At 35.5% G+C, this 455974-nt stretch overlaps 2 protein-coding genes across 3 annotated transcripts; one reads left to right on the top strand and one right to left on the bottom strand.

Moving 5' to 3' along the window:
• Positions 1–7274: 7274 nt before the first annotated feature.
• LOC150100548 (adenosine receptor A2b-like) lies at positions 7275–93689 on the top strand. Its single transcript, XM_090402025.1, has 2 exons — positions 7275–7401; positions 92414–93689. The coding sequence occupies exon 2, from the start codon at positions 92440–92442 to the stop codon at positions 93535–93537; it is 1098 nt and encodes a 365-aa protein (XP_090258151.1). The 5' UTR covers positions 7275–7401; positions 92414–92439; the 3' UTR covers positions 93538–93689.
• A 97366-nt stretch (positions 93690–191055) lies between these two features.
• LOC150100547 (uncharacterized) lies at positions 191056–428060 on the bottom strand. Of its 2 annotated transcripts, none has more exons than XM_090401662.1 (8): positions 427934–428060; positions 427035–427106; positions 365495–368017; positions 344982–345196; positions 280176–280342; positions 259064–259274; positions 227201–227344; positions 191056–195697 (listed from the first exon to the last, which is right to left on the bottom strand). In XM_090401662.1, exons 3-8 carry the CDS (start codon positions 367941–367943, stop codon positions 195539–195541), a joined length of 3345 nt encoding a protein of 1114 aa, XP_090257788.1. In that variant the 5' UTR covers positions 367944–368017; positions 427035–427106; positions 427934–428060; the 3' UTR covers positions 191056–195538. The 2 variants fall into 2 exon arrangements, with proteins under 2 accessions (XP_090257788.1, XP_090257787.1); XM_090401661.1 differs by lacking the exon at positions 427934–428060 and adding an exon at positions 427671–427808.
• Positions 428061–455974: the final 27914 nt, after the last annotated feature.

The raw sequence follows: 455974 nt of genomic DNA, 5'->3' as shown, positions 1-455974 counted from the left end.
CCATGTCAATTCAAAGAAAATACGTGTTGCTATGTGATTGTTCTTCAAAGGCCTCACTAGAACTGCATTATACATGACTGGTTTCACGCGCTTTATCGATACATTCAAAAGGTGATAGTGTACATCAGGGATGCACAAACTTGTTAAGGCCGAGGGCCGCATAGTTCCACTGTTACTTATGGGAGGGCCGCCAAAAAAACTTGAAAGTTATCTACCATATCTTGTTTATTTTATTTATACCTATCATAATTGTTACAAAAAAGGTAATAAAAAGTAAGTGAATTTAATTTGATGCGTGACATTGCATTGATTTGACAATTGCTTTGATATTTGGTTCGAGTTTTGTAGTAGCCAACCGCAAAATTGATTCTAAATTTTCATCAGTCAAGCGGTTCCTATTTTTCGATTTGTTAATATTCGTGACTGAAAAAGTTTGTTCACAAATATATGTTGAGCCAAAGAGGCTTACACATTTTAATGCATTATCTAGCAACCATTTATAATTGTTTTTATCCACACAACGATAGAAGTTTAATAAATTGCCTCCTTCAGTAAATTTATTTACCAGGCTCTCATCGTTTTGAATGTCGACGAGTTCAAGCTGTGCTGATTCGGGTGCATTTTCGGGCAAAATGGCAAAAGGATTGCTAAATAAATCTGGCAACGGTTTCACTTTTTTAAAATCAGAAAACCGATCCTCGAAGGCTGATATCAAGTTATCAATCTTTTCAACATACACAGTTTTGAAGTTGACGAACTTTTCAGAAACTTTCTTATAATTAGGAAAATGGATGTAATTCCCTGACTTCAGTTGGATTTGAAATAGATTTAACTTGCACTGAAAAGACAAAATGTGGCCGTAAAGTTGAGTAACCAATTGATCTTTGACCTGAAGTCGCGTATTTAACGTATTCAAATGATTAGTAATGTCAACCAGAAAGGCTAAGTCACATAACCAATCCGTAGTTTTTATGTCAGGGACGTTTTTGTTTTTTTCAGTCATGAAGATTTCAATTTCTTCAATTAAATTTAGGAACTGCTCCAATGTTTGTTCACGACTTAGCCACCTCACTTCTGTGTAAAAAATTAAGTCACCATATTCACTTTCAATGTCTTCAAGAAACTTTTTAAATTGTCGGTGATTAAAGCGACGGGATTTTATAAAATTAATCGTTGAAACCACAACTTTCATGACATGTTCAAATTGAAGTTTCTTAGGGCACAAGCTCTCCTGGTGGATTATACAGTGGAATTGTATCAACTCATTGTCGTGCCGTACCAAATACTGTTTCAATAATGTTACCAATCCAGAATTAGCTCCTATCATGGAAGGAGCTCCGTCAGTCGTGATACCTGATAATTTTGTCAGATCTAAATCAATTTTGGAATACTGTTTCAAAAGCCCAGTGAACATGTCATTACTTTTCGTTTGATCTGACAATGAACTCATTCCAATCAGCTCCTCACTTACCTCAAACTCTTGCGTTATTCCAGGTGCAAATATTAACAACTGGGCTGTGGAAGTAATGTCAGTTGATTCATCAATAACTAATGAAAAATAGGCAAATTTCTTTGAATAAGATGTTAATTGGTGCTTTACATTTTCCGACATTGCAGTAATTCTTCTTTGCCCAGTCATCCTGTTTAACTGAATTTTCTCAACATTTTTGGCTGATTGAGGACAAATTTTTTTTGCAGCTATCTCAAGGTAATCTTTAACGAAATCTCCGTCTGTAAATGGTCGACACCTTTTTGCTATAAGGCGAGATATTTCAAAACTTATTTCTGTTGCGATTTCCGAAACTTGAATAGGTTTCGTAAACATCACTTGCTGACCTGTCAATTCTCGTTTCAAAAATGAAATCTTTTGTTTACGTAGCTCTTCGGGTAGATTTGAAAATGTAGAATGCAGACTTTCATAGCGTCTCCTTATACTGTATTCTTTTGGTATGGCTACAGCACTTTTGCAAATCAAGCACACGATATTATTAAACGAGTGCACAAAACCATATTTTTTGGTCCAGCTATCCTGAAACTGCCATTTTTTATCCTGTAGTTTGCGTTTCCTACTTGGCCCTGCTTTATCCAATTGTAGAATTTATTTTTTACCGTTTCCTAGGGGTGATAATTAATTGTAGCAACCGCACCTACGAAAACAAAATACTCATATGACAAATAGACGAATTATAAAATTTGCTAACATTATTATTAACCGATTATCGTAACTAGACAGGCAATCGTGACGTCACAGCTACTTTGCTTTGCGCATGTACCATTTTAAAAAATTACCTATCGTGTAACTTGTTAAAGTTAAAATAATACACGGTGAGGCGGGTCGCCGGCAAATCAACGGAGGGCCGCATGCTGCTCGCGGGCTGCGGTCTGTGCATCCCTAGTGTACATGCATCGTCATATCAGATGAGAGTAATAACAATAATATAAATGGCAATAAAACAGCCAATTACAGAAGAAGGTAGAATATTATAACTCGTTACGAGTAACGTTGAGAAGAAGGGCAATTTTTCAGTCTGTAACCAAATAAACAATAAAACACTTTGCTGTGTGGCAAGCTTTGTGGCATGGGAAAGCAAAAATAAAAATAAAAATAATTAAAGAGGGTTTATTGCTCTCTTGCATGAAATGACGTTATAGTGATAAAATACCCTAGTAATAATATTAATAATAATAATTCAGCTTGCTTACAGAAATCCTAGAAGTTCTCTACGAAAAAACGTTTGTTGATTGTTCTTGAAAGGCCTCACTAGAACTGCATTATACATGACTGGTTTCACGCGTTTTATCGATACATTCAAAAGGTGATAGTGTACATGCATTGTCGTATCAGATGAAAGTACTTGGGACTTGCTATAAACCTCAAGAAAAGGCATTGAACCCACTATACTCAGCTTCATCCTTGCAATATCTTGACACAATTTCCAATTTAACGGTGCTACAACCTCTCTGAGTGATTTTGTTTCCAATTTAACTCGAATGTATAAATGATGCTGGAAAGATCGAGGACTCATCGTGGGAGGCATTTTTGTCTGTGAACTGTGTATGTTCTCTTGGCTGATTTGTCTGTATGTGGGATCAAAAACCCAAGTTTCCGGAAGGAAAACCTTGCGACCTCCGTATGAGATGGCCAACTCACCTTCAATTGAAAAAGCCCGTATAGAGAGATTCCTCGCTTCATCAAAAGAATCGAATTCAGATCTTTTCCAATCGAAGGACACAATGGGCTGTTGTTATTCGAATTGCGCCGAGGGTGCTTTACGTGATGTGAAAAGATAACCATATTCTTCAGATGTGTTCATAATACCTGTTCGAGTATTGGGAAGGTGAATAAAATTCATTCAGATTGTAAGCGGGATAAGGCAAACAGTCTCCTGAAGTGAACCGTCCTTTTCTACAGAAATGTACACACAGGACGGTTCACTTCATCTTTTACTCCCCACCTCCTCACGATATGTCAGTGAAATCCGTGTTTATGCGTCGGTTTAAATGAATTTGAATAAGATGCCTTTCCGAAACAAATGATATATGACATAATGATAGGATTATAAGGGATGAAAAAATGAACTACGAGGGTGGTCTGAAAAGTTCTCAGCGTCGACCATAGTTGGCAACAATATCGGCAAGATTTTTTTTCTAAGTTGGTACATCTGTCATAAGCATCCATATGAAATTGCAAGTCATTCTATCAAGTAGTTTCTTTTATACAGCTATCTGAAGCAAAAGTGTTGTCTGTATCTTTACCCTTGAAATGGATAAAATTGAGTATCGTGCGCTTATAAAATTCTTTGTAAAAGAAGGTTTAACGCCAAGAAAAATTCATTCGAAGTTCATAAAAGTTTATGAGCACTCTTCTCCTTCGTTTTCGACAATTAAGAAATGGACTGCCGAGTTTAAACGTAGCCGTACCAGCCTTGAAGATGATTCACGTGAAGGACGTCCAAAAAGTGTAACAACACCAGAAATCATCGATCAAGTGCGCGATATGGTATTGGATGACCGGCGAGTCAAAGTGCGTGAAATTGCTGAGACTATAGGCATTTCGAAAGAACGTGTAGGATATATTTTGCATGAAGAATTGCAAATGAAAAAGCTTTGCGCAAGATGGATACCACACTTGCTCACAGCAGATCAAAAATGCACTCGCATGAAAATCTCTGAGCGTTTTAACAAGAATAAAACTGAATTTATGCGTCGATTTATTACTACGGATGAGACTTGGATCCACCATTACAGACCAGAATGCAAACAGCAGTCAAAACAGTGTACAGAAGCAGGTTGTTCAGCCCAAAGAAGACAAAGTCGGTTCCATCAGCAGGAAAGGTCATGGCGTCGGTGTTTTGCGATGCTAAAGGCATTTTTTTTTTATTAATTATCTTGAAAAGAGTAAAACAATAACTGGGGTATATTATTCCGATCTTTTAACCAGACTAGACGAAAAAATTCGTGAGAAAAGACCCGGTTTGCAGAAGAAAAAAATCATCTTTCATTAGGACAACGTACCTGCCCACAAAGGTGTTTTGGCAATGGGAAAATTAAGGGATCTGCACTAGGAATTATTGGAATATCCACCCGATTCCCCAGATTTGGCTCCCTCTGACTTCTGTCTCTTCCCAAAACTAAAACTCTTCCTCGCTGGTCAGCGTTTTTCTTCAAAACAAGAGGTGATTGCAGCTGTAGAGGGGTAGTTTGCAAATCTTACTGAGAACCACCACAGGGAGGCGCTGGAATAAATGTGTTAGTCTTAAGGGAGATTATGTTGAAAAATAAAAATAATTTTGAAATTATAAATTCGTTTTTTTTTTCATTGTTAGGCCGAGAACTTTTCAGATCACCCTCGTATATACGATTAAAATCTTAAAAAAAATATAACAAACATGAAAGATGAAAGAAATAGTGAATAATGTAATTTCGATATCACTCAAGAAAATTTTTTTTCTCTCCGATGTCTCCTACACATAATTATGAAGAAAGTCTATGAAATTTGTTTGTTTGTTTGTGTGTGTGTGTGTGTGTCTGTGCGTGTGTCAGAGAAGCGAGAGAAAGAAAGAAATTAAGTTAAATTACTGCGCTTATCTGTTTTGCAGAATTATTATTCTAACTTGGATACGTGATTGCAGTTTTTTGAACGTAGGCCTGTTATGCAACTGTGATAATTCCCGGATTTTTTTGTAACTTATATTTACGGTAGTTCAAAATGTCGCACGAAAACAAAACGTTTACGCGGTTTATGCATGAAAGTTCTCAACAGAAATTCTGATTCAGAATCCTTCTTCAAATTAACGAGAGGAGGCGTTTTTTCTTTTTTTTTTTTTTTTTGTTTTCTATAGAATCTGATTGCTACTGGGATTCATGTAAAACTCATTATTTGCAAAAAAATAAATTAATAAATAATAATAATAAATAAATAATGATGTTGGGGTTTCATTTCATGGCCTACGCGACTAGTTGAAGCTTTACGTAACTGAATCAGGTAAGATTTCTGAATTTTGTAACACAATCACTTGAATAGAGAAAGGGGGTGGGGTTACGATGTTGGAGCCGGAAATGTTCCAAAATAATGTGTCAGACTACAGTAATTAAACTGTAAGTAAAGTCTGCTTGCTTTAGATTCCTCTCCTCTCCTCTCCCACGTTTCACTTATGCAGAGGTCTCAGGGTTTTTCTGTCGGAAATTGGGGTTTTTCTTCCCTCAAACAGACAAGCCAATCAGAACCAAACAGAACACACGCAATTAACAGACATAACGCACCGGCCTTATAGCTTTAGTTGCTTCGGCAGTAATTCCAAATCACGACAGCCTATCCTTGTTTTGGTATCCACGGCGATTATTTTCCTTCCTGCTACGGCGTTGTCACAGTCTTGTCGCTGTCTTAATTTCTTAATTCAAATTCTGAACGCATCCCCTTCAAGTACTGCAGAAAGAAAAGGTATGACAATCAAATCGGTGATATTTGGTTCTGTGGTTGATCTTTTGGAGGTATTTGTGCACTTAAGTACACCTGATTTAATACCATTTTTCAAGATAAACGTTTTATTATGTTCGGCTACTTGAAACGTCGATAAGTGCAGAAATGTTTACAAAGTCGGAAGAGAGAACCCAATTGTCAAATTAGTTCGGGAGAGAAACTTATTGTCAAATTATATAAATGCGAGAGACGGCTTAAAGAGGGTGTTCGGTTATTAAAGCAATAAAACTAGAAAAAATGTCATCGCAGATTTTAACTGACGACAGTTTAAGCTGGAGTCGCGCTTCACTGAGTGTAAAGCTGTTTTCTTACGAATGCCTGCGTGGGAAGATTATACGGCATCTGCTTAAATTACAACGCTGAAATGGCCATTTACAGCACGGTCATAGCTTTAGGGGAAGAATACGCTTGGGTACACAAAGCTGGGAATAATAAACATCTGCATCACGACTGCCGTGCATCAAAATGATCTGTCGATGCATGTTATTTTAATAACGTGATAAACATAATTCTAATGCATTTACTGACGATAATGACACACATAACATGGTCTCAGTAAGTGCAACACGTTTTTATTTTAAAATATTTTTATAAACATATATTTGAATAAATCATTTATCTAGAATTACTCTGTTCTCTCTCTCTCTCTCTCACTCAAAAAAAAAAGAAAAGAAAAGAAAAGAAAGAAAGAAAAACATCCATCCCTCTTAAGAAAGCGTTTAACATGACGTCACGAGGTTGCAACTAAAATTACAACTGTAGTTGCCCTATAAGGAAGAGAAATTCGTCAATAATTTCTTGCATGCATTCTTATGACTTCCATATCATGAATTGCATTCGTTTCCGATACATTCGCATTTGTTATAGATTTGCCACAAAACAATTTTTCGCTGAACTGTGTGCATCAGCAGAAAGCACGTGAAGCTCATCATTATTTGTTGCGAGATGAAGCAGATTACAGTCCTGTCTAAAACACAGAACCGCTGTGTTACCTCGACTAGTGTTCCTATGCTAAGAGCGGCTCGAATCGGGGAATCAATGGCTGGACAATAAGCGGAGTCAGTCGTAGGTGTTACTTTACAGTTTGGTCATGTTTCTATGACAACAACTCGCCCATCAGACTCTCTCTCCTCCCGTACTCCACCGAGGAATAGCATCTAGTATAACGAATGCCTAGTTCATGCACCCTCCGTTGCCGAGGCAACAGATCCGGGGTTTGGAAGCCTCGCCTGTTGCCAACGCCATTAGCTGGCTGCAGCTCGCAAGACACACTTCTCTGGTGAACGTCGTTAGAGGCGAAGTTGCTACTTGGCGCAGGAAAGTGCTGTGTGGGTGGGTGGCGGGACTGACCACTGTCGGTTTCTTCGCCATTACGGGCGGACAACTAACGATTGTGGCACAGTTTGTTTGGTCTGTGAACGGTAAGCTGTCTGTGGTTGTTGTTGTGTATGGACAGTGATGTCTGTGGATGTCAGTACAACAACCTGTCTCTGTGTCAAACGGTTGTGTAGTTGTGTACTTTTCCTTCCTCAGCTTGCCAGATTAGGCCAGCCTCGGTGAACTGACAACCTGCTACTTTCGCTCTCTTCACTGTTTTCTAAATTAACTCTTGCTTTTGCTATTCTTAGTCGTGCCAATGTTCAATGTTTGTGTGGGCTTACTAAGCTCTTTGTCTGAGAATGCTGTTAAATATATTCCTGTTTTATTAGCAAATGTTGTTGTTGTTGTCTGTTATTAGCACTAGTTGTCCATTCTGTCAATGCAAAGTACTTTTTTTTTGTTTATTTATATCACTAACGTCAAAAATGCAAGTTTCGTAGGGAATTGAAGTCTCTACTCGGAAATATGTTAGTATTGCACGGATTGCTATTCGCTAGCTCGTGCGGTCACATCCCGCCAGTGGGTTAAAGTGTTAAATATGGCCGACTACCGGGAAGGTGACTGTACCCATTCCGTCACATGCAATTGGCATCAACACTACTCAGCGAGGATTATTTACACTTACGGACTGCACTCGGCATATTCATTCAACCGACGTCGTCTATTCATTAAATACTGTCTTTCAGGGTTGTAATTTTGCAAACGTAATTACATGTGGCGTCTCTTTCGTGCAATATTTGAACAGATCCATTCGTTACTTAGATAGGAAGTATGAAACCACTCGCATATAAATGAATTGAGTATTGAATTAAGTAAGTTTATCTTAAAAAAAAAAAAATGGGAAACCTTTCAGATTTTAATCAACCGACTAAACTAAACGTGTTTTCCAAATATAAACCAGATTTGCTTCGATTTTATTATAAGGAAGCAATAATTCATATTTGATGTTGCACACTCTTTTGTACTGATTTCATACAGCAGTTACTGATACTAAAAAACTCTGTATAAAACTGGAACAGGAAAGTGGCTTCATCGTCAAGAGATTCTTTTGCCTTTTGATAACAGATGAATTTTTCTTTTTATTGCCGAAATAGATGCATGTCTGACTTGCAATCAACAGCACTCCTGGGAAATAAATCGTTCTCGTAGCAGAGATACAGTATGAAAATTTATTCTACACAAAAGTTTGACGAAAGTTTGATATCCTCGTTGTTTCCGGGAATTATGAGAAGAATTTATTCCTTGAACTGAAACGGTATAAATTGATTTTCAGAATTTCTTTTCTTAAATGATTATTTAGAGTAAACGTTTAGTGCGTATAAATTTGAAATGCTTTTCAAACTTCAACAATTACGTAGAATGCTTTCCATTTCGAAATCAAAAAATAAAATGAATGATCAGAATCTGTTTGTATTCAGCATGTGCATACGATGAAGGTTGGATAAAGTTTTTAAAATTAATTTTAAAATGTTAAAATACTGGTTTCTAATCTAAAAAAAAATCGAAAAAATTTAAGAAAATCATTCATTCTTTGTGACCAGATAATTTGTTTTTACTACTTCAGAGTGGAGGGTTCCGTTTTCTTGACATCCCAAACTGTGACATTTTTTAGAAATTCTTCCAGATTACGACACGACACGACACACACACACACACACACACACACACACACACAGTGAATAATTTGAATTTAGTAGCTATTTCAAGTAGCTCAGTGATGACACAATAATTTTGATTCCTTTGTTTATTCAATCTGCAAACTTGATATTAGGTGATTGCGATCCATTCCCTGCTTATATTTAGCCTAAATGCACATTCGCAAATAGACTGAATGACTTAGTTCGCAACTGTGGATTACTTGGCAAACTATTTTAGATAGACTGCTTTCAAACATATCCAAGGCCAGTTGGCTTTAGGGGATAAAAGAGTGATAAGGTTGGTATACTGCAGGTTTTTATAGTCAGATTGTTATTGCGAAGTAATAACCTGGTAGTAACGCTAAAAGAAAACTTGTATTGGTAAATATATTAACGTGATAACTAATTAGCCATCACATCAGTATTTAATTTTACCAGCCACAAATTATTTTAAGGCATATCAAACCATACATACACTGATATACGTAGTAACATCAGAATACATTAGAACAAGAATCTTCGAAGTTTTTGCGGCAATCAATCGTAACACATTTCTTTGAATACTACTGCTCTAGATAAGTGGTTCAATCTTAATGCTTTTTATGTCTCATTTAAACCACGAGTTTTAAAACTGTTTTAAATGAGGGCTGCGCCATTTAATACCACCGAGTATTTTTATGCAACTTGAATTTGAGTTATTTAAGTAATTAATTAACAACGCATTTTTCTAATAGCGTAGCTTCTTAATTCAAGTTATAAGCTCAAGCCGAGGGTAACTTAGCATGGTCAAGGTCCAAAAATAATATAATTACATAGATTTTATGCTTCGAAGAACGCCCTCCAAATTTAAAAAGTACTTCACTCCAAGATTAAGGGATAGATTAGCAAATTCAACAAAATGTATAGGTATATTAAAAAGAAGCAAATTAAATTATATTCGTTTAAATTTATACCTTTATTCGAGTGCACTTCGTTAACCATCTGCAAACGATTCGCTATCTTTGGGGTTGAGAACTACCTCTGATTAGGCTATTCCGATATGGTTTCTGACTTAAACTGACATTTTGAATCTTCTGATTTTCTGGCAAGAGGCGAAAGATCTTGGGAAAATAAATCAGAAAACTGCATGATATCTTAGCAAATTTGAAGCCAAGTAAATAACCCAATTAACAAAATGCGTTTTATCACAAATGAGTAGTAAAAATAGTTGTTTTTCTGCTACATACGTTTTCAACAGATGTCGCCAAGGCAACTTTTCATGAGAATTGTTATCTTATAAAATTTCGCCTTTGTTCTGACTGGGTCACAATCTTCTTTTTCTTCTTCTGCAGCTTCTTCCACTTAAGTGGGGTCACTGTTTGTAATGAGTCTCCTCCACACCTTCCTGTCTTGGGCTGTCACCACATCCAAGTTCTTCATCTTCAAGTCCTCTTCTACCAGCTCCCTCCATCTCTTCTTTGGCCGCCCACGCTTCCGCCTTCCTTGCACATCCATCTGCATGACCCTTCTTCCCACATATTCGTCCTCCCTCCTCATCACATGACCAAACCATCTCAACCTTGCCTCCTGTATTTTCGCTCCTAAGTTCGTAACTTTCACTGTTCCCCTGACATAGTCATTTCTCAGACGATCCTTTCTGTTCACACCGCACATCCACCTAAGCATTCTCATCTCTGCTACTTCCATCCTGCTGATGTTATTTTTCCTCAGGGTCACAGTTTCTATAGCATATGTCATAGCTGGCCTCACTACTGTCCTATAAATTTTGCCTTTCAGATTGATCGGCACCCTCTTATCGCATAACACTCCAGCCATCTCCTTCCAGTTCTTCCAACCCGCTTGTATCCTGCATCCGGCTTGCTTCTCAGCTCCTCCATCTTCTTCCACTGTTGAACCTAAGTATCTAAAGTTTCTCACCTTCCTGATGACATTTTCTTCCGGCTCCTGGCCGCTGCCCACTGCGCAACACATATACTCTGTCTTACTTCTGCTCAGTCTCATACCTCTCTCTTCCAGTACTTTTCTCCATCTTTCCAGTTTAGTTCCCCTCTTCTTCTCTTGAATCTGCACAAAGCAAGATGTCATCTGCATACATTGTCCAAGGCGCATCTTCTCTCACCTCCTCTGTTACCACCTCCATCACAATATTAAACAGAAACGGACTTAATGCTGACCCTTGATGCAAGCCAACTGTTACTTGAAAACTTTCTGTCTGTCTCAGACAGGTCCGAACACTTGTCTTCGCATTTCTGTACATCTCCCGCAACAAGCTGACATATTTCTCCGGCACCTTCTTCTCCCTCAGACACCTCCAGACTTCTTGCCTTGGTACTCTATCGTATGCTTTCTCCAGATCAATAAATGCCAGATGTAGCTCCCTTTGTTTCTCTCGATACTTTTCCATCATCTGCCGTAACCCAAAGATAGCATCTGTTGTTGATCACAATACGTGCAGCAGTCGCCACCATCTGTTTGCAGTCCACTCCAAACAAATCCCCTTTCTTCATCTTCTCTTGCTGTTGCTCTTTGGAAAAATTCAACTGCATTTCGTCATTCGTTTTCCTGCCTGTTTCCTAAATCTATTGTCTTTCTTTTCAATGTTTATCTTGGTATGCGTTTACTTTAGATTCAGGAAATTTTTTCCTTCGCTTCTCCATAAAAACAAAGAAAACGGTTCCAATTTTCGGAATCAGAATTTTGGAAACATAAGAGAAAGCAAAAAACTGCTCTTTCTTCCACGTCACTAAGTATTTGGCGATTCTCTCAAGTGATCTACTCCTTGAACATTTGTTTACTGTGCATGTTTTTATTATTATTTTTTATTTGTGGAACTGAGAAAAAGAATTCCCAGAAATTGATAAATACTCAATTGCTCAATTCCCGAATGGATAACACGTTCGTTCAGTCAACTTTTTCTAGACAATTCAGGAGATACTTAAAATATTCTGAAAAGGGATTTTCTTGGCAGATGCTTCGACTCAAAGAGTAACCAGGAAATGCAAGTAGAACACTGCTACGTCTACAGTGTGTTAGATATCAGTTAGCGCCGTAAGTAAGAAATTTAGATCTCCTGAATTCCTTACTTACGGATGGGTGACCTCCCCCCCCACAAACTTTAAAAAAATATCTAAATAATATACGCAACCGTTTTTCATAAAATTTTGTAGAAAATGTTAGATCCAACCGCGAAATTTTAAGATTCTTCCATCTTCCTTCTCTCAAGGGATAGTTTAAGGTTTCCAGCTGATTTGATTTCGGAGTGATAGCTCGAAGTTATTTTGCTTATCCCCCCCGTCCCTTTAGACCACTGTAAGATCTAAGGTGGAATGCGTGAGCATTCTTTCCTGGGCGCAAATTGAAAAGGGAAGCAGTCCGTTAAATAAATCCTTGATAGAGGAAGCAATTTAAATCCCCTCCCCCCGAGAAAAAAGTACCAAGATCCCTCACTGCTTTATGCTGTACTTAAATTTCTAACTGAACTTCTAACAATGAATCGTATCGCAGTCGGAAGAACAGACTTCGGTTGGGATTCGAATTCTAGTGAGCGAGAAACATTTGTTGTAAACATTTCCAGTTGAAAGTGAGTTAGCCAGTCTCTCATGGGGATGGTCTCCATGTGAGACTCCCCCCCCCCCTCTATTTCCGGATTATTTCGGATGATTCCTAATTTGAAGTAATCATTTTGTGAGTGAAACAATCACGTGTGCTTTTTTGCATAACTGAAAACAAAATATTTTGCAATACATAATTTATTATGACTAAAACTTCTGAAGAAAAATAATCGATCTTTCTTTAGAAGCGGGGTGTGCTGCGTTTATATTTCCGAAAATGAACGCAGTCTTCACTTCTCTACACTGCAAGGATAAATGGGTGAAACGTTACACCCAACTCGATGCTAACAAGAAATTTCTTTCCCTGCACTTTTGTTTTCAAAGAGAGAAAAAAATCAGCTTTCAGACATGCCGATTGAGAGAAAGAACGGAATACATCCAGTGATATTTGAACTGTCCAATAATAAGATTTTCCAGTAAAAGACAATTTACTTTGTAGAGTTCTGTAGGTTCGTATGCCGACGATCGACATTCGAATTGAATGCGAGACTAATTTGGGGCATTCGAATATTATAGGACGAGGAATCTTGTCGATTGCATTTGCAGAAGACTTGGGAAACGAAATGCAGTAGGAAAGGATACATGCTTGAAAAAGCAGGGGTTGAACTGGAGATACGTAAAGGAGGAGAGAGAGAGAGAGAGAGAGAGAGAGAGAGAGAGAGAGAGAGAGAGAGAGAGAGAGAGAGAGAGAGAGAGAGAGAGAGAGAGAGAGAGAGTATCCTCATTCCAAATGAATGATGATCTTCAGGGCCATACTGTTCTCTCTTGGGGAATATACCTTCTGCGTTTCAGAAATTCATTTATCGCTTCAAAAGTGAAGTCTTATTCACAATGAATGAAAGAAAAACAATACATTGAATGGATCAGCCAGTCACTTAGATAGCCGATTCAGAATCATCTCACATTTTTATTTTATTGCGCTTCATGTCTAACCGTTCCCTTGTCCTAAAAACGAAAGGATTTGTACAGTTCTTGAAAATTTGCGCTCGCTCTTCTAAATGTCACGTTTTGCTGGAGGATTAACATTACCAGGACATGCGATCCGTATCTGTCCGTGCTGTTAACTGAGAAGGTTAAAGGTTACGTAAAGGTGAATTACAACATAGGATCATCTTCGTTCATCGATGTTAGTTAATCCCAAAGTTTTAAATATACATTTAAATCTTCGGTTTTCTTGAAGAAGCCTTAGATAATATTTGACATTGCTATAGTAAGAGGAGAATGTTAATGCCTTGGAAATCATATTGATTAGTAATTCCTTAGCTAATCCTTAGCTAATCGGAAGAACAGCATTTCGAATGAAAGAAATAATCTGAGGAGAAAAGAAAAGAAGAGAAAGAAAAACACTCACTACGTTGTTCTAAAGAAAGAAAATTTGACAGTTGTTAGCTTACCTTTTTAATAGCTCATTTTATTTACATAACAGAATTCATCTTGTTGATTATTTTGGACAGCTTAGATACCAATTTGCCTAAGAGACGGTAAATGGACAGCATCCAGTGATTTGGTGAGGTTTTAGTATGGCTCAGGCGCAGATAAATTGAATCTTGTCGCGATTTGTCTGGCTCTGTGGATACAGGATTGTCCATACCACTCAGCAAAAAGCGGGCTGATATTGGAGGCGGACTTGGTCGGTTTTTTGTCACACGAAATTCATAGAAAATAAACGTCAAGCCTAATATGCTTTAATGACAAACTTCCATGGCAGAAATAGCAAAAGTAATTTATTCGAATTGCACAGAATAAATTATCATAGACCAATGGTTTCCACAATGAAGCCCTCGTCGCTCCCACTAGAGCCCGCAACCAAAATAAGTTGTAGCTGAATATTACAAAGTGCAATAGAAAAATTCAGATTAATATCTAGCAGCAAATATCACAGGAAACAATTGCATCAATGCCACATGGATTGCTAAATTTATTCTCGACGCTTCGCTGTTTGTTTTCTTTTTACTTAAGAATGTCATAGACAATGTTATTTCGATTTTCTTTCTGACTTAACCTTTGTTGACAAATTAAAACGGGATGATTGCAAGTGCGCATCATTTCGGTATTCCTTCGTGGGACAAACTGCAAATAGAAATGTTACTAATAAGAAGTTTAGTCAGCAATCGAGAGAAATGATACCAATGTCAGCAATAAAAAGCTATTTAAACCATCGAGATTCACAATTTCGTTATCGGGAAAAATCATACGCGATGCAAATATTATTCCATTACTAGCAGTGATGATATGGCGGCAGATTGGCTGTTAAGGAGTTAAGTGAATCGACTGCTTAAGAAGGTCGCATTTTTCCTCTCTTTACGAAAGGATTCAAAATTAGCCAATGCGCAAGGGCGAGAGTTCGTAAAGGGTATGCGACAGAGAGAGGAGTCCTTAATAATAACAACGAATGTCTCATGATCGAATATGACAGACTGCAAGTTCAGGAGAAAAAAAAAAAGAGCCCCCCCCCCACCCCCCATGAGCAGTTACGTCCAGGCTGTGCCCTACAAGGCTGATATTTCTTTATTACCAAAATGATTAACTTTTTCATTAGCACCAAAGACTGCGGACAATTTAGGTTTCATCTCCATATTCTATTTTCACTAGTAGTTCTACAATTTTTAAAAGCGAATTTAACTTTTCAACTACTGTATTTCCATCTATGGGTCTTATCGCACCGTAAACAATTAAAATTTGAAAATAATTTTAATTTATAAATTAAATTAAATTTTTAAAGATAATTTTTATGTGAATAAAATTATCTTTAAATTATCTTTAAAGATAATTTAAAGATAAATTTAAATATATTATTTAAATTATTTTAAATAATTTTAAATAAATTAATTTGGTTAACAAACATGTTTTCAAGATTATCTAAGTATTAGATAATCAGGAACCTACTCTAGAAACCAAATATTTTATTTTTACAAGCTATTTCAGACTCCTCATGACCAGCGTGATAAGTTAGGTAATGAAAATCATGTGCTACCTAAATACTTTTCGGAAACATCTCTCCCAGAATGTGTAGGTTGAGAAATGAAGACCACTTAACCAAGCGGTCTTCATTTCTCAACTTAACGAGATCATTTCGGCAGAATTCAATAAAATTAAAAACTAAATTTTGTATTTATTAAAAGGGATGTGTTAAAATTAAAGCAATTTGGAGATGCTAAATGGAAAAAAAATCGGGTACCTCTGGAATCGATATTTACAAATTAAAACGTTTATCAACAAAATGAACTCATGACCAGTCTATCCAATGCTTCCAGTACTTCAAAAGAATGTAGAGAGAGAGAGAGAGAGAGAGAGAGGGAGGGAGAGAGAGACAGAGAATGTAGGATGGATGGATGGAAATCAGTTTGTCTTCAAAACACGTTGTTGTACACATCAACAACGTGTTTTGGCAACATGACTGAAGTCCTTTTACATTACTTCTGAAGTGCTCGTCACGGATTCAGTCTTAAAAAATTTGTGTCGCGTCACAGTTCAGAAGAAAACATTAAAGTTTTCCTTAAACTCTTGTCATTGCTTATTAATTGTTGACGTTCCGAAATAGTGGGTAGAACTGAAGGAATTTAAGTGGGATGTGACATCATAAGAAGCACGTGCATATTAGGCGTCTGTTAAATGGCAGCTAGTTATGTGTGTTGTAATTTATTTGTTTTCTACCAACTGGTAACATGAAGAAAGGGCATCTTCACGGTGTGTATTGAATGGGCTACTTCTTTTACATGTATTTGAGCAGTTCCCAGCAAACTAAAGATAATAACTAACAAGCAAGCGTATTATTTGCAATCTGATTATCATTTGGGGGATCGAGATGAACTTTGGGCACTGCAATGCACAACTGCATAAACGTGAAGGGATGGAAAAGAAAAGCATGTTACTGTTCCTATGATCCAGCTATCTTAAAGACAGAAATCTCTTTCTTACAAAAAGATTTTTACGAGGAAAAGTATAAACATCCCGTTTTCAATGAGGATGAAGGATCATTCTCCGTGTAGAGCGATTTACACGGAGAAGTAATCCTGTCTCACTGTCTTACTGAAAGAAAGTTCCTAACGATGATGAAAAAGACTAGCACCTCAAGGATGATCCGTCTACACTTTCTCTTTTTAATTGGGATAATATTCCAGCGGGTAGCTAAGAGCCACATCAATGTAAACTTATAATGTGAATATGGATTCCCTCCCCCTACTTCTGTGTGCTCTGAAATGAATGGATGACGATTTATTTACTGCTAAGCAACATAGACAACTGTCTGAGGTGCGTATATCATGGCAATTATCACAAACTCTTCACCAGTTTGTGTTATTAGGTGGCAGGTGTTTTAGACCATTCTTCCTTCAATGCGATCTCCTGTTCATGTATTTTTGTTGAATGCACCAATCTGGCTTGTACTTGCCGTTCAGGCTTAGTCAGGTTTTCCACGTCATTTTCTCATAACTATTTAGCAATAGCCACTGAAGTACGGCATGATCTATGGTGATGGTGATGAGAGAGACTTGGGCCATTTTGGTGCAACTGTACAATGCAGAAAGCATTACATCATCCATAGCTGCTGCATATCCTTTGGAGTTTTGTTATTTAATTTTTTTTTCTTCCAGACTCTGCAACCGAATGCTCGAGTCCGTACTATTACTCAAATGTATAATTCAGTACTGGTGGCGGGTGTAATTGTCTTGGGCTGTTTCTCTGGGTATACAGCAGGCCACAGGCATCCCCGCACCATTAGGTTAGGTGTACGTGAATTGGTCCCACTCATCGGATTGGAAAAGAGGATAACATGATTCATCTAAGCATATCACGAACTTCCCCTGAGTCACAATATTCTTATTACTTATCACTGTATTAATGTGGCTACTCACCTGAATCTCTATAAACTCTCTGAACTCCTGGCTGATCATTTCCACTTTGGACTGCTGAAATTTCCGTACCATCTTTCCGAACCCTTTGGTCCTTTGGTCCCTCACATTTTCGTCTGCTAATATTTCCTGAGTTGAGTTTTGGATGATGTAATCTGTTCTTCAATGTCACGAACCCCACTGATATGGCATGCGATCCCACGTCTTTCGAAGTTCCCAAGTTCTTCACGCGCCATTACATCTACCCCAGCGGTATACCTGTTCGTCTTGTATAGGATGTATGAACATATAATAGGATTTTTCGTTCTGAAATATTCTAAAACAGAATATCTCATGCTTATGTCTCTGCAGTGGAGACTAGCATTTAATAAACAAGATAAAAATGTAAAATTCGAAAGTTTAGGGATAATATCCATCTAATGTTTTATTGTATAATCATTTTTATTATTCGTTTTGTTAAGAAGATTGATCTAAGTATTTTCTAGGTCTTTACAAAAAGCAGTTCTTCTTGGAGTTTTATCGGGTCATTTATCATTTCATGTGAAAAGTCTGGCGTGACTGAGAAGAAACACAGAATTCTAAAAGCGTGCTATAATAGTAGATTCCACTTCTTTCTATTTCCTCTATTATTATTATTATTATTATGCAGTTTGATTCTGTTCAAATGGACATATTTTCTACTTTTTTCCCCTTATTTTCCCTTTTTCTTTTTGATAGATGAATGCATGCAGTCTAGATGTCGCTTCAAATAATACAAACAAATATAAAGTTCAATATAAAAGGAACTTCTCTCTTAGACAAATCACGCCACAGATAGTTTTGTCTCGATTACCTAAACCATACTGTTTAACCATATTATCTCAGTCAAAAATAAACCATCATATGCAAATATGTGAGTCAAGTACTGAGCAGAAAGTTGGTTGCTATTAGAAGCAACTACTTTGTTTGTTGATTGACGTTGTTTTTGTCAAAGATGTTTCTCACTTTCCGCGGAAAATTACATTCTCTACGACTTCAACAGTAGTGTCATTCAAAGGAATTTTTAAGTTTTATATTTGTAGAATTTAATTTACATATGAATTGATAGATTGATCGCTCTATAAAATTCACATTCTAAATGAAGTGGGTAAATAGTTGAGTAATAAATTATCCATGTTTTCTTTTTCCTTCTTCTCTTCCTTTATAACCGCCCCCCCCCCCTCCCCTTTCAGTTTGATTGTGCCGAAGTGCTCATGGGCATCATAAAAATGTTGATACTCTGAAATGACAAGAATTGTGTCTGTTTATGGAAGAATTAAAATTTAGACATAAACTTGAAGAACATAAACCGATTTTCCTTTAAATTTATTTTGAAAAAAAGTTTGTACATAACGGTAACAAAAAAAAACTTTGAACACTATGGCTCATTCCACTGGTATGAAATAAGCTTACAGCAGGTTCCTCGTACTGAACACAGTGAAATACAAGAAACAATGTTGGAAGATGTGCAGTAATTTGAAAGTCATTGAACTCATGCTTCAATTGGAGATAAATTTAACCAATCATCGCTATTTCCTTGGCTTATAGCGTGGTCTAGCAAAAGAATACCACGTGTTCAAAAGGAGTGGCCCCAAGAGAGAACACTATTTCATGTTCAATACACGCCATCATCCAATCCTCAGTGATAATTCTTCATCCGTTGAACATAAAGCCAGAACTGATGCAGAATTTTATAAAATACTTTGGTCAAAGAAGGTTTTACTTAATTGGTTTACACGACAACAGTTTTGCAATTTTAACTTCTTTGAGTTAAGCTGATTTAAACCTTTAAATCAGCAGTTTCTTAGTTTCTGGATAAAAAGAGAGCTATCAAACATCGCTTGAAGAACTGTTCGATGCTATCGAAATTTAAGATGACGGATGTCACAAGGATTTTTTACAAGGATATTCATCGCTAACAGCACCCAGATAATTGGGTGCTGTTAGCGATGAAAGATTCTGCCAGGATATAAGTAGCATGGAAAAATATGATACTTATACCCTAGTAGGATCCCGCCATGAGAACTATTGTTGGTTTTGCTCTGCGTAATAAATCAGAGTCAAACATGTTTTTCCTCTTCTATCTATTTCTCTTAATGTAACCATAATATGAGTTTGTAAGATTTTAACAACTGTTCTTTAATCCTTCTTCTAAAGGAGATATGGGGTTATAGGATATACGTACTTATAAATTAAGGAATTAAAAAAAACCGAGAGGTGTCGTAAATTTTTAGTTATAATTTTCTTAATTAAAGTATAGGTAAAATATTTGTTGTTGTACAGTGGTGTCGAATTTTCAGAAATGGTCCTAAGAATCAGGATACGCCGTCTGAAAAACTGCATTCTCGCAACATTTAAATAAACTGATTTTTTTTACTTTAAATGAGATCTGAAAAAAAGATACTACAGAACCAGATTCTACAATGCACTGGAATCCAATTCTATAGTATCAGATTCCAGTGTGCAGTCAGAAAGTGGCATAAAATGCTTTCTTTATTTGAAAAAATCATACAAAAAAAACTGGGTTCGAATATCTCTAGTGTGCAAAGAACCTTTGATAAGTGCTTTTCAACCTAAGGTGACTTAAGCTGGTTGCAAAAGGAGAGAGGGGCAGGATTTTTCCTAGGAAAAGCTTTAATCCCCTCCACCCCTACTCGATAAAGTAGACAAACCTCTCTAAGCATTCCGCAATTGGGAGATATTTGATAGGTAGATTCCGAGACAAGTTCAGGGACTTCAATGAAATGTGATATTTTTTTGTAAGTGTGATCAGACATCATTCGTCCAGACAAGAAATATTTACAGGCGATTGATTTCGGGAAACCTCCAGTTATTTAAATTCGTAAAGAAAAATTTAAGGAGTTATATAAAAAAAGAAGATTTTATTGCGTTTATCCAATTGTCAGAGTAAAATTCAAGAATAAGTATGATAGCTGGTGTGTGTAGTATGTGGCCTCCCTGGAGATCCCTCTTAATAATAATATTTTTTTTTCCTCCTCAGATAAATTGCATACAATATATATAATAATATATATATTGTGTACATTATATGAACACAATTATGCATAACAAATACTTTCTCGTACATAAAGTTGTTTTAAATAATCATAATAACAATAACTGTTTACAACGTATATTATTACAATATTCATAATGATGATTATTACAGATGTTTCTTTGCAATTTTACACTCTATATATGCAATATCAATGAACATAATCACTCCATATTACATACTTCTGTTACAGTTATTACATACATTACATACATTTGATTACATATGATACATTACTTATATTTGTTTACATGTAATACTTACATTACATACATTTGTTTACATATAATACATACAGTACATGTATTGGTTTACATGTGATACGCACATTACATGCATTTGGTTACATATGATACATCTTGGATGAGAACTATATATATATAATAATATATATGTGATAATAATAATAATAATAATAATAATAATAATAATAATAATAATAATAATAATAATAATAATAATAATAAAAAGGATGGTGAAGGAGATGTATGAGGGAACAGAAACTCAGGTCTGGTCTAGTGTCGGCATGACAGAAGGGTTCCCCATTGTCGTAGGGCTACACCAAGGGTCAGTTCTGAGCCCCTACCTCTTTGACCTGGTCATGGATGTACTAGTGGAGGATGTCAAGAAGGAGGCACCATGGAGCATGCTGTTTGCCGACGACATTGTTCTATGAATCATCCCGAGAGAAGCTTGAAAATACCCTGGAAGAGTGGAGAAAGGTATTGGAGGAGAGGGCATGAAAATTAACCGGGAGAAGACTGAATATATGTCAACGGGGAGTGACGAGGATATGATCATACGACTTCAGGGTGAGAGGCTAATTTCAGGGAAGAAATTCAAGTACCTTGGGTCGGTCGTCCAGAGGAATGGTGACCTGGATGAGAAAATACAGCACCGAATAACATGCGGCTGGATGAACTGGAGTAAAATGAGCGGGGTCTTGTACGACAAGAGAATGAGTTGTAAGAGGAAAGGAAAGCTGTATAAGATGGTGGTGAGGCTGGAGATGCTCCATGGTGCGGAGACGTGGCCTATAACAAAGGCACAGGAGAGGAAGATGGAGGTAGCGGAGATGCGGATGTTGAGATGGATGAGTGGTGTGACAAAGAAGGACAGGATAAGGAATGACCACATCAGAGGGACGGTTAAGGTGGGACCAACTGGCAAGAAGATACAAGAAAGTAGGCCGAGGTGGTTTGGAAATGCAGAGAGGAAGGGTGAGGAGTATGTTGGCAAACGAGTGGAGTATATGGAGTTGGAGGGAAGGAGGAAAAGAGGCAGGTCCAAGCTCAGGTGGAGGGAGGTGACAGAGGATCTTAGGGAGAAAGTATGGAGTCCGAACGACGCCCTGGACCGGAGAACTTGGAAGAGGAAGGTTAAAGATCGGTGCGCCGACCCCGTTTAACATGGGATAAGGCATAGTGAAATAATAATAATAATAATAATAATAATAATAGTTTTTTATTGTTCTTTCAAATATTTACATATGTACAATGATCATCTATTCAGTATATTATTTTACAAGGTTCAGCACTTTGTGCTACATATAATGAGATTTAAATAGTAATGATGATTACAGTTTTTTTTTATATATATAACAATCATAATAATAATTTACAATTATATTGTTCAGAGTTACATAAGTTGTATAATATTACATGTTGTAGTTTACTATTTTTTTTCTTCAAGTTTGAAAAGGCGTGATTATACAACAGTATTTACACATATGCAATCTGAATATTATGTGTCCTTATTTTCACTAACATACGGTGTAAACTCATGATTTACATTTAAAAGAATTTTTTTTTTACATTGCATACATTTGTTATAGTTATTATATACATTACATACATTTGTTATAGTTATTATATACATTACATACATTTGTTATAATTATTATATACATTACATTCATTTGTTTACATATGATACATTACTTACATTTGTTTACATGTGATACTTACATTACGTACATTGGTTTACATATAATACATACATTACGTACATTGGTTTACATATGATACATACATTATATAATACATTGGTTTTCATGTGAGATACGTACATTACATGCATTTGGTTACATATGATACATCTTGGATGAGAACTAATTTCTTTGCTTTCATCCTCGAAGCTTATATGTAAGCTTATCTGAGGATGCCACCAGTTGGTTATTATTTATTGTTTTTTTTTTTTTTTTGCTGTGTTGGGAAGCTACGAAATCTATGATTGAGAAATTCGCGCGCACGCACTCACACACACACACACACACACACACACACACACACACACACACACACACACACACACACACACACACACACACACACACACACACACACACACACACACACACACACACACACACACACACACACACACACACACACACACACACACACACACACACACACACACACACACACAATAACTTGGAATGTATTGATGCGTCGCTGAACTGGGAGCCTGAACGAATAATGAATATATTGTGTTTCATTAAGTTTGTGTGGTATTTTTGGGTGCGTGTTTCTTGTATATATATATATAATATACAAGAAAGTATATATAAATAAAGTATATATAAACATAAATAAAGAAAATATAGTATAAATAATAATAATAATAATAATAATTTTTTTTTATTTTTTTTTTTTATGTCTCAGTATAAGTTACATACAATAATAATATTTACAGTATTTACAATAAGGATTATACAGAATTTTTTTTTTATGTCTCAGATGAATTGCATACATTGTTGCTGTTGTAATTATATGTATATAATATTTATAATGCATTACAAGTGTGTATAACAGATACTTGCAAGTTAGTAATTTTCTTCCTCGAAGCTTAGCAGAGCTTATCTGAGGAAGATAATAGATCACAGAGGGTGGTGGTTTCATGGTTGTGTTCCTATAGTGGTCACAAGCCAGGTGTTGATTTTACTGTTTGTTGGTACGTGTTTGAAAGACTTTGACTGCTATTACAGTTTAACTTTTTTTTTTTTGTGTGCAAATAGGGTTGGATTTAGACATGGTGTGTTTGTTTCTTTGTGTTCTTGTAGTGGTAGTTTTTTGAGAGGGGTGGTTGTCGTGGTATGTGTGTGTGTGTATGTGTGGAGGGGGAGAGAGAAACAGGAATTGCTCTAATTTTCATTCTCGCTATAATATTTATATAGTGCCTGTTTCAGCTCTCTGTATGTTCCTAGGTTTCTGTTGTCGAACGGCAGTTTGTTTATCATGTCAGGTACGTAGAAGTTTCGGGTGGCTTTGCCGTGGTGATTGTTGTACTTATATGTTATGTAGTTTGTTGACTGTGGTCTTGTTATTTGATATGTTGTTCTGGTTACTCTATATGTTGGGTTGTAGTAGTGTTTTAACATGACTGTGTAGTGGCGTAAGTGTTTCACCTTAAATATTTTGTGTTTTGTCCATGCTTCCTGCATAAGAGTGCGTTGTTCCCAGAATATCCGTTTTATCATTTTATCTTGCAACCATTGTAGCCTGTTAAGTCTGTAGTCTGCGCAGAATGCGTATGATGTGATTGCATATCTTAAAATGTTTTCACATAATGCTTTATAGATTAGAATTTTTATGTGGGTTGGGGCAATGTCTTTTAATCTGTATAGTTTGCTTGCTATTATCCTAAGCTTGGTATGTAGGTAGTTTGTATGGCTATTCCAACTTTGATCTGCATCGAAGTGAAGTCCAAGGTAGCGTGTTGTTTTCACCTGTGTGATGGTTGTGATTTTAGATTCTGCACTTTGTGTATAGGAGGATGAATGTTTGATAGTGAGATATTTAGTTTCTATGGGCAGGGTTTGGGGGTTTTTGAATATCATTAGCTTTGTTTTTCCAGGGTTTATATATATGCCGTTTTCGGTTAACCAGTTTGTGATTTGATTGATGTCGTGCTGCATATTTTTGTAAGCGATTTTTGCAGTGTTGTGAATGGATACTATGGCAGTGTCGTCTGCATACTGGAAGATTTTACTTTTTAGGGAGAGTTGGCTTATGTCGTGTGTGTATATGTTAAATAGAATGGGAGATAGGACAGCTCCTTGCGGTACTCCACAGGTTACATGTACCTCTTTGCTGTGTGCTGATCCTATACGTGTGATGTGCTTTCTGTTTTTCGTGTATGCTTTAAACCACTGGAGTAGACGACCTCCAATTCCGATATGGGTAAGTTTCGTTATCAAGGTTTTATGTGTTAGTGTGTCAAATGCTTTTGTTAGGTCAATGAATACCACTAATGTTATTCTGTTTTTATCCAATGCAGCGTTTATTAGATCTGTGAAGTCTTCCAGGAGTGTTGCTGTTCCTTTATTTTTTTGAAAGCCATATTGTGTTTTGGGTATGATTTGAAATTTTTCAACGTATGTGGATAGTTTCTGATGTACAATGCGCTCCATGATTTGGTTGATTACAGGCAGCGTGGCGATAGGTCTGTAATTACTTATTATGTTTCTTTTTCCCTGTTTGTGTATGGGTGTGATTAGTGCAGTCTTCAGTGTTTCAGGTATGTGTCCCGTTTCGAAGATTTTATTTAACAGTTTTTGTATAACTGGAAGTAGGTCTGTTGAGTGTTTCTTGATGTCTTTTGGTCTGATTCCGTCTATCCCCGGTCCTTTGTTAGGATTAATTTGTTGAATTGCCAGTGATAGTTCTTATTTTGTTACTGTGGGGAACCACATCGACTGGGTTGCTCGTGGACCTAGTGGAGAATGTTCGTATGTGTGAGGAAAGGTTGTTTCTTGTAGCTTTTGGACAGAGTTCACGAAGTGCTGATTAAAGTTGTTTGCCAACTGTTTAAGGGATTTGGGGTCGCTGGCAAAGCTGTGTTTTATTGTTTCTGTGGCAGTAGTTCTGTGTATATTGTTCAGCATTTCATTAATCAGGTGCCAGGTTTCCTTTATGTCGTTCTGTGCTGTTGTTAATTTGTTGCTGTAATAGTTTCTTTTTGCCGTTCGAATCTGGGTTGTTAGGAGATTCCGTTTTCTTTTGTATTCAGCTTTTAAAGCGATATTGTTCGGTGACTTCTTAAGTTGTTTCCATAGGGCATCTTTTCTTTGTATGTCTGTTAGTATGTTGTCTGTTATCCATGGATTTTGTTTCGTTTGGGGACGTATTTTTATTTTTGTTAATGCTTTGTTGTATATTTTGTTAAATGCAAGTTTTAGATTATTATATACAGCTTCAGCAGATCTAAAGATGCTATCTGCATCCAGTCTGTTTTTCTGATTTCATCGTTCACTATTGCTTCGTTTACAATGCTATGATACTGTTTTGTAGTCTCAGTGATTTTTATGGGTTCCGGTTTAGTGTGTATAATAATAATGGAATTTTAATACGGGAAGCAATATCTGCATAATCCGGGAAAAAACATGTTTTTTTTTTCCTTTGTTTTTTTAAAGCTTTTAAAGAACTCGCTATCACGGTTATTATGAGATCAATAAATGGCTAAATTGTTGACAACACGGTGTTGAAAGCAAGTTCAAGGACAATAACATGACAATTGCCAACTCACAAAGAGAAACAATAAAAAAAAAAAAAGGTCTCAAAGAAGAAGCTAAATAAATGATGAAAATAACAGGACGAATACGGAGAGGTAAACAGATCCATCTACGAGAAATAACAAAAATGTTGTGATGCAAACATGCGACAGTTCGAAATAAAAAAGATGAAAACGAAATCTCGACTTTAAAAAACGTAAATGCAGATAACAAGAAGAAGAAACTGTATTAGAAGCACTCAAATAAAAAAGATTTCATTAATAACCTTGACCTTTCTTAAGAAAGAAAGTTTTAAACTTTCTTTTTCTAGATGTTTTTAAGACAGAAGATACAGTTTTTTTTTTTTTTTTTTTTCAATGTTATGTTAAAGACTGAAAGGAATCACAAATACCAGGATTGAATAGGAATCAAACCTGGAAAAAAAGAATTCTCAATTCAGCAAAAAGTCTTGTGAATAAAAGCATTTTCATAATCCATACCAGGAAAGAACGACAGGTTAAGCAGTTTAACAAAATTAGAAGCGAGTGCTTTGAAAGTGTGACTCAAGCATTGCGGAAGTCAAATTTAAGAACGAAAAAAGCACGATAAGTTTCGGACTTCGAATATTAATAATTCTTAGCGGTTTCGTCATCTAAATATCTCCAATGCTTCTAAACCTTAACTGAATATCAATCAAATACAATTCCCGATCCCAAAGACTTTCAAAGAATTTTAACTCGCGAATATTTTTATCGTTTCTTGTATTGATGAGATCGTCATGTGCGTGCAGAAGAAAGGACGAATTTAGGTATCGAATGTCCAGAAAAAAATTATTAAAATTTTAGGTTTATAAAGAAATCTAAAGAAACCTTGAAGCGGAAATAATAAACGGAAAAATTTTTAAAAATTCTGTGGCATTTAAAAAAATAAAACTTCTCTGTAATTTTGATGCGCATTTATCTTCACTTATCATTATTATATAGTTAACATCGAAGATGGATTCCTTGAAGATGTAATTGCTTACTATCTATCATATCTCTTCTCGAAAACACTCACCGAAGTCCACTGGAAGCGTATTCTATTCCTCGCGCCATGGATAGAATCTGAACCTCGCATTCTTCCTGTCCATACCCATACTCAGCTTCCGGTGATGACCTGAGTTCTTTCCTACCTGCCAGGAACTGCAAACTTTTCTCTGTATCTACACTATAAACCCTTGGCTAACTTGTGTGTTTCTATCATATTTCCTCTTCTCCTTTAGTGTATCTTTATATGCAAAGTTCCACAGAAAATCTCTTCCAAGTACGGCATAGTACTTTTATCCCATTCGATGTTATGATTGATATTAGAAAAATGGAGCGTCAAGAGTCAGAATTGTCTTCTCTGTTTTAACGTCCTCGATATGTTCTTTTTTTCTTATCTTTAGACTTTTAGACGTTTGTCCTTTGTAATTTAAACCACAACAGCAGGGAATGTTGTAAACTTCAGGATGTTTATAGAAAGCATTATTGCCCTTCGGTGATCTTAACAAGTTGCGGATTATCTTTATTGGTTTGAAGGCCACTCGGATCTCATAAGGTTTGAGCATTTTAGCAATTTTCTGCGAAACAGACCCAGGAATGGAAATTGAAGATCTGTGGTGGGCACCTTGAGTTTGTTGTTGGGAGAGGTTGGAGAAAAGAATCTTATTTATGAAATTTTTTGGATAGCCATTGATCGCTAGAGTTTCGAAGATGGGGTGTAATTGCTCTTTAAAAGTTTTGTCATCTCTTGTGATGCAAAAAGCTCTCTTTTTCAGCATATGTAAAATACTCAAGTTTTGTGAAATGTGATGTGATGAATAAAAATGCAGGTAATAACGGTCAGTGTTGGTCGGTTTGCTGTAAACCTTTAGGCCAATATTGCCATCAGTTATTTTGTGATAAAGACGTCTCGAAAGGGCAATTTTCTTTTTCTTTCTAGTTCTAAGGTAAATTTGATATTTTGATGGAATGAATTTATTTTAGTTAGGAATTCAAGTAGTTCTGCTTCTGTATGTTTCCATCTGATGAAAATATCATCCACGTATCTCCACCATACTGACGGTTTTTGGATTTAAATGTGACAAAATGTCTTTTTCAAACTTCTCCATAAACAAATAAACAAAGCACATGGGGGGGGGGATAGAGGGCCACCCATAGCAAGACCCGATAGTTGTTTATAGATCTTTCCATTTCATTTGAAGTAGTTTAAAGTGAGACAATGTCTGTAAAGATGAATAATATCTTGAGGAAATAGATTGTCTATGATGGTTATGACTTCATCTACTGGGACACTGGTAAACAAGGACACAACATCCAGGATAGCAAGAATATCTGTTTCTGAAATGAATGTTTCTCAGCTTTTCAATGAAATGTTGTGTATTCCTAATATATGCGTCCGTATTTTACGAATATATGCTTCAAAAGAAAAGCTAGGTGTTTTGATAGTAGGTAGGTAGGAGAGTTAATCCCATCCACTATTGGACGAAAAGGTATTCCGTTTTTGTGAACTTTCGATGAACCATATAATCGTGGTGTCAGCGGATGTAATGACTTGAATTTCCTTTTGAGATCTATCGGCCAATTGTCCATATTGGTAGTAGGTTGTTTGTTTCTGTGTGGTCGTCCAGGTGGGGACTGAATATAATTCACAATAAGTGGATGTGTCTGAGAGTAACTCTGAGATCTAATACCATTTTTCTAATACCAATCATAACATCGAATGGGATAAAAGTACTATGCAGTAATTGGAAGAAGATTTTCGTTCCAGTAACATCAAAGAAGCTGCAGTAGTTATCCGTTCAAGAAGTAGCCTGAAACGGGCTCTGCGTGCTAAAGACAACCCACAAGAATTCTATCGATATGCCACAAGTAAAAGAAAGAATGAATATGAAAGAATAACTCTTCTAAATCCTGATGGCATCAGGGTAACAGATGCAAAAGAGGTTGTTCAGTTAATGAGTGCCCATTTTGTTAAAAGCTATCAACCTGGTGAACGCAAGATTGAGCTCTCTGCTACCTCTTCACTGGATGAAGAAACTCAGGTATATGAGGATGAGGTTTTAGAGCTGTTGCAAAACTGAATAAGAATTCAGCAGTAGGGACTGATGGAATATCAGCACGTGTGCTAAAAGAGTGTTCATCTGAACAGGCCATTCCTTTGACAACGATGTTTAATATGAGTCTCAGAACAGGGAAGATTCCGCAGGAATGGAAGGAATGTATAGTAATTCCATTGCACAAGTGTGGTGCAAAGACCGATGTATCCAACTATCGACCAATTAGTATCTCAGGAGTGGTGGTGAAGATTTCGGAAAAATTGATTAGGGCCTGCATTCAGAAATGGGTTGACAGTGAATCTCTACTTTGCAATGTGCAACATGGGTTTACTAAGGAAAGGTCATGTTTCAGCAACTTGCTCACATTCTATAACAATGTTACCATTTAACTAGAGAAGGGGAATGGATACACCGTGATACTTTGGATTCTGCTAAGGCTTTTGACAGAATACAGCTTGGCAGACAGCTGCATAAATTGGAGAAAATGGGTTTGGGTTATACAATATTAGCATGGATAAGAGGATGGCTGACTGACAGATATCAAAAAGTGGTTTACGGGGGATCTGAGTCTGCAAGGTTTAAGGAAACAAGCGGTGTACCACAAGGATCAGTGCTTGGTCCACTGTTATTCAATCTCTACATTAATTATATTGGGACATACAGTTATTTGCTGATTATGCAAAGATACGTAGGGTAATCGGGTAAGCAGCATTCTTGCATATCAGCAGGAATGCTGCTGATATGCAGTCTTTGCAGAATGATTTCAATAGGCTGGAATTGTGGGTGTGGGAAAATCGGTGTCAGTTCAATGTCAGTAAATCTAATGTCATTCACTTCGGCATGATTAGATATCTAATGTCGTATTATATTGGTGGGATTAGGCTGGAAGAAACTGATGAGGCTAAGGATCTTGGAGTGTTAATAGATAGTAAGTTGAAGTTCAGGGGTCATGTGGCAAAGATTGCAAATACAACTCAAAAGAAAATTACAATGCTGAAACGAGCTTCACATGTAAAGATAAGGATGTTATTTTGCCTCTTTACAAGGCCTTGATAAGACCTCGCTTGGACTATTGTGCGCAGGTGTGGTCTCCTGGTTTCCGATGTGATTCTGATATATTGGAGAGAGTACAAAGAAGAGTGTTAAAAATGATATCAGGATTGTGGAATTCTGATTATGAAGACAGATTGAGAATTTGTAGACTGCAGACACTAGCAAGCAGTAGAAAGAGGGGTGATATGATTGAGACTTACAAACTTCTGAAAGGGTCATACAGGATTACAATTGATGGGATTTTTCAGTTTATGGACGGTGGGGAAAGGACGAGAGGGCATCCTTGGAAGTTGAGAATGAAGGCCGCCAAGAAGGGTGTGAGGGCTAGATTTTTCTCTCAAAGGGTGGTGTGTGATTGGAATGGATTGCCATTGGTTGTTGTGAGTGCAAGCAGTATGAATGAATTCAATAAGTATGATAGCTATTGTGTGAGGTATGTGACCTCCCTCGATAAGTCTTTGACTCCCTGGAGGTCTCTCAATAATAATAATATATATTTCTTTTTTTGCTGCGTTGAGAAGCTACGAAATCGATGATTGAGAAATTCGCGCGCGCGCACTCACGCGCACACACGCACGCACGCACGCACGCACGCACACACACACACACACACACACACACACACACACACACACACACACACACACACACACACACACACACACACACACACACACACACACACACACACACACACACACACACACACACACACAATAACTTGGAATGTATTGATACATCGCTGAACTGGAAGCCTGAACGAATATACCGTGTGAACGAATATATTAAGTTTGTATGGTATTTTGGGTGCGTGTTTCTTGTTCATAGTATGTCCTTAGAACTCTTTTCAGGCTATTGTAGTTTGTAAGGTATTCAAAAGGTAATTTGTTTATCATGTCTTGGATGTAGAAGTTTCGTGTGGCCTTTCCGTAGTACTTATTTTATTTATATGTGATATAATTAGCAGTCTGAGATCTTGTTATACGGTATGTACTTCTGACTGTCCTGTAGTTGGCATCGAAATAATGTTTTAGCAAGGCTGCATATGACATAAATGTTTTGCTGTCAGTATTTTGTGTTCTAACATTGCAGTGTATATAAAGTCGTTATTGTCTCTTTGTTCCCAAAAGATCAGTTTTATCATTTTGTACTGTAACGAGATTAATCTATTTAGTTTGTAGAGTGCACCGAAAGCATACGTTGTTATAGTGTATCTTAGTATATTTTGGCATAGTGCTTTATATATTAGTGTTTTTAGGCGAATGGGAACTATGTCTTTTAATCTGTAGAGTTTGCCACTTATTGTTCGGAGTTTGTTGTGTAGATGTTTTATATGGCTGTTCCAGTTCATATCTGCATCGAGGTAAATTCCAAGGTATCGTATTGTTTTAACCTGAGTGATTGTAGTGGTTTTGCTGTTATGTGTGTTTTTTGTGTTGGAAAGTGGATGTTGGATAGTTATATATTTGTTATCAACTGGTCGAGTCAGTGGATTTCTGAATATCATTAATTTTGTCTTCTCTGAGTTTAGGTGTATGGAGTTTTTCATGAGCCAGTCTATGATCAGATTTATATCATGTTGCATATTTGTTTGGGTTATGCTTGCGTTATTATGGATGGATATTATTGCTGTATCGTCTGCGTACTGGAATATCTTACCTTTGAGTGGTAGCTGATTAATATCGTGCGTGTAAATGTTGAATACAGTTGGGAAGAGTACAGCTCCCTGTGGTACTCCACAGGTTACTGGTAGCTCTCTGCTTCGGTTTGACCCGATACAATAATAATAATAAATAATAATAAAATAATAATAATAATAACAATAAAAATAATTATGTATCGTGCATGTATAAGAATGACTGATAACATACACACGAGGTAGCGTTTTATTTGAATTTAGATAATATTTAACATTTGTTTATGTTTTAAACTGATATCCTTAGCTTGTTTTTTTTTTATCATTTTTAAGCTATTTTGTCACCTTGTATGCCCAGACGAAGCCATCAGTCAAGTCGGCGAAAGTAGTAGGCTATTACTTTACAATAAAAAAACCTCCGACGAGTTAAAGCCAGTTTATATGTGTTTTTTGTATATAATCAGTGATCGAAAAGAACAAATGGTAATTACAAAATGGTATTAGGTATTCAAAAATAGTACTCAAAGTATGTACTGATTGTACACAAAAATAAAGTTCGTGTCGTTTACATCTCCAGGTAAGTAACATTATACATTTCTCGACAAACACTGAGTTTCGGATTAACATACAGGAAATTCTACGTACTTGCAAATAGTAAGGAAAAGAAAACGACTAAAAAGATTTAACATTTACATTCCTCGTTCAAATAGAATTTTAAGAACAAAGCGTTAATTGCTCGCTCGAAAAGTTTGCATTTATGTTTAATTAAAAGTAGAAATTTTTTTTAATTTTGGGCTGACGTGAGTGGTGCATCTAACAGAAGCTTGAGGTTCGCTGTCCGCTTCATATAAATTCATTTTTCTTCTTAACGATGAGATTCCTTGTCTGATTTAACTGGTTTTGATTTTGCCTTCCAAATGAATATCTCTCTCGTTAGTTCTGGTTTTTTTTTTTTTTTTTTTTGAGATTCGCAAGTTTATAATTTTTCATTTCATTATTTGGTATTCTTTTCTGTTCCAAACTCTTCTGCCGAAGTGCACTTTTCTTTGAAAATTCCTTCCCTTATCAATTTCTGCGAAATTCATAATGGAAGGACTTACATTTTTATTTGCCATAACAAAAACTCATCATCAACCCGTTTAAACAATTTGGGTTTGTTAGATATTTAAGAAGTGATACTAAGACTTCACGTTTAAAATGTTTAGTTTCTTTCAAAAGCTTATTACAGTACTTGAAACAGATTTTTTATTTTCAAATTACGAAAGAGGACTGTAAAAATTCGTTTGCTTGTTACTAGATTCGCTTGATGAGTGTTTAGTGCTTCAACTGCAAGTCTTACAGATTTTTAAACAATTTACCATATTAATACTCCTCCTTCCACAAATAAGAAGGTTTTAATTCTTTCGAAACAATCCTTTCCTGGTGATATCGACATTAAATGCGAGAGTAATTGGACATAATTAACTTCGGTCATTTAAGGTGCAATTTTGTTTTATTTTTCAAAATAAAGAAAACACCAACTTTAATCTCTCTGTGTTGATGTCACAAATATATCTCATCTGTAGCATCTTCAAGAAACCTATGAATTTTCTTCAGCTACAAATTGGTTTTTAACAAATATATAACTGGGTAAAAATCCCCAAATTCGTCACCCATAGAACATCGCTCTTACAATTGGGACGCTTTTCCTAAAAACTTCATCAGCATCATTGATTCTGTTCTGCTAATCCTGACCTCGGAATGCAGTCTTCGTTCTTTTTGAAGTGCGCCATTCGGCTGAATTGCATCATTAAGCATTTCACTTTGAAGAGGAGACAGTGGAAGGATTGTGGACTCAGTTTCCTTGAAGTATAATAGAGGTATAATGTATAATGTCAAAATATAATGTCAAAATATAATGTATATTTTGAAGTATAATGTCAAAATAGAGGCATCAGTAATGCGGAACCTTTTATGGTAACGCTATTTCCTCTTTTCCGGTTTTTCCAGGATTTCTCCCTCTACAACCTCGTTGAACAACCAAGTAATGAGAGTTTCTTCATACACATCGCCATCAAACATGTAGTAACATCTCATTTTCGCATAAAAAAGGAAAGGGAAAAAAATTACCTTCGTCTAACAGCCAATCAGCATTAGATTACATAGCAATGAAATTTCGGACTGTTTGATTCATGATGAGGTTGCTCAGCGATGAGAAGTTCTCGATGCGTAGCAATAATTAATGAAATGTCGCTGCACTAAAGATTAGAAAAGCGAAGGTTATAAGGATGCATAACCCGCTTGTTCTCACAGCAAACGTAGCCACTGTTATAAGCGCTCGCTACAACACGTTGGATTCTGCGAGTGGTGAAGAGATTGTGAATGATCAATTTCATTTATAGTATTGCACGGAGCGCGCTAACTATACGCATCTTTGGAGCTTACGTTCTCAGCATGAGGCTTTCCTTAGCTCTTTCTTTTGCTTAACATCTCAGAAATCAGTGGTCGATTATGTGAAGTATCTTTCACCATTGGATTGTATCAAAATGATAGCGTGCTAAACTTCTGATCATTTACCATAAATAAATTAAAATTAAAATTGAAAAAAAAATTAATTATCTACAGATGAGGATTTTACGATTTGCCTATTAGTCGCAAAATCTTTACATGTAGATGCAAAAAAAAAAAAAGAAAAAGAAAAAAAGCTACGACACTTTTTCGCATTCAGTCCTTGATCTCCTTTATGTTCACAATCCCAGTCGCACGCTTTTAAAACAACTTTCCATACATCTTCGCGAAATTATGATATGCAGAAATTGATTATTCGTTCTTGTCTTTCATACTCTTTCTCTATTAAAATACTAGATGCATATCAACCTCAGAAAAACGAGGTTTTGCTAGGAAAATGAAGATAAAGTATCTTCTACCTACATTTCCGTTTTTCACCGCAGATGCAGTTTTGATATGATGCTGTGATGTTGACAATTAAACAGTTTTGGCAACTATATAATGAAATCTTTCACTTTATTTCCTCTTTCCCTCTATACGTTAGGCCCAGTAGCCTATTAAGGCCAGGTAACATGATGTCATATACATTTATACTTTTTGACTAATCTTGTGTCTCTTAAGGCATTTCTGGGGGCTTGTTTAGTTTATTTTAACGAAAAATACGAAAATCCAGAATTTCTTACTCGATATTAAGAAATTCTGGCTTTTCGTCCAATTACCTCAGTTAGAGGCTGCCAAATCACCTTCGAACGAAAATCTCTTGTAATCGTGTCTTGCGTTCTTGACAGGATTTGAACTCGGGTCTTTCGAAGCATCGCCACCAAATGGAAGCTCGATAATGAAATATTCTGACATTAGCTGCATACTTTACCATTTCATGCCTTCATTGTAAATATTCTTACTTTTTCAACTTTTCTCGTGTTTCTTACATTCCGAAGAATGATGTCATTTGGTTAACAAATCTCTCGCTCGAATCCCACAGAAAATATGGGGGACATTTATAAGGGCTTTTCAATCAGAAGTGTTAAACATTCTCCATTACGGCAATGGTGAGATTCAACTCGAGTTTTTTTTTTTTCTTCTCTCACAGAATGTTAACGGAGGTGAGCGAATACACTGATTACCTTGACCTTACTCTAAATAACCCCAATAACGATTTTTATTTCTATATTTTGATTTAGTTCTATGATAATTCACACGAAATTTACGTATATATTTGACTCCTTTATTACCCTTACCACATTAAAGTATCTTTCGTTCAGATAATCTCGACATGTTGGTTACTTGTAGTACTCAGAATAATTATTACATTATACTGCTGTTAAAAAAAGAAAGGTCTCAGAAAAACAAGCATCTTCAAACACATTCTCTCTCTCTCTCTGCTCTGGGCTAGATCCTATTAGGAAATGCAATTCTACATGAATTCCTCTGGTTATTCAATATTAGTTTTGATCATTCGATGTATTATAACAATTAATACTGAATAACCACAGGTGGCTAATAATGAGAAAAGTGGTGCAATATGGAATAAAAGACATTTTGATGGTCTCCTCTGAAACAAGGGAAGAAAGGCAGAAACGAAGGAGTGTGCAAAATGGAGTTATCATAGCGGGTTCTCAGTCTTAAATTGATTTTAATGGTGTAATTAGTTCCGCGCGTCGGTTAAATACACCATTAGGCAGAACCTTTGTTCTGCCTAATGGTGTATCTAACCGATTGATTTCAGGATGCATTTCATCAAGTTAGTTGCGATTTCCGCATCCTCCCTCTGATAACTGTGGGTAGTTTATTCGATATGCCAGTGAGAAGCGATTCACTAGCGAGATCATGCAATACATACTTCCTGGACAGACAGACGGACTTGTCAATTCGGATCCTTTCACTTTCATCTCACCTCCTCCACTAAGACTAAGATGGTCTCTAGAGAAGACATTAGGGTTATTTATCTGTTTTTTTTTTTTTTGTTATTTTGAAAACTTGGTTTGCCTTAAGCAAACAGATAACTAATCTTGAAGGTAATACTGCATGCTTGACTTTAGAATTAGAGGAAACTCTGTAACGTGTATCATGCGACGTGCCTCAAACATTCTTATAGGTACATTCAAGAGAAAGATAAGGAGAGACTGACAAGACTGAACACCCCTCCCCCCCAAAAAAGTGTGTGTGTGAAACCAACGACAGAAGATTCGGTCTTCATCAATTTGTATCATACCTTCCCCCTCTTTCTCGCTCTCTCTCTCTCTCCCTGTGTGTGCGTATGTGTGTGTACGTGTACATTGCAAGCGCTTTACAGTACTTTTGATGGAATTTGTAGGTTCATCTCAGAATTTTGAGCTTTTCAAAAGATATTTAATGAACAAAATTGATTTCTGGCTGTTTTTTTTATTTATTAATTGCAAGCATATAGCACTGTTATTAATTGAGACTGAAAGAATTGATGGTGCTGATCTGCAGCATTCACCTGCTGGAAAAACTTAAGAATATTTCCGTGAATTTTTAGAACGAGGCATGCTTGCTCACAACGAATAATAAAAATTTGAGTAGTTCAAAATTCATTTGGTCTTTTATTTAGATTGATTTGCGAAGTATACTATTTCCTGAATAGTATACTGTAGCTGTCCCTAAGCGCTCCCTCGTCCTTGACTCAATATAAAAGAGAGCAATTACATTGATTAAGGACCGGTGGGCCATTAATCAAAGTAATTGCCCTCACCAGTTCTTACCAGTTCACCCTCTCTTTCCCACAGACGTTCCGTTTCTACTGCTGACATCTTTTACAGATATTTCCGTCGTTACTGTTCCTCGATAATCCCTTTCGGCTCCCATCAGTGCAACACTTCGCGCTTCATCGCGAATACTATTTGATTCATTTTCTTAATTCAATCATTCAATAATCTCCGTTCTGTGTTAATCGGTGCTAATCCAATCCACTATGGCTGAAAAACCTCTCGTAGATTAGTTTTAATAATAAAATGAAAAGCTTTTCACTTTATCAGTGGCCAAAGAAAATTTACGCAGAGGTTTAAGTCAATTATTTAGTCCTTTATTCAGTCTAAATTGGTCTGGGTAGTGGCCCTTCCCATAATGCTTTGCATTATACGTGCTAAGCATTATGGGTGCTTTGCATTATGGGACGCTAAGACAATTAATGTCAAGTCATCGGCCTCCTTATACAGTAGCTTAGCGGTGAAGATACTTCACGAGCAAACATTGTTTGCTTACACTTGGATAAACCAAGAATGCGCGTATAATTTCGCGGGTCTTTAATTTACAGCAATTTAACACACAAGATAAGTTAACCACCTTACCGGCCGTTATGGATCAAATACGCATCCGCATATGCTTCGTATCCATCATATATTTCATTGTTATAACAATGGTATTAAAATTTTAATAAGCACTTCGCATCCATGATAACGTGAACGTCTATAGACGTCTTGGCCGGTAGCGTGGTTTTAATGCACCTCAAAAATATTAATTTCAATAAAATCTAGTTCGACGATGTTAAAATTTCGATATGAAATCCATTGAAAAGCAGTACTTAACAATTATATTCGAGTACTGATTGCTCGAATATATTCTAATGCAATAAGTATGTACGAAACTACTAGGCGAAAAAAAAATAAAAATAAATAAAAACAATATCTCAGTGCACATTTTTGTATTTTTCAGGTGTTGATGACATTTTCTATTAATCACCGAATACGGCTGGAACTTGAAACGCGAAGTGCGATAAAAACTCCCAAATGACGAACTGCGAGTGGTTTCAATATTTTTCCTGCTTTGTTTCGAACGAAAACAGAGAAGCAACTTCTTCGCAACCCTGTCTTGATCAAGCGTTTGGATTAGCATACAAGATAATCCTACATTCTGGTGGTGACCGAACTCGCTAGTTCGGAGACAACTGAGAGGGTTATCCAATGTGTTGCCAGTCCTGTCTAAAACATTCCTCGATGTATTCGCTATGCGTGCTGCTGTTGCAATATTATAAATGCACGAACCCCGCCGTGCATATTATTTTATTCTTTCTTTTCCTGAATTCATTTCTCTGCGAGGTTTCTGCCGCAACTCTTTCGATGACTTCAATTTTGTTACCTTCAGATCGTCTACTTTCTTCGTTCCGTTATGGTTACTGCGAATTGAATTTAAATGACCGTTCGCTGCTTCGAGCTCTTAAACGAAAACATCCCCTGCTTGCTTGCTTTCCATCGCAATGTGACCTTCTTAATCCCGCTACTTTATTTTACCCCCGTTATATTTCTGCCGTTCCAATTTCATTAACTTCCTGATGTATTTCCGAAAATTAAATTTGCTTACATGAGCAAAAATATTTTCTTCTGATTGGGAAGAAAGAAAAAAAAAAAAGAAAAAAGCATTCTTAAAGAGGTTGGCTATCTTTATTAAAAATGAACGACATTGTTGATTAGTCGTCTACGGCTTTCTCCCACCATACCTAACTGGAAAGCTGTTTCGTTGATGTCGTTTCCTCCCTTCTTTCCCATTTCTGGGAAGTAAAAAAAAAAATCCAAGTTTTTTAACAACAAAAAAACTTCTTTATCATATCAGAGTCTACATTTGCATATCACGATCAAATTCTGAAGTATTGCTAACAGATGGGTGACTGACTGCCGTAAGTAGTTATCGACGATGCCCTTTGGATGGAAAGACCTGGCTTCTAGTTCCGTCTGGGACTAGAAAACCTGTTTCCGAGGCTTTACGGTTAAAGGTGAGTTAGCTGGTCCCATACGGTAGCGGCAGCCTTTTCCTCCCGAAAATTCGGCTGAAATTTCCATCTCTGAAAGCAGGCAAACAAGATCCGATCAATTCGTAGACTTGATGATGTTCGAAAGCACCTTCAGTATGTATAGGAAGTTGCGCAGCTGCTGAAGTCCGGAATTATACTAGTACGAGGATCTGTGATTATCGAAGTGATTATCTAATCACTTCGGTGTGATTAGATATCCAATGTTGCATTATATATATTGGTGGGATTAGGCTGGAAGAAACTGATGAGGAAAGGATCTTGGAGTGTTAATAGATAGTAAGTTGAAGTTCAGGGGCCGTGTGGCAAAGATTGCAAATACAACTCAAAAGATGATTGCAATGCTCAAACGAACATTCACATGTAAAGATAAGGATGTTATTTTGCCTCTTTACAAGGCCTTGATAAGAAGACCTCACTCGGACTATTGTGCGCAGGTCTGGTCTCCTGCATTCCGTTGTGATTCTGATATATTGGAGAGAGTACAAAGGAGAGTGCTAAAAATGATATCAGGATTATGAAGACAGGTTAAGAATTGTAGACTGCAGACACAAGCAAACAGGAGAAAGAGGGGGTGATATGATTGAGACTTACAAACTTCTGAAAGGGTCAGACAGGATTTCAGTTGATGGAATTTTTCAATTTATGGAGGGTGGGGAAAGGACGAGAGGGCATCCGTGGAAGTTGAGAATGAATGTTGTCAAGAAGGAAGTAGGGCTTTTTCTCTCAGAGGGTGGTGCGTGATTGGAATGGATTGCCATTGGATGTTGGAAGTGCAAGCAGTGTGAATGAATTCAAGATTGAATAAGATAGCTGGTGTGTAGTATGTGGCCTCCCTCGATGAATCTCTGACTCCCTGGAGGTCTCTCTAAATAATAATATTTATTTATTTATTTATTTTTTTTTTTAACTGTAATAACATTTTATTTATCATTATTCAGGTTATTTAACATATATGCAATAAAGCATACTATTACAATTTCTGTTCCGTACAAAATGTAGAGTACAGTGATTTTTTAAACATAAATGTACATTTTTTTTCAGTATCAATTGCATAGCTTATTATTATACAGCCTATTTACACATACATAATTAATAATAATAATAATAATAATTTAAAAACATTTTCTTTTATTACATTGCATACATTTCTTACTGTTATTACATACATTTTATTATATATGATTCATTACGTACATTTTTTTACATATGATACTTATATTACGTGCATTTGTTTACATATAATACATACATTACATACATTGGTTTGCATGTGATACATACATTACATGCATTTGGTTACATATGATACATCTTGGATGAGAACTAATTTCTCTGCTTTCATCCTCGAAGCTCATATGTAAGCTTATCTGAGGATGACACAAGTTGGTTATTATTTATTGGTTTGTTTGCTGTGTTGGGAAGCTATGAAATCTATGATTCATAAATTCGCGCACGCACGCACCACGCACACCACACACACACACACACACGCGCGCGCGCGCGCGCACACACACACACACACACACACACACACACACACACACACACACACACACACACACACACACACACACACACACACACACACACACACACACACAAATAACTTGGAATGTATTGATGCGTCATCGCTGTAACTGGAAGCCTGAACGAATATATTGTGTTTCATTAAGTTTGTGTGGTATTTTCAGCACGTGTTCCTTGTTCATAGTATGTCCTTGGAGCTCTTTTCAGGCTATTATAGTTTGTAAGGTATTCAAAAGGTAATTTGTTTATCATGTCTGGGATGTAGAAGTTTCGTGTGTAGAAGTTTCCGTAGTGATTATTGTATTTATATGTGATGTAATTAGTTGTCTGAGGTCTTGTTATACGATATGTATTTCTGACTATCCTATAGTTGGCATCGAAATAATGTTTTAGCAAAGCTGCATAGTGACATAAATGTTTTGCTGTCAGTATTTTGTGTTCTGACATTGCAGTGTATATAAGGTCGTTATTTTCTCTTTGTTCCCAAAAGATCAGTTTTATCATTTTGTACTGTAGCGACATTAATCTATTTAATTTGTAGGGTGCACAGAAAGCATACGTTGTTTTAGCGTATCTTAGTATATTTTGGCATAGTGCTTTGTATATTAGTGTTTTTAGGCGTATGGGAACTACTATGTCTTCTGACCTGTAGAGTTTGCCACTTATTGTTCGGAGTTTGTTGTGTAGATGGTTTATTTGGCTATTCCAGATCATATCTGCAGTTAATTCGAAGTTAATTCCAAGGTATCGTATTGTTTTAACCCGAGTGATTGTAGTGGTTTTCTGTGTGTTTTTTATGTTGGAAAGTGGATGTTGGATGGTTATATATTTGTTATCAACTGGTCGAGTCAGTGGATTTCTGAATATCATTAATTTTGCCTTTTCTGAGTTTAGGTGTATGGAGTTTTTGGTGAGCCAGTCTATGATCAGATTTATGCCATGTTGCATATTTGTTTGGGCTATGCTTGCGTTATTATGGATGGATATTATTGCTGTATCGTCTGCGTATTGGAATATCTTACCTTTGAGTGGTAACTGATTAATATCGTGCGTGTAAATGTTGAATAGAGTTGGGGAGAGTACAGCTCCCTGTGGTACTCCACAGGTTACTGGTAGCTCTCTGCTCTGGTTTGGCCCGATACGTGTGATATGCTTTCTATTGTGAAGGTATTTTGTAAACTACCTGTGAAGAGGTCCATCTATTCCAACATGCCTCAGCTTTTCTAACAAGGTTTGATGTGTGAGAATGCTTTTGTTAGATCGATAAAGACTACCATGGCAATGTTGTTTTTGTCTAAGGCAATATTAATTACGTCTGTGAAGTCTTCCAAGAGAGATGTTGTTCCCTTATTTTTCTTAAAACTATATTGTGTTTTAATAATAATAATAATATAATAATAATAATAATGTTGACTAGTTGGCGAAACGTCGGCTTGTAAATAAATAATTTAAATCTGTAAATTATTATTGAAAATTTTGTGACTAACCTTGCGTATGAATTACTGTCGAATAGTTTCAGCTTGGAATGAAAAGGCGACGTGCTATTAATGCATTGATAGCACATTTCGCTTGCATCGGTTAAAAATATAAAAAAAATGAAAAAAGGACATTTTGTTCTAAGCATCAGTCATGATATTCTTCCATTTGACTACTTCTTACACAATGAGTTGTCCAAGATATTAATTTTTAATTAAGAAAGTTTTAAAATACCGTTTCTGGGTGCGTTTTAGTATGCAAGCACCAATTAGCTTAAGTCGGATAATTGCTTTGAAAATTATGAACGTTTCGTGGGAGACCAACTACTTGTAGGATTTGAATAGAAATTCAATTAAACTGGAAGTTTCTCTTAATTCGAAAAAAGAAGTGCAAGCTGTCATTTTTTAAATGTCGTTCCTGTTCTTTGCAATTTGATCAAATGAATTAATAATCTTCCACTGTTATGACGTTGAAACAGTACGTCAAGTAATTTTTGCAGAGAGAGTTATTTTTTTTAAAAAAACAAAGTAATAACACTCTAATATTAAGAGAGAATTCTTTTAATTAGGATTCTTTCGGTTAGAATGTAGAAACTGCAATCTGGTTTTATCAGTGCAATCATCGCCTTCATATTTTCAACAAAGCGACGCAGTCCGGGTTAATCAACTGCTTCAGAACTTCCATCAAACATTTCCTTTTTGGCCATCAAAATTCCGCAACTGTGTTATTAACTTATTTAGAACTTGTTGAAGGACAGATATGAAGGCCTATCTTAATCAAGCATTTCTTGCAGTCGATCTAATGAATTTCGATGAAACTTGCTATTGGAAATGCGAGGATTTCAACTTTGTGTTAGCTGGTTTAGTATGTAAATTATACTAAATAATGCGCAAGGTTGAATTAGATTTAATATGATGCATATCAAATAACTTATATGAAATAAGTTAATGAGATCAGGACATGTGACAGTATTATAGCAAAATGTAAATTGCCATCACAAATGAAAAGTTCTCATGGGTTCCAGTCGCGTCTCGGATTGGAACCCATACTAAAATGTTCCACTAGTCCAATGTCAAACGCGAGGAACATTTAAAAGCACTTTTTCACCCGAAGCTGAGTCACTGGTGTCATATAGAAGAGGCGAGAATTTTCTTCTCGGGAAAATAGAGCATTTCTTCAACAAAATAGGCAAACCAGTCAGTGAATGCATTCAGTTGGAGGAGCCAAAAGTTATCTGATTGTAAGAAGCTGTTTGTCTGATGCGTAAAAGGAGGAGGCGTGGGAGAGGAAGAAGAGGACTTCTTGAGCCACTAACTTTCGAGAACCAAATGTATGTAGTCTGTTATGCATGCCTTTGAAATAATAAAATTCACAAAAAACTAATTCTTTGAAGCTCGATAAGATGGATTTTTACGTAGATCATGCTATTAAAAAAAAAAAAGGAAAGAAAGAAAGAAAGAAAAAACTGCCTGACAGGGTTTACGAAGGGAAACATCTTCCTCGGAATACAGTCAGATAATATACCAAATTAAAGAATGGATTCTTTAGGAATAAAATGATAAACACATATTTATTTTTTTAAATATTTAATTGTTTTTCTTGTTCCTTCGAATAAAATCGAAGTAGACGATCACAGTAGTCCAATTCGAGAAATTTTACTTTGCGAGTTCGAACTTGGGCATACTGCAAACAAAGTAGTTCGAACCATATGTATAGAAATATAGAAAACGTGCAGAATGCTGTGAATAACACTGCGTTTGATTGATTCCAAAAGATCGACACTTTTGACACCTTTTCGTAGGCCACTCTCAATCATTCGACTCGCTTCTATAGTACAAGAGCTTTGAAACGTTTTCCCTTTGATTAGAAACATCTGAGCTACGAATCTCATCTAGAAGATGAGGAACCTTCACAATAGCTTTTCACTAAACGCATCTGAACTTCTGAACTCCAATTCTCGTGTGCATTGTTCTAGATTTGCATCAGATAATGGAAGAAGCAGCCCACCCTTTCCAACTCTAGAATATAAAACTTCAAGACAGACTACCCTATCTTTACGTTTTCCTTTACTTTGATATTATTTATTTTATCAGAAGCATAATTCGAGAAGTCTTATTTTCAAGGAGACGAATATTAAAAGACTTATCATTATAAATTAGAAAAAGAAACTAAATTGAAGAATAATAAAACTTGCAAAGCGTTTCTGACTTTACACTTACGTCATTCCAGTTAGTTTTATTACATCTCATAAAATCATCTCACATAAAACAGCAAGAAAATATTGAGAAGAAAAAAGTTGGCTGCAATTTAGAAGTGGCCCTTTTACCGTCATTACTTAAAAAAAAAAAAATTAATGGTATTGCTGTTGCTCCTGTTATGGTCTTGCTCGAATTCATCAGCGTTTATATTCTCATTAAAAACAACTTTAGCAGCTGCTTCTGTATTTGCTCAAACCCCTTTTCTGATTTATTTATTATATAACCAGTCAGAATTAGCAGTGATGTGTGTCACATTTTACTTCTTAAGAATTGTTTCTTCATTTTTTTGGTTCAAGTGTGTCAGGGAATTGACCAACGAGAGCATATTTCAAAATTGGTCGTGTTTAGGAACTTCTCCATCATAAGATATAATTAAATTCGGGTCGAAATCGGTTGAACAATGTGACCCGCAGAGGTGTTCGCTGAGTAGGGGGGAGGGATATGATTTTTAAGGCATTTCTAAAGTTCTCTAGTTCTTTCACGAATTAGATTTAACGCTTCAAATTTTTCAGATTGCGTAACGTGTAATACCTCCACCGAATAAACGTGGGTTAATACGAGATAATACTCAACTTAATCCAGGAGTTAAGGCATGCAGGTTAGATTTTGGACCCTAATGATTCTTGTAATCCGAGAAGGCACTCTTGGGTTGGATTGTTTTGAATTAACTAAGCAATTAAAGCTATAAGGGTAGTTTGTTATGTTTATTAACTTCGTGTGCTTTCCGGGAAGCAAAATCCTGCCACCTCCATATGAGACCGGATAACTCACCTTCCTTTGAAAATGCCTTGTAAAGCTACTCTACGTCCTGGATGGGATTCGAATCTAGGATTTAACAGTCAGTGACTCTCTACAGTAGTTGGTTTAAGAGTTACTGTTGTAACTATGGATTTCTTAATTTAGATTTTATTCTTATGTGATGACTGCATACGTCTATCGATCATCTTCGTGAAAATAAAGTTTTCTAATATACAGAATGTTCACTAACAATGAAAAAACGAATTTATAATTTAAAAATTATTTTTATTTTTCAACATAATCTCCCTTAAGACCAATGCATTTATTCCAGCGCCATTATCCCGTCCCTGTGGTGGTTCTCAGCAAGATCTGCAAAATACCCCTCTACAGCTGCAGTGATCATTTGCTTCGAAGAAAAACGCTGACCAGCGAGGAAGAGTTTTAGTTTTAGAAAGAGACAGAAGTCAGAGGGAGCCAAATCTGGGGAATAGGATGGAAGTTCCAACAATTCCTAGTGCAGGTCCCTTAATTTTCCCATTGACAAAACACCTTTGTGGGCAGCTGCATTTTCCTGATGAAAGATGATTTTTTCCTTCTGCAAACCGGATCTTTTCTCACGAATTTTTTTGTCTAGTCTGTTAAAAGATCGGAATAATATTCCCCGGTTATTGTTTTACCCTTTTCAAGATAATTAATAAACGATATGCCTTTAGCATCCCAAAACACCGAAGCCATGACCTTTCTGCTGATGGAACCGACTTTGTCTGCTTTGGCGCTGAACAACCGGCTTCTCTCCACTGTTTTTACTGATGTTTGGATTCTGGTGTGCAATGGTCAATCCAAGTCTCATCCACAGTAATAAATCGACGCACGAAGTCAATTTTATTCTTGTTAAAATGCTCCAAGCATTGTTCAGAGATTTTCATGCGAGTGCGTTTTTGATCTGCGCGGCACCCATCTTGCGCAAAGCTTATTCATATGTAATTCTTCATGTAAAATATATCCTACACGTTCTTTTGAAATGCCTATAGTCTCAGCAATTTCACGCACTTCGATTCGCCGGTCATCCAATACCATATCGTGCACGTCATCAATGATTTCTGGTGTTGTTACACTTTTTGGACGTCCTTCAGGTGGATCATCTTCAAGGCTAGTACGGCCACGTTTAAACTCGCCAGTCTATTTCTTAATTCTCGAAAACGAAGGAGAAGAGTGTCCATAAACTTTTATGAACTTCGAATGAATTTCTTTCGGCGTTAAACCTTCTTTTACAAAGAATTTTATAACCGCACGATACTCAGTTTTATACATTTCATGGCATACAGACAACACTTTGGCTTCTGACAGCTGCATAAAACAAACTACTTCATAGAGTGACTTGCAATTTCACATGAATGCTTAACCAACTTAAAAAAAAAAATGTTCTATGGTCAAGGCCGAGAACTTTAGAGACCATTCACTTAATAGATTTAATGGTATCAATATCCAGTTTAATAACATCGGGTACTATATATATATCGGAGAGATTGTTAGGGGAGGAAGTCAACTTGCTCATCCTGGATGCTTAACTGTACGCAGTGGCTTAAGTAATAAGGGAAACAAAAACAAACTATTCCTTCTATAAATAAAAAAAGAAAGAAATACAGCAATTGATTTAACGCACCAGACCGAACAAGTCAGAGTAGGGCATAACGAAGCGTTGTTAGGTGTAATGTGATGTAATCGATTGTGGCCATTTCAGTGAGATATCGATGTGGTGGCATTTGTAAAGCGATTGGACCTACTGGAGGCAGCGATTAGCGATATTTTGAAAAGACAGATCACTCAAAATAGTCCGATAGATCGACAACTAACGAAGAGTATGCAGCAAATCCTTAAAAGATCGATAGTATCCACCTGTCTGTATAACATGGTAATGGAAGTCCAGATATCTATCGGATTGGACATTACTACCTACACAGTCTTGAGGGCGTTTCACAGCGCGGCCACAGAAGAGCATCGCAAAAGCCTGTGCGAAACATCAATCGAAGTCGTGCATGGCCTTGCATAATTCGATTTGGAAAAATGGTTTTAGAGAATAGCAAGTTATGTTATACACTCTATATATCTGACAGTCGCGCGCGCGCGCGCGCGCGTGTGTGTGTGGTGTGTGTGTTTGTAGTTGGGGGGGGGGGGGGGGGAATAAGGAGAATAATATTAGCTCGCAGCACAAAGTGACTTATAAGCAGTTTCTAAATAATCTGGGAGTAGAATAGAATCAGGAGACAATCAATCAAATTTTCGCCATCCCGAAGTTGACCAATGCTCTAATGGGAAAGTGGAAGGGAAAAAAAAAAAAATTAACTCTGTGCTTGCTATCATTTCTGGAGTATCCGGAAATGACAGCGAGCAAGATGGTTAATATTAAGACTAACAATGAAGTAGCATTTTGAATTTCTGGATAATTTTCCGCTTGGCATCGAGAGAGAGAGAGAGAGAGAGAATAAAAAGAACATGGTGTTGTTCGAGTGCATCCCAAATACAACTTTTCTGGATTCTTCGCGTGTTTGTTAGCTTCGAAATCATTTGCTGATTGCGGAATATGCCAACTAAAATATTACAAACAACCAAACTATCTATAAGGACGCCATCATATTCTTATTGTCTAGTGTAATAATAATAATAATAATAATAATAATAATAATAATAATTAGGAAATTTCTCAATAACTCCGTAGCGCAGTTATAAAGACGTCGACATTGTCTTTTTTCTTGAAAAGATTCCTGTGACCAAGTCAGTCACATCCAGAGCGCTAAGAATCTTTCTGAGAGCGAAGGCGAGTTGGCAATCTCACACCTTCTAAAAAAAAAAAAAAATCATTTTTCCTCCTCAAAACAAGCCAGTGACGAACAATACAATTAAGAGACAAAAAATGTATCAACTCCATTGCCATAGATACGTCGGCTATAATCCAAACTCTACGATGGGGGAGTGTGAGAAGGCATCTCCTCCCCCCCCCACTCTTTTATCAGAGGGTTTTGCCAATATGTTTGTAGGGAGAACTGCAGTTATAACCGGATTGACAGAATCGTCCCTTTTCCAGCTAATTCAGCTACTCTGATGACGATACTTGTCATATCATGACCAAGTTCTTTAGGTGACAGGAAATTTTCGTCCCCTGGTACAGGACCATCAACCATCACCTGCTTGCTGGAGGCTTTAGTAGCTTATAAAAGGTCTCTGGCAGAGTTTCCGTATTATCTAATCCTTTGCTCACCCCGCATTAAACGTGCAACAGACTAACAACTTTTCACAGGAGGACACATAAATGTACAATTTAATAAGGTCCTCAGATGCGCCACATTATTTAAATTTTCCGTAAGCAGTCTTGATCAGAAAAGACCCGGTTACTAATTTCATGTTGGAAATTCATGAGGAAACACTATATGCGTGTATTATCCTTCTCCGGACAGTTTATCTGTTTCGCAGGATAAAACCCAGAGTTCCAGAAAGAGGGGGGGAGGGAATAATAAACTAACCATTCGGATTTTTTTTTCATCTTTGTGAAGGTTCCTTACCCAGACAAGATTCGGAACTAAGCCTTTCCAACTGGAGATTTGAAAGACGTATTTCTAAATGAAAATATGGCGACTTCCTGGTGATTGCGCTATGAAAGCGCTGAACACGCACGAAGAAACATTTAAGGGGTTTTCAATTGAACCGGAGTGAATCATCTCATCTAGAATTTACAGGAATGCTCCCGAGAAAACCAAACCAACCAGTCTGAGAATAGACTTACGAACCTTAATTTCGTCGTCTTAATCCTGGAACGAACACAATTTGCGTTATATGAGTGGCGAAGAAAAATGCGTCATCGAAAAGTATATCTCGCACAGCCCACCGATCCACACGTGCGCTCACTGCCATTGCTGTGTATTAAATATGCTTCACGCACTTAACGTTGTAATCGCAACAACTTACGTATATTAAAAGAAGAAGAAAAAAACTCTTATCGCACGCAGCTTATTTTACGTAACTTTCCCGCAATTGAAGTCCTCCTCCGAATGTTGGGCTTTTAAAGGGATTGAGTGAGAATTTGCTGAAAAGTGACTTGCATTACGACCACTGATCGAACTGGACAGCAAGCAGTTTTCGAAAAAACTTTGAAAAACAGATTCTGTTCCGCTGACGCTTATTTTTAATTAAGTTTTATGGAATAGTTAATTAAACGGTTTCGCCCTAACGATGTGCATTATTGATGGATCTCAGAAGGCGAAACGTTCTGGGAGCGACTAATTTGCACTTCGATCACCGACCATTACGCAGATTTCTTCGCAATCTCTTCCTGATCTCGTAATTAAAGGCAACATTGTGTGAATCAGGTCACCGCTGGAGTGTCACAATCAGAAGTTAATTCTTTGTTTATGCGAAACATTTTTGGTTCGTTTATTTAGGAAATTCTTTCAAATTAAACGCGGATGTACTTGTAAATGCTCGTCCATATTTGTCTTCGGTTAGGAGGTTGGTTTTAATTCCTCATTTCCTGCGCCGTGCAGAGAAAAGTTAAAATAGTTTCCTTCACTAAAATCGCTTTTTCGTCTAAATTATTGTACGGATGCTTTCGACGTACCTGAAATAGTTAATATTCTTCGAAATGGCAGAATAATTAAAAGATTCATCTCTAGTTTTGAAATGAAAGTCGCCAAAGAAGAAGAAGAATAAAGAAAACTAATGGCGATATCCTCCCCGCAATATCCGTGCTTCCTATAAAGAAATTTGTGAAGTACTTTTAGGGCAACATTTGCAGATTAAAGAGTTGTTGGGGGTTGCGTTGAACAGGGGACGAGTGAACCACTTCTTCAGTTTTTTTTTCTTTTTGATATCCCTTCTGGTAATGCAGTAATTTAAAAACATGAACCTCATTCTGCGAAACGTTTAATATTATGCCTCGATGAATGCGAACTCCAAAGAGATTCTACCAGCAGTTTTGCTTGCATTCCGCTCACTGCTTTCATAAGATGTTTTTCTGCAATCATAGCACCGCATTAAGAAACTTGATTATCCACTGCATAGCAACAATTTAGATGAATTAACGTGTCGGCTTCGACTCCTCCGCCACACACTTTTAGCGGTTTAAAATTGCAGCACGTTTTTCCGCATATTAATATTTTATTGGCTTATCTTGTGAGAGGTTAATCTCGTGATTAATTATCGTCTTTTCTGTAACAAATAAACATGGGAAGTGGGTGTTTGTGTTTTGCTGCGCTACATATTTTTACCATTATTTATATTTTAAATTAATGAATTTATTTTTATTTATTTATCTGTAACGTGCAATCTGGAGAATAGAGAGAAATACCATCAGTGTCTCAGCTAATACGAATAGTGAAAACAGGAGTTAGTAAACAGGCTCAGTGTACTAAACATACAATAATATCCTTGGTTAGAAATTCCTATTCAACTTTTTGAAAAATTACTGATTTTTTTTTTTTTTTAAAGAATCGAATTAAGATACATTCATATACATGCGGGACTAATTAGTGCTATGATGAATTTCGTTAAAATAGATTCGGGAAATCGTTTGAAATCCCTATATTACGTTTTCAAGGAAGACTAACTAATTCAAAATGTTTTATTATTATTACTTTATTCACATAATTGATACACAGTCAAAACAAGACATCATATAAAAAAAAAATTGACACGTGATTCAGAACAATTCAGATTCTACCAAAGAATCTAAGAATAGTCCGTCAGGTGGCGTCGTAAAATATGGACTGTTCCAAGTAATGCTGTCTTTTGTAGGTCATATGGAGTCATTTCGTTGATGTTTAATTGCCGTAAATAGTTGGAGAGCTTCTTTGAAATTGCGCCCAGTGCACCGATAACTATTGGGATGACCTTGGTGTGATTAAGCCACAGTCGGCCAACTTCGATTGCCAGATCTCGATATTTAGTAATTTTTTCCAGTTCTTTGTTGTTAATGTTGTTATCACTGGGTACTGCGATATCGATAATACAAACCTGTCGATATTCGATATTTGTGATGTCAAGTCGATTGTGTTCCAAATGCCGATCAGTCTGTATTCTAAAGTCCCAGAGAATTTTTGCTGTTTCGTTTTCCAATACTGTCTCTATTTTATGCTTCCGCCAATTATCAGAAGTAGGAAAGCCATATTTTTTGCATACATGCCAATGAATTATTTTGGCCACTTGATCATGGCCGTATTTATAGTCCGTTTCAGCTATGTTGCTGCAGGTACTGCTTAGATGTTCTACAGTCTCATCTTTCTGATCGCATAATCTGCATGTGCTGTTATTATTATTGATAATCAGAATTTTTGCTTTCATTGCATTAGTTTGTAATGCATGTTCTTGAGCTGCTAGAATAAATCCTTCTGTTTCTTTTTTAATGTATCTGTATTGTAGCCATTGCCACGTCCTGTTCACATCAATTTTGTCCTCAGTATCTCAAAGAAATTGGCCATGGAAAAGTTTATTTTTCCAGCGCACATATCGGTTATTTTGCTGTTCCTTTTTGTAATTGGATTTGTTTCCTGTTGCTTTTAGAAGGCCCTCTTGTGTAACTGCGTGAAGCATTGGCTCAGAGCTATTGTCGATCTAATTTTTTAAACCAATTTCTTCTTCTTCCCCAGTCTGTCTCACTTGCAACAGACCCCGTCCACCTATTCTCCTCGGTTGGTACATCACTTCACTTCGTTATTATTATTATTATTCCTTAAAACCTATGCATAAAATATCCTAATAGGGACATAGCTTATGTCGACTTGCCATTTTCTTCAGAAGCTTGTTTTAGTTTGAAAACAAAAATATTTTTCAATAAAATATGGTATGCACATAAACGAAACAGTTTGCAAGACAGTAAACGGCGTCTAATTTTCTTTTCCATTACGTATTTGAAAAATTACAGCAAAACAGAATCCCACAGAAATTTATGATCCTTATACTTATTCATATTATTTGTAATTTTAGTTAATATTATCGTGTATAATCCAGTTACTGGTGTGTTTTGCACCATTTCGCTTCTTACGAAGATCGACCGAGTGTAGGCAGCTGGACGTGTTGAGCGAGCACTTGAAGAATTTTCGTTTTGCTGCCAAGTTCATTTAGTGTTTCGCTTACTAAAATGGCACAATTAAGACAGATTACAAGAACACGTTAATATGTTAGCTATGCCAAAATTTCAGAAGAACTTAAACTTTCTTCGTGATGATAATTTAGCAACGTTTTTGGTATTTAAATCTATTTTAGTAACGTGCTCATCTACCAGTTAGGCTTATTTTGTAGATGGGCTATTGCTACGCTTCACTTTCAAAATTTCATAAATATCAGGAAAGGTTTACACATGCAAACAAATATTTGTCTACTTTTTTAAAAAAAATTAGTTATACAAACAAAATTTTATTTTCCAAAAATGTTCTGCTGTCGGAGATGCAATTGAAACGTTGACTATTTCACTACAATTATTACACTGATGCCTACGAAGATAAAAAAAAAATGTATTAAACAGTTCCTCCATCCTCAAAAAAGGCGAACAGAAAAAAAAAAGCTTTTAGCGTATAATTTTATAGAATTTCTTTGTTACTTCCTGATCACTTTGAAAATGCATTGATACATATTATATACAATATATCGCGTTTATTTACCATGAACATGCAAATCAATATTTACATAAAAAGAATTGATTCAATATCTAAACGTAATTACACATTAGCACATTTAATTTAAGTTAATAACTAAAATAAAATTAACCACCTTTGAATTTAGTGTATAGAGAAGGTAATAAGGAAGACCAACTCCCGTTTGATAAATAAATATATCTTAAAGCAGTATTACGATGCATTCATCTTATACTGCATTCATCTCAGCCCTTTTAAACACCCATTTCTCAATAAGGCAACTCCACTTCAGTCGACTACACACAGGTATGTAGTTCTAAGTCTAATATCTCCTCCGCTTTCCTGAAATAACATATCAATTCAGCGTACGATATCAGGCTTGCAAAATCTTATTACTCACCATTTACATCCTAGAACTTTGCAAGTTTCTTTTTTTATTTTATTTTAATTGAAATCATAATCCATCTAATGGCAATTAATATAAAAAAATATGCCTAGTTAAACTTTTTAGTAGTTTTATTTTATCAGTTTTAGCTTACCTACGTTTAATAACCCAAACTTGCGCATAAGTGATATTATTTACTTACAGCGCGCAGAGAAATCAGCTGACAATAAAAATGCAGACGATATCGACGCATGCAGGAACTGCACGATTTTACATGTGTATTTAGAACAAGAACACATCTGGAAGAAATGCAAAAGCAAAAGGAATTATTGATCACTTAGCTTCGTTCATTATTTTTATCCCACACGGTTTCTGTTTTTCTCTTGGCTATGTGTATTTGGAAAATTAACTCCGAATAAGCATAAGCGAATGCACTGCCTTAAATGATCTACTGATGTTGTAATCGGAGGCACTCGAAGAAAATATTGTTTCATTTTTGTTGTTTTACTATTCAGAAAAGCACGATTAGTTTTCATTTTTTTTGGCAAATGTGCTTAATTGCGTGTACCTTTTAAAGAACTTTATATTTTCTTTTAGAGTCCCGAGTCCTCTCGAGATATTAATAGTCTCGTCTTGAGTAATGACTATTTTTATGTTACCGAGAGCTTGATAAATCACAAACCACAAGGAGCTACGAAGTGCAAAATATTTGGATATTTTCCAGAGCAGGTTACCATAATATACGTAGAAATATTTTAAGTTTTAATACTCTCAGGGAGTTAATTATGGCGCTTTGATCAAGTGAATATAAAGCAGCGAAAACAGCTCTTTGTGATGAAAAGTAGCGATTTATTATTCATTGATATTACTTAAAATATTATAATGGAATTATACAACAAGTTATTACACATTCCTTAATAGAAATTCCCTCGTATAAACTTGCTAATATAAATGCCACCAAATATTCTCTCCAGCGTGCTTATATTGATCGTAAATGATATAACTGATTGTATGATTCAGAATCCAGTCTCAAATGCCATTCATTTCATGAACGAATGCTATTTGAGAAATAACAAAACAAACAGCTTCGTTTATTATTGTCGATAAATAAAATAACTTGAAATGAGAATTCGGCTGAAATTATATCACTTCAAAATTATTTTTTATTTGGAACTGAACCATCGTCTTAATAATCGGTTATTATTATTTTTAATGGCAAATTTACTCTAGATATTTCTTCCACTAGTCTCTCTCTTTCTTTAGAAAGCAATGTGTGTGTGTGTGTGTGTGTGTGTGTGTGTGTGTGGTGGGGGAGGAAGGGGGGGCAGTAATTTATTTGTAGACCTAGTAGTCAAGTACGCTCTCTCTTCCCTTTGCCTGAGCTGGATCTTCTCGCCTTGCACACACACACACACATTGACCATTTCACACATGGTGTATCTTAAAACGGAAGCGAATTTGAAGGATGACATCTTATCATAAAGCAACACTTATGGACATCTGATTTTGGGGAAAGATTTTAGGACATCTGATTTTGGGATCCTTGTGACAACTTGTGTCACAAGGATCAGTCCTTAGTCCATTTTGTTGAAATCTATTAATCTATGAATCTGGTCTATGCAACATTGAGCTGACTGCTACCTCTTCACTGGATAAAGAAACGCAGATGTGTGAGGATGAGGTATTAGAGCTGTTGCACAAATTGAATAAGAATTCTGCAATAAGGACTGATGGCATATCAGCACGTGTGCTAAAAGAGTGTTCAGCTGAAATGGCTATTCCTTTGACAAGGATGTTTAATATGAGTCTCAGAACAGGAAAGATTCCGCAGGAATGGAAGGAATGTATGGTAATTCCATTGCACAAGGGTGGTGCAAAGACAGATGTATCCAACTACCGCCCAATTAGTATCTCAGGAGTGGTGGTGAAAAATTTGGAAAAAATTGTTAGGGCTCGCATTCAGAAATGGGTTGACAGTGAATCTCTGCTTCGCAACGAACAACATGGTTTACTAAGGGAAAGTCATGTTTCAGAAACTTGCTCACATTCTATAATAATGTTACCATTGAGCTAGGACAAGGGGAATGGATACACCATGGAAGAATGTTGCATAAATTGGAGAATATTCGATTGGATTATTAAATATTAGCGTGGATAACAGATGGCTGACTGACAGATATCAAAATGCGGTATGTGAGTGATGTGAGTGTGCAAGATTTAAGATAACTAGTGGTGTGTCACAAGGATCAGTCCTTAGTCCATTATTATTCAATTTGTATATTAATGACATTGGGAAGGATTTGACAGGCGACATACAGTTATTTGATGATGATGAGACAAAGATAGGTAGGGTAATCAGAAATGCGGCTGATATGCAAATCACATGCAGAATGCTTTGAATAGGCTGGAATTGTGGGCATGGGAAAATTCAATGTTCAACTTCAGTAAATGTAAAGTCATGCACAATATCCAATATTTGTGGGATTATTCTTGAAGAAACTGAGGAATCTTGGAATGTTAGTAGATAGAAAGTTGAAGTTCAGGAGGCATACAGCAAAGATTGCAAATGCAACTCAAAAGATAATTGCAATGCAGAAACGAACTTTAACATGCAAAGATAAGGATTTATGGAGAGTATGGAAAGGACAATTCTTGAAAGCTGAGAATTAATGCAGCCAAGAAGGTGATGAAACACAAGATTTTTTTTTCATAGCGTGGTGCGCGATTGGAATGAATTGATGTTGTGAGTGCAAGCAGTGGGAATGAATTCAAGAATACGTATGATAGCTGGGCGTGTAGTGTGTGGCCTCCCTCGATGAGTCCCTCACACCCTGAAAGTCTCTCTTAATAATACTTATAATAATACCCACTTAAAAAGTGGAGCCACTGGTTACGAATTTCCTCATAAAACACTTTTATCGACATTTCTCTTTTCCTTTTAATAACGTATTTTTATGAACTGTAGAATCATTTTCAAAAATAAAGAAAAACGAGTGAAGCAATGCTTTGTGCTTTAAGATGCTTTTGCTTTTGTACGCCAATCTGTGTGACTGAGTTTTATATATATATATATATATATATATATATATATATATATATATATATATATATATATATATATATATATATATATATATGGAGTAAGCTCCGATCATTTTCCTTAGCATTTTCCCCTAATGCAAAGCACATCCCCTTGCGGCGATGTATGATGCTATGCATTAAAGGTAAGTGCCATTTACCTAGACCGGTTTCGACCTTTATTGAGGTCTCATCAGTGGAAGCCAGACCATAAAAATGCCAAGGGTGAATTAATGCAGAGCTTATAAATTTTACCTAAACAAGTTGCCACATGGTGCTTTGACCTTATTAAATAAAAATATTCGGATGAGAGATAGATGTATAAAGTTTTCTAACTTGCGTATACTATGTTAAAGATACCAAGCAATTTTATATATATATATATATATATATATTTTTTTTAATGAAAAAAATTGAATGACTAGAACCGAGATTTAATTAAAAAGGTTTTAATATAAACACACTACTAGTTTCGGCCTGTAACAGCCTTCTTCAGGTGACATTATAAAAGAAAAAACACTAAACATTGAGGGTTAAAAGACTATGAACAACATAGACAGTCTTTATACATAATTAGCATGAAAACGTTGTAGTTGTATTTGAAGCTGTTCTTTCATTTGTTGCATTGTTGGGAGAGTGCGTGCTTGCTGCATTACGTGAACGCCAGTACATGATTACAGCTGAATGACTATCTGGGAGGTTGTAGCTTAAGTTGTTATTTAGATGAACAGGATTGAAGATGATTTCTCTCGATTCCACAATTTTTCTCTCTATTTCGTCACTGCAACGGAAGATGTTTGTAGATTTTTCCCAGCAGACTTTGTGACTTTGGTTATCATCATTAGGATTAGCCGAGAAAAGGATATGACTTGATAATGCACTCGCTCGCTGTCTCTTGTAAGTAATGTCTCTCATGTGTTCTTCCATACGCATTTCGACAGATTTGTCTGTCTGCCCGAAATAAGGAATATCGCAGTCACATAATATTTTATATACGCCAGGGTATTTGAGTTGATGATGACAAGGTTTTGGGTGGCTAATTAAGGAACGGATCTTTGGAAGTGGAGTGAACAAGGTTCTGATATTGTATTTTCATCAAGAAACTGACATCAAGAAAAGGCAAGGAATTATCCGTTTCAAGCTCAGCAGCAAACTTAATACTTTGATGTCGGCTATTGCGATGTTCGAGGAAAACCATAAGGGATTCATGTCCATGGCTCCAAACAATGAAGACATCATCCACATAACGTTTCCCAACTTTAGGTGTTAAAATAAAGGAAGAGATAGCCTTGATTTCAAAATCTTCTAAGTAAATATTTGCAAGAACCGGAGATAAAGGATTACCCATAGCCAGTCCATGATTTTGTTTGTAAATATTATCTTGAAATTTGAAGTAACCGGACCTGATGCAATGTGTAAGAAAGGTTAACATTTTTTTGGATAACTTGTCCTTGAGTAATGTTAGGACTTCATCTGTTGGGACATTAGTGAACAAAGAAGTTATGTCCAAGCTAGCAGTGATGTCATTTTCATCAACTGTAATATCCTTGATGTATGTAACAAATTCTGTAGTGTTCTTGATAAAGGATGGTGATTTCCCTGAAAAACTTTTGAGGTATTTGGCAAGGTATTTTGAAAGATTGTATGTAGGAGAATCGATACCTTCTACAATTGGGCGTAATGGGGTGTTCTCTTTATGGATTTTAGGAACACCATATATGCGAGGAATTAACGGATGGAGAGAGCGTAGAGATAAATGGACGTTTCGGGATAATTCAGTTGTTGTTTTTAATAAGTTGTTTGTACGATTTTGAAGTTCAGGAGTTGGATCTCTCTCAAGTATTGAGTAGGTATCATTATGTAGTAATTCAATCATTTTATTCTTGTAATCTTCGGAGTTCAGGATGACTGTTGCATTTCCTTTATCTGCAGGGAGGATGATTATATCTCTGTTGTTTTTTAAACTTTTAATAGCTTTGCGTTCAGTTGAAGTAATGCTGTCTGCAGGTAGTTTTGCGTTATTGATAATGAATAGCAAGTATCGTTGTTCAAATCTCGAAAAGATACACTCTTAAGATAGTCCAAGTCTATGCACCAACAATTCGTCATACTGACGAAGAAATTGAAGCCTTCTATCATGATGTATCTCAACTCTACGATAAAGAAAAACATCATTTCAGAATTGTAATGGGAGACTTTAATGCTAGAATTGGGATTCAGCATTCCGATGAAAGCTCAATGGGAAATTTTGAATGTGGCATGAGAGATCACAGAGGAGCAAGGTTAACAGAATTTGCAGAAAAAGTAAACGTACATATCGTGAATTCCTTTTTCAAGAAAAAAACACACACATAGATGGACATGGAAAATTCCAAATGGAAAAACTAGTGAAACGGACTTTATCCTCAGCAATAAGAAATGGGAAATTTTGAACAGTCTTGAAAGATGTTTATCTTTCAAGACTGTTCTGTTATAAACACCTTCAATACTGGAAGTGACCATCGTATGGTACGCAGTAAAATCCAAATAAACTGCCAAAAAGAAAGAAGAAAAATGTTTTGGAGATCAAAGCAAAACATAGATGTACACAAACTGAACATTAATAAATATATATTCCAACACGAACTAAAGAATAGATTTAAACGTCTTATTATAGATAACAATGGTGATCTATCAGAAAGTAATGACATCATTACCTAAAACCTTTTACAATGCTCACTTGAAATAGCTGGTATCACAGAACAGAAACAAAATAAAATCTTAGAAAAAACAAAACAGCTTATGAGTTAACCTACAGAATAAAATCGAATGCACTGAATTGTGCAAAACGATCAGAAAACTTATCACAGAAGAAATAAGAAAATTCAGTTGTAAATTCATACAACAAACAATTGAAAACAACAGTAGTCTCAAAAAAGCTAAACAGCGACAAACAGATGGTTGCAGTCAAACTACAAGACGGGACCATCACCAGAGATAGATATGCTATAGCAAAACGAATTGAAGAATTCTACCCAATATTATATCAGGATGGTGAATTAAATGAAGAAGAGAACAACTATGGCACAGCTGAAATACCACAAATTCTACCAGAAGAAGTTATGCAGAGCATCCAAAGCTTCCAAAATGGGAAAGCTGCAGGTGAGGATGCAGTTGTAGTTGAACTTCTAAAAACAGGTGGAGAAATAATCTACAAACTCTTGGCAAAACTATTTACGTTATGCCTGAAGAAAATTGATGTACCAACAACATGGAAGAAGGCTACCCTATTTCTGATGAATAAAAAAGGTGAGATAGAAGACTTGACGAACTACCAACCCATCAGTCTACTATCAGTGGTTTACAAAGTGTTTACAAAAGTCTTGGCTCATAGGCTTTGATAAACTAAAAGAACAGACAGGCTTTCGAAGGGGCTTTAGTACAATGTACCACATTCAAGTTGTACAGCAGATTACTGAACGGTGTAATGAATATCAATTACCCTCCATGTCTTGGTTTTATTGACTATGAGAAAGCCTTTGGTTCACTTAAAACTTGTGCAATACTTAAAGCATTACGAAACCAACAAGTGGAGGAGACATATATCAAGACCATCAAATCAGCATACACCAATGCCGCAGCAGCAATTCATTTCATTGGAAGCATCTCTACTGTGGAAATACAGAGAGGTATAAGACAGGGTGACACAATATCTCCAAAATTATTCACAGCATGCCTAGAAGAAATATTCAAACTTCTTGATTGGGAAGGGAAAGGTCTGAAGATAAATAGAAGATATTTAAGCCATTTACGCTTTGCAGATGACATAGTTATCTTTACTCCGACTGCGCATGAACTACAGACTCGTGTCCATGAACTCCAAACTGCTAGCCAAACAGCTGGCCTAAAGATAAACTTAAAGAAGACCCAAGTTATGTTCAATAGCTATGTCCAACCAGAAATAATAAAAATCAATAATGAGGAAATTAAACAAGTAGATCATTACATATACTTAGGACAACAGATATCAATGGAATGAAATATCATGGACGAAATTAAAATGCGCACGATGCTTGGGTGGAAAGCATTTGGAAAATTACATTTAATATTCGAAAGCCAACTACCATTATGCCTGAAGAGAAAAGATTTTAACCTCCTATACTGACATATGGCTGTGAAAAATGGACACTAAATGCAAAGGAAATTCAAAAATTAAGAACAACACAATTTAGTATGGAAAGAGGTATGCTTGGTATCACAAGATTGAATCACAAAAGGAATACATGGATAGGAAATCAAACCAAAGTCTCTGACATCATAGGAAGAGTGAAACATCTGAAGTGGCAATGGGCTGGGCATATTGCCCGAAGACAAGATCAACGATGGACAAAAGAAGTACTGGATTGGATTCCACGAGCGGAAAAACGATGATATATATATATATATATATATATATATATATAAACAAGGCCTGGCAATGGCAATCCTTTGTCCCCAGTTCTAGCTAACATCTTCCTTGAAGATTTTGAAACGAAAGCCATATCTTCCCTCTCATTTAAACCGAAAGTTTGGAAAAGATATGTTGATGATATTTTCATTGTTTGGAATCACGGGCACACATCTCTCATAGCTTTTCTTAATCATCTTAACATCCAACATTCTAACATAAAATTTACTGCTGATCTAGAAAATAATAACTCCTTGCCTTTCCTGGATGTCATGCTTACACGTTGCTCTGAAAGATTAAAAATCTCTATATACAGAAAACCTACTCATACCAACAGATATCTGCATAATCTTTCTCATCATTTTCCACCACAAACACTCGGAACTATATCTACCTTAGGACACAGAGCACGCTCTCTCTTGAATGAACAAGATGAACTACAAAAAGAAATAAATCAACTCTCGCTTATCTTTAAACAAAATGGATACTCTGAAAAAACGATTAAGAAATTTCTTCTGGATCCTCCTAGACAGTGCACCACAGGAACTAGTAATTTTAAAGGCAGCATCTCCATCCCATATATTAGCACAGTCTCTAATAAATTAGCAAAAGTCCTTAAAAATATAACATCAAGACGTTCTTCACCACCCTTCCAAAAATCCGTTCTCTAATCAGTCATCCAAAGCCTCCTCATCACAACCTAAAATATCCAGGTGTATATAAATTATGGTGCGATTGCAATATCCCTTATTTCGGACAAACTAACAAATCTGTTGAGCAACGTATAGAAGAGCATAAAAGAGACATCTCTTACAAAAGATCACATGTAACTGCGTTATCCAGTCATGTTCTTTTTTCAAATAATCCTAATGATGATCAACAAAGCCACTCCGTTTGCTGGGATAGATCAGAAAATATTTTTCGCTCTGATGATGAGTTTGAGAGAAAAATTATAGAATCAAGGGAAATCCTTCTGAATCCTGTCCACTTAAACAACAATTTGAGTTATAACATCCCAGATAGCCATGCTGCAGTTATTCAATATTGGCGTTCACGTGAGTCTGCACGCATACTTGCAATAAACAATGGCACGTCTGTTAGAACAACTTGAAAAAATACAACGTTTTTTATGTATCAATATGTGTGGCGATATTTTACCTGTATTTTCAAGTTTTTAGATACTTCAATGTTTATTACTATTCTCTTCCTTTAAGAATACCTGATGAAGGCTATTATAAGCCGAAACTAGTTGTATTAATCTTATTAAATCTTTATAAGTAATCTCTGTTTTTAAGTCATTAAATCTATTTTAAAAAAAAGTATATATATATATATATATATATATATATATATATATATATATATATATATATATATATATATATATATATATATATATATATATATATATATATATATATAGTAGGAAAAACATCATGAGGCCTTCTTTATCTATGACATACTGGGAAGATCCGTGTTTAGGAGTGATAGTGTTTGTTCACTTCAACCAAATATAGAGCAGATGAAGGGCGAAGATTGGAGGAAAGAACAGGCAGATTTATATATTTACTTTCTAAAATCGTTTAATTCTCAATTCTTTAAGAATTTATTAGAATCCGCGGCTTTGCACATTCTTATGGTTGCCATGAAATTTTCAGAGATTATTTCAAAACGAGTGTTCCTTGATGGTTCCTTTTCAATTTAAAAAATAGAACTAAAAAACCGGTTTAAATGGAAATAGAAATCTTTTGGTTCAACCCAAATAGAAACCACTTTCTACAGAGCTTTCTGTTTCTCTTTACTGAACAAGTTTTGAAAACAGTCTCGATTCATCCTTGTGTGTGTGTGTGTGTGTTGTCTCTGGAAATCACTTTTCTTCCGTTCTCTGTTTTATGCCTTAATCTTCAGAGCATATTTTCACTGCAAAAGAAGCACTTCCTTTCTTCCTCTACTAAACTATGTAAATGATTTTTATCCACTCAGCAATGTTGATATCGAAAGCACAAAATAACGAAAGGTCAGCAGTGAAGAAACCAGCAGAGAAAAATCTCATTTTCATTCTTCGATGTGTGGGTGGGCTTGCTTAAAGTTTTATTCACACGTTGTCGTCATCTAAATTCAATTTTGTGATTCCTACGTGAATCTTCTCGTTAAAGGGATTGAAATCAGTACTTATTCGCAATAATTATTAAACAGAAAAGAAGGAATTAAAAAACTAGTGAAAGTGGTATTCAATTTCCACCTTACCAGACATGATTTATTAAATTTACCTCGTGCAAAGGTCCAAACACCTATCTTTTACCAAAATATGATACTCAATGATTTTTCACATATTTTGACTTTACTTCGAACTGTTATACGTTTTTAAGATTTCGTCGTTAGATTTCGTAAACCCTTCATATATATATATATATATATATATATATATATTATTTTTTATTTTTATTTTTTATTTTTTTGGATAATACATTCTCTGTGCAACATAACTGCATAACTTTCAGCACATTGGAAAGAATAAAATTCAGTTTGTCTGTATTGGTAAAGAAAAGGGAAAAAAAAACCAAAGTCGATTCTAAAATTTGGATTACTTTTTTTTTAATTAGTCTTTACTTTTGTGAAGAATTGCATGAACAATAAATCTCTCTCAAGCCATTTTCATTAAAAAAAACCCATCACAATAGCTGAAAGTAGTCTGCGATGAGAATAATAACTTCAGCGATCTTGAAATATTGACTTGAAGTAGCTGGAAAAGCGAACGTCTTTGATGGCACAATGGGAGCTGTAATTAGTTTCAAGTCACAGCATTATTTGAACATCTCCATTTTCTTGCTCTGTATGTTGAAGAAAAAATAGAATAATAATAATAATTAAATATCTTCTACGCAATTGGTTCCAAGTAAATATGCATCAGTTCAGATCGATGCCGGATGCAGTTATGAAAGTGTTTCTCAAGATGAGCAAATACCTCAGGTTTCTTAATTAAGGCTAATCTTAAAACATTTCTTTTTTCTGGGTCGTTCTGCAGCCCGAAGTATGCTATCAGTATGCCCTTTTGGGCAAGGGTGACCTAATTTCAAGAGACTGGGATCGCACTGTCAATATCCAAAACTGAAGAAACTGGATGAATCTATCCCAAGAAAACGGACAATAAAAAAAATAAATAAGAAACAAACTGGCTTAGAAATATAATTAGGATTGAAAATTGTATTCGTCATACCGCTTTATGAAAAGATGTCAAATACTTCGGATTTCGTTCGACGAAAAATATTCATATCAAATAGATGTTTGGGAGTTGCGATTATATTTGCGATTTATTTATGTATATATTCCCCCCTAAGTTCTATTTGCAAATACGACACATGGTCTTCAACAAAGGGCAAGGAAGATTTTTTTTAATGTCATATTTCTAGTTTTACATTTATTCACTTTTATATAAGCAAAAAAGTTGGCGTGCAAATATGGACATTGAACAGAGAAATCGGAACCGAAGTACCAACAAATAATCGGTGGTTTCCCGTGTGTGTGTGTGTGTGTGTGTGTGTGTGTGTGTGTGTGTGTGTGTGTGTGTGTGTGTGTGTGTGTGTGTGTGTGTGTGTGTGAGAGAGAGAGAGAGAGAGAGAGAGAGAGAGATTGTTAAACGATAAAAACAATCATCCATGGCTTGGATGTTTGAATGTGCGTGTGCGCGATGTCTTACACAGTATCGATTCTATACAAATATATGTTTCCTTGTTTTTTAATCAATTTCTCGATGTACTGTGGTGCGGAAGATTAAAATCGTTTGTGGACCATAGGGGGGGGGAGGATACCCCGAGGCATTGTTGGGGGAAAAAAAAGCCCTTTTCTGTAGTCTGATGCTAAATCTTTTCTGGTGTATTTGACTTTAGGGTTTCGGTTAACTAATTTAATTTCAAGGTCAAAATCTACTACATGCGATTTCGTTAAAAGCCACCATTCGCTGTTAATAAAGTATTGTGAACTAAACAGCGGCTGCTTTGTTCGCTGATCTCACCTCAGAAATCGAGATCTGCACTCTCAAGCAATTTCAATGTAACTACGCAATTTCCAAAATCAATAGAAGAATGAAAATACGAAAAAAACTTAGGGACAGAAGTTGATTACAATAGAAGGCAGTGCTGTATGTGTGTAAAAACATCAGTTTGCTGATAATTGTATCATTTTAGATAGTAAGTGATTAAAATTTAGCGTGAATACTGTTGAAAATGTAAGTCCTAAATTTTCGTTTGCATGATGAGCATGCGTTTTTATATATTTCACAATGGAAATTGAACTCGGTTGAGAAAATATGCATGCAGATATTTAATTCAACTAGTTCTGTTAAATCTGTGTTTTCGGATCTCCTCTCGCCCATGAAACAGAAAAAATGAGGGTCATTACAAGTGAAATAATTCGTGTTTTAAATCATCGGAAGAATCTTATGAAGTATCTGAATGTTGAGTGAAGCTAAAAAGCGTTTTGCTATTGGAAAGCACCAATTATGCGGTGTAGATATCGTCTTCAAATTCCTCTCTGGATCCAAAATCACTAAGTATATTTTAGTTATTCCTCCAACAAACAATATATCGCTATATATTGTTTGTTGAATGGCAGGTTTTTTTCTCCCGGAAAATCGGGTTTTTCATCCCGCATACAGACACATCGGCCCTTCAGAACACTTGCAATTTACAGACAAAAAATACTAGTTGTGGTAGGCGGTAGATGGCGTTGACGGAGATGATTGGTAGTGGAGGTTCGGTGGAGACAGTTGTAATAGGTGTCCTTCCACGATGAGTCTTCGGACTCCTTGGAGGTGTCACGAATAATAATAAGGATAATAATAACTGAAATTACTGGAAACCAGCTCATGTTTGTTAATCATTACAAGATAAATATTTAGATTTTTTTTTTATATGAATATTGGTGACTTGAAGCATATTTTCACGTTGGGAGGTAGGCGACTCATCAAGTATGACGTAGACATTTTTTACTTTGCAGTGAGTGAGTGATATTTGACAATTAAGCCTGTATTGTTAATTTTTAATACACCCGAATTCGAATATGTATTTGCTTTATCTACACATTAATTGTGATTAATTCCTGCAGCCATTTCAATTCCGTTATCTTGTCGAACTCAGAAAGATTTCAAATGAAAAAGGAATGGACAGTACGCGAAAATTGTTACACATTACATCTTTCTCTCTCTCTCTCTCTCTCTCTCTTAAATTAAATTGCACTTCTTATCTACCACATCGCTGGTATTTTGTTTGTTTCAATTAAGCAATTTCTTATATTTCTTTAAAGCTCTTTAAAGAAAGCAGTTTAGGGCAATTTTTCTGCACACACACATTTTTATGGTTGTCAATGGAAGCGATTTCGATCCTTTTGTTATGAGGGCAATCCCTGACCTGGCGGTCGTGTGCGTAGGATTTTCTAAAAGAGGAAAGGAGAAGCAGATGGTCTAACCTTCCCAAGGGTTGAATATAACTTTTTAAAAGTGAATCTTTGTACTATTATCCAACAGAAATAAACTACAATGAAGAAATTGCCAAACTGGCAGTGATAAACTGGGCTCGCTATCTGTCATTCCGGGTGTGCATAGAAGTATACGCTTTCCTTAAGTAGTGTGGGAGGTGGATTTAAACCTTAGGGACTCTCCACTGTTACCTAAGTAGCATTTTTTGGGCTTGGATGGTCGCTCATAGACAAATAAATCTTCATGTCCTCTAGAAATATACGTTAACAAAATAAAATAAAGATTATTTTTGTTTTATAGATTTTAGATTTATTAAATATAATATGGAAATATTTATAAATAGCATTGCACTATAACTTTCTCCTAACAAGAAATAACATGAGCAAATAAAGTGTGTGTGTGTGTGAGAGAGAGAGAGAGAGGAGGGGGAAGATATGTATGATTGTGGAAGTTCGAAACAATTTTATTTATTTATTTTTTTAAATAATATTTGGCACTGCGTGGATTTGTCCATTGCGTCCTCATGATAGCTGGGCGTCTTCATAAAGTTTTTATGAAGACATTTAGGTATTGCTTACATAATATCTTATACTTGAAAAGAAATGTTTTAATACTGATTTCGTATTCGTAGCTTAAATATTTGTATAATGATAGCAGTTGACTTCATTATAAGTTGCTATGCGTATCTTAAAAGGGTAGAAACGCTTCATAGCCTGCGTATATTACTTATCGATCTAGCAGTGCTTCGCATAGTTTTTTCACGTTAGAAAATGATAACATTTGTAAAGTAGATGAGAATTGAGCATCTCATACGTGGCTTCGTGGAAAGATTCATCACATGTTTTTCATATTATATAATTACGATAAGAAAAATAAAAGACGAAGTATACAAAAGAAATTAAATACTGAATTTGTATACAATTTCCAAATAAAATCTTTTTAAATGAAAAACTCGAGCTTGCTTCTTGAATATAACTTTTTTTTGTATATCAGGTTTCATGCTTGAAATGGCTACATGCAATTCCTGATCAAGACTTTTTAATGATAATCCCTTCAAATTATTGACAGATGTCTCCATGGAGATGCCGTAAGATAATAAAACCATCAACGAAAAGCTTTGCTCGCCCAAGTAGTGGGTAGCAAATGGAGGAAAAGTATTTATCGCTTTTTCTCCGATTGATGGAAACTCCTTTCCACCATTGACCGACAATTCGATCTCTTTAAAGCGTACTTCAAGGGGTGTGATCATTCTTTAAATCTAACATCTCTTGTTTTTATTTCATAGATAAAGTCTTGTGATAATGCGAATACATTTTGATCCCAATCGAATTATTATTTGAAAATAATAATGATGCTTTTCCTCAAGCACACATAGACATTACTCTTAAAGTCTTAATAATACATTTTTAGTATTCAAATTATAACACTGACTCGTCACTAATGAACCTTTTACTTTTCCAAAGTGAGGTCCCGAAAGCTTCATTAATAAATTAGTAAAAGTTAAACTTTTGCTCGAAGCTGAATTTTTGCTTTCAGTCCTTAAGCACTGAATTGGACATAAATACATAATTGGATTTTATTCGGAATGGTTAATTACGCCAGTTTTTGAAGCCATCCAACAAATCTGAAATGTGAAAATCATTCATCAGAACTTTCTTTATTTTAACTGATCTATCCCTAACCAAACCCTTCCTTCAGATAGCTAACTGACTTGTGTGAAACAGCAAAGTGTGGCATTCTGATCCATAAAGCTAAAAACAGAAGGGATGGTGGTGCGCCTTGGATTTTGCTAGATTCACCACCCTTTGATAACATTATTTAATGTGAAATTCAAATCTGCATGCAATCTTTTACATACGAAAGCTTCTTTATGAGTAAAACAACAACGTATTGAATCGCAGGGTTTGCAAAGCGAACTCTCGGTTAAAGCTTTTACATTTCCTGTCGTTGCAACCGCATACAAACTTACACAGTTTCCCATAATGCCCTATTTGTTTCAAAGTATTCTCTTTGAATATTTCGTGTCCAGAAGTTTATTCTGGCCATCTCTTCAGATTCCAGGCATTTCCCGTTAGGAATTCTGACTGACAAGTGTTATCAATTGAAGATGTTGCTAACGGCAGTGGCGTCATCAATCTGCAATGAAACTTTCTGATTTATTAATCTTCTGGGTCAATTCTATCTGATACAGTAATCTCATAAAAGAACTTGTTTCTTATTTTTTATCTTATTTCTTGTATTTTAGAAATAAACTTTTTTTTTCAATTTCTAAAAGCAAACAATCCATCAAGAAATCCCGACAAGAATATTAGCAAATATTCTTAATGGAAAATTCTTAACCAAGAATGTTAGTATATAAAAAGTAAATAATAATAATAATAATAAAGTTAAGTAAAATAAGAATAAATTAAATCTCAAGAAAAACGAAATATCTTAGAAGCGCATGAATAACAATGACTAAATTCACGACTAAAATAATAATAATAATAATAATAATAATAATAATAATAATAATAATAATCACAACTCCGGTGGTAGCTTTTTACGTGGTCATTTGCTGCGGAATATTAATTGAATGCATCGTGTGAGTTCAGGAAGCTTACAGAGAGGGAACCATTACACATACACAAATATCTTTTCAACTGCTGTAAATTTTTGAACATTTGTAAAAAGTTATTTAAAAATTTTATCACAATAAAAAATTCACGACCATCAGTATCTCGCGGCACACCAGTGTGCCGCAATACACTCCTTGGAATGTTCTAATGCAGGGAGAGTAGCATTATGGCGTCGGACGGGCGAGTATACCTAGAAGAATGCCACGCCATCACAGGATCAAAAGGTCTGCTTAGGAAACTTCTATTTTTTTTAAAATTATATTTATAACATAATCTTAAAAATGATTTTAAAAATTACAAAAAAAAAGAAAACAGAATCAGTAATCTTCAATAATTACTATGATTACTGATCTCAGTAATTTAAAACTAAATGAATATTCGAAAAGCATGACCTTAAAAGGCAATATCTTTTTAATTTTCTAATTAAAGGTTTCTAAATAATTCATTTAGAAGTAAAATACCTGTTTAACACAATGTCATGTAACTTAACTTTTGCACGAATAAATTCATCTTTCTGTGAGTGATGCTGAATGTTGGATTACACAGCGCAGTCGAAGGTATGCGCGAGTTGTGTTGTTTCAATGCCATAAATAATTGAACCAAAGAAAAGAGTTGGGCTCGATGAAATTACTGCCGAAGAAATTAAGCTATAGGTTAGTGGAATGTTATTTGGGTGTTTCTCCGACTAGTTTGACTGTTTTGCTAGGTGAGAAATCCTGATACCTCGAGATGGGACTGGCTAACTTGCCTTCAGTCGAAATGTCTCTCCGCATGTCCTAGATCGAGCGGGAATTGAATTCAGGATTTCCAACTGTAAAACAAATCTGGAAGGACGTTCAGGCGTCCTTCGATGTTTTCGGTCGGAAAGAATCCTGCGCAAGTGGAAATGCTTTACGATCTTTGGCTGAAGCCACTGGTCATAACTTCCATTTTGCAGATTCGAATAGAGACTCAAAATCAACCTCTTTCAATTTTTAGAATTAAAGAATCTCCACTTAAGATTCTTTGAACTTCAGTCCGTGTTAAAATATCCCTTAAAACATTTTATAAACAGTAAGAAAAACTTTTAAGAATCGGAACTCCCTTTGTGTTCCTTCATCGTATTACCAACATACGATTAATAAATTGAGGCTCAAAGTTTTCCTTTGTGGCGTTATCATTGTATTATTCATGCGGATCTTTTTATTTCCACCTTACGTTTCTAGGAGTTCCGGAAATGTTTAAGATTTTCCTGCTTTTAAGTATTATTATGATTGTTATTATTTAAAAAAAAAAAAAAAAACTCTCCAGATAATAAAAATCAAGCAGTCAATAAACCCTACCAGACTACTAAGCCTTTTTCGATAATCATTAGTGGACCCTTTCGATGTGCATTTCCGAAAGGTCACATTCCAGAAGAATCTTTATCCACTTCATCCATCATGGAAAGATCTTTTTTTTGCCTTTATTACCGACACGGATCATGGCAAGCATTATGCGAAATCCTACTCTAAATCCAACAATTCCCTCAATTCCCGAAATAGAATGCACATAAGCCGGGATGATGACAAGTCTCAGATTGACAGAAACCTTTTTTTTTTTTTTTTTTTTTAGCTTTAATAAAGATCAAAACCGCTCCGTCCGATTGTCGACCTTTCTCATAATACCCAGTATTATGCATTACGAGAAGGAAATGTTGTGTGCCTTGTGTGACACTACGGTAACTTGGTGCGAAGTTAATTGCTTTTCGATACAAGTACCGGCTGTGCAGATATTTCACGTGCGAACTTTCTTTTCTCAGGCTTGGATAAACTAAAAATAAAACAAAAATATAATTTCTCGCAGAGTACAGTAATACCTTGCATAACGCGATTAATAGGTACCGAAAACAGTTCCTCGCTATGCAAAAACACTTTAAAAACATTATTATAATATGTTACAGTGTAATGCGTTCCAAACAGGCAATTGCAGTATTGTTGAGAAGAAAAAAAGAAATAATAATAATGATCATGCGTCATTTGCTGAAAAAGTTTCTCCTTCATCCCCGTTCACTTCTACGTTCTTTTACTACCTTAAATTAAGACTCGCTAAATTTAATTTGATTATCATCTGACTTAATGGGATTTTTATCTGATCTTCAATCCACATCATCGAAACCCCATTTCTAAACTATGTTTAACGATCGCTTTTGTCGCATAAGATAAATGCTATTCCCCATATCTATTATTTTAATGGAATTGGATCGTTTTTCGAAATCAGCGTTCACACCGATGACTCGTTCATTCCTTTGTCACGTGCTATTTTTGCGCGAGGCTTCTTCGTGTCGCGTTATAATTTCAAGCTGTTCAAGTTGTTCGTTCTAGTGTTAATGTTAATATCGTCTGTGTTGGTTAGGTTCACAAGCTTTATTGCATTTCCTCTTCTCACACTCACAACCGTGTATGAATGGGGAGTCGTATGGAATAAAATAAAAAAAAAAAAAAAAAAAACGTAGGACGATCATAACTTTGCTGCACCAAAGCTGACATAATACTGAAGCGTGTACCAATACAACTGTAACTGCGGTATGCTAAATCACTACGGAAGTGTTTTAGTGGAGTCGGAATCTCGGTAATGCAGGTACTGTTTCTTTCTTTCTTTTTATTTTAAATTGTTAAAAATTACATCCGTGCTGTTGCGAAACCTGCGATGTTGAAAACCAGCACTCGATGATTTCTTATTATTACGTGACACATCCGATCGCTACAACTAAGGGATCGAATCCAAGAAAGTCAGTTGAAAAAAAGAATCGCTTCATGCTCATCACTTAATGAAAACCAAGTTTCATTAAGAAAAGAAGCAAAATAAAAATGAAGATTCAACTGAACGTTTTCCATAAACTAGAACAGCTCAAGTATGAAATAAGAAATAAATAAAAAGAACGGGCATTAAGTCAATAACATATCGCCGGAATCTCTACTAACATGATACCTCTTATAAGGCTTTTTATTGTTGCTGTTGTTTTTGTCGCCTTCACTGTTAAATAACCTTCCGTGGAAATTCAACTCCAAATAAGGTTACAGCTCCATTACTCAAACATTGTAACTAAACCATTTTTTTAACGTGTTTACAATGCATTTCATGCAACGTGCTCAACCAACCAACAAATATCGATTGGGAAATATACTTAAAATAAAAAAAAATAATAATAAAGCATCTTTCATTACTGTCGTGATCTATCGCAAAGCGCTGTCTTTCCATGTCAGCTAAACCTGTTATTGAACCAGAAATGGGAGAAGACACTCTCAAAGAACATGTCTCCATCGAGTCATAAATTCCTAATAATCTCCTCTGGGGAAAGTTATTGTCCAGGCTCTATCGCGACATAAAATTAGCCAGTCCAACCTCCTTTACCAAACATGAAAATCAATGGAAAAGAATATCCTGGTATTCATCATAAGACGACATCCAGATAATCTTGCAAATTTTCTCTCTCTCTCTCTCTCTCTCTCTCTCTCTCTCTCTCTCTCTCTCTCACACACACACACACACACACACCCGCACGCACGCACACGCATACACATGCACACACACATTTAATGTTTGAGACTCCACCAGTGAATTAGGTACATAAAATATATTTGAATTAATTCACTTATCTGATAAAATATGCAATGATTACGATTTTTTTTTCAATTAAAAATTTTTTAATAATACTTTTTTGCTTCTATATTATGTATTTACAACACATGTTCTTCTAATATTAACAATAAAGGCTATACCGAATTTTTGAATACAGAGTATACAGAATAATAATAATAATAATAATAATAATAATAATAATAATAATAATAATAATAATAATAATAATAATTTAGAAAGAGTGATAAAACATACAAATTTATGCATCTGCTTATAAGGATTACTTGTAGATGAGTGAGGCAAGTTAATCCCACCTACTTCTATCCATCTACTAGCCATCTACTAGCTTGGGTTAGCTTTTATGAAGAGAGTGGGACTGTTTATGTATGGGATGTAGGCATTGGATTCTAGTGATTTGTGATGTGTATATTAGTGTTAATGGTTTCTTAACTTTGTTGGTAGGTTGCTGAGTTGCGTGGGTATCTGATGTGATCTCACAAAAGAATCGAATGAGTTGTTGAAGGGTGTGGGGATGTAGAGAGTTGTTGTAGGTCGTGTTATACGATATATGTGTCTCTGTTGTTTCGAGAGGTGATGTTGAAGAAATTCCTTGTTAATGTCATGTAGTGTTTCAGGTTTTTAATGCTCAGAATTCTGTGTATCGCCATGTGCTTGTTGGATATTGATTGTTGCGTGTAAGGTGTCCAGATCACTGTTGACACGATTTTCCTGTGTAGTGTTTCTAATTTTGTTAGGTGGCTGTTTGATGTATTTGCATAGACTGTTATTCCGTATCTGAATAGGGATTCGCATAGGAGTTTTTTTTTATGTTGGGTGGAATAATGTCTTTAATTTGGAAGAGTTTTGCTGCGATGATCCGGAGTTTGGTGTGTAGGTATTCTATATGTTTTGTCCATTTAAGGTGGGAATCTATATAGAGACCGAGGTATTTTGCGTGTGTTACAGGTTTGATTTCGGAACATTGGCAGGTATTTTTGTTGTTAATGCAGCGGTATGTGTGACAATGTATCGATAGTGATGCGGGGCGTATGATTCTTGGGTGGTGTATTATCAACATCTGTGTTTTGGTGCCGTTGATTAGAATTGCGTTTTGGTGGAAGTATGTTGTGATTTCATTTAGGTCTTGTTGTGCTTTGCAGAGAGCTGTGTTAATGTCTGTGTGGATTGCTAGTAGTGCAGTGTCATCTGTATTGAAATATTCGACTTCTTATGGATATGTTATCAACATCGTTAATGTATATAGAGTGGGTGATAATATGGCACCTTGAGGTACACCGTGTTTTACTTGTATACTCCGACAGTGACATGTACCTATTTTTGTTACTTGTGTTCTGTTTGAGAGGTAGTTCTTGAACCATGTATGTAGTGTTCCTTTTATACCTGTTGAGTATAGTTTGGTGAGTAGTATGTCATGTTCAAGTGTGTCAAATGCTTTGGTTAGGTCCAGCAGTATAAGGACGGCGTACTTGTTTTTGTCGAGAGCTTTGTTTATTGTGTCGGCGATGTCTTCTAATAAAGTAATGGTGCTTTTTGTTTTCTGAAAGCCGTATTGGTTTTGTGAGATGATGTTGTACTTCTGTAAATAGTTCTGTAGTCTGGTGTGTGTAATTTTTTCTAGAATTTTTGAGATGACTGATAGTGTAGCTATTGGTCTATAGTTCTGAGTATCGTTTCTTCTGCCGTGTTTGTATACTGGCGTAATTACTGCAGTTTTTAGTTGTTGTCGAATAATGCCTGTGTCGAATATTATGTTGACGAGTTTTAAACGTATGGGATTTATTTGTTCAAAGTGTGTTATAAGGTCTTATTTTTTGTATTCCTGGAGTGGTCTTTGGTTTTAGTTGTAAGAGTGCTTCTTTCAGTTTCTGTTTTGTTATGGGTGGAAAATACATCGTTTGTTGTTGACTTTGTGTCGGTAGTTTTTTGTTGAGAGTTGGTAGTTTGTCTTTTTTGAGTTGTGTGATGTTGTTTGTGAAAGCATGGTTGAATGCGTCTGCTAGTTCCTCTTGGTTTGTGTCCCGACCGAAGCTTTTTGCAATAAAATCTTGCGCTGAAGTTTTATTTTTTCAGGTTACTAATTCGTTGAGTGTAGCCCATATTTGCTTACTGTTGTCGTTATATTCCATGAATTTTCGGAAGTATTAGCGTCTTTTTGCCCTACGAATTTTTGTTGTTAGTTTATTTCTTGTGTTTTTGTATAAAGTTTGTAAATGGGTGTTACTGGGTGACTTTTTAAGTTTTTTCAATAGATTTTCTTTTACAGTAATAGTATTTACATGTCGTCGTTTATCCATGGATTGTTGTCTGTTTGTCGCCTCGTTTGTGTAGGTTTTGTTGCTTTTTTGTTTATTTCTGTGAACTTTATTTGAAAGTTCTCGTATACTGTTACAGGATCGTTTGTTTTAAGTAAGGAATTCCAGTCTGTATTTTTTTACTTGGTTATCGACAATGCTCTTTAGTATGATCGAGTTTTGTCGACTTTTGTGGTGGTGGGAGGGGGGGGGGGGTAGGAAACGTAATAAAACGAAGTTGAGACAAAGTAGTGATCGGCAATTTTTACGTTAATTACTGATGATGTATATGTATGGATGGGAGCCCGTATGTTGATATGATCAATGCATGATTTATTTGGTGAGTTATTGAGTATTTCTTCTCTTGTTGGGGAGTTAATGGTAGGGTTTATGTTGTACTGACTTAGTATATCAAGATATGTGTTAGTGGTTGAGGAAGTGTGGGTAAGAGTATTTATGTTAATGTCTCCTATTAGGATGAGCCCGTGCGTTGTACGGTTTGATGCCGCTTAGCCACATTTCTTACTCAAGAAAACTGAGTGGATTATTATCTGGGGGTCTGTATATTGTGTTTATTGTGTATTTGATACTATTGTGGCTATTTGTAATTTCCAAAATTAGTGTTTCCGCATGTTCGAAGTGAGTTTGTTTTTCTGTCACATTGTATTTTTCTTTGATAAATGCCACAATTCCACCTCCTCTTTTGTTTCGTTTACATAAGTTGTAGGTTTAATAATTATTTATGTTGTATGCGTAAATTTCTGTGTCGTTTATTGCAACTTCTGTCAGTATTAGCGCATCTATGTTTATCATGGTATAATTGAGCTGTGTTATCAATGTAAGCCAGCGTTTTTTTATACTTCTTATGTTTGTGTGTATGATAGTGAAGTTGGTGTTGGTGGAAATGTTGTCTGACCATTTCTTCAAAGAGTCAAAGACCTTGAAGTTTATGTTGTCTGACTGGATATGTTCGCCTATGTTTGAGATCTCCATTATATAGTTTTTAAATTAGTTCTAATCTTGTTCTTAAGGATGTAAAGAGTTAGTGTTTTGCATTGGAAGACTGTGTAAGTCGGATTCACTTGTAATTATGTATACTCGAGTGTTTTCATTCTTTCTCAAAAATATCTGGGAATTCTTTGTCCACAGGAACTTGTAGTTTTTCTCAGTTTTTTCTTCCTTACCTGGTAGAGGTAAGGAAGAAAATCTTCCTTAAGAATTTCTTCTTAAGGAAGATTTCTTAAAATTCTTAAGAAAATCTTTCTTAAGAATTTTGTTCTTCCTTAAGAAGAAAAATCTTCCTTATCTAGAAGATTTTTGAAGTATGGAGTCCAGTGTTCCGTTATATAGATCGGTGTTGAGAGTTTCTTATCAGTTAGGATCGTTGTTGTCGGCCTTGTTTTCTTGCTTGCCGTAAGAATGGAGTCTTTCAGATTTCTGTTGGTAAAACGAGCGATGATTGGTGGCGTCTCTCTCTTTATTTTTTTGTGAGCTTCGGTTGATATAGGTGATATCTGTGGTTGCAATTTGAATTCCAATTTTGCTGCCGATCAGTTGCATTATGTTGCTTAAGTCTTCTGTATTTTCTTTCGTTATTCCCTCTATTTGAAGTTCTATTTTTCTTTCTTTTTGTAGCATGTGTTCCATTTGACACTTGAGTGTGTTTACTTCTTTCCGCAATTCTTGATTTTCGCGTTGGAGTGTTTCTTGCGTTTCTATCGCTATCGTTAATTTCGTCTTTATTTTTCGCACGGTTCCTAACATTTCTTCAGAGGTCTCGTTATTGAACTGTATGTAATGTTCATACTCCTCTAATTTTTGTTAATTTGTTCCATGTGTGCATTTAATAAGTCTTTTACCATGAGTTTAAATGAATCAAAGTTATCTGTAATTTTAGGATCCGGAAGCGGCTTACCTTGATGTGCCTCGTTACTTTTCTTTGGTGTCAGGTCTTTGTTCTTCGTTTTCTCACGGAACTGTTGACATCGCCATTCGGTCCGTTTCACAGCTCCTTTTGCTTTCCACGTGCTTTCTGAGATTCCTGAACAGTGGAAGAGTTGTTTTTTGTTACATCCGGAACAATGCGGCCCGTCCCTTCATCGCTTAATGGCTTATTGCATTTGTTGCAGCTCATTTTGCTTGAACTTCGCTGTCTCGTTGACCTTTAGCCTTTCTTCCCGTTAGCGACTATAGTGTGACTTTTAAAATGGCGACGTCCTTTGTTCTTCGTTGGCTGGTGACTGCAGTGCACTCTATGAACTTCCAACACTGAAAATTTGAATCTTACTTATCCGATTTTGGTAATTTGAACGTCCCTGTCTTCAGCGTGACTAGTAGAATGAAATAGTAGCACTTTCAAGTTGGAAACATGAGTTAAATAACACTTTAAACCTATAAAACCAGGAACGGCGATAGATCGTGAGTGCATCCGTCTGGCTACACAGCGCCCTCTGTGTAGCGGCCTACGATAATAGTAATAGTAATAATAATAATAATAATAATAACGTTTTCTGAACTTTCTCTATTTCTCTTTCCATTTTTCTCAAACAACATAATAATTTATTACTTTAAAAAAGGAATGATGCACTCGTTTGTATGAGCTGTTTAAAGAATATTAACAAAAAAGTGGACTGTGCGTAAAACTATAGACTTCCTGCTAAAAAGGTTTAAATAGGTAAGAGATATTCGAAAAGAGCAATGTCAGACTGCATTCGTAGATCTAAGAATGCGACTCGTGTTGGTTTTAGCTCTTATTCTCAGCTGGATGACGCGTAAGATGATAAAAGTACCAGATCCTCGCTTCCGTAGAGCTAGCAACTAGGACGGGCCTCTGTTATCACGGCAACTTCCCCCAATGTCAGCATGTGACTCTAAATGAACATAAAGAAGAAACAAAAAGCAAACATTAAAAAATAAAATAATAAAACACTAAGAATACTACAGGAACATGTCGAATGTACCCTCTTCACAGCGAATATCATAGAACGAAGCGCTCACTCCACTCCATCCCATTACCCATCATGCATTTGGTACCGAAAGACTTGCCACCAACATACATTTAAAAAATTCCAAAATATCCCATCAAGTACAAACAGGCCACCAGAGGTCACACATAACGGACATAGCAGACTACTGGAATCACGGCTAGCGAACCTGTTCTTGCAGGATTTGTTTTTGAAATTTATGTCGTACATAAATAATGTGACTGAATCGACGATGTTTCGGGGCACTAAAATTCTAGTCGCTAACTGAGAATCCTTTTCGATGTGCTGATGCGTTTGATTTCATTTTCTATGTGAATCTCACCTACTTTCGTGGTTGGTTCATATGAAAATATAATTAAAAAATAAATAAAACGTATTAGTACTAAAACTTATTACTTTCGTAGGTGGGCCAATCATTAAATAATTCGGTTCATCTGATCTGGGGGCCAAACATGGTTATTCTTCAAGCCATCTCAAGCAGGATTCGCACTGGAAGATGAAAATCTTTTTTTTTTTTATATATATCTTTCTTTCCTCCCTTTATTGATTCAGGCATGACTATAAAGTTGCAATTAAAAAAAAATAGGTAACATTTTGGCTATTTCATTTATACCAAATTTAGAGTTTTTTGATTAAATATGACATATATATTAAATCCAAATAGGTCGAGCCCACCGCGAAGCTGCTAAAATTAATTTCGAGGTGGGCATCGTAAAACACACGTTGCAGATTCTGTCAGCAAGCGAAGCGACGTTCCTTGTTAAGATGTCATCTCGAGTCGCAAAAACCGAGCACTAACGAGCAATTTTGTAAAACTTCACCCCGTTCCTGGCGAGTCGTTCGCTTGCATGGTTAAGGTGACATCATTAAACTCGACGAAGTCACTGAGGTAAACCACCGCTGGCGATTCCAAAAAACGGATTTACGCGTTTGAAGACGAAAGAGTTTTAACTGTTGGGTCGTTGAACCAACTAAGGGAACGCTTAAACTGTCTTTAGTTCCTCGGTGACTTGCGAGAGTAATGATGCTTAATGAACACCGCACTGCTCTTCTTTCTCTCCTGGACGTTAGTAAAAAGTCGAGTCAAATCTATTTATTCCCTTATTTTCTAAAGTATTTAACAAAGAGCACGAGACTCACCGCGATTCGGGATTTTGATCCGCAGGTATTACTGAGGTTTATTATCGTCTTTTTTTTAAGCCAAAAAAAAAAAGAGTGTTTTAACTAATAGCAAAAAAGTGAGTTGTGTATTGTGATTACAGTTTTGTCAACCACTCAGGAAAACTCTTTAAAGCGGAGGACATCGGTCCACTTACCAAGCCTTTTCACAGTAGCTCAATATGTCTCCCTCATCGTAATACATTTTCAGCGAAACCCCTTTTATTAATGATAAAGGGGTTTTGTTAATAGCTGCCTTTAATAAGTAGTCTATTTATATAATTTAATAAATTAAGACATTTCAGGACAGAATACCCATGTAGCTTCTTGGTAATGTCCAGGATAGAAGAAAGATGCTTTTAGGTTTGTTTTTTTTTTACTTAACATCCAGAAGATTTTTTCCTTGGCTTTTCTTGAGTTAGGACCCGAGTCAGTCGATCTTGGGCACAGATAAGGAGATATTTCTCTCTCTCTCTCTCTCTCTCTAACACACACACACACACACACACACACACACACACACACACACACACACACACACACACACACACACACACACACACACACACACACACACACACACACACACACACACACACACACACACACACACAGCTTGTACCGAATTGGAATAATCGAATGTTACGCATTTATTGTTCCATTTATTAGACTGGGGAGGAGAAACGAATGTTTCACTGTTGGATTAGTGTGATCGACTCTTCATTTCCTATATTTCGGTACTAATCGAAATTTGAGGTATTCGTGATGATGCTTTGCGATGGAACAGAATAGACAGATAGTTCCAAAGTACAGATCGTGATAACTATGAACTGCAATTTTAAAAAATCGCATTTACAGCTATCGTTACAATGTTGAATCCATCATGGACTGTTGTTCTGAGCCTGATCACGAAAGAACAGGCTTCTTTCTTTCTTTCGTTCTTTCTTTCTTTCCTTATTTTTCATTCCCCCCCCCTTTGATATATCACCCTATAATGAGCGTTGTTAAGTATTAATTGTTCTCCGACTACAAGATTCAGAATATAATGAAGTATTAGTTAATTATGGCTGCAAATGAGGCGCCACCTCATTGAGCCACAGAAGATCGATGCAGTTTCCACACGGACGCTGTTACGATCACAGAAACTTCAGTGTACATTACGCTGAAATTTCAGTATACAGATCTGTTAAAATAATTCGTATTTACCTTCTCCTTTCGTCCTTTTGGTGTGTGCAAAATTTCTCTTGAGAAGAAAGGTCTGGATAGTACAGCGTTACTTTCTCTCTCTCTCCCCTGTTTTGTCAAATACTTTATCCCTTAATAAATGCAGGTTGCTTTTGCAGAAAACGCACTCGTAGGCTTTGAGCATATTCCTTCAAATGCAGGCTAAAAAAACAAGCAAAAGTAAAAAGTAGTATGTGATTTGAAATTTAAGTACTACGTAATTTGAAAATTAACTTGTTGTCACCGTTGACAGCCAGGTGTCGCTACACTGTGCAGTGTTGTGATGTAAGACAAGCACAATACCTAGAGGAAAACCTTCCTGTCTCAGCAATTTTCTGCCTCACTGGCGATAATCCCAAGTTACGACTCAGTTGCTTCTATCAGGAATACTTAGGAGTCTCTCTTCCTGACGCACGAAAAATTATTAAACTCTTTGCGTGCATGTGGCAGCGTAAATCTGCCTTTCAAACACGCGAAGTTTATTTTAAGACAAACATTTTTCTCTTTAGGTCGTGTGTAAAATTCGTAGACAACTGTAGTAATCCCGAAAAGCAGATTAGGGCATCAGTTGGGGTTAGTTTAGTGTTGGTCACGTAAAATGTTAAAATTTCGAAGTTCTGTTTTTAATACTTGTAGGAATACGTTTCGTACATGTTACCTGGTTAGTATCTTTCTTTGGTGTTCTTCTTTATCCAAGTTTTGTCATTGTAGATTGATATTTAAACCTTTCACTAATCCCATCCGTTCTGTCTCAATTCTCGGGATCATTAATCAGAATTTTACAATGAACACTGTGGAGCAAAGGGATTGCAAAAGAAAATAAGAAACAAAAATTCCACGCTATTTGTTCATGAGAAGAAGGAACCATAAAAAAAGATGAAAATGAAATTGAGCTGTTGAGAGGGGTTATTGACAAAAGTTAGAAAACAAAAATTTCTAAAGTATTTAAGATGTTACCTGTCACATATTATGCTGGGTGAAGACTATTTCTTTTTCTGTGTGCTTAGGAGATTCAAAAACAATATACAGTGAGCTCATATTATTTCCTAACACCCCTTTTTCTTCTCTCAAGTGATACCAACCTTCTCTATACTGAAGCGGTAATATCTTCACACCATTCTAGACGATGATTGCTACACATTTTCTATGTATTCAATTATGATTATTTAAATTTGGATTTTGTTTTCTTTGGCATTCCCTTCAATCATTTGCGCTTTATTTATCGTAATAGCAAAGATGGGCATAATAGAAAATTACTTCAACAACTTCTTTTTGTTTGTTATTGCGTGGATTGTTGGTGTTTCATCCTATCTGAAGGAACCTGGAATGGCTGCTGCCAATATTCCTACACGTGATCATTTTCACAGGATGCAACGTCACTGAATGACTTTTATACATTAGCGTTTCATGCATTACATCGTTATGTTGATAAACAAAGTGAGAAGAAAGTTTTTTTACCTTTCTTTAAGTTTATATATATATATATATATAATAATAACTGTGCGATTTACATCAGAAAAATCTGAAATGAAAAAAAAAGTAATAAAAGCTGGAATAAAGTATATATATATATATATAATAATATATATATATATATATATAATATATATATATATATATATATATATATAGTATATATATATATATATATATATATAAATTCTGTTTATGAGTCCACTTGAAGTCTTGGGGACGATGTTCTCCTTATCGAAATTAAAATAATAATTTTAATTAAATTTAATTTTAATGTTTTATTAAGTTTCCATAGGAATTATTAATCAGTTTATCTTAGATAAAGTTAAAAACCAAATCCTCAGAATAAAAATAAATAAATAAATAAATAAATAAATAAATTATTATATCTTCATGAACATTAAATTAGTACTTCAGATTTTTCGTTCCTTATGCTAGTTTTACTAATTATTCTCTCTTCTTCGTTAGCTGTAACACAGTGAGAAATTCAGTGGGAGGGGGACAATAATAATAATTTGCATGCATTATATCATGTTGTATATTGTGCGTTTAGGCAAGTGACTAACTAGTTTAGTTCATCCGTTAAAGTAGAAGGAAAAACTTGTTGATATGTTTCTTGAACAACTGATTAGGAAGTAAAGAACAGAGAACTTCCAGAGATAGATGAAATGAAAGAGGAAGGCGAAAAGTTGCCTTGGTGAGTTGGAAATGAGAAGTGCGTGTGTGTGATTAGTAGCTGGTCTTCTTTTTATGTACTTAGAGGGAAGTGGAAGATTGGTGGGCAAGTTTGATAAAGCACTGCTATAAAAAATACCCGAAGAAAAGACACAAACAGAACATCTATGAGAAAGTGATCTTGCAAGAGAGAGAGATCATCTATTAACGAAATTGCCCTATTCTGGATAGCGTCAAGCATTTCGATTAGCTCAAATGTCAGAACAGCATTATAAGGTCGAAAAGATTTGAGATTTATGGTGGTCACACTTCAGAAATGGTGGTTTGAACGAAAAAAAAACAGGAAGATTTATCATATTTGACTTAGAAAAGGCGAGAAGTGGAGATCTGAGTATAATCAAAGGTTAAGTGGAAGTGAAGCGAAATCTTCACAGGGAGTAAAGATAATAAAAAAAAATTAATTAAAATAGAACAACACGTATGTGTTTTCTTAGTATTGAAATTCGGAAGCTGTCCTTAGTTATCTTTAGTCCTACTGGAAAATTGCAAGGCGGCATTGCTTATCGCATCACTTATGAAAGGTCTCGAAACATTTGAACGCAACAAGGGTTGTCAGATGAAGAAAAGGAAGGTCATTTATATTGTCATCGGCAAAACTATGAATGGAATTTGTGGTGAGTGAGAGAATGTCATATAGGAGAAAGATCGCAGGTGAAAGTACAGAACTCTAGGGCTCTAGATCATCATCGTCGTCGTCAAATTCCTGATACATACCCTCGGGGGGGGAGTGTATACAGGATATTATGCTACAACATGAAAAGCTACATCATTACTAAACTCTTATCGGCGGCATTTTCTCTCCAAATTTATCTATGAAGACTTTAATCTTATCATATCTTATATTTGATATAAGATATGATAAGATTAAATCTTATCATATCTTATATTATAATCACTGAAACAAAAAAGAAATTAAAAGGAACTATGAGAACTGAAAATTTTAATGTGATATACAGTGGAGTCGACAGAGACCAAAGAGCACAAGCAGGAGTCATGATTTGGATTCATAACTCCCTTTCAAAACAGTTAAAACATTATAAATTATGGAATGAAAGAATAATAGAAGCTAGAATAAAAATAGATAGAGGCTATTTAACAATAATAATTGGTTTATATGCCCCAGAAGAAGGAAGAGAACAGGATAATATTGATTTTTATAATCAGCTACAAAACATATATAATAAAATAAATAAAAATGATTACATAATTTTAGCAGGAGACTTAAATGCAAGAATTGGAAACACGAAAATTAATAATAATATAGGAATACATGGAGAACACACTCTAAACAGAAATGGTAAAAAATTGATTGACTTTGTAGTTTATAATAACCTAAAAATAATGAATTCCTTCTATAAACATAAAGACATACATAAATATACTTGGCCAGCAAGAGGATGGAAATCAATATTAGATTACTTCATATTAAATGAAAAGACATCAAAATTTTCACTAGATGTTAGAGTTCACAGAGGATATGAAATAAGCAGTGACCACTTCCTTGTTAAAATAAAATTAAGATTACCACCTAAATGGCTACAAGTAACAAGAACAGAAAGAAAAATTGAAACATTTGTTTATAAAACTAGACTATTGAATGACACAAATGTACAATGGCTATATGAACAAAGAATTAACCAGTATCTAGATAAAATAAAACAAAGTGAAGAAATAGAAATAGAATGGCTTAATATAAAAACGATACTAAATGCAGAAGCAAATGAAAGCTTAGGAAAGACCAAAAAATTCAATAAAAGAAAAAAACTGAAGATCTGGGATGATACAATCAAAGAAATAATCAAAAAGAAAATAATAAGCCTATCACAAATGGTTAAGCAGTAAAAGATTAGAAGATGAAATAGAATATAAAAGAATAAGAGCCATAGCTAAAAGAGAAGTCAGAAAAAGACATAGAGAATCATGGAATAAATTTGTTTCTAATTTAGAACATGATTTTAAGATGACCCTAAAAACTATAGAGGTATCAGTATACTAAATTCATGTTACAAAATATACAGCAGAATCTTAAATAACAAACTAATGAAATATTCCGAAAACTTTATTCTAGAGGTACAAAATGGATTTAGAAAAGGACGATCATGTATAGACCCCAGCCTTCTGCCTAAAATTAATAATAGAGAAAAGAAGAGAATATAATTTAGAAACACATATTGCATTTATTGACTTTGAAAAAGCATTTGACAAAGTTAAAAGAAACATATTATTTAACATATTAAAAGAAAGACAAATACCAAATAATATCCTAAAAGCTGTCACAAGTATATATGAAAATAATCAAATGCAAATAAGATTAAATCATGAGCTATCATATACAAGAGAGATAAACCAAGGGGTCCGACAGGGATGTCCCCTCTCAGCAACTCTTTTTAATATCTACTTAAATGAAATAATAATAAAATGGAGTAAAAATTTACATCAAGGAATTAAACTTTCATCTACAGTTAACTTAAACACTGTCCTCTTTGCAGACGACCAAATAATAATTACAAATTCTGAAGATAACTTACAGAAAGCTATTTTAAATCTAAATGAGATATCCAAAGATTATGTTATGATAATATCAACGAAAAAATCAAAAACTATGGCCTTTAAAGGACAAGATCCAGCAAGAACTAAAATAGTATTAGATAACAAGATCTTAGAACAGGTGAATTCATTTAACTAACTAGGATGTATGATCACTTATGAAAATGAAAAAGATATAAACATAAAAATTGCAAAATATTTAAAAATAACAGGAGTAATTAACTCTATATTCAAACCAAACCTAGTTCAAAAACAAACCAGGCTAAAAGTATACAATACATTAGCCCTACCGGTCTTAATGTATGGAAGCGAAATCTAGACAATAAAACAAAAAGACAAACAAAGATTAACAACAGCAGAAATGAAGTTTATGAGAAAAACTGCAAAGTATACCCTATTTGATCACAAAAGAAACGAAGATATTATGAAAGAATTAAACCAAGAACCAGTAATTGGAAAAATTAAAAAATATAAACATAGATGGATGGAACACGTTCAAAGAATGAAAACAGAAAGATTACCAAAACAAGCCTTAAAGTACAAGCCATTAGGAAAAAGAAAACCAGGACGGCCTCTTAAACGATTCAACGATGACTTTAAGCGGGAACAGGCCATACTAGGCCTAAACCCTTGATACGTATGATGATGATGATGATGATATCTTATATTTCTGTCATCTGAGGCATTTCTTACTGCATCAGTCTATCTAGATCATGATCTTTCTACGAGTCTTCTTCCTGTCGTCATGGAAAAAATCAAAAAAAAAAAAAACACTTGTTTCGTTAACCCTTTTCTCTCCCATTCTGTTTAACTTTTAACTTTTTCCACCAATTTATTTTAAGTCAACTGAGAAAATTATTGAGAGGAACTCGTTCCTCATTACAGGATGAATTCCTCTCAAGAAGGAAAGTTGCGACCTTATTTGGAAAGCAGATCAGATGAAATGCTCTGGACAGAGCATTTCAAGAGCTCCTGTTCTTGAAATGTCAAGAACTAACTCACGAGGTTCTTCATTCCTTTTCATGGCTTATGTTCAAATGTGGATAATACTGATTCGAAGATCTGATATCGAGGTAATGGAGTTGTTTATTGATGACCTTCCCCCATAATTTTTGAAAGCACTGGGATAAGGAAATGGGATGAAAGAATGATGACGAACTTTTATCTTTTTTTTTGGGGGGGGGGACGTCTTTTATGCCAGTTGTACACGTGTAAAAACGATACAGAATGGGTACTCATTTTACTGAAGTTACTTCATTATTCAGTCAGAGTAGATCTTTGTATTAGGATAGCAGAAACAATAATCAGACCACAAAAATGAAGATTAGAAATAGAAGTCGGCTTAGTTAATAACACTCTCGTCTTAACGGAAAAGAGAATGACTGGGTAAATGACATTCTGCAGAAAAGAGAACTTGAACGAAGTTATGATCTCAGTTAGCAAGGCAGGGTTGATATTTAGCGTATATGTGAAAGGCGAACTGATTAAAACGGATTAAATTGTCCAAGTACTTCTGGAGTAGACGTGCATTTTATCATTGCTAACAAGGAACGCATTAACATTTCTTCCAGTTTGATCAGCGGGATTGGAAAAGAATGAAGCCATGAGTTAGGAGCATCAAGTCCCCAAGGGAGATTAGGCAAATTTTTGAAGTTAAAAAACAAAAAAGGTCAAAGTGATTATCAGAATTTGAGATGCGATAATGGCAGCGAATGAATGCTAAAAAGTGCAAGAAGAAATATTTGAGCACATAAAAAGAGACGGAATTATAGATTTGGCATTTTCTAACATGAGATCTGACCAATGTACAACCTTATGAGGAAGGATTTGTGCAGAATAGAGTTTGGATAGTTGAGAGTTGTGGTTATCAAGTAAATGGCGTATTGAGAAAGGATGGATTGGATTTGGTGGTGTCGTTAAGGCCACGAATGGTGGTGGAATGGATGTGAAATACTTTTTATTCGGATTTTGTTTTATGATTTTATTGGATATTCCTTCCGTCGTTACTGCCATTATATTGTTTCTTAGAGAGTTTCATTTGTTTGTAATTCTTGGCGCTCGTTTGTGTTGATTTTCTTTCGATTTTCAATATGTTGCCAAAGAGATTTTGTTCACATATCAATTCTACAAGTCTTAATTATTCATCTCGCAAGTATTGCTAAAATCAGCAACGATTACCCTTAGACCTAGGCAATAATTAATTACAATTCCATTTTTATATAATTAAAGGTCTGCAAAGAAATGTAATCTCGACGGTCGAGAAAATGTCCGCTAACACTAAATTTTATTTTCTGCTCGTCCTTTACTTTATTTCCCATAATTCCCTTTTAGATAAAATTGAAATGTTGACTAAGTAATATATCTTCGAGATGTCTTATCCACATGACGTAAAGAACTGTTTTGCGGCATATTCTTCTTAACGATCAGTTCCTCCAGCTACACAGTATTCACCCATATTAAGTGACTTATTTGGTCATTCATCATGGAGAGCGCCAGCGTGTGCTAAATAGTTAGATTATATTTACTGCAAACAGCTTTCCCAAGTTATGTTTACGCGTCGTTATTAAACCTTTAGCCATTTAGCTGAGGACTTTTATTGAGCATTAGGGGGATACCATTATTCCCTAGTGTTATTGCGAAAAGATACCCTCGCTGTGACTTAATACAAAACCAGTGCAATCAAATACAGGATTTGCTGTTGCCTTGACAACTGCACAAATTCTCCTGTGTTTCCAAGTGGGTCAGGGATGCAATCAAAGATAATGTCTGGATGCAACCGAGCTGTATACCGATTCATTCCACTGTTACGACTGCCAGTAGGAGGTTTTCGCGAGGTGCGTTCGCGTGAAAGTAGCAATAACGATGATCTATCGGTATTGTTGTGTGGTAACCCCTAAAGAGTAGAATAAACAAAGCGTTGCGTCAACGCCAGATTCTTTGAAAAAGAGGTGAATAGGTGATAAAAACACAATGTGGGTCTTGCAAGACCTACATTCATCCACAAACAGAGTCGATCCTCTGATTATCAAGAAACTCATCATTTCGATATATTGAAGTTGTTTTGGTCAAGTTTAAATCCTTATGTCCGAGGTTAAAAACAAAACAAAACAAAACTGGTACGTATCATTTTGTTTGTTGATCTATACCTCATTTTCGTTCTAAAAAACTAAAATATCAGAAAAATTTCAAAATGCTTTATATGCTGTAAACAGTTTGCACTAGTATGAAATAAGTGACGTCCATTTTGATGGCGAGTTATATTACTCGTTTTTCTCCCTTAAATTTCAATAATGTTCAATCGTATTTAAGATTGATGAACCAAGCAAAGAATGCTTTGTACATCTACACAAGTAACAGTCACCTCTGTATTGATAACATCCCTATAGAACAAGTTGACTCATACAAGTACTTAGGACAAACAATAAAAATGAATAACGATTTATCTGAAGAACTAGCAAAAAGAAAGAAAGAAAGCTGCATGATCCAAATCTTGGCATCTCTCAGAAGACAAAACTATTTAATAGTGATATTCTACCATCACTCACATATGGATCAGAAACATGGAACACGACAAGAAAAGAAGAAGAGACGCTCAGAATAATTTAGCGTGCAATAGAACGCAGGATTTGTAACATCAGCAGAACGGAACATGTTAGAAACACTGAACTAAGAAAGAGATCAGGCATAAAAGATGTGGTAACTGCAGTATATGAAAGCAGGATGAGATGGGCAGGTCACATAGCCAGACTCAGGGATAACAGATGGACATATAGAATAATCAACTGGCAACCAAGAATAAAGAGAAAACCAGGAAGACCACCTACAAGATGGGAAGATCCACTAGTGACATCTATGGGTATGACATGGAAGAGAGAAGCTCAAGATCGAGATCGTTGGAGGCATCTTTGTGACCTGCACTCATGGAGAAATCCTGAGTGAAACACGGGTCCATCAAGGTAATAAAAGTACCAAGCATTCAAAAATACTAGCTAATTTTCTACGTCTTTGGGAAGAAAGGACAATTCTTTATTCCTGATATCCGGGGATCAAGAATTGCCTCTGGACATTTTACGTTTTACGTTTACTTCTGTAATATTGAACTATACCTCATTTTTTTGTTTCATATTTCTCCTTTAAAAAAAGTTAAATTGTTTTGAATGAGCTTGCAATATCCGTAGATAATATGACATTTATTCGGTCCTCACTAAGCATCGATGTACCAAACCTATTCTCGTAGGCCACACAACACTGCATCAAGATGATGAGCTGGATATAGTTTAGGATATTTAGGTTAAAATAAATCTTCCTAATTTTAGTAGTTTAGAAAAATGTATATTGAATACTTTTGATTCTTAAATGAATTAATTTTTTATTTAGTCTTTGCTATTTAACACTTCAGGAAATTGATTTCCTAGATTTTTTTTTTTTGTTGGGCCCATATACGAGAGATTGGCTGGTCAATCTATAGTACTTGAGTACCGTATATGGGTAGTAGGATGGGAAAGGAGGAACTTGTTAACATTCGATTTGAAAGCCTGCATATTGTATTTCTTGGGAAATACCTTAGGGGGAAGATTGTTCCAGAGTACAGCAGTAGCAGGGATGAAGGAGGAGGAAAAGAGACTTGTTCTGTGGGTTTCAAGGTGTACTGTGAAGGAGGAAGGAGTGTTGGGAGGTGGCTGTACGTGTTCCAATGGGTTTAGTGCAGAGTGGAGGAATTATTGATGTTGTTTCAGATGAGCATTTTCCATGAAAATATTTGTAGAATATACAAATTGCAGAGACTAAACGTCTATGTGAAAGTGGAGGGGGGGGTAAGCCGGTAAGAGATGGATGAGCCCTGACCATTGTTTGGACTAAAAAAATAAATACAATAATAACTGTTTGTGATAAACTATAATAATTCCACGAATCAACGTAGGTATTTCATACTAAAGTTTACTTAGCATTTTAGTTTAACATAACAGTTCAAGCAGATAAAAGCTGTGATGTCGCTCTAGTCGATAAAAATTATTTATCAGTATATGAGCATATGTTATCGACATGTGCAGACAAACAAACTCACCTTATGTATTTATTAACTATTTACAGGCCCATAAAATCATAATATCATTAACTTGTATTTATGATGTGTAATCGATGTGTAAATGATTAATTGCAACTCTAAAGAGTTGCAATTAATTTTAAAATAGTAATAATTATGCTTTTAAACGTGATCGGCTACTATAGAACGGGTCTTTTCAAATGTGCCGTGCATAACTTATTGAGAAGTGTAAGTGAAACAGCGCTAAGTGCTGTATTTCCATTCAGATTTTCCTTCGCTGTATTTCCAATTGTCAGGTGTGATGTAGAAATACAGAAAATGCTTTTACTAAAGTGCTGATCATAAAGAAAATCTCTTTCAAATATCGTTTTTCTTCTTTGTTCGCCAAATTTTATTTTCGTCCATCTTTTCTGTCCCTTAGGGATCCGTCTTCTTTTGTTCCCAGCGCTTACCTTCTTAATTCCTTCTTCGCCTGCATGTTTTCTGAATTGTTTGTTTCCAGACATGTCTTATGAGTCTACTTTATCGTTCCTTTGTAGCTATATGCTTTGCTTCCAAATGTTTTCTTATGTATCTTCGAAAGTTTGAAAAAGATGCTTAGCAAATTTTCCACTTAAGAAAATCTCGCTAATCCACTTGTTTTTGAACACGTTGAAAATATATGCTTAATAACCAAGAAAAGGCAAACAGAAATTTGAAAATTTTATTCACTTTAATTTACAACGAATTCTTCTCGCATGAAATCCTGAACACCGCTGGGTTGTAAACAGAAATACTCCACAGAAGTACCTTCTCGATTATCACGTGATGCCAAAAATACCGTAAATTTTTGAAGTAAAGGATGTTTGTCGTCCAATGCGAGATCAAAACCTCGCTTACTGGACAAGTGAAGCAAAGTCCACGTTTGGCTTCTACAGCAGGATTCCAAGATTATTTCACCATCAGCCGATCCACCGTACTGAGTGTTCCGTTCTTTTCACCTTTCTTTGATGTGCAACTGACATAAATATAATTATAATTATTATTAATACACAGAAGCGGAATCGAATAAAAAGTTTTTATTCTCCCTTCGTATTTCAGTTCTCACATGAGGAACTTTGGCCAGTACGTAATATCCAAAAGCTATTTATTAAAAGAGAATTTTGTTTTACAGGATGAAAAGGGGTGGAAAAAAGAAAGAAACACCACTACGTTTCGGGGGCGGGGGGAACCTGCTACCACCGTACGAGAAGCCAAGCGTTTTTAATATACCAGTGTGACCTGCATTTTCTGCATCTAAATGACTATAGAAAAATATTGTTTGAATGTTAACTAAATTCTCTGGAGCTCTGGGTACTGTTTGGTGCAAAACACGCAATAAATAAATAAAACACTTATAAATATAAATAAAATCTAATAAAAACACTTCTAATCATACTCAAATCTCTAGGGAAGATGAAATTCACATAACAAGCATCACCTTCCCAGGATTCAAGAAACTAACTCTCCTTCACTGTAGGCTTTGCGTTATCTCAGCGTACAAATTGCACATCCATTCAACCCAACAGATCAGGGCACCACTCCGTATATTTACGTGTGGCCTTAAAAACTCACTAAAATTCCGTAACCTCAGTGCAAAAGAGATAAACTGCGCTAATGACGACCCGTCTCTCGCTAATTTATACGATTCGACTTCGCATATATTTTAGTTTATTTATTTATTTACTTATTTATTTTTTGCTGCATATATTTTATACGGATACTTCCGTGGCAGCCATATTGAATATTGTTCATCATCCCTTCATTCCATTCACAGAATAAAGGATTGCTTCACCTTCTGTCATTCCTTCAACTACTATCCTTCTCCCTCCGCATGTATTTCCTAATATTTCATTAATTATCTAATATGATAATAAATACATCGTCTTAAACTTAAAGCAGCGGCACCTCCGAGAAACAGCGTCCTTGCATATTGAAATACTACCGATCAGGTTTTCTTATAGAGTTCAAAAGTGAGGTTAAATCCTTAACATTCAGGAACTCCTTAATTTTAAATTAATCGCCTGAGAAGGAAAGGCTGTGATTTCTATTCAGTAATCTGTAATAAGAACAATTCCTTTAATACAATTTAAGACTAGAAAATGAGAGCAAATGAAATTGAGTATTGAAGGTTGTTTAAGAGTGTTACGAAGCATGTAAGAAATTAACACCTCTTCAGACGCGCAGAGAAGCTGCGCCCAGTTGTTCATATGCAGTCGACTCTCCTGTGAAATTACAGCACGGTTCTTTCGAAGTGATGGAAAAAACTATCAAAACATCTTCTACACTACCTGAAAATCCTTTTCTCACTCAATTAATAACGAACCACAAAGTATGGATTCTGTCCCGTTTATGAACGAAAGATCTCCTTTCGTACCTTTGGACAAATGTCGCGGAGAAGTTTGTGAAAAATTAAGAGTTGCTCTTCATATCTCTAAGCCATATGATTATGAAGCAAATCATTTGTTACGTGATCTAATATTTACTTCAGTAGCTGATGATCTGCTTCGACTGGACCGTAAATAAGAGCAGTGCATCTGGTCTTCGTTTTAATTTTGAAGAATGGAAACTCAGTTAATAGAAAAATTTAATTTTAAGACTTTCACGAACAGAGATCGTTAGATATTGACAGCTGTTTTTTTTTTTTTCCTTTTAATCTTTTCTTCTCTTTACAGAGCTAGTAAGGGGAAGGTGACAGGTTATGGCTCATAACCTGACGACGTTAGGAATGTGGACTTTCCCTACAGCAGGTCCCCAAGCAATGCGTTCGGATGATAACGTCAACTGGAACATCGTTTTCCGACTGGTGATGTTGTCTGCCGTTGCTACAGGCGGAAGTATGGGGAGCGTCTTCGTCATCAGTGCGATCACCGTGATCGAGCCTTTACAGGTGCGAGGCAACATCTTTTTGGTCAGCTTGGCTTTTGGCAATCTGCTGGTGACGGCGCTTGTGTTGCCGGCTTCGTGCATTGCCATCTTGGCGGGGATTCCACCGGAACCAGGGGTTTGTTCCTTCCAGTGGCACACCACTATGGTGTGCTTTCTCGTGTCCGTCCTGTCCTTTATGTTCATGGCCGTGGAGAACCACCTGGGGCTCGGAAGTCTCGTGACGTACGACTTGTGCTGCACGAAGACCAGGATAGTCGTAACAGTCGCGACGATCTGGGGAGTGTCAATTGCCTTTGCCGTGACCCAGTATCTCCTGGGCTACGGCCCTTCTTTCTGCAAAGTGGGTTTCAAAGTGTGGCCACCTTATCATATCGCCACGGCCGTCATTCTGATCGTTGTGCCGCTTCTTACCACCGTCATCTATTTTACTCGTGCCGTGTTCAAGCTAAAGAATTTTAAGCTTCAGTTAGAAACACTGGAAGATCCTACGGCTTACGTACTCACGGACGAGTTTCTTTTGCGTAGTAACATTGTCGTCTTCGTCCTCATGCTTCTTATGTGGATGCCTTCGGCTGTCGTTGCTGCGATCAGTGTCGTCAGACCGGATGCCGTCAACCTGAAGGATACTTCATGGTGGGTGGCTCTCAGCAACTCGTGCGTCTACAGCTACGTGTATGCCGCCACGAATAGGGACTTCCGAGAAGCTTTCAATAAGTTATTTTACTACTGTTGTTGCAAGAGTCACGTGACATTTTCTCGTAGACCCAGAGATCCGCGTCGTGCTGGAGATGGAATCGGTCTGAGAGTTCACATCATCCCCGGGTTAAATATTTATGCACAGAGGAAAGAAACCACCAGAGAAGGTCGTCACTGCCACACAAACATGGACAAACGTTCGTGTGAGCTGTGATTCCACGCGTAACTGCCAGAGGAATGAAAGGTTTACTGCAGTAGAAAGAAATGTAATGATATGTGCTTGCGCAGCGTCAAAGTCAATGTTCTGTGATGATGCGATGACAGTTGACAATTTGCCAAACGTTTTTAAAAAAAATACTGTTAATGTTTTGTAAAATTTGGTCTGTCATATCAGTGAAAATTAAACAGACTTCTCTTGTGCTTGATGTAATCGTTTTGTAGCATTTATTAAATTGTTGCTGTGAATATATACACAAGAGACATTTTCGTTAATTGTGAAAGTGCTTACAATCGATTTGTAAACACTTTTACCATTAAAGAGTACTTTTTTTTCTCTTCTGAAAACCCTGGTTTTTCATCCCGCAATCAGGCATACTGGCCAATAAGAACACGCACAATTTGCATACAAAGCACACTCACAGAGTTACCTTATCCTAGAATTATAGATACGGAATCCAAAGATAGTTGGATATTCGGGGGAGCTAAATTACCCACTGACGACTGCGATGATATTTACGATTAATATTAAGCATAGGGAGACTAGGGCGAAGAAAAGTACATGATTGTTTCTTCTTGTCTTTTTGTCATTTTAAAAAATGCAGTAGTGATTGAGAATTCTAAATCCTACCAGGTATTTCTGTAGAAATTTTATCTGCTGGAAACAAAACGAAACTCGCCATAATTTCATTCATCTTGCGTTTGTCAGCCATGTATGTTATACGATATATAAGATGGGCTGACGGTCCATGAGCACTTATTCAATGGAAATATTCAATTCCATGATGGTGCTTGCCGTGGATGTTTTGTAGCACGTGATAACCGCTATGCATACACTTTGCTGAGAAAGGGAAACGAGTGAACGCCGAACAATGCTATTGTTTTACACCTAACAAATATAAATATCTAAAAAAAGTTTTTTTTTTTCTCTCGTTTAGGCATATCGTCGTAAATGAGCAAGAGCCAAAACGTAACCTCTACTAATACACATGCCGGCCTCTTACTTTTAATGACAAACCCTTATGCAAATGTGCGTAAACGCCACATACACAGCATGTATGAAAAATACTCCCGTTGAATCACTACGGGAATTGAACTACTTAAAATGCTGCTGGTCAGTAATCGTCAACAGTGTTAACGGGAAAAACAAATGCTATTTAGGAGTTGGATAAGGAGCTTGTTGTGGGTGTCCGTCTGGTTACAATTTTGAAAACAGCGGAGCTGACTGGTTTCTCAAAGGAGGAGATTCCTGGGAGGAGGGTAATCAGTGGTAAAATAACCTGTACGGACAAACAGAACTTCCTGTGGGCAGCAAATGACCGAAGCATTTAACGAAGGCTGTTCCCGACCAATATTTTGTCGAAATATGGACATGGAATTGAAGAGGATTGGCAGACACGTATGAAAACCACTGATTTCTGCGGAGTTTCTAATTCAGGGGACGGATGTGTAATAAACAACCCAAACCACTGGTTTGAGATAAAAAATCTATGTATAATTATAATCCCTTGGGAGAGGGAGACAAGCCCAGGCTATTAGGTGAACATTTACTGAATAAGAAAAAAAGTGTTCACTGATAAATAAATAAATACGGGAATTTACATCGACTTTTTTTTTTCATTTTACAATTACGACGAATATGTTGTCGCAATAAATAAACGAAAGAGAAATCCTCAAATTATTTTTCAACATAATGTCTGAAATGCAGGCATCTATCTCATCAAAGCAACTGATGCTGTTTTGTCTCTTGTTGGCCACCCTTCACTTTTTAAGTCTTGTTTTTTGTTTGTTTCAACGGACTCAACGGAGGTGGCTGAAAATCTAGAAAGAACTTTTGTTATTAAAATTAAACAGTGCTGCATCTTGCCTAATCATGAAAATACTCCATTTAAAACTTCTGACATTAAATATAGCTCAACTATCAAAATAACAAAAGACATGTTGGAAAGGAACGTTCACAAAAATATGAGAACCAACTGCGGTATTTATAAAACGCTATGATTGATTTCTGATGTACAAGATACAAAAGTTCTTTAATACAATTCATGCAAATTAATGTGTATAAGACCACACATTTTCCGAGCTAAATATCTGTTACTCGTTTACATTATCCCCTCTTCTGTATTGTAGACTGAAAGATTCACGTGTCCAATATTCCACTACAGCAGCTAGTCGAAGCACTTTCGAGGTGCCTTGCAAAACATTTTCATTCAAAAAATGATACTACTTCGCTTCAATATTTAAGCACGTCTGTTGAATCCATAATCGAATATGATTAGATTTGTTGTATCTTCTTTTACTAATGTGCCCACGAATGAACTGGATGATCTTCTCAATTCCAGTTCAAAAAAAAAAAAAAAAATCTCCACGTTGGTAGCAGAAGACTGCGTATCTTCGTAGTAATTTTTATAACACTAGGTGTGCAGAAGAAAGACTATCGCAGATTTTATTTAGTGAACAACCGGGGGAATTTTATCGAAGGTGTTTTTAGCCAATTCCAGAGTTAGTCAAATTCTGTGTAGGTAAGTGGGACTCTTTTCCAGACGAAATTGGCCGTAGATGCTTGACGAACTTTGTCTCTTTATGTCAGAAATCACAGATAATAGATAAAATAAAAGACCGATCGAAATTATGTTTTGCTTTAAGATGCTCCACCTTGAGAGAGACACCGAATACGAGAATATGCAGCCATCTACGAAATTTGGAGAGTGTTATGAGAATTTCACTCATTCCTTGAAATGTAGTAGCTGCTTCAATCAGTACAACCAAAACGTGGCAGATGGAACACTCAGGAAAGGTCTAACTTTATAATTCGCTATCTAAGGGGTAAAAATAATAATAAATTCCATTGGAAGGTGTGCGAAGGAACGCAGGAGAAATGCGATGTACAAAGGGCTTCACAGTCCCTATCACGACAGCAGAAAATCCAACAGTTGAGTCCATCTAGCATTAATGAAAAGAATTTTTTCAAATGAGAGAATTAATCTTTCAGACATGGACGAAGCCATCATCCTTGCATTTCTTAGTGTTCCTTTGCGCATTACTTGAATGAAAGTAGTTTAGGTAGAGCATAAGAACTTGACAAATATTTTAATTATTTGTCTTTCTAAGTAATTAGCTATATAATAGAATATGATTGAATAGAAAATATACTGTCAAAAAAGTCGAAAAAAATTACGTGGACAACGGAATGTTTTTGTTTTGTTTTTTTTAAACCTCAATATGCATTTGGAAAAATTTTTTACAAAAGGTTAATAAACTGGCGTGGGTACGTCAGTCCATTTCTCCAAGAAAACTGACCCCAAGCATGCTAATATAAGGTACAGATTAAGACTATTTCTGACTGTCTAACCTTTGTACAGCCATTCCTCAAACGACTCTGTTTGCAGTGGGACATGATGAATGAGGGCCTACTTGCACTTTTCGGGAGCACTCTAATCTCATTGTTTGGGCCCCTAAATTACCCTTAATTTTTTGGGATCCCAGCAAGAGTCTCGTTCGCCTGTGCATAAGTACGGCCCTGATGATCATGATCATGCACAAGTAAGTCTTCTCTATAGAACAATAGAATAGAAGACCACACTGGCAGAATTATTCATAATGCCAATATAAGATTCAGTATCCATTTTACAGCTCTCCCTTGTCAGGGCGAGCTGTAAAACGAACTCACCCCATAACATCATTGCCGTTACACTTAATAGACCAGTTCAGAGGGTCTCAAACCTTTCCGTTTCGGCTCCTTTTTAGTGTTCTCAGTAATTCTTTTCACTGAGAAATATTTTCACTTTTGCATCACCAGGCTAAATTTAAAAAAAAAAGCGTTTATTAAGTAGCTAGGTCTAAACTACTTCATAAATATTTATCCTAAAAACTGAGTAACCCTTGAAAAAAAGAATAATAACCCTGGTAAAAGACGTTCTCTCCGCGCCGGCATATTAAACATACCCAGTGTAATTTAGAGAATGACCTCATATCATGCCGCTGTTTCCTACCTATTGCATAATTACAGTAAGCTCTGCACCGGGGAATTTAATCTCAGTCATTGTTTGTGCTTCGATTTAAACGTAGCAGCAGTAGTACTGCCATTGAAACCGAGAACACGAAGTTCGTCACTTATTTATTTATGCTTATGGGGCTTCATGAAACTGGTAAGTGAAAAGTACAATCACAAATTTCCAGAAACAAATGAGGAAAATCTTAACATATAAAAGTTCATTACATAAAAGACACAACCAACTTTCTAAGTCTTTCCTTTTTTTTTTTAAATAAAGCAAAAGTAACTTGTCATAATCAAGGCGGGGACAATTATCGTCCTGCTGCAACAAAGATGACGAGGATGCATGTTCTCACAACACTTCACAACATAAATGTAGCTGCATCCGAGGTTTAATTGGAGAGCAGTTGTGTCGTGTGAGAAAACTTGATCTATTAGAGGGGGGGGGGGAATTTCACATTACATCATCTCCTAACATGAGGAGGAGTTCTATTGATACTATGACGAAAACTATGAGAGTGACTACGAGAATATCGTCTTCGTGGTGAGACGGGACAGTGATCTTCTGTTTTCTCCATAACCACCGCCACCACCACCATACCAACTACAGGTCAAGGTCCAGGCTGGAATGCCAATTAATTCAAGGCCTCATCCGTCACCTTGTAGGTGACGGATGAGGCCTTGAATTGTCCTGTAGGCCACCACCGTGAAATTGGCGCCTTGGGCACTCGTACAAAGTATGAGTAATCGTCTGAGCCACGGGAGAACAATCACAATAAGGGTGATCTGACAGCCCCCATTTATGTAGAAGGTAGCCACATCTGCCCGGACTAGTTCTGATCCTGTTTACTAATGACAAAATCTTCCTAGGAAGATCAAAACCAGGCTGCGGAGCACAGGGATCTTCCAGGAAGCCGTTTGTTGGGAGATTGTGGGACCAGTGTTCTCTCCATATGTCAGATATTGATGGCAGCGCAGCTGAAGAGAGTTCGTCCATGGACCAGAGAGGCTTTCTAGATTTGAGGCGAAGACTAGGTGGGTTTATGAGAGTCTGGTGTAGGGGCAGGAGTGGGTTGCTCATTGCTTTATTAAATTCGTTAATCGAGGCTTGTCTTCTCCGTATGTGTGGGAGCAATGTTAGATAGAACAGGCAGCCAGGAGAGAGGGGTGCTTCTCACTGTCCCACTAATTGTGCGCATGGCAGAGTTTAGCTGGGTGTCTATAATGTTAGTGTGTGTCCTTCTTTCCCAGAGAGGGACACAATATTCTGTTGCAGAGAATGCGAAGGCTAGTGCAGACGACCTTAGGACTTCTGCAACACAACCCCAGGTTGTTCTGCCTTAAAATGATACTATTTCTGTTATTAATTTTATTGTGTAGAGTACACTGAATTCTTTAGCCTTATCAGAGATCAAATATTTAATCTCTGATAAGGCTAAAGGATTGATGATGTGCCTTTTATAGGTCAGGCTTCTATCCATGCTTACTCCAAGGTGAGGCTCATGTTCTACCATTTTTCCACAGAAGGAAAGGTTGAGTTGTCGATTAGCCTCTACATTGTACAGGTGAAATACCCAGGACACTGTTTCGTTGGATTTGGCTTCAAGTACCACTGCTCAAAATACTCTTCCAGGGTGTTCAGGTCTGTATTTAAAGTTGATTCTAGGTTGGTAAAGGAGGTGGATTGGTGTAAGATCGCTAAGTCATCGGCGTACCTATACTTGCTTGATCTGGTATGAGGTAGATCATACACGAAGATGTTAAAAAAAGTATAGCGGATAACACAGAGCCCTGCCGTTGTGAAGGAATCTGGGCCTGCTCTTTTTTCCCACCAATATGGACTCGGATCTTTCTTGGAGAGAATAGATTCAAAAAGTTGTAAAGTTCGTCACTAAATGTCCTTAACTGTGTATTCACCGAGCTCCTAAATGAGGCGGAAGAAATACGCTTTTCAGTATTCTTTCCTATTCGTCACTTTCTTTCGCCTTACCATCACAGGGTTTAATTCTGTCATCATATTTCATTGTTTTAATGATATCAGGCAAGCTGCTCTGCGATGCTCAAAATATGCTAAAATTGAAAGAACTCGTTGACGATGAATACTCTAACATATGATAGGGTATCACTGAAAGTCAGTTAATTCGGAACCATTTCCAATACTGGACAACTGAATCAGTTAGCCAGTAGACTGTTTTTATACAGGGATTTGCAATCTGGTTTGCCATTGGTACAGAAATCAAGATAAACAGAGAGAGAATCAGAGCATTTTTAAATAATTTGGTAACAGTGTGTACGCGCGCGGGTATACAAGGATTGTATTTAATATTTAATGAGCCACCAGAACAGCTAAAAATATATTGTGCGTTTGCCAGTACTTTGATAAAATTCGAACCCCCTTACAATATATCACATTCAAATTATTATTATTATTATTATTATTATTATTATTATTATTATTATTATTATTATTATTATTATTATTATTATTATTATTATTGCAAAAAGAAGTGCAAAAAGAAGCTACTACAGAGGCAAACTAACTTCTGCACAAAACAACATGAAACAAACCTGGCATCTGATCAACGAGATGCTAGATTGCGTTCCCAACACCACCGCCTCCGAAACCATAAAACACAGCTTCATGAAAGACGCAAAACCTATCCAACAACTAGCAAATGACTTTAACCAATACTTTGCAGACTCCATCCAAGAACTGCAGAGAAATATTTCCCCAATCACAAAACGTGATCCTCCTCTTGGACCACAATCAAAACAGACATTATGGTTCCCAACCATAAAAGAAGCAGAACTTCTCTCTGCATTAAATCAAATCAAACCAAACAAAGGCCCAGGAATAGATGGTATCAGACCTAAAGATATAAAGCAACATGCAACTAGTTTAAGTCCAATCCTACTAAAACTAATAAATAAAATATTTAAAACAGGACAGATACCAAGTATGCTACAGACAGCCATAATCACACCCATATACAAACATGGAAAAAGAAATTTAATCAGCAATTACAGACCCATAGCAACATTGCCAATTATCAATCAAATTATGGAGCGGATCATACTGAAGAAACTCATAGCATACACGGAGACCTTTCATATTATCCCCAAAACACAATATGGTTTTCAGAAAAATAAGGGAACGACATCTCTCTTGGAAGACTTTACAGACGTAACTAATACCGCCTTAGACAAAAAAAAAATTGCCATGGTAGTCTTTATTGATCTAACTAAAGAATTCGATACACTCACACATCAAACCTTGTTAGAAAAGCTGAGGCATGTTGGAATAGACGGGCCTCTTCACAGGTGGTTTACAAACTACCTTCAAAATAGAAAGCACATCACACGTGTCGGATCAAACCGAAGCAGAGAGCTACTAGTAACCCGTAGAGTACCACAGGGAACTGTACTCTCCCCAACTCTATTCAACATTTACACGCACGATATTAATCAGCTACCACTCAAAGGTAAGATATTCCAATATGCAGACAATACAGCAATAATATCCATCCATAATAACGCAAGCATAGCCCAAACAAACATGCAACATGACATAAATCTGATCATAGACTGGCTCACGAAAAACTCCATACACCTAAATTCAGAGAAGACAATATTAATGATATTCAGAAATCCACTGACTCGACCAGTTGATAACAAATATATAACCATCCAACATCCACTTTCCAACATAAAAAACACACAGAAGAGCAAAACCACTACAATCACTCAGGTTGAAACAATACGATACCTTGGAGTTTACTTTGACGCAGATATGAACTAGAATAGCCACATAAACCATATACATAACAAACTCCGAACAATAGTGGCAAAATGTACAGGTTAAAAGGCATAGTTCTCATACGCCTAAAAACACTAATACACAAAGCACGATGCCAAAATATACTAAGATACGCTATAACAACATATGCTTTCTGCGCACCCTACAAATTAAATAGATTAATGTTGCTACAGTACAAAATGACAAAACTGATCTTTTGGGAACAAAGAGAAAATAACGACCTTATAAACATTGCAATGTCAGAACACAAAATACTGATAGCAAAACATTTATCTCACTATGCAGCTTTGCTAAAACATTGGAAACTACAGGACAGTCAGAAATACATACCGTATAACAAGATCTCAGACAACTAATTGCATCACATATAAATACAATGATCACTACGGAAAGGCCACGCGAAATTTCTACATCCCAGATATGATAAACAAATTACCTTTTGAATACAGAAATCTTACAAACTACAATAGCCTGAAAAGAGCTCTAAGGACATACTATGGACAAGAAACACGCACCCAAAATACCATACTAACTTAATGAAACACAATATATTCGCTCAGGCTTCCAGTTCAGCGACGCATCAGTACATTCCAATTTATTGTGTGTGTGTGTGTGTGTGTGTGTGTGTGTGTGTGTGTGTGTGTGTGTGTGTGTGTGTGTGTGTGTGTGTGTGTGTGTGTGTGTGTGTGTGTGTGTGTGTGTGTGTGTGTGTGTGTGTGTGTGTGTGTGTGTGTGTGTGTGCGCGCGCGTGAATTTCTCAATCATAGATTTCGTAGCTTCCCAACACAGCAAAAAAAAAAAAAAAAATAAATACATAATTACCAGCTGGTGTCATCCTCAGATAAGCTTACATTTAAACTTCGAGGATGAAAGCAAAGAAATTAGTTCTCATCCAAGATGTATTATATGTAACCAAATGCATGTAATGTACGTATCACATGTAATTCAATATATTATATGTAAAGAAATGTATGTAATGTAAGTATCATATGTAATCAAATGTGTGTAGTGTATGTAATAACTGTAACATAAGTATGCAATATAGAGTGATTATATCCATCGATATTGTATATATAGAGTGTAAAATTTCAAAGAAACATCTGTAATATTCATCATTATGAATATTATAATAATATATGTTGTAAACTGTTATTGTTATTATTATTATTTAAAAAAACTTTATGTACGAGAAAGTATTTGTTATGCATAATTGTGTTCATATAATGTATGCAATTTATCTGAATAAAATAAAAAATTATTATTATTTTAAAAAAAATTAAGAGAGATCTCCAGGGAATCAGTGACTCATCCAGGAAGGCCATACTGATCACTCCTGTTCTTGAATTCATTGACGCTAATTGCACTCCCAATACCCAATGGCAATTCATTCCAATCACGCACCACTCTATGAAAAAAAAAAATCTTGATCTCATCCCCTTCTTGGCGGCCTTCATTTTCAGCTTCCAAGGATGCCCTCTCGCCTCTCCCCACCCTCCATAAATTGAAAAATTCCATCAGTTGAAATCCTGTATGACCCTTTCAGAAGTTTCTAAGTCTGAATCATATCACCCCTCTTTCTCCTGTTTGCCAGCGCGTCTCCCTTGTATGAGTGGGACGTGGCTGACTGAGGTTGATGTAATTATTGGCATAGAAAGTGAAGGTTACGGTATTTTTAAGAGCAAACAGAATTGGAAAAAGGGAGGACTTATCAGTAATGTCCTCCCTTTTTCCAATTCTGTTTGCTCTTTTGCAGTCCAATGGAGCACTAGTTTAACAGGAAATCAGTAAAGTAGAAAACAGGGCTTTTGAAGCTGTCTGGTGGAAAATACCAACTAACGCGACAAAGTATTTGGTTGGCTGCTACCAGGAATGCAAAGGATGACGTGGGTGATATGTGTCGGCAAATAAGTAAGAGGACGAGTAATTATTTTGCGCGACTTTAATGATGGGGATATTAGATTGCAAGTGCTGCGAAACTTTGCAAGAATATATTATGCATCATGAGTAAGCGATATCTGAGTAAAACGTATTTCCACCAGGGGGCGTTATAAAAACCAAATGCATGGAACTTGCATATTATGTAACTCGGCAGATGCCAGGAGGGTTTAAAAAGATGAACTCGAAAATTCTCCTTCGCTCTGGTTGTTAATACCGTCCGCAGTGACGGCAGCATTAACCTTTCCCCAACGTGCTTAAGCTGTACCCACCTAAACAATTGCAATGCTGTTGCTGCACTCTGCGAATTTCTTCGCCAGAACAAATGCCGACGAGGTCCACGATCTCCACGTGCTCTGCGACGAATGATTAGTCGTTTTAAAGAAACGGGATCGTTGCGAGTTAGACCTGGCAGAGGTCGCCAACCAATCGGTTCACAACAAGTGAATGAAGATGCTACTGTCATTGTGGAGCAGGCCATCAATAACAGCGTTGGTTCCTGCAGTTCACGTGCTTTATCAAGACACATGGATGTGCCTTACACAACTGCCTGGAAAATTCTAGGGAGGATTCCGCATTTCAACCCGTTCAAGTTAACCCTGACACAGGAGTTGCGCCCGCAGGACTTTGAAAATGTCGATTGACATTCGCTTTTACATTCCTTGCTCGAGTGGGATTGGACGCTGCGTGGCCGTGGATGATTCTGTGGGGAGATGAGACTCACTTTCACTTGAACGGAACCGTGAATATCCGCAATTCCCTGATACGGAAAACCCGCAAGCACTCCATCAAATTCCTTTCAATTCACTGAAAGCTGTTTGGTGCGGGTTTACACTTCGTTTATAATTGAACCATTCTTCTATGACGATGTTCCCAGTTGGGTCCTGTGACCCGCTCAGTCACTGCTGAGTGGTATCACGATATGACAACCAGTTGGGTTTCCACAGCTACAACAGCGCCAGGGCATGCATTCGGTCATTTTCATGCAGGATGAGGACCCCTCCACACATCGGTTGATCCGTACAGGGGGGGGGGGGGTTTCGAGGACATTTCAGGGAAGCCAGGATCAGAGAGCGTTTCCCACTGCATGGCCACCTCGTTCACCTGATCTCCCCCCCCCCTCCCCGTGACTGCTGACTCTGGGGATTTCTCAAAGAGAGGGTTTATTGGGATTATCTTGATAATCTGCCAGCGCCGAAAGACAGCATAACGCAGGACGTGAGCAACAATAGTCCTGAATAGCTGCGTTCTGCGGTTGAACACACCGCAAAGGATGCAGTTTGCGGCATAGTGGGAAGGGCGGCGCATTGAACACATAATGGAAGTGAATAAAAATGTGTTATTTATGCTTGTGTCGCTTTTCGCCTTCTTACACACACACACTCACACAGTACTACACCTACATTCGGCCATCATACAGCGCCTTTGGAACTATTATTTCTTTTTTTTTTTCAGATGTCGCTTCTGCATGATGCACGACGTATTCCTACAACGTTTCGCAGCATTTAGACCCAGTGTTTACGAAATCCAGTGCTGCGAAACGTTGTTTCGCAGCACTGGGTTTCGTTCCATAAGGTCTGAAATAGGAATTCTTTAATTTTGATCACCCTGTAGCTAACTGCATGCTAAGAGTTAAGAGAATTAATTAGCTGGGAATTAAATGGATGAGTTACAGCATTAAGCAGGAGTTAAAAAAGAAGCACGTGGAAGAGATTCATAAATGCTCGTCGACGTCACCAGCAGCAAACCGATGAGCAGTATAAAGCGCAGGTCAGAATTGTGACTGGTAGGGTTATGGAAGGCACATTCAGAGTGTGTGCGAAGATTAGCCGAACGAGCTAAAAGTACTCCGAAAGAGTTTCTTTCAATATGTGGGAAGCAAAAGAAAGAATGATCACAGCAGAATGATTTTGAAGAATGCAGATGGTACGGAAACGGACGAACTAGTTGAATTATTGAATGATAATTTTGCAAGAGTGCATCTTCCAGGTGATGATTTTGCAGTAATATATGTCAACGATTAATGCGGAAGAAGGAGTCGAAGTGCACGGGGGTCTTACTGAATCAATACAGCTATGGGATTGGAGAAGATATCAGCTCGTGTATTACGAGAATGTGCTAGGGAATTAATATCAATTAATATTCCCGGCTCGTGTAGAGTCCCAAGGGAATGGGAAGAAATAAAAATAGTTCGATTGCATAAAGGTGGTTCCAAGAACTAACTGTAGACCAATTAGTATTTAGGGAGTGCTGGTCAAAGTATTGGAGAAGTTGGTTGAAGACAAAATTCAGGACTGAATGCATAGAAATTGGGATATTGCATTGGGGGGGGGGGGGAACAGCATGGCTTTGTGAAGGGAATATCATGCTTCAGTAACTTACTTTCTGTAATAAGGTGGCAGTCGAGGAATAAAGGTAATGGCTACACGGTCCTACTGCTGGACTTTGCAAAGGCGTTTGATAGAATATCACGTGGAATCCTCATACATCAAATGAGTGTGGATATGAAGCTGGTATTGTAGATGAGAGAATGGTTGATAGAAAAATATTTTGCAGCAGATTATGCAGGTGCACAGTCCTGTAGAACAGTGTTTCTCAATCGCTGGGCAGAGGACGGTACCGGGCCCTGTCATCAGTTATACCGGCCCGCGAGAGGTTCTCCTGGAATCTGTCATTTCAGTTTTCTAAGCAATTTTCATGAATAAATATTTTATAGTGGAAATATTCTGAGGAGAAGATTATTCGTGAATGTGTCGAGAAGCTCAGACCCAGAACGCCTAAATAACATCTGTGTAGCAAATGTCAGTGACCAAGAGCCGCGTATTTTTAAAAGTGGAAGTATTCGTGAATGATCGGGAATTTTCAGAGATCGAAATCTTTCAACTTTCGGGAAATGGAACCACCCAGAACAAGCAAACGGACTCGTGAACACACACACACACACACACACACACACACACACACACACACACACACACACACACACACACACACACACACACACACACACACACACACACACACACACACACACACACGGATCACTAGTCATAAAATACATACTTAATCTCTCCTTAGGAGGGTTCAACCAGTCCTAAGGGACTGGTTGAACCCTCCTAAGGAGAGATTAAGTGGAGAGACAGTGGAGGAACGGAGAGACAGTGGAGACTAAGGAGAGACAGTGGAGGAACGGGGGAACCCCATGCGAATAAATAAAATTCTACTCGCCCTAACGATTCTCATTGATCAAGTGATCTACAGCAAATCAGAAAACATTTTTAGATGCTGCGATGAACTGGAGAAAAGAATTGTTGAATCAACAAACTCTCCTCCATCCGGTCCATATTAATACTAACCTTAGATATAAACTATCTGTCTATCACCTCCAAATTGGGCGTGCACGAGATCATGCCCGTGCACGAACAATACTAGCATCCACAGTCTTCAGATGTCAGCAATACGTTTGTAGGTTAATGTTAACTTAATTCCGTGCGGTGGTGAATGTTAACTCTCTGAGCATACAAATGAGTAATCTAAACTGACCCACTTATTGTATTAAGCAGAAGAAAATCTGAGACTGAGATGAGATGAGACGAGATGAGTGGGTGATTTATTCCGATTCTGATTTTGCACAATCGAAATGAAAGCTCCAAAATCAGAATTTGGGCGAAACTGAACGTGAAGATTTTAAGATCGGAATGCGAAGAAAGTAACAGAAACAAATAGAAATTCGAAACGAAAGTTAACATTAAACTAGACTCTACAAAATCAAAGATAAACTTTGGAGATCCACAGATGGTTGTAAATCCCACAGGACATCGCTGTCGTGAGTGAAGTGGACGTGAGATCTTCCGAAACTCTGCTGCAGAAACGAAAAATGGATTTCTCAGGACATCGAGGGGTGATTTCACCAATGGAATTCATCTGGAAGAAATTCATAAACATCCATTCCCTAGAGCAGGAGTTCCCAACCCTGTGCCCGCGGGCACCATGGCGCCTGTCGACCAATTTGTGTGTGCCCACCGCTGTTCAACCGTGTGCCGTATAGTTTGAAATAATCACGCAACAATTCATGGCATGCTATATGACGCATGCGTTAATGACACATGACGAGTATTAAACGCATACAATGTAAAGTAGATGCGCATTCGAAGTTGTTCATTCCAGTTTAAAGACTGGAATATCATCATATTCTCCTAATTATGAAGCACTGGCCAATGAAATGCAATGCCAAAGATCACACTAACTTACTTATATATATTTAAATTTTTATGTAATGTAAACTTTTAAGTAATAAAACATTTGACTATAATGTAAACTTTGTATGTATTCATTTAACAAACGAATTCAAAAAATTTGCTTGAAAAAATAGATGGTGCCCGTCGGCCTACCGGTATTTTAGAATGTGCTCTAGCAAACAAAAAGGTTGGGAACCCATGCCCTAGAGTAATGGAAAATGGAACCGAACCCCTGAGTGAAGACCGAAGACAATATTCGCTCGGACAATTGCACCTTTAGAAAGACTGGGAAATTTTTTTTTTTAATTTGTCTTGCGCCGCTAAAGGGAAAAATATTATTGGTAGTTTTCTTTACATAAAAGTACGTCATGCGGTTAGATTTATGTAGTTGATTGTGATTCGTCCACTGTTTTTGTATGTGTATGGGGGGGGGATAGAGAAGAAAATTGAGAAGATGGATGAACACAAGATTTGATGCTCTTCTCATCAGAGCAATTCAGCTGATATATTATTTTGCGATTTGTTATTAACGCCTTTTACTTATTAACGCCTTTTATTTCACAAGGCAGCATTCATTTACTGTTTGGAAATCGGTAGGGAGCCTATGTCTACCTCACCAGATCGTTACTCTCGTCAGTTAATTTCTACTATTGCGCGAATAAGTGAAGAGGGCGACTGGAGTATGTCTAAAGTGGACTGATGACAAGCCAAAATGCTACACACCTTCTTCAAACATTGACTAACACTAGCAGAGACTGTAATTGAAAAAAAAAATCTCCTTGTAAATTATTATAATCAAAACCGTAAAAATTATTCTCCTGTCGAAATAGCACTACGGAAATTACAGCGAGGCAATTTTCTGTGTAATTTGTGTGTGTGTGTGGCGAGTGGATGTCATATATCAAATACAGTCCGCAAGCAGACACTTTACGAAATGCTACAGGTATTGTCACTGACAAGATAGACAGCATTATTTAATGTGCCAAAGGAACGAATTTGAAATGCCTGCTGTTTGGGGAATTATTCATCCCTTAGGCGAAATTTCTTATTGCTCGACTGCAGTATAAACATTTCTAACATAAAAAAGAAAATCCATCTTTTTAATACTTTACTTATGTGGAACATCGAGATCATATACACTCGCCATTTCTTATTGATTGTTTTTTTTTTAATAGTATCAAATTTTTTCTTTTGATTAGAATGAAATAGCTTAGTTTTTGGTTTTAAGTCCATGTTGCAAAAGGGCATTTAATGTGCTGCTTATTCCTATTGAACTAACGTGTTGCTTGATGCTGATTAGGCGAAATGGATAACAGAGAATGTACTCGCCAATATTATTGTTTTAGAATTAAAATCTTTAATTGGTTTCCAATTAAACTTAAAAGAAACAGTATGGACTTATTCTTTTATAATTTCGTACTAATACTTCTTTAATTATTCTTTGGTTAGGTGTGAAATTCTTCTAAACATGAATTCTAGATTTCAATTTGTAATACCTCCATGCTGTTAGTTTTCTGCCTATTTTGTCGCTAAAGACACGAGTTCTTCTGTCCGGTTTGAACGCTTCGAAGAAAATTCCTGCAGCAACGTACGAGACCGTGTATGAAGGCGAGTACCTGAATTTGAAAAACTTCTTCACGTTCTATCAACGGATTTCGAACCCGGGTCTATCCATCCAAAGAGCATTACTGATTGCATTATTTAGAAAACCTAGCTGCGCTACCTGGCACTCTGAATAATATAATTATGGTAAAATGATATCGCGTTATAATTTATTTTGCCAAACTTGTTCTTATTAATTAATTAAAGATAGAAATTAAACAAGAATAAAACAGTATTGTATCAATAAAATAATAACTAACGCTCTTTACAAAAATATGTATAATACGATAATTTTAGAATAATCAATGAGAACTATTTAATATACCAATAATGGATTGTATTATAATTTCATCATTTGGACATATCCCCCCCCTCCAATTCTGTGGGTATCGTATACTGTTGAGGAATACTGCTACGTGCAGTTCTCAATTTCATCACCTGCTCAGGCTTCCACTGATGACGTTTTTTCGTCTTTTGGGTTTTTACTTCCTGGAGATGGAGGAAAATGTTGTAATTGGCTCTGCTTGCTGGAGAGTTTCTGCTTGAGAGAAGATGATGGGAACGTGGGAGCTTTACGCTTACAACTGAGGCAAACTTTTAAAATTCCAACAATTTAATGATGATTTTATTAAGGTATTTCGTACAGAGAAAAACGATGTTCGGAAGAACATCGTTTTTCAGGGCGTCCGCAGCTGTGGGACCGAAGGGGAATGAACTCGAGGCGTTCGCTTATTAAATAATCTCGATGAGAAAAGGGACCATGGGGTTTCGCCGCATGGCGACATTCTCCACTCGATAGTTCAACGAGATCCTTGAATCAGGAAGGATCGAAGCGAGTGTAAAGAAGTTCAGATCATTCTTATGAGTGGAAGTAATGCACAAAACAAATAACAGCCATTTCGATTATAAATCAATTAATTAAAAATAAAGTAAATTAATTAAAGTGTTCTGAAAAATAGGCTCTAGAACCACGTGATGTGACAGGTTGCTCCGTCCTGTTGGAATACCTGTGCACGAAATGGAATGTTTTTTGCACATCCCATGCAAATCCTGGACGAACGGAACCAACACATTCTCGAGCACTCTATCAAGATCACGGTTACATCACCCTCTTCGACGAAGTAGGCTCCAATTACGCCATGGTTCTAGCTTACGACATGTTTGTCGCAGACTGGACCATTTCCTCTTCCAACTCCATGAACGAAAATAATGCTCAACAATAAACGTCTTTTCTTCCAATGACAACATCATTGCTACAGCTTTTTTTTTCGCGCAATACATTTATCTTCGCCAAATAATACAAGGAAAAAGTATTAAACAAATTTGTTGAAAGCAATCAATTCCGTAAAACTGTAGACGTCATCATAATACTTATTTTATACCTGTAGTCAGGATTTTAGAGTCAAGTCATATATTCGTGAGCGAAACCGGTCTGTTTTCGGTCAATCAGACTACATGGCTGCACTGAAAAAAACAGGAAGGAGCGTCGTCGGTATTCTGGTATTGCAATTTTTCTCATCTTCACCTCCATTGAACACAATTTAACCTCTAGTTCTTACCCGAACTTTGTTTAGGACCATCCATTGTCCTACGTTGTGACAATGCGGTCCGATAGATCTGGAGTCTTCCAAAAAGACAACATCCTCTGTTAGAAGGCTCACGTTGTGCAAGAACAGTTCGAAGAGCGCATCCAACCATCCCGTGTGCTCCCTTTGCAGCCTAATGGTCCTGATTTCAATCCCCTTGAACGTTTCTAGGATCATTCGGAATGCAGCAAAGCCAACGCTTCGCTCAGTGACTGACCTACAGGACGTTATTCTATCTAGATTGTCCGGAATACATTAGGACACATTTCCGTTGTCTAGTAAAGTCGATGCCAAGACAGGTGCACGTATTTGTATCAGTCAAAGGAGGCTCGAGAAGCTACTAAGTATGAAAGTGATAATGTTTTCGTTCACGAGTTTAATAGTTAAAATATATTAACTTTAAATACATTTTAATAAATGTTTAAGTTTATATTAAGGCAATTAATAAATTAATTTAATTAATCCCCTAAATTAGTTTACTAATAAATAATTACTAATTTATATTAATATTAAATAATTTATCAGTTAATTGTTATCCTATTAAATCAACGTATTCATTTATATTTAAAAAATGTATGAAGGGGTACACGCCCATCAAATCAGCATATCTCAGATTATAATTCAGGTTTTAATCAAAAATGCACAAACTTTCTCATGAAACATGATTTACATAAACAACAAAAATACCAAACACAAGCCATCCTTTCAACTACACATCAAAGAAACATTTTCAGTAATATCCTGAAAATGTATCCATACTTGATTCTTAATACAAGGAAATGCTCACGGGAAACCCTTCTGTAATTCTCATTTTAGTTGATTGAACATAAATATCCGTATTTAACAGTGGCCACCGTAGCCTACTCCATTCCGTACCCAGCTCCAAGTCCATATCCTTCTCCATAATCTTATCCATTCGCATATCCTGCTCCGACTCCAGTATCACCATATTCTGCCTCGTGTCCATTGCCGACCCCGTAGCCAACTCCAACTGGAACAGCACGCACAAGTTTTACGGAATAACCTCCTGCAAAGGGACCGTGGTAAGGAGAGTTGATAGCTACTGCTGCTGGGAGACTGTGGCGGTACCCGGTTCATTGGTCTTGACCACTGCACTTAATCCTGCTTTATCGGCTACGATAAAGCAGGATTAAGGATAAAGCACGATAAAGCAGAAATAGTCCACTCGGCGAGCCCGTCCATCGATGTCACCTACATTCTCAGATCTGACAACAACACAGTGAGAATTGCCGCTTTCTGCACGTCCATGGTGGCTCCATGACCATCCTTGATCTGATAGGCGAAGGCGTAGTTTCCGTGGTCGTCTTGCTTCCGAGAGGACTCGCTGACTCCACCGAGATGGGCGACTACAGCCGCTACTACGCCATACAACACAACAAACTTAGCGACCCTGGCGCTGGGATGGGGATCGGTTAGCAGAGAAGAAGGAACTGATACGGACTGCAAGCAGCAGCGTGTTAGATACCCTTTTCTCCAAGGGCAACTGGGAATTAGACACATGGCAAAATAAAATAAGATAAAAACACAGTTGAATAGACCAGTTCTCTCTAATGGCAAATCAATGTCAGTGATGAGATCATCATCTGGACCGCAACCTTTAATCGGAAAGGCGGAGTGACCCTTGGTGACATACCATTTCAGGAGGTCTCTTGAATTCAGGGTGTCGCCTTCCTTATGCGATGTGGTCTATCACGCAATTAACCTTAACCCATTTTAAATACAGAAGAAAAATATTGTTTTTCTAAATCTACTTCTTCTCACGCACGCACACAACCTGCCATCTCCATTGCTGTCAGTAGTTTACCTGGTTGTGAGTCTCTATGCCAAGCACGCAAGTAAATCATCCAGATTGAGGGATGGATAATTTTTCTAGTTTTTGTGAGGTTGAAATGAGGTCAAGTGAGAGGAAAAGATCACATTCCTGCCTCTAGATTCAAGTTTTTGGATGCATTTGTATCTAAATTGCTTTATTATAGATAATATGAAGAATACAGATGCAAATATATTTTAAGATTGTATTTTACTTGTATTAAATTAAATCTATATGGAATATAAATATTATTTTATCTTTCTGCTTTATTATTAGTAAATTATATTTTGATGACAAAAACATATAATTTTGCAAAATAATCCATTTAAATTATTTGATATGTTAATCATAACTAAATATAATAAAGCTATTATTTTAAATTCTTATATTTCTTATATAAGTTTATTAAAAATACAGAAATAATTTAATAACAGAATGATATTGAATTTCCACATCCGGCCTGTTTGGTCTATTGGAAGCGTATCCAATATCCAACCAAAAGGCTGAAAGTTCTAATTTCACTCTGGGCATGGATGTTTTGTCTTTAGATGGTTCCTTGTCTAGTGCGAGAAGACAGTCCTAGTTATTGGAGGGCTGAAGTGATTTGCAAAGTGCCATGTTTGGTTTCACTTGCAGGACTTCAGGATTATCTAAACATGGTCAACCCACAATACTAATGCTAATGTACAGACTAGCTTTTTTTTCAAATGTATATCACATAAGAGCATTAAGGCGTATTTTTGTGGGATTTTGTGCTTTTAAAGATTGTGGATAAATTCTTTTAGATTCAAACTCTCCTTTTTCTATAATTCAATTGCTGATTCCATTTCCAATTCCATGATCTCTCCTTTTAAATTTACTTTAAACTATCCAATTCTCCTTCACATTTCAGCTGCAATCTCAAATAAGAAATTTTTCTTTAACATGCGAAACACGTGGCAGTACCTGTAATAGTTGTAACAAATAATACAACAAACATGCAAAATAAACTTTTCATAAATCATCCGTGATTATAATTTTATTGTTTCTTTATCAAAACAGAAATGAAATCATTCTATATATAAATCTTTAAAGACATTTTTTGGTTTGATTCATAAAAAGTTTAATGCATAAAAATATTAATCTTTATGTTAGTTTAATCACTTAAACCATAAAAGTGATTTCCAACACAAGCAGTGTAACTGAATTGTGGTGCATCTCCCTGCATGAAAAGTAAATAAAGAAACTTCAGTCATTAATAATACTCAACTCTGACAACGTTGAAAGGTTTTTCTCATGTACATTAGTACGGTAGATAGATAGACAGTGAAATTCTGTTTAAGATTGCAAATCATCAAGATCAGTGATATCCAATCAGCAGGTCAATGCTGTTATGCAAAATTTAATTCAGTCTTGGAGAAGCGCATTAGTGGCGTGTATGTGCGGCATAAATTGCATGGAACAGAATCTATTAATATTTCTTTTGAACAGATTGTAGTCCTTGAGAAAATTTTGTCAGGAAGTCTGTTCCAGAGAATACACAAAGGTTGAATGAAAGAGGAGAAGAAGAAGGAGAAGCAGATCATGGGAGGAAAGAGACTACGGGAACAATGGGTGCTAGATGAGGGGAGCAACGGCCATGGAAGCTTCCAGAAAACGTATAAAACAGAAAGCGAATGCTTGTAAGACTGGCTGCAGAAAGCTCTTGAGGGAAGTGTCACCAATGATATCAAAAACTTAGCTAGATTTTTTGATGTTCTACTCTGAACACGAGAATAGTATTATAGAATAGTAGAATAATATTCTACAACTGGACGATTTGGGGATTATTAGGAGTTGCATTTCCAAAAGGTACATCGCGGAGTTTGGAAGCTAATGCTTAGAGCCTGCAGATGAAATGCGGTTGTTGGGGGTAGGGATAAAAAGCTAGAAGTAAATGGCAGCCCAAGAAGAGAGAGAGAGAGAGAGATGATATTATATGGCGATCTGGATGTTATCAAAAGAAAGACGTGGCAAAGATATTTTTTAGAGAAGAAAAATGCGTTTTAGTGTCATTGAAGAGCATTAAAACACCAGGTTGTCCACACTCTATTGATGAAATCGTATAGGGATCAGTTTATAGCGCCAGGTGTAAGAGATCTTCACGCTTACGATGTTTGAGCAATACAAATGTTGTCAAACGGGATGAAAGGTACTGTTAGCAGTAAAACTATGAATAGGATTTGAGGTGAATATCGTTTATGTATAAGACGAGAAGATACAAGAGAAATCCTTGGAACATCTTCAGTGGGAGAGAAATCCGAATGAACAGATGGAAAATTCGTGATTCAGTTGGAGAGAGTATTTTGACTGACCTCATCAGCTTCTTTTTTGGAACGGGCTTTCTTGTAATGCTGTAAGGTTGATACCAGTGGAGTGGGAAAGACGATGGAGATAAAGCACATCTGCTGATTAGATGTTAACTAAAAGCTCACTTTTTTGCAATGTGAGGAATATCTTCAGGACTAGATGACTTGTTGTTATCAAACTATTCAGGACTCTTCTGATTTCTATCTGACGAAAGACCAGGGGAGGAGCATAGAGAGAGAGAGTGTGTTATTTAATTAACGTCTTGTGGAAGAATAACTTAACGTAGTAATCAGAGCACAACTTGAAGGAGAAGAATGATGTCAGGAGATCTTACCTATCAAGATGAGTAAGACATGGGAACACGAAGGGAAGAATTTTCATCTTCTTTGATTGGCTCTTTTCAAATTAAGTTCAGGTTCGTTTAATGTTTTTTTTTTTTTCAGCTATCACAGCATATATGGAATAAGCGTAGTTTTATTACAATAATAAATTTCACTGCATACTGATATTACGGTTATAAAACTGGCTGTGCACAATTTCTTGAGCCGATTTTAAAATGCAGCCTTCCTCAACAAATAAGAATAATGATGATAAATCCAGTTTTCTTTAAAAAGTAATAAAGTCCAGTCTGGTATTTATATATATTCAAAAAAATAAAAAATTAATAATATTTTAAATAATTTAAGCAATTGTAAAAATGTTTAACACACTATTTGAAAATTAACAAATTTAATTAAACGTGATGTTGCAAATATGACATGAATTTCATCAATACACTTCTTATCATTATAGTATGGAATTCGAAAATAAATTTTCACAGGGTTCAGACTGTTATTGGATTTATGCACGTCATGTGTAAAGCGTTCGAATTCCTATGGCCTTCACATCACACGTGAAGATGTTCCGTTCTTATGTGCAACCTTAATTCTCTAATAGGAAGCTGATTTTATCGATTAGAGCTTTTATTGGTGCTGCTGCGTGTGAACGGATTTCAAATATTCGAAATGGTTATTTTTTGTGCTGAGTGATTAGTATCTCTCTCTCTCTCTCTCTCTCTCTATCTCTCGCTCTCCAACCAGGAGGCTGCGGGTTTGAATCCTGTGTGGACAGGAATGTGTGTGATCGTCTGTAGGCGGGAGAGATGAAATTCCTGGCTGCGTGTAAAATCATCGTAACGCTTAGGGGAGAAATGAAGTAGCTTCAAGAAATTCCACGCTGATCTGAGGAGCAAGGTTTCCTGCAATGCAAAATATAAAATTCATTTACGATTAAGAGAAAAAATCGTGTTTTTTTTTTCTTTGAGGTGTAGAATTAAAACTCGCGTTTCCACTGGACCATACTGGCACATATTCACAGAACATAAATTAATAAAAGGAGCACTCTTTTCCGTACCACCTCAGAGGTAGAGTACCAGGCGCGCTTTTTTTAACGTGGTATCCCCAGTAGGCCTAATCCACGACTTGAAAAAAATAAGCTAACGCCTTTTTTATTCCTGTATAGGGAGTAGGCGAGGCGTTTAGCCCTGTCTAACTTTTGGAGACTGAGTGGACAGTTCAATCTCCACTGGCAGCCAATCAGAGATAGCTGGTCCAAGGCTATCACTTTATTTATTTATTTGTATGGAGTTCCCTCCCTTTTCTCCCCCATCCCTATTGGGGCAAGTTGAGCCCCCCCATGGAGGGTTAAGTATTTATGACTGTAGATCCGTGCGTTCACGGGGCCGGTTTGCCTGCTTGCGGGATGAAAAAACCCAGATAAACTGGGGGAAAAAACCTGCTGTCCACGCCCAAGACCGGATAACTTGCTATGGCTGAGGAATATCCTTACGCTCCTCACTTCGGTGACGGGAATTGTCGCTTAATTAGTGATAAGGCTATCACTAATTAAGCGGCATGCAATGAAGAGAGACAGGTCAACAAGTGCCGCCATCTCGTGGTCCCTAACCCTAACACAATACATTTAATGTCTGAAATAATGTGGGTTCTCCGGTCAATTTTCTTGAGTTTACAGGAGGAAAAACTCCTCCTAGTTTCCGGGAGAAAAAACCTGGCAAGCGGGTTTTTTCTCCCGGAAAAAAATGCAAACTTTATGAAGTTTGCATTTTAGGCAGATTGGTAGTCCTCCCTTCATCCACTATTTTAAACTCCTTAATTTCAATAATTTGATTGATAGTATGTAGATGATCAATAGTTGAAAAACCTTTTCTAAATTCTGCTTGTTCATAGGGTTAGTTCTTGTAATTCTATTTTCTATTTTGGATAATCCTAATAAATAATTTATAATCATGTGAAATGAGACTTATGGGCCTGTATTTGATCTATCACCCTTCTTATGAAGAAGTATTATTTCTGAATTAAACCACCGCCTTGTTTCGTATGTAGTACAGTTTGAGACGTTCTGGTAATAGTTCCACGAGTCCTATTTTGAAGAATTTGAAATTTGATCACCGCCCTGTGCTTTGCCATTTTTCATTTGTTTGACTATCTGTTCTATTTCTTCTTCGTTGATTTCCAAGATAGGATCAAGTAATGAATATAATTCTACCAAAAATTATATTCATTACTTGAATATAATTTTTGGTAGAATTTTGTTGCCATTTTGAGAATTTTGATCTTTTATTTGATTTATAACAAAATTCATCTACTAAGGAAAGGATCGAGGATTTGCCATTTTTCTAATTTCTCTTTTGACTAATTTGTTTAGTTAAATAAACTCTATTTTGTTTTGTATTGATTGAAACTTTTTTTTTCTTTAGTAAAAAAAAAGTTTCAATTTTTTTCTCTTTGTTTTATTAAGATTTCGGTGTTATCAGTTATTTTTGACTCTTTAGTTCTCTTTTTGCTACTCTGTGGTTGGTATGCTTGCTTCATTACTTCCTCTATTCTCGCTAAGCTTTTGAGTATTATTTAATCTGGTTGATTTTTGAGTTGTTAATATTTGCCTTAAGTTGTCTTTAAATTTCTTCTGGTTTCTTTGAAGATCTTGAACTCTCAGTTGTCTGTTTCTGAACCAATTATTCCTGTTTTGATTTTTTGAAACCAGAAAGCTCCTCTTATTAATCTACAATCTAAATTAAAGTTGAAAATGTCGAGAACTTCGAAGTTATAAAGATGAAGTGAATCTTTTAATAATACAAAGTCTATTTCGTTTCTTGTTTTTCTATCCGGTGAAATCCATGTCCATCTTCTTTTTTCTCTTTCCCTAAAGAAGGAATTTCCAGTTTTCAGCTGGCGGTTAAAGACGAGTTGTAATAGTTGCCTTCCTCTGTCGTTCCTTATCTAGCTGCCATGATTTCCAAAAACTTCTTCTGCCTTTTGTTGCTTAGTGCCTGCTTGGGCATTAAAGGCTTCCATTATAATGATCTGGCAGTTGTAGGTTGTTATTGGTAGTATAAGTTCATCATAGAACTCCTCTGTCTTTTCCTGATCGTAGCTTGTGGTGGAAGCATAAACCTGTATTATTGTCAGTGATTTGTTCTTTCCTAATCCTAATTATAAGTAGGCAATTCTGCTTATATAACTTTCAAATTCTGGGATATTCTTTAGTCATTTGCTATTAATTACGAAACCGACTCCATTAAGTACATTTTCGCCTTTGTTATGGTAAAAGAGAAAGCCATTGTCTCTTTCGATAATTTTTTCGATGTCACGTCTCACCTCTGAAAGGCCAATGATGTCCCAGTTGATTTTTTCCAGGGCTTCTTCCAGTTCTACTAATCTATCCTCTGATTGTAATGTATTCAATGAAAGGATTTTTATCGTACACATTTGAGTGGTAGATGTAGTCATAGTTTTAGTAGACGTTTTCGTGGTGGTTTTCTCAGTTCTTTTATGGAGGGGGACCGCCCTTCAGAATTTGAGTTCGCATTTTCATTCGCCTTGGAGAGATTCGTCAAAATCGGTCAATGTTCTTTTCGGCCTTGGTCAGTGTGGCCTTTCTTTTTTTCTCTTTGCCGTGAAATATCTCGAGCAATTGGATTGTTATTATTATTATTACGGGACACCTCCGAGTCCAAGGAGTCACGGCTGTAGGACACTGTATTGTACTACACACACACACACATCTCACCATCTTCCTTCCTACGTAATTCTCTAACTGAACACAGTGACACTCCTACTTAAACTTAAAGCTGAGTTTGTTAAAAATAAACAAACTTAGCTTTAAGAGCGTAGGTAGGAGTCGGGTTCTTGATAAGTAAACACCATCTACCCTCCATCACCACGAACAACAGTATTTTTCCAGGCAAGTTGCGTGTATTCATGATCGATTTGCCTGTACGGGCGATAAAAATCTCGTGTTTGGGAAAAATAAATTCTGACAACTCATCTTCAATGTAAAAGTCCATATAAAGAATCCTACGTTATCATACATTCTTTCAATCCCTGACACAATGGGATTATCCTATATTCCCTTGTGCTGAGATATAAATTGTGCAGCCAGATGAGCATCCGGACTCATATATTCCATCAATCCCTATTACCGAATTCGTATTCCATTTATGCAAAATCTATAGTACCTCCTCTCGTATACCTGAATTACATCATTCAGTGTACAGGTAGCTGTGACGTCAACATTAAGTTTCAAACCATTTATCAAAATGACACTCATTAGTTGAGCAATCTATCTGCATCCACTTCCTGCGAATTGAAGGGGTTATTCTTTCACATTCATTTATTGTTACTTGCAAAACATAAGGATAGAATTCTTTTGGAGTGTTTAAGCTTGCATAGCCAGTTCCATTTCATTGCACAGTTAGCTTTTCGTACAACAGTTGTCACTGTTAGGCCTGAACCTTAATTTTGAATAGCTGACATCATCCTCATGCCTTGGGTATTATTTCCACATTATCTTCATTTCCCAAGAATTTCTTCCTTAATAAGATGCCGTATCCATTTACACTCAATAGCAGTTAATATATCTGCATCTGTGAGCCATTTCCGACTAATGCTAACAGTGTTAGGCTCCACCGTATTAAGGCAACAACCTCTACCCCTTGTTCCTGATACTGCAGGCATTTGCGCGCAGCCATAATAAGATAAGTAACATCCCTGTTTTTTCTTTCTTTTTTGTGTACTTTCCTGTATAACCAAGTAGCACATCTTTCAGATTCCGATTCAGGTATAAATGAGTCCTTTTTCAGACATTCTTCAATATGTTTATCCAGTCCGAACCTCACTAATAAGCATTCATCTTTTCATCATAAAAACCTAAGTTGTTGATCCCATTTAAATCCTTAATCCAGGTGCGTATCTTAGTCGTTCCTACACAAAGATTCTTTCCATTTCCTCATCACGTAATCTAGTTTCGCCTCTCTCTCTCTCTCTTTTTCTCTTTTTTGGTCTTATTGCAATAAATATTTCCCTGAATACCAAATGCACATGTACAGACCATCCCCTCTTCTATAAATCCCTTCTTCCTTTAAACTCACTCCACACGTCCAAATTCTCGGAATCCTTTTTCTACATAGATTATGAATCGAATCGTTTCTTATCCTAACTCTTCATCTTAATTCTGTGTTATATTAACTATTTTCACTTTCTCACTCTTCACTCTCGTTTCTTCTTTTAGTAGCCAAGTGGTCATTTCATATCCTCTCTCACACTGTATTTATTATCAGAAGAACATACCAGGAGAACTCTCACTTTTATTTTTTTTCTGCTTTTCAAGGACATCTTTATATACGAACTTTATCTATTCCAGAATAAACGCAGTCTCAGTTTCAACCCTAAAGATGTTCACTTCCGCGTCCGTCTGTCTTTTATTTCCAGACAGAAACGTATATCTTAATCCTCTCAAAACACTACTCGCCCACGCATCTTTGTCTCTGAGGTGGGGTTTGTGGATTATTCGCTCCATTATAACATGCCAAATAGTATCCAAATGGAATCCTCCAATTTTTTCCTCCTCTGGCCACAATCTAGTCCAGATTTGTTTCCTTGTTTTTATTGTTTCATCCGTGTATTAGCGTTTACTGATTTTTATTCTTCATTGTACTGGTTTTGATAAGAGTTCTAATGTTCTAATTTTTATTATTGCTTACTATTGCTAGGTGTTTCTGGTATTTTCGTTTACGCAATTACTTTAATGACATAAAAAGTCTAAATTCCATTATTTTTTAAAATTGTTTATAAAACTATTATTAAATTAGTTAGACTAAAATATTTTAGGCGTTTACAAATTTCTTTAAACAATTTTATAAAAAAAAAAAAAAAAGTACTTACCTCACACCAATTTTATTTTTAGATAAACATTCTTGAAATATATTCCTATAAAAAAAACTAACTAAGAAAGACATCTTCAAATTTCTGAGTAATTCTTACTTGCTCAGATTGTATTTTCAAAATAAATAAATAAATAATAAGGGTGTTGCTGTTGGTTCAGACAATTTTTTTTTCATTATCTGGAAGAAGCTGTTTTAAATGTTTTAAATTTGTGGGGTCGACCTCACTCTGAAATCCATAGGGATGAGGAATGGTTTGGAGTTTGCAGATGTGTGGAGTGAATTTGATGGAAGGAAGGATTCCAAGGAAGGCTTGCATTTGAATGGATTTGGGGTCAAAAGGGAGTAGGGAGTTTCAGGATAATATCTCCAAAAATAGGTACCATATATATATATATATATACAGTATATATGTATGTATGTATGTAGAAAGTTTATATAAAATTACTTGGTATCTTGAATATATATATATATATAAAGTTGTAAGCGACTAAGTATATTAATAGCATTGATAGGGTAAGGAAATTTACATAAAATTTATAATATTTTGTAATTTTTTTTAAGTTTACTGAAATAAATACTATTCAAACCTTGCCGATTGTAGTTTTCCAAATGTTCTTAAAATATTTGGTGTTAAAAGCAGGATGAATACGAATGAAGTGGAAGATGAAGAGCATGACCAGATGGTGGATGAGAGATAGTATACTTACATGAGTTCTTCAAAGAACTAAACATGAGTCTGAGTGGTTGGAGAAAGACCTGGCGGATAATATAGCAAACCATCGAAAGAAGGAGAAGATGATGCAAGTGGAGAGAAAGCAGGTTAGGAATGAGCAAAAATGTGAGAGTTCGGATCGGATTTCGTATCAATGTGGTCATAGCCTTTCGGCTGTGTAGCAACTATATACGCCGCCATCTGGAGAAATGACTATGAGCAAGGTGGTTTCCCGCTGCCTATTCCTTGCGGTACTATATCCTATGACTGTAGCCTGTGTGTTCAGGGGCCGGTTTGCCTGCTGGCGGGATGAAAAACCTCAAATAAACTGGAGAATAAAACCCTGCAGTCCACGCCCAAGACTGGCTAACTTTGCTATGGCTGAGGAAGATCCTTAAGCTCCTCACGTCGTCGACGGGAATCGAACCTAGGACACTCCTTCCCCAGGTATATGGTTGCGAAGTGCAAAGCCACTGGACTAACCGCGCGGTTTAATTTCGTATAGCGATTCATTAATAAGAGAAGAGTGTGAAGAAATCGTGTTTTCCTGGTGCTAAGATTAAGGATAGTAGTGATGATGGAAGGATGAAGAGGGTGAGGTTTATTTTGGACAAGAAGATATTAAAGAGTTGCATGCGAAAGAGAAGAGCGAGGAAGTAAACGCTGCGAGTCCCTTGCTATTGCATGACGGAGGCTAAATGAGACGGCAGATTGTGTATGAGGAATGGTCTGGACTTTGTGGAAAAAACAAAAATATTGTCTTAAAACATATTAAAGTAAAACATTTATTTTGTTTAAAATATAATCTGAGAAATGAATTTGATGGAAGGAAGGATTTCGATCAGGTGGATGGCTTGCATTTTCGACTGGAAAATTTGTATGGGCCTCAACCATTCAGGAAGAACACGCTCTGAAGCCCAGTAGGGCTTCAGAACTTTCTTTGTATAAACATTCATGTTTATATAAAGATCTATGTAAAAGTTTAGACTTTTCCCAATGGATCTTATGGTTTGGATTTTCAATTCCGTGTTGAGAGAGTCCAGATTTCTGCGGTTTAAAAAGACGAATGTGGTCTTGATGTTCCGAGATGCGTTTCTGAACAGACCTACCTGTCTGTCCAAAGTAAGACAACTTGGAGGAGCATGGAAGCTCTCATAAACGCCAGGCAACATCAAAGGTGAGAGTTTGTTCTTTTTTTATTTAAAATAATAATAATAATAATAATAATAATAATACTCAGGTCATTAATTTCTTACTCATAATAATAATGAAATAATAGCAATGGAAAAAACATAAAAAGTCATATTGACATATTCAGAGAAAGAAAAATGTCGAAACACTATATAACCGATGTAAGTTTTCAAGAGAATGACAGTTTTAATGGCAAGTATGACACAGTCACAAACGTAATGCGCTGTTCAGTCCATTTGATGATTGTATTTAATAGTTTACGTTATTAACTAGAAGCACTTCAGCTTCCAGTTTACACGAAACAAGCTTCTTCTACTGAACGAGAGTTGTTTCTATAATACAAAGTTAGATATTTTACCACTAAAAATATTTGAATGAGATTTCTTCGGAACATTTTGATAAAACCTGGTGAGAAATACTTCAAAATTCACAGCCGATTTGCTTCAATTCATGAATAAAACCATAAACCAGGTTTAACCATAAAATCCTACAAAAATAAAGAAAATCAGCTTTAAGAGCGTAAGCAGGAGTCGGGGTCAGATAAGTAAATACAATCAATACTTGGAAAAACATTCACTTTTTACAATGTCAATGGGAAACTTGGCAATGTTTTTTCTGACCAGCTTGTCGATGTTGGAAGTCGCTATGCGCAGAGTATTCTCGAGATATTGGTCTGTAATCTGAGTTGTTGTCTTGGACTTCACATGCTTCATTCTGGAGAAGAACTGCTCACATAAGTATGTGCTTCCTAACGCACATCTTCAAAGCATGCTGGCAAAGATTAGGGAATGCGTCCTCAGAAATGTAGTCTTTGCAAAATATAAGCAAGGGCACATTGAATAATTTTTCTCTCGAAGAAGAGTTGTTTTGGAGTTCAATCAGCTCCATTTGTACTGAGCCTGGCATTTCGGCAGCATTGACACCGAATGGCATTGAAAATAAATCTAAAGAAGGCTGTTGGTTACGAAAATCACTAAATCTCTCTTCGAACTCACTTCGCAACGAGCTAATTTTGTAGCGTATTCATCAAGAGACGAACAGTTGGACTCAGCGAGAAGCTGAAAATGAGTTAAGTCTTTTTTGCGAGTTGTGCCTCCTAAAGTTTGAGCTTGGCCACAAAAGCTTTGATGTGATCAAACAGAGTGTGCACCATTTAATCTTTGAATTGTAGCCGCGTATTTAGGTCATTCATATGCAACGAGATGTCGGTCATAAAGGCAAAATCTGTCATCCACTTCGGATCGTTAAATTCCTCAATTGGATTCCCCTTGGTTTGCATAAACTGCTGTATTTTGCTTCTTAAGTCAAAGACTCTTTTAAGAACCTTCTCTCTGCTAAACCAACGCACATTACTATAATAAACGACATCGCCGTGATCCGCTTCGCACTCTTGGGTCAAAAACTCTTGCAATTGACGATGATTCAATCTTCTTGCCCTAATAATGTTGACGACAGTCACAAAAACTTTCACGACATTCTCAAATCCAATAGTTTTCGAGCACAAATTCTCCTGGCGGATTAATCAGTGGTAATGGACAAAATCTTTTCCTTCTAGTTAGAGTTCTTTCAGTAGGAGTGCAACAAACCTTTCATTCTTCCCTACCATAGTAGGGGCACCATCAGTTACCACAACCTCCAGGTTTGTTAAGCTGAGGTCGAAACGCTGGAGCGTTTTCTTGGCGGCTTCAAGAATATCAGTGCCTTTCGTTGTTCTCTTCATAGGTACGAACGCTGGCAGTTCTTCTGTCACACTGAATTGTTGACACGGACAAAGATAGCCAGTTGTGCTGTATCCTTCACATCTGTGCTCTCATCTAAAGCAAGTGAATATGACGTAAATTCGGACGACCGTTTTTTTTTAAAGTTCCTTCAATGTCATTGGCAAGTTATTCAACACGTCATGATACAGTTACCCCAGACAAACTTAGTTTTTTAAACACTTCCTTATTATTGGGGCACAGAATATCCCCAGCAAAAATGAAACACTCTTTCACAAACTCGCCGCCCAAGAAGGCTTTGGATTTTATAGCAATATTTTCAGCTCTTACATAACTTACTTTGATGCACGCTTCGCTCTCTTCCCCCTGCCTTTTCAACGTACTCTGCTGGCATTTTAAATCAATTTGGAGACAGTTCACTTTGTCCGCACGAAGCTGCTCTTGAAGGTGATCGAAATTGGACCCATGCTTTGTCTCATAGTGTCGTTTTATATTGTGTTCTTTTGATACTGACACTGACTCACGACAAATTAAACACACTGGCTTACCGTCGATCGGCACAAAAAAGTACAAATTGGTTCACTTTCATTAAAAACCCGACAAGAACCACTTGATTTATGGTTTTTACTCGTAGACGCCATAGTGATGGAAGGTGAACCCACAAAATGATCCAAAATGACCGTGTAATGGTTGTTATCCACTGAATATATCTCACACTAATGAAAGAAGTCTGGTGTTGTGTCGGAAAAAAATGATGAGTCATCCTTTTTCCCGCCCAACATTAAGTTACCTCATAAGGAGAGTATAAGGACATGCTTATGCCTCCGGATGGGAAATGTACTGACTAATGTCCCAAGAACATGTAAATATCCAAATGTGTAAGCTCTAAACAATGTTAGAATAGCCCATGAGTTTAACAGAGAACAGTTGTAAATGAATTAAAATATAAAATCATGTATAAATTGCCAAATAAATATGTATAAGCTAGAGCAAACTTTAAGCCATGTAAAAGCAGTTCGTAGCCACGGCGTCCAATCGGCAGCCGCCGTATGCGTGACGACACCACCGCGTGAGGGAGCTGTCTTGGAGTATAAAGGTTTCGGCGGGAATTCGAATCGCTCTCTTATCTCCTGTCTCCGGTCCCGTCGGCACCGAGTTTTCGGTCGGAGAGCTGTGTAGAGCTTGTCGCCATGTGTAGCAAGAACCCCCCCCCCTTGCTATGCATGCTACGTGGGTCAAGGCTGCAACTACAATGCATTCAGGTCCATAAGAAGAAAGAGCTACTAATGAAATCAACGTCAGTGCACAATATCTGTGTATGAGTGTTTTCAGTTCGTATGAAAACAAAGGGACAGCAAGGCCGCCATCAGTGAAGGTACAGTAAGCCGACTAAAGTATCCAGTTCAAGGCAAGAATGGTAAGCGGAAGATTTTCTTATGTTAAGTGTTGAATTAAAGTAACCGAAGAGTAAGGAAACAGAAGTTAAGGAAGCATGGTATTTCTGTGTAGTGCTATAAGAACAATCTGCGATTTGGACACTTTTGTCTACAGTTGAGAAGGAAGCATATTAGGCTCCAGCCGAACAGGAGGCCGAGGTCCGAACTGTTTGTGTGATTTAGAATCAGTAATGTTATACTGTATGGTCAGAACGTAACTAATTGTTAACTAAAATTTTGGAGGGGGGATTAAGTAAGATTAAGAAGTATTATCCTAGAGAAATTCATGTCAGAAGTATTGAGTTGTCTTGTGTATATATGAAATACTACATGTGTGATAATATTAGATAACTTAGTTATAAGAGTCTGAGAATAGATGTTCGTTTAGAAGTAAGGAATTTATGTCAAGTAAGGGACTATAGCATAGAAGTTATGGATGTGATTAATTAAGTAAAGGGAACCCAGACTCTTTTAAGATTAAGGATTTGATTAACATGTATACTTGTCTTTGTGCCATAATAAATGTGTTTCTTTATATACAATCAAATGAGTTTGTCATGGTTTCTGCGGATTGAGCTACCGTTTGAAAAATTACGTACCGTGCATTAAGGGGGAAACAAATAGTCATAAGAGAATCGGGACCACGACTGCTTACTTCTTGATCCCTGCATTTTCTTTAAGTATTCTTGGATAACATATCAGAATTTAGTTGCCAGCTGGCGCAGTCTTTAATCAATACAAATTCGTCGGCAAACGAATATCTGATATTCAGTGATACAAAAATCAATGTTAACTGTAAGGCTAAAGTAAAGACAGTTAGAGGTATAACACATAGACAGCACACAAACAATATAAAACAAAGATATAACACTGGCAACATAAAACCACAATAGGCTATGGCTGACAGGACGAACCTGCGTGCGCATATACACGAATATCACACTGTTCACGACTGACTGACTGACTGTGGATGAGCTCCTCTTGTAAATATATATAAAATAATATACAGTCGGGTCTCTTTTCATGCGGTAGATACGTTCCACAGAAAACCGCATATAAAAAATCGCACAAAAAAGACCGAACTTACATTGAAAAATCAGGGATACTTCCATAATTTTCTAAAACCGCATAAAACCGAAGCAACGAATTAAAATAAACCTAAAATCGCATAAAAAAGTTTATAAAAATTCAATAAAATAAGAATTCCCCAGTTTGTTTTAAAGCTTTATTCATTTAATTTAATTGAAAAGTAACAATTTTTTTTTTTTACATTTTTCATCGGAATTATCCTCACTATTTGACAATATTCGGCAATGTTTGCGAACTGGTGCGAAATCACTTTCCTCACCAGAAGAGATCAGATCTGTATGGTAAAGGCAATGGTTATAGCTGAGCCTCAGTTAGAACTTCATTGGCTACAGCATTGCCATCCATTACCCTCCCAGAATTAGCTTCAGCCTCGTTCTGTGCTGATTTTTCTTCTAGTGACAATGTAATCAGTGATTAAACTTTGCGATGATGATTTCACTAATTTTTTATCCAGCTCGCGATATTCAGACATGCCGTTCTTCAGCTCACGTTGGAATTTCAAGACTCGTTCAGAATTTGCGTCAAAAACAAGAAAATGATTTTCCAATTTATTGCACAGTTCAAGACCTTCTGGAATTATACTTGCAGTGAGGGGGAACAGGTTTTTCTTCCGCTTCACTATCGTTTTCTGGATCTTCGACGATATCTAAAGTTAATCGATATCCAATAATATCATTTAAGGCATTATCCACAAGCAATTTGTCTACATCTTTCAGGCTAAATGTATCCAAACCTTCTCCACCAATTTCATGTGCCAAAGTAATGATTTCAGCTGATAATGTAGATGTTTGAATGGCTGCACTGTTTGCAACACATCCAGGCTGCTTTCCAGCAGGCATTTAAAGTTTGTGGTCTTATTTCAGCGATAGCAGATGCAGCATGATTTAGGCAGTCCAAAATAGAAAATTTTTTCCTAACATCAGTTACTGTTAATGATTCATTTTCTAGTTTATCCAATATAAATTGAAAAGTGTGCTTAACGTAATATTTTTTGAAAGTAGCAATTATGCCTTGATCTAATGGCGGAATAATGCTTCTTGTACTGGATGGAAAAAACACTGACTGCACATTTGGATGTTCTAAATGCGGATGACTTGGAACGATGTACAATGAGACTTGGTGCATTGTCAACAATTAATAAAACTTTAAAATCAAGAGCTTTTTGCTTCATAAATGTTTCCACTTCTGCTACAAAAGCAATTATTGAAAATTCAGTAAATAGAGCAGTTGTTACCGCAGGCTTTTGCATTAGCCATCCGATGCACTGGCAGCTGTTTTAGATCTTTGCCTTTTAGAGTACGTGGTCTTAGAAATCGCTTTACTAGGAGGGGTTTCAACATTCGATCTCCTGATGCGTTGCTACAAAGTAACAACGTTACTCGATCTTTGCTTGCTTTAAATTTCTCAGACTTTGCGATGTAAGTTCGACCTGGGCATTTTCTTCCAAAACAATCCTGTTTCGTCAGAGTCAAACACTTGATCAGGACAATATCCGCCATCTTCAATAATTTTGGCTAACTTCTCTTGAAACATTTCGGCTGCTGCAACCTCGCCTGTAATCTTCACGTTATGAAGTGCATTCCTTTTTAAAAACCCGGTTAGCCATCCTTTGCTACCCCAAAATTCTTTATCAACATGGGAAGCGGAAGTAGATGGCTCCAATTGCTTCATCTGTTTCATAAAACCGAAGAACTTTTTGTTTAATTAAATAACCACTTATAGGAATTTTCTTCCTGAGTTAATTCTTCAATCCAAATTACGTTCCGTTTTTTCAAATAAAGCATCTCTTGAGTACGATGATAATTTGGCACTTAGTTTTGTGCCAGAAATGACAGATTTTCTTATTGCGACTTCATTCTTTGTAATTGCTCTTAGAGTAGATTCGCCTAAATTAAAATGTTTACCAGTCTCTCTCTCTCTCTCTCTTTTTGCTAAGCAATCTAAAATTGCAATTTAATTTTCATTTCCAAAAAAACTGCTTTTCTTTGGTGCTTTTTTTCTCTATTGGGCCAAATTAAATCTTAAAAACAAAAATTAGCAAAATTTAGACTTACAATAATGAAAAGACAAACACTCACTCACATGCAAAATTAAACTTCACGGACACTCACTGCTTTCACGTTACGCCAGAATCTGCTGCAACACGCTGTTCATTATGTACAACGGGGAAACCCGAATCTACATGAAATATGCACCACATAACTTCAAAACCGCATCAAAAGAGACCCAGGTGTATATATATATATAATAATATATATAGTAAAAATATATATATGAAAATAACGAAGTATCGAGATGTATCTGGAAGGCCCCTTATTTTAAATGTTTTTTACCATTTGGTTTAAATTTTAAACCAAATGGTAAATAAGTTTAAAATAAGGATGATTTAAATTTAAATAATTTTAATAATTAATATTCTTATTAAAATTTTGTCATGACTATAATACACCTATTTAGAAATTGAAGAGATTTTTTATAATTATCTGTACAAAGCTAGCAGCAAAAGGATTGAAGAAGGAAGGGTGGATTTTAGTGATATTCAGCAGACAAGCAATTTACTTAAACTATGGAAAATCTTGATACTGATGACTTAATCCAAAAGATGGACAAACGCCTAGCACTCCATCTGCTTAAAAAAGTATTAAAGAAATTTGAAGTCGTGTAGCCAGGTTATTTAAACTATGCTCGGTGACAAATACTGATCCAGAAGATGATGACATGAGAGCAGAGGAGAAAAAAGATAGATTTGGTGATTCCCCCCCCCCACACACACACTGAATTTCAAGAAGTACATGCGCGTAAAACGCAGAACTGAAAAAGTACGCAGAGATGACAAAATGGATGGTGATACCCCTAATACAGATCCTTCAACCATTAAAGAAAAGTGACTCCAATCGTCCTATGAGACAAAAGCAAATGGACAATGCTCGTGCCGATCATGAAAGATCAAAATATTACCTACTAATGGACTAAAAATACAGACGAGGCATAAAGATTTGGCCACCACAATAGGAAACTATCGTCATATAACCAATGTGATGGACAAGCTCAAGGTGCAATACCACACATTCTCTCTCATCTCGGAAAAAAAAAAAATCTAAAAGTAGTCCAGAGAGGAGTGACTGAGGATATCACCACCGAGGAGATAGCGACGGATCTCAGCTGTCACGGTTTGCCTCAGCTCAAAGTGAGCAGAATATTTAGAGCTGACAAGAGACCAATGCCACACGTCTTGGTGGAAATTCAAAACTCTCATAAAAATAGTTATGATTTAACATCGATCTGTGAGCTCAGGAAAACCCTGAACCTTTAAGAAAAAGAAACATCGTCAGGACAATTCCACAGACGTCAGAAATATGGCCATGCTCAAAAACTATGTCGAGCTGATCACATGTGTTTGAAATGTGGACAGAACCACGCTACTAACACCTGTGCCAAACCTAGAACCACAGCGGCCGGATATGCCAACTGCGACGGCCCTCATCCCGCAAATTGCAAAGGATGTAACTACTACCCAAAACACAGATTGGCAGTAAAAAAATAATCAATCTTTCTCTGAACCTCACAACTTAAGGAAAACATCAAGACGTTACACATCAAATGAACAAAATACGCCGAAGCGGGACTCTCCATGAAAGCAACACGCCAGGATCAAACGCATCCTAACCTGACTCCGGTTATTACTGCCTCTCTCTCGCTACCATGCTTCGAGGTTTCGGTAATAAAGCTCGTCATTAACCCTCAAAAATATTCTTTCAAGAAAGTCACTCTATCCTAAAAGCACTGACTTATGATGAGAAATAAATTTCTTCCAAACTTCCTTTTAATTGCCGCTTGGAATGCCTCTCCAACAAGAGTATTGAACTTCAAGAATATTCACTAAGATACAAACTAAATATTATTCTAATAAATGAAACACACGACCTGAAGACTATCCGGTAACTAAGAGGATACCCCTTCTCTAGAAATGACAGACTGGATTACAGAGGCGGTGGTTCTGCGATTTTTTTTAATTAAAAACTACGTTAAACACGATTCAATAGCCAACCCACCAACCACAAATTTAGAGATTACAGGCATTGAAGTCTACACTAACAGCTGGTAAGCTCAATTCACCGACCAAAACTTTACTGTTGGCTGATTTAGACACCATTCTAGGCATTGGGGGGTCATCCTAATTGCAGGGGATCCGAATTTCAAGCATCCAGCTTGGTATAGTAATGCAAAAAATGGTCGCGTACTTTATAATTACACTGAGTCGAACTATATTGCAGTGGCCCTTCCTGTTGAGTCTGCTCATCACATTCCTCTTGGCAGATCGGATGATATTGCTATCCTACAGAACATCGAATACCAATACCAGGTACAATCATCGAATGAGCTTTCCTCCGATCACAATCCTATCTTATTTAAATTAGGCAATTAAGAACAAAACTGTCTTCATCTCATTCCTTCACAGCTTGGGAAAGATTATCAAAAGTATTCCCCGAATACATCAGCCCTGTACACAGCATAAAATCAAAGGAAGAGATTGATAAAGCAATAGAAAACCTCACTAATTAAATCAACAAAGCACCATCAGCAGTCATCAAAACTACAACTATCTACAAGCCTTCAAAAAATACTATGAACAAAGTTAGAAGAACAAAGCCAAGAAAAGATATCATAACAGACGTGCTCCACGAGATTAAAAAAAGAAAAAAGAAATGTAGCCATACTCTTCACCAGAAAAACAGCATTACCCAAACGGGTCATTATTCTATTTGGTGCCAAAATCCCACGGAAAATAAAAGCCATTTACCTTTGGGTACTACTAGACAAAAGTTATTTGCATATCACGCACATCTGTGCGAAGATATCCAAAGCTATCGCTCAACTCTATCCCTTGATTAATTGACATACTAGAATTACAACGAGTGCAAAACAAGTACTTACGGATGGCTGCTCCATGGCTTCCAATATTCCACATATCTCCTCATTCCTTTGCCCTCTAGCAGTAAAGTTCTTTTCAAAAGCGGCTACGCACCCTAATCAGCTGGTACAACAAGCTGCAGACTATAACAAATATGACCTCTACAAACACTCGTCATTCTACTTTCAAATGCTTAATCCCTCAGTCCCCAACGGGGATGAAAAGCGTTCAGCTTCCCCCTTTTGCAACAGTATCATTATATTATGCAGTTCCGAAGTTTTTTAACTACATAGTCTCTTTCTCATTAGGATGAACTTCTACGTCATTATAAATATAAATATAAGTACAAAATTAAATATAATTACATCATATATAAATATAAAATAAAATCTAATTGCATTTATGCATTTCGGAAAGCTAACTACAGCTGGCTCAGTACTAGCACTAATATTAACGGCAACCGATGAAGAGACTGGCAAAGAAGTGTTGCCATGTCGTGGTACTAAACCCGAACAGAATATGTTGTCTGAAATAGTGATTTAATTATAAAAAGAAAATTAAAACTCTATTTCATAAAATATACAGAATCTAGTAATTTGTAGATAAAATAAATTTAGAAAATATAAGCATAATTATTATAGTATAACAATTATAAACATCCAATTATATATAATTAATTTTCTTAAATCTATTACAATGTCGACATTATTTTATAATAGATTTAAAATTAGCATTTATTTTTATCGATTTAACATGATTTCAAGTGTTCTAATTAAGAGATTACATGCATCATTGCAAAATGTATTGATTGTTTCTCCTGTAAATCACCACAGAAGAAAGCACTGATATATTCAGATTCTACAGTCTCAAATTACTAATTCAGATAAGTTGCTTACCGTTAAGAGAGACAGAGTAACGATTTAGATATAAAATATTAACATTTAACTTACCAGATTAGTTAGCGGGGAAAATTTGTAACTGTGGATATTTCCATTCTTTGGTCCAGACAGATATGAGTCACGCACGTAACGTAAAAAGTCTTTGAGTGTCGCTTGAAGGTCTACGTATTGATGGCAATAAAACAATCAGATGTGATATTATTGTTCCAACTGTAATAACAATCCCAGAGCTTCATTGCACTGTTGATTGATTGATTGTTAAACAGGGCTTTGTTATCTTTTACGCAGTTAGAAAGGACAAAATAGTTTTCATTATCTAAACTTTTTTTTTCTAATATTCTTTCTCTAAGAAAAATTAAACTGTTTAATTTTATTTTAATATATATGTACGGACCGTATATTTATGTTCCTACAGTTTAGAATCAAAATTAGAGATATAAACTAAAATAATAATAATAATAATAATTAAAAAAAAAACTATCGTATAATCATTATATGGTATCATTTTATAAGTGTAAACAAATAAAGTAGTAAGCCTTCTCTACTGGACGTTAAAAATAAATATGGGCGCTTGTAAAAAAATCTTACAGTGCGCATTGTAACACCATTTACTTTGTTAGAAATTAAATTCTAACAAAAAAATGAATTATAAGAATAGCTCGTTTACAGAGAAGATCTGTTTACTGTGTCTATTGCAGGCAGTTCAGAGGCCGAATCAAAAATTCGAATAAATAAAAAAACATATTTATTAAATAAATAAATATTTTAATAAAAATAACTTTAATTAAAATGTATTACATAATGCCGATTCATAATCATTTTTAATGTATTTACAAATAAATACTTCCTGCACCCTTTTGAAATAAGAATGTAAATAATATTTATTATAAAAACTAAAATTTTTTATAATAAATTTTTTATAAAAAACTAAAACTAAAGATTATATATATATATAATTCAACTAGGCAGAGTCTAAAGGAATATATATAAGGTTTTTCGGGAAGTTCATATTGCACTGGAACTAACACAGTTCGTGACCTACTATCTCCCCCTCTGTATGAAACATGCAGAGGTCTAATGGCCGGCAGGTCCCACCCGCAATGAGCACCAGTGGTGGGCGAATGGTATTTTAGGGAGGTAGGTCTTTGCACTGTGTCCAAGTAAGTTCCCGAAACTCCTTTTTCCTTGTTTTTAGGATGGTCACCTATAACAAACTATCTTTTTGCTGGTAGACACTTACTCTAAGCTGTCTACGGGATTTGCTAGTAGACTCTCAGTCTACAGGATTACTCGGGAAACCCGAGAAATCGCTATTTTCTATCAGGCCAAACTATGAACTTTCCATACGATGAGCTCGATTTTAAGCAGTTATTGGCAATCTTTAAGCATGTAGGAGGCCTACCACAAAGGAAATAGCCAGGAAAAGTGACAATCCACCAAATAGAGGAGGTTGAAACAGAAGACTGTCCTCTCTCCCTGACCCCTCTCCCCATCACTTCTCAAGATAACACCAGAGAGATTATGTCGCCGGTTAACGACCAGCTCCTAGTGGACTTAGATAACTCTACCGACTATCAGGTTGTCAGCAGAAAGAAACACAAGGAGGATTCGCCAGCAGCAGATCCTGAAATAATACATCAACCCTTGGAAAAAACAACTCCAATGGACGTAACAGCACAACCTGGTGAAAGAATAGAGACTGACTCCAGGGCACAACCCAAAGAGGATTCCACCAGTAATATTAAGAACAAAAGAAAAATGGTCTTTAATTACGTAGACAATGAAGAACGCAAACATCAAGTTTACATCAGCCAAGAGCACAGATGAAGGAATCCGGATTCAACCAGAAGAAATTTCGGACTACCGCCAGCTCACCAGACTTATGGATGAACTAAAAGTCCCATGTCATACGTTTCAGCCTAAAAGCAAAAAAAAAATTAAAGGTGGTAATCAGAGGACTGGCTGAGACCATACCAGCCGAAGAAATAGCTACTGACCTCAGGTCACAAGGCCTTGAGCCGATTAAGATATCGCGCATGTAGCGAGCAGACAAACGCCCCATACCTCTGGTCTTGGTCGAGATCAGTAAAGACCATAGAGAAATTTACGACCTTAAAATAGTCTGCAGCTTAGTCATCAAGACCGAACCTCTCAGAAGAAAGGCTTCAGCTGGTCAATGCCATCGCTGCCAAAAGTATGGGCATGCGCAGAAACTCTGTAGGACGGAATACAAATGTGTGAAGTGCGGAAATAATCATCCCTCGCACACATGTGCCAAACCAAGAACCACTCCTGCTAAGTGTGCTAATTGTGGCGGCCCACATCCATTTAATTACAAGGGCTGTTCACTCCACCCATCTAACCTGACAAGGACTAGGGAGGCAGTAACCCCGCCTACTCAGAAGCGAGTCACACACCTTTAATCGAAAATTAAAGTGAGGAATATTACACCTGATAAATCATATGCCTCTGTAGTTTCCTCGTGGAAGAAACCGGCACAAACCACACCAAGCAGCCAAAACTCTGCTGCAATACTTGCTGCCACTTTGGGAGAAATGCTATCAGCTTTTAGCAAATCAAATCCAAACCAGGATGACACAAATAGATTTCTCAAAAATACCCAAGTCATATTCTCGTTGATTAATGGATAATTCGGCCATCACAATAAATTCTATACAGGTTGCATTCTGGAATGCTAATGGACTCAGCAACAACATTCTAGAACTCCAAGAATTTGCTACCCACTACAAAATTGATATCATGTTAGTTAATGAGACTCATATGCAGCCATGTGATAATCCCAAGCTAAGAAATTACTCGTTAATTAGAAACGACAGACCTAATGCCAGAGGTGGAGGTAGTACTGCAATCTTTATCAAGAAAAACATCCGTTATAATGAGATAAAAAACATTCTTACAACTAATCTGGAAAAAACTGGCATAGAAATTTACACCATTAATGCAGGCAACTTAAAAATTTATTCTGTTTATAACCCTCCAGGCAGAACTCTGTTATCCTCTGATCTTTCTCAGCTGCTTGACACTACGGAAGCAACAATAATAGCAGGTGATCTAAACTCAAAACATCCCTTATGGAATAGCAGGTGTAACAATTACAACGGAAAAATCTTTTCAAATTTTGCTAAGCTGAGAAATATTATCATCGCAGGCCCGATTGAACCAACGCACTATGGAACACATGGCAGGCCAAATGTATTAGATATAGCCATATTCAAAAACACATCTCATCAATTCCAGTTGCAAGTAGTTAACGACCACAACCCGGTACTTCGAAAACTGGGAGAGGATCCAGAACTTATTCCCAGTCAGTCATTTACTAATTTCACAAAATTCAAGGCTACAATCAACACTATCATGGATTCAGTGCCGAATATCTCCACTTGTGAAGAAATTGACGCAGCAGTCAACAACCTGGAAAGAAAAATTCAAACTAGCTTAACTGCAGCTTCTTCTATCTCCACTCCAGCTCAAGTAAACCAACTTCCAGATGAAATCCTTGCTCTAATCAAAAACAAAAATAAAATCAGACGTCGTTTTCATAACACACTATCTCCTCAAGATCGCCAAGAGCTGAACAGAGCATCAAACTTACTTCGCTATGCACTAAAAGATCACAGAAACTTACAATGGGAAAGAAAACTTTGTTCCCTGAAAACTGAAGATAAATCCTTGTGGAAGTTGGAAAAGGCCATCCGTACCGACCGTTCCAATATCCACTCCATTCACGGAGAAAGATGTATAGTTTATAGGGACGATGAAAAGGCAGAAGTCCTCGCTGAAGCTCTTCGATTTCAGTGCAGTCCTAATTATGCGCATGCGGATTTGGTCTTCATAGAGAAAATTCACCGTCGACTCCGTACTGCGCTCCAGCAGCCTAACAACTGCGAAAATATCTGACCCACTTCACCTAAAGAGGTCTACTCAATCATTAGGAAGCTCAACAACAAAAAAGCCCCTGGTCCAGATGAAATTAACAACAGAACAATCAAGGCCCTTCCGCACAAACCTGTCATGCACTTGGTGGCAATCATAAATGCAGTGCTCAGACTAAACTATTTTCCAACCCGATGGAAACAAGCAGATATAGTCCTCATTCATAAGCCGGGAAAAGCACCTCAGTTGCCGCAAAGTTACAGACCCATCAGTCTCCTTTCATGCTTGGGAAAGATTGCAGAAAAAATTGTTCTCAATCGACTTCAGGATGTGGTGAACAATAACAACACAGTACCGAAGGAGCAGTTTGGGTTTAGAACCGGACACAGTACTACACATCAAGTTCACAGACTGGTTGAATTTATCACTACTGGATTCAGTTGGAGAAAACACACAGGTGCTGTTTTTCTGGATGTAGCAAAAGCCTTTGACAAGGTTTGGCACAAAGGCCTCATCTATAAATTTTTTATGGCCAAAGTTCCGCTCTACCTTATCAAACTTATCGACTCCTTTCTAAAAAACCGGAAATTTCAGGTCGAGAGGACTCAAATCCCCTTTGAAAAGAATCACTGCAGGTGTTCCTCAAGGCTCGTTGCTCTCCCCACTGCTTTTTAACATCTTCGTTGCTGACGCTCCTATCACGACATCAACCACCACAGCTTACTATGCGGATGATATGGCAATTTTGAGTAGATCTCTCAGACCGTACTTAGCTACACAGCGCTTGCAGATCGCAGCAGCAAACCTGGAAAGATATCTCAGGAAATGGAGAATAACTGCCGTTCTCTTCACAAGACGTAAGGCATCACACTACGGAGAAGTCAAACTTTTCAACACAACTATTCCATGGAAATCCAGCACCAACTATTTAGGTATTCAACTAGACAGCCGCCTCATCTTTAACTCTCACATCTCTCATGCCTGAAACAAAGCAAACTCAGCGATTGCTCAACTCTATCCTCTACTCAACCGTAGAAGCAAAGTCAGCCCAGAAAACAAATTAAGAATATACAAGGCAATCATCAGACCCATACTGACTTATGGTTAACCAGCGTGGAGCCACACCTCTCCTAGCAACATCAAAAAATTACAAATAATCCACACTAAATGCCTCTGAATGATCTTCGATGCCCCGTGGTTTGTAAGGAACACCATTCTCCATCAAGACGGAAACCTGCCAGACATACCTACGTTTCTCCTCCAGATAGCAACCAAGTACTTTACTCAAGCATCACTCCATCCCAACCTACTCATTCGTGAGTCATCAGATTACGATGAAAAAGACAGATGGAAACATAAACGCCCAAAAGCAGCGGCCCTGACCACAGATTGAAATCTTTCAACACAGCCCTAAATAGGGCGAGCCAAGTGCTCAAAACTTTCTTCCTTTAAACCGGGAATCATTCATAGCGATGAAGGAATCAGAGTCCACGGAACTGATATCCATCAAAGCCACATCAGTTAACAGTATTATTGCAGGACTGGTCGAGTTTGTTTACTTGGCCGATGTGTTAGAAACAAAAGAATAACCGAGGGTTGGTAGCAAACAAGAAAGCTGTGTAGTCAGATCGCTGGTGTTTCATGGAAGCTGCCGTCGACAAATCACAATTCTCGTTCAGGTATTTATAAAATTAATATAAAATATTTATCAAATAAATATAAAATAAATAGTTGTGGTGTAATAATTATTACAAAAGATTAGGTTGTTGCGAAGAATGTTTTTTATTTCAGTGGTGATTAGAGAGTTTTAGATTTTGTGAATCTTCTTTGATAGCGGAATACAAGGTAAGACTTTGGTTTTTTGATGCAATTTTCCGGCCCTAGCCCGTTCTCTTCGCCATTATAAATATTTCATCCCTCATTGTATACAAGGATGGAGAATGTAAAAGATATCAAGGATGCCATTCAACAGTTAAACAAAGATATGTCACTTGACATTCTCAAATTCATCTTAAGGAAATTTTAAACAGATTACCTTTGTTGCTTGAATCTCTACACTCAAGTAAATGACACTGAAGATGATGGTTGGACATCGAAGAGGACATTACAACTGTTCCACCTACAAAGACTCCCCGACAGTTCGATTGTTCACAGGAGGAACAATCTAATAAAAGACGCAGAAGATCGGAAGTGGAATGGAAGATGATATAACAACTCAACAAAATCAGATCACCCAAGATAGAAAAGAAAAGGACACTCCAGTTATCCTTCGAGATAAAGATAAATGGACCTCAGTCTCAAGATCCCTAGGAGAAAAAAATATCAATTTCTCCTGGGCAAGAAATACTGAAGAGGGTGTAAAGATTCACCTTACCACTGTCACAGATTATCACATGATGACGAAAATGCTGGACAACTCTAAATTGCCCTTCCACACCTTTGCGCTAGCAAGCGAGAAGAACTTAAAATTAGTTCTAAGAGGAGTGACTGAGGGCATCACAACTGATGGATCACAGCTAACCTCATCAATCAAGGATTGACCCCAATCAAAGTCAGTAGAATGTTGAGGCCAGATAAAACACCAGTGCCATTGGTGTTGGTCGAAATTTCCAACACACAAAAAAGAATCTATGAAGTTACCGACATTTGTAAGCTTAAACTTACAACCGAACTTCTAAGGAAGAAGGCATCGGCAGGGCAGTGCCACAGATGCCAGAGGTTCGGGCATGCCCAAAAACTGTGCAGAGCTGCATATAGATGCCTAAAATGCGGTGAGGGTCACCAAACTAACTGCTGCACCAAGCCCAGATCCACACCTGCCTGCTGTGCCAATTGTAGAGGACCACATCCCTCTAATTACAAGGGATGCCTTTTCCATCCAAAAAACCGTGGATCAACAAGAACGAACCATGCTCCTCCAAGCAATGACACAAACAACGAAACAGGTCGCCCTCCAGATCATAATACCTCACATTCGGCAACACAGGAAGGCACTCGACTTTCATACACGTCCAAATCATATGCGGAAGCGGTAAGAACCCAGACTCCTTCATCGCAATAGCGAACAAGTTCTAATCTCACATCAGCTTTAACCTCGTCACTTGCAACAATGCTGCATGAATTCAGCAAAGCAAGCACCTCACCATCCTCCAGAAAGAGATTCTATCTAGAAACCCAATCCATATTAACAGCTCTCTATAATGTTTAAAAAATTTAAACCAAATTCTCTCATAACAGTATGGAATGCCAATGGCTTAACAAATAAAATTCTCGAGCTGCAAGAATTCGCAAAAAGATACAATCCAGATATAATCTTGATCAGTGAATCTCACCTCAGACCATCAAACAACCCAAAACTAAGAGGTTATATTTTATATAGGACAGACAGACTTAACTCTACTGGAGACAGCACAGCTATTTTTATCAAAAATTATGTAAGCCACAACTCGCTGACCAACCCCCAAACTCTAAACCTTGAGGTGACGGGTGTGGAGGTGCACACTAATAACGCAGGCAAACTCAAATTCTACACAGCGTACAATCCTCCCAGCATTCCACTATTAACAGCAGACTTAGACTCCATCCTCGGCTCCGCGAATTCCATAATTATAGCGGGAGACCTAAACTCCAAACATACGGCCTGGTTCAGTTCGTCAATCAACTCCAAAGGCCGTACCTTATTCAACTACACGTTACTCAACTCATCAGTAGTAGCTGTACCCACTGAGCCCACCCACTACAGCCCATCAGGAAGTTCTGATGTATTAGACATAGTTACCCTCAGAAACATCAAATATCAATACCAGCTGGAGACAGTAGAAGAGCTTAACTCAGATCATAATCCCATCTTACTCAGGTTAGGACTTCAAGATCAGCTCTCTCCCCATCATTCTTTCTTACCATGTGACAAGCTCTAAGGCTCTCCCAGTCCACATCGGTCCACCCCCCTGTCATTCGTAAAAAAGAAGAAATAGACAAAGCTGTAAGCAATTTAACTAGGCAAATCAACACAGCAATCACAGCAATAGCATCAGTCACTCAACCCACTGTCTTCCACTCTCCCAACTGGATACCAGAAGAGATAATGGACCTGAATAGGGCCAAAAATAAAGCCAAACCGACATCACCCGTCACCAGAGCCCCGCAGGACAAAACAACCTGAACAGACAGGTTCGAGAAGCCCTCCAGATGCACAGGAATTCCAAATGGGAATCCAAACTCAGGGAAATCAACCCAGAATATAACTCCATGTGGAAGTTTGTAAAATCTCTTCGTACCAAAAGACAACCACTTCCCCCCTTTGAAGACCAATCTTGGAATTGCACCCTCAGATGAAGAAAAAGTAGAAGCCCTAATTGACAATCTGGAAAATCAATGCAGCCCATCTCATGCAAACTTAAATATCAATCTTATTTACAAAGTTCATCGTAAAGTTAGAAATGCACTAAGTCAGCTTAAGGATGATTCAGAAACTATCACCCCCACATCTCCAACAGAAATAATAAATATCATTTCCCATCTGAAGAATAAAAAGGCCCCCGGCCCTGACGGCATTACCAATAGAATAATAAAGCTACTCCCACGGAAAGCCATAATTCATCTAGTTAATATTACCAGTTCCATTTTAAGATTCCAACACTTTCCCACAGATTGGAAAATCGCGGACATTATACATCAGTCTTCTTTCCTGTCTTGGCAAAGTAATAGAAAAGGTCATCCTATGAAGACTACAATCAGCAGTAGACAAACAGAAAATAATCCCAAATGAGCAATTTGGGTTTCGCAAAGCTCGCAACACGGTGCAACAAATTCACCGACTAACAGAACATATCACTCATGGTTTTAACTGGCACCCTCACACTGTTGCTGTATTTTTGGATGTTGCCAAGGCCTTTGATAAGGTCTGGCATCAAGGCCTTCAAACTAATTGTAAACAATATCCCAATTAAACTAGTGAAACTCATATATTCATATATTAATGAAAGATACATGCAAGTAAAACTCAACGGAATTGTGTCATAAAGGCGCAAAATTCTGGCAGGAGTACCTCAGGGTTCTCTTTTGGCCCCAATACTTTTCACAACTTACATGGCAGATATTCCTCTCAATTCAAGAACAACTACTACGGTCCTTTATGCCGACGACACCGCAATTCTAGCTAGATCGCTCAGCCCTCGCCTAGCAATCACTATACTTCAAGGAAGTATCAATGAGTTAGCAAACTGGTTCACCAACTGGAGAATTCAGAGAACCACCTCAAAAGCTCAGCCAAGCCATGTTGGTTTCAAGAAGAAAGGTCTGCATTAAAGAAGACATCCTGCTCTCTGGTCATAAGATCCCATGGCAATCAAAGACCAAATATCTTGGGGTATTAATGGATAAGAGACTCCTTTTTAACAAGCACATCAATCTTATTGGCTCCAAATCTTCCAAAGTAATAGCAGAGCTCTACCCATTAATCAACCGCAAGAATAAATTGAACCTACATAATAAATTGCTTCTTTACCGGATGGTAATACGTCCAGTCATTACCAACGCCTCACTAGCATGTAGTCACACTTCAAGATCAAACATTTCGAAATTGCAGAGAATCCAAAGCAAATGCCTTAGGATGATCCTGGATGCACCGTGGTTCATCAGAAATTCACCGAGAAACCGGCATTCCATACATTTCCTCCTTTCTTCGTAATCTAGCAGAAAAATTCTTAGTGAAATCAAGTTCACATTCAAACCCACTGATCGTACAAGCTGTCAATTACAATGAGCCTGATTACTACAAACACAAAAGACCGAAGGCAATTCTTCTCTCAACCGATCACAGCTAACACAACTGCCCTCAGAGGGCGAGCTTAATTGCTCATAAACCTCCCATTCCCAAACAACTGTCATTATAGATAAAGGGGAATATGAAAAGCACTAGTGCTTCACCCATCCTGTCAGTAATGTTAATGGTTAATGGTATTATTGTAGAAGGTGGTTGGGAGATCGACCGTGAGATGCGGTGATTAATACCCTTGGATAGTAATGGATAGCAATGCTGTAGCCAATGAAGTTCTAACTGAGGCTTAGCTATTGCTGTTACCCTCCTGCCATGATCAGAGCTTTAATAGCCCAATAAAACCTTATCCTTACACTGTCTTCTACAGATAACGGGGAATATGAAAAGCATTCTTGCTTCGCCTCTTTAAGCCAGTCCTTATAAGGATAAGGTGCTATTGCAGCTGGCGAGAGTAAAAGCGATGATGTCTGACGTACGGAATTTTGATAGTTGATATAAAATGTGATTCAAGAAATTTTGACTAGTAAATTCACTAGTAGTAAATAGTTTTACTACTATAATCAATCGGTTTATTTTTTAAAGTGGTCCAAAGAATCAGCTAAGTAGGTAAGTCAACAAATTTCAAAACAAGGGCGATACGCTAAGCCTACTTCCATTCGTATCGCCATTGTTTTCATTGCTTCGTTTACTTCATTAGAAACTGTGTACTTATTATTGTGGAAAGGGAAAGTCATGTCCTGCTCTACAGAACAAGGCTTGGATCTAACCATGGATGCACCGTACGAAGAACTTAATTTTAAACAGCTTCTGGCAATATTTAAAGACGTAGGCAATCTGCTTCACACAAAATGGCCAGGAAAAGTTGTAGTTCACGAAATAAAAGAAGTTGATACAGATGGCTCTCAACTCTTAGAACTTCATCAAGACAGCGCTAGCAAAATTGCAACAACAGCTGAGGATAATCCCCTTACTGACCACACCGATTATCAGGAGGTTCGCGCTCGCCAAAAACGCAAAACTGCAGCCTCTGAACCACCCAATGCGGATGAAATGGAAGAAGACGGCTCTGTCGACTCTCCTACCTCCTCAAGGGAAAAGATACCCCCGATTATTCTGCGTGAAAAGAATAAATGGATGTCGCTAAGGACTACGATATACAACTTACAGATCTCATACAGCCAAGCGAAGAATGTCACAGACGGTATTAAAATCCAACCCAGGACAGTGATGGATTATCGACGGTTAACCTCTGAATTGAATACCAGAGGTATTCAGTATCACACTTTTTCACTGCGTCCAGAAAAAAACCTCAAGGTAGTGATTAGAGGTGTATCTGAAGATGTTTCCACAGAAGAAATCACTGCAGATCTACATCAGCAAGATTTACCACCCGTAAAGGTCAGCAGAATGACCAGGAGAGACAGGACTCCAATGCCACTCGTGTTAGTAGAGATCAGTCAAACCTCCAAGCACATATATGATCTGACGTCCATCTGTGGACTGAAAATCACTATAGAACCATTACGGAAAAGGGCTTCAACAGGGCAATGCCACAGATGTCAGAAGTTTGGTCACACCCAGAAAATGTGTCCCCTCACCCCACCTCCTCAAACAAAAACTTTTTCTTTCACGCTTTTCTTCTCAATCGGTTATAGTTAGACATTTTCTAAAATAATTAACTACTGGATAACAGTGGTACCCCCCCTCACCCCCCCCTCAAACACACACACACACATCTTTTTTTTCTTTCATGTTCACATTTTTTAAAATGATTAACTACTGGAATCTCAGTTTTACTGCTTCTATGTCATGTTTATGATCTTAAAAACTTCCTTACTTTTCTAATTAAATGTTATTACAAATTCTAAGCAGAATAAATATTCCTAAATATGGAGAACATATCAACGACACCTAAATTTGTTCATTTAAGTTTACAAATACACATTTATTTGACTGAAATATTATTTACAGTATATTCACGATGAAACATTCAAACATGTAATTGTCTAGAAATAGTTCACAAGATTTGTCTCTTTTGCTATTTTCTTGAAGAAAGAAAAATTTAAAAGGATTTTGGATTCGCTCATTTTTTTTTACTTTACAGGATACACAAAACAGTACAGTACAGCAAACACACACACACACACACACACACACACACACACACACACACACACACACACACACACACACACACACACACACACACACACACACACACACACACACACACACACACACACACACACACACACACACACACACACACACACGATCTGCTGCCTGAAAGAACGAATTGCAGTAAATAAAAACTGAAAATGCAGTGGAAAAACGGCCTCGCCTACTCGCTATATGGGGTTAAAAAGGCCTTAGCTACGGGAATAAAAAAGCGTTAGCTGATTTTTTTTTAAATATAGGTTTTTAAAATAGCCTAAGAGGAGCTTCATATATTTTGTATTCATATTATTAATTTATATGGCAATGTTTATATTATTTTTGTTCCATATTTTTAATTATATTCTTATCCTGTGCCATATTTTGGTTCTTCTCTAACCATGTTGCATCTCTCGTTTTTATTCTGATTTTCGCCTTAATTATGAGTTCAGAATACCAAAATAATCTTTTATTAAATTAAATTGAATAGTTCAGGTATGCCTCCACAGTGATATATTATTCAAAAATAAACTCTAAATTTCAGTTGATTTATCAGCGTTGAGGTTTGGTAATAGGGATAGCTTCATATTCTATTAAGACTAATATTATTCTATTATTCTATTAAGCTAATCAAATTTAGTATTTTAAAAAAGGAGGTAATTTATCGATAAAAATCAAAATAAAATAAGCAATAATGACGATAAATTATAAGTGAGAGATCGATAAATTTATGTGAGATTTATAGTGTAGTAACAAGCAATATAAACTAAGAAATTATTTTAAGAAAATGAAACACAAGACAAATAATGAAAATTATTTATATTTTATTTAATTTTATTATTATTATTATTATTAGTAGTAGTAGTAGTAGTAGTAGTAGTAGTAGTAGTAGTAGTAGTAGTAGTAATAATAATAATAACAGTATTTATTTATTTGCTTTTATTGATTTTTTTATTTTAATTTACAAGACAAGCGTTATGTCAAGCTGAACAGACACTCTTTAGCAGAGTCTAATTTCTTCTTCTTCTTCTTCTTCTTCTTCTTCTTCTTCTTCAACCTTTTGGTTCTGTCCACTGCTGGACGAAGGTCTTTCCTATGATTTCTCAGACCACTAGGTTTTCTGCCTCTCCCATCCATCTCACTCCTGCAATTTGTTCCAGTTCATCCCTCCACCTTCTTCTCGGTCTTCGTCTTTGTCTTGCTCCATTCATTGGTCTCCACCCTGTTGTTTTTCTAGTCCATCTCCCATCACTGCATCTGGCAATATGGCCAGCCCATCTCCACTTGTATTTTACAATATGTTTATTGTTTTTTGCAATATCCATGACATTTGTTTGCGATCTTATCCAGGTATTTGTCTTCCTATATCTTAATGTTATTTTTAGCATTCTTCTTTCCATGCGATGTTGTGTTGTTCTCAACTTTTTGTTTAGGGCTTCTGTTGAAGTCCATATTTCTCTTCCAAGTGTTAGGACAGGAAGTATGCACTGGTCGAAAGCTTTCCTTTTTAGGCTCATAGGGATGTCACTTCTGAATATGTCTCTCATTTTCCCATAAGCCATCCATCCAAGGCAGTGGCGTAGCTAGAGCTTTTGCCGCCAGGTGTGATCCATGAGTTTGCCACCCCTCTCAACATACACCAAAAATACTACAAAAAGTCAAAACGATGTATAGGGAAATAAATTAAAATACTATGTTTATTTTTGAAGTAAAACTTTAACTTCAACATTTTAAAATGTTATTTTTCTTGCTTTTCTGTTAGCAAAATCATCGATGATATTTGTGAAGTCAATTTCATAATAATGTGAGTAATTCTTAATCTATTTTATTTAGAAAAACTCCTCTCACAACTAGCAACACTTACAGCAATTGTGAGGAAAATTTGCAGTAGTGTTACGATATTTGGAACTGAGTTCTCGAGACTGCATATTTGAATAAACTGCAAAAGTTCAAAAAGGTTCAAAGTGCCGCCCTGGGAGGACCGCCCCCCCCTCTAGCTATGCCACTGATCCATGGTGAATTCTTTGTTCAGTCTCTTTTCTTTGACAATCCTCAAAGGATAACAATTGGCCCAAGTATACATATGAAGCAACTTGTTCTCTTTCATGGTTTTCAACTTTGACAGTTCTATGGTTTATGTATTTATTCATCATTATTTCTGTGTTTTCTCTATTTATTTTTAATCCAATTACTTTGGAGGCTTCATTTAGCTGATTTAGCCTTTCTTCCAGATTATCTGCTATTTGGACAATATCATCTGCATATTTCAGATGATGCAGTCTTTCTCCATTTATGTTTATTCCTTTTGTTTCCCAATCAAGGCTTCTAAAGACTTCCTCTAGTGCAGTTGTAAATAATTTGGGAGGTATGGTGTCGGTTTACCGGATGCCTTTTTGTATTGAGAACTTTTCACTGTTTTTATATAATTTAATTACTGAAGTTGCATATTGTAAATATGTTTTAGTGTTTCAATATATGGTTTCTCAGTTCCCTGGGATTCAAGTGCTTTTAGTGTTGCAGATGTTTTACTGAATCAAATGCTTTTTCGTAGTCTATATAAGCCAGACATAAGGGTGTATTGCATTGAACTGATTTTTCAATGAGCTGTCTTAATGTGCGAATATGGTCCAAAGTATTGTAATTCTTTCTAAACCAGCTTGTTCACAGTATTGCATTCCATCTAGTTTAGATTTTATTCTATTATTTATAATTTTTGTGAAAACTTTATATATGGTGGGAGTAGGCTTATAGGTATGTGGTTTTTAATTTCTTTCCTATTGCCCTTTTTAAAAATTAATATTACAAGTGAATTTTTCAATTTTGTTTGGAATTTTTCTCTGTTTTAGGCATTTATTAAAGATTTTAAGCTGTTTGATGACAGGGCTTCTTCCAATTTTAAGAAGCCTACCATAATTCCATCTTCTCCTGGGGCATTTCTCGCAGTGCCATTTCCACTTCACCTTGTAAGATCTCAGGGGATTCGTGTTCTTCCTCACTCGAGTTATCCACAGATGATTCTCGGATGTCTCGGTCTTTGTCTTCATAGAGCTCAGTATATTCAGTATATTCAGGAATTTCATACTGAACTCTATACTGAATACTGAATCTAATTTATACTACAATATTAAGGAAATATTGTTTCTTCCTTATATAAATGGTTGACTTCCCCTTCCCCATTTGAGTTGATTGTATTTAGAATAATTATCTGTGGTAAAATCTTAAAATTTTAGGCTTAGCCAAAGAACTAATTCATTGACCTCACAACATTTCAAGTCTTCAACCATCGATGAGAGATTTTCTTCGAAAAGAAAAGGAAAATATACCTTTGGATGAATTGGTACTGTTTTTAAAAATTACTTTTATATTCTTCTTTGAGTAATATACTAATTGCTTTTATGATTACCAGTACCATTAAGCTTTTAAATTTTTTCCAAGTACTTAACACAAGCTATATACTTGGTTTCCACCAGGTGACTGAAATTCATCTAGAGCAGTGTTTCTCAACTGCTGGGCCCTGGCATCAATTATACCGGGCCACGAGAGGTTCTCCTGGAATTTCATTTTAGTTTTCTAAGAATTTCTCATGAATAAATATTATTATTATTATTATTATTATTATTATTATTATTATTATTATTATTATTATTATTATTATTATTTATTATTATTATTATTATTATATTTATTATTATTATTATTATAGACATTGCCCCAACCCACATAAAAATACTAATCTATAAAGCATTATGTGAAAACATTTTAAGATATGCAATCACATCATACGCATTCTGCGCAGACTACAGACTTAACAGGCTACAACGGTTCCAAGATAAAATGATAAAACTGATATTCTGGGAACAACCCACTCTTATGCAGGAAGCATGGACAAAACACAAAATATTTAAGGTGAAACACTTACGCCACTACACAGTCATGTTAAAACACTACTACAGCCCAACATATAGAGTAACCAGAACAACATATCAAATAACAAGACCACAGTCAACAAACTACATAACATATAAGTACAACAATCACCACGGCAAGGCCACCCGAAACTTCTACGTACCTGACATGATAAACAAACTGCCGTTCGACAACAGAAACCTAGGAACATACAGAGAGCTGAAACAGGCACTATATAAATATTATAGCGAGAATGAAAATTAGAGCAATTCCTGTTTCTCTCTCCCCCACCACACATACACACACACACAAACCACGACAACCTCCCCTCTCAAAAAACTACCACTACAAGAACACAAAGAAACAAACACGCCATGTCTAAATCCAACCCTATTTGCACAAAAAAAAAAAAAGTTAAACTGTAATAGCAGTCAAAGTCTTTCAAACACGTACCAACAAACAGTAAAATCAACACCTGGCTTGTGACCACCATAGGAACACAACCATGAAACCACCACCCTCTGTCATCTATTATCTTCCTCAGATAAGCTTTGCTAAGCTTCGAGGAAGAAAATTACTAACTTGCAAGTATCTGTTATACACACTTGTAATGCGTTATAAATATTATATACATATAATTACTACAGCAACTATGTATGCAATTCATCTGAGACATAAAAAAAAAAAAAAAAAAATTATTATTATTATTGAATTATATGTGTATGCTGCATTACTGCATTGTATCGTGAATTGTGTGCACATTGGTGCCAATCCATATTTAGCTAGTTTAAAAAAATGTATATTCATATTTATAAAATGTACTCTGCATTTTGTATATCGAATTTTCGTACTGTACAGAAAAGATAATATGTTTTTCATTGTGTGTGTGCAGATACTCTGTGTGATAGTAAACCTTATCATTTTCATTGTAAAAACAAATAAGTCGTTTATAAAAAAAATAAATAAATAAATAAAAAAAATAAAAAAATAAAAAAAAATTATTATTATTATTATTATTATTATTATTATTATTATTATACTCTAAATTCAAAAATTTTGTATAAACCTTATTGTAAATATTGTAAATATTATTATTGTATGTAATTTATACTGAGACATAATAAAAAAAAAATAAAAAATAAAAAATAAAAAAAAATTATTATTATTATTATTATTATTATTATTATTATTATTACCCCAAGACCTCATGGAGTCAAAGACTCATCTGGGAACTCATCGTTTTATGGTGGAAATATTCTGAGGAGAATAATATTCGTGAGTGTGTTGAAAAGCTCAGACCCATAACGCCTAAATAACATCTGTGTAGCAAATGTCAGCCAGGCCACATATTTTTAAACATAGAAGTATTCCTGAATGATCGGGAAGTTTCAGACATCAAAATCTTTCAACATTCGGGAAATTGAATGCCGCTGTTCTCAACAGTTGTTCTCAATTGCGTTCTCAAAATTGAGCGAAATAATGTTTGTGTTGCAAATGTTAGTGACCAATCAGCAAGGAAGTATAAAGAAAATTTTTCCACTGAAATTGAAGATCAAGGTAGCCTATATCCGGTTCTCAAATCTAGTAACACTGAATACTGTTTTTTCGTTTATTTTAGAATTAAGTTGATTTTGGTGTTAAAAATCTCATATTGAAGGTTTGTGATGCAACAAATAGTGATTAATCCATCTCAAGCCTACAGAGTGCTCTCCAGGATGTACAGAAGGAGGGGAAAACTATCAGCACACAGAAGAAAAGTCTGCATTCACTTGGAAGTACATGGACAGCTATTTAAAATTTGGTTTCATAAAATGCCTTGAGACGACTTCGATGTGTCATTTGTGCTATTGTTCTGGGAAATGAAGCTATGAAGCCATCTCAACTTATCCGACATCTCAACAGAAAACATTCCGATCTAGTCAACAAACCCATTGAAATCTTTATGCATAAAAGAGATGCACTTAAAATAGAAAAGAAAATTATTTTCCAAGCTTCAACACTTCACTTCTGATGGCATCCTATTAATATCATTACAGATAGCTAAATGTAAGAAACCGTATTCCATTGGCGAAGAACTCATTAAGCCTTCTTTGATTGTTGCTTGAAATGAAGCATTAGGCCAGTCTACGGCTTGTAAAAAATGAGACATCCCATTGTCGAATGATACAGTTGAAAGGCTGATATCTGATATTGCAGAAGATACAGAAACGCAACTCATTGAAAAAATTAAAAAATCGAAATTGTTTGCATTACAACTGGACGAATCTACAGATATTCAAAACAACAGCATTTTACTTATGTACGTTGTATTGACCATGATGAAAGTGACACGAAGGAAGACATTTTAAGTGTTGCTGGATTATCTACGCACAGAAACACTTAATAAATGGTTTCATTGAAGGGAGAGGTCTGGAATGGAAAAATTGCGCTGGAGTTTGTATTGATAGCGTTGCCTGTCTTTCAGGTAGAAATTCAGGTTAAAATTAAGAATATGGTAGGCAATAACTTATTGTCAGTGCATTTCTACATTCATAGGCAAAACCTGGCCTCCAAAAAAATGGCACCTGAGGATAGGGAATTGAAGTCCTGTCTCAATCGGTTAAAATTATTAATTATATAAAAAACAGTGCTTAAAATACAAGACTGTCAAAAGCATTGTGCGATGAAATGGATTCTCATCATCAAAATCTTTTTTTCCATTCCGAAGTTCGTTGGCTATTCCGTGGTAAATTTTTCAAGAGACTCCGAATGGAGTTGAGCTATTTCTAATTAATAAGAAAAGTAACCTGTCCCATTATTTCCAGGATAAGAAATGGGTAGCCAGGCTGACATATCTCAGCGACATATTTTCTTACATAAACGAGTTGCATTTAAAACTTCATCGTCCAGATACAACAATATTTAATGCTTGGAACAAGATCGAATCATTCAAAAAGAGACTCCACTTGTGGCTTAATATGATTGCAGAAAGAAATAATGAAATGTTTCAGTCGTACTCAGATTATATTATGGAAGCAGGTGATTTCTATTCACAGAATTCAGTTTCAGATATTATTGCAAGCCACTTCAGCATGTTGTTATCGTTTGAAAAGTATTATCCCGAACATGAGGATGGATCCTTGGAGGCAAAATATGTGGATTGTGAATCCCTTTGTTAAACACAAAGAGATAGGCCTTTCCCATGACGAAACTCTTCAACTTATTGAATTATCATCAAAGGACTGGAAAGTGCTTTTAATTTTACAAGTAATTCGAAATTCTGTTAAGGATGAAATATATACTATGAATGTGCTTAAAACAAAACAGAGGATCCTCTTGCAACTTTTTGATTGTCTCCGTTTGGCTATATCACTTCAATTCATCCCAGAATTAACTAGCTGCCAGACAGAAAACAGCAACAAAAGTCTCTCTAGCCTAACTAAAACCTTCAAAAACTGAGTTGTAATAAAAGAAACTTTTTATTACAAAGTTTAACTATTAAAAAGCTTAACTTTTTCAATAACTTAAAATTGCTGTTAAAGTGCTTCGTTTTTAAATTCAAATTATTAATTAGCGAAGAATTGGAACTAGTGTTTGGAATTGAGAGATTCATACATTTTTATTTACTAAATTACATACTTTGCATAAATATTTTTCTCAATACCGTTTTTTTTTTCAAATCGACGTCATTAACATCATTTAATGATACAATGATCAATTTTACACTGAATAATATTATAAATTTTGGTGATCAGAATGAGACATATCAATAAAAATCAGCACAATTTAATTTAATGATGTTGGCCTGAGGCAACTACAAAATATGCTACAAGATTTCATTCGTAGCGATTGATAACTGATTTGAATGTAATTTTGTATTTGTCAACATGCCACGTACTAATATTAATACTCTTCATGATTAATGAAGTAATTAATTATTGATACTTATGTTAGTTTAATGTATGAACTTTAAAAAATTGGAAAGATATTTACGAGTAAATTTATGGGGGTAGGGTACTCGTCTTATGAAAAAAGAATTTACCGTGCAGCGTTGAACGTTCAATTTGTTTATGAATTTATTCATAAACAAATTGAACAGTAGTGGTGCAAGTACACAACTACCGTTAAATTTATTCATTAGTGATATAGAAAATAATCTGAGCGGAATATTTAGCTGTTTGCAGATGATGTAAAATTAGGTACAGCAATAGTCACCAAAAATTATGTTGACATTTTACAGGATGATTTAAATAGAAATTTAAAGACAAAGGAGAATGGATCCCAATTTAATATGAGTAGTAGTGCGGGCGCTTTTGACAAGATCACGATCAAGATAAGATAAGGAATCGTGACGTGATTGGCTGATGACGTCATTGTGTGTGACGTCATGGGTCTGGAATGTTTAGAATTTCCCTGTGGTCATATGTGTCAATGGCTTCAGTTCTTGTGTTTTGGTTCACGTATGGGATTATGGGTGATGGTAGAGATAAGGATTCGTGTTTTGATTGGTGGAACACTTTAAACAAGATCAAGATCAAGATAACATAAGGAATCGTGACGTGATTGTTTGTTGTTATGAGATGTAGATAAGTGACGTCATTTGTTATTTGTAAATAAGTGACGTTATTGCTTTGAATGGAAAAGGGAGATATATTAGATATAAGGAATCGTGTCGTGATTGGTGGGACACTTTAAACAAGATCAAGATCAAGATAAGATAAGGAATCGTGACGTGAATGTTTGTTGTTATTGATTTTAGGATGTTTGGAATTTCGCTGGGCCCCCCTTCTGTCAGAAACATCACATGGTGTTTTTTGGTTTGTTTATTGCCTTGTGGGTGATATTTAGAGATACGAATCGTGACGTTATGTGTTTGGAAATTCATAGTTTCGAGGTTTTCTGAATACTTTAATTATATGCTATGTCACTCAAACATACAGTTTTTTCTTCTTCTTCTATAGATGGTTGTACTAATTTATAATACATTTTGGGGTATTTCTTTACTGTTAAAGGGTGGGAATTCTTAGTGTATGTCGTGATGGCGGGTGTGATTAGGTTTTCTGAATATTTTAATTATATATACTAATGTAACTCAAACACACTTTTTTTCCCATAGTTCATCCGTATTTTCTTCTATATTTCATATTCTAATCAAGTTCATATTTTATTCATAATTCATCCGAATATTTTGATTTGTCTAAAGTACGATCTTAAAGTTCAATAAATAATTTTTTCTTCTATAAATGGTTGTACTAATTTTCCCATATATTTTGGGTATTTCTTTCCTGTTAAAGTGTGGGAATTCTTAGAGAAAGTCGTGATGGCTGTCGTGTTTCGAGTTTTTCTGAATACTTAATTATGTACTGGTGTCCTATAAACACACACACACATACACACACACATACACATTAGACATAAAAAAATCGCTAATGTATCCATGTTGATACTCTAATATATACCCTATGATTATTCTTATGAAAAAAAAAAAACTATTCAGTAATAGAATTACGAGGAGTTGTTATGTTTAAGTTAAAAAAGAAATTACAGCTTTCCAGATGACTCTTCTAAATACGAATATTCCAAAAAAGTTGAATTTTATATCCACAACACAAACACAAAAACCACAAAGAATGAAATTTCTGTAAATACTGTAACCTGAACTAGTTAAGTACTTCGTCCTTTAGATTATTACAGACCGTAGATGCTCTTGTTTCATCATTTGCAATATCCCCCAGCGAACGGTTTTCTTCAAAGGGGTCTTTCATGAAGATGACATGAGTCACATCCGTTAATTGTGGTATTGTTCAAAAGGCAGCATTTCCTCAAGTTTGGATATTTCTCAAATACTTACATATGACTAAGGGATTAGTATTCACATGTTTGGTGACACACATCCTAAATTATTCATTCTTCGTTACAGTTGGCATTTATTGGTGTAGTAAATTAATGCTTACATTTAATTTTAATTTAGATTACTATCCGATTGGTTCTCTGTATTAATTCTTTCCCACTGTTCCCAAGCTTGGTGGGAAAGTCTATGCGCCGTTTTGTTTAGAGTAAGTGTTATTTCTGGTTTCGAATTCCGATTGCTATTAGAGTATGGAATTCTGACAAGTGAAATTATTATTATTTTTTTTTTTCCAAATTGATTGGTTATTTTCTGTATTTTACTTTTAAAGGTCATATTCTAACAGAATAACTGAGCAAACTTAATTCTGGATATTCCAAATTGTTGATTATTAACATATATTCACAGAACACAAACACAAGTCTGAAAAAGCAGTTCACTTTTTCATTATAGGTTACTGTGGTTAACATATATTCACAACACAAAACACACAAAACATAGCAGTTGAAAGCTATTTCTGTAAATAACCAGAAAAGCTAGTTGACTACTTAATTTAGATTACTATCCGATTCTTTCCCACTGTTGCCCAAGCTTGGTGGGAAAGTCCATGTGCCGTTTTGTTTAGGGTAAGTGTTATTTCCGGTTTCGAATTCCGATTGCTGTTAGAGTATGGAATTCTGACAAGTGAAATTAAAATTATTATTATTTCTTTTTTTCAAATTGATTCGTTATTTTCTGTATTTTACTTTTAAAGGTCATATTCTAACAGAATAACTGAGCAGAATTAATAAATATATAAAGTGTATGTGAATTTATTTTCCAACACTGTATATTTCTCATTAAGTCTTATCTTAAAGATATCTCTCTTATCCGGTTGCCATTTGTTGTATGTAGGTGAGAAATGGTGTGTTTTGGTTCAAATTCTTGGTTTCCGTTGGGAAATTACCAATATAACTATTAATTTTACCTTCGATTCCTTGTGCTTTTAACCCTATTTCTGTAAGTGGAATTTATTTATTTTATTTATTTTTTTCTTTAGCACTAGTAAATTTTAAGTAACTGATATGAGACAAACAAGGTTTTGAACTCTCCACAGCGTTTTTCTACAGCAATCTTTTTAAGAGTTTTTGTAACGTGTCATTGGTTTTAAATATCTAATGGCTCTGTAAAATAACCAAACTCTAACAGTATTGTGACTTTTCAGGTGAAATCTTCACCACAAAAATTCTAGCTATTAATTAATACCCGATTATTCCTTTTCCTTCCAAGATTGGTCAGTTTCTTGAAATATTTGAGTTCAAAACCTTGTTTGTCTCATATCAGTTACTTAAAATTTACTAATGCTAAAGAAAAAATAAATAAAATAAATAAATTCCACTTACAGAAATAGGTTAAAAGCACAAGGAATCGAAGGTAAAATTAATAGTTATATTGGTAATTTCCCAACGGAAACCAAGAGTTCGAACCAAAACACACGATTTCTCACCTACATACAACAAATGGCGACCGGATAAGAGAGATATCTTTAAGATAAGAATTAATGAGAAATATACAGTTTTGGAAAATAAATTCACATACACTTTATATATTTATTAATTCTGCTCAGTTATTCTGTCCTTTATATGACCTTTAAAAGTAAAATACAGAAAATAACGAATCAATTTGAAAAAAAAAATAATAATAATAATTTCACTTGTCAGAATTTCGCTTGGGATAATTCTTTACTATTAAAGGTGGGAATTCTTAGAGTATGTCGTGATGGCGGGTGTGATTAGGTTTTCTGAATAATTTAAATATATATACTAATGTAACTCAAACACACTTTTTTCCCATAGTTTATCCGTATTTTCTTCTATATTTCATATTCTAATCAAGTTCATATTTTATTCATAATTCATCCGAATATTTTGATTTGTCTAAAGTACGATCTTAAAGTTCAATAAATAATTTTTTCTTCTATAGATGGTTGTACTAATTTTCCAATACATTTTGGGTATTTCTTTCCTGTTAAAGTGTGAGAATTCTTAGAGAAAGTCGTGATGGCTGTCGGTGTTTCGAGTTTTTCTGAATAATTAATGATGTACTGGTGTCCCTTAAACACACACACATACACACACATACACATTAGACATAAAAAATCGCTAATGTATCCATGCTGATACTCTAATATATACCCTATGATTATTCTTATGAGAAAAAAAACTATTCAGTATTAGAATTACGCTTACCAAAAACATACGAGCAGTTGTTATGTTTAAGTTTAAAAAGTACTTACAGCTTTCCAGATGACTCTTCTAAATATGAATGTTCCAAAATAGTCGAATTTGTATCCACAACACAAACACAAAAACCACAAAGAATGAAATTTCTGTAAATACTGTAACCTGAACTAGTTAAGTACTTCGTCCTTTAGATTACAGACTGTAGATGCTGTGGTTTCATCATTTGCAATATCCCCCAGCGAGTGGTTTTCTTCAAAGGGGTCTTTCATGAAGATGACATCAGTCACATCCGTAAATTGTGGTATTGTTCAAAAGGTAGCATTTCCTCAAGTTTGGATATTTCTCAAATACTTACATATGACTAAGGGATTAGTATTCACATGTTTGGATGACACACATCCTAAATTATCCATTCTTCGTTACCGTTGGCATTTTTTGGTGTAGTAAATTAATACTTACATTTAATTTTAATTTAGATTACTATCCGATTGGTTCTCTGTATTAATTCTCTCCCACTGTTGCCCAAGCTTGGTGGGAAAGTCTATGCGGCATTTTGTTTAGGGTAAGTGTTACTTCCGGTTTCGAATTCCGATTGCTGTTAGAGTATGGAATTCTGACAAGTGAAATTATTATTATTGTTTTTTTTTTCGAATCGATTCGTTATTTTCTGTATTTTACTTTTAAAGGTTATATTCTAACAGAATAACTGAGCAGAATTAATAAATATATGAAGTGTATGTGAATTTATTTTCCAACACTGTATATTTCTCATTAAGTCTTATCTTAAAGATATCACTCTTATCCGGTCGCCATTTGTTGTATGTAGGTGAGAAATCATGAGGAAGTGGTCTGATATCCTCGGCTACTTGCAAAGAAGAGTTGACTACGAAATGGACCTCGGTGAGTATTATATTCTGAAATGCCAAGATGGGGAACTAATACTTGATGATGCAGGTGCTGATGGAAGTAAAGTATTTTCTATTAGTTGTGAAGAAGCTGAGAGATTTCCACCAAAAATGTACAACTTTGATAATCATTTACTATTTTTGGAAACTGAATTACTATCTGTCTGTATCATGGGGAAAGTTATCCCTAATCATTTAAATTCATCATTGGTAAAATTAGACTTTCAAAATTTTATCCAAATCGATAAAGATTCTTTATTTTGGGACATTTATGAACATTTTACAAAAACTGTTTGTGTATATTTGCTGGCCAAAGAATACACAGAATGTTTAGGGAAGCATTTTGTCATTTCCAGACTGACACAATATCAAATGTATGGACGTGTGGTTACCATGGTATCCGATTTAAAAATTCTTTTGCGTTACCAACTATTTTGACATAATGTAACCAAGAAATTTGTGTATATTTGCTGACAAAAGAATACACAGAATGTTTAGGGAGGCATGGTGTCATTTCCAGACTGACACAATATCAAATGTATGGACGTGTGGTTACCATGGTATCCGATTTAAAAATTCTTTTGCTTGACCAACTATTTTGACATAATGTAACCAAGAAATAGTGAGTAATAAAAATTTTATTCATTGAACTCTTTGGAAAATGTTAAGAGTCTAAACTAAATATTGTGAAATATTTCTTTAGGTAATTACATGTTTCGAATTTTTCTCAGTGAATATACTTGTAAATAGTATTTCAGCAAAATAAAATATGCATTTGTAAACTTAAATGAACAAAGATGTGTGCTTTTGTTGTTATGTTTTTCCACAGTGAATATTTTACTCAGTTATTCTGATTAGAAGTTGATATTTAAATCCACAACTTTATATCTTAATGCAATTCTGTTTAATTATTTTAAAAAAATCACAACTGTGAAATTAATGCCCAGATGGGACATTAGTTTTCAACAAAAAGTGTTGAAAACTAATATGCATGTCTTAATTATTTTAGAAATTGTCTAATGCTACCTATTGACATTATTTGAGTTATCTGAAAACAATTCGTTCACATAATCGAAATCCAAACTGTTAGAATTTGGTTATTTTACAGAGAGAGAGAGAGAGAGAGAGAGAGAGAGAGAAGCACCTAATTAACCCAACAAAATGTGACTTTAACTCTTCTTTAAAGTTTAGCATAGAGAAAATGTTTGTACTCTCCAGATAACACATATACAAATTTTACCTTTCCCTACACAAAGTAAGATAAAAACACACCAACAGTATATCCAACAGTATGTGAAAACATGTCGTTGAGTCATCTGTGCAAAAGGTTCATTTTTGAAGGAACGGTCAGGGTAGGGCATGGTAAGTGTAAACAGTACTATAAGAAAATACCATAGAGTTGAGTGACTTTGGACTTAAGGTAATCGTTCATCCACTGCAGCTGCTGTTTTGTGATTTGTGTTTGGTAATGTAAAAATAATGGGTGAGCCACAAATTCTTTGAAAGTTTCTTTGTGAAAAGTTCTAATTGTTTAGAATTTTGTAAACGAAAGTTACCAAAAAGTATACGATCAGAGCTAATAATCAGTGAAACAATAATAAATAACTATTTATTTGTGGTGCCATATGAAGTAATCTAAGAAGAAGAAGAAGAAGAAGAAGAAGAAGGAAAACGATAATGAAAAATCGACAGTGGGTGAAAAATACGAATTTTCAGTTATCATTGCTACAATTGATGTACAATTTCTTTTGAATAAGAGTTCAAATTTATTTCCTAAAGAAATTTGTATTTCTGATGGAATTAGAGTAAGATATGCATTAACAAAATCACCTTGTAGTTGGAAAGAATTACCTGAAAGAGTTAAAAAACAGGATTCTTGGTTAATAAAATATAACCATCAGCTGAAGTTAGAAATCGGTTCACTCTCTCTGGACAAACTAAGAAATTGGATGATAGAATCAACATGCAAATATCAAATATTACTCACCAAAGGAAGAGAAAAATCAAAAACATTAACGAAGTTAATAGGAGGCCTGTTCTTGATTTAAATGAAATTGGATGCCGGAAACGTGAAAACATAACGTGTACTTTTAAATGCTTTTGGAAACATAACAAAAGATTCTGTGCTTTTAATAATTCTCAGAAGTATATGTATTGGATTCGAAAATATAAATATGCAACCCTTAATTTTACAACAGTAATAAATTCCCAACGTTCACCAAATGAAAAATTAACTTTCAGAAGAGAGTCACATTGTCAAAACCATTTGATGGCAATTCCACAAACATGGAAGAACCTTTGATGTATTTTTCAATTTATTTATTTTCTGTATTGTTAGATTCAGTTAATACAATTTGTAAAAAATATTTTATTCAAATAAAATGTGTAAATTTAAATGAACACTTGGGTGTCATTGATGTGTTATATACAACTTTAAGAAGGAGGATAGCATTTTTTTCCTTTTTTTTTTCCTTGTGAAATTTCATGCCACAAAGTAACCAGAGAATTTTTTTTTGATTCGTTGATTAAAAGTCTTATTTGTTCATGCAAGCCCTCAAATATTTCAAGAAACTGACAAATCTTGATCAATAGCTAGAATTTTAGTGGTGAAAATTTCACCAGAAAAGTCACAATACTGTTAGAGTTTGGTTATTTTACAGAGCCATTAGATATTTAAAACCAACGACATGTTACAAAAACTAATTAAAAGGATTGCTGTAGAAAAACGCTGCAGAGAGTTCAAAACCTTGTTTGTCTCATATCAGTTACTTAAAATTTACTAATGCTAAAGAAAAAAATAAATAAAATAAATAAATTCCACTTTCAGAAATAGGTTAAAAGCACAAGGAATCGAAGGTAAAATTAATAGTTATATTGGTAATTTCCCAACGGAAACCATGAGTTCGAACCAAAACACACGCTTTCTCACCTACGTACAACAAATGGTGACCGGATAAGAGAGATATCTTTACGATAAGACTTAATGAGAAATATACAGTGTTGGAAAATAAATTCACATACACTTTATATATTTATTAATTCTGCTCAGTTATTCTGTTAGAATCTTCTTCTTCTTCTTCTACGCGTTATTCCCGCTTCCTATGCAGGGTCCGCGTGTTACTTTTAGATGCGACTTCTTGTTAGTACTACTCCCAACCGACCCGTCGCCTGGTCTGCCGCTGGGGGGTGTTTTTGACTGTAGAGGTGTTATGTTCACGCGGCCGGTTTGCCTGTTTGCGGGATGAAAAACGCCAGATAAACTGGTGGAAAAAACCCTACTGACCGCGCCCAAGACCGACTAACTTGGCTATGCCTGAGGAAGATCCTCAAATTCCTCAGTTATTCTGTTAGAATATGACCTTTAAAAGTAAAATACAGAAAATAACGAATCAATTTGAAAAAAAGAAATAATAATAATTTCACTTGTCAGAATTCCATACTCTAACAGCAATCGGAATTCGAAACCGGAAATAACACTTACCCTAAACAAAACGGTGCATAGACTTTCCCACCAAGATTGGGCAACAGTGGGAAAGAATTAATACAGAGAACCAATCGGATAGTAATCTATATTAAAATTAAATGTAAGCATTAATTTACTACACCAATAAATGCCAACAGTAACGAAGAATGAATAATTTAGGATGTGTGTCATCCAAACATGTGAATACTAATCCCTTAGTCATATGTAAGTATTTGAGAAATATCCAAACATGAGGAAATGCTACCTTTTGAATAATACCACAATTTACGGATGTGACTCATGTCATCTTCATGAAAGACCCCTTTTAAGAAAACTGCTCACTGGGGGATATTGCAAATGATGAAACCACAGCATCTACGGTCTGTAATCTAAAGGACAAAGGAGTTAACTAGTTCAGGTTACAGTATTTACAGAAATTTCATTCTTTGTGGTTTTTGTGTTTGTGTTGTGTTGTGGATATAAAATTCAACTATTTTGGAATATTCGTATTTAGAAGAGTCATCTGGAAAGCTGTAAGTACTTTTTTAACTCAAACATAACAACTGCTCGTATGTTTTTGGTAAACGTAATTCTAATACTGAATAGTTTTTTTTCTCATAAGAATAATCATAGGGTATATATTAGAGTATCAGCATGGATACATTAGCGATTTTTTATGTCTAATGTGTATGTGTGTGTATGTGTGTGTGTTTAAGGGACACCAGTACATCATTAATTATTCAGAAAAACTCGAAACACGACAGCCATTACGACTTTCTCTAAGAATTCCCACACTTTAACAGGAAAGAAATACCCAAAATGTATTGGAAAATTAGTACAACCATCTATAGAAGAAAAAATTATTTATCGAACTTTAAGATCGTACTTTAGACAAATCAAAATATTCGGATGAATTATGAATAAAATATGAACTTGATTAGAATATGAATATAGAAGAAAATACGGATGAACTATGGGGAAAAAATGTGTGTTTGAGGTACATTAGTATATATAATTAAAATATTCAGAAAACCTAATCACACCCGCTATCACGACATACTCTAAGAATTCCCACCATTTTTAACAGGAAAGAATTACCCCAAAACATATTGGAAAATTAGTACAACCATGTATAGAAGAAAAAAAAAACTGTATGTTTGAGTGACATAGCATATAATTAAATTAAATTATCATTCCAAACTCAATAACAACAAATATTCACGTCACGAATCCTAATCATATCTTGATCTTGTTTAAAGTGTCCCACCAATTACGACACGATTCCTTATCCACTAATATATCTCCCTTTTCCATTCAAAACAATAACGTCACTTATTTACAAATAACAAATGACGTCACTTATCTACATCTCATAACAACAAACATTCACGTCACGATTCCTTATCTTATCTTGATCTTGATCTTGTTTAAAGTGTCCCACCAATCATAATGCGTATCGTTATCTCTATCATCACCCATAATGCCATACGCGAACTAAAACACAAGAACTGAAGCCATTGACACATATGACCACAGGAAAATTCCAAACATTCCAGACCCATGACGTCATACACAATGACGTCATCAGCCAACCCCGTCACGATTCCTTATCTTATCTTGATCTTGTCAAAAGTGCCTGGTCTACTACTACTGTGGCAAAGTGTAAGGTTATGCATTTTGGAATGAAAATATTATCAGCTTTGTACCATGTTGTCGGGACTGTGTTACAGGAACTTGATGAAGCCAGGGATTTGGAAGTGATGGTCGATACAAAATTGAACTTCAGATACTAGATCATAGGATTATCTGGTTATTGGGGAATACTATGACATGAAGAGACAAGAATATTATTATTCCTCTTTATATATGATTCCTCTTTGATAAGGCCTCATCTGGATTACCGTGCACAAATTTGGTCACCTGGATTTCTTGGAGCTGTGGATGAGGTGGAAAGGGTTCAGAGCCAAGTAACTAAGATGGTGGAAGGACTGTATGATGCTCCATAGGAGAGATTAAAAACTTTTGGGTTACAAAAGCTGGTTGATTGGCAGATAAGGGGAGGTATGAAGGAGAACCCCCCCCCCCCCTAAGTTGCTTAGGAGGTTTACAGAAATTATGTGGATTAAATATTTCAGTATATTTTCCTCACATAAATAATCTGAGGAAAACTAGAGGTCATGTATGTAAGTTGAATAAAAGTGTAGTTCGCTAGGGAGTGAGGACTAGATTATTTTTTCTTTGAGAGAGCGAATGAGTGGAAGAGATTATCAGGGTCAGAGTCAGTATGACAAACATTACGTAGGTATTGACAATTGTAGATTAATGTTTTTTAAAGATATCCCACGATAAATCTACAGACTCAATGGAGATACCTGTATATATGAGGGCGGTCTGAAAAGTGAAGCGATAGTGAAGCCATCTATGGTCAGCCTCGACCATATATGGCTTCACTATCGGCAAGATTTTTTTCTAAGTTGGTACATCTGTCATACGTATCCATATTAAATTTCAAGTCATTCTATCAAGTAGTTTGTTTTATACAGCTCTCTGAAGCAAAAGTGTTGTCTGTGTGCCATGAAATGGATAAAATTGAGTATCGTGCGGTTATAAAATTCTTTGTAAAAGAAGGTTTAACGCCAAAAAGAAATTCATTACAGGTTCATAAAAGTTTATGGGCACTCTTCTCCTTCATTTTCGACAATTAAGAAACGGGCTGCCGAGTTTAAACGTGGCCGTATCAGCATTAAAGATGATCCACGTGAAGGACGTCCAAAAAGTGTAACAACATCAGAAATCATTGATCAAGTGCGCGATATGTTATTGGATGACCGGCGAGTCAAAGTGTTTGAAATTGCTGAGACTATAAGCATTTCAAAAGAACGTGTAGGATATATTTTGCATGAGGAATTGCAAATAAAAAAGCTTTGCACAAGATGGGTGCCCACAGTATATCAAAAACGCACTCGCATGAAAATCTCTGAAAAGTGAATGGAGCGTTTTAACAAGAATCAAACTGATTTTGTGCGTCGATTTATTGCTATGGATTAGACTTGGTTCATCACTGCACACTAAAATCCAAACAGCACTCAAAACAGTGGACAGAAGCCGGTTGTTCAGCCCAAAGAAGACAAAGTCGGTTCCCACAGCAGGAAAGGTCATGGCTTCGGTGTTTTGGGATGCTAAAGGCATTGTTTATTAATTATCTTGAAAAGGCAAAACAATAACAAATATTATTCCGATCTTTTGACCAGACTAGACAAAAAAATTCGTGAGAAAAGACCCGGTTTGCAAAAGAAAAAAATCATCTTTCATCAGGACAATGCACCTGAACACAGAAGTGTTTTGGCAATGGGAAAATTAAGGAATCTACACTAGGAATTGTTGGAACATCCCCCCTATTCCCGAGATTTGGCTCCCTCTGACTTCTGTCTCTTCCTAAAACTAAAACTCTTTCTCGCTGGTCAGCGTTTTTCTTCGAATCAAGAGGCGATTACAGTGTAGAGGGGGATTTTGCAGATCTTACTGAGAACCACCACAGGGACGAGATGATGGCGCTGGAGTATCTCTGGAATAAATGTATTGGTCTTAAAGGAGATTATGTTGAAAATTAAAAATAATTTTAAGATTATAAATTCGTTTTGTCGTATTTTCTTTTATGTGACTAAAGAACAGATTCTAATTAATATCCTTATAATATGCATAATGTGCAGCTGATATAACAGCATATTTCATTTACTATTAGTAATAATAATGCCAATAATAATTTAGTCTTGCGGTTCACAATTAAAAATAGAAATAAGATTGCATGTCAAATTTCTTACATTTTTTCAAAGTTTGACAAAATATGATCATACAGAGTATATACAATAAGTACGAGGATGGTCTGAATAGTTCTCGGCCTAACAATGAAAATTTCAAAATCATAAACTTTTATGAACTTGGAATGAATTTCTTTTGGCGTTAAACCTTCTTTTACAAAGAATTTTATAACCGCACGATACACAATTTTATCCATTTCAAGGGATACTGACAACACTTTGGCTTCTGACAGCTGCATAAAACAAACTACTTGATAGAATGACTTGCAATTTTACAAGGATGCTTACAACAGAGGTAACAACTTAGAAAAAAAAAATCTTGCCGATAGTGTTGCCATCCATGGTCGAGGCCGAGAACTTTTCAGACCTCCCTCGTACAGTTTAGATATATTTTTTGTTTAGTACAGACATATAATAAATACTACTACTACTACTAATAATAATAATAATAATGATATTATTATTATTAGTAGTAGTATAAATATACATTTATACATATAAATATACATTTCACAGAGAAAAATTATTATTTATCACTCAAGTTATTTAGATTTATGTGGTAACACATTGAAATCTGTTCGAAGAGTTCAGTGTTCCGTGTTAGTGAAATAATAGTAATATTAATAACAACTATGATAATGGTAATTATGATGATTAGTTGATTAATCCGTGATGAGGTGGGCTAATCCCACCTACTCGATGCCATGGTTACTTTTTATCAAGCGAGTGTATTAGCATATAATATTTTGTTGTTTGGCACTTTTTATGGATGGAATATAGTTGTTGGATGCTGGTGATATGTGAAGTGTATATGTGAAGATGTTAATACTACATTAACTGTGTTGTTATAGCTTCCACGGTTCTTGTTTTAATGTTCTGTAATTGTCTATGTGTTTTAAATTTTTGTAGTAAGTTGTTGAGTAACGTGGTATGAGATGTTATATCAATGCAGAACGTATGAGTGGTTGAAGGGTCTAGGGGTGTAAATAGTTGTTGTGGGTCTTGTTATGCGATATGTGATTCTGTTGTTACGACAGGTGTTGTTGAAGTATTAAAATAATTCCTTAGTAACATTATGTAGTGTTTCAGAATTTTAATGCTCAAGATTTTACGCATCGCCATAATCCATTCGGTTATTGGCTGTTGTATAGGAGGCCTCCAAATTACTGTTGAAACAATTTTTCTCTGTAATGCTTCTAATTTCGTTAAATGGCTGTTTGATGGGTTTGCATAGACCAGTGGTCGGCAACCTTTACAGACTCGCGGGCCACGTTCAACTTTTATTTTTAATAATCGGACCGCAAGCGTTTAATTAAGAGAAAATAGTGAATGAAAAAAATACTTAAGTTATCAATTTTTATTATATTAATCTTCAAAAACACAGAAATATTTAAAGTACGAGATATGAAACTCAATGAAAAATTATTATCACATAAAAATAAAGTAATATACAGGTAGTCGTCGACTTACGACCATATTAGGTTCCGACCCACCGGTCGTAAAGCAATCGGGACGTAAGTCGGACCAGTTTAGGTAAATCAGACACTGTGTACAACACAATTGGTTTACTATTTACAAAAATAAAAAATATTATGAAAAATATATCAAATACTGTATAAATCCTAAAAAATATTTATCTTAAAGAACTAAACAAAACATATGTAGAAAATAGATAAGAAATTGAAAGCTTATTTTTCACTTGGTTAGAGTATAATAAATTTAGTTCAATCCTTTATCCAAGTGTGAGCAAACAAAGTTTGCGCCTGAAAATATCTTCAGGACTGTGGTAAAGTGGTACAACACACAGCAACTCGTTGCAAAGGTGGAGCAAGATACCAACACTCCTATCTCAGTATCTCCCATAATGCAAAACACATCTCCTTGCGGATATGTATAATGTTATGCATTAAGGGAAGGGCCACTACCCAGACTAGTTTCCACCTTTATTGAGGTCTCTTGAGTGGGAGCAAGCCTGGCCCAGAAGTGGAGATACCAGGCAGAAGCATTAGTAAATTTGTAAATTTGCATTATGGGAAATACTGAGATGGGATTGATGTTAGCTTGGTCCACCTTTGCTAAGAGTTTTCTAGTGTTGCACTACTTTACCTCAGTCCTGAAGATATTTTCAGGTGCAAACTTTGTTTGCTCACACTTGGATAAAGGATTAAACTAAATTTATTATAGATAAGAAATATTTTACTGACCACTCGTGCTTGGCTGCGGGTCATCAAGGCAGCCACTTGATGTAGTGGGAGATGTTTTTCTCATAAACATGTTGATTTTTCTCTGAATTGTTTGTTTCCTTTTCTGCTCGTAAATTTCACGGTATGGCCGAAAAATATCTTTTACCATTCGTTCAATCCTTGCAAATCGTTCGATGTTTGGGTCCATTTCCTCAAAATGTGTAAGTTTATTTAGTAAAGAAAAACCTACAGATCACCCTCTAGTGGTGAATTTTCTTTCTGGTTCTTCCTCATCTTCATTTTTCTCTTTTCCCATCCTTTCTTCTTCAGCCATTCTTTCTTCTTCCAAAGCGATAAGTTCTTCATTCGTAAGTTCTCCAGATTCTTGCTCTAGCAGCTCCTCAACATCTTCCACTTCAATGTCTAAAGAAAGTCCATTTTCCAGTGTTACAATATTTCCCGTAAACATTTCAAGTTCATGTTCGCTATCAAATTCATCATTAACAAAACGCTGGACAGTTTTTCCACATTCTATTCATGCATTTCTTTGTCACAAACGCGGCCGCAATATTTTTGATGCATTTATATATATCGTACTGTTTCCAAAACTCTCGCAAAGATAGTTCTGGGTCGGCGTCTGTTGCGGCTATAGCTTAGGCGAAAGTGGTTCGAAGATGGTGCGCCTTAAATGTGGCAATCGCCCCTTGGTCCATAGGCCGAATGAGTGGAGGTGTATTTGGCGGCAAATAAAAAACTTTTACATCTGGATGGAGGAGGGTCTAGGTGAGGTGGATGGCCAGGTGCATTATGTAAGAGTAGAGCCGGGACAAGGGTGAGGCAAACGAGGCACTTGCCTCAGTTGAACAGTGGGAAAGGGCAGCAAATTGGTGGAAAATGAAAATTAATAACTTGCAAAATAAAAAATAAATAAAAAGCCAAATGTATCTTGCAATGTTCGTCAAATACTTTAAGCAAACTAACGATTTGCCTACGACGCTCTCGCTCGATACTCGTTTCCTCATATGATATCGCCCTAGGAAGCGGTATGGTACGCGAGTTTGGGCATGTTCGTTGTACATTAATGTGCATTATTTGTGCAGTGTGCTAGTATGACAGCAAGCAGAAGGTATTATTTTAAATACGTTAAACTTAAGGTAAGTTTTCTATTATATAAATTTGTAAAAATATTGTATATTACATTATATTACGACTGCAATATTATTTTACATTTTTATTTGTAATGTAATCAAAAGTGATTACATTACAAATATATAAAATTTTTCTTTTTCAGATGAACTAATGGGGTCAAGAAAACCCAGTGGTGCTGAATATAGGAAAAGAAGAAAATTGAGAAATGAAACAAATCAACATAGTGCAATACAGTTGCAAAATTGGCTAGAAAAACCGAGTACTTCAAATACAAGCAGCTCACTCTAGACAATACCGGTCGAGGCTCAAGAAAAGACGATTGAATTTGAAGAAAACACTACCATTGAAGATCAAGAAAAAGGAAGGGAAGTTGAAGAAGAAGAAATTGAAATACGAGAAAATTCGACCAAACAAGAAAAAGAGGTATTTAATTCTATTAATTTCAACGTTCCTCCTTCATGGCCGCCTATTACGGATAAAATTAGATGTGTTCTAATTGAACATGGACCAGAACAAGGAGAGGACGCAGATTTTAGGGAATCTGCTTCAGAGGATGGCAGGAGATTTTCAAAGGAATGGTTTTTTAAAAAATGTTCCAATGGAGAGCGGGTCTATCATTACTGGCTCATTTTTTCAAAAATATCTAAGTCGATATTTTGTTTTCCATGTATCCTTTTTAGTAAAGGAGATAAAACGGATTCTGCCATCTGCAATAAAAGCCGAGGATTTAAAGATTTGAAAAATCTAAATCGAATTTCCGATCATGAAAATTCTGTATTTCATCGCGACGCCTATCTCCATTGGAAATGCTTTGAAAATAAACTTAAAACTGGTAGTTTTATAGACTATTTATTGCAAAAAGCAATACAGACAGAAAAGGAAAGATGGCGAAATATTTTGCGTGTTGTGTTGGATGTAATTTTATTTTGTGCAAAGAATGATTTACCTCTTAGAGGTACGCAAGAAATTATTGGTAATCTGAAGCAGGAAGTTTTCTAAACTTGATTGAATTAATAAGCCGATACAATATGACCATCGCAGAACATGTTGCTAATCATAAGAAGAGGTCTGTTTCATGCGTATCGAATAAGATTCAAGACGAATTTCTTTTACTCTTAGGGAACCATGTTCGAACTGAAATTCTTTCTAGAATTAAAGAATCGAAATACTTTTCCTTGATGTTTGAGTGTCACGAACAAATGTGCCAAATTATTTGATATGTAGTTATTAGAAACGATTCTATTACGATTGAAGAAAGCTTTATAGATTTTATAGCGATAAAAGAAAAAAAACTGGTAGCGGTTTAGCCTATGAAATTGTCAATAAATTAGAAAAAGATGTACTCGAAATTCTAAATGTTACAGGTCAAGGATATGACAATGGGGCGAACATGGCGGTGTTTATAATGGAGTACAAGCCAAAATTTCTCAAAAAAATTGAACAAGCTATGTACATTCCTTGTGCGACTCACAGCCTTAATTTGGTTTGTAAAAATGCTGCTTCTTCAAATGATAACATGATCACATTTTTCGGAATCGTTCAGAGACTTGATACGTTTTTTGTGAACGACTCGATGGGATAAACTAATGTCTTTCTTAAAAACAACTTTAAAAGGTCATACAGACACAAGATGAGCCTCAAGAGCAAATGCCATCAAGGAATTGCGCCAACAAGTACCCCAAGTGTATACGATATTAATTGATTTGAAAAATGAGCAATCATTGATGACTTAAATAGGCTGACTGACGGTATGGACTGAGGTAAATGGCTGTCAGTTCAACGTGGCTAAGTGTAAGGTGATGCACTTCGGGAGGATGACATCGCATGCTGTTTACTATATTAACGGAACTGAACTGCAGGAAGTTGATGAGACAAGAGACTTGGGAGTTATTGCGGACAGAGAACTTAAGTTTAAAGGGCATATTGCAAAGATTGCCAAAACATCACGTCAAATTACATGGTTGTTGAGGAACACACTAACAAGCAGGGACAGGGAAGTTATTGTTCCACTCTATAAGGCATTAATAAGGCCGCATTTGGACTATTCTGCACAGATCTGGTCGCCAGGATTTCTTGGTGATGCGGAAGTGGTGGAGAGGATTCAGAGGCGGGTTACAAAGATTGTTGCAGGTCTGTGGGATGTTCCCTATGAGGATAGATTGATGATCTGTGTGCTCCAAAAACTAGCTGATAGGCGTAGGAGAGGAGATATGATAGAGGTATTAAAATTGTTAAAGGGATTTTACAGGATTGATACTGATGATATTCTTAAGACCAGTGCAGGATGTGAGAGAACGAGGGGCCATCCCTGGAGATTGTGTAAGAGTGTGGTTAACAAGAGTGTTAGAACTAGAATTCTTACTTGGAAGGTTGTGAATGGGTGGAATGCTTTGCCAGAGGTGGTTGTAAATGCTTCAACTGTGAATGAATTTAAGGAGAGGTATGACAGGTATTGTGTAAATAATGGTTAGTGTGTCAATGTCGGGTCTCTCGCGATGAGTCTTTTGACTCCATGGAGACACCGTTAAAATAATAATAATAATAATAATAATAATAATAATAATAATAATAATAATAATAATAATAATAATTGCAAAGCACTGAAATGAAAAGCATATTGAAATAAATAAATTTTAAAGTCTTATGTACGTTATCTACATGGAATTTAATATTGCAAGAAGTTAATAAAATAAACAAAGCTTTGCAATCAAAAACGATAACTATAATTAAAGCTTCACATTTAATAGAAGGATTATCTAATTCCTTGCAACAAATGAGAGGCAGTATATGGAAAATATTCTAAGAGTGAAAATTTGGCTTCAGAAATGGAATTGTCTACAGGTTTTGAAAACAAATGAAGCCAAATTATTAAATTAGATGATCAATCTCAGCAATCTGTTCCTTATAATGATAAATATTTATTTACAGTAGAAATGAAAGGAGTAATAGATATTTTAATAACTTAACTTAGATGGAGATATGAAACTATATATCGGATTTCGTCTGACTTCGAATTTTTAACAGGTGAAAAAATAAAGTCGATGGATACAGAAAATTAAAAAGAAGTTCTACAGAATGATAATAATTCTACAGAATTATTATCATTTCTGATAATAATTCTGTAGAATTATTATCAGAAATAATCAATTTCAAAAATCAGGCAATGACGTTAATTCCAGACCTTAAAGCAGCTACAAGTTTAAATCTTTTAAAAACGATTCATGAACCAAACCATAGGTTATTGGCATTAGTGAAACATGGCTGACGGAAGATGATATAGTTAGTGGGTCAGAATGTGTAGGTTATAGTGTGTTTAGTAGGGACAGAGAGAATAAAATGGGGGGAGGGGTGTTATTGATGATAGCTGATGAACTGCAGCCAAGGAGAATTGAAGTTGTATTGCAGAATAGTGAAAGGAGTTCATTTGAGGCTATTTGGTGTGAGATTGAGGCTAGCAGAATAAAATATACAATTGGGTGCTGCTATAGACCAGGTGATGGAATAGATGGTGGAGATAGTATGCATAAGCAAATAGAAGAAATGAGTGGAAGGAGGGTAATTATTATGGGAGATTTCAACTATGGTCGCATTGATTGGAAGGAGGAGAGGCCACACGGGAGGAAGGAATTGGATGCAGTTATTAAGGAATAATTTTCTGCGACAGCATGTAATGGAAAATACTAGGGGTCAGAGAGTGCTTGACCTAGTAATTGCATCTGAGGATTTGGCTCTAACGAATATGACCACATTGCCACCAATTGGTGAGAGTGATCATAGGGTCTTGACTTGGGAGGTGGCTAAAGGTATGGAATTTACAATTAAGAAAGGGCACACGTGGAATTATCGGGCTGGTGAGTATGACAAGCTTAGGAGTTTGATTGGTTCAGTGCCATGGCATGTAAAACTGCAAGGGTTGGATGTTGATAGTGCATGAGAGGCGGTTAAGAAGTGTTTGCAGGAGGCAATGGCTGACTGTATACCTAGAGTCAGAATAATAAATCAAGTAGGGATTAAGTGGATGAATAACACCATTAAGCTTGAGCTGCAAAAAAAGAAACAACTGTGGAGGGAATTTAAGGAGAAAGGTGACCTGCAGGCACATGAGCGGTATAAAGTCCAGTCCAGAAGGGTAACAAGTGTGGTAAGAAAAGCAAAAGTGGATTATGAAAGAACATTGGCCATGCAGGCTAAAGAGAATCCCAAACATTTTTTCGATATGTTGCAAGTAAAAGAAAAAATGTATATAGCAGATTGATTTTAAAGAATGCCGGTGGTAGGGAGGTAACCGAATCAGCTGATATAGTAGAATTACTGAGTTAGCACTTTGCAAGAGTATATCATCCATGTGGTGACATTGCAGAAATGGAAGAACAAACAGCTTATACCGGAATTGTGGTGAATGAGTGGAGGTGAATAGTCTATTACAAACCCTCAATGTCAACTCATCTGCGGGATTGGAAGGTATAGCAGCTCGTGTAATACGAGAAGCGGTTAAAGAATTGTCAGTGCCTTTGACCATTTTGTTTAATTTGAGTCTCGGGTCTGGGTTAGTCCCAAGGCGGTGGAAAGAGGGGAAAATAGTTCCACTGCATAAAGGAGGTTCCAAGACTGCTGTTGAAAATTACCGACCGATCAGCATATCAGGAATTGTTGTCAAGGTCTTGGAGAAAATAGTCAAGAGGAAAATACAAGATTGGATAGATGAAAATGGGATACTCTATGGGGGACAGCATGATTTGGTGAAGGGTAGATCATGTCTCAGTAACTAGCTCACGTTCTATAACACAGTGACGGCTGAACTGGATAAGGGTAATGGGTTTACAGTGATTCTTCAGGACCTTGCTAAAGCCTTTGATAGGATACTACATGGAATTCTAATTAGTAAACTGCAGCATATGAGAATGGATATAGGGTTGGTGAGATGGATTGGAGGGTGGTTGATGGAGAGATATCACAGAGTGGTTTATTCAGGAGTAGAGTCCAAAAGACGGCCTGTGACTAGTGGTGTGTCGCAGGGCTCTGTTCTTGGACTGCTACTGTTTAATTTGTTCATTAACGATATAGGAAAGGATCTTAGAGGAACTGTGCATCTGTTTGCAGATGATGCAAAGTTTGGTAGAGCAATATCGAATGCTCAGGATGTCAAAATTTTGCAGGATGATTTGAATAGTTTTGAGGACTGGGCTAAGGAGAATGGATGTCATTTTAATGTGACAAAATGTAAGGATTTGCATTTTGGGGTGAAAAGATTAGCAGCAGTATATCACATTAGTGGAACTGTACTCCAGGAGAGTGACGAGGCCAGGGATTTGGGAGTGTTGGTGGATAGGGAGTTGAAGTTTAGAGGACAAATCGCAAAAGTGGCAAAATCAGCTCATCAAATCACTTGGTTACTGAAAAACACTTTAACGAGACAAACAGGTTATTGTTCCTCTGTATCGAACCTTGATAAGACCCCATCTAGACTACTGTGCCAGATATGGGCGCCAGGTTTTCTTCTCGATGGGGAGGAGGTGGAGAGGATCCAGAGACGAGTGACAAAGACGAGTGACATTCAAATCACTGAAGGGTTTCTATAAGATTAATTCAGAAGATATTTTTCAGAATAGGACTGGCAGTAGGAGGAGTAGGGGCCATCCATGGAAGCTTGGTAAGAGTTTGGTTAGCAAGGGTGTTAGAGCTAGGTTTTTTACTTGGAGAGTGTTAAATGAGTGGAATAAGCTGCCAGAGTCTGTTGTGGGTGCCATAGCTGTAAATGAGTTCAAGGAGAAGTATGATAGATTCTATGTGAATGTTGAATAGTTATTCTTGACATGATGTTGGGCCTCCCTCGATGAGTCTAAGGACTCCTTGGAGCTGCCCGTAATAATAAAAATTAAAAAATAAATAAAATAAAATAATAATAATAATAATAATAATAATAATAATAATAATAATAATAATAATAATAATAATAATAATAATAATAATAATAATAATAATAATATAGTTTTGTTCAGTCCTATCCAAATTTAGAAGTTGCATTGCGAATAGTCCTAACACTACCTGTTACTGTAGCTTCTGGTGAAAGAGGCTTCAGTAAACTAAAAATTATAAAAACGTATTTAAGATCGTCACTTGCTCAGGAACAATTGTCAAATATGGCAATTTTATCAATTGAACAGGAATTTACAAAACAAACTAATTTTGATAAAATAATTGATGAATTGGCTTCACTAAAAGGAAGAAAAGTAAAACTTTTAAAAAAGATTTTATATTGGGCATGTATTTATATAAGTATTATTAATATTATTTTGTCTCTATTATTATATTAAATTACTGAAAAATTTATAATATTCTAATTCATATCATGTGTAATACTTATTTTGTTTTTCTTTTGTCAAGGTTGGTGTGATTTTATTTTTAATATGTGTAATTTTATGTTCCTACTACTATTGTACTATTACTGCGTTTTGTGACGTTTTTTATTTAATAATTAATAAATTTATTTTGTTCCCAAAATCATTTATTTATTTATTTTTATTTAATACTTATTAAAACTAAAAAACTATATACATAGGGGCGAAAATTAATCCTCCTGCCTCAGGTGAAAATACCTCTAGGCCCAGCTCTGTGTATGAGTAATACAATTTTGAAAGGAATTTCTTTCTCGAAGCAATATTCACGAACTTGAGGTACAAAACAATTTAGAAACCAGTCTTCAAACTATTTTTGAGTCATCCAGGCTTTTCGGTTTGAACGGAAGTATAGAGGCAGAGTGTGCTTGTTTACATTCTTGAACGCACGGGGTTTACAGAATAATAAATTAAAAAAGGCTTCAGTTTAAAACCTGCGATGTTCCCGCCAAGGGGAAAAATCAGCCTATCTTTAAGTGCCTTAAAACCAGGCATGCTATTGGCTTCTTGGTGAATATAAGTGCCTTCTGGCATCGTTTTCCACAACAATCCAGTCTCATCCACGTTAAAAAGCTGCTCTGGTTGATACCCTCCTTCCGTAATTATTTCATCCAGACTTTTAACAAACTCTTGAGCTTCTTCCACATCCTCACTTGCTGATTCTCCAGTGACTCCAGCCCTATGAAGGTTGAATCTTCTTTTGAATCTTTTGAACCATCCTGTACTTTCTATAAATGTCTGAGTGTAATCTTTTCCGTCACGTTCCTTCAGCGTCTGAAAGAGACGTCTAGCCTTCGACTGCACTGTAAGAAGGCTTAAGGGTGTTCGCTTCTGTATTTGATCTTCCATCCAAAGAAACAATAATTTTTCCATTTCATGGATGGGCCCTGTACGTTGTTTCGTTATCACTGTTGCTCGCATGGGTGCCAAACCTTTAACAACTTCACGAATCCTTTCTTTGTCTTTTAAAATTGTCGACACTGTAGAATGAGATAACTTAAAATCACGTGCGATCGCGTTCACCTTCTTTCCTCCTTCATGCTGCTTGATCACTTTCAATTTTGTATCAAAATCAATGGCCTTTCTTGCTTTCTGGGCAAATCTAGGAGTAGACAAATGCACTTTCCTCTTGGTTGACTAGAGGTTTTTAAAAAATGCTAATTGTAACACAAATTATAACTGAACCAAAAATAGTGAACGTAATATGTATGCAAACAGAGATCGAAACGCATGAATCGCTCCAAACATACGTTACAGGGCAGTGGGCTGACGCTATATGCCAAATCATCCCCATTAGGCTTCGAGGCGGGGGGGGGGGGGGCACACGGATAGGGCATGTGAGTGTAGTAGAAAAATCTGTTACAGTAGAACTACTGTAACAGAGTATGAACACAGTATGAACATACTAATTAGTATGTTCATACTGTGTATGAACATACTAGTTAGTATGTTCATACACAGTAAGTAAGTAGCATAGTAAGTAGCAGTGGTAAGTCGATCAGTCGTAAAGCGCATAGGTCGTGAGTCAACGACTACCTGTAGTTTATGCATTGGTAGCGGCTTGTACATAAGCACTACGACACTGCAGCACCCCAAGGAAAAAACGAAAAAAAATAAATTTTGTTTGTGTTTATAAATAATAACAGTGCTGACAACATTATATAAATGCAATACACCAACATGTTGAAGGTTACAGCTTATGTTTCGACATTGATTGAATAGTTAATAATTGGAATTGTTTGATTAACGCTTCAGATTACGAAAAAAAAATGCACTGCGATTTAACGCAATGTCAGAATTTCACGTTCAGCCAATTGCAGCTAGACTCGCGATATTCGTTTGCGCTTGTCACTGTACATAACAAGTGAATCCGACACTGCGCTACAGATAAAGTGTATGCTTGCAGGCGTTATTTCTGTGTACGAAACTTTTATTATTGGTGTGTGTTCGTGATGAGGTTGAAATATTTTCAATAAAGCAATTTTTTTAATATGTAAATTTATTTATTAATAAATTAGTTACTGATTAGGAAAAGAGGAATTATTTTTCTTATTTTGTATATGCAGCACCCCCACTTAAAATTTTCACCGGCCACCACTGTTACACATCACAATATATGTCTCCCTGCTTTTTTTGGAAGCATCGATAAAATTTTGGATATTTTCTAACGAAAATGCGTTCTTTAATGTGCGCCAAAATGTCGGTTGTCGTCGGATGAAGTCGCCCTTGTTATCCCAACTCATGATGGTTCACATGATGACTCGCTCCAAGTTGCACGGCCATATTACAAAGTATGGGTATAAAATTATTTTTAATTTATTCATATTATAAAACGCACTATTTAAATAATTCAACATATATGCCACATGGCATATAAGTATGGTCAAGTCAACCTTTTACGGGCCGTCAAAACTGCATGTTTGGAACGCCGGTTGCCGACCCCTTGCATAGACAGTTATACTGTACCTGAGTAACAATTCACAAATACCATGATATATGAGTTACTTAAGTATAAAGAGCTAATAAGCTTCATTTCGGCAATGAAAACATTACTTAAATTAAAGGGATATTAATCCCACATAGTTTTAAAACCGAATAAGAAACTCAAAGATCGGAATCAGAGAGTTTCTTGCCGAATATAGTATAGTAAACTATAAAGTATCGGCGACACTAGCGTTAGCCAATGCAAGTGATCCTAGTACGTAGTACAATACCGGGCAACTCGTTGCAAAGCTACTCACTGATGAAGCCTCAAAAAAGGCTGAAACCGGTCTGGGTAGTGACCTCCCTCCATAATGTAATAACAGCATACATTTCCTAGGAAATGTGTTTTTACATTATGGAAAATACCTAAGAATAGCGATCTGAACTTCCCCCACCTTTGCAACGAGTTGCCCGGTATTGTACTACGTACTAGGATCACTTGCATTGGCTAACGCTAGTGTCGCCGATACTTTATAGTTTACTATACTATATTCGGCAAGAAACTCTCTGATTCCGATCTTTGAGTTTCTTATTCGGTTTTAAAACTATGTGGGATTTAATATCCCCTTAATTTAAGTAATGATATATGAGTTTTTTTAAGTTACAATAAAAAAATAAAAAACAGCTAATGCCTTTTATTCCCTTATAAGGAGTAGATGAGACCGTTTTAGCCATATTTTTTGAAGACTAAGTGGGCAGTTTAATCTCCACTGGCAGCCAATCAGAGATAGCTGGCCCAAGGCCATCACGAATTTAAGCGACCTGCAGTGAAGAGACGGCTCAACAAGGGCCGCCATCTCGTGATCCCTAACCATAACATAATATTTTAATCTTTGAAATAGTGTGGGTTCTATGGTCTATTTCCTTGAGTTTATGGGATGAAAAACTCGGGTTTCTGCGAGAAAAAAACAGCTTGCTCATATGCCAGAGATCAACTAACTCAGGAACTGGTCGAAAAAAGTAGAGGAACACTACTCGCTCTTTCTTCAGGCAGTTTAGTACTGAGGAGTGAAACACCACTTACTCCATTAGTCTGTTTATTTAATTAGGAACGTATATATTAAATTGACGAAATTCATAAATTCTCACTGGATTAAAACAGCAGCATACTTATGTTGAAAATTTAACCACCCAGTCATCCATATATATATATATATATATATATATATATATATTGTATTGCGATTTGGATGGTTAAACTAGAAAGAACAGAAAATTCTAATTACAGGCCACTGTACATCTGTAGACAAAGAGTTGGAGAAGGATTCGGTTGATGGATATGATTTTTTTATTCTAATCATAAAAGGTTGTCAACAGGTCTTCTTTCAACAATCTAGTTGCTTTTTCTGATAAAAGCACGAATGCTTTCAATAAAGGAAATGCATATACTGTACAGTGATATTCATGTAATTTGCAAAGACATTTAAAGGTTATAATTATAGGTTGATGTACAAGCTGCAGAGGATGGGAATGAGTATCAGAGATGTATTCGAGAATTTGTTCTCTGAACAATACCAACAAGTTGTATTTGATGGAAGTGGCTCAAAAAAGGAAAGTAACTAGTGGTGTATCCCAGAGATTATGGGGTTACTTACTAGTTTAAGTAACCAACCCCATAATTTTCAATTGTTGGCTGATGTCGGAGAGAATTATGAGGAGTCTTACTGATGCTGTCGCTTCAAGTCGCTTTCAATTGATAGAATTTTTCAATTTATGGAGGGCATCCTTGGAAGCTGAGAATGAAGGCCATCAAAAAGGGCGTGAGGGCTAGATTTTTCTCTAAGGTGGTACATGATTGGAATGGATTGCCTTTGGATGTTGCGAGTGCAAGAAGTGTGAATGAATTCAAGAATAAGTATGATAGCTGGTGTGTGTAGTATGAGGCCTCCCTCGATGAGTCTCTGACTCCCTGGAGGTCTCTTAATAATAATAATAAATTGCAGTTCGGTGCATAAACAAAAATTGGTGATATGATAGATACATATGTTAGTATGAGGGGATTATAAAAAGTATGTGGAAAGTGAGAGGGGAGCAATGTCATTCCTGCAAGTTTTGTAAAGTGCAAGATTTTACATGAAGAATTGCGAGTTCGTGAGTAGAATTCATTAATTACCAGAATGCATTGTGGATGCTGGGAGTGGTTAAGAGTTTAGGATTTATTATGGTAGATATGCGAGTTGAATGGACCTCCCACAAATCTGCCAATTCCATGGATCTCCTAATAACAAACTATAAAAACGGATGGAAACTCACGTTAAAACTTAACTTTTTACTTCTTTTCCTTCATATTTAGTATTGTTGTTATGCCAATTCATGGTGTTCCAATATTTAAACAAACGGAAACTGATATAATAATAGTAAATAAATAATCAGCTAATGCCTTTTATTCCCCTATAGGGAGTAGGCGATGGATGCCTTTCAACATGTTATTTACTTTCATGGTATTGATGACAACACAGAATGATAAGAAATAATATTTAACTTATTTGTTGATATTATATGCAGCATCCCCAGAGCACAAAAACAGTTTGTCACAGTATGCAAAACAATTTGGTATAACAGAGGGACTAGTTTAAAAAACTGTAACAAACAACACAAGGAACTAAAGTCCTAATTAGGAGCCATCTATGTTGCAATATTTTTAAACTGGTCCCACTGTTACACCAAATTGTTTCGCATATTGTGACAAACTGTAATTGTGCTCTGAAGATGCTGGATATAGTACCAGTGGAATATCAGCAAATAAATTATTTTCTTATCATTCTGTGTTGTCAATACCATGAAAATAAATAACATGTACTGCGACAACATAAGCCTTTCAATGCTATCTAGCTTTTGGAGACTGAGTGGGCAGTTCAGTCTCCACCAGTAGCTAATCACGGAAGCTGGGCCATGACTATCACTAATTATAAGCAACAACCAAAGAAGCAGGCAAACAAGTGCTGCCAGTAATAACAGAAATTCTAAAGTGAATGTTAAAAAAAGCTTTAGATAAATAATAATCAAGAGAGATTCTGCCTTTCACGATTATTTATTCTAGATTCTGAAATACAAATAATTAAAATTTCTTTACCAAGTCTTTGTGATTCTGATGAGGCTGACTCCAAAATATTGTGCAACAAGTTCCCTTATGTTACAATCCTATTAACAAATTTCCTGTAGTTACAAAACCTTGTTAAACCAAAAAGGGCACTTTTGTTGACATTTATCAACCAAATTGGACACTGCTGAAGCAGAACCACTATATTTTAAACTTCTACTGGACTGCTGAATCTGGTTTTACCCTCTATTGAAGGAGCCACTTTGAGGCTTTCTCTTCAGTGATTACATAAGGCACTTTTGTTTTTAAACAAAACATGTTGTAAATCATCCTGCATGTTGATAAATACAATTATATGAAACTGAAAGCAAGTTTAAGCAAATTTATTATTATTATTATTATGTGACACCCTTCAGGGAGTCCAAAGACTCATTAAAGGAGACTGTGCCAACAGCATTAAATGATTGATCTCCTTCCAACTACTAACCACGCTCAAACTTGCTTAACTTTTTTCGTGAGCCATTAGTAGCAGAGACTCTACCAATTCAACCAACCTTTTAAGTATATTAAAAAAAAATACAGCATTTCCCGTGAAAACATGAAATTAATAATATCAGTCTTGAACAGCTTAGATAAGCATCTCAAATTCCACTCTTTAAATTTTAGATTTAAATTAAAGCAGTAGCACTGCAATGTTAAAAATTCTGAAGTTAAGAGAGTCAAGCTATTCCTCATTGCATTTTGAGTTGTTTCTGAGGACCAATGATAGATTCTTTACAGAAAGAAATATGCCTAATTATGTTTTCCATCTTAGACAAGTTTGGTTGGTGTTTCAGTGAAAGGATGGGGGTTTAATTTACCTGTTACTACTGCTGTGATACATTGTGTGGTAGTGAGTACAGAAATACTTATATTCTTAAGAGAGAAAAAAAAAAATTGAATACAATGGGAAGTTTTTAAATAACTGTTCCTTCAAGGCTTATTTTTGCAGTGATTGGAGAAGTTCATTCTGGTTCCTTTTTAACATCTTGGGAACAGATAAAACTTGAAAAAATATTGAAAGATATTTTTGGGCTGGATTAAGGTTATATTTAAAAATATTCATTCATTCATCATTCATATTGGTGCTATATCTTCCAGTTATAAAACAAAACCTTTTTAAATGGAAAGTCACACTGCAAGCAGTCTGCAATTTTTTTTATCAGGCCATATATATGATTAGAGCTTCTCAAATAAACAGAGAGAGAGAGGAGAAACCATTTATCTCAGCAGTAGTAGCACACATGCCTATACATTATCTTCATTAAATGACTAAACATCTTGTAGACTGAGAAAGCGATATCATCTGTTTATATGGTTGTCCAGGAAGTTTACAGCAATTATAGTCTTGGATGCTTTCACTGGACCTACAAAACCGTCTGTTCACTTGCACAGTGGTTTCACTGTGTGGTAATTATGTTACTACTTCTAAACTGATTTAAAATGACAAGAAGAAATTGAATAAGTTAGGTAGAATTTAAGAAAAAAAAAACCAGATTAAATAAATAAAACAGTGTTTATTTTACTTTTAATAGGGGAAACTACATTTTGATAGAAGCCATCTTTGAAAATAAAGATTAAAAGGAGAGTGTAAGGAATTGCAGGTATTTTTACAGTAGATGAGCAATGACATTTAATGTGATTGTAAACAACTTGTAAAATATGCCATCATGGCACCGTACATAGGAGAAAAGATTAGCTCTGTTAATATTTACAAATATAATCTGTTGTTTAGGTTATGATTTTAGAGTAATAATGTACTTAAACTGGATTGAATATCCTTTGAGTTTCAACTAGTAGAGGAGTGTGCCACAAGGATGGTGGGTGTGCAGGGGGATCGTTACATGTGTAGTCATTTTCTCAAGAGGAGATACTACTACTGTTTATTTTTGATATAGATGATGATCAGGCTCTGGTGTTCTTTGAGTCTCACCCATGCTATCATCTACATACTAGCATAGCAAGTTGCAATGCCACTCAGGTGGTTCATGTTTTAAGTTAAATCATAGCAAATTGTATGATTATTGATTAGATGCAATCAGAATATGACATTCAGAATCTTTGAAAATATGTAGTAAGATTTATCTAGAAAATTTACAGGGTGTTCGGGATAAATTTGACAGTTTCGTAAGGCTTTAAAAAGAAAATCTTCTTTGTATCTATTAAATTTAATGAATTGACAAAAAAACATTACAGGCAGAGTTAATTACAATACTATCAACAAGATTTACTCAAAATAACCACCATTAGCATCGATCACAGCTTCAATTCTGCTTCGGAACCTCGAACAAGCTGATGCTACAGTCTCCCTGGGAAGGGCCGCAAAAACTGTTTTAATTTTATCCATTAACTGGGCTTTTGTATTACTGGAAGTGCGATTGGTGTCTTTTTCAACTGCGCCCCATACAAAATAATCCATGGGGTTAAGGTCTGGGGAGTTTGGAGGCCAAACATTTGGACTGGTGAAGTCGTAGAAATTTTCAGACAACCATTTTTGACTTTTCCCAGAGGTGTGGCAAGGGGCCGAATCCTGCTGCCATACATACGGCCTACCATTGGCTACCCTTGTTATCCAGGGCTTGACTACAGTTAGCAACTCCACGAACAAAGCCTGAATTCCAATGCCAGGGTTCTTCAACACCTGTTCCTGCAGATTTGCGAGGAATTCTGCTGTACGAACGCAATCAGATCGTCTGCTAGGGATCTTTCTTCTTGCTACATCCTCGTAGTCACCATTGCAAGTCTCTAGTTCATGCCTGATTGTTTTTACTGTATTCAGGGAGCATTGGGCAGCAGTCGTAATATCCTTATTTTGATGGCGGGCACGAATCATCATGATACAAGTTATTCTCTTCCATGATTCAGGTGGGTTCCAGCTATCCATCCTTTCTGCCATCTTGTATATGAATGAAGAAGGGTCCAAACTTTTAAATGAAGAGACGTGTGTGTTAATACATGTAACTTACGGAAAAATATAATTAATTATAAATATGTCAAATTTATCCCGAACACCCTGTATAACTTTCTCGTTTTCATTCATGTTACTGTTTAGTGGTGAAAACAATTTAGGGATAATAATTATCCAACTAAATTTATTTGACTATTAAATTATCAGCCCAATACTTCACCTTGGTGTGCACACCAGCAGGAAGATGAACACAGAACCAAATGTAAACAGATGAGATCTTACAGTCCTAACTGCAATGGCAAAATTCAACAGCCATGTGAGGCTGTTGAATTTGTTTAGATTTGGAAAATACTGTGCTGTGGTAGATTCAATAAATAGTCTATATGATTTATATATGCCTCTGTATAAAAGGAAGGATTTTCCCTTTCATACAGAATACATATGAGATCCTTTTCTCATTGGATCTCATAATCTGTACCTATGGCATTATCTGCAGTTCCATAATGACCATAGTACAGATAAAGGACATGGTTTCTGTGTTCTTCTAGTTTGTCCAAAGTATATTAGTTGCAGGAGCAAGAAATATTAAATAAAGAAATTTAATAGCTAAAGAAAAAATTTAGTTAATTTTTAAATGTGTGTTATCTCTTCTAAACATCAACATGGATGGTAATCACATCTGAGCATTCTAAACAGATAAGCTGTTTTGTTTGCATATTTAACTGCCAAAGTAGGATAGCATCTATTAAATATTTATTTCATGCTGTAAATCACTAAAAGTCAATGTAAACTTAAAAGCTGTGTGCTAATAAGGTTTTTTAACTGCATGTGTAATATAAACTATAACAGGAGGAGTTGTCGATATTGATTACTAGTTGGTAATTCAGTTATTGATTACTGCTAGATAATTGTTAATTAAAAAAAAAATCAATAGATTTTCTTCCAATTCTACTGCAAAACGGTGATGGCAGTTTGATGTCTGCCTGACTGGTGGATATTGTACCTATTCTCTCATCAACATGTAGGTTCAAATCCTACTGTGAGCATGGATGTTTGTGAATGTCTTTAGATAATAAATGAATGTGACTACCATGTCTGAAACAACTACCCCTCTTAATACAAACTTGAAAAAGTTTCATATTTGGCCTTTGGAGTACAGCTTCCAGATCATCTAACTCTTAGCCTAGCCACAGTGATTATAATGTACTATAGCAGGGGTGGCCAACTAAGTGTCATTTTGGAGCCAAAATAATTCTGGTAAGACTTAGAAGAGCTGCAACCATTGGCCGATGAAATGGTACGGGAACAAGTGAGTGTGTGCATGGCGAGGTTGTAATGAGGCTTGTAAGAACTGCTTTGACTAATTATACACCTACTTTTAAGGAGCTTACTAAGAAAATGGATCCAAGGAAGGCCTCTATTAGTAAATAAGTAACTAAAATTATTGTGTTTCGACTTTAAACTTATTCTAATTGTTCAAAATAAACTTCATTTAATGTGTTTCGAATTAAAGGTTTTTACTGGAATAATTTTTATTAACCATATTTTTCTCTCTCTCTCTCTCTCTCGTCTCTCTTTTTGTTTCTTTTGTTGTCTCCTCTTCTCTTTTTATTTTTTCCTGGTAGATCGTGAAGAGCACATGCAGCTTGCGAGCCACGTTGTGGCCACCCCTGTACTATAGTGCTAAATTGTTACAGAAGCCTGTCAACTGTATTGGTAATCTCTTAGAAATCCAGAACTCCTCTTCAACATGAAATTAAAGAGTCAGTCAAGGAACAGAAGAAAGCATATTGAAAGTTCCTGGTAAATAAGACAGCTTGTGCTCTGATATAATGCAGAGAAAAAATGTAAGAAAGTGAAGTACCGTGTAAAACTAGCTAAACAAAACTCATGGAAAGGCTTGGTAAGAACAGAGAAAATAAATATCACGATTCCTTTGCATAAGGGAGGTTTAAGACTGCAGTAGCAAATTATAGCCCAATCAGTATCTCAGGAGTGGTATTGTAAAAGTACTGGAAAAGTTGGTCAAAAAGAGAATTCAATAATGGGTAGATAAGAACAATCTCTCTGAGAGGTAACAGGGCTTTGTGAATGGTTAATAATGCCTACGTAATTTACTAACTTTTGTAATTTTGTAATACAGTGACAATTCAGTTGGATAAAGGGAATCTCTACATAATGATTCTGCCGAATTTTGCAAAGGCATTTGACAGAATACCACATGGGACTCTGTTATGCAAATTAGAATGAATGGGAATGGATATGACACTGGTTAGGTGGATAAGAGGATGGCTGCTGGACAAATATCAAAAAAGTGGTATATGGAGGGGCAGAATCGAGGCAAAAACAGGTGACATACTGGAACTATTGCTGTTTAATTTCTACGTAAATGATATAGGAAATAACCTGAAAGGAAATATTTAATTGTTTGCTGATGAAGCAAAATTAGGTAGAGTAATAGTTAATCATGGAGAGCTTGCAGGATGATTTAAATAGGCTGTCACTGTGGACAAAAGATAATGGGTATCAGTTTAATGTGGAGAAATGTGAAGTTATGCATTTCAGGATAAATAGATTGCAAGCAGTGTATCACAATGATGGCACTGTACTCTAGGAAATAGATGAAGTTAGAGATTTAGGGGTGGTGGTAGACAGAGAGTGAAAGTTTAGAGGACATATTGCTAAGGTAGCTCATAAGATTACTTGGCTACTGAAGAACACATTAACAAGTAGAGATAAGGAAGTTGTTATTCCTTTTTACAAGGCCTTGATACACCTACATCTGGATTACTGTGCTCAAGTCTGGTACCCTGGGTTTCTTGGGGATGAGGAAGTGGTGGAGAGGATTCAGAAGTGAGTGGCTTGTGGAATGTTCCCTATGAGGATAGATTGAACTGGTAATTAATTTACGGAATTAACAACGCATATAAAGTAAATTAATTAAAGATAACTTTAATGAATCACTTCTATATTTCGACAATGTCACATTGTCATCTTCAGGAACATAAAGATATGGTATGTGCACTAAAGGAACTAACAAAGCAAATGAGGAAGAAATTAAGACACTAATTTTGTTCCTAAAGTCCTAATGGTGCCCTCTTGCGGGCTAATTTGGTAGTCTTGGCCGTTGGGCTGAAGTTCTCATAATGAAGGTCTCCCAAATTTGGGGCAGTTTCATGCACCCAAATTTGTTGAGGTTAGGAAAGTTTTTTAGAGCTGCTGAAGATTCTTTGAATAATCTTTCGTATTTAAACTTGCTGCGATGGATTATTTTTGTCTTCTTCCAACGAATTTTATGGTGGGTATCTAAGGCATGGTCTGCCAGCCCAGAGCGGCTGTACTGGTGAAACCGGATGTAGTCTTGGTGTTCTGAAATCCTGATATTTGTTGTTCTGCCTGTTTGGCCAAAGTAGGACAATTTGCAGCTGCAAGGGACCTGGTATACACCAGGTAGGTCTAGGGGGAGTGGTTGGTCTTTGGTAGAGCGGATAAGGGATGCCAACTTTTTATATGGTCTGTAACAGGAAGTAAGGTCATATTTCTTGAGGATATTAGTTATTTTTTCAGAGGTGCCCTGAATGTAGGGGATAGTGATAGACTTGGTGTAGTCTTTATTGTTGAGGGGGGGAGGGGGGGTTGTGGTTTTCAGGTTTTAGTATTTAGTGGTATAAGTGGTATAATTTAATATTTAGTGGTATAAGTCTTACCACTAGAAAGAGGATAGATTGAGGAGGACGTGGATTGCAGAAGTTGGTTGATAGAAAAAAAAGAGTGGATGTGATAGAAACATTAAAGTTGCATAAAGGGTTTTACAGGACTGATGCAGGGGAAATGTTTCAGCAGTTGGCTAGAAAGACCAGAGCAAGGTGTTACACCCTGATAACCAAGAATATAAAAATTTCAGTTATCATGGTGTAACAAGAAATTAAAAATATAAAATCCTATGTAAGTAGCTAATACAAGATATTTAAAGACAGAAAATATGCTTGCATCCAAATAAAATAATTATAGCAGAAATTGTTTGTTTAACTGAATAATAAAAAAGGGAATCTTATTACAAAAAAAGGATATGGAAAAAATAGGTTAAGTAAGACAAAGAAGATTAGAGATAAGAAATTGTATGTGAGAGGCTAGTTTAACACTAGCCTCTCACATACAATTTAATCTCATTGAAAAAATGAGATTAAAATATTCATGTAAATTCTAAAAAGGGGATTAATTTAGTATAGAGGCTAGCTTAAAACAAATGACAATCGCTCAAGGTCAATTCCCGAAGTGAGACGTGTGCAAGGAACTGTAGCATGTTTTGGGCAGAAAAACATGACTTTAATTGGTGAGATCGACTCCAGTGGGGGGGGGGGGGGGAAGAAATCGAAGAAAGTGCCAATAGGGGCCATGCAGATAAAAGGGTTAAGAACCCCCCCCCCCCCCCACCAAGGTTTATTTTTCCTCAGAGGTTTTTCACAAAATCTTCATATAGGTAACATGCGGCTTTCCTGAGTGATGGCGTAGGAGTTATCTCCGTCCAACACAACAAGGAAATAAAGTGTGCAGGAATTCGATTCCGTATTCCTATTGCAAGAGACGAGGAATGCCGTATAGTTACAAGAAGAAAAAAAATTGTCCGTGTAGCTCATCATCCAGTACTCGTATCGAGGGAAAGAAAATCCATACAGAAATCCATGCCCACGTGATGAGTTCCATAGTAATAGAATAGAATAGACTTGAATAAAGGACACACACACACACACACACATACAGAAGATCCTGTGTGTGTCCTTTATTCAAGCACGAAAGGTATAGATCATGAAAACCAGGGTTTGTCCTAGAAAGGTACTGTAAAATCTTGTATCAACTGAAATCGCATATAATTGCAATCATTGTTAATTACTGGACAGTCGAAGATATAGTAGGACTTTGGTACAAATCAGAGTAGAATGAGAGTAAACTAGTTAATTATTTGATAAGCATTCATGTGCTAGAGATTTATGTATGCGCATGGTATTTCATATGAGAGTGTCTTAAAGGTCAAATGTATGTATGGGCATAGCGCAAGGATAGTTTAACCTATGTTGTTTTGTAAGTTAGATAAGGTAAACTGAATTTAAATATTAATGTCCATGGTATCATAGCAATATAGAGCATTCTGACTAGCATAAGATTAAGTAAAAGTGTTAATTTGTTCCAGGATTATATGTTCGGCATGATCGCAAATTCTCACATAGGATTTTGCCCTAATACTTGTATTTTGCTTGTGTAATTTTGTAATTTTATTCTTAGTATTGAATTGTGTTTTATATAATAGAAATTGAATTGTACCATGTTTGAGATCTTAAATAAACTTTTGTTCATTAATAATACAGTTGTCTGTATTATTGCTGCTTAATGCACCACTTGAAAAAACGTATGAACCTAATCACGCAGGAAATTAATGTGTTAAGTTACGAGATAAAGGATCACGACTGCTTAATAGTTTCACACTCAGACATATTTTTGTAATTGCTCCTTGTTTTCAAATTACTTATCTTAAACTAAATGTCTTGAAAGGTACAGTATAATATAAATATTAGGGGACACTAAGGGGAGAAAACGCTTAAATATTTGAATTTTGTAATATTTCGTGCATAGTGAAGTTTTGAATAAAGATAAAATTAGAGATTCACTTGAAAGGATATAGGAAAGTTTAATAATCGTAGATAGGGACACAACAAAGGGGTCATCCATGGAAGTTGAATAAAGGTGTAGATTTTTTGCTTGGAGAGTTGTGAATGAATGGAATGGGTTGCCAGTCAGTTGTGAGTGGCTTTGTCTGTTAATGAATTCAAGGAGAGGTATCATAGATTGTGCAGATGATTTGGTCTCCCGCAATGAGTCTTTGGACTCTATGGAGGTGCCTGTATAATAATAATAATAATATTTGAAAAAATCTCCAGTGCCTATGACATGATTTAAACCTATAGCCTTTTGGTTGGAGAGTAGATAACCTAACCACTTAGCCAACTTAGTTATCAGATTTTATACAAAAATCATAATATAAAGCAGAGAAGGAAGTTTCATTTCAAAGCATCAGTTATCACAGTACTAGTATACTCCTAAAAATGTGACCACCTCTATTCATGCTGCAAGAAGAGAAAATGCATGCCAGATATTTATGTGGTGCCATATCACTTTAGAGTTGATTTGGTTGATGAAAATATTATTGTTTTCCATAATGATTATCCTATGCATAAACTGTGATGTTACTGTTCACATATGGAAGTTTTTATATCAAGGCAGTCTACAGTTCAATAGTTCAATTTCTGCTGCGGGGCTACTTCTCTAGCCATTAGTCAATGATAATATGATGATTTCTAAGTTAAACGTTACCAACAAAGAAGTTTTATTTCAGAGCATATTTAACCCGGTAGCTTCTTGATATAACAAGCCACTACTTATTTTCCAAATTGATCTAGTGTGTATGTGTCAGGTCTTTTCCTACTGTTCTAAATGCATCAACATCTTAATTTCCTCTGAGAAACTAAGATAAGTTTTCACTACCAATTTTGCCTAACATCTGGTATACTAATACTGACAATTTAATGTTCAATTTGTCATGTATCAACTTAAATTAGCACTAGACATGCCAGTAATATTAGAGATATAAACTTTCTTTCTAGCATCTTTCTAGGGGTGCTTAAGGGTCAAAGCTGTATAACTGAGAGGAGACCTCCACATAGCCTTTAAAGGAATGCGGAGAACCGACCAGGGCTTCTGACCTAATGTCCAATCCTCACCTTCTCGTGGTGCACCCTGTTGGGTATCTACTTTGATACTGAACGAACGAGGATGGGCTGGCAATTTGTATCCTGTAAAATGATGACAATATTATTTCAGTGCTCTGAAATTACACCTTCCATTCTAACCAATCTTTCTGAATTCTGTGTTATAGCTGCTGTAAAATTTTTATATTTGCACACTAAATACTGAACATCAAAATCGTTTTAAAAATTAGTATAATCCACTAGTGAGTGATGCACTAAGGTGAAGAGAATGCACTAAATACTAGATAATGGTAGGACACTGTATTCACATGATTATCCATTAGCTCTGCTTTCTTAATTGAGAGATCCAATTATACTACAGCTAGCTCCATGATGCAAAGTGGGATTCCTCCACTCTCCACCTCATCTCATCTCATATACAATCAAGATGTCATAACAAACTACCAAAGCCTCAAAAGCATAGATGATTTTAATCTAAAGGATATTCACTATAACAAATCTTCTGCTTTACCAAACTGTTCCTCTGGTTTTTACAAGTCTGCTATAACAAAGGTTGATCACAAGTCTAAAGAATCAGCTGAGGTGATTCAAAAACAGGATAAAAGTGAACTTGAACAGCAGCTTAATCCTAAACTGCATGTGGAATGCTTTTATCAAAAGCTACAAAAATGAGGGACAAGAATTATGCAGGTCAGCATAATGCATGAACACTGTAAGTGTAATTGCATAGCAATGTATTAATATACATATTCCAGTAAGTGGAATAATTTAATTTCTTTTAGCTTACCCTGTATCCTTAATTCAGTAAATAAGTTTATTACTCCTGTCTAAATTGCTAGAGTTAAGCAGTGAGCACCAATGTTAAGTCTCCCTTTTTCCACCTCTCTTTCTGAACTCAATAAAAAGGATCTGTGTGTGTGTGTTTGTAAGTGCATGTAATATAGCAGAAACCAGTCTTTGACAATATGGACCACAGAAAAAAATATATAAAGAAATAATCAAAATCAGATATAACGAAATAAAATTTTATTCCTTTAAATTTTTATTATAATGAATTTATGTACCTGAAATATGAATATATAAAACGTGTATAAACTGGGATTTATGATTTTTTTAGTTGTTCATTTGGAAAAATAAAATAAAATTAAAAAAAGCAGTGCATCACTAGTTTAATACTATAGGAAATAAAATGTTTTCATGTTACAATTTTCCACTTCAGATAAAATATGCAAACCTCAGTATTTTTACATTAATATAATCATATTAAACAAAACTTATTTACATATATAGAGAATGATGTACCAGAGTGGCATTTCTCTGGTGTGGAAAAAACAAAAAGATTTTAATGAAGGAAATATGAAAGCATTTGTATCATCTAGAATTTCATTTACATTACATCAGTAAAATACTATCAATCAGTGACAATTCAAATTACAAATTAAACTTTGTTTCAAATTTGAGAATTCAAGCAACTATAAGAATATACAAATATTCATTGAGCATTAAACTTGACAGATGAAAAACAGCCTGTCATGGAACTACATAATGATGAACAAAAATTTTTAAAATTCACATTTCCCCCCACCTTTCAAAGATGTGTGTGTGCGCACAGAAAAATAAGTTAAAAAAATGCATTAAAATCTGATGCATATGCATTTAAAACATTTATATTATTAAAATAATAAAGTAATTTCTTAGAGGTTCACTGGTAACCTAACACACATACCAATTTTGATACTATTACAAATTTTAGTGGAGAGTGTGATGTGTAAATTGTAATAATTGATAACTGCTATCTAAGATACCCTGTAGCTGTATAGAGTTAACAGACTTATGTAAATATGTAATTTTTGTGAATGATACATAGTCATGCACAATAGCAAGAATACATTTCAGTTTTATAATGCAACCACGAAAACTGGTTGGAAGAGAGGATATAATAATCTTTAAATATTAATAACTTCAACTGGAAAAAAAAAAAGTGTTAAGTGCACATGCACACACACACACACACACACATGAAATTAAAGTAACTTTCAGGGAAATATAATACAGCCTAGTGACCTAAACATACTCTATACAAATAATAACATAATGATAGCTGCTGTTCATTATACTTGATCACCAATAACTTGCTTTTATGTGTGTGTTCCCTATTCCTGGATTTTTCATGTTAAAATTTATATGGTTAATTTCTGTTTACAGAAAAGTGATGTCCATAGTGAAATGGGGGAAAGGAGAAAACACACACGCCCTGTGATGTCTCAATTATCCAACTCTCAACTAACTCTGGTTAGTTGAGAGTTAAATAATTGAGAACCTCTGAGAAGAACACTATGTAACTGAACATTCAGTTAACTCGCCACCAAACTGTTTTCTCAACATGACTGGATAACTGAGAGATCACTCTATTGCAGTTATCTGTACATAATGACACTATGAAATTTAAATCCAGTGAAAGTATCATATTTATTTTTAATACTGACCAGCAGATTGTAGTTTTAAATATAAACACCTCATAATTTAGTAACAACTATTCAGTGTTTGTTATCAATCAAAATACTATTGCCAAGTGAAAATAAAAGATTTTTTAGGTTTATATTAACACAGCTTTAATGATTATTTCTAAATCATAATGAAATTAAAATTTTTAAAGGAAAAAAAACTTTCAAACAACAAAATCAACAGCAATTACTAATGCCATCATGAATGACTTTTCTATATAGCTATTGTTTACATAATAACTTAAATCTTTTAAAATGTAAAAATAGATATATATTTTCTAAGCAAAATAAGATAATAAAGAACAATAAAATTGTCATTAGTTATAGCAGTACCACACATGCCTCCTGAGATCTATAACATTAATACTTTCTTATGAACAAACAATGAAAATGCTCTTTAACACAAAACTGAAATTAATGGACATAAATTTGGCACTATTTTAATTGACTTTGCAATCAGTATATACTGCTGCAGAAGTATATTACAAAGGAATATTTTTAAAATGGTACTAAAGAGAAGGAGGATATATGAAGAGGGAAGGGAGAGGTAAATGTAATAATAATTTTTTTATTATTATTAGATAAATAAAAACATTTTTACTTTGTTTTTCTTTTTACTACTACAAGAAACTATATTTTTAAAAAATTGTAGACTATAAACATAAACATTATATGTTTTGAAAATAAACAAACTTAAAATTTAAAAAAAAATTAGTTTTTCATCAGTCAGAAAAAACACGCATAGAGTGCAAAATTTTGAAAATTATATATTGGCAAAATAAGTCAAAGGATCACATATTAAACAACTGATGCTTGCATAAGAGGTGCAGTAATATTTCTATTAAGTGAATCAGTTTGTCAATAGTTGTTAGTCTGAATAAATCATTTTCAAAACAAAATAATATATACATATAACCATGTTATATGTATATTATGACTGGATAGGAGGTAAGTTCAGTGTAATGTTCTGCCAATAGATGTTTGGACTTCCTGGGACAATATACCTGTAGAACATGATGAAAAGGTTTCAGGAAATGATGAATATTCAATATCACAGAATAGAAGTGACAATGAAAGAGAAGATGATTAGAGTACTGAGGACAGTTTACAAGAGGGTGAAAAGAAAGGTGAGCATTTAATCTTGTAGAATTTAAAATAAACACTGCCATAAATATATTACCAGAAAATAATTGGACAAGAAGGTTTGCTACATTTATAAAAACAAATTTTTCAGTATTCTTAGTAAACAATCCTAATAATATTGCTATAAATCTTTTCACAATGATTAAGTCTTTTCATATTAAAGTGACTAATTTAAAATTTTTTTACAGCTTCTAGAAGTACTGAAAGTGACAATTTTGTCAAATTGTTTTGAGAACTTCTTCCTTTTAGAAAAATAGACTTATTTTCTAGTATTCAAATTATATAGAAATATATTTCTTGTGAACACACAGTAAGTTTTTGAGATATCTTTAAATACAGATAAGTAAATTCAGTTTTAACTGAATTTACCTATCCTTGAAGCATTAATTTTTTTTTCTTTTGAAACAGATAAAGATTCAAAGCTACTTATTTTATTCTACATAAAGGAGAATTTACTATGAATGCAATTTTTAAGAAATAATTTAGTATATAAAACTGAATTTACTTATCCTCTGAAGCATCAATTTTTTTTTCTTTTAAAACAGATTAAGATTAAAAGCTGCTTATATTTTATCCTGCATAAAACAAAGAATTTTCTATGCTATGATTTACATTTTTTTAACTTCATACATTTTTAGTATTCTCTCTTTCTCTCACACACACACATTTTCATCTACCAACAATCTACATATAAATATTGCTAATTTACTGATTAAAATTTATATTTTATACATGTATAATAAATATTACTTAACCATTGTCACTTAATTCCATTTCTATTTCTAATGAAGATAGTATTTTCAAGCAAGGTCAATCAAAACAGGATGACTTGTTTCAAAATATTCTCAAGAATGTGAAAATACATGCCAACATATATAACAATTGGAAAAGGCAAGGATTCTTAACATGCGTTATGCTCCTACACTCTTCAAGTACTGTCAGAGTGAGTGTGTGTGTGTCTGTGTGTGTACATATATAAGCAGATAAGCATATAATCTCTTCCTACAACCAGCAATCAAGAAATACAAGTACACAAAACTTTATACAGTGGCTTTTATGCTTTTGTATTTTCATATTAAAGAGACCAACATTCAGTGTTTACAACACTTCAAAATGAAAATATCAGTTATATTGTGTAGCATAAAAAAAAAAAGCTGAAATTTTTTTTAAAAAGATTGAGGAATGCATGATGTGGAACTATTTGATAATAACTGACAATAATATTGGAAAATAATTAGCAAACTTCTTCAAGCATCTGGGATCATTTTAATCTTGAACTGGGATATAAGATGACATTTTCAACCAATGTTATTCTGAGACATCTGTCTATATTACATAATGGCTGCATATTTAATACAAATTTAAATGGCTACAAATATACTTATTTTGTAACTGGAAAAAAAAAAATGTATATTCCTTGAAATTAAATATATGATCTATATCCAGCTGTTCTAAATATATTAACCACATGAAATATTATCAATAGCATTTTTAAATTAAAGATATTTACATCAAATTTTAAAATATTTCAAATAAGTTACCAATACTGATAACATCCATTATCTTAGTAGAAATTATACGTTTAAGTGCAGTAAAGAACAATGTTTATTCAACTATTTCACTCTCTAATTACTAATGCATATGTAATACTATATTAGGAACGATGCTGAAATAAGAGTTTGAATGATTATATAGGATCTATATGAGTTTATTTATGAAAATAACATATTATACTACTACTGTTTTTCCAATATCATTTTTAAAAATGTATCATTGTGATATTTATAGTATTTCATTCACATAAAAAAGTATGATTTTTGTCACCAAATCTGATGACACTTCAAAGTGAAACAGCTTTAAGTACACACACACACACACATGCACACACTTCAAAGAAGATGGTGGAAAAAATCACTAGTTGGTAAGAATACCAGTTTCTAATGCTTGTACTATAGCACACTGGCAGGTAGGAGATAACCACTGTTTTGGTAGCATTTGGACCTCATTCTCAAGGGCTACATGAAGCTTGTCCCAAAGGTGCCAGCGCATCATTGCTTTAGTAGCCTCCATTACCTAGAAAAATTAAATAACACAAAAAAAAGAACAAAGATGTTAATCATACCCTTTCATGCCTATAGGTTCAATTATAAGAAAAATATAGGCAGTATTAAATAGATAAAATAGTAACCATGTTACGTACAGTACAAACAGTAAATTATAACAATTCAGTAAAGCAAAGCAGATATACATACAAATAGAATTTATAATCAAGTATATTTGTATAAATTAATTATTTTTAAAAAGTTAAAAACTTCATGTAAATTAGGCATGAAGCATAACCCAGGCAGATCTTATCTGAGTTGGATAAGATCTGCTAGGTGTATATGGCTCAGCCAGTGTAACAAAAAATTCATTGCTTTCTTAAGTGAAGTGCTAGCACTCAGCCAGAACATGAAAAATGGTGAGAGTGTGTTACACTGTTCACACATAAGTGGAGTCGTCAGCCCTCAGTAAATAATATGTAAGATTACTGTGGCCTATGTGAAATCCAGCAAGAACAACTTCCTGTCTTCTTTTTCTCCATTGACTTAACTGTCAATGCTTAATTTCCAGCTTAATCTCATGCAATTTGTTTGTCAGTACTTCCTGCCATGATGATGCCATTGGATTATTAACTTTGATCTTATAAATTGTCTGTATACAAGACTGCAAGACAGTTCTTGGAAAAAGCATGAGCTGATCTAACAGCTGCATCTGCACTCATTTCCCTTAATTCTAATGTGACCAAGGATCCAGCACAACTGAATTTCAAAATTAAGAACCCTTAATTTTGCACAGCAGTTGCAGAACTTTGCATACTGGACAAGAGATGAGATGGCCTATAAAGAATTCAATGAGTCTCAATAAATTATACACTTATAGCAACAGTTTTCGTTTATATGCACAAGATGAACTGCATGACTCTGCTATATAATTACTGCAATGAACTGGAATCTGACTGGATATGATAAAGTCAGGAAATACAGCAGCATAACCAACAGAGGTCTCAGGTTTTGGACCGTCAGTATAGATGGAAAGGAAATCAGACTGTGTGTGGCTCTGTGCGCATTAAATAATTGCATGCACACAGATGATGGGGTGTTAGATTTCCTTAATTGGCACAGTGAGAGATGCATGATGGAGTATGCTGTTCAGTAGGAGTAATGTTGTCAAAATTCATGCCAACATGCATAATCTCTTTAACACACATACCCAAAGGGCATATGGTAGTCTAATGTGTGTAATGTGTGAAAAGCACAGTAGCTATTATAATCCCTGAATGGATAAGATCCAACCATTGCAGACTACTCTGCCTTGCAGAACCATAGACTTGGGACCTATAATCCCAAGTCTACAGTTTTTGAATACACAAGTTCAATGCATTCAATGTATCCTATAGTTTGTGAAAACATTTCAGCATACAAATGCATGATAAAGGTGAAGCAATGAAGATTGATCCATACCCGCTAGTAGGGCCAGACGGTCGGTCATATTTTCAGGGAGCTCCCGAAAGCTAAGTATAATTTTGAATGAAAATTAGAATATAGGTTAAAATCATAACATAATATTGTCTAATTTTGGTAGTTTGTTGTGTCTGTGTGATTTTGGTGTGAATTCCGTTGTTTAATTCAGTATTTAATGATACGTTTCATAGATTTGAAGAATATGGCAGCAATGCGACGTAAGATCATGGCGTCCAAAAATACGATGCCTTTGTTCAAAAACTATAATGTGAGAGAATTTGTCCAATGTGATGTGTGTGGAATGTATGCATTCCCGAATGAGGCTGGAGTTTGGATTGAAAGTGATAGTGGTGGGAGAATGTGCAGAAAGTGTAAGCAAAGTGAGGAGTTGAAATATGTGTCAGGTTGTGAGACAGTTATGGTTGAAGAAAGCCAGAATGAGAGTGAAAATAGTGGCTTGATAGGGAATGGCGATGTACAAGATGGCAATGAGAGCGCTGATCTAAGAAAGAGTGAGAGCAACTATACAGAGAGAGAAAATGGTTTGAATGATAAAAAAATGAGGAATTATTTGTAGGAAGTGAGATCGCTAGGTTGCACGCAGTGATACAAAATGCGCAGCGGCAATTAGATCACCTGCAAAACTCTTTCCAGAGTGATTCAGCTAACGTAAATAAACAACGTAAGAGTGGGAGAGTTTCTGAAATGAAGGAAAGAGTGTTGTATGGTGACTCGTTATTAAGAGGAGTGATAGATGGGAGTGTAACTAAATCACACTTACCGGGTGCGAAATTTAAGGATGTAAGTGAGAGTATTAGAGTGCAAAAACAGAGGGTGAAAGAATTAATAATTGTGGTGGGTACGAATGAATTGAAAGGTGATAAATTTTTTATGAGAGAGGACTTGAAAGTATTGTTAAAGGTAGCGAAAGAAAAGAGTGACAGAGTTAAAATGGTGAGTCTGTTGCCACGGTATGACAGAGAGGAGTTTAGAAGCAGGGCCATAATCGCAAATGACATTATGCACAGGTTATGCAGATAGTGTGGTGTGGAATTCGTGGACGTGTGGAATGAGTTTGATGGGCGAAAGGACTTATACAAGATGGATGGCCTGCATTTGAATGGACTTGGTGTGCGGAGACTGGAAAAAGTGTTGCTGAATGAAGTTAAAATGGATGTGCAGAACCAGGGAAACTAGAACTACCAAGGAGGGGGGGGGAGGAGTGATTATGCGTACATCAGTGAGACAGTTGAGTGTAAGAATGTATATAATGTACCCGAGCCAGTACTAAGGACAAAAAATGGGAATGGGACATTTAGAATAACGCATCAAGATAGGGGTGGGACAAAGGAATCACAGCATTTCATGTATACTAATGCCAGGAGTATTAGGAACAAGAAGGAAGAATTTTTGGCCTTGATTGGCTCTTCCTGGCCACAGGTTATTGGCATTAGTGAAACATGGCTGACGGAAGATGATATAGTTAGTGGGATAGAATGTGTAGGTTATAGTGTGTTTAGGAGGGACATAGAGAATAAAATGGGGGGAGGGGTGATATTGATGATAGCTGATGAACTGCAGCCAAGGAGAATTGAAGTTGTATTGCAGGATAGTGAAAGGATCTCATTTGAGGCTATTTAGTGTGAGATTGAGACTGGCAGAATAAAATATACAATTGGGTGCTGCTATAGACCAGGTGATGGAATAGATGGTGGAGATAGTATGCATAAACAAATGATGAAATGAGTGGAAGGAGGGTAATTATTATGGGGGATTTCACCTATGGTAACATTGATTGGAAGGAGGAGAGGACACATGTGAGGAATGAAATGGATTTTATTCAATTATTAAGGGATAACTATCTGAGACAGCATGTAATTGAAAATACTAGGGGTGTGAGAGTGCTTGACCTGGTAATAGCATCTCACAATTTGACTGTAATGAATATGACCACATTGCCACCTATTGGTGAGAGTGATCATAAGGTCTTGACCTGGGAGGTGGCTAAAGGTGTGGAATTTTTGATTAAGACAAGGGTATAACCGTGCTGGCAAGTTTGACAAGATTAGGAGATTGCTTGGATCAGTGCCATGGCATGTACAACTGCAAGGGCTGGACGTCGATAGAGCATGGGAAGTGGTCTAGGAGCATTTACAGGAGGTTATGGCTGATTGTATACCTAGGGTCCGAATAGTAAAACAAGTAGGGGTTAAATGGATGAATAACACCATTAAGCTTGAGCTGCAAAAAAAGAAACAACTGTGGAGGGAATTTAAAGAAAGGGGTGACCTGCAGGCATACGAATGGTATAAAGTGCAGGCCAGAAGGGTAACGAGTGTAGTAAAAACAGCAAAAGCCGATTATGAAAGGAAACTAGCTATGCAAGCAAAAGAGAATCCCAAACAGTTCTTTCAATATGCTGCAAGCAAGAAAAAAACTGTACATGGCAAAATGATTTTAAGGAATGACGATGATAAGGAGGTCACTGAACCAGTCGATATAGTGGAGTTACTGAGCATGCACTTTGCAAAAGTATATCATCCAGATGGTGACATTGAGAAAATGAAGGAACCATTAGTTTATACGGGAATTGTGATGAATGAAGTGGAGGTGAATAGTCTATTACAGAACCTTAATGTGAATACATCTGTGGGATTGGATGGTATACCGGCACGGGTCTTGCGTGAAGAGGTTAAAAGAATTATCAGTGCCCTTGACTATGTTGTTTAATCTGAATCTTGGGTCTGGTTTAGTCCCGAAGGTGTGGAAAGAGGGGGAAAATAGTTTCACTGCATAAAGGAGGATCCAAGACTATGGTGGCAAATTACCGACCGATCAGCATATCAGGAGTCGTTGTCAAGGTCTTGGAGAAAGTAGTCAAGGGAAAAATACAGGAATGGATTGATGAAAAATGAGATACTGTACAGGGGACAGCATTGCTATGTGAAGGGTGGATCATGCCTCAGTAACTTGCTCAAGTTTTATAACAAGCTGACGGCTGAACTGGATAAGGGAAATGGGTTTACAGTGATACTGCTGGACCTGGCAAAAGCGTTTGACAGGATACCACATGGAATTCTAATCCGTAAACTACAACATATGGGAATGGATATAGGGTTGATGAGATGGATAGGTGGGTGGTTGATGGAGGGATATCAAAGAGTAGTTTATTCAGGAGTGGAGTCCAAAATATGGCCTGTGACTATGAGAATGTCATCCGCAAACAAATGAACTGTTCATTAACGATATAGGGAAGGATCTAAGTGGAACAGTTCATTTGTTTGCTGATGATGCAAAGTTGGGTAGGGCGATAGTGAATGCAGAAGATGTCAAAGTCTTGCAGGATGACTTAGATAGATTGGAGTTCTGGGCTAAGGAGAATGGATGTCAATTTAATGTGACAAAATGTAAGGTTATGCATTTTGGGGTGAAAAGATTGGCAGCAGTATACAACATTGGTGGAACTGTACTCCAAGAGATTGATGAGGCCAGGGACTTGGGAGTGTTGGTGGATAGGGAGATGAAGTTTAGGGGGCACATTGCAAAAGTAGCTAAATCAGCTCATCAACTCACTTGGTTGTTGAAAAATACCTTGACGAGCAGAGACAAGCAAGTTATTGTACCTCTGTACCGAGCCCTGATAAGACCTCATCTCGACTACTGTGCCCAGATTTGGTCACCTCGGTTCCTTCTTGATGGGGAGGAGGTGGAGAGGATCCAGAGGCGAGTGACTAAGATGATAGCAGGTCTATGGAATGAACCATATGAGAACAGGTTGAAGATCTGTGGGTTGCAGAAACTAGTTGATAGGTGGAAAAGGGGAGATATGATTGAGACATTCAAATTGCTAAAAGGATTCTATAGGAGTAATTCAGAGGATATTTTTGAGATCAGGACTGGTGGTGGGAGAACTAGGGGACACCTATGGAAGCTGGGCAAGAGTGTGGTTAGCAGGGGTGTTAGAGCTGGGTTCTTTACTTTTAGAGTGGTAAATGAGTGGAATAAGCTGCCAGAGTCTGTTGTGGGTGCTATGACAGTGAGCGAGTTTAAGGCAAGGTATGATAGATACTGTGAGAATGTCGAATAGTTGTGTGGACATGATGTTTAGGGCCTCCCTCAATGAGTCTAAGGACTCCCTGGAGTAGCCCGAAATAATAATAATAATACCCCCATTTAGACTAGGAGGGAGTGCAAAGGAAATTCAATGCACTCTTACACTTTCCCTTAAGTTGATGAATGTGTACAAGGAATGTGAGCCTTCTGTCAAAGATGAGTCCAAAGAACTTGGCATCTGATTCTACTGGAATAAAACCTTGCCTGATTCTTAACTCAAGATCTGGGTGTGAAGCATGTGTTTTCAGCAGGTAATTGAAAGAGGTTGTCTTTCAATTACCCACATGTTACAAGAGTGACAGTCAGTAATGAAATCATCAACATACAGAACAGTGCCTACAGTGGGAGGAAGCGATAGCAAAGAGTGTTACACTTAACACAGAACCTTAGGGAACACCCTCTTCTTGATAATATGGTCAAGATTGTGTATTTCCCACTGGGACTTGAAAGACTTGGGTAGATAGAAAGTTTTTAATAAATACAGATGATGCCTTCTGAGACTTAAGTTATAGAGGTCTTTTAATATGTCATATATCCAGGCTGTGTCATAAGCTTTTTCCATGTCAAAGAACACTGAAATTAGATGTTCTCATTTTAGGAATGCATCTTGAATACGTGTTTCTAAACGGATCAAATAGTCCAATGTTAAACAATGCCTAAGAAAGCCATATTGTGTGTTGGCGAGAGGATCATTGTATTCAAACTACCAGAAAAGTCTGGTATTAAACATTTTCTCCAGTATCTTATATATATATATATACACACACACACACACATATATATACAGCTAGTCAGAGCAACAGGTCAGTAATTGTTCTCTTTTGTTGGATCCTTTTGTAGTTTTGTGATGGCAATGACAATTGACTTAGGCCAAGAATCTGGGAACATTTCCTCTGAAAGTATTCTGTTGTATAGTAAGAGAAGGAAATCCATGGAAGACGTTTTATCATCTTCCATGGGGGGGTATCTGTTGGTTTATCTTTAGATGAGATCCTTGCCATAATTTCCTCAACAAATGGGTTCTCATTGAATGGGATAATTTTGGAGTTGTTTCATTAGTGAGACTGTAGGTGGTACAATTGATGCTCCCCACAGAGAATCACATATGATCATTAAGTTAGGGTATGGAGAAATTATCAGATGGTGGAATAGACATACGGGTTTGAATTGCTATTGATAATTTCTTAACTGTCACCGTTTCAGCATAAGATTTCAGGATAGGCATGGTGGGGGTGGCTAGCTTCCTTTTTGCATCCTGATATATTTTGTTCTGTTCTTATCTTTTGTATTTCTTTTTCACCTTCCACCTCTGACATGCACGCAAGTAGGGTGGATAATCTCCCTGAACAATCGGCACATTTAACTTTCTTTGCAGAGCAAGATTTATTATCATGCTCTTTATTACTACATAAGGCACAGGTGGTAGAGCCACAACAGGGAGTTTGGGGCATGCATATATTTCTAACATTTAAAGCATCTCAGTGAATTAGGGATGTACAGCCTAACATGACAATTGAAAATGATACCCTACTTTTACCGATGTTGGAGGTTTCATTTCTGGTTGAATATCATCTACTTTAGCTGTATTTCCACATTCAGGTTTTTGATGGCTTTTTCTCCTTCAAGTATTGCTATGCATTCCTGTTGAGTGTTTTCTATCACCATGCTGTCACTTAGTTGTTTCATTTAGCATCTTACAAAGTAATCACTCCAGACATCTAGAATATTTTTATCTTCAGTTTTCATGTCACCTTTATCATCTCTGATTCCTTTTACAGTGCTCTTTCCTCCATGAAAAAGTTTACAATCTAAAAACTACAAAGTAATAGCATCTTAAAAACATCAGGAAACAAACCACAAGGCCAGTCACTTTACCATACATCAAAAACATCACAAATAAAACAACTGGGTATTGAAACAGCATGACCTCAAAGTAGCTTTCACACATATGAAACAGAAAGGTTTGGACATACACATATTTCTGACATTTAAAGCATTTCAGTGAATTATGGATGTACAGCCTAACAGGACAATTGAAGATACTCTGATTTATTAATAAATCATTATAAATAAATTTCCGTGATGCTAAAGTCACTCAAGAAGCTGGGTGTATATAAAATTTTCTGTACACGGGAAAATGTTATGTAACAGAAGTACACAAATTAATAAAAAAAATGAACAGCTAAATAAGTAAATAACATGGACAGGAAAACAAATTTTAACAAGTTGAACAATGTCAAATATTTTATTATTAAGAGAGACCTCGGGAATCGGGAACCCATCAAGGGAGACCACATATCATCCATTTTCATCATCCATCAGGAGTCACATATCTTTTCTTGAATTCATTCAGACTACATAGACTTAATACCTCCAAAGGTAATCTGTTCCAATCACAAACCACTCTATGAGAGAAAAATCTAGCTCCTAAACCCCTACTTTCATTGCATTCATTCTCAACTTCAATGAATGCCATCTCATCCCCCACTCCCATCCTCCATAAAATTAAAAATTCCACCTACTGTTATCCTATATGAACCTATCAGAAGTTTGTAAATCTCAATCATACCATCCCCCTCTTTCTCCTGTTTGTTAGTAGATTTGCAATGCAGAAATTCTCAATTAGTCTTCATAATCTATATTCCATGATCCTAATATGATCATTACTCCCCCTCTCTCCCTACTGACAGAAACTGGTAGATCAGACCTGCACACAATAGTCCAAGTGAGGTTGTATCAATGTCTTGTAAAGAGGAAAAATGACTTCTTTATCCTTACACATGTTAAGGTTGATTTTTTCAGCACTACAATTACCCTCTGAGTTGTATTTGCAAATTTGGCAATATAGCCTTGAATTTCAACTTCCTATATACTAAAACTAAATGATCCCTAGCCTGAGTTTCTTCTAGTTGCCACTGGATATTTCATTTACCTTTACATTTACTAACAGTGAAATGACAGCCATTATTACATGCTCACAATTTTAGCAGCATTCCAGATTAAACTACCCATCTTTGAGTTGCCAGCAAAAACAGCTGTATGCCACCTGTCAAAATCCTTCCTGATGTCATTAATGTAAAGACTGAACAATGGACTAAGGACTGATCCCTGTGATACACAACTCACATCCCCCATACATCACTTTCTGATATCTATCAGTAAGCCATCCTCTTAGCCATGCTAATATTTTATAATCCAATCATTCTCTTTTATATATACATGGTTCAGCCAAAGGATGTATTTATGTCAGTTACTGATGTAAGACCATATCTGGGCTTTGAATAAAGCTCTCATCACTGTATATTATTGGCAAAAATTCGATTTAAACCAGTAACTGACATACATCCTATGGCTGAACCATGTATATATAAAAGGGAATATATGATTGGATTATAAAATATTAGTATGGCTAAGATGATGGCTTACTAATAGATATCAGAAAGTCATGTATTGGGATGTGAGTTGTGTATCACAGGGATCAGCTCTTAGTTCACTGTTCAGTCTTTATATTAATGGCATCAGGAAGGATTTGACAGATGACATACAGCTGTCTTTTGTTAATAGATAAAAATAATAAAGTGGAAAATAGCTATTAACCAAATTACAAAATTTCCTTATTACAAGATCCCCATACTAGGCAACAATATCAGAAATGCACAAATTTAAAAATAGAAACCATACATGAATCAAATGACATAGAAAATGAATGGGAAAATCTGAAAGAAATCTTGACAAAAGCAATAGCAGAAAGCTTAGGAATGAAGAGTAAATAGAATAGAAAAATAAGACTATGAAACTGGACCAAAGAAGTGGAAAATATAGCAAAAACAAACAAACAAACAAAAAAGATTACCAGAAATGGCTAAATACCAAGACAACAGAAGGGAAAATGGAGTACAAATGAAACAGTGCAATTGCAAATTAGAAATAAGGAAAAAACAGAGAGAGAGATGAAAACTAGAAAAGGATATATCTAAGCTGCAATGAATGACCTATAAATACATGAAAAATACATATAAATAAAAGAAAAGGTAAAAATACAAACAATAGATTTAGAAAAATGGGTAACTTATTTTCAAAATCTCTGGACTGATGACAAAGAATGACCTAACAGAAAATATTACAATGTCAGAGCCGAAAAATACACTAAATAAGATGAAAAATAGGAAAACAGCAGAAGACAATATAAACATGGAACTGTAGAAAAATTTAATGAATGACTCCTAAAATTCTTTAACATGGTCTGGATTTCTGCAAAAACTCCCACCTCATGAGAAAAAAACTGAGTGTTCCAATTTATAAAACAGGAAAGAAAGATGACTGTAATAATCACAGGTGAATTAGTCTGCTAAATGCAGGGTATACAACAAAATATATGCAGATATATTAAAAGAGAAACTAAACAGTATTGTAGAGGACAAACTACGAGAAGAATAGAATGAATTCCAAAAAGGCCAAACCTGCGGCTTGTAACAGCCTTCATCGGGTGACATTATAAAAGAAAGAAAAAAGAAAAAACACTAAAACACTGAAGCTTAAATAAACTATGAACATCGTAGAGAGTCTCTATACATAGACATTAAATCGTTGTGGTTGTATTTAAAGCTGTTCTTTCGTTAGTTGTATTGTTGGGAAAGTGCATGCTAGTAGCATCTCGTGAATGCCAATACATGATTACAACTGAATGACAATCTGGGAGGTTGTAACTCAAGTTATTATTTAGATGAACAGGATTGAAGATGATTTCTCTAGATTCCACGATTTTTCACTCTAGTTCATCATTGTTAGTAGATTTTAGTAGATTTTTCCCAGCAGACTTTGAGACTTTGGTTTTCATCATTAGGATTAGCAGAGAAAAGGATATGACTTGATAATGCACTGGCTCGCTGTCTCTTGTAAGTAATGTCCCTCGTGTTCTTCCATAAACAATTCGACAGATTTGTCTGTCTGCCCAAAATAAAGAATATCACAATCACACAATATTTTATATACAGCAGGGTATTTGAGTTGATGATGACAAGGTTTTGGGTAGCTTATTAAGAAATAGATCTTTGGAAGTGGAGTGAACAAGGTTCTGATATTGTATTTTCTTAGAACTTTTGCTAATTTCTGTGAAACTGTACTTATGTAAGGAATAGATATATTGCTTTTGAATCTATTTGTTTCTTCTGAGTGATGTCTAGGAGGATTAAGAAGGAATTTGTTAATGATTTTCTTGGAATATCCATTAACTTTGAAAGAAGTTTTCATATGGTTTATTTCTGTAAGAAGTTCATTTGGGTATCCAGAAGAGAACGGGCTCTATGTCTCAAGGTGGAAATTATTCCAAGCTTATGAGGAGGGAAGTGACGGGACTGACTATGCAGATATCTGATGGTATGTGTGGGCTTTCTATATATATCAATATTTTCAGTTTACCAGAAGAGCGGGTCAGTTATCTTAACCAAGGCTATTTCTTCCTTTATTTTAACACCTAAAGTTTGGAAACGCTATGTAGATGATGTCTTCATTATTTGGAGCCATGGACATGATTCCCTTATGGTTTTCCTCGAACATCTCAATAGCCGACATCAAAGTATTAAGTTTACTGCCGAGCTTGAAACGGATAATTCCTTGCCTTTTCTAAATGTCAAACTGACTCGCTCTTCTGGTAAACTCAAAATATCGATATATAGAAAGCCCACACATACCAACAGATATCTGCATAGTCAGTCCCATCACTTCCTTCCTCATAAGCTTGGAATAATTTCCACCTTGTAACATAGAGCCCGTTCATCTCAGTCAGATTCTCATGGAACGCCTTTATAAAGAAACATGTGAAACTCTACTCCACTCTCCTAACTTAAACAGATCCGACGGCTTACGTCTGTCCCCTTTATGGGAGATAGTACTTTACAAATCAGCTAATCTTTCCTAACTTTTTACTGTATTAATTTTTTTTTTTTTTTTTTTTTTTTTTTTTTTTTTTTTTTTTTTTTAGGAAAGTTATTGACCTTTTTAGTTATCTTACACCAGCTACTTAGGTGGCGTGCTTTTTGGAATTGTCAGTTAGTGTTTAATTTTGAGCTTAATGTACTGAGGATGCCTGTGACACACAGGCGAAAATTATACTAATAAATAATCTTTCTACGTGAGTTTTTTCCGTTATTTATTGTGTACCGATATGTCTACTCACGGTTTACCTCTTTTAAAACTTATTTTGGAATTCGGTTCAAGAGAATCAGCATTTCAACTCAAAAATTGTCAGCTTGCATTTGTCATTGAGTCATGATCTTTTATTAATACCACACCAATCATAGATCATCATTAGAACTGCTGTGCAACTGGATTTTGAGAGCTCAGAACATGATTTTGCCAGAAATAATTAATTTAATTATAGAAGCACTGTTGCTAAAAGGTTCTTTTAAATATATCGTGTGATGAAGATGAGCGGGTGATCATATAAATAACATTGATAATTAGAATTAAAATGCATTCATTTTTATAAATAATGTATGTAATTATAAATTATATAATTACATACATTAAATGAATTAAAAATGCATTCATTTTTATAAATAATGTATGTAATTATAAATTATAATGAATACGGAAGATTTAATTATAAACGTCAATTTAATTTTTTACTGAAAAACTTAATTTCTGAACCCCCTCCCCCATATATCTTGCACCACGATTTTTTAACTTTAATTTTGTGGGAAAACGTGCAAGTTCTATTGGAGTAAATACAGTATGTTCCCTCAGAGGAGTTTAAGGATAATTAAGATTGTACTACATGAAAAAGTTACACCATTATGAACTTCCAATCAACAATTTTCCTCCAAATTAATCTGTTATCTGTCAAGATTCCAACATTATCAGATCTTATATTTCTGTCTTTTAAGGCACTTTTTACTGTATCAATTAAATTACATCTTGGTCTTCCACTGGGTCTTTTTCCTGCCAACCTGGCAAAGAACACTTCTTTTGCTAACCTTGATAATAATGCAATGCAGCAACTGTAACCTCCATATTTAAGCATTTCTGGCTGAATTTTATCTACTCTTGCTGCCTTTTCACATTGCAGATGTTTGATGACTTTGATAATTATACAGAAATAGGGAGATACCAACCTTATTTCAAAGCCAAATATATGTAGAAACACTTTGAAAATTTCAAACTTTGACCAGAGTGCTTGTGAGCATACAATTCTCAGCATTAGAGTTGCCTTAGCATGCATTACTTAAAGACATGAGAGCTGCCCAGACATATTAGTATATTTGCCCTTTTATTACTGTATTTGAAATAAGTTTGTATCTTTAATATCTGCTATATGCAATTATATATAGTTAAAGTAATTATATATAGTTAGAAAAAATTAACAGATTGAAAAAGTACTCTCTCTCTCATAAAGAAGATAAACATAAACCATTGGATCAATTTAAGTTGAACAATGGAGCAAATGTTTCACAAGTTTCTTTATAAAGGTGTTCTATAAGAAATTGGCTTTTATGAAGAATTCTTATCTTATCTTATTCCAGAGAACTTATGCTTTGTGGAGATGACATGTGCAGCAAGCAGTCCAGACTGTTCAGATTCATAGATATTTAATATAAGACTTATGTTCTTTGTGATGAATAAAAGCAGATCTTCCAGACTGTCCATAATAAGATAAGATACAAGAACAAGGAATCTGATAAACACCCAGAACACTAAGAGAGAGACTTTAACTATATGTAATTACATTTTGTTTTTTTTTTGTTAGGAAAATATTGACCATTTTTTATCTTACCTTATCTAATAAGGTGGTGCATTTTAGACTTTTTCTGTTATTGTTTAATTGCTGTTCCATTTATGTACTGAATATGCCTGTGAAACACAGGCAAAAATTTTACAAACAAACATTTGTAATTGAAAACCAAAAAAAGAAATGTAAAAGAAATGGTAGTGCTGGTAGGTACTAATAATTTAAGTGGTGACAAACATAGTATGAGAGAAGATATGAAAGGTCTGTTGGAAGAAGCGAGAAAGAAATGTGAGAGAGTAAAAATTGTAGGATTACTACCTATATATGATGGTAGTGAGTTAAGAATAAGGGCGATGATAGCAAATAATTTCATGTGCAGGCTATGTAAAAGATATGGATGTGAGTTTTTAGCCGTGTGGGGTGTGTTTGATGGCAGAAAAGATTTGTATAAGAACGATGGCCTACACTTGAATTCATTTGGCATCAGAAGCCTGGAGAAATTACTTCTTGGTATGAGACTTAATGCAGAGAGTCAGGGAAACTAGATCATCAAGGGAGGAATGGGAAAAATGTGTGTGAAAGTTCAGCTATGGTATACAAACATGATAAAGATATAAATGCTTTTGAACATGGTTATGTATGTGGTGTAGGAGTGGAAAAATATGCTTTGGGTTTGGACCTTTTAAGTATGTCTTTGAGGGAAAAGAGAAAATTCTAGAACAAGACCAAATACATTGCATATCTAATTATAAGAATAGGCTAGGTCGTAATTTATTATATCCATACACAAATGCCAGGAGAATTAGAAACAAAGGGGTTGAGTTTATTGCTTTATTGAATACGATGTGGCCTAAGATTGTTGGCATTAGTGAAACCTGGCTATCAGAATCAGATATGGTAAGTGGGATCGAGTGTAACGGATATACTATTTTTAGGAATGACAGAAGAGATAGGAGAGGAGGAGTGCTACTAATGATATCAGATGACTTAAGTCCAGTTAGAGTAGAAATACAAGAAAACAATGATGGTAACAATGTCCCATGTAGTGATGAGTTTGAGTCTATTTAGTGTGAAGTGGAGGTTAATAGAATGAAATATATGGTGGGATGTTGCTACAGACCTGGCAGCTCAGTTGTAGGGGGATGAAGAAATGCGTCGAAATTTAGCCTTATGGGTACCAAGCGAATGATCATTATGGTTGACTTTAATTTTCCAAACATTGATTGGGTAGAAGAGAAATCTCATGATAACAAAGAACAGAAATTTACTGAATAGTTGAGGGATAACTTTCTCAAGCAGCATGTGAAAGAAGGAACTCGAGGTCAAAGAGTGTTGGATTTGCTCATAGCGTCAGAAGGGATCTCTGTCAAGAATATAGCTATTTTACCACCAATTGGTGACAGTGATCATGCTGTTCTTTCTTGGGAAGCATCTACTTGTATTGAGACTCCAATTAAATCAGGCTACATGCTGAATTACAAAGCTGGAAATTATGATCAACTTAGAAGAATATTATCTTTGGTCCCATGGTATCAGTTACTGAATGGAAAAAATGTCAGCAAAGCATGGGAATCTTTGAAAAAGTGTTTGAATAAGGCAGTATCTGAATGTATCCCTAGTGTTCGAATAGTAAATAGGTTGGGTGTGAAATGGATGTGCAGTCTTATTAAGCAAGAAATCCATAAGAAGAAGATGATGTGGAAAGAGTATCATGAGAATAAGAGTGAGAGGAGTTATGAAATATATAAAACTCAGGCCAGAAACGTAACGAGTATTGTGAGAAAAACTAAAACGGAGTATGAAAAGAAATTGGCCATGCAAGCTAAAGTCAATCAAAAAGAATTTTATCGTTATGCTGCAAGCAAAAGAAAGAATGAATGTGGAAGAATAACTTTATTGAATGCAGATGGTACACGAGTGTTGGAAGCTAAGGAGATTGTTCAGTTAATGAGTGCTCACTTTGCTAAGATATATCAACCAGGTGTATATAGTATGGTGCATAGTGCAATTGCTACGTTGGATGAAGAGTTAGAGGTTCATGAAAATGAGGTTGAAGAGCTTTTGCATAACCTGGATAAGAATTTGTCAATAGGGATAGATGGAATATCTGCCCATTTGTTAAAGGAATGTTCAGCTGAATTGGCTAGACCTTTCACACATTTGTATAACTTGAGTCTCAGCTCAGGAATGATACCAAAGGAATGGAAGGAATATAATATAGTTCCAGTGCACAAGGGTGGTGCAGAAACTGATGTGTCTAACTACCAACCTATTAGTATTTCTGGTGTGGTAGTGAAGATTTTAGACAAGTTAGTAAGAACTTGCATACAGAAATGGGTAGACAATCATTCTATACTCTGCAGGGAACAGCATGGGTTTACTAAAGGAAGGTCATGTTTTAGCAATTTGCTCATATTTTATAACAATGTTATGGCCGAGTTGGATAAAGGAAATGGATACACTATGGTAATGCTGGATTTTTCTAAGGCATTTGATAGGATACCACATGATAGGCTGTTGAATAAACTGGAGAATATGCGATTGGAACATAATCTATTGACTTGGATCAGGGGATGGTTAACAGACAGATATCAAAAAGTGGTATACAGTGGGTGTGAATCTGCCAGATTTAAGGTAACCAGTGGTGTACATCAGGGTTCAGTCCTTGGGCCATTATTGTTCAGTCTATACATTAATGACTTCAAGCAGGGTCTATCATCAGATTTGCAATTGTTTGCTGATGATGTGAAGATAGGCAGGGTAATCAGGGATGCTACTGATATTCAGCAATTGCAAAATGATTTGAATAGACTGGAAATCTAGGCAAACGAAAATGGCTGTCACTTTAATGTTAGTAAGCGTAAAGGTATGCACTTTGGCATGAGATCCAGCGGCATATTATATTAGCGGGGTTATGCTACAAGAAATTGAAGCGGCAAGGGATCTTGGTGTGTTGTGGATAAGAATTTAAAGTTCAAAGGTCACATAGCAAAGTTCCAAATACAACTCAGAGGATAATTTCTATGCTGAAGCGAACCTTGACATGTAAGGATAAGGAAGTAATTTTGCCTCTTTATAAGGCTTTGATAAGACTACACTTGGATTACTATGTGCAGATTTGGTCTCCCGGGTTTCAAGGGGATAAAGATTCTGTGGAAAGGGTGCAAAGAAGAGTTACAAAGATTATATCCGGATTATGGGATTTAGATTATGAGGACAGATTGCGAGTATGTGGATTACAGACTCTGGTTAACAGGAGAAAGAGGGGTGATATGATAGAGGCTTATAAACATCTGAATGGATGTTATACATTTCAAATGATGAAATTTTTCGTTATATGGAAGGGGGAGGGAGAGAACACAGGGGGCATCCATAGAAGTTAAGGCTGTTCTCAGTCAAGAAAGGGGTAAGAGCTAGGTTTTTCTCTCAGAGAGCAGTGAGTGAGTGGAATAATTCGCCCTTAGGGGTAGTGAGTGCATCTAGTATGATAGCTGGGTTGGGTAATTTACAGCCTCCCTCGATGAGTCCTTGACTCCCTGGAGGTCTCAGATAATAATAATAATAATAATATCAAAATTTTCCGAGTTTTCTGTTTCCATATTTTATTTTTGGTATATCTACTCATGGTATTCCAATTTTGAAACAAATGTCATATATAGACATAAAAAAAAATTTATGATCAAATGCAGCTACATAAATTAATACTTTGTAACTCATGTTGATGTTTAGCAGGAAAAAAAAAGGCATCTAAAGTCCATTGAGCTTCTAAAGATGGTGTCCATCAAGAAACATACATCAGCAGCATGGAAGGCTCTGTACAAAAGTCTGTCTCTGCCTTGAATTTTTCATAGTAGATGTGTTGCAAACACTGCTATATGTATACGCAGAAAAATGTGGAAGATCTGTGGACTGTTCGGGTAAATGAGAAGAAGAAAGTGTTAACGTATGTGAAAGTGTCCGGAGAGATTAGAGCGATTAGAAATGGGAGCAAATGTCGGCACCCTAGTAGAAGAGCTTCGGCAGGAGTTAATGAAAATGAAAAGAGAAATGAAACATCTGGAAGAGGATATTAAACAGCTAAAGGAGAGATTGGCTGATGACAAGGAGAAAGTTAATGTTATAAAGAAAGAATCAAAGGATAGCCGTATATAAGTGTATGGGGAGTCAGAGGTGTAATTACTAATAAAGTGCACTAAACATGCTTTCCTGGTGAAACAATAAAGCAAATAACTGATGCGTTGCAGAAAAGAAAATACTGGGCGTCAAAATTAATGGTAGTCGTGGGCACAAATAACTTAGTTGGGGAGAAGAAGAATGTTGACAGAACCTTGAGGACGTTGTTGCAGCAGGTAAAGAAGAATAATGTTGTTGGGAAAGTCGTAGGCCAAGATATAATAACAGTGAATTGAGAAGGAGAGCAGAGATAATGAATAGTAAGATGGCCGAGTTGTGTGAAGCAAAGGGAGTTCACAATTTGTAAATTTGTGGAGTGAATTTGAAGGGAAGTTCAAATGGTATAAAGCTGATGGATTACATTTGAATGGGTTTGGTGTTGGGCAATTAGAAAGGCTATTGTTTTCTGAGAAGGCAGAGAGTCAAGAAGTTAATGTAGCAAATGATCAGTCTACCTGTGAAACTGGATAGCACAAATCAACAGATTGTACAGCAGGAGGAGGATGGATATGAGGTTGAAGATGTGGTTGCAGCAGCACAAGGTGAGGATGAGACAGGTAAGAATGGAAATCATAGTCAGGATCAGGGAAACGAAAATGGTCAAACCAAAGAGAGAGGTGTAGTATAGCAGCTAGAATAGAAAATGTTGGTGCTGGTAGAATGGCCTCAAACATGCAGCAATTGTTATGTTTATACACAAATGTAAGGAGTATTTGAAACAAGAGAGCTGAGTTTGTGGCATTGATTGAGACAGTATGCCCAAAAGTAATTGGAATAAGTGAAACTTGGTTGTATGAGGAGGATGTGATGTCGGGAATAGAATTAGAAGGACATATAATTTTCCAGAAGGATAGAGATGAAAAGAGAAGGGAAAGAGCTGTTAATGATTGTAGAGGAATTGTGTCCGCAAAGTGTCGAAATTGATGGTGCATGCACAGATTTTGAATCTGTTTGGTGCAAAATTGAAATAAACAGGTTAGTATATCTGATAGGATGCTGTTATAGGCCAGAGAATGCAGAGAATACTAATTGTGAAATGTTTAGGCAAATTAGTTGTGCATGTAAAAAGAAGGTGATCCTGATGGGAGACTTTAATTCCAAGAATAGAGACTGGAAGAAGGAGATAGTGTATGGGAACTAGGAGAGCAAGTTTATGACATTTCTGAGAGATAAGTATCTTAAGCAGCATGTGACTGAAGCAACTAGAAGCGTTAATGTTTTGGATTTGGTGACAACTTCACAAGATGTAGCAGTTAATGAGGTGTTGACACTGCCACCAGTTGGTGAGAGTGATCATAAGGTACTTGTTTGAGAAATGATGAAACAAGAAAAGGTCACTGCCAAAAATGGATACATCTGGAAGTATAAAGCAGGTGATTATAGGAAGCTCTGTAATCAGTTAGCGTCAGTAAGTTGGGTAGATGAGCTCAGCGAAAAAGATATTGACAATGCACGGAAACTCGTACGGCAGTATCTGACAAAAGCAATACTGCATATCGAGGGTTAAGCGAGTAAATAGAGTGGGGGTGAAATGGATGAATCAAGCAAGCTGTGCTGGAAAAGAAAATGTTATCGAGGTACAAGACAGTTGGTGGTGATCAGATCCATGAAGAGTATAAGGTGCAAGCTAGAAAGGTGATGAGCATGGTAAAGAAAGAAAAGGTGCAGTATGAGAGGAGATTGGCTGGTCAGGCCAAGGTTAACTCAAGGGAATTTTACTGCCACATGGCAAGCAAGAGGAAGAATAATTATGGCAGATTAACATTGGTGGATAGTCGTAGCAGCAGACTAATGGCTGCAAAAGATATATAGTGGAATTATTGAATGAGCACTTTATCAGCATATATCATACTAGTATAAATTATCTGGTACAATACATAGAAGAGAGGCAAGTATTAGGAGAATTGGAAGTGAAAGAAACAGGGGTATATCAGATGCTGGTTGTGTTAGATGTGAATAAGGCTGCAGGAATGGATGACATATCACCACATATGCTTAAGGAATGTGCACCACATTTGGTTACACCTTTGACCTGGTTATTTAATGAAAGTGTTGCAGTGTGTAGGGTTCCCAAGGAGTGGAAAGAGGGCAAAATAGTTCCGCTCCACAAGAATGGTTCTAAGACAGAAGTCTCCAACTATAGGTCTGTATAACTGCAGTTGTGGTCAAGACGTTGGAGAGATTGGTAAGGAATGGGATACAGAATTGGGTTGATGGACATGGCATTCTTTATGACAGTCAGCAATGAATTTGTAAAGGGTAGGTCCTGTTTCAGTAATTTACTTACATTTTAATAAAATTAGTTTAATCCTTTATCCAAGTGTGAGCAAACAAAATTTGCGCCTGAAAGTATCTTCAGGACTGGGGTAAGGTGGTACAACACCAGGGAAACTCGTTGCAAAGGTGGAGCAAGCTACCAACACTCCTATCTCAGTATCTCCTATAATGCAAAACACATCCCCTTGCGGATATGTCTAATGTTATGCATTACGAGAGGGGCCACTACTCAGACTAGTTTCGACCTTTATTGAGGTCTCTTCAGTGGGAGCCAGGCCCAAGTGGAGATACCAGGCAGAAGCATTAGCAGGTCATCTCTACCTGTAGGAGTTGCCAAATGGTGTGCCACCCTTTTTTAATAAATTACTCAGGATTTAGAGAAAGATGTTGAAAGTTTATTTTTCACTTGGTTAGAGTATAATAAAATTAATTTAATCCTTTATCCAAGTGTGAGCAAACAAAGTTTGCACCTGAAAGTATCTTCAGGACTGGGGTAAGGTGGTACAACACCAGGGCAACTCGTTGCAAAGGTGGAGCAAGCTACCAACACTCCTATCTCAGTATCTCCTATAATGCAAAACACATCCCCTTGCGGATATGTTTAATGTTATGCATTACGGGAAGGGCCACTACCCAGATTAGTTTCGACCTTTATTGAGGTTTCTTCAGTGGGAGCCAGGCCCAAGTGGAGATACCAGGCAGAAGCATTAGCAGGTCATCTCTACCTATAAGAGTTGCCAAATGGTGTGCCACCCTTTTTTAATAAATTACTCTGGATTTAGGTAGAAAGATGTTGAAAGTTAATTAAAATTAGTTTAATCCTTTATCCAAGTGTGAGCAAACAAAGTTTGCGCCTGAAAGTATCTTCAGGACTTGGGTAAGGTGGTACTCCAGGGCAACTCGTTGCAAAAGTGGAGCAAGCTACCAACACTCCTATCCCAGTATCTCCTATAATGCAAAACACATCTCCTTGCGCATATGTCTAATGTTATGCATTATGGGAAGGGCCACTACCCAGACTAGTTTCGACCTTTATTGAGGTCTTGGGCCTGGGCCTGGCTCCCACTGGAGAGACCTCAATTAAGGTCGAAACCTGTAAATCAGGCGCAAACTTTGTTTGCTCACACTTGGATAAAGGATTAAACTAATTTTATTATACTCTAACCAAGTGAAAAATAAACTTTCAACATCTTACTTACATTTTATGATAAGGTGACAAGTGTTAGATAAGGGAGAATCATATACAGCGATATTCTTAGATTTTGCAGAAGCGTTTGATAGATTACCACATGATAGGTTGATGTACAAGATGGAATAGACAGTATATTGGTTAGACTCCTTTCTTTTAGCGTTGCACAGTGATCAGCATTCATTTTAGAAATTATGGACTTACAACCGTGTTATAAATAACTATTTTAATTTCCTGACGTTTTGACCTTCATATTAAGGTCATCATTTGGAGTATATACAAATATATAAGGATAAGCTGAGTTATGTTTCACACAGTAAGCTAAAGAAACAATGATCTGATCACCGGTTATTCTACTGAAATGACCTTTAGAGGGAAAAAAAAAAAAATTAATTAGAAACTACATCAAAGCTAAATTCTATTTAAGATAACATGAGAAAAACATCTTTCTTATAGATAGTCTTCTTTCAGTAACAATGATGTCCTATTTTTAACATTACAATTGTTATTTTTGATTTAGGATTCTGGATTATCTACAGTCCTGTTTATAGTTAACTCTTAGAGAGAAAGGTTCCATGGGTAGAATATGTGCCTTCCATATGCTTGGGATTTTTAGACCACCATTATTGTTCGGATTGGGGTGGTTGATAAGAATCTCACAGGCGTCCTTAAATTTGCGTTCATACCATGTTTTGGTGTGATGTAAACAACTGGTGCTTTTCCAGTCAATTCTATGTAAAGTGTTCAGGTCATGATCAGAAAGGCCAGCTTCACCATAGTTATTATATTTAATGTGTTGTTCCTTTTGTCTGATAGGAATTGTGCGTCCTGTTTCCCCTATATAAGGTAGATTACAGGTGCAATAAATACGGTATACTCCAGGGTGGGCGAGCGGAGGGAGTGGGTCTTTGGATGAGTTGAGTAAGCTTTTTAATTTTGCAGCAGGTTTAAAGGTGGCTTTGAGGATGTATTTCTGTAGTATTCTGTTTATTTTATCTGATGTCCCTTTAATGTAAGGAATCGCTATAGTTTAATTGTAGTCTGATTTATCTTTGATTTTTATTGAGGTCTTGTAGAAAATTTTGTTAATAATGTTTTGGATGTAACCATTTTTTAGAAAAGTATTGCTGATAACTTTAAATTCATCTTTCAGTGCTTGTTCATTGGAGCAGATCTTCAAAGCCCTGTTTTTTAGAGTATTAATGACACCTAGTTTTGGTGTTGGGTGGTCGCAGGAGTTTGTGCGAATATATTGGCCAGTATGTGTCGGTATCTGAAATAAAATTTAGCTTTTTCTAAATATTTAATTAATTTTTAATTTTTCTGTATTTTTTTTTTTCACTAGAGGTCATGCGAGTAGAATAACCAGTAATCAAATCATTGTTTCTTTAACTTACTGTGTGAAATATAACTCAGCTTGTCCTTGTATATTTGTATATACTGCAGATAATGACCTTCATATAAAGGTTGAAACGTCGGGAAATTAAAATAGTTATTTATAATTTGCACCCAAGAACGGAGGGAGCCGAAGTGATGTCATCGTGCTAGTGGGTAATCCTAGAAACTACATCGTGGAGAACAAAGGATTAACAATGATATAAAAAGGGACTGAGAAGGCTCTCTCGAGACTCTCGTTTTTGTTGTCTCCAGATTTTGGTTCCAGGTACATTACACCAGGTGCAGGAGGGGGGGCGTCATTTCAATGAATTTCCTGTGCATGTAAGGAAGTGCTATGAGAGCATGGTTGCCCGTTAGATGTTGCAGTTCCATTCCAGTTTCCCGACGGAAAATCAACCTAAGCTTTCCCGGAAAACTTCTACAGCAGAACTGCCAGAATTATCCAGGCAACAGCCATTACCCAGGAAGAAACGCAACATCAAGTTAAACCAAAACTGGCTGAGGCTTGTTCAATTGACTGAACTGTGTTTGTAAAAGTCAGTGTAAGTAAGCACCATTTTGTTAATGTCTTAAAAGCTTACAACTGAGAATTGTATGTGTGCTTACAGGAAATTGTTAGCATTTAGTTAGTTAATAATCTCATCATCATCATCATCATCAAATTCCTGCCATGTACCCTCAAGGGGTGTACAGGATATGACAGTACTACATGAAAAATTTACATCATTAGAGGGGTGCTTAAGGGTCAAAGCTGTATAACTGAGAGGAGACCTCCACATAGCCTTTAAAGGAATGCGGAGAACCGACCAGGGCTTCTGACCTAATGTCCAATCCTCACCTTCTCGTGGTGCACCCTGTTGGGTATCTACTTTGATACTGAACGAACGAGGATGGGCTGGCAATTGGGATTTAGCTGACCAAATTGTATTCTTATTGGTTAAACCAAAATAAAAAATGATGGTACAACATGACAAAATTTCACGCCGGCTGGGGCGTCGCCCGGTTAAACAAGGCCTTCGTTGTTTTCGCCAGGGAACCAGGGCGAACAGCGAAAAGTCAGCTACTGGAACAAATCTGAAAACAAACCCCAACTCAACATCACCAGAGTAAAGATCGGTACTATCAACGTAAGAAGCCTGAATGGCAAAGAAATGGAGCTAGCTGAGGAATTAGATAAGTACCAGATCGACACAATAGGGGTGACTGAAACAAAAAAGACCAAAACTGGTGAGATCTTTCTGAGCAATAAATACAAAATGTTATATTCAGGCAATGACAATCAAGGAAAAGAAGGAGTAGCTATAGTATTCAACACAAAATACGAGGCTAATCTTATTGAATGGCAGTCAGTCTCAAGTAGAGTAATGTGGGCAAATATGAGAATGGGGAACTGCACAACGAGACTTATTTGTGCCTATGGTCCCACAGAAGGTTCTGCTAAGGTAGAAGTGGAGGAATTTTTTGAGGCTTTAGAAAAAGCAACTGACACAATGAAAAAGGAAAAGTTGGTCCTTGTTGGGGATCTAAATAGCAGAGTAGGAAATGATTGCAAGACATATAAAAATATTTTGGGAAAATTTGGAGAAAAGAGCAAAGCTAATAATAATGGCAAATATCTGTTGGATTTCTGCTCAGCACATGGACTGGTTATTACTAACACCATGTTCCAACATAAAAATGTGCACAAATTCACATGAAGAGAAGAGGCTAGGAATAAGAAAAGTCTCATTGACTATGTTATTGTTGATAGTGATGTTTTCTCCCTGGTGCAAGACACCAGAGTGTACAGAGGATTTGAATTTGGAAGTGATCACTATTTAGTCTTGAGCAGGATAAAATTGAATTTCATATTGAAAAGAATAACATGTAAGAAAGTTTTAAAGCGAATAAAAGTTGAGCAGCTCTCAGATGTGAACTGTAGACTAAAATACAGAAAGATTATTGAAAAGAAAATGAAAGAGTTTGAGAACAGGAATCAAGCCTTGGAGATTCAGTGGCAAACTCTGAAGAAAACATTGACTGATTCTGCCAGAGAGGCATGTGGTGAGGTTGTGTGCAAGGATAAAAAAAATCAGAACTCCCTGGTGGACACAGGAAGTTAAAGAGGCAGTGAAGGAAAAGAAGAAAGCATATCAAAAGTTCCTGGCAAATAAGTCAGCTTTTACTCTTACAGAATACAGAGACAAATGTAAGAAAGTTAAACAGTGTGTAAAACTAGCTAAACAAAAGTCATGGGAGGACTTTGGCAAGAATATAGAAAACAAATATCAAGAAGGTGGCAAAATATTCTGGAGGTTGTTGAAGAAGCTTAGGAATGAAGGAAAGAGTGCTGTAAAAGGAGTTAGAGATGATAAAGGTGACATGAAAACAGGAGAAAAAGATATCCTTGAAGTATGGAGTAATTACTTTGAAAAACTGCTAAATGAAACAAGCAGTGATGACAGTACAGTGATAAAAAGCACTGACCAGGCATGCAGTCAGGAATACATATCCATACTTGAAGTAGAAAAAGCCATCAAAGGCTTGAAATGTGGAAAGGCAGCAGGAGTAGATGATATTCGACCAGAAATGCTGAAGTATGGTGGTATAAAAGTCTTACAGTGGCTGCACTGCATAGTTCAGAAAGCTTGGACTGAGGGACAAATTTCCGATGATTGGAGTAGAGCTCTCATAGTACCCATATATAAAAAGGGAAATAAAACTGCATGTGAGAATTACAGAGGTATTTCCCTACTTAGTGTTCCTGGCAAGATCTATGCAAGTATACTTGAGAAACGGTTGAGAAGAATTGTGGAAGAAAAGCTTGGTGAAGAACAAGCTGGATTCAGGCCAAATAGAGGCTGTCAGGATCAGATCTTCACTTTACGACAAATAGTCGAGAAAGCATGGGAATATAACAAAGATCTGTATTTAAGTTTTGTCGATCTGGAAAAGGCATATGACAAGGTGCCAAGAGAGAAGCTATTCAATACGCTGCAGTTATATGGTGTCAATGGAACATTATATCAAGCAATACTTAGTCTTTATTTGAGTTGCAAATCAGCAGTTAGAATTGAAGGAAGTACAGGAAGATGGTTTAATGTTAAATCTGGTGTGAGACAAGGATGTACATTATCCCCTCTGTTATTCATTATCTATATGGATCACATTATGAAGGAAAGTGGTATTAAACATGATATCAAAATTGGAGATGTTAATGTCAGCTCTTTGCTTTATGTGGATGATGTTATACTTCTAAATAAATCCGCTACAAGTCTGCAAGATTCTCTGACTAAATTGAATAGCTGTTGTAATAGATATGGTATGAAGGTCAGCAATAAAAAGACAAAGCCAATTAAAATAGGCAGAATCATTGAAAATGTCAACTGTGTTGTGAATGGAGAACCTGTGGAACAAGTAAAACATTTCAGTTACTTAGGCACGATTTTTACTGAAGATGGTAAATTAAATATAGACATAGACAACAGAATCAGCAAAGCTGGTATGGTGGGAAGTCAACTGAATAAATTCATATGGAATAAGAGAGAAATTAGTCGGAACACTAAATTAGCTGTATACAAGACAGTGTTGAAACCTGTTTTAACTTATGGATCTGAGAGCTGGGTCAGAAGTAAAACACTTGACCAAAGACTAGAGACCGCAGATATGAGAGTCCTGAGAAAGATTAGAGGCGTGAACAGATGGCATCAATGGCAATATCATATTAAAAATAAGGATATTAGGAAAGAACTTGACATTGTCAGCATCCAGGAATGCGTTAGCAGAGCTAATCTCAGGTGGTATGGTCACTTAAATAGAATGGGAGAGGAAAGATTAGCAAAACAAGTGTTCTCTACCAGGTTGACAGGAAAACGACCCAGAGGAAGACCAAGATATAGGTGGATTGATACGGTACAAAGTGCCTTATACGATAGAAATATAAGATCTGATAATGTTGGAGTCTTGACAAGTAACAGACTGATTTGGAGGAAAATTGTAGATAGGAAGTTAGTAACGATGTAAATTTTTCATTTAGTACTGTCATATCCTGTATACCCCTTGAGGATACATGGCAGGAATTTGATGATGATGATGATGATGAATTGCTTCATTAAAAGAACTTTGAGTAGTTTTAATATGTCTTCCTCTTCAAACACAGAAGAAATAACGTGCATTCCTATCCCTTATGTACAAGGCATCAGTGAACATATAGCAAAAGTTTTAAAACCACTGAATATTTTGATGCCTTTTGACCGTTTAGAAAAATCTCCACCTTTCTCACTTCTCCTAAGGACAAGCTTCCACGTCTTAATCATCCAGGTGTCTACCAGATTCCGTGCTCTTGTGGATTATCTTATTTCGGACAAACGGGAAGATCTGTCTCTATTCGGCTAGAAGAACACCAATCTTATATTGAATACTTTAAACCTGAAAGTCTGGACTTGCAGAACATGCCATCTTCACTAGACATAGAGTTCATTGGAGAAAGACAAGTGCTCTCCACAAAAGTCATTTCCTCATGGAACGCCTTTATAAAGAAACATGTAAAACTCTACTTCATTTTCCTAACCTAAACAGATCCAACGGCTTATATCCCTTTTATGGGAGATAGTACTTTACAAATCAGCTAATCTTTCCAAACTTTTTATTGTATTGATTTTTTTTTTTTTTTCAGGAAATTTATTGACCTTTTTAGTTATCTTACACCAGCTACTTAGGTGGCAATTTTTGGAATTTTCAGTTATTGTTTAATTTGAGCTTAATATCTAATGAAGATGCCTGTGACACACAGGCAAAAATTATATTATTAAATAATCTTTGTACGTGAGTTTTTTCCTTTATTAATTTTGTATCAATGAGCAGATAGGCATATGAAAGAAAGTAATGTGTCCATTATTAAGAATAGTGGGTTCTTTATCTTCAAGCATATGCTCAACAATTTGGCCTTGCATATTTGTGTTGGCACTACCTCATAGAATATTGTGTCTATTAAAGTAACCTCATACGAAGAATGTGGAGGCAATTGCAGTATAAGATTATCAAGACTTGCATGAGTTAACTCAGACACTTGTGATAAATAAATGGAACATACTATAATAAAAAAAATCCCACAGAGGCAGATGGCTACAGTTTCCAGAGTAGTGTTAAGTTTGATGTGCTGAAAATGATATTGTTACCCACAAGAATAGCAACTCCTCCTTGAGTGGGTCCATCTCCAGTTCTGTCTTTACAAATAACAGTGACATACTTTAAGGTAAGATCATCACTAGATTTTAATTCTTTGGGCAGTGAGTTAAAATTACATATCTCACCTTCTATGACCTATAAACATATTAAAAATAAATAAATACAAAAAAAATTGCAAAGGTTCCTAAAATACTGCAACACCTCCCTGCAAAATGATGTCAATTTACAGCTTTGCTACAGTTAAAATCTAAATGTATATACACATTCACTGTTTTTGAGATGAAAGTATAGTAACACATATATACTAGGTATAGTTTCTGGGAAAATTCCCATGCTACTCCTCTTAAACACTATTATTATAATAATGGCTATTATAGCCTGTTTTTGTTTAGGAGTGTCCCTTATTTTAAATACATTGGCTATTATTACTCAAAAAAGGGGTATATATATTTTAGGGCATTATGGGTGAGTATAGAAGGCAATTATAGGAAAAATTTTTGTACATACCTTGTTTTGATTCCAGGATGTCTTCCAATTTCATGATTCTGCTTAAGGTTGTTTATAAGGGGGGGGGGAGCGTGTGGGTTTTGACATGGGAAAATAAATTTGGAAACCCAGGTTATGTATTAATAATATATATATATAAATATATATATATATATTATTGTGTTTAGGGGCACATTTTGTGGGGGAGAAGGAGAGAAGGGGAAGGGTTTGCTTATGTGGAAACTGGGGCAGGGGAGGGGGTTAATGGGTGTGGACCGTTTCGGTCGACTGACCATCATCGGAACTTTTTCGGAATGATGATGGTCAGTCGACCGAAACGGTCTGCACCCCATTAACCCCCTCCCCTGCCCCAGTTTCCACATAAGTAAACCCTTCCCCTTCTCTCCACCCCCCCCACAAAATGCACCTCTAAATACAATAATATATATATATATTTATATATATAATATATATATATGGTTTATTTGCTTCAGGTATGAATTAATAAGTTCTTGGTAAGTTGTTTTAAAGGCGAATTGTTACCTTGACTCCTCCATTAACTGTAAGTAAAGTAAATCCTCTAACATGTGTTTTTGTCTCCATAAATTCTCCACAATGAAAACTTTGTGGACAGTTTCATCCACCAGAATTTAATTTCAATTCCACACAAAATATCACTTTCTACAAACTGACACTTTCTTTCATCTCCCATCCAATCTCTCTACAAAGACATCCTTTGCATTCTACCATGAATATATGCTGATGTTGATATTTATAATGAGCAGATCTTGTTTGCACTGTGATTTTGTTAGTGCAAGCTTCAAAATTCAGTAAAAAAACACATCACAAATAAATAATTCTACTAAAATGCAATCAATATTGTTAAAGATACCAATTAAAGATACTTGCAGGCGCAAACTTGACTTGTTTGTCTATTTGCTTACTTGGAAAATGGAGTAAAACCAGGTTTAAAATAGCTTGGTATCTTTAACGTTTAACAACCCAAGGTAAAAAATACTTCCTGCAATCAACATTGTCAACTACTACTACACAAAATAGCACTTAGCTTTATCAGTGCTGTTTCCCAACATTAAAATTAACAATGAAAATCTTTGGATCAATTTAAAGGCATCATTATTATTTTAATATCAAATTTTTATAAAGCAAATATCTCTGAGAGGAATTTATAACCAAAAAGATGGCCTCTCCTCTGAAGGAAAAAAAAAAAAAAAAGAGCAGCTGGTTCCCTTCATGAAAATGAAAGACTATATGACTATTATAAACATTTAGTTGCTAAACAGGAAATATAAATATACTGTAAACAGAAATAAAGAATCCAAGTTGTCTGATTGTTGTTAGCATACATTAATACGAACAAAGCATAGTCATCCTTCGACTTACGTCGGGGTCGATTTCCATCTGGCAGGACGTAAGTCGATACATTAAATCAACAGAGTTATAGGGATTAGGGACTTAACAGTAATAAGTATACTGTCATTTTAATTTTTAAAACTTATTATAAAACTGTACTGTGCATTACTGCCACTATAAAACAGGAGAATAATCACCCAAATCTTCTTCCACAATCACATCTTCATTACCTTCTCTATGTGAAGAATCAGGCTGCGGTTCTTCTGGGTGTAACCTTTGTTGAAAATGTCCAATGTGCTTTGATTATTTCTCTTCTTCTTTTCATCATAAATTTGTTTATTGCAAGCAAACGCATCATGTACTTTCCTTTCTACCAATAAGTAGCATTCAATATTGGGGTCCATGTCTTCAACCATTTTGAGAACATAGCTAACTGCAGAGAACACTTCTGCAAGACCCTTCACTGTGAATTGTTTAACTACCTCTCCTTGTTTCTCTTTTTCCCTCTTTCTCTTCTGCAACACATTGTTCGTAAAGTTCAACCAATTCTTCGTTGGTCAACTCTTCAGGGGCACTTTCTATAAGTTGAACCATGTCATCATCATTCATTTCGAAATTCAGATTGTTTGCTAGGCTCACTATTTCTTCACTCAATTTACAGAGGTCTTCATTTTTTTCAAAACTTCCAAAATCGTGCATAAACCTTTCTAATGTCCTTTTCCATATGCCACTCATACATTGAGAGATCACTTCATCCCAAACTACAACAATATTTTTAATAGCATGATAAATATTGAATGCTTTCCAGAACTGCATGAGTCTGGTCGTTTCCTTCAGTAGCAGGAAAATGGCTTGTGAAAAAGTATTCCACAGGTAAAATCTTTAAACACTACAAGAACTCCCTGATCCATCGTTTGGATCAATGAAGTAGTGTTTGAAGGGAGAAACATAATCTTGAACTTGGTGAAGCTCACCAATATAAGACAGATGACCTGGAGCATTATCTAGAATTAATAAAATTTTAAATTCTAATTTTCTTTCACACAATAGCTTTCCATTTCACTCCCATTACAGTTGATTAAGGAATCTGTAAACAATTTTTGAGTCATCCATGGTTTGTTATATCTCTGCTGATGAACTGGAAGAGTATGCTTCCTAATGTTTTTGAAGGCTCGTGGATTCTCACTGTGCCATATCACAAATGGTTTCAGTTTATATCCAGCCACATTACCCCGACAGAATCATAACATGGTCTTTAAGAGCTTTGAAACCAGGCATAGATTTTAGCTTTTTGTGGATGAATTGTCCGCTCTGGCATTTTTTTCCAAAACAAGGAGGTCTCATCCATATTAACTATTTGCTGTGGCAAATAATTTTCTTCAGTAATAATTTTATCCACTTTCTCCACAAACTCCTTGGCAGCCTTCTCATCAGAACTTTCAGATTCATCATACAGTTTTACATTATGCAGTGCAAAACGCTGCTCGAATCTCATTAACCAACCGGAAGAAGCGTTGAATTCATAGTCTTAATCAGGTCCTGCTTTCTCCTTCAACATGTTGAAGAGAGCTAGTGCCTTAGCAGTTATGGTCATAGTGCTAAGGTAAGTGCATTTAGTTCGGGTATTCTATGCATGATGAAAGTAGCTTTTCCAATCACCGACAAGACCTTGTCGTTGCTTCGTCACTATCGTTGAACTTGCAACTTTGTTTCATGATCAATTGCTTGCCTCTTTTTTCTGTGATTTCACTAGGTTTTTTAATTGGGTGTGTAGGGGCATGTTGCACAAAATATCGCAAAATATTTAACGATAAATACACAGTTAACCTATTTTTTAAACACAAAATCAACAGAAGAACTGTTGAAGCCACATGCTGACTGCCGAGGGAGGTTGCCGCTGGATGTGCTGTTTCCACTGCATTGTTGCTAAATAAAAAATATTTTTACTTTACGCTTGCTTGCATCCTGTTTGAAAGTATAATCTAAAATGTTATTTATTCCATTATGGGATCACGGACGTATCTTCAAACGGACGTAACTCGAACAGACGTAAGTCGAGGGATGACTGTAATTCAAATTTGTTTTTATTAATATTTACATCTCTTTCTATTTTTGAAATACATATCGTTATTAGTATCAGGCATAATGCAGTGAAGTTTTCAACTTGAACTTACATGTGAAGGATGCTTAGTTAGAGACTGGACTTTAGGTAATAATTGTTCCAATAACTGCTTATTTCCTAAAACTTCAGAAACAAGCCCGTGACTTTGAGCTTGCCTAGCAGTTAACTTGCGTCCTCTTAAAAGCATGTCTGTTGCCTATAAAACATGAATAAATTATCTCATGATGATGAAATCTGAAGGAATTTGAAATATAAGAGTGTGAACTAGAATGTCACTGGCTTACTATCAAAATTTCTTAAGCCATTCTAGGCAGTTAAGAGGAAATGTAAAAATCATTGAGTCTTTAGAAACCTAAAAATTTAAATTTTAGAATTTAAATTCTATGATACAGCAACACCTGTGGTTTTCCCATGACTGAAAAGATGTGATTATAGTGGAAAGATACATTTAATTAACATGTTTTGTTTGTATATCAAAACATCATGTATGCAAAAAAAACTAAGAATATTAGAAATTCAAATACAACTGTATGTTTAAATCTTGTAGATAAACTTATACGTTGGTTACACAATTTTAAATTTTTCAGGAAATGATGACATATACTAAAATATTAATTAAAAAACTTTAATCAATACCTTCCAATATTTCGGCAATGTTACATTGGCATCACCTGAGAACATAAAATTATGATATGTGCATGCAGGCACTAACAACTAGCAAATGAGGCTGAAGAAGGCATATGGCGTTGGTCCTAGAGTCCTAAAGGTGCCCCCCCCCCCCAATGGGCTAAATTGGGTTTTCTTGGCTATTGGTCTGATGTTCTAAGGATGCAAGCTTCCCAAATTTGTTGAGATTTGGGACGTTTTTTAGAGCTGAGACTGATTCCAGGAACAATCTTTCATATTTATATTTGTTGCAGTGCAGTAAAGTGGCTTTCTCCATCGTATTCTGTGGCAGATATCCAGAGCATGGTCTGCAAGCCAGGAATTGGCTATATTGGTGAAACCTGATGTAGTCTTTGTGTTCAGATATCCTGATATTAGCTGTCCTGCCTGTTTGGCCGTAGTAGGACAGTTTACAGCTACAAGTGGAGCGGATAAGGGATGCCAATTTCCTATGTGGTTTGTAACAGGCAGTCAGGTCATATTTTCTTTAGGATTTTCGTGAGCTTTTCAGAAGTGTCCAGGATACATGGACTGGTGATAGATTTAGTGTAATCTCTGTTAAGAAGGAGGGGAGGGGTTGTGGTTAACTGGATTTAATATTTTCTGGATTTTTTGGGGGGTTGCAGCCATTGGCTAAGAAGATGTTAAGGAAATGGTTTAGTTCAGTAGTTAGGGCATTGTTGTCCGAACAGATTAATTTAGCCCTGTTATATAGGGTTTTTATAATCCCATATTGTTGTGTGTGTGTGGGTGTGGGGGGGGGGTGATTGATAGTGAATGTATCTACCTGTATGGTCGGTTTTCTGTAAACAGAGAAAGCCAAAGATCCATCAGGCTGGCATGTAATCAGAGTGTCCAGAAAAGGGAAATTGTTGTTGTTTTCTTTTTCCAAGGTGAACTGGATTCTGGGGTGTTGATTGTTTATGTGTGTCAAGAAGTTTAAGTGTGTTAGTAAACTGTATGTTTACTAGGTTCAAAATATAACACCATTAGAAAGTTAATGGAATGGAAGATTTAGAATTATTATTACAGAGACCTCCAAGGAGGGGAATCATCAAGGAAGGCCACATATCATCCACACTAGCTATCATACCTTTTCTTGAATTCATTCACAGTACCTGTGCTCATCACTTCTTATGGGAAGCCATTCCAATTCTGCACTACTTCATGTGAAAAAAAACTAACTCTCATCCTGTTCTTAACTTCCAGAGATAAAGTTCCTGGGTTTCATGGATCAACTCTCATTGATAAATGTCCTCGCCCCACCATCCATAAAATGAAAAATTCTATCTATGGGTATCCTATTATGTTTGGATAGAAGTTTGACAGTCTGTATCAAATTATTCCTCTTTCTCCTGTTTGCAAGTGTCTACAGTCCACAAATTTTTGATTTGTCCTCATACATTCCACTATCATGATATCATCTTTAGGCATTCTCCTTTGCACCCTCTCGATTATATCTGCATCTCCTCAGAAAGACCAGATTTGTGCACAACAGTCCAGACGAGATCATTACAAGGCATTGCAGAGAGACAAAATGACTTCCTTATCCTTACATGCCAATGTTTGTTTGTTTCAGCATTGCAATTACCCTCTGAATGGCATCTGCAATCTTTCATATATGGCCCCTTGAACTTCAAACTTCCTATCTACTAAAATTTTTTTCTAATATAAGCCAAGTAATAAAATCACTATTTGATATCCTATCACCAAACTGCACAACTTTGCATTTACTAACACTGAAATGACAGCCATTTTCATATGCCTACAATTCCAGTCTATTCAAATCATTCTGCAAGTGCTGCATGTCAGCCATGCTGATTACTTGCCTATCTTTGCATTCCTTTATCCACAGCATTGCAGAGCATATTTTCAGTAGTGTTGTATCCATAAAAATTGGACACGACACCAATGAGCTAATGTACTCTTTATAGATGAGTCATTTTAGTCTTTCCTCTGATTCTAGATGACACTTGATCTGGTGTGAAAGTGGTACTGCTTGCTATTGCGAGAATGTTCTTGAAAGGGATGGATACAGCAGTGCTGGAGTCATGGTGTGGGTAGACATTATGCTTAATGGATTGCACCAAGTTACAACTGATGGAAAAAGGGACTATGACTGGTGAATGATACTGCAACGAAGTTCTTCAATGTCATGTTTAATCGTTCCGTAATGCTGTAAGTGAAGAATTCATTTTTATGGATGACAGTGCTACACCACATCTTACATGAGCACCAGAGATAATTCTAGAGATCGAGGGTATTAATTGAATTGAGAAGTCAACACGCACCCCAGATCTAAACCCCAAAGAACATGTTTGGGATGCAATAAGGAGATACATTGCTGCTCGAAATTCCTCTCCAGAAAACAAAAAAGGCCTTATCCTTGCTCTAAAGGAAGAGTAGGCTAGTTTTTCCTCAAGAACTTCTGAATTACTTGGTACTAAGTATGGTATGACACTGCATTGCAGTTCAGGGTGTGCATATTCCATACTGAAATGTCTCTCCACATAGTTGTTTGTATCTTATCTGCTTTAGTGCTCTGCTGTCTCTCCTTATGTTACTTATCTTTCTTGTCCTCCCTAAGCTTCTTGACTTTTTTTCTAATTCACAAGTCATCTGTATAATAATGAGTCCTGAGATTGTGAAAGTTAATTCACTTTTAATATCCTCATTTGTTTCATTACTAGCATGTTTTTTTTTTATGTACAAGCACAAAAAAATGCACAAGCCTTCTTGTGCATTTTTTACACTGTTTTACAGCACTACTCTTCTTATTTCAATATTTCAACAAATGTGAAAAATACCAAATACAATAAATTATTATTATTACAAACACCTCCTAGAGTCGAGACTCATCGAGGATAACACAGACAGTGCCAGACTTATGTAAATTTAGACTTATGGAAATTATCCTGCAGAACAAGAAATAGCTAGAAAAATGGTGAATTATAAAAATTTAACTTAATCTACCTATGTTATTTGTAAGCCATCTAACAAAGATCTTCAGTATGGCAGACAGCACATGAAATGCATGTGTACATTTCCCCCAGTCTCACTTTGAATATGACGTTATAGTTTTATTGTCTTCGTGCTGCATATTTTTCATGTTTGTATGTGCTGTGATAGAATATAATCATGACTGTAAAAAGGAACAGAAGTGGATAAAGGGAATGCATGTGTAAATGCTTTAAAATTTATCTAGGGAAGAAAATGAAAACTGTTTAGTTATCTCTCTATAATTTCATAAAAAAGGTCAAATGGCCAAATTAAACATTTCTTCATTTTTCTATTTTTGCATACTATTTATATTGTATTGCATTACTTTGAATTAATAATTACCAAGGCTCAAAAAATTATGCAAAATTCTACTTGCAATGAAAAAAAATGTACTTGACCAACACTCCCCTCCCTAATTTTTTTAAAATTATATGTCCTAATATATCAATAGACATTCCATAAAGTGATTAGCTATGCTGTGTCATTGTTTGAAGAGCATTCTCATTGTGTGACAACCATTCCAAGAAGAGGAAGTCAATAAATAATGGCAAAACAGTAAAATCAATAGGGTTTTTTTGAAAAATAAAATTTGTTTACATTAATTTTTTTCATTACTGAATTGGCACTTTATATTATAAATATTATTCTGCATTTTATTAAAGTTAAGAAAGTTATTTTTTATTAAATAAAAATATTCTACTTGTCCAGTCCTGCAGCTACTCGCTAGCTGGTAAAATTTACTCATCACAGGTGAGTGGACAAACAATTTTGTCGAACCCTGATAATTATATACTGAAATCTAATTTGTATGTGAATATTCTGTGAGTGAAACTAACAGAAATAACCTTTAAAGCATGTTAATACACTACAGCATATTAAGCAATAGGATATGATTAACAGGTAAGGAAGTTAAATCTGATTTACATAAAAGTTTGCAGAACATAACACTACAATAACATATCATATGATAATACAATATAATATGAAAATCAGAAGTAATATACCATAAAACACTAACAATTCTAAGGAAAAAAAACCATGAAACAGATGAAAATCACTTATTTACAAGTATGATAAACAAACTGACTTTTCACAATATAGACTTGAATCCAAAATCCAAACTCAAAGCCTGCAGCTTGTTCTCTACAAGATCTCTATAGCTAAAAAACTGCAAGGAATGAAGGGAAATATTATGCTTATCATGCTTCTTTTTCAGTATCACTCTAGATGCACTCTCTCTCCCTGAGTGCAACTGTCATTCTTAAGTGTATTAATCAAGTGTACAAATTAAAATTCTATCTTTAATTTTTGCATCACTTATTTTTGAAAACCATTACCACTCATATTTAAAGCCTAAAGAATAATAGCAAGACAACTTTTTCAGGCTTTCAAAAAGGAAGGATGTGAAATGCCTTTCTCCACTCACACTTATCTGAAGTTATGTTTTTCAAGCCATTTCTTCTTTAATTCATAATGGTGGATTTTATTTAGTTCAGCCATTCCACTTACATAAAAACTCCAATATTTCATGAAGTTAGATGCATGCTATAACTCTGAGGGTAATACAGATGTTGAACTTATATTTATCATCGTTAATGTATTTAATAAGCAAATCCATGTTCTAACAAGAATCTTTTGTAAAGATAGCATATACTACTAAAATAGAGGGAAATTTATTTCAGATGTATGGAATCATGGTCTTCAATTTAAGCTTTGATTGTATCATAAATAAATGCCATTCATCAAGTTTTTCCAGCATTTTAGTTAATTAACATCATTTTAAAAAAAGCAGATTGCTTATCACTCAAAAAATTGACACTTTCAAATCAAAAATGTCTTTGCCTCATTTATCAAATTCATTTACTGTCTCTGTAATGCCACAAACTATTTTGAATCTTTGATTCATTAAAAGATACCACGAAATTATATACTAGGTTTAATCCTTTATCCAAGTGTAAGCAAACAAAGTTTGCACATGAAATATTTTCAGGACTGGGGCAACTCATATATCGAAGCTGATGACTTCACATCACTTACCTTAGTATCCCATAATGCAAAGCACATATCCTTACAGGTATGTATAATGCTATGCATTATGAGAAGGGTCACTACCCAGACAGGTTTCAACATTTATTGGGTTCTCATCAGAGGGAGCCAGACCCAGAGGTGATACTAAGGTTGAAGTAATCCCGAAGTCATCATTTCTTATACGAGTAACCAACAGGTGTTACACCTTATTATTAAAACACTCTGGATTAGAGATAGTTGTTGGAAGTTTTTCCACTTGGTTTACCAAGAAATTATATACTTTGTTTACTCCTTTATCCAAGTGGACTAATAAAATATTAGTCCTGATAATATTTCAGGTGCAAAAGTTTGCACCTGAAATATTATCAGGACTACTCGTATAACAGATATTCTTGGTATCTCAATAAATTATGACTTCGGCATTACTTCAACCTTAGTATCACATCTGCGTTTGGCTCCTAGTGATGAGACCTCAATAAAGGTCAAAACTTGTCTGGGTAGACCCTTCTCATAATGCACAGCATTACACATACCCATAAGGAGATGTGCTTTGCATTATGGGATACTAAGGCAAGTGATGTGAAGTCATCAGCTTCTATATACAAGTTACCCTAGTCCTGAAAATATTTCAGACCTCAATAAAGGTCAAAACCTGTCTGGGTAGTGACCATTCTCATAATGCACAGCATTATACATACCCGTAAGAAGATGTGCTTTGCATTATGGGATCCTAAGGCGTGAAGGGATCCTAAGTGATGTGAAGTCATCAGCTTCTATATATGAGTTACCCTAGTCCTGAAAATATTTCAGACCTCAATAAAGGTCAAAACCTGTCTGGGTAGTGACCCTTCTCATAATGCACAGCATTATACATACCCGTAAGGAGATGTGCTTTGCATTATGGGATACTAAGGCAAGTGATGTGAAGTCATCAGCTTCTATATACGAGTTACCCTAGTCCTGAAAATATTTCAAGCCAAACTTTGTTTGCTTACACTTGGATAAAGGATTAAACCAAGTATATAATTTCTTGGTATCTTTAATTTATAGTATAACCAAGTGGAAAAACTTCCAACATGAATCTTTGATTCCTTTCTAGGCCACTTATAGATAGACATGCCTTGTAACCAGTGGTGTGTTGGTAAATTTTTAACAACCGGCTCGCTTTATTGTGACGGTATGAACTCTGTGGAGATAGAGGGGCCCCGCACTGGCAAAGCAAGTGCCCTAAACTAATTATTTTTTATCTTTGAGCAGCATCGCTATTCTATTTCGCACATAGTCCCACAAAGTATAGAACCAGGGCTGATGTGACCAGGGAAAAAGTGTGGGGAAAGGACAAGCCAGCATAGAATATTTTGCCATCATGTTTTTAGTTTTTTTCACATACTTATCTGTGAGCCTCTTATAGACCAGGGCAATATTCATGAGAAATTACACTACGACAGCAAATTACAATGAAAATTTAAAGGTATTTAATTAATGAATATTTCGCGACGGTTTGTGGCAGGATACATAGTAAATGTTTTCAAATCCTTTCATGAAACAAATTGTGATAATAACAAAACTAAACAAAAATTCAATATTTATTTTTATTGAAAAATATTTTTCCAAAATTTTTATAATAATTTCCAAACAGAAATTTGATTTTCACTAACATTTTTCTCCTTTTTCTGTAGTACCCTTGTATCTATGGCCAATCTGTGATTTTTATTTATCCAAGAATTTACGAAAGGTGTAGCGTCCCATTCTTTTAATTCTTTGCCCAGTAAATTAATCATCATGAAATCAGAAATATGTTCAACCATTAAACTGTTTCTAAGTTTTGAACATATCACGTTCATTAAACTAACACCTCTTTCAGCTTCTGCGCTACTGACTGCCATAGTGTTAATTATTTTTCTAGCTGTTTTATTTGTTGTAGGAACTGATTCAGTTTTTCCCTTTATGTTGTTATTCACAAAATCTTGAAAATCATTTTTATTTATCAGGTATTTCAAAACTTCAATTAATTGATCTAATTTTCTTTCACCTTCAGGGCCATGAGAATTCATCTAGTTAATTGAATAGTTCTAAGATATCTTTATTAGCTTCGCTGGGTAAAAGTTGCAAATTCATAAAATAAATAATTTTGTCAAGCAATTTTTCTTTGGAAAGTGACATTATTTTTGTGTTGTTATAAAATGGAATATCTTTATATTTGTCAGATTCCATTAACTCATTAATTTGTTGCTCATGCTTTCAATGATTGTTTTTAAGAAGTTCAAAAGCACGTATTGTATGCTTTATTAACGTTTGAGCTTTGGTTAAATTTGTTTTTCGGGATTGAAGGCCGATTGAAAGTAAAGAAAATTCTTCGAGACTATCTATCATTAGAGCCAGATCTTTAAAAAATTTTATATCTGTTAATCTTTTTGCTATACTGGAATAAACTGCAGACTGAGCAAAATGCTGATACAAAGCAGGATATGCTCACCATACTGCTTTAGCAGATCGCAAACTACATGCGACCCATCACGGCCCGAGAACTTGCCCAATTTTAATAATCTCTATATCGAGTTCTTTTGCTATAGCTGCAAGTTCTATTTGATTTTTATTTGATTGGTGATAAATTGAATACATTTTATCTAAAAATATTTTTAAATGATTTGTTTGTTTTATATCAGTAATTGAATCGTCAAGAGATAGCTGAAGCCTATGATTTAAACAATGCCAAACAATTATTTTTGGAAATTTTTCATTAATTTGGTAGCCACTCCAGACTTCCTCCCTAGCATTGTACTGGCACCGTCAGAACAAAAAGCTATTAAATTTGCTTGTAAATATTCATAATCAAACCTAAATTGATTCAATGTGGACATTCAAATATTTAAAATATTTTCTGCAGTTGTAGATATCAGTTCTTTCAATGCAACAAACAACATAACTAGATTGCAGATGGATGGTACACTACATTGTAAATAGCTTACTAGAGTACTTCCTTTTTGAAATTGTGGACAATTCATCAATTATAATGCAAATTTTAGAATTCTCGTTGATCACATTTTTAAATATTTTTATCCCAATTTCATTTGCAATATGTTCTGCAATATTTGTAGCAGTTATCGTGTATGTAAACAATTTCCTATGTCAACACTGTTTTTTGTTTGCAATTCTAGTGCCCCTTCAATATCAGCTAAGGGTCTATTTCGTTTTATTAAACTATACACAGTGTTAAATATTTTCACAGTAATTTCAATCAGTTTAGAATTGATTTTTTCTATTAAATTTGGCTGATTTACTGAATAAATCCTGTACAAGACTATGTGATTTTCACAAATTATGTTCTCGAATTTTTTTTCTCTAAGAAGCCCGTCTAGAACATTTATTGTTTCCATTTGGGACAATCAAATACTTACTCCATTCTTTTGATACATGCACATGTTTCTCTGCAGATACTCCTAAATGTCCAACTTTGAAACAATCTTTGCATCCCAATTTTCCTTCCTCTATATCAAGCCATTTATACTGTTCTAAAAAAAGTTATTAGTTGATAAGTTAAGGGGGATAAAAATCCCTTATTGTTTTTCAGCCAGTAAGCGAAACTAAGATCGAAAACTACATTCTGAACGTTTCATGCCGACGAACTGTCGGCGGATCCAAGCGTAAGTGACCACTTGGTAGTGCCACACCAAGGCAACTCGTTGCAAAGGTGGAACAAGCTCCCTCACTATTCTTGATATTTTCTCATAATGTAAAAACACACAGCTCCTAGGAGATGTAGTACTGTTTTACATTATGAGGAGAGGTCACTACCCAGACCGGTTTCAACCTTTTTTGAGGTCTCATCAGTGAGTAGCTAGACCTAGAATATCAGAGTTTAAGTGAAAAGAACTTACATACTTTTGCTATACGATTGCCAGAAAGGTGTGTCACTATATTATATTATAACATATTATAACTAAGATGAAAAGCCAAATGGCTATTTTTTTCTGGCGAGGTTGATAAGTTAAGGGGGATAAAAATTTTATCCCCCTTAACTTATCAACCTCGCCAGAAAAAATAGCCGTTTGGCTTTACATCAAAGTTATTAATTGTTTTTCACAATAACAATCTGGAAGAGAAGGATTATATTTTTCTCCTAATAAGGAATTTTCATTATCGTCACAGTCTTCTACAATATTTGGTCGAATCTTCTACAATATTTGGTCGAATCTTCTACAATATTTGAAGAATTTGATTCTTCACAAAGATCTATTGTTTCTTCAGATGTCTTTGTTTCTGCTTCTTCAAATTTTGTCCTTTTAATGTTTAAGAAGTTTCGTAAATCACTTTGCCTCTTCGACATTTTGAATAGCAACAGCTGGAAAAAAAATTTTCTTAACATTTTTCTAATGGAAAGGCATTATGTTGTTCTTACATACATTTATTAAAAAAAACAGAAGAATATTTATTGTTGCTTATTTCTATTTCATTTTTTTTTCAACTAACGGCTATCCACTTTTTCGACCGCAAAACTCTAACCCTAATTAAAATTACTTTAATTATAAAGAAAAAAAAAACGAAATAAAAACATATAAAGAAAATTTTCCTATATTACCTACAACTTACCTATCCTATAACCTATATACCTATAACTTACCTGCAACGATTATTATTATTATGTATTAGCAAATGAAATCCTGAATAAAAAAAAAAAATGTGTAACACTAATATTACCACTCGTTTATGACTGGCACAATTATACACTGTGAGCAGTCGATCAAACGACCAGAGACTGTAGCCGTCGCGACGAATTTTTATATTTATCAATAGTGCAATTTTTATATTTTTCAATGCCTAAGTTCATGGTGAACTGAAACAGGACTGAGATATCGGGAGAAGCCCCCCACCCCCCAGATATATGGACTGCCAAAAATCCATAAACAAAATGTGCCATTGCACCCATTGTGGATGGCATTGATTTACCCACATACAAATTACCCACACATTTAGCCAAAGTGCTCACACAATACTAGCAACACAACTTCACACACAAAAAAACTCAGCCCATTAAAGCCAGTATGGAAATCCTCACACTCCAACACACTGATATAATGGTCAGTTTTGATGTCTCCTCTTTATTTACTAATGTCCGACTCAAAGATACCTTAGACTTCATCCAAGCCATATTTCCTACTGATATCTCAGCCCTGTTTCAGTTCACCATGAACTCAGACTATTTCATTTGGCAGGGAAAATTCTTCAAACAGAGGGGGGGGGGAGCAGCCATGGGTTTTCCACCTGTAGCCAACATCTTTATGGAGAGACCTTTGAAGAAAAAGCCTTAAACTCTGCTCACATAAAACACTGTCTGGCTACGCTACGTAATGACATGTCCTCCATGTGGACACATGGCCTTGATAGATTAACCAATTTCTTTATTCATCTAAACAATTAATGCCCTAGGATCCTGTTTACCTCAGAAAAGGAAAACAAATCTCACATTCCTAGACACTCTGATTATATGCCAGCCTGATAGATCCCTAGCATTCTCTATTTACAGAAAACCTTCACATACAGATAGCTACATTCACCAGCAGTCACCCCCTTCCAACAATATTCAATTATAAAAACCCTTTATAATTAGAACAAAATTAATCATTTCTGATAAATGCCCTAACTACTGAACTTGACTATATCCTCAACACTCTTAGCCACTGGCTACAATCCCCAAAAACTCCAACAAATATTAAAACCCTATAAATGCAACCCCTTCCCCTCTCCCTTCATAGCAGAGATTACTCAAAATCTATCACCATTCCATATATCCAGGGCATATTCGAAAAATTGACAAAAATCCTAAGGAAATACCTTACAAACAGTGGTGTGTTGGGAGACCGGTTCGTGCAAGCCAGTTGTTAAAATTTTTCAAATTTAGCGAGCCAGTTGTTAATGTTTTTAAGTCGGGCGAGCCAGTTATTAAAATTCTTTATGAAAGGATAGATGATGAATGGTGGTATATACTTTTTCTCGTAAATATTTTAAAATTGTATAATAAACACTTACATATATTATTATTATTATCAAAAATAAATGCATAAAGGAGAATTCACAAAACACAAACTCAATTTATGAATGGAAATTTGGAAACGATTACTAAACAATGTCTGTATTCATTAAAACACGAACACGTTATCAAAACTCCCAAACTGGGTATTTGAATAAACAATAATGCCTTATTTTTCAGCAAATTTCAAAATGCAAAGTTGTTGCACTATTGATAAATACAAAAATTCGTTGCGACGGCTACAGTTTGATCGACTATGAGGGTAATATTAGTTTTTTTTTTTTTTTGTTCAGGATTTCATTTGATAATAGGTAAGTTGTAGGTAATATAGGAAAATTTTCTTTAATATGTTTTTATTTCTTTTTTTTTTTTTTTTTTTTTTTTTAATAATTAAAATAATTTTAATCGGGGTTAGAGTTTTGCAGTTGAAATAATTAAATAGAACAAAACTTCTTAAACATTAAAAGGACAAAATTTGAAGAAGCAGAAACATCTGAAGATACAATAGAACTTTGTGAAGAATCAAATTTTTCATAAAACGAGCTGGTTGTTAAAAATTTACCAACACACCACTGCTTACAACCCACTTATAGACCACATAAAAAATTGGCATCTCTTATCTGCTCAACCAACGATCAGCCACTTTCCCTAGACCTATCAGGTTTCTTGCAGTTACAAACTGTCCTACTACAGCTAAACAGAAGGACAGCCAATGTCAGAATTTCTGAACATAAAGGTTTACATATGGTTCCACCAATACAGCCATTTAGGACTTGCTGACCATGCTTTGGGAATCCACAACAGGATATGCTAGAAGGCTACTTTATTACACTGCAGCTAATACAAATATGAAAGGCTATTCTTCAAATCTGCCTCAGCCCTGAAAAACTTTCCAAACCTCAACAAATTTGGGAAACATTAATCCTCAGATCTTTAGGCCAATGACCGAGACCATACCCAATTTAGCAGACTAGGGGGCACTATTTAGGATTCTCGCCACATAACTTTAGTTGCCTTCCTTCGGCCTCATTTGGCCAGTGTTAGTGCTTGCATGTGCATATAGTTTTTTTATGATCCCTAATGATGGCAATGTAATGTTACCAAAATATAGGAAAGTATTAATTAAAATCTTTATGATTAACATAGTACATTGTTATTTCCTGAAAAATAATAGTTACAAGCATTGGTGTGTTGGGATTGGCTCGTGCAAGCCGGTTGTTAAAATTTTTCAAATTTAGTGAGTTGGTTGTTAATGTTTTAAAGTCGAGCAAGCCAGTTATTAAAATTCTTTATGAAAGAATGAATGATAGTATATACTTTTTCTTGTAAATATTTTCAAATTGTATAATAAACATTTACATATAATATTATTATTATTATCATCCAAAATAAATGCATAAAGGAGAATTCACAAAACACAAACTCAATTTATGAACGGGAATTTGGAAATTACTTTATTTACTAAACAATGTCTGTATTCATTAAAACACAAATACGTTATCAAAACTCCTGAACTGGGTATTTGAATAAACAATAAACTATGCACAATGCTTTTTGTGATCACTGATGATGGAAATGTAACATTGCCAAAATATATGAGGGCTGTTCGATAAATCCATGCAAAGTCTAAGAGATAGTGCCACCAGTACGTATCGAGGTTATTTTTAGTTGCTGGCAGCTGTTGTAGGATCACACACTAAGTTTCAGTCAGACAGATCTATTACTCTGTGTTTGGCGTTCATTTGAATCAATCAAGTACCGTGATTTGTGAAAAATGGATGACAAAGAATTTCGTGTAGTGATTAAACATTACTTTTTGAAAGGAAAATGGCCCAAGAAACCAAAGCTAAGCTTGATAAACATTATGGTGAGTCTACACCTTCGATTAGAATAGTTTATAAGTGGTTTAGTAACTTTCAAAGTGGCCATATGAGCACAAGTGACGCTGAACCTTCTGGATGCCCTGTTGAGGTCACTACTCCAGAAATTATTGAAAAAATCCATGATATGATGATGGATGATAGAAGAGTGAAGGTGCGTGAAACTGCTAAGGCTGTGAGCATCTCAAATGACCACGTACATAATATTTTACATGAACGTTTGCATATGAGAAACTATCCGCAAGATGGTTGCCATGTTTGCTCACACTGGATCAAAAGCGTCAAAGCGTGAACTGTTGCAAGGACAGCTTGAAGCTGTTTCAACGGAATCCAGAGGAAATTTTGCGTCATTTCGTAACAGTGGATGAAATATGGATTCATCACAACCAGCCTGAGACCAAGGAACAGTCGAAACAATGGGCTGCAAGTGGGGAATCTGCACCAAAGAAAGCGAAAACCATTCCTTCAGCAGGAAAGGTTATGGCCACCGTCTTCTGGGATGTTCGTGGCATAATCTTCATAGACTTCTTGGAAAAGAGCAAAACAATTACCGGAGTGTATTATGAGTCTTTGCTGGATCATTGAAATCATGAAATAAAGGAAAAACGACCCACTTGGCGAAAAAGAAGATTATTTTTCACCACGACAATGCACCCACTCACTCTTCTGCAATTGTGACTGCAAAATTGTTTGATTTAGGCTTCGCATCCCACCTACTCTCGAGATTTGGCTCCCTCAGACTACTATCTGTTTTCAAACATGAAAAAATGGCTGGCAGGAAAGAGATTTCGATCAAATTTTGAGGTGATTGCCGAAACAACTGCCTATTTTGAAGAGTTGGGCAAATCACAATATGGATGGGATCAAAAAACTCGAGCATCGTTGGACTAAGTGTATAGACCTTAAAGGAGACTGTGTTGAAAAAAAAAAAAAATTGTTTGTCCCAAAAAAATTGTTTTCTTTACTTTTGAACGGACTTATCGAACAACCCTCGTAAGAAAGTATTAATTAAAATTTTTATGATTAATATTTTAGTATGCATTGTTATTTCCTGAAAAATAATAGTTATGGGTAACCAACGTATAAGCCTATCTACCATAATCAAAAATGCCTCAGTATCCCATTAAATGCACAGCACGTTCCCTTTTGGTTATACAGGGTGTTCGGGATAAATTTGACAGTTTCGTAAGGAAAAAGAAAATCTTCTTTGTATCTATTAAATTTAATGAATTGACAAAAAAACATTACAGGCAGAGTTAATTACAATACTATCAACAAGATTTACTCAAAATAACCACCATTAGCATCGATCACAGCTTCAATTCTGCTTCGGAACCTCGAACAAGCTGATGCTACAGTCTCCCTGGGAAGGGCCGCAAAAACTGTTTTAATTTTATCCATTAACTGGGCTTTTGTATTACTGGAAGTGCGATTGGTGTCTTTTTCAACTGCGCCCCATACAAAATAATCCATGGGGTTAAGGTCTGGGGAGTTTGGAGGCCAAACATTTGGACTGGTGAAGTCGTAGAAATTTTCAGACAACCATTTTTGACTTTTCCCAGAGGTGTGGCAAGGGGCCGAATCCTGCTGCCATACATACGGCCTACCATTGGCTACCCTTGTTATCCAGGGCTTGACTATAGTTAGCAACTCCACGAACAAAGCCCGAATTCCAATGCCAGGGTTCTTCAACACCTGTTCCTGCAGATTTGCGAGGAATTCTGCTGTACGAACGCAATCAGATCGTCTGCTAGGGATCTTTCTTCTTGCTACATCCTCGTAGTCACCATTGCAAGTCTCTAGTTCATGCCTGATTGTTTTTACTGTATTCAGGGAGCATTGGGCAGCAGTCGTAATATCCTTATTTTGATGGCGGGCACGAATCATCATGATACAAGTTATTCTCTTCCATGATTCAGGTGGGTTCCAGCTATCCATCCTTTCTGACATCTTGTATATGAATGAAGAAGGGTCCAAACTTTTAAATGAAGAGAAGTGTGTGTTAATACATGTAACTTACGGAAAAATATAATTAATTATAAATATGTCAAATTTATCCCGAACACCCTGTATGTATTGCCATGAATTATGGGTAGGATAACTACACAGATCAATTTCAATTATGAGGGTTTCACATCAGTGGGCACTAGATCTGTGGAGATACTGAGAACTAATACAATACAAAAGTCATATTTTCCATCATAAATGAATGGTGTTTCACGATGTCATTAAAATATTCTGGATAAGAGATAACTGTGGTGATTTCTTTCAGTTAGTTATTAAGTAAATTATACTTCACAAGAAAAAAGTTGCAAGCAGATTATAACACATATTACAAAACCAAAATTGGTTTTAAAAGAGACAAAACTAGGAAGCATCCAGCATATCCAAGCAATATACTATGCTTCTCGTTCCTTTCCAAAGCTGTAAAATTTGTAATAATTCAGTAAAGAATAATTCTAAAAACAGTTTTATATACATACACACACATGAAGCCTTTTGGCTGGAGAGCGGATACGCTGACCACTTGGCCAACACCAGGCCGGCATAGGCATAAGCTATAGGGTTTGATGTCTATGCTGGCCTGGTTGGCCGAGTGGTCAGATACGCTGACCACTCGGCCAAAAGGCTGTGGGTTCGAATCCTGCCGTGGGCATGGATGTTTGTGATTGTCTGTGAAAACACTAGTGGTAATGATGGGCGGTAGATTGCGTTGGTGTAGATCAGTGGTTCTTAACCGGTGTTCCGCGGAAGGTAAATAGGTGTTCCGCAAGAAGTTCTGGAATTTGTCATTTTTAAATTAATTTGTCAGCACAAATCAATTTAATAATTGATAATTATTAATCAATAATTATCAATTATTGATTAATAATAAAAAATCAGCTAAATTACCAATTAATTATTAATTTATACATTACAAAATAACCAAGGTGTTCCGTGAAAATTTCAAGATTTGTGAGGTGTTCCGTAGGCAAAAAAAGTTTGAGAAACACTGATGTAGATGATTGTAGTTGCAGTTCGTTGTAGTTGTTGGAGACAGAGAGAGTTCTAGGGTCGGCACCCTCCCTCAATGAGTCTTTGGACTCCCTGGAAGTGTTAGGTAATAATAATAATAATATAGTGAGATTCAAACCTACAGCCTATTGGTTGGAAAATGATATGATTCTTATAATGGTTTTCAACATTCATTGACTGAAAATAGTGAAAAAAACTCCGTGCACTTTACTGTTTTGGAAAATCAGTTTTTCAAAATCATTCAAATGTCTCAGTTTTTAGTTTTATCTGAAAAAAACACTGAAAACAATATTTTATTTTTATGATCTGAATGTGAAATGCATTTTTGTATTGACAAAATGCAACAAGAATATTTATTTGTAAAATAAATAAATAATAATTTCAACTGTTCAGTATTCTCACTAAGTAATACTGTAATCCAGTTTCAGAAGTGCGTGCCTCTTCAGCAGATACACGCATATATCAATACTGTTACTTTATTTCTTTATATTGAAAATAGTGATATAATATGACATGATGTGATGTGATATATAATCTGAAGAAAGTAAAACTAGTACGAAATTAGACAAAGTGCCAATTTAGAATTCAAGTTGTGTGCATGGGGATGGAAGGGGGATTTAACCCAAATACCGTATTTTTCGATAGATAACACACGCGTTATCTATACAAAAAAGTCTAAATTCGTTAAAAATTAACATGAGCGGTATACATTTGAAAGGTATGAGAGGTAAATCAAATGTAATAACAAAACTAAGGTAGAAGTATTACTTAATATTTATTGAACATTACACTATTCAAATCCAAAAAATTCTTCATCAGACTCAATATTGAAAGAATCAATTGTGTTAAAAATTCCGTTTGGTATTTCTTCAGCTTCATAATCATTATCACTGGACACCACTGCATTCCCTTGTGCTTTAATGAAACCATTTCTAACACAGTTTTCACTTACAGCAGCCCAACTTTCTACAATCCACGTAACTATATCTTTATATGACGTTCTTTTCATCTGCCCTGTTTTGTTATATTCATAGATGCCATTCATCATGTGTAGGATTTTCTCTACGAAGTACTTCTGTCTTCCATGTCGACCACTGCTATTAGCAACACACGTGTTTTTAAAGAATTCCTCTGTTCTCTGACTGTACTTCCTAACTCTACCACTAGTTGGCACATGCGCATTATCTATACAGCAAAAGGAGTGATGAAAATGTTGGGGTGCGCATTATACATTAGGTGCGCGTTATCTATCGAAAAATACGGTACTTCAAAATTAACATACATTTTAAATCAATCTGTACATGTTTATGTTTTATGATACACTCAGACATTTCAAATTTCAATAATACAGTTTCCTGTGATTAAGCACTGGATATTATTAATGAAATGAGTATCCTACAGAAATCATCTACTACATTTTTAAGTTGAAGTTATGAAATACTATTGTATATAAATTTGTGATATTTTAAAAATCCACCTTAAAATCAAAAAGAAAATACAGTACTGCAATTTAACATCACTGTTCATACAAGCAGAGCAATATGTCTAAACTGGGCATAAGAACAAGAATATATATCTGTATAAGACTAAACATACAGACATATACACATTTATATATATCTATATAAATATACTAATTTTGCAAGATGATAAAAAATAAGTAAAGCTCAAATCATATTTATTTCAATGAATGTCATTTGATAATAGCAGATGGGGTAGCACTTTGAACACTTTGAGGGGGATGGTGCAGTACATCAGTAGAGTGGAAGTGATGGAGGCCATGAAGAGGATGAGGAATGGAAAATCGGTGGGCCTCGACAGGATTCCAGTGGAGGCATGGAAGGCACTGGAGGAAGAGGGAACTGACCTGCTGTAGACCTGTTCATGAAAGTTTGCCAACAGGAAAATATACCTGAGGAATGGAGGGAGAGTACTCTTGTCCCCATCTACAAGGGTAAAGGGGATGCACAAGACTGTAAAAATTACAGAGGAATAAAGTTGATGTCCCACACAATGAAAATCCTAGAAAGGGTTCTTGATGGAAGATTGAGGAAGGAGGTGGAGATTGCAAAGGAACAATTTGGCTTCATGCCTGGTAGATCAACAACAGATGCTATCTTTGGGTTACGGCAAATGATGGAAAAGTTTTGAGAGAAACAACGGGAGCTACATCTGGCATTTATTGATCTGGAGAAAGCATACGATAGAGTGCCAAGGCAAGAAGTCTGGAAGTGTCTGAGGGAGAAGAAGGTTCCGGAGAAATATGTCAGGTTGTTGCGGGAGATGTACAGAAATGTGAAGACAAGTCTTCGGACCTGTCTGGGACAGACAGAAAGTTTTCAAGTAACAGTTGGCTTGCATCAAGGGTCAGCATTAAGTCCGTTTCTGTTTAACATTGTGATGGAGGTGGAGAGAAGATGCGCCTTGGACAATGTTGTATGCAGATGACATCTTGCTGTGTGCAGATTCAAGAGAAGAAGTGGGAACTTAACTGGAAAGATGGAGAAAAGTAATGGAAGAGAGAGGTATGAGACTGAGCAGAAGTAAGACAGAGTATATGTGTTGCACAGTGGGCAGCGGCCAGGAGACAGATCTGGAGCCAGAAGGAAATGTCATCAGGAAGGTGAGGGTCTTTAGATACTTAGGTTCAACAGTGGAAGAAGATGGAGGAGCTGAGAAGGAAGTGGGATGCAGGATACAAGCAGGTTGGAGGAACTGGAGGGAGATGGCTGGAGTGTTATGCGATAAGAGGGTGCCAGCTATGATGTATTCTATAGAAACTGTGACCCTGAGGAAAAATAACATCAGCAGGATGGAAGTAGCAGAGATGAGAAATGCTTAGGTGGATGTGCGGTGTGACCAGAAAGGATCGTCTGAAAAATGACTATGTGAGGGGAACAGTGAAAGTTACGAACTTAGGAGTGAAGATACAGGAGGCAAGGTTGAGATGGTTTGGTCATGTGATGAGGAGGGAGGACAAATATGTGGGAAGAAGTGTCATGCAGATAGATGTGCAAGGAAGGAGGAAGCGTGGGCAGCCAAAGAAGAGATGGAGGGAGCTGGTAGAAGAGGACTTGAGGATGAAGAACTTGGATGTGGTGACAGCCCAAGACAGGAGGATGTGGAGGAGACTCATCATCAACAGTGACCCCACTTAAGTAGGAGAAGCTGCAGAAGAAGAAGAAGAAGACTATGAAATAGACTTTGCCAATGTCATCGACGATTTTGCTGACAGAAAAGCAAGCAAAATAACATTTTAGAATGTCGAAATTAAAGTTTTATTTCAAAAATAAACATAGTGTTTTAATTTATTTCCCTATATGTCGTTTTGACTCTTTATTGTAGTATTTTGTGTGTATTGAGAGGTGCGACAAACTCAGGGACCGTCCCAGGTGACAAAAGCCCTGCTACACCACTGGATAATAGTGTCTTAAAAAATATCTAAGAGTGAATTATGTTTGAGAAAACTAAAATAAACAGAATAAAAATAATTTCAGTCTGATGTCCAGTAAGAAAGTATCAGAATAACATTGTATATATATCCTTCCCCATTGCACTGATTTGAAAAATAAAAGACTGCACATATTTCAGTAACAAATTTACTGATAAGATTGATCTATGTCAGATTTCTGCAGCCGATATAACTCTCCCCACCCACACATACACAGACTTTCAAAGCAAAATTAATTTTTCTCTCTTGTGAACAAACAAAAAATAAATAATGCATAACAATAAGTTAAAATACTGAATGACACATTCAAATTTCTGATATATTTTAGATAATTTCTGATACAGGAAATTTCAAGTACAACAGCTTACTTTAAGTCACATGATCTCAAAGGTTTAACCTTTGTTATGATTAAAGTATAACTATAACTGTTATATGAGGGTGTGTTGAAAAGTTGTGATAATCCCCATGAAAGAATTGAGGTAGAACTATGTAACTTACAAATTATTCTACATATTCCCCACTAAGTGTTATACACTTGCTACAACACTGCTTTGCCATTTGCAATCCTCTGAGAAAAAAAGTCTTTCAGTTGTTGCACAAACCAGTCCTCAGCTGCAGATATGATTTCATCATCTGTGGTAAATTTTGTTCCTTTCGTGTGTTTCTTTAAATTTATGAATAGGAAATACTCAGATGGGGCCAGGTCTGGAATAGGATGGGTGAGGCAGACATCGAAAGACCAAGTTGTGTGTTGGGTTTCATGATGGGTGCCAACAGGCGCATTGTCTTGCAAAAGCAACAAGTCTGCTCAGTTTCGCGCAGCATTTTTCCTTCAGAGCTGTTAGATAAACTGTTGCTGTAACAGTTTCATTTTTTTTTTGAGGTTATTAGTATCTCAAAAGAGGGTTACACCATCCATATCCCAAAAGACAATGGCAAGAACCTTCTCTGCTGAATTTTGGGTTCGGAACTTACTTGGCTAGCCATGGAGAAAACTTGTGTCTCCATTCCATTGACTGTTGTTTGGTCTATGGGTCATAGTGATGAAGCCATGCTTCATCAACAGTCACAATATGAGACAAAATATTTGCACCTGATTTCTCAAAATGACCCAAAATCCATTGAGATGACAGCACACATTCTCTCTGTTGGTTGGCATTCAAATGTATCATTTATATAGTCTTATAATGTCTCAGTTATAGTTTGGGGGACAAGCTTCATTGAGAGCTTCTGCATGTCCAAATGTTGTCCAAATGATATCCAGGGAATGAGTTGGGATCATCCCAACTCATTCCCTGGATATCCCCAGAGTCTTTGCAATGCTTTTGGTTGGTATTTGTCTCAACAAGGATCATGGCATGCCCTACATCGATGTTTCAAGGTGTGATTACTGTGGAATGTCTTCCTGACCTGGAGGCATTTGTTGTCTCAGGATGCCCAGTTTTAAACTTGACTACCCATATGGCAACTGTTGAATATTCAGGGAAACAGTCCCATAATGCCTCACACAAAGTTTAGTGAATGTCAATTGCAGACTTTTCTTGCGGCATGAAAAAAGTTATGATGGTCTGCACATCTGTGTCTTCAAACCCTCTGACAGGTCTTCTTATATACATCCTAAAAGAAAAAGATCAAATTATTACAATTTGATGAAACATTGGAGTTAAAGGGTTTTAAGATATGGTCTTTCTTGTGGTTATATCAGTTGCTTTAATATCATTTTTATTCTAGGTGTTCATCAGAACTTTTCAGTCCCCCATAATAATTCTTTTTGTAGCTAATTCATTAATGGTTCTACTATTAATATGCTGACCCACTTAGTCAACCACTGGAAGGTGCTACCAAAACTTGACAACAGTAGCATGTCATTCAACTCATGGATGATATATAGTATAGAGAATAACACACTGTATGTAAAATGGACTTTGGATCCACTGGACCCATTTCTGGAACTATATATATTAAATGTCATGGCGGTCAACATGTTAAAAGATTAAAAGTCAAGTAGGGATGCTGCATTACAAAACCCAGACAGTCACTGGCTGTTTTTCGTTGAAAAGCTGTATGATAGTTCATATAGTTGATCCATTTCATCTGGTAGGGCAGCTAAATGTAATCAGTGACATTTAGTTACCTAATTATTTGCCTTTAATTTTAATTATATAGATATTTACTTATTTTCTGGAACTGACATGCCTTTTTTTGTGTGTGTGGAGAACCCATCCACAAGAGGCTGGTTAATCTATAGTATGATAGTACAGTGGATGGGCAATAAGGAGCGTGTTCACATTTGATTTGAAAAGCTGTGGACTGTATTCCTTGGGAAACACATGGTGGAAGAATGTTCCAGAAAGAAGCAGTGGAAGGGATAAACGAAGAAGTGAAGAAATTTGTTCTGTGGGTTTGGAGTTGAACTGTGGGGCATTTGGTTAGCTGCAGCAAATGTTTGCAAAGAGGGGAGGAGAAATTATTGATGCCAATTCTGGTGAACAGTGGCCAAAGAAGTATTTACAGAAGATGCAGGCTGCAGAGACTGAACACCTGTGCGAAAGTGAGTGGAATGTATTGGTGAGAGAGGGGTCGTCAACAAATCTAACTGCTCTTTTCTTATAGAATCCAGTATTTTCAGGGTGCTCTTAGAGGCACCACCCCATATGAGAGCAGTATTCAATGGTCAGTTGATTTGTGATTTGTATAGGGTTAAGAGCTGTTTTGGAGTTGAAGTAATGCCTTGAGTGAAAGTCTAATTTTTTGGATGCAGAGGTGGCAATATTTGTGATATGTTTGTGCTAAGAGACATTGAGGTTAGATTATTTAAATTAAGGGGATATTAAATCCCACATTATATGAGTGTGCCTTTTTGACAACTTGTATAGCAAAGTATATAAGTTCTCTTTGCTATAACCTCAGTATTATCTAGGTCTACCTACTCACTGATGAGACCTCAATAAAGGTCGAAACCGGTCTGGGTAGTGGCCTTCCACCACAATGTATAATATCATACATCTTCTAGGAGATGTGTTTTACATTATGGGAAATACTAAAAATAGTGATCAGAAAACTTTACCCACCTTTGCTACGAGTTGCCCAAGTGTTGAATTATGTGCTTTAGCTTACGCTACAATCCGCCGAAACTTTTATAGTTTGCTATATTCAGCATGAAACTCTTTGATTCCTATCTTTGAGTTTCTTATTCAGCTTTGAAATAATGTGGGATTTAATATCCCCTTAATTTAAATAATGTTACATCGCTGAAGTGAAGCCTATTGGCTCTTTATTTAAGTAATTGAGGTTAGAGTTATTTCGAGAATGTGAATCTTATCTTGAATAGAGATTTGAGTATTGTCAAGGGTAAGATTGGAAGAACAGGGTTCTTTTTTTTGTGAGAAATAATGCATAGCTGTGTTTTGCTGGCATTGAAGTTGATGGTGTTATCCAAACTCCATTGATGAATGTTTTGAAGATTGGAATTTAAGGTAGTAGAGATTAGCATTCTGGTTGTGGTGATTTGTGCTTTGCAGGGTTTGTCAAATGAAAAGGAGTGGAATGTGCTGTCATCAGCAAAACTGTGTACTGGACTGGCAGTCAGCTGGAGTAGATCGTTTATATATAGAAGGAAGAGAGTGGACAAGAGAGAACAGAGCCTTGTGGGACCCAGCATTAGTTGTATAGATAGAAGATAACAAGCCATCCACCATCACTTGCAGTAAGCATCTAGGCAGAAAGCTGGCTAACCAATTGCAGAAGTCAGTGGGCAGACCAAATGATGGATTTTCTTAAGGTTATTCTTACAATCACACTGACTTAAATTGGTTAATATTTGTTAATAAATTTTTCAATTCAAAATGAATTAGAATGAAACTGGTTGTTAACCAGTTTTCATTCTAATTCATTTAGTACTTAGTAATTCAATTTTCTGTCAATATATTTTGGTTTCAGTATTAGACTTGCATCAAGCACACTAGAAATTGGAATATAATGATGTTGCATATCAGATAAAAGAATTTATTTGCTATCAGAGAGTTTGGGAAACATCTAAAATTTGATTGAGGAGGCCCAAAGGTAAAGTATTCTGATAATCCTACCAAAAAAAAAAAAAGTTATAAACATATGGCAAGATGATGAGTTAAGATTTAGATATATCTGGATGTTCTGCTATAAAGATCAAGGAAGATACATTTTATCCATTTTAAACTTCCAATAAGCAGGATGATGGTCTGCCTCACACCAACAGATGATAATATTTCTAAATACCATTATGCAGTCATTTGACTTAGAAGTTGTTGAAACATACAATTAAAGACATAAAAGAATAGAAAATATCCATATGCCCTGTTGTTCATGGTTCCTTCCATAAAATGGTGGTAGAGCTCTGCAATAAAATTAATGTAAAGAAAATAAAACAGCTGTTATAGCTTAGAGAATGCTTTTGGCTTTGGCATAATATGAAGAATCAACCGACCAAAAGAATGCTTTTTTAGGATTTGAATAAGTATGTTTCACAGTGCTTTGCTTTTCATAAAGAACATTTTTGGATTTAAACAACAAAAGTGAATTCAGAATATAATTTCTTTAAACTGAATGTTCTGTGAACTGAAATATAAAATCTGATTAAAAGAGAAAGATGGTCATTTCAAACAAGGAAACATTCAGTGACTGATGTTGGAGGTTTAATGAAGTACTGACAGCACTAAGAAAGGATTAAAAACTGTTGAATGCTTCCAATATTTCAACTCAGTCACTGAGACATCTTCAGGGATTATAATTAACACTTGTAACACAAACACACAAAAGCAACACAATACTAAATGAAACACGTGGCTATGACTCAAAAGTGCTATCTAGGTGGTGAAACCCCCCCCCCCCCCTCTAAGGGCAATTCTGTAGGAAGCCTAGGATTTAATTTGGGACCTCTGACAATTAATGTTTCCCAAATTTTGGGAAGTTTCTTGGAACCATGTTTGTTTAAATATGGTTGATTTCTGAGTGCCACTGGAGATTCCAAAAACGGTGTTTCTTATTAAAATTTACTGTGATAAAGCATGGTGATTTTCTTCCAGATCTGAAATCTCCATGTTCCATCACAGTACAATATTTGCAATCATTATCACAAAATTATAATGATCTCAAAAAGAGAACTGCGAGGATTAGAACCACCTTTTTTAAAAATGGATACAATAAAAAGAAAACTGATAACATATTTGATGAAAAGATAACACAATCAAAAGAAAAACGATTTCAGCAAAGCTACATCTATCCCCTAGATCAGTGGTCGGCAAACTGTGGCTCTTTGGGTATGTACATGTGGCTCTGAAGTAAAATTGAAAAAGAAAATAAAACTATCATAGTTTCATTTACAAAATTTTTAAAGGATTTTATTCTCATAATGGTGACTAATTAGGATTAGGTTTTAGGGTGCCTCGACATCTGAGGTCATTTGCAGAGCAACAAAGTGACTAATAAGTGAGCGCATGGGCGCCCTCTACTGGGCAAGGCAACGTTGGCAATGGCGAAATGTGAAAGCGGAGTCCATGTCGCTTTGCTGTTTCTGCAACTTAATATTCTCTTTTGGCTGGGTACATCCAGAAACTGCATTAAGGTGATAAAAGCAACCTGGCAATTACTATTATTATAAAGGCAATTATAATAATATATATATAATTTTAAATAAATATATATATATATATATATATATATATATAATATTGGTTTTATTATATTTAGACACGTTGATGGTGGCGATTTACCGCACCGTGTTTTATTTCACGTGCAACTGTTACAATAAAACGTGTTACTGGAGAGATTCGTTTTTATTATATTTTCAACTTATTGTCATTTATTATTTTGAATAAATATAATGTATTTATATAACATGTTAAATAAAATATATTGTTTAGGGTGCTTTTCAACATGGCTATGGAGAAAAAAACTAAGAAAAACAACAGATGAGCATCGTGACACTGAATGGACTGAATCTTTTGCGTTTATCTCGAACTCAGATGGCCTTCCAACCTGTCTTATTTGGCAAGAAAAACTGGTGCACAACAAAAAGTCAAATTTGGAGAGATACTTCATGACAAAACATGCCACATTTGCCAGAATATTGACAAAAGAAAGAGAACAGCTGAAGAACTTCAGAAAAATGTTGAAAAATCAAGTTCTGTATTTATTTATTGGAGAGAGTCTACCAATGATGTTAATATTGCAAGCTTCATAGTGAGTCAAGAGATCGCTAAGAGAGGAAAACCATTCACAGATGGTGAATACATCTGTGAATGGTTGTTTTGTGAATAAACAAAACAACATAAAATGCTGTTTTGTTAATGCGCCTGAAGAACTTTTTTGGGATTTCAAAAACAAAGCAGAGATTTTAAATAAAATTAAAAACATACCGTTATCTGCCAAAACAGTAGCAGATAGGACAGTTATAATGTCCTCAAATGACCAACCAACAAGTCTAAGACGTTAAATTAGCTTCAGCTTTATCAATTGCGGTAGATGAGTCTTGCGACATCAAGGACACAGCCCAAGTTTCCCTTTTTGTGGGGGGGGGGGGGTATGTATCATCTGAGGGTCTGAGATAAGAACTTCTGGGATTATTGCCACTCAAAGGCCAAACGCGTGGAGAGGACATAGCAAATGCTGTCCTTGAATGCATGGAAAAAAATCATATCCCACTCAATAAAATTGTGTCAATTGCAACCGATGGTGCAAAAAGTATGATGAGAGTGAAAAAGGGTTTTGTTTCAATTTTAAAAGGAAAAATTAATCATGAAGTGATTACTTTCCATTGTATACTCCACCAGGAGGCACTTTGTGTATAAACATTTACAGAAGAAATTGGTAAAATTATGGAATTGGTAATTAAGATTACCAACACCATTATAGCAAGGGGACTTAACCATTGACAATTTAAAGAGTTGCTAAGCGAAATGGAGAGTGAGTATTTAGATCTTCTCCAGTACAACAGGGTTCAATGGCTTTCAGAGGCAACATGTTAAAGTGTTTTGCATCTTTTATGGTGGACATTACATCAGAACTGAATTAGCTCAATCGTAAATTACAAGGCAAGGGAAATACTGCTTTTTCAATGCTTAATATATAACAAGTTATAATTAATATTATAACTTGTTATATATTACTATAAATTTACTATAATGTTACTTTAAATTTTCCTTATTTGTAAAAATATATTTATGGCTCTCGAATAATTTTTAAATTGTTGTGAGGGACAGGTTTGGCTCTTCTGTCTCGAAAGTTTGCTGATCCCTGCTCTAGATTAAAGAAATATCAGAAAAAGGAAGTTGAAATCTAAAGAAATATAACATAAAAGCTATCTTAAACCTCCTACAAAACTAAAACATTTATTAAGTAAATTTCCCCATCACATCCAGAAATATACCAAGTTAAATGTGTGTGTGTAAACTTCCATACACTAGTGAAACTGGATGCACAGATTAACATGAAAAAAAAAAAAAAAAAAAAATCATATTCACCTAATCCATCACAGTAAAAGAGGTCTTTTACTGTGACCGCTCATGTATGGAATTAATATAAAAAAATCTCTGGTTTCAACCTTTACTGAGGTAAAAAAAGAAAAATAAATAAATAAAGGGGTGTTCGCCATAGGTGTAGAGAAGTTAGTATAGGAATGAAAAAGAGCTTGATAGTATTAGAAGAAAAAAACGACGGATGGATAGTTGGAAGGGAGGGAGGGAGAAAGTCCTTAGCTCTTTTATATCATCATGTAGTCAAAGGCTTTTATTCGCCCCCCCCCCCAGTCTCATGCAGTTGGACAACCAAAAGATCAACTGAAACTAAAATCTGGAGATGACTCGTACCACCAAGTGGTTAGTCTTATCTAAGTTAACTGCCTTGAATTGGCCTTCTCTGCCTGAGGTTGCTCTTCATCCTTACAGTTGACCATAAGACCGCAGTGAACTAAGAGGGTGGAGCCTTTTAAAACCTCTCATAATTAAAATAAACAGAATTTTGTATCCCTCAGGTGACTATTGCATAACGTGAGAGGTCTACACCACCTAGCCAAAAACTTGGTATCTCTTAGAATGCTTCTTTCTAAGTACAAAAATCTTTAGACTGAACAATAAAGCATTTGTGTCATATTACTGGTTTTCAAATCCACAATTTTTCTTGACTTTCATAAATCATATTTTAAATCATTAATTATAAAAATCAAAATTCTCTTCCCATGCTGACAAGTGTGTGTGTGAGTGTGGAGGGGTATTGCATAGAACAGAACCTGTTCTGCTGTAAGTAATGGAATGGCCAACACATAATCAGTTCCAAATATGCAGGAACTGTAGAATGTATGTTCTACTGCTTCCAATCTGCAAAAGACGTCACCGATTGGATCTTCAATGTAAAAGCATTTGATGCCATTTACTGGAAGGCGACCATATGCAATTCGACAAGCAAAATCCATCCTTTAGGGTATCCTTGGATTGTTTTTCTTCAGCAAGTTATTAAACAAAGTGTTATTGTTGGTACCTAACTATGGAAGTAACTAACAGAAGAAGTTAAAGATTTCCTTATACCAAATTTTATTGTTATTAATGGAAAGAATATCAGCACCCAAATGCTGTGCAGTCTTAGAGTTAAGCAGATAATGCTGTAGTATTCAGGAATAAATTTATTCATGGACAATTATAATTATTTATTCCAAACAGTGGGAGATGAAACCTAGGTAGTACTGGAGAAGGTCTGCAATATTTTATGGAATTCTGAAGCTCTATTGCTTAAATAGCAGAATTTTAACAGCCTAAAGTCTCCAGACTTCTTTGATAGTTGAAGAAATTCCTTTTAAACTTCAAGGTATTGGTTGAACCAAAAAAATTGCACAAGTTTGCTATATAATTGTTTTTCTTCAGCTTCTGTAATCTTGAGTGTACCAGCCAATGTAACTCTATGAGACAGAATGCTTCTGGATCAGATTTGGAATTGTGCATGACACTAAACCACAGACCTTGGGCAACTTGCTACTCTGTCACATCCATAAACAATAAACACAATATAATATAACCTTAACTCACAAACATCAGAGAATTTAGTTTGAGAGGTTAATGTTAGTTTACAATGGCCCATTCCATGGCTTTTTATCTTGGTCATGATATAGGGTTATTGATAAAATTAGAAGGGTTAATCTGGAACATGTTTGTAGTATTCTGTTTGATTATCAGTCATCTTGGGAACCACTTACATCTAATACAGAAATGTCATGATCAAATAAAACTCTAACTCAAATCATCAAGTGTTTACTATCTAGATATATTCATCAAGTATCACTGAGTCAGAGTAATATTAGGGAGAACAATCACTTCAAAATATGTAATAACATGAGCATTGAAATGCTCCCCTTCCCAAGGCATTATCTGAAAAATTCATAACAAGGAAAACTCTCTCTCCCTCTCCCTCTCTCTTCTTGCAAACCTGGAGATTTTATGGCATTGGTTCTAAAGATTTATCTGCATATCAACCTCATGCTGGATTATGGTTGGTAAAGTTCAACATTTATTACTTACTATTATAATAACGGAATTAACTCACGTAAATTATTCTTTATTCGTAGAATTTTCGCCCGAGTATCACAGGCATCATCAGTACAGGTACAAAGCGCCACCGAAGAAGCTAAGGTTAAATTTCCTAATAATTTCCTAAACAAACAGTAAGTGAGGAAGAAGCAGGAAGCTATTATTTCTCCTAAAGTCCTGATGATGCCCCCTAGCGGGCAATGTTAGTATTCTTTGGTGATTGGGCTGAAGGTCTTCTGATGTAGTTTCCCAAATTTGAGGCAGCCTCATGCAGCCAAATTTGTTGAGGTTTGGATTGTTTCTTAGGGCTGAAGCTGATTCCATGAAAAGCCTTTCATATTTGTATTTACAATGGTGTATTATCATGGCTTTCTTCCACCGTATTCTATGGTAGGTATCTGGCACATGGTCAGCAAGACCAGAGTGACTGTATTGGTGAAATTGGATGTAGTCCTTGTGTCCTGAAATTCTGATATTTGCTGTCCTGCCTGTTTGGCCAAAGTAGGACAGCTTACAGCTGCAAGGGAAATGGTATACACCAGGTAGGTCTCTAGTAGAGCGGATAAGGTATGTCAATTTTTTATATGGTCTGTAACAAGAAGTTAGGTCATGTTTTTTTAGGATTTTTGTAATTTTTTCCGAGGTGCATCGGATATAGGGTATGGTGACGGATTTAGAGTAATCCTTGTTGTAATGGGGTGGAGGGGGGGGGTTGTGGTTTACTGGTTTCAATATTTTTGGGATTTTTTTTGGGGGGGGGGGGAGTAGCCATTGGCTGAGAAAGTGTTGAGAATGTCGTTTAGTTCTGTGGTTAGGGCATTGTCATTTGAACAGATAAGTTTAGCCCTGTTGTGTAGTGTCTTAATGACTCCATATTGTTGTGAGGAGGGGTTGTGGGACTGTTGGTGAATGTATCTGCCTGTATGGGTGGGTTTTCTATAGACTGAGAAAACCAAGGTTTCATCAGGCTGGCGGGTGACTAGTGTGTCTAAGAAAGGAAGGCAGTTGTTTTTTTCTTCTTCTTCCAGGGTGAATTTGATTCTGGGGTTTTGGTTGTTTAAGTGTGTTAGGAAGGAGAGGAGTGCATCGGAGCCATGTGGCCAAATAGCAAACACATCATCAACATAGTGAAGCCAAATAGTTGGTTTTTGGGTTTTTGTGGGGCAGAGTTTAAGGCTTTCTCTTCAAAAGTCTCCATATAAAAGTTGGCCGAGGGTGGGGAGAGTGGAGAACCCATGGTTATCCCCTCTATTTGTTTGTAGAATTTTCCTTGCCAAACAAAAGAGCCTGAGTTCATTGTGAACTGAAATCGGGAGGAAATTTAGCTTGGATTAGCTCTAAGGATTCTTTGAGTGGGACATTTGAATAAGGGACATGTGAATAAGGAATCTCATCTTTATTCACAAATGTCCTAGGATTACTCTAAATCCATCACTATACCCTATATCCGAGGTACCTCGAAAAAAATTACAAAAATCCTAAAAAAACATGACCTAACTTCTTGTTACAGACCATATAAAAAATTGGCATCCTTTATCCGCTCTACTAAAGACCCCCCCTCCTAGACCTACCAGGTCCCTTGCAGCTGTAAGCTGTCCTACTTTGGTCAAACAGGCAGGACAGCAAATATCAGAATTTCAGAACACAAGGACTACATCCAGTTTCACCAATACAGTCACTCTGGTCTTGCTGACCATGCGCTGGATACCTGCCATAGAATACGGTGGAAAAAAGCCACAATAATACACTGTTGTAAATACAAATATGAAAGGCTTTTCATGGAATCAGCTTCAGCCCAATCGCCCAAGAATACCAACATTACCCGCTAGGGGACACCATCAGGACTTTAGGAGAAATAATAGCTTCCTGCTTCTTCCTCACTTACTGTTTGTTGTGCCTATGTGCACGTGTCTTGTTCTTAAGTTTCTTGACAATCTCAACGTGACGTTGCCGAAATATTGAAGCATATTAAAATTTATTTTAATGCATATCCTAGTTGACATTGTAATTTCCTTAACTTATTTAGTAAAAAATAAAAAATAAAAAAAAAATAAAAAATAAATATTATAATAGTAAGTAATATGTCTACTCAAGGTATTTCCTTACAGAAACTTCAACATTTATCTGAAATTCTAGTTTCTTTTACACACATGAACACAAAGTTGCAAATTTACGAGTAACCAGATCATCCATGTTGCTAAAAAATTTTAATCACTAATATTAATCACAAGTCAAATGATGAAGTCTGAATGTAAAATCATGCCTTAATGTTAACTTCAGCTTATAACTCAATACTTACTACTGTTGAGCCAACAACTTGAGGTAGAGTAAGAGTGCCTGCACCCTCTGGCATATAACCTAGTTGTGCATAAGGAGTATGAAATGTGGCAGTGTCACTAGCTATAACAATATCACTGTATGTAAGCAGAGTGACCCCGAAGCCCACAGCGCAACCACCTACAGCTGCAACAAGAGGCTTGCGGAAGGATGCTAAGGCTTCGGTTAATTCCCTGACAATTAAAAATGAAACAATTTAATTACCTTTAAAAAATGTATTTTAGATGTGTTTTAGTAATAAACTTTGATAATATAAGAATATTTTATAAGTATAATAAGTATAAAACAATGTGAAGTTAAACCATTATTTTTCATTATTTACAGTTCATATGGAATTCCAACTTCCTGAATAGGAGAACAAGCACAGACATTTTCAATTAGATCATATTAATACTAAATCAGACCTTCACGTTTAGGTATCCCTAATTCTGGAGTACCCAGAATTAGGGAAACTGTACCCTTGAACACATACTCCTCTCCACTTATGCATAAATACCTCTCACTAACTTCACATCTTATCAGCAGTTTTGCTGATAGCACTGTAAATTAAAGATACCAAGAAATTCCATTATCCAAGTGTAATGCACTTGGATAATGGAATTGCATCTGAAGTATTTTCAGGACTGGGGCAACTCGTATATAGAAGCTAATGACTTCACATTACTTGCCTTAGTATCCCATAATGCAAAGCACATATCCTTACGTGTATGTATAATGCATTATGAGAAGGGTCACTACCGGACTGGTTTCCCTTTGTTTAAGTGCGGGGATACCATTCCAAAAACTCATAAAATCCCCTGGATCACCCAATAATGAACGACCTGCAGGATCAGAATGTCAGAAACGCTCATTTGTTCATCTAGAAGGGTAATAGCAACAGCCAAGCCTCACTTAAAACTTCACGGGCTACAGCATTGCCATTCATCACCCAAGCTTCCAACCGGTTCTGACCTTTATTGAAGTCTTGTCAGTGGCAGGCAGACCCAATGCTATGCATTAAGAGAAGAGTCACTACCCAGACTGGTTTTGATCTTCATTTCGGCCATGTCAGTGGGAGCTAAACCCAGAGGTGATATGAAGGTTAAAGTAATGCCAAAGTCATAATTTCTTATATGAGTAGCCAAAAGGTGTCACACCTTATTATTAAAATACTCTGGATTAGAGATAGATGTTGGAAGTTTTTCCACTTGGTTATATTATAAATTAAAGATACCAAGAAATTATATACTTGGTTTAATCCTTTATCCACATGTAAACAAACAAAGTTTGGCCTGAAGTATTTTCAGGTGCAACTTGTATATAGAAGCTAATGACTTCACATCATCATCATCATCAAATTCCTGCCATGTACCCTCAAGGGCTGTACAGTACTGCATCAAAAATTTACAACATTACTAACTTCCTATCTACAATTTTCCTCCAAATCAGTCTGTTACCTGTCTGGACTCAAACATTATCAGATCTTATATTTCTATTTCTATTGGGGGTGCTTAAGGGTCAAAGCTGTATAACTGAGAGGAGACCTCCACATAGCCTTTAAAGGAATGCGGAGAACCGACCAGGGCTTCTGACCTAATGTCCAATCCTCACCTTCTCGTGATGCACCCTGTTGGGTATCTACTTGGATACTGAACGGACGAGGACGGGCTGGCAATTTGGGATTTAGCCGACCAAATTGTATTCTTATTGGTTAAACCAAAATATAGAATGATGGTACAACATGACAAAATTTCATGCCGGCTGGGGCGTCGCCCGGTTAAACAAGGCCCCCGTTGTTTTCGCCAGGGAACCAGGGCGAACAGCGAAACGTCAGCTACTGGAACAAATCTGAAAATAAACCCCAACTCAACATCACCAGAGTTAAAGATCGGTACTATCAACGTACGAAGCCTGAATAGCAAAGAAATGGAGCTAGCTGAGGAATTGGATAAGTAACAGATTGACATAATACGGGTGACTGAAACAAAAAAGACCAAAACTGGTGAGATCTTTCTGAGCAATAAATACAAAATGTTATATTCAAGCAATGACAATCAAGGAAAAGAAGGAGTAGCCATAGTAATCAACACAAAATACAAGGCTAATCTTCTTGAATGGCAGTCAGTCTCAAGTAGAGTAATGTGGGCAAATATGAGAAACGGGGAACTGGACAATGAGACTTATTTGTGCCTATGGTCCCATAGAAGGTTCTACTAAGGTAGAAGTGGAGGAATTTTTTGAGGCTTTAGAAAAAGCAACTGACACAATGAAAAATGAAAAGTTGGTCCTTGTTGGGGATCTAAATAGCAGAGTAGGAAATGATTTTGAGACATACAAAAATATTTTGGGAAAATTTGGAGAAAAGAGCAAAGCTAATAATAATGGCAAATATCTGTTGGATTTCTGCTCAGGACATGGACTGGTTATTACTAACACCATGTTCCAACATAAAAATGTGCACAAATTCACATGGAGAGAAGAGGCTAGGAATAAGAAAAGTCTTATTCACTGTGTTATTGTTGATAGTGATGTTTTCTCTCTGGTGCATGACACCAGAGTGTACAGAGGATTTGAAATTGGAAGTGATCACTATTTAGTCTTGAGTAGAATAAAATTGAATTTCATATTGAAAAGAATAACGTAAAAAAGTTTTAAAGCGAATAAAAGTTGAGCAGCTCTTAGATGTGAACTGTAGACTAAAATACACAAAAATTATTGAAGAAAAAATAAAAGAGTTTGAGAACAGGAATCAAGCCTTGGAGATTCAGTGGCAAACTCTGAAGAAAACATTGATTGATTCTGCCAGAGAGGCATGTGGTGAGGTTATCTGTAAGGATAAAAAAATCAAAACTCCCTGGTGGACACAGGAAGTTAAAGAGGCAGTGAAGGAAAAGAAGAAAGCATACCAAAAGTTCCTGTCAAATAAGTCAGCTTGTGCTCTTAGAGAATATAGAGACAAATGCAAGAATGCTAAACACTGTGTAAAACTAGCTAAACAAAAGTCATGGGAGGACTTTGGCAAGAATATAGAAAATAAACATCAGGAAGGTGACAAAATATTCTGGAGGTTGTTGAAGAAGCTTAAGAATGGAGGAAAGAGTGCTGTAAAAGGAGTTAGAGATGATAAAGGTGACATGAAAATGGGAGAAAAAGATATCCTTCAAGTATGGAGTAATTACTTCGAAAAACTGCTAAATGAAACAAGCAGTGATGACAGCACAGTGGTAAAAAAACACTGACCAGGCATGCAGGCAGGAATACATATCCATACTAGAAGTAGAAAAAGCCATCAAAGGCTTGAAATGTGGAAAGGCAGCAGGAGTAGATGATATTCGACCAGAAATGCTGAAGTATGGTGGTATAAGCGTCTTACAGTGGCTGCACTGCATAGTTCAGAAAGCCTGGACAGAGGGACGAATTCCCAATGATTGGAGTAGAGCTCTCATAGTACCCATATATAAAAAGGGAAATAAAACTGTATGTGAGAATTACAGAGGTATTTCTCTACTGAGTGTTCCTGGCAAGATCTATGCAAGTATACTTGAGAAACGGTTGAGAAGAATTGTGGAAGAAAAGCTTGGTGAAGAACAAGCTGGATTCAGGCCAAATAGAGGCTGTCAGGATCAGATCTTCACTTTACGACAAATAGTCGGAAAGCATGGGAATATAACAAAGATCTGTATTTAAGTTTTGTCGATCTGGAAAAGGCATATGACAAGGTGCCAAGAGAGAAGCTATTCAATACGCTGCATTTATATGGTGTCAATGGGGCATTATATCAAGCAATACTTAGTCTTTATTTGAGTTGTAAGTCAGCAGTTAGAATTGAAGGAAGTACAGGAAGATGGTTTAATGTTAAATCTGGTGGAGACAAGGATGTACATTATCCCCTCTGTTATTCATTATCTATATGGATCACATTATGAAGGAATGTGGTATTAAACATGATATCAAAATTGGAGATGTTAATGTCAGCTCTTTGCTTTATGGGGATGATGTTATACTTCTAAATAAATCTGCTACAAGTCTGCAAGATTCTCTGACTAAATTGAATAGCAGTTGTAATAGATATGGTATGTAGGTCAGCAATAAAAAGACAAAGACAATGAAAATAGGCAGAATCATTGAAAATGTCAACTGTGTTGTGAATGGAGAACCTGTGGAACAAGTAAAACATATTTTAGCTATTTAGGCACGATTTTTACTGAAGATGGTAAATTAAATATAGAAATAGACAACAGAATCAGCAAAGCTGGTATGGTGGGAAGTCAATTGAATAAATTCATATGGAATAAGAGAGAAATTAGTCAGAACACAAAATTAGCTATATACAAGACAGTGTTCAAACCAGTTTTAACTTATGGATCTGAGAGCTGGATCAGAAGTAAAACACTTGACCAAAGACTAGAGACCACAGATATGAGAGTCCTGAGAAAGATTATAGGCGTGAACAGATGGCATCAATGGCAATATCATATTAAAAACGAGGATGTTAGGAAAATACTTAACATTGTCAGCATCCAGGAATGCGTTAGCAGAGCTAATCTCAGGTGGTATGGTCACTTAAACAGAATGGGCGAGGAAAGATTAGCAAAACAAGTGTTCTCTGCAGGTTGGCAGCAAAACGACCCAGAGGAAGACCAAGATATAGGTGGATTGATACGGTACAAAGTGCTTTAGACGATAGAAATATAAGATCTTATAATGTTGGAGTCTTGACAAGTAACAGACTGATTTGGAAGAAAATTGTAGATAGTAAATTAATAATAATGTAATTTTTTTCATGTAGTACTATCATATCCTGTACACCTCTTGAGGGTACATGGCAGGAATTTAATGATGATGATGATGTTTCTATTGTCCAAGACACTTTTTATTATATCACTCCACCTATATCTTGGTCTTCCTATGGGTCATTTTCCTGCCAACCTGGCAGAGAACACTCGTTTTGGTAATCTTTCCTTGCCCATTCTGTTTAAGTAACCTTAACACCTGAGATTAGCTCTGCTAACACATTCCTGGATGCTGAAAGGTCAAGTTCTTTCCTAATATCCTCGTTTTTAATATGATATTGCCATTCACGTCCCCTAATCTTTCTCCGGTCTCTCATATTTGTAGTCTCTAGTCTTTGGTGAAATGTTTTACTTCTGACCCAGCTCTCAGATCCATAAGTTAAAATTGGTTTGTACACTCTCTTGTATACAGCTAATTTAGTGTTCTGACTAATTTCTCTCTCTTATTCCATATGAATTTAATCAGTTGACTTCCCATATTGCCAGCTTTGTTGATTCTGTTGTTTATTTCCATATTTAATTTACCATCTTCACTAAAAATCATGCCTAAGTAGCTGAAATGTTTTACTTGTTCAACAGGTTCTCCATTCACAATGCAGTTGACATTTTCAATGCTTCTGCCTATTTTCATTGTCTTTGTCTTGTTATTGCCGACTTTCATACTATATCTATTACAACAGTTATTCAATTTAGTCAGGGAATCTTTCATACTTGTAGCGGATTTATTTAGAAGTATAACATTGTTTGCATAAAGCAAAGAGCTGACCACAAAACACTAAATTAGCTGTATACAAGACAGTGTTCAAACTAATTTTAACTTATGGTTCTGAGAGCTGGATCAGAAGTAGAACACTAGACCAAAGACTAGAGACTGCAGATATGAGAGTCTGAGAAAGATTAGGGGCATGAACAAATGGCATCAATGGCAATATCATATTAAAAATGAGGATATTAGGAAAGAAATTGACATTGTTAGCATCCACAGAGTGACCATACCACCTAAGAGCTAATCTTAGGTGGTATGGTCACTTAAACAGAATGGGAGAGGAAAGATTAGCAAAACAAGAGTTCTTTGCCAGGTTGGCAGGAAAAAGACCCAGAGGAAGACCAAGATATAGGTGGATTGATATGGTAAAAAGTGCCTTAGAAGATAGAAATATAAGATCTGATAATCGTGTGGACAGACTTATGTGTTCGTCGAACATGTTGTTTATTATTTTAACGGTATAATAGAACACAGAAACTAAGTAAATAATTAATTTATTAACTTGATGCTGATATTTCGCTGGTATTATAACCAGCATCTTCAGAGCACAAAAACACTGTTTGTCACAATACGCGAGACTAAAACAACATGGTGTATTTCAACAAAATTGTAGCAGCAACACAAAAACTAGAGTCCTGATTTTGGCACGCTCTATCTGAAAAAAAAAAAAAAAAAGAAAAGAAAAAAAAAAAAAAAAACGCTATCATATATTACTAGAGTCCTAGAAAAGTGCTAGTTTTTTCTTAATATGACTGTCTCCCAGATCTTCGGCAAGTTAATACAGCCATATTTGTTGAGATTTGGAGTGTGTTTTAGGGCTTCTGTCGCCTCTAAGAACAATCTCTCTGATTTATATGGGTTTCTGTGTAGTACTTTTGTGTTTTTCCAGTTGATCCTGTGTGCAGGGGTATCCAGAGCATGGTCTGCTAGGCCCGACTTCCCATAATGATATTTCCGGACGTATCGTTTATGTTCGCTGATGCGGATATTCACAGTTCTTCCTGTTTGACCATAGTAGGCTTGATTGCATGAGCAGGGTACTTGGTAGACTCCTGGATGTGATAAAGGAGGAATGCTGTCCTTGGGTGAGCGGATGAGGGTGGCTAATTTGCTACATGGTCTGAATGTAGTGCGTAGTTTATGTTTATTGAGAATTCTTGAGATCTTTTCGGATGTACCTTTAATGTAAGGGATGGTGACTGTTTTGTTGTAGTTCTCTGTGGTGGATGGTGGGAGGGGTTTCTTAGGAGTGTTTAGTATTTTGTTTATATTTTGTGGATTGTAGCCGTTGGCCAAGAAGGTGTGGCGTAAGTGAGTCAGTTCAGCAGTGAGAGCCTTGTCATTTGAACAGATTGCTCTCGCTCTATGGGTTAGCGTTTTTAATATGCCATATTGTTGAGAAGGATGATGGTGTGATTGTTTGTGTAAGTATCTGCCTGTATGTGTGGGTTTTCTGAAAACTGAAAATGATAAGGAACCATCTGGGAGACGTGTGATGAGTGTATCCAGGAAGGGCAGACAGTTGTTGGCTTCCAGTTCCATAGTAAAGTGGATTTTTGGATGTTGGCTATTTAAATGTGCTAAGAATGTTTTCAATGTCTCAGGGCCATGTGGCTAAATAGCAAGCACATCATCAACATAGCGTAGCCAAAGTGTTGGTTTGAGAGTGGCTGTATTGATTGCTTGTTTTTCCAGGTGTTCTATGTAAAAGTTGGCTGGGGGGGGGGGGGAGAAAGGGGGGGGAGCCCATGGCTGTCCCATCAATTTGTTTGTATATTTTCCCTTTCCATGTGAAATATCCTGCATGTATTGTGAATTTGAATAGTTCAAATATATCAGGGGGAAAGTGTGACTTCAGTAGATTGAGGGTTTCTATTAGTGGTACATTTGTGAATAGTGAAGTGATGTCAAAGCTTACTATTAAGTCTGAGCTTTTTAGGGTGAGGTGTTGTAAGATGCTTTTTAGGTGTGCTGAATTTTTGATAAAGGAGGGAGAATTGTTAGTGAGAGTGGCTAGTAGCTTCGCTAAATGTCTAGCCAGTTTGTATGTGGGACTATTTATACTGTCCACAATTGGGCGTAGGGGTGTGCCTGGTTTGTGAATTTTTGGTGATCCATAGATCCTCGGTGTTTTAACATGGAAGGGTTTGAGTTTGTTAACTGTGTCTTTGGGCCAGGAAGTGACTTTTTTTAATAATTTTCGTGCCTTATTCTTTTGTGTGTTGGTGGGATTGCGATCTATAATTTTGTATGTTGACTGATCTTGTAATAGTGTGTGCATTTTGTTTTCATATTCAGTTGTGTCCATCACCACGGTTGCATTTCCTTTGTTTGCTTTTGTTATGGTAATCTGGCTGTTGTTGTGTAGCTCTTTTATAGCAATGAATTCCTTATGTGGGATATTATTTTTTGGAGGCTTGGACTTGATTAGGATGTTGGCCACATCTAAACGTATGTTGTTAGCTATTGTTGGAGGCAGGTCGTAAATTCCTCTTTCGATGGACGCCATTATTTCGGCTTTTGGAACTTGCTTGGGAGTTAAGGCAAAGTTGTGCCCAAGACTTAAAGCAGTCGTGGCTTCTTTGCTTAAGGTGAGTGACGATAGATTCACGACGACGAGGTCTTGTTGTAATTGCGGTCGTTGTATGGTGTTCCGTTGTTGTAGATTTTCGAACTTCTTTTGGTGCCGGTTTTTGACTCTGTCGAATTCTTTTTTTGCCGTTGCGTCGGTGATGTTCTCTAAGATCTGCCAAAGTTCCGTATTTAGAATATTATGCAGTGATTCTCATAATGCGCTGATGGTTGTATTTGCTTGTGCTAATTCCCGGCGAGTGGTGTTAATTTGTTCGCGTAAAAGCACTACACTCGCTCGTTTATAGATGCGTTGGGCTTTGGCCGAGTGGAACTTGTTTTTGATTTTAAAACAGTTCGGTATTAATTTGGTGTCTCGGCACCTCTTTAAGAAGGCTAACCTGTTTAGTTGCCGCGCCAATTTCAACTTCCACTTACCATATCGTCGTGTCTTGCGTACGATATCGTCTCCGTAAAGAATCCTTAAACGTGTGGACAGACTTATGTGTTCGTCGAACATGTTTTTTATTATTTTAACGGTATAATAGAACACAGAAACTAAGTAAATAATTAATTTATTAACTTGATGCTGATATTTCGCTGGTATTATAACCAGCATCTTCAGAGCACAAAAACACTGTTTGTCACAATACGCGAGACTAAAACAACATGGTATATTTCAACAAAATTGTAGCACCAACACAAAGACTAGAGTCCTGATTTTGGCGCCCTCTATCTGAAAAAAAAAAAAAAAAAAACGCTATCATATATTACTAGAGTCCTAGAAAAGTGCTAGTTTTTTCTTAATATGACTGTCTCCCAGATCTTCGGCAAGATAATACAGCCATATTTTCAGTTTTCAGAAAACCCACACATACAGGCAGATACTTACACAAACAATCACACCATCATCCTTCTCAACAATATGGCATATTCAAAACGCTAACCCATAGAGCGAGAGCAATCTGTTCAAATGACAAGGCTCTCACTGCTGAACTGACTCACTTATGCCACACCTTCTTGACCAACGGCTACAATCCACAAAAAATAAACAAAATACTAAACACTCCTAAGAAACCCCTCCCACCATCCACCACAGAGAACTACAACAAAACAGTCACCATCCCTTACATTAAAGGTACATCCGAAAAGATCTCAAGAATTCTCAATAAACAAACTACGCACTACATTCAGACCATGTAGCAAATTAGCCACCCTCATCCGCTCACCCAAGGACAGCATTCCTCCTTTATCAAATCCAGGAGTCTACCAAGTACCCTGCTCATGCAATCAAGCCTACTATGGTCAAACAGGAAGAACTGTGAATATCCGCATCAGCGAACATAAACGATACGTCCGGAAATATCATTATGGGAAGTCGGGCCTAGCAGACCATGCTCTGGATACCCCTGCACACAGGATCAACTGGAAAAACACAAAAGTACTACACAGAAACCCATATAAATCAGAGAGATTGTTCTTAGAGGCGACAGAAGCCCTAAAACACACTCCAAATCTCAACAAATATGGCTGTATTAACTTGCCGAAGATCTGGGAGACAGTCATATTAAGAAAAAACTAGCACTTTTCTAGGACTCTAGTAATATATGATAGCGTTTTTTTTTTCTTTTTTTTTTTCTTTTTTTTTCCAGATAGAGGGCGCCAAAATCAGGACTCTAGTCTTTGTGTTGCTGCTACAATTTTGTTGAAATACACCATGTTGTTTTAGTCTCGCGTATTGTGACAAACAGTGTTTTTGTGCTCTGAAGATGCTGGTTATAATACCAGCGAAATATCAGCATCAAGTTAATAAATTAATTATTTACTTAGTTTCTGTGTTCTATTATACCGTTAAAATAATAAACAACAAGATCTGATAATGTTGGAGTTTTGACAGGTAACAGACTGATTTGGAGAAAAATTGTATATAGGAAGTTAATAATGATGTAAATTTTTCATGTCGTACTAATCATATCCTGTACACACCTTGAGGGTAAATGGCAGGAATTTGATGATGATGAGAAAATGGAGAGGACTGCTTTTGAACGTGACACCAACAAGAGGAGCAAATGCTTATGCAGAACATTTTTTAGTAACAGGAGACATTAAAATAAGATTAATGAAAACAAAGAAAGTAACAGAAAAAAAAATAGAATGTATAACAAAAACAAACTAAATAATATAGAAATTAAAACAAAATATGTAGTAGTGTTTAAAAATAGATATGAAGTTCTTACTCAGACCAGACAGAACATACATGAAGAATTCAAAAACATAGAAGAAATATGGACAGGTATTAAAAACACATACCATGAAGCAGCAGAAAAAATACTAGGAGAGTGCATAGAAAAAAAGACAAAGAATGGATATCTTTCTTCTTATTATTATTACTATTATTCAGGCCTACATGGAGTCAAAAGACTCATCTTGGGAGGTCCTTCCTAAGAAACACAAAGTCTATCATACTGCTCCTTAAACTCATTGACCGTTCTCGCTCTCATCACTCCATCAGGCAATGCATTCCAAGGTTCAACCACCCTCCATGCAAAGAAACCACTCCTCACCCTCTTGCTAACAGTTTCCTTTCGTTACTTCCAGGAATGGCCTCTTGTCATCACTCCTTCCTGCTGTTCAACCAATTGAAAGAACTCCCCAGTGTCAACCCTGTAACTACCTCTCAACAGTTTAAAAGTCTCAATCATATCACCTCTCCTTCTTCTATCCACCAAACTCTGCAATCCACATTCCCTCAGCCGATCCTCATAACTATCATTGTATAGTTCCGGAAACCATCTTTGTTATCCACCTTTGTACCCTTTCCACAGTTAATTTATCCCCTTCAAATCCTGGGGAACAAATCTGAGAACAACAGCCCAAGTGTGGTCTGATTAGGATCTTATACAATGGAATGATAACTGTTTTATCTTTGCAGGTCAGCGTCCTTCTCATTATTGCAGCAATTGTCTGTGTTATCTTCACCACCTTTGCAATATGTCCCCTAAATTTCAGATTTCTATCAATCATCAACCCCAGATCTCTTGGCTCCCCTACTTCCTCCAGTATAACTCCTGCCATAGAGTATGCAGTGTCCCATCGATGTTTCCCAAACCTCAGGACCTTACCTTTTGCTGCATTAAACTGACATCCCCATTCATTTGCTCGTCTATCTAGCTTATTCAAATCCTCTTGCAGGGCTGCCACATCTGCACTATTACTAATAATCCTTCCCAGCTTTGCATCACCCAAAAACAACTGAATATCCTCTTGCAATACACTGACAATGTCATTGATATAAAGGTTAAACAATATAGGTCCCAGTACTGAGCACTGTGGGACCCCACTTGTAACCCTCTGCTTCCTTGAAACTGCCCCACCATACACAACTCTCTGATACCTATTGGACAGCCAATCCTGAATCCAGTTGACCAATGTGATATCCAGACCCATGTGCTGCAACTTAAATATCAGCTTATCATGTGGCACCCTGTCAAATGCCTTTGCTAAGTCTAAGAAAATGGCAGTATATGCCTTTCTCTCATCTAATGCTCTTGTAACTTTATCATAAAAGGCTAGCATATTGCTAAAACAAGAGCGCCCACCTTCACAAATCCACGTCGACTCTCACAGATAACATTACTCTCATCTGCCCAATGCTGTATACGGTCCTTCACTACTTTCTCCAAGATCATACTAACTACTGATGACACACAAACTGACCTATAATTAGACACTTCCAGTCTGCTGCCGCTCTTATGCAATGGCAATAACTTACCTTCCTTCCATTCCATGGGCACCTTTCCCGTAGCAGACTTTCAATGAAAAGCCACGTCAAAGGCACTGTCAGTTCCCTAGCACATTCTCTCAAAACTCGTGGTAAAATACTATCCAGTCCCACAGCTTTATTGACATCCGGAGTACTCAGTATATGAAACACTCTCCTCCTGTACCTCTATACCTCGAACCTGCCCAATCTCGCTAGCATTAAAACTGACTCCTCCAGGATGAAATACTCCAATAAAGTGTTCAGTGAACAATTCCACTATGTCCTCTGCATCAGTCACTCTATTCCCATTTTTATCCCACAATATCATTCTTCCACAGTCATTCCTCCTCCTACTGGCCACATAGCTAAAAAATTCCCTAGGATTTTCTCTGGATCTTAGGGTCGATCTTTTCTCATATTCCAGTTTTGTCTTCCTTACCATACTAGTCACTCTTCTGGCCTCTGGCTTATACTCTTCATGCATCTTCTCTTCACCTGTCTCCTTATATCTCTTCCACAGCCTCTTTTTTGCATGCAAATCCTGTTTAATATTGTTTGTCATCCACTTTACTCCAAATTGTATCCTCTTGTTCACGTGTGGTATACAACTTACCATCGCTGCTAACAAATATTTTTTCATAATTTCCCACGCACTAATGATATCCCGGCCTTCCAATTCCTCCCTCCATGAAACTTCCCCATGTTGATGTCTTAGACTATTATAATCACCTGCCTTATAATTCCACATATGTTCCTGTCTCTTTCATACTCCTGCATGTCTATTAATTTTCCAAGTCAAAACCATATGGTCACTCTCTCCAACTGGTGGGAGAGATGTCATCTCAGTTATTATCAACTCTTCTCATGCTATAACCAAATCCAAAACTCTTGAACCTCTTGTTCCCTCTATTACATGTTGCCTAAGACATTTGTCCCTCAAGAATTCTAGAAATTCCATTCCCTTATTGCTACATGCATCTTCCTCTCCCCAATTTATACTACTGTAGTTAAAACTCCCATAACAATCATTCTTCTTGCACTTGCCAAACTCAACTGTCTAAACATTTCCTGGTCCCCACCCTCTGTGCTCCTGGGTCTGTAGCAACACCCCACTAAATATCCTGTCTTGCCCACCTCTACCTCACACCATATGCTTTCAAAATCATTAGTGCCACTGCCTTCCAAAGTCTCCACTCTAAGAGGACATAATTTGTCACTTATCATAAGCAGTACTCCACCACCACTCTTTCCCTTCCTATCCTGCCGAAAAATGCTGTACCCAGCAACTCTATTCCTGTTATTATATCCTCTTCTGTCAACCACATCTCAGTGATCCCAATAATTTTTGGCCAGGCTGATGCTATCTACCAATTCCTCTCCCTTATTCCGGATACTCCTGGCATTAGTATAAAGCATAGAAATGCCGTTGTTTCTATACCCAGCAGCATTATCCCCTCTAGACTCCACTGGGCTCAGTGTTAGCTGATGTCGTTCCCCCCTTCTCCCAAGTACCCATTCCCACAAGAGGCCACCCCCTGCTACCATTCTCCCTGGGACACACTGACTTGTTCAGAACAGCAATCTCTCCAGATGCCTACGTCCTTCCTCATTCAAATGTAAGAGGTCTCTCGCATACAATTCCTCTCTGTCCTCAAACGCACTCCAAGCATCCACATATTCCAGTCCTGTCTTGTCACACATTCTAGCTATTATGTCATTCAATATTACTGCTCTTCTGCTCAGCTCGTCATTATCATACCTAGGCAACACTCACACTATCTTTCCTCTCTGTGTCTCCTTTCGTACCACCTCAAGCAAGAATCTCATACCTCTCACTGCCCTATTTACACAAAGATATCTTCATATACAAAACTCAAAATCAAAGAAAGAAATTAAGAAAATAATAATACAAGATAAGAATAACATTAGCTTACAAGAGAAATATAAAGAAATATATAAAGAGATTAAGAAAAAAAAAGCAAGAAAAGATAAGAGACTATTTATTGAAAGAGGCAGAAATTGCAGCTAATGGAGGTGATACTAGAACATTATGTAATATTATATGAACAATGACAGGCAAGAAAAGAAGAAGAGGAGATATTAATAAAGACAAACAAGGAAATAAAATAAAGAATAATAAAAAGAAAACAGAAAGATGTGTGGAATACTTCAAAGAGAATGAATAGAGAAAAATCTGGAAAAGAAATTCAAATACCAGAAAGAAAAGAAAAAAATATTAATAATGGACACCAAAGAAATAAAAAAAGTGAACTACAAAAAGCAATAAAAGAATGTAAAAATAGAAAAGCAGCTGATATACAGGGTGTTCGGGATAAATTTGACAGTTTCGTAAGGAAAAAGAAAATCTTCTTTGTATCTATTAAATTTAATGAATTGACAAAAAAACATTACAGGCAGAGTTAATTACAATACTATCAACAAGATTTACTCAAAATAACCACCATTAGCATCGATCACAGCTTCAATTCTGCTTCGGAACCTCGAACAAGCTGATGCTACAGTCTCCCTGGGAAGGGCCGCAAAAACTGTTTTAATTTTATCCATTAACTGGGCTTTTGTATTACTGGAAGTGCGATTGGTGTCTTTTTCAACTGCGCCCCATACAAAATAATCCATGGGGTTAAGGTCTGGGGAGTTTGGAGGCCAAACATTTGGACTGGTGAAGTCGTAGAAATTTTCAGACAACCATTTTTGACTTTTCCCAGAGGTGTGGCAAGGGGCCGAATCCTGCTGCCATACATACGGCCTACCATTGGCTACCCTTGTTATCCAGGGCTTGACTACAGTTAGCAACTCCACGAACAAAGCCCGAATTCCAATGCCAGGGTTCTTCAACACCTGTTCCTGCAGATTTGCGAGGAATTCTGCTGTACGAACGCAATCAGATCGTCTGCTAGGGATCTTTCTTCTTGCTACATCCTCGTAGTCACCATTGCAAGTCTCTAGTTCATGCCTGATTGTTTTTACTGTATTCAGGGAGCATTGGGCAGCAGTCGTAATATCCTTATTTTGATGGCAGGCACGAATCATCATGATAAAAGTTATTCTCTTCCATGATTCAGGTGGGTTCCAGCTATCCATCCTTTCTGACATCTTGTATATGAATGAAGAAGGGTCCAAACTTTTAAATGAAGAGAAGTGTGTGTTAATACATGTAACTTACGGAAAAATATAATTAATTATAAATATGTCAAATTTATCCCGAACACCCTGTAGATGGTATACTACCAAAGGAACATTAAAAGCAGATATAGATTTAATGGTGAATATGCTCTATCCATTTCTTAACCAAATATGAATGTAGGAAGAATCACCAGATGAATGGAATATTGGGTTACGGATCAAAAAAAAAAAAAAAAAGAGAGAGAGAGAGATTTAACTGATTGAAGAGGAATATCATTATTAAACACAAGTAAAATACTAACAAGAATAATATTAGAAAGAATAAAAAAAGAAACAGATCAAAAGCTAAGAGAAACACAAGTAGGATTTAGAACTAATAGGTCATGTATAGATCAAATAGCAACACTAAGAATAACAATAGAACAGTCAATAGAATGGTAGTCAAATCTTTATATCAACTTTGTTTGATTGTGAAACAGCTTTTGACAGTATTGACAGAGAAGCAATATGGAAATTAATGTCAAATTAGGTATACCATGTAAAATTATCAACATAGTTTAAAAAGTTTCTGAAAAATATAAAATACAAATCATACACAATGAAGAAATTTCAGAAAAGTTTGAATGAAATTAAAACAACAGGAGTTAGCCAAGGAGGCATTCTCTTCCCAATAATATTTCTTATTATTGTAGATTGGGTTATGAGAAATGCCATGAAAAACACAAAAGGAATACAGTGGAAGTTTGCAGATGATATATATTTACTAGCACACACAAAATAAGAAGATAAAAACAATAAAACTCGATGAAGAAGCCCTGACTGTTGGATTAAAAATAAATAAAATGAAAACGAAAATAATGAAAATAAATAATAAACAAAAAGAAGACATAATACTGGATGGTCAAATTTTAGAATGAGTGAAGAACTTTAATTACCTAGGACTAATAATAAATAAACAGGGAGGAGCAGAGGAAGATATAAAATCTAAGATATAGAGAGCACAGATAATTTTTAACATGTTAGGGGAAAATGTGGAGATCAAAGCAAATAGACTTAAAAAAACTAAATCAGGTTATTTAATAGAAATATTAAAGCAGTTTTACTCTATGCATCAGAAACATGAACAACAACAAAAGCAATAAGGAAAAAACTGCAAAGCTTTGTAAATAAATGTTTAAGAAGAATTCTACAAATAAAATGGCCAGAAAAGATATCCAACTAACAAAAACCAATAATGTATGACATCAATCAGAGAAAATGGATAGAGATGGATAGGACATGTACTACGAAAACCAGAAAAGGACAAAGTCAAATAAACATTAGAGTGGAATCAGCAAGGAAAGAGGAAGAAAGGTAGACCAAAGATGAGCTGTTGGAGAGGAGTAGAAGAAGACCTCAGAAAGATCTGGACACAGATTAAGAGAGAAGCACAAAACATAGTTAAATGGAGATCTGTGGTCGAGGTCCTCTGCTCCCAGTGGAGTGAAGAGGAATAAGTAAGTAAAGCTGCTTTGTATAATGTTCCATTCACCCCATATAATTGTAGTGTTTTTAAAAGCTGGGCACCTTGTCATATGCCTTTTCCAGATTTAAGTAGAGAGTCTTGTCATATTCCCACAGTTTCTCAACTATTTGTCTTAACGTGAAAATCTGATCTCAACAACCTCTGTATGGCCTGAACCCAGCTTGTTCTTCTCCAAGTTTCTCTTCCACAATCTCTCTCTCAACCTTTTCACGTATGCTTACATAAATCTTACCTGGACAACTTAGTAGAAAAAGTCCTCTGTAATTCTCACACTCAGTTTTATTCCCATTTTTAGAGATGAGTACTATGAGAGCTCTACTCCAATCACTGGGAATTTGACCTTCTGACCAGGTCCTCTGAATTATGCAGTGTAGCATAATTCAGAGGACCTGGATTATGCTACAAAATTATACAGCAAAACTTTTATACATCCATACTTTGGTATTTCGTCGAATATCATCTACTCCAGCAGTCTTTCCACATTTCAGGTTTTTGACGGCTTTCTCTACCTCAAGTACTGATATGTACTCCTCTTTGCATTCCTCTCGAAAATTTTCTAGTATGGTTGTCACTGTTTGGTTCATTTAACAGTCTTTCAAAGTAATTACTCCAGACATGTAGGATATCCTTATCTTAAGTTTTCATGTCACCTTTATCATCTTTGATTCCTTTTACAGTACTCTTTCTTCCATTTCTAAGCTTCTTCAATAGCCTCCAGAACATTTTATTGCCTTCCTGCTATTTATTTTCTACATTCTTACTAAGTCTTCTGCCAATTCCTTTTGTTTAGCTACTTTTACACATAGCTTAGTTCACTTATATTTTTCTCTGTATTCTTTTAGGGCATCTGTTGATTTATTTGCTAGGAACTTTTAGTATACTTTCTTCTTTTCCAGGACTGCTTCTTTAACTTCTTGTGTCCACCATGGTGTTCTTAATTTTCTATCCTTGCAGACAACTTCACCACATACCTCCCTAGCCGAATCAATCAATGTCTTCTTCAGAATTTGCTACTGAGACTCCAAAGTTTGGTTCTTGTTTTTTTTCAATTTGTTTTATTTTTTCTTCAATAATGTTAGTATAGTTGAGTCTACAATTTACTTGTAAAAGCTGCTCAACTTTAATTCTTTTTAAAACTTTCTTACATACTGTTCTTTTCAATCTGATATTCATTTTTATCCAGCTTAGTACTAAGTAATGGTCACTTCCAATTTCAAATCTGAAATGTACACTCTTGTATCCTGAATGAGATGAAGATATGACTATCAACAATGATGTAGTCAATCAGGCTTTTCTTATTTCTTGTGTCTTCTCTCCATTTGAACTTGTGCACATCTTTATGTTGAAACCTGGTGTTAGTAATGACTAGTCTGTGTACTGAGCAGAAATCCAGTAAATACTTACCATTATTATCAGCTTTGCCTTTTTCTCCAAATTTTCCCCAAATGTTCCTATATGCCTGGTGGATTAATTTCCTACTCTGCTGTTCAGATCTCCAACAAGGACCACTTTTTCCATTTTCTTTATTTCAGCTGCCTGTTCTAATGACTCAAAAAAATTCCTCCACTTCTTCCTTGAAAACACATTCTGTGAAACCATAGGCACAAATAAGTTTCATGTCCATGTCCCATTTTGAAGTCTGCCCACTTATGGAAAGCATCATGATGCACTGTGGAAAGTTAAGCTCAGATAAGTTCAGGAAAAGCTGAGTTATAGAGGATGCCAAATGGGGTTCAATGATTCAGTAATGAATAACAGATCAAGCTTGGATGGATGTGGTGATGCACATTGTTGAAGTTGGTCAAGTTCATGCAGAAGTGTTTAAAAAAAAAAAAAAAAAAGAATTTCTGTTGCTTTTGTTAGATTTTTTGGGTATAATTTTATTGTTTCTTGCAATATTTTGTCTGTTGAGGGATATTCTTTAAACTGCAATAACACTAATTTTTTTAAGCTGTCTTTCATGCTAGAATATAAGGAAAGTTTATGGAGTAGAGGCATGCAATGGGTGAAGGACTTCTGGACACAACTACCACACAGGATACGTGCAGACACCAATCCAGGTGTGGTCTCAACAGAATCCCCATGAAAGCTGCTATACATCAGGCACAACCTGGCAACATAAGCAGCAGCAGAATTCTTTGCAAGCTAATCAGGAAGTGCAATCAAAAGGTTTGGTCCATGTGCCACCTGAATGTAGGCTGCGGAAACTGCTGCACCCTCAAATGGAGGATGTACTACCTTTCTAGTTCAATAATTATGGTGAGCACACCAAACAAGCCCACAAGCAGAACTGCATACTACCTTTCTAGTTCAATAATTCTGGTGAGCATGCCCAACAAGTCCACAAACAGAACTGCATTAGGAAAAAGTGAAGAAACAGAAACTGAAGGTTCTACTCTAGAGACAAAACATGGAAATGTTTTGTCACTTCATGCCTCCAATAAGCAAGGTGGTGGTTTACTAGGTAATAAGTCATTTACCACCTAGAGGTCTAGTTGGCATTTCCTCAAACAAAGGAAGGTATGATTTTAGGAAAGCAATGTTTGCTTTGCCAGAGCCCTGTTTGTGGAAGCAAACCATACTACTGAAGTTGATTTGGGGTAGTCATCATCATTCTAAAAGAAAGTCTCTGTAACTATGGAGGCCTCTTCCAGCTTTCCTCCTTAGTAGTTTATAACCTCTTCTGGTTAATCTAAACACCTCCTCTAAGAAAGTATATTTCAGCCATCTTCTTCTTCTTTTTCCTGATATCTTACCTTTTAATACACTTTAATCCAAAACCTAAGGATAAACACTATTTCTGAAGATTATAACCCCAAATTCAGATGAATCAGCTTGTGGCGATTTGTATAACTGACGATTTCGCATAGAAACCGGGTACACGTTCAAATTTTCAAATCACACACAAAGGGGTTCGTGGTAGCACTCAACAGGGTAAAAAGCAAAATGCTGCACAAAGTAAATTGTGTTTGAAGGAAACTTTTTTCGTGAATGAATAAAGTTGAAAACTTGGAGGTCTTTTAATGTCTCAAAGACATCATCTAGATGATTTCATGCTTATTCACCATTATTGGAACACTTGAAGAAGGCTGCAGAATTACCGATATTGCCAGATTGTTTGGAATTTCACATAGCATTGTATCTAGGCTCTGGACATCATTTCAAATCAATGGAATGTGTTTCAGATGTTTGCTAAGAGGTCATTCTCGCTTTACCACAGAGCATGAAGACAGATTTAGTTATAAATCTGTATTCATGATCCATGTTATAATCGAAATGACAGATGAGCTTAATGGCTCATCTGTCATTTTGATTATTTGATTTTGGGCATATAAGCCTACTTGTCGCAGACATCTCTGCGACAAGTAGGCTTATATGCCCAAGGTCTGCAGTCTGCATCCCTTTATCCACAGGATATTGTAGAGCACATTTTCAGCGGTGTTGTATCTGTAAAACTGGACAAGACACCAATGGACTAATGTACTCTTTACAGATGAGTCATTTTAGTTTTTCCTCTGATTTTAAATGACACTTTGGCATGAAAGTGAAACTGCTCACCATTACAAGAATGTTCTTGAAAGGAATAGATATGGTGGTGCTGGGGTAATGGTGTAGGGAGGCAATATGCTTAATGGATGCACCTAGCTACAAGTGCTGGAAAAAGGGACTATGACTGGTTAACGATATTGCAACGAAGTTCTACAACATCAAATTTGATTGTTCTGTGGTACTGTATGCAAAGAATTATTTTTTATGGATGACAATGCCACATTACATCATACACGAGCAGCGAAGATACTTCTGGAGACCAAAGATGTTAAATGAATCGAGTGGCCAGCACGCTCCCCAGATCTCAACCCCATAGAACACATTTGGGATGCAATAGGGAGTTTTCTGCTTGTTTTCTGGAGGGGAAATTTTGAGCAGCAGGCACCCTGCTGCTCAAAATTTCCCTTCCAGAAAACAAGCAAGGCCTTATCTTTGTTCCACAGGAGTGAGCCAGTTTGCCTTAAGAATTCCTGAAGCATGGTATGCTGGGAAAGCTGCATCACAGTTCAGGGTGGACACATTCCATACTTAAATGTCTCTCCACATAGTTTTCTCTAAGCACTATACATTAATTCCTTAACTGTCCTTATGAAATTTGTAACTTTTGCCAAAAACATATTGCAATTAAATTTGTACAAAATTTATAACACATTTTTTTTTGTGTAATATAATTTATTAGTATGCTGACAATAAATTTATGTCCACATTTGGCTGTAGTCGCGAACATTTTTTCCGATACAGATAAAAATGTAGTTCATCTTTAGTTTTTGGACACCGTGTATATACATACATATATAAACAGTGACGTACTCAATGGAACATGTTCACGAGTGCACCACTGCTAAAAGGAAACAATTTCACAATCAAATAAAAACTTTACACTATCTTATTTATGCAATACTCTTAACAACCAATATTCTCAACTATCAAAAGATTTCCACCATGTAAATGTGTATGAGGAGGTATTTATTAGAATATACTTACTTTACAGCAACTGCCATTTCATCTGCGATCTCTTCCCTTTTGGGTCCAAGCAAGGGTTTCAGATCTAATCCTGAGCAGAAATTATTGCCACTTCCATTGAGAATCAGAACATGACAGCTAGAATCTTTTACAGCTGATAAAAGAGTCTCTTTTAACTCTGTCATAGTCTGCAAGTTAACCATAATATTTATTAACATTATATTTATTAAAATTCAACAAATATTAACATAATATTTATTAAATTTATTATGTTAATATTTGTAGTTACCATTAAGTAGGAATGCTATTAAAGACAGAGTTATATCAATGAATGCTAGTATAGAAAATCAAATACAACAAGACTCGAACTCATGCCATTGCTTTTCCATTTGTCTCGACAAAACTACAGATATTACGTCATCAGCTCAATTGGCTATTATTGCAAAGTATGTTCATGGTGATTCTAAGCACGAGGAATTGATAAAGTTGAAAAATTTACCTCAAAACATGACAGATAAAGACATATGCGACTGTGTTGTTTAAGTTAAGTGTTCTGTGAGAAACAGATAGATTTATCAAAAATATTTTCGATTACAACTCATGGCGCGCCTAATATGGTTGGCCGTAATGTCGGTTTTATCAAACAATTTACAGAATATGTTGGTCATCCCCTGGTTTGTTTCCATTGTATTATACATTAGGAGACACTGTGTGTGAAATCAGGCTTAAAGGATTTGGATGATGTGATGAGAATTGTGACAAAGGTAACTAATTTTATTGCTGCCAGGGCTTTAAACAAACGAGAATTTAATTCACTTTTAAGCAAAGCTGAATCAGTGTACATGGTCTATTAATGTACAATAACATTTGATGGTTGAGTCATGGTCAAGTACTTGAACGGTTTGTTGAATGTTTAAATGAAATTAAATTATATTTAAATACGAAGGATGCACATCCTTCGTATTTAATGGAGCACAAATTTTCTCAGTTGAACGATTCTGCTTGGCTCAGTAAGCTGATGTTTTTCACAGATTTTTCATTGCACCTGAATGAACTTAATATACAATTGCAATTGTTTTGGAAAATCTGTCGATGTTATGTTTGGCATGATCAAGAGCTTTGAGAATAAACTCAAAATATTTCAACGTGATTTAGAAATAAACAATTTTAAGTATTTCCCAAGAGTGAAAATTTTTTTTAACGAAACCAGCCCCAAAAATTCGTGAACATATCAACCAATTCATCGAAGTTCTAAAGTCAGTAACCGAGCAGTTTTCTTCTAGATTTGAACAATTTCAAATGTTGGAACAAACAATCCAATTCATAAAGTATCCTGATGAAACAGAATTCATGGATCTTAAATTAGATGGCTTTCAGTGGTTGGATTTAAAAGATCTAGAAATGCAACTAGCCGACTTCCAGTGTAATCCTATCTGGAAAAGAAAGTTTATTGCTCTTAGAAATGAATTAGAAGAACTTGAGCGGGAGCTTCTGAATGATACTGCGTGTAAAAATTCAGACTGTGAAATTCTAAGAGTGTGGAATAGCCTTCCCGAAAACTTTCATGCTCTTAAAATCTTTGCTAAAGCTCTTCTAACAATTTTCTCTTCTACATACTCTTCTGAAACTCTATTTTCTGCCTGAAATAATATCAAATCGAAAGGGAGAAATAGATTGAGCAATGATTTGAGCATTGCCTGTGTAGCATTAAAATGTACACACTATAGCCCTTCTATAAAGCAACTTTCTACCAGTACTCAGCGACAGAAAAGTCATTAAATGTAATGCAAGTTTGTAATTTCATTTTATTAAATTAATTGTATAATATGAATTCTTTGATTTTATATCAATGTCCTATTAAACAAATAGCCTAATATGATATGTATAAGTCACTATCTATGATAATGTAGTTAAATTTATAATGCATGTATGCAAGTGGAACATCAACAACGTCAATATTTAAAAAAAAAAAGATGTTTGACACACCTGGGTAAAAACGTTCGCCATCACTGGTCTATACCATAGGTTCCCAAAGTGGGCACTGAAAACTTCTAGGGGGGGCTATAGTGGGATCAGAAGCATTTGGGGTTGGTGGCTCTTTATAGAAGAAATTAATAATATATATTTAAAAATTAATTATTTTCGTGATTTTGCGATTAGATAATCATTTAAAATTTAAATATTGCATTTTAATTCATCTTATGCCCGTCTTACACGATCAATTTTTTTATCAATTTTCTATTTCAATTATTTAATCATTTGAAAATTTACCATGTCAGATAGAAATAGATGTCAATTTTCTATGTCAATGAGAAAATAGAGCATGTATATATGTGTATATAATAGGCTATGTTTACAGTAGCAAATATATTCGTTATATATTCATTTCAAAATATATAAAAAACCACTTTTCTAATTGATTTGTACAAAAATAAACCCAATTTTATATAATTTAATATTACGAGTTAAAATAATAATAATAAGCAAGAAAGAAATAAAACTGTAAATTTTAGTTAGCCTAATTAGTACTAAGTTATATTGCTAGCTAGAGGGAAAAAACAAAGCAAATATTATTCAAAACTTATCATACTGTTTTCTGTCGTTATGTTTTGTAGGTTTGTTGTTTATATCTTGTGTAATTATTTTATTTATTAATTATTATTTCTAATTATTTGGACAATGTCGTAGTTGGACGAACAAAATGCGCTTGCTTGCAAAATAAAAAATTGAACGTATCATACAGGATATTTTAACTTCTATTTTTTATATACTTAAAAAAATTATTCATTTTCTGTTATTGTAAAAATGGGGGGCATTACAAAATTTATGTCTTGCAAAGTGGGCGGTGGCCCAAAAAAGTTTGGCAACCTATGGTCTATACAAAGAATAAAGCAGCAAAAAAATATTTGCTAATTGAAAAATATAGTTACTATTGAACAACAAATTAAATTAATTTCATTAAATTCCATAAAAATGGAATTACTTTGTATAATTTCATATCATTTGGCTATATTTCACACTAAAAAATGATGCAATTTAATCTAAAATGGAGACAGCTTAACAAATTTGAATAAATTAAAAAAATTTCAATTAAAGCCATCTAGTCAGAATGAACTTACTTACGCATACAAAAACAGATATAATAAGTGAAAGGCATCTAAAAAGGATTATATGCATTGAAGGTGAAAGCTTTGCCACTTGGTTATACTATAAATTAAAGGTGCCAAGAAATTATATTCTTGGTTTAATCCTTTATCCAAATGTAAACAAACAAAATTTGCATGTGAAGTAATTTCATGACAGGGCAACTCATATATAGAGAGTAATGACTTCACATTATTTGCCTTAGTATCCCATAATGCAAAGCACATATCTTTACCGACATATATAATGCATAGCATTATATGTGTTGGCAAGGATATGTACTTTGCATTATGGGATACTAAGGCAAGTGGTTATATGTGATAACTAGCAACATCACAGGAATGCAATCATAAGTTGTTACCATCCTACCTTTTACAATCAATGGATGTACATAACATTAAGATAGCCTGACAAAATTAAGACCTCATTACTAGTTAATCAAAGGCAACTTTTCTTCCAATTTGGTCTATTATTTGTTAATTTGTTACAATATTACTCTTTGTTCCTGCATCTTTGCTTCAAATAACTGATTTCGTGATTTTCCTTTACTCAAGCTGTAGAAAATAGTCCCACAGTTTTAAATTTGCTCCTCTTACATTTTGAATATTAACTCTCAATGCCTCCTTTCTAAAATTTAGAATTCTAACATGATTCCATTACACATGCCATCTGTTTACTCTGTTGAATTTCCTCAGTCTTTGACAGCTGTTCTTTTTCTAACATAACTCTTGAGATGCTAGCTTCAGATGTTAAAATTGGTACATATCAGGAACTAATAATAATGATGGTAATATTTAATTTGAAAGTTTATTTTGCACTTGGTTAGACTATAATAAATTTAGTTCAATCCTTTATCCAAGTGTAAGCAAACAAAGTTTGCGCCTGAAAAAATCTTCAGGACTGGGGTAAGGTAGTACAACACCTTTTCTACGAGTTCGTAGAAAAGGTGGACCAAGCTAACATCACTCCCTGTCTAAGTATCTCCCACAATGCAAAGCACATCTCCTTGCAGACATGTATATTGCTATGCATTAAGGGAAGGGCCACTACCCAGACAGGTTTCGACCTTTGTTGAGGTCTCGTCAGTGGGAGGCAGACCCAGAGTGGTGATACTAAGTCAAAAGCAATGGAGAGGTCATATTTACTTATACCAGTTGCCAACCGGTGTACCACCTTATTATGAAATCACTCTGAATTTAGAGAAAGATGTTGGAAGTTTATTTTGCACTTGGTTAGACTATAATAAATTTAGTTTAATCCTTTATCCAAGTGTAAGCAAACAAAGTTTGCACCTGAAAATATCTTCAGGACTGAGGTAAGGTGTACCTGAGGTATGGGAGATACTTAGACAAGGAGTGATGAGAGCTTGGTCCACCTTTGCTGCGAGTTGCCAAGGGATGTACCATCTTACCTCAGTCCTGAGAATATTTTCAGGTACAAACTTTGTTTGCTTACACTTGGATAAAGGATTAAACTAAATTTATTATAGTCTAACCAAGTGCAAAATAAACTTCCAACATCTTTCTCTAAATCCAGAGTGATTTCATAATAAGGTGGTACACCGGTTGGCAACTGGTATAAGTAAATATGACCTCTCCATTGCTTTTGCCTTAGTATCACCACTCTGGGTCTGCCTCCCACTGACGAGACCTCAACAAAGGTCGAAACCGGTCTGGGTAGTGGCCCTTCCCTTAATGCATAGCAATATACATGTCTGCAAGGAGATGTGCTTTGCATTGTGGGAGATACTTAGACAGGGAGTGATGACAGCTTGGTCCACCTTTGCTGCGAGTTGCCCAGGGATGTACTGCCTTACCTCAGTCCTGAAGATATTTTCAGCCGCAACTTTGTTTGCTTACACTTGGATAAAGAATTAAACTCATCATCATCATCATCATCATCAAATTCCTGCCATGTACCCTCAAGGGGTGTACAGGATATGATAGTACTACATGAAAAAATTACATCATTATTAATTTCCTATCTACAATTTTCCTCCAAATCAGTCTGTTACTTGTCAACACTCCAATATTATCAGATCTTATATTTCTATCGTCTAAAGCACTTTGTACCATATCAATCCACCTATATCTTGGTCTTCCTCTCAGTCGTTTTCCTGCCAACCTGGCAGAGAACACTTGTTTTGCTAATCTTTCCTCGCCCATTCTGTTTAAGTGACCATACCACCTGAGATTAGCTCTGCTAACGCATTCCTGGATGCTGACAATGTCAAGTTCTTTCCTAATATCCTCGTTTTTAATATGATACTGCCATTGATGCCATCTGTTCACGCCTATAATCTTTCTCAGGACTCTCATATCTGCAGTCTCTAGTCTTTGGTCAAGTTTTTTACTTCTGACCCAGCTCTCAGATCCATAAGTTAAAACTGGTTTGAACACTGTCTTGTATACAGCTAATTTAGTGTTCCGACTAATTTCTCTCTTATTCCATATGAATTTATTCAATTGACTTCCCACCATACCAGCTTTGCTGATTCTGCTGTCTATTTCTATATTTAATTTACCATCTTCAGTAAAAATCGTGCCTAAATAGCTGAAATGTTTTACTTGTTCCACAGGTTCTCCATTCACAACACAGTTGACATTTTCAATGATTCTGCCTATTTTCATTGTCTTTGTCTTTTTATTGCTGACCTTCATACCATATCTATTACAAGAGCTATACAATTTAGTCAGAGAATCTTGCAGACTTGTAGCGGATTTATTTAGAAGTATAACATCATCCGCATAAAGCAAAGAGCTGACATTAACATCTCCAATTTTGATATCATGTTTAATACCACTTTCCTTCATAATGTGATCCATATAGATAATGAATAACAGAGGGGATAATGTACATCCTTGTCTCACACCAGATTTAACATTAAACCATCTTCCTGTACTTCCTTCAATTCTAACTGCTGATTTGCAACTCAAATAAAGACTAAGTATTGCTTGATATAATGTTCCATTGACACCATATAACTGCAGCGTATTGAATAGCTTCTCTCTTGGCACCTTGTCATATGCCTTTTCCAGATCGACAAAACTTAAATACAGATCTTTGTTATATTCCCATGCTTTCTCGACTATTTGTCGTAAAGTGAAGATCTGATCCTGACAGCCTCTATTTGGCCTGAATCCAGCTTGTTCTTCACCAAGCTTTTCTTCCACAATTCTTCTCAACCGTTTCTCAAGTATACTTGCATAGATCTTGCCAGGAACACTAAGTAGGGAAATACCTCTGTAATTCTCACATGCAGTTTTATTTCCCTTTTTATATATGGGTACTATGAGAGCTCTACTCCAATCATCAGGAATTCGTCCCTCTGTCCAGGCTTTCTGAACTATGCAGTGCAGCCACTGTAAGACTCTTATACCACCATACTTCAGCATTTCTGGTCAAATATCATCTACTCCTGCTGCCTTTCCACATTTCAAGCCTTTGATGGCTTTTTCTACTTCAAGTATGGATATGTATTCCTGACTGCATGCCTGGTCAGTGTTTTTTACCACTGTGCTGTTATCACTGCTTGTTTCATTTAGCAAGAATTAAACTAAATTTATTATTTAATTTGGAAAATTATTGCGCTGAAATGTGTTACCTGTTCTATTATTCTGAATGAAGGTAAATTATTATTAATGATACAACTGGTGGTTAGTTATCATGCATTAGAAAAAAAACAAGAAATTTCTAGCATTAGTAAATACAAATGAACCAAATATTATTGGCATTAGCAAGACAGTCAATAAAAAGAGAAGAATGTTCTTACAGGGATAGAATGTTAAGAGTACAGGGATTACGGAAGATAGGCAAAAGAGAGAGTGTACTGTTGATAATTATAGATGAATTATGGTCAACTAGAATACAGAATGAGAATAAGAGTGATAATGTCAGTAGTTCAATGAAAGGTTTTGAGGCTGTTTGGTGCAAAGTAGAAGTTTGCAGGATAAAATGCATGGGCATGGTATTGTAGACTAAAGTTAACTGAAGAGGAGGAACTGCACAAGCAACTTACCCTTGTGGATACAGGCAGAGCTATAATTATGAATGATTTTTAATTACAAAGGATATATAGAATGGAGGGAAAAGAAAGCATGCAAGAGGAAGAGAAAAGAATCTACAAAGTTACTGAAGTGCAACTTTCTTTAAGCAGAATGTTATATAAGGAACTTGTGGTGCAAGAATATTAGATATAGTAATAACAACTGAGAATCTGACTGTAAATAACAGTGTTCAGACTCCAGCAAATGCTGAAAGTGATCAATCAGTTCTGTTTTGGGAAGACTGCATATAAAAGCTTTCACTAAGACGAGATATGTAGAACCATAAAGCAAGTGATTATGATAAACTGCAAACACAGCTTGCAGTAGTGTCATACTATGAGAAAATATGTGGTGGAGGAATTACCTGTGCATGGGAAGTAGTCAAGGGATGTGTGAAAAAAGCTATAACTGACTGCATTAACAGAGTCAGTAGAATTAATTGCAGGAGTGTGAAATGGACAAATAAAACTTTAAAGCATGAGCTTAAAAAAAAAAAAAGTTGTGGAACACATATCGTGTGAATCATGATGAGCAAGCCAGGCAAATGACAACTATTGTGAGAAAGGTGAAATCAGACTATGAAAAGAAGTTATCTGAGTAGGTTAAAAGAAACCTGAGAGAATTCTTTCACTACGTGAAAAGAAATAATGATCATGGTAGGATAGGCAGAACTTTAAGGCTTCTTAAGGATATTGACAGAAGAAAGTTAAAATATTTTGGACACATAGAAAGGATGAAAGTGGGACTTCTGAGAACAGTAATAGAAGGTAAAGTTCCTGGAAAAAGAGGCAGGGGTAGACCATCAATGAGATGACTGATCTTCAGAGTTGAGGCCGCCAGAAAAGAAACAACAGGACTACATGGCGAGCCCTGGTGTGGCACATCACCGAGCATCGGAGTGACCATACAGCATCTGTAGATGCCCAGTGAAGTGAAGTGAAGAAGTAGGATAGGATAATGTTAGTAATTACAGATGACAGGAAAGTGTCAAATGAACTGGGAATGCTGAGTTATTAAGTAATCACTTTGGTCAAGTATGCATTCTTTACATACCCATTAGTTCTCCAGAACTTTAGAATCTAGATCGGGGTCGACAAAGACATTGACTCCCAGGGTGACCCCTGGGAGTCAATGTGGCTATCCTCTTTAAATTTCTTTAATTATTTCTTATTGAGAAGCAGTAATGAAGTAAAAGGGTGAAGGAATTTTGAAAGTTTATTTTTCACTTGGTTAGACTATAATAAATTTAGTTTAATCCTTTGTCCAAGTGTGAGCAAACAAAGTTTGAGTCTGAAAGTATCTTCAGGACTGGGATAGGGTAGTGCAACACTGGGAAACTCATTGCAAAGGTGGACCAAGCTAACATCATTCCTATCTCAGTATCTCCCAAAATGCAAAACACATCTCCTTGCGGATATGTATAATGTTCAGGTCGTCTGGGCCTGGCTCCCACTGAAGAGACCTCAATAATGGTCAAAACTAGTCTGGGTAGTGGCCCTTCCCTTAATGCATAACATTAAGGGAAGGGCCATGCAAAACACATCTCCTTGCGGATATGTATATTGTTATACATATCCGCAAGGAGATGTGTTTTGCATTATGGGAGATACTGAGATAGGAGTGATGTTAGCTTGGTCCACCTTTGCGATGAGTTTCCCAGTGTTGTACTACCTTACCCCAGTCCTGAAGATACTTTCAGGTGCAAATTTTGTTTGCTCACACTTGGACAAAGGATTAAACTAAATTTATTATGGTGAAGGAATTATTTTTAAATTGAGAAATTTATTATTGATAACATTTATTTAAAATGATGGATGTCAATGAGGGATCAAGGATTCCATGGATGGGGGTCAATGGTTTATAAAGTTTGCCGACCCCCCTGATCTAGATGAAAAGAACATGGAAGAGGGAGGGATGTAAAAAATGTACTGCAAGAGCTTGATGCAAACACAGCAGTGAGGTAAGAGATGTCAGCATGCATGTGTGTGTCAAAGGAATATCCTAGAGAATTAGCTATGCCCCTAGTCTGCTTGTTTAACATGAATCTCAACATTACACAATTTCTAATGAGTGGAAGGAGAGTAAGATAATTCCATTATACAAAAATGGAATTACAACTGATGCAGCCAATTATAGACCAGTTTGCAATATCTTAATGACTACTGGAGTAGTCATTAAGATATTGAAAGGCTAGTAATAAATTACAATCCAAAGGTGGGCAGATAACACTGCTCTTTTATGGCTTTGCTAAAGGTAGGTCTTGTTTTACCAATCATTTTACAATACAGTGACAGTAGAGTTGGAAAAGGGAAATGAATACATGATTCTTTTTGATTTTGCCAAGGCATGGGTTGAATGATAAAGAACTTTTCTGAAACAATGATTCTTTGGACAAATATTAGGGGTGTCAGCTTAATTTTACAAAAGTGCAAGATTATGCATTTTGGGCTGAAGACATTTCAAATCGAGTATTATTTATATTAATGGGAATTTGCTGCAAGTAGTTAATGAAGACAGACATCTAGGAATTATGGTGGACAATGAATTAAAGTTTACAAGCCACAGTGTCAACGTAGTCAAGAATTCACTGCAATTTTGAAAAGAACACTAACTTGTAGGAATAAGGAAGTTATTCTTATGTGGTCTTATCAAGAACTTGTAGAGACCTCGATAAGACCTTTACAAGTAGGAATTACAGCATAGATAAAGGGAAATTTTTGCAGCTCATGGCAGGTGGGAGAGAACTCCAGGTCATCGCCGGAAACTAAGTAAGGGTGCAGACAGGAAGAATGTGAGGTAGAGGCCTCTTTTCATGGTGTGTAGCGAGTGAATGTAATAAGCTGCCAGTGGACATTGTGAGTGCATTTTCAATTAACATTTTAAGGAGAGGTATGATAAGTACCAGGTAATTACACCTTCCAGCTCATGCCCTTGATGAGTTCCTCACTCCTTGGAAGTGCCTAATATAAAAATAATAAAGTAGCATGCATCTGAATTGTAAACTGAATATGTAAACTGAGTTTTCTATATCCCTTCCAATTTTGACTGTTAAGCATAAGCTTCATATTGCTCTGTATAAGTTTCAATTCAAATTTATCATTTTAGCATTTCAAATAATTTACTCTATCCTCTGCCAGGTATCTTTTCAAGATCAACATTCATGTGTCTTTTAATATGAACTAAACTTAAATAGATTTTTGATTATTTCTGATTTCTCCACTATATGTTCCAAAGTAAAAATCTCATCATAGGAATCACCACTTAAATTGTTTTTTGCCAATTTTATTTAATAATATATTTTAGATCTCATAAAATATAATTCAGTTTACATAACTACATAAACTGAACAAATCTTACCTAGATATAGTAGGATAATTCTATAATTTTCATATTCATCTTTATTTCCTTTTTATGAATTAGTACAATGAAAGTTTGACTCCAAATAATCTGGGATTAAACTTTCTAGCCAAGTCATTTGAATTCTACAGTAAAGTTATGATACATTATTAACTGGTCTGATGGAAGAAGATGCAAATTTAAATAAAAAGTAATGTCTAGTTTATTGATATTTAAGTAGTAATTGTAACTAGCATCATCAGAACTAACAAAGCCTTAGAGAAACCATCAAAAAAACAATACAAAAATAGGTTCAGGCATGTGTGTGTGAAATTGCGATGGTTGCCTGGAAATTTTGAGATTCTACAGGTGAAGAAATCTCTAAGAGAGAGTACAATGAATTCTTAAAAATCAAAATATAAAATGAAACATTACCAAAATAAAACAAAAAGCACATGTTCCTGAAGATGACAATTATCCTTCTTGAAATAGATTTCAATTAATTTTTATTTAGGCTGATGTGATGTAGACAGAGCTCAGGAGACTAGCATAACAGAATTGTTTTTCAATTTACCATGTGGTTTAATATCCATGGCAAGGCTGCAAGTCTATCTTTCCATGTTAATATAACGAGTGGACTATATTAATTTCCTTATGCATTAAATTACATAAGGAAAAACAAAGTATTTGATAAATACTTCAAGATCCCACTTTACATCCTAGGGTGCCCCATCTAGTTAGGACTCCAATCTTTCATCCATGTGTTTCACTTAGTTTTGTGTTGCCATTGAGTATGTGTCACAAGTCTCATATTGTACTCCCTGACGATGTCTCAGTGACTGAGATGAATTGGAAGAATAATTAATATTTTTAATCCTTTCTCACTGCTGTTTCACTCCATTAAGCATCTAACATGCATATCCAATTGCATCTTGTGAATGAACACAAAGAAAGAACATATACCAAATAATTAAATAATCAGTGATGCTGGTTGATATGTTTTTTTTTTAATTTCTAAAGAAGGCCAATTAGTTTCATTACATGAACAAGCAATTACATAAACACACACACACACACACACACACATATATATATATAGAGAGAGAGATTTTGAACCAGGGAAATTCTGGAGGAAGAAAAGTGAAGCCGTTTATGATATGTGGCTGACTTTTTCTGATACAACTTGCATAGGAGTTGGTGACATCCTGCTGATTGCATAACACTATAGCCATTAAAGGAGAGATCTGTCATAATACATTCATGCATTTAGCCTCACATGCTGGTTGAAGCTCATATTCTAGTTTAATGAAAAAAAACACAGGATTGCATTAATATTCCTTATATATAAATTCATAATAAATTTAGTTTAATCCTTTATCCAAGTGTAAGCAAACAAAGTTTGCGCCTGAAGTATCTTCAGGACTGAAGCAACTCATGGTAAAGGTGGGCCAAGCTCTCATCACTTGTCTTAGTATCTCCTATAATGCAAAGCACATCTCCTTACGGACATGTATAATGCTATGCATTATACATGTTTGCAATTACATGTCCTTAATGCATAGCATTATACGTCTACAAGGAGATGTGTTTTGCATTATGGGAGATACTAAGACAAGTGATGAGAGCTTGGTCCACCTTTACTACGAGTTGCCTCAGTCCTGAAGATACTTCAGGCACAAACTTTGTTTGCTTACACTTGGATAAAGGATTAAACTAAATTCATTATAGTATAACCAAGTGGGAAAAAACTTTCAACATAATAAGACTGTTTATATTATATTCACTTGGTAAGCCATAACATTATTATTTTGTGACACCTCCAAGGAGTCTTAAAGACTCATCAAGAGAGGGCACCTGCTCTAAAACTCTCTGTCTCCACCACTTAATCCACTAACTACAGTGAAACTGCCACTACCATCATCATCTACACCACGGGTCTCCAAACTACGGCTCACGGGTCAGATGCGGCTTGCGATATGATTTCATCCGGCCTGCCAATTGGTTCAATTTTTCAATAAGAATCCGCAAAAAAAAAAACATGGGTGTTGATAGATTTCAAATGCATTAATTAAAATTGTGTTCAAAATATGTTCCCGAATAGCAAAAAGTAACCATAATCCAAGTTAAAAAAATTTGAATTTTACAAAATTTTACAAGCAAATTTGAAGAAATTTGCTTGTATATTTATCTCTATTTTTGGGACAACGTATCTTTGCAAAGTCAAAGTCAAGTGTCAAAGTCAAACTTTTTCCCGAATGAAATATATCAAGTCAGGATACAGGGCAAATTTATCTGATGAACATTTGAAATCACTACTTGTAATTAGCACTTCAAAATTTAACCTGAGTTTAATAAGATTTTAAAAACACAAACACAGTTACATCATTCACATTAATGGTTTTATTATAATTTGTGATAAAAATATGAGAATTTGCTGATAGTGTTCGTTGTCATTAATATACGATAATTTAATCTCACATACTCTGTAATCAGTTTTTATCTGCTTTCAATAAAACTTATATATCTAGTTCTAGAGGTTTTTTTTTACTATGGCCCGCTGAACAGTGCTGAAGTACCCAATGTGCCCCTCACAGCAAAAAGTTTGGAGACCAATGATCTATACCAATGCTATCTACTGTCCACCACCAGTATTTTTTTGTCTGTAAATTGCATGTGTTCTGAAGGCCAACTTGTCTGTATATGGGATGAAAACTCAAGTTTCAAGGAAAAAAAAACCTGCTACCTCCAAATTTTCCTATCAAATTTCTGATTTCTACCCTCAACTACTCTCTCCAGTATTGTCAGATCTTACTAAAGCACTTCTAATTGCATCAATCCACCTAGATCTTGGTCTTACTCTGGTGCATTTTTCATGACATCTTAGCATCAAATACCTGTTCTGCAAAACTTCCCTTCCCCATTTTGTTTTAAGTAACCATATTGGAGTTCAGCTCTGCTCACATTTTTAATATGATTCTGCCATTCATGTTCACTCCCCTAATTTTTCACACAACTCTCATATCTATGGTCTCCAGTCATTGTTCAAATGTTTAACTTCTAACCCAGATCTCAGATCTATAAGTTAAAATTGGTTTGCACAATGTTTTGTGCATAACTATTAAGTGTTTTGACTAATTTCTCTCTTATTCCATATAATTTTTTCAGTAGAATAAGCAATCCTATTTCCATATCTAACTTCACGACAAATTGTGCCTAAATAGCTGTAATGTTTTACTTGTTCTATAAGTTCTTCATTCAAGATGCAGTTGATGTTTTCAGTATTCCTGCCTATTTCAAGGTCTGTCTTTTTACTGCTGATTTTCAACCAAATTTATTATATCTGTTATTCAGTTTAGTTAGGTAACCATTGCGGCCTTGAACTGGATTTGTTTAGGAGTATAACATCATGTGCATAAAGTAAACAGCTGAGATCAATGTCTCCTGTTTGGTTAGCAGGCATAATGGATGCATATAAAGTGCCTTATGATTGTAGACTAGCCTATGGACAGAAAGGAAATGAGTCATTAAAGGTCAGAGTTTAGAGTCTGCAATTGCCTATGAAGTATTATCCTAACCTTAATAAGTATGGCTGCATTAATCTGCCAAAATTTGAGAGAGGTCAACTTAAGATCAACTTCAACACAACTGTAATAAATTCTTCTTTACAACATTAGATGGTGCCAAATTAAGACTTTAGATCCTCTGTCCATTACAATTTAAATTGTTTCTCTTACTTACTTAATGTCACATAAACTGTAACTAGTAGCAGTGCTCTGAGGATGCTCATTTGAAATCCAGCAAAATATAAGGTAATCTATAAACATCTTTTTTATGATTTACTACTTTTGTTTTAGTACTGTAAAAAAAGTTATGAATAATGTCCACACCCAAGCATGACAAGAACATTGCAGATAGTATGCATCATTGTATCACCTAATTTTTCATCAAACCATCTTCCTGTAGCTTCTTCAATTCTAATTGCTGACTTACAACAGAAATATAGACTATGTACTGCTCAATAATGTCCATTATAATGGCAAAATTTTGAATAATTCTCTTGTCACCTTGTTATATGCCTTTTCAAGATCTACAAAACTTAAATTCAGATCCTTGTTATTTTCTCATGATTTCTCAACTTTGGGGGGGGGGAGGAAAGGGGAAAAAACCTTAATCCAAATAACCTCTATTTAGCCTGAGACCAGATTGTTGTTCTCTACATTTCTTCCACAACATTTTTTTAGCCTCTTTTCAGGTCTTTTTTTTTGCATAAATCTTTAAATTGTTTCCCTAGAACATTGAAGTAGAGAAATTCCTCTGTAATTCTCACACTGCTTTATTTCCTATTTTACAGACAGGTTCTATGACAGCTCTATTCCAGTTATCAAGAATTCAACCTTCTGAATCAGGTCTTCTGAATTATGCAGTGCAGCTACTAAAAAGCTTTTATACCTCTATTTCTGGGCATTTCTTGATTATCATCTACTCCAGCAGACTTTCATTTCAGGTTTTTGATAATGTTTTCTACCCCAGTTCTGTCATTGATTGTTTCATTTAACAATCTTTCAGATTAATTACTCCAGACAACCAGAATATTTTTGTTTTCATAGAGGACAATAAACAGATGTTTTAAAGAAACATGTGTGGGACACTATTTTTAATAAGGGATGACATATTTGCAGTCCATCAAATGTTGCTGGAAGAGAATTACCATACATGACTGATTTTCTGCCCAAAATGTAATGAAAAACTTGACAGTAATGCTTCATTTATAGACCATTCAATGTTTTCTGACAAAGCAACATTTCGCATTAGTGGTAAGGTCAACAGATATAACTGTTGTACATGGGCACTGAAAAGCCACAAGATGTTGAGGAACATGAAAGAGATTTCCCCTAAGGTCACTGTCTCGGGTGCATTAGAAAAAGACAGCATAAATGAATAATTTATTTATTTTTTGAAGGATGGGTTGTTAATAGTGCGAGTTATTTGGGAATGCTGCAGAATTACTTTATTCTTGAAGTAACACATTTAGAACTCATAGATGATACAGTATTTCAGCAAGATGGTGCACTTTGTCACTTTGCTCTCAGTGTTAGTCAATTTCTGATGAAAATTTTCCTAACAGATGTATTGGAAGAAGTGGACCAATCTGTTGACCACCATGTTCACCAGATTTGAGCACGATGAATTTTTTTCTATGGGGACATGTTAAAAGCATCATTTATTCAAAACAACCTCATTCTTTAGACAATCTGTGAATTACGATATTACTGAAAATGAACTGAAATGTGGATTTGTAGGCTTTCAAAATTATATCTCATATGATATATAATTTTGAAATGATATGATAATGATATGTGGATATGTTGAGAATTAGCAATCCCAAGAATAAATGTGGGGTGCTTAAGGGTCAAAGCTGTATAACTGACAAGAGACCTCCACATAGCCTTTAGAGGAATGCAGAGAACCGACCAGGGCTTCTGACCTAATGTCCAATCCTCACCTTCTCGTGGTACACCCTGTTGGGTATCTACTTGGATACTGAACGAACGAGGATGGGCTGGCAATTTGGGATTTAGCCGACCAAATTGTATTCTTATTGGTTAAACCAAAATAAAAAAATGACGGTACGACATGACAAAATTTCATGCCAGCTGGAGCGTCGCCCGGTTAAACAATGCCCCTGTTGTTTTCAACAGGGTATCAGGGTGAACAGCGAAAAGTAAGCTACTGGAACGAATCTGAAAACAAACCCCAACTCAACATCACCAGAGTTAAAGATCGGTACTAACAACATAAGAAGCTTGAATGGCAAAGAAATGGAGCTGGCTGAGGAATTAGATAAGTACCAGATCGACATAATAGAGGTAACTGAAACAAAAAAGACAAAAACTGGTGAGATCTTTCTGAGCAATAAATACAAAATGTTATATTCAGGCAATGACAATCAAGAAAAAGAAGGAGTAGCCAGAGTATTCAACACAAAATACGAGGCTAATCTTCTTGAATGGCAGTCGGTCTCAAGGTAGAGTAATGTGGGCAAATATGAGAATGGGGAACTGGACAATAAGACTTATTTGTGCCTATGGTCCGACAGAAGGTTCTACTAAGGTAGAAGTGGAGAAATTTTTTGAGGCTTTAGAAAAAGCAACCGACACAATGAAAAAGGAAAAGTTGGTCCTTGTTGGGTTTCTAAATAGCAGAGTAGGAAATAATTGTGAGACATACAAAAATATTTCGGGAAAATTTGGAGAAAAGAGCAAAACTAATAATAATGGCAAATATCTGTTGGATTTCTGCTCAGGACATGGACTGGTTATTACTAACACCATGTTCCAACATAAAAATGTGCACAAATTCACATGGAGAGAAGAGGCTAGGAATAAGAAAAGTCTTATTGACTGTGTTATTGTTGATAGTGATGTTTTCTCCCTGGTGCAGGACACCAGAGTGTACAGAGGATTTGAAATTGGAAGTGATCACTATTTAGTCTTGAGTAGGATAAAATTGAATTTCATATTGAAAAGAATAACATGTAAAAAAGTTTTAAAGCGAATAAAAGTTGAGCAGCTCTTAGATGTGAAAAACACCATGTTCCAACATAAAAATGTCCACAAATTCACATGGAAAGAAGAGGCAAGGAATAAGAAAAGTCTCATTGACTATGTTATTGTTCATAGTGATGTTTTCTCCCTGGTGCAGGACACCAGAGTGTACAGAGGATTTGAAATTGGAAGTGATCACTATTTAGTCTTGAGCAGGATAAAATTGAATTTCATATTGAAAAGAATAACATGTAAGAAAGTTTTAAAGCAAATAAAAGTTGAGCAGCTCTCAGATGTGAACTGTAGACTAAAATACAAAAAGATTATTGAAGAAAAAATGAAAGAGTTTGAGAACAGGAACCTTGGAGATTCAGTGGCAAACTCTAAAGAAAACATTGATTGATTCTGCCAGAGAGGCATGTGGTGAGGTTGTCTGCAAGGATTAAAAAATCAGAACTCCCTGGTGGACACAGCAAGTTAAAGAGGCAGTGAAGGAAAAGAAGAAAGCATATCAAAAGTTCCTGTCAAATAAGTCAGCTTGTGCTCTTAGAGAATACAGAGACAAATGCAAGAATGCTAAACACTGTGTAAAACTAGCTAAACAAAAGTCATGGGAGGACTTTGGCAAGAACATAGAAAATAAATATCAAGAAGGTGGCAAAATATTCTGGAGGTTGTTGAAGAAGCTTAGGAATGAAGGAAAGAGTGCTGTAAAAGGAGTTAGAGATGATAAAGGTGACATGAAAACAGGAGAAAAGGATATCCTTGAAGTATGGAGTAATTACTTTGAAAAATTGCTAAATGAAACAAGCAGTGATGACAGCACAGTGGTAAAAAACACTGACCAGGCATGCAGTCAGGAATACATATCCATACTTGAAGTAGAAAAAGCCATCAAAGGCTTGAAATGTGGAAAGGCAGGAGGAGTAGATGATATTCGACAGAAATGCTGAAGTATGGTGGTATAAGAGTCTAACAGTGGCTGCACTGCATAGTTCAGAAAACCTGGACAGAGGGATGAATTCCCAATGATTGGAGTAGAGCTCTCATAGTACCCATATATAAAAAGGGAAATAAAACTGAATGTGAGAATTACAGAGGTATTTCCTTACTGAGTGTTCCTGGCAAGATCTATACTTGAGAAACAGTTGAGAAGAAATGTGGAAGAAAAGCTTGGTGAAGAACAAGCTGGATTCAGGCCAATTAGAGGCTGTCAGGATCAGATATTCACTTTACGACAAATAGTTGAGAAAGCATGGGAATATAACAGAGATCTGTATTTAAGTTTTGTCAATTTGGAAAAGGCATATGATAAGGTGCCAAGAGAGAAGCTATTCAATACGCTACAGTTATATGGTGTCGATTGGGCATTATATCAAGCAATACTTAGTCTTTATTTGAGTTGTAAGTCAGCAGTTAGAATTGAAGGAAATACAGGAAGATGGTTTAATGTTAAATCTGGTGTGAGACAAGGATGTACATTATCCCCTCTGTTATTCATCATCTATATGGATCACATTATGAAGGAAAGTGGTATTAAACATGATATCAAAATTGGAGATGTTAATGTCAGCTCTTTGCTTTATGCGGATGATGTTATACTTCTAAATAAATCCGCTACAAGTCTGCAAGATTCTCTGACTAAATTGAATAGCAGTTGTAATAGATATGGTATGAAGGTCAGCAATAAAAAGACAAAGACAATGAAAATAGGCAGAGTCATTGAAAATGTCAACTGTGTTGTGAATGGAGAACCTGTGGAACAAGTGAAACATTTCAGTTACTTAGGCACGATTTTTACTGAAGATGGTAAATTAAATCTAGAAATAGACAACAGAATCAGCAAAGCTGGTATGGTAGGAAGTCAATTGAATAAATTCATATGGAATAAGAGAGAAATTAGTCGGAACACTAAATTAGTTGTATACAAGACAGTGTTCAAACCAGTTTTAACTTATGGATCTGAGAGCTGGGTCAGAAGTAAAACACTTGACCAAAGACTAGAGATGGCAGATATGAGAGTCCTGAGAAAGATTATAGGCAGATGGCATCAATGGCAATATCATATTAAAAACAAGGATATTAGGAAAGAACTTGACATTGTCAATATCCAGGAATGTGTTAGCAGAGCTATCTCAGGTGGTATGGTCACTTAAACAGAATGGGCGAAGAAAGATTAGCAAAACAAGTGTTCTCTGCCAGGTTGGCAGCAAAACGACCCAGAGGAAGACCAAGATATAGGTGGATTGATAAGGTACAAAGTGCCTTAGATGATAGAAATATAGGATCTGATAATGTTGGAGTCTTAACAAGTAACAGACTGATTTGGAGGAAAATTGTAGATAGGAAGTTAGTAATGATGTAATTTTTTTCATATAGCACTATCATATCCTGTACACCCCCTTGAGGGTACATGGCAGGATTTGATGATATTGATGATGATGAAGAATAAATGTATGTAAAGCTGCAAAATGTGTTTGGAGAACTTCAGAACTGCCAGCCTGGTTGGCTGAGTGGGTTTGAATCCCACCACAGGCATGGAGTTTGTAAAAGCCTTCTCTGGATGAGCTTGTATAGTTCCTTGAGTTTATGAGGTTTATCTTTATAAAAACCATATATAAAACAGTAGTTTTGAAAATTATATGCAAGGACTTTATAATGACCCTGTATTTTCTGTATAGAAGTAGTAAAATGGTGTATTACCATATTATTAAAACTTACAAATTTCAGATACAGCTACAGAAAGTTTTGTCACTTTGCAAGAAGTCACATTCTTGTTTTAATCTTTTACCCAAGTGTAAGCAAAGTTACAAAATTTGCTCATTAATTACCTTCATGATTGCAAAGATACTTCATGTGCAAACTTTGTTTGCTTATACTTAGGTAAAGGATTAAAACAAGAATATAATTTCTTGGTAGTTTAATATACAAGATCTAGGTGAAATGATTCAGGTAGAAGTGCCTTAGAAGACTGAAATATAAGATCCAACAATATTTGAGTACAGACAAATAACAGACTAATTTTGAAAGTCAGTAGAAAGTAATATACACTTTAATGCAGTGCTATCATAGTATATTGTACACTCCTTGAGGTACATATCAGGAATTTGGTGATGGTGATAAATTTCTGGATACAATCAATAATATACATATTGTTTAAAGTTGACGAATGAAAAAGCATCCAGAAATTATTACCATTTCTTAACTGTTTAATAAAATGCTCTTCATGATTGTCATTCTCTTAGCTTTCTGATTTCCAGACAACCCAATTCTCAGAAGATAAAACCATCCAATTAATCAAAATTATATTATTATAAAAACTGTGGCTCATGGACAAATATAATCCATTCTAAAAAGTCTTATGTCTAAAGAATATCAATGCTACTTTAAGGCTACAATGTTTGTAATAGAAACCACACGGTGTTAACAAATTGCACTTTGAGACAAAATGTCAATTGCGTTTATTATTATTTTTTACACACACACACGCACACACATACATATATATATATATATATATATATATATATATATATATATATATCTCTAACAAAAGATAGTAAACCTATAGTACTTTAGTAGCATGGGTAGATTAAGGGTTAAATAATCCAGAAATCTTGCTTTAGAGACAAAAAATGAAAGCCTAAGCCACCTCCTGGCCTCCAATAAGCAAAGCAGTTTCATAATGGACAATGAAATGCATCTACCACTTAAAAGACATTCACAAACATCCATGTTCTATAGTAGCATTTAAATCCCACAGTCTGCTGGTTGGAGAGTAGATACACTACTATCCATTTGGCTAACCAGGCTAGCATATTAAAAAAAAGTTTAAAAAAATTTTAAAAAAAAGTGACTGTTGCCTTTTTTGCTGTTCAGCAAGGCTCTTGTGTATCACCTTCTATGGACAAGATTCATGCACTGTCTCTTCATTTTAATTTTTTATCAGCCCTATAAATGAGATAATTAAAATGAGATGTGTCCCCTAAAATTTAGGTGACACATCGCCAAAATTGTGAAGACAACACAAAGGCTTCTGGGAATGATGCAGAGGACACCGACGTGTAGAAGTAGGGAGATTCTTGTTCCGTTGCATAAGGCTTTGATTAGGCCACACATGGACTATTGTGCCCAGATTTGGTCACCGGGTTTTCAGAAGGATGAAGAGATGTTGGAAAGGGTCCAAAGGAGACTGACTAAGGTAGTTTCTGACATCTGGAATGTCGAGTATGAGGAAAGATTGAGAAGATGTAATTTGCAGAATCTGGTGGACAGGAGGAAGAGGGGAGATATGATAGAGACCTACAAGTTGGTAAGGGGTTGTTATAGGATCAATGCTGGAGAAGTTTTACAGAGAATAGTGGGAGATCAGGGGAGAACCAGAGGTCATCCCTGGAAACTGTATAAAGAGGATGTGAGTAGGGAGAGTGAGAGGCAGGATTTTTTTGTGCAGAGTTGTGAATGATTGGAATGCCTTGCCTGAGCATGTGGTGTTTGCAAAGAGTTTGAATGTGTTTAAAACACAGTATGATGAGCTGTGTGTGTGATAAAAGGACCTCCCAGATGGGTATTTGACTCCATGAGGTCTTGGGGATGGTGGTAATAATAATAATAATAATAATGCATAAACTTCCAACACATCAGTGCTGTGTGTGCGAGAGTGAGAGAGAGAGAGAGATCTTCAAAAAATGCATAAACAGATTCTTTCTTTCTTCTTAAGCAGTGGCAGATTTTAGTCCCTTGGGGAACACAATGTGAGGAATTCTAGTAGCAAGGCTTATACGTTGGTCAGACATAACTGGTAATTAGTTTACGGAATTAACAACACATATAAAGTATATTAATTAAAGGTAACTTTAATGAATAACTTCTATATTTCAGCAACGTCACATTGCCATCTTCAGGAACATAAAGATATGGTATGTGCATGCAGGCACTAACACAAAGCAAATGAGGAAGAAAGCAAGAAACTAATATTGTTCCTAAAGTCCTAATGGTGCCCTCTTGCGGGCTAATTTGGTAGTCCAGTTAGGCTGAAGTTCTCATAATGTAAGTCTCCAAATTTGGGGTAGTTTCATGCACCCAAATTTGTTGAGGTTAGGAACGTTTTTTAGAGCTGCTGAAGATTCTTTGAAAAAAACGTTCCTAACCTCAACAAATTTGGGTGCATAAAACTACCCCAAATTTGGGAGACTTACATTATGAGAACTTCAGCGCAACTGCCAAGACTACTAAATTAGCCAGCAAGAGGGCACCATTAGGACTTTAGGAACAATATTAGTTTCTTGCTTTCTTCCTCATTTGCTTTGTGTTAGTGCCTGCGTGCACATACCATATCTTTATGTTCCTGAAGATGGCAATGTGACGTTGCCGAAATATAGAAGTTATTCATTAAAGTTACCTTTAATTAATATACTTTATATGTGTTGTTAATTCCGTAAACTAATTACCAGTTATAACAATGTGAGGAAGGTGGAGAAGATGATTCAGTAACAATGCTAGACTGTAAATGAACATTCACCAGCAACTGTATTTTTACAGCCATAGAGAAAAGCAGAAAAATTATGAAAGCCTGCTTAGCAACCCAAGAATATAACTATTGAAAAGTCATAAGGAACAAACAGAATATGTATGAGAAAGTGAAGGAAGGAGACTATGAGAGAAGAGTCAATTAACCAGACTCCTCTTCCAGACAGTATCTATTTTTAGGGAAGTTTTTGGTGCACCAATCCAAAAGTGAGCAATACTTTCATTTTGGGAGAGATTTGTATAGGGTCAGCAGTTCTACAGGCATAGTGTACACTGTAACAGCCTGAGTCGTAAAGAATATAAGATTTTTGAAGGCTGAATGATATGAATGATGCGATGTGTCAGGAAAGAACCAGAGGTATAAATCAGCCCAAGAAGAGAAATATGATCTTGACTGGACATTTAGTATCAAAGATAAGGGAAAGTGAAATGAGATTCTTTTAGTGACAAATAAAACAGATACATATTTTGGTAGCAGTGAAGTTTACAGGTTGTTTTTTTGCCAAGTGAATGGCAAGGAGATCAATGTTTAAAGCACTGATTACGAAGATCTAGAAGCTTGGGATAATTGACCAATATGGTGGTTGTCAAATAAAGAAGAGGAATGGAGTGTACCACTATCAAAGAAAACTATAGACAGAATATTGTGAATGGGAAAAGGAAACTGAATATAATCCTTTAACTGAATATAAGAGCAGTAACTTAGGCAAAAGTAGAGAGTTTTGGAATATTTTATCAAAAATTGGGAAACCTAAGATGAGAAAGCCTTCCACCATGATATGTAGTGAAAGGCCAAAAAGGAAACAGACAATTCAATTTGAAACATGGAAGGCAGACCATAAGATGTAGGTGTGTTAAGCAGGCCTCTATGCCAGACATGATCAAAAATGCCCTAGAAATATCAACAGCAACCAAACAAAGATGATGGTAATATCCAGATCTCCTGCAGATCGAGAGTAGCAGTATAAATAATCCTAGTTACTCATTAGTAACTAGGATGGCCTGAAATTCTGAAGCTACTCAATTCCTTTCCCTGATCTCTATTGCCTTGATAAATCATTATATACTTAATCTTTAGAAATACATCTACACTTTAATCTACTTTGTCTAACACCAATTATTGTCATCATGATATTTCTGTAATTCCTCTGCCAGCTCCACCTCTTTTCTGTTGATGCTCTATTTACTGATGGCACCTATCTTGTTCTTCTACCTCAGTTCTGAGACCTGTTGCGCCAATGCTTATTCAAGTCTTCCAACTATAGTAAATGCCATCACAACAACATGACAATGTTTATTGTCACAATTTTCTGTAATAATTTTTAACAGTTTAGACTCTAAACTGTGTGTGTGTGTGTGTTTCAGATGCATAAGTTAAAACTTGTCTTATACTTTTATATATAGTTGTCTTAGTTGCAATATTTAGATTTTTATTTTTCCATACTGTTCTGTTTAAAAGTCCAGAAATCGTGTTTACCTTAAGTGCCTGCTCTTTTAATTCATTATCTGTTATTCCATCAGAGTAAATCTGAATTCCTAAGTATATAAAATTCATCATTTGTTCAATTATTTTTCTGTTTATTTCTAACTCACACCTAATTATTGCCTATTAATCAAGAATGTTTTGGTTTTATCATCGTCATCAAATTCCTGCCATGTACCCACATGGGGTGTACAGGATATGATAGTACTACATGAAAAAAATTACATCATTACTAACTTCTTATCTACAATTTTCCTCCAAATCAGTCAGTTACTTGTCAAGACTCCAACATTATCAGATCTTATATTTCTATCGTCTAAGGCACTTTGTACCGTATCAATCCACCTATATCTTGGTCTTCCTCTGGGTCGTTTTGCTGCCAACCTGCAGAGAACACTTGTTTTGCTAATCTTTCCTCGCCCATTCTGTTTAGGTGACCATACCACCTGAGATTAGCTCTGCTAACGCATTCCTGGATGCAGACAATGTCAAGTTCTTTCCTAATATATTCGTTTTTAATATGACATTGCCATTGATGCCATCTGTTCACGCCTATAATCTTTCTCAGGACTCTCATATCTGCAGTCTCTAGTCTTTGGTTAAGTGTTTTACTTCTGACACAGCTCTCAGATCCATAAGTTAAAACTGGTTTGAACACTGTCTTGTATACAGCTAATTTAATGTTCTGACTAATTTCTCTCTTATTCCATATGAATTTATTCAGTTGACTTCCCACCATACCAGCCTTGCTGATTCTGTTGTCTATTTCTATAGTTAATTTACCATCTTCAGTAAAAATCGTGCCTAATAGCTGAAATGTTTTACTTGTTCCACAGGTTCTCCATTCACAACACAGGTTGACATTTTCAATGATTCTGCCTATTTTCATTGTCTTTGTCTTTTTATTGCTGACCTTCATACCATATCTATTACAACAGCTATTCAATTTAGTCAGAGAATCTTGCAGACTTGTTGCATATTTATTTAGAAGTATAACATCATCCGCATAAAGCAAAGAGCTGACATTAACATCTCCAATTTTGATATCATGTTTAATATCACTTTCCTTTGTAATGTGATCCATATAGATAATGAATAACAGAGGGGATAATGTACATCCTTGTCTCACACCAGATTTAACATTAAACCATCTTCCTGTACTTCCTTCAATTCTAACTGCTGACTTACAACTCAAATAAAGACTAAGTATTGCTTGATATAATGCCCCACTGACACCATATAACTGAAGCGTATTGAATAGCTTCTCTCTTGGCACCTTGTCATATGCCTTTTCCAGATCGACAAAACTTAAATATAGATCTTTGTTATATTCCCATGCTTTCTCGACTATTTGTCGTAAAGTGAAGATTTGATCCTGACAGCCGCTATTTGGCCTGAATCCAGCTTGTTCTTCACCAAGCTTTTCTTTCACAATTCTTCTGAACCATTTCTCAAGTATACTTGCATAGATTTTGCCAGGAACACTCAGTAGGGAAATACCTCTGTAATTCTCACATGCAGTTTAATTTCCCTTTTTATATATGGGTACTATGAGAGCTCTATTCCAATCATTGGGAATTCGTCCCTCTGTCCAGGCTTTCTGAACTATGCAGTGCAGCCACTGTAAGACGCTTATACCACCATACTTCAGCATTTCTGGTCGAATATCATCTACTCCTGCTGCCTTTCCACATTTCAAGCCTTTGATGGCTTTTTCTACTTCTAATATGGATATGTATTTCTGCCTGCATGCCTGGTCAGTGTTTTTTTACCACTGTGCTGTCATCACTGCTTGTTTCATTTAGCAGTTTTTCGAAGTAATTACTCCATACTTCAAGGATATATTTTTCTCTAGTTTTCATGTCACCTTTATCATCTCTAATTCCTTTTACAGCACTCTTTCCCCCATTCCTAAGCTTCTTCAACAACCTCCAGAATATTTTGCCACCTTCTTGATATTTATTTTCTATATTCTTGCCAAAGTCCTCCCATGACTTTTGTTTAGCTAGTTTTACACGGTGTTTAGCATTCTTGCATTTGTCTCTATATTCTCTAAGAGCACAAGCTGACTTATTTGACAGGAACTTTTGATATGCTTTCTTCTTTTCCTTCACTGCCTCTTTAACTTCCTGTGTCCACCAGGGAGTTCTGATTTTTTTATCCTTGCAGACAACCTCACCACATGCCTCTCTGGCAGAATCAATCAGTGTTTTCTTCAGAGTTTGCCACTGATTCTCCAAGGTTTGATTCCTGTTCTCAAACTCTTTCATTTTTAATTAAATAATCTTTGTGTATTTTAGTCTACAGTTCACATCTGAGAGCTGCTCAACTTTTATTCGCTTTAAAATTTTCTTAAATGTTATTCTTTTCAATATGAAATTCAATTTTATCCTGCTCAAGACTAAATAGTGATCATTTCCAATTTCAAATCCTCTGTACACTCTGGTGTCCTGCACCAGGGAGAAAACATCACTATCAACAATAACATAGTCAATGAGACTTTTCTTATTCCTAGCCTCTTCTCTCTATGTGAATTTGTGCACATTTTTATGTTGGAACATGGTGTTAGTAATAACCAGTCCATGTCCTGAGCAGAAATCCAACAGGTATTTGCCATTATTATTAGCTTTGCTCTTTTCTCCAAATTTTCCCAAAATATTTTTGTATGTCTCACAATCATTTCCTACTCTGCTATTTAGATCCCCAACAAGGACCAACTTTTCCTTTTTCATTGTGTCAGTTGCTTTTTCTAAAGCCTCAAAAAATTCTTCCACTTCTACCTTAGTAGAACCTTCTGTGGGACCATAGGCACAAATGAGTCTCATTGTCCAGTTCCCCATTCTCATATTTGCCCACATTACTCTACTTGAGACTGACTGCCATTCAAGAAGATTAGCCTCATATTTAGTGTTGAATACTATAGCTACTCCTTCTTTTCCTTGATTGTCATTGCCTGAATATAACATTTTGTATTTATTGCTCAGAAAGATCTCACCAGTTTTGGTCTTTTTTGCTTCAGTCACCCCTATTATGTCGATCTGGTACTTATCTAATTCCTCAGCTAGCTACATTTCTTTGCCATTCAGGCTTCGTACGTTGATAGTACCGATCTTTAACTCTGGTGATGTTGAGTTGGGGGTTTGTTTTCAGATTTGTTTCAGTAGCTGACTTTTCGCTGTTCGCCCTGGTTCCCTGGCGAAAACAACAGGGGGCCTTGTTTAACCGGGCGACGCCCCAGCCGGCATGAAATTTTGTCATGTTGTACCATCATTTTTTATTTTGGTTTAACCAATAAGAATACAATTTGGTCGGCTAAATCCCAAATTGTCAGCCCATCCTCGTTCGTTCAGTATCCAAGTAGATACCCAACAGGGTGCACCACGAGAAGGTGAGGATTGGACATTAGGTCAGAAGCCCTGGTCGGTTCTCTGCATTCCTTTAAAGGCTATGTGGAGGTCTCCTCCTAGTTATACAGCTTTGACCCGCCTATTGATATTTCCATATTATATATTTGGCAAATCTGTTGGAAATGACATACTTCTCTTTGTAAATTATCTTCTGTGTCTACTATTGTTACGTTATCTGCATAGTATATTAGATTTACTATATTATTATTTTTTATTCCATTTAACTTCTCTTTTAGATTTTTTATTGCTCTTCTCTATTAAAAATATTGAACATAGTGGACTTAATGAAACACCCTATCTAATGCCGTTCTTGATTTCAATTTATTTTGTTTCAGCAGTACTTTATTACATATTCATTATCTGCATTGATATCTTTGATAAGATCTACTACCATCTGTTTTTTTTTATCAGTTGTTTCACTATAAATATTGCATCTGTGCAAGATCATCCACATCTAAAAGCTCGTTGATCATCCTTAATATCAGAGATTCATTTATAATTTCTTGAATAAGTTTTGTATGTACAGATTTTCGAAGTGGTTGTTAATAGATTAATTCCTCTATAATTATTTTGATCTTTATTGGCAATGTAATATTTTTTGTCTCCTCATCTGGTGTTTGTTTTTTAGAAAATTTTTTTAATTATTTATTTAACTGAATATTATTTCTTTCCTCCATATTTTAATAACTTTTTCTGTATTTTGTCTATCCTGTTTTTCTATTTCTAATTTTTCTTAAAATGTTTTGTTGTGAATATATTTGATTCTATGTGTCATGAAAGTTATGTTCGAGCTGTTTCAAATAGTTATTTGACTCACATTTCCAATATTTTGTTACTACTTCCCTTTCTTAATGAAGGGCTAAAAGATATCAAATTAAACATGAAAACAGATCACAGAATCAGAAAGGCTAATGTGATGATGAGTGAATGAATAAATTGTATCTGTTATATATTTCATTCTGTCTTCTTCTGTTGATATAATTTCTCATTTACAGGCACTGTAATAAATGGCTTAATATTTCACTAAGCACTTCATTTATGATTTCAAGTAATACAGAATACAGTTTCACTGAATATGCCCCAAAGTGTCAGCTCACCCTCATTCATTCAACATCCAAGAAGACTCATAAAAACAAGGTGCACTACCATCCATGCAATGGAAAAAATGGACAGCAAGGAAACAAGAACAGAAAACAAAACATCACTGTCAGCATGGTTGGCCAAGTGGTCAACATATCCATTTTCCAGCCAACAGACTGTGGGTTCAAAGCCTGCTAAGATAGGCATGAATGCTCGTGACTGTCTTTAGGTGGGAGATGAATTTTATTGTCTACTATAAGACCACTGTCCTGTTGGAGGCCTGAAAAATTTCCATGTTTGGTCTTAAAAAGCAGGGTCTCCAGACTATGTAAAAATAAATTTCAAAAAAATAAAATAAAAAATTTCTTAGTCTGCCATGGTATTGATTTCATTTCATTTTGTATGTGTGGTGTTTCTCCTATCGGGAGACACAAAGCATTTTCAATATTGGATACTGGATCTATTGAGCAACTATGTTCACATATTTTAGATATTCTGATATACCTGAAGTGCTAAAAAATATCAAATTAAACATGAAAACAGGTCACAGAATCAGAAAGGTTAATGTGATGAGGAGTGAATGAATAAATTATATGATATATTATGTATGATATATGATATAAAAGTAATATGGCAAATATGTAACTTTCATTTTATTCCTTTTATTCAGTAAAGTTACCATCTTATTGAATGTATAATATGATTTTGATATCACTCCTGTTATTGTAGAATGGGAAATTCATTCTACTATCTCTGTGAAATACCATTCATTTTTTGAGATAGACAATTCTTCTGCCAAGGTATCCACAGTCGGTTTGCTTCTTTTTCATCCAATGTTTTGTATAACTTGGTAACACCAACAGGCTTGCTTAACTAAATCTTAAATGTCACGGAATAAGTCCACTTATAAACTGTCTTGCTCTCACACAAAATTACTTATAAGCAACTTCAGCTACAAACAATTTAGAAGGGTGTAACCTCAGCTACTGCATAGTTACCTGTGCAAGTGCAGTTACTTGCAAAATAAAAAATAAAAATAATAATAATAAATAAGTTTGCTAAAGAAAATTTGCACTCAAAAATGCTCCACACAGAGAGTTGCAACACCTATTCGTATTAAATCTAAAAAATTCGGTCATAGAACAAGAAATTCTTTACCATCTTCAGACTGATTTTATTCTTACTGTTGAAAGTATACTTCAAAATTTCTAAATCTATAAATCTTATATTAATTGTGTCCATTATAAATGCTGCTAAGTATAACTACTAGAAGATCAGACGGTTGAAAGTTTGCACACAACAGACATAGCTATGTTTATAGGAGCTCAAATATTTCAAATGTAAAAGCTAAAACTACTTATAAAAAGCTGAAAACTGTTATGGAACTGTTTAACCTCAAGAAAGGAAAACAAATGATGATTAAAACTAAATCAACACATTTCACTGTATATTTATTACTACACAATTATTACTACAGAACCACAATGCCTATCATACAAAACTTCTTTACCAACAGAACACTCCTCCCAAATGCCTCTGGCAATCCATTCAACTAAGTGGCTACTCGCCATGAAAAATATCAAGTCCTTGCTAACTACACCCTTACATAACCTCTGGGATAAACCCTTGTTCTGTTCCATCCAGTCATATTGAAGAATTTCTTTAAGATGATAGAAAATAATGGATGTTTCATCACATTCATTATTTACCACCATTTGCTGGCCTGGTTGGCAAAGCACTTAGCTCTCCAACCAACAGGCTGCAAGATAATCACAAGCTGTGAATGCTTGTGATTATCTTTAAGTGGAAGATGAATTTGCTCACGCAGTGTGGGACCTTGGGGGAGACCAGACTCCTACCAGGCATGTCCCTTGGGTGGCGGGTGAGGGAAGCCCCAATGGGTTGCTCTGAATAAAGAATAAGGAGCCGTGGACCAAGGGTGTGGCATCCTTACATGTCAAGGTTCGCTTCAGTATAGAAATTATCCTCTGAGTTGTATTTGCAACTTTTGCTATGTGACCTTTGAACTTTAAATTCTTATCCACCAATACACCAAGATCCCTTGCCTCTTCAGTTTCTTGTAGCATAACCCCGCTATATAATATGCCGCTGGATCTCTAATCATGCCAAAGTGCATAACTTTACACTTACTAACATTAAACTGACAGACATTTTCGTTTGCCCAGATTTCCAGTCTATTCAAATCATTTTGTAATTGCTGAATATCAGTAGCATCCCTGATTGCCCTGCCTATCTTCGCATCATCAGCAAACAATTGCAAATAAATCTGATGATAGACCCTGCTTGAAGTCATTAATGTATAGATTGAACAACAATGGCCCAAGGACTGAACCCTGAGGTACACCACTGGTTACCTTAAACCTGGCAGATTCACACCCATTGTATACCACTTTTTGATATCTGTCTGTTAACCATCCCTTGATCCAAGTCAATAGATTATGTTCCAATCCCATATTCTCCAGTTTACGCAACAGCCTATCGTGTGGTATCCTATCAAATACCTTAGAAAAATCCAACATTATCATAATGTATCCATTTCCTTTATCCAACTTGGTTGTAACATTGTTATAAAATATGAGCAAATTGCTAAAACATGACCTTCCTTTAGTAAACCTGGACTTATCCAGTGTCAGTGATAAATGGTGTGAAATGTTTGCTCATTTTACAAAGCAAGGTATAAATTCTGGGAGTATTAAATGCCTAGTTAGTTTTTGTTTAGCACTGCCAGGAACTAATGCAGTTGTTGAACGTGGTTTTTTCATTAATAAATGCGCTCTGGACAGATGAAAAAAAACAGACTTAAAATTGGCAGTAAAAGAGACAGTAAAGGCTTTAATCATTGTAAAGACATATTTTAAGAATTTCTCTTGTGTTGAGTTCTATGATTAAATATCAAAAGGAAAAAAAATTCTTGAACAGGTCCATAAATCTGATAAATATTTTTCTCATTAAATATGTTTGTGATTAATAATCCTGTTTAAAGTGGATTTAATGTTAATGTATGTTTATAGCAGTATTTAATTTAAAGTGCAACATATATAATAGTTTTATTTTTAGTTTTCTTAATTTTTAATATATTCCGTTTTTTTTACAAAATGTCCTGGGTTTTTAAGTAAAAATTTCAGAATGTCCCAGATTTTAGTAAAACATTATGGGAACCCTAGTGTATAGTCATCAGCAAAACTATGTATTGGATTCATGGTTAACTGGAGTAGGTTATTGCTATATAGAAGGAAAAGGATCGGTGCTATACCATCAAGTCCCATGGCCTTGTTGACATCAAGTTGACTCAATTCCTCATATACCTCCTGCTCACTCACCATCAGTAGTTCCTTCCCCATTACCACCGCTCCCAAGTTCTGCATTATGGTACAATTACAAGAATGGAATACTTTAATGAACTGCTCATTTAACACCTCTATTTATCATTTTCCCATTATCTCTGACCAATATCATTCTTCCTTCTACTGGCCCCATATCAAAAAAAAAACTCCCTAGGATTTCTTTTAGCATCACTTTCCAACTGCTGCTCATACTGCACTTTTGCTACCAGTACTATGCAAGTTACCATCGTTGCTAGCTCTTTGTACTCTTCATATAATTAATTATCTCAACTCATTTTGTGCCGCTTCCACAAAGCTTTTTCTTCCAGAGTGCATGCTTTATTCATTCATCCATTTTACAACTACCTTATTTACTCTTCTGATTTTTTGAATACACTCAGTCATTGCCTCTGCCAGATAATTCCTGAGTAGAGACCAAGTAGCATTGATTTCTTTCCCATGCAATTCCTCATTCCGTGATATTGCTAAAAGCTGCCTCCTGAGATTGCCAAAATCACCTGCCTTATAGTCCCACATATAACTCTTTCTCACAAGCATACTGATATGGCTGGCCACTACATAAGCGATCACTTCATGGTCACTTTCACCAACTGGAAGAAGATGTGACACTTCATTTACAACAATATCTTCTGAGGCGATAAAATCCAAGATGCTCAATCCATGTGTGGCCTCTGTTATGTACTGCTTAAGGCAGTTATCCCTTAAAAACTCAAGAAATTCATTCTCTTTGAGTGATTATTATTCCCACAATGATCACCCTTTTCTTATTAGCCAGACCAATTTGTCTAAACATTTCCTTCTCACTGCCTACCACATTACCAGGTCTATGGCAACACCGTACTAAACATTTCATCCTCTCCACCTCCACTTCACACTATAGTGCTTCAAAACCACTACCAGTGTTTGCTCCTTACATCTCCCCCCCCCCCTCTAGAAGAGCACAATGCCTCTGCTATCATCAACAACACTCTCCCTTTGTTGCTTTGTCTGTCTTTGTAAAAGACTACATATACCATCTCTATTCCTGTCAGAATGTCATCCTCATTCAACCATGTCTCACTTATTCCAACAATTTTTGGGATAAAATGAAGTCTATCAATGCTACAACTTCATTCACCTTGTTTTGAATACTTCTAGCATTTTAAACATACACACAGTTCATTTCTGTTTCTATAACAAGTCCTGCTAACCCCCACTTCTCAGACATGACTTCTCTACACTCTCTCCTGTCCATCATCACTGATATTACACCACTCCTCCAGACCTAAATGTCCCCCACATCTTTGACGGTCTTAATTCTTTCTTGCACACTCACACATCTACTCCTGAAACCATCACCTACACTTTTCAAGTAGTGTCCCCTTGTCTTCCACAACACCTCTTGCTTCTTCAGATCTTACATTCACTTCATGCAGTAACAGTTTCTCCAACTGACTCACACCAAATCCATTCAAATGTAGCCCATCTCTTTTATATAGCTCTAATTCCATGCATTCACAAAAGGAACTCATTTCTCCTCGCACAACTTTACCTTTAACATCATTACCTACCATTCATAATCTGTGCTTGCGTTCTCGACTCATCATTATCATACTTGGGCAACACTAACTACCTTACCTACCACACTATTATCTTTCACTCTCTCCTTAACAGCTTCATGATATCCCTCCTTACATTCTTCTTGTTACCAGTCAAAACATTCATGTCAACTACCACTACCAACTCTTTTGCTCACATACTCCTCTTATCTAATGTTTCAACTGCCCTGCTCATTCTACCTGCTGGAAAACAGACCTTGTACACCTTTTCATTCACTATACCTCTTATCATCGAATCTCCATACATTGCCATCTCAAATCATTCGATATTTCTTTCAAATCTTTTGTCCCATTCTTCCTCGCATTCCCATGCAAATCCGTAATTCACCCCAGTTCATTCCTCATATGTATATCTCTTGCATACCAACTCCATTTGAATTTGTTTTTCAGTGGCATTTATGCAAATTGCATTTTCACTACCTTGCACATCCACTGTCTTACCACTCACTACTGCTAACTCACAGCTGGCTCTCTTACCACTTGCTGCCACTAATTCCCTGCCATCTGCACATGCTGTCTTACCAATCAACATCACTAAGTCATCACCACTTTTTCCCACTGTCCTACTGTTATTGCTCAAGAACTCAGCCATACCGTCAACTCTGCTTACTTCTATAGCTATATCCACAATCTTCAACCTGCTACCACTTACATTTAATGATATCTCATAATCCATACATATGCTGCCCTTCTTATACACCCAAACTCTCTCATCCCTCCTATTTTTCCTCTCCACATAAATATCTTCAATCTCAAGCATACATACTGCATTCATGGAGTCTCATCATTTTCAAAAAATCCATGCCACTTGCATTCGTCTTTCGAACCATCTTACGTTTCACTGCCATTTCGCTCGTGCTCAAAGCTGCACATAAGAAACACAATAAAATATAATAAATACAGAATTATAACTAAACCAAACATTGCATACTGATCACAACTATTATACAAAAATATTTAAATAACTAATTATCACTAATGCCACACAATATTAAACTTATCTTTTCACAGCAATCTTGACAAACACAGCTCTCTCTTCACCTAGTGGCCACCCAAAATTATCACACCCTATGATTCAGATGTGACTTGAAAACAAAACCTTCTGATCTGCAGTCAGATGCACTGCCATTGCACCACTGGCCCACTGTTAGGAGAAACAAATGACAGAGGTATGGTACCAGTGGAATTTGTTTGCAGAATGATCTCACCATGACTACCCACTTGACCTTGACTTTGTGGAAACACAAGGTCAAGAAAATGGATCTAGTTCTTTCCAGATGGAATAACTCAAAACCTGAATTGATTATATACTTATAAAAATTAAATATAAAACCTATATAAACTCAAGCAAGAACTAGATCGTTCCCAGCTGCTGACATTGGAAGTGACTATAATTTAGTTACAGCAACATTTATGTTGAAATTTGAATTTAGAATCATGAGCAAAATAAGAACACAAAAGCCTAACTTTATACAACTCAAATCAAATACCACTAAAGAACTATTTAAAACAAATCTTGCTTCTCCTCTTTTTGAAATCCCTGCTGGCTCTCTTGATCCTGATGCCTCTTACTAACAGTTTTCAAGAAGAGTCATTGAAGCAGATGAAAATATCCTAGGAAGAGAATGCAGTATTAATAAACCTTGGATTACCCAAGAAATATTAGAGCTTTGTGATCAGCAGAGAAGATTATCACCAATTTGACACTTAACAGTATAATTACTTAAACAGATAGATTAAAAGGGAGATAAAACTAGCAAAAAATAAATGGCAATTTGAAGAATGCAAAGAAATTGAGGATAATCTTCATAAGAATGACCATACAACAGCATACCAAATAATTAAGAAATTAACTAAGCCTTTTTATTTGTAAGCACTGGAAAATTGAGGATGAAGATGGAACAAAATTGTCCCAAAGTTAACAGAGAACAGTGGTTATCCTATATTTATAGAAGTAGAAAGGGCCATCAAAATCATTAGGATCAAAATCGGGAAAACCAGCAGGAATCAACAATATCCCATCAGATCTACTTGAAGAAGGGGGGGGGATAACCTATTGTTAGTGCACTCCACAAAATTTGCCAGTAGAGATGTGGAACACTCAGATATGGCCAAAAGACTGGCATACAGTTATCCCTATTCCCATTCCAAAAAAAAGTAAACAGCAAAAAGTGAAATAATTTTAGGAAAGCTAGCCTCATCAGCCATAAAGAAGTTGCTTTTATTTGAAATAAAGTGCTATAGATTACTTCTAAAGATACCATGCATTGATCACAACACAAATTTTGAAGTAAGACAAATAATCGGTTCTTTTGCTGGTCCAAGATATAACATCATAACATCAAGCAAATTATTTTTGGACATCTTACTCTCACATATTAAAGCAAAAATGGAATCCAATCATTCAGACTTCTAGGCTGGATTTAGAAAGAACAGAAGTACAACTGACCATATAGTTATGCCCTATATAAGGGGTCTCCAAACTACGGCCCATGGGTCAGATGCGGCCCACCAATTGGACTAATTTTTCAATAAGAATCTGCAAAAAAAAAAAAAACACGGGGTGTTGATAGATTTCAAATGCATTAATTAAAATTGTGTTCAAAATATATTCCCGAATAGCAAAAAGTAACTGTAATCAAAGTTACGGTCTTTCTGACTGTAAAAGGTTGGTTAAAATGGACTAACGAAGAAAAAAAATTTGAATTTTACAAAATTTTACAAGGAAATTTGAAGAAATTTGTTTGTCAATTTCTTTCTATTTTTGGGACAACGTATCTTTGGGAACAAACTTTTCCCGAATGAAATATATCAAGTCAAAATACATGGCAAATTTATCTGATGAACATTTGAATTCGCTACTTGTAATTAGCACTTCAAAATTTGAACCTGAGTTTAATAAGATTTTAAAAACACAAACACAGTTACATCATTCACGTCAATGGTTTTATTATAATTTGTGATAAAAATATGAGAATTTGCTGATAGTGTTCGTTGTCATTAATATACGATAATTTAATCTCACATACTCTGCAATCAGTTTATATCTGCTTTCAATAAAACTCATATCTAGTTCTAGAGGGTTTTTTTGCTACGGCCTGCTGAACAGTGCTGAAGTACCCAATGTGGCCCTCACGGCAAAAAGTTTGGAGACCACTGCTCTATATCATTGGAGAAAAATACATAGAACATAATAAAGTAATGTCATAATTTTATTGACCTACAGAAAATCTTTAATTCCATTTGGCATGATGCCCTTTAGAAAATTCTGCAATATTATGGAATAGAGAGCAAAATAATATGACTGACTGAATTTCTGTACTCAACTTCTGAAATTAGGATTGAAATCAAGGGGGAATTATAGTACTTCCTTACCAATGGAGTGTGGAGTAAGAGAGGGGGTTCAAATTATCACCAACATTGTTTAAATGCTTCCTCAAATATGTTGTAAATGAAGCCGTGGAGAACAGTGATACTGGAGTGGTGGTAGGAGGAAGAATAAACCTTGAGTAAAGAAAAAAAAGTTTGCTGATGGTATTGATTTCCTAGAAGAAATCAACTCAAATCTTCAAGAAATCACCAGAAAATTAGCTTATACTCTTAAAAAATATGGCTTAACCATAAGTACCCAAAAATCAAAAACAATGACAAATATCTGTGCTTCTGATCAAGAATGAAGTGCTGTTGCAGGAACTGAAAAAATCCTACTTGGAGATTGAAGTTGATCAGTTTAAGTACCTAAGCAATATCTTTAATAAAGATGGAAGATCAAGACAGGATATTAGAACAAAAATTGCAAAAGTGACAACAGCACTCCAAAAACAAAAATCACTATGAACAAATAATAAGCTTCCAATTACAAACTGATTATGCCTTATTGACACGCTAGTTAAGTTAGTACGTCTATATGGAAGTGAAACTTGCACCCTGCTAAAAGAAGATGAAGAGAAGTTATGGCATTTGAAATGAGGTACTATAGATGATTCCTAGAGTACCATACACTAATCACGTCACGAATTCGAAGTAAGATAAAAAAATCAGTTCTTTTGCTTGTCTAAGAAATAACATCATAACTACGATTTGAAGGAAACAACTTATGTGGCTTCAATAAGTTTAAAAGAGGTATACCATGAGTAGACATATCGATACAAAATTAATAATGGAAAAAAGTCACGTACAAAGTTTATTTAATAGTATAATTTTCGCCGGTGTGTCACAGGCATCTTCAGTACATTAAGCTCAAATTAAACAATAACTGACAATTCCAAAAAGCGCCACCTAAGTAGCTAGTGTAAGATAACTTAAAAGGTCAATAAATTTCCTAAAAAAATCAATACAATAAAAAGTTAGGAAAGTAGCTGATTTGTAAAGTACTATCTCCCATAAAGGGAATAGACGTAAGCAGTCGGATCTGTTTAAGTTAGGAGAATGAAGTAGAGTTTCACATGGTTCTTTATAAAGGCGTTCCATGAGAAACTGACTTTTGTGAAGAACTTTTATCTTTCTCCAATGAACTCTGTGTCTAGTAAAGATGGCATGTTCTGCAAGTCCAGACTTTTCAGGTTTAAAGTATTCAATATTAGACTGGTGTTCTTCTAGCTGAATACAGGTAGATCTTCCCGTTTGTCCGAAATAAGATAATCCACAAGATCACGGAATCTGGTAGACACCTGGATGATTAAGATGTGGAAGCTTGTCCTTAGGTCGAAAGGCAACAAAAATATTCAGTGGTTTTAAAACTTTTGCTATACGTTCCCTGATGCCTTGTACATAAGGGATAGGAATGTGCGTTATTTCTGCTGTGTTTGAAGAGGAAGACATATTAAAACTACTCGAAGTTCTTTTAATGAAGCAATTCTTATAACCATTAGATAGAAAGGAAGAAGTTCTTTCTGTAAAAGATCTTCTGAAGCACAAAAGCAGTGGGCCTGATGAACCAGTGTTTTAATAGTTCCTGCCTTTTGACTGGGATGGTGATGAGATTCCGCATGGATATAATGGCCTGTATGAGTCTTCTTTCTATAAACTGAGAAATGTAGGTTACCATTTGGTTGGTGAAGAATTAGAAGATCTAAAAAGGCTAACTGCTTATTTGATTCTACTTCTAGGGTATACTTGATCCTAGGATGAAATGTGTTTAACTTAGTGAGAAATTGTTGAAGTTCATCCAAAGAGCCATTCCATACAATAAAAATGTCATTGAAATATCTGAACCAATGAGTAGGTCTGGGAGAAATGTTGTCAAAGATACGTTGTTCAAAATGTTCCATAAAGAAATTGGAGATAGCAGGAGAAAGAGGATTACCCATTGCTGTTCCTTCAATTTGTTGATACAACTTATTTTTAAAGGAAAAATAACCAGAATTTATTACAAAATCAAATACGTTTACAATGTCTGAAGGAAATTCCTGTTGTAGTAATTCAATGCTTTCCGAAAGAGGCACATTTGTAAAATAAAGAAACAACATCTAAATTGATCATGACATCAGAAACGTCCAAATGAAGATCTGAAATTTTATTTTTGAAATCCAAAGTATTTTTTTATATAAGTATCAGTTCTTCTAGTTGAAGAGGAGAGTAAATTTGATAAAAATTTTGAGATTTTGTAAGTGGGGCAACCTATACAATCTACGACTGGTCTTAACGGAATGCCTGGTTTATAAACTTTTGGAAGACCATACAATCTAGGTGGACGACCGAAGAAGGTTTTAAGTTTTTTCTTTTGATCTTCATTCCATGTAGATACATTATCTATAAGAGAATTAAGTTTCTTCAATTGACTCCAGGTAGGATCCGATGCAAGAGGTCTATAAGTTGAACAGCTGTGAAGTAAAAGAGACATTTTTCTCTCATATTCCTTCCTATCTTGAATCACTAGTCTTCCCCTTATCAGCTTTCGTAATAATTAAATTATTGTTATTCTTCAGTGATTTCAATGCTTTAAACTCAGAGTAAGAAAGATTAGGACGAGGAGGCTTGGCATGAAAAAGAATTTGTGCACATTCAAAACGTAATCTGTTGGCTGTTTTTTTGGGATAAGGATCGAATAACCCTGTCTATGTTATGAAAAAAAATCCATAAGTGGCACCTTATTCGGCGTAATGGCGAAATCATGTCCTTTTGATAAAACAAAACGTTCACAGTCTGTTAGTGGACGTCCGGAAACATTTATAACTACTTTATCTATATCAATAGTATTATTACTAGATCTACGTGTGCTGACCAGTGATTCAAATTTGGGTTTTAGCTTGTCACGAGAATCATTAAAGACTTTAATGATTCTCGTGAATTTCCTTCTTTAATTCCCTTCAGACATTGTTAAACGTATTTGATTTTGTAATAAATTCTGGTTATTTTTCCTTTAAAAATAAGTTTATCAACAAATTGAAGGAACAGCAATGGGTAATCCTCTTTCTCCTGCTATCTCCAATTTCTTTATGGAACATTTTGAACAACGAATCTTTGACAACATTTCTCCCAGACCTACTCATTGGTTCAGATATTTTGATGACATTTTTGCTGTATGGAATGACTCTTCGGATGAACTTCAACAATTTCTCACTAAGTTAAACGTATTTCATCCTAGGATCAAGTTTACCCTAGAAGTAGAATCAAATAAGCAGTTAGCCTTTTTAGATCTTCTAATTCTTTGCCAACCAAATGGTAACCTACATTTCTCAGTTTATAGAAAGAAGACTCATGCAGGCCATTATATCCATGCGGAATCTCATCACCATCCCAGTCAAAAGGCAGGAACTATTAAAACACTGGTTCATCAGGCCCACTGCTTTTGTGCTTCAGAAGATCTTTTACAGAAAGAACTACAATATATAACTTCTTCCTTTCTATCTAATGGTTATAAGAATTGCTTCATTAAAAGAACTTCGAGTAGTTTTAATATGTCTTCAAACACAGCAGAAATAACACGCATTACTATCCCTTATGTACAAGGCTTCAGTGAACGTATAGCAAAAGTTTCAAAACCACTGAATATTTTTGTTGCCTTTCGACCGTTTAGAAAAATCTCCACCTTTCTCACTTCTCCTAAGGACAAGCTTCCACATCTTAATCATCCAGGTGTCTACCAGATTCCGTGCTCTTGTGGATTATCTTATTTCGGACAAACAGGAAGATCTGCCTCTATTCGGCTAGAAGAACACTAATCTTATATTGAATACTTTAAACCTGAAAAGACTGGACTTGCAGAACATGCCATCTTCACTAGACACAGAGTTCATTGGAAAAAGACAAAGAGTTCTTCACAAAAGTCAGTTTCTCATGGAACGCCTTTATAAAGAACCATGTGAAACTCTACTTCATTCTCCTAACTTAAACAGATCCGACGGCTTAAGTCTATCCCCTTTATGGGAGATAGTACTTTATAAATCAGCTAATCTTTCCTAACTTTTTATTGTATTGATTTTTTTTTTTTTTTTTTTTTCCCAGGAAATTTATTGACCTTTTTAGTTATCTTACACCAGCTACTTAGGTGGCACTTTTTGGAATTGTCAGTTATTGTTTAATTTGAGCTTAATGTACTGAAGATGCCTGTGACATACCAGTGAAAATTATACTATTAAATAATCTTTGTATGCAAGTTTTTTCCGTTATTAATTTTGTATTGATATGTGGCTTCATCATAGCAGCAAATGAAATAGTCTACCAAAGCAAATTCTTGAAAGACTTATTCCAGGAACTAGAATAAATTGGTTAGACAATATAAAAATTGGAGAGATGCTTCGGTTACTGAGAAGAAAGCAAAGTGTGCCAATCAAGGACTGAATGGAAGATTTCTGTGAGGAATATTTCCTAATATCTACTCTATGGTCCTTTGAATACCATGGGAAGAAGAAGAACAGTTGAAGGGTCAGATAAGTGAAGGTTCAATTACATGGTACTGTACAAAAAGTCAGTTGACACAAAAGGATTGATCAATTAAAGAATCATTGTTTGGAAGGTTGGATAAATAGTAAATTACTACAGTTTATTATAGTGAATAGTTTGCTATAGTGAATTTCCTCTAGAAAAGTGTGCCTATGGAGCCTTGGATGAGGCCTTTGAGACTTTTTTAAGTTAAGAGCTTGTTGATTAGAGCAAATTGTTATAGCTCTGTTTTTAAGGATGTTAATGACTTCAAATTTTTGCAACAGGTAATGATATGAGTTAGCATGTATATAATGGCCAGTATGTGTCGGTTTGTGGTAAACCACATATACTGGCCAATATATACATGCTAACTCATATCACCACAAGAATTAAAGATTATTAGCAACACATTTAGAAATAATGGCTATAACAAAAATACTATTAACAAAGTTCTTCATAAAACTTCATCAAAAAAGAATATAGATTACAGTAAAGCCACAGCAGTCAAATACATTAAAGGGTTATCAGAAAAAAATCAATAGAATCCTATACCATTATAATCTTAATGCCACTTTTAAACCACCTATAAAATTAAAAAACATTTTTAACTCCTCTAAGGCTCTTCTCCTTCCATTGGCACATCCTGGAGTTTATTGCATCTACTACATCTGTAACTTATCTTATATTGGTGAAACTAGATGTACAATCCCTATACGTAAAAAAGAACACAAAAACACATTAAATATAACAATTTTGGTGAAGCAGGCATCTCAGATCATGCTCTCAACACCCTACACCAAATTGATTGAAAAGTACCTGCTCTTTACACCATACAAAAACCTGGTATGAAAGAAAATTTAAAGAAGCCCGTGAAATTCTAATTAACCACCCTAATCTCAACAATAATGGTGGCATAAAAATTCAAAGAATTTGGATGACACATATTCAGCCTACTTAGTTTCCAGCATACTTTAGGCTTTGAGCAATTTTCAGCTTTTATTGGAAACTACCCCCATACCAATTGGTTGAAATTTATATGTATAATCAGATAGTATACACACACATATATATATATATATAAACAAACTATGTTGCTCTCCAACCCAATTTAATTTTGTAACCTAATATATAATAATAATTCAGCCTACTTAGTTTCCAGCATACTTTAAGCTTTAAGCAATTTTCAGCTTTTATTGTAAACTCTAAGGATCCTCTGCTGGCCTGACTGGCCAAGTGGTTAGCATATCCACTCTCCAGACAAAAGGTTGTGGGCTCGAATCCTGCCATGGGCATGGATGTTTGTGATTGTCTGTGGAAAAACTAGTGGTGATGGTTGGCGGTAGATGACACTGGTGTAGTTGCGGTCAGTAGGTGCCCTTCCTATAAGCCAGCCTGGTTGGCTGAGTGGTCAGCGTATCTGCTCTCCAGCCAAAAGGCTGCGGATTTGAATCCCGCCGTGGGCATGGATGTTTGTGATTGTCTGTGAAAATATTAGTAGTGGTAGTGGGTGGAAGATGGCATTGGTGTAGTTGAGGTTCGGTGTGGTTTGTGGATTGAGTGGTGGAGACAGAGAGTTGTGGATAGGTGCCCTCCCTCAATGAGTTGTTGGACTCCCTGGAGGTGTCAAGTAATAATAATAGGACTCTAGCTTTGATGTAGTAAAGTTGTTTTTTTCCTCACCAGAGGTCAGGCCAATAATTGTTGTAATGGTTGGTCAGTAACTTTAGCAAACCATGTAGATTGCAGTACAGCTTGTTTCTTGTATATATGTGTATGTTCCAGATGATGACCTTGATACGAAGGTCAAAAGGTCGAGTGTTCATTTCGGTTTATATTGAACTAAAGTTCTGCTCTAACATAGTAGTGGTCTCAATAATTTTTGATAACGTATTCTGATCACCGTGTAAGCATGAATGAAAGGGAAAAACTTCAGTTGCATTCTGAATGGAGAGCCTATAGAACAAGTAAAATATTTCAGCTATTTAGGCACAGTTTTCAGTGAAGATGGCAACTTAAATTTGGAAATATATAACAGAATAAGCAAAACAGTATAGTGGGGCAGGGAAAGGAGAGAAACCTTTATGTTGTTTGCATTCAAGAATGTGTGAGCAGGGCTAATCTAAAGTGGTATGGTCACAATGGGGGATGAAAGGTTATCAAAACAGGTGTTTGATGCCAAGATACCAGGAAAAGGATCCAGAGGAAGAGATCTAGGTGGATTGATTCTGTCAGAAATGTCTTAGAGGAACAAAATATTAGATACGAAATATTTTAGTGTTCACAAGTAATAGACTAATCTGGAGGAAAATTGTTGATATGAGATTATTAATAATGTGAACTTGATCATGTAGTGTTGTAATGGCAGCCTTAACACCCCTTGAGAGTACATATCAGGAAATTGATGATGATGATAATCTCCATATAGTCTGTATCATTCTTTGACAGTTTTTCTTAACTTCTCAGGTATGTTGCTTTTTCTGTGATCATATGGTGATGATTTTTTGGCATACATCCTCAATGAGTGCATCAATATTTCAATACTCTAAGACTGTTTAATGACTAATTTCCAATCAACATTTTCCCATACTGGTCTAACATCAATCCATCTATACTTAGTCTTCTCTATCTTTTTTCTTCCAACATTTGTTGTCAATCTCATCATCATCATCAAATTCCTGACATATACCCTCAAGGGGTGTAGTGTACAAGATATGATAGCACTACATGAAAAATTTACATCATTACTAACTTCCTATCTACAATTTTCCTCCAAATCAGTCTGTTACTTGTCAAGACTCCAACATTATCAATCTTATATTTCTATCATCTAAGGCACTTTGTACCGTATCAATCCACCTATATCTTGGTCTTCCTCTGGGTCGTTTACCTGCCAACCTGGCAGAAAACACTTGTTTTGCTAATCTTTACTCTTCTGTTTAAATGACCATACCACCTGAGATTAGCTCTGCTAACGCATTCCTGGATGCTGACAATGTCAAGTTCTTTCCTAATATCCTCGTTTTTAATATGATATTGCCATGGATCCCATCTATTCATGCCCCTAATCTTTCTCAGGACTCTCATATCTGCAGTCTCTAGTCTTTGGTCAAGTGTTTAACTTCTGACTCAGTTCTCAGATCCATAAGTTAAAACTGGTTTGAACACTGTCTAGTATACAGCTAATTTAGTGTTCCAACTAACTTCTCTCTTATTCCATATGAATTTATTCAATTGACTTCCTACCATACCAGCTTTGATGATTCCATTGTCTATTTCCATATTTAATTTACATCTTCACTAAAAATCATGCCTAACTAGCTGAAATGTTTTACTTGTTCCACAGGTTCCCCATTCACAACACAGTTGACATTTTCAACAATTTTACCTATTTTCGTTGTCTTTGCCTTTTTAATGCTGACCATCATACCATATGTATTACAACAGTTATTCAATTTAGTCAGGGAATCTTGCAAACTTGTAGCGGATTTATTTAGAAGTATAACATCGTCCGCATAAAGCAAAAAGCTGACAATAACATCTCCAATTCTGATATCATGTTTAATACCACTTTCCTTCATAATGTGATCCATATAGATAATGAATAACAGAGGGGATAATGTACATCCTTGTCTCACACCAGATTTAACATTAAACCATCTTCCTGTACTTCCTTCAATGCTAACTGCTGACTTAAAACAATTCAAATAAAGACTAAGCATTGCTTGATATAATGTCCCATTGACACCATATAACTGTAGCGTATTGAATACTTCTCTCTTGGCACCTTGTCATATGTCTTTTCCAGATCGACAAAACTTAAATACAGATCTTTGTTATATTCCCATGCTTTCTCAACTATTTGTTGTAAAGTGAAGATCTGATCCTGACAGCCTCTATTTGGCCTGAATCCAGCTTGTTCTTCGACAATTCTTCTCAACTGTTTCTCAAGTATACTTGCATAGATCTTGCCAGGAACACTCAGTAGGGAAATACCTCTGTAATTCTCATATTCATTTTTATTTCCCCTTTTCATATATATAGGTACTATTAGAACTCTACTCCAATCATTGGGAATTCATCCCTCTCTCCAGGCTTTCTGAACTATGCCGTGTAGCCACTGTAAGACTTTTATAATACCATACTTCAGCATTTCTGGTCGAATATCATCTACTCCTGCTGCCTTTCCACATTTCAAGCATTTGATGGCTTTTTCTACTTCAAGTATGGATATGTATTCTGGACTGTATGCCTGTTGAGTGTTTTTTACCACTGTGCTATCACTGCTTGTTTCATTTAGCAATTTTTGGAAGTAATTATTCCATACTTCAAGGATATCTTTTTCTCCTGTCTTCATGTCAACTTTATCATCTCTAACTCCTTTTACAGCACTTTCCTCTATTTCTGAGCTTCTTCAACAACCTCCAGAATATCTTGAGACCTTCTTGATATTTGTTTTCTATATTCTTACCAAAGTCTTCCCATGACTTGTTTAGCTAGTTTTACACAGTGTTTAGCTTTCTTACATTTTTCTCTGTATTCTCTAAGAGCAGAAGCTGACTTATTTACCAGGAACTTTTGATATGCTTTCTTCTTTTCTTTCACTGCCTCTTTAACTTCTTTTGTCCCACAATGAGTTCTAATTTCTCTATCCTTGTAGACAACCTCACCACATGCCTCTCTGGCTGAATCAATCAGGGTTTTCTTCAAGGCTTGTCACTGGATCTCCAAGGTTTGGTTCCTGTTCTCAAAATCTTTCATTTTTTTCTTCAACAATCTTTGTGTATTTTAGTCTACAGTTCACATCTGAGAGCTGCTCAATTTTTATTCGCTTTAAAACTTTCTTACATGTTATTCTTTTCAATATGCAATTCAATTTTATCCTGCTCAAGACTAAACAGTGATCACTTCCAATTTCAAATCCTGTACACTCAGTGTCCTGCATCAGGGAGAAAACATCCCTATCAACAATAACATAGTCAATGAGACTTTTCTTATTCCTTGCCTCTTCTTTCCATGTGAATTTGTGGACATTTTTATGTTGGAACATGGTGTTAGTAATAACCAGTCCATGTCCTGAGCAGAAATCCAACAGGTATTTGCAATTATTATTAGCTTTGCTCTTTTCTCCAAATTTTCCCAAAATATTTTTGTATGTCTCACAATCATTTCTTACTCTGCTATTTAGAACCCCAACAAAGACCAACTTTTCCTTTTTCATTGTGTCAGTTGTTTTTTCTAAAACATCAAAAAATTCCTCCACTTCTACCTTAGTGGAACCTTCTGTGGGACCATAGGCACAAATAAGTCTCATTGTCCAATTCATCATTCTGATAATAGCCCATATCACTCTACTTGAGACTGCCGCCATTCAAGAAGATTAGCCTCATATTTTGTGTTGAATACTATGGCTACTCCTTCTTTTCCTTGATTATCATTTCCTGAATATAACCTTTTTGTATTTATTGCTCAGAAAGATCTCACCAGCTTTGTCTTTTTAGTTTCAGTCACCCCTATTATGTCGATCTGGTACTTATCTAATTCTTCAGCTAGCTCCATTTCTTTGCTTTTCAGGCTTCTTATGTTGATAGTACCAATCTTTAACTCTGGTGATGTTGAGTTGGAGTGTGCTTTCAGATTTGTTCCAGTAGCTGACTTTTCGCTGTTCGTCCTGGTTCCCTGGACGAACAGTGATAAACAACAGGGGCCTTGTTTAACCAGGCGACGCCCCCAGTCGGCATGAAATTTTGTCATGTTGTACTATCATTTTGTACATTGGTTTAAGCCAATAAGAATACAATTTGGTCAGCTAAATCCCAAATTGCCAGCCCATCCTCATTCGTTCAGTATCCAGATAGATACCCAACAAGGTGCACCACGAGCAGGTAAGGATTAGACATTAGGTCAGAAGCCCTGGTCAGTTCTCCACATTCCTTTAAAGGCTATGTGGAGGTCTCCTCTCAGTTATACAGCTTTGACCCTTAAGCACAGTAGAAAGATGGAAGGAGTGGATGAAATACCTAGTGAAATCCTAAAACAACTGGAGAACAAAGGTATAACAGAAACATGGAAACTCTGCAACCTCATTTACAAAACAGTAGTATGGCCTAAAGATTTCACAGAGAGTATTCTTATACCAATTGAAAAGAAAAGCAATCCTGCTAAGTACAGTGACTACAGAACTATAAGCATACTCTCACATGCCTCCAAAGTACTGCTATGAACATTAAATCAACAATTGTATAATAGAGCGGAGTATTTTCTGGGGGATGATCAATTTGGATTTAGAAAAGACAGAGGAACTAGAGATGCAATTGGAGTAATGAGGACCATATGTGAAAGGAATATAATAGTAAATAAAGAAGTTGATATATGTTTCATTATCATCATCATTGTTGTTGTCAATCTTTTACTTCAATTCTGTTTAAAATTGCCATCTCAGATTAGCTCTGTATATTTTTGAATATCACTAACGTCAAGTTTTTTTTCTGATATATTCATTTTGAATATGGTTCTACCATAGATGGCACCTATTAAGGCAGATTTCTTTCTTGTTCCATATAATTTATTCAATAGTTTTTTTACCATATCAGCTTTACTTATTACATTATCTATATTTTCAACATTTGATTTTCCATTTTCACTAAAGTTCCTAAAAAATACACATGATGCTTTCTGTTGCTCTGCCTATTTTCAGAGTTTAATGCTTTTTAGTGCAAAGTTTCATATCAAATTTGTTATATACTTATTTATTACAATTAAATGCTATAGAAGAATGGTGACAAATCTATTTAAAAAGATAATATCATCTGTATAAAGTATAAAACTAAGCTTAACATCTCCTATTGGAATGTCAGATTTAATACAACTTTCCTTAACAATTTGGTTCATATAAAATATGCTGCAATGAAAATAGCACAGCAATCTGCCTTAAACTGGACTATCTTCCTATAATAATTGAAATCTAACTGCTAATTTTTAACCAAAATACAAGCTATGTATAATTTCATATAAGGTTCTAATTTCTACATATAGATTTGGTATTTTTTGAATGTTTTTCCCCTCTCATTATGCTTTTCAAGATCAACAAGCTTAAACAGAAATCCATGTTATATTTCCAATGATTACACTTCAATAATTTTTGTCTTCTCAAGTTGCATGCGTAAATCTTTTCTAAAACATTCAATAAAGAATTCATCTACAATTCTCATATTCAGTTTTATTTCCCTTCTTATAAATGGGTCATCATGCATATCAAGGATTTAGGCCTAGCGTGACCTGTTCCGGCCTTAGAAGTTATCATTGAATCGTTTAAGAGGACATTCTGGTTTTCTTTTTCCTAATGGCTTGTACTTTAAGGCTTGTTTTGGTAATCTTTCTATTTTCATTCTTTGAATGTGTTGCATCCATTTATGTTTATATTTTTAATATAAACATAAATGTTTATATTTTTTCTATTACTGATTCTTGGTTTAATTCTTTCATAATTTCTTCGTTTCTTTTGTGATCAAATAGAGTATACTTTGCAGTTTTTCTCATAAACTTCATTTCTACTGTTATTAATCTTTGTTTGTCTTTTTTGCTTTATTGTCCAGATTTCACTTCCATACAATAAAACTGGTAGAGTTAATGTATTGTATACTTTTAGTCTGGTTTGTTTTTGAACTAGGTTTGGTTAAATATAGAGTTAATTACACCTGTTATTTTTAAATATTTTACAATTTTTAGGTTTATATCTTTTTCATTTTTGTATGTGATCATATGAAAATGAATTGGTATGATAACTCAACTCCAGTTATCTGGGATTTGCCCTTTTAATTACAATATACCTATCCACTATAAAACTTTTATTCTATCATATTTCTGGTCAAATACTAGCTAATTAAGAAATCCCTTCCATATTTCAGGTTTCTAATGGTGGTTTTTTATACCTCAAGTACTGTATATATTCCTGATTGCATTCCTTCTTGGATATATCCTATGGCTATTCTTTCACATCTTGCCTCTAGTTGTTCATAATAATTAATTCTGATATCAAGTATACAGTACTTGAGGTATAAAAAAAACACCATTAGAAACCTGAAATATGGAAGGGATTTCTGAATTAGCTAGTATTTGACCTGAAATATGGTAGAGTAAAAGTTTTATAGTGGATAGGTACTGTAATTTAGAAAGGCAAATCCCAGATAACTAGAGTTGAGTTATCATACCAGTTTATAAGGGAAATAAAATTGAATATGAGATAGATGAATTCTTATTTTTAATTTTTTATATCACCTTTATGATTAATAATTCATTTTTGGGCAGTCTTTAAGCTGTCTCAATAATCTCCAAATCATTTGACCACTTCATGATAATTATCTTCCATTTTCTTTTCAGAATCTTCCCATGACTTTTGTTTAGTACACTAACTTAGTTTTTCTAAGTTTTAGCTCTATGTTCTTTAAGAATGCATACTTATTTATAGCCAGAACTTTCTATATAGTTCCCCCTTTTCATAAGCTGCTTCTGTAACTTTCTGTGTCAGTCACATAGTTTGTATTTTTCTATTTCTGCAGACCTGGAGAAAGAGCATATTTCTCTTTGTGAGACAATCAATGTTTTCTTCATAGTTTTATAGTCAAATCTCTAAGGTTTTGTTCTTGTTTTCACTGTTTCCCTTTTTTCTCAATAATATTGAGAAACAGACTTATTCCACCCCATAAGCTGATTTCATCTTCATCATTTATTTGTATATTTTTATGTTTTACAAGGACTTTATATTTCTTTTTCATCTTTTACATTTTTATGTTCTAGTTTTTAATTTTTAATATTTTTCATTTTTAAATTTTACAAGTTTTAGTGTTTTTTACTAATAATATCACATCATTCATAGATTACAAAAGGAGCAATATGAACCATAAGTTCAAAGCATGATAATTATCTGCATAAAGTACTATTTTGTTCAACATTAGGTGGTCACATACTGCTTCAAACTGCCCTTCAAATTTCAACTCTCTATCTAACAACATCACCAAATACCTAGATTCATTTATTTCCTGAAGTACAGCTCTATCAATGTGGTACAGCATATAAGCTGTTCATCCCAAAATGCATAACCTTACAGCTTTTCCCATTAAACTGCTATCAGTTATCTTTTGCTCATACTGTCAACCTATTTAAACAGTACTGCAAGCTCTCTATATCGTCTTGATGAACTATTACCACCCATTACTATCCAATTTTTGCATAATCACAAACAACTAAATATTTCCTGTCAAGTCATTTTCTGTATCATTTATGTACAAATTAAGCAATAATGGTTCAAGAATAGAGCCTGTAAGCACACAGCTGGTCACCTGCTTTCTTGTGGATTCTGCTCCTTCATATACTATCTTTGGTATAACTTGGAACATAAGATATAATTTTAAACATAATATGGATTTAACTTATATAAATATTTTATTGGCATAAAATTTTCACCCTAGTATCAAGAGCATCTTCAACGACTTTCAAATTAAACAACACGAACAGAACTGATAGATTCTACAATGAAAAGCAAACTGCATGTACATGATGCAGAGTGTCATAGTCTAAATGCATTAAGGTTCTAGTAAAAATAACTTTAACAAGAAATTTAAAAAATAAATATGATTAAAATTAATTAAAATTAAATTAATTCTATAAATTGTGAAGAACTAATTCCCATAAGATGGTAATTTAAGTCCATCATTTCTATTTAGATTCGGTCGATGTAGCAAGGTTTCACAACTTTCTTTGCACAGACATCCTAAGAAATTATTACTTTTATGAAGAACCTTAATTTTCGACAAAGGATTCAGTGTTTGGTGGTGACAGTGTGGTTTCCAAGCCCCGATTGTTCTGGCTCATGGAAATTAACATAGTCTAAATATTCATCCTAACGCACATCTACAGATATACCTGTTTGGCCAAAATATGAGAATTCACACCAGCAAGGAATTTGATACAGGGTGGGCTAAAGGCAGAAGTTTATCTTTAGCTGATCATAGAAAAGTAAATATCTTGTTGGTAGGGTGGAAGGACACTTGTAGGCTAACAGAAGAAGTTTGGTTATACCTTCCGAGACACCCTTAGCATAAGGAATGGTGATATGACGAACCACCTCTGTATCACTATCATGATGAGAAGTAGATGACAGAGAAATACTATAATTATCATTATCGATTCAGTAAAGACATTAGTAAAGAAGGTCGACTTGATGTGATTTATTTCCTGAGAGAGCAGCATAAGAGAAATAATTATAAATTATTTCTTTAATTAATAATTATAGAGTTTCCCTATCATCTGCCTCTCATTGTGAGTGACTCTATTTAAGTGCACTATTTCACGAGGTCCTCTCCATTCTTCTCACTTTCCACCACTGCACTTTCAAGAATATCACAGAACACTAACACTTTCTGGACTTCTTACATGTTCTCTACTCCGTCATCACGTATTGTACTCCCCGTGCAAAACCTGGCACTCACTCTCAAAATATTTCCTACATATTTATTCACCAGCCTTGCTTTCCTTCTACAAATCTTTTAATTCTCATGATGAATATATGTGTGTGTGTGTGTGTGTGTGTGTGTGTGTGTATTCTTGATCTTCTACTCGGTTGTAATGATACATTTTAAAGAATAAATTTTAAATGACTTTAAACCAAGTAAAATATTAAATTTTAATGATAATGATACAACTAGTTTCAGCCTTTTATAGCCTTCTTCAGGTATCCACTAAAGGTAGAACACAGTAATAAAAAATTGAAGTTACAAAAAACTGAGAATTACAGGCAAAAAATGCAATACATAATTGACACAAAACATTGTATTTTTCAAGTCATTCTATCTAACATGCTATTGTTTGTTGCATACGTGCTTGCAGGTTCTCGTGAGCGCCAGTATTGAACAACTGCAGTATGGCTATCAGAGATGTTATAATTCAAATTGTTGTTCAAATGTTCAGGATTAAGGAGGTGTTACGTCTCTGTTTGCTGTTTTCTTTTTCTTTTTGCTATTTTTTTATATCGATGCACTATATTTAATCTTGTCCTTTCTTACTTTAACCTCTTCTATCAAATTCCTACTGCTTGCACCTTTTGTTATATAGGTTGCACCATTGTTATGTGATCTTCTCCTTGTTTTAATTTTATCGTTATGTTTCCCTTTTATACTTTTCCTTACATAATTTTAACCTTCTAAGGGCCACCAGAAATTACCTGTTCCCTGAATACTATGAGCTATCCTATTCACTCAGGCAAATTTATTTTTACTGCACCAGCCTGGGTCTTAAGGGTAGAGCTAAACTCAGCCTAAGAATAGTCATAGGATATCAGGTGCCACTAATAATCTTAACTAAATTCAGAAGCCTTAGGTTTTCTAGTTTATTGCAGTCGTGCCCTACTACTCTTAACTGGGACATCCCCGTGCACACGTACAATCATAGGTTCGTATTTTATGAAGGGTCAGTCAGCATGATCAGAAACACAGACATGCAAAGTATCAAATAAATTTAATGAACTCATTATGCAATGCAATACAAAATAAAATAATTATTAATTCTAAATTAAACTTCTACTTTTCTCTCACCCTCTCGTTCTTTAAATAATTAAGCATTGATTTCTAAATTTTAGCAAATTATATATTTCAACATATTTTACATTCTTATCTACAACTCTATTGGACATTTAGGCATTCATCACATTTGTAATCTCGCTCGAATGAATCACGACAAATTCTCTATCAAACTGAAAGTTCTTAAAGTTCATTTCAAAAGGCATAGAGTCATTTACATAAATCTTAGTTCTTCTCACTTCCTTCTAATACAAACTTAAGATACACTCTCCTCACACTGTTAGTCAATTCTCAAAAGGGGCTAGAACAAGTGAAAGTACTTATCTACTCTTTATCGGTTTCTTTCCGTCCTTCCTTCTTTGTTACGATTCTGGCTATCTTGATTCTTGCCATGTGGGATACACGTGCTCTCCTGAGCTGGGCACTATCTCTCTGCTAAGGTTTTACGTCAACGACCTTCTCATTTGACGGCCTATGCTCGATCTTGCCAAACTCTGCTGCGGTGCCATGCCGGAACTTCTCGAGCGTCAGCTCTTAAAAATAAGAGCTGAACTGCGATGAACACTTGTAGCACCTTTTGTTATATAGGTTGCACCAGCACATGGAGAGAAATGCAGGAACAAGAAAACGGGGGGATTCAATTCCGTGTTGCCGGTTTTTATACACTCCCAAGAGCGCCACCTTTCCGAGTTTGAATTTCTATTATCGTCTCACCTATTGGTCTCCAACTAGGTGACATCATTGATCAACATACGGGACTTTCTATTTCCGAGAATGTATGCATCACGATATTTTCTCAAATGTGATGCCCGCGGGTGCATATGCTGCTCTTGTAGCGTTAGGGCAATCTTTGCCCTATGTTGCTGAATAACTTGCATTCTTTCATTTGTAGAAAATCACTAATTATTTCTCTAATAACTGCCCCTTTTTGCTGACTTACATTCATGCTTGACATACAGATAGATTAATTTTAATTCACATATTTCAAAGTTTAATATACAAGATGTTGTTTACAAAAAAAAAACATAGTTATACTGTGCTAAAGATAAGTATGCATATTTATTTTATGTTTACTGTTAGATTCTGGAATGGTGATGTCATGTAAAATGAGGTCGCCTATTTCAGATCTAACAGAGGATTTCCCTGGACTCCACGATTTTCCTTTCAAACTCATTACTACAGCGAAAAATGTTTTCGGATTTATCCCAGCAAACTGAGTGACCCTGTAGATCATCATGAGGGTTATTATAGAAAAGAACATGACTGAATAGCGCAGATGCATGTGATCTTTTATAGGAGATGTCTCTCTTATGCTCCTCAATAAGCAGTTCAACTTTTTCACTACACTCCCTAAAGTCCATTCTCTTATAACCCATTCGAACCTATTCGTCATAACCTGAAATATTCAGGTGTTTACAAGTTATGGTGTGACTGTAATATTCCTTATTTTGGACAGACTAACAAATCTGTTGAACTGCGTATTGAGGAGCATAAGAGAGACATCTCCTATAAAAGATCACATGCATCTGTGCTATCCAGTCATGTTCTTTTCTCTAATAACCCTCATGATGATCTACAGTCACTCAATTTTGCTGGGATAAATCCGAAAATATTTTTTGTTGTAGTGATGAGTTTGAAAGGAAAATCGTGGAGTCCAGAAAAATCCTCCTTAATCCTGAACATTTGAACAACAATTTGAGTTATAACATCCCTGATAGTCATACTGCAGTTGTTCAATACTGGTGCTCACGAGAACCTGCAAGCACGCATGCAACAAACAATAGCATGTTAGATAGAACGACTTGAAAAATACAATGTTTTGTGTCAATTATGTATTGCATTTTTTGCCTGTAATTCTGTTTTTTGTAACTTCAATTTTTTATTACTGTGTTCTATCTTTAGTGGATACCTGAAGAAGGTTGTAAAAGGCTGAAACTAGTTGTATCGTTATCATTAAAATTTAATATTTTATCTCGGTTTTAAAGTCATTTAAAATTTATTCTTTAATATATATATATATGTGCTGATATGAATATATATATATGTGCTGATATGAATATATATATATATATATATATATATATATATATGTGCTGATATGAATATATATATATATATATATATATATATATATATATATGCTGATATGAATATATCAGCAAAATGTATTTTGCTGATATATTCTATATATATACATTATCACAAAACCGATGATATCAACCTTAATACAAAATACACAAGTTTTTCTTAAAATCTAAATGGCTCGATACTACTCAATCTATCACACAACTTTAAAAACATAAAATTACAGCAAATTAACTTGATATTATTGATTAAAATTTGAAAAAAAATTACTTATCTTTTAGCACTGCTGAAAGCACATCCATGATTTAACCTCAAAACCAATTTTATTAGCAGCCTTAATGTTTCTCCAAATTGTCCATAAAGATTTTTAAACATCTGGGATTCATTCTTTCCTCTGCTGTTTAGATCTCCAACAAACACCAACATTTCACTTACATCAGCTACACTCCAGACTGACTTGGAAAAAATTTTGCACTTCTTCATTTCTAGGGAACCATACGTACAACTAAGTCCAATTTTGAAACCTGCTGAAATCATTATACTTGAAATTGTCACCAATTCCTAGCATCTGAATAAATCATCTTATATTAATTATACTATTATTCAGAAGACTCTCACATATTTTAGTCTTCTTAATCTCTGCACCAATTATGTTAACCTAGTATTTCTATAATTCCTTTGCTAATTCATTCCACTGATGATTCTTATGCTGAGAGTACCCATCATCAATTCTGTTAAGGTTGTTCCAGCAGCTGACTTTTTCACCCTGGCTCTCAGATGAAAATAGTGATGTTCTGGAACAACCTTCAATAATCAGAAATCATACTAGAAATTAGAAATCATACAATCCAGTCAGTTCTTGCATTCCCGGACATGTGAAAGTCTCCTAGAAATTATCTAGCTTCAATCTGAAAGCACTCTTTTCCTGCAATGATGGTGGAGGAAATTAACAAGTAAAAATTCCTACACAAATTACAAGTTACTCTGTTACTACTTCCATATTTAATTTGTCCTCTTTAATAAACATTGTGTCTAAGTATCTAAAATATGTTGTTATAGATAAGCTACCGAGAATACAAATATAATATTTGCACTCTCAGTAGAAAGTTATAACATCCTTGAGAAACATTCTGGATAGGACAGGCTGAAGATCTGTAGCAGATTTATTTAAGAGAACAGGGCAACTAATGGGTAAGCAATGCACATATCCAGCCTGTTCCAGTCAAGTCAACCCAACCCTTGCCTTCCTGTAGTAGTGTTTTGCCTGTTTAGCAAACCCAGTAAGTACTCCCACTGCAAAAGGATATCTTCCTAGCTGGAGGATATGCCAACTAGACCCACTAAGTGGTTGATGACTATTATCACCCAGAGAAATAACACCACCCAACTTACTGGAGGCCTGAAGTGGTGAATGCCATGTTCACTCACCAAAACAGAGATTCCAGTTTCTATCCCCCCCTTCTCCAAGCAGTGTGATAAAACCCACCCAGAGCCTATTAAACATAGTTAGAGATCCCCAAACCTCCATTTCAAAGGTACTTCAGTAAAAAGAGTGGTGCTGCTGGCAGATAGTACATGGACCATAACCTCTCAGCAATGAGCCAGGAGGCTTCCCGGTCAACTGGTGTATAATCTTGCTGCCTCACACTCTGCCAGGCTGTGCCTGGAGAGTGAGGCAGCAAGATTATTTTTTTGGCAGCAAGATTATTTTTTGGACTTCTTCCTGGAGAAGAAGTCCAAAAAATATGTGAGGCACTGTCAATAATGCCACAGCAAGGAGACTGGTTGCTCTCTGTATGCATATTATATCTAAGAGTCTATCTTCTCTCAATGTGTGTCCCCACTCCATCTTTCTATTTAACCATAAATGAACCTATAATGAAACACTGGCAATGCAACTAAAAGAAATCCCCTCAAAAACCAATCCCAACAAAAAAGACAGACCTAGTGTAACATATAAATTGTGCCAGAAACTCCACAAAAATAAATGACTTGCACATCTGCTTTACTAACACCCATGGCATAAACACCAACATAAATGATATTTAACATCACTACCGTCCACTTTCAATGTCCAAATTACACACTGCAAGTCTTTTCACCAAAAGTGGCTTCTGTGCCTTTACAGGCTAATTTAGAATCCCCAGTTTTTCACCTCTCTGACTCAAGGTTTGTTTTCCCCATTTAGTAACATCCATTTACTGCATTCACAGTCTCTGAACTCACTTTCCTCTCCATAAGGATCGACCATCTGCAATCCAGTTGTTGAAGTGGTGAGGTCAACTTCCTAGGTGACCTCAGCACTCCAGATGGTTCCCCTTTTCCAACACCACTGACCAAGCTAGATAAGATGCAGAAGTCTGTTACAAGCAATAACATGACACAAATCATACAACTACCTACCTGCATTCCTGGTAACTCTCTTCATTCTACCAATACACTCTAGATCTCTTTTTAACCAGTACTTCTTCCAGATACACTGCAGAGGTCATCTCTCCTCTCAGTAACTCAGATTACAATCTTATTCAGGTCTCTTCTCTCAGAGAATACTCTTCCACCAACCACTCCCCACCTCCTGTCCTTTAGCACTAAAGTTACTAAGTGGATGACCTCTGAAATTTCTACTCTTCCTTTCCATGGGTTGATTATTGCTTCTGCTCCTCTAATCCAAACACTTGCTCTGAGCCACAGAAATTATCCTCACTGGAATGAAGACCTTCATTCGCACTCTACCCAAATGTGATCTACTTTGCAAACTCTGGTTCAGCATGTAATAAATGCACAACAATCATCTGCAAATCTAAATCTGACTACACAAAGCCAACAGCAGAAAACTTGCATCCAGTCCTAATGGAAACTTTACCTTCCAATTCCTTGCTAAGGCCATCAGACACAATTTCTGCTTACCTGCACTTCCATCTCTCTCTCATCCAAATGGCACCACTGTTACAGTATCCAAAAATAAAGCTGATCTGACATCACTCTTTTCCTCCAACTCTTGCATAGATAACACAAGCAAATCATATAAACTATTACACTTTTTTTATAATGTTAGTCAAGTGGCTTTTAATTTATCGTCCTACATGTTTTGCCAATTTTTCTATCAGCATCTTCAGGGAATACAAATTAGTAAGCTATATGAAGGTAACAGACTAGGTTATAACTGATGGTTCTAATTCATACAAAAATTAGTATTGTGCGAGACAATGCGCGTGTCTTGGGAACGTGATTTATTTGTCATGACTCATGATGTAATTGTCATGAGAAAGTTCATTTCTTTGATGTTTAATGATCAGATTAAAACTTTCCAAATTTCTGGTAAGGTTAGACCTTGATTCTTGTTTAGGTTTTCAGTTGTACGGGCAACTGTAGCTGCTTCCTTGAAGGTTCTTGAATGGTAGTTATCTTCTATATAGGGCATAAGGCTCTTATCCCACTCAATGTGATGGTTGGTAGAGGCAAAGCGGCAAGAAAGGCCTGAAATGTCTTGTCTGTTGTTTCTGACATACCCTATGTGCTTTCTTTCTCATTTCGAAGCTTCTAGAGGTCTGACCTATGTAACTAATACCACATGAGCAAGGTATATTATATACTCCAGAGTACTTGTAGAATGGATGAGGGTCTTTCGGTGATCTTAAAAATTTCCGAATAGTGTTGACTGGCTTGAATGCTACTCTGATATTATGTGGTTTTAGAAGGTTAGCCAATTTTTTGGAAATGTTGCTGACAAATGGAATAGTAATAGTACTAATGTATTGGACATCATCACGTTGTCTATGTGGTATATCAGTCAAGAGAATCTTGTTGTAGAGTCTTTTTGGATAACCATTTAAAGATAGCTCTCTGGATATTGTAGTTAATTCCGTTTGTAGGTCATCTTGGTCTATTGTGTACTGTATAGCTCTTTTCTTGAGCATATGGATAATGCTAAGTTTCTGAGATATATGATGAGACGAGTTGAAATGGAGGTAACATCCAGTATTTGTAGGTTTTCTATACACAGATAGGTTGATACTATTATTGATTTGTTTCTTTATTAGGATGTCTAGGAATGGCAGTATTTCATCTTTTTCAATTTCTAATGTGAATTTGATGGTATGGTGGAAACTATTGATTTGGTTGAGGTAATCCATATGATCCCAAATGAGAAAGATATCATCAACATATCTGTACCAAATTTTCGGTTTTGGAATGATCTGGGATAAGATTTTATCCTCTAGATCTTCCATGAATAAGTCAGCACAAGGAGGAGAGAGGGGGCTACCCATGGCTAATCCGGCAAGTTGTTTATAGACAGTTTTTTGCCAAATAAAATAGTTAGAAGTTAAACAGTGATTGAACAAAGTAGTGATGTTTCTTGGGAACAAGTTGTCTAAGATGTTGATGACTTCAACCACTGGAATGTTTGTAAACAGAGATGTAATGTTCAGGCTTGCTAGTATATCATCTTCATAGATAGGGATGTTTTTTTAATTTATCTATAAAATGTTGCGAGTTTTTAATATAAGTATCTGAGATGTGAATGTGTTGTTGTAAAATCTTTGCAAGGTACTTGGACAGTTGGTAAATAGGAGAATAGATTCCATCAACTATTGGACGTAATGGTATACCTTCTTTATGAATTTTAGGAATGCCATACAATCTTGGAGTTAGATCATTAAATTAAATTTAATCAAATTTAATAAAATTAAAGATCATTAAATTTAATGATCTTTAATCAGATCATTAAACATCAAAGAAATGAACTTTCATGACAATTACATCATGAGTCATAACTGTTGGATCCTACTTCTTGTCAATCTATACTTTGGATCCGACATTTAGTTATTACGATGTTCTTAACCTAAAAAATAGTTGCTAGTTGATTTCTAATACAAATATAAAGAAAATTTATATTTATAGACTGCGCCACTCTATATCTGAATTAGTTCAAGAATTGAAGATAAATCAACCTCAACTATTTCTCCTTAATACATATACTGGCCGAGTATATTTAACTAACTTAATTTACCTGCTTTGGTTCGAATATTTTATGAATGGTGCAGTAAAAGAGATTCAGGCAAAATACACTTTAGATAAACAAAAACAAACATTTAATTTAGAATCACAATTTACACTTAAGTTCAAATCACTAAGTAAGATATTATAAACATTTTAGCTCTCACAAAGTTCAATTAACTGCTTGGTAAAACTCAAAGTCACAAAGTTCCTCAGTAACCGTTTGCACAAATATCTCACAGTTTCTTAAGTTTCAAATACAATAAAAATGCAGTAACACCTCTTCACAAGCATACACTTTTAAATCTACACTTCAGCTAATCTCCACAATAGTTACTGTTAATATAAGGATATTCTAGGATGAAACTCACACACTTCTCTGCAAAGGAATATTAATGGTTGGAATAATCTTACCGATAATCTTCTTTCTTCATAAACTTACACACAAACATTTTTTTATAACTGTAAACACTTAAACAGTATACGGCACTCATTAAAATAATTCTTCTAAGCAATAACTGAACTAATCATCGGTCACAATACACATAAACAAACGTTGTTGCATAAAGTACTACTGATCACTTATGAAATAAGGCAATACACAATAATTCTTAACTTGAGGTTTTATATGCACAGTTGTTCATTCTTCCAGCATTTAATTAATTCTTCAGACACTACAATTCCAAACACAGCTATCGGTAAACTTCAATTTTACAGCCTCCACTATTTCTAGAAACTTCGTACTTTGCTTCAAGGTTCCGTATGTCCTTGAAAGGTCGGCGCTGAAATTAAATCTCAACTCAAGTATTGCTAGTCTATTTAGTAGTCACTCAGCTGTTTTCCATAGCTATAACTGTTATTCTACAACTTATTAGCTAACCACCTTTTGACTAGTAGACTTTATTTAGCTGCTTGAGTGACTTGCGAACTCGCTATTATCGCACTGTGATTCCCGAATGCTCCGAATCCAACCTAATGCCAATCTCTCTCTTATAAATCTTTAATGCTCTCTCTTTTCCAGCGTTCCTCGCTTTTTATATCCTTTTTTCCCGCCTAAATTCTTCTCGTGATCTCTTTAACTAATTCCTTTTTAGTAAACTTTCAGCTTTCTCCCCACGTTCTGTTCCGAAACATGCTCGTTCACTTACATATGTTTCCATGACAACCAAACAAAATATAATAAAATTGAGGTATTGCATAACGCTAAACTTCTACAAATAGGAATAAATAAAGAATATTTATATTTCAATTAATGCGCAGTTAAATTATCAAATACAAGTTCTTATAATATTAACACAGTAATAAATAAAATAGCTTAATAATATTTAATACAGTTTTTTCATTATTAACACATATATCCTTGATTAATTAATTAAATATTAGATAAAATGAAAGTGGTTATATGCATATTAAATTGTAAAATAAATTGTTTACATTAATAATATTTACAAGTCTAATCTTTGTGATGGAAGATCATGTTGGATTCTGAAGCGAATAATAATTACTCTAATCTCTACATAATCAGAATCCAACATAACAAATAAATCACGTTCCCGAGACACGTGCATTGTCTTGCACAATACTAATTTTTGTATGAATTAGAACCATCAGTTATAACCTAGTCTGTTACCTTCATATAGCTTACTAATTTGTATTCCCTGAAGATGCTGATAGAAAAATTGGCGAAACATGTAGGATGATAAATTAAAAGTCACTTGACATTTAATTTATCATTATAAAAAAAAAGTGTAATAGTTTATATACATAATAGTCAAGAAAGAATACCACACAAGCAAATCATCTCCTGCCTTACCAGAATGTGAGCACTGTATGCTTCCTATGGTTTTTCAGCAAAAAAGGCATCAGAAGAATACTAAACAACTTGGACAGTTAAGTCTTCTACTCCTGATGGCGTCTCACCAATTGTACTCAAACACTGTGCTACAGAGCTAACACCTATCCCAATACATGGTAGTAAGCAGATATCCAACTTATTCCAAAATAGGGAGATAGAGGGCTGCCATCAAATTACTGACCAACTGCCATTACCTCAATCATCTCCATAATAATGGACAAAGTCATCAATAGAGGCCCACTGGTTAATCAGCAATCCCTAATATGGATTTTGTCATTAAAGGTCCATGACTGACCTCTTAGCACACATCATCCACCAATGGACATATACCGTGGAAAGGTTCAGAGAAACCTGTGCTGTTGCTCCTGATATAATTTCCAGAGCTTGTGATTATGTCAGACATCAAAGCCTGCTAAACAAATTGCTATCCTTTGGTCTACCTGCCACCCTTTGTAATTGGGCAGCCAGCTTTCTCTCTGGTCATTCACTGCATGCCATGTGCAGATAGTGCTCTCTCTCTCTCTCTCTCCGAGCCTTGCCACTAGTTCAGGAATGCCTCGCTACTCTCTTTCTCCTACACATAAACTGCCTACTCTCCATCACCCAGATTTTCTAATGATGGTAAACTCCATTCATCCTACTCATTCAAGAAACCATACAATGCTCAGACATCCCCAGCATCAAGATCATCTACAACCGTTGTCTTAAACACTAATCTCCATATCATCCTTCAATGGGGACAGGACCTAGTCAGCTTCAATGCCAACACCACAATGCAGTCTTGCCTTTTCTCTCACAAAAAGGGATTTCAGCTCACTTATCCTACTCTCTACCTTATCTTCAGTAATACACAAATCACCAGACAGGATCAGATCTCTCCTTGGATTAATGTACACTTCCAGCCTATCCTTGGCATAAACATAATACATCAATCACTTCCACAGCATCTAAAAACTGAGCATCTCTTCAGTTAATTCCATCCTTGGAATACTGCTTGCATGTTTGGGGTCCACCTAAAACATCTCTAAAAATTCTCAATGCTGTCCAAAAGAGAGAATTCAGCTCATAGATGATTCTCCCTTACAGACTCACTTTAATCTCTATCTCAAAAATGCAATATTTCAGCACTGTTTCACTGAACTGGCAACCATTATTCCTCCACTTTCTGATGGGCCTGTTAAAACAAGAAAAGCAGCTGCCCAGCATTCCTTTTCAGTGCAACTGCAAACACAAGATGCTTCTCCATCTCCTCCTCTATTCCTGAACAGCTCCTGAAGAAAAATGTAAATAAACTTCTTTCTCAATCCTTATCTCTGTACTACACGACACTGATGTGGTTATAGGTTCTTCGATTAATGTATTTCTATTAATTCTATTAATGTATAGGATTAATATATATATATATATATATATATATATATAAATTAAACTGTTTATGGCCAGCACAACTTAGCATGACTGAGCACTCAGAAATATATATTCCAGGGACAGTGTAGTCACAATATGGATATATAAAAATTAAAAAATCTTATTGTTTTTTTTAATTAAGAATTAGTTTTCTTTTCAATAATTAACTGTAAACTGATTATGAAAATGCTTATGAAAAACTGATTATGAAAAAAACAAAACAAAAAAATACATAATTGACAAAAATTAGAATTCTATTAAAAATATTTTTGCAGAATTACCAAAGGTTTTACTGGAACACAGTTTGAATATTACTCATTTAGAGTAAAGAATTAATTTTACTATATCCTATTCTAACATCAGGTTTAATATTAGTATCCATGAAGATTACAAATAGTGGGGGCATGTACAATCTTGACTTACATTCTATTTAACATCAAACAATCTTTTTACACATCCTTCCAATTTACAATAAAAATTTAAGTTACCCCCCCCCCACACACACACTAACTTGAGATATCTAGTCAGACATTTTCCATTCATACTGCAACTAGTTGTCTCTGCCAGTCATTGATGATAGACTAAACTATCATCAAAGTGGGCGCTGTAGTTAGTACTTCTACTAAATCTGGCTACTATCAGAAATAGCAGATAATTATAATGTTATTTTTAACAGAACTTCACATGTTGAATAATGTAATTTTATATACTGCAACAAATAACTGAGCTCTGCAGTTTCAGTAATATCTTAGTGCTTGTCATTCTCAGGGATGCTTCATATATATATAAATAAAACCTGCACATACAAAATACTAGACTATTATACAAGCATTCAAATAAGATCAAAGTTGTAAGGTCCAACCAAGTGGCTACTGTTGTGAATACTGATACACATTGCTTTTTATGCTGTGACATTCATGCATTGTATTCTAGCTAAGTATTGGTTAGTGATGGTATATATTCTTCACTGCTCAACAAGCCCAATATGAATCTCTTTGAGGAACATCTGAAGAGGGGGGAAGAGAATAAAAAAAAGCCATAATAAACATCATAAATTCTGATTTTTAACATATGCTGGAAGAGTTATCTCATTTCTGTACAACAGAATATGAATCTCACATGAAAACTCCTTTTCAGACTAATGTATTTTTGGTATTTCCAAAAAAGAGAAAAATAAATTGTGGGATGAATGTGCTGCTTAGCAAATTGGTTTTGTGTGCATATAAAATGGCTCTAGAATTCTGAATCTGAAACCATTACTACAAAAATTCTAAAAGGGGAAATATATATCTGTCAAAAGAAGATATACTACGAAACAAAAATAGAATCTTTATTGTTTATTCACAATGTTAATCACAAATCACAAAAATAAAATGATGCAAAATAGATCTGTGATGAACAGTTTGAACATTAATTTATAAGTCAATGAAAACACTGACTTATAAAAATACTGAAACTGACTTAAAAAATTATTGAAGCAGAAAATATATACAACAAAATAATAATTACAAACCTCAATTGTCAAAAAGATGTCTTTATTATCATTTAACTTCAAAACAACCTCAGTGAAATTATCACTCTTCTTAACAGTAATTCCTTTATAATGAAAGGTAAAGCCATGATATGCAAATTTTGACCTTGGTGGTTGAGTTTCATAATTTCCTGCTTTTGATGGAATTTTACTTGTTTCACCTTGAGAATGTTGGTAAAGAATTGTATGATTAGGTCCTAAAAGACAAATATAAAGAAAATAAACATTTAGTACTAAATAAGGAAAGAAAAGGAGAGAATGTTACAGTGCTGATTTCATGTTCACAATCTTTAACAATATGCACTTCAACTGGAAAAATTTCACCAGCATAGAAAATGGCAGATCTGTTTTTTAGCCAAATCTCTTTTATTTCACAAAACAGAAAATAATGGGAATAAGCCAAGGTAAAACTTGTTTTAGAGAATCAAAGTTTTTATATGCAAGTGCTGATATTTAATAAGCAAAGTAGTGGGAGGGACTGAGAAGTCAGAAAGGGCATGAACCTGTCTGCTCAAAAAACACACCTTCTAAGGTGACAGCCCTGCCCTGCCCTGCTATTCCCTTCCACTACCCAAGACCTTGAGAGGTGACATTATTGATGAGATAAAAATCATCAACTACCTACTATATTCATCAGTTTGCAACTGAAAAATATAACACTATAAAACAATAATCTATCAATGTATAATCAGATGTAAATTCTCTTCTAAGTGACACATCACAAAAAAGTAATATATGAAAAGAAAAAATGTAAAGATTTTTTTTTTTAAGTTTGCTTGCAATTATAAAAGCACCAATTAGATTTGCTTGGCCCTTATATCTATGGTATACAACTATGCACAAAAATTTGCATAATTTAAATTTTGGATTAAACTGAATATCATTTTTAACCCCAAAATTAGACAAAATGATTTTGAAATGATATAAAGTTATGTGTTATAAATAATAACATATATGCTTAGGCTTGTAGTATAGGAACCCTACTACAGGCCTAAGCTAGATTCAAAAAAACAAGAAGTCTTTAACAGTGGATAGATCATTTTTTATCTATTTTCACTGCTAAAGCATTTCTAAACTTTACGTAAGTTTTTAAATGTAATTTAATTTTGATAAGAAAACAGAAACAGAAAATCAAAATTTCCTTTATACTGATTATATCCAGCCATAAAAGTTGGAACTTTACCTACAGCACTGTTTGCTGTTATTAAAAGTACAGTGCCTGAAAAGAAAATTATATATAAATATTATCATGAATGTAAAAAAAAAAAAATTGTGCATTGTATGAGCATCTGCAGAAAATTTGCTGGGGGGCGGGGAAAGCTTGGAGACAAATAATTACATCAATACTTAAACTCTTCAATAATATCTGGAAATATCAAAAGATCCAAAAAGAATGGGAAACTGGAGCAGTAATAATAAATATTGACGAAAAAAGATCCCAAGGACAAATGTGGAAGTTACAGAGGCATTACTATCTTAATAACAACATCTAAACTATATGCAAACATTTTAAAGAACAGACTAATTAAATATACAGAAAATTATTTAGAAGAAGAACGTGTGGTTTTAGGAGAGAGAGAGAGGATGCACGGTTGCCTCTTTCACAATGCAACAGATCATAGAAAAAAGAAAAGAATTTAATCTGCCCACTTTTCTTCTATTTATTGACTACGAAAAGGCATCTGATAACTTGAACAGAAATCTACTCTGGGAAATATTACAAGATGATAAAATACCTCCTCAATTAATTAATGCAATGAAAAGTCTATACAGAGAAACAAAAATTTGCATCAAATTTGCAGAAGGAACATTATCAGAACCTATAACTATAAATAAAGGAGTAAGACAAGGTCGTGGCTTATCCCCAATCCTATTCAATTTATATAAACAGAATCCTAAAAGAATGGAAAACAACTGTCAAAGATGGAGTTAAACTAACAAATAATATACAGCTAAATATAATACTTTATGCAGATGATGAAGGACTAATTTCAAATTCAGAAGATAAACTCCAAATTGCAACTAACCATCTAAAGGAAACAGCAAAAAAATTTTAAATGAAAATCTCTGAAACAAAAACAAAAGCTATGGCAATGTGTCGAAACACCATTCAAAAAGTCAAAATTATGCTCAGCAATAAAATAATAGAACAAGTTACAGAATTCAAATACTTGGGAAATATAATCTTGCAATACAATACTGATTCACAATTGGAAGCAAGACTACAAATTTACAATAGAATGAATGGCATAATTAAAAGAAATTTTGAAAAACAAATGACTAAAGAAACTCAATTAAGATTACATAATATGACCTCTAAACCATCTCTCAGATTTGGAAGTGAAACTTAGATCCTAAAACAAAGAAACAAACAAAGATTGGAAGCAGCACAAATGAAGTTTCTAAGACCTCTCCTGGGACTCACTAGGTTAGATAAAAAGAAAAACACAGATATAAGAGAACGATCAGATACAAAAAAACATCATACAAGAAACAGAATAATAATAATATTAGCATATAAATATAAACCCACAGAGAAGAAGAGACCGCAGACGTCCAAGATTAAGGTGGAAAGATCAACTTCATCTGCTGAGCAGGAACAGGACATAAAAAGTCTATACCTGAATTGCTCAGACGGCGCTGAAATTTTTATTTAATTGTTTAATTTTGGGGGATTTTTTTCCATAAGTAAATCTGGGGGGGGGGGGATTTTGATCAGATAATGTATCCATGCAGATGCCCATGGTGCATGGATACATTATCTGATCAAAAAGATCCGTACAATCCTTCATAGTAGTGGATATGGCTATATACATCACAACAATGGTTCGTGAAAGTATAAAAGGAAGCACAAGGTCTTGCAATCTCCATAAACAAACATTAACAGTACAATGGGCCATATCGAAGAATTCAGTGACTTTCAATATGACACTATTATAGAATGCCACTTTTGCAAACAGCTCAGTTCAGAAAATTTCTGTACTGCTGCAGCTGTCCAGATCAACTATAAGTGATATTACTGTGAAAATGAAATGCCTAGGAGCAACAACAGCACAATCATAACTTGGTAGGCCACATAAAATCATAGAGTGGGACTGCCGAGTTCTGAAGTGTGTGACCCATGCCTATTTTCAGTTGAAGCACTCAGTACTAAATTCCAATGCCTCTGCAAGCAATCCAACACCATAGCAGTTCACTGGGAGCTGAAGAACATGAGTTTCCATGGCCATACAGTTGCACACAAGCTTAACATGCAAGAGCAAAGTCAAATTTTGTGCAGGCTGGTGTAAAGCTCACTGACATTGGACTCTGGAGCAGTGGAAACACATTTTCTACAATAATGGATCAAATTTCACCATCTGGCAGTCTGACAGATGAGTCTGTGTTTGGCAGATGCCAGGAGAATGCTACCTGCCTTAATATGTTGTGCCAAAAATGAAGTTTGATGGAGGAGGTGTCATGATCTGAGGCTGTTTTTCATGGTTTGGACTGGGCCCCCTAATTTTGATGGCAGAGAATCTTAATGTTGCATCTATAATTACATTCTAGACAATTCTGTGCTTCCAACTTTATGGCAATTCAGTGAAGACCCTTTCCTGTATAGCACAACAATCCCCCTCCATCGATAAAGCAAGGTCTGTGCAAGAAAGGATTGATAAGATGGATGGTGAAAGACTTGATTGGCTTGCACAGAGCCCTGATCACATTCCTGTTGAATATCTCTGGGATGAATTGGAATGCTGACTGCAAGCCAGGTTGAATCACCCAACATCAGTGATATACATCATTAATCTTCTAGAATGAAAGAGATTACAGCAGTGGCATATCCAAATCTAGTATAAAGCCTTAACAGAAAATTGAAGTTTGTTATAACAACAAAGAGTGGCCCAACTCAAATGTTACTGTCTTTCATATTAGAGGGAGAGTTGGGACTAGCAGGTGTCTGAATATTTTTAATTAGATAGCATATTATTGTGCTCACATTAAGAAGGGATAAATAATCTCATGTTATATGTGCTTGTAAGGGGCACGATACAAGCAGTTATTTCATACTTTTCATTTATATACCAGGCAAAAGAGGTAAGAATATATTATATTTCAGCATACATAAATAACAAATAATTAAGATATTGATATATTTGAGTAACACATTAAATTAATAAAGAGCAAAGTGAACCTATACAGGAAGTTGTCTCATACTTTTCATTTGTATACTGGGCAAAAGAGGTAAGAATATATTATATTTCGGAATAAGTAACCAATAATTAAGATATTGATATATTTGAGTAACACATTAAATTACTACAGAGCAAGTGAACCTATAATATACAGTGATTCACACAGGCATGAGTGACATGTTTAAAGTGGAAAGCAAAAAGTTATAAATAGAAAGGGATTACCTACAGAAAAATACATAACCAATAATATAGATTGCTATGTAATGGCACAGTATTGAGATAGAACAAATTACATATAAGTGTATAATTTGTATCCATAAATTATGTGCACATGTATGATGAGCTTTCTTAGAAAAAGTTTTAATTTTTCCAAGGGAGGGGGATGATAGAAAGAGACTCTTTACAAAAAACTAATAACAGTGTCCATATATACTGTGTGACCACAGATGTGAGACCCACCTCAACACTTCTGCGCATGGCAGAAGACAAATCCATTCCGATAATAGGAGGGTAATCAGTGCGTTTCGTAGGATGAGCGTTTATTATTATACATCAGAAAATTAGCTTTTCTTTTATGAAAATTCTAGTTGTAAAGTGATAACTATTTTACTTACACAACAGTTGGAAAATTTTACATATAAAGTACTGGATTTCGCATGTTGATGATGAATTCGTACATTGCCTTATTCCTTCCCCCCCCCCCTCAACATGAATTGACTCTTTTTGGCAATCTGCAGGCAACAGCTCTCGCTTCTGTGGTCAAACATTATATGTATATCTTTCTGGTTCAGAAACTGACTGCGAGGAGGAGGAGCAAATCCACCGACCATGGTATGTATGAAAAATGGTTCATCTGGGCATAAATCACATATACAGATTAGTAACCAAAACAATCTACTTTTGAGTGAACTGTTTTAGCCATTCCTAATCAATTCTTCACATTAATAACAAATCCTGGGTACTAGAATTTGCTGACTTCCTCAATTCTTTCTCCATTAAGATACAAACTGTTTTTCAGGAGCTTCCTTATATGCATTTCCTTGAAGGACTATAACCTCTGTCTTACCAGGATTGAGCTGAAATCCTTGGTTCTTACTGACCTCATTAACTTTGTCAAGAATTCATCCTAGTTCTTCCTTGTCATTAGAAAGGCATACTGTATCATCAGCGTACCTCAGATTACTGATCAATCTGCCACTTATCCTGATTCCTGTGTTAAGCTCAACCAATGCTACATACATGATGTCCTCAAGATACTAAACAGACGAGGAGAAAGTAGGTAACTTGCCTAACTCCCTTGTCAACCTGAAGCCAATCAGTTAATCCAACACCTGTTCTTAACATGGCTACTTGCTCACTATGCAAGTTAATTATCAACCTGATAAGTGTTGAGGAAAACCCATTAGTTTCATTACCTCCCACAATTTCCTATACTGAACACGGTCAAAAGCTTTGGAGTATATTAAACATATAACTTGAATGTGTTTCATATACTCCAAATTCTTTATGCTTTTTTCTAAAGTCTAAATTCTTTATACTTTTCAATAATCTGTCTAAGGCAAGGCATCTGATCTGTGGTACTCTTGTCTTTCCTAAAACCTGCTTGTTCCTCCAGCATATTTGCTTTTTGGTAGATGTGTAACTAGCATGTCTAGGAAGAGAAGAGAGTTATTTCCTTTTCTATTGTGAAGTATATTTTTGAATGTTTACATGCACTACAACTGTATCTTAACCTGTCTAGACCATGAGACAGCAAACATATCTTCATAATACAGACTGCTAGTTGTGTGTGTGTTAACTGTTTAGTTTTCTAGATATTCTATATAGAAATTGGATGGTAGTGGAGTGCCATCCTATCTAGCTGTTTATATAATTTTTCTTTCCATGAAAAATAATAAGGGTGTATCGTGAATTTGAATAATTCAAAATGGCAGGGAGGAAATGTGGCTTAACAAAGTCAAAGGTTTCTGTCAGTGGTATATTGTTAATTAATGAAATAATATCAAAGCAGATCATGATGTCTGAATGTTTTAGGTTAAGATTTTTGATTAAAGTTTTGAAGTGAATAGAATTTTTAATGAAAGAGGAAGAGTTGCCTGTGTGTGTGTGTGTGTGTGTGTGTGGGTTGATATTTTGGTAACTGGCACATTTGTACGTCTAGTGCTGACTATGCTATTAACTACAGGATGAAAGGAGAGGGCTTGTGAATTTTTGGGGCCTAATATATCTGAGAAAATTTAACATGATAAGTTTTAGTCTTTTGGTAATTTATTTGGGCCAAGATGTAACCTTTTCTTTAATATTTATACACATTTTTTCTTTTGAGAGAGAGTAGAATTCTAATCTTTAACCTGGTAAGCAGAGCAGTCTTTAGTGGATTGTCCATTTTTTTATACTATATTTTGTTTGATTCATTATGACAGTTGTATTACCTTTATTTGAGTGGCATAGCTAGAGCTTTTGCTGTCCCTCTCAATACACACCAAAAATACTACATAAAATCCTATGTTTATTTTTGAAGTAAAACTTTAATTCCAACATTATAAAATGTTATTTTTCTTGCTTTTCTGTTAGCAAAATTGTTGATGACATTGGCAAAGTCTATTTCATAGTAATTAGGGTAATTCTTATTCAATTTTAATTTAGAAAAACTCCTCTCACAACTAGCAACACTTACAGCAATTGTGAGGAAAATTCACAGTAGTATTACAATATTTGGAACTGAGTTCTGGAGAATGTATTTTAGAATAAACTGCAAAAGTTCAAAAAGTTTCAAAGTGTTGCCCTGGGAGGACTGCACCCTCTGCCTGCCCCTAGATATGCCACTGCCTTATCTACTTTGGTTATAGCAATATTTCTGTTATTGTATATTTTAACGCTAATATTTATTTTGATGGAATGTTGATTTTAAAAAGTTTTAATTTTATCAGAATGCCAGCCACATTCAAATGAATACCATTACCCACTGTGGGAAGTGTCTCCAATGTTCCATATATTATGATTTCTAGAATAGGTACACATATCTAGGAGTGATGACAAAATTATGACCCCGAATGAGGATACTGACTTCCTCTATAACTGGCTGGGATGATTTCACTATGATGCAATCTTGTAGTAGCTAGAGTCAATTTTTCACTGTTAGAAAGTGTCAAATTTGTTCATGTGACAGTTTTTAACTTTCTCAAATTCTTTAGTTTGCTTTAGAAATGTAAAGGAGGATAGAACAGAGTCTTGAATTTAGGATTCCAAATTGGTTCTTGTACAGATATGATAGCCACATTCATTTTGGAAAGTTCTTGCAGGTACTACCAAATCTGTTCCATTATTAATGCTAAACATACCATTTACAAATACATTACCTGTAATTAAATGAAAATATTTCAGTCAGTTGAGAATGGTATTATTGTCTGACATCTTGTAAGAAAGACAAGCCTATTGAGCTGGCATGCCAATTTAGTTCCTGATGAATATGTAGACTTTCAAACCAGTAAAAATCAATTAAAAAGAAAAATACATTAGGTTTATTTGGCTGTAACAATATAAAAAAGAAATTCGAGTAGTTTTGCCACAGTGACTTGTGGCTTTGCTAACATGAACTATAACATTGCTAAAATACATAACATGTAGGAACCATTACAATATAAGCTGAAATGGGAAATCATGTACAGCATGGGAAATGACATAGGTCAGCTCTGTCACACAGATCAAGCCTTGGTTCCTATTGAGCATGCCTTGTGAACTGAATGAGAATAGTAGATTCTTTTATGTTACAAGCAGTGAAGTTGTCCTTTATGTAAGGCATGTAGATCTTATCATATTCAGCATTATGATGTGTATGGGAGAAATGAAAAGCTAGACCTGAGCTGTCTTCTCTGTTGTTATTAACATCTTCAATATGCTCTGTCTAATTTCCAAACCTCCAGATATCTTCCCTATGTAAGAAAGGCTGCAAAACCATGGAATATTATAAACCCAATGGAGGGAGGAAGGTAGAAAATGTGATCTTTAGGCGAACGAAGTAAACCTCATGTAGCTAAAATGGGCTGAAGGCCACTCTTATGTCATGAGCTTTGAGGAAACTAGTGATCCTGAGTGAAAATCTACTAATGTAAGGGATGGAAACAGAAGTTCTGTAGAGAATGATGGGATTTTGTTGTGGCGCATAGCAGTTTTTGAATGATTTTCTTAGGATATCCATTGCACGCAAGTAGTTGAAGTAGAAACTGTAATTCTTCCTTCAGTTTTTCTTCATCTCCTGTGACAGAGATTGCCCTTTTTTGAGTGTAAAATTATATTTTACACATAATACCTAATTTTTGTGATATATGGTGTAATGAGGTTGAGTGTAGGTAATGACCTGTATGAGTAGGTTTGCAGTATATACTATGAGAGAGGCCTCTGGCTTTTTTGGAAATTAAAACATTTTTGGTGGAAGGAGTTGAGAGCACAATGAAAATTGTGCTATCAACTGAGCAGCACTGTATTTCCAAGTGATAAAAACGTCATCTACATATCTCCACCAAATTGAAGTTTTTTGTTTGTAGATGTGAGGAAATACTTTTCCATGATTAAGTCAGCATATGGAGGAGGCAGAGAGCATCCTACTGCAAGGCTGGATAGCTGCATGTAAATTTTCCCATTCCATTTGAAATAATCAGAGTGGAGGCAATATCTAAAAACCTTAGAGGTGCCAGGAAGGAACGCATCATCTATAATAAGAGCTAAAGAGCATCCTTTACCCTGTTACACAATAGGATACAATCCACAAGTTATGCTCTTGACCAAGTTGATTCTTCTTGACTTCATTTGCACTATTTTTTTAGTAACTGCATAGATGCCAATGTATAGTCTTTTTTTAGATATCATCAGCAGCTCTTCTTACAACAGCATTTTTTTTTATTTGTTCTCCAAAAACAGACAAATCAAAAAATGTAATGCTCTTTAAGACAAAAAGTTTGTTTTGAAAGTCACCCTACCCAATGAAAAAAGTTAGTAAATATCTCCAATCATAATTTGACTAAAGCAGAAGCTAACATTTTAAAGAAAAGTTTCAATTTTGTTGCTATGCTAGAATACATTCCTAAAGTAGATTTTATTTGCAACATAGAAAAGATCTTTTACTTTCTCCTACAACCTGCTGCAAATAACATCAGCCTGAAGACTGCAATTCTTCTATTTTCATCTTGCCTTCCTAAAAGCAACAACTTCTCAGGGAAAAATCTTTCTAATTAAAAAAAAAAAAAAAGTGGGGCAAGGATATTTTAATACCAAAAGCTGACAAAGGAAATTAAACTGTCATCATGGATACAGATGATTACATATCTAAGATTTCACTTTTACTCTTGGATTCTTCCACTTATGCTCCATTAGATTATAACCCTACTTGGAAAAATTATGAAGAGACCAACAATCTTTTATGCAACATGCTCCTTGGCCTACAGATCTAAAGAAAAAGTTGAAACTGATGCACCCTGTAACTCCACAACTATATGGTGCACCCAAGGTATATATACAAAGCTGGATTCCCCTTAGGCCAATTGTAGATGGCATTAGTTCACCTAATTATCTGTTATCAAAACACCTTGTCAATCTTCTAAAGAACCACATCAGACATACAGACTCCTTCATTAAAACTAGCAACACTTTGTACAAAAGCTATGGGAAATTTCTATCTTGTCATTCAATATTCTTGCTGGTCTAGATATTGTATCTTTGCTCACCAACATTCCAATAAATCAGTAAATGAAGTTAAATGAAGTCATGGAACTTACAGATGATCTGTTCACTCCTGATACCCTTCAACTTTTTAGACATTGTCTCTGCTCTAATTATTTTAGAGGGAATGGGAAAATTTACAAGCAGCTATCTGGTCTTGAAATGTGAAGCCCTCTGTCTCCTCCATGTGCCAAATTATATGGAAAAACTTTTGTAGATGTGAGGAAAACATTTCTTCATATCTACAAAAAAAAACTTCAATTTGGTGGAAATATGTAGATGATGTCTTTTATCATCTGAAAATACAGTGTTGCTTAGTTGCATGATTTTCTTTTATCTATCAATTCCTTCCACCAAAAAAAAAAATTCACTTTGGAACTTGAAAATGAAGGAAAACTACCTTTCCTAGATGTTTTAATTTTCAAAAAAAAAAAAAAGCCAAAGGAGGCGTCTCTCTTAGTGGGCTTCACTAAGAGAGAATGACAATCTCTACACAAGAGATGAAGAAAAACTGAAGGTAGAATTAGTCTCTACTTCAGCTACTTGTGTGCAGCAGATATTCTAAGAAAATTGTAGAAAAAAATGCTAATCTTAACTAATGTCCCACAACAAAATCCAGATATTCTCTATAGATCTTCTGTTTCCATCCATTACATTGGTAGACTTTCACTCAAGATTGCTAGTCTCTTCAAAACTCATGACATAATAGTAACCTTCAGCCCATTTTAACTACACAAAGTTTACTTCGTTTGCCTAAAAACCACAACCCTTTCTATAAACATCATGGGGTTTATAATATTCCATGTTCTTGCAGCCTTTCTTACATAGGGCAGACATCTAGAAGTTTAGAAAGAACACATTGAAGATGGTACTAACAATAGAGAAGACAGCTCAGGTCTAGTTTTTCATTTCTCCCACACACACACATCATAACACTGAATGGGATAAGAGCTCCAAGCCTTACACAGAGGACAACTTCACCTTGTAACATAAAAGAATCTACTATTTTTATCCATTCACAAAGTACACTCAATAGGAACCAAGGATTAATCCTGTGTGATATTTGGAAATCATGTGTTAGATCTTACTGCATGTCACACAACTGATGTGCTGAAAGATATTTACACATCACTGAATAATAGCTAACCCGTTCCAGTTCCCATACTGTATGTGGTTTCTGTTTCAACTTATATTATAGTAATAACTAAATGTTCTATATTTCAGTAATGTTATAGTTCATGTTAGCCTTTTTTATTGTATTTTTGCTCATCCTAACCTGGAAAAAGCCACAAGTAAATGTGGCAAAAGCTAGTCAATTTTCTTTTTTATATCATTATGGCCAAATAAGCCTATGTATTTCTCTTTATAATATTAGTTTCTACTTACCTAACATGCTTTATGTGCTCTGCCAGAATCTGAAAACAATGAAAGCCTTAGTAGTTGATGATTAGTCATAGCACAAACAACACCAAAGGAATAAATAAGTAGATAGGCAATAACCCTGCAATCCTGGCTTTTAATAACAAATACAATTACTGTTTATATGCCATCACACAATTTCGACCTAATCACCAATCCTCACCTTCTCGTGGTGCACCTTGTTAGGTATCTTGCTGGATACTGAACGGACGAGGATGGGCTGGCAATTTGGGATTTAGCCGACCAAATTGTATTCTTATTGGCTTAAACCAAAATTTCAAATGATGGTATACAACATGACAGAATTTCATGTCGGCTGAGGTGTCGCCCAGTTAAACAAGTTCCCCGTTGTTTTCGCCAGGGGACCCAGGGCAAACAGCGAAAAGTCAGCTACTGGAACAAATCTTAAAACCTACCCCCAACTCAACATCACCAGAGTTCAAGATCAGTACTATCAACATAAGAAGCCTGAATGGCAAAGAGATGGAACTAGCTAAGGAATTGGATAAGTACCAGATCGACATAATAGGGATGACTGAAACAAAAGAAGCAAAAACTGGTCAGATCTTACTGAGCAATAAATACAAAATTTTATATTCAGACAATGACAATCAAGAAAAAGGAGTAGCCATAGTATTCAACACTAAATACGAGGCCAATCTTCTTGAATGGCAGGCAGTCTCAACTAGTGTGATGTGTGCAAATATGAGAATGGGAAACTGGACAATGAGACTTATTTGTGCCTATGGTCCCGCAGAAGGTTCTACTAAGGTAGAAATAGAGAAAATTTTTGAGGCTTTAGAGAAAGCAACTGACACAATGAAAAAGGAAATGTTGGTCCTTGTTGGGGATCTAAATAGCAGAGTAGGAAATGATTGTGAGACATACAAAAATATTTTGGGAAAATTTGGAGAAAAGAGCAAAGCTAATAATAATGGCAAATACCTGCTGGATTTCTGTTCAGGACATGGACTGGTTATTAGTAACACCATGTTCCAACATAAAAATGTGCACAAATTCACATGGAGAGAAGAAACAAGGAATAAGAAAAGTCTCATTGAATATGTTATTGTTGATAGTGATGTTTTCTTTCTGGTGCAGTACACCAGTGTACAGAGGATTTGAAATTGGAAGTGATCACCATTTAGTCTTAAGCAGGATAAAATTCAATTTCATATTGAAAAGAAGAACATGTAAGGAAGTTTTAAAGTGAATAAAAGTTGAACAGCTATCAGATGTAAACTGTAGACTAAAATGCACAAATATTATTGAAGAAAAAATGAAAGAGTTTGAGAACAGGAACCAAACCTTGGAGATTCAGTGGCAAGCCCTGAAGAAAACACTGATTGATTCAGCCAGAGAGGCATGTGGTGAGGTTGTCTACAAGGATAGAAAAAGTAGAACTCAATGGTGGACAAAAGAAGTTAAAGAGGCAGTGAAAGAAAAGAAGAAAGCATATCAAAAGTTCCTGGTAAATAAGTCAGCTTCTGCTCTTAGAGAATACAGAGAAAAATGTAAGAAAGCTAAACACTGTGTAAAACTAGCTAAACAAGTCATGGGAGAACTTCGGTAAGAATATAGAAAACAAATATCAAGAAGGTCTCAAGATATTCTGGAGGTTGTTGAAGAAGCTCAGAAATAGAGAAAAGTACTGTAAAAGGAATTAGAGATGATAAAGGTGACATGAAAACAGGAGAAAAAGATATCCTTGTAGTATGGAGCAATTACTTCAAAAAAATTGCTAATGAAACAAGCAGCGATGACAGCACAGTGGTAAAAAACACTGACCAGGTATGCAGTCAGGAATACATATCCATACTTGAAGTAGAAAAAGCCATCAAAAGTCTGAAATGTGGAAAGGCAGCAGGAGTAGATGATATTCGACCAAAAATGCTTAAGTATGGAGGTATAAAAGTCTTACAGTGGCTGCACTGCATAGTTCAGAAGGCCTGGACAGAGGGACGAATTCCAGATGACTGTAGTAGAGCTCTCATAGTACCCATATATAAAAAGGGAAATAAAATTGAATGTGAGAATTACACAGGTATTTCATTACTGAGTGTTCCTGGGAAGATATATCAAGTATAATTGAGAAACGGTTGAGAAGGATTGGGGAATTGAAGCCTGGTGAAGAACAAGCTGGATTTCGGCCAAACAGAGGCTGTCAGGATCAGGTTTTCACTTTACAACAGATAGTTGAGAAATCATGGGAATATAACAAAGATCTGTATTTAAGTTTTATAGATCTGGAAAAGGCATATGACAAGGTGTCAAGAGAGAGAGACATTTTCAAAATGCTGCAGTTATATGGTGTTAATGGGGCATTATATCAAGCAATACTTAGTCTTTATTTGAGCTGTAAGTCAGCAGTTAGAATTGAAGAAATTACAGGAAGGTGGTTTAATGTCAAATCTGGTAACAGACAAGGATGTACATTATCCCCTCTGTTATTCATTATCTATATGGATCACATTATGAAGGAAGGTGGTATTACATCTGATATTATGCATGAAGCGGCTAATGAATTATCAGTGCCCTTGACCATGTTGTTTAATCTGAGTCTCAGGTCTGGCTTAGTCCCGAAGGCGTGGAAAGAGGGGAAAATAGTTTCACTGCATAAAGGGGGATCCAAGACTATGGTTGCAAATTACCGACCGATCAGCATATCAGGAGTCGTTGTCAAAGTCTTGGAGAAAGTAGTCAAGGGAAAAATACAGGAATGGATTGAAGAAAATGAGATACTGTACAGAGGACAGCATGGCTTTGTGAAGGGTAGATCATGCCTCAGTAACTTGCTCAAGTTTTATAACAAGGTGACGGCTGAACTGGATAAGGGAAATGGGTTTACAGTGATACTGCTGGACCTGGCAAAGGCGTTTGACAGGATACCACATGGAATTCTAATCCGTAAACTACAACATATGGGAATGGATATAGGGTTGGTGAGATGGATAGCTGGGTGGTTGATGGAGAGATATCAAAGAGTAGTTTATTCAGGAGTAGAGTCCAAAAAACGGCCTGTGACTAGTGGTGTGCCACAGGGTTCTGTTCTTGGACCATTGCTGTTTAATCTGTTCATTAACGATATAGGGAAGGGTCTAAGTGGGACAGTTCATTTGTTCGCTGATGATGCAAAGTTGGGTAGGGCGATAGTGAATGCAGAAGATGTCAAAGTCTTGCAAGATGACTTACATAGATTGGAGTTCTGGACTAAGGAGAATGGATGTCAATTTAATGTGACAAAATGTAAGGTTATGCATTTCGGAGTGAAAAGATTAGCAGCAATATACCACATTGGTGGAACTGTACTCCAAGAGATTGATGAGGCCAGGGACTTGGGAGTGTTGGTGGATAGGGAGATGAAGTTTAGGGGGCACATTGTGAAAGTAGCTAAATCAGCTCATCAACTCACTTGGTTGTTGAAAAATACCTTGACGAGCAGAGAAAAACAAGTTATTGTACCTCTGTACCGAGCCCTGATAAGACCTCATCTCGACTACTGTGCCCAGATTTGGTCACCTCGGTTCCTTCTCGATGGGGAGGAGGTTGAGAGGATCCAGAGGCGAGTGACTAAGATGATAGCAGGTCTATGGAATGAACCATATGAGAACAGGTTGAAGATTTGTAGGTTGCAGAAACTAGTTGATAGGCGGAAAAGGGGAGACATGATTGAGACATTCAAATTGCTAAAAGGATTCTATAGGATTAATTCAGATGATATTTTTGAGATCAGGACTGGTGGTGGGAGAACTAGGGGGACACCCATGGAAGCTGGGCAAGAGCGTGGTTAGCAGGGGTGTTAGAGCTGGGTTCTTTACTTTTAGAGTGGTAAATGAGTGGAATAAGCTGCCAGAGTCTGTTGTGGGTGCTATGACAGTGAGCGAGTTCAAGGCAAGGTATGATAGATACTGTGAGAATGTTGAACAGCTGCGTGAACATGATGTTTAGGGCCTCCCTCGATGAGTCTAAGGACTCCTGGAGTAGCCCGTGGTAATAATAATAATAATAATAATAATAATAATAATATTAAAATTGAAGATGTTAATCTCAGCTCTTTGCCTTATGAGCTGATGTTATATTTCTAAATAAATCCGTTACAAGTCTGCAAGATTCCATGACTAAATTGAATAACTGTTGTAATAGATATGGTATGACGGTCAGCAATAAAAAGACAAAGACAATGAAAATAGGCAGAATCGTTGAAAATATCAACTGCATTGTGAATGGAGAACCTATAGAACAAGTAAAACATTTAAGCTACTTAGGCATGATTTTTAGTGAAGATGGTAAATTAAATATGGAAATACACAACAGAATTAACAAAGCTGGTATGGTAAGAAATCAACTGAATAAATTTATATGGAATAAGAGATAAATTAGCCAAAACACTAAATTAGATGTATACAAGACAGTGTTCAAACCAATTTTAACTTATGGATCTGAGAGCTGGGTTAGAAGTACAACACTTGACCAAAGACTAGAGACTGCAGATATGAGAGTCCTGAGAAAGATTAAGGGCATGAATAGATTGCATCAATGGCAATATCATATTAAAAATGAAGATATTAGGAAAGAACTTGACATTGTCAGCATCCAGGAATGCATTAGCAGGGCTAATCTCAGGTGGTATTTTCACTTAAACAGAATGGGAGAAGAAAGATTAGCAAAACAGGTGTTCTCTGCCAGGTTGGCAGGAAAAAGACCCAGAGGAAGACCAAGATATAGGTGGATTGATACTGTAAAAAGTGCCTTAGAAGACAGAAATATAAGACCTGATAATATTGGAGTCCTGACAGGTTACAGACTGATTTGGAGGAAAATTGCAGATAGGAAGTTAGTAATGATGTAAATTTTTCATGCAGTACTATCATATCCTGTACACCCCTTGAAGGTATATATCAGGAATTTGACGATGATAAACACATATTTATGCAAATAAAAGAAGGCCTCTCTGAAGAACTTCTAAAATCTCTCTCTCTATATATACATACATATATATATATATATATATATATACATACATATATATATATATAAATGGTCAGTCCTCAATTTACAACACAAGTGACTTACAATATCCATCCTATTAATATGTTTATGTTGTATTTAGTACTACAATAAAACTTCTTCAATGGCTTGTAGCTATGATGTATGGTGTCTATAAGCAGGAATAGAATGTTGCTTGCATCTACATAATATGGTGTTCCTTGGAGAAGGGAGATGTTTTTTACTATACAGAGTTATTTTTATTCCAGTACTAAGCTATCAATATATACAACTTTATTAGTATTGGTCAAACATAGTTTCAATATATCAAACAAACACAAAGTTCCCCTTAATTCTAACATGGTTTCTGATATGAAACTGAATAAACTAAGAATATAAATAAAACAGTCCAAGCAAACTATACAAAATTAAATATTCCCTAAAACAGATTCAAGGAGAATAGAATAAAAGAAAATGTAACTGATATAATCCAAACTTATTGCAAATGGAAAATTTAATCAGCACATATAGTCAATAAAAGAAAAATATCATCATGTACTTCAATTTGTAAATCAAAGCTTGCGTAGTCAATGCTAAAAAAACAGACACCTGCAACCTCCAATGGTTTATCCAAAAAGATTTCACCAATGACAATTATTTTGTGTCTTACTGCTGTAACTTGCTAGAAAGGGAAAAAAATAATAAGAAGAAAAATAAAACAAGATCATGACTACAAAATGGTTTAGTTTGTTTTTTTTAAATTATATTATTAATTCCACAAATGACAGGGTTGAAGAATCTATAGCATATTTGTGATATATGTTCACACAGTATTTTACAGTCAGTTTTTTCCCCCCTTCTTGAAAGCTGGGCTTGTTGTCCTTGGGAAACATTACTGCTATTCTAAAGGATGAAATGTGAATGAAAGTTGACCTAAACTGACTTCCAACATGGAATAATTGAAGCCAGTTCAATAGAATACCTATAGAAAAGGCTTACGGCAAAAAGAAAATATCTATGAGAGAAAGAGGTTGGAATGAATCTGTAAAAGAGAGGTAGTGTTTGAAATTAGTAATACAATTCTAATTTATTATTATTATTATTTGCATTTTACATAAATTTCAGTAAAACTATGGTCAGCAATAATTTACAATATGCTTTAAACTCTTTTTTTTTTTTTTTTCAATATTCAAAAATTTTTAATAATGAAATCCTCCTTTGCTATAGTAAATTTGTAGGGATCAAAGGAACAGTTTAACATAGGAATTTCCTTTAAGAACAGCAATAATACCATGAGATTTTGGGTGCAACCTAAATTTAAGTAGCATGTACTGATGACTGAGTTGACTAGAAAGACTTTGCAATAGTGTGAGTAGGCCTTTGTGGTTGTTTGAAATCAGAAATGGTTAATTATATTTAAAAAAATATATCTTATTATTGTGACAAAGTATACTTTAAAAAGGGATATCTAGAGGAAAATGCAACTAATAATTCATATTATGCCCAGATTTGGTCACCAGGTTTTCAGAAGGATGAAGAGATGTTGGAAAGGGTCCAAAGGAGACTGACTAAGGTAGTTTCTGACCTCTGGAATGTCGAGTATGAGGAACGATTGAGAAGATGTAATTTGCAGTCTGGTGGACAGGAGGAAGAGGGGGAAATATGATAGAGACCTACAAGTTGGTAAGGGGTTGTTATAGGATCAATGCTGGAAAAGTATTACAGAGAATAGTGGGAGATCAGGGGAGAACCAGAGGTCATCCCTGGAAACTGTATAAAGAGGGTGTGAGAGATAGGTTTTTTTCGTGCAGAGTTGTGAATGATTGGAATGCCTTGCCTGAGAATGTGGTGTCTGCAAAGAGTTTGAATGTGTTTAAAACACAGTATGATGAGCTGTGTGTGTGTGATAAAAGGACCTCCCAGATGAGTCTTTGACTCCATGAGGTCTTGGGGTGGTAATAATAATAATATGACAACACTCACTATAAAGCTGAATCTGGCAATACTATTAACAATCATGTTTCTGTTAAGGTAATAAAATCTCATGTGCAGGCTATCAGATGATATCGAAAGGAGTTTTAAGTGGTACTTCTGGTACAGATATAGACTAACCTATATGAAAAATGTAAACACAAAAAAATATATTGTTAATCTAAATGATCATAACATTTCAATCTGAAACTTACAGATAATCTTTAGTGCAAAAAGAGAGAATAACAACAATGAATTTTGTTGCAAGAAATGAGCTGCATGCTAGAATGTACTGATTTACTATCTACTGTCGTGTAACACATGACAGTAGATGTGAAATGAATACATTGCTTACAATTAATAAGGATAAGACTATCCGAAATTTTTGGTAGGGAAGCACAGTCATTACAGTTCAAGCTGAGATGACGTAAAAGCATTTTACGTCATTCACTCACTTTGAATAAGCACTCAGATCTAAAATGGCATCTATATAAAAGGCAGGTTCTAGTTTAGAAGATTCTATAGTCAGATCATAGTGTTAACTCTGCTGAGCTAGACCAGCTTATAGGATTTTTTTTTTTTTTTTAATAGAGGATGTAAGACTGGTGTTCCTACAGTCTCTTCTCAACAGAATATCCAGTTTATAAGAAAACAAATCACAAGAAGCCTGCTTATTAGAGGACTGAAGTGGCTTGAAAAAGTTCCATGTTTGGTCTCTAGAACAGGCTTTCGAGATGTGGTAAGAAAAATAAATAAAATACCATAAAATATATACTGATCATCATAACACTAATTACAGACATAGACCATACTGGTCTGTTCCGGTCTCCTTATCCATCTAATATCCTCTTTTGAGGTCTACGCAGCCTTCTCTTTCCAAATGGTTTATATTTTATTAACTCTTTAGGATATAGGATATTAACCATTCGGTTTACATGTTCTATTCAATTTTGTTTGTAATTGTTTAGTTTTTCTTCTACTGATTTTATATTTAGTTCTTTTAATTCCTTTTTTTTTTTGTCTAATAATGTGCATTTTGCAATTCTTGTGAATCTCATTTCGCTTGTTTTTATTCTTTATCTTTTGTTTACTGCCCAAATTTTGTTGCCATATAATAATGTAGGCGCTGCAAAAGTATTGTATATTTTCAAGCACGTTTCTTTTTGTACAACATTTGGATTGAATGTTCTATTTATCAGGCCTATAATCTAAAAGTTTTTAATTTTGTGTCTTTTTCTCCTTCATATGATATTTCACATCCAAGATAACTGAAAGTATTTATCTGTTCTATTATTTTATTATTAATAACTATTTTACTTCTAGCTGGAGTTTGTCCACAAAATGCAATTGTTTTGGTTTTATCTATGGATATTTTCATTCCAAATTGTTCTCTATAATGTTTAAATCATATATTGCTCTTTGTAAATTGACTTCCTTATATGATATTATTACCTGATCATCTGCAAATAATAGTGTATTTATTCTGTTATTCTGGGAAATTTCTATACCTGGATTATTTAAGGTGTTCCACTGTATTAATATTTCATTAATATAAATATTAAAAAGTTCTGGAGACAGAGGGCATCCCTGTCCTACTTCTTGGTTGATAGATTGTTTTTCAGACATTTTTTTCATTTATTTTTTTATTTTTATTTATTTTTTTTTAGAGAAAATACATACACGTTTCAATTTCAGATGTGTGTTTTTATTTTATTTTTAGTCTATGCATTTTTCTTATCTAGCTATGGTAGAATGTAATACTTTAAATTTGATGTTGTTTATATGATATGATTAAAATGAGTGAACATGTTCAGATTATCTACATGAGATCAAATTCTGCAACTTGGCTGGTAGTGACAATGTCCTTAGGCTGACGAGATTCAAGGTTAAAATTTCATCCAGAGCATGCAGAATGCTTATAAGAACTTTTTATCAAACTAGATGCAAGTCAGCCAGTCTTACAGAAGTTTCCCTCTTAGAAACTCTTTTTTTTCCATCCTCCAAACTAACTGGCCAGAGAATACACATAATATATAAGATGAATTACATTCACAATAGCTTTCATAATAAACTCTTACCCTATCTAACTCTACTATATTTGATGATTTGTAATAAAAATGTAACCAATTTTATAAAATCCTATTATTAATAAAATATATATATATATATATTCAGAATATTGAAAACAGATCAATTTACACTTAATAACAGTAATTATATACTTGCCTTCAAAATTTGTTTGTGTTGTCTTTTCACAAAGCAAAGGTGTCACATGAACACAGCTTCTTTTTTCTACATTATATTTTGCAATATTATTCTCAGCATTTGCCAGGTCCTTGGTTATACAAATTTCTGATAATTTATGACTGTTATCTTGTATGCATTCACTACATTTATGACTATTATACTTTATACTTTCACTATACTGATGACTACTATCATTTATACTTTCACTATATTTATGACTGTTATCTTTTATATTTTCATTACATTGATCACTACTATCCTTTATATTTTCACTACATTTATGACTGTTATCCTTTATACTTTCATTATATTTATGACTTTTATCTTTTATACTTTCACTATATAACACACACTGTTGTAATACACAGTTAGAAATGGGCACTAATTTTTCAAAATCTGTATTAAAAACAGAATTGACATTTACACTATTCACATTGCTTTCTAAATTATGATTATCTGGTCTGTTATCTATTACTGCTTCTAACTTTCCTTGAAAATTATTTGTTTTACTAGATTCAGTGTTTTGAGAAATTTTTTCTATCACAGCTTTTGTGGTTGCAAATTCTACAACACTAATTTTTAAATTCTTTGCTTGGGAAACAGCTTTAATAACAGGTTTTAGTTTACCAGTCACTTTATTTTTTATGTATTTTTTAAGGATCTGTTTGCCAGTAATATTACATTTCTTCTGCAATGGTAGTTTTGTGATATTTTTGTCCACTTTAAATTTTATAGGTGACTTGATTTGATTTTGTTTTATAGGATTAAAAAGGTTTTCTCCTTTTTCTGCACAATGTATCACACAATTAGATTGAATGACTGAAATCTCAGATTTCTCTGGAGCACATTTATGTATGGTTTTCTTTGGTAGTGGTCCTTTTTCTGAATTTTTTATCCTCCTGCTCTCATGTTTATATACCTGTCTAGAAGAAAGAGCCCTTTTATGTGAAGATACATTTTTTGAATTACTTCTGTTTTGTGTTAATTTGTAACTGTCTCGAATTCTAGATGAATGACGCCTTTCATCAGTCTGTAGTAGCATATTTTCTGGAGAAAACTTTCTTGCCCATGGAATTTCTTTTAGAGATGCATACAATTTATCGATTTCAGATTTTCGTTTTCTAACTTTTTTAGTCCCTGTATCTTTATCTGGCTTTAGTGAAACGTTCCGTTTTAAATCTGGTGAACTTTCTGGTGTTTTTAATCTAGTGTGATTGAAAGACTTGGCATACCTGTGAACACTTAACGTTAAATGCTCTTTGCATTCATCATGATTACAAGCAACTTTTAATTTGATGTTTTTTCTTAAATTATGAAAAGTAAACTGTTCAACAGCTTGCTCTGTTTTCATGCAGGATGGATACTTAATGATTTCATTCTTGTGTTTTGGTGATTTGAGCTGTGTTTTCATTAAGCCACAATCCTGAGAAGAAGACCTCTGGATGTTAGCTACTGAAGTGGAAGACTCTTGTATGCATAAAGAAGGCACTAAAAGTTTATTATTGGTATTTTCCTCAGAATTTCTTATTCCAAGTGCCTGAATACTCTGTACATGATTATTAGATGTATATATATGCTTAGAATGATCTTTACAACTGAAATCTGAAACAGCACTTATTGCAGAGGAATTAGATGAATGTCTTTGTCTCTTTGCATTTAAGGAACAAGATTTACTTAATTCAGTATCCCATGAAATTTCTTTTGTTCCTTCAGAAACCATTGTTTTTGTCTGAATATGTCGACTACTGCAAAATACAGCTGAATCACTTGAACATGATGAGAAAGAATCTCTTCTTTGCCATGTATGCTGTTGGGATTCCACAAAAATATCACTATAATTATGATCTAATTCACTAGCAGATAATATCTTTTGATGTTCTACCTCATCGATTTTAGTCTCTTTATGTGGCATCATATTTTCACCTTTTCTATTAAAAACTACAGGGCATCCCCTCTTGTTAGCATCATAATTATTCTTCCTATTATATTTTAGCTGCTGAAGTTCAAGGGAATTGTTCTTTGCTTCTCTATTCATAACAACTGCACATGATTTTAGTTCATTACAGGAAGCATTCTTGATAGCAGCAATAGGTTTCAACAAACTGTTTTGAAAAGCAAATTTCTGATCATTTGGCATAGAAGTGAATGGCACAGAGGGAATTAGATGATCTGGTTCATACATTTTAAGTGTGGTTCCTGTACCATCTTTATTTTTCATACACTTTTCAGGCATAACATATCTGTGTATTCCTGAAGAATGAGGTTCTATATGATTTTCATCAGGGTGAGCAATATGTTTAACACAAGGATTTAATGATTGGGAGTCCACTAGTTTATTCGGGAATTCTTGAACAAAATCTTCTATCCCACAATCAAGATATATTACCTCTTCTTCTGAAAGAAACTGCAAGGACATGATTTTATTCATTCATCTCCATGCTCTTTTCACCTGTAATACCAATGCTTTAGAATTCAGTATATCCATAACGAAAAACCACAAACCTGAAAAGAAAAGTGAAAAATAAATAATTCTCATGTTCAAAAAAACAATATTTATAGAATCACTCTAACTGCATAAAAGGGCTGAGTTCATAAAATATATTTATATAATAGATAAATGGATGAATAGACAAAATGCGTGATTTATTTTTATAATATTAAACTATTTAGCTTTAAAAGATTAAGCAACTTTGAAGTGCATAAAATAATGAAAGTTTCAATATTCAGAAATTTGCACTATAGTGTAATTAATAAATATGAATTTCTCTTAAGGATATTTGTCCACTAAAGTGCAAGTCCCGAAAGCAGGTGGTCCTTAAGCTAATGCAAAAACCGGTTTATAGCTGGTTTGTCAGGAATTTTTATTTTCCTTTCTGGTATTTATTGAAAATTCTCCCACCCCCACACACAATGTGCTTTGAATATGTTTTGGAGTGGTCCACAGTCTCTCTCCTCTCTGTGTGTGTGTGTGTGTGTGTGTGTGTTAGTGCATGGATTAAAACTCTTGGGAGAGTTTAATAATGTTCTAATTTTTTCAGAGCTACAGCCATTGGTGACAAAACTGTTTAGTCAGTTTAGTGTAATTAATTTTGAAGTACTATGCTGTTTGATTCTAGCACCATGAAATGAATTTTTATTATGCTATATTTTAAGAAGGATGATGGTGTGTTGATGTTTAAGTATCTCTTGGTGTATGCACATGAGATTTTGCAAACAGAGAAGGAAAGTGAGTCAACTGAGAGTCTGAAGATTAGTAAATAAAAATAATAGAATAGTAAACTGTTCCTCACCAGTTGTACTGCAGCAAATTTATTAACAATTAACAAGTAAAGACTATACACTTTAGACATAAGATTAGAATATTTGGGTATGTGAGCAAACACTGTACATGTTTCCTATAAATATTGCAGTCATGTGTAAACTTTAAGGGGAACAATGTTTATTTCTGCTCAAAATACTCAATAAGAGAAAGATTGGTAGGCAATTTATTTACAAAATGAAGCATTTTAGCAATGTCTTTAATTTGTAAGTTGTTGTTTTTTTTTAATTGCAGGTGAAATAGCTTGAGTACATATGTTATATGGTACTAGTTTTTAAAGAACATGCAGAATTAAGTGTCTATCAGACACTTAAATCTTAATTCAGTATATTGACTGATTGATTTAGCAGAGTTAAAAAAAAACATTCAATGCTTACAGAATATTTTTTTTTAACTAGCCTCATCACAGCAAGATCAAAAACAATTAAAAAGCAATTCAAAATTAGTTCAGGCATATGTATGTACAATGAGATGGCTAACAGGTGGAAAATGTAAGTTTCTATAGATGAAGCAATCTCTAAGGTCTCACAAGGTCTTTAAACTGACGTAAATTTGAAGCAGTCACAATGTAACAAAAGCCTGTGCTTCTATTTTAACATGTGACACATAAGAAAGGCATGTTCTACAAGCTATGACTTCTCTTCTTGTTGTTGAACAATATAATCCATATGATTTTTCCTTCATTTCTGCAGAATGGTCTGTCCATAATAATATAAATTACGTGAATAAGGAATCTATAAATTAAAGGAAGAAATCATTAGTAAATTTTGATCTTCGTAAATAGGCAGAAAAAATTAAGCCAACTTTTGAACTCGAGAAAAGAATCATCTCAATCTTTTCTGAGATACTTTTCACATAAGGGATGGTGATGGACATTAATTCTCTGAGAGTTGAATTTGTTAATATTGTTGACTGGAGAGAGAGACACACAACACTGTAATCAGCAAAGAATTATAATAAATTAAAATTTTTAGACATAAGGCTATCTGTAGGGAAGATTACACAATGAGCCAAGCAAGGTTTTGAGAATACAGTTTCTAATTAACTGGAGGGTCTATTACACAGCCAACCTTATGCAAAAAGCATCCCTGAAAAGATCAGCTGCATTTTAAAAATAATTTGATTATTCTTCTTTTATTCAGATTCAAAAGTTTTTAAAACTTCATAGGATTCTTTGTTCGTGAAACTGAAATTATTAAAAAAAGAATAACTATCTGCAGAAATTAGATGAAGTGTATTATATATTAAATTTCACCAAAATGAAGTTAAGAACTTGCCTTGTAATATGAAACATGATAATAAAGTGGAAATGCATCTATTTACAGAATCTTATGAGATCCTCTTACATCATTCAATTTTTTTTTTTGTGTGTTTTGTTTTGTAAAAAATAAAAATCACAACAAATCTATCTCACATTAACTATATTAAATTTCAGCAATATGAAAGTCAGAACTTGCAGTTAACTGGAACAAAGCTCTCTTTTTATATCAAAATTAGGCTATGTTTTAAACAGGCTAATAAAAAGGTAACAGGTTAAAATGTACTATCATTTTGATATAAAAAGGGAACTGCATCTTATTGCTTTATTTATTTATTTTTTAATCTTTTAACTTGATGTTTGTGAGCTGATTTTAATCAACTAGCAGAAATCTCCTTTTCAGTAGTAGAAAAGGAGGTATAATACACCTCTTGGCTAGTCAAGTGGTTAGTGTGTATCTGCTCTCCAGCCAACAGGCTGCAGGTTCAAATCCTACTATGGGCATGCATGTTTGTGATTGTCATTAGGTGATGAAATTCTTCACCCAATGTGAGATCACTTACTGGAGGACTGAAATGGCTTGAAAAGTATTAGGTTTGGTCTCTAAAGTAGAATTTCTGGACTATACAAGACATAAAAAAAAAAAAAATGCAGAAAACATAAAAGTAATAAAAAAAAATAGAAACAATCCTTAATCCACTCATAGGTTTACAAAAACATAACACAAATTACCAATAATAACAATATATGCTCATCATGAAGCTTCTGATCTGCAGATATACTGGTATTTATTACACAAGCAGAGTAAAAATTATTTTTTCAGTGTAATATTTATTTTTATACTTGCATAAAGGACTTTTCATTTGAAACTAAACTTCATTCACTTTCTGCATAAATTGTCTTTATAAACTACCTATGTTATAAACTAGTGCTAGGTCTTGAATCAGTTTGAAGATCACTAGCAATTATGATGTATTAATAAGGCTTTTCTTGTTTTGTTTGTTCTCTGCATATGAATTTCTTTTTGCTTGAACGTGGCATCAGAATTTCTAAGATAAAAATGAACAGATATTTATCATCATTATTAGTCCTTTTGGTTCTCAAAATTTTCTAAACTTTTCCTAGTCCAGGATGCATTTCCTATTTGGCTATTTTAGCTGCAAAACAATAATCAGTTTCTCGTTGTTTATGAAAATTCCCTTCCCTAATGATTCAAATAGCTGTATTTCTTCATTTCTAACAGATTTTCATAATAACATAGTGTATCCAAAAGGTTGTTCCAAGAGTGTCATTATTACAGATAACTCTCACTATAGTAAACATCACTATAACTACTAAAAAAAAGTCCTGACCACAGATCCACTCCAGAGGTACAATGCTATCACAAACTTACTGCAAACTTATTTACTACTCCATTATAACAGACTATTCCTAAGGACCCTATGAGTTTGCTATAATAAGAGTCAACTGCACTACAGCATTAACTACTAATTTTGCTATACCTCCAAATTTACACATTTGAAGGTGTAGTTAACTATTAAAGAAGTTATAACCCATTAAAATACTATAAAAATATACCCTTTCAAAAAGTTATTATGGAACAAAAGATCAATATCAAATTCTGAATGCAAGAGTTTCTCTGATGTTAGAAAAGCCTGAATTTTCATAAGCATTATTAGAGTATATTACCATATTATGCGATTTATTATTCTACTAGTTTTGCTATTACTAAAATCACTCTGTCAGTCCCTAACATACATGAAGGAGCTGATAACCTATAACGCATTTATTATGGTGCAAGACTGATATTTATAAATGCAGGAACTTTGATCTAGAGACCAAACAGATTGAATATCCAGGAGGTAAATCAGGTAGGAGTTGGATGCATAGCATCATTAAGAAGGATTGTGGAGAGAGTATAAAGAAAAAGATGATCAGCATGCCTATAACCAGTACAGGGCACAGGCAAGAAGGATGACCTGTATGGTAAGGAAAGGAGAAAGCTGATTTAGAAAGAAAGCTAATTGAAAAGGTCAAAAGAAATCTTAAAAGAGTTCTTTCACTATGTGAAATTAAAAGGAAGAATGACAATAGCAGAATGACTTTAGCTAGTGCTGATGTCAGGGAGGTAACAAAAGTATCACATGGTGATACTGAGTGTGATATTGACTGATAGGTGAATAGAGTTACTTAAGGTATTGCAGAATCTTAATGTGAACATGGCCATGAGATTAGATGGTATATCAGCCACAGTTTTATGATAATGTGCAAGGCACCTCCTCTGACCAAGCTGTTTAATTTAAGCCTCAGTTCTAGGAAGGTGCCAATGGAATGCAAAGAGGACAAAACAGTTCTGCTGCAGAAAGGAAACTTCAAGATAGAAGTGGCAGATTATAGGCCAATCAGTATCTCTGAAGTGGTGCTTAAGGTATTGAAGGTGGTAAGAGACAGAATTCAGAACTGTGTGAACAAGAATATGATATAGTAATCTACTGTTTATCTGACAATTGGGGGGGGGGGGATCTGTCATTCTGATAACTGAAGGGTGAGATAACTGAAATACAATTACATGGTGTTCTCCAGAAGTTGATTGACACGTGAGGATTGTTATTTTGAAAGTCAGATAAACAGATCACTGTACTTTATAGGGATAACACAGTTTTGTGAGGATAGTCTTGCCTTAGTAATTTGCTTACTTTTTTTATAATACAAGTGACAACTGAGCTGGATAAAGGAAATGGTCAGTGATAAAACAGACTTTGCAAAGGCATTTTGACAGAATTCTACATGGAACTCTCTGCTGCATAAATCCATCCCCATCTAGCTCCAATAAATTGGAGAAAATGGGAACTGATATGAAGCTGGTGATTTGGATTAGAGGGATGCTAATGGACAGACATCAAAAATGGTTTATGGAAAAGTTGAGTCCAGGAAAAGGCAAGTGACTAGTGGTGTGCTGCAAAAGACTCAGTTTCTTAGTCTCTGCTGTTTAATTTATACATCAATGATATAGAAAATGATTTGAGGGGAAATACTCAGTTGTTTGCTGATGATGCAAAGCTGGAAAAAGCAATAGTCAATAAATATGATGTAGAGATCCTGCAGAATGACTTACACAGACTGGTAGTAAGGGTGAAAGTAAATGGCTGCCAGTTTAAAATGGCCAAGTGTAGGATGATGCACTTTGGGAACAGATCACAAGCTGTGTACAATAGTGATGGAAGAGAACTGCAAGAAATTGATGAGGGCAGGGATTTTGGGATGATTGCAGATAGGATGTTGAAGTTCACAACACATCTTGCAAAGGTGGAAAAAATAGCACATCAGATTGCTTGAATGTTCAAGAACACACTGACAAGTAGAAAAAGGGAGGTTATTATTCTCCTTTATAAGGCTTTAATAAGGCCACATCTGGAGTACTGCACATAGATATTGTACCTGGAATTCCACATCAATGACAAAGTGGAGGGGATTCAAATAAGAATAACCAAGATTGTGGCAGGTGTATGAATGCTTCCTATAAAAGACAATGACAAGCTGTTGGCTTCAAAAACTAGCTAACAAGCAAAAAAGAGGGGGACATGATAGAAGCATAATTAGAAGAAACACATGTATAAACCACAGTGAAAATTATTTAATTGTAAATATTTCATCATCATCATCATCATCAAATTCCTGCCATGTACCCTCAAGGGGTGTACAGGATATGACAGTACTACATGAAAAAATTACATCATTACTAACTTCCTATCTACAATTTTCCTCCAAATCAGTCTGTTACTTGTCAAGACTCCAACATTATCAGATCTTATATTTCTATCGTCTATTGTAAATATTTCATCCTAAGTATCTTAGGACATCATCAGTACAGTATTTAAACAAAAATTAGGAATAACATACAGTTAGGGTGCATGATTACAATAGAATCTCATGAAAACGTGCAAAACGTGCTAAAGTAGTACAAAAAAAAAAAAAAAAAAGTTAATTATTTAACACAGTTTTGTATGATAATTTCCCATACTTTAGGAATAGTAAGAACGTCGTTGCGGTTTAGGTTTGGTCTGTGTAGTAGGGCTTCAGAACTTTCTTTGTATAAACGTTCATGTTTAAATATAGATCTATGTAAAAGTTTAGCCTTTTCCCAATGGATCCTATGGTTTGGATTTTCAATTCCGTGTTGAGAGAGGCCAGATTTCTGCAGTTTAAGAAAATGAATGTGGTCTTGATGTTCCGAGATGCGTTTCTGAACAGACCTACCTGTCTGTCCAAAGTAAGATAATTTGCATGAGCATGGAATCTCATAAACACCAGGTAACATCAAGGGTGAGAATTTGTCCTTAGGAGAAGGTAATAAGTTGTAAATTTGGTTGATAGGTTTGTAAGTAGTGGCAAAATTGTATTTCTTCATAATTTTAGAAAGACGTTCTGAGATGCCTTTAATGTAAGGTATGGGAATCCTATGCACTTCTTCCTGTCTGATTTGATGTATTCAGAAGTGACTGATGATTTTTTAAATTGTTTTGGGATTATATCCATTTAGGATGGCTGTATTTTTGATAACTTCTAATTCCTGGTTTAAAGATTCTTCAGAGGAGCAGAATTTGTTCGCTCTGGAAACTAGTGATTTAATAATGCCAGATTTCTGAGATGGATGATGAGCAGAAGAATTGTGAATGTAGCAACCTGAGAATGTAGGCTTGCGAAAGACAGAAGTGGCGATGGAACCGTCTTCTTTTCTTTTGATGTGTTAAAAAAAAAAAAAAAAAAAAATGATAGAAGCATATGTTATTAAAGGATTTTATATGATTACTATTATTATTATAAGATATTCCATGGTGTCCTTAGACTCATTGGGGAGGCCCCTAAACATCATGCCAAGCACTATCAGAGTCATGATGCCACAACAACAGACTCTAGCAACTTATTCCACTCAACTACCACTATCTAAGAAAAAAATCTAGTCCTGTTCTGAAAACTTTCCTCTGTATTAATTTTGTAATTAATACAGAGGAAAAAACTCTTCAGTAATTTGTAAAAAATTCTTCAGTAATTTGTATGTCTCAAACATATCACTTTTTTTCTGCCTGTCAACCAATTTCTGTAACACACAAATCTCTAACCTGTCTTCATAACATTCATTCCAGAGACCCGATACCATCCTTGTCACTTGCCTCTGGATCCTCTCCACCTCTTCCTAATCTCCAAGAAACCCAGGTGAACAGATCTGCACACAGTAGTCAAGATGGGGTCTTATCAAGGCTTGAGATATAATAACCTGCTTGACTCTACTCGTCAGGGTGTTCTTCAGTAATCAAGTAATACGATGAGCTGCTTTTAGCCACTTTTGCAATATTGCCTCTAAACTTTATCCCCCCTCATCAACTAACATTCTCAAATCCTTGGCTTCATCATTTTCCTGGAGTACAGTTCTATCAATGCAGTACCCAGCTGGTAATCTTTTCACCCCAAAATATATAACCTTACACTTTGCCACATTAAAGTGACACCCATTCTCCTTTGCCCAAATTGCCAAGTCTGCCCAAATCATTGTGCAAAATTTTATCCTCATTTGTATTAACTACTGCTCTGAAGATTACCAATGAAGACTTTTTTCAGTACATGACAGTAAGGGAGAGAACAAGAGGTATCCCCCTAGAAATTGTATAAGAGTGGTTAGCAATTGTGTTAGGACTAGATTTTTTGCCTGGACTTCGTCAGTGAATGAGTTCAAGAAGAGATTATGATAGGAATTGCATGGATGTCTCCCACAATGTATCTTCTCCATGGAGATGCCTGTATAATAATAACAACAACATGATAAGAGAATCAGTATATGGAAGAATAGTTTTTAAAAATTTTTTCCAGAAATTATTATGCTGTAATAAGTACACAGCTTTGAGAGAAATGTAAAAACACATCCCTCCCAAAGTTGTGTAGTTATTACATATTATTTTGAAGGATATAAACTAATTATATATAATTTTAGAATAATGAATGCATGCATTAAGAAGCACATTTTTCAAGGTTTTTTTCATTTTTTTTTTTTTGGAGGGGGAGAGGGGATTCTGTTCTTTTTCTGCATGTTTTGCTGGAAAAATCAAACCCATCAGCTGCATTATTCCAGACAACATTCCTTGCTGAACATTATATGATGAGAAGTAGTGAACCTCAGCCACCCAATGGAACTTGTGTGCCTAACCTCTATCTAGGAGTATTATAAATAGGCATACGAATCCACTTCACATAATGCTTGCAGGGTTTCTGTCTCATACACACTAAGATTAACGTATATTTCTGCCATACATAGCATACGAGCTTACCATGTGCATAGCTGAATTTAACAACAACAGATGTTCCAAATGAGAAGGCGAAGTATTAAATCTCACATTGTTTAGTCACATTTGCTCTTTCGTATCAAGCAGAATTGAATATGAAAAGTGCGAGATACATAGGATAACGAAAGAAATATTAACCCAAAATTATACCTCACATTTAGTTTTGCAGAACATGGTAACATTGCCTAAAAAGAAACCATGGAGAAGCTAAGCTTTTCCAAAAATATAAAATTTCTTTTGATTATTTAAACACATTTATGAAAAAAAAAAAAAAAAAAAAAGAAGAACAAAACAAGATACATTATTACTTTCTCATAAAAACAAAGTCAGTTAAATCACTATTCATTACTATTATTTACTTTACTTGAAAGTAATAATATCCAAGAGTTCTTCTCATAATAAGTATTCATTCTGCTGTATTTTCCTATTTCTTTTTTTATGTTTTATACTACCAACACATACAGCATCATTTAATATTCTCATAAATATGTAAGTATTTGTTCAGAGCATCCATAGCTCAGTTGGTATAGGCAAGCCCTTTGATTCAAAAGATCTGGGTTTGAATCCCATCTATGATGTGGGGAACCTTTATTCAGTCTTTTCAATGAAATGGCGAGTTAGCCAGTCTCATACAGAGGTAGAGGGCTTTTTTCTCCCAGAAATTCGGTTTTTCATCCCTTAGAAATCAGGCAAACTAGCATTGTCACCACAGATCTACAACCAAAAAATACTTACCTTATGGAATGCAGCAGAGGAATGACATGCCAGCTGCATTAATTCATCATGGCCCTAATCAGGGGACTCCACCATCCTAAGGGACATATGGCTCGAAGAAGAAACTTTTCTCTTCACTTGACTCAGGTCTTGGAACTTTTCAGCAAACCAGAAAAAGCAAAATAAATGGCACTACTGCTACTACTGATATCCTGCTACATAAAAATTTTCCCATTTAAGTAGTTTAACATTAATTACTAGAACTTTTCCTCTCCTTTCTATACCTGATCTATCTGCATAAAAGGAATTGCTTGTTTTGGTCTTCTTTCTTGGTAACAAAAATAACAGACATGGAATTTTCATACATCTTTTACTATCTTCCTTCTTTCTCACTGATGTTTGTACAGTGATAGTGACTAATATCAGTTTTATTTGGGGTGTTCGAGTAACTTTCTTTTTAATGATGCAAGCTAATTGCTTTAAAAAGTTTTCAAGTAACACAGGTGTTAAGTTAAGATTCAAACTGTGAGTCTACCATCATTTGTTTAAAATCTAAGAGATACATGGTAAGAGGAGGCACTGTGAGAAGATGAAAAGTAAATAATGGATCAAAAATTCTATTTGGTGTTCCAGTTATCCACTTTCATACTTAGGTGACAATTCTCACAGCAATGCATACCTTGTATCAATACTTATTAGCAGATAGAATGGGGGAATATAAATGAAACAGATTGATGTATAAGACCTCACATTTCCATATTACTAAATAAAGAGACATGGTTTAAAGCAAGGAGAAACAGAGAGAAAGGAAAGAGGTAGAAATGGAAATGGTATAAATGTGTACTAACATACTTAATGTACTAAATGTGTACTGATAAGAAAAAAATTAATATACTATGTTCATAATGTAACATATATCTGGCTATTGTACACACAATGTGATAAATTCAATTATGAATTAAATCAATAAAGTTGCGATTCTAATAATAACCAATTAATAAACATTATTAATTAATAACAAACTCATAATAAAATTAGTTAATTTCAAGTTCAGTTAATTAGTATATTGCTTGCATGCAAATAGCATATTTAGAATTTTCTTAAGGGGAAATTAAAGAGAGGATATTGGGGGCATTTTATACTAATTTCCAGAGGTGGTATTCGAAATATTTAACAACTGGTATGCTTCAAAAAAAAAAAAAAAAAAAAAAAATGTAGACATTTATTTACTTATTTATTTACATATCATGTATATGATAATGTCATGTTGTACCATCATTTTATATTTTGGAAAAATTTGGAGAAAAGAGCAAAGCTAAGAGAAAAATGAAAGAATTTGAGAGCAGGAAACAAACCTTGGAGATTCAGTGGCAAGCCCTGAAGAAAACACTGATTGATTCAGCCAGAGAGACATGTGGTGAGGTTGTGTGCAAGGATAAAAAAAATCAGAACTCCATAGTGGACACAGTAATGGCAAATACCTGTTGGATTTCTGCTCAGGACATGGACTGGTTAATACTAATACAATGTTCCAACATAAAAATGTCCACAAATTCACATGGAGAGAAGAGACAAGGAATAAGAAAAGTCTCATTGACTATGTTATTGTTGATAGTGTTGTTTTCCACTGGTGCAACACACCAGAGTGTACAGAGGATTTGAAATTGGAAGTGATCACCATTTAGTCTCGAGCAGGATAAAATTGAATTTCATATTGAAAATAATAACATGTAAGGAAGTTTTAAAGCGAATAAAAGTTGAGCAGCTCTCAGATGTGAACTGTAGACTAAAATACACAAAGATTATTGAAGAAAAAATGAAAGAGTTTGAGAACAGGAATCAAACCTTGGAGATTCAGTGGCAAACCCCTGAAGAAAACATTGATTAATTCTGCCAGAGAGGCATGTGGTGAGGTTGTCTGTAAGGATAAAAAAATCAGAACTCCATGGTGGACACAGGAAGTTAAAGAGACAGTGAAGGAAAAGAAGAAAGCATATCAAAAGTTCCTGGCAAATAAGTCAGCTTGTGCTCTTAGAGAAAACAGAGACAAATGTAAGAAAGCTAAACACTGTGTAAAACTGGCTAAACAAAAGTCATGGTAGGACTTTGGCAAGAACATAAATATCAAGAAGGTGGCAAAGATATTCTGGAGGTTGTTGAAAAATCTCAGCAATGGAAGAAAGAGTGCTGTAAAAGGAGTTAGAGATGACAAAGGTGACATGAAAACAGGAGAAAAAGATATCCTTGAAGTATGGAGTAATTACTTTCAAAAACTGCTAAATGAAACAAGCAGTGATGACAGCACAATGGTAAAAAACACTGACCAGGCATGCAGTCAGGAATAGATATCCATACTTGAAGTAGAAAAAGCCATCAAAAGCCTGAAACGTGGAAAGGCAGGAGGAGTAGATGATATTCGATCAGAAATGCTCAAGTATGGAGGTATAAAAGATGTACAGTGGCTGCAATGCATAGTTCAGAAGGCCTGGACAGAGGGATGAATTTCAGATGATTGCAGTAGAGCTCTCATAGTACAAATATATAAAAAGGGAAATAAAATTGAATGCAAGAATTTCAGAGGCATTTCATTACTGAGTGTATACTTGAAAAACGGTTGAGAAGGATTGTGGAAGAGAAGCTTGGTGAAGAACAAGCTGGATTCAGGCCAAATAGAGGCTGTCAGGATCATATTTTCACTTTACGACAGATAGTTGAGAAATCATGGAATATAACAAAGATCTGTTTTTAAGTTTTGCAGATCCAGAAAAGGCATATGACAAGGTGCCAAGAGAAGTTATTCAAAACACTACAGTTACATGGTGTTAATGGGGCATTAAATCAAGCAATACTTAGTCTTTATTTGAGTTGTAAGTCAGCAGTTAGAATTGAAGGAAGTACAGGAACATGGTTTAATGTTAAATCTGGTGTCAGACAAGGATGTACATTATCCCCTCTCTTATTCATTATCTATATGGATCACATCATGAAGGAAAGTGGTATTAAACCTGATATCAAAATTGGAGGTGTTAATCTCAGCTCTTTGTTTTATGCGGATGATGTTATACTTCTAAATAAATCTGCTACAAGTCTGCAAGATTCCCTGACTAAATTGAATAACTGTTGTAATAGATATGGTATGAACGTCATAGTAAACATAATCGTAACGTAAAGTTTTATTTTATTAGTAATTAGTAAAATAATCTGTTCAAAACGTGCGTTTTTGTGTCCCTAAATTTATAAATATGAATGCTGATCAACCCTAAAAGAAATAAATATGTCAGCGTTAAAACGACAAAGACAATGAAAATAGACAGAAGCATTGAAAATATCATCTACATTGTGAATGGAGAACCTATAGAACAAGTAAAACATTTCAGCTATTTAAGCACGATTTTTAGTGAAGATGGTAAGTTAAATATGGAAATAGATAACAGAATCAACAAAGCTGGTATGGTAGGAAGTCAACTGAATAAATTTATATGGAATAAGAGAGAAATTAGCCAAAACACTAAATTAGATGTATACAAGACAGTATTCAAACCAATTTTAACTTATGGATCTGAGAGCTGGGTAAGAAGTAAAACACTAGACCAAAGACTAGAGACCGCAGATATGAGAGTCCTGAGAAAGATTAGGGGGATGAATAGATGGGATCAATGGCAATATCATATTAAAAACGAGGATATTAGGAAAGAACTTGATATTGTCATGCATTAGCAGAGCTAATCTCAGGTGGTATATGGTCACTTAAGCAGAATGGAAGAGGAAAGATTAGCAAAACAAGTGTTCTCTGCCAGGCTAGCAGTAAAAAGACCCAGAGGAAGACCAAGATATAGGTGGATTGATACTGTAAAAAGTGCCTTAGAAGACAGAAATATAAGACCTGATAATATTGGAGTCTTGACAGGTTACAGACTGATTTGGAGGAAGATTGTAGATAGGAAGTTAGTAATGATGTAAATTTTTCATGTAGTACTATCATATCCTGTACACCACTTGAGGGTATATATCAGGAATTTGATGATGTATATGATAATGTTGTACCATCATTTAATAGTTTACCTTGTAGCAAACAGGTGTTCTATGCCAGGTTGGTAGGAAAAAGACCAAGATATAGGTGGATTGATACAGTAAAAAGTGCCTTAGAACAGTGGTCTTCAAACTTTTTTGATCGAGTACCCTTAAGACAGAAAAAATAAATAGCGTGTATCCCCAATTGATTGAGCAAAAATCTATTGTAATAAGTATTATAAAGAGGAAATATGCCTTGTATCATCATATAATAAATAAAAAAACTAGATATTTTTACACATTATTTCTATTATTAACAGCTTACAAACATATTTATTACAATATTTAATGTGAACAATGGCCTTGCATTTCTTTCATAATTTCTCGAAATTCTGGTTTGATGGCTTCTGATACTGCAATACAAAGGTCTGGTTCCAAGTTTAATTTATTTCGATATTTGGTTTTAATATCTGTCATCGCAGAAAATGATACCTCACATAAATAAGTAGAACCAAACGGTAGGAGTGCATCATTTGCAGTGTTTATTAAATTGCTATACTCAGATTTCAGTCCCATCCACCAATTGTGAAGAGATTTCTGTTGAAATTCGTTTTTCAAAGTTATGTTGTATCTAATGTTAAGATTTACTCCCTAGTTTTAAAAAACATGGCTTTGCCATGGACGATTATATGTTCAAAGTCACCCAATGTGCACTACTTGCAAATTTAAGTTTACAGGATCTTTATAACGTCTTTGTCTATATTAGATATATGTTTAATTGATGAAAGAAAGTAATATTCTTTATCTTCAATTAATTACTTAATTTTTTTCCTATCAACATAAAACTTTTTTGACGTACTCCCACATATCGACTCGCATACCCCAGGGGGTACAAGTACCACACTTTGGAGACCACTGTCTTAGAAGACAGAAATATAAGACCTGATAATATTGGAGTGTTGACAGGTTACAGACTGATTTGGAGGAAAATAGTAGATAGGTAGTTAGTAATGATATAAATTTTTCCTGTAGTACTATCATATCCTGTACACCCCTTGAGGGTAAATGTCAGGAATTTGATGATGATGAATATGATAATATTAAAACTCTACACTAATAATTTCCATATCATACTTTGGCAAGGTGTAATGGGGACTTCTTTTACTCGTTTAACACTTGCCAGATGATATTCTTGTTTCAATCAGGATTTAACATGCGAAATAGCATCAAATTCAATTATAGATTTTCCATTAAATTAATTGTCATTAAATGACTTGTCTCTATTATTATTGCATCTAGACTTTCTTTTAACATCAGTAACATAATTCATTGTATTGAACCCTCTTTGCTTCAGCAGAATTAACAGTAATTACATTTAAAAATTTTTTAGCTCTCAAAATATCTCAGCCATCAACAAAATCTCAAAAGTCCTTTACTGAAATGATGTATTTTATGATTTTATTTAACTGTTTTAGTCTACTTTCACCTTCAATCCATGGTGCTTCACAAATATCATCTGGCCAAGTTTCAGGATTTAATAAGTTAAAACAATTCAAAAGATCATTATACTTTTCATTTTTATCGTCAAACAACAAACGTGCTTTCATGTGTTTTTCTAAACAATCAAGTTTTTTTCTCTTGAAAATACAATTGATGTTTTATTTCTCTATTAACTTCAAATGAAATATTGTACTTTTTTTGTTTTAATAGTATCTTCTGCTACTTTTTCATGTGTTCCTTTATTTAATTTTAAATGTTCAATTACATTTATTGTCCTATTAACCTGTCAGCTCTAATAACTGAAACATTTCTTTCCTGTAAGGCTGTAGAAAGCATAGAAATTTCTTCTAGGATGTAGCTTATTAAAACTAAATCTTTCAAAACGTTTTCGTTTTTAAAATATGAAACTATTCCAACTTCATGATTTTGATTAAAGTGAATATACAAGGCCTGATATGATTTCCAAACTGTTTTTGTGATCCTAGCACTACAGGCTTCCCATTGAGGTCCAAATATTTTCCTTATTTTAAGTACTTCAGTTCCTTAGAAACACTATTTAATTCTCTCTGATGTTTATTTGAAGAATGATAATAAACAAAGTTTATCAAGAAAATGTTTAAAGTGGTTTACATCTTTTACATCTTTGATTGCATCATTTAGAGACAAGTGAATGCGATAAGCTAGACAATGCCAAATGCAAGCACCTGGAAATTTTTCTTCAATTTTTGATGAAACTCTGGACTATTTTGTCTTAACATTACACTGGCACCATCTGCACAAAATCCAATAAGATTTTCATATAAATATTTTTCATCAAAACCATGTTTTCAAGAACCGAAATTAAAGTTTTATGTTGTTCCTTCTAATTCGACAAGATAAAAACTGTTACACCATTTTAGATATCTTGAATTTCAGATTTCCAATAAACTATTAAAACACTTTTGTGTAATATAGTTGAAGCTTCATCAATAATAACTGAAATTTTACAACTTGTATTTATCAGTTTTCCAAAAAATATCATCATCATCATCATCATCAAATTCCTGCCATGTACCCTCAGGGGGTGTACAGGATATGATAGTACTACATGAAAAAAATTACATCATTTTTAATTTCCTATCTACAATTTTCCTCCAAATCAGTCTGTTACTTATCAAGACTCCAACATTATCAGATCTTATATTTCTATCGTCTAAAGCATTTTGTACCGTATCAATCCACCTATATCTTGGTCTTCCTCTGGGTCGTTTTGCTGCCAACCTGGCAGAGAACACTTGTTTTGCTAATCTTTTCTCGCCCATTCTGTTTAAGTGACCATACCACGTGAGATTAGCTCTGCTAACGCATTCCTGGATGCTGACAATGTCAAGTTCTTTCCTAACATCCTCATTTTTAATATGATATTGCCATTGATGCCATCTGTTCATGCCTATAATCTTTCTCAGGACTCTCATATCCGTGGTCTCTAGTCTTTGGTCAAGTGTTTTACTTCTGACCCAGCTCTCAGATCCATAAGTTAAAACTGGTTTGAACACTGCCTTGTACACAGCTAATTTAGTGTTCCGACTGATTTCTCTCTTGTTGTTTATTATTTTAACGGTATAATAGAACACAGAAACTAAGTAAATAATTAATTTATTGACTTGATGCTGATATTTCGCTGGTATTATAACCAGCATCTTCAGAGCACAAAAACACTGTTTGTCACAATACGCGAGACTAAAACAACATGGTGTACTTAACCCAAATTGTAGCAGCAGCACAAAGAAATATCAGCATCAAGTCAATAAATTAATTATTTACTTAGTTTCTGTGTTCTATTATACCGTTAAAATAATAAACAACATGTTCGACGAACACATAAGTCTGTCCACACGTTCATGATTTCTCTCTTATTCCATATGAATTTATTCAATTGACTTCCCACTATACCAGCTTTGCTGATTCTGTTGTCTATTTCTATATTTAATTTACCATCTTCAGTAAAAATCGTGCCTAAATAGCTGAAATGTTTTACTTGTTCCACAGGTTCTCCATTCACAACACAGTTGACATTTTCAATGATTCTGCCTATTTTCATTGTCTTTGTATTTTTATTGCTGACCTTCATACCATATCTATTACAAGAGCTATTCAATTTAGTCAGAGAATCTTGCAGACTTGTAGCAGATTTATTTAGAAGTATAACATCATCCGCATAAAGCAAAGAGCTGACATTAACATCTCCAATTTTGATATCAGGTTTAATACCACTTTCCTTCATAATGTGATCCATATAGATAATGAATAACAGAGGGGATAATGTACATCCTTGTCTCACACCAGATTTAACATTAAACCATCTTCCTGTACTTCCTTCAATTCTAACTGCTGACTTACAACTCAAATAAAGACTAAGTATTGCTTGATATAATGCCCCATTGACACCATATAACTGAAGAGTATTGAATAGCTTCTCTCTTGGCACCTTGTCATATGCCTTTTCCAGATCGACAAAACTTAAATATAGATCTTTGTTATATTCCCATGCTTTCTCGACTATTTGTCGTAAAGTGAAGATCTGATCCTGACAGCCTCTATTTGGCCTGAATCCAGCTTGTTCTTCACCAAGCTTTTCTTCCACAATTCTTCTCAATCGTTTCTCAAGTATACTTGCATAGATCTTACCAGGAACACTCAGTAGGGAAATACCTCTGTAATTCTCACATGCAGTTTTATTTCCCTTTTTATATATGGGTACTATGAGAGCTCTACTCCAATCATTGGGAATTCGTCCCTCTGTCCAGGCTTTCTGAACTATGCAGTGCAGCCACTGTAAGACTCTTATACCACTATACTTCAGCATTTCTGGTCGAATATCATCTACTCCTGCTGCCTTTCCACATTTCAAGCCTTTGATGGCTTTTTCTACTTCTAGTATGGATATGTATTCCTGACTGCAAGCCTGGTCAGTGTTTTTTACCAATGTGCTGTCATCACTGCTTGTTTCATTCAGCAGTTTTTCAAAGTAATTACTCCATACTTCAAGGATATCTTTTTCTTCCGTTTTCATGTCACCTTTATCATCTCTAATTCCTTTTACAGCACTCTTTCCTCCATTCTTAAGCTTCTTCAACAACCTCCAGAATATTTTGCCACCTTCTTGATATTTATTTTCTATATTCATGCCAAAGTCCTCCCATGACTTTTGTTTAGCTAGTTTTACACAGTCTTTAGCATTCTTGCATTTGTCTCTGTATTCTCTAAGAGCACAAGCTGACTTATTTGACAGGAACTTTTGGTATGCTTTCTTCTTTTCCTTCACTGCCTCTTTAACTTCCTGTGTCCACCAGGGAGTTCTGATTTTTTTATCCTTACAGATAACCTCACCACATGCCTCTCTGGCAGAATCAATCAATGTTTTCTTCAGAGTTTGCCACTGAATCTCCAAGGTTTGATTCCTGTTCTCAAACTCTTTCATTTTTTCTTCAATAATCTTTGTGTATTTTAGTCTACAGCTCACATCTGGGAGCTGCTCAACTTTTATTCGCTTTAAAACTTTCTTACATGTTATTCTTTTCAATATGAAATTCAATTTTATCCTGCTCAAGACTAAACAGTGATCACTTCCAATTTCAAATCCTCTGTACACTCTGGTGTCCTGCACCAGGGAGAAAACATCACTGTCAACAATAACATAGTCAATGAGACTTTTCTTATTCCTAGCCTCTTCTCTCCATGTGAATTTGCGCACATTTTTATGTTGGAACATGGTGTTAGTAATAACCAGTCCATGTCCTGAGCAGAAATCCAACAGATATTTGCCATTATTATTAGCTTTGCTCTTTTCTCCAAATTTTCCCAAAATATTTTTGTATGTCTCACAATCATTTCTTACTCTGCTATTTAGATCCCCAACAAGGACCAACGGGGTGCTTAAGGGTCAAAGCTGTATAACTGAGAGGAGACCTCCACATAGCCTTTAAAGGAATGCGGAGAACCGACCAGGGCTTCTGACCTAATGTCCAATCCTCACCTTCTCGTGGTGCACCCTGTTGGGTATCTCTACTTTGATACTGAACGAACGAGGATGGGCTGGCAATTTGGGATTTAGCCGACCAAATTGTATTCTTATTGGTTAAACCAAAATAAAAAATGATGGTACAACATGACAAAATTTCATGCCGGCTGGGGCGTCGCCCGGTTAAACAAGGCCCCCGTTGTTTTTGCCAGGGAACCAGGGCGAACAGCGAAAAGTCAGCTACTGGAACAAATCTGAAAACAAACCCCAACTCAACATCACCAGAGTTAAAGATCGGTACTATCAACGTAAGAAGCCTGAATGGCAAAGAAATGGAGCTAGCTGAGGAATTAGATAAGTACCAGATCGACATAATAGGGGTGACTGAAACAAAAAAGACCAAAACTGGTGAGATCTTTCTGAGCAATAAATACAAAATGTTATATTCAGGCAATAACAATCAAGGAAAAGAAGGAGTAGCCATAGTATTCATCACAAAATACGAGGCTAATCTTCTTGAATGGCAGTCAGTCTCAAGTAGAGTAATGTGGGCAAATATGAGAATGGGGAACTGGACAATGAGACTTATTTGTGCCTATGGTCCCACAGAAGGCTCTACTAAGGTAGAAGTGGAGGAATTTTTTGAGGCTTTAGAAAAAGCAACTGACACAATGAAAAAGGAAAAGTTGGTCCTTGTTGGGGATCTAAATAGTAGAGTAGGAAATGATTGTGAGACATACAAAAATATTTTGGGAAAATTTGGAGAAAAGAGCAAAGCTAATAATAATGGCAAATATCTGTTGGATTTCTGCTCAGGACATGGACTGGTTATTACTAACACCATGTTCCAACATAAAAATGTGCACAAATTCACATGGAGAGAAGAGGCTAGGAATAAGAAAAGTCTCATTGACTATGTTATTGTTGATAGTGATGTTTTCTCCCTGGTGCAGGACACCAGAGTGTACAGAGGATTTGAAATTGGAAGTGATCACTATTTAGTCTTGAGCAGGATAAAATTGAATTTCATATTGAAAAGAATAACATGTAAGAAAGTTTTAAAGCGAATAAAAGTTGAGCAGCTCTCAGATGTAAACTGTAGACTAAAATACAGAAATATTATTGAAAAGAAAATGAAAGAGTTTGAGAACAGGAATCAAACCTTGGAGATTCAGTGGCAAACTCTGAAGGAAACATTGATTGAGTCTGCCAGAGAGGCATGTGGTGAGGTTGTGTGCAAAGATAAAAAAATCAGAACTCCCTGGTGGACACAGGAAGTTAAAGAGGCAGTGAAGGAAAAGAAGAAAGCATATCAAAAGTTCCTGGCAAATAAGTCAGCTTTTACTCTTACAGAATACAGAGACAAATGTAAGAAAGCTAAACAGTGTGTAAAACTAGCTAAACAAAAGTCATGGGAGGACTTTGGCAAGAATATAGAAAATAAATATCAAGAAGGTGGCAAAATATTCTGGAGGTTGTTGAAGAAGCTTAGGAATGGAGGAAAGAGTGCTGTAAAAGGAATTAGAGATGATAAAGGTGAAATGAAAACAGGAGAAAAAGATATCCTTGAAGTATGGAGTAATTACTTTGAAAAACTGCTAAATGAAACAAGCAGTGATGACAGCACAGTGATAAAAAACACTGACCAGGCATGCAGTCAGGAATGCATATCCATACTTGAAGTAGAAAAAGCCATCAAAGGCTTGAAATGTGGAAAGGCAGCAGGAGTAGATGATATTCGACCAGAAATGCTGACGTATGGTGGTATAAGAGTCTTACAGTGGCTGCACTGCATAGTTCAGAAAGCCTGGACAGAGGGACGAATTCCTGATGATTGGAGTAGAGCTCTCATAGTACCCATATATAAAAAGGGAAATAAAACTGAATGTGAGAATTACAGAGGTATTTCCCTACTGAGTGTTCCTGGCAAGATCTATGCAAGTATACTTGAGAAACGGTTGAGAAGAATTGTGGAAGAAAAGCTTGGTGAAGAACAAGCTGGATTCAGGCCAAATAGAGGCTGTCAGGATCAGATCTTCACTTTACGACAAATAGTCGAGAAAGCATGGGAATATAACAAAGATCTGTATTTAAGTTTTGTTGATTTGGAAAAGGCATATGACAAGGTGCCAAGAGAGAAGCTATTCAATACGCTGCAGTTATATGGTGTCAATGGGGCATTATATCAAGCAATACTTAGTCTGTATTTGAGTTGTGAGTCAGCAGTTAGAATTGAAGGAAGTACAGGAAGATGGTTTAATGTTAAATCTGGTGTGAGACAAGGATGTACATTATCCCCTCTGTTATTCATTATCTATATGGATCACATTATGAAGGAATGTGGTATTAAACCTGATATCAAAATTGGAGATGTTAATGTCAGCTCTTTGCTTTATGCGGATGATGTTATACTTCTAAATAAATCCGCTACAAGTCTGCAAGATTCTCTGACTAAATTGAATAGCTGTTGTAATAGATATGGTATGAAGGTCAGCAATAAAAAGACAAAGACAATGAAAATAGGCAGAATCATTGAAAATGTCAACTGTGTTGTGAATGGAGAACCTGTGGAACAAGTAAAACATTTTAGCTACTTAGGCACAATTTTTACTGAAGATGGTAAACTAAATATAGAAATAGACAACAGAATCAGCAAAGCTGGTATCGTGGGAAGTCAATTGAATAAATTCATATGGAATAAGAAAGAAATTAGTCGGAACACTAAATTAGCTGTATACAAAACTGTGTTCAAACCAATTTTAACTTATGGATCTGAGAGCTGGGTCAGAAGTAAAACACTTGACCAAAGACTAGAGACCGCAGATATGAGAGTCCTGAGAAAGATTAGAGGCGTGAACAGATGGCATCAATGGCAATATCATATTAAAAATGAGGATATTAGGAAAGAACTTGACATTGTCAGCATCCAGGAATGCGTTAGCAGAGCTAATCTCAGATGGTATGGTCACTTAAATAGAATGGGAGAGGAAAGATTAGCAAAACAAGTGTTCTCTGCCAGGTTGGCAGGAAAACGACCCAGAGGAAGACCAAGATATAGGTGGATTGATACGGTACAAAGTGCCTTAGATGATAGAAATATAAGATCTGATAATGTTGGAGTCTTGACAAGTAACAGACTGATTTGGAGGAAAATTGTAGATAGGAAGTTAGTAATGATGTAATTTTTTCATGTAGTACTGTCATATCCTGTACACCCCTTGAGGGTACATGGCAGGAATTTGATGATGATGATGATGACAAGGACCAACTTTTCATTTTTCATTGTGTCAGTTGCTTTTTCTAAAGCCTCAAAAAATTCCTCCACTTCTACCTTAGTAGAACCTTCTGTGGGACCATAGGCACAAATAAGACTCATTGTCTAAAAAATATTTCTTCTTATTTCTGTAGAGATATGCTTCTTGACAAGTGGAACCATAAATCTTGAATGTAATGCAACTCCCAAATATACATTCTTTTTTTCTGTAAAGTTTTAAATTTTTAAAATCACTGAATGGTTTATTGTTTTTAATTATGAAATAGATAGTATTAAATACGCTTACTGTGCTATTTAAATACTTTTCATTAGCCACAATGAAAGTTTTTAAAATAATGTTTTTTCTGCTGTTTTGATTATTTCTCCTGCTTTCTTGTATGATTCAGATTCGTTATGTTCTTTCAATTTTTTTCGGATTGATGACTGCAGTTTTCTTTGTTTCTCATGAGCTTTGACAGAACGTGATTTCACTCTGCTGAAATGTGTAAATGTTTAGCACCTTCAACATTTAATAATTCTACTTTTGAACACCACTGACATCCCACATTTTCATCGAAAACAATATTAACCCACTCATATTTAGTTATAAAATAATTCAGTTGTTTTCAATCCAAAAATGTAATAAACAGTCACCATATTGAAATGATTTATGTGTGGCATCAAAAGTAGTTTCAGGTTGTTCCGACTGTTGAGTTTCAGAGGAAAAACGCTGCCTTTTCATTCTGAGGGTGAAACAACAAAAAATTTTAATACTTAATTATAAATTGAAATTAATGTAAAAATATCATACTTGAACATTAAATCTTTCTGCATGCATACACCATAACCATCGGTCGACTGTTGTCTGAGCAATCCAAACATACATATTGAAAGAGTATGCATCGCCCGATGATAGCCGATAATGCCTGGTCAAGAAGTCAGTTTCGAGCATGTTTGGACTTGTCAGCAGTTGAAATTCAAAAGTATAGGTTTTTGTAAATAAAGTAAAAAATACACACAGAACACGTTGCCATGTGTGCATCACTGCTTGTGACCAAGTGGTGATTGTACACGCACCGATAAATCGTACTCTGGTGTACTCGGTGTGTTTTCCCTTAAATCTATGAATATGCTTGCGTTTTCTTTATTTTTATTCATTTGTTTAATTAACTAATGCCTTTAACAACCAGTATGGGAAAACTTTGAAAAATTAACAACTGACAGCTGAACAGGTCTGTACCAGCTGAATATCACCTCTGCTAATATCCAAGTGTACTATGAAACAGTAACAAAAATTTGATAAAATATATGTCAAATCAATGTACTAATTTTTCACTGTATTGAGTTGCATTAAACCAAAATCTCTTCCTCTATCATGGTCACACCAAAAAATCTGCTAAATTTAGTACAAGAATAGGTGCTTCCCCCCCCCCATCCTTTAATTTTTGTTTATTAAAAGTTTATTATTTGTTATTATTAACTGTAGATTAAAATGAACTTTTCTTTGATTTACTGAAATATGTCTAAATAGCTCAGGATCAGTTAAGTCTGGTTGAAATCTTTTTTTGGTGGAATACCAGTATATCAATTTTGGTGCACTGATATTTCCACAAAGGGACAGGTCAGATTCCTGCCTCCCCTCCTTCTTCAGATCTCTTTACCCTTGTGTATTGCTGAGACATGTGTAGTGCTTTCACAACTAAAACCAAACCAAACCCCTCAGATCTTATGGATCTTTGCCCACCAGTGCTATATAGGTGGGCTACTGATACTAAATGTTCTATCAGGTTAGCATGACTAAATGACTTTTAGTCACATTTAAGGGGGGGGACCTTAAGTTCTGGAGATTATTTTTTTAGACTGGAGTATTGAATCATCTTGTTTCATGGTTATGTGCTACTGCTTTTTTATCAACAGCTGAAGTTGAATACTTTCTACCAAGTAAAATTTTCTCAATGTAGAACTGCTGTAGCAGCAGTCATTCAACTAATAATACTTAGGAACTGATAGCATTCCTGTAGGTGGTAGAGCCATTATACTTACAGATGAGCATTAAAAATTCTTCACTTAAATTCTGATGTAGCATTCTTAATAATAAGAATATTAAATAAGATTTTAATGCATACTGTTGTGACTACTAAGTCTGATGCTACTTGGGTTTTGTGACTTCAAGAAGTATCACCTGACAGAGTCTGTGTGACTAGAGAAAGGGTACCCAGTACACCAGAATCTTCTCTAGACCTCATAATGAGGTAAGTAAAAATTATTTGGAACCATATTTCATTCAGCTTTGATCAAATTTGCCAAGGATGAAATGTGATTTTTAGTTATCGGCATTTTATTTTGTCAAACAGAATTAAATCATTATTCAAAGCAGGGATATTTAATGCAGTTTGATGTCATCTTATTAAATCCTCTAAAACTCTCAAAAAAGAAAAGGTAAAACCAGAAAATATCTATGGATAGTTTTTGCGTTCTCCACCATCTGATGGCAATTTCTCTGAACTGCCCAGCATACCAACCAACACAGCTCTTGTCACCCAATTATTACAGGTTTTTCATTTTTTACCCTTTTCATACTATATTCTTTAAGTCATTGTCTTCATATCATTTTCATTTATTTGTATCTTCAAGATGCGAATTAAATAAAAATTCATGAGTCATATTTTTTACTATTTAAATTTTAAGTGTTATTCTGGCACCATTATCAAATTTCCTAGCGAATGTAACATTATCATCTTCATCTCCAAAAGATCCAGGTATGTCTTAAACTTCATATTCCTTCTAATATATAAAATTTATTTTCATAACTATCTTGTTCTCAATAATTTATATTTATTAACTATTATAATACAGCTATATCGCCTGCTTCAGTTTAGGAGTACCCCTGTTTAAATGTCATTGGCTATTTACTCATGGGTTCTTAGGGCATTATGAGTGTAGATGTACTAAAAAGTATATGTAGCTTAAGGAATAGAAATTGCACATACCTTTTTCTGGGTGTTGTGGCTTTTCCTCTGTCTGCGATGTCGAGAACTGCAGAGTGTGTGTGTGTGGGGGGGGGTAGGCAGTTTGGTAGAATAAGTTAGAAAAACCCGGGTTTTTTTTTCGTAATATGTAGAAACATATACTTTTATATAGAGTGGGGAAAAAGTGAAAGGGTTAATTTTTTAAAATAGGGAGGGGGAAGGGGAAAGGTGGTTGACGGGGTGTGGACCGTTTCGACTATTCGTGGTCATCATCGGAACATATGACCACGAATAGTCGAAACGGTCCACACCCCGTCAACCACCTTTCCCCTTCCCCCTCCCTATTTTAAAAAATTAACCCTTTCACTTTTTCCCCACCCTATATAAAAGTATATGTTTCTACATATTACGAAAAAAAAACCCGGGTTTTTCTAACTTATTCTACCAAACTGCCTACCCCCCCACACACACACACACACTCTGCAGTTCTCGACATCGCAGACAGAGGAAAAGCCACAACACCCAGAAAAAGGTATGTGCAATTTCTATTCCTTAAGCTACATATACTTTTTAGTACATCTACACTCATAATGCCCTAAGAACCCATGAGTAAATAGCCAATGACATTTAAACAGGGGTACTCCTAAACTGAAGCAGGCGATATAGCTGTATTATAATAGTTTATAATGAGGAGTAACATGGGAGTTTTCCCAGAAATAATATACATATTTATTAACTTTTTTAAAGCATCTGATATTAAAAGGGAGCTCCATTCCAGTTAAACGAACTTCACTATAAACATCTTGACATTTATTGCATACTCTTGATAACAAAACACTATAATAAACCTATATGTTGACGAAACTAAATATTTAATTTTCAACAATCTTCGAACCAATTTTAACACAAACACAAATCAGAATGGAATGTTAGAATAGAATATAACATTATTAATCTCAAAGAATGTTTTACAGATGTAATTTCAGACTATGGTCACAAACAGAACTTATAAAGAATAAGCCAAAGAAGTATTTAAAACAAAAATTTGGAAAAGTATCCAGAGCAAGTGCAAGACTAAGATACAGATGTACTGCTTCAGTTCATAACAGCATTAAAAAGTAGAAAACTAAGTTGAACAGATTACATTAAAAAATAAAATAAAATAAAATAATATGACCACTGTAAAGAAAACTATGATATGACTTCTTCCTTACGACACTGGTAAATAAGAAGTCATATGAGTTGAACTATCATGCTGTCCGTTACATCCCAAGGGCATATAGCCAATGAAATGATATGCTACTATTACTTGTATAATTTTGTAAAAGTAACAATTTCTATAATAATCACAACCATGCTTCTTTTAATGCATCTCACCAATAAATATATTCCTGTCCATTTTTAAGAGTTATTAAAATCATAATCATAATACTAATTACAGATATAGACCATATTAGTCTGTTCCGGTCTCATTATCCATTCAATATCCTTTTTTGAGGTCTACCCTACCTTCTCTTTCCAATTGGCTTATATTTTAGTATTTGTTTAGGATGTCGGGTGTTGGCCATTCGGTTTACATGTTCAATCCATTTTTGTTTATAGTTGTTTAGTTATTATAATCCAACCATGAAAGGCTGGTAATCTGCAAAACATTAATACCACAAGCAGGCTAAGAGTCAATGATGATGACTCATTCTACTGTTAGATGCAAACAGTTGGTGACCACTGCTAGCAGTCTGAAATTAGTTACTCATCTATAGCAGTGTTTTGTAGACTTTTCAGCCCATAATTCATTTTAGCCTTTTTAGAATTTTGGGTATAATGCTCTATTTTATACAGCTGATGTAATTTTAATTACATCAGTTGTATAAAATACAGCTGATGTACTCGGCAATAACCAAAAAAAAAAGTTTCTGCTGCTACTTTCAAGAAAATCACTACAAAACAGAGAATTTGTCCAGTTATTAATATTTATTAGGATAAACTTGTTATTTCCAGAACGTTCTTTCCTACATGCATTATACAAGATCTGAAATTAACACAGTTCTCCTAGTAATTATATATAATTACTAGGAGAACTGTAATGCTGGCCTGGTTGGCCGAGTGGTCAGCGTTTCTGCTCTCCAGCCAAAACGCTGCAGAGCAGAAACGCTGATATAAATATATATATATATATTTAGTTTAATCCTTTATCCAAGTGTAAGCAAACAAAGTTTGCACCTGAAGTATTTTCATGACTGGGGCAACTCATGGCAAAGGTGGTATAACTTCTCATCACTTGCCTTATTATCCCATTATACAAAGCACATCTCCTTGCAGACCCTTCTCTTAATGCTATGCATTAAGGGAAGGGTCACTACCCAGACCGGTAGTGACCCTTCCTTGTTTCGACCTTTATTGAGGTCTCATCAATGGGAGCCATACCCAGAGGTGGTAATACTAAGGTGGAAGTAATGGAGAAGTCATATTTCCATATACCAGTTGCCAAAAGGTTTCACACCTTATTATTAAAATTCTCTGGATTAGAGATAGTTGATGAAAGTTTTCTCACTTGGCTATGCTACCAATTATATATATATTTGGATAAAGGATTAAACCAAATATATATATAATTGGTAGCATAGACAACTGAAAAAACTTCCATCAACTATCTTTAATCCAGAGAATTTTAATAATAAGGTGTGACACCTTTTGGCAACTGGTATATAGAAATATGACTTCTCCATTACTTCCACCTTAGTATTACCACCTCTGGGTATGGCTCTCATTGATGAGACCTCAATAAAAGTCAAAACTGGTCTGGGTAGTGACCCTTCCTTTAATGCATAGCATTATACATGTCTGAAAGGAGATGTGCTTTGCATTACGGGACACTAAAGCAAGTGATTAGAAGTTATACCACCTTTGCCATGAGTTGCTGCAGTCCTAAAAACACTTCAGGTCCAAACTTTGTTTGCTTACACTTGGATAAAGGATTAAACCAAATATATATATAATTGGCAGCATAGCCAAGTGAAAAAACTTCCGTCTACTAATACTAGTGGTGGTGCTGGACGGTAGATGTTGTTGGTGCAGTTGTAGGATTGAGGAGACAGAGCTGTGGAGTAGGTACCCTTCCTCAATGAGCCTTTGGAATTCCCTAGAGATGTCATATAATAATAATAATAAAAAAAGAAAAGAGCTTATCACAGTGGCTTGAGACAAAAACTCCAGCTTCATCCACAGCCTATACTGAAGCTCACAATACTTGCAAAATCATCATTAAAAGGGCTAAGTCTAAGTCCCTTGTGAAAGCTGTTTGGCATAACTTTCGTCCATCTGTGCTTCCACCTCTTTCTTACTCAAATGGTAGCACTGCAGCTTCACCTAAAGATAAGACCAACCTCCTGGCATCATTCTTCTAATACAACTCCTATACAGATGATGAAAACAAATTATCTCTTTCTTTACCTTCATTGCATCCCTACGACAGCCTCCCACCAGAAAAAGATCAGAAGAATCTTGAACAATCCAGATACCATAAAGGCATCTGATTCTAATGGAATCCCACAGATTCTGCACAAGAGATGTGCTCCTGAGCTACCACTTGTTCTTTATCATCTCATTATACAGGGTGTTCGGGATAAATTTGACAGTTTCGTAAGGAAAAAGAAAATCTTCTTTGTATCTATTAAATTTAATGAATTGACAAAAAAACATTACAGGCAGAGTTAATTACAATACTATCAACAAGATTTACTCAAAATAACCACCATTAGCATCGATCACAGCTTCAATTCTGCTTCGGAACCTCGAACAAGCTGATGCTACAGTCTCCCTGGGAAGGGCTGCAAAAACTGTTTTAATTTTATCCATTAACTGGGCTTTTGTATTACTGGAAGTGCGATTGGTGTCTTTTTCAACTGCGCCCCATACAAAATAATCCATGGGGTTAAGGTCTGGGGAGTTTGGAGGCCAAACATTTGGACTGGTGAAGTCGTAGAAATTTTCAGACAACCATTTTTGACTTTTCCCAGAGGTGTGGCAAGGGGCCGAATCCTGCTGCCATACATACGGCCTACCATTGGCTACCCTTGTTATCCAGGGCTTGACTACAGTTAGCAACTCCACGAACAAAGCCCGAATTCCAATGCCAGGGTTCTTCAACACCTGTTCCTGCAGATTTGCGAGGAATTCTGCTGTACGAACGCAATCAGATCGTCTGCTAGGGATCTTTCTTCTTGCTACATCCTCGTAGTCACCATTGCAAGTCTCTAGTTCATGCCTGATTGTTTTTACTGTATTCAGGGAGCATTGGGCAGCAGTCGTAATATCCTTATTTTGATAGCGGGCACGAATCATCATGATACAAGTTATTCTCTTCCATGATTCAGGTGGGTTCCAGCTATCCATCCTTTCTGACATCTTGTATATGAATGAAGAAGGGTCCAAACTTTTAAATGAAGAGAAGTGTGTGTTAATACATGTAACTTACGGAAAAATATAATTAATTATAAATATGTCAAATTTATCCCGAACACCCTGTATTATACTCAACTGGCATCCATCCCATATATCAGGGTTGTTCAACCCGTCGATTGCGGTGCAATTTTTGGTCGATCTCTTGTGTATTCCTCCTTACTTAACAATTTAATTAAAATTGAAAACATAATATTTTATTTATCATTATTTTTAATTCGCTTTCAGTGTATTGCTATTGTTTATTTATTTTTCGTTAAAATTGTCAAATCAGTAATTTTCTTATAAGTTCCGGGTAAATGAATTAATTTGGATCAGTGGAAGTCAAACAGCGAGCCGAGTGAATACAATTATAAGCAAAGTGCAAAAACTTGATTGTAGCTTAAATATTAAATATTCCAAAGCACATTACATCGATTTTTTACTTAGGTTAAGTCCCATGTGAATATTGTAAAAAAATAAACTTTGTTTGTCTCGATATAGTTTGTATTAGATGTTTTTGTAAATAACTCTTTTGAAGCTAACTGTATATACTGCTAATAAGAATATGTTAGAGTGTTAAAAACAAAGGCAATGTTTTTGTCACCGAAGCTGTACATGACTGCATTAGAAAGATTGTTATTGAAACTTGTATGTATGAGAAAGGCTTGCAGGCTCTAAGTGTAAATAACTCTGAAGTAAGTCAGAAAGAGTTCAAGCAACTTTCTGATGGCCGGTAACTTACAATCAAAAGAAAGCAGAGGAAAACAAACGCTGTGCCGAACTTGAAACTTAAGATGAAAGACTCATACCTATTCTTTGGGGGTTGGCAAACTTCATGTGAGGTCTCCGAGGAGACCTAATAAAAAGGGACCGAAGCAAGCAGAAGGGGGTCCCGGTTCTAGAATTGCTGTCAGAGAGGAGGCCGCCTGGTCCAGAGTCGCCATCAGAGAGACTTCCCGGATCCATGTTGCTTGAGAGAGGAATTTCCCACTTCCAGAAAGGAGCTTCTCGGTTCGAGACGTGGCTGGAGAGAGACTACTTCTAGACCGCAGACGAGGTTTCAAATTGCTGAAAGAAAGAGTTCCAATTGCCGGAGAAAAGTTTCCAGGCCAGGTTAATGTCAGACATTCACCAGTGTGTTGCGTTTTCATTAAAATTTGATGAATCAAACGACTTCACTGATATTGCTCAGTTAATGGTATTTATTCGCATGTATTTCAAGATTATTCAAGTAAAGAAGAACTTTTGAAAATTATACCATTATTGGGAAGGACTAGGGGAGAAGACATTTTTTCGGCATTTGATGAATTTGTGAAACAACACAAACTTCCGCTTTTTAAAGTTGTGTCTATTACTACTGATGGTCCTCCTGCAATGATAGGTAATAAATCAGGCTTCATTTCATTATGTAAAAACGATGACAAATATCCAGATTTTTTTACCGTACCACTGTATTATTCATCAACAAGTACTGTGTAGTAAAAGATTAAACAAAAGATGTTTTGGATATATTATATTTAAAATTGTAAATTCTGTCCGAGGAAAAGTCTTGCAATGGCGGTTATTTAAATTACAGGCAGATCATGATAGGGAACTTCTGTTGTACAATAATGTTCGCTGGCTCAGCAGAAGTCAATGATATAAAAAATTTTCTTGATGAAAAAGGAGATGGTTGTTATACTTATCATTTTTAGTAGATTTCTGTACGAAATTATGCAATTTAAATTTAGAGTTACAAGGTAGAGATAAAAATTTAATTGACATGTTAAGGTCAATAAAAACTTTCCAACAATACTTACTTTTATTAAAGAAAAATATAAATGACCATGAATTTAGACATCTCCCATATTTATTAAAATTTTTTGAACAAAATCAAGAAATGCTTTGCTATGATTTAAAAGAATTTATTCGTGAAATAGAATTAGTTGAGGAAGAAATAAATTCAAGATTTAAAGATTTTAATAAAACTGAAATGATTGTATCTTTTATCAATAATCCATTTCAAGAAAACTTGAACATCACAGAAATTTCAAATAAAATTAGTGGACTGTTTGATATAAACCAAGCTGATGTAGAACTTGAGATAATAAACATTCAGAATAGTTTACATTTAAAATCAATAAACAATGAAGTCATTTGGAAGTATGCACATGAAAAATTCCCAATATTAACTGATATTGCACGAAAAATTCTGTAGTGTTTTGGATCAACATACTTGTCAGAATCCGCTGACAAGTATGACCGTCATAAAAAATCAATTAAGAAACCAAATTACAAATGTTCATTTGGATGATTGTCTGCAATTGGCCACTTCTTCATATCAACTTGAGTATGAAAATATTGCAAGGGCCAAACAATGCCAAATTTCACATTAACTTTTTTTTTTTTTTTTTTTTAATCAACCAGCATTTCCTGTAACTTGCAAGTTTGTAATCAATCTGTTGTTTTTTCTAACTTTGGTTTTCCAAAATAGAAAAATAAATATTTTATTCCAATATATATACAGGGTGTTCGGGATAAATTTGACATATTTATAATTAATTATATTTTTCCGTAAGTTACATGTATTAACACACACTTCTCTTCATTTAAAAGTTTGGACCATTCTTCATTCATATACAAGATGTCAGAAAGGATGGATAGCTGGAACCCACCTGAATCATGGAAGAGAATAACTTGTATCATGATGATTCGTGGCCGCCATCAAAATAAGGATATTACGACTGCTGCCCAATGCTCCCTGAATACAGTAAAAACAATCAGGCATGAACTAGAGACTTGCAATGGTGACTACGAGGATGTAGCAAGAAGAAAGATCCCTAGCAGACGATCTGATTGCGTTCGTACAGCAGAATTCCTCGCAAATCTGCAGGAACAGGTGTTGAAGAACCCTGGCATTGGAATTCGGGCTTTGTTCGTGGAGTTGCTAACTGTAGTCAAGCCCTGGATAACAAGGGTAGCCAATGGTAGGCCGTATGTATGGCAGCAGGATTCGGCCCCTTGCCACACCTCTGGGAAAAGTCAAAAATGGTTGTCTGAAAATTTCTACGACTTCACCAGTCCAAATGTTTGGCCTCCAAACTCCCCAGACCTTAACCCCATGGATTATTTTGTATGGGGCGCAGTTGAAAAAGACACCAATCGCACTTCCAGTAATACAAAAGCCCAGTTAATGGATAAAATTAAAACAGTTTTTGCGGCCCTTCCCAGGGAGACTGTAGCATCAGCTTGTTCGAGGTTCCGAAGCAGAATTGAAGCTGTGATCGATGCTAATGGTGGTTATTTTGAGTAAATCTTGTTGATAGTATTGTAATTAACTCTGCCTGTAATGTTTTTTTGTCAATTCATTAAATTTAATAGATACAAAGAAGATTTTCTTTTTCCTTACGAAACTGTCAAATTTATCCCGAACACCCTGTATATATATATATATTTTTTTTTTAAATTTTTTTTTGTATTAAAATAATTAAAAGTGATAAATAAATTTTTAAATATACAAATAAAGTTTTTAGTTGTGTATTTTTTTTAGTTGTTTATTTGTGCATAATCAGATATCAGGTTGGGGGAACGTGATCTATATAAGAGAGTAGATCGCTGAATAACTTTTTATAGAAAAGTAGCTCGCGTAGTAAAAAAGGTTGAACACCACTGCCATATATCATGGGAGCAAGCCCACATACAACCAATTCCAAAAAAAAAAAAAAAAAAGGTGACAAGCATCTACTATCAAACTACTAACCCATTACTCTCACCTTAGTGTTGTCCAAAGTAATCGAAAAGGTCATCAACAGTCAACTTCTTCAGCAAAAAACTATGAACTAATCAATAACCACCGATATTGATTTTCCCAATCAAGATCCACATAAGATAGACCTACACCATCTACCAATAATTGTCTGGACACTTTAGCAATTTACAATTGATACCAGCAGGCAAACCCTAATATCAGGTATGTCTGCCTTTGGCTTTGATCACCTCCTACCCTCTGAGGGAAGCTTTCCATCAATGTGTGGCAGACATCTGGTGAAATGTCTCCATTCCTCCATCAAAGCAGCACTGAGTTCAGCAATAGATTGAGGAAGTGCTGCTCTGGACCTCAATTGCTGCTCCAATTCATCCCACAGGTGTTCAATGTGGTTGAGGTCATGACTCTGTGCAGGCCAGGGCAGTCATTTAACACCCTCTTCATACCATTCCATAACAGCTGCAGTTTTGTGGCATGAGGCATTGTCGTCTTGATAGTAACACGGGTCCATTCCATAACAAATCCACAGTGTAGGCAGCACCTGATTATCCAGAATATCAAGGCACTAAGCTGCTTTCATGGAACCACAGATGACCAGTGGTTCCACTTCAAACCAGCTGAATACACCCCACACCATTACTCCACCACCACCAAACTTTATTGTGGGTACAACACACTGTGGTAACAAGCATTCCCCAGTCTGCCTCCACACTCACACCCTGCAATCAGACTGGAAACAGGTGAACCTTGATTTATCACTCTAGAGTACCGTTTTACACTGGTCAATTTTCCAGTTCACATGCTTTTTGCACGAGGCCAGACGAGCTGTCTTGTTCATTGTTGTGATGTTCAGCTTGTGTGCTGCTGCTTTTCCATGGAAACTCAGTAAATGGAGTTCTTTTTGTAAAGTATTAGTGCTCTCCATAGTGTTAGTGGTGCTCTGGAACTTATCACAGATGTCTGTGCCAATTGTAACCAGTTTTTGCGTGCCACCCATTTTAACACCCTCAAGTCCCTGCCAGTCATTTGCAGCAGCAGCCCTGGGTGTTTTCATGCCCAGGAGCATTGATTTTGAATGCTCCAGTTGAGTGGAAATGGCACCAATGTGACAGCCCATGAAGACACCTCTCAAAGTCACTGAGTTCACATCATGTTGCCATATTCAACTGCTACGATGAAATACTGCTTCCTACTATCTATCCGGTTTTTATGTTATTAATAACCAACCTGGAATGTTCCATAACTTCAAATAACAGGGATATCCAGACAATTATTGGTAGATAGTGTATATTACCCTTCTGGACATGTGCCATGGAAATGACTGGAGGAAAGTATGCTATTGCACTTAAAATTTCCAAGATATTTTGATAGTCTGGCATCAAGGGCTTATCAGCAAATTATGTTATGGTCTACAGTCTTCTCTTAGGACATGTAATGGTGGAATGTGCTCTCTCTTCAGAAATTCCTGTTAATGTAGGTATACTTTAGGGCTCTGTTACACCCAGCTTCTTCCTTACATATATATAAATGACCTACTTTCAATGACCCTATTCACAGTTTTGCTGTTGACAGCACTCTCTCCACTCATCTTACTGATATGACAAACCGTGCTAAACATCTCAAACTTCAAGATCTATGATAGGCACTCTAAACATTCCACACAATTCTTCAATGGGGGCAACAACCTAATCACCTACAATACTTCCAAAACACAGTTTTGTTTTCTCACATAAGACTTCAGTTGTTCTCCATTTAGTCAAGACCAGATCTCTCTTTGTGGACTGATTCTTACTCTTAGCCTTTCCTGGCATGATCACTTCTACAGAATCTTCAGATTCCAAAAAAGCTTGGCATTCTTTTGCACTCAAGGAATTACTTCTCTTCTTCTCAGTTACTTACTCTGTACAAATCTCAAATCTTCCCACTCTTGGAATACTGTTCTCACATTTGGGATGGTGCACCTAAGACCTCTAAAAATTCTTGATGCAGTTCAGAAGAGAACAGTTCAGCTGACTGATGACCCTGCTCTCACAGATTTACTTCAGCTACTATCTCATAAACAGTTTCTGCATTCTCTTTTACAGATATTTAAATGAGCAGAACTAGCATCCATGAGGCCTCCCATTTCTGCTAAACCTACAGAAACATGAGCAACAGCTGTCCAACAACGTTTTACAGTTTTATAGCAGGGCTATAAAACTATAAAACGCTATTCCCAGCAGTCTTTTATTCCATCTACCTCAATTCTGTGAAACATCCTTCCTCATGAAATACTCCCTGAGAACTACAATCTTCAGCTCTTTAAGAAGAATATCAAGAGATTACTTTGCTCTTGATTCAGCTATTATCTCAGACAGTTTCTGCTTTTTTTTTTTTTTTTTTTTTTTTTTTTTTACAGATATCTGACAGATAAGCTTACACATGACATTTATCTGCAATAGGCCTTGAAGCATCTCATGTATGTGATATACAAATGTGTATATTTGCATATATGGACAGATTTATTAATTTTAGATCTTATACAATAATGTATGAAAGAAAGAACTATTATTCGTGTCTATGTGTGTGTGTGAAAGATTATATTTAATCTTAGTAATCATCTTTGAATTAGGAGCAAAAAATATTTCTTCAGGAGGTGAAAACAGCACATATGTACTTTAAAAATTGTGTGAAATATATAAAATGTCATTTTGTCAACATTCATCTTTGTTTCAAAAGGGAACTTTCTGAATTGATGATAGAAGTCTTCTTGAGAGACCTGCTTAACTTTATTGTGTTCTTTTAGTATAAGGTACACTTAATTAAAGTTTAGTTCATTTATTATTTAGAACACTGCCATTTTCTCAATCTTGACTTTAAGAAATCACTAATAACATGGTTATTAAAGGAGTACTCACAGTCTTCTTCACAATTAATTAATTGTAGGTGGGAAGCATACCTAGCAATACAACTGTACAAGTATATAAGCTAATATGATATCACACAATATTTTAATTAAATATAAAAATGTAATTTTGTTTCAGTTGGGATATAGCAGAAGGTGCATATCACAGGTGGAGTTCTTGCAGTTCAATTCAGATGTATGGAAATAGGTATTAGTTATTTTTTTAACTGCTATTTTTTTATGCTTTGTGATTAGATTGATTATGATAACTGCACTGGTTATTTTCTTTAAGAAATAATATGATAAAACTAATTTTTGCACAAGATAAATACCAGGAGATTACTTTGCTCTTGACTGCAGCCAACATGACAGTTATATGCTATAGCCCTGCAGTTTCTCATGTATGGGAGTGATATATGATAACTGCACTGGTTATTTTCTTTAAGAAATAATATGATAAAACTAATTTTTGCACAAGATAAATATCAGGAGATGACTTTTGCTCTTGACTGCAGCCAACATGACAGTTATATGCTATAGGCCTTGCAGTTTCTCATGTATGGGAGTGATATACAAATACATGTATTATTACACAAATTTTTGAATGAGTTAAATTTTCAATGAGCAATGCAGGGCATATGGTGATTAACTTTAATCAAGCAGCAAAATTTTAATTTCTTTTGCTGATGTAAGATTGTTTGATTACATCAAAACTGAAAATTGTCAACTTCTTCCGATATTCAAATTCATATTTTTAAGAGTATATTTAGTTATATTCAAAAATATGAATGAAAACAAATTCAACAAGAATCAAATTTGCAATAAGGTATTAAAAAGAGTGGAATTCTATCTTTTTAAATTTAAAAAGCTTTCTAAACAACAAATATAAAAATTCAAACAATAACAATCATGGAGAAGAGGGAGTAGCTATAGTATGCAACACTAAATATGAGGATAACCTTCTTGAATGACAGGCAATATCAAGTACAGTGATGGGCAAATATCCAAATGGTGAAGTGGACAATGAGATTTATTTGTGCTTATGGTACCACAGAAAGTTGTACTAAGGAAAAAATAGAGAAATTTTTTGAGGCATTAGACAAGGTAGCTGGCACAATGAAAAAAGATAAAAAGTTGATCATTGTTTGCTGGATTTCTGTTCAGGACATGGGTTACTTATTACTAACACCAAGTTTCAACATAAAAATGTGCACAAAGTCACATGGAGGGAAGATGCAAGAAATAAGAAAAGTCTCATTCATTATTCACTGTTATTGTCGATGGTTATATTTTCCCACTGGTTCAGGACACAGAAGTATATAGAAGATTTCAAACAGGAAGTGATCATTTAGTTTTGAGCAGGATAAAATTGAATAACATATTGTGTATAAGAAAGTTTTAAAACAAATCAAGGTTGAGCAGCTTTCAGAGGTGAACTGTAGACTGAAATACACAAATGCCATTTGAAGAAAAAAATGAAAGAGTGAAAACAAGAACCAAACCTTGGAGAGTCAGTGGAAAATCCTAAAGAAAACATTGATTGATTTAGCCAGAGAGGCATGTAGTGGGAGTGTCTGTAAGGATAGAAAAATCAGAATATCCACAGGAAGTAAAAGAAGAAAGCATATCAAAAGTTCCTGGCAAGTAAGTCAGCTTGTGCTCTTTGAGAATACAGAGACAAATGCAAGAAAGCAAAGCACTCTGTAAAACTAGCTAAACAAAAGTCATGGGAAGATTTTGGTAAGAACATAGAAATAAATATCATGAAGGTGGCAAAATATTCTGTAGGCTATTGAAAAGCTTAGAAATGGAGGAAAAAGTACAGTAAAAGGAATCAGAGATGATAAACATGACATGAAAATTGAAGGTAATGATATTCTAGATGTCTGGAGTAATTACTTTGAAAGATTACAAAATGAAACAAGCAGTGTCAGCATGATGGCAGAAAACTCCCAACACCAATGCAGTTCAGGAATACATATCCATACTTGAAGTAGAAAAGTCATCAAAAACCTGAAATGTGGAAAGGCAGCTGGAGCAGATGAAAATTAGCCAGAAATACACAAATTTTACAGTGGCTAAAACTAGCCATTGCATAACTCAGAAGGCCTGGTCAGAGGGATGAATTCCAAACAATTGGAGCAGAGCTCTCTCATAGTACCTACTCATCATAAAAAGGGAAATAAATTGAATGTGAGAAGAATTACAGAGGTTTTCCCACTGAGTGTTCTCGGCAAGATCTATACAAGTATATTTGAGAAACGGCTAAGAAAAATTGTGGAAGGAAAGCTTGGATAAGAACAAGCTGGATTGAGGCCAAATAGAAGTTGTCAGGATCAGATTTTCACTTTAAGACAAATCTTGAATAATATAACAAGGATTTGTATTTAAGTTTTGATGATCTGGAAAAGGAATATGACAATGTGTCAAGAGGAAAGCTCTTCAAAATGCTAGTTATACAGTGTAAATAGGAGATTATATCAAGTAATACTATTTAAGCTGCAACTCAGCATTTAGAATTGAAGGAGGTACAGGAAGATGTTTGAAGTAAAATCAGGTATGCAACAAGGGTGCACATCATCTTCCCTGTTATTCATTATCTATGCAGATCACATTATGAAAGAAAGTGGTATTAAATCTGATATCAAAATTGATGATTATTTTATGCATATGATGTTATACTTCTGAATAAATCCAGTACAAGTCTACAAGATTCCCTGACTAAATTGAATAACTATTGTAATAAATTTGATATGAAAATCAGAAAGACAAAGACAATGAAAATAGGCAGAAACATTGAAAATATCAACTGCATTGTGAATGGAGAACCTATAGAACAAGTAAAACATTTAAGCTACTTAGGAGCAATTTTTATTGCAGATGGTAAATTAAATATGGAAATAGACAACAGAATCAACAAAACCAGTATCTGAATAAATTTATAGGGAGTAAATAAAAAAGAAAAGAAAACTAGGTGCTAATTTCTGGATTTGCCAACTCAACATTGAAGGAATCAGCTTTGCTAAAAGTCAATATCTCTCAAAAATCCTTCGAAGAAAACGATATAGACATAGCTGACATTCAAGAGATGCACACATATAATGAAAAGCAATTGAAATCTAGAGGAAAAATTGCAGGGTACGATATACTAAGAGCTACACATCATTAAGCTCATGGCTGTGCAACTTACGTACGCAATAATATAGAGAATACCCACTTAATATCAGCACATATTAATCAGAATATACACATTATCATAGCCAAAATTGAAGATCTCACAGTGGTTAACATCTATAAGCCTCTCCAGGTAAAATGGCCACCTGAAGTAATTCCCATATTTCCACATCCTACTATTTACATAGGAGATTTTAACAGCCATCACACCATGTGGAATTACAATAATAATGATGGAATGGTGAAGCACTAACAAACTGGGCTGAGCAAAACAATCTTAGCTTAATATTTGATGCAAAGGAACCTTGAAAGCTGCAGCATGGAAGAGGGAATACAACCCAGACCTCAGCTTTGTTACCCAAAATTTGCAAAATCAGCCGATAAACACAACAAGACAAGTCCTTGAAGATTTTCCACACAGCCAACATCACCCAGTATTGGTAGAAATAGGAACACAAATACCAATAATACGGTCTATTCCACAACCAAGATGGAATTTTAGAAAAGCGAACTGGCAGGAGTTTTCATAAGAACTGAATAAAATAGTAAGATGGATACCTCCTGTGAGTGAAAACTACAACAGATTTATCGGAGCAGTCATCATATCAACAGCAAAGAAGTATATTCCAAGGGGTTTCCAAAAGGAATACATACCTGGCTGGAATAAAGACTGTGAAGAGCTATACCAAGTCTACTTAGAATCTGGCGACGAATTACTCCAGAAGCTTGATAATGAGTGCGGAGAAAAATGGATAAAAACTACAGAGGACTTAGACTTTAAAAAATCAAGTAGAAAAGCATGGAGCCTATTAAAGAAGTTAGGTGGAAGTAACCCAATCACTCGTAAAGATCCTTTGATGACTCCAGATCAAATTGCCTGTCGAATAACCTCGCTGTCTAGAGCCCCTCAAGATCATCAACACACATGGGAAGTTAAACTCAGAAACTTACGACAAAGTGCAAATGGCAGTTCCCAATTTTCAAAAGAATTCACCACAGACGAAATAACTGAGGCCTTAAAGAGGGTGAAAACCAGCAAAGCATCAGGCTTTGATGGTGTTCACCCTGAATTCTTGGTAAACTGTGGAAAAAATGCTCGTCAATGGCTAACAAAATTCTTTTCTCACATTTTAAGATTTTCTCACATGTGAGAAACCTTCCAACAGCCTTTAAGAGAACCAAAATAATAGCCATATTAAAACCCAACAAGCCTCAAGATCAAGCAGAGAGCTATCGCCCAATTGCGCTCCTCAGTTGCTGTTATAAGCTCCTTGAGAGACTCCTCCTTAACAGAATTGGGCCAAAAATATCTGAAGTTATCCCTGTTGAGCAAGCAGGCTTTAAGACTCAACGTAGTTGTACAGACCAAGTACTAAGCCTTACTATCCATATCGAAGCAGGCTTCCAGAGATGTTTGAAAATCTCCGTTGTGTTTGTTGACCTTACTGCTGCATATGACACGGTATGGAAAGAGGGGATGCTATATAAGCTGATACAAATCATACCATGCCAATCCATCATAAGACTTATTGGTAACATGCTTTCTGATAGGTTCTTCCATGTGGTACTGGGAAACAAAATGAGCAAACTGAGAAAGCTGAACAATGGGCTCCCACAGGGCTCAGTATTGGCACCAATCTTGTTCAACTTATATACATCTGATCAACCGACAACTAGGTCAAAAAAATTTGCTTATGCTAATGACATAGCCCTCACCATCCAACACAAGAGCATTGAAGTAACTGAAGATATTCTCACAAATGACCTTAGAACCATTGAGGAATACTTTCAAAATGGAGACTAACATTGAACCTCAGCAAGACCAAGGTTAGCTCTTTTCACCTAAACACCAAATTGGCAAATAGGAAACTTCAGGTCAGCTTTAACAACACAATGCTGCAGCACCAAGATTTCCCTAAATATCCTTGGATAGAACAATATCTTTCAAAAGACATCTGGAGAATCTCTCTACATGGGGGTTCTTCTGCTATTACACTGCGATACTCCACGCTGGCCTTAGTCTACTCTGCGGCAGAATACTGTTCACCAGTATGGCTAAACAGTCCTCATATCAAGAAAATCGACATGCAAATAAATGCAGCGATGAGGACAATAACAGGTTGTGTCAAATCCACTCCCCTCTACTGGCTTCCAACTTTGAGCAATATTGCACCACTGAACCTGCACAGACAAAATGCTCTGGTAAAAGAATACAAAAAAATAAACAGCAATCCCCTGTTGCCGATACATGAAGACCTCTCATATATAAATATGAATCACCTTAAATCCCGGCGGCCTCACTAATACTGGCTGAAGAACGAGTAAATAGCAATTTCAATGTTAACACGAAATGGCTAGAAACTTGGAAAGAAAATTCACCACCAGACTTAAACAAGTATATCTTTCCCAACCAAAATCCGAAAGGGATTGAGCTTCGTTATCTATGGAAAAGTCTAAATAGGATACATACAGGACATGGTATCTGAGCAGACAGCTTACACAAGTGGGGAAGATCACCTACACCCCAATGCGACTGTGGGACCATAAACCAACCCATCCAGCACATTGTGGAGGACTGCAGCAAAGAGCCTACCCTGGTGACCTGAGAGACTTTTTTGAGGCAGATCCTTCAGCTCTTGATTGGCTATCTGAACTTGACTTAAAACTTGAGACTTTTTTTTGTTTGTTTCCTGATATTTGTATATGTGCATTACTTGTATCATTTTTATTGTCTGCACAAATATGTATTTATATATTCTGATGTCATGTGTCTTTATTATGCCATACGTTAAATAAATAAATATAGGGAATAAGAGAGAAATTAGTCTAAACACTAAATTAGCTATACATAAGAGAGTATTCAAACCAATTTTACTTAAGGGTGCGAGACCGCGTTAGAAATAATATATTTGATCAAAGACTGGAGACCTCTGATATGAGAGTTCTGAGAAAGATTAGTAGAGTGAACAGATGGCATCAATGGCAGTACTGCATTAAAAATGAGGATATTAGGAAAGAACTTGACATTGTTATCATTTTGGAATGTGTTAGTAGAGCTAATCTCATGTGATATGATCATTAAATACAATGGGAAAGGAAAGATTAGCAAAACATGTGTTCTTTGCCAGGTTGGTAGAAAAAAGACTCAGAGGAAGACCAAGATATAGATGGACTGATACAGTAAAAGTGTCTTAAAAGACATAAATATAAGATCTGATAATGGAATCATAGCAGATTAATTTGGAGGAAAATTGTGGATTGAAGTTAGTAATGGTGTATCTTTTTCATATAGTACTATGTTAATTGTCCTACCCATCCCCTTAGGGTACACATCAGGAATTTGATGATGATAATGATAAATTTGAAAATTTACTATGCATTGTTCTTCCTAAAAATACTTATCTGTAATCAAAGAAGCTGTTTCCTGTATCATCACTGCATCTTATCAAATTCATCTTTATATTATATTATTATGAAAGAAATATTATGAAATTTCATTATATTATGAAAGAAAGTGTGTAAAATCTGATATGAAAATCAGATTTTCATTAAACTCAGCTCTTGACTTTATACAAATTATGTTACACACTAAAAATCCTGTAGACATCTTTAGGACTCATTAACCAAATCGAATAACTGGTATAACAAAGATATGAAAATCAGCAATAAAAAGAGGACAACTATAAAAATAGGCAGGAAAACATCTAACGTATTCTCAATGGAAACCCTGTAGAAAAAGTGAAATATTTTACATACTTTGGCACAATTTTTAGAGAAGAAACAGATGGCATTACTGGCATAGTCATATGAAAAATTAAATATTACAGAAAATGACCTGACTTGATTGTGTTAGGAAGACTGTATGAGCAGAATTAATCTAATGTGGTATGTATTTGGCTTAAGTAACTTAAACCAAATGTAAGAGGAAAGGTTAAATAGGTGTTTGATGTCATGAACCCCGAGAAACACCAAGATATAAGGGGATTGATGCAGTATTTAATAAGCCTTAAAAAAAAAAAATTATTTGTCAGATCTTATATTTTGATTTTCTATGTTGGGCCCATATATGAGAGGTTGACTGAACAACCTATAGTATGTTAGTACCATGTATGGGTAGTGGGTTGAAAAAGGAGAAACTTGTTTACATTTGATTTAAAAGCCTGTATATTGTATTCCTTGGGAAATACGTCAGGAGGAAAGACTGCTACACAGTACTGCAATAGCAGGGATGAAGGAGGAGGAAAAGAAACGTGTTCTGAAAATTACACAAAATGGCTTAACCTGATTTAAGTTATGGATCTGAAAGTTAGGTTAGAAATTTGAAAGAATGTTGACAGGATGCTGGTAATAACATAAACTTCATTATCTAGACTATCGGGGTGCTTAAGGGTCAAAGCTGTATAAATAAGAGGAGACCTCCACATAGCCTTTCAAGGAATGCGGAGAACCGACTAGGGCTTCTGACCTAATGTCCAATCCTCACCTTCTCGTGGTGCACCCTGTTGGGTATCTACTTGGATACTGAACGAACGACGATGGGCTGGCAATTTGGGATTTAGCCGAACAAATTGTATTCTTATTGGTTAAACCAAAATAAAAAATGATGGTACAACATGACAAAATTTCATGCCGGCTGGGGAATCGCCCGGTTAAACAAGTTTTCGCCAGGGAACCAGGGCGAACAGCAAAAAGTCAGCTACTGGAACAAATCTGAAAACAAACCCCAACTCAACATCACCAGAGTTAAACATTCGTACTATCAATGTAAGAAGCCTGAATGTAAAAGAAATGGAGCTAGCTGAGGAATTAGATAAGTAGCAGATCGACATAATAGGGGTGACTGAAACAAAAAAGACCAAAACTGGTGAGATCTTTCTGAGCAATAAATACAAAATGTTATATTCAGGCAATGACAATCAAGGAAAAGAAGGAGTAGCCATAGTATTCAACACAAAATACGAGGCTAATCTTCTTGAATGGCAGTCAGTCTCAAAGAGAGTAATGTGGGCAAATATGAGAATGGGGAACTGGACAATGAGACTTATTTGTGCCTATGTCCCACAGAAGGTTCTACTAAGGCAGAAGTGGAGGAATTTTTTGAGGCTTTAGAAAAAGCCACTTACACAATGAAAAATTGGTCCTTGTTGGGGATCTAAACAGCAGAGTAGGAAATGATTGTGAGACATACAAAAATATTTTGGGAAAATTTGGAGAAAAGAGCAAAGCTAATAATAATGGCAAATATCTGTTGGATTTCTGCTCAGGACATGGACTGGTTATTACTAACACCATATTCCAACATAAAAATGTGCACAAATTCACATGGAGAGAAAAGGCTAGGAATAAGAAAAGTCTCATTGACTATGTTATTGTTCATAGTGATGTTTTCTCCCTGGTGCACGACACCAGAGTGTATAGAGGATTTGAAATTGGAAGTGATCACTATTTAGTCTTGAGCTGGATAAAATTGAATTTCATATTGAAAAGAATAACATGTAAGAAAATTTTAAAGCGAATAAAAGTTGAGCAGCTCTCAGATCTGAACTGTAGACTAAAATACACAAAGATTATTGAAGAAAAAATGAAAGAGTTTGAGAACAGGAATCAAACCTTGGAGATTCAGTGGCAAACCCCTAAAGAAAACATTGATTAATTCTGCCAGAGAGGCATGTGGTGAGGTTGTCTGTAAGGATAAAAAAATCAGAACTCCCTGGTAGACACAGGAAGTTAAAGAGGCAGTGAAGGAAAAGAAGAAACCATATCAAAAGTTCCTGTCAAATAAGTCAGCTTGTGCTCTTAGAGAATACAGAGACAAATGCAAGAATGCTAAACACTGTGTAAAACTAGCTAAACAAAAGTCATGGGAGGACTTTGGCAAGAATATAGAAAATAAATATCAAGAAGGTGGCAAAATATTCTGGAGGTTGTTGAAGAATCTTAGGAATGGGGGAAAGTGTGCTGTAAAAGGAGTTAGAGATGATAAAGGTGACATGAAAACAGGAGAAAAAGATATCCTTGAAGTATGGAGTAATTACTTTGAAAAACTGCTAAATGAAACAACCAGTGATGACAGCACAGTGGTAAAAAACACTGACCAGGCTTGCAGTCAGGAATACATATCCATACTTGAAGTAGAAAAAGCCATCAAAGGCTTGAAATGTGGAAAGGCAACAGGAGTAGATGATATTCGACCAGTAATGCTGAAGTATGGTGGTGTGAGAGTCTTACAGTGGCTGCACTGCATAGTTCAGAAGGCCTGGACAGAGGGACGAATTCCTGATAATTGGAGTAGAGCTCTCATAGTACCCATATATAAAAAGGGAAATTAAACTGAATGTGAGAATTACAGAGGTATTTCCATACTGAGTGTTCCTGGCAAGATCTATGCAAGTATACTTGAGAAACGGTTGAGAAGAATTGTGGAAGAAAAGCTTGGTGAAGAACAAGCTGGATTCAGGCCAAACAAAGGCTGTCAGGATCAGATCTTCACTTTACGACAAATAGTCGAGAAAGCATGGGAATATAACAAAGATCGGTATTTAAGTTTTGTCGATTTGGAAAAGGCATATGACAAGGTGCCAAGAGAGAAGCTATTCAATACGCTACAGTTATATGGTGTCAATAGGGCATTATAACAAGCAATACTTAGTCTTTATTTGAGTTGTAAGTCAGCAGTTAGAATTGAAGGAAGTACAGGAAGATGGTTTAATGTTAAATCTCGTGTGAGACAAGGATGTACATCATCCCCTCTGTTATTCATTATCTATATGGATCACATTATGAAGGAAAGTGGTATTAAACCTGATATCAAAATTGGAGATGTTAATGTCAGCTCTTTGCTTTATGCGGATGATGTTATACTTCTAAATAAATCCGCTACAAGTCTGCAAGATTCTCTGACTAAATTGAATAGCTGTTGTAATAGATATGGTATGAAGGTCAGCAATAAAAAGACAAAGCCAATGAAAATAGGCAGAATCATTGAAAATGTCAAATGCGTTGTGAATGGAAAACCTGTGGAACAAGTAAAACATTTCAGCTATTTAGGCACGATTTTAACTGAAGATGGTAAATTAAATATAGAAATAGACAACAGAATCAGCAAAGCTGGTATGGTGGGAAGTCAATTGAATAAATTCATATGGAATAAGAAAGAAATTAGTCAGAACACTAAATTAGCTGTATACAAGACAGTGTTCAAACCAGTTTTAACTTATGGATCTGGGAGCTGGGTCAGAAGTAAAAAACTTGATCAAAGACTAGAGACCACAGATATGAGAGTCCTGAGAAAGATTATAGGTGTGAACAGATGGCATCAATGGCAATATCATATTAAAAACGAGGATATTAGGAAAGAACTTGACATTGTCAGCATCCAGGAATGCGTTAGCAGAGCTAATCTCACGTGGTATGGTCACTTAAACAGAATGGGCGAGGAAAGATTAGCAAAACAAGTGTTCTCTGCCAGGTTGGCAGCAAAACTACCCAGAAGACGACCAAGATATAGGTGGATTGATATGGTACAAAGTGCATTAGACAATAGAAATATAAGATCTGATAATGTTGGAGTCTTGACAACTAACAGATTGATTTGGAGGAAAATTGTAGATAGGAAATTAATAATGATGTAATTTTTTTTTTTTTTCATGTAGTACTATCATATCCTGTACACCCCTTGAGGGTACATAGCAGGAATTGGATGATGATGATCTAGACTATCATTGTATACTGTACATTTCTTGAGGGAAAACTTATCAGAAATTGATGATTATATATATATACATTAAAAGGGATGATCTGCAATATAGGAAAGCAATCAAGCTTATAGCAAATATAATTAATGATAATCATAACAAGAAAGACTTGATTTTGATTATATACATTCTTTCTATCAAGGCTCTCACACTCTTGTAATAAAACAGAATAGACTGAACCTAATGTTTCTCATCTTGAAGTGTCTCCCTTCACCATGCATATATCATCATCATCTAATTCCTGCCATGTACCCTAAAGGGGGTGTACAGGATATGATAGCACTACATGAAAAATTTACATCATTACTAACTTCCTATCTACAATTTTCTTCCAGATTAGTCTGTTACTTGTCAAGACTCCAATGTTATCGGATCTTATATTTCTGTCATCTAAGGCACTTTGTACCATATCAATCCACCTATATCTTGGCCTTCCTCTGGGTGGTTTTCCTGCCAACCTGGCACAGAACACTTGTTTTGCCAATCTTTCCTTTCCTCGCCCATTCTGTTTAAATGACCATACCACCTGAGATTAGCTCTGCTAACGCATTCCTGGATGCTGACAATGTCAAGTTCTTTCCTAATATCCTCGTTTTTAATATGATACAATTTTCTTCCAGATTAGTCTGTTACTTGTCAAGACTCTAATGTTATCGGATCTTATATTTCTGTCATCTAAGGCACTTTGTACCATATCAATCCACCTATATCTTGGCCTTCCTCTGGGTCGTTTTCCTGCCAACCTGGCAGAGAACACTTGTTTTGCCAATCTTTCCTTTCCTCGCCCATTCTGTTTAAATGACCATACCACCTGAGATTAGCTCTGCTAACGCATTCCTGGATGCTGACAATGTCAAGTTCTTTCCTAATATCCTCGTTTTTAATATGATATTACCCTCTGTTCACGCCTCTAATCTTTCTCAGGACTCTCATATCTGTGGTCTCTAGTCTTTGGTCAAGTGTTTTACTTCTGACCCAGCTCTCGGATCATAAAGTTAAAACTGGTTTGAACACAGTCTTGTATACAGTTAATTTAGTGTTCCAACTAATTTCTCTCTTATTCCATATGAATTTATTCAATTGACTTCCTACTATACCAGCTTTATTGATTCTGTTCTCTATTTCCATATTTAATTTACCATCTTCAGTAACAATCGTGCCTAAGTAGCTGAAATGTTTTACTTGTTCCACAGGTTCCTCGTTCATAACACAGTTGATATTTTCAACAATTCTACCTATTTTCATTGTCTTTGTCCTTTTAATGCTGACCTTCATACCATATCTATTACAACAGTTATTCAATTTAGTCAAGGAATCATGCAGACTCGTAGCGTATTTACTGATAAGTATAACATCGTCTGCATAAAGCAAAGTGCTGAAATTAACATGTCCAATTTTGATATCATGTTTAATACCACTTTCCTTCATAATGTGATCCACATAGATAACGAATAACAGAGGGGATAATATAAATCCTTGTCTCACACCAGATTTAACATTAAACCATCTTCCTGTACTTCCATCAATTCTAACTGCTGACTTACAACTCAAATAAAGACTAAGTATTGCTTGATATAATGCCCCATTGACCAAATAACTGCAGCGTATTGAATAGCTTCTCTCTTGGCACCTTATTATATGGCTTTCCAGATATACACAAATCAAATAGAGATCTTTGTTATATTCCCATGATTTCTCCACTATTGTCGTAAAGCCTCTATTTGGTCGGAATCCAGCTTGTTCTTTACCAAGCTTTTCTTCTACAATTCTTCTCAACCATTTCTCGAGTATACTTGCATATATCTTACCAGGAACACTCAGTAGGAAATACCTCTGTAATTCTCACATTCAGTTTTATTTCCCTTTTTATATATGGGTACTATGAGAGCAACTCCAATCATCATGAATTCGTTTCTCTGTCCAAGCCTTCTAAACTATGTAGTGTAGCCACTGCAAGATTTTTTATACTACCATGCTTCAGCATTTCTGGTCGATTATCATCTACTCCTGCTGTCGTTCCAAATTTTAAGCCTTTGATGGCTTTTTCTACTTCAAGTATGGATATGTATTCTTGAATGTATGCCTGTTGAGTGTTTTTTTACCATTGTGCTATCACTACTTGTGCTATCGTTTAGCAATTTCTTGAAGTAATTACTCCATACTTCCAGGATATCTTTTTCTCCCATTTTCATGTCACCTTTATCATCTCTAACTCCTTTTACAGTACTCTTTCCTCCATTGTTAAGCTTCTTCTACAACCTCCAAAATATTTTGCCACCTTCTTGATATTTATTTTCTATGTTCTTGCCAAAATCCTCCCATGACGTTTGTTTAGCTAATTTTACACAGTGTTTAGCTTTCTTACATTTGTCTCTGTATTCTCTAAGAGCACAAGCTGACTTATTTGCCAGGAACTTTTGATATGCTTTCTTCTTTTCCTTCACTGCTTCTTTAACTTCCTATATCCATCATGGAGTTCTGATTTTTCTATCCTTGCAGACAACCTCACCACATGTCTCTCTGGCTGAATCAATCAAGGTTTTCTTCAAGACTTGCCACTGAATCTCTAGTTTGGTTCCTGTTCTCAAACTCTTTCATTTTTTCTTCAATAATCTTTGTGTATTTTAGTCTACAGTTCACATCTGAGAGCTGCTCAACTCAATATGAAATTGAATTTTATCCTGCTCAAGACTAAATAGTGATCACTTCCAATTTCAAATCCTCTGTACCCTCAGGTGTCCTGCTCAAGGGAGAAAACATCACTATCAACAATAACATAGTCAATGAGACTTTTCTTATTTCTTGCCTCTACTTTCCATGTGAATTTGTGCACATTTTTATGTTGGAACATGGTGTTAATAATAACCAGTCCATGTCATGAGCAGAAATCCAACAAATATTCGGCATTATTATTAGTTTTGCTCTTTTCTCCAAATTTTCCCAATATATTTTTGTATGTCTGACAATCATTTCCTACTCTGCTATTTAGATTCCTAACAAGGACCAATGTTTCCTGTTTCATTGTGTCAGATGCTTTCTCTAAATCCTCAAAAAATTCCTCCACTTCTACCTTAGTAGAACCTTCTGTGGCACCATAGGCACAAATAAGTCTCATTGTCCAGTTCCCCAATCTGATATTTGCCCACATCACTCTACTTGAGACTGTCTGCCATTCAGGAGGATTAGCCTCGTATTTAGTGTAGAATACAATGGCTACTCCTTCTTTTCCTTGACTGTCATTGTCTGAATATAATATTTTGCATTTATTGCTCAGAAAGATATCACCAGTTTTTGCCTTTTTTGTTTGTCACCCCCTATTATGTCAATCTGGTACTTATCTAATTCTTCAGCTAGCTCCATTTCTTTGCCATTCAGGCTTCTTATGTTGATAGTACCGATCTTTAACTCTGGTGATGTTGAGTTGGGGTGTTTTTTCAGATTTGTTCCAGTAGCTGATTAATTCCTTTTCGCTGTTCGCCCTAGTTCCCTGGTGAAAACAACAGGGGCCTTGTTTAATCGGGCGATGCCCCATCGGCATGAAATTTTGTCATGTTATACCATCATTTTGTAATTTGGTTTAAGCCAATAAGAATTACAATTTGGTCGGCTAAATCCCAAATTGCCAGCCCATCCTTGTTCGTTCAGTATCTAGGTAGATACCCAACAGGGTGCACCATGAGAAGGTGAGGATTGGACATTAGGTCAGAAGCCCTGGTCGGTTCTCTGCTTTCCTTTAAAGGCTATGTGGAGGTCTCCTCTCAGTTATACAGCTTTGACCCTTAAGCACCCGACCTTTGGTTCCAGTGACCTTTAAGGATACTTGGAACAAAATCTTTTCCAAGGATCCTCATCATAGTGCCATATCCAATGTTAAACTCTTTGTCTGTTGAATTTTTTTATTTTCAGCTCAAATGACTCAAAATTACCCTATGCAATGCATTTAAAAAGACATGTTTGATGTGTGCTGTACTTGGGCTGGAAAAGATTTAGATTTAATTTACATCATAATAGATGAGAGCTTTGTGCTACCATGGTTCAATTGAAAGTATGCTGGTTTCGTATAAGAATAGCACAGCTCTCTTTCTCTGCTACATATCAGAATGTATAAGGGGTAGCAGAGAAAGAAGGTAGTACTTTCTCTCCCAACAAGCAAACTGGTCAGAGAACATAATAATAACAAACAAAAGTACATTTAACAGGTGGTATGGAGTCTAGGCCTCTCTGTACAATGCTACACATCCAACTCCATTCCACCTATTAAATGTATTTTTTAATAGATGAAACAGACTACAGTCTGCCTTTAATGGCTTAAAAAAATACAATGAAATGCTTTTTAAGCATTTCTAAGTGTCTGGATCTGTTTTACAAAGACATAACATGTCTAAAGCAATGCCATGTTTAAATACAAGGTCAGAGTTAAATAAAAGTAAGAAAATGTAATCAATGTCAAATATGACTGAATCACTGCAAAAAGGTAATAATATGTGATTCATATAACTACAGAACTAGAGACCATGATTTGTCTTAAAACATTTCCAAATTATAGCACCATTCAGAACATTTCTGATCAGTCCTGGCAAGCCAAAAAAAAAAATAAAATAAAATATAATAATAATAAAGAACATATAACTAAGATAACTTGGGGCTCCCACTGGCTACTGGGTGTATCCCCTAGGTGGCAGATAGGGAGAAACCCTGATTAGCATCCATTGGATATCAGGGCAGCTCTGAATATATTGAATAAAGAGCTGTGGACCAGTGGTTTTGGGACTGGCGATCCCATGTAAAAATATTGCCATTCACCAACCCACAGTGGACTAGCATGGTGAATTTATGGCCCAATCTTCCGAGATGAATCAAACAGAAATAAATTGGTCCTCCTTCCCTGGAGGCCAGATTGTTACTACCTATGGCAGCAGGAAGTTAAGCATAAAGGCAGAGGGTGCTAAGAATCCCTGGGTAACCAGATTCCACTGCCAGTGGAAACTAGTCCTTGGAACTTTAAACTGTAAGACTCTGAGCAGTGAAGCACAGCTAACTGAAGAGTGAAAGCGACTAAAATGAGACATTCCTGGACTGTGTGCAGTTAGATGTAATGGTGAAAAAAATTCCTCAATTAAAAAATGAAGACATGCTGTATTATAGAGGCTATGACAAGGAAATAATCAGTAGAGTTAGATTCATGATTAATAAAAAAATTGAAGAACAATATAATTTTGCCACATGTCAGTTTAATGTGGCAAAATGTAAGGTTATGCATTTTGGGATGAAAAGATTGGCGGCAGTTTACTGCATTGGTGGAACCCTGCTCCAGGAAATTGATGAGGCACGAGATTTAGGAGTGTTGGTGGATAAGGAATTGAAATTTAGGGGACACATTGCAAAAGTGACCAAAATAGCTCATCAAATCACTTGGTTGCTGAAGAATACGTTGACAAGCAGAGACAAGCAGGTTATTGTTCCTCTCTATCGAGCCTTGATAAGACCCCATCTAGACTACTGTGCTCAGATTTGGTCACCTAGGTTTCTTCTTGATGGGGAGGAGGTGGAGAGGATCCAGAGGCGAGTGACCAAGATGATAGCAGGTCTGTGGAATGAACCGTATGAGAACAGGTTGAGGATTTGTGGGTTGCAAAAATTGGTTGATAGGCGGAGGAGGGGAGATATGATTGAGACATTCAAATTACTGAAGGGTTTCTATAAAATTAATTCAGAAGATATTTTTGAGAACAGGGCTGGTTGTGGGAGGACTAGGGGACATCCATGGAAACTGGGCAAAAGTGTGGTTAGTAAAGGTGTTAGAGCTGGGTTCTTTACTTTTAGAGTTGTGAATGAGTGGAATGCGCTCCCTGAGTCTGTAGTGGATGCTGTGACAGTGAATGAGTTTAAGGCGAGGTATGATAGATACTGTATGAATGTCAGATAGTTGTGATGAATATGATTTGGGGCCTCCCTCGATGAGTCTAATGACTCCCTGGAGTTGCCCGTAATAATAGTAATAGTAATAATAGAATTTGATAGTATATCTGATCGAATAAAATACTGTCGTTCAAATCTCAAAAAGATACACTCTTAAGATCATCCAAGTCTATGCACCAACAATAAGTCACACTGATGAAGAAATTGAAGACTTCTATCATGATGTATCCCAACTTTACAATAAAGGAAAAAATTTCAGAATTGTAATAGGAGACTTTAATGCTAGAATTGGTATACAATAATCAGATCAAAGCTCAATGGGAAATTTTGGATATGGCATGACAGATAATAGAGGAACAAGGTTAATGGAATTTGCAGAAAAAGAAAACCTGTACATCATGAATTCCCTTTCAAGAAAAAAACACATAAGAAGTGGACATGGAAAAGTTCAAATGGAAAAACTAATGAAATTGGCTTTATCTTCAGAAATAAGAAAAACATCTTTCAAGACTGTTCTGTTATAAACACCTTCATAAACTAAACATACAAACTTATTGTTTTAATAGTGACACAATCAAATAGTGTCAAATTATCTATTTACATAAAGCCTACAGACACTGGAAGATATCTTCATTATACTTCAAACCATCACAGGACACACAAACTGAACATTATCCACATGTTGAAAAATAGAGCCCGACAGTTTATATCAGAAGAGGAGAATACATAGACTGAACTCTCACTAATAGCCAACACATCATCACAAAATGGATATCCTCCGAACATTATCAAAAAATATCTATACGGTGACAACTCCAGACAAGAAAAATCAATCTCCCAGCACATTTCTACTGTAGTGAGCTCTTTCATCAGGTCAATTTCTTATCAAATAGCCAGAATACTAAGAGCCTACAACATCAGAGTAGTCTTCAAACCAACCACCAACATCAGACAGGTTTTAGGATCCCCAAAAGATAAGGTGCCATTCTACAAATATCCAGGAGTATATTACATTCCTTGCTCCTGTGGTCTTGCCTACATCGGACAAACTTCAGAAAGTTTAGAGACCAGACAAAAAGAACACGTTGGTGATGTAAACCACAACAGAAGTATTTCTTCTGGCTTAGAACAACATTTCTGTAAACCACACAATAGAGTGGCAAAACAGTTCCATGCCATATCTGGATGACAACTACAGACATTGTTTATTCAAGGAAGCCACAATAGTATTAATAACCAGTGGAAACCTCAACAGAAATCAGGGTACTATTCTGAACAGTTCGTGGAAAAACCTGATCCTCTCTCTAAATCCATCTGAACTACAGCTAGCCAGTAATCACATTACATGTTTACAACAAACACGCATGTGTGATAATGTATAAGAACAATAAGTCCTCTGAGTCTCTGTCACGCGAACGTGTAACCTTATCTACTAGATTGTTTACAACGTTTTTTATGTTCCTTTCAATTTGCATTTACTAGTTTTTTTATGCTTTTCCGTCAATGCCTTGAAAAAGCTAGACAGTTTGCTAGCAAAACTGCTAGGCAAAGAATGCAAGATATTTGTATGCATTACATATGGTCAGAATTAAAACAATAAGTCTGTATGTTTAATTTTCAAATGACCAAATATGTTTAATTTAAACCTTCATAAACTATGGGAAACTTTAAAGGAATATCACATTCCAAACCAACTATACAATGCTCTATTGAACATATACCATAATAATGAAATAGCAAAATAATACGATATCTACTTGGAAACCAATAAATAGAGGAGTCATCAAGGCTGTCCTTTATCACCCATATTATTTAACATATATATATATATATATATATATATGGACAATATTATCAAAAAATGGAGAGAAGTAAATACATGTGGCTTCCAAATTAATCGATATACAAAAATAGACACACTACTGATGATCAGATCATCTTTGGAAAGACTGAAGACGAATTGCAGAAAGCAATCTATAGCTTAAATAATTTATACAGCAATATGGCCTAGAAATGTCAATGGAGAAAACTAAAGTCATGACTTTTCTCACAGAATAGCTCTGTCAGAAGTAAAATAGTAATAAATAATAAAATAATAGAACATAGAACAAGTTAATAATTTTAATACTTAGGCTGAAAACTATCTTACATAAATGAAATAGATATTGATTTTAAAATAATAAACTTCATAAAAATCAGTGGAGTAATTAACAGAACCTTTAAACCTAACTATGTACAAAAACACACAAGACTTAGAGTCTACAAAACAATAGTCAAACCTACACTGTTATATGGAAGTAAGATATGGACCTTCGGAGAAAGAGATATGTATACAGAGAATTCAGGCAGCAGAAATGAAATTCCTTAGAAAAACTAACCCTATTAGATAAAAAAAAAAGAGACAGTGAAATAATTAGAAATCTTAAAATTAATTCCATAACAGACTCAATGATTAAATATAGGAAAAACTGGCTAGACCATACAGCAAGAATGCAGAGAGAAAGATTACCAAAAAAAGATCTTAACGTATGAGCCTAGAGGAACAAGGAATAGGGGATGACCAAGAAGAAGAAGATGGACTGAGTCCAGAACAAGCCACTTTGCCTAGAACCTGGATAGGAAGAAGGAGAAGAAGAAGACATTGGAAGTGACCATTGTATGGTATGCAGTAAGATTCAAATAAACTGCCAAAAAGAAAGAAGAAAAATGTTTCAAAGATCAAAGCAAAACATAGATGTACACAAACTCAAGATTAAAAAGGATATATTCCAACATGAACTAAACAATAGATTTAAAAATCTTATTATAGATGACAATACTGATCCATCAGAAAGTAATGACATTATTAACTAAAACCTTTTACAATGCTCACTTGAAATCACTGGTACCACAAAACAGAAACAAGACAAAATTTCTGAAGAAACAAAACAGCTTATGAAGAAATGAAGAGAAATTAAACAATCAAATAACCTACAGAATAAAATTGAATACAGGTGAATTGTGCAAAACACTCAGAAAACATATCATGGAAGAAATAAGAAAATTCAATTGTGAATTCATATAACAGACAATTGAAAACAACCGTAGTCTCAAAAAATGCCAAACAGCAATAAACAGATGGTTGCAGTCAAACTACAAGATGGGACCATAAACATAGATAGATATGCAATAGCAAAAAGAATTGAAAACTTTTACTCAGCATTACATCAGGATGATGAATTAAATGAAGAAGAAGACAACTATAAAATAGCTGAAGTACCACAGACTCTACCAGAAGTTATGTGGAGCATCCAAAGCTTGCAAAATGGGAAAAGTGGCAGGTGATGATGATGGAGTTACAGCTGAACTTCTAAAAGCAGGTGGAGAAATGATCTACAAAGTCTTAGCAAAACTATTTACCATATGTCTGAAGAAATATGATGTACCAAGAACATAGGCTACCCGAATTCTGATACATAAAAAAAGTTGAAGTGAATTGAAAAGTCTTAGCAAAACTATTTACCATATGTCTGAAGAAATATGATGTACCAAGAACATAGGCTACCCGAATTCTGATACATAAAAAAAGTTGAAGTAGAAGACTTGATGAACTACCAACCCATCAGTCTACTATCGGCGGTTTACAAAGTGTTTACAAAAGTCTTAGCTTATAGGTTTTGTACAACTCTAGACCTAGCACAACCAAAATAACAGGCAGGCTTTCAAAGTGGCTTTAGTACAATGGACCATATTCAAGTTGTACAACAGATTATTGAACAGTGTAATGAACATCAGTTGCCATTATGTCTTGGTTTCATTGATTATGAGAAAGCCTTTGATTCAGTAAAAACTTGTGCAATACTTAAAGCATTACGAAATCAACAAGTGGAGGAGACATATATCAGGACCATCAAATCAGCATACACCAATGCCACAGCAGCAATACATTTCACTGGAAACATCTCTACAGTGGAAATACAGAGAGGTATAAGATAGGGTGACACAGTATCTCCAAAATTATTCACAGCATGCCTAAATGAAATATTCAAACTTCTTGATTGGAAAGGGAAAAGTCTGAAGATAAATGGAAGATATTTAAGCCATTTACATTTTGCAGATGACAGTGATCTTTATTTCAACTGCACATAAATTACAGACTCGTATCCATGGAAGTGACCATCGTATGATATGCAGTAATATTCAAATAGACTGCCAAAAAGAAAGAAGAAAAATGGTTTGAAGATCAAAGCAAAACATAGATGTACACAAACTCAAGATTAAAAAGGATATATTCCAACATGAACTAAACAATAGATTTAAAAATCTTATTATAGATTTTTGCTACCAAATTGCTAGCAAAACAGCTGGCCTAAAGATAAACCTAAAGAAGACCCAAGTCATGTTCAATAATTATGTCCAACCAAAAATAATAAATATCAATAATGATGAAATTAAAAAAGTAGATCATTACATATACTTAGCACAACAGATATCAATGGAACAAAATATCATGGACGAAATTAAAAGATGTACGATGATTGGGTGGAAAGCATGTGGAAAATTACATTCAATATTCAAAAGCCAACTACCATTATGCCTGAAGAAAAAAGTTTTTAACCAGTGTATTCTTCCTATATTGACATATGGCTGTGAAACATGGACACTAAATGCAAAGGAAATTCAGAGATTAACAACAACACAATTAAGTCTGAAAAGAAGTATGCTTGATATCACAAGACTGGATCACTAAAGGAATACATGGATAAGAAACCAAACCAAACTCTGACATCATAGGAAGAGTGAAACATCTGAAATGGGAATGGGCTGGGCAAATTGCTTGAAGACAAGATCATGATGGACAAAAGAAGTACTGGATTAGATTCCACGAGAGAAAAACGACCACAATACCACCTAAAGCAAGGTGGATTGATGATATCAGATTTGCAGGGATGACATGGGAGAGGAGAGCCATGGACAGACAGTTTTGGAGTGATCTTAAAGGCCTTCATCCAGTAGTGGATTGACAATTGCTGATGATGATGATGAATTAAGATACCATACCAGAATAAAAACTAAACACAATTTTAACAGATTTGAGCATTAGTTAATGGTACAGTAATATTCTGATGTATTTCTCAGTTTTGTTAATAACAAAAAAAAAAAAAAAAAGTTTAAAATATTGAAACAACCTCAAGAATATGTTTATATTAAAATTGAGAAGAAAGGAAGTTTTTGGATTTAATTATATGGTTATTTCTGCAATAGAATATTATTATCAACATTGCTATCTATATAAATATTAAGATTAATATTAATCCTAGACAATAGATAGATTGATATTAATATATTCTACAGAATATATTAATGAAACATTGCAATATATTCTGTAGAATATACTGTAATGTTTCAAAAATCATAATATTTATTATGATTCATTTGACAATATGCTTAATTATCAAATATATTATAAACTATCCATTAATGAATTAACAGAAACTATCCACATATTACATTCATGCAATTTCATTCTTGAAAAATTTGGTATTATATATGTAAAGACAAGTAAAACATGAAATTTATTGAACAAATTTAAAAATGTCACTTTACAGAAGAGTCAGAAGTAATTCTAACATACAAAAATATACTCTTGAAAAATAAGTTCATCTAGATAGGATCAATGGTGTCTGACTGTTCACACCTGCAGATATCAAATACCTTTCAAGGTTTTACAGAACTAAATAACATCCACTAGTTATCATTATTATTGTGTTTTTTGGATCTTTTGTGGAATTTTATATATATTAATACTCAATACAAAAAAAAAAAAAAAAGATTCAATCACAACTAAATGTGTATATAGTTTGAAATACACCAGCTTTTCAAAATTTCATTGAAGGGGTGCATCATAATGCAGGTTGAATAACAATGATATAAATAACTTTAATAAGCAATGGAAAAGTATATGATAAGGTGTTTATCTATGCATGTCTGTTATCCATTGTTATACAAAGAAACAAACATATTCATAATGTCAGGGAAATGTATCTAAGGTTTCAATTTTGTATCAACTTGAATGATATTCTTTGTCATTACCATACTTTGGAATTTTTGACTTTTGTATAGAATATATATATATATCATATGTATAAAATTCATATTTGCATGATGCAGAAGAAATATCTTACTCCATCATAACGTAATGAACAGCTCATTAAATTTGTATATTGTAAGGATAAACATATCTGGAATTTCAAAGAATACATACCTTAATAATCTGTAACTTTTTAGAATTTCTTTAATCGATGTCAATTACATATTCTCAAATCCACAGTATTTTCTATAAACAAAAAAAAAGAAACATTTGTAAAAAATATGTATAGTAATTCTTGCTTGGTTATATTGCCATGAGGAATACTACATGTAATAAATGCATAATACCTTACCTTATTAAGCTTAATAAATCTCCCATTAGGCAATTAAAATATCTGCCTTGTGTGTTTGTGTGTGTATATACATTTTGAATGTTTCTACCTGGTCTTGGCTATTTAGTAATTAACTTGCAAATATTTAAATGAGACTAGTTTTAATATGCTCCTCTTCAAGATATAATTCCTGCTTACATCTGGATTCACTATACAAGATCATCAATTACTTTATGTATTACTAATTACTTAATGCAAACATTAATAAACAGAATTGTCATGTTATGAACTTTTTTTTTATTTGTTACTGCTTTGGAATATATAATCTCAATATTTATATAATCAAAGAATATATGTGAAAGAAAATACAACATGTGTTTCTAATAACACTCAAAACAGAACAAAAATGGGGGGGGGGGCGGTAAAGAGAAGCAAACGATACATAAACATCATAACAAACTTCGAAATAATGGCTCTACCAGATTAACGCATCCATTTTGTAGTACAACGTTCACGTTTATCTGTTTTATATATAAAAGAATGAAAAATAACGTTGAGATATAATAACTTAAAGTAAGATAAGAGTGTCCATGAACCACATATTTAAAAACTATGGCGTGTACCATTACTGACAAGCACCAAGCATACAAGGATAGCCAAGCTACAACCTATGGCACAAGCAATACGATAGTTTCGTACATTGTAAACCACATAATTCGAAATATTAAGATTAAGAGCATACCCGATAAGGCACCAGTAGACAATGAAATTCATACGTTTGTTTAAAATCAGATGTTTGAAGTATATTCTTATTTGTTTCCAAACATTAATAAATATACAAATGTCTTTCGTTTGCAAACTGAAAGGTATTCTGTTTTACGAACACATTATAAAACAGTACATACACATTTCAGACCTAGATGATCAAAATGTTTTAAGTTCAATTGCTTTTTCTATCAAAGTTTTAAGGTCGATGGGGATATCCTTTTGAAAGTTCTGTTTTCAAGTTTATATCCCGCCAAATAATTAACAACTCAATTAAATAATGGTAAATATATATTTCAATGAAACTTGGAAACTTGAAAATTACCATAATATTATTAAATAAAAAAAAAAAAAGAAAAAGAAAAATTGAAAGGATGAATGGCTTTAGATGGGACCAATTCGAAATAATTCTGTGCGCTTATTTCTATAATGCAGATTATAAGGGTTTAAAAATGAACTGATCGGTTTCTTGTAGATCCAATGACATCGTCAATTTACAACTTATCGAAATCTAATCGCTTCCATGATTAGAAAGTTTGTTTACTAGAATGCTGTTGAGTAATACTTCAAGAATCAGATCATTAATCAAATTATTATATTCGTTTTGATAAATATTTTATTTTATTTTTTGTCGGAAAGCGCGCTGAAGATATTGGTGCTATTCCACAGCGACTCCAGTTAGATATTCCATTCCTAACTAAGAATTTGCGGTTCGGGTTTGTGGGCTAAAGTGTGTTGAATCATTCGACGACTTTATGGAATATATCAAGGAAAATGAAACATTTCGAATTCACTTCACTGGAAATGTTGAGGTAGGCGGATGTGCAATATGAATCTTCGAACTTTCAAATCTTTTAGTTCTGCGACTATAATGCAACGAAATTAGCTGTTGTGCAGTTATGCGAGTTTAGCTGTTCCAGTGAAAGTGTTAAGGGATCCTTTACAGCCCACTAAAAATCTCATTTGCGAAACAGTGAAAAAATCGCAATTATGCCACTGAACTCTATCCTTAAATTAATTGGAATGTTGTCATATCGCCTTAACATATGGACTATCAAGAGCCACCCAGAACAACCTTTCAGTGGTCTCTTGAAAAATTTTAATTAGTCTACTGAGAAAACCAGGATGTGTTTTGGTTCGAAAAGAACAGACACATGACACGTTAATTTTCAGTTTTATAAATAAGAATGAGTTAGTGCAATCTGATTACACTCTTGTTTCAATAACAGGAGAGAAAGAATTGGACTATTCTTACTTGTAGCAGTACAGTGCTAACTTTATTTCAGAACGAAGGTACATTATCACTGTGACATTATGTAAAGCCGAAAAACTATGCTGATCATTATTTAACACCTTTAGGTTCCTGAACTCATCGCGGGAGATAACTTCACCACACACCTCTATTCAGTCCACAAATATCTCACCTATGATCAACCCATTAAAAACGTTTGTCTCTTAAATTGGTGTGTTCTCAGACTGCATATTATACAGAATGAAAAATTCGAAATTCAGGTAGAAAAATCATACATTATTCTGTGCAATACCAATAAATCATATTCGTTAAGAAAAACCTTTATAACTTCTCTTACATTATACCAAGATTCGAGAACGGATCTTTTCCAAGTACTTAGGTAATACTGTCATAGTTTCCTGTAATCTCTTTCTCTCCAAATATGCATGACAGGAATTGATGTGCATGAGCTTTACTAACCGTAGGGCACACAGTGCATCACCTTCCGACATAACCTACGGCACAAAAAAAAAAAAAACTCCTGAATTTTGATACCCCTTTCAGTACACGCGCTTCTATTAATACATGCGTTCGACTGCATATATTAATAGAAGAGTTTGAATAGAGTCTACACCATTAAACGTTCTTCTATTAATCATGGTAGAGCAATATTTGGTTGAGCAATAGTATCACTATTGCCTTAATATTCAGAGGTTCTGATGTAACATGAGTGCTTTGCCACAATGCAAAAGGGCATTATGCGAGACCATGAACTCATCATCATCATCATCAACAAACTTAAATACAGATCTCTGTTATATTCCCATGCTTTCTCGACTATTTATCGTAAAGTGAAGATCTGATCCTGACAGCCTCTATTTGCCATGTACCCTCAAGGGGTGTACAGGATATGATAGTACTACATGAAAAAAATTACATCATTATTAATCTCCTATCTACAAATTTCCTCCAGATCAGTCTGTTACTTGTCAAGACATTATCAGATCTTATATTTCTATCATCTAAGGCACTTTGTACCGTATCAATCCACCTACATCTTGGTCTTCCTCTGGGCCGTTTTGCTGCCAACCTGGCAGAGAACACTTGTTTTGCTAATCTTTCCTCGCCCATTCTGTTTAAGTGACCAATACCACGTGAGATTAGCTCTGCTAACGCATTCCTGGATGCTGACAATGTCAAGTTCTTACCTAATATCCTCGTTTTTAATATGATATTGCCATTGATGCCATCTGTTCACACCTATAATCTTTCTCAGGACTCTCATATCTGTGGTCTCTAGTCTTTGATCAAGTTTTTTACTTCTGACCCAGATCCATAAGTTAAAACTGGTTTGAACACTGTCTTGTATACAGCTAATTTAGTGTTCTGACTAATTTCTTTCTTATTCCATATGAATTTATTCAATTGACTTCCCACCATACCATCTTTGCTGATTCTGTTGTCTATTTCTATATTTAATTTACCATCTTCAGTTAAAATCGTGCCTAAATAGCTGAAATGTTTTACTTGTTCCACAGGTTCTCCATTCACAACACAGTTGACATTTTCAACGATTCTGACTATTTTCATTGTGTTTGTTTTTTTATTGCTGACCTTCACACCATATCTATTACAACAGCTATTCAATTTAGTCAGAGAATCTTGCAGACTTGTAGCGGATTTATTTAGAAGTATAACATCATCCACATAAAGCAAAGAGCTGACAATAACATCTCCAATTTTGATATCACGTTTAATACCACTTTCCTTCATAATGTGATCCATATAGATAATGAATAACAGAGGGGATGATGTACATCCTTGTCTCACACGAGATTTAACATTAAACCATCTTCCTGTACTTCCTTCAATTCTAACTGCTGACTTACAACTCAAATAAAGATTTGTATTGCTAAGTATTGCTTGATATAATGCCCCATTGACACTGTAGCGTATTGAATAGCTTCTCTCTTGGCACCTTGTCATATGCCTTTACCAAATCGACAAAAACTTAAATACAGATCTTTGTTATATTCCCATGCTTTCTCAACTATTTGTCGTAAAGTGAATATCTGATCCTGACAGCCTCTATTTGGCCTGAATTCAGCTTGTTCTTCACCAAGCTTTTCTTTCACAATTCTTCTCAACCGTTTCTCAAGTATTCTTGCATAGATCTTGCCAGGAACACTCAGTAGGGATATACCTCTGTAATTCTCACATGCAGTTTTATTTCCCTTTTTATATATGGGTACTATGAGAGCTCTACTCCAATCATCGGGAATTCGTCCCTCTGTCCAGGCTTTCTGAACTATGCAGAGTAGCCACTGTAAGACTCTTATACCACCATACTTCAGCATTTCTGGTCGAATATCATCTACTCCTGCTGCCTTTCCACATTTCAAGCCTTTGATGGCTTTTTCTACTTCAAGTATGAATATGTATTCCTGACTGCATGCCTGGTCAGTGTTTTTTTACCACTGTGCTGTCATCACTTGTTTCATTTAGCAGTTTTTCAAATTAATTACTCCATACTTCAAGGATATCCTTTTCTCCCGTTTTCATGTCACCTTTATCATCTCTAACTCCTTTTACAGCACTCTTTCCTCCATTCCTAAGCTTCTTCAACAACCTCCAGCATATTTTGCCACCTTCTTGATATTTATTTTCTATATTCTTGCCAAAGTCTTCCCATGATTTTTGTTTAGCTAGTTTTACACAGTGTTTAGCATTCTTGCATTTGTCTCTGTATTCTCTAAGAGCACAAGCTGACTTATTTGACAGGAACTTTTGATATGGTTTCTTCTTTTCCTTCACTGCCTCTTTAACTTCCTGTGTCCACCAGGGAGTTCTGATTTTTTTATCCTTACAGACAACCTCACCACATGCCTCTCTGGCAGAATCAATCAGTTTCTTCAGAGTTTGCCACTGAATCTCCAAGGTTCCTGTTCTTAAACTCTTTCATTTTTTCTTCAATAAACTTTGTGTATTTTAGTCTACAGTTCAGGTCTGAGAGCTGCTCAACTTTTATTCGCTTTTAAACTTTCTTACATGTTATTCTTTTCAATATGAAATTCAATTTTATCTTGCTCAAGACTAAATATTGATCACTTCCAATTTCAAATCCTCTGTACACTCTGATGTCCTGCACCAGGGAGAAAACATCACTATCAACAATAACATAGTCAATGAGACTTTTCTTATTGCTAGCCTCTTCTCCCCATGTGAATTTGTGCACATTTTTATGTTGGAACATGGTGTTAGTAATAAGTGTTAGACCATGAACCGATAACACAATATGAGAATCACGGGCGTGTTCTGGAGCAAGTGTTGCAGTCTCCAAAACGCAGTCATTCTGAACAGCGGTAAAACCTGGGATACCGAGACTGTCACTACAGAGATTCCTTAAGGAACTGAGTAGGTCATTCAGATGGGTCAATGGTTAACAGCAAGTTTACGTTGCATGGCGGGAATACTATGCACACGTTCTGGTCAATGTCTATGAAGATCCGACCTTCCTCCATAATATCTGTTCTTGGACGAGCCGCATTTCCATCTAAGTGGTCATGTAATCAGACGAAACTACAAGTGTCTCGAGACCTGAATTTGTCCAAGCAAGAAGTTCACCTTTTCATCACATATGTCCTTCGCGGATTCTGGCCATGGCGTAATTTAGGTCCTACTTTATTGAAGAGGATGGTGTAACTAGGCCTTGAATAGGGAACGCCACATCGAGAATATGTTGGTTCCGTTTTCCCAGGATTTGCAGTGAATGTATCGTGCAAAAACAAAAACAAAAACAAAAACAAATTTGTGCACAAGTACTCCAACAGAACGGTAAATCCTGTCGCACATCAGATGGTTCTAGAGGCTATTTATCAGAATACTTCTCCAGGAAGCTCATTTCTAGGTTCACAGAATTTCTATGCCCTCCACGTTCTTCTGATCTCACATCACTTGATGCCTTATAACCTTGATGAACTAAGGGATAAAAATAAAGGTTTTTTCATTTGATGTCCCAATCCTTGTTCTCCAAAATGACAGAAAACTTCGAATGCGCTACAAAACCTGTCTTGAAAGACAAGGTACCCCATTTCGACCTAATTTACCGCCGTTAATATTTTATTCAACCAAGATTTCACCGATAATTGTGGATGCACATATCATCAGGCGTAAAAATATATTTCTTTGTTAATAAACCCGTTACCTCCATAACATACAATATATAGTTGTACTTATTTAGTTTTTTTTCCGCCATACTTTATTATTGAAGGTAAGTAAAATCTTCTCAAATTAAATTTACATGTATATATACAGTTGAGCTTTGAGTAAACAAAAAGTTGCCCCAAAACTCAAGGCTATCGATAATTTTAATTGGCAATTATTTAGAGTTAATAAGGCACACAGTAATTGCAATAGCGGTTCGATTTCTAATCTACTATGTTCTTTAGTAGTTGGCTGTCACATAAAGAAAAGATGAAAAAAAATTAAAATAAAAATTTTCTCACCATTCCCTTGCCGATAAAAGGGAAGGAAAGGGGGGGGGGAAAGGAGATCGATATTCACTCTTATTTGTATTTCATGTCACAACCTTTCCTGGTGTTTGCAAATACTTTTAGAAACACATTTACTCCTTTTCTCTTTTTTTTTTTTTGAATTCCTGACGGAATTAAAGGTAAAATAAATCAGCTGTTAATTTTAACTGCAATTTCCCCAAGTTTAAACAAAGCATCTGTTGCTTATCAGAAAATTTCTGATTCAGGTGAATATTATGTTAAGAAACAAAAAATATTCAAACTACACTCCAGTGTGGGCCTCCAACGATGTCTTGTAACTCCACGGAAATGCTGATTAATACTACTACTACTAATAATAATAATAATAATAATGTGCGCTGGAAAAATAAACCCTTGCATGGTCAATTTCTTCGAGATAGTGAGGACAAATTTGACGTAAACAAGACGTGGCAATGGCTACTATGCGGATACATTAAAAAAGAAACGGAAGGATTTATTCTTGCAGCTTAAGAACAGACATTACAAACTAATGCAATCAAGGCAAAAATTTTGAACATCAATAATAACAGCAAATGCAGATTATGCAAACAGAAAGATGAGACTGTAGAATATCTAATCAGTACCTGCAGCAACATAACCCAAACTGACTATAAATACCGCCATGATCAAGTGGCCAAAATAATTCATTGGCATGTATGCAAAATATGCCTTTCCTACTTCTGATAACTGGTGGTAGCATAAAATAGAGACTATTGGAAAACGAAACGGCAAAAATTCTCTGGGACTTTCGAATACAAATTGATTGGCATTTGGAACACAATAGACCTGGCATCACAATTATCGAACATCGACAGGTTTGGATTATTGATATCGCAGTACCTAGTGATAACATCATTGACAACAAAAAACTGAAAAAAATGACTAAATATCGAGATCTGGCAATCGAAGATGGCCGACTGTGGCTTAAACACACCAAAGTTATCCCAATAGTTATCGGTGAACTTGGTGCAACTTCAAGGAAGCTATCCAACTATTTACAACAATTAAATATCAACGAGGTAATCCCCATATGACCTACAAAAAAACAGCATTACTTGGAACAGTCCATATTTTACGTCGCTGCCTGACTGACTATTCTTAGATTCTATCCCAGTCAAATTTTTGTTTATATGATATCTTGTTTTGACTGTGTATCAATTATGTGAATAATAAAAAAAATAATAATAAAAAGCTGAAATCATTGATTTAAAATATAAATAATAATAATTACGTTTTGTAGGTAAAGTTGATGTCCAACCAAAAACTGAGCTCCTCACATGCATGTTGCAGCAAGTGCGCTAAATCCTTTAAGGCCTGATATCGAATCCTGTCTAGCACGTGATGAACATTTACAAGGTTTTTCAGCTGAATATGAATAAGCCAGCTCATATAGAGAGATATAGAGTTTCCTTAAAATTCAACCCAGGTTTGTCATCTGTAAAACAGAAAATCGTAAAACATGTGCAATTAACAGAAATAATATACAGGCCTCGTAGACTTATTTGTAAGTAAATAAATAAACCAGCTCAAGCCTTTTATTCCTCTCTGGGAGTATATGAGGCCGATTTATTCCCATCTAACTTTTTGGAGAGTAAGAAGACAGTTAAATATCACCAGTAGTCAATCAGAGGGAGTTGGCCCGAGGCTATCACCAATTATAAACGACATCCAGTGAAGATACCGCTTATGATTACAGCAAATAAGTACGTTATCGTTTTCTCTAATGCAGTCTATTTATTTTCTCAAATCGTATGGGCTCTACAGTGCATTTTCTTGAGTTTACGGAAAACCGATTGCTAATGATAGAGATGGACTGACTCGGAAACTTTTAAAAGAAAGGGTAAGGAAAACTTTCTCTAGTTGGCGATTAGATTCGAACTGAGGGCAAATTTCTTCGAGCTGCCTAATGCTATGGGTGCAAACCCCATTTCTACAGTGGTGCCACATGAACTTTAGTTGCTGCACTATAATTTCTAATAAACTAAACGAAACCAAATCGCAAAGGCTGAGTAAAAGAACTTTGGCCGTTCCTGTTGTATGCAAAAAAAAAAAAAAAAAAAAAACTGCGTCATATTGCCGAAAGTAATTTTGTCCCAAAATACCTGGATTTTTATCAAAATCGTAAGACCTATCTAAAATTTGATTTTTCAGAGTAGAATTTTCAGTTAACTTTCTTAAGTATTCTCGAAGTTGGTGCTAAAACGGAAAAATACAAATCATATTAAATGAAACTTTCAATAATTAAGTGCTGCTTTCAAAGAAGGCAGAGAATAAAGTAAAAACTGTTGTTGGAATATAATAGTAACAAGAAGGGATTTCGTTCCGACGAGCCAGTCATAAGTCGGAAATCAATATATAAACCATAAGGTAAACATGCTAGAATGCGAAAATGTGTAGGTGTGCGTTTCATAACAGTTTAAATAATAAATAATGAAACTAACACCCTCTACCTGTTGATTATTTTACATAACAGTAAAATAGGATACTTTCAATAATGGGTAAAATATCCTGCCACACACCTTCTCACACTGGCTTCCTTGGCAACTGACTCAGAGCCAAAGAGTTACCATGCCTCTGTCAGCAAGAAACACCTGAAGCAAAAATAATTTTTCATATCTGCTGCTTTATTAATGAACGATTCATCGGAGGTGGTGGTAGAGGCTAGGTCATCAAAAACAAATTCTTCGAATTCAGGAATTGCACCAGAACGTTCTCATGATTAAAAACCAACTGATGCATATGGTTTGTCATAACTTGTGGAAAGTTTATTCTCATCTTTAGGTGGTGAAGTCAGAGTAGGATTATGCTTCTTAAAATATGTACAGCCAACTTAGTCTACGTTTGCATTTTTTTTCTATTCTACATAAATTTCTCTGATGAAAATAATTGTGTCTTACATCATTCTAATTATATTTGCCTGAATCGCATATTAACAGAGGCATTTCTGCCAAGTTTTTCACTGTACATTGCTATGAGGGGCGAGGATTATTCTTCTCCTTTTTTCTATCTTCGTCTGTATTTTGTACTTCTATTCTATAAGATCTTCATCTTATAATTTTTCTTCTATTGCTTCCAGTTTCCACTAACTGCTCTACTTCTTTATTTTCAACCTCCAACTTTTACCTAGTGGCACTATCTTGCCACCAATTTCTTGTAAGGCTTTGTCTTTGTCGAATCTATATAGATATATTTCAGCAGCTTCTTACGTATACGATTCGTAAACTTTGTTGTCACTCACGCTATTATGCAGTCACTTAACTTCGTCTCCATAATATAAGATATTATATTCCTTCCAGAAATTCCCAAAAGGTTATTACTTCTAGTGAATTTGAGAAAAATCTCCTTAGAAGAAAGAGCCTGAAAAAGACATTTCTTGAATTAATGACTTGAAGACAGCAATAACACCCTCGACCATGGATTGCAGGCGCAAGGTAGCATTCGGGGAACGCTACCTTGTTCAGATTCATTTACATGGCGCATCTCCTAGAAAGTAATTTTTCTGGAAGGACTTCATGTCTAAGGCAGACTCCATGTGTGTGTGTGTGTGTGTGTGTGTGTGTGTGTGTGTGTGTGTGTGTGTGTGTGTGTGTGTGTGTGTGTGTGTGTGTGAGTGAAAGAAATCCCAGCACGGGAAACCGGATTTATATGATTCCTAGTATCGTATATAGGGATGGCCAACTACGCGTCCTTTTGGAGTCAAAATAATTCCGGTAAGACTTAGAACAGCTGCACCTTTGACCGATGCGAAGATATGGGAGTAAGTGAGTGTGCGCAAGGCGAGGTTGTAACGAGCTTGTAAGAACTGCGTTGACTAATTACACACCTAATTTTAAGGAGCTTACTATGAAGATGGATACAAGGAAGACCTCTACTAGTAAATAATAATTATTATTATTGGACCTCCAAGGAGTACAAAGACTCATCGAGGGAGGACAGCTACTCTTCAGCTCTCTGTCTCCAACACTCAATCCATCAACTACCACTAACTGCAACTACACCAACGCCATCTACCGTCCGTTGCCACCACTAGTATTTCCACAGACAATCACAAACATCCATGCCCACGACGGGATTCGAATCCACAGCCTTTTGGCTGGAGAGCGGACACGCTAACCGCTCGCCAACCAGAAACTAAATAAGTAACTAAAATGATTGTGTTTCGACTTTAAAATTATCCTAATTGTTCAAAGTAAGCTTCATTTAATGTGTTACGAATTAAACTTTTTTATTGGAGTAATTTTTATTAACTCTGTTACTCTCTCTCTCTTCTCTCTTTTTTTAAATTTTGTTCCTCTTTTTTGTTGTCTCCTCTTCCCTTTCTGTTTATTTTTTCCTGGTATGAAGAGCAACGTTGTGGTTACCCCTTGTATATAATTTTAGTGTCCTCAGTATAGAAATGAGCAGCATGCGAATGGTGAATTCTATAATATGGAAGGTGTGTGCAGTGCTCTCCAAGGATAATTCTGTTGATTTCATATAGGTGTCATGTAATGTAATAATAATAATAATAATATTTTTTTATTGATTTCTAAAATATTTACACAATTACAATAACCGTCTTTATTGACATTCAATCTTGTAATTTTTACAAATTTCAGCACTAAGGGCTGCATATGTGATTAATTCTCTACATTGCATTTCAATTAAAATTTTGGTAATAATACTATTTTGCATGTATATTTACAACACGTGTTCTAATGTTAACAATGAAGATTACACGGATTTGCTAAAAAAAAGTGCTAAAATATTTATACATACAATAAACATCTTGTGTGACATTGCATCTTATAATTTTACAGAGTTCAGCACTAAGTGCTGCAATTCCTACATTGGATTTCAATTAAAATTTTTAATAATACTTTTTTTGCCTTTATATTATGTATTTACAACACATGTCCTAATATTAACAATGAAGATTATACAGAATTTTTTGTATACATTTTTATTTTTATTTTTTTTAAAGTTTGAGAAAGAGTGATTATACATACAAATTTCTGCATTTGTTTATAAGGATTACTTGTAGATGAGTGAGGCAAGTTAATCCCATCAACTTCGAAGCTCGGGTTAGCTTTTATGAAGAGAGTGGGATTTAGCCTTCACTATTTATGTTGTTGCTACTGTTCATGTATGGGATGAAGGCATTGGATGCTAGTGATTTGTGATGTGTATATTAGTGTTAATGATTTTTTAACTTTGTTGGTATATTTTCCAGAGTTCGTGTTTTAATGTTCTGTAGTTATCTACGTGTTTTAACTTTCTTGGTAGGTTGTTGAGTTGCGTGGATATCTGATGTGATCTCACAAAAGAACCGAATGAATTGTTGAAGGGTGTGGGGATGTAGAGAGTTGTTGTAGGTCGTATACACATATCGTATGTATTGTATAATATACGATATGTGTCTCTGTTGTTTCGATAGATGATGCTGAAGTAATTCCATGTTAATGTCATGTAGTTTTCATGTTTTTAATGCTCAGAATTCAATGTATCGCCATGTACTTGTCGGATATTGGTTGGTGCGTGTAAGGTGTCCAGATTACTGTTGACACGATTTTCCTGTGTAGTGTTTCTAATTTTGTTAGGTGGCTGTTTGATGTATTTGTATAGACTGTTATTCCGTATCTGAGTAGGGATTCGCAGATACCGTGATATAGGAGTTTTTTTATGTTGGGTGGAATAATATCTTTAACTTGGAAGAGTTTTGCTGCGATGATCCGGAGTTTGGTGTGTAGGTATTCTATAGGTTTTGTCCATTTTAGGTGGGAATCTATATACAAACCGAGATATTTTGCGTGTGTTACAGGTTTGATTTCGGAACATTGGCAGGTATTTTTGTTGTTAATGCAGCGGTATGTGTGACAATGTATCGATAGTGATGCGAGGTGTATGATTCTTGGGTTGTGTATTATCAACATCTGTGTTTTGGTGCCGTTGATTAGAATTGCGTTTTGGTGGAAGTATGTGGTGATTTCGTTTAGGTCTTGTTGTGCTTTGCAGAGAGCTGTGTTAATGTCTTTGTGGATTACTAGTTGTGCAGTGTCATCTGCGTATTGAAATATTTGACTTCTTATGGATATGTTATGAACATCGTTAATGTATATGTTGAATAGAGTGGGTGATAATATGGCACCTTGAGGTACACCGTGTTTTACTTGTATACTCCAACTGTGACATGCATCTATTTTTGTTACTTGTGTTCTGTTTGAGAAGTAGTTCTTGAACCATGTATGCAGCCTTCCTCTTATACCTATTGAGTATAGTTTGGTGAGTAGTATGTCATGTTCAAGTGTGTCAAATGGTTTGGTTAGGTCCAGTAGTATAAGGACGGCGTACTTGTTTTTGTCGAGAGCTTTGTTTATTGTGTCGGCGATGTCTTCTAATAAAGTAATGGTGCTTTTTGTTTTCTGAAAGCCGTAATTGTTTGGTGAGATGATGTTGACTTCTGTAAATAGCTCTGTGGTCTGGTGTGTGTAATTTTTTCTAGAATTTTTGAGATAACTGGTAGTGTAGCTATTAGTCTGTAGTTCTGAGTATCGCGTCTTCTGCCGTGTTTGTATACTGGCGTAATTACTGCAGTTTTTAGTTGTGGAATAATGCCTGTGTCGAATATTATGTTCACGAGTTTCAAACGTATTGGATTTATTTGTTCAAAGTGTGTTATAAGGTCTTATTTTGTCTATTCCTGGAGAGGTCTTTGGTTTTAGTGTTAGGAGTGCTTCTTTCAGTTCCTGTTTTCTTATGGGTGGAAAATACATCGTTTGTTGTTGATTCTGTGTTGGTAGTTTTCTGTTGATCGTTGGTAGTTTGTCTTTTTTGAGTTGTGTGATATTGTTTGTGAAAGCATGGTTGAATGACTCTGCTGGTTCCTCTTGGTTTGTGTCCTGACCGAAGCTTTTTACAATAAAATCTTGTGCTGAAGTTTTCTTTTTTCGGGTTACTATTTCGTTGCGTGTAGTCCATCTTTGCTTAATGTTGTCGTTATATTCCATAAATTTTTGGAAGTAGTAGGGTCTTTTTTGCCCTACGAATTTTTGTTGTTAGTTGATTTCTCGTGTTTTTGTATAAGGTTTGTAAATGTGTGTTACTGGGTGACTTTTTAATTTTTTTCCATAGATTTTCTTTTTCAGTAATAGTATTTAGTATGTCGTCATTTATCCATGGATTTTTGTCTGTTTGTCGCCTCGTTGGTGTTGGTTTTGTTGCTTTTTTGTATATTTCTGTGAACTTTAGTTGAAAATTCTCGTATCATGTTACAGGATCATTTATTTTAAGTAGGGAATTCCAGTCTGTATTTTTTACTTGGTTATCGACAAGTAAAAAATACAGCTCTTTAGTATGATCGGTTTTGTCGACTTTTGTGGTGGTGGGAGGGGGGGGATAGGAAACGTAATAAAACGAAGTTGAGACAAAGTAGTGATCGGCAATTTTTACGTTAATTACTGATGATGTATATGGATGGATGGGAGCCCTTATATTGATATGATCAATGCATGATTGTGTTAGTGAGTTATTGAGTATTTCTTCTCTTCTTGGGGAGTTAATGGTAGGGTTTATGTTGTACTGACTTAGTATATCAAGATATGTGTTAGTGGTTGAAGAAGCGTGGTCAAGAGTATTTATGTTAATGTCTCCTATTAGAATGAGCCTGTGTGTTGTACGCGGTTCGATGCCGCTTAGCCATGTTTCTAACTCGTGAGGAAAACTGCGTGGATTATTATCTGGGGGTCTGTATATTGTGTATTTGATACTATTGTGGCTATTTGTGAGTTCCAAAATTAGTGTTTCGGCATGTTCGAAGTGAGTTTGTTTTTCTGTCACATTGTATTTTTCTTTGATAAATGCCACAATACTACCTCCTCTTTTGTTTGTTCTGCATAAGTTGTAAGTTTGATAATTATTTAGGTTTTATGCGTGAATTTCTGTCTCGTTTATTGCAACTTACACACAAACATAAGAAGTATAAAAAAACGCTGGTTTACATTGATAACACAGCTCAATTATACCTCTTATGTTTGTGTGTATGATTGTGAAGTTGGTATTGGTGGAAATGTTGTCTGACCATTTCTACAAAGAGTCAAAGACCTTGAAATTTATGTTGTCTGACTGGATATGTTCGCGTATGTTTGAGATCTCCATTATATAGTTTTATATGAGTTCTAATCTTATTCTTAGGGATGTAGAGAGTTTGTTTTATATTGGTAGGCTGTGTAAGTCGGATTCACTTGTAATTATGTAATGTCTTTATTTCTCGCATGGTTCCTAACATTTCTTCAGAGGTCTCGTTATTGAACTGTATGTAATGTTCATACTCCTCTAATTTTTTGTTAATTTGTTCCATGTGTGCTTTTAATAAGTCTTTCACCATGAGTTTAAATGAATCAAAGTTATCTATAATTTTAGGATCCGGAAGCGGCTTACCTTGATGTGCCGCATTACTTTTCTTTGGTGTCTGGTCTTTGTTCTTCGTTTTCTCACGGCATTGTTGACATCACCATTCGGTCCGTTTCACAGCTCCTTTTGCTTTCCACGTGCTTTCTGAGATCCCTGACCAGTGGAAGTGTTGTTTTTTTGTTACATCAAGAACACTGCGGCACGTCCCCTTCATCGCTTAATGGCTTATTGCATTTGTTGCAGCTCATTTTGCTTGAACTTCGCTGTCTCGGTGACCTTTATCCTTTCTTCCCGTTAGCGACTGTAGTGCGACTTTTAAAATGGCGACGTCCTTTGTTCCTCGTTGGGTGGTGACTGCAGAACACTCTATGAACTTCCAACACTGAAAATTTGAATCGTACTTATCCGATTTTGGTAATTTGAACGTCTCTGTCTTCACCGTGACTAGTAGAATGAAATAGTAGCACTTTCAAGTTAGAAACATGAGTTAATTAAGACTTTAAACCTATAAAACCAGGAACAGGGATACAGCGTACATGCATCTGTCTGCCTACACAGCGCTCTCTGATGATGATAATAATAATAATTTTTTAATAGTAATAGTAATTTATTGTATATATTATATGCATTTATATATATTGTATATATATTGTTATATATTGTTATATGTTATATATATTGTATATATATATTATATATATTGTATATATATATATATTTTTTTTTTTTTTTTTTTTTTTAGTAATTTATTGATTGCTAAAATACTTACACATACAAAAGACATCTTGAGTGATATTGCAACTTATAATTTTAGAGAATTCAGCTCTATGTGCTGCATATTCTACATTGATTTCGACCTAAAAATTTTAGTACTATTTTTTTTGCCTCTATATAATGTATTTACAATCCATGTTTTTCTAATGTTAACAATGAAGATTATTCAGAATTTTTTGTATAATAATTTTTTTGTTTATATACTTTTTTAATTATAACAATAATTTATTACATTATTTTTTATGTTACATAAGAGTATTATATTAATGATATTATCACATAATAATCAGCATCTTCAGTATCTTCTTTATTGTTGTATACTTTACTAACTATTTTATTACATAATCTGCTTCTTTGGTTATAAGGACTACGTATGGTTGAGTGAGACGAGTGAATCCCACCTACTTCGAAGCATGGGTTAGCTTTTGAGAAGAGTGTGGGATTTAATATTTACTATTTATGTTGTTGCTATTGTTTATGTATGGGATGTTGGCATTGGATAATAATAATAATAATAATAATAATAATAGATGTTTGACATAACAATAAGGAATAAAGAAGATTCGTGCATCAAGTTTGTCATTAAGAGACAACACTAGGAAGGTAACTATCCTGTAAATGAGATGGTAAGACAGCAAATAAATAAATTAATATGAGTATTATAGAATGACCAAGCCATGGAAGGAATTTTATTATTATTATAGTACATTTGATAACTAAATTGCATATTTTTATTTTTATACACTGATGTAAAAGAAAATCTATGGAAAAAACTAAAACGGTCTCCCAGTAACACACACATTTACGAATTACACATTTATCTTATACAAAAACACAAGAAATCAACTAACAACAAAAATTCGTAGGGAAAAAAGACTACTACTTCCAAAAACTCATGGAATATAACGACAACATTAAGCAAATATGGGCTATACTCAACAAATTAGTAACTCGAAAAAAGAAAACTTCAGCACAAGATTTTATTGCAAAAATTTCGATCAGGTCATAAACCAAGAGGAACTAGTAGACTAATTCAACTATACCTTCACAAACAATATCACACAACTCAATCAAGACAATCAGCCAACGATCAACAACAACAACAACAAAAAAAAACCTACCGACGCAAAGTCAACAGCAAACAATGTATTTTCCACCCGTAACGAAACAGGAACTGAAAGAAGCACTCTTACAACTAAAACCAAAGACAACTCTAGGAATAGACAAAATAAGACTCACAGACCTTTTAACACAGTTTGCACAAATAAACCTAATAGTTTTGAGACTCGTGAACATAATATTTGACACCAGCATTATTTCACAACTAAAAATTGAAATATTTACTCCAATTTACAAACATAGTAAAAGAAACAATACTGAGAACTACAGACCAATATCTACACTACCAGTCATTTCAAAAATTCTAGAAAAAATAACATACACCAGACCACACCGCAGAACTATTTATAGAAGTACATCATCATCTCACAAAACAAATACGGCTTTAACGAAACAAAAAGCACCATCATATTATTAGAAGACAACGTGGACGCAATAAACAAAGCTCTCGACAAAAACAAGTATACCGTCCTTATACTGCTCGACTTAACCAAAGCATTTGATACACTTGAACATACTATTCACCAATCTATACCCAAGAGGTAGAAGAGGAACACTGCATACATGGTTCAGGAACTACCTCTCAAACTGAACACAAGTAACAAAAATAGGTACATGTCACAGCCGGGGTATACAAATAAAACACAGTGTCCCTCAAAGCGCCATATTATCACCCACTCTATTCAACATATACATTAACGATGTTCATAACATATCCATAAGAAGTCAAATATTTCAATACGCATATGGCAGTGCACTACTAGCAATCCACACAGACATTAACACAGCTCTCTGCAAAGCACAACAAGACCTAAACGAAATCACAACATACTTCCACCAAAACGCAATTCTAATCAACGGCCCCAAAACACAGATGTTGATAATACACAACCCAAGTATCATACACCCCCGCATCACTATCGATACATTATCACACATACCGCTGCATTAACAACAAAAATACCTGCCATTGTTCCGAAATCAAACCTGTAACACACGCAAAATACCTCGGTTTGTATATAGATTCCCACCTAAAATGGACAAAACCTATAGAATACCTACACACCAAACTCCGGATCATCGCAGCAAAACTATTCCAAGTTAAAGACATTATTCCACCCAACATAAAAAAACTCCTATATCACGGTATCTGCGAATCCCTACTGAGATGCGGAATAACACTCTATGCAAATACATCAAACAGCCACCTAACAAAATTAGAAACATTATACAGGAAAATCGTGTCTACAGTGATCTGGACACCCTACATGCAACAACCAATATCCGACAAGCAGCGAGACACAGAATTCTGAGCATTAAAACCCTGAAACACTACATGACATTAACAAGTTATTACTTCAACATCACCTATCGAAACAACAGAGACACATATCGTATAACACGACCTACAACAACTCTCTACATCCCCACGCCCTTCAACATACGGTTCTTTTGTGAGATCACATCAGATACCCACGCAGCTCAACAACCTACTAAGAAATTTAAAATTCGTAGATAATTACAGAACATTAAAACACGAACTCTGGAAAATATACCAACAAAGTTAAGAAACCATTAACAGTAATATACACATCACAAATCACTAGCATCCAATGCCTACATCCCACACATAAACTGTAGCAGCAACATAAATAGTGAAGGCTAAATCCCACTGTCTTCATAAAAGCTAACCCAGGCTTCGAAGTAGGTGGGATTAACTTGCCTCACTCATATATAATCCTTATAAACAAATGCAGAAATCTATTTGTATAATCACTATTTCTCAAACATTGAAAAAATATATATATATTTTATAGCAGAAATATTCAACCACGAAATACGAAAACTGACAGCGAACACATGGCATCACCAGATTCAACAGATATCTTATACAATAACATCAAATTCACACTGGAGGAAATATATAGAAAGCTGCAAACAAAATCAGAATTCGTTCAAGAACAACCTAAAATTCTTGGATAACACAAAACGTAATCCTAGAAATACACAGAAAGGACGCTCTGTGGAAACAATTGAACGATATCCAAATAATGCAGCTTTAAAAACCGAATATAAGATAACAAAGAATCGCCTTACAACACAAATAAGAAAGGCAAAAAGAAACTTTAATGCAAAAAAAGAGACAAACTGACCTCTGCACAAAACAACATGAAACAAACCTGGCAACTGATCAACGAGATGATAGATTATGCTCCCAATACCACTGCCTCTGAAACCATAAAACATAGCTTCATGAAAGACGCAAAATCTATCCATCAACTAGCAAATGACTTTAACCAGTACTTTGCAGACACCAAGAACTGCACAGAAATATTCCTCCAATCACAAAGCGTGATCCTCCAGTTGGACCTATACCAAAACAGACATTATGGTTCCCAACCATAAAAGAAGCAGAACTTCTCTCTGTAATACAACAAATCAAACCAAACAAAGGCCCAGATATTGATGGTATAAGACCTAAGGATATATTACGCAAAATACAACAACTAGCTAAGTCCCTATCGTACTAAAATAAATAAATAAAATATTTAAAAAAAGGACAGATACCAAGTATGTTAAAGACTGCTATAATCACACCCATTTACACACATGGAAAAAGAAATTTAATCAGCAATTACAGACCCACAGAACACTACCAATTATCAATCAAATGACGGAGCGCATTGTACTAAAGAAACTCACAGCATATACAGAGAACTTTCATATTATCCCCAAAACCCAATACGTTGTTCAGAAAAATAAGGGAGCAACATCTCTCTTGGAAGATTTTACGGATGTAATTAATACCGCCTTAGACAAAAACAAAATTGCCATGGTAGTCTTTATCGATTTAACTAAAGCATTTTACATACTCACACATCAAACTTTATTAGAAAAGCTGAGATATGTTGGAATAGATGGGCCTCTGCACAGATGGTTTACAAACTACCTTCAAATTAGAAAGCATATCTATATCACACGTATCGGGTTAAACTGAAGCAGAAAACTACCAGTTACCTGTGGAGTGCCACAGGGAGCTGTACAGTCCCCAACTCTATTCAACATTTATATGCACGATATTAATCAGCTACCTGTCAAAGGCAAGATCTTCCAATACGCAGAAGATACAGCTATAATATCCATCCATAATAATGCAAGCATAGCCCAAACAAATATACAGCATGACATAACTCTGCTCATAGACTGGCTTAGCAAAAACTCCATACACCTAAACTCAGATAAGACAAAATTAATGATATTCAGAACTCCACTAACCCGACCAGTTGATAACAAGTATATAACCATCTAACATCCACTCTCCAAAATAAAAACATACAGAACAGTGAAACCCCTACAATCACTCAATTTCAAACAATACGATACCTTAGAATTTACTTCAATGCAGATATGAACTGGAATAGCCACATAAATCATTTGCAAAACAAGCTGCGAACAATAACTGGCAAACTCTTCAGGTTAAAAGACAATTCCCACATGCCTAAAAACACTTTTATACAGGGTGGCCATAAAATAACTTTCCCTCTTTGGAGGCATATGTAGCAAAAACCAATAAACGGAATGAGACCAAATTTTAAATTGAAGCTTTTGAAGCCACGGGGTGATGATTTTCAGGAAAAAAAATTTTGCACCAAACCTCGCCAATAGGGGAAATTTTGGCGCATATTCCGTAAGATTTTTCAGACTGTACCCTAAGCCATATCAAGTTTGCGAGCTATGGCACGAGCGCTTGGACTAGTACTGGTCTCTGTGTCGTCGAACACCGCAGTAGCAACGTTTGTTACTCTCTCTTCTTGCACTGCTTTCCGTCCTCTGCCAGGTCTAACTCCTAGTGATCAAGTTTCTTCAAACTTCTTAATCATAGCTCTCAGTGCTACAGCTGACATAAGACCTTTATGCAGGTTATGAAGCCTTCTAAATTCCCGAACTGCTATGGCATTGCACCGTTTAAGGTAAAACAGCTTAACAAGTAAAGCATGCTGAGGCAAGGTAGGAGGCATATTGAGAACAATTCGTCAGTCATTCGAATAACTGCGTGAACGTTCCCAATCCCGTTTTAAGTGGAATTGATGGCGCTGCTGTCACGTACGCACAGTAAAATTTGCATAATCTTTTTGGCCTGCATTCATTGCAATTATTTGACTGATTTCAGCTCTGCCAGCGCCAAAATTTCCCCTATCGGCGCTAAAACTTGGTACTAAAACTTTTTTTTGTGGAATTCATCTCCCCATGCCTTCGAAAGTCTCGATATAAAATGTGGTGGGACCCATTCCGTGTATTAGTTTTAGCTACAGATACCCCTCCTAAGAGGGAAAGTTAATTTAAGCTACCCTGTACAAAGCACTATGCTAAAATATACTAAGATACGCTATAACAATGTATGCTTTCTGTGCACCCTACAAACTAAATAGATTAATGTCGTTATAGTACAAAATGATAAAGCTGATCTTTTGGGAACAATGAGATAATATCGACTTTATACACACTGCAATGTCAGAACACAAAATACTGACAGCAAAATACTTCTGTCACTATGCAGCTTTGCTAAAACATTACTTCGATGACAAGTGCAGGATAGCCAGAAATACATACTGTATAACAAGACCTCAGACAACTAATTATATTACATATAAATACAATAATCACTACGGAACGGCACACGAAGCTTCTACATCCCAGACATGCTAGATAAATTACCTTTTGAACACAGAAATCTTATAAACTACAATAGCCTGAAAAGAGCCTTAAGGACATACTATGAACAAGAAAAACACAGCCAATATACTTTACAAACTTAATAAAACACAATATATTAGATCAGGCTTTCCAGTTCAGTGATGGTCAAAGTCATTCCAAATGATCATGTACATATATGTGCGTGTGTGTGTATTTCTCAACCTACAGCTGTAGTGAAAATCAGACCTCTCAAACATCAGCCTACCTTCCAATACAGCAAACAGACCAATAAATAATAACTAACTGGTGTCATCCTCAGATAAGCTGAACAAATAAGCTTCGAGGATGAAATCCGAGAAATTACATCTCGATCAAGATCAAAAACAACAACAAAAAAAATAAAATAAATATAATATATATATATATATATATATATATATATATATATATATAAAGTGGATTTAAGTGAAGTAGTTGCAGCGTTTATATGTAAAAAAAAATCAAAAAATCAGCTAACGCCTTTTTATTCCCTTATATACATGGAGTAGCCGAGGCCGTTTATAGCCCTATCTAACTTTTGGAGACTGAGTGGGCAGTTCAATCTCCACTGGTACCCAATCAGAGTTAGCTAGCCCAATGCTATCACTAATTAAGCGGCACGTAGTGAAGAGAGACAGCCCCACTGGTGCAGCCATCTCGTGGTCCCTAACCCTAACACTCGTATTTAATGTCTGAAATAATGTTGGTTCCACGGTCAATTTTCTTGAGTTTACGGGACGAAAAACCCAAGTTTCCGGGAGAAAAACCACGATTGCCCGTGCCAGAGATCGACTAACTCGGGAACCAGTCGAAAAAAAAGGCTTAGAAAAATTTCCTCTAGTCACCGACTAGACTCGAAACCAAGTCTTCCTTCGTGCGGCCAAGCGCCGTGGTATGCAAACGCCACGTCTACTGAGCTACACAGGCTCTGCGTTTATATGTATGTATATAATTATGCATGTAATTTATCTGAGAAATAATAAGTTTTTAAAAAAATGTATTATTATTATTGCAGACAAACTAAACGAAACGGTAGTATAATAATATTTAGCAAGCATAAATTAGAAGTAATAAAAATTATTATTATTATTATTATTATTTATTCACATAATTGATACACAGTCAAAAGATTTAAACAATATTATTTCGTCGATGTCCCGGTAGCATTCTCTAGAAAGAGCGTTGCAGCAGATGATCAGCTCTTCTCCATTTCTCCGGTTTAAACCACTCTTTGGTTGGCATTCCACGTCTTCTCTTCTCTTCCCTTCAACTTTCCCTTGTAATATGGTTCTTGTCAGTTGTCCAGAAGAACCGCTCAGAAGATGTCCTGCAAATCTCACTTTTCTTTGCATAATCTTCTTGAGCAGTGATCTTTCCATCCAACTCTTCTTAAAACTTCTTGATTTGATATTCTCTCTGTGTAGCTAATCTTTTCCATCCTTCTATAACACCACATTTACAATGCATTTATTCTTTTCATATCTCTTCTGAATGTCCATGACTCATTTCCATAACTTGCAATATTCGAAACTGTTGTTTTAACTATTCCGACTCTCACACCTATTTTAATATTATTTATTAAAATTCTCTTCATTTCCATAAATGCCGATTGAGTTTTGCCTATTTTATTTCTAATGTCCAACTCTGAAGTTCTTTTCTCTGAGATCCAGCTACCTAAATATTGAAATCTTTCCACTTCTAAAATTTTTCCTCTACATCTTTTCCTAGCATCATCTCCTATTTTTCTGCCCATTATCATTATCTTGGTCTTCTTTGTGTTAATCCTTAGTCCATACTCTTTAGAGGAGTTGTCAATTCATTGTACAATTTGTTATAATCCATTTTCGCTTTCTGTCACCACCACTACATCATCCGCATACCTTAAGTTATTGATGATTCTTCCATTTATCTTTATTCCTTCTTCTACATCCTCAAGTGTCTCTCTAAGCATCTGTTCACTATAAAGTCTGTCAGGTAGCTTCGTAAAATATGGGCGGTCTAAGTAATGCTATTTTTTGTAGGTCATATTGAGGTCACTTTGTTGATGTTTAATTGCCGTGAATAGCTAGATAGCTTCTTTGAAATATCGCCAAGTGCACCGATAACTATTGGGATAACTTTAGTGTGTTTAAGCTACAGCCTGCCAACTGATTGCCAGATCTCGATATTTAGTCATTTTTTCCAGTTCTTTGTTGTTAATGTTGTTATCACTGGGTACTGCAATATCGATAATCCAAACCTGTCGATGTTCGATAATTGTGATGTCAGGTCTATTGTGTTCCAAATGCCGATCAGTTTGTATTCGAAAGTCCCAAAGAATTTTTGCTGTTTCGTTTTCCAATAGTGTCTCTATTTTATGCTGCCACCAGTTATCAAATGTAGGAAAGCCATATTTTTTGCATACATGCCAATGAATTATTTTGGCCACTTGATCATGGCGGTATTTATAGTCAGTAGCTATTTTGCTGCAGGCACTGAATAGATGTTCTACAGTCTCATCTTTCTGATCGCATAATCTGCATTTGCTGTTATTATTGATGTTCAAAATTTTGCTTTCATTGCATTAGTTTGTAATGCCTGCTCTTGAGCTGCTAGAATAAATCCTTCTGTTTCTTTTTTAATATGTCCATATTGTAGCCATTGCCACATCTTGTTTACGTCAATTTTGTCCTCAGTATCTCAAAGAAATTGGCCATGGAAAAGTTTATTTTTCCAGCGCACATATCGGTTATTTTGCTGTTCCTTTTTGTAATTGGATTTGTTTCCTGTTGATTTTAGAAGGCCCTCTTGTGTAATTGCTTGAAGCATTGGCTCAGAGTTATTGTCAATGTAACTTTTCAAGTTAATTTCTTCTTCTTCCACAGTCTGTCTCACTTGTAGCAGACCCCGTCCTCCTATTATACCTACCGGTTATACCTACCAGAGTAGGTATAACAGGTCAAGAACACTCTGTGGATGTAATGCATGATGCATAGTCATTAGTTTTCTAGTTTTGTTTACAGAATATTTCTAACTCTTTCGGTGTATTCTGCTGCTGCCCGTTGTTTAAGTTTCGAGTGGAGAATGTCACTGGCTTCTAATATTCCTAGGTATTTATAGTGTTCGTTAGCTGAAATTGCTTTTATATATTTTTCACGATCAAAATTAAAATTGCTAGTGTCACTAAGTTTTCCTCGTTTAATAGATAAATTGTGCATTTATCTAAACCAAAATCCATTTTGATGTCCTGACTGAAAATATGAACTGTGTTCAGTAAATAGCCTATTTGCTGGGCCTATTTTCCATATAACTTCAAGTCATCCATAAACAATAGATGGGAAATTTTAATACTACATTTAGGAATTTCATATCCAAGTTTTTTTTTTGTTGTTCAGAATCATAGATAAAGGTATCAAAGAAATGTGGAAGGGCAATTGTGACAAGGAATCACCTTGTAATGGCACCTCCATAGAAAACAATATTATTTGCAGTAACCAAATCGCTGTAAAGAGATATAGCAGCACACCCATACCTGGAATGCATTTTCTCTTCTTGCAGCATATATAGAAGTGCATGGAGATGATCACATTTTTAGGAATACAGCAGAACTCTGATAACTGATGCTTTGAAATGAAACTTTCTTCTCTGCTGTATATTATGATTATGTTTTTTGTATAAAATCTGACAGCTAAGTTGGCCAAGTGGTTAGCTGATCTGCTCCCCAACCAAAAGGTTATAGGTTAGATTATGCCATATCCATTGGAGGTTTTGCAAATATTATTATTAGTATTATACGGGCACCTGCACAGAGTCCAAAGCATTATCGACGGAGACCCAGTATATCCACAGAATCTATCATACCTCTCCTTGAACCCATTAAGAGGCAGACGAACACTCCTTCACAACTCTCCAAGCAAAAAATCTAGTCATCACACTCCCACAAACCACACCTTTATTCAACATCCAAGAAATGAAACAATTCCCCAAATCTAGCCTATAAAACCCTTTAAGCAAAGTAAAAGTTTTCTATCATGCAATCCTCACACCCTAAATGATAGGGAGTGTGGATTGCACACTCTCATAAGGTACATTCCAGAGGCCACTCACCAATTTGATCACTCGCCTCTGAATCCTCTCCACCACTTCCTCATCGCCAAAAAAACCCAGGGGACCAGACTTCAGCATAGTAATCCAGACGTGGACGTATCAAGACAATATAAAGAGGAATAGCTTCCTTATCTCTACTTGTTAGTGTGTTCTTCAGTATCCAAGTAATCTTATGGGCTACCTTAGCGGTATGTCCTCCAAACTTTAACTCTCTGTGTATACCGCCACCCTTAAATCTCTAGCTTCACCTGTTTCCTGGAGTACAGTATTATGAATGTGATACACGGTTTGTAATCTATTAATTCCGAAATGCATAACTTTACATTTCTTCACATTAAACGGGAGATCTAAATCATTCTGCACGTTCGCCACATCGCCTTGATTAACAATTAATCTACCTAATTTGTATCATCAGCAAACAACTGAGTGTTTCCATTCAGATTATTTCCAAGATCAGTACAAATTAAACAGCAAAGGTCCCAGCACTGAACCTTGCGGCAGACGTCACCTGTTTTTGCCTCGCTTCTACCCCTCCATATATCACTTTTCTATATCTCTCCAGCAGCCACCCTCATATCTACTCAACCAGTTACATATCCATTCCTTTTTGTTCTAATTTTCGTAACAGAGTTCCATGTGGTATTCTGTCATATGCCTTTGCAAAATCTTTGTGCAGCCATTTCCATTATTCAACTTAGCTTCTACTCTATTATAATAGTTAGTAAACTATTAAGGAATGACCCACCTTCACAAAGCCATGTTGACCCTCATACAGTATCATATTTTTCTCCACCCATTTTTGAATTCTCTTTCTGACCAGTTTTTCCAATACTTCTACCACCACTCCTGAGATACTGATTGAGAAATCAGTCTTAGAACCTCCCTTATGCAAGCGAATTATTCTGCACTCTTTCCACTCCCTTGGTACTCTCAGAGCTGAGACTTAAATTAAAGAGCCTAGCCAAAGGCATAGCCACATTCTTGCAAAACCCTATTTGATATCTCACCTAATCCCACAGGTGTATTTACATTGAGATTATGCAATATACAGTACTAAGAATACCAGCAATTCTTCAACCTCTGTTCCCACATTAGCGTCTGTTACATAGGTTACAGCACCTCACTAGGATGATATAACCTTGTAAAGTGGTCACTCAGTAACTGAATTATTTTATACGCCTCTATCTAGTCATGGCCATGATCATTCATTAAGGTTAGTTTTCCATGGTCATTCTTTCTCTTACTTGCCACATAACGAAAGAACTCTTTGGGATTTCCTTTGGCCTGCTTTGGCTAGATTCTTCTCATTATATCATTTTGCCTTCCTTGCCATGCTGGTAACCTTTCTTGCCTGAGTCTTGTACTGTTCATGAGTTTGCTGGTCACCTTTCTCTTTATATACCCTTCAGAGCATTTTCTTCTTCTTTTTCTTCTGCAGTTCATGCTTAATGATATTACTCATACATCTAACTTCTATCTGATTAACCCTCCTTACCATAGGTATAGAATTTAACACTGCTTCCTCTAGATAACCCTTAATTATATTCCATGTACTACTACTAACATCCTTACGTGCAGTGTTTTATACTATGTCACAGATTTAAGCTTCTTTCTAAGCTTGTCATAATCAACTGCCTTGTAGATCCACATATGTCCTTCCTGACATTATACCTCGTGTTGTACAATCTCCCAAGTAAAGACCGCATGGACACTTTCACCAATTAGAGTCAATGTGGTCACTTTGGTTATGAATAGCTCTTCTGATCCTACGACCAGGATTTTTTGTCATCGACGGCTCTCTAAAATTTGGACGATGCTGTTTTAAACCATTCGCGTATTGGACGATCTGAATCTGTCCATGCTACCTTAATTATTATTATTATTATTATTATTATCCTAAGACTCCTGGAGTCACAGATTCATCTAGGCAGTCTTTTATCGTACACATAACCAACACATCATATCGTGCCTTAAACACATTCAACTTCTCTGCAGACACCACGCTATTAGGCAATGCATTCCAATTGTTCACAAATCTCCATTCAAAAAACCTACTTCTCATGCCCTACTTATACAGCTTCCAGGAATGACCTCCTGTTATCCCCAAATCTCCCATCATTTTATGAAAAAGCTTTTCGTTGTTAATCTTATAACAACTCCTTACCAACTTGTACATCTCTATCATATCATCCGTCCTTCTTTGTATCCACTAGACTCTGCAAATTGCATCATTCTCAACCTTTATTGATATTCAACATTCCAGAGATCAGACACTATTTTAGTCAATCGCCTCTGCATCCTCTCCAATATATCTTCATCCTTTTCAAACCTAAGGGGGGGGGAAAAATCTGTGCACAGTAGTCCATATACGGCCTAATCAAAGACTTATACAATGAAATCAGAATCTCCTTTCTTCTATAAGTCCGTGTCCATCACATCATTACTAGAATTCATGGTGTTGTCGCAATTCTGGCAATATGTCCTCTAAATTTAGATCCTTATCTATTATACCCGAAGATCTCTTATTTCCTCCACCTCCAAAAATATATCCCCACTAAGAGTAAATTCTACATCCCATCTTCGTTTCCAAATTTTAATACTTTGCGACATTGAACTGGACTTCCCACTCCCATGCCCATTCATTCAGTCTATTCAAGTCTTCTTGTATGGCCACAACATCTGCTTTACTCCTCATATTTCATCCCAAATATGCATTATTTCAAACTGAATATCCCCATTAAAATCTAACCTGACATTAACATACAGGGCTAGCCTGTGTAGCTCAGTGGATGTAGCGTTTGCATACAATGGCGCTTGGCCGCATGAAGGAAGACTTGGTTTTGTTATATCCCCTTTTTGTTGTTGTTTTTGTCTTTAATCTTTAATTTCTTTAACTTTGCCTATAGTTTTGTATCTCTTTTTCTCCCAGACTTTGGTTGCCGACAAATTTGTATAGATTTAAGACTGCGCCAGCCGGTAACTAAATTCTGATACACTATCTAAAATACTTAAAGAAAATTGTAGGGATCAGGATATATGCAGTCGTGGTCCCTATTCTCATATCACTATTGGTTTCCCCTTTAAATGCAATGGTACGAAATTTTCCAAACGGTAATTCAAATCCGCAGAAGAT

The sequence above is a fragment of the Typopeltis vanoorti genome, chromosome 12 (genome assembly GCF_054136105.1).
Source record: "Typopeltis vanoorti isolate ZY-2024b chromosome 12, IOZ_Tvanoo_1.0, whole genome shotgun sequence".
Classification (NCBI taxonomy): domain Eukaryota; kingdom Metazoa; phylum Arthropoda; class Arachnida; order Uropygi; family Thelyphonidae; genus Typopeltis; species Typopeltis vanoorti.
The sequence above is the reverse complement of the archived record's forward strand: the minus strand, read 5'-3'. Positions and strand labels throughout refer to the sequence as shown.

Excerpts from the sequence above, each read along its gene's own strand:
- LOC150100548 (XM_090402025.1), top strand. The coding sequence starts at position 92,440 with ATGGCTCATAACCTGACGACGTTAGGAATGTGGACTTTCCCTACAGCA.
- LOC150100547 (XM_090401662.1), bottom strand. The coding sequence starts at position 367,943 with ATGAATAAAATCATGTCCTTGCAGTTTCTTTCAGAAGAAGAGGTAATA. Across the intron at positions 345,197-365,494 it reads AACACAAACAAATTTTGAAG|GACCTAATCATACAATTCTT; the intron begins GCAAGTATATAA and ends TTTGTCTTTTAG. Across the intron at positions 227,345-259,063 it reads AAGTTGTTGGCTCAACAGTA|GCAACAGACATGCTTTTAAG; the intron begins GTAAGTATTGAG and ends CATGTTTTATAG.